Source organism: Myiozetetes cayanensis, unplaced genomic scaffold (assembly GCF_022539395.1).
Source record: "Myiozetetes cayanensis isolate MyiCay16 unplaced genomic scaffold, myiCay2020 scf28, whole genome shotgun sequence".
In the NCBI taxonomy this organism is placed as follows: Eukaryota; Metazoa; Chordata; class Aves; order Passeriformes; family Tyrannidae; genus Myiozetetes; species Myiozetetes cayanensis.
This window is the reverse complement of record NW_026087499.1, coordinates 4,774,809-5,277,869: the sequence shown is the minus strand read 5'-3', so window position 1 is coordinate 5,277,869 and position 503,061 is coordinate 4,774,809. Positions and strand designations below refer to the sequence as shown.

The 503,061-nt window shown below is 48.3% G+C and overlaps 22 protein-coding genes across 36 annotated transcripts; 6 read left to right on the top strand and 16 right to left on the bottom strand.

Moving 5' to 3' along the window:
- The first annotated feature begins 7,782 nt into the window (after positions 1-7,782).
- VWA5B1 (von Willebrand factor A domain containing 5B1) lies at positions 7,783-30,217 on the top strand. Its single transcript, XM_050322615.1, is given in 22 exon segments — positions 7,783-8,468; positions 8,704-8,850; positions 9,214-9,436; positions 9,605-9,747; positions 9,997-10,128; positions 10,385-10,509; positions 13,509-13,685; positions 16,567-16,677; positions 17,107-17,309; positions 19,044-19,158; positions 20,721-20,906; positions 21,128-21,323; positions 22,239-22,426; positions 24,451-24,670; positions 24,804-25,121; positions 25,710-25,847; positions 26,349-26,474; positions 26,977-27,051; positions 27,387-27,456; positions 27,671-27,794; positions 28,012-28,376; positions 28,378-30,217. Coding segments are annotated over 22 exon segments (3,915 nt in total). The 5' UTR covers positions 7,783-8,329; the 3' UTR covers positions 28,772-30,217.
- Positions 30,218-40,655: 10,438 nt separating this feature from the next.
- CAMK2N1 (calcium/calmodulin dependent protein kinase II inhibitor 1) lies at positions 40,656-43,894 on the bottom strand. Its single transcript, XM_050322366.1, has 2 exons — positions 43,297-43,894; positions 40,656-42,256 (listed from the first exon to the last, which is right to left on the bottom strand). The coding sequence occupies exons 1-2, from the start codon at positions 43,877-43,879 to the stop codon at positions 42,186-42,188; spliced, it is 654 nt and encodes a 217-aa protein (XP_050178323.1). The 5' UTR covers positions 43,880-43,894; the 3' UTR covers positions 40,656-42,185.
- Positions 43,895-45,758: 1,864 nt separating this feature from the next.
- MUL1 (mitochondrial E3 ubiquitin protein ligase 1) lies at positions 45,759-48,761 on the bottom strand. Its single transcript, XM_050322362.1, has 4 exons — positions 48,623-48,761; positions 48,436-48,523; positions 47,817-47,937; positions 45,759-47,098 (listed from the first exon to the last, which is right to left on the bottom strand). The coding sequence occupies exons 1-4, from the start codon at positions 48,740-48,742 to the stop codon at positions 46,378-46,380; spliced, it is 1,050 nt and encodes a 349-aa protein (XP_050178319.1). The 5' UTR covers positions 48,743-48,761; the 3' UTR covers positions 45,759-46,377.
- A 1,362-nt stretch (positions 48,762-50,123) lies between these two features.
- FAM43B (family with sequence similarity 43 member B) lies at positions 50,124-52,370 on the bottom strand. 3 transcript variants are annotated; one of them, XM_050322363.1, is made up of 3 exons: positions 52,270-52,370; positions 51,886-52,033; positions 50,124-51,623 (listed from the first exon to the last, which is right to left on the bottom strand). In XM_050322363.1, the coding sequence occupies exon 3, from the start codon at positions 51,245-51,247 to the stop codon at positions 50,357-50,359; it is 891 nt and encodes a 296-aa protein (XP_050178320.1). In that variant the 5' UTR covers positions 51,248-51,623; positions 51,886-52,033; positions 52,270-52,370; the 3' UTR covers positions 50,124-50,356. The 3 variants fall into 3 exon arrangements, with proteins under 3 accessions (XP_050178320.1, XP_050178322.1, XP_050178321.1); XM_050322365.1 differs by having other exon boundaries at positions 50,124-51,504; XM_050322364.1 differs by lacking the exon at positions 52,270-52,370 and having other exon boundaries at positions 51,886-52,220.
- Positions 52,371-53,951: 1,581 nt separating this feature from the next.
- CDA (cytidine deaminase) lies at positions 53,952-56,504 on the top strand. Its single transcript, XM_050322374.1, has 4 exons — positions 53,952-54,138; positions 54,511-54,622; positions 54,903-54,957; positions 55,677-56,504. Exons 1-4 carry the CDS (start codon positions 53,964-53,966, stop codon positions 55,788-55,790), a joined length of 456 nt encoding a protein of 151 aa, XP_050178331.1. The 5' UTR covers positions 53,952-53,963; the 3' UTR covers positions 55,791-56,504.
- A 1,424-nt stretch (positions 56,505-57,928) lies between these two features.
- On the top strand, positions 57,929-67,131 carry PINK1 (PTEN induced kinase 1). The gene is made up of 8 exons (XM_050322290.1): positions 57,929-58,295; positions 59,978-60,277; positions 61,103-61,206; positions 62,847-63,029; positions 63,410-63,573; positions 64,542-64,669; positions 65,396-65,632; positions 65,947-67,131. The coding sequence occupies exons 1-8, from the start codon at positions 57,954-57,956 to the stop codon at positions 66,205-66,207; spliced, it is 1,719 nt and encodes a 572-aa protein (XP_050178247.1). The 5' UTR covers positions 57,929-57,953; the 3' UTR covers positions 66,208-67,131.
- A 134-nt stretch (positions 67,132-67,265) lies between these two features.
- AGMAT (agmatinase) lies at positions 67,266-71,778 on the top strand. Its single transcript, XM_050322292.1, has 7 exons — positions 67,266-68,796; positions 68,899-69,101; positions 69,809-69,857; positions 69,993-70,188; positions 70,954-71,133; positions 71,397-71,481; positions 71,573-71,778. The coding sequence occupies exons 1-7, from the start codon at positions 68,435-68,437 to the stop codon at positions 71,644-71,646; spliced, it is 1,149 nt and encodes a 382-aa protein (XP_050178249.1). The 5' UTR covers positions 67,266-68,434; the 3' UTR covers positions 71,647-71,778.
- Positions 71,779-72,174: 396 nt separating this feature from the next.
- DNAJC16 (DnaJ heat shock protein family (Hsp40) member C16) lies at positions 72,175-84,148 on the bottom strand. Its single transcript, XM_050322289.1, is given in 15 exon segments — positions 72,175-75,658; positions 76,057-76,227; positions 76,652-76,750; positions 76,837-76,917; positions 77,168-77,244; positions 77,496-77,678; positions 77,834-77,847; positions 77,850-78,016; positions 78,226-78,356; positions 78,734-78,892; positions 79,479-79,583; positions 80,729-80,913; positions 81,127-81,457; positions 82,307-82,373; positions 83,958-84,148. Coding segments are annotated over 15 exon segments (2,343 nt in total). The 5' UTR covers positions 84,134-84,148; the 3' UTR covers positions 72,175-75,261.
- A 1,936-nt stretch (positions 84,149-86,084) lies between these two features.
- On the top strand, positions 86,085-91,801 carry CASP9 (caspase 9). The gene is made up of 10 exons (XM_050322616.1): positions 86,085-86,216; positions 86,833-87,052; positions 87,454-87,531; positions 87,688-87,719; positions 87,882-88,058; positions 88,738-88,827; positions 89,677-89,824; positions 90,202-90,381; positions 90,545-90,651; positions 91,255-91,801. Exons 1-10 carry the CDS (start codon positions 86,085-86,087, stop codon positions 91,345-91,347), a joined length of 1,257 nt encoding a protein of 418 aa, XP_050178573.1. The 3' UTR covers positions 91,348-91,801.
- Positions 91,802-92,833: 1,032 nt separating this feature from the next.
- On the bottom strand, positions 92,834-94,438 carry LOC126643729 (chymotrypsin-C-like). Its single transcript, XM_050322321.1, has 8 exons — positions 94,399-94,438; positions 94,189-94,280; positions 94,013-94,110; positions 93,802-93,927; positions 93,581-93,717; positions 93,359-93,504; positions 93,018-93,170; positions 92,834-92,918 (listed from the first exon to the last, which is right to left on the bottom strand). Exons 1-8 carry the CDS (start codon positions 94,436-94,438, stop codon positions 92,901-92,903), a joined length of 810 nt encoding a protein of 269 aa, XP_050178278.1. The 3' UTR covers positions 92,834-92,900.
- Positions 94,439-95,686: 1,248 nt separating this feature from the next.
- Positions 95,687-99,536, bottom strand: LOC126643935 (chymotrypsin-C-like). The gene is made up of 8 exons (XM_050322729.1): positions 99,497-99,536; positions 99,286-99,377; positions 99,110-99,207; positions 98,896-99,021; positions 98,657-98,793; positions 98,423-98,568; positions 98,104-98,256; positions 95,687-98,003 (listed from the first exon to the last, which is right to left on the bottom strand). The coding sequence occupies exons 1-8, from the start codon at positions 99,534-99,536 to the stop codon at positions 97,986-97,988; spliced, it is 810 nt and encodes a 269-aa protein (XP_050178686.1). The 3' UTR covers positions 95,687-97,985.
- A 650-nt stretch (positions 99,537-100,186) lies between these two features.
- On the bottom strand, positions 100,187-105,165 carry EFHD2 (EF-hand domain family member D2). Its single transcript, XM_050322322.1, has 4 exons — positions 104,949-105,165; positions 101,620-101,767; positions 101,345-101,479; positions 100,187-101,188 (listed from the first exon to the last, which is right to left on the bottom strand). Exons 1-4 carry the CDS (start codon positions 105,146-105,148, stop codon positions 101,054-101,056), a joined length of 618 nt encoding a protein of 205 aa, XP_050178279.1. The 5' UTR covers positions 105,149-105,165; the 3' UTR covers positions 100,187-101,053.
- A 1,411-nt stretch (positions 105,166-106,576) lies between these two features.
- Positions 106,577-123,816, bottom strand: FHAD1 (forkhead associated phosphopeptide binding domain 1). Its single transcript, XM_050322323.1, is given in 29 exon segments — positions 106,577-106,850; positions 106,852-106,945; positions 106,947-106,963; positions 107,220-107,385; positions 107,685-107,905; positions 108,793-108,911; positions 109,193-109,328; positions 110,589-110,676; positions 111,047-111,206; positions 111,912-112,027; positions 112,426-112,507; positions 112,989-113,214; positions 113,389-113,478; positions 113,672-113,779; positions 114,641-114,778; positions 115,031-115,101; positions 115,473-115,668; positions 116,025-116,177; positions 116,490-116,573; positions 116,989-117,096; positions 117,513-117,617; positions 118,013-118,078; positions 118,869-118,999; positions 119,436-119,559; positions 119,949-120,179; positions 120,449-120,540; positions 121,570-121,840; positions 123,329-123,535; positions 123,721-123,816. Coding segments are annotated over 29 exon segments (3,726 nt in total). The 3' UTR covers positions 106,577-106,820.
- Positions 123,817-123,930: 114 nt separating this feature from the next.
- TMEM51 (transmembrane protein 51) lies at positions 123,931-441,056 on the bottom strand. 8 transcript variants are annotated; one of them, XM_050322557.1, is made up of 4 exons: positions 440,989-441,056; positions 130,515-131,085; positions 128,415-128,865; positions 123,931-127,242 (listed from the first exon to the last, which is right to left on the bottom strand). In XM_050322557.1, exons 3-4 carry the CDS (start codon positions 128,762-128,764, stop codon positions 126,810-126,812), a joined length of 783 nt encoding a protein of 260 aa, XP_050178514.1. In that variant the 5' UTR covers positions 128,765-128,865; positions 130,515-131,085; positions 440,989-441,056; the 3' UTR covers positions 123,931-126,809. The 8 variants fall into 8 exon arrangements, with proteins under 8 accessions (XP_050178514.1, XP_050178511.1, XP_050178513.1 ...); XM_050322554.1 differs by lacking the exons at positions 130,515-131,085; positions 440,989-441,056 and adding exons at positions 137,299-138,361; positions 139,113-139,984; XM_050322556.1 differs by lacking the exons at positions 130,515-131,085; positions 440,989-441,056 and adding exons at positions 137,299-137,361; positions 139,582-139,984.
- Positions 141,875-334,005, bottom strand: KAZN (kazrin, periplakin interacting protein). Of its 3 annotated transcripts, XM_050322548.1 has the most exons (10): positions 333,295-334,004; positions 289,451-289,608; positions 222,125-222,302; positions 154,592-154,783; positions 146,733-146,869; positions 146,068-146,238; positions 145,108-145,297; positions 144,851-144,981; positions 144,557-144,607; positions 141,875-143,926 (listed from the first exon to the last, which is right to left on the bottom strand). In XM_050322548.1, exons 1-10 carry the CDS (start codon positions 333,413-333,415, stop codon positions 143,759-143,761), a joined length of 1,497 nt encoding a protein of 498 aa, XP_050178505.1. In that variant the 5' UTR covers positions 333,416-334,004; the 3' UTR covers positions 141,875-143,758. The 3 variants fall into 3 exon arrangements, with proteins under 3 accessions (XP_050178505.1, XP_050178507.1, XP_050178506.1); XM_050322550.1 differs by lacking the exon at positions 222,125-222,302 and having other exon boundaries at positions 333,295-334,005; XM_050322549.1 differs by lacking the exons at positions 289,451-289,608; positions 333,295-334,004 and adding an exon at positions 222,896-223,006.
- PRDM2 (PR/SET domain 2) lies at positions 342,338-401,847 on the bottom strand. The gene is given in 11 exon segments (XM_050322547.1): positions 342,338-342,526; positions 343,565-343,696; positions 356,282-358,562; positions 358,565-360,655; positions 361,142-361,252; positions 380,760-380,886; positions 386,153-386,305; positions 389,112-389,215; positions 389,482-389,599; positions 395,973-396,046; positions 401,772-401,847. Coding segments are annotated over 9 exon segments (5,097 nt in total). The 5' UTR covers positions 395,982-396,046; positions 401,772-401,847; the 3' UTR covers positions 342,338-342,526; positions 343,565-343,593.
- On the bottom strand, positions 409,822-423,465 carry PDPN (podoplanin). Of its 4 annotated transcripts, none has more exons than XM_050322561.1 (6): positions 423,169-423,465; positions 412,961-413,046; positions 412,414-412,546; positions 411,880-411,915; positions 411,396-411,507; positions 409,822-410,980 (listed from the first exon to the last, which is right to left on the bottom strand). In XM_050322561.1, exons 1-6 carry the CDS (start codon positions 423,236-423,238, stop codon positions 410,974-410,976), a joined length of 444 nt encoding a protein of 147 aa, XP_050178518.1. In that variant the 5' UTR covers positions 423,239-423,465; the 3' UTR covers positions 409,822-410,973. The 4 variants fall into 4 exon arrangements, with proteins under 4 accessions (XP_050178518.1, XP_050178519.1, XP_050178520.1 ...); XM_050322562.1 differs by having other exon boundaries at positions 411,402-411,507; XM_050322563.1 differs by having other exon boundaries at positions 412,414-412,507.
- On the top strand, positions 439,256-454,519 carry LRRC38 (leucine rich repeat containing 38). The gene is made up of 2 exons (XM_050322551.1): positions 439,256-440,061; positions 451,698-454,519. Exons 1-2 carry the CDS (start codon positions 439,434-439,436, stop codon positions 451,949-451,951), a joined length of 882 nt encoding a protein of 293 aa, XP_050178508.1. The 5' UTR covers positions 439,256-439,433; the 3' UTR covers positions 451,952-454,519.
- Positions 454,520-475,029: 20,510 nt separating this feature from the next.
- On the bottom strand, positions 475,030-478,254 carry CFAP107 (cilia and flagella associated protein 107). The gene is given in 9 exon segments (XM_050322728.1): positions 475,030-475,091; positions 475,094-475,251; positions 475,253-475,313; positions 475,915-475,995; positions 475,998-476,076; positions 476,759-476,773; positions 476,956-476,988; positions 477,782-477,957; positions 478,230-478,254. Coding segments are annotated over 9 exon segments (690 nt in total).
- On the bottom strand, positions 478,244-482,354 carry LOC126643880 (arylacetamide deacetylase-like 4). Its single transcript, XM_050322617.1, has 4 exons — positions 482,190-482,354; positions 480,212-480,428; positions 479,985-480,048; positions 478,244-479,318 (listed from the first exon to the last, which is right to left on the bottom strand). Exons 1-4 carry the CDS (start codon positions 482,352-482,354, stop codon positions 478,544-478,546), a joined length of 1,221 nt encoding a protein of 406 aa, XP_050178574.1. The 3' UTR covers positions 478,244-478,543.
- A 4,726-nt stretch (positions 482,355-487,080) lies between these two features.
- On the bottom strand, positions 487,081-491,189 carry LOC126643884 (arylacetamide deacetylase-like 4). The gene is made up of 4 exons (XM_050322620.1): positions 491,013-491,189; positions 488,945-489,161; positions 488,530-488,593; positions 487,081-487,789 (listed from the first exon to the last, which is right to left on the bottom strand). Exons 1-4 carry the CDS (start codon positions 491,187-491,189, stop codon positions 487,081-487,083), a joined length of 1,167 nt encoding a protein of 388 aa, XP_050178577.1.
- A 1,888-nt stretch (positions 491,190-493,077) lies between these two features.
- Positions 493,078-496,495, bottom strand: LOC126643882 (arylacetamide deacetylase-like 4). Its single transcript, XM_050322618.1, has 4 exons — positions 496,313-496,495; positions 495,720-495,936; positions 494,179-494,242; positions 493,078-493,852 (listed from the first exon to the last, which is right to left on the bottom strand). Exons 1-4 carry the CDS (start codon positions 496,493-496,495, stop codon positions 493,078-493,080), a joined length of 1,239 nt encoding a protein of 412 aa, XP_050178575.1.
- Positions 496,496-503,061: the final 6,566 nt, after the last annotated feature.

Below are 503,061 nucleotides of genomic sequence, written 5' to 3'. Positions count from 1 at the left end.
AGGATCACACTTCTGCTGAGATGGGGTCTTCACTTCCTCCCTTTGGCAAGAAAATCACTTTTGGGTTCACACATTGGGCAGTTTAGGGAGTGTCCTGGTGAGTTGAAGTGCTTTTCCTAGGATACAGTGCTATCAGTTACCGCTGCTGAACCTCCAGAGTGGGAGTGTAAAAGCCAAGCTGTCGAGCTTTTTGTCCTGATCCATTTAGTGTCTGGGCAGTGGTGGGGTTCAGTTTTGGATCCTGGCTCTGTGAGACTGAAGGATTATGATGGTACTGAGAAGCAAAGAGCAGACACCGGGGTTTTGTGGTGCAGTTCAGTGGATGCAGCTGAAGGTGGAGCCAGCACCAGCTTTGCCAGTCTGGCACTTCTGTGAGCTCTGCTTTTGCCGGATGTTTTCAATCCCGTAGCTGGATTCTGGAAGAGGGGAAAAAAAATTTATTATCACGTGTGCTTGGGAAGGAGCTTGTGTTGCCCCTCGAGTGCGGCGCAAAGAAGACTTCGCGCGTGGAGGGTCAGCCAAAGCTTTCGGTCCCGGCGCGGTTTATTTGAGGGCAGTGAGGTTTTGAACTTGGCTGGTTCAGCCCTGGGACATTGAATTGACTTCTTTTGCAAGTCCACACCGCCATCGTGCGGTGCTTTGATGAGCGCTGAAAGCCCGGAGCTTTTTGTGCCGGGACCATTAATTGGTGTAGGGCTCCAGTTTTGGATGCTGGCTGCTCGAGACCGAAAGAATGTGATCCTGCATACACGTGGGAAGGAAGGGGAATCGTCTCCTTGGTGGCTCTGCAGTTTTCTCGGCTGCAAAAGAGAAGTTAATTAACTGTTCTCTCCCGGTTTGTTTTCAGATCAGGGTTGCTGACCTGGGCTCAGCAAGAGGAAAAATGTAACTGTCCTTTTTTTGTTCTAGGACTGTTTTCTAAAGGCAGCAGATTTTGAAAGGCTGCCTGTGGGAGTAGAGGATGCAACATCCACCTGAGATAGGCCCTTAAGCTTTCATTTGAAACCCTTAATTGGCAGCAGAATCAAGGGGCAATCCTTGTTCTCACTGGCCATGCCTGGGGCTGCCCCAGGTGAGAGGTGACTCTGCCCACTGCTCCCAGTTCCCTCCCAGTATCACTCCTTGACTCCCCCCAGTGCTCCCAGTTCCCTCCCACCGCTTCCAGTACCACTCCTTGACTCCCTCTTGTATTCCCAGTTCTCTCCCACTGCTCCCAGTATCACTCCTTGACTCCAAAGTTGAATATGGACGAAGATTCCTCCCAGACAAAAGGGGCCATGACAGAAAGGTCTGGGGGGAAGGGGGAAGCCATAAACTTAGAGATGGCTCAAATTCTATTTTTAGCTTGCCCCCTCCCCAATTTTGTCTCGATTGTACCCACCCAATTCTTCAGCCACTGCTCCCTGGGAGGAGGTGGCCCTCATCCATGGTGGGGTGTCCTGGAGAAGATGAGGAGGAGCAAACCCCAGCTGAAGGCCCCTGTGAGCTGTTTTGGGACGAGGCAGCACTTCTGAACATCACATTGATGCCTTTGGTGATGCAGCACTAAATATTAATTCCCCCTAAAATGACTCTGTGTATGTTCTCCCAAGGTCTCACACCTGCCTCACCCTGCATGTCAGATCCTGATTTGTTTTCTAAATAAATACCCTGCAGCCACCAGATTTCTTGGTTTGAATCCCAGGATTTCTCCTGGCATGTGTTATTTTCTTTCCTAGAAGCCACAGGCCGTAGCAAACAAACATTTACAGGTGCTGGGAACACGGCACACAGGCTTCTTCTTGGCTGACTTATCTGTCTGGGAAGAGCCATAAATTGTGGAGCTTCAGGGCTGAAGTCAGATAGGGAAAAAGCTCTTGTGTAGGCATTTGCTTGTAGAGTTCCTTGTATTTCCCCTAAACCACATCCTTCTTGGGATTCACTGCAGGTTCCTGGTGATCCTGGTCCTATGACATGGATGTGTCCTTGGAGACCAGGAGGAGAAGGAGGAGCTTTACCCCTCTGTGTGCTCTGACCCAGGCTTGGTGTCCAGCCCTGTTCTGGGACAGTGCCCAAATCTGTGCCCCTCCTGCTGCCTCAGTTTCCCCCTTTCACCTACAAGTTGTTTTTCCTGCATTTAAGTTGCTCAGGACAGGGATTGTATCCCACCAAGGACATCCCCCTGTCACAGCATCACTCCCCTCTGCCTTTAGGGAGGGTCCCCTTTAGACCCCCAGGGGTGGAGGGCTGCAGTGAGGGGCTTTGGGGTGTTCCCAGGGATGACAGGGTGGATGAGCTGAGGTGGGAATGGGGACAACAGCGAGGGGGGCAGAGAGATCTGGCCTAGGACTGCAGACAAGGCTGGTCAGGGGTGATGCACCCTGATTTTGGGGGTCTCTAGGGTGCTTTCCTTCCCTTGAAAGAGGAAAGGGAGGGCAGAAATGAATGCAAAGGGTTCTCCCCCTTCCAGCAGCAGTGGTGCAAAATCTCACCCCGGGGAGGCAAATCACGGGGATGGGCAAGGGGGGTTCGCAGCCCCCTTTCTCCACCAGCCTGCCCAGCTCGGGGGCATCTCTTCCACCCAGGTGGGCTTCGCCCTTCGCCCCCTCCCTCCCCTGCAGCCCCCGGGCGCAGGATGGGAGCGAGGGGAGGGGAAGCCGGCGGGGTGTTGAGGGGGATTGTCATGGTTACCTCCCTGGCAAACAAATGGCTCCATTGGAGGAGGAGGATGATGGTGGTCACTCAGACAGCTCCGGACACTGTGGGGCAGCGGTGGGGGGAAGGGAGGGCGAGAAACCCACCCTGGGGAGCCAGAACCGCCCCCCTTGGGGAGCCAGACACCCTCTCGGCTCCTCGGCGCCGGGGCACATGTTGCTGCAGCCCGTTCGGTAAGACCCTTCCTCCCTACCCTGGACCCCTTGGTCCCCCCAGCCCCGCTGCCCGGTGGGGAGGGTCCGGGGGGCCGGGTGGGGTGATGCCACCGGTTGCCGAGGTGGCTGGTGGTGCAGCGCTCCCCCACCCCAAGCCCCGGCGCTCGCTCCTCTCCCTCCCTTTTCCTCTCTCCTCATCTCCCTCACTCTCTCTGTCTTCCAGAGACAAAAGCGCTCCGCAGCCGTGCCTGTCGCCTTCAGGATTCCTCCTGCCCCCCCAAGCCCGGCCGCAGAGGGGCTGGAAGAGTGGGTGAAGTTGCTCCAACCCCCCCCAATTCCCTTCCTCCTCCTCCTCTCTCCCAGGAAAGGTAAGAAAAGCAGTGGCTACTCTCCATTTGCTCCTGCACCTTTTTATCTCCGCAGGGGTGGGTGTGAGGTGCGTGTGTCTCTGTGTGTGTGTGTGTGTGTGTGTCACTTCCCAAGGCTGTGCACGATCCCAGCACAAAGCAGCTCACTGAAGAGATCCCTGTCATAATATTTCTGCAGGCACAAGCCCACACTTTGCAAGCTGCTGCCTCCCAGCCTTGCCTTTTCCCAGCTGGATGGGGAGCATCCCATCCCTCCCCAAAATTGTGCAGGCATCAGTAGTGACTGTCTCCATCTCCCTGCGGGCAGAGGGCAGGGATGGATGGGGGGGATGATGCTGGGGGTGACGGGCTCTTGCTCTCCTGGGCAGCCAGGTGGGATATCCTGGCTGTGGACACAGTGTTTGGGGAAGGAGGACTGACCTTGGCAGGGTGAGGGGGTTGCTGATCCCCCCAGTAAGGGTCAAAGCAGCAAGACCTGGCTTGTATCTGCCACACTGGCTGGGGAACAGCAGGGCAGGGATGGATGGGGAAGGGCTGTGCTGCTCCTGAGGGCCCTGCGTGTCTCCTTGGATCCAGACACATCCCAAGTATGGAGCTTGGCAATTTTAGCCCAGCTGAGGGTTGTCTGGGCTAACAGCCACCAGCTCTGGCTCAGCCCAGAGATCTTCCCCCAGCTGCAAGCCTGGGCAAGGAGGGAGTTATCTAATCCCTGTGTCAGAAATGAGTGATTGACAGCTCTGAAAAGGGGCTTGGGACATGAATCCACATCCTTGAGACCCAGCTCTGGGGCCAGGCTGCTGGCCCAGGACACCTGCTGGGGGTATGACTGACAGATCCCAAAATCCGTCTCTGCCAGGGCTGTCAATCATGTTCCAGCCTGGCACTGCATCACCCTGGGAACGAGGACCCAGTTGCTCTCCCTGGGTGCTGGCAGGAGCAGCTGCTCCCCAACCTTCCCCCAATCTTCATATCCAAGGCCTCGAGGTGCCCCTGGGGACACCCCAAAGGAATGTGTGTCCCTGCCCAGCAACCTTTGTCACCACTGGGGCAGGTGGGGGCCATGCCATCCTTCCAGGGCCTGCAGTGGATGTTTTCCTGCTTTCCCCATCAGGTGGGATACCCCGCTCACAGTTTGAGGTTTGGGGAGACCGGAGGTGGGAGAAAAACTCCTGTAGCTTTTCCCGAGAGGTTCCCACAGGTCTGCCATGGTGGATCCCTGGCTCTTCCAGACAGGAGAGTGCTGTGTATGCTTTGGAAATACCATTTGGACTGTTGCTTCCTAGAGATGTTTGGGGAGTTGATCCCAGTTTCCTGGTCGGGTTTGAACCTCGTGCTTTTGGGGAAAGCAACTGGAGGGGTCCTGTATGTCTCAGTCATGACCTGCAGATGATGTGGGTCAGCTGGGTGAAGTCAGGGGTCCCTCAGCAGCATGGCCTGAGCCCTGCTGTCCTTGAAAACCAGGGAAAATTCCCAAGTGTGACTCTGCTTGAAAGCCCTGAAAGTCTGGGAGGTGCAGGGCTTCTCCTGTCTCGGGTTTGCAAACGGGGGGGAGTTTGCTCCCCCGTGGGGATTGCCCAGGGATGCTGGTGGAGGGTTGAGGTGCAACAGGCACCTTGTCACCATCCTCGTCCGGGTCTGTGCACCCGTAAATCTCCACAGGGCACTCCGGCTGTCGTCATCCCGGCCAGCCACTGGATGTCAGTGTTGATTGAGACAGACGAAGAGGAAGGAATATTTTAGCCAGCTGCAGGAAACCAGGCGTCCTCTGAGCAGTGGGGATGTGCTCCACAGGTCTGGCTCGGACCTGAGGGTGGGGTCTTCAAGGGAACCCGTTCGGGGCAGGTCAGGGGTTAGGACAGGGCAGGGCAGCGATTCAACCACCCAAAAGTGCATCTGTCACAACGTGTGGCACCAGGGCTGGACTTCACGTGGCTCTGCATGTCTTTGGGGGGCTAAAGCAGCCAGGGCTGCCCCTGGACATCTGCCCTTTGGCCAGGAGGGCTGGATGGGGCTGTGTCGGGTTTTATTCCAGCTCCTGGTTTGGCTCTCCCTGTTCTGTTGTGGGCTGTGGGTGTCACAGACCCCGTGGTGTGGCACTGTGGGGACCCCAACCCGTGTCTGGGGGTCAGCTCCTGTCCAAAGCCAGGCTGTGTGCTCACCATTTCCTCCATTTTTCTATTCCATGCATGAAAATACACCTCAGAAGAGCATCATTCTGCCTCTGTCTTTGCTCCACGTGCTCAGACAGATTTTTTTCGAGGGCACATCAGTGCTCGGAGACCCAGACGGACACCCAGGGCAGCTCTGAGCAGCGCTCCAGGCGTCCCCTCCCCACCCCACCCCCCTTTTTCAGGCACGTGAACACATTTTCCAACCTGATCCTTTAAAATTCAGCCTGGTACTGCTGGGACAGGCATGTGGAGGGGCTGGAGCCTGTGCTCTAGATCCCAGCCCTGCGCACTCCGCGCGTCACCGGCACCGTCCGCAGACGTCGGAGCAGCATCAGCACCTTCCCCGTCAGCCGGGCACGGGAATTGGCCGAGGGAATTGCCTGGAGTGGGGTGAGCACGGTGCCGTGTCCCTCCCTCCTCCGTGGCCCGGGAAGAGCAGCGGATTGTCATGAAAAGAGGGTTTACAAAGGAAGGAAGAGAAAAAAAAAATAAGGAAACACAGTAGCATCCCGGTGGTTGTGCCAGGTCTGGTGAGTGGGACAATGTCTGTCCCCAGCCCTGAGCTGCTCCCCAGCTGATGGGATTACAGGTGTGGGATATTCGGGGGGAAGGGGGGGCTGAAGGTATTTACCAGTGGTTTCCCTTTCTCCCCAGGATGCCAGACACTGCAGGAGGCCGTGGGTTGGGACCAGGGCAGTGGGATGGCCCCGTGCCTGCCCCAGGGCACGTTTGGTGGCAGTGAGAGGGCACCCTGAGGGGGGTGCAAGGATACCCTGTGCTGCCGTGGTGCTGGTGGTAATTTTTGGGATGCAGTACTGAAGGTGCAGCCCTAGGACCTGGATGGAGACCGAGCACAGCTCCTGGAGTAGCAAAGGCAGGATGGGGGGGAGCAGCTGGTGATGGGCTCCTGGGGGAAACAGGAGAGAGATGCCAGTTCTCCCACTGCTCTCCCCCACTCCAGCCTCCCCGCTCTCCCTTTCCATCCTGCAGTCACTTGATGGCGTTGGTGACACGATCTCTGTGGAGCAGCCCCATGGCTGTGCTGGCAGCATCCCCATCCACAGGGTTTTCACTGGGAAGAGCCCCCCAAGCCCTCCCTGTCCTCATGGGGCTGAGTTTTTTTTGGCTGGCACAGCAGGCAGGGCTGATTGCAGCCTCCTCTGGACCCCTGGGATCTGTAGGAGAGGTGAAACTCTCCTGGCTGGCTTTCCACAGGACATGGCACAGGGCTCAGCATCCCACCAAGGGTCCCTTAGTGCTTGTCCTGGCCCAGGTGATGCAGAAATCCCTGCTGGCAGAGTGGTTCCCATGGGAGCCATGTCCCCAGTCTCCCACAGGTGAGGGGCTTGGATCTCAACCACTGCAGCCAAGGGAGCTTCTGAGCTGAAGTCACGGCTCCTGGAGCCCAAATTCACCCCTCAGGCAGCCCGTGATGAATTCTTGTTGTTGTGCCAAGCTGATAGAGATCACCATCCTCTCGTTATTTCCTCCTTTCTTTCTTCCCTAAGGCAAATTAATCCCCCCCCCCTCCTCCCTTAAGTGCCCCACCTGGCATTTAACCACTCCCTGACGTCCTGATGGCCTCTGCCACATCTTGCAGTGAGGGGACCTTCGTTATCTCTCCCTGTAGCAGGTGGAGCTTTGGCAGCTCCTGACTTTACAACATCCCTGTTGGCATTGCTTGGAGCACCCCGGTGTGGAATGAGCTCCCCTGGCTCAGGCAGGGCTCCTGTGGTGGAACAGCTGAGCTGGACGTGCTCCTCCATCTCCTGATGCTCCCCATGGATGCATCCCCCGACCTCCCTGGGCAGCCCCTGGCGTGAGCAGCACTTGTGGTGGCAGGAGGGGAGGATCAAATCGGGAATGGCAGAGGTTGTTGGCTGGGATTCAGAGGCGTGCCTCGGGATTACTGCCCTCCATCACCCTCCTCGCTGCTGTTTCCTTTGCTCAGTTTCCCTGGCTGCTCTCCTCCTTCCCAGCCAGCCCTTCTTGCTCTCCCTACCTCTCCCTTTTTCCCTCTCTTAACGCCGTTTTCCTGCTCGAGTGCTCGTGGAGCTCGTGGCCCTGATGTCTGCTGCTCACGTCTTCCGTGGCATTTGCATATAAAGGTGGTTTTTAATAACGCAGGACTGGTAGGAAATGAGAAACTGATGTATTTCAGTGCTGCTGGCTCCTCCTGGGCCTTGTAAATCACTGCACAAAGCACTGCAGAGCCAGCCGGGGAGAACTGCTGCCTAGCAACTTCTCCCGGTGCCCCGGGGGAGCGGGATGTGGCCCTGAAAGCCACCTGAAAGGTCTCCTTTAAAACCCTCGGGCTTGGGGGAGAGAGGAGCTGGAACAGAGGAAAACCTGCTCGGAGGGGGGAAAAGAGTTGGAATGTAATTGGCAGAAGGAGCCACTTTGCATCTGAATGTCTCGGCTGAGCACAGCGTGGGATGAGTCAGCCTGTGCAGGAAGGATCTGTGGATGCGGGGCAGCGGAGCCACGGCACCTCCCCGAAAATGCGGCGAGGATGAGGATGGGCAAGGGCGTGGGAGGGCAGGAGGACGCCTTGCTCTGCCTGCCGGCCCTTCCTTCCCGCGGGATAGAGGAAAACTCTCAGGACCTTAGCCTTATCCTGGAGAGAGCTGTCAGTTTGGATGGATAATGAGGAGCAAGAGGGATAAAAAAGGGATCTTAACCTGTTCTGCCCAGACCCCAGCAGTGTGGGAGATGGGGAGATACACAAGTGTGGACCTCTGGAGCCACTTGTCTCCAGTGGGGCCACCAAGCACAGGTCTCGTCCTCTCCCGTGTCACTCACCTTTCTGTCCTCAGAACTGCAGAAAACAACGTGAGGTGACAGTGGCACACAGACGTTTTGGGCACTTGGTGCTCCTCATTCATTCTCACCTTTCCACTTCTCTCCAGCTCCCCACCATCACTGACAGACCCCCGGGAAGATGCCAGGGCTGATTAACTGGGCCACCCTCTCCCCGCTGCCCCTCACCGCGTCGGAGGTGACGTCCTGTGTCAGCGGCTACGCCTTCGGGATGACAGCCCTGCTCACCTACCACAACCCAGACCCCCAGGCTTTGGAAGGCAAGTTTCAAGGAGTAAAGCTTGGGAAGGGAACTTCAGAGCCAGGGATATCGCAGTGCTGGGTCTCTGTGAGTGACTTCAGCCTTTAGACGCTGGTGGGAAGAGCAACCAAGTGTGTTATGTCCAAGACTGTGACTTTTTAGGTGTGAAAAATCCCTGGGAAGTGCTAAGAGGGTGCTGGCTGGTGGGTCCAGGGAAGTGGTTGGTGTTGCTAAAATCCCCCCCTGGCTGGCAGGTCTCTTTGTGTTCCCCTTGGATGAGGGCACAGCCGTCGTGGGCTTCGAGGCGGCCGTGTCCCGGCGCGTGGTGACGGTGCAGATCAAAGACAAAGCCAAGATAGATGACACCTACTTGGACAGCTGCAGCCTCCCCAGTGGAAGAGGTGAGGGGGTGGAGGGTGTTTTAGGGAACGTGGTGGGAGAAAAGGATGGCAAGAGGAGCGGGGAGGTGGCAGGGGGCGGCTGGCTGGCATATGCCATGGCACTGAGGGGGCTCCTTGTGAAAGGCTGAGTTGTTGTGGTGCTTGTGTCCCTGCCAGAAATGTCAGTCTTGCCTGTTTTGGAAAGCACTGCTGCTTCTGGGCAGCCAAAGGAGTGCTGCAGAAGGTTGTGGCTCCTTAGACAATGCTGATGTGTGCAGTGGGGGCTGCTTCGGGTGTTTGATCCAGAGCTGGGGGGAATGTTTCCCACTGTTGTGTGGAATGTTTTTCACTGTGTCTTCCTGGTGTGGTCCTGTCTCTGTGCAGGAAGGATCCTGATGGATGAGGACCTGGAGAGGATTGTTTTTGTGGCTAACCTGGGCATGATTCCTCCCCTGGAAAGCATCTCCATCTTCATCAGCACCTCCTCTGAGCTGCAGACTACGCCCAGTGGGGCTGTGAGGGTCCTTCTGCCAGCTGTGTGTGTCCCCAGGGTGCCCCAGCCCAGCCTGGAGAATGCCAGCAGCCCTTCCAGCCACCAGCTCCGAACGTACGGAACACCAGGGGGTGGGCTCTGGCTGGGACTGATCCAGGGGGATGCAGGGCTGGCTGAGGAGAACCCTGTTGTCACTGTGGGAGGCTGGAGAGCTGCTCTGGCAGCTGGGGGGGGAGGATAGAACGTGATCACAGGGTTTATTTGGGCTCATCTCACCGGCAGGGACAAGCACCACTGTGGATCAGGGAGCCCGGATCAAGGGAGCAGGTTCTGCCTGGCCCAGCTGCTGGAGAGTGAGGCCACCAACCCCTTCGAGTACGAGTTCAGCTTCCACCTGGAGATCCGGGGGCCGTGCCTGCTGGCAGGTAGGAGCCCCAGTGCCATCCTGCTGCACCAGCATGGTCCATCACCTCCTCAAGGCAACCTCCACACTCTTCCTCCTTCACTGCCCCTCAGTGTGGGATCTGTTTTGACAAGTTAGCTCTGCTGAGGTGGATTTACCAGCACAGGGCTGATGCCAGCATGGGTTCCTCTCCTCTGCCACCTTGTCATCTCTTCTCTCCTGGTCTTCCCAACCCTCAATCCCTAATGGCACCTCGGTTTTCCCTGGGCAGGCGTTGAGAGCCCTACCCACGAGATCCGAGCGGACGCCGACCCCTCGGCTCGCTCCGCCAGGAGCATCGTGATCACCCTGGCCAACAAACACACCTTCGACAGGCCCGTGGAGATCCTCATCCACCCCAGTGGTAGGTGGGCTCTGCTTCCTCTCTGCTGGGTCTTGCCCCTTCCTGGGATCCCCATCTGTAGCTCTGGGCACAGCTGGATTAGCGCTGGTTTTGTGAATGTTGTCAGGGTTGGGCTTCCTTTGGAGGTAATTCCAGACTCTCTCAAGGTATTCAGTGCTCCCCGAGCTCAAAGATATTGCTGTTTTCCCAGGCTGCATCTCTGCCAAACCCAGAGTTTAGCCAAGGCTGTTCTTCACTCAATTCTCTGCATTTCCAGAGCCCCACATGCCTCACATCTTAATGGAAGAAGGTGACATGACACCCGCAGAGTACGAACGACACCTGAAGGGGAAGAATGATTTCATTAAAGGCACTAAGAAAGACCCCAGTGACGAGAAAAAGGTGAGAAACAAAAGCTGCAGGTGTTAGCTGAGGCTTTCCCTGCACTGGAGCTGAGCTAGTAAATGATTCCTCGTTGCCAGCACCACATATTACACTGTCCCCATAAGCTCTGCAAGTTCCTCCTTCGGAGAGGGGCTTGTGTGGAGGAAGAGGGGAAAATTCAGCATTGCTGCTGATAAACTGAGTGTGGAAGGAGCTCTGAGATGATTATTGTGTGTATAATTAGTGCTAGTCTAGCATAGCATAATTAGAGAGGTGCATTGTGATAGCATTAAGGGTATTATAATTATTGCAATGACATAGAATAAAATATTCTTTTAATTGCTCAGTAAATGTTTACTGTTTCTGGATAGCTGTCAGAGAGAAAAAAGTGATTTTGCTTGGAATAATGAGCTGAACTGAAGACAAGGTAGGAGAAACTTCTCTTTGTTCTGCTGAGCAGCAAAGAGAAAAATATCTGCGCTGGGATTTGTGCCTCATCTTCCAGCAGTTCTGAAGGAATGAATGACAGCCCAGAACCTCAGCGTGTCTGGGAGCAGCTCAGGGCCCTCTGAATTTCCAGGGTGGGCGTCTTCCCCTAAGGCACAGCCTGGGGCTGAAGGTGTCAGTGCCTGTTTCACACAGACCACAGCTCTCTGTGCAGCCAGAGATGCTCATTTCTCCCTAAACTCCTTCTCCGTGTGCCTGATCCTGGGCCCTGCTTGGCAGAAATCCTGGACCTGCTACAGGGATGCCTCCCTGTGCTCCTGTGACTTCTTCTTCTGTCACCAGAAACATGTCAACCTTCCTCTCCTTCCCTTTGCCCTCCACTCCCTCTCGCAGGGCTGGGACTGCGTGTGCTCCTCTAATTGTGTTCGGTGTGGAACGAGATGGAACTCCCACGCTACGCCTTGGATGCTCCCTAATTATTCCTGTGTCTTTAGCACGTCAAATTATCTAAGGGGGGGATCATTTCCCTGCAGGAAACCCATCTGTTCCTCAAGAGGGCTGGGAAACAACTGCAGGGAGCAGAGGAAATGCCCGAAATGTCTGGGGTAGATGATGGGCTGGAGTCGCTGCTACTCAGAGCAGGACACTGGGCACCTCTCAGCTTAAATTAAATTAGCCCAGAAATTTCAGCAGTAAATGATAATTAATTTTCCTCCCTCGGTTTGTTATGCAAAAGGCTTGGATGCTGTCAGCTGCAGGGTGGTGGGGATGGATGCACACTGGAATCAACTCTCCTCAATACGATCTGATTAGTTTGCCGTAATTGGGTAATGGGTGGAGGGGAACGGAGGTGAGGAGGAGATGTTTTCTTTCTTGACTGACCTGTAGCAGCAGCTCTGAATCTGTTTCCTGAAGGTTTGCCTGTAAAATTTCAGTGAGAAATCCCAAAATATGGGCTTAGCCCAATCACCCAGGGATTTTATGTCTTGGATCTCCAAGAGCATCCCAGGGAGTGCTGTGGGTAGGTCAGGACCACCATTCAGTCCTTGGACAAAGGCAGCAAGGATCCCCCCTGGTCTGAAATGTGATGAACTGGCAATGATGCCATATGGCTGGAGGAAAATGGGGGTGGAAAAAGCTCTTTGATTTCCCCATGGCTGATTAATTTATACTCCAAAGTATGAGAGGATGAGCGAGAGCTGAAGTGGCAGCGAGATGCTTGTTCCTGTGAGCGAGACCTGCCTTTTCACAGGGTCAGAGAAGCAGCACTGGGGCAGCAGAGCTGAAAGCAGAGCTCTTGCATGTGTTGATCCACAGGGACTCTTGAGTTAGTGAGTTACATAAAATACAGGTGGGTTGTCGGGTCGTAGATCGAGGAATATGACTCACGGCCAGAGAAAACAAGCCTGGTTATCTGGGGTCTGGTTTACTGCCAGTGAAACCAGTGAGAAAGCAGCCAGAAAGAGGAGAAAACAGGCAAATAAAAAAATGCTGAGGATTGAGCTGTTGTTGTGGAGTGTGTTTCCACCCTCAGACCCAGGGATGAAAGGCCACAGCCGGGTGATGTGAGGTGGCAGAGCTCCCTCGAAAGCAGCTGAGGCCGTGAACCCACCACAGCTCGATGCACATGTAATAGCACATCATAAACCCATCACAAGATCTTTTCACCAGTTTAATTTTATCTCATTTGTGATGAATACTTGAAATAGAAGGAGGGAAAATGCAGAGCCATTAGAGCTGTGTGCAGTGCAGGGACAGATCATGCGGGTTCCATTGAACGGTGGCCACAATGACCGGTTTGACTCTCCAAAGCCTTTCAATCCCTACAAAGAAAAGCGATAAAAGAGAGCTGGGCAGAAAAAGCAGCAGACCAGAGGCAGCAGGAAGGAATTGAAGCAGTGAACACAGCATACCAAGGGCTGTATGTGTCTCTTCATTAATGAGTGACCATGGAGAAAAGCTCTGGTGTGCCTCGGTGGGATGCAAGGCTGTGCTAATGAACCAGGTTTTCGGGAAGGATCTAATGAAATGTTTGCAGAATCAGTTTTGCAAGGTGCTGTGCAGGGCCAGGTCTTTTGATTTCTTCTCCAGATTCTCACCCGAGCGTGCAGCTGCTCCAGAGAATTCCAGAATGGTTTGGGTGGAAAGGGACCTTAAAGACAATCTCATTCCACCCCCCTGCCATGGGCAAGGACAACTCCCACCAGACCACATTTCTCCAAGCCTCGTCCAACCTGGCTTTGAACATTTCCAGGGATGGTGAATGCTTTTATACCTGCCATGGTCCCTGATTTAGGCTTTCTGCCAGCTGTTGTCCCCTGAGCAATGTGTGACTAAGGAGGCAGGAATTCCATTTACCCACGGAGGCAGCTCCGCTGGAGGTATGAACAGAACAACTTCAGTGTACCCTGAGCCTTGGTGTTGTCACCTCTGAGGCCAGAACAAGCAGGTTCTGGCCTGCAGAAGGCCACACACTTGCATTTTCAGGCACACAGCCCTGCTCTGATTCTCGTGCAAGAGAAATGGGACAGAGAAATCAACCTCTTGATCTCTGTCCTTCTTTCGTGCAGACGGAAATCATCAGGAAGCGGCTGAACAAGGACATCCCCCACCACCCCATCATCATGCTCAACTTCTGCCCTGACTTGAGGACTGTCCAGCCAGCCCTTCAGAAAGCCCAAGGGGAGTTTATCTTCCTCATAGACCGGAGCAGGAGCATGAGCAGCGGGAACATCAGCCGTGTCAAGGTACCCGCGGGAGGGGAAGCACCTGCATGTCAACAAAGGATGAATTTTAGAGAGCAGTGGGGGTGCTGAGTGCTGAGGAGTGTTCATTATGAGGGGATGGGGGGTAATTATATGCTGTAGCTTTAGTCATCTCAACCATGGGGCTTGTTAGGTACCTGCAGCTAAGCTCATTCTCCCCTGTTCTCTTCCTCGTCTTCCTATCAGCACATCAAATCCAAAGTTGTTTTCTTTCCCTCTCTTGCTGGCATGTTTTGTGCATCCCTTCTCCAGCTCTCCCTGCCTCCAGGAGGGCTTTTTTGGTGATTTCTGTCTAGGGGAGAACCCTAGAGGAGCTCCAAGGGGAGCGACGTGCTGACCATGCGTTAGGAGATGTTTTGCTGAGGGGCACCTCTTGCACCCACAGAAGCTGTTTGAATGTGAAACATCCCTTTCCCAATCAAAACATTTCCCAAATCAACAGCAGCAGCCTGGTGGAGGGTTAGGGGAGATGTGCTGAGACCTCTGGATAAAAAAAGGGCCTGGAGAAAGGCTTTGTCAAGATATTTTGTGGGTCTGAGGTTCCCCTGTCTGATGTCCTGCACCACCAGCCCCAGTGCAGGACCCTGCACTTGGTCTGTTGAACCTCATGAGCTTCAAACAGCCCCACTTCTTGAGCTTGTCCATCTTGTAACACATCTCCTTCCCCATCTGTCTCTGGTTTCCATGGGAACTGCTGGAGGACAGACACCTCCGGCAACAAGGACTGGGATGCTGGGGAGCCTGAGGATGGCTGCAGCAGGTCCCTGGGGATAGGGAGGCTGTTCCCTAAGGGAACAGGATATCTCTGAGTTGTAACCCCTTCCCCCAGGATCTTTAGGAGTCTGGGAATCTTTGCCCCACACCGGATTTGTGCTTTCCAGCTCACAGCATGGCTGGGTTAGGGCACCACATCTCTGCAGACTCTGTGAAAGCTGGTTTGTCCCATTGGGGTGGAGACCCTTGCAAGGACAGACCCCTTCTCTGGGAGGTCCTGAACTGGGACTCCCATTGCAGGAGGGCTGTAAAAACAGGAAAAAGGAAATATATTTTGTTGGAGATAGTGGAAATTTCAGAGGAGATGCCTCAGGGGAGAAACCCACTGTCCTTCTTTTGAGTCTCCCGTCCTTGTTTGTCACTTGCAAACCAAAGTCCCTCACAGGAGGGGCTCTTCTTAGTGGGTTTGGGTGGGTTTTGCTTGATGGAGCTTTCTGCATCGTCCTCAGATGGCTGGATGAGTGAGGTGACAGGGCTTGGAGCTGTGCAGCCACAGGGATGCACAAAGGGGTGAGATGAGATGTCTCAAGTGGAGCAGGAGGGCACCTGGCCAAAGCAGCTGGGGTGGAAAGTTCAGAGGTTCAAATTCCCTGCAGCCAGTCCCTTTCCCATCCTGATGCAGCCAGGGAGAAGAGCCAGGCTGTGATGGTGCATCGAGCTCGCTGGCAAAACTACACTAATAACTGGGAATTGACTTTTCTGGAAGCAAACATCCCTCCTTATTGAGTTGCTGTATAGATATTGAGTGCAACAGGATCAAGATCAATATTTACCATAAGAAGCAATAAATCTTCCTGCTTGCTGAAACAGCAACCAGGCATCGCTTGCCCGCTTTGGGAAGCGCTTTAACAGAAACATTTGGAAATTTGTATTTTTTTTTTCCCATGTAATTAGTTCCAAGATGGGATGTCAGCGCTGAGATCTGGAAGAGCCAGCATCCCAGGAGCCATCTGGGAGCAGCGGTATAAATATCCCCTCGTAGGTTTGAGATAACAGCTTGGATTGAAGCACTCCAGAGCTTGTTAAAGGGCAGCCCTGCTCTTGTATTCCCCTGGTTCTTCAGTGCTCCAGCTCTGCCGTGCCGAGTCTTGCAGGAGCTGGGAGCTGGACTGACCTGGCACCACCTCCCCGGTGGTCCCAGGTGGGTTCTCTGTGCACCCTCTGTGGTCACTCGGTCTGTGCCCACTGCACAGGACAACACAAGGTGGCTGTTCCTGCTCATTTGACCTTGACAGCTCCTCCTGGGACTGGCTCTAGGGTTTCTGCTGCCCTCGGCAGACTGGCAGGAGTCTGCCTTGATCAGCATTTAAAAAGAACCAAGCTGCTCTTGAACACTTTGCTTTACATTTTGCTTTAAATAAACGCTTTGCTTTAAACTGGCTTCCTCTCCTGACACATAATTGCTCCTCCAAGCTCAAGAGCATCTTGGGCAGCTCTTGCCCGGTTGCTGCTCTCAAAAGCTCTGTCCTGGAGTTGTCCACGACCATCACAAATGTCTGTGACAGTTCAATTTGCTCTTCCCTTATGTAAGGCCCAGGAATAGGCACGTTAGATAACCACCTCTGGTAAAGAAAATAGCTTAAATCTGTTGTCTCCCATCTATTTTAACTGAAGCCAGCTATGAATACAAGAGAATTGGGGATGGGGGAGGCTTTTCCTTTTGTGTAACTTCGAGCTGTTTGTTTATTTTCTGCAAGTTTGGGCATTGAGATGCGTTGCGTGTCGCACTTCTCAATTTCACACTCTGCTTCTCACCCACCAGCTCGGTGCTGCAGCACCGTGTTGCCAGCACAAATTGAATCCCTTAAAAACAAACACAAAAATTTGTTCAGCTCTTTGTTGGTCTTTTTTTTTTTTTTCCCCCAAAGACTCCCCCTTTTTTCCTCACTGCTTTGGGTCCCAAATACCGTTCAGGGCCTTTGGAAAGAGCAGCGTCCCCGTTGCAGCGCACGGGGAAGAAGTAGTTGGTTTTTTTGGCAGGTGCAGGCGGGAATAAGGTGGGATGGCTCCAGGCAGAGCCTCCAGGTGAAGGTGTGGCAGTCAGGGAGAGTCCAGGGGTGATGATGTCTGTTTGTTTTCCACCCCCCAGGATGCCCTGTTGGTCATTCTCAAGAGCCTGATGCCAACCTGTCTCTTCAACATCATCGGGTTTGGATCCACCTTTAAGACCCTCTTTCCTGCCAGTCAGGCCTATTGTGAGGTGGGTGAACCCAGGACACTTTAGCTCATCTCATTCCACCCCTGCCATGGGCAGGGACACCTCCCACCACCCCAGGTTGCTCCAAGCCCTGTCCAACCTGGCCTTGGACACTCCCAGGGATGGGGCAGCCACAGCTTCTCTGGGCACCCTGTACCAGGGCCTGCCCACCCTCACAGGGAAGAATTTCTTCCTAATATCTAATCCAAACCTGCCCTTCTTCATCTTAAGGCCATTCCATCTTACTCTGCCCTAGTAAAAGGTCCCTCTCCAGCTTTCTTGGAGCCCCTTTAGGTACTGGAAGGGGCTCTGAGGTCTCCCCAGAGCCTTGTCTTTCCCCAGTCCCAGTCCCTCAGGCTGTCTCCAGAGCAGAGGTGCTCCCTGGTGCTCAGAGGGAGCTGGTGCTGACAATTGCCCTGCTGCTTTGGGCAGGAGAGCCTGGCCCTGGCGTGCGAGAGCATCGGGAGAATCCGTGCCGACATGGGCAGCGCCAACATCTTGTCCCCTCTGAAGTGGGTCATCCGCCAGCCCATCCACAGGGGCCACCCCCGGCTGCTCTTCCTGCTGACAAACGGGGCCATCAGCAACACGGGGAAGGTTCTGGAGCTGCTGAGGAACCACTCCTGCTCCACCAGGTACGGAGGGATCACCCCTGCGGGGCCGGACTCCCGGCACGGGGAGGGATGTGCCTCTCCTTGTGGACACAGCCCCATCTCACACACGGCCCCTCCTCAGAGGCACAGGCAGGAGGGATTGCTGCTACGAGCCATGGGAGAGCCTCAGAGGCTTTGGAACGGATCCCAGAAGTTCAGATGCTTTTTAAACAATCAAAAGCAGGATAATTGAGCTGACAACTTCACAGCTCTTGTCTGATGCTTCCTGCTAGGAGAGATTGACACGCCAACAATCTTCCTCGCCTTTTTTTGTTTGTTTGTTTGTTTTTAATTTTTTTTTTTTTTTAAAGCACATCTGGGGCTGGCCCCAGCTGCTTCCAGGATGGGGCTGTGCAGAATTGAATGTGCTGAAAGGGAGCAATGTAAAAAGCAGCTAATTTGTGCCTCGAGCTCCCAGCCTGGCTTCCCAGCTCTGATCACAGGCTGTTCTGGTTTCTCTTCTGCTTCTTTAAGGGGCACAAAACAAGAAAAATATAAGAAATTCTGATTCCTCTTCCATCCCTCGGACTTCACAGCTTAGCAGGAAGCTGCTCTGTGGGTTTTTAGCTACATGGAGGTCTAATTGCTTCCCAGCTGTACAGGGCATCCCACTCCTCACCCTTACAGAGGCGTGGGATAAATGTGATCAGCGTTAGAGTGTGGTCTCAGGGGAGCCTGGAAGGCAGGATCATGTGCATGGCCCATCTCAAAAGAAGATCAGAGCCTTATTTAAGAGGGGTGTGAGGCTGGCCTAGGATTTGCAGCCAGCTGAGGATTAAAAACCCCTAAGAGAAATGTGGATGCAATTTGCTGCTGAAGGTGGTTTCTCTCTCAGTGATCCACTGCCCTGGCCAAATGCCATATCCCACCCATCCCCATCCTTCTGGCTTCCTACCACATCCATCCCCACCGGGCACTGCCATTCCTGCCTGGACTCCAGCTCAACTTCCAGCCTTCAGCCCAAACCAAATCCTGATTCCCAGAGCTGGGAGTCAGGGGAGCAGCTCCCCCTTCCTTGAGGAAACGTTTATTGCACTTGTGAGCAGAGATAATTACTGGATCTTTAGTGCTATTGACTGCAGGCAGCAAGGAAAAGAGGTGAACTGGCAGCAAAGCAGCTTGTTTGTGTTTGCAGAGGAGGGCAGGGCTCGGGGTCCACCAGGGAAGGCTCTGAGTGTCACTGCTGAAGGCTGGTCTTTGGGGAAGGGGCTTGAGGTCTGCTGAGAGGAGGGGTCTGGTGGTTCATAGGATCCCAGAATGGTTTGGGTGGGAAAGGACCTTAAACCTCATCTCATTCCACCCCCTGCCATGGGCAGGGACACCCTCCACCAGACCAGGTTGCTCCAAGCTCCATCCAACCCGGCCTTGAACACTTCCAGGGACAGGGCAGTCACAGCTTCACCACCCTCACAGGGGAGAATTCCATCCCAGCATCCCATCTAACCCTGCCCTCTGTCCGTTTGAAGCCGTTCCCCCTTTTCTGGTCACTCCAGGCCCTCATCCAAAGTCCCTCTGCAGCTCTCTTGGAGTCCCTTTAGGCACTGGAAGGTTTCTCACCCTCCTGCCAGCACTAAGAGGAGCTGGTTTAATTTCCTCTGGCCATAGCAGTGGGATAAACTGAGGGGGATCCTCTACCTGCAGGGAGTGGATGAGCTGCTTGGGGCTGGGGGAAATGACTTGTCCCCTGGATTTTGATTCTCCCTCTCCCTTTTGCAGGTGCTACAGCTTCGGCATCGGGCCAAACGCCTGCAGGAGGCTGGTCCGGGGTCTGGCTGCCGTGTCCAGGGGCACTGCCGAGTTCCTGGCGGAGGGGGAGAGGCTGCAGCCCAAGGTACAGCCCCTCACTCCCCAGGGACCGCCCCGGGAAGGCTCTAACCATGCTCTCTGGTTCAGCGAGGTTCACAACCCACGGCTCACAGCGGGTTTATTCCCCATCCCTGGTGCTGCCTTCCCACCCCCCTCGCCGGCAGCAGGTGGGCGAGGCGGCAGGGGATGAAGGAGCATCTCCATCTCCGGCTGTCGGAGGGAGTGGGAGGGTGTGTTTACCCTCCGCGCGGGGCTGGGGAGACGCGATAGCCGCGATACAGCAGCAGCTCTGGCTTCAAAGGCAGCCGCTGCCTCAGACACCGGCGAGGGCAGCGGGACCGGCATCAAAGCAGCAGCCAATTAGTTTTGAAGTCAGGCTCAGCCCCGGCTTTGCTCAGGCGAGAAGGACCCGGGGTTTGAGGGAGAGGAATGCGCCGCGATAGCTTTGCCCATTAAGGCGGCTTTAAAGCCTGTTCGTTTCCACTCTCCCCACCGAGAGCAAACCCGTGTGCCTCAAATTCGGCTCTGTCCCCTGGTGACAGCAAAGTGCCCAGCTTGTCACCCGCTGCATGAGTAGACCCAGAGGGAATTGGGTCTTTAGCTCCTAAATATCTCTAAAAAGCCAGCTCCTGCCTTCTTGATTTGAAAATGAGGAGTTCAGCAACCCCCACGTCTGCAGGAACCTGGAGCACACAAAAAGCTCTCTAAGACAGAACGGCATCAACATTTCTGATGTAAATTAAAAGCAAAGACAGTGAAGAGAGAGGGTTTTTATCGAGCTATTAATAAGAGCTTTACAGGCTGTGCAGCTCCGTGCCTTCAGCAGTCTGAGGCATCAATTAATGGCCTTATAAAGCACAGCCTGGTGTGTCTTCCCAAGCCCGTGAAAAAAACAAGGAACAATAGGGAATATTCGAGCTGTTCTGCCTCAAAATCCGGTGTTCACTTCCCCTGGTGTGCAGAGAAGCTCACGTGGATGAGCTACCTCCCTGGTAGGTTTGTCCACGAGCTATTCATGGATATTGGCCTTCTCCACATGTATGATTGGCAGAGCATTGCTGATCTCCAGCCGTGGCTTGTGCCAGCAAGGAGCTGTTCCAAAAATATTGGTGCTGTCACTCTGTGTGGGAGTGTCATGGCTTGGGACAGGGATGAGGCTTGGACAAGTGAAGGTCAACAGCTTTTCCTGGGTGCTGGGTGGGAGCAGGGGGATGCTGCAAGATACCTCTGGCCACAGGCTTCCCCCTTGCTCTGAGCTGGCAGCATGTGCAAGATCAGCCCTGTGTTTCATCCCTTGCTAAAGGATCATGGAATCACAAAGTCATTTAGGTAGGAAAAGACCTGTAAGATCACTGAGTCCAACCATTAACCCAGCACTGCCAGGTATAACCATGGCAAGGGGCTGGGGGTGCTGGGATGGGTCCTGGAGTAGAGTAAGAAGGAGCAGGCTGTCAGGAGAGGGTGGGAACCAGCTGATGGATTCGTTTGAAGAAATCTTCCCCTTCCCTGCAGCGCACAGCACGTGCACCATGGCACACACAGCACCCAGCTGCTTGTTTCCCCTCTCCCCTCTGCCCCCTGCCTCAGATGATCAGGTCGCTGAAGAAGGCGATGGTGCCGGTCCTGAGCGACGTGTCCGTGGAGTGGGTCTTCCCCGAGAGCACCGAGGTCTTGGTTTCCCCTGCCAGCACCAGTTACCTCTTCCCTGGTGACCACTTGGTCAGCTATGGCGTCATCTGTGACACCTCCCTGTACCTCTCCAACCCCAGATCCGTGAGTCCACGGGGCTGTGCCCGGGAGTGGGGACTGTTGGGGTCTGTGTACACGAGTGTCTCAGCCTGTGCGTGGTCAGGAGGTGTTTCCTTCTTCCTGACTCTGTCCTTAAGGAGGGTGGTGGGTGAGACTCTGGGGAGCAGCAGTGGATAAGGGTGCTGGTGCCCCGGGGGCTGGGATCTGGGTGCTGGGAGCTGTCCCCTCTCTCTGCTCTCCCGCAGGACAAGCGGCGGCGTTACAGCATGATGCGCTCCCAGGAGTCGGGCAGCTCCGTCTTCTTTCACTCCCAGGAGGAGGGAGCAGGCGTGGAGAGCTGGAATCACTCCAGAGACTCGGAGGGCTCCTGCCCCACCGAGCGCTCCCCCGACCTCCTGGGGGCGGGCAGAGATCCCGGGGGAGAGTCGGACACGGACACGGGTCAGAGTTCCCTCTGTGCACGCGTGGGTGTGATGCCCCTGTCTCCCTAATCAAGCTCCTGTCACTGCTCCCCCCATTTGCTTCTCTGATAAATAAGTGTCTTCAGCTACAAAGAGTTTGCAGGAGGGATGACAGATCTCCTGAGGCTTGAGAGAGTCTGTTTGGTTTGGATGTTTTATCCAAACCTGTCAGGAAATCAAGGGAAGCCCTGGAGAGCTGGGTACCCTGGAGATTTTCAAAGCTTTGGCTTTGACCACATAATTATTTACAAGCTTCCCAAGCAGTGTGTGAAGGAGTGCAGTGAGCTCCAGCTCTGCTAGAGCATCCCTGCACCTGCAAAGCAGCTTCCCAGTCAGGAGAGGTGGGGAATGGATCCCAAACCCTGTCCCCAGAGTGTCACCTCTCCCCACCATGGTTTGGGTGGGTGTTTGTGTCAGCAGCATGTGGCATAAAGCAGCTGGGGAAACCTTTGTTACTCATGGGATGTTATTCCCTTATATTCTGAGAGGAGCTGTGCTGTGCATCCTCTCAAACTTGTCAAAAGCAATGAGAAATCATGTCTTTCCAAGGCAAATTTTACTCTTGCTCTGACAGGAGAGTGTCTGCACTAATTAAATTTCATTACTAAACCCTTTGTCTTCTCCAGGGAGGCTTGGGGAAATGCAGGCAGGCTTTTTTCTGTCTGAAAACTGCTCAGACAAAACCTCCCCAGCCTGCTCTCTCGACATCCGCAGGAATTTTGAGCGTTCCCATTTCCTTTCGTGGTTTCATTAAAACTTTGCAGGGCTGAGTGTGGCCCCTTCAGCCCCGGGAGGACCCTGGGGTGGGCTCCCTGCCTCCCAGCATGAGCCAAGGAGGGGATGGCAGTGGCTGATCCCGCTCTGGAGCGGAGCTGATCCTCTCTCCCACATTCAGGAATGGATGTGAAGGGTTCCTGCAGGAGACGAGCGTACAGCACCACCCAAATCGCTGACCACGAGCCTGGCAGGAAGGTGCCCACGGCCAGTGATCCCAGCACAGCCCTGGTGAAAAACCCCCTTCGGAAAACCCACCTGCAGGACCTGCAGCAGGTCAGCCCCGAGCCCTGGCAGGTGGATTTCCAGGTAGGTGATCCCTGGAGAGGGTTTACCTGCAGGTGGAAGCCAGCAAGGAAAATATCAGAACCAGGAAAAGGGCCTGGCTCACACTAGTCCTAAAATATAGATATATAGATAATAGATATAGTTCTACAGCATATCACAAACACGTGGGAAATGAGCTAAGCAGAGAGCAGAGTGCCACCCAGATATCCCACAGCTGTCCCTGCCCATGGGAGCCCAGCTTTGCCCTGCTAAATTCCTCTCCCCTCACCCTGAGTGGCCTGTGCTTCACCTTGCTGCTCCTCTGCTCCTTCTTATCTCCCCACAATGTGGGATTCAAACTCTCTGCAGGGCTGTAGCACTTCGGTGCCTTGCAGGGGAAAGGAACTCAGTGCCAGAACAGATTCCCAGCTGGATCCACAGCCTCCTGCAGCGCTGGGGTGAGATGTGGACCCGTGTGATGATACATCTGCTGAACGGGGTCATGTCCCCTGCCCCACAGCAGGTGGAATTTGGGAAGGTTTTACCACTGATCTGTGGGAAGGGTGGGGACGGTTTTCTCCCATCCTTGGCATCACTGGGATGCTCTGCTCTGCAATCAGCATCTGCAGGGCCGGGAGGACCAGCAGCACTTTAGTTCCCATGGAAACTCAGAGTGAGGGATGTTTGGGGCTTTCTTTTCCCTTATGCTACAGGGTTAGAGATCGCTGGGAGAGGGGTGGGAGGTGAGATCAAGGGGTGAAGGGGAAGCAGGGCCAGCGCTCCATAGGGAGGGATGAGACCTCTGCCCTCCAGCTGCAGCAGGGAGGGTGGTGAATGTGAGCAGTGGTAGGTTTTAGGGGTACCAGTAACTCTCCCTGTACTGGGAAGGTCCACAGAGCATCCTCCTGCTCGTGGGGTGCTCAGTGTGAAGGCAGGGATGGAAACAACTCCAATTCTGGAGGGCAGTCAATGGTTAACAGCATCCATCCTGGCCTTCATTAAATGCAGCCTGCTTCTGCTCTCCCTCCTGCTGCCAGGGCTCCCAGCAGCTCTCCCAGCTCCCGGTCCTGCTGCCAGGGCTTGACATTTTCGGGGGTGTGAAGGCGAGCCCTCAGCTCATCTCCACACACGCCGTGCTGGGAAGGAAAGGTCAGCGCCAGCAATGGGCAGCTTAAACCCCCAGCTCAATTCCCAGCTGGCTGCCTCTGGCTGGGGGAGAGCTCAGGCAGGAGAAGGAGCAGGTTTTGGATGGAAAGGGTCTGTCAGGGGCTTCTTTGAGCAGTTTGCTTTTAAATATCTCAATGTTAGCTTGGTAAGTAGCTCCTGGAGCTGTCAGCCTCCCAGTTTTGCTGGTGGTCTCCTAAAGCACCAGAAATTACGTGGAGGTCATGCCTGTCACCCAGAAAAAGTATCCTTTCATCCAGCATGGAGGTCCACCACTTTCTACCATCTCTGTCCCTCACTGCTGTTGTGCTAGGAAAATGGAGAGTCTGACAGTTTTAGGACCCCTTCCCACAGCCCTGGGGACAAGGATAAAACTCAGAGCTTGCAGAGGGGAACATCTGTGTGGGATGTGGCACCAGAGGTGCTGGAGTGAGGGATTCATGTCTCCTGAAAGTGGAGAAATAGACTCATTAAAAAAAAAAAAAAAAGACAAAAATTTTCTTCTCCCATCCCCTGCTCCTCTCTCCTTTCGTTACTAAGCAACTGGTCCTTGATCTTTCTGTCTCTCTTCTTTCCTTTGGTTCCCAAGTGAAGTCATTAAAATGTCTGGAGGGATGAAAATCATATTTCACCTTCTGCATGTCTGGGGAAGGAGCCCCTGGGGCCAGGGTCCCTTGGGGACGGACACGCTGCAGGTCTGGTGGAGGGCTCTGGGCACGGATCCCAGCTAGGGACGGGCAGAGAGGGAAGGACTTGTGTGTGTGCAGGATTGCATCCCATGCTGGGGTCGGGCAGGGAGCAGGTGGGATCAGAAGGGACAGAGCAGGTCAGATCAGAGAGAATGGAGCAGGTCCTGCCATCGGCTGCAGCTGATCCAGCCCTAACATCTGCTCTGCTCTCAGCCCTTCCCAGCCAGCCCTCATGGCTCTGCCAGCAGGATCCGCGGCACAGGTGCCAGGCGCCCATCCCTGCTCCACCGCGGCTGTGTGTCCTTCTGCCACGACCCCAGCTCCCCGCCGCTGCTGGACGGGCTGCAGCAGAGCCCAGCAAGGGGCTTGGAAGCGCTGGATGCCAGCGTGAGCCTGCGCTCCTCGTCGGACAGCCGGAGCCCTGGGGACCCGGGTAACTGGCGGAGCACAAGGTGCCCCGAGCCACCCTGCGGAAATTCGGGAGGATTGATTATGGCTTCCCGGTGGCGGTGGGGAATTCAGCTCCTGGGGACGTGATTAATGATCCTCCTCTCCCCTCCCCGCAGAGTCTGCCCAGCATCCATCCCTCACGTTCGAGACGGAGACCTCGTCCGACTGGGAGCTGCAGGACCTGGATATCGGCGCTGCCTGCGGCTCCCCGCGCTCCCCCCGCACCCTCTGCAAGGCGGTGGTGAAGGGGCTGAGGAACAACGAGCCCGTGCAGTGGGAAGTCCCCTTTGATATCCGCCCTCTCTTCCGGGAGCGGGAGAGCCAGGGGGATGGGGACGCTGACCTGTGGAGTGAGACCTTCCACCACCTGGCAGCCAAGTCGGTCATCCGGGACTTCGAGCAGCTCGCCGAGAAGGAGTGTGAAATCGAGCACGGTAACGCACTGCTGGCTGCAGGCAGACCCTGCCTGACCCTGGGGGGGTGGCTTTCCAGCAGCCTCAGCAGCCTCTGGAATTAAAGCAAGAGCTGGAAGTGGTGAAATATTAGGGAATGTCTCACACGGTTCCCAAATGACAGCTCCCTCCAGCTGCCTTGTGCTCTTCTCCTGCTTCTGCACATCAACATGCCTGAGCTTGTGCTCCTTCACACACTCCTCAGGAGCAGGAGTTGGGCTCAGTGATCCTTGTGGGTCCCTTCCAACTCAGTATATTCCATGATTCTATGATTCCTCTGCTTCATGCATCAGGTAGCATGGTTATTTTTAAGGAGTTGGTCACCTGGAGCTGGGAGGAGGCATCAAACTCTGAGGGTCCAGCAGCAGCCACACCTCACTGCTCCGGGCTGCACGTCCCTGGCTCTTGTCAAACTCCTCCTCCGTGAAGTTCACCTGGGCATGTAAAATGAGAGCAGAAGAAGCATTTTAGGCAGAGTTTAGAGCAATACAGGGATGCAGTCCCTGCTGGGTCTGGGAGCTGGGTCCAAGGTGTGGGCTGGACTCTGAGCCTGGTGTCCCTCCCTGGCAGGGTCTGGGCGGCGGTACCAGCTCAACGCTGTCCACACCAGCAAGGCCTGTAATGTCATCAGCAAGTACACGGCGTTCGTGCCAGTGGACCTGAGCACCAGCTCCTACCTGCCCACCCTGGTCCAGTACACCCACACAGGTAACGTGGTGTGAAACGTCCTGGGAGGGAGGGAGGGTGTCTAGACTTTATACCCAAGGCCATGGCTGAGCTCTTGGTGGTAAGAACCTCTCCCCATGGCCAGGGAAAAGGCCCACTCTTAGGTCTGGATGCCCAGAGAATCACAGAATGGTTGGGATGGAAAGGACCTTGAAGATCATCCAGTTCCACCCCCTGCCACAGGCAGGGACACCTCCCACTATCCCAGGTTGCTCCAAGCCCTGTCCAACCTGGCCTTGGACACTTCCAGGGATGGGGCAGCCACAGCTTCTCTGGACAGCCTGTGCCAGGGCCTTCCCAGCCTCACAAGGAGGAATTCCTTCCTAATACCTAATCTAAACCTGCCCTCTTTCAGTCTGAAGCCATTCCCCCTTGTCCTGTCACTACAGTTCCTGACCAAACTCATCGTTCTGTGGGTTTTGTTGCCATCATGTGTGTGCCAGTCCCTCTCTAACCCTGGCAATTCCCTTCTCTCCTGCCAAGGGGCAGCATCCAAGCGAGGCAACCAGAGAAGCCTGGGCTCAGGAAACAGAAGGCATCGTGGCCTTTCCCCTGGACGTCCCCACTCAGCTTGTGGCCAGAATGGAGACAGTGGATTTTACAGCACGAGTAAGACTCCCTGGGGTTTTGCCTCCTTCCTGGTGTTGCAGATCTCAGTGGTTTGGGACATCTCTGGTCTTTTTTAATTCTGCCTTCTTCTTTGGATGGCATTGCTCACCAGACACGTGTCTGGCTGGAGCTCATCTCCTTAAACAGGGAAGAAGCTTCAATTTACCCTGAAACCCTGAAATCGCAGGTCGTGCTGCTGACAGCCCTCGGAAGTTAATTGGCAGCCGTAACAGGGACAACACGGGGGATGAAACGGGTGTAATTAGAGGCAAGGGGATGTGAGACACTTGCTTGTCACCAAATCCTCCACTAATGAAGACGAGTTGGATCGGACCTTGTCTGGCACTGTCAGAGCTGCAGCTGAATTAACGTGGCCCTGATGAGGCTCCTTCCCCCGATGATGCCGTGGGGAAGGGGGAGTGGCGGCGCCGCAGCCACCACAGCGGGGGCACAGCAGGGGTTTCAGCTGGGTGGTGTTCCTGACGTGGTTCCTCCATTCCAGATGCCGAGGAGAGCAGCCTGTCCCCCTCCAGCACCCCTCCCTCCTCTGCCTGGGAGCGTTGCCGTCTCCCCGAAGGTAGGGAAAGAGCTGGTGGCGCTTGCCAAGGTGCAGCTGCATCAAGTCCGTGGTTTGGGCTCTTCACCAAATATTTTGCTGAGTTTTGGGGGGGTTTATAAAACTTTATGACCTATTTAGGCTTCTGAACACAAGACCTGACTCTTTGGGGTACAAAGGATGCAGCCTGATGTGGCTGTTGGTATAAATCTCCCCCGGGCTCATTCTTAAGAGGTGTGAGAGTTTTATTATCCACACAGGAAAAATGAGGCGAGGGGAGAGGAAAGGCACACTGACTGTGCTCCCTTTCTCCCTCCTGTAGCGTATCATTTACCCCCAGCTCTGTCTCTTCCCAGGGCCACTCCAGAGCGTGTCTGCTTCCTCTGCACAAGCCCAAAAATCCCTCGAGAGGCTCTTTGCTGCCAGGTATGGGCCAGCTCAACCTTAGCAGGTGCCTTTTACCTCCGTGGGTCTGAAGTGAACGTCAAGTGAGGGGGTGAGAGAAGGGACATCCAGGGACAGCAGCCAGAGCTGGGACCCAGCATGATGCCAGTGTCTGGGGACTGGGGAGGGCCTTTGGAGGAGAGGGTGGGAATCAGGAGGAGCATGGAGGTTACAGCCACCTTTTCATCCTCTTCAGGCTGACCCTCAATAAAACCAGGCTGCTGGTTCGAGCTGCCAAAGGGTTCATGAGTAAATCTCCAAGCAGAGGGAGCGAAGCCAGCTCTGAGGGTGACAATGAGAGCATGAACTACCTTCCCCTGGTGAGCAGCTCCTTCCTGGGTCTTGTTGGGGTTGAGTGGTTGCTGCAGGGGAGCAGAGGGAGGATGCCCCTGGACCTTTCCTCTCGCTGTCTCTGCCAACCATGTCCAGTGGTCTGCTCAGAGACAGAGCTGCTCCACCCGTCCACGCCTTTTTCCTGAACCTCCCACAATTGGTTGGTACCTCAGAGCTTCCCTGTGTGCCCACCATCCCTTGCAGGTGTCCCTGCAGCTGGCCTGTGGTGCCTTTCTCCTGAACTCGGCCTTCTGTGACGCCGTCAACATCCCCATGGAGAAGCTGAAGTGGACGTCGCCCTTCACCTGCCACCGCCTGTCCCTCAGCCCCTCCAGCTCCTACAGCACCAAGAAGGCCAGCCCCTCCGTGGAGCACAAAAACCTGGGCTCCAGCCAGCGGCTCCTGGTCCCTGAAGGGCACGGGAAGAGTCCCACCGGCAGAGACACCACTCGGGGTGTGGTGCTGGAAGGTCCCGGCAGCCACACCGAGGACACCGGGCGCCTCCGGCACTTGTCGGGCAGCGCGGTGGAGAGCATCTCCAGAGCCCTGACAGCCGAGAAGGAACTGTCCCCCGGCCATCACCATCCGCCGCTTCTCCTCCCCGGAGAGCACGCTGGGCTCCTCCCAGTGGGAATCCGACAGCGGCCGGGGCTCGGAGACAGACGGCTCTGAGGTGCAGGCGCTGCTCCTCGACGCGGAGCTGCAGCAGCAGACGGAGCCCGAGGGGATGCTCTGGGCCACGGCGGTGGCCCTGGCCTGGCTGGAGCACAGCTCGGCTTCCTATTTCATCGAGTGGGAGCTGGTGGCTGCCAAAGCCAGCCTGTGGCTGAGCGGGCAGGGCTTCCCGGAGGGATCCAGCCTGGCCGCAGTGAAAGCCGCAGCCCAGCAGCTCTTTGTGCTCCTCCGGCACTGGGATGAAAACCTGGAGTTCAACCTGCTGTGCTACAACCCAGGCAGTGTGTAGAGAGCAGGGAGGAGGGAGGGTTGGGCAGAATGCTGAGGGCACAGGAGCAGGGATCGATCCTTAAGGAAACACCTCCAAGGAGCTCCTCTGCTGCAGGGATGTGTGTGTTTATTAGAGCAAGCCCTGTGAACAGAGCAGTCCAGGCAAAATCCTGCACTCAGCAGTCGGAGTTTTGCCCTGGGAGGGAACCTTCAGCTGCTCCTGCTATTTATTTTCAGCTGGAGCAGCACTTCCAGCTACAGCAGTTCCCTCTGATCCTGGTTGCTTCTGGTTCCCAGAGCAGACCTTGCTGCCTACTCCACTTGCCCTGTCCTTGCTTGGCTGCCTCTTCCCAGTCCCAAATTGCTGCCAAGCCCCTGCTGCAGCCCCCCCAGCCCTGAGTCCCTGCTCTCCTGAGGCTCCTGCCTGGCTCCTGCCATCTCAGACGGCTTCCAGAGAAGATTAACATCTGACAACATGCTCATCACATGGATCAAAGGGAATCTGGGCTAGGAATGACCATCTGAATAGCAGCCCTGCTACCACAGCCAGGAGGATGAAACCCAGCCATGCACCAACAAGCTGGGCCAGTCAGAGACTGGGACCAAACCCCACCCCATCCACACGGTGCTGGGCTCCCTCAGCCCCTCTGCAATCCCAGAGGGAGTTTGTGAGACCCCTTGCAGCCAATGTGTGCCTTCAAAGCTTCACAGGCAGAGCAGGGGCACCCGGGATTGAAGGATCAAGTGCCTATGGAGGGAATCAAACGTCGCTGTCCCTGGCGTGGCTGTGATGCCCGTGGAGCCCATCCAAAACCTACTGCCTTTCGCTCCCTCCCTTGGCATGGAGCAGCCTTGCCACGTCCCACCAGGCTTCTGTCTTGTGTCTGCGTGTCTGGGGGGGCAGGTGGGAGGGACAGTGGGGACCCTGAGTGCCCCTCCAGTCTCTGTGCTTGGTGTCACCTCTCTGGGGTCCCCAGGAGCTTCCCTCTGGTCTCTGCTCTCGATGTCAGCTCTCCAGGCTCCCCAGAACCACAAGAACCCCTCCAGTCTCTGATCTGTCCCCAGGACTGTGAACACTTCCCTGGTCTCTGCTGTGGTGTCACCTCTCTGGGGTCCCAGTGGCCATGAGCACCCCTCTGGTCTCTGCTCTCAGTGTCAGCTCTCCAGCATCTCCAGGAAGATCCCTCCAGTCTCTGCTCTGGTGTCACCTCTCCTGGCTTCCCAGGGCTGTGAACAACTCTCCAGGGTCCCCAGGAGGATCCCTCTGGTCTCTGTTCTGTGTCAGCTCTTCAGGGATCCCAGGAGGATCTGTCCAGTCTCTGCTGTGGTGTCACCTCTCCAGGCCCCCAGCTGGTGATGCTCAGTGGTGCTGCAGGTTTGCTGGCCGGGTGCCTCAGCGCAGTTGTGTTCTCTGTTGCAGAAGTGTTGTTGTCCCAGTAAAATCACAGTCTGCTTCACTTCCCAGTGTGAGTCCTTTCTTTTGGGGTGAGTTCTTGGTGGGTTCCCTGGGGACACCCCAGCTGGCTGGATCATTGTGTGGCTATGCAATAAACCCCCCCACCACCAAAAAAAAAAATAAAATCTTAATTTAGTACTTGAATTTAGATCTGGATTTCAGAGGGGAAGGAGCTGCCTTTGGGTTTTGGGGAGCTGGGTTTTGCAAACCCCAAATTGCAGAGCACTCTGTAAACCAGTGGATCCAGGGTTTTAAAACTCAGGGGAAGTTTGGTTTAATTCTTCTATGAGGCAGAGATGGAGCAGAGAATTCCTGCTGCTCTCTCTTCCTGTATCTCTCTCTTATCAGGGCTTTCAGCAATTTACCCTTTCACCTTGGTTATTGTGAGGGTGCCAAAATCCCACACCTTCCTCAATTAGCATTGTAATTACAGGTATTAATAAAGCAGCCACCACGTTTTCCAACCCAAAGCGGGATGTAGGAGCTAAGTCACCCCTTATTTCCCTCTTGGCAAGCAAGGACCTGCTTCAGTGCCCTCCTGCTTTTGGTGACCTCTGTATATCACAAAAAAATAGACAATTCCGGCCCACTTTTCACCCTCTGGACTCCATCTCCGGAGAGGGACTGGGTCTCTCGAGGAGGGGAGATGGATGTCTCCAGCCGCAGCCCCTCCAGAAGATCCCCCTCAGCATTCCCTTTACATCCAAGGGGATTTTCACCCCATTAAGTCATCGCCTTAAGGAAGGGCGCTCCGGTGCTGTTGCCGGGGTGACCTCAAGTGCCTTATTAAGAGAAATTAGTTTGGATACAGTTGTCAGCTGCAGCTTAACAAATAAACCCCTTTACGCTGTGTAAATAAATATTTGCTCGCAGCGTCTGCGCGGGGAGGGAGAGACTTCCAAGCCCTGGGCAGCATCGTGCCAAAGGGGCGTTTTGGGGAGAGAACCGGCCAAATTGGGGCAGCGCTGGTGCAAACCTGCACCCCTGGGGTTGTGGTGGATGGTGGGACCCCAGAGAGAGACCCCTCCGTGTCCCCAGGCCGCGGTGGGGTGATTTTCCTGCCGAACATCCCCCCCTACCACGGCCACGGCTGCTCCTCCGCAGGGGTTCATTAGCCGGGAACCGGAGGAGCCTTTTCGTGCTTTGAAGGGTTATGAAACCTGCGGGAGAGGGGGAGGACGGGAGAGCTTAAAAAAGAGCCGTCGTGTGTGTGTGTGTGTCCCCCTCCCCGCCCCACAACCCAAGCCATCGCCTGCCGAAAAGGGCTGGCAGCCGTTCCTGCACAGATTGTGCCTCTGCCCCCGTCCCCCGCCAACCCACCGCCGACGGGCGATGCCTCGGGGTGGAGAACTTTGCTGGCAAACGAGGTTTTTACCAGCATTTGCCATGTTTTAGTGTGTGTGTGTGTGTGTGTCCCATTGCTGCTGAGGAGAGGAGTGGGGGGGCAGAGGCCACGCTGCAGCCACAGACCCACCAGAGCATCCCCAGCGATCCAGGGGGCTGCTCCAGGTGCTTTCAGCTCCTCAGCTCTCCAAACGGGTGCAACAACACCTACCGCGATGACGGTAGGGGAAGGGGGGGGGCCAAGCCCACCAAACCAACCCTCACCCCTAAAACCCGATCCACGCGGCAGCGTGGGGTTGTCTTGTATTAACTACAAAATAGTTTTGCTCCGGGGATGTGGTTTTTTCCCCATCCCAGGACCCGGGCATGCCGGCGGGGGATGCAGCCGGTTGGTGCCGTGGGCTCCATCGCTCCTGAAATAGAGCTCAGGGGCAGCTTTCGGGTGTCGGAGGCATCTGAGCGAAGTCATGTGGATGTTATGCAAGACTTGATGATAGGTTGTAAACAGCTATTAAAGTGATTGGCAGGCCCGGGACGAAGTTGGTTTTTTTTTTTTTTTTTCGCGGGGGGGAGAAAGGGAAAAGATGAGTAATAATGATTAAAATAATTATCAAATCGAGACGTTCCATAAATTACGGGAAAAGTTTTGTGAGGAGGGAGGAAGACGAAGAAACCACATTCGAGCGCTTCCCTGAGCTGGGGGGTTGGGAGGATGGGGCAGATATTGAGCGCACAAAGTTTGGAAAGGAGGGTTTAGCTTCCTCAGAGCCAGGTAAAAAGCAATTCCGGCTGAAATCTGGCAGATTTGGGTTCACTGAGCGCTGCTCGGTGCTGGCACCCCCAAAACACAAGGGCTGAGCAGCCCAAGGAGAACAGCCCCGAGTTAATTAGGAGAAACAAGCAGATTATGGGGAAGACAGCTTCTATTTATATATAAATACTCCAGTAATCAGCAGCGAAGGGCAAGGGAAATCCAATAGAAATATGTGACTGTTTAAGAAGCTTTTTGAGCAAAACGTTACACAATCAGTTGCATTTTTCTGGCTCTCACTCCAAGTACCAGAAATTAAGGAAAAAAAAAAAAAGGAGTGACCCTGAGCAGAAGGAAGGAGAAGGGATTTCTAGAGGCTTCTGCCCACCAGATAAGGGGGAATGAGAAGTCTTGGGAGCCTAAATGCCAATCCCCCATGGGTGCAGTGCACCACCCACCAGCAGCTCACTTCGACCCCAAACTCCCCAACTTTGCACCCGAAAACCAACAAAGCTCCACGCCTTTCAGTCCTGTGGGGACAAGGCAGAAATACAGACATGTACAGGTGGATTTCACACGGAAAAAAAGATGCCTGGAGCTTTGCTGTGTTCTCAGGGTGCTGTCAGTGGGTGCTGACACGGAGCAGAAATAGCTGCTGGTCCCCCTGCGGTTTCACACGTCGCCCTCGCCACCTCCCACAGCTCTGCTGCACCCCAGAAACAGAGACTCTGGGGGGGCTTTGGGGGTCTCACACACGCAGTTCACTCAGGCAGCACCTCAGTAATGTCTTTTAGGGGCAATCCGATGGTCACATGCTCGTTTTGGAGCTGGGAGTTCTTCAGGGATCTGAGGTTTGGGTTCTTTTGGGTTGTTTTCCTCTCTGTGCTCACTCCCAGCACAGCTGCACTGAGTTTTTGTGCTTTGTTTATCCTGAAGGCAATACAAGGCCCAAGTCTGAGGTTTAGGGGATCTCAGAGGAGGGATAGGTGCATGCTTGGGGTGTCTGACCCTGCCAGTGAGCTGGCTGTCCCAGTGTTCTGCTTTTTGGGGTGACTGGTGTCCCTGTAGTGCCATTCCCCATGTAAGGAAGGAAGATGGAAATCTGTCCCCTGTTCCGTAGGGAGCTGGAATCACTGCCCAGGGGTCACTGGTGAATGTTTGCTTTGAGCCCTGGGGCTGCCTATGGCTTTGCAACATTGATTTTAGGGGTTGCATTTAAATCAGGAGAATCACCCCTCCTGTGCAAATTGACCTTTCCTGGTTTTCTGTCTTCTGTGCCACCTGTAAAGTCACCTCTGCCATGGGAAGTGTGTGCTGGGCTGGGATGCACACGAGTCCTGTGAGCACTTTCCCCTCCACACACGACCTTTTGGGGGCCCTCTAATTGCCAAAGTCATTAAATCTCTTCAGTCACATATTGCAGATGTTTAAAACACTAAGCTAGAGGTCTGTGAGCTTCCCTGGTCTTGAAATTAGGGGATTTCTTGCCTTTTTGTTGTTAACCCTTTCTGTGCACGAGGCAGGAATGCGAGGGGTGTGGGTAGCAGGAATATGTGGGTTTGTGGGATGGGAAGGTGTTGGGGTCAAAACATGCATCAGCCCCAGTGCAGCAGGGCACAGGCCCTGGAAATCCCGTAAAGGAATCCTGGAGAGGGTGTAAATCCCCTGGGAGAGGTGCTCTGGTTCGGGCTGCAGGTCCACCCAACCCTCTCTTGCAATGTGCTTGTGACAGCTTGTGATGAGCTGGTGCCGAAGCACCGCGGTGAGCAGAAACAATGTGTCTTTGGGCATAAAAAGGGTGAGCTGCCCCGTGCAAAATTACCAGGGCTTTGGCCAAATGCCCCTCTAGGTGCTGATGTGGTGCTGGTTTAAAGGCAGCGCTTATTGGTCTGGGATGAGGGCTGGGAGCTGAAGGCTGGTGCTCACCCACAGGAGTGGGTGATGCTGCTCCCAACCTGCCCCAGCCCTGCAAGGTGCTTCCCCAACACCTGCTTGGTCAAAAGGCTTTAGAAAATGGTCTTCCCCCTTGGATACCTCCAGCTCCAGGTCTGGAAGTGGAGGCAGGCAAGTATGTTGGATGCCACAGGGCTGCTGTGCAGGCTGCTCGCTGCCTCTGGGCGTTCTGGCAGCATTTCTCCAGCTGTGATGGATTGAATTCCTGCTATTTTGGGTCTCTCCAGCAAAGATGGTGAAGGGATGGGGTCAGTCATGCTGCAGGGGGGCCGCATCACCTCTTATAGGGGTGGTTCTGGCTGCACATCGTCCCTGCTGTGGATCCCATGGGATTCCCCTGCAGGATACGGGCTCTGGCCAGGGATCCCATCCCACGGCACGGCTTCGGGGCCGTAGTTCCCGCTCGTTTTTCCTCTTTCCTTGGGGCTGTGCTCGCTGCTGCTGCTTATGCAAGCGCCGGGAGCCTTGTGTAACAGTGCCGCAGCCGGCTGCACGGCCGCGGGGGTGGGCGGCTGCCTCCGGATCATTCCCTGGATGTGTGTTTTCCTGGCGTTCAGGGCTGTAGGATGGGCGCCTTGGGGTCTCCTGGCTGTTTGCTCCCGGCTGGAGACAGGAAAGGCTGTGGCAGAGCTCCGGGCTCCCCTGCTGGGCTGTGAATTAAACTGGGAACGCTGATACACCTGGAACGGGCTGATGGGGATCTGTGCTGGACAGGGGCGATGGGATGGGGGGCAGCTTCCCAAACGCTCTGACAGGGCTGTCCTGGGGGGATTTGCTTTGGGTCGCAGCTCTGAGAGCTCGGCCTCAGCCTCCCCTTGCTCCCGGGGCACTGAGGTGCAAAGTGATTTTCCGTATTAAACCCTTTTCTTTTGCTCCTCTTGGGGCTCCTCTGACCCCCCCTCCTCGTCCCTGCTTCCCAGCGCCCGCCGCCGATCTGGGGCCGGACCTGTTGCTATGGAAACTGGTTGAGGATGCTGAGGATGCTGCCGGGTGTCATCCTGATCCTGCCTTTTGCCTTTCCTTCCCCTGCAGCATAGGAATGGTGCATTAACCTGGGATGAGACCAGGGATCAACCCCACCAGGAGGTTAAACCCTGTGGGGGTTAAACATGAGTATGTTTATGAGGTGTTTCCCCCATGTATTTGTTCAGATACAGTGGGAATAACCCAAGTGCAGCTTTCGAAAGCTTCCTCCTTCCAAATCAGCCCTGCCTCTTGGTGTTTGCCATCCCACTGGGGATGTTGTAGGATGCTGTGGTTTGGGAATGGCTGGGACTGGATCGCACCCAGCTGGGAGCTGAGCCTCATCCCAGTTCCACCAGCACCCACCACCCCTCACAGTGTGGATGTCCTGTGGCTTCCCCACATCCTGGGCAGGGTCTCTGCTCTGCATGGGCTTCCCCCTTGCCTGTGACCAATGGGAATTAGTTGGTGCTTCATGTTTAAAACGATACCAAGCTGAGAAAATACTAATTAATTAGAGCTAGTTGGAAAATCCCAAGTGCTTCCTTGCAGTGGCATCAACGAGAACCTCCCGTTTGTGTGTGTGTGTGTGTGTGTGTCCCTCCAAAAATACGTATTTTAAAAAACATTTTAAATACTTCAAGGGCTCCCAGACCTGGCTTTCATGGGATTCAGGTAGGCCTGGCTTTTGTGGGATTCAGGTGTGCCCAGCCCTGTCACCCTCAGGAATTCGGGTGGCTGGAAGGGGCTGAGCCCCTCCACGTGCCTCTGAGTCACGGAGTGTTTATTTATATTTGTGCAGGTTTGGAGCAAAAATGGGAAACAGGGAGCTGGGGAAGGGGGGGACACAACAGCCTGCACCGGCTGCCCGGGCTGAGTCAGAGCTGGATCAGCCCCATCCCTGCACCCGTGACTCACCACCGGGTATTTCGGAGTGTTGGATCACATGGCCCTGGTTGGGGGGTTTATTTTTGTGGTTTGGTTATTTTCCTTTCTTTTCTTTTATTCTCCCACCCCGGGAAGGGGTTGATGGTTCAAGATGTGCTCCAGGGACCCCAAGGGGTGCTCCCAGTGGTTCCTTTGCTCCCCTTTTTCCATGGGGATATCCCACTCTGCTCCCTCTTTCACATGGGAAAAGGGATATCTGCAAAGTAAAGGGTCTCATGCAGGCGTCACAAATGTCTCTGCCAACAGTTTTTATAGAGAGATATTATTTTAGAGATATATTAGATAATATTATACATTATATAACGTATTATTTTTATATATTATGTAATATTATACATTATATAATATTGTAATACATTATAGACATTCTATATATTAATAATTGCGATGTTGCAGCACGGAGAGGAGCCCAAATTCCTCTGGTTTCCTTCACATTCCTGGCGTTGCTTCGCTAGCAGGGATTTAACAGGGCAATTGCTATCACAGGCACATCCCACAGGAACCCAGGGGAGGAATTGTCTTGGAAAAATCACTGGCAGGGAAGCTTCTTCCAAAGCCAGTGAGGCTGGGAACTGGGGCAGCCCCGAGAAGGCAGTGGCCGTTCTCACCTGCCCACTGAGGGTCTGAAAATACCCAGATGTGAGGCTGCACAGGCATCCCAACCTCCCAAAAAATATAATAACCCCCCTTTCCCCCCCCCAGCCACAGACTATTTATCTGGGAAGGCTTTGGCAGGGCTGCAGAGCCTGCTGCTGCCTCAGGTTTGTTTTTCATTTGAGCATCTGCTGCTGCATTTGGCTCCGAGTGGAATTTTCGCTGGTTTTTGGGTGAGGTGTCTCCCACTTGTTATTGTCATGCAACAGTTTGACACCTGGAGCGGTGGATAAATGAAGATGTCTGATGTTTCCCTCTTTAGTGGGAACGGCTGTTTAGAATATCCTAGAAAATTTTAACTCCAGGCAAAATGAGAATCAGGAGCCCGGGGAGACAGGCGGCTCCACTCCCAGGCTCCCCCAGGCAGCAGCAGGAGGGATTTAGGGATTTTCTCGCAGGATATTCCCAAGGTGGGGAGTGCCACATCCTGGGAGTGTCTTTTTGACCCCTCCATAAAATTCCTGATGAGTCCAGCTCTTCCAAGAGCTGGACCAGGAGGGATTGTTGCACGTGGGGCACCTCCCTGTCCTCTGGAGGTGTTTAGATTGAGCAGGGCTCCCAAAAATCCTGCTAGTGCTCAGCACAGGCCTGGGCAGCTGAAAGGCTCGACCAGATTTAGGAGAGAAAAGCACTTTCCCTGTCCCCTGTGGGGTCTCAGGATGGGGTGACCCTGGAGACACCAACAGAGCTTGTGAACAGCCCTTCTGTACCCTGTTTTCCCCCACTTTTGCTGCCTCTGTACCTCATTTATATAATTTTCCCCTGTTTTTAGATTTTTGGGTGCTGATGTGTGTCCAAATGTCCTGCATGAATAAATCAGGCGGGATCACAGAGCCCCAGTGGCCTCTAGTGGCTGTGGGACAAAGAGCCCAGGGATGGGGGACCTGCAGACCCCAAAAACCCCCAAACCAGCAACACTTGGGGTTCACACCACCAGAAGCCCCTCCTTCCAAGGGGAAACCCAAAGATACAGGGAAATTAAGCCCCCCCAAAAGGCCCCAAAGCCAGAGTTGGTGGGGGAGCACCCAGCAGGAGGGGAGCTGGCCAAACCCCTCTTTTCCAGCCCCATTCCCAGGCAGGGATGGGCAGAGAGATTTTGGATATCCACTGGGTTTTTCTCATTCCTGTGGCAAAAAAGCAGGGGAAAAAAAATTGAGTTTCTAAGCAGGGCAAAATCTCCTTCATGTCTTTACCCATTTTTTATTTTTCTAAAGAATATTTTCTGTTTAATGCCACAATAAAAACCACAAACCCCACGCGGTGAAAGCAGTGGAGCGAACGGATCAAAAAGGGTTTGATACCATTAGAATGACCATTTCTGTGTCTTCTCCACCAAAGGTCACTTAAGCTGCCTCCTTCTGAGTAATTGTGGTCTTTCAGCAAGAAAAGAGGGGAAAACTGACCCGTTTTATTCCCCCAAACCACAGTATTTGGGGGCAGAGTGGAGCATCCCCTCTCTGCAGCCCACGCTGTCCCTCCTTGCTCCCCCCCCCATGATAAATAAATTACTTTAGGAGTGCTGGCCTAGTTTAACATGCCCTAGTTTTGATGGAGGAGGGGAAGAAAAAGAGAATATTTATTTTGGGCAGTTGCTACATCGGCGTCCTTTTGGGAAGAGCTTTGGGGGACTCACGCCCTCCCTGTCCCCCGCTCCGCTTTGCCCTGACTGCAACCCACTGCCCTCGATTTTGGGGCATTTTTCTGTGGGATTCGCCAACTGCTCTGCTGATGTGGGTAATCAGTGGTGGGGACACTGATCCAGCCCCAAAATGGGTGTCCATGCCCTGAGCCCCCTGGGACTGGTGTCATTCCAGGGGGGCTTCCAAGAGCTGATGCCTTAAAGCCTGTGGAAAAATGAGCGGCTTTAGAGATGGATAAAAATACCCCCTGGTTCTGGGGGTAAAGGGGTCAGGGTTGGCTTTGCTGGAGGAGCAACTGTTTCATCACCTTCCCCCAGTGCCAAAGTCCCCGGGAAAATGGGATTAAAGCGTGTGTTTGGGCACGGGAGTGGGATTTTTGCAAGTGCTCCGGGTGCCGCTGGGTCCTTGGCGCCTCGCTTGTCCCTCCGGCACCCTGCTCTTCCAAAGGTGCCAAGTTCCCTCCGGCAAACAAACCTGCAAATGGCTTTTTCCATATATATTTTCTTTTCCCCCTGGTTTTTTTCCCCACCCCTGCCAAAACAAGCAGCCCATATGGGCCAGGGTTGGGTGGGGCCTTTTGCGGTTTCCATGGGGATTTGGCGCTGGAGCTGCTGGGTGCTGACTCCCGGGTTTTGTGCTTTTTTTTTCTTCCCTCTGATCCCTGTAACCTGAGCAGGGTGACGGCACCAGGCTCCCTTCCCAGCCCCGGCATCTCCCAGCCAAGGTCACCGGGGAGACCGTAGGCAGCCGGCCGCCTGCGTTGGGCCATCTGTTAAATAATGTATGCAATAAACTCCTGCCCCGCGGCCAGTTTAATCCTTAAATCCTCCTTCAGAATATCATCTCCCGGCCACGCATGGCTGCGGGGTGCTCGGCCCGGGCTCTTGGGCACTTCTTTCCCCACCATCCATCCTGCATCCCTCTGTCCTCGCCCCTCCACATCCCGCATCCTCCCGTAAGCGAGCTCGGCACGCCGGGCTCTCCTGCTCCATTATTTATGCGCCGTGCATGAAAGATGCATAAAAAAAGGGCGGTTTATAATTTAGCAGAATCTCCTCTCCTTTCAGCCTCCCTTCCCCCTCTGGCTTCTCTGGTTCATTCCTGGCTTCTCCCGGGTTTTTGGGGGCTCCCGGGCTGTGCATGGACCCCATCCCTGCAGCACCCGTGGGTTCATCTGGGTTTCAGGGCGGTTTGGGTGCTTGGAGGTTTTCTTGATGCGTGGGAGAAAGTGGGAAAATGGGTCTGGCTGACCCATAGATCGGGTTTTCATGGTAAAAATAAAGGGGTTTTTTTGGTGAGCTTTGTTAATTAAGTGCTGCATCCAGCCCGTGGTTATGTGTCTAAAGAGCTCCCCAGCACTGTCTCCTTGGCAGATGTGGGATGTTCTGCTTCTCTGAGCCTAGGTCTGCTCTTCCCAAAGCTCTGAGCTCACCCCCAGATGCTGGTTGGGGCAAAAAAAACATTAGTTTTGTGGAAAAAAATCCCTCTCAGAGGCCCATCTTGTGCTTTGCACAGAGTCCCCCAGAACAGAAAATCCTGGGGCCAAAACTGTGTCCACAAGAGTCCAACCCATGTGGCTCTGACCTTGGAGCTGGACCTGCTGGGGAAAAATGAAAATAACTGGGGATTTTTCAAGAAAGCAATTTAGCAAAGCTCCTTGTCCCATCCTGGATGTGGGAGACACTGTGTGGCTTAAAAATGGAGCAATAAATAGGAAAGGTGGTGGGGAGGGGAGTTCTGTGCAGTCTTGACACCCCAAAAATGAGGTACCAGCTCTCTGTCCCACTCAAAATTAATCCATCTGCCCCCCCAGTCATCCTGTACAAATCCCAGTTCAGCAGCCTCCTGCTTTTCTTGCAAAATATGGTTTTCTTTGCAGTAAAATCCCCTCCCCAGACCCGTTTCCCACCCGTCATTGTATTTTATTCCCCTGGCACAAAACTCGGCTCCCACCCTCGATGCTGTGGCAGGAGGGGTAAAAGCATTTTTTAACACCAGGATTTGGGTTTTGGGAGGGAGTGAGGCAACTTTGGGATGAAAAATCCCCATTTTCCACAGGTTTTCCCAGCGGTGAAAGGGAAAGGCACCTTTTTTCCCCATCCCCAACAGCCGCTTTCAGGACCTCACGTTGAATTTTTCCGTTCAATTCGCACCCCTGGAGTGTTTTTTCCATCAACCAAAAACATCCCATAAATAAATATTAGTTAAATTTAATTATTCAGCCTGAACAGGGGTCTATGCTGGAGAGTGGCAAGGTTTTCCTTAGTTATTTTGGGGTTATTTGGGAGGACAGGGAGGGACACTCACTGGGCCCTGGCAGCACGCGGGACAACACGGCAGATCCGCACTTATAAATTATTATTTTTTTTTTTCCCATTTTGTTTCATTTTCCTTTTTATTTGGACATTGCAGAAATAGCCCTGTGTAGTGGATAAAAGTGCAACATACACAATATTTAAGAAAAGGAGGAAAGAAAAACCTGCCTTGAGGTCTGTCAGTCAATCGCAAACAGAAACAAGAACCAAGCCCAGGCGCCAGAGGCGCTTTTTTTTTTTTCCCTTTTTTTTTTTTTTTTTTTTTTTATGCACATCATGCAAAATAGTTAAAAAGAAAGATTAGAAAAGAGAAGTCAGAGAAAACCCCACGAGAGATCGACCAAGCCCTAGAAAGAGCAGAAAGCCCCGAGTACTGCTCGTCTCGGGGAGGGAACCGCTGCCCTCCAGCATCTCCAAGTGTTTGGCACTCTTGTGATTACATTAAATAATTTTATATATATATATATTTTTAATACAGTCTATTAAAGAGAGGAAACTGCCACAACATAAGAAAAAAAAAAGAAACCAAGATCACCCACACTACAGACTGCATGTAGTTAGAAAAGCCGAGCGTTCCCCCCACCCCCCTGTACATATAAAATCTGTCCCTTTGCTCACAGCAACCAAGAAGTACAAGCTTTAAAAAATAAACCAGCAATTCCTCCTCCAGGCCTTTCCTTTATAAAAGTTTTGGTTTTCCCCCCTCGAGAACCTTAAAACGTGACTAAAATTAAATATATATATATATCTATTTTATATAATTTCCCAACATCCAAAGACATCAACATAAAAAAAAAAAAAAACCAACCCCCCAAAAAAAGAAAAAAAAGAAATCATACGGAAGGGGATAGCGTGGTACATCCAAGTGCACGGATTCATTTTTGCAAGATTAAATAATGTAAACAAAGTGCCCGCTGGGAACAGCCCTGGCCAGGGGGGGAGACCCCGGGGGCTGCTCCTCCCCCCATTTTTTGCTGTCCCTTTTCCTCTTACCCCACCCCACCCCAAAATTTCACACGGCACAAGGTTCATCAGCCCGAGAAAAGCAATCTGGAGTAATTCAGACCGCGGTGTGACACCTCCGTTCATCCCTCGGGGTTGGGGGGGTTTGGAGCCGGTGGTTATTTTCGTAATTTCATATATTTTTTTTCCCTTAATTTATTATTTTTTCATTCATTTCTGGGGTCTGCCTCGCTCGCTGCCCTCCCCTCCAGGCGCCTCCGGAGGGCAGGACGTGCCGTGGTGGTGCTGTGGGACTGCAGGAGGGCGAGGACGGCGCTCCCGGTGCTCGCTCGGGTGGTCGCTGCGGTGCTGGGGGGGGTGGGGGTGGTGTATTTTTTGCCATTGTAAACCGGCCCCCCCGATCCCCCCGCCGACCCGGGCTTCAGCCCAGCATCCCCAGGGAGGCTTTAAACACCGGGAGGGGCCTTTTCGGAGAGGTTTTGCAGCACATCGTCAATTCTATCGTCTTCAATCACCACTAGAAAGCAGAAAGAGGACCGTGAGGAAGGTTCTGCCGCCGTGGTTCCCCTCGCCCAAGGTCACCGTGGGGTAGGTTTCTGGCGGGTCTCACATCCCTGGTGGGGCTGGTGGCAAAGCCACACGGTGCCCGGCACCCCACGGGGTACCCAGTGCACCGTGTCCTGTCCCCAGGGAGTGTACCTGGCACGGGACCTGGAGCTCTGTCCCTGAGGAAGCCCTGCCGAAGGGCTTGGAGCATGGTGCCTTGTCCCCAGGGAAGGTCCCCCTCACCTCAGTGGCCTGGGAATGGTCCCCAGGGAATGGTGCCCTATCCCTGGGGATGGTCCCTCGTGCCCTGCACCCCGGTGAAGTGCCCAGGGCACAATGTCCTGTCCCCAAGGAAGGTCCCCGCTACCCAACGCCCTGGTGACAGTCCTTGGGACGTGATGCCTGACATCCCGCAGGGAGCCTGGCGCTTCATGCCCTGTCCCAGGGGATGCTTCCTGCTGCCCTGCATCCCAGAAAGGTGCTTAATGCCCCGTCCCTGGGGAAGATCTGGGGGATATGATGCCCAGCATCCCTCAGGGAGCCCAGTGCATCATACCCCACTCCTGGGGCTAGTCCCTGCTGCCCTGCATCCCTGGGGAAGGTCCCTAGGACACGATGCCTGACATCCCACAGGGTATCCAGCGCACCATGTCCTGTCCCCAGGGGATGTTCCCTGCATCCCGGTAAGGTTCCCGATGTCCCATCCCCAGGGAATACGCCTGGTACACGATGCCCGACATCCCTCAGAGAGCCCAGTGCATCATACCCCACCTCTGGGGTTGATCCCCGCTGCCCTGCATCCCCGGGGAAGGTCCCTGGGACGTGATGTCCGACATCCCTCAGGGCTCCCAGCGCATCACACCCTGTCCCTGGGTGTCCCGCATCCCTAGGGAAATGTCCTCGGGACGCGCCGCCCAACACCCCGCCGGGGTACCCGCTGCATCCCGCGCCCATCCCTGGTGGCCGTGCCCCGCATCCCAGATAGATCCGCGCTCCTCTCCGGTCACCCACCTCTCTTGCTGCGGCCGATCTGCCCCAGCTTGGGCGGCCGCTTGCCCTGCCCGCCGGCCAGGAGCCCGTCGCCGCCGCGGAGGCGAACGGGGAAGGGCAGCTGCCCCACGGCCGCGTCCCCCGCCAGCTGCCCCTCGCCGTAGGGCGGCCCCTCCGACATGGGGGCGGCGGGGGGGGACCCGCCGCCGCCGCCGCCCCCCGACAGCCTCCCGGGGCGCGGGGCCCGCGGGCCCGGGGCAGCGGCGCAGCGGGCGCGGGGCGGCCGCCCCGTCACATCCCGGCCCGGCCGGCGCTGCTTCGCGGCTCCGCGGCTGCGGCGGCGGCTCCGGCGGCGGCGGCGATAGAGGAGCGGGAGGCGGGACCGGGCGGGGCGGGGGCGGGACCGGCTCGGCCCCCCCGGCAGCGGCGGCGGCACCGCCCCGGTGGGATGGAGCCCGCAGCTTCCCCCCCGGGGGGATCCCCGGGGCTGCCCCGCCGCCTGCCCCGCAGCCTCCCCGGGGTGTCCCGCAGCATCCCGGGAGACCTCAGAGCTGCCTAAAAGGCACTCCCCTCTCTCAAGGAGACCGGAGCTGCCCCGGAGCATCCCCCGGGGTGTCCCGCAGCATCCCGGGAGACCCGAGAGCTGCCTAATAGACGCTCCTGGGGAGCTCGGAGCTGCCCTACAAAAACACCCGGAGAGCCTGGGCTGCCTCAGAGCACTTTTGGGGAGCCCAGAGATGCCCCACAACATGCTTGGGGTCCTCAAAGCTGTCCCACAGCTGACTAGGGGGGGCCCAGAGCTGCTCCTTGGCATCGCTGGTAATCCAGGTGACTGGTTTAAATCCCAGGTAACCTAGAGCCAACCCACAGCATCTCCAGGTAGCCCAGCACGTGTCCTCAGGGATTCTGGGCTCAGCCCCACGTGTGTCCTGCAGAGCCCAGCAGAAATGAGCCATCTCAGGGCCTCTGGCACTTTGTGTGGAGCTGCAACACAGGGAGAGTCTGGGTGCACTTGGCTGTGGGTCCCAAGGATGTGTCCCTGCACAAGCATTTCCTGGGGGCCTTTTGGGTCTCTGTGGGCTTTCCAAGGGGTTTTCCATGCAGTGTTGCCACAGCAGTGTGGGTCATCGAGGTTACTGCTCAGAAATTGAGTGATGGGAAGGTTGGGGCTCCCATTTTGGGAAAGCCCACGGCTATGTGAGGGGTTTTAGGCATCTCTGCAAAGCCGAGTTGGGGGACAGTGGGAACAGCAGCAAAAAACCTGTTTGTTCAAGGCTGGGTTACAGGATTTCTCTGGAATTGGGAGCCTGGCTCGTTTTGGGGCCAAGCAGGAGAAGGGCATGGGAAGGACGGAGTGCTTAGCGGTGCCAGGACTGGGGTGCTGCTCCCAATCTCCAAACCCCTCGTTTGCTGAAATCCTGAGCTCCTGGAGCCCCTCTGCCGTGCACCCCCGCCCGCCCCCGAGCTGTCAGCTCCTTACATAAGGTTGCGGCTACGCCCGAGATATCACAGGGAAAGCTTGGAAACAGGAGGCGAAAGGTAAGGGGGAAGCACAGCCCCCCCAGAGTGTATTTTTAGGCTTTGCCTGATGGCTCCGTTTCACAGGCAAAACGTTGAGGCTCAAAGTTGTGGCTGAGGGGGGTGTGAGACCTCCCTGCTGCCCCCTCTGAGGGGTTTTGGGGCGGTTGGTCCCCTGGAGAGGAGGGGACGCCTCTTCCAGCAAGAGGGATTCTGTATTCTGGGCTCGAGTGTGGATTTTTGAGCTGGATCTTGGCTTTTCCCTCTGGGACTCTGTTTCACAGGCTGCCTCACCGTGGCGGGCAGCCACTGCCACCTACAGCCGGTGGGTTGTGGCCCTTCCCGGCACTGGGACAACCAGGGACCCACTTTTCCTCCAACTCCAGCCGGCAGGTTGTGCCACAGAGGCAGAACGGCCTTCGGACACTGCCCGGCTGGTCTGGTTAATGTTTAACAAGGAAACAACCCGATTCTGTGTTAAATTCGGCTTTTCCTGCCGCTCGATGGGAAACTGTTTCTTTTTGACTGTGCTGGGGGGGATGTGAACAGCTCTGCCTGCCCTCAGGCATGGGATGGAGCGAGGGGGTTTCCCCCCAAATCCCAGGGGCTGCTTCAGTCCTGGGGTTTGTGACTGTTCCTACTGGAGGCTCCCCCACACCCAGGAGTGTTTCTCTAATTGCCCTCCTCAGCAAATGTTAATTGCTTTGGGTCCATTGACCCTGTTGGGTGCAGGGACCATACAGGATTTATGGAAAAACGGGGGCGTAAGGGAAGGGAATTTTCCTTTTCTGTGTTAGTTTGGGGGTTTGGTACTGCCTGTGTCATGAGGAGGCAGCAGTGACTGCCATGTCCAGGGTGGGGGGACAGGCTCCCACCCCCTCACTCAACCTCTATCCCACTCAACCTCCATGTCCACCCAAGGAGCACAACTCCTGTTACCTCCGGGGAATGATCTGACACAAACACACTTTTCATCCTATTTTATTGCTTTTCATCCTGTTTTCTATCCCAGCTCAAGCCCAGGCATCAGCCATCAGCCACGGTGTTCTCACCTCCCCATCCTCATGTCCTGGTGTCACAAACCCTTTTTTTGGGGGGGATCACAGAATTCACCCCCCCAATATGAGTTCTCCAACAGCCCCCCCTGCTCCATTGGAGCCGTGTGGCAGCACCACAGGAATTCTACGACCTCTGAGAACCCTTAAACCATCTTATTTTTGTTTTCCCCACGTTTTTATCAGCCAGGCAAGAAACCACAGGCTCAGCAACCACGACACAAACCCTGAGAGTCCAAATCTTTTAACAGAAGAGCTTCAAGCTGCGTCCCCCCCTGGGGCACCTCCCCCTTTGCAAGGAGCCACCTCTCCCAAAAAGCCTCCAGAGCGCAACATGATGCACATGTGATCAGCTGCACAAGCACCTTTTCAGACCCAGCTCTGTCAAAGCACCCGCTCCCTCAAGCTCCCTCCCCTTCCCCGAAATCCACCGCCCAAAGCAGCGAGGCGACAAGAACCCCTTCGCGAGAGAGACAGCTCTGAGCGCCGAGAAACTTCCCCCCCCTCCCTCCCAAGAACCACAGACGGATTAACTGTTGTACAAAGGAACCACCCTGGCGATGCCCTGCCTGCAGATGGGGCACTTCTTGGGCTCGGGGAGGGCCTGGTAGCACTCGTGGCAGGAGCAGACGTGGCCGCACTCCAGGAAGACGCAGGACTTGGTGCTGCTCAGGCAGACCACGCAGGCGTTTTTGAGGGTGTCCCCGCCCTCGGCGTTCATCAGGCGCTCCTGGGCCTGCCGGAATTCCTCCTGCATCTGCCTGAGCTGCCGCCTCTCCCGGTGGTGCCGGTACTGCTTGCGCAGGAGGAAGAAGAGGACGGCGCAGGTGGCGACGCCGAAAACCACGGTCAGAACCTTCCAGAAGCGGGCGCTGGACTCCTGTTTCTGCAGCAGGGACTCGAAATCCACGGCGCTCAGGTAGTAGGGCATGCCCTGCTTGGGGGGCTGCAGCTTGATGGTGGCGTTGTCCAGCACCAGCTCCCCCACGCCGGTCAGCGCCGCGCCCACCTTCAGCATCTGCTCCGTCTCCTGGATGCCCTTGGGGCGCTCCCCGCTGATGTAGTGGCCGATGACGTCGGTGAAGGACTGCACAGAGGGGTGGAATTTCTCGTACACCGTCTCCAGGCTGAGCTCGGCCGCCTCCAGGGGCTTCACCACCCGCACGGCCACGCCAGCACTGCCCTCGGCGGGCACCAGCTCGAAGGGCGTGGTGTTGGTTCTCTGGTGGATGATCTTCTCGTAGTCGTTCCTTGGGGAGGAAAGGGGGGGAAAAGTGAGCCTGCTTCCCCTCACCCAAGGGATGGATGACTGGGTTTTTTGGGGACTGACAGCTGGGGACTGAGTTTATCTGATGGGGCACCTTTCCCCCCTCAAGCCACTGCCCAGGTGTGCACAAGGCCTGTCCGCCCTCACAGAGCTCCCACAGGTAGTGTGGGCTCCCACCACCACTGGGGCAGGGCTGTGTCCCACCTAATCCCCTCCCTGTGGCATTCCCAGCTGTCACAGACTGCCCTGGGAGGGCCAGGCACCACCTGTCACACGCCCCAGCTGGATAGGTGTTATCAAAGAGCGTCACCGAGCTCTTGCTTCAGCAGCTCTGGTGGGCCAGGCTGCTCTGGGACCCTCCTCGGGTCCCCTGGGTGCATGTTCACCCAAATCCATCTGATTTCTGTTCTGAAAGTGGGGCTTTTTGGGAAATACCATCCTGCATAACAAGATGGGACTGATCGATGCTCTGTCCATGTTGGGTTACTCAATATGCTCTTCTCCTAAGACCCTCCATGAGCTCTGGAAGCCCTAAAAATTAGCCAAGCATGCCCTGTTTTGGCAGCTGTCACTCTGGGGGCCACTGTGGGGTCCAGCTCTGGTCACTCTGGCTACACCTGAGGCCATTTCAGGGGGTCAGACTCCCCGAGGGCACTTTGGGTGGGCTGTGAGGAGAACGTTTGTGGGCACCAGACACGTACCAGAGGTGGGTGGTTCTGTTCCACACCATCTTGTGCTCCTGCAGCGTCAGCCTCTGAACCACCCCCTTGCAGTTCTCCACGAACTGGCTGCTCAGGGTCTCCTTCACCGACCTCACCACACCTGCAAGGGAAATCCCAGGGGCAGGTGAGAGGATTGTTAAAACAAACAGAAAAAGAGGGACTTTGGAGAAGGGCCTGGAGAAACAAGACACAGGGAATGGCTTCCCACTGCCAGAGGGCAGGGTTAGATGGGATAGTGGGAAGGAATCCTTCCCTGTGAGGGTGGGCAGGCCCTGGCACAGGTTGCCCAGAGAAGCTGTGGCTGCCCCATCCCTGGAAGTGTCCAAGGCCAGGTTGGAGCAACCTGGGCTAGTGCAAGGTGTGCAGGGGGTGGAACTGGATGAGCTTTAAGGTCCCTTCCAACCCAAACCATGCCATGATTGTCAGAGGGGGCAGAGGGCCATCTGTGTTTTGCCTGACAGGTGTCAGTGGCTGCTTGTCGGGGGGAAAAATGAACTGATGGGCACAGAACGAGGGTCTGGGGATGAAATCCCCAAAGTGAGGAGGGAATTGTGCCCCCGCCCCTTATTTGGGGCCTCGCTTCGGGCCCTGCCCCTACCTTCTATGACCGCATAGGGCACGCAGCGCCCGGGAGCCTCCAGCAGCACCGACCGCAGATCTCCGTCCAGCTGGACCCTCCTGGCGCCCTGCGGGGAGCAAACAGAGGCCGCAGCTCAGCCGGCGCGACCAGGCCGCGGCCTACGGGCCGGGCCCGTGCGCTCCCCCGCCGCACCCCTCGCACCCACCTCGAGCCCTCGGGCCACGCGGGCCTTCTGCCGGTACACGGAGTAGAAGAGGGCGGTGATGGCGGTACTGGCGGCCAGCAGCGCGGCCTGCGCGGCCGAGGGCCGCCCGCTGCCCTCCATGGCCGCCGGGCCCCGCGTTACCACGGCAACCGCCGGCGCGCGGTGATGACGCCACGAGCGGCGCTCTGGCAGCGCAGGCGCCGCCATAGAGACGAGCGGTCCGCCAAGGGCGGGCGGGGGGCGTGGGGAGCCCCCAAAACCTTTTTGGGGGAACGGGGGAGCCCAAAATACCCCTCCACACACACACACACACACACACACACAGGGTATATGTGGGGGAGGCGGGTCAGATCCCAGCCCCATGCGGCTTTAGGGGGCTAAACCCCAGCCTTAAGGGTTTGTGGGGTCTGGATATGTCCCACCCTCCCACCCCAGGGTTTTTTTGGGGGGGACATCAAGCTCCAGCTCACAACATCCCGAAAAGGGATTATTCCAAATCTCAGCCGTCGTTTAGGATCTTGATAGCTGGACCCAAATCCTGTCACCCCCAGGGTGCTGAGGGGAGCATCTGCAGCGCCTCCCTGTGCTTCCCCATCCCACCCCGGGGGTCTTGGGGGGACATCAACCCCCAGCCCCACAATCCGAAGGGGGGGATTAGCCCAAATGCCAGTCATCCCTTAGGATCTTGGTAGCTGGCCCCAAATCGCGACACCCCCAGGGTGCTGGGGGGACCATCCCCGGTACCCCCTGACAGTGCTTGGGTGCTGAGGGGCAGCCCAAATCTCACCCCCCTGCAAAACTTGGCGTGGGTCAGACCGAAGGGTGTCCCCCCTGGGCTGGGAGGGGGGTATGCCCCCAAATTCCAGCCCTATAGCACCTTGAGGGGGATTACACCCCATCACTGGGCTGTGGGGCACCAGCACCCCGTGGACCCCCCCAGTGCGAGGGCTCAGCCTCAGGACGCACCCCCAGGCCCATTTTGCAGGGCCCTTCTCCCCCACCCCATGCAGGGCCACACCAGGGTGGCAGGGCCAGGGCCAGACAAGACCCTTCCCCACCCCACCTATCTCCTTGCCATTGCTTATTCTGAGAAATCAGCGAAAGGGGAAGAAAAAGGAAAAGAAAATAGTAATTTTTGGCAAATTCGTTGGTCTTCAGAGCCTCGGCGCTGACTGTGGGGTGGGCACGGGGGGGCTGCAGGCAAGGCCCTGCTCTCCAGTGGGGGTCCAAGGGGCCAAACCCCCCTCTCATCTCCCTGACGCAGGCGGCACAGCCGCCCCCCCAGCTCTATATTTAAAAAATCGAGTTGCCATGGTTACGCAGAGCAGCTCTCCCCGGCCCTCGGTGCCGCAGGGAAGGGTGCAGAAAGCCCCTCCTTGGCTTCCTTTTCGGGGGGGGGTAAATTCGGTGTAACCCCCCCCAAAATCGCCTCGGTGCCAAGCTTAACTCTCCCTCTGCCGTTCTCCAGCGTCCGGGCGAGACACAGGCGCCATCACACCGCAGAAAACACACATTAATTTTATTATTATAATAATTATTATTATTCTTATGGCCGCTGCAGAGGAGGAGGCACGAGAGCACAGGTTCATGTGCGGGGCCGAGGGGCTTGCAAACCCACAGCGAGTCTTCCTTGCAAGGGGAGCCGCCGCCTCGTCCGGGTCCACCCCCGAGGAGCGTCCCAACACCGGTTTGGGGGCGCAGGGATGGCGCCCGACCCCTGGATTGGGGGGGATCTCAGCACAGCGGGTGCCGGGGCCCGCGCAGGCTGCAGCCCCTCATGTCGCTGGCCAGCCGCAGCACGGCGGCCCTGCCGGGGTCCCCCAGAGCCGCGCCGGGGCCGAAGGCCTCGTCCTCGTCCTCCTCCAGGATGGAGCTGAGGCGCGGGGCGCAGCGGGCCCGCTCGGCGGGCGGGCGGTAGGGGCACTTGGCGTTGAGCAGCCGCCGCAGGGGCACCAAGGGCACGATGGCGTCGCCCAGGAGCTGCTGCTGCACGTGGCGGCAGTCGCTCTGCCTCTTGAGCCGCTTGAACTCGTTGAAGGCCGAGGCCGAGGTCTGGTAGAGCAGCAGGGCCATGGCGCGGGCCTTGTCGGCCTTGGAGACCAGCACGGCGTGGCAGCGCAGCACCACGGCCTTGTTCTTCACCTGGTGCCGGTACACCCAGGCGAACACCTTGGGGTGCCGGCGGTCGGCGGCGCAGTAGGTGATGCGGTGCAGCAGGTACGCGTGGCCCGGCCGCCGCGCCCCCTTCTCGCTGGGCGTCATGCGGATGCCCTGCGGCCCCAGCGTCAGCTTCATCTTGGCCCCGCCGGCGCCCGCCTCGCTCTTCGCCCAGATCTTGCCCACCGCCTCCTCGGTGCAGCCCTCGCCCTTGGCGTGCAGGGTCACGGCGTTGCCCAGGTATCGCACCGTGTACGTGGGGTCCTCCTTGTTGAGCTCCACTTTCTGGCGCTTCCCGCGGAAGACGCTGCCCAGCCGCTCCAAGGGGCACTCGGGCAGCAGGTCCGGGCAGGAGCGCAGGAACCCGGCCAGCAGCGCCGCGTAGCTCAGCCCCGGCCCCAGGCTCTTGCTTTTGCACTTACGTTCATTTTCCACCAGCACGAACTTGCTCCGGCGCCACGGCAGCATCTCCGCTCCGGCCTCTCACGGCTCGGCTAATCCCGGAGCAGAAACAGCCCTCTCTCCCTCCCCAACCCCGCCACCCCCAGCCCGCAAAATCTGGATGGGGGGGGTGTCCCCACACACGCCCCCCGCCCAGAGGGTGAAGCCCGTACCCCGGAAAGCAGCTGCCGTGCCCCCGATGGCGTGCGGTCCAGGGAGGATGCGGGGATGGATGCTCGGCCGAGGAGCCGCCGCGCTCCGGCTGCCGCCTGCGCCTGGTGCTGCTGCGGGAGCGGCGGCGGCTGCGGGGACGCGGCTCTCCGTGGGCTGCTCCACCTCCCCGAGCACGCGGGGAGCCGCCGGTGAACGTCCCCCACCGGCTCCTTGGATGCGCGCTCGCTCCCTGCTCCGGCAGGGATACAGGGGTGGGGGTAAAATAACACCCTGTCCCGGTGCAAGCAGCCAGACCCTCCCGAACGCCGAAATTCCCTGTTTTCTAATCCCGGGGAGGATGATTTTCGGGAGGGTCAGATGATGGTTTCTGACCCTGGCGTGATAAAATGGATTCCCCCCCTCCCCCCCAAATCTGTCGCCAGGATTTGAGGATTCTGCAGATTTGCTGGCGTTTTTTACCTCCACCCCCCCTTGCCCCCCCTGCTTTTTACCTGGTTTTCCCGAGCCAGCCAGACCTCCTTGCTGCTCCTCTTCCTTTTGGGCTGATCTGGCTTTTAACCTGTTGCTTTCACCTCTGGCCAAGGCCCCAGGACAACTTCTCTCCAGGGAATGTGAAATGTTATTTCCCGACGGTGCAGCCTGAGGGAGGTTTTTGGGGAGCACTGTGAGATTTCAGCCCAGCATCAGAGTCTGAAGCTGCTCAGGATTCAGCTGCTTTGGCTCAAACCCTGATTTCCACCTTTTTTTTTTTTTTTTTTTCCCCATCTGGGGCTTCTTGTAGATGCAGCAGGGACACCCCCCCAGGTTGGGGATGCTCCAGCTGCTTTGGGGTGGAAAAATAGGGAGGAGAAAGGAGGAGAAATCACACTGCGTACCCCCACTTTTAGCCCATTTGGGGAGGTAAACCAGAGCAGGGTGTTGCAGGGAGGAGGAAGCCATTTCCCAGCAGCTTCCCAGATTTTCTACGGTTTGAGTGAAGCAAACACAACCTTAAAATAGCTGCTTCACAGGCAGACAGCACCAGCCCTGCTCCTCTCACTGCCACGGCCTCGACAGCCTCGCAGGTTTTCACAGCCAAAATAATAAAAAATGCATGAATTTGTCTGTTTTTCAGCTTTTCTGCTGCAAACACGAGGTATGTGTGTTTGATCCTGGTGCAAGGATGGTTTTGAGGAGGTGGCAGTTAGGGAATTAGTGCAAATGAGCAAGGTGTCCATCCATGCCAGCCTCTGTCCCTCGTTACTTCTGCTGTCACCCTCCCTGGCAGAGGTAAGAACTCTTTCATTGCTCAGTGTTCATATTGACAGGGCAGGTTTAAAGCCTTCCCAAAAGCTCCTCTATTTGTACATCCCACATTATTTAGTGAGGGGTCCCCCTGCTCTGACCTGCTCCTACAGTGTCTCCCCTCAGCTGCTCTGGGACTGGTTTTCCTTTTTTCTCCCAGTTTTTGGGGGTAATGGGGATTGGAGTGGGGACACAGAAGAATCTCTGGCTCATTTTATAGGGGAAAACAACCTGGATTTGCACTTTGAAAGCTGAAAAAAAAAAGGATTCAGGGCTATCAATCCCTCCTCTCACTTCCTATTGCCTTGACTGACTGCCCTTGCAAGCACCCAGCTCTCATCACTGGGTTCCAGAGTGAACAAGCACCCACACAGTGCGAGGAAAGTGGGTTTCCTGGTTATTCTCTGGACAATACAGATCCCAGCTTTGGTTTCTTGGGGTGCCTGTGGTGTTCTCACTGCCCCATGCTCCCTTCTCAGCTCCCAGAGTTTCTATGCCAACAGAAACCGCTGCCAATTTGGATGCCTCTTCTCAGCAGTGACCCAGGACCAAGATTTGCTGGCATAACCTGCAGGTAAGGTCAAAATCCTCCCCAAATTCAGCAAACCAGACAAAAATCCCAGTGATACATCCCTGGGGGCTGTGACACCCGTCCTTGCAGATAGAAAGTGGGGCAGGGAAGCTCCTCGGGCCAGGGAGAAAATAGAGACATCTTTAATTAAAAAGCAATTTGCTGATCACCCAGGAGCCCTTTTACCCTGCCGGGGGTGATTCCCGTGGAAGCACCGGCAGGTCCAAATTTGGGCTCCAGCATGAGGGCATCCCAAAAGGGGCTTTTTCCACCTGTGTCTTCAGCCAGATTTCCCTGCTGCCTGTAGTTAAAAAAGCCCTGGGAAAATGTGATACATATAGATATAATTTTTAATGTTTTCAATGAAATTAATGTATTTCTTTTGATCTCAGTGATCTGGAGCCACAGAACCAGTTTCGAACTGGGAAGGAAAAAAAAAAACATGCGAAACAGCAGCGGAAAAATGCCGGGACAGAGGAAAGGAGGAAGTAGAGAACAAAACCCGGGATAAATTGGAAAAAATGAGACATCAGGCAGGGAGGGGATGTTGGACTCCCCGAGCGTGATGCTTTGGGGGCCAGGGCTGTCCCTAGGGATGCTTCCTGGGGATCGGCTGCGCGCCGGGGCGTTATCCCGGAGTCCCGGCCAGCCTATTTTTCCAGGCGAGGAAATATTTAACCGCGGCGTCAGCGGGCAGGGCAGGAGGGTGCAGGCATGGAGGGCGGCGGGCAGAGCCCAGCCCCGGCCGTGCCCCCGGGCCAGCCCCAGCGGGACCATCTGCAGCTCCTGCTGCGCCGCAGCCGGGAGGCCAAAAACTGCGCCTACTGCCCCTACAGCCGCTTCCCGGTGGGAGCCGCGCTGCTCACGGCTGGGGGGGAGATCTTCTCCGGTAAGTCGAGGCCCCGAGAGCCCGCTCTGGAATTTTGGGGAGCCCCCAGCGACCCTGTGGAAGTGCGCGGGGGTGTAGCGGGGGTCATCCCGGGGTGTTGGTGGTGTGTGTCCTTCCCCTCCGCTGCCTCTTGGCAGCCCCGCCAGCCCGGACGGAGCGAGCCAAAGATCTCGGCGGATGGGAAAGTACAGGAAATAAAATAAGGGAAGCAGGGGAAAACGGCTTTTCTTTGCAAATTCCCCTAAAAAAACCAACAAAACAAAAAAATCACCAACAGCCCCCCCCAAAAAAAAAAAAAAAAACAAACACAAACCACAACGAAAAAAAAATTCCCCTTTGGGGTTTGGGGTGGCTGGGGGGTTTTCCCCACAGGGTGCAACGTGGAGAATGCCTGCTACAGCCTGGGGATGTGTGCTGAGCGAGCTGCCATCCAAAAAGCCATCTCCGAGGGGCACACCAGCTTCAAGGCCATGGCCATTGCCAGGTAAGGGTGCTCCAAGAGCTGGAACAGGGAAGGATGGGATGGGGACACAGCAGGAAAACCTCCAGTGCACCCCACGGGCAGATTCTGCTGCAGCAGCCCCAGCGTTTAGGGGGGAAAGAAAGATTTTGCTTGTTTTTTTTTGTTGTTTTTTTTTTTTTTTGGAGGAATTAGGGGGGAATCTACTGTGGCTCCATATTTACTGGTGCATGAAGATCTTCTGCAGGTGTTTCCCCCTTCCTCTGACCTCAGGACTGAGCTCTGTGCCCTTCTCCTTTGGCAGTGACATGGGGGACTTCATCACACCCTGTGGCGCCTGCAGACAAGTGATGAGAGAGGTGATGGCTCCTGTGGGGGCTTTGTGTCTCACCCCCTGACCCCAGACATGATCCCTTGACCCCAGACATCATCCCCTGACCCCAGGCATCTCCCACTAAAACACCCAGAGGTGCCAAGTGGGGTGCAGCCCCCTGTCCCCAGCCCCAGGGCTGGCTCCAGGCTCCTCAAATTGCATTATCCACTGGGAAAGGGATCTTCCTCCCTGTTCCATGTGAGTGGGTGCTTGGTGGGAATCCATTAGCTCGCCCTCCCCGGGGGGGGTTTTGTTCCTCCAGGTGCAGAGTTTGGCTCTGGAGTCATCGCTCCACTCCTGGCAAGCCAGAAAACAGGGGTTTTCCTGGAAAAAGCTGAGCTTCTCACAGATCCCATCCCTCTCTCACCTCCCTCCTCCCCGCAGGCACCCCAGCACCCACAGCCCGTTTTTGGGTGGTTAATATTTAATGGGTTGTGGGGCTCGGCTCGAGGGAGGGATTCAGGAAGTTTGGAAGCACCGGGGCTCACCCTGGGGGATAAAAACCACAAGATCTGAGCCCAAAGTATCCTCTGGGGGGGGGGTGATGCCGATAAGCCAACCCAAAATCCATGCAATAGAGGGGGATGCTACCCCTGAAAGCAGAAAAAAAAAGATTATAGGAGTAATTTCAGGGAGAAGTGCAGGTTCTTCTCCCTTCTCCTTCTTCTCCCTCATCAGGTTCTTCTCCCTACTCTTCTCCTCCAGTTTGGCACGGACTGGGATGTCTACCTGACCAAAGCAGATGGCACCTACATTGTCAAGAGGCTGGAGGAGCTGCTGCCGCTCTCTTTTGGCCCTGAGGACCTGAAGAAGGTGTGAGCAGAGTGGTCACCACCAGCCTTTGCCCCTGGGGCAGCAGAGGAGGATGGTTTCCCCCAATTTCCTCGGCGAGTAAGAGGCTTTTGGGGGACGACACAATGGGAAATGCATTTGTAGTGTTGAGTTACCTGTTCCTCTCACCTCCTGATTCAGCACTGATTTTCAGACACTGGCTCCACCTCCCCCTGAGGAAACAACAAAATCAAATCATGGAAGTTCCCTGTTATTAGTAAAAAAAATGTCCAGATATCCCTATAGGCAAGGAAGGAGTCGAGTTTGATGCATGGCTCAAGTTCGGGCTTGTTGATACAGAAACAACTCCGAAATAATGCAAAATCATTGCTTGGGAAAATTCTGGATTCTCCAGCTCTGAAGAGATGTGAAAGCCAAAAGGAAAAGCTCCATCAGCCCCAGCAGTGATTAATGAGCCAGTCCAGATTAGGTGGATTGCTGGAATGGGATGGTTCTTGCACTGAGCGTGTCCTTTGCTCCTTTCTCTCCAGCTTGTTTTCCTTGCTTTTATTCCATTTATGGGGGGAGAAGAGAATGAGGAATTTTTGATTGCTTCTGCAGGGTTTTGTGCCTCCAGAGTGGTGCCATTTGCTGATTGATTTAATTACGCACAATGACAAATGAATGTGTGATATTTCCCAACCAACGCTGGGTTGGGCATTTCAGCCCATGCCCAAATCAAATAAAGGCCATTCTGGTTTATCTCCTGCAGTTGTAGCAAGTGATGAAACACAGGGAATGGGGTCCCTGGGCTGTCCTGCTGCCAGGCAGGACCATGGGGTGGTGGATGTGACATGGGAACATCATGAGGTTCAACCTTAGAGCCTCTTCATGTGCCTTAAAGGGGACTTACAATAAAGATTTAATAAAGATGAGGGCAGACTTTTTAGCAGGTCCTTTTGAGGGATAGTGGTTTTAAACTAAAAGAAGGTTGATTTAGATGTAAGGAAGAAGCTTTTTACAATGAGAGTGGGGAGGCCCTGGCACAGGTTGTCCTGAGAAGCTGTGGCTGTCCCATCCCTGGAAGTGTCCAAGGCCAGGTTGGACGGGGTCTGGAGCAATCTGGGCTAGTGGAAGGAGTCCCTGCCCATGGCAAGGGGTGGGATGAGATGGGCTTTAAGGTCTGTGCCCAGATCAGTGCTGTGCCCCACTCCATGCCCTGCCAAGCACAAGGCACACCCAGCTATGCCCTGCTCCGTGCCCTGCATTGCACAGAGCTGTACCTTGGCTGCACCCTGCTCCCTGCCCTGCTCCCTGCCCTGCTCCGTGCCCTGTTCCATGCCCTGCTCCATGTCCTGCTCCATGCCCTGTTCCATGCCCTGCCCTATACTCCACTTCATGCCCCATTCCATGCCCCACTCCATGTCCCGCTTCACGCCTTCCTGTTCCATACCCTAATCCATGCCCCACTCCATAACCTCATTCCCTGTCCCATTCCATGTCACATTCCTTGCCCTATTCCATGCTCTATTCTGTGCCTCATTCCCTACCCCAGTCCCTGTCCCGTTCCATGCCCCAGTCCCTGTCCCATTCCATACCCCATTCCATGCCCCATTGCATACTCCACTACATGCCCCACTCCATGCCTCATTCCACGTCCCATTCCCTTCCCCTCTCCATTCCCCATTCCCTGCCCCATTCCCTGTCCCGTTCCCATTCCCTCTCCATTCCCCGTTCCCTGCCCCATTCCCTGCCCCTCTCCATTCCCCATTCCCTGCCCCATTCCCTGTCCCGTTCCCATTCCCTCTCCATTCCCTGTTCCCTTCCCCTCTCCATTCCCCATTCCCTGTCCCGTTCCCTCCCCTCTCCATTCCCCGTTCCCATCCTCTCTCCATTCCCCGCTCCATTCCCCATTCCCGTTCCCATTCCCTCTACATTCCCCATTCCCATTCCCTCTCCATTCCCCATTCCCATTCCCTCTCCATTCCCCGTTCCCTTCCCCTCTCCATTCCCCATTCCCTGTCCCGTTCCCTTCCCCTCTCCATTCCCCATTCCCCGTTCCCTTCCCGCCCCCGTCCCCGTCCCGTGCCCTCTGTGGGCGTGGCCTCGCACTACCCGTGGGCGTGGTCTCAGGGCCCGTCCTCTCTCCCCATTGGCCCCGCTTCCCCTGGCCCCGCCCCCCGGCCCCGCCCCTCGTTCCCTCAGGCAGCCATGGCGGTCCGGCTGCTCCTGGCCCGGGCCCTGCGGCTGCTGCCGCGGTGCCGCCCGCCCTGCGCCCCCCGCGTCCACCCCCGCGCCGACCTCCGCACCGACCCCCGCGCCGACCCCCGCACCGGCCTCCGCGCCGCCCCGCCGGCCTCGCCATGGCGGCCGTGGCTGTCCTGGCTGCCGGCCGCGGGCCGCCTCCTCCTGCGCGGCCCTGCGGTCGGGCTGGCGGCCGTGGCGCGGCGGGGGCCCGGCGGGGCCTGCCTGGCGCTGGCCATGGCGCTGGGGCTGGTGGAGCCGCGCCTGGAGGAGCAGCGACGGGCCGAGGCGGCGTGCCGGCATATCCAGGTGGGGAGCGGGCGGCGGGCCCGGGGATCCCACTGGGAAGCGCCTGGGGCGGCCTCCGCGAAGGGGAGGCGGGCACTGCTGTGGAAACCTCTCAGACACCCCTAATGAAGGGGATGGGGGGGCCTTGTTTTAGGGAGACCCTCAGAAACGCTTCGTGAAGGGCACGGGGGGTTCCTACTTTGAGGAGTCCCCCCAGGCACCCCCCATGAAGGGGATGGGGGTCCTTGCTTTGGGGAGCACCTTAGACACCCCCCATAAAGGGGAGGGGTCGGTTCTGCTTCGGGAGACACCCCCTCATAAAGGGGAGGGGGGTCACTGCAGTGGGGGGCCCCCCAAAAAACAGCTCCCCATCTTCCCCCAAGGAGGTTGGAGGGTGCAGCTGTGAGCAGCCCTCAGGCACATCCCCAGAGGTGGGAACTGCTGGGAGCAGCCCCACAGGCACCTCTTCCTTCCCTGGAATAGGGTCCTGGAGAAGCCTCTTGCTTGGCAGCCTCTCGACACCCTAAAGCAGGTACTGGTGGGGTCCCCACAAAGGGAGTGGGGTCAGGGCCCTGCTGGTGGGAGTCTCGTGTCCCAGAACACTGGTGTTGACCCCCAGGTTTGTCACCTCTCCCTGAGACAGAGAGGGACCCCGCAGTGCTGGGCCAGGCTGTGCTGGCAGGGCACTGGTGACGGATGGTGCTGAACATATTTCCTGGGTAAAAATAGACCTTTGGTGCCCAGTGCCAGCTGTCACTTGCTCCACCGGCTGGCAGACACATTCCTGTCTGCCTGGAGGTTCTGCCTTTCCCTGAGGTTTCTCAGGATGCTTTCTCTCCCCTGGTCTTACCAGGTAGCTCCATTTGCTGCCCCTGAACCTGTGTCCGTTTGTCCCATGGCACATCCCCAGGGTGGCCACCACCACGTTGGGGCTGTAGAGAAGTGCACTGGTTTGTATCAATGCAGGTGACAATTGGGGCACCACCAGACCTGTGCTGAAACTCCAGAACAGCCTCCTGTGTGTTGTTTTCTCACATCTCTTGATTTCCTCCCCCATTTCCCTCCCGTCATGAATTCACTCTTCCTTGACCTAACCAATCCTTGTACTTGGCTTGGGCATTGTTTTTCCTGGTGTTGCTCTTATTTGGGTTTTCTTTAAAATGCTTTTTGCCTGATTTATTTATGGAGAGTGAGAAAAATTTAACAGTGCATCTCTTTTTAGTTTAGACAAGTTAGACTTGTCTTTACACAGTCACATAATCATGGAATGGTTTGGGTTGGAGGGACCTTAAAGCTCTTCTCATTCTACTCCCTTCCACTATCTCATTTCACACCTTCAGCTATCCCAGGTTCCTCCAAGCACCGTCCCACCTGGCCTTGAACACTTCCAAGGATGAGGCAGCCACAGCTTCTCTGGGCAAAATAAATTTATATTCCAGGTTGGCAAATGAATCCCCCTCCTCATTCCTTTTTGTCCCTCAGAAAGGGTACCTTGGGAAAAGACTATTTTAGGAGTAGATTGTTCCAGACAAAAATATATGGTCTCCAAATTATTTTCCTCCTGGATACAGTGATTTGTGCCTGGTTTTGGCTTTCAGGTTGACCAACCCAACAGGATGTGTAACACCACCTAAACACCGAGTTCTGCCTCGCTGGGAAGTCTGGAATAACTGAGCGTGTTTTTCTGTCCTTATTCCTTTCAGACGGTGTTCGTTGGGAAGAACAAGCCTCAGAGAGATCCCCTGAGCTCCTTCCGCTGGCAGGGCTTCAAGCTGGAGGAATATCTCATCGGCCAGCCCATCGGGAAGGGCTGCAGTGCCGCCGTGTACGAAGCAGCAATTCCTTTCTCTCCCGGTCCTCGGGAATGTGCGGAGAGCAGCCACCTCCCAGCCGCGCAGCCGGATCACAGCTCGGCTTCCCAGGCAGCTGAAGAGGAGCCTGTAGTGAAACACCAACCAAAAGGGGCTTTTCCCTTAGCTATCAAAATGATGTGGAATATCTCGGTAAGGAGTCAGCCCCGAGTCCCTGTGTCTGTCACTGGGGAATTCTGGCTGGAATGTTTAATACTGGAGTGTTGAAAGCGCTAATTATGGAGCGCAGGATGAGTGTGTCACAACAAAGCTGTTGATAGGTGACACTGGAGACGTGGAGTGTTAGGAAGGAGTCCCAGAGCGAGGTAATTAGCATTCATCATCCTCTGGAACTGGCACTGAGAGCTCCTGCTGCTGGAGTTGTTGGGTGTGGATGGGATGTTTTGGGAAGAAAAGGTTTTCTGAAGCTGGCTCTGATGGAAAGGTCTAAGAATGGGAAAACCTATGATTTAGGAAGTAACAGTCCTGCTGGGTCCTCTTGCCATGAGGTGACTGGCCAAGATCTGCTCCAGAGTTTCCCACTCCATGTGATTGATGATCCAACCCCTCAATGTGGCTATTGCACATTAAAAAAAAAAAATCCACAGGGCTTTCCCTATTGAAGAGGTTGAGTGGCACCTGATGTGACAAGTGGATGTTCCAGGAGAGTCTTCCAAAATACCAACATCTGGAATCCACTGGGCTCCAGAAGTACCCTGGCATTTAGCTGTGGGCTTTTCCACTTGGGTTTGGGAGCTGAAAGTAAAGGCAGGTAAAGGTAAAGGCCTTGCCACATCCCTTGGTGAAATCTTTAGGTAGTTAATTGCCCTCCATGATTTTCAAGGGAGGGGAGTCCGTTGAATTTTGTCTCAGTGGATCCAGCTCCAAACACAGTGCCAGCACCAGGATTGTCTGCTTTCAGCCTGCAGTGGATGATTCTGGAGCTTAAACTGACGTGGGGTGTGGTTGTTGTTGCAGGCTGGTTCCTCAAGTGAAGCCATCCTCGATGCCATGGGCCGAGAGCTCGTTCCAGCCACTGGAGTTGCTTTATCCGGGGAATACGGAGCTGTGTCCGGCCGCAGGTATGGGCACTGTGGAAACGGGGATGGTTCCCAAATGGTGATGGGTGAATTCTATCCATGGGTTCATTTTGCAGCTTTCTAGAACAGTTCCTGAAAGGAGATAAACCCAGGGATTATTATTTGGTGTGCAGGGAATACCCACAGCTAACCCTTGTAGTCCAGAGGGTGTTGGAAGGGCATGCCAATACTTTGGGAGGATTTAGGGGTCCTGCCAAGGGTCTGATGGGTGGCTGTGGCCAGGCACTTCCTGCCCAATGCCTTAGTTTCCCTGTGTGTGAAATGTGTTAGTAGCTGCTGAGTCAAAGGCTGGAGGAGCCACTGATTAAAGATCATTTGAATATGCACCGTGGTGCTTTTTAATTGCAGAAATACACACCTGCAGTAGGTAACAGTTTGAGTGTATTAAACATCAAATGATTTCACTGTAATACAGTTTGACTGTGAGATTTGAGAACTGGTTTGTTGTAAAATGGGTGCTGGGCACGGAGGTTGAAACTGGGTTAGTGCAGGAAAACCAGTGAGAAGGAAAATGGAAATGACTCAGTTCCTGCTCTTTCACCTGAGTGGGAAATGAACAAGCAGCATGAAGGTGGAAAATCTCATGGAAACTTTTAAATTACCTCACATTAGCTGTCTTTTTGTTCAAAAATACATCTTTTTGTTCCGTTTGAAACAATGGAGTCCACAGCCCAGATTGCCTGATTTAAATTTCAAATCCATCCTGGCTGCCAATACAAATGAATAATGAATGCTGTGCCCTGTGTGGTTGGCTGGGAATGCAACAGAGCAGCCAAAGGGGTATTTGACATTCAAGGGATGAGAGGTCTGTGTTGCAGATGCAGACAGGTAACCTGCTTTTCGTGGTAGTGAGAGCTTCCTGCCTGTGCCATAAAATAGAGGGTCTAAATTGATACTTCTGGTGTGAGGTTGACCTTATTTTGTGTCTAACAAAGTAATTGTGTTTGGATTTTTTTTCCTCTAGAGCTGTTGTAGCTCTTTTTGAATGGAAGAGCAGCCTCTGACTGGCTCTGACCTTGTTAGCAGTGTGGAAGGTTTTGTGGGGTTTGAGTAAAATGAAAGGCTGAGTGTTATGTGTGGGTGTTTCTATCAAAGCTTTGTTTGCAGTGCTGGTTAAGCACCTGTATTTCCTGTGTGGCCATGGAATATGGAGAAATCCAGTTACTACAGGAGAGCCCCTGTGAAGCCTTGGCTGGCTCAGTTTGCTGTGGTAGATTCTTCAGTCTAGAAAAGGTACTGGAAGCTGCTGTGGTGGATCCACTCGAGCTGCAGGTGCTCTGCATCCACCTTGGAAATGCTGGGCCAAGGGTGCCACTTGGGAAATGGGTGATGAGGGCAGAGAGGCTGCTGCCCGTTTTCTTCCTCACTGAATGAATTCAGGATGGGAATGTCTGTTTGCTCAATGTGCAGTCCTGTAATCCTCGCTGTGCAGCTTTAATCTCTCTCTGATGGGGTTTCCAGTGCAGAACAAATGTGTTTGCTTGCTGCTATGGAACCCTTTGGTGGGGAGGATGTGCCATATTAATGGAAAAGTAATTCCAGAAATAACAGCAACACGTCTGTGATCCGTCAGAACTGACCAGGAGACTGATGCAGTCTGTGGTGCCTCTCCTTCCACACAGAAAACCCATCCTTGGGAGGAAGAAGTTGCAACCCCATCCGAACATAATCCAGGTGATCCGAGCGTTCACATCCTCTGTCCCTTTGCTGCCTGGAGCCTTTGCTGAGTATCCCGACATGCTTCCATTGAGCCTGAATCCCAGAGGGATCGGTCACAGCCGGACACTCTTCTTGGTGATGAAGAAGTAGGTGGAGAGAATCTGGTTAACGTGACTTGGGTACTCGGTGCTGTGCAGGCTCCTGCAAAGCTTGGGCCTGGGCTGCTGCCAAAGAGCAGAGTATGCTCTTGGAAATGCCTCCCAGGACTGTTCCAAGCCCTTGAGATTCTAACTTTGCTTCCACAATGAACACAAACCGTTCTTTTTAATAATTACCCCAAATTAAAGTAAGAAATGTGGAGTTTGTCCCCATTCGCCTGCCCTCCTAAGCCTGAACTTCACCCTTAGTCTGAGCACGCTGCTAGAGATGGAGTAGAATCAGTAATGAGACGAGCCAGCACTGAGGCTGAACTGCCAGTGATAAGCTTCCAGGATGCTAATTCCCAGTTTTTCCTTGTTCTGCCTAGTTACCCTTGCACGCTGCGCCAGTACCTGCGGGAGCACACTCCGGATGTTCGCCTCTCCACAATGATGATTTTGCAGCTCTTGGAAGGCGTGGACCATCTTGTTCGACATGGGATAGCACACAGAGACCTCAAGTCTGACAACATCCTGGTTGAATTCGATTCTGGTACGTAGATCCCTGAGGATTAATGCCAGTTTATTCGCAGAAGGGATACAGTCGTGTGGGTATTCAGGGAGGTCTCACCCAGCTGCATGTGGGGAGGGGGAAAAAAAGCATCAAACCCTTTGAAGAATCTCAGGTTTAATTTTTGGCTTAGTGTTTGGTGTCACTGCAGCAGTGGGGAAGGCATGGATCCTGTCTGTGCATGAGGTTTTGGATCATTAACATGGACACAGAGCATTGCTGAGGTGATGCATTGCATGAGCACAGCCAACATTTACTGCAGCATCTGATAATGCCACATTTAGGATGCTGCAGGTGCCTTTGCTTCAGGCTATTGGCTCTGTCATCTCTCTCAAGCCAAACTGCACAGAGAGCCTCTTAAAATCTTACCCCCCAGCCAGGTTAATTCTGCTGCACCCTGGGATGATGAAACATGGATTGGGAGCAAGGGGAATCGACTGTTACAGCCAAAAGGAACTTTTTCTTGGGCTTGTTCTGTCAGCCTCTAACAGAGATTTTAATTACCTGAGCTCGTTTTCAGTGTGATTGAGATTTAAATGGGCAGGAAACAATAGCAGGCAGGTCTGTGTAATTAGGAGTGGAAGAATTAGGTTGCAGAATATCAGGGAGAGACGTAGAGTACTGGAATGCACCCTGCCTTCCCTAAGAGAGGGCACAGGATATGGAGGATTCCCTCTTCCCCAGGGCTCAGGATTTAGAATCATAGAATGGCCTGGGTTGGATGGGGCCTTAAAGCTCATCTCATTCCAACCCCCCTGCCATGGGCAGGGACACCTCCCACTAGACCAGGCTGCTCTACTGAATCAACTCTCTGGATGAGGGGATGGGAGTGCACCCTCAGCCAGTTTGCAAAGGACACCAAACTGGGTGTTGGTGTGATGTGGTGTTTAGTGCAGCCATGTCCTTCCCCAAGCTGACCCCTAACTCTGCCAGCCCTGTGTTGTTCACAGCTGGCTGCCCCTGGCTGGTCATCACCGACTTCGGCTGCTGTCTGGCAGATGAAAAAGTTGGCCTGAGGCTGCCTTTCACCAGCTCCTACGTGGATCGGGGTGGCAATGGCTGCCTTATGGCTCCAGAGGTGAGTCCCTCTGAAATGGTGGTTTGTGGTGCTGGTTTTCTGCTTGTCCTGCTGTTGGGACTAAAAGTTTTGGCAGCATAGAAGGTCCGTGTCCTAACTTAAGTTAGGCTTGGTGAAGCCTGAGCTGAGCACTATCCAACACCCTGAGCTCCAACAGGTGAAATATAATCAGTTGGTGTCTTTCTCCCAAAATTTACTCTTCAGTCTTTATTCAGGCCCCTTCCTGTGTAACTGTAAAGAATTACATGCAGCATTCCTTGTGTTGCAACAGTGGTTTTTGGCAGAAGTTCAAGGCAGTTGTGAAATTATTTACAGTTCCTTTTTATTTCTCTGATGATAACCCTAATAAAAGCCAAGACACCCTTAACTGCCTGCTGGACCTGGAGCAGCTTGCCGTGGTGTCAGTTGTTCATCTCCATGTCTCCTGTCTCTATAATTCCAGCAGGAAATAACCCTTGGGACTCGGAGAATGCCAGTCAGTGGCAACAGCTAAAGCTTAGGTGCAATGTCCAAACTCCTCCCAGCATCCCAGTGGGCTGAGCAGTGCCAGAGGCTTATTCCATGCCAATGGAGAATATGTACACTGGAGATCTCAATGGAACCCACCTTGGGTTTCAGTCTTTCAGTTTATTACAGGGAAAATGCTGATTTGACCATTGAAAATCAAATTTTAGCGCAGAGGCCACACTGGGGCTGTTTATTTGAGCATCCCCCTCTCCATGACAGGTGATCACAGCGTCACCTGGTCCAGGCACAGTGATCAACTACAGTAAAGCAGACGCTTGGGCTGTTGGAGCGATCGCCTACGAAATCCTGGGCCTGGCCAACCCTTTCTATGGCCACGGGGACTCGACCCTGGAAAGCAGAAGTTACCAGGAGGATCAGCTGCCACTCCTGCCTGATCACGTGCCCCTCGAGGTGAAGCAAGTGATAAAGATGCTGCTTCAGAGGGATCCCAACAAGGTAAGACACCGTTGTCTTCAAGATATTCCCTTTGGGAGTGTCATTTGGGGATCGTTTTGCCTTGGAAGGTTGCGGGTGCAGGAGTTGATCCAGATCTCACTGCAGGGGTCAAATTCAAACAAAAAGTCTTTGCTGAGGAGCAGTGGTGCTGAATCATTTCAGGGATTTCAGCAGATGTTTGTGTCAGGACTGGACCTCAAATTGGGGGTTTCACTCAGCAGCCTGACACAAATAATCACAAAGAGCTTTTAGTTGACAGGGAGTTTTGTCAGTGCGGAGGGATCAGCTAACCTTCCCTCTCCCTCCTCTTGCAGAGGTTGTCTGCGAGAGTTGCTGCAAATGTCCTTCACCTGAGCCTCTGGGGTGACAGTGTTGTAGCATCCAGGACCCTGAAACCCGACCAGATGATCGCCTGGCTCCTCTGCCAGTCTGCTGCCACCCTGCTCACCAACAGGCTGGTGGATAAAAGCCGGGTAGAAACCAAAATGAAGATGTGCTTTTTGGCAAACCTCGAGTTCGAAGACCTCTGGGCAGCAATATTCCTGTTGCTGGCCTGGAGGAGCCACTCTGGGTGAAGGAACCACCTGGAACACGAGCATCTCAGATAAATGGCACTTTCTAAAGGCACATAGGAACCTGTCCTTTCTGTCTGCCCAGAATCCTGTAGTGCTTTAGGGAACAAACTGCAGGCCTGTGTTTAAGAGCTTGAATTTCCTCTAGCAAGTGCTAGCACACCCTGCTTTTCTCCCCCTGCTAGAGGAGATGCCTTTGCTTCCTTACTCTCTGGGTGGGAGGGTGTGTGGACCTTGCAGGTGTCCTGAGGTACGTGGTTGGATTTGCTCCCTTTTGGGAACTCGACTTGTGTGTGGAGTGGAGCAGGTTCCCTTTGAGATGGGGTGGGTGGGAGGAGGCACTGTCTGGCTGCACTTTACATCACGATTTTAACAACACTCTGAGAAAGCTGAGCTGACAAAGGGACGTGCAGTGTCTCTGTTCTTGGGGAAACCAGTAGTGATCTGAGGCTGATATTCCTGTGAGCTGCAAAATGACGAGCCTGGAAGCTTCCTGCTGAGGTGCTGCCTGGTAACATGAGCGTCAGCAGCACTGAGTACCTCACAGCTGTACGCAGGATAGTGGAAGCACATCGTCCTCAAACCCCGCCTGTGTCTGTTCTTAACTGTTGTACTTGTGTGGTGACGCTGCCGCAGGGTCCAAGGCTGAGTCAGACTGTCCAGTTAGGGATGGTGCTCCAAACAAAATGAGGCTGAGCAGCAGCACCTGCTTGAAGAGCTTAGTGTGATGCTCTGCTGTTTCACCTGCCTGTTTTTAATTCAGTCAAATAACATCCTTTGGTGGGGAGGGCGGGAGACATCAATCTTTTAAATAACAACAGCCATGTTTATGAAACATCATTCGATTTTGTGTCTATAAATGTGTTTAGAGGAACTTGGGGACAAAGTTATTGATGCTTGTTGCACAATAAATTGAAGATAAAGCTCTGTGGCTGTGTGGGTTCTCTCAATTGTTCAGCTCTTTCCAGTGCTGACTGTGGAACACGGTATTTTATTCCAGTTGAGTTTCCCAAAGAGGAATGGATTTTGCTTGTGGATGGGCCTGTTTTGTGCTCTCCTGCATGGTGTATCTCTGGCTGCTCCTGCAGTTTCCAGGTGGAATGACAGCAATGGCTGATATCCCTAATCATCACGTGATAATTTTCTGCCAGGGTCTTGTACAGCATTTCGATTCAGCAAAGAGGGAATCAGAGAAAACTGAGCTCTTTGGGGGAAAAAGTTACAAAAAACGACCTTTGTAATATTGATCTGACCCAACCAACATGGGTGCTGCTTTTGCTTACAATACTGAATTCTTGCAGGGTGCCTGTGCTGCCTTGGGTTTGTGTGTGCTTTCCCATGAGCTCCATGCCCAGGTCTGGCAGCAAGGCACATTCGCTGGACACTGTCTCTGGAGCCTTTTGAAGAGTAAATACTGTCCCTGTGTGGTGGATCTCTGCTCTGAGCCCTCTTTCTGCTGTGAACATCATTCCCATGCCTTTCCCTCTCTCAGGTCTAGTCTCTACATGAGTAGGGAGCAGAATTAGGAGCTGGAGCCATCTGATTTCAAGCTGCTTGGTGTTCACCCAACCAGGGTTTAATCTGTGCTGGTCAACTCCAGACCCTGGAAACTTGCTTGCCCTGGCAATCATTTCATCTATGTCCTCAAAATGCTAAAATGCTTGTCCCACGGCTTGTCCCTCTGGTCCTTAAATCCCTGTCAATGCTTCCCCTGTGCTTGCATTTTGTCTGCCCGTGGTTCTGCTGAGATCAGACTTTCCTTTTGTTTTCTTTCCCTCCTGCCTTCCGTTTTTATGATTCTTCAGCATTCTGGGTGCTTTTGTGAGGTGCAGGTTAAAAGTACAAGCTGTTAATGCTGCAAATGCTGCCGTGCTGTCTGTGAATGCCCGAGGGGAGCAAACAGGGACGTTTCCCAGTGTGTCCCCTCCTGCCCTGTCCTGATAATCCCTGCAGGCTCTTGGTGGAGATGCTCAAGCCAAAGCCTCTCACTGCCGTGTTTGCTCCTGGTGTTTGCCAGGACTGTGCCATTGGGAAAGGGGGTGGCTGGGCGGGATCTCTGCCCTTCCCTGGGCAGTGGGGTGTCTGACTGCACTTTGAACCCTGGAGGGAGGCTTGGCGGAGGCTGCTGGCTCTCTACCCACCCCTGGCACTCGAGTGGAGACGGAACCGGCTCTACAGCACCTCTCGCCGTGTTCCCTGTGGCACAGAGGGTGGGAGTCCGTGGAGCAGGATGAGGCACCTGCTCTGGGCTGGCTGCTTCCAACTGCTGCCCTGGCGAGCTGGGCCCTGCACCCGCAAGCTGGCTGTGACCACTGCAGTGGCTACCTCACACTGCGGCCCGTGGCTCCTGGCTCCTCAGGCCGCCTCACGCAGTGTGTCCAGGGGGTTCCTCCAGCCCCTGATCCCGGGGAGCAGGGCCCCTTGCCGCTGGGGCTCACAGTTCAACGTGCCCCCCAGCGCCCTGCTCGTGGCCCGGCCCGTGGGGGTCTGCTCCATGATGAGGCTCCCCGTGCAGGCGTCAGCGCAGGGACTGGACGCGGCGTTTGTCGGTGTCCCGCTGGATACGGGAACATCCAACCGGCCGGGAGCCAGGTAAGGGCGAGCTGTGGGGAGCTGGTGCTTCACTCTGGCACAGCTCTCCTCTGCTGAGGAGGGCTCTGCCCGGTGGCTTTTCCCAGCTGTGCCATTGCCCAGGTTCGGCCCACGTCAGATCCGCGCGGAGTCGGCCATGGTGAGGAGGTGCAACGGCAGCACCGGGGCAGCGCCTTTCGACTCCCTGCGGGTCGCTGACATCGGGGACGTGAATGTGAACCTCTACAACCTGCCCGACAGCTGCCGCCTCATCCGAGAGGCCTACCGGGAGATCGTGGCCTCTGGCTGTGTGCCCCTCACCTTGGGTAAGGACCATGTGTCTCCCTGTCCTGCTGCTGCGTCCCTGCTCAGCTGAACTCCTCCTCCTTCTCCCTCTCATCATTCAATCCAAATGCAGCAGAGGGTGAGTGATGCACCCATCCCTGCACGGGGCTGTATCTTGGGTAAATGCACGGGCTCTCTGCTGGACTGACTGTTCTCTGATGCCTCTTTTAGGTCAAAAATGATGAGGGTGGGTCAGTCTTGTAAATACAGTCAGTGATGTGTTTTTGGTGTCCTGCATAACCAGATCAGGACACATCGCTTGTGTCCCTCCAGCTGTGGGCATGCCTGGCTTTGCATGAGGCCTGTTTTGGGCACACGTTCAGGTTTGCAGCTGTCACAGCTTGGCATCGCTAAAGGAAGAGAATGTGTAGAGTAATGAGGGGCAAATCACCAGTTGCAGCATCCTCAGAAATGGATCAAGTGTCTATTTATAAGCCCAATCAAGGGTCCTGCTCCACTGGCTGTCCCTGCTGGCAGTCCTGCATCTCTGGTCCTCCCCAGGAGGAAAGAGGAGAAAGGAAACAACCTGCACTCAGGAGCCTCAGGCATTCCTTCGGGAATGAAGCTCTGGAGTGTATAAATAAGTGCAGGATAAATGCAAGGAGGGAAAAAAATACCTGGGAACAAAGGTAATGAGCGCTGAGCAGCCCTTGCAGTGTGTTACCCCCTCTTCCCTGTCCTGCTGCAGGTGGAGATCACACCATAACGTACCCAATCCTGCAGGCCCTGGCAGCAAAGTAAGTTTTTAACCTGGAGGTGTAAAATAAGGACCTGGGAAGCGCCTCGGGAGCGCCCCTGGTTTGCTGTCCCGGCCGTGGGCAGGGCCATTGTGCACAGGGTGGGGATTAGCGTGTCCACCCTGTCCGGAGCAGACACGGTCCCGTGGGGCTGGTGCACGTGGATGCTCACACGGACACGGGGGACGCGGCCCTGGGGGAGAAGATCTACCACGGGACCCCGTTCCGGCGCTGCGTGGAGGAGGGGCTGCTGGATTGCAGCCGCGTGGTGCAGATCGGCATCCGAGGCTCCTCCTACGACCCCGACCCACACGAGTACAGCCGGCAGCAGGTGAGGGGATCCACAGCCTGCTCTCCCTGCCGAGAATATTCCCCTGTCGGTAATGTTCCTTGCCTTCAGCAGGCATATAATAAATGGTAATAAAACACATGCATTATAATTAATATAATATAATAATATAAAGATATAATGAACATATATACATACATAATTATAATTTTATATAAGGTATATATTTTATACGCTGTATATTTATAATGCTGTATAATATGTAGAGTTATAAATATATTATATAGAAATATAGTAAGTATATTATATATTTACATGCCATATATTTATAATTTATGCTATAATTATAAATGCTATTTATTTATATTATTTCTAGAAATTTCTACTTAATAATTTTGTATAACTTAAAAATTATATCTATTACAATATAATATAGAAGATAGATATACAAATAATATATAAATATGCAAATATTCATAATGTACAAGTGTAATATATATATGTAAATATATAAATATATTTGATATAAATATACAGTAAATATATATTGATAAAGTAAATGCATAAATAAAATAAACGCATTTTTTGCATCTTGTCCCACATCAGTGGCTTGTCCCACAGGACAAGTGTCAGCTGGGTAGAGAATAAAAAAACGTGGAGAGGGAGTGGAGGGTGCTTGCAGGAGCAGCTCTGCAGCTCGGCCCTGGGGTGAGGGTTGATCCCAGCAGAAATCCCCAGTGGTGCAGGGGACGCTCCTCTTTTCCCACCTTTCCCTGCGCAGGTGCCCGTGTGTCTGTGTCCCCGCAGGGTTTCCGGGTTGTCCCAGCCGAGGAGTGCTGGATGAAGTCCCTGGAGCCCCTGATGGGGGAGGTGAGGGCACAGATGGGGGACAGGCCCGTGTACATCAGCTTCGACATCGATGGATTAGACCCCGCCTATGCCCCGGGCACCGGGACCCCGGAGATAGCTGGGCTCACACCTGCACAGGTGAGGGGACTCCAGGGAATGCAGCTGCATTTCCCGCTGGGAAAGGCACGTTTTTGCTCCCAGCTCGTGCCACCAGCATGGCAAAGCAAAGGCTAAGGAAGGCCTGGGAGCGTTTCCTTGTGTTGATGAAGGAAGGGAAATGTGGAACTGATGAGATTTGGTCTGCAGAGGTTGGGTTTCCTCATATGAAAATGGGGAAAGCAGAGCCCTGACTGGTCCACCAGGTCAGATGTTTCTTGATCCCAAATCCATCTTTTTCCTAGGCTTTGGAGATTATTCGTGGCTGCAAAGGCCTGAACATAGTGGGGTGTGACCTCGTGGAAGTCGCACCAATGTACGACGTCTCTGGTGAGTCTAAAGATCCTTGGGAGTAAAACACGTGCTTGGGTGAAAGCCATTGGATATTCATGGATTTTTTTTCCCTTGTTGTGTCTTTTAGGTAACACAGCTCTTCTGGGGGCAAACCTGCTGTTTGAGATGCTGTGTGTTCTCCCAGGAGTGAGGACACTGTGAGGACACATTTCCTGCTCCAGGACAATGCTGTTCCATGTCCCCAGCCAGGCTTTCCATGTCCCCTTCCCCTCATCCAGCTGCAGCCAGCGTGGGCTTTGCAGCACAGAATAAATGCCGTTTTCCACCGGTAAAGGTAATTTTAGGCTGAGAAGCTGTAGAGAGGGTAGATGGGTTTGAACACCCCATTTAATTGGGGTCTGGAGCTTTGAAATTGGACTGGTAAAGGGACAGATGAGGTGTTAATAGTGTTTGGTCTCTGGAATTATTCACCCAGCTTACAGGGCTCCTGGCAAAACTCATTAGCAAAGGGTTTCTCCATCAGGATGTGCCAGCAAGACAATGGCTATAAAGGAGGGGGGCAAAGGGCATCTGGGGATCCTGCTGAGCCTAGGGAGATGTTTGACTGAAGTTCCTGCTGATGGAATAACCAGGAGTTTCTTATGGCAGGAGTGGTTTAATCACTCCTGGAATTTCTGAGCTGATGTGGAGGTGAGGTTAGTTTGTACATGGAAACACAAAGCCACCTCATCACACAGTAAAATAAGTTTATTTTGGTTGCGAACCTGTAATAGTCTTAAAACAAAATGACATCAGTGCCTGTTCACAAATACAAAACCAAAACAAAAAAAAAGAAAAAAAAAAAAGACAAGTTTGCCAAATAAGTTAATTCCCCCCCTCCCAGTATCAAAAGTGCAAAATAGGTACCTAGTTTTCAGTCCTACTTGTCAAGCTGCGCTCGTGTGCTGGCTCCTGGCTGCTGTGGGTGAAGGGCAGAGACAGGGACAGGGAGGAGTTTGGGAACAAGCTCCACTCCGGGGCCTGTGTCCCTTCGCCTCAGCTCCGAGCACTGTGCCATTGCTTGGATCTCACTAGGACAGAGCACTAGGACCGAATTTCCTCAATCTTTGGATTATGAACCACCACGCATGGAACAGAATCACAAGGGTTAGGAAAGGATGGGGGGGGTGAGGGCTCATGGCTGCTGGGAGAGTAGGGGCAGATCCTGGGATAAGCAGCTCTGACCCTGCTCTCCAAGACAGCAAACACCTGGAGCGCCACACTGGCACTAAAACCTACTAAACCAGGGGTTGGAGCAGCTCGGCATTTGCTTCAACCCAGGAAAAAGGGTTTCCATAAAACAGAAACCAGGAGCTGTGCTCCCATCCAGCCAAACCCAGCAAGGGTGGACTGCTGCAAGTGCTCCTTCAACTCAACTCTGGTTGAAAGGGGAGGTTACCTGTGCTAAAAAGAAAATAAAAACAAGGACTCTGGCAGAATTTGAAGGCTGTAAAGCCTTCTCTCCTTCCTTGGGGCAGGGCTGAATTCCCTTGCTGTAGTACAACTAGGCACATTTTTTTTTCATGGGTTGAGGCTTTTCTACTGGTTTCTGACCTGATAAAGAGACAGCAGAGACCCAGAGAGTATATTTTGCTTTTGCAAACATTAATGAAGTTATGTGGAGCCTTTTGGTGGGCTAAAACCTATTCAAGCCACCTCCTGCATGAGAGAGCACAGGAGTAGACAGCAATCGCTCCAGCCAAGTGAATATGAAGTCTGGAAGCATCAGGCTGGTGTTTTGTTCCCCCTCTGCTCTCCTTCAGCAGTTTGTGTGCACCTCAGAGCCCCTGGGCAGGGAGGAGACCTCACCTTCCTTCCTTCCTTCCTTCCTTCATTTCTTCCCTCTGCTTTCTGGGGCACGGAGTCTGCTGGGCTGGAATTAATTACCCTCACGTAGGGTTGGTTGGTAGCCTTTATTTGAAGTACATTTTACAGGGGTCTGAGGTACCTGTGGGGTTCAGAGCACACCAGTCTGCTCCCAGGATGGGAGGAAATGCAGCGAGGCAAGGCTTTGGGAGCAAACAGGGCATGTAGGCAGTGCAATGACTTGAGCATTCCCTTCTTCCTATGGGATCAGCAGCTGGCTCAGAGGTTGGCAGTTATTCCTACTGACTGCCTGCTCTGCTAAGGTGGTCACTCAGGTGGCAAGGGCTGAGTTTGGCATTGACACCTTGTGCTCTGAGTGTTCTGTGTCAGGTTCAGAGCCCTGTGGCAAAGGCCACCTGCTCCCATCCCTGCACTCTGGCAGTGCTGGAGCCCTGATGGTGATGGGATCCATGGAAGGAGACCTGGGGGACAGTGTCAGCCCCAGAGCAGCGAAAAGGAAGCACAAGCCTCACAGGATTTCAGTCCTGGCCACAAAGAGAAGCCCTGCTGCCTCCCTTGATTGCTAGAAGGTTAAGCAACCACGAGGCTGCTGCTCGTCCTCCCTCCACCTCACCCAGGGCCACCCTTTCCCAGCAGTGTTGAAGTGGCTGTTGGGGGCACTGCTACAGCAAAGCACCATCCCAACCCTGTTCTGGCCTCACACAGACTTACAATTTCCAAAAGACAAAAAAAAACCCCACAAAAAACCCAAGCAAACAAACACAAAGCCAAGGCAGCAGCCTGAGTGTGGAAAAATAGAGGTTTGGGGCAAGAAGGAAATGGGCAAGAGGTGGAAATGGGCGAGAGGCTGAAACGCAACGTCTCAACCTCACGCCTGAACCAAAAGGAGCTTCGCACACACACGTGACGGTCTGATGATACAGCACTTCTGGGGCAACATTTCAAGAATACAATCGTTGAAGGATGAGGTTCCTCGACACAAAGGAAGGTTGGTTTGTACTACAGCTGGAAGGGTGTTTGCAAGGAGCCCAGGTGGACTCCCTGGCAGCTACGTAGAGGTTTCTTTACACACCTACTGGCTCATAGCAGCTCACGCCTACAATCTGAGGACGCAGGTAAAGTTATGGCTCTAGGATACATCGTCTAAAATCGACAGAAGCAGAAAAGGCATCTGAAAAAACCAACGTGACATTTAAATGGCTCAACACTTGGACAGTATTTACGGCCGTGCAAAACCCTTTTCCTTCCCGCTTACGGTTCAGCCTCTGAAGCTGCACGTGGGAACCGGGACACGAGGAGCATGAAACATGCAGATCACCCACGAGCCCGCACCACAGGTGAGCCCCAGCTGCAGGTTTGCTACGAGGGAGATGCTCCTGACCGGACTCTACGTCACTTACCACGGGGGAAAGCCGAAGAAGTACAACTGCCTGGTGGGAGGAGGCCTTTTGGAAGGGCAGGGCCTGGGAGGGTCTGCAGGGTCTTGCCAGTGTTACACCATGCACTGCACCATGGGCTAAGCACAGGGGGATGGGGAGAGAGAGAACCGCGACCCGACCTGCGCCACCGGCCGCGGTTGGTCCTGGCTGGGAGAAGTCACGGGGTTTTTTGTTTTTTTTTTTTTCTTCGACCAAGGTAAAAACAAGAGATGGAACAGGGGAGACTCGGGAAGCAGATGTGGCAGGACGAGAAGGGAATAAACAGACTTCTTGGCTCTTCGGTAGGACGGCGTCTGAGCGCACGGCGGGTCAGTGGAGGGCGTGTGGGTGCGCTGGGCTGCGCTCCCGGGCTCCAGACGGGGGGAGATATGTTTGTTTTAGTCTCCGGCCCCGGGAGGGTTCACCTAAAACCTAAGGTCCATTCATCACACTTGTTTGTGTGTTCCTGGAAAGAGCTGTCCCCTTGTCATCTTCATAAAAAGTTTGTCCCTTAGAATCTCTGTAAAATCCCTCAGTCTAGCGCGGGCCACGAGGGGATATAGAACCTCTGTAAGGAACCCTCTAGGAGGCGTTCCATCCAAAAGGACAATTTGTGTAATTTGTTTTTAATGGATCTAGATCCCGGGCTGCAGGAGGGTTTCCCTCTGGCTTCCGCGTGTAGCGAGGCATCGTAATCCTCGCACGATCCCGGCGTTCCCCCCTCGTCCCCTGATCTGTGAGGCTTAAAGAGGCAGAAGTATTTCTTGTGGCCGTTCAGAGCCAGCACGTAGCCCGTGTAGTCGCGCTCCAGGAAATGCTTGTCGTACTGGTTTGGGATGGGGGCCGCGTCCTGCGCGAACTCCAGCAGGTACTCCAGCCACTCTCGGTGCTTGTCCAGGCTGAGGAAGGAGAAGTGAAGAGAGCTGCTCCTGGGAAAAGAGCAGAAGAGACAGTGGGATTAGCAAGTGTCGTGAGTAAGGCTGGATTGCTATGGACAGGTAAGGGCTTGTCAGCAAGGGCAGAGCAGAGCAGTGTTGCTGCAGCTCCTTTTCCAGCACAGGTGACACTTGCCCAGTGTCCAGCACTGTTGTGCTCTCTGCTGGAACATTGGTACAACCAAAGTGGCAGCAGCACCAGACCCATGTGGGCACCATCACTGAGTTTGGCCAGGAAAGGCCACTTGTTTTTTGGTGGCTCATTGCCACAGATGAGCACAGAGATGTTTCCTCTTGGCACTGGAGCTGACCCTGCTCCTCCTGTGTCGCCAGAGCTGCCTCACACAAGTTGTTAACACAATAACAGAAACCCAGGAGAGGCCCCAGCCTACCATGTAAATGTGTAGACTTCCAGGGCGAACTTCTGGAGCAGGGGGGTTTTGGTCGAGTTGGACAGGATCAGGACGACGTTCATGTGGCCCGGCCTCAGGCGCACCAAGTTACTGGTGTAGTTGATGTCCGTTAGCTCAGTCACCTCAACAAAGCCCTTTTTGGGAATCCTGCTGCAGCAAAGCAGTGACTGAGTGAAATGGGAGCAAGGGACCAGGAGCGACTGAGGATGGAGAAACTGTGACCATGTTCCCCAGCCCGTCCCTGAGCCACCCCTGTGCCAGTTTAATTGGTACAACAGCCCAGTTTGGATCTTCCTCAACGAGTGGGTCAGACCTTTACCTTTTCCCCAAGCATGCTGTCCAGTGCAAACTAGGTGGGAATTGTTTAATAACCAAATTAATGTCACTTTGTCCTTGCTGGCTGGGTCCTGGCTCACACCGCTCCTCCCACCTGGCTGTGCCTGTGCTGCTCTGCACAACAACTGCATTTTGTCTGTGCAACTCTGGCACTTCTCTGCTCTCCACTAACTCCCTGCACAGACACTCCCTGAGCAGTGCTTCCACAGAAAATACTTCTGGAGAAATTAGAGGGAACCTGTTACTCTCTTTGCTGAAGCTCACGTCGTTCTTCTCCGTCTTTGCGGCGGTTTCTTCTTTCTCCGAGGGCGGAGAGTCCCTTGTGTCACTCGAATCACTGCAGAGGAAGGGGATTTTCTGTGTGTTTAAGGCCCTGGATTGGAGTGAGGAGCTGCCCCTGAGGGCCTTTTGGTGTGCACTCACCTGAAAGCCTGAACAATAACGGTGCCAAAGAGAATGAAGAGCACGGAGAAGAGCAAGGACAGCAGTGGCATCATTTCTCGCCTGAGGGGAAGATGTGCAAAGAGCAGTCTGGCCTGTGAGTTCACATTTTCTGCCTGAATTCCAGTCCCTGTCTACCTCAAATAACATGTGCTTTCCCCAAGAACTCAGCTTGTGTCTCAGGGTCTTAAAGACCATCAAGTTTTTGAGTGCTGTCCCGCTCCCGCCCAAAAGAGGAGGCTAAAAATGGATCTATTTTAAAATAAGGTGACAGGAAAGAAGTGAAAACCCGCAATGGGTGTCCAGACTGTACCAGTTACTGTGAAACAAACTGTCCCAGCAGTCTGAGATGTAGTCCAGCGTGGAGTAGAACCATCGGATAAGGAACATCTGTTTGAAAAGAATGAAAAGCAAAAACCAAATGACAAACCTGCTATGCACATCCCCAACAGGACTCCCACCCTGTAAAAATGAGCCCCACCCTGGGCCAAATCAGCTTCAGAGCTTCCTTCCATGAGCAAGAAATCTTGTAAGAGTCTTGCCTTGGTATTTTAAAATATAAATAATACCTGAACAGCCATAATGGGACTGTCCACATCCATAACATGGATATCAGACAGCTGGAAAGGCCGTGGACTTACAGGAGCCAGCTCATCATTCAGGTCTGCCACGACAGTCTCTGATGACAGAAGGCCAGGGTCCGTCCTCAGCTGGTCCAGGAGATCCAGGAGGATGAAGTTGTCCTCCTTGCTGCCTTGCCAGGCCTCCTCCAAGGCTTTGTAGGCGATCTTCCCCGCGTTATTGCGTCTCTCCAGAATGACCACCTGGATGAGCCAAGAACGTGGCAGATGTTACAGAGGAAGGGGCTTTTTTCTGTTTGAAACCACTGCCCAGAATGAGGTGTCAGGTCAAGGTACAGCGTGATGTAAATTAAATGACAAGCTGAAAGAAGGGATGAAAAACAAAAGGGAACCCTCACAGCTGATCTTCCCGGTACTTCTCCTCATCCATCAGCAAGGCGTCTGCAAACTCCGGCTGCCGTTCGTTGTAGATGTACACAAACTTCAGTGTGTCTTTTGTGTTGGCCACAGCAAAAGTCAAAAAGGCCTCGTAAGCCTCAGCAAACTTCTCTCCTTCCCCGGTAAGCAAGACCACGCAGTGCCTGGGGGATACAACGAGATGGGGGATTACGAGCCGTTCTGGACGCCAGACGAAATGACCACCCCCTTTCTGCGAGTCAAAATCATCCCAGTGACACTGTGGATACTGAGCACGATCCAATGCAGTCATTGCCCTTTTCATTTAGACTCAAACCAAAGGTGGCTTTAGGAGCAGCTCCAGAGCCTCAGATCAGGAGGACATGCCACTTACTTCCGCTGACGGTGAGACTTCTTGACGGGACACAGCTCCTGGAACAGCCTCTGGTTGGTGAGTCTGGCCACCATGAGGAACTTATTCTGAGAAAGGAAGTCATCAATGAGCTGCTTCTTCATCTCTCGTGCCTGGCAAGGACAAAGAAAGCAGAGGTCAGAACTGAGCAGGTGAGGAGAATAAAGCTGTTTGGTGTTCCTGTCTGAAGCTGGGGAAGGCTGCTGGCCATCACGGTCCTCGCTGCAATCACCCGACCTGTTGTGAGGCCCCAGGACTGGGAATCTACCTCTGTCCACCCTCCTCAACAGGTCAGACACCAAAACTAGAGCCTGCCAAGCTTCCTCCCTCCAAACATTTGCTCTCTTTGTCTACTGAAGCCAGAGTTTACGCTGAGAACGAACACTCTTTACTCCAAAACACACCACCGACCAACCTCTCATTGCCAGCTCAGTCAGGAAACCTCCACGCCTGCTTCCCACGAGCTCTTGGAGAGGGCTCTGAGCGGTACCTGCACAACGTCAGCGGGCCGGTCGATGTTCTCCTTGAAGATCATCATGGTGGGACTGTAGACGTTGATGTTGTACTGACTGGACAACTCTTCGGTGCCTCGGAGCCCGACGTACACGTACCCAAAGGACAGGTAGTCTCGGTAGGCAAAGGCAGTCAGCTGGATGGGGACAAATCCACAACGTGTGTTTATGCTGGAGAGTGAGCATTTTCTCCCCTGAGTGCCTGTGATGACTTTGCTCTGAGAACACATCCTGCTGTTTGAGTGTCATTGGGCTTGTGCTGCAAGAGGTACAAGCCCTTCCTCTCCCTCGCTGAACCAGGCTTTGAGTTCTCTCAGTCAGCGTGCTGGGAGCCTCCATGGATCCACAGTTTTATTTACAGTCTGACATGGGGTTTCTCAGGAAAAGGGCTTTGCAATAACCCAAATCAGACATGCCACAAACGTCTCTCATTCCAAACAAAGGTTAGTATGCACCTGTGTTGCTGCTACCTCCAAAACCCACCCACACCTTCACATCCATGATGCAAGGTACATCCAGGTCAGGGCAGGGAAACAGACTCCTACCAAAGCTAGTCACCTGGCCATGCCATTTCCAACCAACACGAATCACCCTGCTCTCCCAGAACCAGCCAGTGGTGTCTGGAGGCATTGGTTGACCTCTGCTCACAGCAATGGTGCATTTTCTTTTGGAACATCTGGATTCATAAACAAGTCAACTGCCCAGCGACAGAAATCACATTACCTTGTATAATAATGGCACAACTGGCATATGATCAAACAGCAGGACGTGGGGCTTGTTGTCCTTCCTCCAGTCAGAGAGAAAGCGGATGTAGTTTTTATCTGTAATCTTTAAACAGAACAGGAACGTCAGTTTAACCTCTGAGCCACCAGGCAACGCTCCACCATGAGGTGTCTGAATGAGAACTGAGCCTGAAAAGGTGTCCAGGTGTTGCAGAAAGCTGACTGTGGGTTGGTCTGTCCAAGAAGTATTCCTGACTAATGAATGAATTAAAACCATCACTCTCGACCCACTCAGCTCTCTTAGTTATTGCAGCCTCTGTCAATGCCATTCCAAGTCAATGCTGATGGCACTGTCATTCTTGTAGCTGTTTGTCTGGACCATATTCTTTATATATCTATAACTATATATAATGGGAAGCCAAGGGTTAACAGGTACCTATCAAACCTGACTCCATCAAACCTGCTCTGGTACCTCTCTGACCTAGAGGAAGGAGATAAATGGGTCCGTTAGCTGTGGAAGGGTAAACAGACCCCACTTTTGGGGTGAGAACTCCAATACCCAGAGGACAACAAGTCAACTTTGTTGGGAAAGGCAGCCCTTGCTGAAGATCCCAAGAGAAAACGAGGTGAGGTGAACAAAATTGCAAGGAGGGGACAGGCAGGTGAGTGCACTGTGGGGGCTGACCTGGCCACATCGCCCTGAAAGGAGTGGTGGGTGCTTTGAGACTCCACCAAAAATCACTGGGCATGGCTGAAACGCAGGAATATTCTATCAATTAGGAAGTTTTAGTTGTAGCTTTGAAAGGGCTCAAGCTGCCAGCTCCACTTTCAAAGGTCTGAATCAAAACTGGACAAAACAAACAACGGGTCGGTGCGTTTTAGGAGACACCACCTAGGAGTGGGTGAGTGGTCTTTAATCTGCTGGATGAAACGCTGAGAAAGGGGAAGGGAAGTGAAATCCAGCAGGTTCCTAACCTAGGGATAACCTTGGTAGGGTCCTGGCAGCTGTGGGGTGTCACAGCTGGGGGGCAGTTGGCACTCAAGCCCCGTGGTGTGACCATGTAGTAGCAAGGAGAATTGTTACAGAGCCACGTGGTGTGAACACTTCCAACAGCTCCAGGGTTTGGAGCTTTGTGACACACAGCAACTCAGTGACCCGAATTAAACAGATTAGCCACCAAAACAGCCAAGGAGAGAGAAATCTCCAGGCAGGCAGGAGAAGCAGCGAGTGGCACTCCTGCTGGAACGTACCTTTTCGACAAGGTTCCCTGGCAGAAGGTTCTCCACGAACTGCCGCAGGTTTTCCCGGACGACAGCGTTGTGGAAGAAGGTTATTTTCCCGTTGATGAGCCCCAGCAGGGTGGGAGTGCTGTGGGCACCCAGGTGGTGGGCGAGGCGCCGCTCGTACCCTGCGTGCACGACGCCGATTCCCGCTCCTGGAAAAGGAGAGCGGCGGCTTCAGGTGAAAAAGATCCCCAGCAAACCCGAATGCCCTGTGGAGAACTGATGATCTGCTCCCTTGCCCAGCACCCCGGAGTTAGTAATGCTTGGAAAATCATTAGGATAAATCTCTGAGGAAACCTAAAGGTTACACAGAGTCCTGCAAAGCTGAAGGCCAGCGCTGGATGCACACACAGCCCGATCCTTACCCAGCGCCTCCAACTCCTGAGCGACTTCCTTCCACACGGGCTCGATGTGGATGCAGCTGAAGCACCAGTCCGAGGTGATTTTGATGAGGTAAGGTTTCTTGAAGCTGTCCGGCACGATTTCATTCATGTAGTGGGAAAAGTGCAGCAAATACTTCTCATCGGAGGTGTCGCGTCTCTCGGAATTGAAAGGGAAGTGGAAGAAGGACTCGTCGAAATAGAAGCCGTCGTGGAAGCGGTGGAACTGGCGATGCTGGTGCTGAGAGAAGCCCTGGCTTTCCCCAGCATCTCCATAGCGATCGAAGTTTGCCCTCTTTTCCTCGTTGGAGAGAATCTGGGAAGCAGATGATGGAAAAACCATGAGGGGGACACTGCCCTGACCGTAATCCCTCAGTAAGTGACCGTGGCTGCGTAAGGAACGTGGGGGATAAATACTCTGGAAAAGGGAACTATCTCATCCCTCCAGGCTCACTGTGGTAAATAGGGATAAGGAAAAGCCAAAGCCCAAAGAAAAGGAGCCTCTAAATCCGGACTGTTGTACCCACTTCTGACAGCAACAGCTCCCTGGGACAGAACATCCCACGTTGGGATTCCCTCTTTTCTGGATCAGCTTTTGCTGGTGTCTCTTTGAACCCAGAGGGTTTTCTCAGCACACCAGAAAGTGACAAAAACTTCACCAAGAAGCCAGGAGCCCCACAGAGAAACTGCATTTTTTTTGGTAGGGAAATAAGGATTTACTTTTAGTTCCTTGGGCTCGACTGCCACAAACTAGGGCGGCCAATTTCCACAGCGATGTGCAAATAACTACTACTGAGAATAATTTGAGGTGACCAAAGCCCTGTGATGATTAATGTTGCTTACATCACCCCAAAATGCTTTTATGTGCATGTGACACGGACAAGACGCTGCCCAGCCAGGCAGGGCTCAGTGAATACTCTCTCCTCCCTCCTTTGAGGGTTTTCAGCCAGAACAGGGCAGGCCTGTAGCAAAATATTTGCAGCAGAGGCCACGCTGGTGACTCCAGTGGCTCTGTCAACAAAGCTGAGCAACCTCTTTGGCTGGGTAGTGTCCACCTCTACAGGGTCAATCACCTTTACCATGTAGCAATGCACAGGAAAAGCACAGGAAAAATAAGGTCTCTCAATGCTAACAACTGCAGGAGTTCATAAGGAGCACGTGTTACCTCATAGGCCTTGCTAATCTGGATGAATTTGTCTTCTGCTCCCGGGTCCTTGTTTTTGTCAGGGTGCCTACGAGGCAGAACCAGAGGAAAAGGGGTCAGTGGTTCCCTGGAGGGCACAGGGAGCTGTCGGCCCCTGTTTGGAGGCGAGCAGAACACGGACAGCTACGATGTGCAGTGGCATCCCCGAGGCTGAGAGCAGATTTACACCCAGCACATGCTGCCCCTATCCAAGCCCCATCCCAAAATGCAGCACTGGGATGTGTGTGGTGTGCCCGGGCACCTGTGCCTCTGTCTGATCCACCACCAACAGCCCAAGCCCAGGACAAGGGAGCACGCCTCTCTCCTAGCAATGGCTCCCTTGGCTGCTGCCCCACATATCTACTGGGTCCTTCCTCAAATCACCTCCTGCCACAGCCCTCGGGGATGTCTCATGCAAGACAACAGCTCTGGGTGAGGCTCTTCCCCCAGGCGATGCCTCAAGCCTGCCCCTCACCACGCACCATGGATGCAAGGGGTGTGACATTTGTGCACCTGATGCCTTCCCCTCCCACAGCACAGGGATTGGGTTGCCCTTGGACAGCGACATATCAAGGTGAGAATTAAACTCCAGTGTATTAAAAGTTCCTCTTTGAGTAAGGGAGAACTTTTTATACCCACGGACGGACTCCAGGAGAATTTCCTCCCCATAGTCAGACTCTAGGGGAACTTTTCCCCCTTGAAGCCAGACTCTAGAAGAACTTTCCTCCCCATAGCCAGACTCTGAGAGAATTTTTTCCTATAGCCAGACTCTGGAAGAACTTTTGCCCTCTGTAATCAGACTCCAGGATTAACTTTTTCACCCACAGCCAGATCTCTGGAAGAACTTTTCTCCCCATAGCCAGACTCCAAGAGAATATTTTCCCCCAAACCCTGACTCTGGGAGAATTTCCCCCCTCCCCATAGCCAGGCCCTGAAAGAACTTTCCCTTCCGTAGTCAAGACTCCAGGATAACTTATCCAGGCTCTGGGTGAACTTTTCCCCCTGTAGTCAGACCATAGGATAACTTTTTCCCCCTGCTGCCAGACTCTGTGAGAATTTTGCCCCCATAGCCAGACCCTGGAAGAACTTTCCCCTCTGTGGTCAGACTCCAGGAGAACTTTTCCCCCCATAGCCAGACCCTGGAAGAACTTTCCCCTCTGTAGTCAGACTCCAGGAGAACTTTCCCCCATAGCCAGAATCCAGGAGAATTTTCTCCCCATAGCCAGACTCCAGGAGAATTTTCTCCCCATAGCCAGACTCCAGGAGAACTTTCCCCCCCCATAGCCAGACCCTGGAAGAACTTTCCCCCCCCATAGCCAGACCCTGGAAGAACTTTCCTCTCTGTGGTCAGACCCCAGGAGAACTTTCCCCCCCCATAGCCGGACTCTGGAAGACCCTTCCCTCCTGTGGCCTGATTCTGGGATAACTTAGCCCCCCAAGAGCCAGCCTCCAGAGGGTTTTACAGCACGGATCGCTGGCTCGGGGGGCACCTGTCCGGCTTCAGGGCGGCGAGGGAGCCCCGGCGCTGCCGCCCGACCTCCACCCGCGCCGCACAGCCGGGCGGGGCCGCTCCGCATCCCCGCCGAGCATCCCCCGGGGGAGCGGGACGAGGGCAGGAAGGGGCAGCACCTACCACTCCCGGGCCAGCCGCTTGTAGGCCTTCTTGATGTCGGCCTGGCTGGAGCCGCGGCCGACCCCCAGCACGCGGTAGGGGTCGAAGTCTCCCGGCGCGGCGGGCAGGGCTGGCGGCAGCAGCAGCAGGAGCAGGAGCAGGAGCAGCAGCACCCAGGCGGCCCGGGCCGGCTCCATGTCCGGCGGGGCCCCGCGGGCGGAGGCAGCGGACGGGCCGCCCTTCCCTCCTCTCGCCGCCGCTTCCGGCGCGCCCGCCCTGCCCGGGGAGAGCCGGAGCTTCCGGGGACGCGGCCCGGGCAGCGCCGCCTCGGCCGGGGATGCTCCGGGGATGCTCCGGGGATGCTGCGGGGATGCTCCGGGGATGCTCCGGGGATGGGTGCTGCGTTAGAGCCGTGGATGGCGGCGAGGAGGAGCCGGGGGCAGTCGGGGTGTTCGGCTGGAGGAGGCTGAGGGGAGACCTCACTGCATTTCCAGTTTCCTGGGCAGGGGCAGAGGAGGGGCAGGACTGAGCTCTACTCTGGGGGGACCAGGGACAGCCCCCAGGGAATGGCTGGAGCTGTGTCAGGGCAGGCTCAGGTTGGATCTCAGAATCTTTTCCTCCTTCCCCAGAGGGTGGCTGGGCACTGAACAGGCTCCCCAGGGCAGTGGGCACAGCCCCAAGGCTGCCAGAGCTGCAGGAGGGTTTGGATGACCCTCTGGGGCACAGGGTGGGACTCCTGGGGATGGTCCTGTACCAACCTGAGGGTACAGGGTGATCCTTGTGGATCCCTTGTGAATATCCCTCGGCATATTCTGTGGCTCAGTGATGCTCTGGTTTTTTGCTAAGTCGTGTTTATCCTAAGTCAAGGACTTTTTTCTCGTCTCATGCTCTGCCAGTGAAGAGGTTCACGAAGGAAAATATGAGGTACCATAGCTGGGACAGGTGACCCAAACTGACCGAAGGGATGTTCCACCCCATAGAACATCATGCCCAGTATATAAACTGGGGGGAAGTTACTGGGAACGGGCTGATCTGGGTTGGGAAAGGGGGATCTGGCATCAGTCAGCGGGTGGCAAGGTAAGCAATTGTGCATTATTTGTTTTCCCCTTTATAGTATCATTATTATTATAATTTACCATTGTTACTGTACTTTACTTTCAATTATTAAACTGTTCTTATCTCAACATACAAGTTTTACATTGATTCTCCTCCCCATTTCACCGGGATGAGGAGAGAGGGGGGAATGTTGAGTGGTTGGGATATTGAGTGGTTCTTAATTTCCACCTTCCCCCACCGAAGTGGGGGGACTGGCTACTACATCTGAAGGCTGTGCTGCCTTTCAGTGGGACCTGGACAGGCTGGAGAATTGGGCAGAGAGAATCCTAATGAGGCTCAACAAGGGCAAGTGGAGGGTCCTGTATCTGGGGAGGAACAGCCCCGAATACCAGCACAGGCTGAGAGTGACCTGGGAGAAGGACCTGGTGGACAACAAGCTGTCCCTGAGCCAGCAGTGTGTCCTGGGAGCCGTGAAGGTCAGGGGGATCCCAGGGTGCATTAGGAAGAGCATTGGCAGCAGGTCAGGGAGGGGATCCTGCCCCTCTGCTCAGCCCTGGGGAGGCACATCTGCAGTGCTGTGTCCAGGTCCGGGCTCCTCCGCACAGCAGGGATATGGAGCTCCTGGAACAGATCCAGCAGAGGCTGTGCAGGTGATGAGGGGACTGGAGCATCTCTGTGACCAGGAAAGGCTGAGGGGACCTAGGGCTGTTCAGCCTCCAGAGACACTGAGAGGGGACCTCAGCGATGTCTGTCAGTGTCTGCAGGGAGGGGGCAGGGATGGATGGACCAGGAGGTCCAGCAGTGGGGGGGTCCAGCAATGGGACAAGAGGGAAACGCTCCGAAACTGACGCGCAAGGAGTTCCACCCGAACGCGAGGAAGAACTTCTTCACAGCGCGGGTGACGGCGATGGCCCGGAGAGGGCGCGGAGTCTCCATCCCTGGGGATATTAAAAAATTAAAAATAATAATAAAAAAATAATTAAAAAAAAAAAAAAAAAGGCGGAAAACGATGCCATGTGCGGACCCCTCCCCGTGTGTGATTCTGTTCCGGGCAGCCAGAGGCGGTTCCGGGGCAGGGCGGCGGCTCGGGGGATGGAGGAGCGGCACCGGCGGGCGCTGCGGCGCGGGCGGGCCCGGCTGGTGGCGGCGCTGCGGGTGGAGCCGCTCTGGGAGCCGCTGGAGCGGCGCGGCATCTTCACCCGCACCATGCTGGAGGAGATGCAGGTGGGCCTGCGGGGAGGGGAGGGGGGGTGTGGTGGCCGTGGGAAGTGGTTCCTGTGTGCCCTGTGTCGCCTCACTCTGCTGACAAGCCTGCTGAGTGGTCCTCGTCCCTCCCCACCCCGAGCCCTGCAGAGAACCCCCCCCACACACACACCTTGTTCCTTCTTGTCCCCAGCCCCAGGTAGTGCCAGGCATGGGCGGGTCCTCCTTGAGTCCCCATCACAATCTGGTGACAGGCTTCAGGCATTCCCATTTCCTCTGTCGGTGACAGGTGGCAGACCTGGGGGTGTTCTACCCTGTCCAGCCCACCAGTGACAGCCTGGAGGTGCCTGTTTGTCCCCTGGGACCAGGCTGGGAGTGCTTCCTCCCCTCTTTGCCTCCAGACCCCACTGAGGGCTGCGTGTCCCCATGGTGACTGTAGTGGGTGGAGGGGGGTCAGGGATGGCTGTCGGGTGGCTACTGGGGGTCTGTGTGACTGGTGTCCACTGGGTTTTGCTCTGGTTTACCCCGTGTCCACGTGCTGGGTGCAGATCCCACATTTCCCCTCTCTGGCACCGGTCGGGAGGGCTGCCCAGGTGTTGCCTGACCATGTGTTTTCCTGGGTTTCCCTCCCCTGCAGAGCACCGGCGGCCGAGGAGACCAAGCCCGGCAGCTGATCATCGACCTGGAGACTCGAGGGAAGCAGGCTTTCCCTGTGTTCCTGTCCATCCTGCGGGACACGGGGCAGGGTGACCTCGCGGACATGCTGGGCCAGGAGTGCGAGTCCCCCCCGGCACTGCCACAGCTGCTGGACCTGCGGCCCGTGGAGCTGGAGCTGCGGGGAGAAAAGCAGCATAAAAGTTAGTGCCGAGGGTGTGGGGGATATTTGTTGGCAAACAGGAGCATGGGGGTGGCATCTGGGATCCATCCTGTTGTGGGCAATGGTCTGTGAAGTCCTAATTTTTGTTATCCTGATAGAGGTGACCATGTAGAGCTGTTGGGAGAATCATCAAATCCCAGAATGGTTTGGGTGGGAAGGGACCTTAAAGCTCATCTTCTTCCACCCTGTGCCATGGGCAGGGACATTTTCCACTATCTCAGGTTGCTCCAAGCCCCATCCAACCTGGCCCTGAACACTTCCAGGGATAGGGCAGCCACAGCTTCTCTGGGCAGCCTGTATGTCCCACTTTCCAGCAGTGGAAGCTTTTAAGCTCAGACTATACACACGTTAGGACAGCCCCCTGTGTTTTTGTCATTCCAGCTGTGACCCTTCCTGAGCGTTTGTCCTTCCCAGTCCAAGCTGAGAGCGAAAAACCTCGAACACCTGTGCCAACCCAGGGTAAGCTGCATCCCAGGCTCTTCCAGAGAGATAGCATGCCAAAGGCTCATTTCCAGTAGGGTGGGAAGGGGGAATTGTGTCAGGAAAGATGGATGTGAGGTCTAGGAGTGCAATGCCTTGTGGTGAACTAAATCTCACGTCTGTTGTGTGTTGTAGGTTCTGCTGTTGACAAGAAGAGCCGTGACCTGGTTAGTATTTGGGCAGGCTGAAAGTGTTCCCTACTGGCCAAAAGCTGTGTGCCTCACGGGTGGCTCCAGAAAATATCCCTGGAAGAGCCGCTTCTCACTTTGTGTTACCTGAGCAAGCACCCGGAAAAAAGAAGAGTTTAACTGTGACGTGTCCCCCACCAGGTTTATGAGCTGAAAGCAGATCCCTGCGGGCACTGCCTGATCCTCAACAACGTCACCTTCTCCAGAGACTCCCATCTGTCCACCCGCGTGGGCTCCGACCGCGACTGCGAGAAGCTGGAGCGGCGCTTCAGGGCCTTGCGCTTCGACGTCCTGACCCGGCGGGACCTGAAAGCTCAGGTGAGGGTGGCTGTGTCCTGCTGCCACAAGGGGTGAGAGGTGAGCCCCTGGAAGCGATGGGAACACGTTAAGGGGATGTTCCCCCACGCCAACAGCACGGGGCACACAAACAACCACTCGCATCCTCTTATTTTACTGTCGTGCTGTGATTGCAGAAGGAAGGAAGACCTTGCGTGTTTTCAGCCTTCTGCCTGATTGTTGATCTGTAGGGAAATAAGTGAGGCTGTGTTTTGGGGATAGCTGGGACAGCACTGGAGCTGTGTGATTTGTCTGTCTGTACAGCCCTCTGTTGTTGTTTGAGGTGGTGAGGGGGGAGCTCGATTGTCCGCAGTGGCCTCTGGAAGTAAAATGTGGTTCTCTACTCACCCCCTGCTCCTGGTCAGAAGCAGCAGATTTCAGTAGATAAATCATGTGGAAGTGTGTTTTGGTTTATGTTGCTGTGTTGTAAAGAGTGCAGAGAGATGAGAAATGTGTGTGATTAAAGCAGCCAATGTTAAATAAAGGCAGACACATAGAAATACGTGCTGTCTGCTGTGGTGGCTTTTGCCAGCTGTCCTTGGGACTCACCTTATCCCATGGCAGAGTTCTTCCAGGTCCTCCCATGCCCAGTTAGAGCAGGGCCCAGCAGTAATTTGTGATATGGCTCAAAAAACTGTTTATTGTGATGGTTCCCACGTAGGAAATGGTTTTGGAGCTGCAGAAGCTGGCGCGGCAGGACCACAGCGCCTTGGACTGCTGCATCGTGGTCATCCTTTCCCATGGCTGTCAGGTGGGTTCATCCCATCTCCCCCTTGGTTCCTTGGGCGTGGAAGGGAGGTCTCATGCAGGGCAGGAGGGAAGAAGTGGTCTGTCATTGCAACCTTGTATCTGGGTTAAAGAAAGCTTCTCTGACCCAGTGTTGCCTGTGGACAAGTGTTTGGAAAGTCAGGGCTAATAATTTGGAACTGAAGAGAGGTCACGCTCAGCCTTGTACTGTGGTTGTTCACAGAATCATAGAATATCCTGAATTAGAAGGGACCCACAAGGATCATTGAGTCCAACTCCTGGCCCTCACAGACACCCCAACAATCGCACCCTGTCCCTGAGAGCATTGTCCAAATGCTTCTTATGCTCTGGCATCTTTGGGCCAGGCCTGAGGAGCCTGTTCCAGTCCCCAGCCACCCTCTGGGTGAAGAACCTTTTCCTGATATCCAGCCTAAACCTCCCCTGATAGAGCTTCATGCCATTAGTTAGTCCTTCCAGTTCCTCCAGCTCTGATGGGGAGATCCTATGAGCAGTAAAGCCTGTTTATTCCCAGTCACAGCTCTTGCAGGATAAGGAGAGGAGAGGGAATGTTAGGAAAATGGTGTATGGTACACACCTGTGGTCCCAGAGGATGAAGAACTCAGTTGCTGGAGGAGGTGGGATAGGAGTTGGATAATAGAAGATGGATTGCTGGATTTTGGTGTGTTTCAAATGACTTCTGGCTGTCCCCTCACCCTGACATGGCCACAGGGATTTCCACAAGCACCAGGATTTGTTGTGGTACCTTTTGGCCATGAAACACCCGATGGGACATGGGCTCCCTCATCACCAGCCCTCCATCCCCGTCACAAGCTCCTGCATTTTCCTCTTGCAGACGAGCCATATTCAGTTTCCCGGAGGCGTTTATGGAACGGATGGAAAACCCATTCCCATAGAAAAGATTGTGAACTATTTCAATGGGTCCAATTGCCCAAGTTTGAGAGGAAAACCCAAACTCTTCTTCATCCAGGCCTGTGGTGGAGGTGAATCTTTGTCTTGGCTCCGGTAGCGTTGGACTTCGGAGATGTGGTTAGGCTGGGGCTTTGGTTCCCTTTCTGTTGGTCGCCTGTCTCTCTCTCCAGCTGTCTTCTCACTCCAGCTGTCTCTTCTTTTACCATGTGCTGAGTGGCTGCTCCAGCTCTTCGGCCATAAGGTTGGTGTGGAAACAGAAAGTGAGGAGTTTTGTATGAAACACCAGTGGTTGCAGCTCGACCGGTGCAGCCGAAGGGCCAGAAAGCCTTGTTTTGTTCTAGGACCCTTGTCCTTTCCTTTCCCCATCTTTTCTTAACATTGGATGTACAGTGTTGGATCCCTTGGGTGGGGTGAACATCAGGAGCTGTCTCATTGCTGCCTTTTGCAGAACAAAAGGATCGAGGCTTCATAGTGGATTGCGATTCACCCAAAGATGAAGCTCCTGGAGCTTCTTTGGAATCGGACGCGACTCCTTTTCGGGCTCCATCGGGTGACATGGATGAGCCAGATGCCATTGCCTGTTTGCCCACACCCAGCGACATCTTGGTCTCCTACTCAACTTTTCCAGGTGACAGTACTGTTCTGGGCACAGGGGAATTAGCAAAAAATTGGATCTTCATAGCCAAAGTCAGCGGCAGTTCAGGGCAAGGGTTTTGTTGGGGTGGCAGGAACTCAGCAGGATGAGAACAGCAGATGGGCTTTGGCATAACATTCTCCTTCTTCCTCTGAAGGTTTTGTCTCCTGGAGGGAGGCGACTGGCTCGTGGTACGTGGAGACCCTGGACAGTGTGCTGGAGAGATATGCCCATTCAGAAGACCTGCTGAACATGTTACTGCGGGTAAATATCTTTTTTTTCCCTTCTTTTTGTGGTTGCAGCGAAGGAAATAGTCAAGAATGTGATTAGTGAGGGTGTGGAGGCCTACAATTAAAAAAAGGAATGAGGATATTGAGTGATGACTTTAGGGATGGGCTAATTGGAGGTACTGCAGAGAGATTTAGTTATGAAGAAAGTGTCTGGCCTCGATCTGCCAAAAATCACCTCAAGATTTCTCCGGCGAGGAGTAATCCCGGCAATACAGGCTTTAATCTTTCCAAGGAAGTTGCTTAAAACAGTATAGCTTGTCCCATCCTCAAAAGTCCAAGCTGATGGGACTTGGGTGCTGTGGAAAGGGAATTTGCTTTTAGTTGAATTCCCAAAGGGAAGGAGGGAGTTCTGGCTTGTGCCAAGAAGCACCTGCCAGAGGCAGGGGTGGGTGGTATGGCTGAGGTGTCTTGAAAGTGTGTTCCCCTGAGTTCACTTTGCCTTTGCCAGTGAAAATGTCTCATATTAAGAACCCTGCCAGCTCTCATGTCCATAGTCCCATTCCTGACCCCTGTTCCCAAGCTTCCTGCAACAGTCAGGAGAGCATCTGCTCCCCAGCCACTCTCCATCTGTTCTCAGGTGGCAAACGCTGTCTCAGCCAAGGGGAGCTACAAGCAGATTCCAGGATGTTTCAACTTCCTCCGTAAAAAATTCTACTTTGTGTGTGACTGACGTGGGGGCTCCAAGGTCCCTGCCAAGTGTGAGAGTTCCTTCCCTGTGGCCAGAAGGGAAATCTGTGCCTGCTACAGCTCCTGTGGATTTTGTCCGTCTGTCGAGGTGTTTGTCTGGAGAAATGTGATCTGCGAACACCGTCCTTGCTGTGATAGTTGAGATGAGGTGGAGATGGTGCTGTGCCCATGGGAAGTGCTGGGGATTGGAGCAGGAAGCCCCTTTTCTGGGGTACATGCTGGCCTGGAACCTCTGGAGCCAGAGGAGAGCACCTTGGGCTCTTCATGTGGCCACGCTCAGCCTCAGAGTGTTTTTCCTTGCTGATCCTGATATTTGTGTCCTGTGCTGCCCAGGTAACTGATTGATGGGATCAACTTTGGCCCTCAGGTATAATGGGATGAGTTTTGCCATCAGTGTTTATAATAAATGCAATGAAAAAGCAAATCTTTTGCTGTATTCCCTCCTCTGTTCCGCCTCCTGATTGCCATTTTAGCACCTTATGAAGGCTCCTCTGAAAAGGGAAGAGCAGGAAGACCTCAGCTCATGTAAATTTTTAACCCCTGCTGCTACTGGGAGAGTTTCTAGTGTGGCTGTGCCAGCCTGCTCCTTTAAAGGAATCAGTTGGGTGTTAAAGAGCAGTTACATCAGGAAAGTGATGAGGATTCTTTGGAATATCAGAGCTGAGGTAAATACTTGCCCTCAGGAGCTGCTGCAGTGACCATTTCAGGTCAGAAACCCTAGATGGGTGTGGGATTTTGGGGAGAGAGCATCCTCAGAGGAGTCCTCAGGAGGTGCAGCAGTCTTAGGGAAGGTCTGTGCTGCTGAGGAGCAATCAGTAGGTATTTCCATGCTCTTTCTTTTGGGAGCATTTCCAGTCCTTTGAGGCAGTTTTGTGCTGCAGGCAGAGTGATTCCCAGCCTGGGGTTTTGGAGTTGGGTGAAGGGATGGCTGGGAGTTGGGAACAGAGGGCAGGGTGCAGGATAGTGAGGAAACTACCTGCCCCAAATGAGGGGAACTGGGAAGAGGGTCAGGTTGAGCCAGTTAGGGCAGTGCTGGGTTTTGAAAGGCCACAGCCAGAGTGAGAGAGAGAGGATCTGCTTTCTGTTCTGATCTCTTTTCTGATCTCAAATCCTTGTGGTGAAGCCAGAAAACTTGGCTGGGAACTACCAGTGCCCATTGCCTGCACTGCTGGGCTAAGTGAAGCTCTCTTTTTATGTACCCCTGGATTGCAGCATCCTACTGCACATCTACCCCACTATGACCCCCCAGGACCCTCCAGCCAGACTCCAGCCCCTCTCCCATCAAACCACCAGCCAAGCCTCGAGCCCTTGGGCTTGACAATGGCCATGGCTCTGCCCCCACCTGAGTGCTTTGTGGAATGTCTGCCCATCTCAGGCTCCCCAGGACCCTGCATGATAGGGGGGACTCTCCCCAGGACCACAAGACACAGCCCCGAGTTTCAGTTTCACCACAACCCCTCCAAAGAAAGACACGAGACCAGCTCAGCACTTTTGCCTTTATCACACTCAACACTTGTATCTCCACGTGCCGAGTCCTCAGTTGGAGCTTATTTTCTGCCAAAGACAAGACACAGGGGGGCTCAGTGTGAGACCCTCGGCAGGGCAGGGGCGGCGTGGCCACCCCCTGTGCGGGGGCAGAGGAGGGGCACCCACCTCGTTGATCCAGTCGATGTAGGCAGACACGCGGGTGAACACCGTTGGCTTCCTGATCAGGTTGCAGCTCAGCCCGGAGCCGAAGCTGACGATGCCTTCCACCTCCCAGACCCCGTCCTCGCGCTGGCAGTTCAGGGGGCCGCCGGAATCGCCCTGCAGGGAGAGAGACCCATGCTCCACACCCACCGCTCCCGGGCTCCCCACTGATGCCCCCCTGGCCATCCCCCACCACGGCTCCATCCCCTCCCCTCCTGTGCTTCCCATGGGACCTGCACCTCTCTGGCACCCCTGCCAACCCATCCATCGCCCTGTGCTGGGGGCAGGAACCGCCCGGCACTCACGTTGCAGCCGGAGACGACGCCGTCACCACCAGCACACACCATGGTGGTGCGCACAAGGCTGCCCCACCAGTTCCACTGCGAGCAGGTCTCGTGGTCCACCACGGGCAGCAGGGCCTGCTGCAGGACGTCGGCCAGGGGCCCGTTGGCTGCAATGACAGTCACACCTCACACTCTGCGCCCGCACCCCCTCACTGGGGACCCTTTGGGGACCCCCCTGCTTACTCCTGAGGCGTCCCCAGCCGGTGACGTAGCAGGGGTAGTTGTTGGGCAGGATCTTGCCGGCCTCAGGCAGGCAGGCGGCCCGGATGGTATCGCTCTCCTGCACCTCCTCTTCCAGCTTGATCAGGGCGATGTCGTTGCTGTGGGGAGACGTGAAACGTGAGGACAGAGCTCCTCTGCTTTGATGCCTCCTTGACCCACCCCTGACACATCCCATTCCCTACATGACGAGGAAGGAGTTCCACTTCTCATGGACGATCGTCTTCTCCACGCCCACGGCCACGGCACCCGGCTCGTCATCCGTCAACAGGTCCTGCTTGCCCAGCACCACACGGTATGTCAGGGAAGAGCTGCCAGGGTGAAAAAACAGGGGTGTCAGTCTCCACAAACATCCCACCCCACGGGGGAGCACCTCCCCAGCATCCCAGCACCCACCTGATGCAGTGGGCGGCCGTCAGCACCCACTGGGGGGCAATGAGGGTCCCGCCGCAGGTGTGGTGCCAAGACCCAGAGCGGCTGTACTGCAGCGAGATCTGCCATGGCAGAGGCACAGGGTCAGAGCAGGAATGTCCCCACCCCTGTCCCCACCCCCATCCCTGTGCCCCCCTTACCTGCCAGGGCCAGCTGTGGGCTACGGCGTCCTCACCGCCCACCACACGGGTGCCCAGCTGTGGGGGCACGGCCGGCTGGCCGCATCCATAGGCTGTGTGACACCCAGGACAGGGACATCAGAGGCTGCCTGACCCCATGCCCAGGGCCATGGCAGGCACCAGGGGCCCCTTCTCCCCCTGCCCCGTCCCCTCCCCATCCCCTGCACCCACCGTAGCCCAGCAGCAGGACGAGACAGACGGCTCCCAGCATGGTTGTGCTTGACCAAAGGTGCTGCACTGGGGCTGCTCACCCCTCTTATAGGGCCCGGGGACCTTGGATGGCCCTTCCTACCGCTGCCATGTGGGGACTCTCCCACGCTGGGGGCCCCCTCGCCCCATCTTATCGCACTCCCCATCCCGCCTGGGAACGGCCACATCTGCCCATGGTGTGCTGGCACCACGATGGGACGTGGCAGAGACACCTGGCCCTGCTCTGGTGTGGGCAGGGTCCCTCCTGGGGCATGGCTAGTGGGCAATCCCACAGCCTCGCTGCTCTCTGTTTGGGTGCTGGTCAGCCCTGCTGCACCCCAGATTCGAGCACCAGTTGTCCCAGGACATCAACCCCCTACCACCACCTTCCAGGGACAAGGTGTTCCCTTTCCTGGGGGACTTATCACATGGTCACTGTGGGTCCTTGGCAGGTTTGGGTGCAGGTTCCAGCATCATCTTGGATAATGATGGCAGCAGCAATATCTGGGAGTGCCTGGGGGTGTGTGCAGCTCTGGGGTGCATGTGTGAGTTTTGGGGGGGGCTTCTCCTTTGCCTTACATTCTTATTTTAGATTGCTGTGTTTGTGGTTTGGAGCTGCAGCAGCTTATTTTAGGTGTTTTTCCATGTATTTTTGGCTGGTGGTGGGTGCTCCAGGGCAGTGCCCAGGGGTTTGTGAGAGCTCAGTGCTGTGGCTTCCCCTCTCCTGTGTCCCTTCCCCATTCCCCTGTGGTGTGGAGTGCTGAAGTGCCCTGTCCTGTCCTGACCCCTTTTGCACAGATCACCTGGGTGTAGAGGTGATCCCAAGGGCTGATCCCACCTCCCCTGGACCTATTCTCCTTTGGGAAAGGTGACCCTGCACTCCTCCCCTTGTTTATTCCCCCAGTTCTCCCACCAAGGGAGCACTGGGATTGGGGTGTCCTATGGGCACCCTGGATGGGGTGGGGGTGCAGGGGACCGGTGGGTGACTTTGGGCAGAGGTGGCTCAGCCTTGTCCCTTTCCTTCTTCCATGGCACAGACTGCAGTGGTTCATCCCTTTTGGGACATCCTTGGTTGGAGGTGAAATCAGAGTGGGAGCACTCTGGTGGCACAGTTATGGGTGGGGTCTCAGGGAGGGATGGGGGATGCTCTTTTGGGGTTATCCCATGGACCCTGCTGCTCATGTCCCTCCTCCCTGTCTTGCAGTGCAGGATGTCCCCCAGGAGAGCCCAGGATGTGGACTGACACCATGTGCTGTGGGGTCCTGCTTGCCCATGGCTCTGTCCCATCAGCTCAGGATGCTGCTGTCAGTGGGGTTTGTCCCTGCCTCCCGGGTGTCCCTGAGCTCTCATTCCCAGGAGTGGGTAAAGATGACTTTTGACATGTAATTTTTATGTAAGTGAGCGTATGAGCACTCACAGCTTTCAGCAGTGAAGTAAAAGTTATAAACTTCACAAAGTTTCACTGTACCCTCTTAAACTTCCCCTTATTCTCCCACACTGTTAAATACTTGCATAATGGACACATCCTACAAGGTGTTACACATTGAAAACTAACAGAAATAAAATTCAAGTAAACTCTTTTTAAGGTTAACTTGTAGATTTAATGTGTCAATTATAAACTGCATGAGCAGAATATAACAATAACTGACAGACAATTAACACGTAAATGTAATGTTTATGTGTTAAACTCTATACAGCCTTAAAGATTAAAAGTGGTGAAGGTCAGGAGATAACCACACACAAGTGAAGCCATCCAAGGGGTGGGTGAAGTCACCCTCTGGAGAAGAGGAGGCTGAGGGGAGCCCTCACTGTGCTCTGCAGCTTCCTCACCAGGGGCAGCAGAGGGGTAGCACCGATCTCTGCTCTCTGTGAGCAGTGACAGGACCCGAGGGCACAGCTGGAGATGTGTCAGGGAAGGGACTGGGTATTAGGAAAAGGTTCTTTGCCCAGAGGGGTCACAATTCTCCACCACCTCTGGGTGAGAGGACACTGGTTATTGGGGTGACACACAGTGCAGGGGGATGGCCGTGGCTGGCTGTGTGGGACATGCACAATGGGTACTGATGCCCCAGCACTGAGGCTTGTGGCACTCTGGGCCCATGCCCTGGGCCCCCCTGCTCACCAAAACACCTCTGAGGATGGGACACAGTGCACAGGCACACCCACAGCAACGAGGTGACAGCACATGGCAATACAACAGGCTGTGACACCAAGGTCCTGCACCCCCCACCCCTTCCTCCCAGCCCCAACCTGCGTCCCCACAGCACATGTGGGTGCACACACAGGGCAAGGGGGCACATTCCATTGCTCAGCTTCACACGGACAGCCTGCAGCTCTCCACTCTGGGCAGCAGAGCCCCTGCCCAGCCCTCCCCGCCAGTGCCCCGACCACCCAGTGCCATCCAGATCACACACAGAGCATCCACCTCCACACCACATCCTGTGACAGGCCTTTAATTCCCCTTGGGGAGATCTGGACAGTCCCTTTGCCACAGCACATTTCCTCACCCTCCAGACCATTTCCCACCCTGCACCCCTCTCCTCCCACTAAACCCATGGCCAGGCTGGCACGTGCCACAGAGTCCCCAGGGAGACCCTGAGTGGCTCGTGCTGGTGCTCCCAAGCCTCGGTGAAGGTTCCAGAGTTCTTTGCTGGTCTGGTGATGGTGCCACTCATCATTCCAGCGGCTGCAGGGCTCCTAAACCCGGCACCATCCATCACATCCTCCCCGCCGAGCTGGAGGCGCTGCCATCCGTCCATCCCTGCTCGTTCTCCTCCTCCTCCTGCTGTTAGGATCCTGGCTGGGCTCCAGCAGCCACGATGGGATGATGGCACAGGGGATGGCTCTGCTCAGGGGCTCACAGTGCACCCCTGGGCAGCCCCTTCACACCCACTCCCACCTACATGGCTGCCTTTTTCATGGAAAATCCTCCCCCATCTCCTCCAGGGCAGCCCCCAGGAAACCCCACAGCTGGGATTCACCTGCCATCCTTCCAGGCCCTACCCACTGTGTTCCAAGGGCTCTGGCTCCAACAGAGCTCCCTCATGCTCCCCTGACCCCTCTCAAACCAATCAGCCCTCCTCAAGCCCCCCAGAGCCAACCCAGTTCCCTCAAGACCCCCATTAAAATTCAGCTGCCCCCATCTAGCCCAGTGCCAGTGAGGTCCTCTAAAGGATCCCTGGATCTACCAATATCCTAGATCCCCCCCAAGGGCCAAGTGGGTTTCCTGAAGCCCCCCAGAACCACCTGAACAGATCCCAGCCCTACTCCCATGAAACCATCAGCCAAACCTTGAGCTCTTGGGCTCAGCCATGGCTCTCCCCCACAAGTGAGAGCATCTTGTGGGATGTTTGCCCACCTCAGCCTCCCCGGGGCCCTGCCCAGCCCCACTGCACAACAGGGACACCTTCCTCAGCTCACAAACAGGACCCAACATCACCAGACCCAGCCCTGGGTGTCTGCCCCCAGCTCCACCCTGTCCCCCCCAAATAACCAGTGCGGCACACGAGACCAGCTCAGCACTTTTGCCTTTATCACACTCAACACTTGTATCTCCGCGTGCCGAGTCCTCAGTTGGAGCTTATTTTCTGCCAAAGACAAGACACAGGGGGGCTCAGGGTGAGACCCTCGGCAGGGCAGGGGCGGCGTGGCCACCCCCTGTGCGGGGGCAGAGGGAGGGGCACCCACCTCGTTGATCCAGTCGATGTAGGCAGACACGCGGGTGAACACCGTTGGCTTCCTGATCAGGTTGCAGCTCAGCCCGGAGCCGAAGCTGACGATGCCTTCCACCTCCCAGATCCCGTCCTCGCGCTGGCAGTTCAGGGGGCCGCCGGAATCGCCCTGCAGGGAGAGAGATCCGTGCTCCACACCCACCGCTCCCGGGCTCCCCACTGATGCCCCCCTGGGCATCCCCCACCACGGCTCCATCCCTCCCACTCCCAGTGCCGCGGTCCTGCCCCGCTCAACCACCCACCGCCCACCCCGGCCCGGCAGTGCCAGCACTCACGTTGCAGCCAGAGCTGATGCCATCACCGCCGGCACAAACCATGGTGGGGAGCACGTTGCTGCCCCACCAGTTCCTCTGCGAGCAGGTCTCGTAGTCCACCACGGGCAGCAGGGCCTGCTGCAGGACGTCGGCCAGGGGCCCGTTGGCTGCAATGACACGCAAACCTCGTACCCCACGAAGGCAGTGCCTGCACCCCCTCCCCAGGGACCCTCTGGTGATCCCCCCCCTGCTTACTCCTGATGCGTCCCCAGCCGGTGACATAGCCGGGGTAGTTGTTGGGCAGGATCTTGCCGGCCTCAGGCAGGCAGGCGGCCCGGATGGTATCGCTCTCCTGGACCGCCTCTTCCAGCTTGATCAGGGCGATGTCATTGCTGTGGGGACAGATGAGGCATGAGGATGGATCCCGGGCTGTGGGGATGGGGGTCCCTGGCAGCAACACCCTCCGTCCACCCCTGACATATCCCATCCCCTACATGATGAGGTAGGAGTTCCACTTCTCATGGACAATCGTCTTCTCCACGCCCACGGCCACCGAGCCGGGCTCATCATCCACCGACAGGTCCTGCTTGCCCAGCACCACACGGTATGTCAGGGAAGAGCTGCCAGGGGAAAAAAAACCAGGGCGTCAGTCACCCACAAATGCCTTACCTCCATGGCACAGACCTGGTCCAGCACCCTGACACCCACCTGATGCAGTGGGCGGCCGTCAGCACCCACTGGGGGGCAATGAGGGTCCCGCCGCAGGTGTGGTACCAAGATCCAAAGCGGCTGTACTGCAGCGAGATCTGCCATGGCAGAGGCACAGGGTTAGAGCAGGAATGTCCCCACCCCTGTCCCCACTCCCATCCCTGTGCCCCCCTTACCTGCCAGGGCCAGCTGTGGGCTACGGCGTCCTCACCGCCCACCACACGGGCGCCCAGCTGTGGGGGCACGGCCGGCTGGCCGCATCCATAGGCTGTGAGACACCCGGGACAGGGACATCAGAGGCTGCCTGACCCCATGCCCAGGGCCATGGCAGGCACCAGGGGTTAAATTATCCTCCTACCCCTTCCCCTCCCCATCCCCTGCACCCACCGTAGCCCAGCAGCAGGACGAGACAGACGGCTCCCAGCATGGTTGTGCTTGACCAAAGGTGCTGCACTGGGGCTGCTCACCCCTCTTATAGGGCCCGGGGACCTTGGATGGCCCTTCCTACCGCTGCCATGTGGGGACTCTCCCACGCTGGGGGCACGGGGCTCCTCAGCCCCCTCGTCCCATCTTATCGCACTCCCCGTCCCGCCTGGGAACGGCCACATCTGCCCACGGTGTGCTGGCACCACGATGGGACGTGGCAGAGACACCTGGGTCCCTCCTGGGGGGCAGCTGGTGGGGGTGCCCCATCCCCACGGCTCTCTGTGGGGTGCTAGTCAGCCCTGCTGCACCCCAAATTTGAGCACAACTGCCCCAGGACACAACACCCCACTCCACACCACTCCACCCCCCCAGGGACAAGGTCCCTTTATCTCAGTGGCCAAGGCCAGCCAAACCCCACAGGTGCTGCAGGGTGGGACAGGGGGCAGCTGCCAGCAGTTTTGCCAATGGCCTTTGAGAGCACCACGTCCCCACACCTGGATTGGGCCCCTGCTGCTTCCCACACCAATGTCCCCAGGTTGCCAAGGCTCAGCCCCGTTCCCTGCCACCCTCTGTGGTGGTGACCTGGTGCCTAAGGTCACACCTTCCTCCCCTCAGGCTCCTTCCCATGGTTGCAACAACAGCACCCAGCGCTTAAGAAATATAATATTTATTTGGGATTAAATTAAAAAAAAACAACATAACATACCCCCTATATCGCCACTTGGGGGACAGTGTGGGACAAATGTGGGTCTTTACAGCCACCCACCAACACAGGAGCCTCAATGTTGACTGATGGCAACCACTTGTGGCTACCACGCTCACCCTCCCAGGCCGAATACAACATGAAGAAACATAACACAGCCCCACGAGCCAGCAGCTGCCTTTCTGTGTGTCTTTGACCAAAATAAAGAGTGCCACAGCTCCTGGGGGCTCTATGCCAGCAGGGTGGGCATCCACCCTCCAGCACCACACACACACACACACACACACACACAGAGAGCCCCTCTGCCAGCACCCGGCCCTCGCCACGGCTTTTGTCACCGGTGTCACACGTGGCACTACCGACAGACACTGAGCCAGCGCAGCCACCACAGCACCCACCACGGCCACCTGGGCAAGCCCCCATCCTGCAAACCTCCCAGTGCACACACAGCAGACAACAGTCCAGGCACAGGAGTCCCAGGGACGGGCATTCTGGACACGGTTCCCCCGGGACTCAGCAGCAGCGACCCCCTGGTGCAGCTGCGTGCATGGAACAGGGGCTGCTCAGGGTGGGGGGCACGCTGGGGACGTGAGGGGGAGGCACAAAAACACCTACAGACACCACAGCAAGAGGGGAGGGGGGAGCTGGGGCCGACTGGGCTCTGCCAGCAAGGTGGGTGCTGCGCCGAGCCCGCGCCGGGACCTCGTTGGCAGCCTGAGCAGCGCGTGGCTCTGGCATCGCTCCTGGCGCGGTTGGCACGTGGCACACGCCGCCTTCCCAGCCCGGGCACCGCTGACCAGTCCTGCCCGGCCCCGTCACTGCGTGAAGGTGGACTGCAGCTCCTTGAAGGCCGCCTTCCTCTGCTTCAGCTCCTCCGCCTGCTTCTTCTTCTCCTCCTGCTCCGCCCTGATCTCCTCCTCGAAGCGGCTGGCTTCGTTGATGGCTTGTGCCTGTGGATGGACATCTCCAGCTGGGGCCCCCTGCCAAGCCCTGCTGCCCACCCAAACATCTCCACCTCCTGCCCGCCCGCCCATCACCCGGCACCAAACTGCCCCCGTGCATCGCCATCCTGCAGTGGGACCCTTCTGCCCTGGCACCTGCCTCACCTTGGCCTCGAAGAAGTTCTTGGCACCTTTCACCCCCTCCGTGGATACGTCAATCTCGGAGAGCCGGGCCAGGGCGTGCAGCCCGCTGTCCTCCTGCAGCTCTCCCGCTGCTGCCTTCCGGAAAATCAGCAGGAACTGCGAGGGGAGACAGTGGTGTCAGCTTCCTCAAGACCCCAAAGCCTCCATGGTCCCTCCCCACCTTCTCTCCACCACAACCAGTAGCTGGCAACACCTCCCTGCCAGTGTGGAGCCCCCCAGCCCCTCTCACCCCTCACCTCTCGAAAGCTGAGCTTGCTGTCCAGGTCTTCATCCACCTCCTTGATCATGTTCTTCAGGCCCAGGTGTGTCTGTGGAGCCCCCAGCTTCTCCATCATCAGCTTCAGCTCCATCAGGTCAATGAAGCCGTCTTTCCCTGCGTCATACCTGCGGGATGGAGGCAGAGCCCATGCAGCCCCCTGCAGTGATCCCCCAGCACCAGACCCCTGTGTGCACTCACACTGGCCCGGGAACGAGGAGGGATCATCAAGGACTTGGGCACTGATGATCTCCGGCAGCTTTCCAGACCACAGGGAAGCTGCCTCCGAACCGCTAACAACCCCCTGGAGCACTATCCAGGATTGTGTCTGTTTCCATGTGGCACTTGGCAGGAGAACCTGCCGGGACGCTGCCAAACCTGCTGCCGGCTCCCCGTGCCAGGAGCCTGAGCACATGCTCCTCTTGGCTGCGACACGGGATAACAGGCCATGGGGCTAATCCCACTGGGCACTGCTCCCCACGTCACCACCTCCTCCTCCTCCTCCTCACTGTGACACCTCCAGGTGACCCATCCCCACTGCCCAGACATCCTGGGACATCCATGCTCCAGCCTGGCCAGGTGCCCGGGCTTGGCTGAGAGCTCCAGATGCAGCTCCGCTCACCAATCCTGCTTTTGGACCCTGTCAGGAGCAATCCAGACTGGTGGAAAGTGTCCCTGCCTGTGGCAGGGGGACCTCCTTGGGGGGTCCCTCTTTAGACCCCTGCCCATGGCCACACCACTGTCCCGTCCAGCCTCCCACCAACAGCCCCTCTGTCCGTGTGGCACCGTGGGCTGTACTGGTGGCACCCTGGAATGGCACAGTGGGATCCCTGTGGGGAGCCAGCACAGAGCCATGCTTGGTACAGCTCCACACGCCGTAGGTGGGCAGCTACACGCTGCACCCGTCGTGACAGGGCTTTTTTTTGCGTGCCTTGTCGCTGCAGCAGCCACGCAGAGCCCCGGCTCCCCACGCCGCAGGTCTGTGACTCATCTGTACCTTCCCTGCTGCCATCTGCTCTGTCCGTGTCTCCAGCAGTGCCTTCCTGATCTCCCAAGTTGAGAAGGACCCCAAAACACAGCTGGCCCTGCTCTGGCCCTGCTCACCTCTGCCTGCTGCTGCCATCACCCCGGGAGTGGGTCTGTGGGCTCAGACCCCACGTAGTTTCTGCCTTTGAGACCCCTCTCAGAGCATAGAACCATAGAGTCATGGAATGGTTTGGGTTAGAAGGGACCTTAAAAACCATCCAGTTCCACCCCCTGCCATGGTTGCTCCTTCTACTATCCCAGATTGCTCCAACCTGGCCTTGGACACTTCCAGGGATGGGGCAGCCACAGCATCTCTGGGCAACCTGTGTCAGGGCCTCACCACCCTCAAGGGAAGAATTTGTTCCTAATATCTAATCTAACCCTGTCCTCCATCAGTTTGAAGCCATTGCCATTCCCCCTTGTCCTGTCACTCCATGCCCTTGTCCAAAGTCCCTCTCCGTCCCACATCCCACAGAGAGTTTCTCTGCAAGGGGCGAGTTGCCCAGCCTGGCCCTATGGCACTGACCCATGGAAGCCATCCCCACTGCAGGGCACTTCCTTGCTCTCAATACCCTCCTCCCTGTTTTTTTGGGGTGCCAGCATCCCTCAGCATCTCCTAAAAGGCCACCATCTCCCCTGTGGCAAGGAAAAAACCCGTCCACACATCACTTCTTCCTCTACACAGCCGGATTGCCGCATCCCTAGGACATCACCAGCAGCAGCGGCGAGGTCAGCGTGCTCCAGAGCATCCTTCCCTTGGGAGACTCCCCCCACCCCCCGGCTCCCAAACCTCCCCGGCGCTGCTCCTTTCGCTGCAGCGAGACGCCGCAGCTGTCAGAGCAAACACGTCTGCTCCCCACGCCCGCTCCGTCGCCTGCGCGGCGCCGACACCCGCACCGCCATCTGCGCCGCGGCCGGAGCACCCCCGGCACGGCCACCCATCGCCTCCGGCACCGGGAGCTGCAGCTGTGCCCCCTTCCCCTCTCCCGGGACCCCGAGCTGTGCCCCCACGCCGCAGGCTCCCTTCTGCTGCAGTCCCATGAGATGGTCGCAGCAACCCGCCCGTCTGGCTCGCTGCCGTGTCCGGGCGGTGGGTGACGGCCCCCTCCGGGAAGACACCGGGAGCAGGGAGACTCCCTACACTTCCAGGGGTGACGACAGGGTGTGCGTGCACCCTTACACAGCCCCTCCAGCCTTGGGTTTCGGGGGTCGCTGCCTCCATCCCTTCCTCCACCCCCTCGGTCATGCCCGAGCGAGACCACCCGGGACGCTGACGCAGATCCCCCCCCCCCGGTGCCAGATGGGGTGGGGGGTATTGGCATGCCGCAAACATGCCTTCGCCTGCACCATCTCCACGCTTCCCGGCGTCCCACTGCCTCCACGCTTCCCGCACAAAGCACCCATGGGTGCCCCACGGAGTCCCGCTCGCCCTGTCTACTCCCGCGCATTCCCAGCAGGACCACGGGATGCAGTCACCCCGATTTCTGGCTCCCCACGGAAATTTCCAGGGTTCGAGGCTTGCCGCCAGATCCCCCCCCCTCCTCCTCAGGGGCCGGGGGCCGAGCTCGTGCTCGGAGTCACGCTCCGCCACGCGTGGTGGCACGCAGTGGGCAGGGATGCTGGGGACACGCCAGCCTGGCAGCTGCGGCCCCGGGGGGCGCCAGGGAGGGCGGGGGGTCCCTCAGTGCTGCAGCAGAGGGAATGCGGGGGTCCCTGGTCCCATCTTCCAGCCCCGCTTCTCTGGCCTCAGACCACCATGCGGACGGGAGGTCCCTCCTGCAAGAATTCAGAGGTGCGCAGGAATGTCTCCTGCCAGGACCTGAGGGAAGGCGTCCCCGGCATCAATCCTGTGGGGGGCTTGGGAGGAGAGGGGTGTCCCTGGCATCCCTCCTGAGAGAGGCAGGAAGGGGGGCCGTCCTGCAAGGAATTGGGGGTGTCCCAGCATCCCTCCTGCACAGAGCTGGGGCTGGGGGGAGCCTCCTGCATGGAGCCGGGGGATCCCGCCTGCAAAGAGCTGGAGGGGCATGGGGGCACCTCTCGCAAGGGATGGGGGATCCGTCCCGCAAAGAATGGGGGGGGGGTCCCGCCCGCAGGCACGGGGCGGGAGGCGCTGGGACATCTGCCCTGCCAGGAGCCGGGGATGCCGGGGATTGCAAGAGCACGGATGCCGAGGATGCAGGTGCAGGGATGCCGGGATGCCGGAGGTGCGGCATGCCGGGGGTCCCCCGTCCGCCCCGGCGCTGCCACCCGGGGAACTCCCCCCTCCCAGTCCCCCGCACTCACTGTCGGAAGAGCCGCTCCATGTCGCGGAGCTGCCGCCGGGAGAACTCGCGGAACTCCCCGGCGGGGCTGAAGACGCGGCGGCCGCCGCCGCCCCCGGGCGAGCCCTCGCCCACCGCCCGGCCCGCGGGGCTGCCCGGTGCCGGTCCCGGCCGCGGCCCCCGGCCCCGCCGCCCCTCCGGCTCCTCCGCCGCCGCCGCCATGGTGCGGTGCCCGGATGGCCGCGCCGCTCCGCCCCGCTCCGCCCCGGGGCCGGGCTGCGGCCCCCCGGCTCCCGCACCCGTACTGGGGGGGCTCCGGCTGCCCGCCCCCCGTCAGCCCATTACCGTCCCCTCGGACCGCCCCGGGGCCGGGCTGCGGCCCCCAGCTCCCGCACTGGCACGGGAGGGGGTCCCCGCCCCGCCGCCCTCTGTCAGCCCATCATCGTCCCTTCGGATGCCCCCTCCACGGGCATCACCGGCGGGACTCATCCGTCCCCCGGTGGGATCACCACGGGATGATCTTTAGGGTCCCTTTCAACTCAAACCAGTCCGTGATCCCCCAGGGCCCCAGTGGCATCACCAGTAGGTCCCACTCCCCAGTGGGATTCACCCAGGGCCATCTTTAGAGTCTCTTCCAGCCCAAACCATCTCATAATTCCACAATTCCATAGGCTCCAAGCAGGGGAAGGGGCTTCTGCAGCCCCCAGTGCATCCACAGCACCTGTGCTCCTACCAGCTCCATCCATTCCCAACCCAGGGTGGGACAGGGAGGACACACAGACATGGAATGGCCCTACACCCCCAGAGGATGCTCACAGCAGCATCTTTAACCTCCATCAGGCAATCAAGGTCATGCCTCACCCCAAAATAAGCCCAGGCAGGCAGACAGGGAAGCATCCAGCTTCTCCCAGCATAGGGAGGGGGGAAACCAGGCCACATCGATGACTGGAGCCCCATGGCACCACCACTTCCATTAGGGATGGGCCGCTGTGCACCCCTGGGTGCTGCGCATGCCCCACAGCCCTGCATCAGCTTGCCACAGCCCTACCGTGCTGCTGCTTCCAGACCTTTTCATCCCATTAAAAAATAAAGACCAAAAAACCCCCAGTGGGCCTTTGCTCACATCCAAATTATCCTCGGTTGAAGTGAGGCAGAGGACTCGGCACACGGAGCGCTCCGAGCGATGCTGGGGCAGAGCGGCTGCAGGGACGGGGTGTGCTGGAGCTGCCTGTTCCCTGCAGGGAGACCCCGAAACACTGCTGCTCCCCAGAAACCAGGGTCTGCTCTCACCCTTGTTAACGACAAGAGGAGCAGGGGACCTCAGTTGATGGCAGCAGTGGGTGGTGAGGGACCCTGTGCCACCATCCCATCCCAACCCACGGGTACATCACTCTAATCTCCCCAGCTTGTCCTCATGCTGCTGCTGTACCAGCATGGCTGATATGGGTTCTCTTCTTTCCCCTTCCCATGTGGCAGCTCCAGTGTTCCTGGGGTGTTCCAGGAATTCTGGAATTCCATACCACATCATGCCTTATGATCCAGTTCCCCCAAGGCACCACAGGGACCGGAGGATACGGGAGTTGCAAGGGATATTTCAAGCTGTGTGTGCTCAAGGCCACTTCAGCCAAGGAAAGGACAGACCCCACACAATTGACTTCACATGTCATGGCTGTATTTACACACACAAATAAATACACACATGTATAGGTCAGGTTGTATCTTCGCCACCTCTCCCATTGCCATAAATCCCACCATGCTGTGTGGGACACAGACTGCTGGCAAATTAGGTCCTACACACTGCACTGTCACACCAGCATGCCCAAGAGCTACAGGACGCCAACAGGAGCTACTCAAAGTGTACCCACATCTCAAGCCAGCTCCACCATCACCAAGTTTACAGTGATGACTCGTTCCTACCACAGACCATCACCTGCTGCATGCCCCTGTGGTGCCTCTCTTGTGAGTTTCCCTTCTTGACAGCATCTGCCGTGTGCTCTTTGGCTCTTGGTTCGCCTGAGCCTCCTTCGTGGCTCCAGGCTGCAGAACAGAAACACATTGGACACAGATTTCACCCATGAGAGGTCCTGACATGGCCCAAACCCATCGCTACAGCTGCCTGCACCACCTCCAATTTTGGCAGGGCGGTGCTGCCACGATGCTGAGCTGGCTGAGCAGCAGGACCCTGCGACCTCCAGCCTCTTGGGATGGTCTGACCAACCACTCCACCTGTGCTTCCAGCATACTGCTGTACAAAGTGCAGGAGTTGGGTGTCACCTGCTCCTGCCCCGCTCACCTTGTGCCGTTTGGCCGCTCGCCGCAGCCTCTTCTCCCGCTCCAGCTGGAGCTGGGTCCTCTCCAGAGCCTCTCGCAGCAGAGCCTTCTCTTCTGCCTCCCTGTGGGCTTCATCTTCCAGGTTGGACATCTCCTCCTGGCACCTCCGCAGGGACGCTTGGTTCTGCCTGTGCAAACCAGGAGGGGGGATTCTGTCGGTCTGTCACCTGCCTCGACCCCCCCAGCGCCCAGCTGGGCCCTCCCATGCCTGCCCTGGTCCTGCTGACACTGTCCCTCCTCCCCAGATGATGCTGCTGCCGCCCCAGGCCCCAGCCACCCCAGACAAGGGAGTCTGCCAAGGCTTCCCCAGCTCTAACTCTGCTCAACCACATCAGGCCACACGAGGTACCAGCGCAGAAAACTGGGAGAACCTTTCCCCATTTCTCCTAACATTTCATTTTTATACCATGACCTTGCTTTTCCACACCTCAACTGCTCCATGCTTCCCTCGTAATCTTTTAGCATTTCTTCTTTCCTCTCCAGGCGATGCTGGAGGTTCCTGATCTTTTTGCACAGCAGCTCCAGGGCCTTCTGTCTCTGCAGCCCCGCTTCTTCCCTCTCCTCCCGAGGAAGGTGCTGCAGGGGCTGCATTCCCGACAGCTCCTTCATCTCCATCAGGCTTCCCAGAGCACCGATCACATCAAGGTACTGAGGGAAGAAGAGGGAATGCATTGTTTACCAGGTTTGCTGCATTCCATCACACTGCTCAGCCATCTGCTTTCCGTCTGCTCTCCTGAGGAGATGACAGTGTCCCAAGGAAAGTGGGTTCGTGTTCCATTCCCAGGTTATTGGGATTGGATTGTTTCCATTTCCAATGTGACCATTTCCCCTGCTGGATGTTTTCCTGCCCTTTTTGGAGGGAAGAGACCCCACCAGCTGCACTACTCACAGACCCCTCCTCTGGCAGCCCCCTCCATAGTGTCCCAGTGTCTCTTGCATCATCCACCTATGTTGGTGAAGGTCTTTGTTCTCACCTACCCTGCCTCTCCTTGTAGATCAGCCCTGAATGCCTGGGGGAACACCCCAAAGGCCTTCAGTGGAAAGGGAAGAATGATGTGCCGTGGCACATTCTGTGGTCCTGAGATGTCCTGGTAGACACCCAGTGTGCCCTGGACCATAAAATCATAGGACTTTTAAAGGTCATCCAATCCAACCCCCATGCCATGTCTTCAACTGGACCCCAGAGCAGTTCAGCCTCAGTGGTCCTGCACAGCCCTGCCAGTCACCCAGCTCTGAAATGCGTTCACAAACCTTCTGAACTCTACACCCACTGGGCACGGACACGCGCTCTACACACGATTTACCACGTCTGTCCCTGACGTACCATCTGCTCACCGAGGCCTGTCACCTCAGCCCTCTCCAAGCTCGCTGCCCTATTGGTGATCCTGAGGGAGCCCCCAATAGGAACATGGCCAGGAGCCTGCACAGACAGGGACAGACTTACTTAGCATCTCTGAAAGCCTCATTCTCTCTATTCCAGGGAATACTTTTCCAACTAAGCCACAGCAAGCACAGCCCCCAAACTGCTTCCTTACCTTGCCAGCCTTCAATTTTGTTCCTGATATGGGTGCAGGCTCCATCTCAAGCCCTGTGTGCTGGACTATCTCCTCTGGTAAGTCTTTCACCAGTGGCTCCAAACCCTTCTTCACAGCACCTGGAGGCAAACAGCCACCAAATTGTGATGCAACACACCATGGTTTCACACCTCAGCCACTTTGAGGCTGGCCAGCTTTTCTCAGCTTCCCTGGGAGGGTGTGAGGCCCTGGCACAGGTTGCCCAGAGAAGCTGTGGCTGCCCCATCCTTGGAAGTGTCCAAGGCCAGGTTGGATGGGGCTTGGAGCAACCTGGGCTAGTGGGTGGAATGGGATGAGCTTTAACGCCCCTTCCCACTGAAACCATTCCACGATTCTAACTGTTCCATGCTTCCCTGTTCACCTGAGCTCTGCCTCTTCTCCAGCATCTTTACTCTCTGCCGGAGCTCGGCCAGACCTTCCTTTTGGCGCTGGATCGTTTCCTCGTGCCTGAGGCCTCGGCACTTTGCACCGAGGTCAGCCAAGTCCAACGATGGCACCTGGAAGAAGCAGCCCCAGCTTGTTCTCACCCAGCCTGCAGCTGGCTCAGCCCAAGCTCAGCTTAAATCTGGCTTAAACACAGCCAGACACCGGTCACTTGGCACATGCCAAGAGCAAAGCCTAAGGAGTATCTCCATGGATTTGGAGGGATAAAAGGTACTCATCAGAGACCCCTTTCCTGCTCCACTGTGCCACAGTGAGGACATGGGCCCTGCAAATGTTCCAGAGAGCCAGGAGAGGGATAGTGCAATGTCTCTGAACAGCCATGCTGGCATTTTTCTCTTGCCCTTTCCACTACCACAGAGCACTTACCATCTACACACAAACACCAGTACACTTTCTAGACTGTGTTCCTACCCAGCCGTGGGCATTATTCTCTATTAAGTGACACCTGTGCACACAGACACGTGCACTGCCCTCTCCCAGCCCGGTGCAGACCCCTGCATTACGACAAACATCCAAAAATCTGTGGTGGGGCTGTCCCACCACCGCACTCCCTGTGCACAACTAACGATGGCTGCAGACTCCCAGTTCTGGGTCCAGCCACTGTCACACGCCACAGCTCTGCCGAACAGCACGACCAGCCCTCTGCCCTTCTTCCCCTCCTCATCCCGGTATGTGGAGCAGGACCGGCGATACCTCCCTCCCTCTCCCGTCAGCTGGCTGTGAGTCACCGCCGGCCCCCGCGCAGCCAGCCGGCCCCGCTGGCACGCTGCTGGCTGCCACCGTTCCTGCACAGAATGTACAGTTCCTGCAGTCCCTCCATCTGCCGCTGCCGCCACCTGCGAGTTCTTCCCTTTTCCAGCCACGGGGAAACCAAATAGGAGTTTGGCACAGGGGAATGAGGAGCGTTTCTTCCTGTCCTGTGCGATGAGCTGCCCCTGCTCCTGCACGTACCACCCCAGAACTGGTTCTGCATCACCTGTACAGCGTCGAGGGCTCCATAAGTTGGGAAAAGGAGGGAACGCTCGCATGTTGCCATCGCCTCTAATTGGCAATTAGCACAGCCATTAGCACACACAACCCTTTGCATGTTCCAAAGTGCTGTGCAAACATCAGCTCATTAAGCAGCATCAACGCCGGGGCTGCAGCGCGAGAACCCGGGACTCTCAGGCGGCACAGGCAGCCCTCGGCTTGGGGAATGTGGTGCTCCCACCCTCCTGCCAGCGTGGAGCAGAGAAAGGCACCATCAGTGCTCTCGGCAAACCCTCACCTCGGTGCCCTCCGCGGGGACTCACCCTCTGGGAGGCTTCCCCCGCCCGCACTGGTGTCCTGGGAGCATCCTCCGGCTTTTCCACTGTTTGTTGGGAAGCGTCCCTCAGCACATGGCAACGGGCTTGGGCTCGCCTGCGCCGGGACACAAGACATTGTGGGACGCCGTGGGGGATGGAACATGCCAAGAGCATGTTCTGTCACACGTTCCATGTGACCCGAACAGCTTGTGGAGAGCAGCACCCTGGGCACCCACTCATGACTACCACGGTGTGGGTGGGAACACTCGCTTAGTTACAAGTGACTTGGTTACACATCTGCTGGCACGAGCTCCACTAAACCCCCATTTCGGTTCCCATGGCAGTGGATATCAGTGCAATGGAGCTGAGCTCCATCCTGGTGCTCTCACATGTGCCTTTTGTTCTGGGGAGAGCCCTGAACACCATCAGCTGCCTGGGACCCGCAGAGTGGCATTGGTGGAACCTTGGGTCATGTCAGTGTGTACCTTAACTCTTCAGCTGCTGCTTTCAGGGATTGATCCTTCTCCTCCATGAGGCTGGACATGTGGGACAGCTTCTCCCTGAGCTGGTTCACTTCCTGCTCCCGGTGTTTCAGGCATCTCTGGTTCTTCTCCAGCTCCACCTTCTGCTCCTCGCTCAGCTCCCCTAAGTGCAAAACCAGCCTCGTGGGATGCTGGCTGACTCATCACCCAGTCCTGGGGGATCTGCAGCTGGCATTCATGGATACATCCCCTTTTTCCAGTTCACCCTCATGGAAGTTGGCAACAATAAGAGAGTTCATCCCCACAGAGCCCTGCCCTGCCCTTCACAGCTGCCCTCAGACCCTGGGCCATGCCAACAGGACATCCTGGTTTACTAAATCCCAGGGCAATTCCTTGTTGAGGCAATTTTCCTTCAGATTGGAGAGGAACAGATTGCCAGCATTTTCACACTTGCATCCTTTGACCTCTGCACGTTCCTCGTGGGCTCTGTCCCCACATTCACAGCCCTGCTCATGGAGGAAAGCCAGGCAAGGCTCTCCCAGTCCACTGGCTTGGGATACTTCCAGCTCCAAGGAGCTCACCAGTGTGATTTTGAGGAAGATGGTCTCAGTTTGTCCACCTGATCTTCCTTTGCTTATCTGCCTTGCTCACCATCACTGCCACTGCTTAGCCAAGGATGGGGAGAAATTCACCTTCCCAAAGGGAACAGGCTTGCCTGCTTTGCTCCCAGCAGGACAACAGCATTGCCAGAGGATGGTGACATCAGTTCCCCAAGTCCTGTGTGTGCCCACTGCACTGACACCACCCATCATCACTGCTTGGAGGAGGGCTGGGACAGTGACACAGCCACTCAGTGCACATCACCCACCTCTCATGTCCGACATCCTGGCCCTGCTTTCCGACAGCTCCCTGGTGAGCCTGCCAATGAAGGCCTCCTTTTCCAGGAGCAGGTTCTGAGCCACTGCCAGCTCCTCCCGCAGTTTCCTGGGAAAGAGCAGAGCAAATCTCACAGCTCATGGGAGGCCTCATTTCACAGAGTACACACACACACCTTCCTACACTGCATCTTCTGATGAACACTCACACGTTCCTTTTTTCCCTGCCTTTTGCTCCCCTGAGGTCACCCTGTGGAGTGGGTCTGGCCACCCTGCCTGCTCTTACCTGGAGCCATCTGGATGGGATGGCACATCCTCGTGTGCTGTTTGGCATCACTTGGATGCTCCATGCCCTTAGGAACACCTCTGCCTAGCAAAGGGACTAAAAGAGTCCCATCCCAGACTAAAAAGATCTTGGGACAAGTCTCCTTGGACTTCCTTAGGGTCTCACAGTGGTCCCTGCTTTTCTCCAAGCCTCTCTGACCACCACCAGCGAGAGCTGCTCACCCCAGACAAATGTGTGACTCCATGGCAGGACAAACCTCCAGCTGAGCTCCCGATCCTGACTTGTGGGCACCACGCTGAGTTCCTACAGGACACAAGAAAAAAGGCCCACCACTTCTTTGTAACACTTGCACACTTGTTCTGCTGCTTCTGCAACACAATCCTTTCCTTCATGGCAACTTCAAGGACTGAGGGCTCTCTTTGAGAAATCCATGTCTCTTAGAGCCCACTTCCAGCAGGGCTTGGACAGTTCCCAACATCCCGTCTGGCTTGGGATCTCTTCTGCCTAGGTGCTGCCCAAAGTGCTCCAGTCTTGTTGTTTTAGAGGGTAAAGAGTCCTTTTCCAGTGGCAAAGCCCTTTTTACCAACAGTTCTTCAAACCCACCAAACAATGAAATGGCTTCTGCAGGGACTCATGGACCTTGTCCTGCACGTGGGCAAAGCTCCATCCAACATCCTACCCAACACTTTCCACAGCAGCAGATTCACTACTCCCTCTCCACAAACACTCCACGTTAACCCAGCAGGTTCCTGGGACAGGTGCATCCCATACAACCCTTACCTACCTTCCATTTTTTCCACAAGTGCTGCCTTTTCCTCCTCCAGCACCTTCTGCTCCTGCGTGGCCTCCAGCAGCCTGCCCTCTAAAGCCACGATGGTCAGGGAATGCTGCTTGCTTTGCTCCCTGTATCCTGCTATTTCTTCCTGCAGTTTCTGCCCCTGTAGCTCCTTTTCCTCCTGGAGAGCCCTGAGCTGCTCGTCCTGTACCAGCACCTGCTGCTGTAACGACACCTGGGAAACAAGATGTGGGAGAATGGCTGGAGGAGCTGATGGTTTCCTTTGGGATCACCATCAGCATCACCTCTCCTGGCCAGCTGTTGGAAGGACGGAGGGAAGGGAAGGATTTCAGGGATGGGGGAACCCTTCTTCACCAACACTGTGCCCTCCACCTGCACACACAGGTACCTCTCGGGCAGTGGTTTCCTCCAGCTCACGCAAAGCTTCTTTCAGTTTGCCCTCTATCACCTCCTGCTTCTCTGCCTTCCTTGCTGTTGCCTACAGGATGAAATTAGCAGTAATTAAGCTAGCCAGGAATCCCCCTTTCTCTCTGCAGATATGCATCTCTGTGTATTTGAGGAGGAAAACCCCTAGTCCACTGATTTGGGCCCTTGGAGCACCAAATTACAGCACAGATTGCCCATTTCTTCACTCCAAGGGTGAGCTGTTCTGCTTCACTTCCCATGCTCACCTCAGCCATGCTTCTCAGGTGACTTTCCAGCTCTTGGATCTTCCTCTGCTCTTCCTCCACACGTTTCTCACACTTGTCCTTCTCCTCGGCGAGAGCGCTTTCCAGAACCTGGGAATTGATAGACCACAGAACAGAAAAAAATCATGGCCTTAGGAAAAAGACCTCAGCTCCAAGGAGGAAAGCAGCAGGGAGGGTCACTGCTCCAGAGCAGGGGCAGGTGATGGGAGAAAAGCTTGGCAGGACCCGAGGTGACTCAGTGAGGGAGTGGATGGGAGCACCTGGGGAAAGGTACAACCAAGAGACCAGGGAGGAGCTGCTTGGCTGCTCCTTTGCCTGAGTCCTTAGAAAAATCAACACCAGGAAACCACCATTCCCGAGGCACCAGACACAGAAACACAGTAGAAAACTGTGTTACAAGGCCACCATGACCTGCTGTCCCCACCACAACACAGGCATGGCAAAACACCAGCTTGCACCCTCACTAACACTGCATCCCACACCAGAGCCACCAGCACTGTGGCCTGGGCTTTCCTGGGATGGAGGGAGACTGCTGGTCCCTGCTTCACAGGGATATCCTTTTCCAGCTAAAACAGACCCAGACAGGAGCTCAGCACGGGGAGGGAGGGAGCAGAGGGCTTGAGAGGAAGCCATGCAGTGTTTCCCTAAGCTCACACATGGGAAAGATGCTCCTTGCTTTCCCCTTTCTCCCAGGGACTGACTGGCACCCGTGCATCCTGTTACCCTCAGGTGCTTCCCAGTGCCACCATGGATGCTTTGGGGGTGTTTACATCACCTGCATCCACACAGGGGGATATTCTATATCCTCCTGGGATCCCATAAAGCTCTTAGCACTGCACCCAGACAGTTCAAAGCTAGAGATTCCTCCTTCTAATAACCAACACTCTTACAGACACCCGTTTTTCCTGCATATAACATTCCCTTTCCAAACCACCAACCATATCACTGTACCTCTTTGTTCTCCTTGTCCTTTTCCAGGATAATTTGCTGGATTTTTATCTCCAAGTCTTGCTCATGTTTTGCTTCCAGCTCCTTTTTGTTCTCCTGCAGCATCTCTGCCTGCGACTGCTGGAGCTTCTCTAATTGCTCCTGCAGGGAGACACCGAGGTATTAAAGGAAGTGTGTCAGCAGCAGGGGAAGAAATAAACCTCCTGTGAACATTCACTCACAAACAATTCCCAAAAGGGTCTCCTTTCCCCTGCATTTCCTGCAGACCCAGGAACCTTGGCTACTGCACATCCCCAGTCCAGGCCCCACACTGGCTCACTTGGGATTACCACCGTGTTTAACCACAGGAAGATTCCAAATGTACATGGTTCATGTACATAAATATTTCTTTACCTGCAACAGCTGATTCCTCTGTGCCATTTCCTGACTCTTTCCCAGCAAGCTCCTGAAGGCAGCCAACAACCCTGCAGAAGTCAACACAACCTCGCTGTGTGGGGTGCTCACACAGCATATGAGGGATACTAGGGAAAACTTCTTCATGGAAAGGATGGTCAGGCATTGGAACAAGGTGCCTGGGGCAGTGGTGGAGTCACCATCCCTGGAAGTGTTCAAAAGGTGTGTGGATGTGGCACTTGGGAACCTGGCTGAGTGCTGGCCCTGGCAGTGCTGGGTTAATGGTTGGACTCGATGACCTTGGAGGTATTTTCCAGCCTTAAAAATTCTGTGATTTTCTCCACAAGGAGCAGCTCGGGCTGGATTTTCTCCTCTGTCTCTGGCTCGCCAGGACAACCCACCTGGTGCAGGTGTTCCCAGGGATGCCCAGAAGGACACAGACCTTGGCCAGAGGTGCACAGGTCCATCCCTGCACTGGCCAGGAGCTGCTCCAGGTCCTGCAGCCAGGAGAGGGGGACACTTGCCATGTCCACCACTGCTGTCCTGATGGCTGAGATGGGGGGATCCAGGGACGCCACCTCCAGTTGCTCCAGCTCCCCTCGCAGGCTGGCGCTGCTGCAGGAGCTCCTCAGGCAAGCCTGGAAAAATATGGAACCATTGGGGAATGAGCCATTCTCCACAGCTTTCAGGGACTTGGCAAATGACACAACCTCTCTGAACATCTCAGGCCAGGTTGGACAGGGCTTGGAGCAACCTGGTCTAGTGAAAGGTGTCCCCACCCATGGCAGGGGGTGCAATGAAATGAGCTTTAAGGTCTCTTCCAGCCCAAACCATTCTCAGATTCTATGACAAACTGCTGGGAACAGCCACTTGAATGCTTTGGGATGACACTTTGCTCCAGGGGCTGTCTCTCTAACCTATCCTCAGACCAACAAAATGCCCTGTGCCACCATCTCCCAACTGCCACTGGGTCCTCGGTATTTAAAGGACTGACCTGGAGCCCCCACAGGGAGTTCTTGAGCACCTCAGTGTTTGCAGACACCTCCTTCTCCTTCGTGAGCCTGGAGCTTAACTCGTCCTGCAGACACTTCTCCCTCTCATGGCTCTGCTGGTTCTCATCACAGATCTGCCTGACCCTCTCTATCACCTGGCAAAGGTGGAGAAGAGGAGAATAAGGCACAATATTCATACCCTTTTCCAGCTGAGGGACCATGGATGGTTTCAGTGACAATCAATCAAGACTTGCTGCAAACTGGCAGCCCCGTCAGGCCCCTGGGCTTGTCCCTGCTGCAGCCCATGACTCCATCCAAGCTTTGGGACACAGACTGTGTCTCTCTCACATCATGGAGCAGTGCCATTAACCTGGGACAGCCACAGAGCAGGCACTGTGGCTGTTCTGCAGCATCTGCCTTGAGCTGCACCGGGTGTTGGAGGCACCATGAGCTGGCATCCAACTCACCTGCTGCTCCGTTATGGATTTCCCTGTGCTGCCTGCTGCTGATGGAGAACAGACTTGCATCACTTGGGTCTTGAAGGACTCCAGCTGCAGCAAGGATTGACGTAGGAAAACAAACATCACTGATCACTGAGCATAACTGATCATCTCTGATGATAATTGATCATCGATATCTAGCAGGGTGTTGCTCTGCAAAGGGCTGTCCCTGCCAGAGCAGCATTACCCAGGCATGGAGGAGGGTTTGTGTGGGTCCCAGACAGCTTAACTAAGATTATAGAATCCTTTTTTTTTATCCTGTTAAACTGCTCCATCATCTATGCTGCCCACACAAATCCTGTGGATAAGCCTTTTATACTTCACCTGACGACAAGTCCCCTGCCAGGCTTTGGCGCTCAGGACTCTGCGCTTTTGTTTCCTGCACCACATCCTCCCCCATGGGAAGCCCAGTCCCTGTGCTGCCCGTGGTCCCAGGGGTGATGCTCCCACCCCTGCCCATCCCTACCTGCTCCCCTGCCCGCCGCAGGTCCGCTCGCAGCAGCCGCTCCCTGCGCCCCATCTCCCGCAGCTGCCCCGCCTGCCGGGCACAGGCTGCCTCCAGCTCCTCCTCCACCTGCAACCAGCGGAGCATTGGCACCTCAGGGTGACCATCTGAAAACTCCAAAGGTACCTTTGGAACGCCAGGAGGCAGGCAGCAATCCTGTCGCAGGGGTGGGACTGCAGCGTCGGACCTTTCGTGGCACTTTTTGCCTGGGACATTGTCCATCCTTGACTTCCTCACCCAACACCCACACAGGGCACTCTGCTGTCTGAATTATTTCTTCCTCTCTCGGTGTCCATGGCAGAAATTTGGACCTTCTGCCTGCACAGGACTCCCTGCCTGTACTCCTGACCCAGGAGCCTGCTCTCTTGGGACTTGCTGGTCCTCATCCCACCCACCTTTCACCCCTGTCAGGTGGCTGAGAGACCTGCCATGGGCTCACCAGGACACACCTGGCCTCCCTGTGTCCCCCTCAGCTGGCTACTTACCTTGGCTTTCTCAGCCAGCTGCTTTTGGACGGCCTCCTGCTTGGCACAATGCTTCTGGATTTCCATCTGCAGCCCCTCCAGGTCCCGTTCCAGCTCCCCAATGCGCTGCAAGAGCATGGGGAGGGTGGGGTCTCACCAGAGGAACTGGGCATTGCCTCTCCAGAAAACTTCCACCCACAAACAAGGTGTTTTCCCCCTCTAATCCACTTTGCTTACCCTGGAATTCCCTTCCAACCTGTATTTACTATGATTCTGTCAGCTTACCAGCAGAATTCCAACCTGATTTCTGGTCACATCCCCCCTGCCTGGTAACACAGCATCACAAATCCTATGGAGTTTACACTTCCCTGGGTGTTTAGTCCCATTATGCGCCTTCCAGTGCACGAGCTGAATTCCAAACAACTCCCTTACAATGCCCAGCTAATTATTCCCTGGCTGATGCATTCCTGCAGCCACTGCTTAGCCCTGTGCTCCATCACCCCAAAAAACTTTCAACTCACATTTCGACAGCTGATTATTTCTTGCTCTCCAAGCTCGCGCTTCGTTTCCTCTTTAATTCTCGAGCACTAGGAGGAATGGCAACCAAGGAAAATATCCATCAGAGCAGCAGATACCATCGCTCCTGCTGTGAATGGAACACTGGCAGAGGCTGCCCAGGGCAGTGGTGGAGTTGCCACCCCTGGAGGGATTTATAAGAGGTGCAGAGGTGGCACGTGGGGACACGGGTTAGCGGTGGCCTTGGCAGTGCTGGGGAATGGTTGGACTCAATGATCTTAGAGGTTATTTCCAAGCTCAGCGATTCTGTGGTTCCCAGGCAACCCCTGGCAATCCCATAGAGCCTGTGCAGCCTCTGCCCCTTATCACACTGATCATCAGCTGAGGAGGAGCTGCACGTACAGAGGGACAACCTGCTGCACAAGCCACTTTCTTTAAGGGAAAATCCCGGCCCAGCCCACAGGGAGCCCCATCCCCCCAGGATGGGGTTTCCATGGCTCCTCAGGAGGATCTTGGCATGAGAGCTTTGTGTGTACAAACAGCTCCTGTGCTCACAGGAATCCAGGGCACACGGTGATGCTGAGGGAGGAGGGAGGTCCAGCTGGGGAGGGGGACCCTGATCCGTGGGCATCACCCTGATGTGACCATGGGACCGTCACCACCACGTCCCAGTGGGACAGTCGTGTGACTCCTGTTTGTGTGCAGCCAGGACTCACCTCGGGACCCCCCAACAAACAACCATCCACATACAGCTGCTACAGTCCTCACAAGGGAGAAGCACAACTCTTCTCCACCTGCTTTCCCACCTTAACCCCTGTGTGAGACCATGAATTACTGAGGCCCCTCGTTAGTCCTGCCAACCTTGGCAGAAACAACTGCCAGCTGGTTGCCCTTCTCTCGATTTTCCTTCTTCAGTTTTTCAATCTCTTGCTGGAGTTGCTGGATTTTCTGCTCCTTTTGCAGGACCTCCCTTTGCAGGCTGCTCACCAGGCCTGGGAAAAACAACTCTGGTGAGAGGTTACACAAGTGCAACATTTAGATGAAATATTGTGAAGAAATTCTTCCCTGGTGAGAGGTTACACAAGTGCAACATTTAGATGAAATATTGTGAAGAAATTCTTCCCTGGTGAGGGTAGTGAGGCCCTGGCACAGGTTGCCCAGAGAAGTTGTAGCTGCTCCATCCCTGGAAGTGTCCAAGGCCAGGTTGAATGGGGCTTAGAGCAACTGGGTTAGTGGAAGGCGTCCCTGTCTATGGCAGGGGGTAGGAACAAAATGTTCTTTAAGGTCCCTTCTCAGCCAAACCATTCCAGGAATTTATGATTTCTACAAGCCACTACAAATCTGGATAGCTTGGCCAGTGTTCACTTTTATCCAGAACCAGTCCCAAACTGCTTCATGCCCTGACCCAGAGCTCCAGGGACACAATACCTGCAGTCAAAGCCTGGTCCCTCTTCAGCTTCTCGCTTTCTCTCCGGAGCCTCCCAATTTCCAGGTCTCTTTCATAGAGGGAATGGCTGAAAACCTGGCTCGAGCCTTTCTGCAGGTCACTGATCTGCAAAACACAGATTCACTGTGTTCCTCACCCAATCACTCACTGACCCTGCCACAGCCCCTTCAGAGAGGGAAATCTGGCACATCCAGGTCCTGGTTTGATGGGATTGCTCTTTAGCATCTTTGACTAACTCTCAGCAGTCATTGCTTCAAATAGCACCACCTTAAATGTGCTTTGGCTGTTCCTGATGACATCCTAATGCCAGAGGCATGGAGGAGGAAGGAAGGAAAAAAAGAAGGAATAAAAAAGAAAAAAGGGAAGGAAAAACCCACCTCCCTCATTTTCCTTGGTTTCAGACATGGGACCTGCTTTCCCCCACCTTTGTTACGTTACAAACTTGTACCAGAGAGGTGTTTTCCCTGCTTGGTGCTTATGGAAGCATCCGGTACCTGTTCCCTCAGGGCTTTGATCTCCTCTGTTTTGGCTCCCAGCTCTTGGTTGAAGGCCAGCAGCTTCTGGGTCAGCTCAACCTCGTTCCTCGCCGCCGCCTGGGCCAGTTTCTTTGCCATGGCCGCGACCTCCTCCTGCAGATCTCTTATCACCACGTCTTTGCGCTTTGACTCTGTTTCCAAACCAGACAGGTGACCCATTTCCTGCTCCAGCTGCAGCAGCTTCTCACCCTGAGGGCAGATTGCAGGTGCCATTGGCCAGTCTGCAGCTGCTCCTGCCCAGGGACACCAGCTCATGGCCATCAGTGTGGGACCTGCTCACCCTGGCCCCCCACATCCCCCAGCCACCCACTGTCCCCATCCTCCACTGCAGACCCCTTGGGAGGCACCCCACACCCTGCTGGGACTCCTAGTGGGGCACAAGGCCATTTGGCAGGGTTCTCCTGCTCTGCCAAGGCCCAGGACAGGGATGGCATTCCTCAATCCCGCCCCAGCATCACCTTCTCCTGCTGGAGGAGATCCTTGTTGTGAGTCCCCAGGGAAGGGGCTCCCCCCACGCTGCTTGCACAATCACCTGAGGAGCTGGTTGAGACTGGAAGAAACAACAAAAACAGCAGCAGTAAATATCAGCATGAGAGGTGGTTGCAGGCAAGCAGAAACGCTCCCTGCAGCATCCTTTGTCCCAAAACTACTCCAAGGAAGTGGCCACTGTTCAGGGCATGAGCTCAGTTCACAACCAGCGGGAAACAACCTATTTGGCACTAAAATGACACAGCATGAACAGTCTGCACAACAGAGAGGAATAATTCACCTCTGGGAACCAGAAAAGCCTCTGAGCAGCAGAGAAACAGCAGAGAAAGGCTCCTCTGCTTTTCCAGCACTGCCCAGCACTGCAGAAAGCTGTGCATTTTTGTCATGGGGATCCTTTTGGCTTTGTTCCCCAAAAATCAGAGGGGTATGTGCCTACCCCTTTGCCCTCACTGTGGTTTCCAGTTCAGCCACTGCTGGGACTGCACAGTGCTGCCCCTGCTCTGTATTTTGGCACCCTACTATTGACTTTGTGTTGCTTATGACTCCAAAAAACCCAGCCCCACACAGGAAAACCACAGCATCGTGCATCAGGCCACAACATTAATGTCAGAAGTCATGTTCTCCAGCTATTCTATTGTCCCAAACCCTCACCTGTGCCTTGCTGCTATCACATACTTTATTTCCAGAGGCATATCAGCTATGGATATGCTTTAAAGTTCCTGCACTTGAGGCAGCCACTTCAAAGGAGGAAAAAACACCACTTCAAACAGGAGTCAGGAATAGGTACATGAGTCACTGGTGCAGATAAAATCAGTCATCGCTCTTCAGGGTCACACACCAGGAAAAAGAAAGAGGAAACATCCCTCTGCAAGGGCAACAGCATTCCCTTTGGGGTGTCACGGCTCATTTCTTCCCTGACCCCAATGCCACCCAGGACCACACATGGTCTCTGATCAGCTCCGCTGGACACGGACTCACAGCTGGTTGCTCAACACTCATCACTTCTCCACTCCAACCAACTCCACTCGGTGCCAGGTTGCTCTGTGAGGACACCAGGATACAAATGTTTGGGTGTGGGATCGTGGATTACCTGCCCTCACCGCAGAGGTCCTGCTGAAGGTGTCCAGAGAGGCAGCGCTGGCCACGCTCCTGCCCCAGGCGCTCAGGGGTCTCCTCAGCAGCGGTGGATGGGGCTGGTGGGTGGGGGCTCCACGAGTCCCACTGCCTGGAGAGCCAGGGGGATGCTGCCACTGCAGCAAGGGCAGGCGGGGAGGAGACACAGGAGCTGAGGGTTTGGGCTCTGCAACCACCTGGAGCTGCCCCGTCCACCCTGTGCGGCGTTTCAAGGGGGGATGGGACATCTACGAGGGGAAAAGACCACGTTATCAGCAAGGATTTTAGCCCTGGATTCACGTGCACCGTGCCACAAAAAACCCAGGCACAGATCTCAGTGGAAGCAGGGTTTTAGTCCTTTCCCATTTCCATTGCCCAAGGATAGGATTTTAATCAGGGCATTCAGACTCGTTGCTGAAGCAGGAGGAAATCATTGGGGTTTGCTGCTTTTTGAGCTTTTCCCTCTCCATCTGACTGCCCTAATTCTGCACATCATTTGCACGATTCAGAGGTGCTCCTTTCCCAGCTCTCCTGGCTCACACATGATCCTACCCCATCGTTTCTCCCATTCACCCCACCTGAACCAAAGCCCCTCGCTGTGCTCCTGCCTTCCCATCACATTTATCAGACCTTATGCTGGGCATGTCACACCCAAATTTAGGACACTAGCTGTTCTCCTGATCTTTCCAGTACCTTGAGGACAAGCCACTGTCAAGGTCTCAGTTACAGGGGCTGCACTAAACATTTACCAACATGGCATTGGACCTGGCCTGGATGTGGGCCCTCCAACACCTGGCTGTTTAACAGAGCCCATACCCCCAGTGAGTGCTCCCTGCCACTCCAGCACCTTCCCTTCTCCTGGAGCACATCCAAGCCTTGTTGCTCTTGCTTACACTGGGATTCCACCAAAGCCTTCCACTGTCCCTGTCTTGGCACTTGTCCTGCGCTTCGAGGCACGGCAGGATGCGATTCCCAGCCGGGTGCTGCTCCTCTGTACAACGTGTTCCTCTAAGACTCCAGGGGAGTGATCCCTCCCTCTGTCAGACACCTCACAGCGTGCAACTCCGAGGTGGTTCCTTCCCTGCAGTCAGCAGGGTCAGGCTTCAAAGCTGCTCCTCCAAAGGAGGATCAGAGAGCCCCGAGTAAGGAAAAGGCACCCCACGGGCATTCTCTGCACTGCTGTGCAAACCCTGCCTTTGGGAATTCAGCTGCTCACTGCTCCAGCAGGGTCTGGCTTTACCCCACCAGCATCTTGGACTCTTCAATAATGAAAATGATATTGAAACTTATCCGTTCCTCTAGGTTTGATGTAAACCCCAACTTCCCTCTCAGTAAGTGGCTTGGGAGGAAACACAAAATGCAAATAGAGGAAAAGCACATTTTCCAGTTTTACCTTTGCTTATGCACCGTTGTCCCCTGATTTTTCATTTCCCTACCGAACCGCCCGAGTTTCTTCAGCAGAGGGAGCTCCAGCTTTTCATTTCCCCCCCCTCGCCTTTTCCTCTGGATTGCCCAGACCTGGGATCCTCTTCCTGCTCCCGGAGCCTTCCCTGGGCAGCACCACTCACCCACCCTCCCACTCACCCTTCCTTGGCAACTTCCCCTGGACATCCCCATCCACCTTTCCCTGGGCACCTTTCCTCGGGCAGTAGAACCCACTCACCCTTCCCTGGGATCACCAAGCACTCCATCCCTTCCTGGGCACCCTTCCCAGGGCAGTCCCCTCCAAGCCTCACCTGGGCAGCCCCATCCAGCACCAGCTCGAAGGCGGCTCCCGCGGTGCCGAAGCGCAGGATATCCCCCGGCCTCACCCTCACGGCCGCATTCTGGACCTGGCAGCTGTTGACAAAGGTGCCGTGGGGGGAGTTGAAGTCCTGGAGGACGAAGCTGTTGTCCGAGGCGGAGAATTCCAGGGCTGCGTGACGATCTGCTACACCTGCGGACTGGGAGCGGGCAGTGGGCAAGGCAGGGAACGCTGCTGGACGCGGCTCCGGGTTCGTCCCTGCTTCGCCAAGCCCCTTTTCTGGCCACAAATCCCACCACGCTTTGCACGGAGGACTCAAGCAGATCCTCCTCCCTGCATCCAAACCACCCTCTGTTTTAGGATGGCCAGCTGCCCCGCCCCTACCTGCAGGACGATGTCGGCCCCTCCGTGGCTCCCGATGGTCGTGGTGTGGGGTTTCAGCTGGAAACACCCCTCGGAGCTCTTTAGAAAGGCTCGCATTGCCCAGCCCCCAAACCTGCAAGGCTTTCCCCCCAAAAAACCCAACTCCTCACTCAGCAACCCCCCACCCAACACACAACCTGAGCCACGAGCGGCCCCAAACAACTCACACGCTAAGAACCGTACAAAATGACCCCAAAAGCGGCTCTGTCCCAGCCAGCAGCGCTGCTGCAGCCTGGCAGTAGCCTTGGAAACCTCGGCCACGCTGGGCCCTGCTGCTGCCTGTCTGGGTGAGTTTTTCCTCTTTGTTTTGTTTATTTATTTTTTTTTTTCCTCCTTCTCCTTTTTCCAAGCAACTGGCCTGGCAGCACAACAGAGCTCCGCGCCGGCGCGGCCGCGGCTCCCGGTGCCAGCTGCTGACACGCGTGGGAATGTGTATCCCAAACCTCACTGCCACCTGCCAGGGCTGCCAAAGAACCTTTGAGTCCCCATTTGGCTTATTTTTTTTTATTTAATATCACTCACACACACACACACACACAGGTTTTGCAACCACAGGCAAGGGGATAAGCGCTGTCACCCATCAGCGCTTGTCCATCGATATTCCTTGGTCCCAGGCTGCCAGGAACTCTTTTTCAGTAGAAAAAGGGGAAAAAAACCCCCACCTTTGCCACTAACACCACCCAGTTTGGCCTCTCCAGCCCTGCAAGGTTTTATCACATTAATAAAGAATAAATTAATTTAATTAATTAATCATCTCATTAACTTTGAGGCAGACACAGAAGATTTTGCAAAGAGCTCTGCAAACCTCTGCCACTTTGAAGCCATTCCCTTTCGTCCTGTCACTCCAGCCTCCTGTCCAAAGTCCCTCTCCACCTCTCTTGGAGCCCCCTTAGGTACTGCAAGGTGCTCTAGGGTCTCCCTGGAGCCTCCTCTTCTCCAGGCTGAACTCACTGAGTTGTCCTGGGATGTGAGTTACCTCCTGGAGACACTGAGACACACGTGAAATGTTGAACACATCCTGATTTCTCACCCACTAGCGTGGTCCACCTTGGACAACCAGCCTAAGGCTGGGGTGAGACGAATCTGCTGAAAGAGACAGCTGTGCTCTCTCCACCTTCTTCTCCATCACCCTCACCGTCAGGAATAACCATTCCCTTACTGTGCCTTCCTTACTGTACAGGGATAAGCCATCCTAGGACAGCGATGGTCATGGCTCCTGAACTTCTCAGCATCCCACATCTCCCTCTGCTTCCCAAATACCATCAAATGACAAGCATGAAAGTAGCCAGAGATGCTCATTAGCCATTTGGGGCATTTTTGGCATAACTAGTGCATGAGTCACAGCTCATGTCATTGTGGTCATTGCACTTCATGGCAGTCTTTCAGCTCTTTTCCTACACGGGACATTGGGAAAGAGGATGTTTTTGCCAGTCTATTTCATCCAATGGGATTTTCTGGCAAAGAAGCTCAATAAAACTTCACCTTCCACCTGCTCAGACAAGAAACTTCACTTTATTCACCCAGATTTTCTAGGAACCCTGTCAGGGCTGTATTTCTTCACCAAGGAGACAGGAGTTAATTCCCAGTGGGCTCTCAGGGGCACACATGCCTGGGACACAACTTCCAAGGAGCTGCACCACCTTTACAGCCCCTCAACAAGACCCACACAGGACCCCCCACCCCACATCCCTCAATCTGGGGTATATTCTGCTTTGCTTCCTTCTCTTGAGTAGGAGACTCCCTTAGCTATTGAGGTTATTTTGCCCATCTGAGAAGATGCCTTGGGGCACAGCAAAGTGAAACTCCTGTGATGCAACAACAGAAACTAAGAGGTGCAATAGGAAATAATCATTAACAAGGGAAATCTGCTGGATGGATTTGGACCAGCATGTCTTTGCCTTCATTTTGGACTCCTCTCATATCAACCACAGCATCAAGTCAGCCTCTGCTGACCAGTCCATAACATGGACATGGTTTAGTGGTGGACTTGGCAGTGCTGGGTTAATGGTTGGACTTGATGATCTTGGGAGATCTTTTCCAACCTAAATGGTTCTATTATCCTACGATTACATCAATATCAGCATCACACCAACAAAGCCACCTCCACATCCCTCTCAGACCACTCAAGGGAGCCTGGATGGATGTACTGATGACTTTGTGGCCAATGGCTTTGCCAGCAGCGTGGAGTTGGGATGCCCATGGAGCATCTCCCTTACAACAGCCAACGGATTATAAACCTTGGGAAGGACCAACCACCCACGAGTGCACACACACATACACACAAACACAACGTACAAAACATTTATTCAGCCCAGGTCTGCCCACACAGGATGCTCAGCAGTGGTTTCACCCTGCACCCCTGGCACTGGTGCAGCTCCCCACCCCCCGAGTTACCCACTTGCCTCAAACAGAGCACAGAACACAACAGGGACAGCAACTGAGGCAGGAAATCCATCCCAAGGAGCACAGGGCCCCCTTTCAGCTGCTTCCCACCAGCCAGCAGAGACCTTGGCAGGAGTCAGGGCCGGCCCTGGGCCACCAGCCCAACCCAGCCGGGAGAGGGGGAGAGCCGTGGTGCTGCTCTGGCAACGCAGTTTCCCTTCCTCAGAAAGAAAAGACACCCCCCCCCCAAAAAAAAAAAAAAGGAACATTTCACTTTCCCACTTGGAAAAATCCTTCTTCAATATCAGTTTGGTGGCTTGGAAAAGTCTTGCTGGAGGTGAGAGGCAGAGGAGGTGAGAGGATGCCCTGGGTGGTCTTACATCAAACACCATAAGGGACACTTTTGGTACCTCCAGCCTTCATTTACTTCAGAGCAGCAGAACCTGTGGCATTCAGGCTTCTTCCCCACAGTCTTTTGTAAAACCCAGTCCCAGGGAAAAAATGTCCCATCCTCGTGCTGCAGTGCTACCACACCCATCACGTCCTCCACGTGGCAGCTTCCAGGGAGCCCTGGCTGCTTCTGCACCCACAGACCAAGCCCCCCTTGGCCCGCTGGGTTTGTAAAAACCCTCAACCCGGCAGCATCACACATCCCTCTTGCTTTTCTTTTAAGGCATTTGCTGGCTCACTGGCGCTTTCTCCTGGATCTCCTCGTACTTGGGCGGAGGGGTGAGGGGCTCTATCGTGATGGGGACGGTGCTGTTCCCCTGGTCCAGGTTTAGCCTGATGTCCTTCAGGTGCAGCTTCTCCGACTTGATCCTGCGGACCTTCAGCGGCTTCAGGCGCTTGCTGAGGCGGGAGCTGTGCCGGCTGGGCTGCCTCTCCGTGCCCGGCTCCGTGCCTGCAGCTCCTGGAGCCTGGCTGCTCTCGTCCAGCCCCGTCAGCGACTCGTAGGAGGGCAGGGAGACGCTCAGCCTGTTGCTCCTGTCCGAGTCTCTGGGCTCCGAGTAGCCCGTGTTCATCACCTCCTCGTAGCTGGGGACGTAGTACTGGGAAGACACGTCTTCATCCTCTTCTTGACTAGAGGGGAAAGAGTTAAGGCTGTGGGTACAACGTCATTTCAGCTTTGCTGTGGGTAGGGGATGGAGAGGAAAGAATAAAACCACCCCACCCTCAAAGCCTTTAACTAATTATTTGCCCTTCTACATTATATACCAGCCCCTTTTTGCTTGACAGAACTAATCATGACCCCACCTGTGTTCAGACACATTTTATTTCCTTATGTCACATGCCCATCTTTGATCATCACCTTCTCTGCCCACAAACCCTTATTCTATTGCCCAGCAGTGAATTCTTCCCTCAAAAGAACACCAATTTCTCTCCTCCTCTCTCAAAACCCAGTCAAAATACATTTGAAAGGGACATCACCTATCTTCCTTTCTTGTTATGATGTCTTTTGGGCTGGGTGCCTTGAGGTTTTCTTCAAAGAGATTCAGCCCTGCACTATGTCACTGTCTTATGCACAGGTACCTGCACATCAATATTTGCCATTTCTTTGGCATTATGAAGTTACCTTTTCAATCTAACAGGGAAAATCGGGTTTCTGGGTGGATCTGCAGACCCTGACAACAGCCAGCAGAGCCATCATCCTCTCCTGCCCCCTTGTATCCCACATTGTCCCAACACCCCCCTGCCTCCCTCTGCACAGGGAACTGCACCAGTGTTTATCCAGCCTGTGCCTGCTGCAGCAGCAGCCTTTGCTCTGCTCGATGCAGATCCCTGAGCAATCAGCAGAGCCCTGCAGACTTTCACCAGGTCTAAACTCCATGGCCAGCCTCCAGGGCTGCTGGGCACGTCAGCTGCACCCAGTGAGGCAGCACCTCCACTGCACCTCTGGCTCCTCTCCCGGTGTGAGGCAGAGAGCAGCTCTGTGCTACCCATCACCCACCCCTCTCAGCACACTCCCATGTGCCATCCCAGCCAGCAGTGGCACATCTCAGCAACACTGGCTTGGCCACAGCTCTGTCTAGACCCCACTTCATATACCAGCAAGGCTCCCTTCCACCTACACAGCTCCATAAATACAGTCTGGAGTCATTCCTTTCCCATCTCCAGGACACATCAGAACCCCACACCACGACGCGTGCTTGCTCATTTCAGCACGTGCTGCCTGACACCAGCCTTCCTCTCCTGGATCCAGACCTCACAGAGCTACAGCAACAGCCCTTGGTGTCATTCCTACACCCACTCCCTTTCTCCCCAGAGCACCTCACCTGTCCTCCTGCTGCGAGGGCTCCACAGACACCTGGCGCTGCACGTGGGCGACGGTGACGTCCTCGCTCTGCCTCTTCTTGTCCCGGATGTTGAGGCAGAGGGAGAGCAGGAGCAGCAGCAGCCCCGCTCCCACCAACACGTAGGCCACCGAGAAGGTCTTGCTCTTCAAGATGCCCCCGGAGCCGCGGTCGGGTTTGCTGCTGTTCCCGGCGTGGGTGGAGGGTTTTTCGGGGGGGCCGAAGCCCGGGACGAGGTTCCAGACGGCCATGATGATGCCGAGGACGAGCATCCCCAGCCCGATGGCCGTCAGGGCGTAGTGTGAGCCGTTGGCCCGGGACTGGGCCATCATTCCCGCTGCTGGATGGCTGCTCTGTCCCCTCCTCACAGCATGGCTCGGGGCAGGGGGGCTGCAGCCCTGCTAACATGCCCTCCCCGGGCAGGATGTGAGCTCTGGGAAGAGAGGGAAAGTGATGGTTGGTCCACGGAAAAATGCAAAGTCTGTGCAGCCACAGTAGCCACGATGATATTGTTTCATCCACGTAACACTGGAAATCTCACCCTGCCAGTGCCTTGGGAGAGCATGTCAGGATATAACAAGGCAGCTGGATCCTTGCTGGCCATTCCCATTCCCACCCTTTGCTACTTTCTCAGCTGTAATAATCACCAACCTTTGGAAACAATCAAATTACTGATGTTTGCTGAGGGCTTAGATTGCCCGTCCTTGGGAGTGTGATAACCAGCGTCTTCACAGCACCAAAAGAAGGCCACCCAAATCAACTTCAACAGCCACTGTCAGTGCAAACCAACCTGGAAATGCTCAGAAACACATCTCTAGCTGAACAGTTTCTCCCTTTCCCCACACGTGGGATGGAGCAGTGCTGCTCACGGCGCTGGCTGCCTGCCCTGCGATGCCTTCCTGCCCGGAGAACAGAAACCAAAACTGCCTCTCTCCCAACCTTCCAGCAACGGCTGCCGGGATGGTGAACCCTTGTAGGGCCTCCAGTTCACTTCAGGCTGGTGCTCTCCCTCCCTGGAGCAACACACACACGGGTGGTGAGTGCCCTGGCTGCATCCCACGGGGATGTCCGAGCACTGGCATTCCCAACCAGCCAGCCATGGGTGGGAACTCTCCCTTCCGCTGCCTCCACTGGATGTTTCCTGGGTTGCCTGGACCAGATTGTGCTCGCTTTCCAAAAATAAACTCATGGAGCCACATCTCCTGCCCCGCTCGCCTCCCTGACCTCGGGTGCTGTGACCCATGGGTGACAACTTGGATCCTCACAGCAGAGCATCCCCATGAAGCCTCGCAGCTTTATGGATGTGCCAAGACCATGCCAGGGATCCCTCCTTCCCTCCCCGGCTTCTGGACGCTGGTCTGGGCTCGAGGTGGCCCTGGGCTGTGCTGCTGTAAGTGCTGTATCCACACTCACCCACACACCCTCCAGCTCAACCCTCCGGCTCAAAAGCTGCGTGTTTGCTTGTTTAGCTTGAGTGCACGCCCGGTTTGCAGGGTCAAGGGCCAGAATAGAGCAGCACTCCCAGAAAACAGACCGGCTCCAGCAGGAAAAGACACGCACGCATGCCCGGAGAGGAGGGATCTGCAGAGAAACTTCCCTGATCACTGCCAGTGCCCAGCAGGGCTGGGGATACTCCCAGAGGGGTGTCCCAGCCCCTTTGGACACATCCCCAGGCCTGTGTGGGTCCAGGCAGGGCAGAGTCTTGGCTCCTGTGGTTTGTCCGGGGTTATGGGACACACACGAGCTGCTGAGCTCTGCCCACAGGGAGTTGCTGCGAGGCAGGATGGGGCAAGCCCGTTGTTCCCCATGGCACAGCTCAGCACTGTGCCCAGCCCCAGCACCAGGCTGCTGCCCCGTGTGCTCCTCGGGGAAGGCATCCCCTGATCCCAGCTTTAATTCCATCCCAGTGAACAGCTGTTGAAGATGTGGAAAACTCTGCATCTGAAACGTCCTCACCAGCATTCCAAGAGCCACCCTCCCACCCAAGCACTTCCACTGTGACTGGTGGTCCCAGCACTGGCCTCTGCCCTCCCACACAAAGGTCTCATTCTCCACTTGTGCCCTGTGGATTTTTTCCCTTACCTGTTGATCCAAACGAGCTCCCCTTCCTCATCACAAACACACTGGCCAGCCAGGAGTTCACTTGAGAACTGCTGTGATGGCCTTGGGGCAGGAAAATTGTGCAGCACCCACGGTGGGCAGAGAACACACACAGGGCTGCTCGCATTTACCCGTGGTGCCTAAACCTCTGTGCCTGTTCACAGTCTCTGCGGCTTCCCTCAGGCACCTCAGTCCTGCAAGTGGCAGGATTTCAGCTCCTACGTCACCTCTGTGCCTGGAAGTTTTCCACAGATCCCTCACAGTGCTACCCTGCAGCCCAGCAATCGGATTAAAACAGGAGACTTGCTATTCCAGTCTGTGTCTCCATTGAATTAGCTGCTCTCCTGGCTTTCCAGAGCTGCTCCTATCTCTCATCCAACAGCTATCCTGGTGCCCTGACGTCACAGCTCGAGCAGGGAGCTACTGCTGCCTCTGCCTCGGGTCCAGTACCCCCAGAGCTGTCTGGATGCTCATCCCTCAGTCACAGGATGGTTTGGGTGGGAAGGAACCTTAAAGCTCATCCAGTTCCACCCCCTGCCATGGGCAGGGACACCTTCCACTAGCCCAGGTTGCTCCAAGCCCCATCCATCCTGGCCTTGGACACTTCCAGGGATGGGGCAGCCACAGCTTCTCTGGGCAACCTGTGCCAGGGCCTCCCCACCCTCACAGGGAAGAATTTTTTCCTACTATCCAACCTAAATCAGGTCTGTTTTACTTTAAAACATCACCCCTTGTCCTATTCAACTGGAGTTTGTTCCCATCAGGTCAGCAAGAGGTGTCTGAGCACTCCAGTCCTCCAGCCCCCTTCCCCTTCCCTCTGCCCACAGCATGGGATCCTCCCTGCAGCCAGACCCCTCCACCCCATCCCCCCTACTCCTGTGCCCTGCCCTGGCAATGATTTACACCAAGATCTCCAAATCATTAAACTCCACCGGCTCAGCTTCAAAGCCAGAGGGGCATCCACAGCTCCTCCAGGCTTCCCACACCTCTCCCCAAATCCTGCAGGCTGCCAGAGCCCAGGGACACTTCTCCTGGGACATTTCCAAGTGTTAATTGGGCATAGGAGGGCTCAGGATAAGCCTGTTCTCAGCACTGCATGCCACCACGCCTGGATGTGCCCGGAAGGCTTTGGCACAGGCAGCCAGGTGGAGCAGGGAGCACCTTCCCTTCCATGGCAGACAGACCCACCCAACGGGGTCAGCCCTGGATCATGCCCCATATCCTGGTGCTCCCAGAGAAATGCCAGCCCCACTGGCTGACTGACAAGGAAGCCCGACACCCTCCGCTGCCCACAGCGGCACCCACGCTCCTCTGCCCTCTGCAACCTTTGGATTTTTCCCCCTCCCATGACATCACCTTCTTGCTCATGCTCCAGCAGCAACACCTTTGTCACGGGATCACGAGAGATGAGTCTGCAGTTCAGGGAACAGGTTGAACCCCGATACAGCGACCAGATGTGGGATGAGCTCCAGGGCTTCCTCTCTCCCGAGGAGTCACTGGAGCACAGTGCATGGCTCCCAACACACCTCCATGGAGCAGCTCATCCCCTCGGAGCTGCCTCCCAAAACCAGGGAGCAACCCCAGCACTGGTCATAAAAAACAAAACTAATTGTCTGGATTTTTTTTTTTTTTAATTAAACCCATTGTCCAACTATCCAAGGATCCCAGAGTCTCCTCTCTGTTAGATTACAAGGCTCTACCTTCTTCCTCATGCTTCCACCCAGACAATCTGCTCATTAACCCCCTTCCCTGCTAATTGCTGACCCTGACACATCCTCAGGAGCTCGTTCCTGCAGTGCCTCTCATTACACAAGGGCCCAACCCACCAGGAGCACAAAACTCTATGTGGGGTTGGAAAAGGGACACCCAGGACATGGATGATATTTTCACAGGATCCCAGAATGGTTTAGGTTGGAAGGAACCTTAAAGAGCATCTTGTTCCAATCCCCTGCCATGGTTTCTCTCTTTCTTTGGCCCTTCTTGCTGCCCCCGTTACACCTGTCCCAGGAACAGGGATGTTTCTGGCCAGATGCAGCCCAGGGAATGTGGGGAATACCCAGAGAAATCCAGCAGAGCCAGGAAAATCAGCATCACTGCTGATTTAGCCAATTTCTGATCTTTTGGACAAATCCCAGCCTATTTTAAGGCATCCCACTAGGGAGTAGAAACCTGGAGGGGCAGCCCCGCGCAGACCACCAGGGCTCTTCCACACTTTGCTTACACTTCCTGCCTAGAGCACAAAAGAATGCACCCCCATCCATCACTCCCGACATTCCCTACGGACATTTAAGAGCTAGTTAACCCTCTTTCTTCCTTACCTTTCATTTTTAACAACCCCTCCTCGGCTACACCTCCCCATCAGCGCTGGGAGAGCAGCGGTGCTTTCCTCAATCCCTGCCCAAGGCTCTCCCCCTCTCCCGCTCCGGAGGGAGCCGGGGGGGCCCCGACTCTGCCACTTCCTGCAAAACAAGGGCGTCACTGGAAAGCCCATTCCCGGGCTCAGGATGCTGCAGTCCACCCGGCTGGCCGTGGCCTCACACAGCCACGGTGACGGCAGTGATGGGGCACACAAAACACCCCATTCCCAAGCCACATGCACCTCTCTGCGCTGCATCCTTCGGAATTCCGGGAATTGCCAGGGGCTTCTGAAGTGGCAGGGATCACACAAGCCACAGTAGCCGTTCTCCTGAGCTGTAATCATGACTCTGCAGTAGCCATTGCCTTGACCTTTGCCACTGAGATACAAGAAACTGCCTCCCAGACTCTTTTCTCCCCGTAATTCCATTATATCCATCCGAGCGGCGCCTGCTGGAAAGCGGTAATGGACAGGGACAGAAAGTCCTTTTACGTTTGTGTTTCAGGACGTTGCCATTTATTCCTGGGGACAATGCTACTGCGGGCACCGAGGCTGTGCTGGCACCGGCTCACAGCAGGTCAGCGAGCCCTCGGTGTGTCCCAGCCACTGTGTGAACAGTGTCCCGTGGCTTTTCCTGAGCCAGGCTCACACTGGGAGCCAGTGCCAGCCTAATGCTTCCAGGTCAGGCTCTGCTAAACCAGGGATGGGGGTCTGAGGTGCTCACCTCTCTCCGGGGAGCTGAATTCCCTGTGCACCCAGCCCTGGGAAATCACGCCTGCCTGGGAAAATCCCAGCCCTTTGACTCCTTCTCCTTCCCAGTTTCCTTCGGGTGCCACTGTGCACTTCTGAGCTTGGATTTATTTCTTTTTTAAATTCTACTAATCTGCTGTTTCCTCTGAGATAAAGCCACTCCTCCACAGCCTCCCCCCAGTTTTTGTTCTGGGACCTCTCCCCGTCTCCGTGCCAGATAACACCCAGATAACACACTCTCCTCCAGAGCCTTCCAGTGCTCAGAGACATTATCCATCTGCCCTTTTGATGTCCTCCGAAGCCAAACCCGGCACTCCCGCTTCCCCACAGCCCTCCTGGAGTGCTCTGAGCAGCTCCTGTGACAGCACAGCAGCCCTAGAGCCTTATCTCCCCTTGCTGAAAGCCACTAACCTGACACATCACGCTGCCATCGGCCTCACCAGCACCGCCCTCCTCATCCTCACACCGGATTTTCAGCAGCACCTTTCACCCCAACACAGCATCACCTCTCCCCGTGCTTTTCCAAAAGGTTCTCCAACAAGTGTGACCCACAAAGAAAACCTGTTGTGGATGGCTAAGGAGCCCACAAGGCAGGAAGGGAGCGAGGGGTGATGCCAGGGCACACGGAGCTGGCCGGGCAGCCAAGCGACACAGAGCAGCCAGGCACAAAGCAGGAGTGTTCCGCAACGTGGGCACAGGTATTTTGATAGGGATGGAGGTTTTCTGGGAATTATGTCACTACATGCCACCTGCACTGCTCATACAAGGATATTCAGTTGCTTCCGTGGAGCCTCGACACCAGTTTCTGGCTGTTAAATACACTGGGAGCAAGAAAAGTCTGGAGCAGCACTGGGAGACAGACAAATACCTGGGCTGCCGGAGGGATCCCTCCTCCCAGGCTCCTGCTGGGGTGCAGGCAGACAGCCCTGCCCAGCCCTGGCCCCCCTGGCATCTCCCCGTGGCACCGCCACGGCGCCAAACACCAACACTCACCTCTCTTCAGGGCACCGGTGGCCAAACATTCCTCCTTCCCCAGGCACTTGCCTTCCTAAGGGTTTTCCCACCCGTGTAATTACACAGCTAAAATCAAAGGCATCTCACGTACTTCCGAGTCACCTCAGTCCAGGGCTGGGTTCACCAGCCCCACACCCACATGTTCCTCACTGACACCCGGGAGGTTTCCCTTTCTGGCTGTCATGCCGAGATACCCAGGGCTGTGGATGGCTGCAGGATGCCTGGATATGCTGCAGAGGGATGCGTTGTGGCCGCATCCCATCAGGCAGCGGCCAAGGTCTGCTCCAGAGAGCTTTAAGCTGGAAAGCCAGGACCACACCTCTTGGTGCAGCTTCAAACCTCTCTCAGGCTTCATCCACTACGCAGAGGCGAGGGCAGCCCGTCTCCCATGGGACAAACTCCTGGTTTCTACTCACACATCCGCACTTCCCAACAAGCCCAGCTACACAGCGACGCTCATCCTAGCCCGTCACCCCCAAAAATCAAATACCAGCGTCAGCAGACAAACACTTGGGAGACACCTGTGGGTCTGCTTAACCCCTCGAAGCTCCAGGCCGCTCTTTCCTCAGCAGGAACGTCGTGATAGGAAGAGCTGAGCCCCCACTGCCCAGCGCCCAGCCCCGACCTGCCCTGCGCAGCTCTCCTTCTCCTTGGCTTTGTTTGCTTTCCTGGCTCACACACGGTCCCTCCTGCCCCTTCCCGGCGCACGTACCCGAGCCGTGGGCTCGTGATCCGTGACACTCCTGCTGGGCTGCCACCCGTGGGACGCGGCTGCCGGGCTCCGGTGTGCTTCGGCGTGGGGGTCACCGGGCACCCTCTCCCTGCTGCCGATCCTTCCCTAAAGTGCCAGCTGATCCTTCCCCAAGACGGCAGCCGCTCCTCCTCCCCCCGCCCTCAGCACGGCCACCCCGATGCTCACACGGGGACCGAGGAAGGTGCCCCAAGGGGGTGACCCCAAAGGCACGGCTGCTCCCCAAACCCCGGCGCTCCAGCCCCCGCTTCGGGGGCAGATTTCCCCGCTTCGAGGATGTCTGCTCCTGCTTCCTGGGGTGTTTGCTCCTGCTTTATGGGGTGTTCCCCCCCGCTTTGCCGGTGTTCCCCGCACTTCGGAGGTTATCCCAGCCCAGCCCGCCAGCCCGACGCCCTCCCGGTCCCTCTCCCGGTGGGACCGAGCCCAGCCCGCCCCATTCCCGGCTCCCAGCGCTCCCGCGGGTCCCAGCCCGGCGGTCCCGTCCCCGCTCGGCCCAGGGGGTCCCGTGGGTTCGCGGCTCCCCCCCGGCCCCACGTACCTCCCCGGCGGCGGCGGCGGTGGCTGCGGAGGGTCCGTGAGGGCCGCTCCGCCCTCCCCGGCCCGGCCCTCGCGGGGCGGCGCTTCCCGGGACCGGCCCCGCCGCTCCCCGGCCCCGGGCCCTGTTCCGGGAAACGGAGAGAGGGGAGGGAGCAGCAGCGAGGAGACCCCCCGTAAAACCAGCTCAGAGACCCGCAAACCGTGGGGGAGAGCACCCCAAAAAACCACGTGCGCGTCCCAGCTGGGGGTGCCGATCGCGCCACCCCCTCGGAGCGCTGTGCAGCCCCTGCTTGAAACATCACAGCCCCTGTCTCTAGTTTCATAGAACCACAACATGGTTTGGTTGGCAAGGAACCTTGAAGCCCATCCAGTTTCATCCCCCTGCCTTCCACTAGCCCAGGTTGCTCCAAGCCCCATCCAACCCAGCCTTGAACACTTCCAGGGATGGGGCAGCCAGAGCTTCTCTGGGCAACCTGTGCCAGGGCCTCCCCACCCTCACAGGGAAGGATTTCTTCCCAACATCTAACTGAAGTTTTAGTTTTTAATCTGTAGTTTAAAACCCAGCTTGTGAGGCATCTGCGTTATGAAACCAGCTTGTGTGGAGCCTTTCCTCTGTCAGTTCCGAACTCTGTTTGCAGAAGTCTCATTTTGGGGAACCCAACTGCTCAGGCTCATCACTCCATTCACCAAGGCAAAGCCGACATCCCCACAAAGCCGGGCTTGTGCTCCCAGGGAGCCTGGAAAGTGCTTTTTATCAGTCTGCTGCCCTCTATAAATACTCCCAGTTTAACCACCTGCTTGCCAGGAAGAGCCATTCCGGGCATGGCCCTCACCATGGCGACTGGCAATGTGCCCTGTCCTCATAGACAGACAATCCCGTGGTTTCCAGACTGAACTACAGGGACCAGACCTGAGCTTTGGCAAAACCCGTTGCAACTAATGCCGTGTCCAGTGTCACCTCTGCCTGAATGCCATCCCAACAACTACTGGGATGCATTTTTCCAGGCCCTTCTCGCACCCAGCCATAATAATAACCACCACCAAGGACTCAAATTCTGTCAGAGATGACACTCAGGGTGGGTTTTTCCCCTATCCAAGTGAAGAAGCCACATCACTACGCTGCTGGACCAGCCACTGCAGTTTTTCCTGTCCCTTAAGCCCTGCAAGTCCTTGCGAAGGCAAAAGCCATCACGAACCCAACGAAACTTGTCACATCTCCTGGCGTGACTCAGCGCACCACAGCCCTGCCTCGGGGCCACTGGTGTTCAGGATTCTTGGGAAAGCCCCCACTGCTTCCCTGCATCCCTCCCTCCCAGCACAATCCCGCGTGGAGCCGATGGTATTTTCCAGTGACTCACCTGCCCCGGCGCACGGCAGCGATACATTCCTCCTCTAATCAAAGAGCGATTCCGAGAGCTGTCCTAGAAAAAGAAATAACTATTAAGCATAACTGCATATTTATTTTTTTTTTCCCTCTTATGGATTGTTTTGCATTTTCCGGCTTGGCCACCGGCTCAGGCAAATTCACTCCACTTCAGGCAAATTTCCTCCTCTCCTGCCCCACCTTCCTGTGTCAAACACAGACTCGTCATCCCAAGCAGCTCTGTCACTCAGGAGACACAACAGGGAATTATTTGCTCTGTAAGAAAGCAGGGGGAACATGGACTTCACACACTGACTGCCCCCGATCCGGCGCAGGGAGAGCTCCGAGCCAGGTCACCCCCCTGCAGAGAGGCCCTGGAGACTGTGAGCACAGAGGGGACATTCATAACTTGGCTCCTCAGGTTCCCACTCCACAAAGCTGAATTTTGGCCAGAAATGGGCTTTTCAGTGGCAGTGGAGCAGGATCAAGGTGGGAGGGGCTTGCTTGGACCCCTTGGATGGCTGCTAAGGCATCTTTCCCTTCTGCACATTCCTCTGTGGGATAACACATTCACATCCATCTCTTGGTCTCACTTGCCTTTCCAACTCCAGCAGCCATCCCAGTGTGGGGATTTATCTATGGCAGCTCAATTCCTCCCCTTGCAAACACTCCCTGCCCAGTCCAGGGCAGGCTGGGACCTCTCCAGGGTGTTTATCCAGCCAGATATGCAGGATACAGAGCACAGGAATGCCAAGGCGGGAACTGAAGCCCCACTGGACCCACCAGCAGGTAACAAAAGGGCCTTTCAGAAGGGCATCTGATGCCCTGGTACGTGCAGAGGTGCCAGGGGCTCACATTACCCTGCCTTGGAGGCAGAAATTGCTCACTGGCAGTTTTCCCTGCTTTTTCCTGCTCAAAAGTGCTCAGCATGTATTTTAAAGTCATCACTGAAAGCCCAGCCATACTCCAGGATTCCTCCAAATCTTTCCAACAGCGAGCCAAAAGCACTGCTCTGGGTGACACGCTGCTCCTGGACACCTGCAGCTGGATGGCTTGTCCTGAAAGAGGGAAAACCCATCCCTGAGAGTCAGGTCAGCAGAGCCACCAAACTGCACATGTATATTATATGATGATATTATTATCTAATTACAAGGCCATGGAGTGATAGGACAAGGGGTAGATCTAGATTAGATAGGGAGAAATTGGAAGAGGGTGATGAGGAAGGATATCTGTCTGGATTAGGATTAGAATATCTATTTAGATCTAGATTAGATAGCAAGGAATAGGAAGAGGGTGGTGAAGCCCTGGCAGGGGTTGGCCAGAGAAGCTGTGGCTGCCCCATCCCTGGAGTGTTCAGGGCCAGGTTGGATGCGGCTTGGAGCAGCCTGGAATAGTGGAAGGTGTCCCTGCCCATGGCAGGGGGTGGAACTGGATGAGATTTAAGGTCCCTTCCAACCGAAACCATTCCAGAATTCTATGATTAAAGAGAGACTTAGGAGCTAATTAGCACCAGAAATACAATACGTATATAAATATAATGTTATATATAATGGAACATGGCAGAGCCCCAGCTTTGCCCCCAGGATAAGAGTCCATCCCAGCCTGCTCCATGATGAGCTCCCTCAGATCCCAGTTCCCAGCCCAGCCCACACACACTGCTCTTTACTGGTATCTCTCCTCCTCATGCCTCAGTTTCTAACCCCCAATTTAGAGAGTCCCTGCCGGGGCTGCAGGCTGGGAACCTGCCATGCAAGAGGGAAAAAGGAGGAGAACCAGCCACTCGGGAGGCTCCTGGTGGGAGGGTGGGACCTGCCGGCATCTCCCGGCCAGGAGCGGAGCCGGGACGTGGCGCTGAGGGACGGCGGTTCCAGTACAACCAGTTCAACCACCGTGCCAGGTCACCGTCTGCATTTCAAGCACACACACGCACGTCTGCAACCTGGAAAACAGCGTAAATAAAGCTGCTGTGTTTAACAGTGAGAATAATCAGGAACCTGCTGCTTCCTCCTGGAGCCGACCTGCTGGGGGGGGGGGCTGCTGCATCCTATCAGGGAAACTCTGCCTTGGTCAGGGATTTAGGAATAGGAGATGCAGGGTTTGAGGATAACAGGGCTGGGAGAGAAGAGCTCTGGTGGTGTCATGCAGGTGGGTATTAAAAAAAAAAAGCTGAGCAGATATTTAGTGTAGCTTTTTAGAATTAGGAGCAGATGGTGAGAGAGGGCTCGTGCCTAGGAAATCACTCACCAGTGATGATAAGACTCCAAGGAAACCTTCCTACCTGGATACGGGGCCTGATCACAGGTCTGGTGTCCTGGCTGGATGGAGCGGAGCCACTTGGTCTGTGCTGCTGCAGGTGCTTGTGGCAGTGTCAGGTCGGGGCAGTGGAAGCCAAGGACAGGGGCTGATGTGGGGACAGCTGCAGGGACAATGGCAGAGCAGGATATCCCAAAGGATAACTGCATCAAGGGATGCTCTCGGGCATTCCCTGGGCTGTGCAGGCGAGGACTCAAAGGCGCTTTCAGCATTGGCTTCATACACAGGAAGCAGCACCAGTAGAAGACACCTTCAGGGAAAACACTGAAAATGGGTGAATTAATGACAGGCATAATCCCGAATTTCAGCAATCCTGAGCAATAAACCAACAGCCTCAGTGGTGGCCCTTGACACCAGCGTTTGGGGAGATACCACCATCACCCCCACTCTGTGACCCCATCTTAACCCCACCAACCTCCTGATGATTTATTCAGCTCTCTGGTGTATACCAGTTTAGCTCTTTATCACCAAAAATCTAGCCCGGGGAGGTGAGATCACCTGCTGAAGCCATGTTCTGAGTCAGTGCCAAGGCAGGAAACCTCCCAGACTCACCCCTGTTTACCTGCTGTGACCTCTCAACCCTCCTCCTGACCCACACGTTCCCCACCGGTGCACGGCCGTGGCACGGCAGGTAAACACGGCTCGGGTTGTAACATCACCAGGGGCGGTGTCAGGACCAGCACGGCTGTTTTCCACGCCAGCAAAGAGGTGCTGGAGTCCCGGGGTGACCCCTTCTGCGGGATACCCCGCATCCCACCGACACAACACCCCGTGCCAGGCCCTGGGATATTTGCCTTTCTCGGTCTAAAGTCCTCACGGGGGGAAAAGGCGCTCGGGAGCGCCTGCACAGCAACGTGCTCGGTGCAAAGTGCACCAGCGCGGCGAGTCACACCTAAAACAAACAGACACGGGGCGAGGAGACTCGGGGACTGCTCACACGGTGGCAGCAGCGCAGCATCCAGCACAGCGGGGATGGAGCAGGGATGAGGCTGAGGTGAGGGGGATGCAGCAGGGATAAGGTTGAAGTGACGGGGATGCAGCAGGGATGCAGCAGGGATGAGGCTGAAGTGAGGGGGATGCAGCAGGGATGAGGCTGAGGTGAGGGGGATGCAGCAGGGATGAGGCTGAGGTGAGGGGGATGCAGCAGGGGTGCAGCAGGGATGATGCTCACTGAGGGGATGCAGCAGGGACGAGGAAAGGTGAGAGGGATGCTGCAGCCTCCACTGCCAGTGAAACGCAGGTTGGGAGGGACAAAGCCACCAAGAAGAGCCCCCCCTCAGCCCAGGACATCACTCCCAGATGCAGGGAATGAGGTCCCTTTGCTTGCCACGGCTCTGGAGCAGGAGGTGACACCCATGTCCCCTCCCCAGGGTCCAGCACAGTCCCCACAGCACTGGGACAAAACTGGTGAACAGCAGAAGCCTTGCCAGGACTGGAGTGACACCCACAGCTCTGCCACATTCCTGGCTCCCAAAGGGCAGAGCTTTTAAAACCACGGATGGGATGGATGAGCACCCGCAGCCCATCCCATACATGAAGGGAAACACCAAATATTTGCAGGGAATTGCTTCAAATGCAGCAAATCCCACCCCTGTCTGTGCCCAGCTCATGTCTGCCGTGCTCAGCAGTTACCCTTTAATGCCACATTTAATTCCCATTAATGCTGGATTCCAGCTGCTGGAGAGCCAGCTGGCTTCTCCTGAGTTTTTCCAATTTTTCTTTGCTCCAACTCTCTCCATTTCAGACTGTGGTGGCTCTTACCTGCTCTGCAGCTTGTCCCAAACCCAGAAGGCTGTTTCTGTTGAAAAAAAAAAGAAGAAAAGGTACATCTCTTCATCTGTACCCTCATTATGGGCTCAAAGAAAGAGAAAATCATTGCAAGTTGTCTTTGCTCTGGCAAACACAGCAATTGACCTCAAAAGGCTGTCAGGCCCCTCTGCAGTGCTGGCACAGCCCTACAAGTGACCAACGTAATTCAAATAATAATAATAATAATAACCCTCATTCCCACATTCCCAAATCTTTACTTACCTCAAACCCTTGAAATCCCCATTTTATAGGGACGCAGACTGTCCCAGCCTCCTGCCAGGATCACTGCATCCAGGTGCAGCCTGGCAGCTGGTCCTGCTCCTCCTGCATCCCCCCATCACCCTGGAGCCCCCCAAGTTCACGTGGCAGTCAGGGTGTCGTGCACCCCGACGCCAACACCAGCCCAGGCTCTCCGTCTGCCAAGCAATTAAACCACGTGGAGCCTCATCTGTACTTTAAAATAAGCTTTATTTAGATCTTTTATAATTTTATATTTGCATCCATGCCTTCAAGGATTCTCCCCCGCTCACGGGGGGAAAAGTTAAATCTAATGTTACCCATAATTCATATGCTATTTAGCGAAGTTCTCTTTTAAATAAATCATCCTCTTAGTAATTTTTAGAATTATTTCCTAATTTACAAAAAAGCTGAAATGCAAAGGAAACTACTCGGTAACAAGGAGATTGCTCATCTCTTCTGGTGGTTTAGAGTTTAAATTATAAAAACGCAAGGAGAACCGAAAAAAAAAGAAAAAAAAACAAACAAAAATTGAACCAACAAAACAAAAAACCCCCCCCCCCCCAGAAACCAACAAAACGTATAAAAATGCTTCTCTGCAGAGAAAAGAGCCTGGGGGGGCTGGTCCCTCTGACACCCCCTCCACGGCCTCTCTGCATCATCCCACGAGCAGGAATACACAGCGCGAGGGCGTCGGCGATTTAAGACGAAAAAACCCTTTTTTCATCTCAACCAGGGCGCGCGCATCGGAATTAAGAAAAATAATACACTATTATAGTTCATTAAATAAATCTTAATACATTTTTTTTTTCTTTTAAGAGCTTAAAATTATATCATAAGCATTAAAGCATAAGGTACTTATCTTGGCATAAGCAGAGCGCGGCGCGTGTTAGTGGAGAGGGGAAGCGGCCGCCACGCCGGGGGGAGAGGGTGGGGGGTGGTTTCGGGGCATTTCCAAGGGATTTTTTTGGAAGCACAAGCTCCACCTGTGCTTCAAAATCACCCCAGAGCCAGAAAAACCTCCCCGGCAGGAATTCGTACCGATTTTTCCCCCCCCTTTCCCCCCCCCCAACCATGGCAGCGGTAACACCCCAAACTGGAGCGGGGTGGCCGGCCCTGTCTGGGAAACTTCTAGGGATACGGGATATTTCGGGATATCACCTTTCCCCTGCTCCCAGCTCGTGCTGGATCCCCCTAAATTTTACTTGAAGCAAAGGGTGAGCCCCCCAAAAGCAGGGAGAAACAGCGGGCAAAGCTCCCACCAGCTTTTCCACCCCCTCCCGTCTGATTTCCCAGCACGTATTTAGGTTTGCGTTTTCCAAGGTGTTAAGTGCTCCTGGGGCAGCCGAGGGAGCCAGGGGTGGGGGGTCCACGGCTCTGACACCCCCCAATTCCCCCCTTCCCCCCACAACAGCAGCTTCCCAGGACAATACAGTACAAACACCCCCTTCCTCCTCCCGCCCCATCCCAACCGACGTGGAAAAATATAAAAATCCCAAAACTTCTGCAATAATTTAGTTAGAATAGCTCCTCTGGGTTTGTGCAAATAAATTAAAACAACTAAAAAGGAACGTTAAAACACTTATTTCCAGACCGGCAGGCGTCACAACCAGCCCAGGTGCTCGGCCAGGAAGACATCACAGCGAAGGAGATTTTTTTTGTTGTTGATGATGTTGTTGTTTTTGTGTGTTTTCCCTTTAAGGTCCCTCAGCTGGGCAGGTCCTTCGTCCCCAAGCGAGGACATCCCGCGGGCTGGGCTCCGGAAAACAGCGGGTTTCGGACAAGAGACGTCACAAGCACAAAGTGCACAATATTTCTGGTATTTACAGAGACACAGCAGTCCTTCAAGTTTCAAGTTTTGTCAAAAGAAGAAAAGAACAAAAAAAAAAAACCAAACCAAAAGAAAAAGAACTGACAAACTGAAGCGACAACAAAAGGAGTTACCGGGATAGGGAAAAAATGAAAAAAAAAAAAACCACGGAAAAAAAAAAAGGGGAAAACTGAAGTTACGACACAGCTGCATCGCTCCCAAGACAACAGGTAACACGTCCACAGGTGGGGGATATGTACAGTGGCACCCGCCCGGCACAGGGGGGTCACCAGTCCGCGTCCTCCTCGATGTAGTAGTCGGGGGCCGTCCCGTCGAAGAGCCCCGGGTCGAGGGACTTGCGCTGCTTCCCCCGGGCAAACACCCTGGAGATGGAGCCAAAGCCCATCTTCTCTTTCTTCTTTTTCCGTTTTTGGTCTTCCAGGTCCTCTAGAGACTGTGGGAAGAGAGGACACGGGTTTGGGTATCCAGCGATTCCTTCGTCCCTCCCCACCCACTCACATCGGGGATGATGGACCACATGGTCACAGCCCCTCAAATAATATTTGAGTCCAGCTCCCAAAAGTATTGGCATCCAGATCCCCAAAAACATTTGCATCCAGGTCCAGAGCAACGTTAAGGTGCTGGATCTAAATAAAATAATAATATTCCTGAAACTTGTGTGGTGGAATTTGCAGCAAAACTGAAACACCTCCCCCCCCCTTGGGATTTTGGCTTAACTCAACTGTTCAGGATTTTGGCTCCAGGAATAGGTCAGAACAAGGGTCTGTCCACAGCTTGAGAAAATATCCCAATGGTTTAGGGTCAAAAACAGAAGGATAACCTGCTTTGCCTGTCCCTTACAAAAATCAAGACCCAAAAAGGCCCTGAGCACAGCAAATGCCTGAGGCATTACATGGATTTTGGGGCAAATTACAGGAATCTGAGACATCAAAGACTCACAATTCAAGATGACTTCAATTCATTTTTAGTAAGACCCCAAACTGGTGCCTCTGAGCCCCCCCAAAGTATTTTCTAGCACAGGAGGGGTTCTCATGAGCAGGGTTTGAGAGGATTTATGCCCTACCTGTACGATTGGGTTGTGCAAGTTCTTCTGTACCGGTCCAGGACTGTCCCCCTGTGGCAGAAAGAGACGGATCCATTGGATCAGCCCCAACACAGCCCAAGCTCTCCCACCTCCACAGTTAAAAAAGCGGCTTGTTTGGGCAGCTGAACTGCGGTGGGGCTGGGATAAAACCCCAGCAGAGCAGCTTTCCAGGTCAGCAAACCTCCAGGTTGCCCCACACCCCAAACCCAACGCTGTTTTGGGAAGTGGAGGACCCACTGCAAGCCCCCCCACCCCACCCACAGAGTGCCTTACGTTGCAGAGCGAGTGTGTTCGATGCCGGGGGGAGTTGATGTCACTCGGCGTGGACGACCGGTCGCCCTCGGCCGCGGAGGCGTCGGAGATGATGGACGGCTGCCGGGAGTGGCAGGGGCTCACTCTGACGGCTGGAAGGCAGGGAGGAGTTAAAATCACGCCAGCAAACCTCTGCTTCACTTCTAAAAAACTTCTAAAACCCGTAAAGGGGTTTGGCAACCAGGACTTGCCCGTGCCCTGAGCCAGGGGGTGCCCACCTTGCCGGTCCGCCGAGTGCTGGGGGTGTGAGTGGTAGAGGGTCTGCTGGCTCTGCCGGATGGCGGCGGTCAGCGGGAGGTCAGCCTGCATCACCCACTCCTGGTTCCCGTTCAGCACCGTCTCGCCCGGCATGGCCAAGGAGTGGCGCTTGGGGACGTCCTTGGTCAGCGTGGCCAGGGATTGCTTGGCCTGGGGGAGGACACCGAGGTGATGGTGATGGAGCAGGAAAACCATGTGAACATCTGCTGGGGCAGCAGGACAAGCAGCAACACGTTGCACCAAACCCACCCACCCCACGGCAAGTAAATACCCAAACTATGCTGCAGCCTGTGCTGAGGATCACAGAACCACAGAATATGGTGAGTTGGAAGGGATCCATCAGGATCACTGAGTCCAACTCCTGGCCCTGTGCAGGACACCCCAACAATCCCACAGTGCGCCTGAGAGCGTTGTCCAAAAGCTTCTTGAACTCAGACAGTCCTGGTGCTGTGACCGCTGCCCTGGGGACCCTGTGCCAGTGCTCAGCCACCCTCTGGGTGCAAAACACTTTCCTGATATCCAACCTAAACCTTCCCCAAATCAACTCCAGCCGTTTTGAGTCCTGTCACTGGTCATGAGAGTGAAGAGACGGGTACCTGCACCTGCACTGCCCCTCAGGAGGATGCTGAAGACCACAATGATGTCTCCCCTCAGTCTCCCCCTCTCCAGGATGAACAAACCAACTGCCCTCAGCTGTTCCTCATAAGGCTTCCCCTCCAAACCCTTCCCTGTCCTCATGGCTCTCCTTTAGATGCTATCTAATAATAACTTTGGTGCCCAAAGCTGCACACAGGACTCAAGGTGAGGGATTCCAGGTGAGGCCAAGCTCCTTCCTAGCAATAGTATTTCCCCCCTTCCAGTATTGCAATAATGCAGCCACTGCAGCAGCCCCTCAGGTCTGGATGAGTCCCCCAGCTCACCATGGCCAGCTCGGCCTCCAGCTCCTTCATGCGGTTGTCCTTCAGGTCGAGCTGGGAGCGGAGGGCACTGGCGTGGTCCGTCGCCTCCTTGGCTTGTCGCCGCAGCTCCCACTTCTCCCGCTCCAGGAGGTCCTTCTCCTTCGCCAGGGCTTTCACTGCGTCCTCGCTCTCCTGTCACAGGGGGAAAATCCATGTGCTACCACAAACCCCTCTGCAGTGACACTCTCAGGGACCACCCAACCACGAGCGGTACCTTTGGGATCACAAGAGCCCCGCCTTGGCAGGGATGGTTTCCCTTTTTTGGGGAGCTCCACGATGCAGCCAGTCCCCCAAAAAGCAATGCTCACTGAGCACCTTGTTAAAATTACACGGGATTTCTCATGTCTGGCTCGATTCCCTCTAGTAATTTCTGAGAATCACAGAATATTCTGAGTTGGAAGGCACCCACAAGGATCATCGAGTTAAGCTCATACTGGGATCAAACCCACAACCCTGGCGTTATTAGCACTGTGCTCTAACTAACTGAGCTAATCTCAGGCTTAACCTGCCGTGGTCCAGCTGGGATTTTAGAGGGTTTTCTGCCTGATTACAAACCAGGTTTCACGCTCAACCCGCCGCCAGCCCCCTGTGCCACCACACCACGGTGCTGTGGCTCCCACACTCACTTTCCTGTGCTGCTCGTAGTTGCGGATGAAGTCCCGGAGCTGCTCCTCCCGGCTCTCCAGCGTGGCGTAGAGCTGCTGCATCTGGCTCACCAGGTCCGTCTTCTCCCCCTTCAAGCGCTTGCGGTCGGCTTTCATGGCTGTGGGAGAGAGGATGGATCGAGCATGGAGGGCACAGCAGCCCCTTGCTTCCACAGCTTTTATTTTTTTAAGGAAAAAAAAATGCTCCCTCTCCAGGGTAAATAAACCACAGCCCGTTTATTTTTAGCAGCGGGGTGGATTCCGGCAGCGCTCCCACGAGCCCAGGGCACGGCTCCCCAAGCGTCCCCTTCCAGCTCAGTGATGCTGTGTTGGGATGAGGGGCAAGAGTAGGAGTGCCACAGGATGCAATGGGGTATTTCAAAACCCAGAACTTTCCTGTTTTCCCTCTCCCAGTCACCAGCAAGGGATGCTCGCTGACCACCAACACCGGGACAGAGGCAGAAGGCTGGTAATCCAGGGAGAATGACAGAAATCTGAGGTAGGAGAAGGAGTTTCAGTCATTTCTGTACATTAATGCTTTACCCAACCTTGAACTTGGTCCTTGGCAGCACTGCAGAAACGCCCTGTAGCTCCCTGCTGCAGATACACCCCACCCCACCAAAATAACACCCAGTTTAGGAATCAGAATACAAATATTGCTTTTTATTACACATTCACGCTTTTCCACCCTGAGGAAGTGCTGTTCCCAGGGGAGCAGGATGGTATGAAACACGCTCTGCCCCTCCAACACTCCCTGCACTCACTGAGATCAGCTGAGTCTTGCAAGTTATCCCTCTATATTAAAAAAAAATACCCTAAACCCCCTTGAACTCACCAGAAAAAACAGCCCCAAAGCTCCGGGAGCTGCCTGTACTACAAAAACCACTAGGAGATGATGCAGCCATCACGAGTGGGACCCGTCTCCATGCACACATCCCACCTTTTTCCACTAGATCACAGAAATCCAGGGTGGGCATTTCAGCCCACGCTGTGTTTTCTACACCTTGAGATGAGTCACTTCACTGGGGGCTTCAACTACACCACAACGTGCCTCCCCTGGTGAGGCCCGTGTGACATAAAGACAATTTACACGAAATACGAGGAAACAGTGACCATGCCATGCTTCAAAGCGATTCATTTGCCTCAGGCACCTTTGGCACCCTTGGTTTGGTGCCTCTGACTTGTCCCAGCACTGGGGTGTTCTGCTCCCACCCTCCTCTGCCTGGGGAACTTCAAAAAGTCATCTCCACCTGTGTGCAAGCAGGGAGAGCATCATTACCAGCCGTGCACTGCAGCCCCCAGGCAGCCCTCAGGCAGAATAACTTGCTAACAGTGATCACCCAGCCCCAAAATGTGCTGGAATAGCCCCCAAAATTAGAGCCCCCTCACAGCTCTGAGAAACCTCCTGCATCCCACCCCAGCTTGTCACAATCACCGGCTCAGAGAGAGCTTTACTCAGGTAGGAACTTATTTCTGTGCACAGGTTTTATTCTACTTTTTTTACTGGTTTTTACTCTAAGTGTGTGCTGAGGATAAAGGAAGTGCTCAGGATGCGAACCACGAGGAAGGGAGGGGGCTTGCAGATCAGAGGATAAAAAGGTGGGGAAAAATAAATCAGATTAAATACTGGAAGAAGTGGGAGATGTCTGGGATAACCGAGATTTTTATCTGTTAAAAACCAAGAGATGAAACTCTTCAGACAAACTGCCATTAAGCATCAGAGGTAAAACAAAACACGGAAAACCAGAAAACCAGGTAGGAAATGCCACAAAAATTCATACTGTCCTGTAACAGGGAGCTCTTGGGAGTCTTCTTCACTCACTTCAATGAACACAACTCCTCCTGGGACAACTCAGCCCCTTCCAACACCAGGACTTCCCTTACTTTTTTTCCCAGCTTAAGAAATCACTACAGAAACCCTCTAAAAACAATCACAACCACATCTAAGTCTTTGAAAGAGGCCTTTCCTGCTGCCTGTGTGTATTTAACCACAACTTTCCTCTGCCCAGTTCTTTCACTGGAACTAAAAACTTGCTGAAAAAGAAAAATTAATGATAAGTTGACTGAGCCATACTGAGGTGAGATCCAGACCCCACAGACACATATACACATATATTTAATTTCCTCAAGGATAATGAGAGGCTCTTATAAAAGTTTAAGTCACATTTGCCACTCTTTGATGCTGGAGGTGACAAAAGACTCCTAATGATTTTAATTAAATAGTGAGTCCCCCATAGCATAGAAACCTCTTTAATTACTGGCAACATTCAGGGCCTTTAAAGATTTACAGAAAACACTTCATCACTCACCCATAAAACAAATAAAGATGCTCATAAGTACTATTGGGAGAAGGGTAACTTTCTCCCAAGGTTGAATATGTATCACTTTACTAATATTAACCAATATTTATGTCAATGCATCAGTACTGCAAGAAGATTATGAAGTTTGGGTATTGTAAGAGCAGATTTTTTTCTGTTAACCCAACAGGACAATTTACCATTTGTTTCAGTTCATATTTGAGAGATTTTCTAAAATTAACACACTTTTTTTCCCTCCCCTCTATTACTCTCCCTCCTCCATAACCGATTAGCTCCTAAGCTTAAAGAAGATTTATCAGTCATTTGAGAACTTCATTCCAAACCAAATTAATGGGAAATTAATTGAAAAAGGCAGGAGAAAAATAAAAAGTGAGGCAGAAGTGAGCCGTGAGCGCTGCCAGGAGCTCCTGGACCAAACCCCACTTGCTGCAGCAGTTTAATTCCTCCTTAGCAAACAAGCCCAGCTAATTACTCGGTCGGGGAAAACGAGCCTTTGCAATCCACGGCGCGACGGCAGGGCCAGCCAAGGAGGAATAAAGCAGATTTTCACTGGCTATCTGGGCCATCCAAGGAGGTGAAATGGCTTTTTCCTTTAATCTGATGATCCAGGGCGAGCTTTCTATACCTCCACCCCCCACCCCGAGTATCCAAATAAGCTCTCGCCCAGCTCATCGGCGTGGGGGGCTCTCTGGCCAGACCTCTGACCTGTTCATAAGACAAGAAGCAAGAAATCCTAAACCCAGAGTGTGAGTGGAAAGTAATTCTCTCATTTGCATTATTTATTTTCCCCTCCCACCCAAAGCATGTGGCAGAAGGAGTGGGGGGACCCACCAGCCCCCTCTGGACTCGGCAGCCCAGCACCAGCCTCAGCAGCAAGGGATGGGGGAGATGGGTTGGGAGCAGCAGGGTGAACCCCCCAGCTCTCACTGCCAGCCCCCATCCCCACCTGCACAAGTCACCCTGTGTTATTTGAGCTTCCACCTCCTGCCACATGATCCGTCCCCTGAGCACTGGTCCTCTGGGAGAAGGATGATGGACACAGAGATGTAACGGGACCAGCTCCGTGCTGGGCCCTTCCTGCTGCCAAAACAATTAAAAATCCACCCCCTCAGTGCCTTTTATTTCCAGCTCTATGTGATGAGCCAAAACCCAGCCACTCCACAGCAGAGGCACAGCCTTGCCTGGGGCAGCAGCAGCACGGATGGAACCACCCAGTGATGCCACCACCAACAGTTGTTACCACTACGTGGCCCCAGTCTGGCCTCATACCTAACAACTTCCAGCTGTGAATTAGCTCCTGCATCCCAAAACCAGGCACTTCCCCTCAGGATAGGGGCTGTTGTAATTACCACCCCTCCCCTTTGAAATTCCTAATATCAAATTAAGGGAAAATAAATTGTTGAATATCCTGAGTGGTAAGAGACCCACACGGATCACTGAAGTCCAACTCCTGGCCCTGTCAGCTGGTGGTGCCCACCCCATCCAGATGAGCTTTGGGAGGACAAAATAATTAATTTTATTACCTTGATAACACGATATTAGACGAAAAACATAGAAACATCATCTCTGCCCAGCTTCACATTCCCAGAATGAGGCAGCAGAGCCCAAACACACATCAGGGCAGCAGATGCAGCCCACCTCTGACACTCCAAAGAGCAGCTTCCCAAGACTCCCGTTCACTTCCAAGCCCTTCTCTGGCCCCACACAATGTGAATTTTCATGCTAGGAACAGAATCAGAGCTTCCTTTGCCGCTTACTGAATCATACCCTGAATTTTCCAAGGCAGGAAAGGGCATCCTCGGGGAGCACCGCTCAAACCTCAGCGATGCCCCGCGCAACAGCAACGCGTAAACCCATCCTGTCCCATTAACATTTACTTAATTTCTCCTGTTTCTCCCTCCCAACCATGAAATTCGATATTGTCACCATGACTAACCCATAAAATCGGTCAGCCCTGTGCAGGGATCTCAGAGCTGTTCCTTGCTTTGTAATTAAATCGGCGCGTTCGCTCCCCGGGCGCAGCCGTCACATCAGGAAGATCTTGACGTTGAAGACGTCAATGTTATGTGGTGTCAGGCAGAGCCAGCACTCACTGCTGGGGGTGCAGAGGCGTGGAGCAGGCAGGAAATTGGAGTCCAAAGTCAAATTTCAGGAAGAAGTTAGCAGAGGCATTTCACCTTGGGGGAATTTACCTGGAAACACCCTGCTACGAGGCCAAGGGCTTTCCAAACCTGACCCCAATGGCCAACAAGGTGATCGATGACCTCTGAAAATTTAAGCTAGGTCCTCAAAGGTGAACAACAGGTTTTCTTTCAGAGCTCCATGTCCTTATGATGGAAAGGGCTTCCCTGGTTGGGTCCATGGCTGGAACATCCATCTGTCAGAACATCCATTCACTGGGACACCTGTCTTCCAGGTCACCCATCTTCTGGGATACCCATCCACCTATCTTCTGTGCTACCCATTTCTCTGCTATCCACCCCGTCACTGCAGACATCTGAGGGTGCTGTGAGTTTCTCCAGGAGGTTCTTCCCAACCCAAACACCACCCCTGGGAAGGTCACAGCTCCAAGCTGCGGGTTTGGGTGGGAGGAGACCAGGCTACAACCCATTTGTGGAGCAGACATGAAGCTGGTTCACACCTTCCTGAGCAGCAGGGAAAGGCAGCCCGAGGTTTCCACCTTGGCACTCAGAAAGGAAACAGAAACCAGGTTTGCTCTCCACATGATAATCCTGCAGGCGAGGTCCAGCATATGGGATGAACCTTCCTAGAAATGGGGTTTCTGCCATTAGCCCACATGCTCCTGGATGTCACCTGGCCAAGAGGCTCCTCTTGGAGCCCCCCAGGCGCTCGGGCCCCGTCCCTGCCCACAGCAGGACCAGCAGTAATAAAGCTGTCTGCAGCTTTTTTCCCCCGAGGATTCCCACATCAGAAATCCAGACCGCATCCATGCCTTTCCAGCCAGGGCTGGGGAAATAATAATAACTGCATTGATGCTGGAAGCACAATCCAGAGTCCCAGTCCTGGCAAAGGCAGAGAGGGAGATAGGATGTGGCACTATGGAATTTTAATTGGACGTTAACTGATTTTTAAAAAAAGTGCAAGGGCTGGAATTAGCCCAGGAAAAAGTGGAATAATGATGGATACAGTACACGCTGCCAGGGATGCAGAAACTGGTCGAGTTAATCCTGCAGAGCATCCTGTGCTGGGCCAGATCTCTGCTGCCTCCCTCCGCAGCACGGGCTTGTTAGCACGGCACAGGGAAGATGCTGCACGGGCTGATCAGCTCTATCCCCGTGCCAAATGCTGTTGGAAAGGGCTGGGAATGCACCTCCAACGGGGGGCCCTCCACCCAGACCATCACAAACCAAAACCCTGTGAGGCCACGCAAAATAAACGCTCTTAGAAGGTGCTGCAGCCCCCGCTGGCAAACCCCACTGGCAAACCCTCCCTGCTTCCCTCCGCAGCACGGCCCGGAGAGCCAAGATCCATCTGAACCAGCTGCACTGCACTTCCAGGCTCCGAGCCAGCGACGATGACAGCTTTCCATATAATTTATCTGCTAATGACATTCCACAGGACCCAGTGTGGATCGTGGGATGCTGCAGGCACAGGGATGGTGTGGCCGGTGCTGATGGGCACGGGGCAGTGCAGGGATGCAGGGAGGCAGGAATGCAGGCTGTGAGGAGGAAGCTGCTCCTGGGAGGTGCTTTCTGCCTGCAGAACATGACTGCCACAGACCCCTGAATTACAGGACAGCACGGCCAAGTTTCCCTGTGCTCCTGGCTCTGCGTTATCCCACAGTTCCTTAACACAGAGCCACCCCTTCCCCAGTGTGTCCATCAGCAGATGCATTTCTCCTGGCAGAACCAGTCACCAGTTTTTCCTCCCCTTCTGGCTACGTTTCTCTACGGACAATTTTTCATGGAAAGGAAAAAAGGACTTTTTTTTCCCCTCCAGCTGCTGATCCCGTTTTCACTTTATCCGTCTCGGTCACTGTGCCAAGCCTGCTCTGCTGCCCAGCGCCTCCAGCCCAGATCCAGCCCAGCCAGCTTTTCCAAATGACTCAAAAGCTTCCCAATATTGCAGAGGAGGGAAGAAGCATCGACTGAAAAAGGTTTCCCCTTATGTGCCTTTCCAAGTGCCAGCTGACATTCCCTCTCCCTAGCCACCACACCTGTGGAGAAGTCCTGGAAAACCAACCCCAGGGGCTCCAACAGTGGCAAAGAAAAGCCCAATAAAAACCCCAACATTGTATTATTTAAATATTTAAATAATTATTTAAATAATCACGATTTCCAAGCCAAATTAACTTTTTTCTCCTCCACAGAAGCTTGTGTGACCTCACCGCAGCTTCTTAGGTGACTTCTTGCTCTTATTTCTTTTTGCACATGTATAACAATAGCTCTGCTTTTCTGCATTTTGCATTAATCAGCAGTTCCCCTTCCACACACACAGAGCAAATATTCCCTAATTAAGGTTTTTCTCCTCCAATTACAGTTCTATAAACCCAGAGCATTTCCTGCTGCCGGAGGCTGCACCGGTGGCATCGGGGGAGGCGGGATTTTGAAGGTATTTTGGCTGCTACTGATACATGGGGGATGCTTTTGTAAATCAGACAGCGATCATATAAAATTTTCTGAACTCCCTTCCCCAAACACTGACTCAGCCCAATTCCCTGCTCCTCTGAGCATCTCAGCATCCCGGACAGGGGGAGATGTGGTGGCCCCCTGAGCTCCCCACGTGCTGCTCAGCCTCCGAGCCTGAAAACTTCTGACAGCTTCTCCTCATAATCCGCAAACATGAGCTGACAAGTGCAAGTTATACTCGGTATGCTGGGGATTTGAGATGATATTTAGAGCCGTGGCGCTGCCAGGGTTTGACGTGTGAGAGCTTTCCCCGCTCAGGATCATCCCCCGGCTCCAGCTAACAAACCATCCTGCACAGATTTATTGTCAGCCCGTTTTTTGGGGTGGAAAAGCTGCAGTGTTGCGTTTTGCCCTGCACAGCCCAGTCCCAGGGCTTGCTGTGCTGGTGAGGGAGGGAGAGCATGGCCCTGACCGCCACAAAAACACCCAAACCAGGCATGGAGGAAGGAGGAGACCCTGCACATCACATGGAGGGAACTCCAAGAGGGGTAAGGAAAACTGCAGTCACCAGGAAACTCGCTGCTTCCCTCCTAACAAGTCTGAGGGGCTCAAATCCAACCCACCCCCACCTCCAGCTGCATTTCAGCTGCTGCCTTGGCTCTACTCTACAGCTGTGGAGGAATTCCTTTGCAATGCAGCAAACAGCCCCCACACCCCATTTCCCAGCCCATCACTGCACCCCTCTTGGGGAGGGGAAGGGGCAGCAGATCAGGGGGGTCCCAGTGAGACCAAACCCCCCACCACCTGCACATGGTGAGGGCACTCTGCACAGCCCAAATGAAAAGGATGGCTTTCCCCTCCCTCACGAATCAACTCTTTGAAAGTTTCAGGCGCTGGGGAGAGGCGCAGGAGAAGAAGGAGGCGCGAGCCTTACCCTGCAGAGCCTCCTTGGCACGGGCCAGCTCCTGCTCCTTCTGTGCCAGCTGCACCTTCAGCTCGGTGGCCGAGAGCACCTCCGGGGACTTGCTGCCGTGCGTCTCCTCCAGGTCCTTGGTCAGCATTTCCTTCATTTGCCGGAGCAGGTGGACCTCCTCCTGCAGCTGGGCCACCTCCTCCCGCAGCAGCGCTGGAGGAAGAGGAGACACAATGCGAGGAAGTGAGTGACGGCTCCCGGCACGGCCCCGCGCCCCCGCTGGAAACTCCAAGCCCAGGGAAACGCTGCTGGGGTGACCCCTGGACTGCCTCCCGCCGGCAAAAACCGCTCTGCACAAAGCCCAAACCCTGCCTTGTTCTGGGAACAGAGAAAGGAGGGTGAGGGATGACACGGGGAAGGCGCTGGGAGAGGGAAGTCTCCACTGGGTGCTGCTTTTGCGTTAAAAAATTAAAAATAAATGTTAATATAAGAATAATAAACAAAGGGGTGCTTTCCCACACAAGCCACTCACTGACAGGGTGCTCACATGGCTGGGATCCAACAGAGCCTCCCGAGCTCCAGTAAGTCCCACACACCTCAGGTCTGCCTCCAGCCACCCACGTGCTCAGAGCACACTCCACAAAATCCAACAAACCCACTGTGAGACAGGAAAAGGAAAGATGACACTTCCACCTGCAGACCTGAACCCTGAATTTTGCAGATTTATGCCCAGTGATTGCTCACTCCTCCGAGCAGTTGCAGTGTAGACCCCAGCCTGGATCCCCTCCACAACAGGCACTGGGGGAAAGCTCCAGACACCTCTTTTCCTACAGTCACATCCACTGTTTAATGTAATAATAATACTAATAATAATGCCATTTCTACATTGCACCCATTGCCCTCATCCTGCATAACACTTTGGGGCTGTGTGTGCACCACTGCAATTCTCCAGCTGAGTTTGGTTTGCTTTCCTTCCCCTTTAAAAACAGGCAGAGAAAAGCCCTTACTCATCCCAAAGTAGCTTTTTGATTTCACAGAATCATGGAAAGGTTGGGTTTGGAAGGGACTTTAAAAACCTTTAAGACAATCATGTCCAACCCTCCTGCCATGGGCAGGGACACCTTCTACCAGATCAGGTTGCACCAAGCGCCATCCAACCTGGCCTTGAACACTTCCAGGGATGGGACATCCACATTCTCTCAGGTCTGCATCGCGCCCACACAGTCCACAGTTACCAGAAAAATTAAATAAAAATTAAAACCAACCCCCCCTCTCCAAGCTACCCCAACTGGATCCTCTCCCCAGCATCCCTGTGTAGCAGCCAGCCCGGGGGACACCAACTGGGCACGGAATATCGGGGTTTTTCCCCCTGTTTTTGCTCGGGTCCCTCCACACGTGCGCTGCCCGCTTCCTTTCCGGCACCGAGGCCGGGAGGTGACGCCGGAGGCAGGACAGGGAGAGGCGGCTCCTCCCCGGCAGCTGCGCCAGGAAGGCATAAAATCTGGTTCACATACTTGAAATGCTTCCCGAATGAAAACTGGCAAGGCCCCATTCTGTAAATTATTCAGCAATAAAGTCACTAACGAGGAACAGTCGAGCCCCGGGCCGGGGGGTTTGGTGCAGCCCAAAGTGCTTTCTTGAAATCCGTGCAAAACAGCAAGAACAAGAGGCAGCCGAGGCCAACAGGATCTTTCCCAGGGATGGTAGAAATGTCCCCTTCAGCTTCTGGGAACCCAGAGAGGATGTGAAGGGCTTGTAAACTGTGTAAAGCACACCCCATGCCTTCCCCGGCCACAGAAAGTCCCACAAAACATCCCTGGCTGCAACAGATTGCTCATTTTTTTTCCCCACTGGTAACTCATTTTCACCTTTCCTTACATGTCACTTCTCCCAGGAGACACAGAGGGGTATTCCCAGGAAAAAATCAGCCAGCAGAGGAGGATGGGGCAGGGCAGCTTGCACCAATCCCAAGGAATTCCTGGAAACTGCAGCATTTTGGTGGGAAACAAGAAAATCCCCACATGGCAGGGACCCCTCTGGGGAAGGAAGAGCGGAAACAAGACCAAGTCCAGGGGGGAATTCTGCAGCAGAGAATCCCAGAGGGGTCCTTGGGTCCCAGAACTCCTTGCTATAACACACTCTACAGTGCAGTCCTCCAAAACTGCACCATTCCTCTCTAGTCCCAGTTAGAAAACAGTGAAGAAACTCCAAAGCATCCATCCTCTAAAGCAGGCAACAAGGGAATTTCATCCCCAACTTAGTGCTCAGCTCCCAGTCCCAGTAGAAACTGCTGAAGGATTAAAATCCAAGATCTATGGGAAGCTGTAGATGCAATCTGGAGAGGAGCATGAGGCACCACACTCCCCATGCCACCAGCCAAAGTCTAGGGAGAACTTGAATTATTGAACCTGGGATCACCCATATATTCAAAATTCCTACTTTTTTATAGATATACATATACATATGATATACAGATATACATATGTGTATAAAAATGGGTTATGCTTTGCAATATATAGTTATATTTGCTATCTATCTATATTATTATATATATGGCAAAGCCAAATCAGTTCTGAATATATATATATCTATCTTTCGATATATATAAAATTGGAAATACAACCCATGCAGCCAAGGTTTGAAAGGAAAGTTCCTCTTTCTAACTCCCTCCCGGGGCTGCTACCAATGTCATAGAATCTCAGAATGGTTTGGGTTGCAAGGGACCTTAAAGCTCATCCAGTTCCACCCCCTGTCATGGGCAGGGACACCTTCCACTAGCCCAGGTTGCTCCAAGCCCTGTCCAACATGGCCTTGGACACTTGCAGGGATGGGGCAGCCACAACTTCCCTGTGCCAGGGCCTCCCCACCATCTCAGGGAGGAATTTCTTCCCAATATCCCGTCTAACCCTTCCCTCTCTCAGTGCAAAGCCATTCCCCCTCGTCCTGTCACTCCATGTCCTTGTCAGAAGTCTCTCTCCAGCTTTCTGCACTTTTGCAAGAGGGGGTCCCCAAGCTGGGGAGCTACTTAACAACCAGAGATGCTCTTTAAAATACAAACTCAACTCATCTCTAGGTCTTGAATCCTTATTTTCTTCTAATAATGTTCTTTATGACCTTTCTGTTTCCTATCCCAGGACAGAGGTGTATCTAGAGGTATATTTATCCTGCTGCCGCCCTGGATAAAATCACCCCCCCGACTCGTGCCCAGCAAAGCAAAAACCATCTCCCTGGCAAACTCACAAAAGCGGCACAAAATGCAGCTTTCACCTGAGACAGTAATTCAGCAACAGGAGCCTTGTCATTTGCACTGCATCCATCTCTAACACGTCCCCTCCGTGTACAGCAATCGTGTCAGCTGAGTTACACGGAGAAAAAAAAGCTTTTAAATGGATGTCTTTAAAGTGATGCCTGTTCCGAGGCCAGTAAAAAGCTTTGCCGCTGCACAGAGAGTGGATCTGCTGCCCAGAGGAGGCCAAGATGGGATCTGCAGGAGCAGGAGCGGAAACTTCAGGCCCAAATGCTGTCTGGAGGTGTTCACCACAACTACAAAAACTCCAAAAAATCTGATTTGCGTTGTCTGTTAACACCGATCAGTGGTTGAAGCAGAATCCAGCAGTGTCATGGAAGTTTAATGCTATCAACTGAAATATAATTAACAGCCAATTATTTCGGCAGGAATGGTAGTTTTCATCAATTAGTCTGGGAAACGTTTAAATTACATTAATTTCATTGCTGCCTGCTTGCAGCAGATTCGGAAGGGGTTGGAACGACTGATGGGGCTTGTCCAGGTGAGGCAATGCCTCCTTCTCCCCTGGGTGGTCAGGAAGTACAGAAGGCACCCAATCCCCCCCCCAGAAAAGGTTAAGAAGAGAAGGGGATAAGCACAAGGGCTGGAAATGTGTCCATCCCCACTTCAGTGCAGTCCTGCTGCTGTGCAACCCCTGTAACATCTCCTGCAGCACTGAGGTGCCCTACGACTTCAGAGAGAGCTGTTGGCCACCAGTGCTCCCTTCTGGAGGGGCACCAGGGCGCTCAGCAGAGCTTCTCGGGCTAAAAACGTGCATTTTGGCTCCACGCATCTGTCTTTCACTTTTAAAGAAGCTTTAAATACCACCCCCTGCTGCTGCCGCGATGCTGCAAGAGAGCGAGCTGTCACACCTGGACACGGGTACAGACACTCCTTAGCAATTTTGGGTTAAAGCTTCCACCCAGTGAGAGCAAATCCTTGCAAACACCATTTCGGAGCACTTCCTGAAGACACCAGCTCGGCCTTGGTGCTTCCACGTGGTCACAGCTCGGGGACAAGACCCCCATACACGAGCCTGGACCACAAACCATCAACTGGTGCTCGCACCGATGGGACAGAACACACAGAGACCACCTGCTTGCCGAGTCACCCCCGGTTTCCTGGCACTCCCCACCTCCAAAAATAATGATTATTTCCACCACACAGACTCCTTCTCTCTCATCTGCCCTGGCCACATGCTGGTGGGATGTAACAAAACCTGATATAAACCCCTATGCCGGTAGGAGGGGTGTGGGGGGTGGGAGGGAACAGCGGGGTTTGGGGGGCACAGGGGTTCGGGGCCAGGCTGGGGGTTGTGAAAGGCTTCCAGAAGCACACACCATACAGAACCACCGGCTGGTGGGCTAAGACCCCCGCAGCAGCCGGGGAACCCTCCGCCAGCTCCCGGCTCGCTCCAACTTCTCCGCCCCACAAAATGGACAACGGGGCACCGGGACCCGCCCCCACCCCGACCCTCCCCACGGCCACGGGGGCACGAAACCCCTCGGCCCTGCCCCTCGCTCGCCATGGGGACAGCACGGCCATCCCCCCCACGCCACCTCCCCGCGGCCCCCGGGCAGCTCCCGGGCGTTGTTTTTGTTTCTCCCAGGAGGAAGCGAGCTCCGAGCACAAAAGCGAGCGAGGAGGGGGGGGAAGCCGTGCACGCCGGGCTGCGTCCTCCCCCACCCATCCCGGGGACCCCCGCCGGGGGACCCCGTTATTACCTGCGTGGGCTGAGCAGGGGCACGGCACCCTGCCCCGAGCATCGTCTGCCGGCCGCCCCTCGCCGCCCGCGGGGACAATGGGCCGGGCGCGGAGCGGAGCCCTGCTCGCAGCGGCAGCTCGCCGGCTTGTTCTCCTCCTGCTCCGACTTCATGGCGGGGCTCCCCGGGCTCGGGGGTCCCCCGGGACGGGGGTCCCCGCGTGGGGGTGGGTGCTCGGCGGCAGCGGAAGCGCAGCCGGGCGCTACCTGCGCCGGGAATGTGCCCCTTCGCCGGCCGCTCTCGCAGGGCTTGATGGATGTCACGGCACGGAGGGAGTGGCTTTGCCCCCGCACGGCCCAAGGTGTGCGGGACGGGGCCCCGCAGCAGCAGCAGCCGCCGCCGAGGGCTCTCCGGGAGCCCCGCGCGGCGCAGGAACCCGGCGGCGGAAATGATTCCCGGCTGGAATCATCATCCATCGCTCCCGCCGCTGCCACCCACCGAGCGGAGCGCCCGCCGCGTCCCAGCGGCACCATCGCCACCGCTGGGTCGCGATACTCGGCCAGCGCCGGCAGCGCGATGGGAGGGGGGGGAAACTGAGGCAGGAGTGGGGGGGAACACTCCCCAGTACCAACGCACAGCCCGGGCCGGCTCGTCCTTGCAAGGCAAATACAGGCAGTGCTCTTGCTCAGAATGCAGTTGTTATTAATGTTATTTTATCCAGATGGGATGGGAGACACAGAAAATCCCGTCGATAAAGCAGTGACCGCCTGCTTTTTCTAATAAAAATACACCACAACAGCCAAACTCTGTGAAACGCAGCAGACTCGTGTGGCTTTGTCAGAGAATCACTACGGTTGGAAAAGACTTTCAAGATCGAGTCCAATACCACCGAATACCACCATGCCAACTAAACCATATCCCAAAGTGCCACGTCCCCTCGCTTTCTGAATACTTCCCGTGATGTGACTCCATCACTTCCCTGGGGAGACTCTTCCAGTGCTTAACCACTCTTTTAAGTGAAGAAATTTTTCCTAATGTAAGTATTTTTGCTCTCTGCAGTCCATGATGCACTGTTACCTGTCTTCACCCTGCTGCCTGGGCTGCCTGTTTCCAAGCCCTCCGCATCAGACCCACTTTTTAAAAGTTATTCACACCAAAGATATTAAGAACTGGGCAGAAGCACTTTGGGTTTATGAATTTGTGCCTGTCTCTGCTGTTATTCTCTCTAGATGAACACTGCCCAGACAACCAGTGGCCCAGGGATGCTTTACAGGCAGGCCCAGCACGCTGGTGGCATACACCTCTCTCTCAGCCCAGGAGGGTAACACTTGCACAAAGATCAGAAAACACAATCCAAGACAAAAAAATATCAGCAATATTCCTTTTTACAACAGCACATGGCATGCAAAGCCTCTGCCAGCCACCCTGAACGCAGCTCCCCCGCCCTACAGCAGCAGCATCTCAGGCATGGGGAAACTGAGGCACGCCCCACGTCCATGGGCTTTGACGATTTTGGGAGGTGGGTGACACTATAGCCACGGGAGGAGTGAGCTGCCCCAGCTGGGAAGGAATGCAGCCTCAGCCACCTCGTACACCCAGGTCAATAAACCAGGTCGTCACCCACACTGTGACCTTCTGGGCCCCACGCTGTGCTGCCGGGCATTGCCCCCTCCCTATCCTGCTGCTTCCTCACCAGCAGCTTTGGAAGGGGAAGGGAGTTGTGCAACAAGCCCTGGTTCTCACCGCAGCGGGCTGGCAGTGCCAAGCAGGCCCGGGGCACGGGACGGCACTGCCCGCAGCACCACTGCCAGCTGTGCGGTGCCCCCATCGCCCCAGCCCCTGCCGTCACCTACCTCGGCTCCTGGAACCCCGGGAAAGCTCTGCGTCACCTCCCATCGCTCCCTGCTTGCACAACTCCGCTCCCCGGGGATCAAGTCGGAGCGAGCCCATTGCCGACTCAGCTCGGGATGCAGCGGGAACGCTGCCACGGCCGGAGCCGCCCCACGGGAGCGAGGAATCACCGCCGGCTTTGGGAGCACCTGCGGGTTTGATCCTGCTCTGCACGCAATCCCAGCGCAAAGGCACCCGCGTGTGACCTGCCCCGGCACGGGAAGGTGCTGAGTCGCAATGCCCCGAACCAAAAGCAGAGGGAGGAGGCTCTCCACGTCACGGGCATTGCACAAGCACCAAGCTCCCCAGGAGCAGCTCCTCGGAGCCTCCTCCCTGGCACAGGAGCCCGGTGAGTGAGTGGGAAAGCCGGGCTGGGCTCTAGTCCTGACTTCTGCTGACTAATGGTGGCCCAGCAGCGTTATCCACACCCACTGCACCCGTCCTGCAGGCAGACAGTGCAGCACTGCTGCTCTTTGACCCACCAATGCCACCTGCAGGGATTCCCCTGCCCCTTCCCATGTGACTAACAATCCCTTTGGAAGGCACACAGAAAAAGGGTGCTGGTTAAGTAAAAGATGGCACATGCCTCAGGCCAAACCCGTATCACGTGTCCCACCTCCAGCTTCCCGGGCCTGGAGGTCCCACCAGGGTTATGTCTCTGAAGCAAGTCAGCTACAGGTGGTCACAGCCAAAAAATGCTCCAACTCCTTCAAGATCAGGCTGAAAATCCCAACCATCACCCCCAAAGGCTGGGCCCACCAGAGACTGGTAACAGAGAGTCAAGTTGGGGTCAAAAAGTTGCCAAGGCCTGGCACAGGCTGCCCAGGGCAATGGTGGAATCACTGTCCCTGGAGGGATTTAACAGACCTGTAGATGTGACACTTGGGGACATGGTTTAGTGGTGGCCTTGGCAGTGCTGGGGGAATGGTTGGACTCGATGAGCTTAAGAGGGCTTTTCCAACCTGAATGATTCTGTGACTCCATGGAAAATCACTTCAGCATCGAGACTCCAAAGGGAACCGTTCTCTCTGCAACACATAAAGAGTAGTTGGTGGCTGACTAAATGCAGCTTGAGCATATGGATGAGCTGTACATCACTGCCCTGGAGGCACCAACACCTGCAGCGAGAGGTGAATAACCTCAGCCCTGCCAGAAGAATCTCTGCAGAAGGTCAGGGATGCATCCGTGTACCTTCGGATTGGAGCTGGTCCTTGCAGAGCCACATCTGACCTGGAGAACAAGCTGTCCATAAAACCCACCAAAAACATAAAAATCTGGAGACCTCACATGAAGGCTGCAAAAAATGCCACCTAATTCCAGGAAAACTTACTAACACCTCTCCCCCACGTCCATGGAAACCCCCTTTTCCATCCCCGTCTCTCACAAAACAAAGACAACGGAGCGAGGAGATGTTTCGAAACAGAGCTGATTTCTTTTTTCCCCCTGCTTTTTCCTCTCAAGGAAAACTCCTCTCGAAAAATGACAGATTTTTATCAAACATTTCACTCATGACAAATTGGCATTGTCACCGAGGAGAGCGCTCGGCTGGGAATTTCGGAGGCGCTTCGGGAACCTCCATCTGCTTTTGCCGAGTTAAAATCCGACGGTGGCGAGGTTGGAGAACGTAACGTGTGAGGCAAGGATTAATTAACATCGATCTGGCTCCAAAACCAGAGGCGGTGAGAGTAATTTTCATTCAGGAACTTGGCACCGTTTAGCACCTCCTCCTCCTCCAGCGCTGCCGGAGTATTTTAAGCTCCTGAAAAATCGCACGTGCATTGCCCAGAGTTTTTGTAGTGATTAATTAAAACCTCAACAGAGAGAAAAAAAATGCCAAATTTTTTATTATGTCCCTACCCAGGCCATACCCAGCAACTTTCCCCTTCTTTAAAATAGCACTGGAGAAGCTGTTTACTATGTAAAGAGTCAAAAAAAAAAAAAAGGGCAAACATCACCACGCTGGTTCCAATCTCACTTGGTACAACTTCCTGAGCTCATCACAGTTATTTCTATTGTGCTTTTAATTTTATCATGACAATTATAGTTATCATCACAGACATTTTATGCCTAACTTCTGGGTTCTGTACAATGTCTTCATTCAAATGCTAAAAGGCTGTAATGAGACTGAGATAATGGCCCACAAATATAAATGATACAGATCAAAATAGAGGGAATTTGGTTAAAAAGGAAAACAAATAGAAATTATCCACCCTAATTAGCATTCAAAGACAGTTACTGGGGGCGGGGAAATGATGTTTTATGGAGAGGGTTGTTCCACCTGGCACCTGAACGCCAACAGAACCTGCTGTGCTACTGTCACATCTGGATCCAGTGGCAAATGTCACTGAGCCTTTCCCACCCTTCCCAGCTTTGTCAGCACTAACAAGGTGAGGGATGGCACCGCCAGCAGGACGTTTGTGGCCGTGGAGGGGACAGGGTGGGCATCGATCAGCAAAACGTGAGTTCTCCGAGAGCTCTGAACCGCTGAACCCCCCCCAGAATCAATATTTTCCTTTTTAAACCAACGCTGGGGGGAAAAGCACATCTCATATGGATTCAGTGTTATTCTGGGTTTTACATTATTCATTGAACCTCATCCCATGTCATGCTGCAGTGAATATATTACCATATATGATGACAAAAAATTACACGGCTCCTGCAAACACACGATAAAGCACCAGGCCGGGCTGCTAAAGGAGCTGCTCGCTCTGCAAGTCGCTCATTAGCAACCTGTAATTAAGTTGCTATACATCGAGGTTGTGCCTGTGCCACCAGCCACTTCACGGGGAGAGAGGAGAAAAATAATAACAGTAATAATTATAAAGCAAAACAATAATAAATCAGGCAGCAGCACACCCCAGAGCTGCGTGGTGGGTCTCAAACTTCGGGAAATGTTTTCCCGTTGAAGTCTTATCTCACCCACAGCACATCCAGGAACGTCACTGCAAGGCCACCGAGGGCCACCGTGTCCCCAGAGCCACCCAGCTCAGCCCACCCCAGCAGGGACCACGGGGGCACTGGCAGGGAAGGAGCTGCATGCAGAGAAATAACAGGGAAAATCGGGAGCCTGCCTGGAAAAGTTGATGGTTTATCCCCACACATAAATGTGCTGCTATTTCTAAAAATGGCTTTTCACCCTCAATGCCACGTGTGATTCGGATGGGGCTGGAGGTGGGCAGCTCCACTCTGAGTTTGGCTACTATCTTTATAACCAGATCCTGCTGCTTTTTCTAAATTATTTTTTTAGCAGCTGCCCTTTAGCTTCCAGAAAGTTTCAAATAAGCAATTTTAATGATCTCTTTTCATTAAGCACTCATCCATATATATATATATATGTGTATATTAGGGAATTCAGTATAGAAAACAGCTTTAAATGATACCTGCACAACCTGCCACGTTCATCAACGTGACCAAAACTTACCCAAACCCCATTTCTTTACACCCAAAACCTGCCGCTCACCGGGTGAGAGACTTGCTCACGTGCACAGGCTCCAAATGATGCTACAGCACAAATTTTGGTTGCTTGCAGGAATTGCAAGGGGAAAAAAAAACCCCAAAAAGTGGGACTAAAGCCTGGCTGGGATGGCTGGGCTTTGCAAGGCAGGTTAGGGAAGCTGGGGGAGCTGCAGGGATCAGTGACCCCATGAGCCTGGACACATCCTGTTCCCCTCCCATCCACTGTGTGTATCAACAGAATATTTATAAATCAATTGAAAGCAATTAATCAGCTGGAGGAAGATAAGGGATAATGAAGAAAAGAGATTAGCTGGCGATGCACAAACAGGGCTCCTCCGGGGAGGAACCGCTGTGGTTGGAAGCCTCCTCTGCAAAGCCTATTAGCTCCACTTAAAAAAGAAATTTAAAAGAGCCAACCTGAATAATTAAAAGGAAGAGTTAATGGTTCGTGCTAACAGCTTCTAAAAACCTGCAGCAGCCGTGGTTGGTAAGCAGAGGGGCCTGCAGATAAACCACTGCTCCACGCCGGGGAGGGATGCTCGGCATTCCTGCATCCCTGGATCCCCCGTGTGATGGAGCCAGGAAGGCTCACATGGACACTGGGAGCTGCACCATCCTGCTGGGCTCACTTAAGTGACCAACCCCTTCGAGCTGAGTTATAAATAATAACAGAGAAATGACTCCAGGACTTGAGGGGAAGCCTCCAGGGATGTGAGTCCTCACATTACCCACTGGACGTATCCCGTGGTAGCATTCCAATCACCAACCCGCTCCTTGTCGGCTATGCCAGGGCTAAATATACAGCTGGGTTGATCCCCAACCAAAAAACCAACCTCTGGGCAGAACAGTCAACATTTCTGCCACTTTCTGTATGTTTTTCTACTGATTTTTCCACCCTAATCCTTCCACAGCAAACTCTGGAAAGGGGAGGCTCAGGGCAGGACCAGGAGCACTTTCCTTGTCCATACCATTAATTATTTATTTCACACCTCAGAACATGCCAACACCAGGGCTGGGTTCATTCCAGTCCACAGGACCAGCACCACCACGATGGTGCCACCAAGAACTGGGGGCTTTTGGCTAAAAGAACATCCTGAAGCTGCCACTTTGCTTTTGAGGAGCACCCAAAAATGCCCCATCCCACAGCTCAGACCTGCATCCCACGGGAACATTTCCAGGGGTGCCTACAAGGAATTTTTGGGGAAATTTTCAGCCTCCTCCAGTGCTGTGAGATCCCACCTGAGAGCATCCTAATCAGCAAGAGCCATCAATTCAGAGGCTAAAGACTGAATTTCAGTGCAACACTTGCCTCTTTCAAGTAATACTCAATAAAATTGTCAGGCCAGGGCTGGAGCTCACAGGGTTTTTTTCGTCAGCATCTCCCCACCTTCCTTGCCAACTTGCAAGGCAGCACTTTAACCTTCAAGGTAAAACTCAAATTCATTTAGTAACAGCCCTTATCTACAGGCTGGGGGCAGAATAATTCCATGGAGAACAATATAGAATAGATAAAAATAGCTGCACTGCAGCATGGCCACAGTCAGCATGGAGCAGGGCAGGAGGAGCAGCTTCCTCCCTGCCCAGAGATTTAATGGCAAGTGATGGGCTGAGAGCAGGAAAACTCAGCCAGTTCTGATGTTCAGGGGGCTAATGTTGATTTAAAAGGATAACTCTTGCCATGAGAAGGAATTCTGGCTCTGATGTGATAGCCTTGATAATCCTGGGATCATCCAGGGCTGAACAAGGGAAGAGAGGTGGGACAGGAGTAAAGAGGAGAAGAAGGGAGAGATTATTGAAGCAAGATGTGCAGCAACAGCAGCTGCCAGTTTTCATCACTTCATCACAGATCTCATAGTAATGATTGAATTTGGATTATTCTTTTCTTTCTTCCTCTCCCGAACTTCATTGTTTTAAATCAGACTCATGAAAAATCTCAGCTTATAAATAAATTTTTGTGACCAGTGATAGAAAAGACTCCTGCATTTCCCTCTGTGTGCTGCACAAGACTCAGCAAGCAAAGAAAGCAACAGGAACCCTTATCCCTTCCTCATCTACTTTATAACCCAAACCAGGATTTTCGAATAGCCAGAGCTAGAAAATGAAAATCAGGAATACATGATCCTAGGAGACAGGTACCCAAGAAGCAATTGTATTAACTCAAAGCTAAATATGATCAAGAGCAATAATTCCAGGATGGGTTTTCAACATGGTACCTGAGGAAGACAAAAAAAAAAAGATGATGTTTCCCTCTATTTATTCACATAAAGGTTTCAAAGTCATCCACCTTTTCTGCACTGCCCTCACAGGACCTCTCCCGAGCTGTGCCTAGCACTGGGCATTTTCCCAGAAAAAAATACTGTTGTACTGAAAAAACGAGGCCAATAATAACAAAAACATACCCAAAGCAAGGGGGGAGGGAGTTGGAGGAGATAAAAAAAGCCACTGGGCAAACACAATTCCTCAAACTTGGTGCAAGCACCAGCGTGGGGGATCAGGATGTGAGGAAAGGGGCGCCCAAAGGACTCCAGGATTAGGTTTAAAACTGGGAAAATTAAAGAAATAACTGGTCATTCACAGCCCAGACACCCACTACCCCACACACACACTGCTGAGCACACCCAAAAGATTCCAAAGACCCCAAATTCTTCCAAGTTATTTTTTTCCTTAGTAAAACAGGGAGGTTTTTTAATAATTCAGCTGTTCTGTGCTGGGACAGGACAGTGGCCAAGTCCCCTCTCCCAGGGCTGCCTGCAAGCCCAAAAGGAAAAGTATCTATAATTCAGGAAGGGGTGAAAGGGTCTCCATCCAACAGCTCAACATTTCTAAATATAAAAGATTCAGTGATGCTTCAAATAATTCAGATGCATCAGGAGAGGCACAAGGCCCCAAGTCGAGCCACGTTTGGAAACTGCTCCTTTCACCAATTTCCCCCAGCTACGCCACAAAAATGATGGAAAAAAAAAAAATCCCTTTATTTTTTTAAGCAAGATTCACCCTCGCACCACAGTCCCCACAGGAGTACAAATATTTGATGCAATCGGAAAGAAAACAAAACCGTCCCGAAATGACAACTGAGAGGGAAACAATCTGGGGAGTTTTAACCTTCAAAATCTGTCTCTTAATTCTGGTTGTGATTTCTGCAGGCGAGGGAGGAGAAAAAAAAAAAACACAGCCCGAGTGGTGTCTGCTTCTGCCTCACAAAGGCAACTTTAAATGGGATTTTAAGAGAACACGACTAGGCTGGAGTTAATGCTATTAAAATTCAAAGTGCAAAGACAACCGATAATCCTGGTGGCTTCCTGGGACAAGAATCTGATCGTGCAACACAGGGTGGTTTGGGGCTGCTCCCTGCTATTGATTTCTTTTTATTGGAGGGGAAAAAAAAAAGGGAGAAGGATCAACAAGGAAACCCAAACCTCTTCAGTAACTCAGCCAGCCCGCTCGCTTTCAACACCCACAGCTCAGCAAGCGGAAAGGAAACGGCTGGCAAACTGCACTCAAAGTCAAAAAACATTTAAAAAAAAAAAAAAAAAATAAGAGATTTGGAGACAAAATCATCCCCTGGGCTGTCAAACCTGCCCAGGCATGGATCTGTCTGCCTGGAGAGCAGCAGCACGGCACGTCCTGGAGCGAGGCACGGAGCGGGGATTGTGGGGATGCAGATGCAGAACATTCCCAGAGCATCCGCAGCAAGACACGGCCCATGAACACAGAACATTTCCCTCTAAAAACCACAGAGCTGCACCACTGCCCTGAGATCCCTGGACACCTGAAATCCCGAACCTGATCATGATTCTGCACCTCCATTTCTCACTCGTAGGTGCCACTGAAGGATCATTTAAGAGCAAACAAGCAGAAACGCAGTTACTTGTATTTATATTTACACACACACAGTATTTTTAATAATTTTTTTTAAGCACACGGTCAAAAATACCACCTTGATTTTATACCAATTAATGCCACAGCCAGAGATTTTCCTCTGTTCTTCAGCCACTTGCAAAATCCTCCGGAAAGATTGCTGGGGGTTATAGAGGAATTATGTTGGTTAGTGAGCCAGTTATTATCCCTCTGATAAGAGGAGCTGATCTGGGTGGAGAGGCATTGGCTCGACACTGTTTGCAAAGAAAAATTAAAGCAGAGATAGTGGCAGGTTTGCTCAGCTCCTGCCTTATCTCCAAAGCCTGGCAAAGATATTATTTGATCCAGCTCCGGCCGGGGAAGAAAAGAAGGGCTCCAGGGGAATTCAGCAAAGGCAGTTTTTCCAGGCATTGGCAGCTCGAAGCACTGCAGAGAAAATCAAAATACAGCAGCAGAGATGGCCAGAGGGACCTGCACACTGGGAGTTTTGGGAACAGACACCTGGAAATTGGGTGTCCTGTGACTCTTTGTTATATGGGGAAAGCCATACATAAACCACACCAGCCCACCTGCAAGGTTTAGGTGTCATAAATTCCCTTCCTTAGTGGAAATAACTGAGCTGGACAGGCTGGAAGAAGCCTGGGGGGAAAGCTGCATTCCCAGGAGGGCTGGAAGTGTTGAGTGCCCTCTGGAGTTCAGTCTTCCAGCATCCCAAACAGCATCTCCTGGGATAGCATGTCCAAAAGAAACTCTCCTCCGCCTTCACAGCTAGAAATAAGGCAGGAGTGGATGTTATCTGTAGTGCTCATCACAGTTGTTTCAGTTGGGAACTGCTAGGAAATGATTTGCAATTGAGAAAAGATTTCTTTTTTTTTTTTTTAAATTTTTGCACTCCTTTTATTTTAGATTTAGGGTCAACAGTAAAGCCCCCTGAAGTTGTTCTTTTCCCTCAGCCTGGTTGTGAGAGGGGACACAAAGCCCCCTCAGCTTTAGCAGAGATGAAGAAGGAGTGCAGGACAACGAGGTTTGTCCCTAAGCCACCTTTTCCCTGGGAATTGCACCTTTTTGGGAGCAGGTTCTTTTCCACCCTCCTCAGCTGCTCTCATTATTTAGGCTCAGTGAATTATTATTTGCTCTCATTATCTGGGCTCAGTCAATACCATCAGGTCCCATTTATCCCTTCAAAGAGGTTTATAAACCTTCCCCACTCTGTAACAGATTTACATGCAGGAGTCTCTCTCCAAAAGTGTTCCAGGGAGGAAAAGGGTATCCTTGGGGGAATAACCACATTTTAAGGGCTGGGGTTTTAAGCAATTTTAAGACATATTTTAATCCATATTGTCTAGACTTGAGGACCAGAAAAACAGCATCTGCTCCAGCCACTTCTCGTGGTCTCTGCTCCGCTTTTGCAGCAGAGGAAGGAAGGAAAAACAGATCAAAAGAGCCATGTGGGGAAAATAATGAGTTAGGATTGTGCCAGCAGCACAAGGTACAACACCCAGTGAAGGAGGAACAGAGAAATCCATACGTAATGCTGAGTTTTCTTTACCTACTACCGGGCTTTTGGGTACACCAGGTACTTGAGGAAAGACACAGGTAAACCCAGAGGAACTGCAAACCTGTTGCAAACGTGAATTAAAAGCTTAATTTTTAGATAACCAGGGGGGTTTGGGGGAACAGTAACACTGCCTGATCTAAAGAAGCAATAATGGGGCGTAGAAGTAACACAAAGTCGGAGCCCTCAGAGCCAGCAGCGTTCCCTTGGGCACAGGGATCACCCACAGCAGGATTAGGGGTGATGCAGGAAGCAAACCCCACAAAGGGAAGATGGGCTGATGGACAGCTCTGCAAGCACTGCCAGAATACTTTACAGAGCAGCTGTGTGTTAATGAAAACACAGAGAATCCCCCCAACTCCCAGCCTGAAGCCCAACCATCCACATATGGCATTTCCCCGGCTAGGTAATTGCCACAAAGCCTATTATCTTCCCTAGCAGTTGTTGGAGTCATTAGGACAAACCAAATGAGAGGCTAAACTCTCCTGTCCACACCGTTTTAATAATTACAGCCCTTTTATGCTCTGCAACATCCAGCAAGGGAGGGCTGAGGGAGGGAGCCAGGTTGGCAAAGGGGATGCTCAGCCCCCCCCACCCCAAGGGCTGCAAATTGATTTCCTCCCCCCATCTTCTGCAGAATTCTTGCTCCTTGGACTCAGCTGTGTAGGATTTTACTCTCAGGATACACGTGGTTACCCTCAGCTCTCACGTGCACATTCCCACCAGCTCCTGTGGATTCTGTGATGCACCACGGACCCTGCACTTCCCAGGCCTCTCCATCTCCTGAAGGGGTTCCCAAGGATAATTTAATGCAGTCTAGTGTCCCATTTTATACATGAAGACCTTTAAAATTTGCCTAATTCAAAATCAAAAGCGTGTTTTAAATTGATACCCAATCAGGGTGTCCTTTTCTCTCAGGGATCACTCACCCCAAACTGACCACTATGCCTTACTGCACATACAAACACAACTATTACCTCAGCTGTGCCTTCCCACAGAAAATTCCAAGGAGCCAAAGCCGCCCTTGGCATGGCAGCATCGCTCCTCCATGGCTCAGACCATGCAAGGACAGGGAACTTCAGCATCCTCAGCACAAGACATTCAACATCCCCAAAATGAGAAGCCCCAGGAGGACACAGGGAGCTGGGGAACGCTCCATCTAACTGGATTAAGTTCCAAAATCATCTTTGGAGATGCAGTTAAGCAGCAGCCCTGCCCAGAGCAGCCCTGGGCACGACGGATGCAAGCACAGAGCTCGTTCCTACCCATGCAACAGACCCCTGGCATTTATCTCCTCTGCCTAAAGATCCGCTGGAGCCCAGGGGATCTCACCATGAATCAGCATCAGCCAGGGCTTGGCTGACTCACCCCCCTCCTCAGCACAGCAGCGTTAATTCCCCTCCCCACCCAAGAAAAGGAACTGCAGCAAAACCCAGAGCGAGAAGCAGCATTTCAGAAGAGCTGCAACCCTGGGTTTTGCAGCTCCAGCCTCTCACATGAAAGGGAGGAATTTCCCTCCCAGTGAATAGTGGTTTATACATTCTTTGGCAGGCTGTTACCATTAGCAAACACAATCTGTATTTCTGCCTCGCTCATTTGTTTGCCAAGAGCATTGGAAAGGAACATTTTACCCGCCGCCAGATAAAATCTGTAAGCGACCCTGCACAGCGTCTCGCTGCAGGTACAGGGCTTGTTCCTGCAAAAGGACACCTGGAGAAACCCCACCTGAATAAATCTCGCCCCCAAAATGGGTCTGAAGAGCTCAACACGTGGCTGGGGGGGGGGAGGGGGGGCAAGGAAGTGTCGCCCCAGTTGCCACCGACAGCATCCCAGCCCCTCTCCTGGCCTGGGATAAAAGGTGGTGGGAATAAGAAGGGAAAAGTTGAGCTGCACCAGGGTATGGTTAAAAAGCCCGTGTTGGATTGTGGATGGCAAAGATAAAAAGCCCTGCAGCCCCCAACTCAAGCTGCCACTATGGTGCTGTTTCAGGGAAATGCTGGTCCCTGCCAGCGCCTGGAGCTTCCCTGATTTTTCCCTTCCTACAGCTCTGGCCCAAGGTCAGCCTGGACACAGCAACCCTGGGTTTAAACCTCAGCCCAAACCTTCCTGGACACAGCAACCCTGGGTTTAAACCTCAGCCCAAACCTTCCTGGACACAGCAACCCTGGTTTAAACCTCAGTCCAAACCTTCCTGGACACAGCAACCCTGGGTTTAAACCTCAGCCCAAACCTTCCTGGACACAGCAACCCTGGGTTTAAACCTCAGCCCAAACCTTCCTGGACACAGCAACCCTGGTTTAAACCCAGCTGCTTTCAGCTCATGCCCCAGTTCCTCTGCCTGGACATCGTTTAAACAAAACTCCCTGAAAATGCCCAAACCAGACATTTGAGGTTCCACAAGTATTTTTTTTTCCCTCCCCCTTGGTGATCTGCATATCAAACACGCTTCCCTCATGAAAAAACAGAGAGGAAAGGGCTTGTTTGAGTTATTTTCTCTATCCTCTGACCCAGATCCCGCGTCCAGCCGAGCCTGCCCTGCATCCCTAGAGCAGCAGAGGTGATGCCCTGAAAACAAACAGGAAAAGATCCTGGGAAAGGGGAGCAGCGAGCTCACAAAGTCCCATCATCCAGCCCCAGCACGCTTAAAAGGCCTCTTTTCTTTTTCCTAGGTTTTTAATTTAATTTTTTCCCCATTTCCTGCCTGTATTCTCCTCCTACAGCTGGGACAGCTCCCACGCCAAACTCCTCCAAACCCGCACCAGGGACTATTCCAGTGGGAAACAGCAATGCCTGGAGCCCCAGAGAGGGAAAAAGCACCCCCAGGATGACACAAACTCTCCACATCAGCTCCCTGACAACCTTTCTGGGAGACTCCCCCTCCCCAGCAGCCCCCACAGCCAGGCCAGAATTACAGACCTGCAACTGGGAAGCTCCCAAATCCCCCTGGCGATTCCCACAGCCATCCGGTCCCACCTTTCATTTCCAGCTCACCCTTTCCCCTCTTTACTTTGCTTCCAAGTTCAGTTGAAGGCATTAACCTAATTATAATTATCCCTGGCACTGCTTTCGTCTCCTTCTCACTCCCCCTGAATTCAGGCAGTGCCGATTTTGCAGCTTATCCCCAAAATTCCTGCTTGTTTGGGGCTTTTTTTTTTTTTCTGCAACAGCTCCATTTCAGCCAAAAGGCACGAGAAAGGGAGATGCTGTAGGGGAGTGAGAATAAATGCAAAAAGCTGTGCCAAGGGTGGTATGAGGGGAAAAAACACATTAATTTAAATTAAGGAACACATCCGCTCCCCGGATGCTGTTTGAGCTGAGGATGGGGTGATCCTGGAAAAGGCTGGCAGGCATGGAGCAGGCAGCTCAGTTTGATTCCTTACTTGCAGCCTGGAGGTAATTTGGGGAGCAGGGAGAATCTCCCCCATTTCACCTCTGCAAGCCCTGTGCCCGGAGATGCTGGAGAGCTGGGATCCCTCACTTCAGGGTGTATTTTCAGCAGCTATTTAAGAGCTTAGTGGGATTTTCAGGAGCACCTAAGCTGTTTAGGTGCCTAAATCCTGTTGAGAGTCCCTTTGAACACTGCTACCTTCCTAAATCCCAGCCTGTGTTTATTAGTGTCATTAGACATTAAATACCTCCAGCCACACATCCTAATCCCAGGGCTGGGAAGCTGCTGACCACTGAGCCAATCCAGCTTTGCAATATGTGGGCAGAGGACCCTCATCTGGGCACCTCCATCCCTTCCCTGACTGACCTGGGAGCACAGGTTCCTCCCTTTTTTTCCACCCCTCTTGCTCCATTATTCATCGGGGTGAAGGGGAGATCACCATCTACAAAGTCTCTTTGAAATGGGTGTTCCACGGAAAACCAGCATTTCCTCCTGCTCCACACAGGCCCCCAGCCCCATCCCAGCGTGGGATAAACCTTGAGAACAAGGGACAACCCAGGAGGGAGATGCTGGTGGCCCCCTGGGCACAGGGATGCAGCTCCAGTGTTTGGTGTGGGTGCTGCACATCCCCCGTGGCAAACACACCAACACCACTCCAAATCTGGGGGGATTTTTTTTTTCCCTTTTGGAGGTTGTAAGGAGAGGGGATGAAGCTGGCAAGGGGTGCAGACCCTCCCAGCTTCTTTCCCCCACCCTCGAGGCAATTTAATTCTACGAACCTCTGTGATGATCCAGGGAAAGAACATGCTGGAGCGTGTTTGGCTTCCAACGTGTCAAATACACTCTAATTGGTGATAATTTCTGCATGTTGCTATACCCAGGTGAAAATGAACCCCAGAGAGAGCTCCTCTCTGCTCTGCAGCTTAATGTTCCTCAGAGATTCAGTATTAAAAAACAAGGGGCTGGAGCAATGGGAATAAAGAAAAAAATAAATCAACTTTTAAAGGGTAGATCTCCCAGAAGCATCACGGGATGTTTAAGCTTAGCCACGACCTAGGAGCAGGCAGCAAATTCCAGTTTAATAACAGTATGGGATTTAGGGAGACCCTCCCCTTCTTCTGGTGAATGGAGGAGGGACACGAGGCATTGATGCAGCACCCAGGGGGGCACATTCCCATTTTTTATCCCACACACAGGCACAGCAGCCAGCCCTTCCAGGTGCTCAGGGGAGGATGCACAGCTCTCCATCACCTCCTCCAAGCTATAATATTTTGATCAATACTTTTATTTACATCCAGGGGAGGATGGTAGTGCCTGCTGTTTGCTTCTCCATCCTTTCACCAAACAGGATAAACCCAGGAGGGATGGAGCCCCCTTCCCACCCCCTTCCCCCCAGGCAAATCAACAGTGACACGGATGGTTTGGGAATTATCTGCTGGGAGAGGAATTATTGACCTGGGCTACAACAAGTGGATGAGCAGCCAGAGCTGGCACAGAAACCTGAATGGGGTGGTGATGAATTCCCACACACAAAGAGCTGAATTTATGGAACATTTTTTATTTCTTGATTTATTCTTTAATTACACCATGACCAGATGGTGTTGAGGTCTCTGCCTTCTCCCCCTCCCCAGGCTGGCTCTCACCACCACTGAGCTTCTGCAAGGGCAATATTTAAGGGGGGTCCTGTTGTGGGGGGCTCTGTCAGGACAAGCCATGGGACCATCCAGAAAGTGAAGAGGATGTGATGGAACCACAAAGCCACATCAGCTCCTCCTGCAGGGGTGAGTTTTAAGCAGCATTTCATCACCACCCTAGGGATAATACCACGCTGCAGTCCCTGAGGTTTCCTGCCCCCCTGCATTGTCTCCCCAGCGCCCACCACCCCTGCAGGTCCCACCTCGACGCTGAAATGGAGCTGGCAGGTGGGAACAGCAATAATTCAGATATTCCTCGGGGAGTGCCAGCAAGAAAAGCACAAATCTTCCCTTTTAGCTGTGTGTGAAAGGCAGTCTTTGTGCTCAGGAGCATCGAGTGCGTTTGGAATCCGTGCTGGAAACCTGAACCCAATCTGATGGGCGCTTTCAGTTTATTTTTTCCAAAACAAGCCCAACGTCTCTGTATAAACAAAACCTGCCGAAGCTCCTGTTCTCCCTCACCTGCCTGATTGTTTCTCCCCCCCCCCCCCTTTTGCTTTGCTGTATCAAAATAAACAAACACCATCTATTGATTGTGACTGTTCTCAGAAGATCTGTGGCAGAGAGCTGATGTTCTCTGAGTTATTGCAGAGTGATAACTGCACATCCACTCTTGGAAACGCTTCCTTGGAATAAAAAAAAAAAAAAAAAAAAAAGGAGATAAAAAAGTGGCTGTATCATAGCAAAGGACATGCTTTGCTTCCTCACACTGGAAGGAAGTGTGAAGTATGACTTTGTTAATAATTCATTTTGACAAGTCTCCATCCTTCCTGCCTTTTTTTTTTTTTTTTTTTTAATCCAGGATACACTGGGAAAATCAATACAAGAAATAAAGAGTTTGGCTTCTCTCTTATCTTCCAGAAAGCAGCAGGGCTCACAGACCTTGCATCTCCCTGCACCCAGCACATTTCCACCTGCAAAAATACATTTTCCCGTTGCACCTACACAATGGCACGAAATTAAAGGCTTTGCTCTCCCAGGTACCTTCTGCAACCCGCAAAACTTCAAATTAACCTTTTGCTTTCAGAGTAATTAATGCTGCAACACCACTAATGACCTGGTTGGGTCCCAATACACTGGAGAACTGCTGCAGCCCGACTGGGATGCCCTTGGTCTGTACTGGAGGCAGGATTATAATCTCCTTAAAGAACACTGTTTAGTTTGGTAATTGCCTTACATTGTAAAATCCTGCACAAAAAAACTTGCCTTGCAGCACATTTGATACATTTTGGTCCTTGGCCAGGCTCTGCACAAGTCCAGTGGACTCTCCTGCTCTTATTCCCCTTAAATTCTATTTTTTTGGGGTTTTCTATATGGTTACCACAGCAGGATTTGGATGTTTCACATACAGGGAACGAAAGCACCAGCGAAACACGACAAAAACCACAATATAAAATCCTCTAGGACCAAAAATCACATGAAATCACACAAGAGAAATCTGGTTTAAATCAACCACAACAGTTTAAACTGAGCTACCTTCAACCTAAACCCAGAATCCAGCCCAAACTAACACCAGCCTCAGGTTTCTGAGGTTTATTCAACACCACAAACCTCATCCCCACAACCCAGACTGATGGTCAGCCTCCCTCCCAGGGTCATCACCCCTGTGATGATTTACCTTCACTGGCAACTCTATTAAAAATCTCAAATGCCCCACTCATAAAACATCAAGATTTTGTCACAAACCCACCCTGAGTTGACCTCTGGCCATCAATAATGGAATGTTTCTGCTTGATGGGCAGCCCAGGGAGGGAGGGAGGGAGCCCTCAGCCAGCTCTGCTCCCCTCCACAGCTCTGGGCAGCATCCTCCACCACTCAGGTCTTCCAAAACCCACCCTTCCCTTCCCACATTCCCACTTTTCCTGTTAAAACTGTTAATGAACAACTTACACACAAATTCAGCATACAGGGAAGACCCATGGGAGGGTTTTCAAAGCAGGTGCTGGAAATCAGGAGCTTCATCCAAGCCCAAGCAGAGCCAATACCACGACCAGCTGAGCAAAACTCCCCCACAGGTGGCTTGGAACAAAATTCTCTTTAGTCACAAAGCCCTGAAGTTCACTTGCACTGAACTGCTGCTCCAAAAACATTGGGATTTGCCCCCAAAACCCAGGACTGTCGGTGAGGCACGACCACCCCAGGAGGTTCCCCTCCAGGAGAGGGGAGTGCAGCCTGCAGCTGCATTGCCTGAGGCTGGAAACAAGCTCCCTGCTGCCTGCTTGCTTTTTTTTTTTTCATTATAAGACTCACGATCGCTGCTTTAAAGAGGGAATTAAACTGATGGATTGTGGATGATGCAAAACCTTGATGTCCTAGGAAGCTGCACAAATAAACGTTATCAGAGTAACTAAAAGGGGAGACAAGCTGATTTTGACACTAAGTGGGATTGAGATGGTCTGAGTTTTCTCCATCTTCCCTAAATCACACATATTGCTGCTGCACAGCCCTGGTATCACCCACTTACAGAACCACCTTGCAGGAAAGGGATTGACTGGAGCAACTTCAACACAGAGAATTAGCCCTGTGTTCCCACTGAGGAGACCAAGCCATGGCCACCCATCTCCCACCACCTCTGCCAGTCTCAGACTGAGATCAGACACATCCTCAGACCTCAGAAGGGAAGGGATAATCTTTTTGGCAGAGGTGCAAAATCAGCACTAATCACATTGTCAGGGTATCAGCTCACACTTGCTGCCAACAAATCAGGCCAGTTGTGCATCTGCAGTTGCTCATTTGGCCACTAACCTGCTTTAGCAATTACAGATAATTAAAACATCACTCTGCAGTCATTACGATTCAAATCACTCCCTGTAAGAGGAGCGTGGTGAGGTTTGATTTGTGGTGTGCCCATCTCCTGTTCTGGAGCTCAGCTGGAAGATGAAAGATAGGAGGAACCTTCAAAGGTGTAAATCAGAGCATTTCCATCTGCTGATTTTGACACTGTTTCCTCTATCTGCTCTGTGGCAGCACAACAACTTACACCAACAGGAGAGGTGATGGGTGTTGGAAGGTGAGGAGGACCAAACAACTTCTGTACAGTGATGCTGTTTTCAATTTGCAGGCCACAAATACCAGGCTAAATAACCCCAGATAGATGCAAGCATGGATTCTGAAATCTAAGGAACACAGGTAATTTCATCTGCTGGGGGTGCCAAAGCCACCACAAGCCACGGAGAAGAGCTGCACCTTTGCTGACCACCCCAGCAGACCAGCTTGGCACCTGCCCCCTCTGACTGCACATCAAGGAGACCATTTCTGTGATCCAAATGTCCTCAGGATGGAAAAGGTTATCGAAGTACCAGGGTTCGGAGGAAGGGGGATGTTCCAGCACCGCTCCCTAATAACAAACACCAAAGCAAGCCCTTCCAGGAGAAGGAGATAAAGAATTTCTTCCTCCACTGGCAATAAATCAAAGGGCACTGTTCAGCTGATGGGAATTGATTTTTCTCCCTTCCTCTGCGCTCGGAGCGAAGCGGGACCGTGGCAAAAGCCTCCAGACACGACAGAGCCCAATCGATGGCAGGGAGGGGACGCTCAGCACCCACACAGGGATCACTGTCCCTCCTGCAGCACCACTCAGGGTGCACCCCCATCCTGCCCTGCCAGCCCAGATGGAGAGACTCACAGAATGGAATCATTTAGGTTGGGAAAACCCTCTAAGACCAAGACCAATCATTAACCCACGTCCCCAAGCACATCTTTTAAATCCTTCCAGGGATGGGGGACTCTATCACTGCCCTGGGCAGCCTGTTCTCATGCTTGACAACCCTTTCAGTGAAGAAACTCTTTCCTAATATTCCACCTAAAACCTCTCTTGGTGCAATCTGAGGCTGTTTCCTCTTGTCCTATCTGTTGTTACCTGGGAGAAGAGACCTCCACCTGGTAAAAACCTTCTCTCAGGAATCTTTTGGGGAGTGAAGCCCCAGTAAAACCCTTCTCAAAAACAGAGGCCAGGAGTGAACTTGGAGTTGGCAATGAGTGAGATTTGATCCAAATAAAAGGAGTAGGAACAAATTCCCTTTAGCACAAGCTAAATGCCTTAAGGGGTGAGAATGGAGCTGGAAAGGGACAGGGTTGGGGGACAAACCCCCTGCACCTTCCTGCCCTCACAAATAATAATTAGGAGCCTGCCTGGCTGCCCAGAAAAAAACAGGCGTCTGCCATTCCAGCTAAAACACATCTCCAGTTCTAATCCACTGCTAATTAAAAAGATTTTCACTACAGGCTCCATCAAACCCAAACCTCTCCGGGTTTTTTTTTTATCTGCACAGAAGGAAAGGAGGGGGGGAAAAAAAACAAGCTGTGTGTAATGCAGATGATCCAGAGATCGATCCCTCTCCTGCCTGCCAAACTCTTTAGTGAGAACCACGTAACGATTTCCCCCTTTCTTCTGCACAGACCCTCGTGCAGCCACACAGGATGGGGGGTGTTGGATTGATTTGGTTTCCCTCTGAACCCCCCCAACCAGCCTAAGGTGGCTGTGTGTATAAGCAGAGGCCTGATTTAACAGGTTATAAAGCTCCACTGTTGTCTCACTATCGGCTTTTATTGTGGAGCATAAAACTTTTAATGAGGAATAAACTGATAGAGAGGACCCGGGATCTGCTCCACTGTGAGCAGCAATGGCAGAGACCAAGCTTTGAAAACCAGAAGGAAGAAAGGTGTGTTTATGTCAGAGTTCAGCTGGAATTGGTGCTTGAAGTGGTGGTCCCCTGCAGTGGGACTTGGTGATGCTGGGTGAGACATGGATGGTGGGACTGCTGCAGGTGATGCCCAGCAAGTGGCTTTGCATCTGCGCGTGCTGCCGTGGAAAGCAGAGCCTGGAAAAGCTGGGAGAAGGAGTTCAGCTGCTCCAAACCACAGAGCTTTTCACACAGCCTTTGGTTTCCACCGTGTCCCTGTGCCTTGGCAGCAGTTGAGGTGCATCCCATGGTAGAGACGTCTCTGTGCTGTCCAGATTTAGGTCAGCCAAACCCAGCAGGGAGTCCCTTACATCACCTGCTGTGCCCCCAAGGAAGACATGGGGGGCAAAATCCAGAAAATAAATGCACTGCAACAAAGAAAGAAGGAAAACTTGGCATTATGAGGCAGTGCTGCCCTGTCCCATTGTATCTTCATCCCTGTGCCCCCAGCTTCTGCAAACCCCTTCAAGCACTGACTTGGTATGGGCTCTCCCACCTTTCCTCCAGCCCCAAGGCAGCTTCTCCGTGGCTGCCCAAAAATGCCAGCAAGGTGATGGGAGGATGGCTTGGGAGGAGAACGATGGCAGAGCCCATGTGAGCACAAAGGGGACCTGATGGCCAGCATGGGGGGACAGGAGATGATCTCCATGCTGTGCTGCCAGGTTGAGATGGCTGCTGCACATCTGGATAAATACCTTTTTTTTTCCACTCCCCTTATCAGGAGAGGCAGGTCAAGGCACAAACATTTCAAAAATGATGTCCAGGAATGCCCTTTCCACAGTCCTGCCATGGACAAAGCCCTGGATTTATCTCCCTTTCTCCCTCCCACATTCCCATCTGCACGCTCCAAGCACTGCCATCCCTACACCCACACACTGCTGCTCTCCTACTCCAGTGATGCATCTGAGCAGATTTACACCTGGAAATTACTATTTTTAATACAGATTCAGACTCACATGGGTATTACTATTATTTTTAGTATGGAGAACAACTCCTTGCTTTTTGCCAGCTCCCACTTGTCACTTCGCAGCCAGACTCGGATGGATGACTTTGTCTTTTGTCCATCACTTTCCATCAGAAATTTCCTGCCAAGAGGAGCACACAGATTGCCTGGGAAGGTGGTACACGTGTTGCCACCTCTGACAGCCCTCCTGGTAAGATGATGGGTACAGTTACCTCCTGTGATACCTCTGCCCAAACCATCATGATGTGCCAAGGCGCTGCCTTCTCCTCATAGGGAAGGGGAGGGATCCTTCAGTACATTAATTAACAAGTGCTGGAGCAAATAAATCCAAATCTCATCTTCTACCCCTTCTTTAACTTTTGCACTGAGTATAAAGAGGAGGAAATAAAACAGCTCCTCCAAAGTGAAGCTTTGATGCTCAGTGTGAGTGAGAAATCCTGGTTTCTGCAGTGATATTCAAGGAACTGAAGACAAATGTGTATATCCTGTATACCCAAAGGAGAAACAGGGCACTTAGGCTATAGGAAAACAACTCTAGGTAGTAATTGTAGTGCTTGTAAAATAATAAAGATCTTTATCAGCTTCCAGGTTGCCACTGATGGTTAATAACACACATCCTAGTGCTGATGGACAATGGTATTTGGAGAGTGGTGCCTCCTGCTGCAGCTTTGGGTAGGAACGAGGCAGCTGCTGGGCCAAGGGATGCAGCCACATCCCCACCCAAAAGGGTTTTGAAACCCCCAAACAAAGCAAAAACCAGCAGGAGAGCTGACTTTGCAGTGTGTTTGTTTTTGATCAGGGAAAAGGAAGGTAAAACAAACTGTATTTTGCAATGAAAAAGCATCCAGCTTTCCCTCCACTCTGGGATGGAAGGGCCATGTGAGTGTCTGCCTTTGCTTTGGATATAGCCCAGAGCTGCTGAGTGCTCCCAAAAAGAGTTTGGAAATAATGGCTGGCACATTCCTCTGCATTTCTTTTTTTTTTTTTTTTAAATTCTTGCTTTATTTTCCAAGCAAGCAAGAACCAGCTCCTTCCCCCCTCCGCAGTCCTGGCACTTTGCACAACACGATTTCCTCACCAGGATTTCCTGGAAACACACACACAGCCCCTTGACCTGAGACAGGGAGGTGGGCACAAGATGCTTCCAGCGTTTTTGTTCCAACAAGCCCCGTTTTGCTGGGTGCTGACACTGCACAGAGCACACACACGGCCACGGGAACACCTTCCCCATCGCCCACGCTGTGCCCTCCAACCCCCACAGTGCACAGCTCTTCCTCAGCTAATGCCCTGGGTGTTTTCCTGGAGAGGAGCTGGTGGCTCAGGGAACAGAGTACACCAGCTCATCTTGTGTGGAAAAGGCACACAGTGTTCAGCAACTGGCATTTTTACAGCCTTTAAAACTGCTCACTTCGGAAACTGCCGCAGCATCTCATGAATGGAGAAGAACTGAGAGAAACAGCTCAGCCCTGGCAGGAGGAGGGGGAAGGGAGGTGTGTGTGGAAAGACCCAAACCCTCCAACTCTCCCTCCCCAAAGTACCCTCCTTAGCTTTAATAACTCATTATCGCATTATGAAGCGAAGGCTGACAGGATTATGGTGTTTAGTAATATCCTAATGGATGGGAGCCAGCCTTCCAGAGAGCTTTTTGTGTTCCTGCTTTGTACTGACCTGGCCTCAGACCTGGGGTTTGCACCCCAGTGTGCTCTCAAAGACAAACACCCACTGCTCCACATCAGTAAATACACATGCACTTAGTAAATATATGCCTAGCAAATTATATATATATGAATATATATATTATCTAGCACAGGTAGGAGGGAATTTCAGACAGCGATGTTTTCTGGCTGCTTCCACTCAGACAAATAGATTATACAATCCTTCAACAGCAAAATAAACAGCTTAGAGCAAACAAGAGGCTTAACGTGCTGGTACTTTATATTTTCTGGCTGGGCTGGCCACGACTGAGGCCACCAAGCCCATCCCCTCCTGCTCCCTCTACACAGCCCAGGGACCTGCCCTGGGTTTAGCCCTTTGGATCACCCAGCACTGAGTGCAGCTGGATTTTGTTTTCTTCTGCTCTGTTGCTGCTCTCCAGCACGACAGACTTGGGCAGAGTTTCTTGTGGCACAGATCAAAGCAGAAAGGGAATAAATTGGATGCTCCCATGCTCCGTGACACACTGCAGAGCTACACTTCTACCTCAGCTTCATAGAATCACACTTTGGGTTAGAAGAGACCTTAAAGATCACTCAGTTCCAACCTCCTGCCATGGGCAGGGACACCTTCCACTAAAGGAGGCTGTTCCAAGCCCTGTCCAGCCCAACCTTGTTCCCAAGATGAGTTTTAAGCACTCCCAGGTCCTACCCCTGTCTCTTCATCCCTTACTAAAAGGAAACTAAGAACTCCACAGCAGAAAAATCGAGGGTATGTACCCAAAGCTGTTGAATGCACAGGAAGGCAAAGCAAAAGGAAACATGTTTTCCTCCACCTTTTCTCAATTAGAGCAGCAAATGAGTTTTCATGCCAGCAGAATTAGAGCCGAGACCAAAGGCACGGTTTTAATGGGAAAATGAGAGCCAGTCTGGGGGGTTTGCTTTGTTGCAAATATGTAGATGCATTTTTGCAATTCCAGGTTAATTTCAAAACTTCCCTTCTCTAGAGGAGAGCACAACCACATCCTACCTTCCCAATCCAGCACAAACTGGGGCTGTTTCCTCTCCCAAAGACAGGGATGATTTCTGCCTCATTAACACCCTCCTCCCAGCCCTTCCCTTCCTTGGAGGTTGGACTAGATGGCCTCTGAAGGTCCCTCCCGACCCAAACTATTCTGATTCTTTGCTTCTCACCCCATCACCACCAGCTCTCGCTGATTTCATGGGTCTGACATCACCCACAAGCCCTCAAGGCATCACCCATCGCCCATCACTCGGCATTTCTGGGGACACCTGCAGCTCTGCTGCCCTTTCCAAGAGTTTGGCAGCATCACAGGAGTGCTCAGAGAGACATTTATCCACATCACTACTAAAAAAGCACCATTTTTTAATTTCCAGCAGGTAATCCTGCATAAGAGAGAAGGGGATATTGTAGCAGGAGTGAGAGGAGGTTGCGTTTTGCTCTTTTTCTCCAGCACTTTCACACCATCCCTCTCCCAGCCACATTACTGAGTCAGAAACACACAGCTTCATCAAGGCTTACTTTGTCTAAACAGGATTTGGGGTCTCTAAGGGCAGCTGAGGAATATCATGTTTAAAGAGAGATGTTAAATCTCAGGACAATAAGGGATGTGTTAATGCACTGAGAGCCAAGTTCCTTCACTGCCACTCTCCTCTTTCCAGACAAAATTACACAGATTAAAAGAAACACATGAGAACTGGATCACCCCACTCTCTTGCCAAGTGATCAAATTAACTTCCTACAACCCATCCCGAATTCTTACATTTCACACTTGTGAACTCTTGCCAGGAAACACAGGAAACTATTTCCTAGCTGGGAATGAAACAGCCCCAGAGGCCAAGGACGGAGCCCGGGGCCAACACCAACACCTAACCCAGAGCACGGGATGGAGGAAAAGAAGCAGTGCCATGAAATTCTCCTTGAGGACAATTTATATGCACTGGGACTCCTGTCTTGTGCAAACAATCCTTTCACAGCTTCAGCTTCCTCACAGACAGAAATAACTTCTCAATCCAAAAAAAAAAAAAAAACCCCAGACTTTAATGGGATATAGACTGGTTTAAGAAGAGCAAGCCTAGGAATGAGGAAACCTTTGAGAAATCTGCACTGGAGGAAGAGCCCTAAGGTGAAGGCCACTGGGGAGGGATCCAGCCTTGCTCCCACACCTCATCACCCTGGCAGGAGGGGGTGGCACCTTCTCTGGCCACGCTCTGCAAAGCCAGCAAGACACATTGCCGGGACGTGTGCTTCGTGCTGGCCCCCTCCCCAGTCAATAAGGAATATTTCAGGCTTCAACAAGGCTGTGAGACACCTCTAGACCCCAGCCTGAGCCGTGTTTATGTGCTGTAATGGCCCTCCCCTCTGCTTCAAGCCTCCTTAGGCAGAGAAACCTCCAGTGAAAGCAGTGGGAGGCTCTTAATTGCCTCGGCTCCAATCAACACAAACAGTGCTCGGCAATGCCAACCACCACAGCGAATCCTGGCTCCCCAACAGCACCATTTCTGCTGTTTTCTACCCTTTTCACTGCAAAAAAAAACAGGTTAAAAGAAAGCAGGCAGAAGGTACTGGAGCTATTGCTTCTCCAGGATGAGCCCACCAAACCCTGTAGATAAGGACTCGGCTCCAAGCTGGGCCAAGATTTACGTGGAACCATCCAGGACATCAGCCACCAGCCACTGCTCTACTCAGCTGGAGAGAGCTGACACCAATCCCTGTACATGCCCAGCTCTCCTCCTCTGCTGGAACAGTAATTCCTTCACAATAAGGAAGCCCTGGGAGCTGTGCTGCCAAGCAGGACGCAGAGGACTCGAGTCATCCCTGCCCTTACATGAACCTCTGAATGAATGCCATTGACAAACCAAACCTGAGAGGACTGACCACAAGAATTTTGATTTAATGCCATCTGAGAAACATCTGAACTCTCACCCAGCGGGAGGCACAGCAGCTGGGATTTCCAAAGACACCGGGGGAACCTGAGCTCCCAGATCATCTGGGTTCCTGGGACACTTCAGAGGAAACCTTAAGCCTGCTTAACTCAAAGCACAAGAGAAGAGTCTTCCCTTACATTATAAAATCCTACTTCAGAGCCTGAGAAAACACAGCAGCCCCAGAAACGTATCTGAAAAACCCAGGGTTAAGCAGTTCTTGAGGATGGTACCACTTTTACCTGAAGTGAGCACTAAATTGTCTTTAAAAGTATGTTAATTGACAGGGTTTCACCATGTTTATTCAACAGTTCCTACCCAGGCTCTACCATAGACAAGTCCTCAGCCCTGCAAGTTTCTAAAGGGCTTCCATTCAGCACTCACAGCCACTGGATGGCCCGTTAGCCTCATTTGACTCCCCTGTTATAATTACTGAGATCACTTTAACGGGTAATTTGGCAGAGCTGTCACTGCCTCAGAGTTTAATACACCTTCATTCACAAGTGCCACATGTGTGTGATTCTCTCCTGGCCCCCAGAGCAGCCCAGAGGAGCCACAGGTGGGATTTTCTGGAGCAAGATCTGACTCAGAGTGGTGCTGGTTCAGGGTAAGTGTGAACCTCTGCAAGCCAGAGCTCTGCTTGGGACCTCATTCCCCACCACTCCTCCTACCTGTGGCCTCAGTAAGTGCTCTGTGGTTTTCCTTCCAAACCAGGACTCTCTGCAAGCACTGGAAGAGGACATGGACTGCAGCCAGGCTGCAAAGAGCACTTCTTTTCCCTGGCTGTGTCTGTTTGTGCACAGCTAGATCATGGAATTTGTCAGTGTTAACAATGCAGGCCCCTCCAGAGACCCATTCACTCAACAGGGCTGCAAATGGGATTGGTAAGAAATTAATTTAAGGTGCAGTAATATATCAAAAAGGAGATGGAAATAAAACAAGGCCCCAGTCCTGCTCTAACAGGGATGTCAGCTGGCCAGGGCACCAGCAGCAAGATCATGGTAATGATAAAAACCATGGAAAATGCACCACAGTCACCTCTGCAAACCAAATGCCAGGAAAAAAAACCAAACCAACCCACTCTTGAATGGTAATCATTGGGTTAAAGTGTGATCTAAAGTTTAAAATGCCTCCTTATGAGACATTTCTACAGTCTTTCTTCAGGTTCTAAATGTATTCATTCTCTGTTTCCCATAAATCTGGGCTTTCTTTTTAATCTCCTTATGGTATTGTGGGGGAGAAGGGCTCTCATTTCATAAACTGTGCACTTAAGACAATAGCCAATAAAACCCAATAGATTCCCATACAAAGGACTTCAGAAGAGCTGACAAGGACAAGATGAGAGGAGGAGGAGGACTGCAGAAGAGGCTTTCCAATGCAGAGGAGGTTACACAGCCCACTAAGCCCCAACTTGCTTGAAAAGCAGTTTTCAGACGGGTATGAGAAGAGTAACAGAATCACAGTTAGCTTGGAAATTGCCTTCCTTTATAAGCTTGAGAAAGGGGAGAAGAAAGAAAGAAAGAGCTTAAATCCAAGCCAGCACAACATGAGTCCTCCTGAGGGTCAAGGGGTCCAAGGCTCAAGAGGTCCTGCCTGTTTTGGCAGGGAGGGAGCAGAAATCCCTGAGGCTGGCAGGGAATCTGTGGAGGTCCCTGAAACAACAACAAGTCCCTTTTTTTTTTTTTTAAGTTTTTGCAGGAAACCAGAGTTAAAACCCAACCCAGCTGTGGGTGCTGCTGAAAGTACCTGGCAGCTACACAAACCAGCTACACAAACCAGCACAGGTCCTGCACTCCTTGCTGGTGCCTTCAGTCCATGGATTTGCGAAGAAAACATCATAAACCCGTCCCAATGATTTACACCCCACCCTGCACACAGGGGGCAGGCTGCTCCATCCAAGAGTGGAGGTTGGGACACACACACACACACACACAGACAAACAAAACCATCCTGGTGTTTTGAAAGAGATGGCGAATTCCTCTTTCAGAAGAGAAACGGAGCCCCATCCGTGGCTGCTGCGACTCTAAATGCTTGGGAGAGAGCTGCCATATGGGTTCAGATTTATCACTTGTGTTTCCTAACTTGCACATCTGTTTTCTATAAGTGGCTGTCCAAGTCAATGCATGTTCCCTTTCCTCACGAACCGCCCACGGAGCTTTCCAAGGACAAATCATCCTTCCTTTCCGTGGTTATCTGCTTGCTGGTCTCCACCATGTCACCTTAACGACCCAAAGTGCTGCTCACAGAAATCCAGAGTGGGCATTACCCTCTGAGAGCAGGGCAGCACGTGCAGTGGTCACTGGGGGTGGATTTAATCCGGATGTTGAATGAGAAGCCAGTGATCTGTTCCCATCAGCAACCCAGGAAGCTCCCAGTCAGCTCCTTAAATTCCATTAAAGTCAACATAATTATTCCCACTGCCCTGTGTCAGGACATCTTCTCCTAAACTGAAAGCTGCACGCAGGAATCTGAGAGAAAAGGGGAATTTCTCCAAGGATAGAAGCACTGGGAAAGTGGCACAGAGCCAAAGGGGGGTCATGGGGAACTAATGAGACTTCCCAGACTCCGGCTCATCTGGACATGAGGAATGTGTGGCATGCAGAGGGCAAAGAGGGCCAACCCAGATCTGGGAGAGCTTGGGTACTGTGGATGGCCACTGGAGCAACAAACCCTTATTGCTTTGAAATTTTAATGAAGAGCCAATAATTGCCCCTTCTCCCTGAAAAAAAAAACCAAACAAAAACAAATAAACAAAAACAAAGGCGACCTCAAATGTTTCTCTGCCAAAAAACGTTGTGTGCAATCCATTATGCCTTCCTTCTTCAGGGTTTATAAGAAACTTGGTACTGAAGGACTGGGATAAATGGAATAAAACAGTTGAGGGGAAAGAGCCAGAAAGAAAAGAGAAACAGCTACGAGGAAATTCATGGTTTGAAAGTTAAGGACACAGCTCTGCATGTCCTACCAGCCTTGAGGGCAGTGGTGCCAGCGGGTCTGCAGCACTGTGGGGATGGCTGGCACGAACCACACGTGCACAGGCAACACTGTGGTGCCACAGTCATTCCATCACCCCAGCCTGGGAATGGATCTGAGGGCAACAGCTGATTTCACATCATTCAGCAGGTCCAAGTGACTGGGAGATGGGCAAGTGCAAGATGTCACATCAGTGGAAAATGAGGGCACAGGTGGCACCTCACCTCTTCAGGCTGCGAGGTGCTCTCAGCAGGACACATTCTGCTGCAAGGCAAGGGCAATTAGGCAGTAAAGTAGTTTTAAAATAAAATAAAATGCTCAGCTGTTCGTGGTGCCTTTCAGCAGAAGGACACAGGGTGGGTCATTGCCGTGCACAGGCAGCCCCCTCAAGGGTTAAAGAGCAGGGAGGCTCTTGGAGATGCAAAATGGGGAGATTACAGTGAGTGTAGGAAGAGCGATAAGAGAACAAGCAGCAGCTGAAACAGAGATTGCAGAGGATGTTTGAGAAGAAACTCTCCATCCACAGAAGAAATAAAAGGTCAGTGAAGGGAGACGGTGACTTCTCTGTGAAATGGCACAAGTGCTTTCCTGACACAAATATTGACAGGAGAGAGAGAGATATGTAAAATTTATTCATCTCCCTGCCCTGGTAGCATGGAGAGACAAGGACCATCTGAACAGGGGGGCGTGAGGAACGAAAAAAGCAGGATAACTGAGCAGGTAATCAAAGCCAAGGGCCGCTTGGGGCAGGCAGGAGTCACCCAAGCGGGACACCTCAATTAATATTTACACTAAAATCCTGCCTCTTGCTCCCCCACCAAAAAAAAAACCAAAAAACCACAAAAAAACCACAAAGCAACAAAACAACCCAGCAAGAAAAAAAGAATCATATCTCAAGATGTCTCTAAATTCACCAAACTGCACTGCAATGGATTAAACCGTGACGGCGCAGCCCAGAGAGGACAGACAAAATATTAAGCAGAATTAAGCCTTAAAGGATGTTATGGTCCTCAGAGAAAAATGAGCTCAATTTCTTTTATCCTCATATTTTACAGCAACTTTAAAAAGCCTTTTCTTCAGAGGATGCTCTGCAGTGACTTTTAGACCAGGCTTTAAGCAGCTGCTTCCCCCCTCCCTTCTCTAACATATATAATGAAAATTACAGTGATCACAAACAGTGTTGCCATTGAAGGAGCTTTATTTTGGAACACTTTCCACTGCAGTAGTGGCAGAAGAAATTACAATCTGCCTTTGCCCCTGAAATGCAGATTTACAGGAAGAGAGCCATTTATTTTAATTCCAGACTAATGATTCTCTCTTTCCATCATCTCATTTAATTCCTTGAAGAGCTCTGTTTCCAGAGTTATTTCACAAGTCCTCCTCCTACTTCTCAGTTAATTATTACTGACAAAACAGCAACACGTGAAGCACTACTCTCACTTTAGAGATATTGAGATGATGTCCCACTGCTGCTGGGGTGGGTGAAGATGGAGATTTGAAGGTATCTAGAGCCACTTTTTCCTGCAAAATGATGCCCTTCCCCTGCATCATCAGCTGGGCTGCGGAATAGGGAAAACAAACTCCCGACTTTTTTTCCATCGAGAAAGAAAGGAAAAATTAATAAAGCAGCTTGTTTTCTCCTGCTGGACTTCATGAACCAAAAGAAAGCAGATCCTTTGCCTTCTGCTATGTCTAGACAGCTCATTTTTGTACCATCCCAGCCCTACTTGCCCATCAATAGTCTTTAAATATTGAGGAGGGCTCCTGCTGCCTTCGCTGCTGCTCGTTCTTAACCCACACGCCACGGCCAGGGATGGCCAAGGCCATCAAGAAGAGGTGGCACAGTTGCTTAAGTGCATGGTGCAGCCCCTGGGAAGCATATCCAGCCCAGCTTGAGCCCTTAATTATTAATATTATTTAGATAGTGCTGTCGGGGAGCAAAAGAGAAAGACTTGGCCCACCGCTGTGTGTCACAGGCAGGCTTCGAGCAGCTGCCCCGCTGTTTGCACGGTTCTGTGCTCGTGTCCAGCAGCTACCCCAGGCTGGGACCCAGGGATTAACCTTCCAGCATCAAAAGGCTCTGAGAGGCATCTCTTGCTTTGCTGGTCGAGCTCGCAGGGAAAACCTCAGGTGGCACAAAACACGCTGCGCTGCCGGGGGAAATCAGCACCGGGGTTTTGATCGCGTCACTTCACTGGGGCTAAGGCTGAGAGCAAAGCCCTGAGGGACAGCCTGGCATTGAGAAGTGTGAGGGCAGATCAGCAAATCTGGGAACTGAGTTTTACTGTGAGGGTGGTGGGACACCCTCAGGTTGCCCAGGGAGGCTGTGGATGGCCCAACCCTGGCAGTGTTTAAAGCCAGAGTGGATTAAGCCTTGAGCAACCTCGTCTAGTGGGAGGTGTCCCTGCCCATGGCAAGGGGGTTGGGACTAGATGATCTTTAAAACCCATTCCAGCCCTTAACATTCCATGGTTCTAAGTGGAATCCAGGTCTAAGTCCCATTTCTTTCCTTACGACCACCCGGGATGTTCTCAAAGGAACCGAGCAATATCCAGCCCAAACTGCAGCTAAGCCTGGATGTGGCTCTTCCTTGGTTTTTAGGTGCTGCAGCACACACCCAGGCACTGTTTAGAGCACTGCTGGATGGATCCAGCCACTATTTCAACCATCCACTGGAGTTTTATTTACCATGCTGGGAGGTTTCTCTACCCCTGGAGTCCTGGCAGCTTTGCTGGTGGCTCTTGGCTTCACCCAGGGGAGTCCAACTCCTTACCACTGCTGTGCTCTGCCTTCCCCCCAGTTACAGACCATTCTCCTTCCTTTGTTCGTGGAGGACAGCTTTGTTCTCTGCATAATAACAGGTGATTTAGCAGCTGTCACATTCAGGGGCTGGAGGATTTGAAGGCAAGCTGTGTCAGAGCAAAATGTGCTCCTGGAATCCCTTTTGTTGCCATGTCCACCAGATCCAAAGGATGACAGAGGAGGCAAAATTCCTTTTAATGGCAGGAAGACTCCATTTGTCCACATGCTCAGTTTGCAGCCCTGGACTTGCACTCCCAGCCCTCCTCAGTGAGAGACACGGACCAAAGGGTGCTCAAAAGCACCCAAGACCAAAGCACAGGTCTCATCTGAGGCTGCCCTGTGCTCGTTAACAGCCAGTTACTTGGGCTGCTGTAATGACAGCTCCCTTCCTTGCAGAATGAGATGCCACAGCCAATATTGCCCCCCTCCTAAGCCTGTGTGCCTGGATGGACACCCCATCATCTTTCCTGGATGTACCAGCCCCTGCCTCCAGACCAGAACCAGCCACGCTGGGCATCACTTGTATTTTTGCAGTACAAGTAAATAAGTAGAGAAACAATCCACAAGTAATTTAGTAACAAAACAGCAAAAAAGTCCACCAAGTTATCCCAGCTGCCACACTCCACCCCAGCCAACTCCAAAATCCATTCCAATCCCAATTTATCCCTCACCCCTCCACATCCAGCTGGACCCTCCCACCCCGCCCCAAGCATGAGCCCCAAAAATATAAAATATACAAATACTTCAGTCTCTCCATATTTCATGACAAACAGTAAAACGCAATGAACAAGCACCGGGGAGGGATGGAGGGAAACACTGATTCAAAACCAACACAATTCCTTTTCTCTTGGTGCCCCAGACCTGGCATGCACTGGGTTATATTGATTTAAAGGTGAGGGTCAGCAGGCTGCGGGGCTGGATCCCATCAGTGGAATGAGGCAGGAATTAACACCCCATCAGGCCACTCTGAGGTGCAACACCCAGTCACAATGATAAAATCATTTAGCCAGTTTTCCACCCCCTCCCCTCCATCCCTTCCTAGATTCCCAGCTCCCTGCCACCCCCTTCTCCACCTCTCCAGCTCAGCCATTCCCGTGTCTCCGGGCGACTCTTCTTCCCTTTTCCATCAATCCAACAAACACGCAGGCGTTCCAATGGCAAATCCACACCACACCACACGGACAATGAAATTAGGAGGGGAACAAAAGAGCAAACCTCGCTGCTCCATGGCCTCGGCGGGCAGACAATGGTCCCAGCTGCTTCCCGGGAAGCACCCAGCCACAAAGAGCCCGGCTCCGGGACCGGAGAGGGTCCCGGCTCCCTGGAGGGGCAGGAGGTTGTCACTGGAATATGCATCTCATTGGTTACCTGTCAGCTTTCCTGGGCGGTTATAAAGTACAGCCGCCGGAGGGTATAATGGGATGTAATAACGAGACGGCCCTTCCACAGAGGAGCTTTGATTAGGTGATGGGAACTGGCAGCATCCGCTGGCTTGCGAAAAACACACGAGCTCAAAGCTGTAAAATAAAGGGGATCGCCAGGAATGTGGCCACTTTTCTTTTTTTTTTTTTTTTTTTTTAGGCTAGGAGGGATGGAAGAGAGAAATAAATTACAAGCTTCGTTTCTTGCTCTAATCTCTCCATCTCGCGCCCCTCTGGAGGTCCCGTGGTTGCTGTCCCTCTAGGCTCAGACATTATTTCCCAGCTCCTCAGGTATGCTGGAAAAATGACACGTTGTAACACCAGGGAATTACAGCCTGCGGAGGGGGAAGGAGGAAAACTCCCTGCCCCACAAATCACTGCCAGCATCTCTCCCATCGGCAGCTCGAGCTGCAGCCTGGGGAGGCACCTGCAAATTCCTCTGTGCCATGGGTGGGATCCACCTTTTCCACGGGCAGTATCTCAAAACTCACTGCAAGACACTTAGACAAAAACACGACTTGAATAACTGCAGCACCTCGGTGACTCCAGACCCTGCGAGCAGGGATCATTTTGTCCCAGCTGATAGATCTGGTTTTCCAGCTAAATGGAATTTCTGTGGCTGGTAACACAGCTTGCAGCACCTTCCCCCTACCCCCATTCCAGCACCACCATGCCTTGGTTTCCCAGATGTCCAGGCTGGCACTGAGCCGTGGCAGAGACCAGCAGAAAGGTATTTTTCCTCCCCCACCCCGGGGCTAAGGAAAAAATGTGCAAAAAAGATGGGCACGAGAAAACCCTGGGGTTTGGAATGCCAACTGGAAGAAATAAAACCTGACTAATAAAGCACAGGCTGGGGAGGATGCTATGGATGCAAGGGCAGGGAGGAGAGCAGTGTGCAGGTTAATGAACATGCCAACCCACGACTCCACAAGAAATCCAATTCAATCAATCTGTCTGCGGAGGACACGCAGCGAGACAATGGGAGAAAGGAGGCTGAAAGGCAAGCTGTTGGCTGTATTACCCACTTCTCAGCCCCAAAAGGAAGGGGAAACATGGTTACCCACTGACAAACAGGTATTTCCCTCAGGCAATCAGATCTGCAAGATTATTTCCAAGCAGCCAGTGATGCTCGATCATGCAAGGATTGGCACAGGGCAATCATCTGGCCATGCATGGGGCAGGACTTGGGGTCAGAGGAAGGTTGCTGGTGGTGAGGACGAGCTGCCTGCTCTGGTGAGGGCGTTACAGAAGTAAAGCAGCATTTTGCAGGCTCAGCACAGCTCTTCCTTTCAGCACAGAACCCATAAACAACGGCCCAAGGGCTTAACAGGGCTGAAATATGACGGTATTCAAAGGGGATGGCAGGAGGATTAACAGCCCTTCTCCTTCCAGCTCGCTGCTGAAGCCGTGTTAGGACTGGAGAGTCAATGCCAAGCTCAGGTTTTACATCTCCATTAAGCCCAAGGCGTTGGTGGGTTGGTGGGGGAAGGATTTCTCCTCTCCATGTCCACGGTGGGGACACGATGGCTCCCACTCAGCACTGCTGACACCAGGAGAGGCTGGGAATGGGATGGCCACCACTCTGGCACCCCATCCTTGTGAAAGGATCAACAAGGAGATTTTTTTTTTACCTTGAACCAAGGAAACCAAACAGGTATGATGGTCATTAAGGCCAGAGACAGCTCCTCAACAGGGAACTCATCTTACCAGAGCGGATTTGGACAGAGGTGAGCGATTACAAGGTGTTTGACCAGATGCTGAATCAACACAAGGATCTAATAGCAAAGTCTGCTAGGAGGCTTTGTCATATTATAATACACATGAAAGAAAAAAAGAAACATTAAAAGAGCAAACAAATGCAAAGTGTCATTGTATTTCCTCTGTTTGCTGTGCAGAAATGAGGCTTCATCACATCTCAGGAGACCAGCCAGGACTTTCCACTTACATAACCCTACACATGGTCACTTCGACTCCACCAGCCAGGAAATGTGTGAACCTCAGTCCGCAAATTCTTCTTGATAAGCTGCAGGTTTGGAACTTTACACTCTTCCTGTGCATTGATGCACTTTATTTTAAAATAGAAATGAGCTCAGACAAGGGTTCCTATTTTTACGGGCTGAACCACCTACACATCTGGTCACCACTCGAGATTTCAAGCCAACTTTTCAAAACTGCAAAGAGCTGTCCCAGCCCTGCACCACTGATTTGTGCTGTTTTACATGACATAAATATTTATAGGATTACTGTAACTATCCTTCAACGACCGACGCGATCGCGTTTCAAAGGATCTATATTTAAAGAACACAATACACTGATGGCGACACAGCTTTAAATTTTAAGCAGTGAGAGAATCCTCACGCATTCACAGACGCACTGAGCCACTGGAGATGCTCCAGAATTCCCTCAAATATCCTCCTCAAAGCCACCACGCCAGCTCAGTGCCTCACATCCCAAACTGAGCATCCCTGGTGACACCTGGGTACCTGCCCACCATCTCCAGGGAGGGAAGGGCAGTAACAGCATCACTGTCACAAACACATATTTATAACAGCACCAGATTTGCCATTTTCTGTATAAAGCCAGAATGAAAAGCAGTTTATTTCATTAAAATAAATAGGGAGCATCACTGCCTATGAGACAGACACCAATCCCAACTGCTTCTCTCCCATTCCCTTGGATGAACAGGAGTGCTGCAGGTTTCCCTCTGTGAACCTGTTACTTCTAACTGCCTGTTATTTCAAGAGAAATTGAATATCAGCTCTTCTTCTGTGCTTCCTGAACCACCTTACCAAGTGATAATGCAAAGTTAGAAAGAAGAATAATAAATCTGGATTAGGAAATAATAAACTGGGATTAAGACACCTTCATAAATCATTTCAAGCTCCCTACGTGTGGATGGGTCTAATTACTAGAGAAGAATAAAAGATACACCTCATTTGGGTCAGTGCAATCATCTTTCTCAGCAGAAAAAAAAACCAAACCACAATGAATTATTAGCTAGAGGAATAAGTCAAGAGGTTTTCAGGTTAAATATGGAAGCAGTGGAAGAGGGAAATCCAGGAACTGATTGCTATCCCCGTCCATCCCTGAAGTTTGGTTAATCCCTTCCCCTCTCTTTTTTCCTGACTTAAGTAAAGCAGTAAATAAACACATCTTACTACCTGCGGTGTGCAAACTCAGCCCTGACTCATCTACACGTTCCTCTAATAGAAGGAACACAAATAAAGCAGAGGGGGAGAAAAACAGGACCAAGTGGGAAAACACATTTAGGGAAGAGGGAGGGAGGGAGGGAGCTCTCTCTGTCCTCCTAAAGCAGTGCCCCACAGCTGCTCCATTCATAAATATTTCACTGCTACGAACTCAGCTGCCAAATCTGAACCACTGCTTTGATGAAAAATATAAAAAGGCTTTTCCATTAGTGCTTTTGATGTTCTTTGCATACGGAATAATGAATGCGGGAGATTCATCTCCCTTTCCCTTCCTCTGTCCTCCCTCTCTTCGGTCTTTTATCCGGCACAGCCTCCCGAGGACAGGGAGGAATCAGGATTTTGGGCAGGGGGACAGAGCAGAGCTGTTTTCCATGGAAACTCTGAGTCACATTTGAGTTGGAAAAACCCTCCAAAGTCCTCAAGTCCAACCCATAACCCAGCACTGCCAAGGCCTGGGTGTCCCCAAGTGCCACATCTCCACATCTTTTTTAAATCCCACCAGGGATGGTGACTCCACCACTGTCCTGGGCAGCCTATTCCAGGGTTTGACAACCCTTTTGGTCAAGAAATTTTTCATAACATCTAACCTAAATCTCCCCTGTCACAACTTGAGGCCATTTCCTCTCATCCTATCATCTCCTCTTGTCCTATCTCCCTACTATTCTGGCTTTTTCCGCCTCAGGGGGCAAGACAGTAAGAAAATGGGGGTACCCAGAGTTTTTTTGGATGCTGTTGGCTTTCCACACTCTGTTTCCACCTGGCTGGACAATATTGAGCAGCAGAATGTGACCAGCTCAGCAGAATGTGACCAGGAGCTTCAAAGCCCTCCTAAAGCATCTTACCACAGCTGCCACGTGCTCCCCAACCTCTGCCCACATAGCACAGCAGGCTCCAGCCTGGGCTCCATGAGGAGAAAACAACACCCTGATCTGGGCTGTCCTGATCTCCCCTGCATTTTTGGGGGGCTCATTCGGGGGAATCTCAGAGGAGAAAGGAAACTCGCTCACAGCTCCAGAGAGCCAGGGACGCAGCGCAGAGGCAAAACCAAAACAGAGGAAGCTGTACGTGACCTTCTCCCAGCCTCTTAGTGCTCTCAGGAACTTAATAGCTCAACATTTATCTTAACTCAGCAGAGATGTGCCAGGGATAAAGTATCCATCTCCCGGTGCACCAGCTCCGGCCTTTCCAACCCGCCGCTGCCAGAGCTTTAAATTGCAGCTTTTATCGCCTTTTCGCTCTTCTGCTGTACCAGGGCATCCAAAGCAATTAAATCCAACCTATTTTTTTCCTACTTTTATTCCTTGAAGTGGAGCTTTCTTGTGTGGGGCAGAGATTACAGGGTTTGGACTGGATTTTGATTCACATTTATTTTCCATTAAGGACTCGACCGCGCTCGTCTCCTCCTCCTCCTCCTCCCATGGAGCTCCCTACGCGTTCCACGAACCCGGCGAAGAGAAATTGGAAAGCAGTTTAAAGGAAAACAAACAGAAACTGATGCCTTGCAGAATTTGTGCAGTAGAGAGTCCTGGAAACACAGAAAGCATTTTAAGGGACTTGAAAGGGAGCGACGCCTTATCAGCGCGAGTGGGATGCCAGTGTTTGCAGGGGAGTTATCACTGCACATTATTCATCCTCCTGGTTTGTATTTACTAGGAATGATTAGGAAACCCGAGCTGCGGGGCTCCTTGGCAGCACTAAACACAGCAGAAAATTTCCTGTGCCCAAGGACCAGTGGCTTCTCCTTTGGGAGTGGTGGGGCTCAGTTTGGGGGGTCCTTCACCCCATTTTCTGCTCCATAATCCCAGTGGAGGGGAAGAGTGGAGCAGCTTACTATGTCTGGGAGATGCCTCAGTCTCAGCTGGAGGACATGGAGGTCCTGGACACTTGGTGGCCTCATGGTCACAAGTGGGGCCATCCCAAAAGGATCCACCAGGACACAGAAGAGCTCATGCTTCACCTGGATTATTAGAGCAAGTGGTGCTCCTACTTTTCGGATCAGAGGGAACCGGCTCCTCCCAAGCACTGAAGATCAATGCATTTCTTTGCTCCTGAACATGGAGCAGATCAGAGGAAAAAGTTGCCAAGGAGACCCCAATACAGCACACACGGCCCTGGTTCTTACCTGCAATTCTGCAAGCGCTCTCTTTTCATCTTTTTTAGCCCAAACCTCCCTCCCACCTGCCTCTTTCACATTAACCTGCCTCTGAGCACACTGTCCAACTGCCCCTGTAACACAGAGTAACACACTGCATTTTCTCTGCTTGCTCCAAACCAGGCAACCACAGAAGAAATCAGTTTGGGGGGGGGGGGGAAGGAAAAAAAAAAAAAAAATCTATTTCCCATCCAAACTTCCACTTCCCAGAGGAATTTAGCTTTTTGAATTATGGCACCTTCTCCAGGCAAACAAGCCCTTCTGAAGGGCAAGGCTCAAGACACTGCAGGGATGCAGATTTTCAAACCATTCATTATGCAAATGGCTCATTTATTGCTGCTGAGCTGAAAGCAGGAATTCCAGGCATGCAAATAAAAATAGTCGGGGAGCAACAGCCAGTAAGTGCGTGATGGCATCTGCTGACTTGGGTAACACGCAGCACGGACCCTGCAGGCAGCACTTTATGGTGGAGTTTCAAACTACAGGTTGAAATTGGTCTGCAACCACCATCAGTGACTCCCTGGGCTCTGCAGGACCAGCAGCATCTCCAGCTGGAAGTTCTGCCAGCGCTGCAGACCCTGCCATAACCCTATTGATCCCAAAATCTTAGTCATCGCAAGATCCCTGAGCTAAGCAAGGCCTGAAATTCAATAATTCAGGGTGACTGGACACAAGGGGTAGAGCTGAGGTGTGAAGGGGTTATAGGAGATTTCATTGACAGGGCTGCAACAGCGCCAGAGCTGCAAAGCTTTCCCCAAAACTTCAACAAACCGCCCGGTGCTGGGTGGGAACGAATGCTAATGAGCATCTGATAAAGACTGGGAGAGAGATTCTGGCTGGGAAAGGAGACAAAACTCAAAATTAGCCATGCAGGCGGGAAATTTTAAGCAGGACTATCCTGGGAACAGCCTGCCTCCACATTTCTCTTCTCACAGTGCCTGGAAGCACAAGGAGAGTTGTGTGTAGGATGCTCTGTGGCCAAGGATGAGTCTTTGTCCTCCAGGAACTGATTCATGTACAAACATTTCTGAGGCCCAGAGCCTTCCAGCTACTGAATCTAATTCAGGTCCAAGTCCTGGAAATGACCTGGCACAGGGTATCAGTGCACATTGCAGCCATGGGAAATAATAAGGAATTTAAAAAGCAAAACAGAAACACTGAGCTGAGAATTAAAGAACCTTTCAAGTTCAAACATGGGGAAAAAACGCGATGCCGAGCCCAGTCCAACATCAGCACTCAAGGTCAAATGGAAAAAGAAATCTCTCTGTGGATTTGCCTTTTAACAGGCTATTGTTAGTGCCATGATGTTTAATATCATTAACACAGAATCATTATGTAAATTCTGGTTTTTCAGCTCAGTTGTCGCTATCACAAGTTAGTTTTAATGCAGGAGCAAAGTAAAAGCAGCTGGTGCGCTGACCCGGGCTCGGCACACTCAGCATTCACACTCTGCCACTGAATATGAGATTTGCTCGTTTTTACATGCTCCAGTATCCTTACACAGCATCAGCAAAAGTCTAGTTCAAAATGTGATACGAGTCTCACTGCAATTTTCGCTGCCAAGTGACTGAAATGACAAGAGAGATCGCGGCAGGAGCTGGTCGAACGTTCATCTACGAGCAGATTAATTGCAAAGACAGAAAGGTCCTGATACACAACCACCCGACAACAATCGGGTAATCACTCATTATGTGTCTATTACTCAGAGTCCTGGAGCTGGCACGACACTTAAATCTGGAGCCACATCAACCCAAGCGATGACAAATATTGTTTCCTGCCTCAAAACAGCCGAGCTCAGCAATTTCAGACCCGGGAACTGAAAAGAATAAATTTACCTGGGCCTGTAATTTCACAGCAATAGCTGCATTACGTTAAAAAAATAAAAATAAAAAATAAAAGGTTTCTCTGATGGAGAGACTGTTCCTGGCTTCAAACAAGAACATAAGCAATAATGTACGTGCAACAATACTCCGATTGACCGCGTTTCAATGAACATTCACACACACGGCCTCAGCAGATGAAGGACAAGTGCTATGGGCTGAATGGGCTCCATTGAGTAGAGCTAATTAGCTGTATAAGCATATGCAAGACCGGGACCTAAATTTGTTCTCTGCCTCCTGGGACACTGATAACTCCTTTTTCTGATTGTTGTGCAATGCAGAGAGAGCAGGTCTAAGGCAACGCTGTAACCCCTGCCTGCCATAAGGCATTTTTTTCCTTGCAGAGATGTTAAGGTTGGGAAACAGCAGCTCAGGTGAAAGCAGAGCCTTGTCCACGCTCTTGTCACAGGTTATTGTCAGATTTGAAAGCAGGACTCGTCCCTCCTGAGCTGCCCTCAGATGATGTTAATGCCCAGCCGTGCAAAACACCGCCAAAATATTTGCTGTGATCAACCAGCACAATAACGGGTCATGGATCTGATGATCCCAAGCTGCATCCAGCAGGAATAGGCTCTCATTTCCCTCACCCAAAACACACATTGCCACAGCAGAAGATGCAGTCTGTCATTACAGGCTTGATCCCGGGACTTTTATTTGCACGGTGGAGCTTTGGCACAATCTGCTCTCGTCTGGCTGGTCCCTTTGAGGCGACGGGGAATGGGAGCAGCAGCTCAGTGGAGTGCAGTGCTAGAGGAATTTAAACACATCAAAACATGGGTAACCTCCACCAGATCCCTCTGAAACGTGGCTTTTGCAGAAGACTGAGGTAGACACGTAGGTCTTCCAAAAATCCAGCCCCAGCTCCTCTCTTCTCATCCCCAGTCAGAGCGTAAAGCAAATACCCCAAAGGATTAAAACTAACCTGGCAACTGAATAGTGCTCTGACCAGCCTTAGGAGGACAGAGTTTGCAAAGAGCTCTGGAGATCCTTGTGTGCATAAGGAAAGGAAATGACCGTCAAGGTCTTTATCCCATCCTGACTGGAATTACTGGCAAAGCTCCCACCGGCTGCAGGAATGGGGCTGAAAATGTTGCAGAGCACAGAGTCAGTGACAACAAGAGCTAAAGGGACTTGACAGACAGAGGATGAGGCACATCCTCCATCAGATGACACAGCTGTGTTGGTGCCATGGCACTCACTGCTGGCATCACTGCTCCTCCACAGAGCTGTGCCCAACACTGCAAGGCAAATCCCACCTCTCCTTTCCACACCAGAGCCCCAAACCCCAACATCTGACATGTTTAAAAGATAAAAATTGATGCCCAGTTTGCGCCTTTCCAACAGGATTTGGCCCATACCTACTTATGTTGTTATTTATAACTGAAGCACACAGTAACCACACCGAGTTCCTGCTAGATTTTATTCCTTCCTTAATCTAAACATAAAGTCATAAGAGTAAGATATCTGCTGTAAGGAAATGAGCTGTCAAGTGATTTACGGTTTTGCTTTGTCTCTGTCTCAACAGCTCAAAGTCTTCTCCAAGACCCTATTTTTAGCAAGCTGTAAAAATTAGAGGCAATGAGGGACAGAGGAGGAGCCAGGAGTTGAGAAATGTATAGGGGAAACTTATGGATTTCTTCATTATCCTCATGCACCTCTAACTGCTGTATCTGGGCACCATGTGGGCAATCATGGGCAGTGTTATATTGCCTTTAGTGTTTAAAGGTGCCTTTACATACAAGATCAGCCTGATCAGACACAGCTCAAGAAGGAGCAGTGGTGGGGAAATGTCCCTGGGTTGTGGTTTGTTTGCTGGGAGTTGGGTTTTTGTTGGGTTTGGGTTGGTTTTTACTATTAATGGCCAACATCAGCTGGAGCCAAAATTAGGCTTTCCTTTATTCCAAGGATGGCTCACATGGAAACCCACATGCTCCCCCCACATCTCTTATCACCTAGCTCAACTATAAAATCAATAAAAGCAGTTGCCTTATTCACATTTTATTGGTCATTCCAGCCAAAATTATTCTAATAATTCCCTTCAACAAGAACCAAGGTCCCCTATTGCATACATTTTATTTCCAGCACCTTCACTTGCAAATGATGACAATAATTATTCTAAGTCCCATATAGCACTTTCCACACAAGAGCTTTAAGGGCTTTAACAATGGGAAGTTATTACCAGAGCTTTAACAATGGAAAGTTATTACCAGCATCCTTATTTGTGAGAATGAGGCACAGAAAGATCAAACAAATTGCTGAAGATCATTCAGCAGCTCGCTGGCAACGCCAGGAACAGAACTGTAATCTCCTGACCCTCCATCCAGAGCTGATTGGGCCAGGGAAAAGAAAAAGCAAAGTATCCTTGAAACATGTATGAAAAGGAAGAGGTTTTTAAAAGTGCTGAAAATGAGCTTGTTCAAAAGGAGCAGTGATGGCAAATGTCTGGACTTTGATAAAACTCTGAAAGAGATTAAATGATGCTATTATTTATTGCATAGTGGGGAAATGGATAAACAGAGAAGGGATGTGCCTTCTGGCCGCTTTTTCATCCCCTTTGGGATGTCCCATGGAGAAACCCCAACAATCACACACCCGGTAGTTACAAACAATTTCACATTCAAGGATTATAACTCTTTTCTTTACCTCACCTTTCTTCTTCCCTTTGTTTCGGCCCCTGACGTGTCCAAGTTGATATATCCAAAATCAACAGAGAATTCTGACCATCTTGGCCGACGCCGTTTGCTCCGAAGCACCAAACACACACTAAGTCTCCACAAAACTCCTTTCTCTCTGAAGTATTTTAGGAGAAAATTTACTTAGGGGAAAGAACAGACCTTAATCAGCAGGAGAACCGTGGAGAAACAGAATATTTATACGAAGCCACATCCTGAAACCAAACAGGACGAAATCCTCCGAGGCGTCTATTAAGGAGATTGCCCAGCGGAAAGGAAATTCAGCAAACCAGATTATCCCTAACAGGCTTATCCGCTGGAAAAAAATCATCAGAGCAACGACAAGATAGTTTTGAGAGACAATTAATGAAAGGTAGGGGAGAGGGGAGATTGTAACAGGGTGACAAGGAGGGAGAATCCATAAAACACAGATTGTCACGGCTGATCAGACGTAAGGACATTACACGACCCATCACACGTCTGGAAGGGGAAAGGGGCGTCAAGATGTTCACAGAGCCTCGTGTCTATGGCTTTGCCAGGGGCAGAACTGCTTTTATCTTCTTTAATACAGCAAGAAGAAGAATTCCCCCGCTAGTTCACTTGACAGGCATGAACTGGATCAAAAGAGCTTCCACCAGCAGCACTCCACCCCTCCTTACAGCCCAGCCCTACGCTGTGTCCACGGCTCCATCCCACAGCAGAAGGAGCTGTCTTCTCCAAAGAGTGATCCCAAACGTTTGAATCAGTGGCAAACCTCCAACAAACTGAGAATGGGTGAAGGAATAAAGCTCACTGGATGGTCTTGGACTGGAAACCACAAGAGGTGGTTACATTCTTCCCACCAGAGGAAACCACCTCTCCTTGAGCAGGACCACGGTAGAAACGATGAGCACAGAGCTCTTGCTCTACACTGCATCCTTGATGGCATAACAAGACTTCCTCTTACAGGTTTATTTTATGTTATTTCCAACCCAGATTGTTCTTAAACCTCTGATGTTAAGTCAGAGCACAACAAGAGATAAGAGAAAGAACCCTAAATCTGTATGTCCCCCCTCCCTTACCTTCCAAGTACCGCTGCCCCCACGTGCTCCTCAGCAGTGGAACCAGGCAGAAAAACATGAAAAAAATCCCACAGGAGAAAAGATGAGACTCCTGGCATGGGAAGATGTCCATGCCATCACCTCTGGCTGAGGATGGGACAAGCAGGGACAGACAGATTAAGGGATTTGCCAGAGCTAATGACATGGACATCTTTCCACTGACTTCACTAGGCTTTGGACCAAATTCCTGTACAAAGAGCTGCACTCAAGAGCTATCAAGGAGATTAATTCATTAGCATATTTTAAGTACTTTTAGATCCTAGAGTGAAAGGGGCTATCAAACTGTAAAGTCATTTTATTAGTGATAACAGTCAAAGAACAGCAAGTTGAATTCTTCAGTCTAAAGCCTTATGGTACAAATGGGTTTGTAACACGAAGACACCACAAAGCCCTAAGAGATATTAAAACTTCCTTGAATAGACTTACACCAGACACCAGTTCTCTAAGATTCCTTTCAACTCCACAAATTCTGATGGTAATTCTTTTAATTTTCATGCAGCAGGATGAACCCAAACCCACTCAGGGAAAGCAGGAGGATGTAAAGACTATTGCAGCCCCTGAAAGGTTCCTCACTGGTGTCAGCAGAGTTGACCTGCTTGGTATGCTGTGTCAGGACACTGACCATGGGGGACCCCGCAGCCCTGAATTCCTCCCATCATCCTGGGAAGCAGAAAACAAGGCAATCCCAGGCTCTGTGCACACAGTTCTCCAAAATCATCCAAGGGAATGGCACACAGGCAGTGCAAGAGGATGCAAGGCAAGGAGCTGGCACGGCTGCAGGTTGGCCTTGCACGCGGATACTTCTCCAAAATAAGATCTCAAGCCCATAAAAACATTGGCAGCAGGCGCCGGAAGATGCACAGTGTACTCTCCTATCGCTTTGCTGGGGGAATAGACTTCATCCTGTTCCCTCTGGCCCCAGATCAAGCACAACTCCTCACAGGAATTTTCCATTATCCTGTGGCAAACACACCAGGGCAATCCGGCCGCTTAACTGACTTACACTGTGACCCCCCCTCCTCAGCAGCAGCGAGATCCTGCATAAGCACCAGCCACTTCTCCTACAACTCCAATTCCACTTCTCCTGCCAATTCCAGCACCACAGCCCAGGACAATCAGGGCTGCAATTCCCAGGCTGCCTGACAGGACTGCAATGGGGCAATGGAGACATCCTGAGGCTCCTTTGCTCCAGCTCTGCCCACCCAGCAGACCCTCCTGTCTCCCTTTGCTGAGGCCCTAATTTATTTCCACAGCCCAAGAGACTCAAACCCAGGGAAAACATGGAAGCCCCCAGCATCCCTCCTCTGTTTCCCCTTTGGTAAATCCTTTTCTTGCCCTGCTTTTTCACTAGGCTGTGAACTCACCTCCAAATCTGTACAACCATCCAACTACCCCTCACAGCTGGATCTCCACAGGGAAGGCACCAGCAAGTGCCAAATTCACCCCTTCCCTCCAGTAACTCGAAGGAGAGAAACCCCACGACTCCAGCTCCCACCCTCAGGCAGAGGGGCTCTGGAAACGCATGCAAACCCCACAACACCTTTGTGGATACAGAGATTATCAATTAATGCAAGTGTCCTTGAACCACCAAGGAGCAGGAAGCCCCCCTGGCATCCCGGGGAGGGGAGGGGATCGCCCCAGGTGCGCTCACGGCGCTGATAAACACACAGAGCTTATCCTGACTTTCCCTTTGCCACATTTATTTGCTCAAGGAAAAAACGCTCGGCATCTTCCTTATCCCTGCTCATTTCCGATGTGGTTTCTACTTTCCCCAGGGTCACACGGGCAGTGACAGGCATCCCCGAGGCTTATTTGTGTTTGGAGCCATCTGCCAGCGCAGGGAGGGCTGAAGCACAGCCTGCAGTGAGCAGGAGCCACCGAAGAGCACCGAGGTTTCCTCGGTAGGGGTGACCAAGTGACAAAAAAGCCGCTTGGTTTGCTCCCCCTTCCCAGAGATCTGGTCTCAAATAACGCGATGGCTCGGCTCCAACTGCATCATCTCTCCCAGCGGCGGGGTTTGTGTCATCCTGGAGAAGGCAGGAGGCTGCAACTCCACAAACACATGTTTACTTACACTGCAGCTCCTCCACTGCTTCGCTCGGTCTGGTTTGCAGGGGAAGGGGAACACTGGGATGTTTCACCCAGAAAAACCCACACCAGAGCCCCGACAGCCTGCAGGTGCTCCCTCTGTCCCCTCAGCCACCACACCCTTAAAAACCAGTCTGCAAATGAACTAAAACAGCCTTAACCCTACAAACAGCTTCTGGATGACGGAGAGAGACCGAATCCTCTGCCAGTTCTGCGGGGGGGAGAGGAGAAACCGTCCCCAGCCAGGGACAGGCACACAAAGGCCACATTGTCCCGCACTGCAATTAACTCCAGGGGAAAAAAAAAGGCCAAGGCTTTCTATTTGTGAAAGGACACATCCAGCAAAAAGCAGGTCCGTGCCCAGCCTGTGCACCCAAAAAGCCCATTTGGTGTACAGACCTCCCCCTGCCTGCCCAGGGAGCTGCAATTTCAACACATCACCCCCAGCTTACAGTCGCTGGCGTTTTCTTAACATGAGTTTTACAGAGAAAACAAGATCCAAAGGCTTTCAAACACTCTTTACAAGGCACTTTCCTCAGGCTGGAAGGGATGAAGTCGTTGGGAATATCACGAAACAAGTGGCACATCACCTCTTTGAAACCCAAATAGCAAGAGACCACATCAAGTCTTCAAATATTAATCTGTACTTACCAACTAATCAGCACTGACAAAAATAACCCATCTAATTATCAGAACACTGCCACCTAAATAATGAATTATATGCCTTATTAAAAAGTATAATAGATTAGAGGACGTGAAACAATTGCAATTAGTAAAACAAGAAACGCTGGGAAACAAAAAAAAAAACCCTACAAGTGTGATCTGAATTGTATAAATTAATGTTCCAAAATAGCGACTGATCTCCTCCAACACATCAAAAGGCAGGAACTTTTGAAGCCCATTGCAATTCAGTAAATGCAGTGCACCTTAAAATTGCTGAAAACTCATAACATATTAAGACATTGTCCTTGGTGCTCAGAGTGTTGCTTTGTCCGTGACACCTCCCCAGCCTGGGGAGGCTCATTACTGGGAGTGAGTCCTTACTGGGAGCCATCCCACTCCTGTGCATGTAATTGCTTCATTAGGAGGAGATGGGGTGGGGAACAGGGATGCTGCTGCAGATAACAGCCAGGGGAACGAGGGATGCCTTCAAGCACTCAAAAGGAAGTGTTCTCACTTTTCCTTTAATATCACCAGGTCCCTCTGTGCTGCACATTAACCAGACTCACAGCCCCTGCCCTATATACGGCACAAGGTGGGGAGGAAGGTGAGGGGCACACCCACCAAACCTCTCTCTCACTGCTCCTGGTCCAGTTCTCCATCCCTGTGCTCTCCCACGTGTATCCCCTTGGACAAGGTGATGTTTCCTCATCCCACTCCTTGGGGAAACACACCCAGGTACTCGTGTTTAGCACTTTGCTTGTTGGCTCAGCCATTGTTACCAACACAACCTCTACATCTTTGGCTCTACATTGAAAGAGTGGGGGTTTACACAGGATATTAGGAAGAAATTCCTCCCTGTGATGGTGGGGAGGCCCTGGCAGAGGTGGCCCAGAGAAGCTGTGGCTGCCCCTGGATCCCTGGAAGTGTCCAAGGCCAGGTTGGACAGGGCTTGGAGCAACCTGGGATAGCAGAAGGTGTCCCTGCCCAAGGCATGGGGTGGAACAGGATGGTCTTTAAGGTTCCTTCCAATCCAAAGCATTCTGGGATTCTGTGTTTATTCCAGAGATTCCATAACAGATGTTACTTCTCTGATCCCAAGCTGGACCTGTTCTTTCCAATCCACGGTCTGTGGGATCCTCCAAGCCCTCAACCCTCTCTGCAGCCTTCAAACATCAAGGGCTGAACAAACCCCTGAAACGCTGGTGGCTATTTTTCTTTTTGCAGGACTACTGCTGTTACACCCTCTGCAGTATTTACCTTTCAAGGGCTTTAATGCTTGCTGCAGTCCTGGCATCACTCAGATGCAGAACAGCAGAGCACACTCCTAATTGTACCCCAAGGTATAGCAAAAAGAGAAAATGTAGCACCAAAAAAAAAAAAAAAAAAAGCTTCAGTGAAAAAACAACCTGTCCATTGCAAAATATTTTTAAAATAAATAAAAGAAATCCAAAACTCTGTCTCTGAGATGGCATAATAGCACCTGAACAACGCAATTGATCTTTAAAATAACATCCTCCTTCCGACCAAGAAGAAGGATAGTGAGCTGGTGAGATTCTTCTTCATTTTCCAACAGCCTTCTAATAACCTGAGTGCTGTTCGTGCGGACTGGGGGTTATGACAAGGACAAAGTAACTCACTTCCTGTCCAAAATTAATTTTATTTAGCTCAGTCCTGAATAATTAATGTCATTCCCTGCAAACACATCCCCAAAAGCCTCCCTCCAATAACCTGCACCAAGAAAAAGAGGTTTTAGGTTAAACTGCCCCTTTTGTGCTCAACATCACTGCGTTTGTGGCATTTTTCTCCTCCCAGATACCTTTACTAAAATAAAGCATCTTTGGTTTAATAAATACAGTAGTTCTAGCTTACTCCACCTTTAAAAACGAGGGTTCCCTCCCCAAAAATGCATTAATACTTCACACAAAAATGTTTTCCATCTGAGCTCACTCTTAAGGGAGAGTTTCAGCTGGAGACAATTTGGAAGGGCAGGAATATAACCCAAAAAGCAGAGGGGAGGCGAGGGTAATTCATGGACAGGGTCTGAGAGCCCCACAATACATCCCTTTCCTATACATTAATTTAACTTGAAGCACCTGCCTGGTGGGGCACCGAACATCTCATGCAGGAACACTTGTGTGTGTGGATCCTTCAAGAGAAACGAGCCAGCCCTGAATCCAGAGATTTTGCATTATTTTAGAAAACAAACATTTTCAATCCCAACTAAAAAGGTACAACCTCTTGCCCACTTGCAGCTCTGCCACCGAGTGTGGGAAGGAGAAAACGACTGGAAACGAAGTTAACTCCAACCCAAGGTGAAGCCAAGTTGTTTGTTTTCATTACTAAAACCCACAGAAAAGAAATGCAAAACACGAAACAGCCCAAAGCCAACTGTGAAATTCACATTCAGGCAGAGAATTTTCCGAGGGTAAGTGTTTGTTTTTATCCCAGTGCACCCAGGTCAGCTTGAATTTATGTTAATACCATCAACAGAGCAGCGCCAAAATCAACGCCTGCCAAACTGTAGGTTGGGGGGTTTTTAAAATATGAATTTGTCCTCCATTCTAAATCACTGTCCTGACTGTTGCTGCTTGCAACACGAAGTTTATCATCAGTTGTGAATTTAATTAACGTGTTGTTTCTCCCTTCAACCAGACCATTAATAGAGTTGATAAATCAAACGTGCCATTGTACTCCACAACACTGGGTCTGTGATATTCCCCAGAGGTCAGAGGACACGTAAACTGAGGGATGAGATTCATTGAGACATAAATACAGCATCCTCATCTGTGACAGTCGGATACAATCACACTCCAGTGACACGAGCATTATGTAAGAGAACATTGTCTCCAGCCTGTTCCACAGAAATGCCACAAGACCAATACAGAAAAACATCAAAACTGACTGACATTCCACTGCATACATTGCTTCTTGTTCTCCTTTCAGTTTTTGCTGCCAGGCCAGTAATATTTACTTTTGTTTCAAAGCTCAGGTCGAAAATACCACTGGGGCAGTATTTTTATTTATTTTAAATGAAGGATGGTGGCTTAAAATGAGGAGCACTCTATCAGTCCTCCTTGAGACTGTTTGGGATCTTTTGCCCCTTCTTAGGAGAATTGGCTAAACAGAGCTTTGAGCTACCTGGAAGGTGTCCCTGCCCATGGCAGGGGGGTGGAACTGGATGGTCTTTCAGGTCCCTCCATCCCAAACCAGTCTGTGATTCTGTAACTGAGCTGGTCCACAAGTGCTTTCCCACTGCACAGCCCCTGGCATTAATAAAAGCATTAGTGAAAAATAAGTATCAGGAGGTTGTGATGGAAACTGAAACCCAAAGTAATACAACACAGCCAGAATCAACTTTGAACCACCCTGTCCAAACCAGCCCCACACAGAGCTGGGTTCATTCACCTGACAGCACTCACCTTCTCACCGCCTTCACCTGCAGGACCTGCAAGATCAGGGTCCTGGTTGTAGGTCACGACCCCAAAAAACCAGAGAAGGTCTCAGTGGATGCTCTGGGACACCAAGACTTGACAGAAGAGACGCTCCCTGAGTGGGTCACGGAGATGTGTTGGGCAAGGAGCAGTGCTGGGAACACCCTTGAGGAACCAACCCTGCTTGCAGGCACCTGAAGACGTGATTTGACGTAGGCACGAGAGCCTCTACCAAACACAACCTTTAATTACACGCAAGCGGCGATGCAGCCAGCGGGGAGATTAAGGTGATGGGTGGGATCCCCACTCCCCACCCTGGCTCATGCTGCAGCAGAGGGGAGAGACCAGCACCTCCTGAGACCTGTGCATCTCCTCCTGGGATATCTGAAGTGTCTGGGCAGAAAGGCCCTCTGGAGGTACCGGTCCCTCCCGTGACCGGCCCGGACAAGCCCCGCACCTGCCGGAGGGCTCGGCTCCGGCGTGACGAGTCTCGCCGTGGGAGCCCTGCCAAGGTTCAAGGGCTTTGCAATTAACTTTCACAACAAACCAAAGCCTCAAGAGCTTTTAATCTCCAAATAAGTAGGAGATGTGGGTCCATGCCAAGGCTTTTGTGCCCTGGTTTATCGGCGAGGCACTGATAAGGACCTCGCTGCCGAGTGCCTGTCTGAGCACGGCCACACAACGGGAGCTCAGCTTATCCACCTTCCTTTCCACAGCAGGAGAACAAGGGGAAGGCACAGGGTTAGCTGTGCAACAGGTTAAGACACAGGGAACATTTGCTTAGCACTGCAACCTCATGCAAATAAGCTCGAAGGAAAACGCCGAAGAGCAGAGATGAAAATTCCAGCGCAGGTGCCATCCACTCCAAAAATCTGGTTGTGCCGTCCTCCATCATAAAAAAAAATAAATTAAACAATGTATACACTCAAGAGTAGCTGATCTTCCCTGCCAACCATCAGTTACAAGAGGTGAAACAACTAACAAAGCAAGTCCGTGCTTGCCTGAATAAACAGGCAGGAAGGAAACTGCTGTGTGCAGATCCCAGCCCGGCAGGATCCTCATCAGGATTCTCCACTAGCAGCAGCACTTGTCACACAGACAGACAGACAGACACCACAGTTCTGTAGTGGTTCACTTCCCCTACTCTTTTTTACTCATTTTCAATGATGAAAACTTTTTGGTGGTATTAATTACCAACTTAATCCTGCTTTCCTAATGACACACACACAGATTTGCCATGAGCTCAGAGCAGCTCTGCTAATCAGGGATAAACCCAACGTACTATAGAGGGTTATACCTTTATATTAATCTTTCCTGTTGGTCTAATTAATGGTATTACCCTCTGAACTGTGTACACACAAATAAAGAAATTTAAAATATGCTAAAAAAAAACCTCCATGAAGGAGCCAGAGGATGCTTAATAATTTCCTACCAGTTATCTTCTCTGGAAGCCAACAATGCCCAACTCACTCTTCTTACTCAAGATACTTGATTTGATAAGTGGCTTTGACCATTGATATATAAAAAATATCATGAACAAATTTATCTTCAGAGCATCACTTGATTTTTCTGCTTCCCCTCTCCTCAACAGATTGCCACAAGGGTATCAACACTCATTTGCTGATTCAAGTCCAGGAAAGATGAAAAACATCACTGCAAAATAAGCTTGTACTTACATCGGCAGAAACGACTGAAAATGAATTAACAAACGAGAGCCACCTCACAAAAACTGCAGTTAAGCAAAATATCCCCCAATTTGGATTCTTCATGTACAGCTGCAACTAAAAGGAACCGGAATAAATCACAGCAAGTGTTCAAGGCTCGGATAATTTTCCTTCTTCAAGAGAATCCAGAAGTTCAGCTGCTCCCAGCTTGGAATATACTGGAGGATCCAAACCCAGCATTTTTGAAGGAAGGGCTGACTTCAAGCCCCCTGCCTGAGGTGATGCTGGGCATGGTTCCTACAGGTATCTACCAACACAGGAGCCAAAGCCCCTTACACGTCCTCACCGTGGGACAGGTCCCTGCAACCACACAGGTGCCAAAATACCTCTCCAGACCTTCCAGCCTCATGGGCTTGGCCCACACTGTGCATGAGGTCACCCATGTTCTCAGAGGTGTTTAACAAAGTTCTCTTCTCAGCCCCAACCCTAATCCACCTCCTGATGTAAGGGTGGCACCAAGGGGTGGAAATGACCCTTAGAAATTAAGGGAACCTTGGCAGCAGCACCAGATCCCACGTGTCCAAGAACCAGGTACATCAGCAGGTTGATGAAGGCCCTAAAAGAGGCACAGCCCTGCCAATTTACACCCCAAGGGGGTAAATTCTGCTTCTACTGCTCCCAAGGCTACCTTGGAGGGTCTGTTGCCAACAAAGATTTACTTGATTTCTCCCTGCACAATATTCCCATCCACTGAAAAGTTCAAAGACAGGTTTGACTGAACGTTGTGATGAGGTCAAAGGCATCTGTGCTGACATCACAGTATGGACAGGCTGTCACTGGCACGACAGCCAGCTCTGCTCATCTGATATTATCTGCATTGTTTAAAGCTGCCAACAAGCAGAGTTAATGTGTTATCTGCATATGGGTTTTTCATCCTGCAGGGTGGTCATTACCACAGTATTGTCAGGCTAATTAGCAGGTAGAGCTCTCATGGCTTTTTTTTTTTTTTTTAATGCATGTTTCCCCAACCAAAATAAAACAAATATAAAATTATCACAACCATATATCCAGATTGTGCATCAGGCTATTTCCAGGAGCTACAGTTGCCCTGGTCCAGGGCACTCTAAAGCCTGGCAGCACAGGTAGCACAACAGTCCACAAACCACAACAGCATCAAATAAACCTCAGCCCAAGATAATTCAGCTCCATTTAAAAGAAAAAAAAAAAAAGAAAAATAAAAAGAAAAAAATCTTTAAGGAACCTACAAGGTATTCAAACCTCTTTAGTAAAGTGCTTTCCATTAATCCTGCCACACGCCTAATGCTGAATCAAAGATGTGCAGTAAATGCACCTATCAGAGGAATTACACCCAAAATCAAACCCTAATGAATGCACTCAGAAATGACAGCGACAAGCAGGGCATAGGAGATGTGTTAAATTACATCATTTACCAAAATACCCTGGAAATGATGCACGTCCAAGGAGGAAAAGAGCATAAAAAGGTTCGCTGCAAAGGTGGCAAAACGCTAAGTGCTTTGAGAAGCTTCGCTCTGCATTAAAGGAACGGTGAATGGCACTCGGTGCCACACTCGGAGCAACCTCAGCAGCTGCTCAGAGCCACACACTTGTGCTGGGAGCAACGGGCACTGCAGACCTTGACACAGCTCCAGCACAACTTAAACAGCTTGTGAGCAACTTCTGGGAGCTCCAGTGAGTCCTGGAGCTGGGCTGAAGCCAGGCAATGACACGGGCATGAGAACATCAGCAAGCGGGGCAAGGTGGCAGCTCGTAACCCCTGTTCCAGCATGCCCTGTTCACCCCATTCCCTGCCTTTGATCCCCTGCTCGTTCAGCAGCTCCTAAACTGGGGCAGACAGCGCTGGGCAGCGAGCTGGGGACACCCCCAGATGGGGACACTGGGCTCCTCTTCATTCCCAGGCTCAGTCCCACCACTGCCTCACCCAACAGCTGCAAAACTCACCAAAAGCCTTCATTTACAACAGCATTAGGACACCAGGGGCCTTGCAAGAATCCACCCTGAAGCCACCACAGCTGCCTGGCTTTTTCTTTTCGCTTATATTACAACACACTACCCCAAAATAGAACTTTTTAATACTAAGTACACCCTTTTCACTAATTAGGTGGCCTTTCTGTGGTTTCTCAGACCCATGTCGTTATGAGCTGTATATTTTTGATTCTGTTTCCCCCACAGGAGCTGCACAGCTTTGGCCCCACCACCTCCCTCTGCTTTTCATGGAAATTTAAGAACCCCATTAATCAGCCCTCTCACCCTGAGCTGTCAGTTTTGGACCTCTCTCACCACGAAAGGAGATGGTGCAGGAAACCCAAGCTCATTTGAAAAAACCCTGTGTGGCTTTAAAACCAGCTCCCTTCCCCAGGATGACAACAACGATCTTTGCAGATTCAATTACAGGATGCAAATGTGGTGGGGAGAATTGTCACGTCTCCACCTGAAGCAGTTCCCCCTCTCCTGCCTCAGCCATCGCTTTGGCAGGGAGAAAAATAATGACAAATTTGGGCAAAGCCATTTAGCAACTCCAGATATATTGTGGAGGATATAAAAGGTCAAGGAATTAACGTTAAGAATCCGCAGCTGGATAAAACAACAGGTTTTGCCAGAGCAGATAATGCAATAATTGACAAACATAAGAGCAAATAATTGGGTGCATTTAAGGCTAGAACAAACAATGATGAACACACAGAGAGGGGATATTTTGCCATCACAGGGGGAGGAATCTGTTTTCTGAGCATGCTGCTGTTACATGAAATCTCACAGACTTTGTTCAGCTTCAGGGGAGCATCCAAAGCCCAGCGAGTAACCCCGAGCTGGGCTCTGCTCATCCTCACCCTCACTGAGGAGTCACTCCAGCAAAGCACTGCAGAGGGACACAGCTCCAAGATGAAAACAGGTCCCCCAGGGTCTTCCCTGACACACCAGGCTGTGCCAGCCCTGCCAAAACACACAGTGCCCTCCTTCCTCCCACATCTGAGGGGAGCTGCTATTCAAAATTCAAACTGCAGCTGCATTTGGAGATTTTCCTGCTGAAAACCTCACTGTGGCCCACTAAAACCTTTACAGCAGCCCTGTAGGTTTCTTCCGAGATGCTTCTTTTCCCCTCCTGCAACTTAAGAGACCGTCTAGACCATCGAAATGTAGACATCAAAAGTAAGTTCCACAAATCTATTCCTCGAATCAATTCGCTTTGCTTTCCACCCCTAATAGAGAACATCTCCCTGGAAAACAAGCAAACCCTTCCCGTGCTTGTGTGCCTGCAGCAAAGTTCAACCCGTAACAGAATCCTACAACAGTCAGAAATATCCTGAAAAAATAAAATTCCATTTTATGGTGGGAGGGCAGAGACCACTCAAACCAGCCAAGGAGAAGAAGCAGAACCTTACAAAGACCTTTTAACTCAGCCCTAAAGGGTATAAAATGCTCCTGTGCACGCTTTTAAAAAAGCAGACAACACCAAAATGAAACATTTTGGGATATTCTGCTGCAAGGAAGCTGTTACTTGGGGAATTAGCTTGTGGCATCACTGCTGCCCAGACCTAGGGCTAGGATTCCCACTCAGCCCATTGGTGATGGCCAACAGTAATCCCACACTGCTTTTCCCAGCTAATTTCCAAGGGAGGATGGTGGACAGTTTGCTTAAAAACAAAAGGCTGGAGGAGAAGTGTGCAGGGACACTGCCAGCCCTCCTCCTTCATCATCTCTGCATGTGAATGCCCTGCACACTCACAGGAACTCACCACTGCAAAACTCTCCAGCTGTATGGGGACCAAAGGAAAATATTATTTAATATTTAATATACTGGCTGAAATGGAAGAGTAATGAAAGAGAGGTCCACTTCTACAAACCCCATGGTTTGATAAGAAATTAAAAGGTAAAGGGAACCAGAGACTCAAGTTTTAGGTTCTCATTCCAAACCCCAGTGGTCTCAATCTGCTGCAGCAGAGGTGCAAGTTCTATTTCACCCTTTCCTTCAAAAAAACTACTTCCCAGCAATGTCAGCTCCCCAGGTTTGATTGCTGCTGCAAGAGAGAGTCAGAGAAAAACCTGAAGATAGGCATCAGGACACCATTGTGCTCCCTTGCAGTCTTTACATCCCACATATTCACACCAAGTACTATTTCCCCCTCTCCAATATATGTTATTTTCTGCAAAAAGGTGATTTAACTCCCTGGTGAGAGAGGACACACCTTCTCACAGGACATCCATGGTGCCCTTAGGACAGCATCACACTCCCCTTCGCCTTTCTGTAGGCAACTCTGCTCCCTTCCCATTGTCCAAGTGATCCAAAAGCAAAAGTGATCACTCAGCCTCAGTCTCTGGCCCCAGGGAGACATCCCAAATCCTCACCCTCACATCCCCAAGCCTCCAATTACCCCCCTTGGCCTTAGTGCACAAGGAAAGCCTTGGGAAGACCTTTTCTTCTCCTTTGCAACTCCTGCCAACAAACTGACCGTGGAAAGGACTTCAGCCAAAGCTTTCAGAAGTTATTCCGTGTCTATTCTGGTGAGACAGCTTCATTTTCCTTAAAAAAACTAAAACCATCCCCTGTCCTTCTTCCACAGGACACATCTCCAGTTTAGCTGGAGGTCTCTAGACCTGTTGCTCCCACAAAATCCATCTCAAGGAGTACATGAAAGCATCAGCCACAAAGACTCAAGCAAAATTCTACTGCAAGATAAAGGAGGAATAGATTGCAAAGCAACAAGGAGCAACACCCTGGGCCTTCAGCATCCCGTGGGTGAGGACATATCCTGAAAAATGAGGCCTCTGGCTGACCCATTCCCCGGGGTTTTGTGTGCAGGAGCAGCCCCAGCCCGGCTCACGCCGCGTTACGAGCACGCCGGTTCTGCGAGCTGCTGCGTCAGTGCCACAGCGCTTATCTCACACTCCCCTGTCAACAAATTATGAGGATTGAATTTTAACAAGCTGGAGACTGAAGTTTTGCTCTGTGCTGTGCCAGTGCCGAGCTCAGTGCCTGGTGTACAGAGATCTACTCAGTGCACGGGGAGTGGGGATAAACCCAAGGCAAGATGTTTGCCCGCCAAGGCCGGGCAAGGAGCCCCCGCCCCAAGGCTGTAAAGCCTCTTCTGGCATCTCAGAGAGCTGCACATTCAGGATGCAGATTCTTCTGCATCACCTGGCCCCAGTGACAGAGAACACTGAGTTCACTGATGGATCTGGAGTAACAAAGAATAAGTAATGGCAGGACAGACTGTCCTTTTGGACGATGCCCAGCCCCACCGAGGACTATCTGAGAGTGCCTGAATCCAGCAGACAAAGTCACACTTATCTTCCCTTGAGTTTAGGACTCAGATTTGCTTCTACCTCCCTCTCCCCACCTACAAGTCTAACACTGTTTTCATGGTCATGCTTCAAACTGAGGAATTGAAAACCCTGGATTAAATCCTTCTTCAACTTCAGAGTTTACTCAAGCTTACTCATCCTCAGGAGCTTCACTAAAACTCCCCTGGACAAGCCCTAAAGCAACGATAATCTAAATATTATGCTAACCATGCCAGATGAGGCTTTTGAATAGGAAAACTCCAGAAAAGATATTTAAATTAACGTCTTCAAAGGCTAAGATGTAGCAGGGACCTGAAGTGGTATCTGCAGCCAGTTCCTTGCCTCTAAAGCAACCATGGGAACATTGCTAAGCACAAATTGATTTCTCAGCACAGGCAATTGTTTCAGAAGCATGAAACTAGCTGTTTCCTCATCTTCTGAACTACACAGGACAGAGGAAAAATAAAGCAGGAAATGATTAGAAAGATTAATAGTACAGCGAGACCTTGATCTTGTGATAAAATGCTCCCGATACCCAACTGGGCAGCAGTATCCAAATTCCTCAGGCTTCTTTACAGTATCAGCTCTCAAGCTCTGGAAGAACAAATAGCAGGGAAGATTTCTGAAGAGATGAAAATGGTACATTTTCAACAGTCTGAGATGATTACTGGCAAAATAGCAACAGCACAGAGGTAACTGATTGCCTCCCGGGCAAAAGTCAAAGTCTTTGCATCGTAGCTATGAAAGGACACCAAGATCAGAGGGAAAAAGGGAAAACTCTATTTTAGGCTGTCAGGAGCATAAAGGTCCTCCTGGCCCCTTGGCATCATGAGATACCAAGACGCAACTGAAATCCTTCTCGTGCTGCACCTGCCCAAGATCACTGTGCAGCAAGGAGAAACCCTTTATTCCAGGAGCAAGGTGCAGCTCCTGCCCCAATTCCAGCTGAATTTTGGCAGCATCCATGCAGACACCCCCACCAGCAGGAGCCAGGACACAGAGACCACGGTGTGCCACTGACGCTCTGAAATAGGAAGTGAGATAAGCCAAATGCTGAGCGAGGTGTTATTAATAACACTTAGCTATTGATTGCACGTTACATCTTCAAGCACTTTACCAACACTAATTAATTAAGGTGTTTTCCATTTAACGTGGGAAGGAGACTACAGCAAAAACACATGGCTAAATGGACTGAGCACAGCAAGGCATCACCCAAACTTCAGATTTCCACAGGTACTGCTTTTAATCAAAGCACTGAAAACACAGGTGCAGGTTGGGCAAAGACACGGCGCCAAAAGATCAACCCAGCACAGACAGGGAGGTCACGGCTGACCACTGACCTGCCACAGCACCTGCTGTGATGCTGTTTGCACCCCTCCCTCATCACCAGCATCCCACCCCACCACTGCAGCCTGACCTGGACCACCAGGCACATCTCTTGCTCCCAATCAATCCAACCCATCCTCATCCAAACAAGAGCTGCAACGCGAAGGTGCTGACAGCGACGGCACCGAGCACTGCCTGTAATTGCTGTGCTAAGAGCCGGGGACATGAAGTATTGATTTCCACCCTGATCTGCATCCAAGTTTAGAGAGGCTGCGGCCAAAATACTTCTCCCAGCAAACTCGCCTCTCAAAAGAGACTGTCAGGACTGAGAGGTTCGAATGATTAACACTCTCGCTAAGGACTGTGTAACAATGCACAAGTTCCATTCCTGCCCACCTACACACACCCACCACCCTGCTCTCCCTCTTTGCTGAATTCTTCCAGTTTTGATTTAAATTACAGAAAAGAGGCCCTCCAAGTGTACCTTGCCACGGCAAAAATAGCTCATTATAGCAGAGAGAAGTCTCAGTGTGCACAAAAGGGGTAGAGCTATTACCTCGAGCTGTCTCAAGCTGTACCATAATTATACAAATAACACATTTGACAAACTCAGGATTAATTACTGACTGAGCAGGGCACAGAGACACATTCACCTCCTTCCACACGACTTGAGACTGACCTGGAGCAGCTGCCTGCAGTGCTGTGATCACCAAGCTCCTTCCCACGACAGAGAAGAAATCCTGCCCTGTGAGGGTGGGGAGGCCCTGGCACAGGTTGCCCAGAGAAGCTGTGGCTGCCCCATCCCTGGAAGTGTTCAAGGCCACGTTGGACAAGGCTTGGAGCAACCTCATTTAGTGGAAGGGGTTGAAACAAGATGAGCTTTAAGGTCCCTTCTGACCCAAAGGGTCGTGATTCCACGATTCTATAAGCAAAGGGACCTGGTGATTTCACCACATGCTTCTGCACCAGGACCAGAGCATTGGCCACCCAACCATCACCACCACACCCCAAATTTGCACCTGGCAGGGCTGCCACCCTGTTCCCCATCCTCCTGCCTGCCTTTGATACATTTGCATAAATCAAACAGCTTGGCAGCCCTCCTACTTAGAAGACACACAGCAGCAGAGCTATTCAGAGATTCTTGTTTTCACCCCATCCTTCCGAACGTCGACTCCAAATCCTTGAGGAAAAGCATACGGCTCACTATAGATATCTCAGGCCTGTCTATACAAACACAGAGTGATGTAGGAGAGCGTTTATGGCAGTGTATAAACAGTAGTACCAAACTTAGGGAGGAAACCAAAGCAGAGCGAATCTAATCGGTGGGGCTTGTGGAGATCAAGTATTCTCCCCCTCCTCCTCCCTAAACACGATGAACACAACACTCTTCAGATGCAATTTGACACTTAACTGATTGGCTTCTGCTACAAAACCAGTGGTATATGGCTGGGTATATGACAGTTTTAGTAACAGCCTCTTAAACTTGTTGAGAAGGACAAAGATGCATCTACAGCCAAAAGGCCACAGAGTCACACCTTGCTGGGGAAGCGTCCTTTCTCCTAACTCCTGGCCATCAGCACTCTGAGCTAAATTTGCCAGCTTAAAGGCCGGGAAGGTGGACCACACCTCCAGCAGCCATTGGAAATACTGCTCTGGCACCCAGCTGAACATGGGACCACTCTTTTCCGCTCGTCACAGGGACCCCACAGCTCTGAAGCACGTGTAATTATAGCTATTAAGCAGAAACACGCACACTTTGGGTGTGTTTCCGTGCATTTCTTTGGCACCTTTACAATGTACCGACTGTTTTCCAGCATGCCGATAGTAAAGGAACACAAAGAGAAGTTTTTCCATCGCTAGACAGGCTAGAAAACCTCTGAGGAATATCAAACAGAAGCCCTAACCCTTGAAGAACTTCACAGACATCCCTCCCTTGCCGGGACACGCTGCAGGAACACAGGCACGGCCCCTCTGCAGACACACACCCATCTTCCCAGAAGTGTCCCGAGAAAAAACGAAACCAAACACTGAGTACACACAGATTAATCAGCGTGGACGTGAGCAGCCAGAGCCTTTTACCTGCTTTCCTGGCTGGAAGGCTGCATTTCCACGTTCATGCCCTGTACAGCATGTCACCATCTGCATTCCTGATCGCCCTGCTCCACAGGGGAGGATGGAGGCTGGCATTCTCCTTCTGCCCTTTCAGCAGATTTTTATAAAGAAAGCTCCTCGGTAGCCTGGCTTAGAGTGGCTGAGATGATACCAACAGCCACCTCTGCACAGCAGCTCAGAAAATACCTGCCCCACACAGGTAACTTCACTCCTTGCATCCCCACAGCCACCGGGAAGCTCGGCTGGGTCCAGCTCCTGCAGCGCAGCAAACCCACCTGGTGATGGATTAACTGTGTTTAACAAGTGCAATTCACACCTCACACTCCACACCCACCCCGCTACCGAAACAGAGAGATACAACAAGCTGCATGGAATAAATTCACTAATTAATCGCTCTAAATCAGTTTGCATTAATGCCACAAACAACTATCGCATCAGTTCCAACCGTGATGGGGGGGGGGGGTTGGAACCAGATGATCTCTAAGCTCCCTTCCAACCCTAACTGTTCTGTGATTCTACAATTCCATGACTGCATCCTGCCGGGAGCAGCGATGCCCACCAAGAGCTACGCTACCTTTCAAAAGATTCCCCAAAACGCCACTGTTATTTTAAATAACGCTGAACCATTGTACCGAGAGATACTCACAGTAAATAAGTAACGAGTAAATAACAGCTACTGACGTTTTTATCACACAGGTGTAAATTCAGTTATCGAGAAAGGGGAGGGCTTGCACTATTTTTGCTCTGACATCAAGGCTGCTCGGGGTAAATTGTCATGCAAGTTGCATTTATTTGGGAAATATATAGAAACGTTCAAATACGAATATATACAAAGTACCAGTGATCGCAACACACTTTGGTTAGTAGGGAACTGAATTTCAGCCCGGCAAGAGTAGGACCCCACCACGAGCACTGCAGGAACCATTCAGACCCCGTTCTTTAACCTCCAAGCAAAGCCTCTTCCCGCACCCCTTGCACCCCTTTTTCCACGCCCGGCCCCCAGGCTTGGAGACAACTTTTCAGGGATTTGGGGAGCAGGGAAGGGGGGGTGTGAGCATCGCAGAGGGGCTGTTCGAGCCTCCCCCTGCACCGTGCCGGGGTCCCGGGAGTTCGGGGTGGGCTCCCATCGCCGTGCGCGGCCCCGACCCCGCAGCCCCCCCGGACCCCCGGGACGGGACGGGACGAGCCCGGAGCGGGGCCGGGGGGGAGCGGCGGGGCCGGAGCGGCGGATCCGCGGCAGTAACATGGCTGCTTTCCTACCGAATTACGAAACCGGCTGTGCGAGCGGGGATTACCGCGCAGAGCCGGCGTGGGGAGACCCCGGGGCGGGGAGCGGCGCAGGGGATGGGAACGGAGTGGGGCGGCGATGGTGGCGGGGAGCACAGCGAGGGGACGCGGGGGCCGGCGAGGGTTTTGGGGTAGGGATGGGGGGTTCCTCCCGGTGCCGGGGTGGGGGGCGTAGGAACCGAACGAGGCGCCAGCACGCCAGCAGCGAACTACCCATCTCCAAACCCACCGCGCAACCTGCAACCGGAGGGGCCGGACGGGACGCACCCCCCCCCCCCCCCAAAAATACACAATGAACAATAACACCCAGCGGAGGCGGCGGCCGGGAAGGACCCCCTTAGCTCTCAGTTCCCCTCGCCCCCTGCCCGCGGCGGGACCCACCTTGAGCGCCGTGCGGGCCGTGCTCCATGGCCGGGTCGCTGCCCAGCTCGGCCAGGCGCCGGCCGGTGGCCGCCAGCTCGGCGCGCAGCGCCGTCACCTCCTGGCCCGCCGCCTGCAGCGCCCCGTCGATGCGCAGCGCCAGCTGCTTGTTGTCGTCCATCATGTGCAGGATTTTGGCCTGGGGGGAGGGAGGAAGAGGAGGAGAGACAGAGAGAGAGAGAGGTGAGAGAGGGAGAGGCGGGGGAGGCGGGCAGGGGCTGTGCCGGGCGGAGGGGGGCGTGGGGGCAAGGGGCTGCCGAAGGGGGAGCGGCCAGAGGGGAGTGGGCGGTGCGAGGGGGCGGTGCGAGGAGGGGGCTGGGGGTGCGAGGGGGCCGTGAGAGAGGGTGCAGAGGGATGGGGGCTCTGCGAGGGAGCGCAAAGGGAGAAGGATTTAGGGAGGGGCTCTGCAGAGGGTGCAAAGGGAGGGGTCTCTGCAAGGGAGTGCAAGGAGGGGTCTCTGCAAGGGAGTGCAAGGGAGGGGTCTCTGCAAGGGGAGTGCAAAGGGGAGGGGGTCTCTGCAAGGGGAGTGCAAAGGGGAGGGGGTCTCTGCAAGGGGAGTGCAAGGGGAGGGGCAGCAGGGGCTGCAAAGGGGACGGGGATCTGTGCAAAGGGGTGCAAAGGGAAGAGGGGTCTGTGCAAGAGGGAGTGTGCAAAGGGGAGCAGCGGCGGTCTGTGCAAAGGGGGTACCGGGGGAACAGGTTGTACGGGGGAGGGGGCCTGGGGTACCCCTACCTGTTGCTCCCCCCGGCAGCCCGGGCAGGGCCGCGCCGGAGGCGATGGGGGCTCGGCCGAGGGCATCCGCGGTGGGTGCGCGGTGGGAGCGCGGCTGCGGAGGGAGGGTCCCTCCCGCACGGGGCGGACGGACAGACGGACGGACCCTGCGGCGCCCGCGCTGCGCTGAGAACGAACCCCCCCCGACCCGCCCCGCAGCCCCCGGAAGTTCAGGGGTGCTGCGGGGATGCTGCAGTGCCCGCGCCGAGCTCAGAGTGTCACTAATGAAGAGCCGTGCTGCTAATTGCGCGCAGGTTCGCCCCTGAGCGCGGCCGTGCCCAGCAGCTGCCTGCGGCAGGTGGAGGAGAATGGGCTCCAAAAATCCCCCTGGAAGGATTTTGGCGGCGGGGAGGGAGAGCCACCTGAGCGCTGTCACCACTGCAGTAGCGTTAGTGCGGGAGCTCTTACGCTGGTGGTTTGTGTGGCACGAACCCAGGGTGAAAAATCGAGAATTATTGGTATCATCCATTCGCTGGCGACTGCTAGAGGGAGCGCGGATGTTTCCCTGTGCCTTATCCATCCCTCTGAGGGATCCTCTTGTGTGTTTGCCAGGGCTGCAGCAAGCCTGCAGAGCTGCCACCCTGCCCACAGCAGCGTGCAGACAGCTTCATCCCACTGAAATGAGCTCATAAAATCATGGAATGATTTGGGGCAGAAGGGACCTTAAGGATCACCTCGTTCCAACCCCACCTCCAACCTTCCACTAGACCAGATTGCTCCAAGCCCTGTGAGGTGCTTTGGAGACCATGGCCTGCATGGCTTTACCTCCCTGGTCTGTCCATGCATCCCAAATCATGGTGGGATTCTTGGGGTGACCTGTGCAGGGCCAGGAGTTGGACTCGATGGTCCTGATGGGTCCCTTCCAACTCGTCATATTCTGTGATTCTATGATCTGCAGGCAGCAGTGCTGGGGGTTGTCACCTGAGCCACCTGTACCTAGGGAGAAGTTCATGAATCTTTTAGGAATACCATGGGCAGGAACCCCCATGTGTGGGGTGGGAGCCTCACAGAAACAGGAGTGGGTGTGGGAAGCTCAGCAGGGAGCTGGGACAGTGAGCGAGGACTCTTACCAAGGGAAAAGCCAGAGGAAATCACAACCCATAAGGAAGGGGGGAGAAACAGTCCTGCACAATTTGCTAAACCCTCCAATATTCACCCAAATCCAGGCTTTTAGCTGAATAAACGGAGAATCTGTGGCAGTTCCTTGAACTTCAGGGTGTCCTTCTACAGCACCGCTGACACTGCAGAGCCCTGAGCCAAAATGCAGCAAAAAGGATGAAAAAGGGCTCCCCTTCTCAGAGAGCTGCAGGGATGACTCTGGGAGAGGCTTGACTTGAGATAAAACAGGAGCACATCATCATCCCACGTGGTGGCATCCCCAGGGAGTGCAGGGGGTTTGGGGTGCAGAGTCCCCTGGCAGTTTGTGGGAGCTGAAATCAGGTAAATCTGTCACGTCACTCAGCTGAAAAACATCACTAAGTCAGCCTGGGTCCCCCAAAACCTCAGATCTGCTCTGGGTACAACCAGTTCTCCAAGAGTCAACACGACCAGGTCCTTACCAAGTGGCATCTAAGACCTTACATCCATCTGGATCAATCCATCTGGATATCGTAAAACAATAGAACAATCTAGTATTTATTCAGAGAAATGGAACAGTGGCTTTTCCAAGGGACAGTTATTTCTGACTGAGAGTTTCCAGCAGTGTCTGCAACCCAAGCACTCGTGCTGGGTCAGGGCACTTGGAATATCAGTGGAAAGGTCTGTTTTCCTTAATGAATTCCCAAAGGGCCAACAAACAACCCGCAAGGAGAATAAATGCAATTTTTGAAATTCTTTTCTTCATCATCTCTGCAACCATCCCCAAATGAGATAAAGTTCTTTAAGTATATGTAGAAACTGAATTCTAATCAAGATAAATGCCCGGTTTCATACCTAATTTGCATGAGTATGTGCTGCAAACTGTGCTTGCAAATGAGAGAATTATGTATGTAACCAGATAACCTGAGCGTGCAATCCCAGTACCGTACATGCAAAACTTACTCATTGCACTTGAATAAAACTTAAAGCTTCAGCAAAAAGGAACTCGGCTTTAAAGCGCCAGCACATTATTTTTATCATAAAAAATCAGGTTAAAGCTGATTTGAACCTTCCAAGAACACATTTAGCTGCCGAGGCAAATTCCAAATTATGTTTCTTACTCAATCTAACCTTAATAATAGACTAGTTGAGCTGCTGCACTGCCAGAGCTGGAATTTTTTTAATTTAGTGACGAGAAGAATTTCTACATTAGCGCCTGGCTATTTAAAAAATGTGTCCTAAAGTTGGCTGTGGACTCATGCGTGAATTAAAAACCTCGCTTTAAAAACCTTCATTACTACTTGCAAGTCCTCCTGAATTCCCCTGAAGATATCTTGAAAGATTTTTCCCCCTTTCCCATGCCTCCTCCCATCCTTACTAGGGAACAGCTGAGTCCATTAAAATTGATTTCAATCTCTCAGAGCAGAATTTGATTTCTCCAAGCTTCTGCCTGAAAAGAGCACGGAGTGTCCCAGCAATCTAGAGGTATCAGCCGGTGGAAAATGAGCAGTGCAGGCACAAAGATGAGGCATTCCCAACCCAACTGGGTTGTGTTCTTAGTCAGAAGGCCAAGCCTTTGCTGGAATACTCAAAATTGGGATGAGATGAAACTTTAGGAAATTAATTGTGCTCCGTTTCCTTTCTCCCATTAGTTTTAAATTAAAAAAAGATTGAATTAAAAGGTAATTAAAGAGCCAAAATTAGAAACATGTAATTTCCAAAATTGCTTTTTTTTAGTTTTGTTTTACTTTGGTTTGTTTGTTTGTTTTTCTTATTCCGGCTTTTACCAGGAGCTTGACAGCTACCCAAGAAGTCTGTGTCCCAAAGGGATGGGATCCCTGGCCATGCAGTTGAGGCATGGAGAGCTTGGGAATATTTCCTAGGGACGCACAGGAAACCCCTGAGTCGATGCCAACAAGTCACAAATCTCTGTTCAGCCTTAGCTACACTCAGCATCTGTTCAGGTGGTGCAAAGGGGGCCTTGAAAAGCTGAAGAAAACCCCTCAGTTTTGGGCAACATGTTCTTGTAGTGACATCACATCCAGGCAGGCCATTCCTCAAGAACATGTTGATGGAATAAACCAGGATGGAGGAAGATTTCAGAGTACTACCCTTCATCTTTGCTCTTGTTTCAACCTAAGGAGTGCAGTAAAGAGAATATGAGAAGATTTAGGAGATGAAAAAGGGCTGAGAAGCACATGAGTACCATTCAGGCCTTCCAAACCCTTTAATTTGCTATTCAGATTACCACTTTTTATGGTTTAATATGTACAATATGCAAAGGAACCAGTTTAACTAAATGGGAAAAGCCTTCTGTGCTAAGGTTGAACGTAATCTAATAGGGCCCTTTGACTTGATTCAATTAAATCCTTCTTTTTCCAATTAAATAATCAGCTAGAATTTAATAAAAATGAATTTCAATGTGTCATCCTGCAGAATGATGACCTCTGTGATGGGGAAGGCTTATGTAAATTCTGCTGATCGCTTTTTATCTGCCTCTGCCTCTCTTCCTCCAAAAAAAAAAAAAAAAATTGCCTTCTGTCTGTGTATTTACATTAATTTCTCATCTGCTCCATGTATCTCTGTTTGCAGGAACAATCCCAGCTGAAAGGGCTGCGAAGTATCAGCAGCTTCTTTCAGCACATCCCCAAAATGGGACGGGAGAAAAGGCCTCCAAAGCGGGATTTTTGATCCGTGCCTTGGGTTTTGTTATGCCCTGGCACACGGCAGGGCAAAGAGAAATTTGGCCCCTTCCAAATGTCACCAGAGGCATCTGTGTGGCCATTCATCACCGAGACAATGCAGCCCAAGACAGCAGCGAACTCCAGCAGCAATCCCCAGGAAAGGCACAGCATGGCCCACGTTCCACAGCCTCTTCCAGCACGTCTCCGCCAAGTAACTCCCGTCAAAGTCACAATAGTTGATAATATCTACAATTTTTTTCCCTCTGCAAAAGGTCACATTATTATTTCTATTATTTATAAGTGCATTTCACCCCTTCTCACTCATAAAATACAGAGCACCAACTCCTTCCTTCCTCAGCTGGAGTACAGAGCAGCATTTTAATGCAAACCTTGCTGATGTGGTGCTGCTGTGCTGTAATGACTTATTAACTTATTAACTTATAAGCTATTAAAACAGAATTAGGCAGAGCTAAGCATGGACAGGTTAAAAATCTGAGTGAACAGTCTGGTTTTCCCTGTGATGCTGCAGTGCCACCTTTCCCCATCCCTGTTTCTGTGTGGGTTGAAACGGTCCTGGCGACCTTCCTGCGCATCCCCCGGGACCGTGAAAACAAACCCATTAATGTTTGTAAAGTGTCTCAGACTGGGGGAATTACATCACCACGGCGAGATACAAGCTTAATGGATCAAAACAAACCCCAGCTCCAAACCCCCCAGCTTAGACACATCTCAGTTACCCGGCACAAACCTCGAAGAATCCCACTGAGAAGGGATAATTGAGAGAAAAATGCGATCCCAGAGATTTTTTCTCCAGTAAACCCATTTCTCGTTAATAGGAAGCAGATTTCTAGACCCCTCTGCAAACAAATGACTTCCACAGCATATTTCACAGCTGAGAGCATCCATGGCACCAGCTTTACACGCAGCACTATGAAACCCAACATTTGTTTAATGAATTACAGCAATCCATGAATCCATCTACGTTCAGATGTATTTAAATGTTTATGGGCAAGACGTCAGCAGCCAGCTTTGCATGGGCAGGTATCGGCGTCAGTGCTGAGCTCCTGCTGCAATGTACCCAAAACTTTGAACAGGTTTTCGGTTCTGCCTTCTTACTGAGGGCAAATTACCCAGGAGTTTCGTGGTGGCTGCTAAACATAGAACTGTTTGGGTTCAGTGTAAATTTGAGGTGTTTTCTTTCTGAGAGAGACAAACTGTCGCACATCTCACACCTGGCTGGGGCTGGTCCATGCAACTGAGAGGAGAATTAAGCCATTAAAAATCCCAGTCAGGCACGTCTGACGTGCTGCAGCTGTTTCCAAATGACCTCATCCTCACCTCAGCAGTCAATATATAAACCTTGACAAAAATCTAACTCTGGTCCACCCTCCTGGTTCAACGTATCCCCCACTGCAAACTCTGCGTGAAGTGCTCCTTTCACGGCACAGCGAAGCAACAGTCATGATGTGCTGTGATCACTTTGCTTTCTTGCACAGATGACTCTGATCTGTGATGGTCTCCAGCCCAGAAATCCCCACCCAGGAGCTGGATTCACAGAATCCCAGAATGGTTTTGTTTGGAAGAGATTTTAAGGCTGATCCAGTCCCACCCCCTGCCGTGGGCAGGGACACCTCCCTCTAGCCCAGATTGCTCCAAGCCCTGTCCAACCTGGCCTTGGACACTTCCAGGGATCCAGAGGCAGCCACAGCTTCCCTGGGCAACCTGTGCCAGGGCATCCCCACCCTCACAGGGAAGGATTTCTTCCTCCTACACAATGTAACCCTGCCCTTGTCCTGTCACTTCAGGTGAAGTCTGTATGAAATGCCATTTCCCCATCCTCTCCCCATCACAAATTAAGGGGGAAAGGCGTGGTTAGGTTTTTTTCAGAACTACCAGGGTGATTTGGGACATCAGGTCCTGCTGACTTGCTCCAAGACATCCCCTGTCCTCTTGGGAAGGGGAGAATGGGAAGTCTACCAGAGACTTTGGCTTTGCAGACCCAATTTACCTCCTGTTCAGACACTGTTGTGAGGATCATGTGAAAACTTCAGTGAACAGGGGGAATGTAAATCACTCAGCTAGCAGGATAATAGGTGCCATGAAAAAAATCCTGTGATCAATCAGCAGACAAATATATACTTAAATTAGGTGTTAGTGGGACAGATGCAGGAAAGGTGATTATGGGTTGCCTCTGTGTTTCCTTCAGCAGCAGTGATGACACGCCGGGGTGGGTCACCCTACCCTGCCATTAATAGAGCATCAGCATTCATCTGACAGCTTCTTTGTCCTGGGAAGTCAATTCAGAGGAAGATTTGACATTAGCAAGAGGCACAGTGAAATTCAGACGCCTTTGCATTTTCATGACCCTCCAGATGCTTTATCCTGACAGATTACAGGCAAGTTCACTGTCCTCAATTGGGCGGGAGGCAGGAATAAATATTTGCACCTATCCCTTTCAACTGTGGCAATAAACACCACCAGCAGAACCAGTGGAAGAACTGCCCTTTGCTCCCTTCCTGGAAAACCAAACAAAAATCAGGGTTTGCAGGGCAGAGCCATGGGAAGAGTCAGATGGAGCATCCTGGACAAGGAAGATGATGGACAGAAATGTGATTTTTTTACTGTAACATTTGTGATGTAAGTAAAAGATAAGATTTCAAGGGTGATTCGTGCCTCTAAAATAATCCTAAAATGAATGCAGAAATAGAGAGCTCCAGAGAGTAACAGAGAGGGGCTTTAACATGCACAGCACAGTGTCCCCCACTGCCACCCACCACCCAGGGAGCACATGAGCACCACAAAATTCCCAGGGGTGTGTCAGGGACCAAACAGCACAATCTAGACAGGAGTGGAACTCCATTTATTCCTGCAGGGCAGAGCATCTTTCCCTTTCATTCCAAGTGAGAGAACACACACCCTGGTGTAAGTGTCATCATCCTCCCTTGTTCTGCCGGTGGCACCCACACCGGGTCACGCCTGGTTTGGGGATCACCCCGCTGCCAAACCAGTTCCTTCCACAACAAAGGAATGTGCTGGGGAGTGTGGAACAATAAAACAAGCCTTTTTTTCTCCCTTTTTTCCTGGTTTTATCCAAGATGCTACCAGCAGGGTGGACTAATCCTGTATTGCATAAGATTACAAACCTACAATTACACCCCACCAACCTGTGCAAGACCTAAAAATACACACCAATATATAGATGAAGGTTCAGCACTGAGAAGGCAGCTGAGAAACTGCATTAGTGTTCCTACATGTACACATTACACTATTTAGAGAGGTGTTTTAAGGCTTCAGCATGTAGTCATTGATTCTGTGAATTTGGGGCTTGGAGTGTACTGGTGTCCATCTCTTTGAGTGTTCATACCACAGGCTGGTGGAGTCATCAACCCTGTGAAAAATGACACTTTTCCTGGATTGAGGGAAATCCCTTTAGATCAGATAACTCACAAGTACTTTATTTCTTTGTTTAGGTAGGAAAATTCTTCAGACATCATTTCACAGGATGGGGAAACCAGGGCATAGATGGGTTGAAATGGTGTGAAGGGCACTTGCAACCCATGGAACACATTGAGCCTTTCCAGTTAAATAAGGAGCAACTCCTTCATCTCACCCTAGAGCTGATTTACCCTAATGGAACACCCAGCCAGAGAAGGGCAAGGGAAATGCATCTTCTAATAAAGTCCCTTTAACTTTGACATAGATTACTTATAAAAAACCAAACTGCACCAAATACACAAGCTGTGATAAAATATCTCGGTACAAAATCAATTCTGGGGCGATTAACAGCCTTTGAAAAATTGGGGCTTTAAGTCAGTTCATGGCAGGGATCAAATTGAGCTGCTGTCAACTCACTTGGGCATTTTGCTTTGCTCCTGATATCTGACAGTTAAAATCACCTAAAATGGTTCCCATTATTCCTGCATTTTCTCCTTTTTTTTCCCCTGGGGGAGCGCCACGCAGCCAGGCTCCCATCCCAGCCTGCAGCTGGGGGAATTCAGAGGCTGTCAGAGCTTCCTGATCAGTTCTTACACTTTGGGGGAAACTGGAGGTAAGGCTGACCAGCTGTGAGCTGCCCCAAGTCCCTCTGGCTGATTCCCAGCTGCTGCTGGGAGCAGTTTGTGGTCCCAGATGAATAGCACTGGTCATCAGCTGGAATACCAAAAGGAGCTCAGTCCTCTATGAGAAAAGGCTTGAAGCATTAACCAGCCCTTCTGCTAGGTCAGGTGAGACTTATTAATATTAATAACATTTATATTCATAGCTTTTCATGAAAATGGGTAAGTTTTCCCCAAGCCTGGTGGACCAGAGAAGAGGGAGATCTATTCAAATGGTGCCTTGGTGGAGCAAGAAGGATCCAAGGGAAAGCTGATGTTCTTGTCATGGAATCACAGAATGGCCTTGGGTGGAAGGGACTTTAAAGTTCATCCCATTCCACCCCTGCCATGGGCAGGGACACCTCCCACTAGCCCAGGTTGCTCCAAGCCCTGTCCAACCTGGCCTTGGGCACTTCCAGAGATCCAGGGGCAGCCACAGCTTCTCTGGGCAACCTGTGCCAGGGCCTCCCCACCCTCTGAATAAAGGGTGGAGAGAGGGATCACTACGGGTGGTCTCAGAGAAAGCCAGGGCAGATATGTAAGAATGTCCAAAAAAAAATAGGGATGCAAAATGCTAAGCAAATAATAATTTTTAAAAAAATCACAGCTGGATGGATTCCTTAGAAAGATCTAAGGAATGCTGTGAAGCTCCAGGGGATGCAGGAGGTTCTCTGGGTACCAGCACATCCCTCACCCCAAGGTCTTGAGGGCAAGAAGCTGCAGGATTGTTGGCAGAGGGATTTCAAGAAGGTGATAGATATAAAAGCCATCAAAGGCAATTAAAGCAAGCAGGACAACTGCCAAGCTCTCGTGTTTGCTCACTGTCAGTGGGTTTTACGGATACAGAGATATATATCTGCAAAGCTATTCAAGTGCATTTAATTTTTCCAGTACCCACGTACTGCAGCCTGTTAGGAGATAATATGTTTATCCTCCAAAGTTCGTGACTTCATTCTGCAGCACTTGGCTCTAGGGTGGCTTTTGTGTTATTAACTTCCTTCCACTACAGACAGAAAACAAAAACCTCTTCCCACCGAACACCCCAGGATGAAGTTTTGTTGGGTGTTAAGTGCAGCTTGTCGCATTGCTGGAGGCCCAGGGTGGGACAATAAACCTGGAAAAAAAATCTGGGACCTCAAACCTGATGGAGATGTGAGCTGGGGTGTGGGGAATGCAGGGCTGGGGGTGGGAGCTTGCTCTGTCACAAGCCAAGTGGAAAAGAGGAAAATATGTATATATATTAGGATGACATTAGGAAGAAATATGTATATTAAGATAAAAATATATAGTAGGAAGATATTAGGAAGAAATTCTTCCCTGTGAGAGTGGGGAGGCCCTGGCACAGCTTGCCCAGAGAAGCTGTGGCTGCCCCTGGATCCCTGGAAGTGTCCAAGGCCAGGTTGGACAGAACTTGGAGCAACCTGGGCTAGTGGGAGGTGTCCCTGCCCATGGCAGAGGGTGGAAGGAGATGAGTTTTAATGTCCCCTCCCACCCAACCATTCTGTGATAAAACCCATAATATGTTTTTGAACATCCACATTTATGTTTTCAGACTAAATTTTAGGCCAGACCTGCAGTGAGAGGGGGGTGATGCTCCATCTCTCACACCCCTCACTATCTGAAATGCCTGGACAAGCACAAGAAAGGACTGTTTCACTGATTTTTTTTTTGCCTTCTGTTGCCACCCCATTAAAAGTAACGGTTCCTAATCTGCACCAGACCAGCTCCTCTCAAGATAAAGATCTGCCTCGTTTGCAGCTACATAATTAGCAATTACCCTAATTTCACTTACATTAAATTACATTTTTTTAAAAATAAATGTTATCTTTTCTGACACAAAAAAAAAAAAAAAAAAAAAGCAGCCTGGGTCTAAATCAGACTATTTTATATAAAGCAGCAGCACCATTATCCTGCTCTCAGATGTAATGTCTAGACACTTTTAATGAAAATATTCATTATTGCTCATTTGCATCTCTTTCAATTCCAGGACAGAAATCAAATGAAGATGTCAAAACTGTGCTTCCCCTGCCTCAGGCAAAACGGAGCCACGGTGACCCCCATGTCCCTCCAAACGGGAGCTCAGCTTGTGTGAAGGGAAAGCATCTCTGGCATCCTCCTAACTGAGGGCAGCAGGGAGATGAAAGACAAAGCAAGGAAAATCAGAGGCAAAGAACGGTGTCAGGATCCCGATCTGAGATCTGCAGCTTTAAAACAGGGGATTAAGCAGGGAGATCCCAGCCTTAAACTGCAAGATGTGTTGAAATACAGATGTTAATCAGGATGCTGGGAACTCATGTGGGTTTAGTAGAGACATTTCCCGGAGATAAAGCACATTTTAAACCTGCTCCTTAACTTGCTGTTAACAAAACTTTCCATTAGTACAAGGAAATATATAATGTACCTCAAGCACATGCTTCACTGAGCTTGGAGAGTAAAGATAAAATAATCTTTTTATAGCAAATAGGAACGAATACTTAAAAATAATAAAAAGTTGGTGAATATTCATTTGAACTCTTAAGCAAATTTGCCCTTGTCATATTTGCATCTCTCTTGTGTTCTCTCTCTGTGCAATGAAGTTTTATTAGCATGAACATCCACAGAAAGTGAATGTGAAGCCTGAATACCCATGGGAAATGAATTTCAAATTCACTTGCCGTGTGCAGTCACCCAAGAAACTTGATCATAATTGTTTATTGTACTTAAATATTTATATTGTTGGAGCACTTGTTAGATAAAAGGGCCGCGATGCTCCCGTGTCGGGTGCTGTTCAAACACTGTCCCAGGCTGCAGGAATTACCTCCCTCCCCAGCAAACACCCGGGTGTGACAGGTTCCACCAGGATCAAGCAAGAGAGGTGAGATGGCAGGTGGCAAATTCCAAGGTCAAGGACAGGCGCTGAGTGAAAGATCAAAAAGTTTCTCTTGATTTTTCCCCCGGGGAAATCGAGGAAGTTGAGGCGGATCCACCAAATGGCACGACCTCACCTGGGTGTGTTCACACAGCGTGTTTGAAAGAGGGATTTAAAGTTGGTCAGAAACACGGTTTTGAAGGGTTTTTAGCGCCTGCAGTGCTCTGGCACAGGCTGCAGCCTTCGCTCCGAGCTCGGATTTCAGCGGTGCCCTCAGGCTTTACAATGGATTCTTACATTTTCTGTTCCCCTCCCCTGCTCCCCATTTGCATCTGTAAATGCACCCACGGCCACTGCCTCCCCCAGCAGATTCCATGGCTCTGGAGCAGGAATCCCAGCCTGGTTAACACCTTCCCATCCCTGCTGTCCTGGCTGTGCAGGGCATCGCTGCTCCCAGCTCATCCAAAGACACCTCTGGGTGGTTTTGGAGAGAGATGGGCGGCACTTTCTGCAATTGGGGACCCCTGTTTTGCTTGGTCACAAATCTCCTGTGCCCCACAGACCCCACAGCAAGGCCAGGATACCCCTGCCTGATCCAGCACTGACTGAACACACCTCCACACCAATCCTCACTAAATCATTTTTCTCTGTTACCTGCCCCCGTTCAGTCTGGATTTTTTATGGCTAAGAGGAGGAATAACTTCAAGGTCAGACCCCTGCTGGGAGCAGGGCAGGGATCTACACACTGCACCCACGGCCTGGAGCATGAATTACCAACTATTAAGGGCTGCTGAATAAAAAACCTCCTAAAATTGAAGTTCAAGTTGCAGCAAGAAGGATACACAGGAGAGAAAGCTGCATTAGGACATGCACTGTCTGACATGCTCCCTCTAATCTGGATTCAGCAGTGGGAGGAGGGGACTTGGAGTTGCCCCTCAGAGCAGGGTCGGGTCTCCATCAGCTCCTTACACACGACTGTGCCTTTTAATTATCACCCACTGCAGACAGATTAGAGTTGCCTGTGTCAATTTGCATTTGTAACACACGAGTTCCCTGCTCCTCCATGGACAGAGCAGGTGTTGCTGGCAGTGTAATTACACACCATCAACAACCAGCAGCAATTTCAGTTGCCCCAAAGATGCTTCCAAGATTGGATCCTGGATTTCCCAGCATTTCCTTCAAACACAGGCCACCGAGGGGACACTGGTGTGGGAGTGGGAAGATGGAATTGGGGATTTGGGAGAAGGAGAAGAGGAATGTCTTGAGCAAACCAAGAGAGCTGTGGCTGGCACCACTGCAGGAAGAGGCAGTGCTTGGGGCACCCACTCCAGGAAAATTGTTTCTAAGAGCTTGAGCTGCTTGGGAATGACATTTGAAATGCAAAGGGTTGGAAAGGGGAAGAGAAAAAAAATGGGCATTGTGGAAAGGGATGAGTTCTTGCAAGGGGGAGTAACAGGGCTCATCTCTACATGGAGCATCCTCACATTAAAATGGGGACCCCCCTCTGCCCAGAGAGCTCTGAGGTTCAGGGCACACAGGGCACTGCAATATCCACACACACTCCATTTATATGCTCCTATATCAAATATTACAGAAAAAAAGAGATGCCAAATGCAGTGGGCAGGGTCTCCCTGCGTGGCCATGTCCTCCTGGCTTTCCACCCCCATGGCAGAAGATGCCACGTGTCACAGGAGCAAGATGGATGATGATGGAAACAGGATGAAGGACATAAGCTCAATATGTGGTGCAACTCCACACTCACTACTATAAGAAAGTAAAAGCACCAAACAGGCCAAAAGCACCTTTTCCAGGAGAAAAACTTGGTGGCTGCAGAGGAAGCCAAAGTTGGCTTTTACAGCTTGAAGTGGTTAACGATTTGGTTTCTTTAAACCAAAGAATTAATGGCACTGAACTTCACAACAACAACAAAAAAATTAAAGGCACCCCAAAGAATGTTCTCTTAATTGTAGCAGCCCGCTGCATTAAAGCTGCTATAGGAAAATTCATTTACAATTCAGCTATTAAATTGCAAACCATTACCACTGCTTTTATGGCTTTATATCCCTCTCACAAATTTATTGTGTAATTACTCGGAGCAACAGGATCGTTTCTAGCAGGCGAAGTTGAAATAAGGCACCCATTCCAAAATCCTCCCAATTCTGCCTTTTCCAGATAAAATTTACACAAAAGAGGAAAAATGTTACAGCAGAGTTCTCTGCCTGGGCTTCTGGGGCATTTGAGGACAGAGCTGGAGTCTTGGCTATTAGAAAGGTGGGATGGAAGTGCCCTCCCCCAACAGCTGCCATTTCTTGCTGTAGGAAATGGAATTGCTCTGGAGGTGTTGGGACTTGCTCCAATGGATCTCTGCAGCAGCAGAGATGGAGCTTGAGGACCTGGCATTTCCCCACCTGCCAGGGGGCTCAGCCAACCCCCAGCTAAACCACTGCTCGTGACATAAACCATAATAAATTTAAATTTTAAAAAAAAAAAAAAAAATGGTATGGCATTTTCTGCCTCTCATTTTCCCCCTCGGCAAAAGAAATTTGTAAATAAATAAATAAATAAACTCTTGTAAATAAATAAATAAACTAATTTAAAAAAAAAAAACCTGCATAAAGGGGCATTAAGCAGGACAGGCATTTCCTGGGCAGAATGACTGGATTATTGTTGGAAGATGCAAATAAATTCACATCATGTGCCTCTTTTTTTCCTCCTTTTTCTTTTCGTACCACCCTCATCCAAAGGAGGAGATAGCATCGGTATCCAACTCAGGAATCTCTTCAGCAGATTAAAGACCCAATTATGCTGGATTTGGGAACACTGCAGACTGTCCAGCCTGAATCCACGGTGCTTCATAAACCCCAGGATTAAACACTCAGGAGCTCCCAGCCCCCTGTATCGTGCTGATCACCAGCAGTGACCACAAAACCCTCTTTTTGGAAGCGATTCCCTTCTCCCATGGGGTTTTCTCCTATCCTGATCTGCCAGGGGATGTTTCTCACCTCCTTCTCATTACCTGTGATCCTACCTGGGAGCTCACTGCAGGCACATTCCCTCAGGGATGCACTGAAATAGGCACTGCAGTGCTTTGCTGAGATGGGTCCTGGGGATTTAATCCAAACTCAAAAAAAAAAAAAAAAAAAAGGAGGCAAATGAACAAGACTTCATTTTTTCCGTAATTATCATTACCCTTGATAATAATAATATTTCAATCATTACTACACTTGCAGTTTTGATATTTTTGTTTTGGAAAGGAGGGTTTTGGAGGGTCCTAAAGGCTGGTAAATGCGAAGAGAAGGCAAAGCAAATCAAGCAGAACTCCCAACCCATCCCAGCCTGCCGGTTGGAGATGGACACAGTGTCCCTACAGCCTCGTGCATCCTAATGGCACAGAGAACACATTTAGTTATGCAGGAGACATCTCCCCCAGCTGGCACATGGCAGGGGGGCTGGAACTAGATGATCTTTAAGGTCCCTTCCAACCAAAACCTTTCTGTGATCCCATGAATCGCTCCTTGGAAGGGCTGAATGGCCCAAACCTCCCCCTCCCGCGCTCCCAAATCCCGGCGTTGGAGCCGCTCGGCTCCTGCTGCCGGTGCTAAAAGGGCCTGACTTTGTGGGATTATTATTTAATATCTGCTGCAAATGTTTGCTGGTGGCATAATGACACGATCAGCAGGGCCAAAGACACCGTGGTTACACAAGCACAGCGTCCCTCTCTCCCCAGTACTGATGAATCCCTGGGAGGAGTGGGGGGAAAGGAGCTGACAAGCCAGGATAATTTATTCTGCTGAACCCAGTGCCTGCCAACTCGGCTCAGCCTGGCATGGGATAGACTTACAGGAGCAGCCAGGCTGGGATTTGCAGGGAGGAGGAGGAGTCTGAGTGAATCAGATACCCAAATCTCACCGGATTCAGCAGGAACTGTCTTTTCAACCAGCTCGGGATTATTTTCCTTCTCGTGTTCATCTGTTCTCTCAAGTGCCACTAATGAGTGTGGGTGATCAGTGGAGGAGGGGTTGAGTCAAAAAAGAGGCTTTGGGGTAAAGTTAATGAGTAACAAAACAATTAAGAAGAAAGATACAGGGAGAGAAAAAAACCCCAACATCTAAATTTCCAAAAAAAATTGATTTTGCCAGCAGCTGTCGGTCAAGGGAGAGACAAGACCTTCACTCACAGTGACTGACCCAGTGCTCTGCTGTCACGTGTCCCCAGCTCCTCTGTGCATCACCATAAGGAATTCAGCAATTAATAGTGGCCATAGAATTAGTAAGTTTGGAAAAGCCCTCCAAGATCACTGAGCCCAACCATTCCCCCAGCACTGCCACGTTCACCACTAAACCGCGTCCCGTGGTGCCTCATCCACAGGGTTTTGAACACTTCCAGGGATGGTGGAAGAGTGGGCAGATTGTTCAAGTGCCTGACCACCCTTTCAGTGCAGAAATGTCCCCGCCTGACCCAAGACAGCCAAAGGGGAAGGATGGCAGCAGGGTGAGGACAGGGGGTTGGATACACGAAGGTCATAAACGGTGAGAAATCACCTCTCTGCTCCCCACGGGCACCCAAACCTCTGTCACGTCATGAACGGACAGGAGAAGAGGTGCCAAGTGAGTGCATCCCTCAGGCTGGGGGGGTGAGAGCAGGCTGGGAGAGCCCCAGCTGTGATTTGGGTGCTGAGCACCCCCCTCTCCCCTGCTCGAAGGCCCCCGGTCCCCGCGCGTGCCGCGGCAGCCACACGTGCCACGGAGCCAGCAGTTGCCATGGAGACCGAGGATTTTCTTAAAACTCCTGCAGAAAGGAGACAGAAGGCCCAAGAAAGCAGAGGAGCAGCCTCTCCTTGGATGGGGGTTTGGGGCTGTGCACGGACACCAAGCTGTGGTACCACCTCCGGCTGTGCAAGCTGTTCCCTCCAAAGGGAGCCCTGTTTGCCCCACGGTGGTGGTTGCTGTACCTTGCAAACATCGTGTTCTGCCCGTGCTGGCTCCTCTCTGCAAGGTGCCAGTCTCATCCAGTAATCACTTTTATTCTCACAGTCTCCAAGGGTTGTCTAAAGATGCAGCTCCTCCGTCAACAGAGGAACTGGCTTTTAATTGCAGCCCTTCTGGCAGGGGATGGAGCTCCTTCCTTCGCTGATGTATTTTTTAAATACATGGAGAAGTCACAGGACTGGCAGATGGAGGAGAAAAGCCCCCCAGTTATCCAGATTACAGCCCAGCACTGACCCTCCACACCACGGTGCTGCTGGGATGGGGAGCTGGAACTGGGTTAAACCCACAGCCTAAAGCTCACTTCCACGAGTCCCTAAATGCAGCTTTGCCCTTTAATATTTTTGAATGCTGGTTTGTCCCTCCCCAGCCTCCAGGAGTGGAGATAAATCAATAACCCATCAATTCTGCCAGTGGAGCTCTGTGGTACCCAAATGCTGGGGGTGCTACTCCCGAGTGATTCATATGCAGGCAAGCAGAACGTTCCCAGACGGCTTTAAATGAAGTGGCTGGCAAAATCCCCTGGGAATATTTAGTTAGGATAAGAAACATATAGAAACACAGCTTTTTGGAACTATCTCTCAGTAACTTCAGTTTCCATAGTGACTAATGTTTGTGTTTATACCCAGTCCCTGTGTTTCCATCAGATTTTGCTTCATGCAACAGCTGTTCCAAGTCATTTCACCAAGACAGATGATCCTGATAAGGAGCAAAGTTTCCATTCTACACAAATGCACATTTATTTAATAAAATCCAAAGAATTCAGACCCGGAAAAGGTCCAGTGCTTCAAAAGATTGATTATTGATGCAGCCAATGGATGGGAAGAGAATGAGAGTGGCCACAGAGTAGCTGCTGCCTAATGAGAGGGTGAGAAAAAAGCAGAAGAGAAAATAAAGGAAACAATGCTGAAAACACCAGTAACCTTTTTTTAATTTGACCACAAGCTTTTTATCCCTGGGCTTTATGCACAAATATGATGTCTAAAAATCTTGCTGATGGAGATGTCAAACAGTGGCTCAAGGGAGGCTGTTGGACCCCCCCAGTCTCCTGCCATCCCTCTGGATCACCTCATTCCTGTAAAAGCTCCTGGGAGAATCCAGAGGAACCAAACATAGACTAACCTGGGCTTTGGGATCTAATAAATCACTTTTCCTCAAATATTCCATCACTTTAGCATTTATATAATCACCCAATTTCTATCTCAACTTAAATAATGACTATTTTTAATTATTTTAATTTTTTTGTTGTTTTTCTTAAATAGGATGGCTCATGTTTAGCTTCTTGGAACAATCCTTGAGACTTATTTTAGCCTCTTTATTAGATCAAATAGAATATGAGCTCCCTGTTTGGCTCTAGCCTTGGATCAAGGTTTGGATCAAGCCTCCAGACAGTCTCTTTGGGATTATCACCTTTCCCTGGGCTGAGCTTGTACTAATGACAGAAGGTTGGTGGCACAGTCACCTTGGACATCTCATGCCTCTGATTTTTCCCTGGAAAGATCAAAGTGTTGGGGATGTCCAGGTGAGGCCAGGAGGCTTTGGAAGTGTTGGAGATGGCACCTCCTCTCAGCACCTGAGCTGCCATGAGCCAGCTGGCTGCCTCCCCCCCATGCCTGGGTGACACCACAGGCAGAGGTGGGTCCTTAGGTCCAGTGGCACCCCAAATAATTTAACTAAACCTGCTTTTAGACACACAGCTGGAGGTAAGTTCCCTGCTTGTCTTGGTTTCATCTCTGCCACCCACTTCTACCACTGCACATGAGGAATGCAGTGAGGAGATTGGGACCACTCGGAGCAGAGCATCGGGAACAATGAGAGAGAGGTTGGGAAGAATGAAGATGTGCTGTAGGAAAAACAACTCCAGTATTTCCTGCCTCCCTAGGGTCCTATCCCAAACCTGGAGCTGCCCCATGTCACTCTGTGCCCCTGCCCATGGGGAGTAGAAGGTTAGCAGGAGGTCAGACCTGCTTCCACAAGCTGATGTCTTACTCCTATAACCTTTATCTTTAAATAATCTCTTCTTTAGATCTTCTCCCTGCTTGCACAGGCCCTGGCTGAAATCCTGACAGGAACCAACAACTCCTTCATGCTACAGGAGGCACCAAAGCAGCAGAGGACGGAGTCCTGCTCCCCAACACTCATTGCCAGAAATAACTGGAGTGCACAGGCACTGGCAAGGACTGTGGAGCTGCTTATCATTTTAATCACTGCTAAATCACGTTGCAGAACTCCAAACCGAAGGAAACGATTTTCATTGTTAACCTCCTCCTTCTTAATTTGCAAACTTCCTGCGAGTAATTGAAATTCCTGCTCTGCAAAAGCAGGAGCTTTATCTACCACCTTGTTTGGCCAAATTAAGAGAGATGGGACTCGACTCCAGGTTTGCTAAATATTTTTCCCCTGCCTTCTGAAACATTTATTACACTTTGCATCGCACAAACCGCTTCAACCTCCCGCTGGCTGCACGTTGAATTATTTTAATCAGGAACAAGAATCGTGTTAAAAGGAACTGTAACGTGGCACAACAGGAAACCTGGGCTTGCAGACTCCTTTGGAAGAAAATTCCAGCTTTCCTCTTCCCTCTTTGTGGCTATCAATCACACTCTAAAAATAAAGTCAGATATACAAAATTATCCTGCCATCAGGGCCTGAAAATATTTCAGTTAAGCAACTGTCAGTGCTTCCGTGATGGATCTCTGCTTCCCAGGTTCTCTATCTTCCCTTTTCAGATTGCACCAGGCTGAACCTTGGCACGCACCCCAAGGATGATGCTGGAACAGTTTGCTTAACAACAGCTTCTTAATATCACTGGGAGCTGGGCAGCACAGGGAGCCAGCACATCCTCGCTCAGATCCAGGGATGCAAACGCCTGCAGCTCCCATGGATTTCGGCTGATGCTGGGGTTACCTTCAGCACCTCCCAAAAAACAGGCCATGTTCTCTGACAGGTCTGTTGGAGCATCAGTTCTCCCTGGGAATATTAGGGATGCCAAGTCTGCTCTTTGTTAAAGCCAGCAAAACTCTGAATTTACCAGGAGATAACGAAGGGCAAGATGGGGAGGGGGGAATGCCTGAATGCAACCACCCTGTGCCAGGCTGGAGTGCTGGGCTGCCTTTCACACCTCCTCTGCATCCACCCTGAGACCCAGAAAGGCCCTTTGCTCTGCTCCTGCCAGCCATGCACCATTTGCTCTCCTCCCTGCAGGACTCCTGGCTTGGCACCTTTGGAAAAGTCACAGAATCACACAATGCTTTGGGTTGGAAGAGACTTTAAGGACCATCTTGTTCCTCCCCTGCCATGGGCAGGGACACCTTCCACTAGCCCAGGTTGCTCCAAGCCCTGTCCAACCTGGCCTTGGACACTTCCAGGGACCCAGGGGCAGCCACAGCTGCTGTGGGTAACCTGTGCCAGGGCCTCCCCACCCTCACAGGGAAGAATTTCTTCCCAGTATCCCATCTAACCCTACCCTCTGGTAGTGGGAAGCTGTTTCCTCTTGTCTGGTCACTCCAGCCCTTACCCAAAGCCCCTCTCCAGTTCTCCTGGAGCCCCTTTAGACACTGGAAGGGGCTCTAAGGTTTCCCCAGAGTCTTGCCTTTTCCAGGCTGAACAACCTCTTTAACTTCCTTTATTTCCAATTCTGAAGAAACTATTGGATGACAGGAATAGAAATATCCTGCTTTTCCCAAACTCACATCCCACTACATTGGCCAGGAGGCCACCACAGCCACATCCTCTGCCACTGCTGGGGTTCATCTCTTCAGGCCCACACCAGACACTTAATCACAGGCAAAAGGAATCCAAATCCTCCCAGGAGCTGTTGCAGCCCCAGGGGAAAAAAAAAAAGCTTCATTTATTTGCTTCTTCCTCCTTGAGCACAGCAATATTTAACAGCAAATCTAGCAAGGACGAGGCACGAACATGCAGGATCTGGTTATTATGGTCCCATTCTGTACCACCAGGACCAACAGTATCCAGTTGGTATCTACAACACACGAGACTTCTCCTGCTTTGGGAGGCAGTAAGATTCAAGAGTTTTGCTTTGCAGACTATTTGTTTTTTTAATACTGGGAAAAGTGGGAACATATGCAAGGGGGGAAGGGTGGCAGCAGCACTTGTAACGCTTAATTTACTAAAACGACACATTGCACAGATCTCCCATCTCACTTCATTCAGAGAAATTAGCATTTGGGTAAAGCAGCCAGCCTGGATAGACATCCATCACAGGGGTCTTAAATGCACTGTCGGGATGAGGATCCATCTCAAGACATGTCTGAGGCCAAAAGCATCATCATCATCATCATCATCACCCACGGCCTGGGTAACGTTTGTTTGCTTTTTCTCCCCCCATTAAAACACCAGGTTTTGGATGGAGCAGAGCCAGTCACTCCCCACGTGCATGGACCCTACCAGAAAGCAGGGAAGATGCTTGGATTTTAGTGTTATTTCAGAAATGACATTCAAGCTTTCTCTCCCAGTATCAAAACCTACTAAATAAGTGAGACCAAAGCAGGTAGAAAACTACGACAAGAGCAGGATCAGGTTCTGCATTTGAAAACCCCTTAATTTATAGTCTCTCCATATCAGAATTATTAAGAAAGAAAAATACCTATTGCCTCCCAAATGTCACCATATCCACCCGACTTCCGTGAATCTCTGAATGGATTTACCAGTGCCAGGGGCAATCTCATTTTCTAGAAAACCTGTTTTACTGCCTAATATTCCACCCAAGTCTCTGGCTGATCACTTAAACAGGCTTTTACCAGGCAGGGCAGGCTGCACGTCTCATTTCCCTCAGACACCCTGCAGCGGGCTCCGTGGGTGGGTGGGGAAGAGGAGACGTCGCAGGGATCGTTTTCTGTCAAATTAAAATTGTGATTAATTCCAAACCAGTGCCGTTTGACGAGATATTTTTCAAGTTGTTTAGTTTCGGTAACTGCAGCGTGCCCGGGGAGCCGATGGGATGAGAAACACCCCACCCTTGGCAGGGAGGATGCTGAAGGGGTGGAAGCCCCTCGGTCCTGCCAAGGGATAAGATGCTCCCGGCTGGAGCACCCCTGGCAGCCCCAGTGCAGTGCAGAGAGGCTGAAGAACCTGACAGCCTGATAATCCAGAGCTGTCCTGAACATTTCCCTGTCTAATCGATCATTTGCAATGTTTACTGATGAAAGAGCGATAAAACCTCAGCTTTATCCATCCCTGCAGTCCTGCCTTGGCTCCAGCGGCTCCGGAGGAATTGAGTCCATCGATTTATTGTAACACACCTAATCTGGATGTACAAGCACACAGGGGAAGAGGCTGATCCTGCCACGTGTACACAGCACATCGATTCCCTCATTTGCATTTGCCACCCTGTTAACCCACCCAGAGCTGAGGGTTGGAACTCCAGGATCCTGAAGGTCCCTTCCAACCCAAAGTGTTCTGTGATTCCATGAATGTCCCATGCACACACTGCCCCAGCACGGATCTGATGGGAAGGAAGAGAGGATATTTGAGACCTGATCCTGTAAATATTACTCAAGAGTCACCCAGACTTAAATATTTAATTTGCTCTGTTCATGCCAGGAAGACCAAGAAGTGACAGGAATATAAGGACTTTCACAGGAAAAGGGAGATACCATAAACCACTGGGCAGATGCTGAAGCCACACTGGCTATAAAGAGCAAAATGTCACTCCTGGGTGACTCCAAGAGGGACATCCAACCCTGGGCGAATCATATTTTATACCATATGTTGTGTTGAATAAATATAATAAATGTCATATATAAATCTTTTAACAGATATATAATATTCATATGTATAAATATTTAATACAATAAATATATCAATTATAATAAAAATTTCTGGATATCTAAGCAGCAATGAAGCTCATTTACTGTGTAGTGGAAATCATTTTGCTGAGGGATTGACATTCTGGGAGTCAACAGCTTGGCAGGCAGCAAACCCAGGGTGGGTTTGGGTGTTTAGTTTTGCATGGAGCTCCGTGCTCTTGAAAAACATGGAATTTACTGAACATTCACCTTCTAGCTCATCAAAGCTTAGCTATGACATCAAGTAAATCATCTCCTATTACTCAGAAAGTCGTGCTGCACGAAACAAAGAGATGCTGAAAGTCAGCCTGGAAACCGAGAAGAAAGTTGGCAACTGGGAATTATCCTGCACCACCCAAACAGCTCCGAGTCAGAGCACTAATTGTCTGCTGCCTGTGGTGGCATTTGAACAGTTCTGAAAGAGAGTGGGATTTTCATGATACAAACCCTTCCTCATCCACGTGAGCCTCCTGGAAGCAGCATCTTCCCACGTGCTTTTTGTGCCAGTGCAGACCCAGAAACGTGTGCTTGGACAAGTGGTTTACTGGAGTAAATACTCCAGGGGTGAGTTCTAACACACACACACACATTTAGGGACGTTGTTTGGGCTTTATTTTGCCCCACTGGATTGAGTGTGCCGTGGTTCAGAGTCAGTAAGTGCTGGGACAAACAGGTCATGGCACTTACACAGGGTAGGAGGGATTTGTTTGGTTTTTCTAAACAAAGTATCAGGATGAACCGAAGCCCTACAAAGTTTCATTACAAAGTTATTTTTAAACTATAAGGTCAATGAAAAGGAGAGAATTCGACTTGATTTTCACGTCGTTTCCTGGTGAGAAGGGAACAGGCAGGACTTGATTTGACCTCGGGTTAATGCCTTCTACAAGATTGGATGGAATCACAAACCCACACCCAGAGAGCACAGTGTCAGAGGGAAATGATGCTGAGAAACAACTCGCTGCTGCAGGCTGGTTAAAGGCTGCACTTTGATCACAGGATCACACCCTGGGCTAAAGCTGGTGAGCTACTGCACTGATGGACACTCTGGGTATGGGCTAAAGAGTGGTTATCAAAGCCAAACACCTCAAACTTGACTTTGAAAGTTCCTTTCCTCAGCAAAACTCTATTCAATCCCCTTATCAATCCCTTTATTCACCCACTAAGGCAGCAGAAGGAGCAGTGCACTGAGCATGGACTCATCACCCCCTTTCCCTGTTTTTTCTCTCCGTTCCAAGATGAGGGGGCCATAAATGGAAATTCTGAACCGCTCCCAATCCCTCACTTGGCTCACAGGTACCACTGCCTCTATTATAGCAAGGCAGTCCTGGGGTGTATCCTGCAAAACGAAACTCCAGCAGAAGGGAATCATCATCCACACACATCCCACCACTGTGATACCCAGCCATGCCAGTGGAAACTAAACATGACATCTAACAGCAGTCCTCAACTTCCAGCACATTTTCCAAAGTTCAAAATGCACTCCAGCCTGGAGAGATCCCATCAGGGCAAGGAGGGAAAGCTCCACAACTCCCTGTGTTGCTGCTCCCTCCTGTTTCCCGTTTATTAAACCGAGCGTTTGTGTTGACGGAGTCGATAAAGGAAGAGGGCAAACAAAGGATTAGGCAGAACACACTGAGCCTTCAACAGGTGTATTATTAAAAAGCATCTCTACCCACCTCCCCCAAACTGCCTCTGCACTTCCTTCAGCAGCAGATCTCAATTAGGGATGGGGGAGTGGGAGCAGGTGGAGATAAAGGGAACAGAAATTGGCTTTCCGGGTTTCACACCCAGCACCTGCTCTCACTGAGCTCGAGCCACACATCCTCACTCCTGTCCATGGAAAATAAGGAGAAATGGAGGTTTCACCAGTGGGCATCCAAGCCCACAAAGATGAGGTTACCCCAGTGGGACCTCCAGGGCTGAGGAGAAGGGGAGTTGTTCTCTCTTTTCTAGGGGCTGCACTGGAGGGGTGAGGAAGAAAAGCAGGATTTTCAAAGGCAGTTTTTCTGTTATTAACTGTGATTTCCTTGTAACTCACTCCACTTGGTGGACCTACAAGGCTATTTCTATTTCAGACCCTAGACAGTCACTGTTATCCATGAGATTCCATAAAGGTACTGTTCTGTGCACCACAACCCCATGCTTGCTTGACCAGAATATCTCACTTTAATGTTCATCTTCTAAGCAGAGATGTACTAAAAACCTCCCCTCCATTTTCCTATTTTTAATTTCATTCCTCTGCTGGTGTTGTTTATCTGCATTTTGAATCCAGCACAGGAATCTCTCTTGCCTTCTGTGGGTTCCTCCCTCCATGCAGCTTGTCTCAATTACCAGTGATGTATTTTCCTCCTCTCCCCCTTTTCATCACGTGTGTTGCCCCATAAAGGTGAAAAACAGCCAGATCTTTCACAGCTTCCTTCCTCACCTGCTTTAAATTCCATCCACACTTTCAACACAAGGGAAAAAAAAAGTCCATCTTCGGGTTCACGAGTCCCCCAAGTCAAATTTCAGACAAACAAAAGTGACCCATCAGAAGGCTCAACTGCTCCAGAAGGCAGAGCTCAGCTCTGGGGCAGTGGATAATGGCCAATAAGCATCTGACTTAAAAAAACAAGTTGCTCGAGGTTCTCTTGCCTAATAAATCAGGATGTTGAGAGCGGTTTAGGTCAGGGAGGGGTGAAGCAGAGCAGGGTGGTGAGATGCCATGGCTGCTCTCGTGCAGACAGGAGGGCACCTAGAAGGGTGCTTTGTGAGTCATTACGGTGCCACAGCTGCACATCAGAGAACGGGTGCAATCGGCCTGCTCGAAAATCAGGTGTTCAGAGAAGATGGCACTCAGACAGATCCTCCTCCAGTGTGGCCAGGTGGATTTTTCAGGCAGCAGGATACAGGGGAAGTGAGGATGGGCACAGTGCAGACCGTGCTGCTGGTGCAGAGCAGGGAGCATCCCTGGCACCAGGCAGGAAGTCATGGAGTGATGTGATATTTGAATCCCTCCTTCCTTACCACCTCATCACTCCCAAATTACACAGAAGTCATATTATACCCTCACATATTAATCACGTTATTATAGAAGGCACCTCCAAGATCCAACTCCTCCACTCTGTACCAAAGGAGATGACAGACCCAATCCCAAACATCCCTCAGCTCCAGCAGCTCTCTGATTTCAAACAGGTCTCTAATTTCATCCACCAGCTCTGCCATTTTGATGATGTCCAAAAAGCTCAGCCCAAAATTCACCAAAAGGCTTTCTCCTGCCTGGGCACAGCTGGTGGCTGGAGGAGGACACCCTTCTGTGCCATGAACAGATTTATCTGGGTAAATAACAATGTCATGGCAGTGGCTTTATGAAAAACACTAAGGGGGATGAGTCATTCTGAGGATTAGAGTTCCTGAGGAGCACAGGGATATCTCTGCGTGGCAATGACATCCTGCTGGATTTTTTTTCCCAGCTAATTCTATAATCAGCCTTAATCAGTGCACTGGAGAACAGGGCAGCCCATACAGCTTTAGGAACAATTAAACAAAGATCCAAAGCTTTCACTAAGCCCCAGCCACAAACCAGCCCATCCCCACTTCCCGTGGGCTGGATGACACCAGATTTCAAATCAGACCAGCCTCGTGCCTCTACCTCAAGATGATTTACATTAATTTGTTATTTCATAGAAGAACTTTGACCCAGGAAGACAGATTAATAGTCAGAACTTAATTAGGAAGCATTTGAAGAAGAAAGGGCTCCTTTGGCTGCCAGCCATGTAATTTCCTCAAGGAGCTTCTACTTTCAGCATCAGGGACCAAACTTGGGATGAGGTTTATTTCTATCTGTTCACTATTGGCCATCATTGCTCTTCTTCATGCCCTGAACTTGAGTTCAGTGTTTCCAATAAAGGAACTTTTAAGAATTTTAAAGCCTTTCCTTCTTCACCAAGTTACAAGGACTCAGTTGTTGGATCCCTTCCAACTCAGGATATTCTGTGTTTCACCTGTGCGTTCATCCTTCGCCAAAGAGAGCATAAAAAAAAGTGTAAAGCCATTATGATATCCAAATTCAGTTGGAATAATCAGGCTACCCTTCAGAGGGTGACAGAGCTCCACATGGTATCTCTGTTCAAAGCTCACACAGCGCTGAGCCTGATGAAGCCATCAGGATAGAGGGGGTCCCTGTCCCTGAGCTCAGCTGTAATTCCCAGCCAGCACAGCAATAGCTCAGAAAGACACAGATTTCTGATGCTCTCCACGAATATTCCAAATCCGAGTTGGCTGCAGCACAAACAGGATTGAGTGTGGATCTCACCCCTCGCAGAGCAGCTGGTGCCAAACACCCAACCCTCAGAGCAAGAGGAGGGATTCCCTTTGAGGGGGGGTGTTAATCCTGCAGCTCTTATCTACAGCAGGCCAGGATGGTTCGGTGCCTTCAGAGAAAGAGCTCGTTGCTGCAGTGTTTGGGAGGGGAAATAAAGTCTTGTGGAGAAGCTGTTTCTTCCTCACTGCACTCCTACGTGGACTGGTTTGCACTGGGGAGCCCTGAACCTGCATCAGACCGAGCAGATGCCCCAGTGCAGCCCCCCAGGGTGTCTCAGCATGGCTGGAGAGGTGTTTGAGACCTCACCTAAGGGAATTTGAGGCCGTTACATCCCAAAATATCTACGGTCTGGAAAATGCTGCTTTGGGGCCTGCAGAACAGAGGGCAGCACAGGATCCCAGGGAAGGGGAATGGAGGCTTTTCATCTTCCCTGCCTCTCTTCATCGCCCCAAAAAACTCGATGAAATGTGCGATTTTCTCTGTGTTATCTGCACTACAACCAGAATCCCACTTCTGATTAAATCTACCTGCTTGCCAATTCTCAGCAGATCTCTCAGGAATCAATACTCATTACCCAGAGAGACGCAGCCTCTCTAAAATTAGCATTAAAGGAAGTGCAAGTTCCTTCCTGTGCAACCCAACTCGGTAGGTGTTACTGCTGTGAGGAACTTTACAAACCATTAACGGCTCCCAGGAGAGCACTAATCATTTTCTACATGTCCTTATCCGCTTAATCCCATTATAAAGATTTGCAGCGTGAAAGCTGACCACTCCTAATCCCAAACTCAGATGGGAAGCTGGAATGGCAGGAAAAATATATCTGGGAGGAGAAGGAGGTGTGTTCTGCTCACAAAGCCTGGATAGTTGCTACCACCTTTTCAGACAGGACACAAATGAGGGAATAATCCTGAGTATCTTCAGAAATACAGGAAAGAGCAGTTTTAAAGAAGTTCTATAGACAGATGTTATCCAGAAAGTTTATACTCAAGGTTAGCCCACTTCACACAACAAACAGTAAACCTGGAACCATCTTTGGGGTTCTCATGGGGACAGAAATGCTTGTCCTCACTAGTCGTGTCAGCACACCTGATATAATATCTGGATGATTTTGGGGGAAAATTCCAAGCCCCATCTGAGGTGAGGGTGTCCTGGTCCTGCAGACAGACAGGCTGCTCGCCCAGTGACACCACCAGAGGCCAAACTGGAGAGCCCTGACTCCCAGGGCTCCTCTCTAACTATCTGAATTGAGTTAAAAGGTGCTCTGCTAACAGCTTATTCAATGGAAATCTCATTATCCAGAGCTCTGCCAAGAATTTATTCGAACGAGAGCCTTCACAAGGAGCTTTGCCAGTAGTTCATTGAAAGGGAATCTGTTATGGGGTCAGATACTATTTTATTCTGGTGAAAACCTAACAAAGATGGACTTGCCTAATAATAGGGTCAGCCCTGCCATGATTAAATGAGACCTTCTCTAACAGGCTACAGCTAAGAAATGCAGTAAAAGCTGTCTTATTCTGAGAGAAGCACTGGCCCACCGTGCACCTCAGGAAAATACCCTTCATACACCAACAAAGCATCCAGATAATAAATAAAAACCCCTAAATACATCTCCAGAGTCCGAAACAAAAGCTTGCAACCGTTTTCCTGTGGGTGGACCTTCAAAATTTTCATTGTAACCTCCTTATTCACGTCCTAAAGACCCTACAAAAGAAGCTCCAAGGCTTTCAGGGGACTCCAACCACAACCTGAAACCACCCATTGAAGTCTGCAAAGCTCTGGGTGTATTATTTGTTGTGATCCATGATAAACCCCAAAGCCTTTTAGCACACCCTTCTGCCAAGGTCGTTGTTCCCCACTTCTCAGAGCTGATTTTGCCCTGACAAGAGAAAGACTTTGCTCCCCCTGATATTGAATTTCATCCTGTGCAGAGCAGAAATACAACGAGCCAAGGTCAACCTGAGTCATAATCCTGCCCTCCAGAGGGCTTGAAGCAGCTTCCACCCCTATCAGTCGCAGGTTTTGTAACTGTATCATCTCTTATATCATTCAAACCACTAATGAAAATAAACAGTGAATAGAAATGGATCCTGGAGAGACCCATCAAAACCCAGGCTGAGCATGAGTAATAATAACCTGCTTGTATTCGTGGTAATAACGTCTCCTGTGAGTAGAGTGATATCCAGCACGCTGCCAAATAGCCCAGGATCAGAGAAACAGGACTTGGGGCTTTGTTTTATGGAGAGAAATTAAGCTTTTCAGCTGCAGGGAAACTGCAGTCGTTCTGCTTAACACAGCAACTCCAAGATGAAAAGTTAGGGCTGGTCCTTAAAAATGTAAAGATAATTCCAACATACCTTTAAGATGGAGTAAGAGCTGTTTAAATACCAGAGTTGGGTCTGGACCTTCAATAGGTGTTGCCTGGATTACAGCACAGTCCCAAATGTATGCTGGCTCCTCTGCTTTCACAGAAAAGCCTTTTTTACCCATCTCCCAGGGAGCAGTTGCAGCACATTCCCAATAGTTTCCAGCTGAAAAGAGACCTCTCCTGCTGGCTGAGTGGCCTCAGGAAAATTATCCTTAAGGGCTTGGTGTAAATTGCTTAGGTAGCCTGACTACAAGCAATGGATGTGATTCTGTGTTTTACAACCTCAAGAGATGCACCCACAGCTGGAACATCTGGCAGGGCACTGATGCAAATATTTTCCAAGTTGAGGCTCAGGGAGATCTCCCAGTTTGGGGTCCAGACCTGGCTTTTCATGGAGCTCTGATGGCAAGGCAGAGAAAAATACTGCAGCAACAACAGTGAAGCAGTTTTCTCATTTCAGCTCTGACAACCTGTTTTGCTCTGGGATCTTCCAGGAATTGGGTGTCACACTGACTGATATTTTCCCACCAGGAAGCCCTCAGTGTATCTCTTCTTCTCACCCTTGAGGTCTGCCAGAATATTAAGGGCAGTTAGAACACTAATAAAGATAATAAAAATTATAAAAGAATCATCAAGGTTCAAGATCAGCGAGTCCAACCGTCACCCAGCACCACCACAATCACCCCTAAACCACATCCCCAAGTGCCACATCCAGATGCCCCTGGAACTGTTCTCAAGATGGTGACTCCAACACCTCCCTGGGCAGTTTATGCCAACCCCTGACCACTCATGCAGGGAAAAAAAAATTGTAATATATAATCTGAGCCTCTCCTGGCACAGCTTAATGCCGTTTCCTCTCATCATTTCACTTGAGACATGGCAGAAGAGATGACTCCCACCTCACTGCAGCCTCCTTTCAGCTGTAGACAGTGATGATGATGATGACAATGAGAACAATGAAGTCCACCAAGTTAAACCCAGCTGTGTTCCCTGGTGCATGTGACAGGGATGGTCAAGGCTGTCTTAATCCTGGCTTTTCTCTTTGAGGTGGGCTGACCATCTTCATGAGCAGCCCAGTGGAAACCAGAGGAGCAGGTGCACCCTGTCCTTTGCTGTCTCTGTGGTACATCAGCTTCATCTCCAGAAAAAACCTGATGTTCCCCAAAGATTTGCATCACCCTGTGCCAGTGCAGAGGTGTCAGAGGATACAGGGAAGTGCCTCCAGCCCCAGGATCTCCAGCCACACAGCACAGCTCTGTCCTACCCCCTCAGACAACACCGTGCAATAGATCCAGGCACGACGAGAAGCTGAAGAGTAAATTGCTCCATTGAATCTGCAGCAGGAGTTGGGCCACCAGCTGTGAAGTCTTTAAAGAGCTGATTAAAAGGAGCTGTGATGCTGCCAAAATTCCTGACAGACAAATCGACGCCTGTCTCCTCCAAAACGTGGTGCAAAGAGCTGCCTGGTGGGAGTGCAGGAGAGCAGTGGGAGCACTGAGAGCCTCCTGCCTGCAGCTCAGCCAACCTCCTGCACCCCAAGGCCCTTGCAAAGAACTTTCCATTACCAGCTCAACTGCACCTGTGAGAACAAAGGTAAAATAGAGGGTTTTCTCTCTGGATGGATGGGAATGTCATAGAAAGGTTTGGGTTGGAAGGGATCTTAAAGATCATCTCGATCCAACCCAATGCCACGGGCAGGGACACCTTCCACCAGCCCAGGCTGTTCAAAGCTCTGTCCAACCTGGCCTTGGACACTTCCAGGGATCCAGGGGCAGCCACAGCTTCTCTGGGCAACCTGTGCCAGGGCCTGCCCACCCTCCCAGTGTCCTCCTCACATCCAATCTAAACCTGCTTTCTTTCAAATGATGAACAAATTATTTAAATTGCGGAAGCCCAAGACTTACCAGCACTGCCAGAGATACTCTGTGAAGCCCCAATAACTGCAGAGCATCCTGTGATTGTCAGGACACCAGGACTTTCTTACCCCAGCTCTGTTCTGACACCGAAGCGATGACACTGTATTTGATGTAAAATGATGAAAGCAGAAGAAAACCACCATTTTTAGACTACTTAGCATCATAATAGAGCCATACAGCCCCAAAATACCTCATGCTGCAAAGAGGGGAATTAAAAATTCTCATCACAGCTGCCTGTGAAGTGGCTCTCAGTGACTTCTGATGCTACTTGAAGCGGATTAGGGAACACTGTGTGTCCTCTCTGGCCAACACAACTCCACACGTGTAGTACACAGCACACAGCAAGGAGTTAAAAGGGCAGGTACTGCCCAAAAGCAGATTAGCTGTGGCAGCCTCCAGCATCTGGAAGAACTGCAGCTCTCACCATGGTTTTTGATCCAGCCAGGATTATCCATGGCTGTTTCAGCAGTGGAAAGCCAGCCTGTGATCCCTGTGGATGGCTCTCCACATCTCTCCACTTCAAGGGAAAACAAGAGGGACTCGGCAGATCCTGGACCAGCTGCCTCCTCTCTCTGCGGAGAGCTGCCTGTCCAAATGCCTCGCTCAGTTGGCAGGAGGAAACACAGAATTCTGCTGCTTCAGGTTAAAAAAACCCACCAGTTTTAATAGCTACTAACCTGGAGTCTTCCACAGACTCCGAGGAAGCTCTGGAGAGGTGGTTTGATTGCCTGGAAAAGGGCAAAACGCTGAAAGAGAGACTCTTAACAGGGAGCTGGGTACAGAAAAGCAGCCCTGGGCTCGGCTGCCTCACACCATGTCGTGCTTCAAGCTGTGATCAAACACAGCCTGGGCAGCAAACCAAATGCAAATTCTGTTTTGAGGACAAAGCACCAAAATTCGGATACATTCCTGGGACTTATCAGAAAAACAGCTGTTCTTCCAAGCACCGTTTCTCATCCTCCTGCTGCCCTCACGGCACTTTCAGGCGAGGTGGGAGCCCCTCCAGGGTGTCCCCCTCTTAATTCACAGCTCCCAGAAAACCTCTGATCCCAGGAATTAACAGCAAGGGAATTACTGATTGCTGGCTGATCTGCTCCTGGTAGGGGAAGTGCTAGAGGAGCACATACCCAGCTGTAAAACATCGTCTCCCTGATCCTATCTGGAATAAGAGGAATGTGGTTTAAGATGTGTTATCGCACTACCTGTAAATGAACCAGTTAGGCACACTTAAGTAACACACATTTTCAGTTTAATAACACACATTTTCACTTTAAAACAAGCCTTAATGGGAAGCCTAGTATTTACTTTGTTCCACTTGCAGGAATATAAACATCTCCACCTGTGTTGTGTGTGCTGGGATTTAATGTTGGTTTATTCCAATGAAAAATACACCCATTTTCCTAAGGCAGAGGGACTAAAATTGCAGAGGGCACCAACCATGCCACGTGTGTTGAAGCCTTTGGTGAAGGACTGCAGAAGTTCACAGGCCTTATTCACTGGGAGGAGGAGACATTTTTCTTCACAAGTACAAATTCATGGCTGGATGGGATCTGCCTGTGAGCACAACCTGCTGAATAAGAGCATTTTGGGTATTTCGTAACCTTAAACCTGCCAAGTTTTTCTTTTTCTGTGGGTGATTGTTCTCATTCACCTGTATCCACCTCTTGGATGAAGGATGTACCCTGGAACATCCTTGCATGTGCTCACAGCCCCCTGACCTCATGATTGCCTTCTGTAACACAAACCCAGCACTGCTCCTTAGCCAAGGGGTGTGATTTGCTCCTGCTGGTAAAACACAGCAGCAAAAAGCCTTAAATTGAGGTTACTGGGGAAAACAACCAAGGCCATAGAAGGATAAAAAATAGTATGAAAAAAATTAAAATTAATCCCTGGAGTTATGCAACAATAAATAAACATATAATGGTGCAGGGTGTGGGAATTACAGAACATGCTGAGTTGGAAGGGACCCATCAGGATCATCAAGCCCAACTCCTGCCCCTGCAATGGAATGGGAGGTGCAGAAATAATCAAGGTGGGAAGAAGCCCCTGACCCATCAGAAAAAGAAGCAAACAGGGCACAGGGCAAAGTCTGTCCAGGGGTTATAGAGGAGCAGCATCAGACAGTAAATGGAAATTGCACTAGGGGTGAAGACAAATACAAATACCTTTATTTCCCTATTTTTTTTTTTTTACCAGTGTGAAATATGAAAAAAAGATCATTGAAAGAGACTCAAGTAGCCTCTGGAGACATGGAGGGATTGGATTGCTGACAGAGGAAATAGATGTTGCTGAAATATTAAGAATGTGTTGCCTTGGTATTTGCTAAGAGAGAGATGGGCAAGAGAGAGAGGCTGTGACTGTGACCCTGCAGGCAAGGGAAGGAGGAGAGAATGAATTCCACCACAAGGAATAAAATGCACAGTATAATTTAGCATATAAAATCCCTTAATGAAACCGCTGCCCTTGCTACAGCAGACAGAGCAGCGAGTTGTCAAATTATTAAAACATCAAATTATTAGCAAGTAAGAGTTGTTTACTCCAGAATTATTATTATTACTGAGGTAGTTAAACAGTCACATTCCTGCTGTGCAAATCCAGTGTGGAGAAATGCAGGGGGAGCAGAGGGGTGATGGCAGCCCCAAGCCTCGTCCAGCTGTCCAGAGCCACCAGCCTGTCCCAGCACTCCCCAGCAAAGCAACGTTGAAAGAGGTTCCAAAAGAGACATCCAGAGTGGAGAGAGTTATCTGAGACAAGCAGAAATCTCTGCAGCTTTGGAGATTGCACCTGCCACTAGAAATAATTGGAGCTTTCATTTTTTTTCCCCTCTCTTTTTTTTTTATGTCTAACAGCTGTTTCTATAGGTGATGCTGCCAGTACATGTCTGAAATAGCTGCAGGCTACTGATGTGCTCCTCCTGCTTGGCCCTGCACTCTCCAGAGCACCAACAAATGCAATGAGCACCTTTTTTTCCAAAGGGTGAAAGATTCATTTCAAGGGCTCTGAGATCTCAAGAATATTTACACTGCTCAGAGCAAATCTTGCCTGTGTTGACACACCAAGCATATTCACTTTATTTATGATTATTCTCTTTTAAAAATCAAAACGACTGGATTTTATCTGGGCAGACTGAGGGAAGTGCTGGTGTAACAGGAAAAGCAGAAATGAGGGAATGGAAAGAGGATGGACAGGGACAGCGAAAGGAAATGAAGATTAGAAATAAAAAAAAAGGAAAAGAAAAAGCCCTTGTGTAAAGCTCAGGAAATGAGTTGGCTTCTCAGAGATATTAGTACAAGAAAAGAGCGAGGACAGATATGAATGACGAAGGAAATCACAAAACCTATCAAGGAAAATAAGACGGTTTCTGACATTTGAGGCATCGTGAGACATGAAAAGTAACAAAGGGAGAGTGAATCAAGGCAGAAAGGGCAGAGGAGTCAGGCTGGAGTTCACGTGCAGCCTGTGATTGTCTCTTATCTGGATATGAAATATTAAAGTGAGGCAGGGGCCGAGCACTGGGCTGGACCTTCCCCCCTCCCTCCTTCCCTCCCTCCCTCCCAGGCACTGCCGTGGTTCCTGCATCCTGCAGGGCACAGTGGAAAAACTGGGATGGTTTGGGGAAAAGCGATTCACCCACGTGTGGAAGGAGGGCTGCACTGCAGGTTCTGGATGGCAGGACAGGGCAGGATTGCTGGGCAGTCCCAGGGGAGAGTCACTGGTGGGAGCCCAGCACAGAAGCAGCTGAGTGGCTTGTGAAGCGATAGACGTGGGGGAATCACAGCTCCTCCCTCAGGAAAAAAGAAAACACCGTTTTTTTAGCAGTAAAAGCTGTTTGCAAATAACCCAGCCAAGTCCATTGATCTGCTCAAAGGGATGAAACACCTGTTTGGAAACACACACCAAAGAGGCTCTAATTTCCATGGGTTTATCAGAGGCTCACAAGTTTGGGCTTTATCTGCAGTAAAGCCGTTTGTTCCAGAGATCCCAGAGCTTCCCCAGTGGTCACACCAGCCTTACAGGCTGAACAGAAATAGCTGGATATGCCACCACAGGAACACAACTAATTCTTGGTTTAGATGTATTATGGTTTAGGAGTTTTCATAAATCATACTCCTGATCCCTTGGGCATCCTACCAGCTCCCATTATCACCTTCCCATTCTAATAGGCACAATCTCAGTGCAGCAAATCCCCCATTTTCCCCAGCTTTCAATCACAACCAAAGAGTAAAGATGAAAAAAAATCTGCATTTCAAATTATTGTTTGTTGTTATGACAACATCACATGGATTTGGTCCTCGCTGCAGTCTCGGGCTTCAGAGCATTTCCAAAGCTTTTATGCAAAGAGTGTGTTTGTAGCACACATATGCCATGAAACCAAAGGGGTCAGCCTCATGTGATGTCAAATATCAAGAGAAGCCACCTGGAATACAATTCCAGAGAAAAATCGTCTCAGCAGCCAAGCAGAAACCTTTCCTTCTCACAAACTTCCCCATGATATGTCAAACTACAGCCTGGCACAAAAAGATCTAAGAAGGGTCTGTCAAAGGTACAACAGAGAGTGGTGGCCTTTCTGTCCATCAGAGGAAGAGTCCAGTATACAGGATTGTTCAGGAGGTGCATGAATCATCTTTAGCACCATAAAGAACACGGATAGACAGGAAAAAAATAAAAATAAAATAAAATAAACAAATAATTGGAACCTCTGAAGCCAATAAACTGCACTACAGGAATGTACGTGATAGCAGCATCACAGCTTTTAGGGCCCAAATTTATCCCTGTGGGTGCCTGAGACAGGGAACAGGCCACAGATTTCACCTGGCGATTTCTGAGAATCCAGCTCAATATATTTAAAAAAAAAACCACCAAAACCAAAACTTAAAAAAAAAACAAAAAAAAACAAAAAACACCAGCAACTATTTAAATAAAGTCTGGAATGTAAGGTTTTCCTCAGTGTCAATAAGCCACACCAATGGCATCGTGTCCGACCCCAGCCACGGTGACCACGTCCTGCAGTGCCACCCAACAGCTCCAGTGGACAAAACTGGGATATCACTGGGATGTTTGGAACAGACTCTTTTTGACATCGTACTGATAACTTTTTTATGTTTTAGAGATTATTTAGAATGTGAAAGCTGCTGTTAAAGGGAGTCAGAGTAGCATCAAGGGACGTGTTCCTGGGGGAGTAAGCAGGAATTATCTGCTTGGACTAACAGGCACTATTTCAAGCTCCCAACTCCCTGAAGCTGGAAAGGCAGAGACACAGAAGGAACCCACCACCTCCTCCTGTGCTGGTGCAGCTCTCAGAGGTGCTAATCCCACAGGGTTCATCCTTACTGGGGCTGATGCCCCTCAAATGCAACTTAAACTCAGTGGATAAGGGAGGATGATCTGTGCCTGGAAAGTGAAGCTGAAGGACAATGATGCAGGTGAAAAGGTTAGTGAGGAGCAAAGGAGGAGCTCTGTGACAACAAGGGCTCTTCAGGAGGAGGAGGAGGAGAGATCCACCTGTCCTGGGCTGGTGAAGAACGCACTCCCAAAGAAGAGCCCTGCATTCATCCCTGGGCTGAGGAGGGACCAAGCTGCAGGAACATTAAGCATCAGCACCCATCTGAAGTAAAACCAGCGGCAAAGTCCATAATGCTTTTAGTGCATTAAAGAAAAAGCATAGTTGAACCAAACCATTGCCATCTGCCTTCAGCTGAAAGCAGAGCCACACATTGATGGCCATTTATAAATAGATTGGGAGCCTTATTAAAGGTTAGTAAAATTGTCCTGACTCCTTCTCTCTCCTCTCATTGACATGAATAGCTGCCATTCATTCCGGGGAGAAAATTTTCCTTGTACTGAATCAAAAAAAAAAATCTCACCAAATAAAAAAAAAAGGCTCACAATCCTCACTTTTCATCATGTGCTCCCTGCATTAGTGCAGTTATTCAGCCACAGATGTTGATTCCAGCCGAGCCCAGACTGGGACTTCACTCAGCCCGTGGAATGAATAAAAGTCACCCAAGGCACAGAGACGGGGTCATGCAGAGAAAAGCTCTTTCCTTGTGTTTTGTTTCATCCTTCCCTGCCCACGAGGAGCCCGTGGTGATCCCGTGAGCCGAGGTTTGCTGCTTTTGAAGAGCCTCGTGACAGCTTGGTGAGGCCCACGGCAGCGACAACCTGTTAACCACCTAAGTGCCACAAAACCACCCCAATTACGTCTGAGCAATCGCTCGGTGATTGCTGGAAACTGCACTGAGTGGCAGCTCAGGCTCACACAGCAAACATTGCCTCCCGACTCCACCCCAGTGCAGCTGTGCTCCCATTGCCACCCTGCCCTGGCAAAGGGAAATATTTCTGATAGGGCCACCAATATGGCCATTTTCCAGGAGTTGTTTAAACAACCCTTCGTGCCCAGCCTCTCGCAGACCAGCAGGCTGCTGAGTCCCCGTCTGGAGCTGCGGGCACTGCTCTGGAGGGAGGCATTAGCTGTGAGCAGGAGGTTCAGCCTAGTGAGTGCCTGTTCTGCTGCCTACTCCAGATTATCACTCCATCAGATGCACATAATGTCAAGCAACAGCAGCTTAATAAGATTTTACAAGCACCCATCTAATCTATTTCATATGCGAGCGCAGGAAAAGCAGAATAACTCCAATTTCATGGAGAGCTGAATGTATAGATATTTAGAATACACATATTTAGAGGAAAGCACTCACAATGATATTTCAATCAGTCTAGCAACAGGATTATCTTGAAAACAGCCACATGCTGGGTTTTCATTAGCGTGTGGCACGAGCAAGATTTCATCACCTTAATAATTTTTCAAGCTTCCATAATATTCATGATTGCCCATTAGTTCCACCGCCTCAAAGTGACCCCTTATGTTTTCTGTTATTAAGCAAAAAGACAGAAAACAAAATGAGATGCAACCTGGCAAATACCAGCTAATGACATCTGGGGGAGAATAATTGGAAAGAGAGATTCAAGGGGGAAGAGATGCCTTGGAGCCACAGTCAATGTGACTTAATTTAAATGGTGGACAATAAATAAGAGATGAGTTTGCAGCATGAGGTAGGTGCATAAACTGCCTGTAGGTTTTCAAGCTGCATAATAACAGGTCCTTACTGCAGATCAGGGAAGGATATCAGTCTGGTCTTGGATGACCCTGAAATCCTCTCACCTTCACCTCGTGGTGGAGCAGAGCTGCCCAAACAACCTGTTACTGGAACACTCAATTATGGGAAAGGTTAAAAGGGATCCCTGCTCTGTGCAGTGGAGTGAGGTGACACACAGGGCTGAACGAGATGGGAACATGCCAGTGCCAAAGGGGATCTGGAATTTAATGGTTTGAGAAGGATAGAGCTAGAAATAAAGGGATGAAATAAAGTAAAGTGAAATTCAGACTGAGGAAATACAACCCAAAGTGCCACACACATATATATATATATATATATGCAGTTATAGTATAGAAGTGTATGTATCTTTGATTTGGATATAAAATGTTGGATATTTGAATGAAGGACAATCTAAAGCAAGGAGTGCAGTTCCCCTGTTTTGACTTCTCCAGATCCATGGTGCTCAGTAGGATTTCCACACAGTGGCAGTACAAAGGGATCTGCAGGAGATTTTTCTGGATTATGGCGGAGATTATTTGAAATTTCCTTTTCCATAATCTCTTGTTATGAATCCATCAACAGGCCATTCCCAGAGTGAGCCCTCTGATCTCCACCCAATGATGCTAACATCTCAAAAACTCAAGTTTCCCAGCAGGAACATAGGAGAAGATCTAAGGTGATTAACACCACTTGTATGCTGCTTTTTAGTAGATTTTCCAGCCTTTGATGGTGGTTTAAAGAGACAAATCACCCCAACAATGCCAGCCTGATATAAATCTTTTTTTCCTTTTCTTCTTGCAGGAAAAAATCAGCATCAAAAACCCAGTGAGGCGTGAGACACCGAACAAGGTGTTGGATTTTAAACTGAGAGGAGGTTTAGATGAGATATCAGGAAGAAATTCTTAATATTCAGCTGTGGGGGTGGTGGTTGCCCAGAGAAGTTGTGGGTTCCCCATCCTGGAAATATTCCAGGCCAGGTTGGGTGGGGCTTGGAGCAACCTGGTCTAGTGGAAGTTGTCCCTGCCCATGGCAGGGATGAGCTTTATGGTCCCTCCCAACCCAAACCATTCCATGTTTTTATAATTTATTTTAACCAGGGGAGTGTGTTGGGAAAGGAAACAATCTCTGGGGGGACAAAGGAGTTCAGTAGCTGATGTTGCAGGTCTCTGCTGTGCAAACATCCAAAGATCTCATGGAGAGCAGCAATGACCATGACCATGAAATAACACCTGAGTCTACCCCTACTGTGACACCAGAAGAGTCTCTGTTAATTTGGTAAGGTCAGAACTGGGCCACAGTCAAACAAAGACACCAAGAGAGAAGTTCAAATTCTTTCCTTGTTATGTTTCCATATATAAGTGATGCTAATGTAAACTGTTGAGGGCTTTGGAAACTCTGTGTGCATCAGCCACAACTCACTTTCCACTGAATTACAGCCAACTTTTTCCCAGTCTATTTTAAATGGGCTTCTTGCAGAACATGAGGAACCAGTAGGAAACTGGGTTGGAGTAAATAATTCAGGGATTTCCTTTTTACAGCCAGTTAAATAAGGGAAAAGGGAAAGCAGAGGCAAAAACACCATCTCAACTTCTGAAGGCCACCATTACACCTTTGGAGTAGAACAAAATTGCAGCTTGAAATGCAAACAGCCCCAAATTAACAAGTTTTGGTGAACAAAAGCAAGATAATAGGGGTGTTTTTTTTCTGCCACACACACATCTGTTCATTAGCGCTGCCTCCCGGGCCACTACAGCTGCTCACAGTTTAAAAGAACAACAAACACTTCACACAATATTTACAGGAGGAATTAGCAGCAGAATGAAAACAAATAAACTTTGCTTCAAAATATTTTGGCAATAAAATGTATTCAGTAAAGTTTTATGTACCCCTGAAACGGCCAGGTGGTTTGATTGTGGTGGTGTGAGCCTGAACTGGAGGGAAATGGAATATTCTATTCGAAATTTTGCCTAATTTTCTGCCTTCAGTTGGGAGGTGAACAGGTTGTTTTGGGGTGTCTCACATTAGTTTTAGGGTCAGGAAATACAGGGACTCTTTTGGTATCACCCATTTGTTATAACCAGGCACTGAAAAAATTGCCTGATTGTATTAAACTACCTGCTTTGTCCCCTGTTTTCCATGTCACCCTCTGTTTGCATGGGTTATGCATTCATAGGAGAGGTCAGATGAACTTTAAAAACTTAAGATATTTCTATTAAAATATTAGAATAGCTTTGAATTGGATTTTGTGGCATCTAATCACTCCATTACAGCCTTTAAACACATGGGTTTTCCTAATCTTCATTTCCTAGGATGTGGCTTGACCAACACACTCAACCCCCAGGGCCATTTTTGGCTCTTGTCTCTCATGGTTTTAGGATTTAATTTTTTTTTTTTGAGTGAAACTGCTGAACTTGGCAGGTGGGCTTTGAAAAGCAAGGCTTTGAAGAAGAAAAAAGTGCTAAAACATTCCTGTATCCTCTTCCCTGCCCAGAACCCATCTCCTTTGCCTTGGGGCACATGTTCCTCCTCCTTCTCTGCTCTTCTTTCTCTGAAATTCACATAATCCTCCAGCCTCCTCCTTCTCTTTCTTTCTCCTTGCACACTTGGAAACCGTGAAAAAGTCCTTGAGGGAAAGAAAAATTGCCGTGGGAATGCCCAGACTCCTCCAAATCCTGTAGGATTTGTACCTGGGGATTACCCAGATTACCCAGCCCTGGGTTTGATTTGAGCCCTCACAGCTGGGATGCCCCTCAACAAGTGCCTTCTCCCCTTAAATGGCCCCCAAATTTTAATAACATTTCCCTAGAAAAATGAAACCACAATTTGCCAGAGAACATACTATCCCAAATAACAATAATAAAAAAAGAAGGCCTGAAAATCAATACTGTTGGGAAAAAATAAGCCCCTGAAATCCCGAATTTACTTTCGAATTTATCCATTAGAACCATTGCCACGTGATTTAAAGTGCTCAGAAGCAGAAGGATTCAGAAAAAGGAGTCTGAATGTCATTCTGAAAATGAAAACATCCAGAAATGAGGTAAATAAAGAAGTTTATAACTTTTCATGGTTCAGAGACTAAGTGCAACATTAATGCTTGTAGGTAGGAAGACACAGCTTATTAAGCAAATTATTCCTGTGACCTCTTCATATCTCCCCATTTTCCTGCCTCTGCCACCTTCTAATTTGCACTTTCCTACCTGACAGGCACTTTCCTCGGAGAAAATTGTCCAGGGGACCTGTTCCTCACACAAACCCACCAGAAACCACCAGGCAGAGCGTGAGCCCAGGCACGCCAGAGGCATTAAATGCAGATGAAACGCTGTGGGAGGTAAAAAAACCCAAGTCTCCTTCTGTGCTGGCACCATTAGCTATGAAAATAAATGAGGGACAAGACATAAATAACTGCATTAAGCTAAAGAGAAATTAAACACAAGTGAGTCCTCACAAACCATGGGCAAGTGGCAAATGCCAGGGAAGTGCAGAGGAAAGTGCACTTTCTGCTGGAGAGGCTGGAAACATCACCCAAAGCCCTCAGCGTTGGCACAAAGTGTTTGTTAATAAGGAATCTGTTGCTTTTAATGACTTCTAATCACTGATTTTGGACTATATGATGGTAAGAGCAGGGAAACAGAGCCCTGGCACATGTCACTGAGGGTGGAAAGGCTGCCCAGGGATCAAGGCAATGGGAAACCAAAGCAGCACGTGCAGGTCACCCCTGTCATCCTGTAACCCAGCAGGTGAAACGGCTGTTGTGGCACAGCTGGGTGAGGTCATGGCAAAGGCTGCCCCAAACAAACATACTGGAGTGTCTGATGAGAAATAATCATAGAATGGCTTGGGTTGGAAGGGACCTTGAAATTATCTCATTCAAAGGCAGAGCTCAGCGAGTCCTGGAGGAAACCTTGCAGCCCTCCAGCTCATTCCCCCAGTTTTTGGGGTTCAGTTATAGCTGCTTTATTGGGAAATGAAAATTTCCCCTTTCCTTCAGCTGCTGTGGTGTCTGTGATGTTACTCTGAGGAGCAGCCACACATCAGTGCAATGACAAGGTTTTTATGCACCAATTCTCCCCAGGACACCTTCCCTCCTGCCATCCCAGTGTCCCCTTGTCACAGCACAGCCACCGCCCACGGTGTTTTTCCAAGAAGTGTTGTGATGCAGGATGTTGTATTCCCCATTATCTGCAGGAAAGCAGACAAAGACAATGGAGAAGAAAGGCTAATCCCACAGGGCATCCGTGGCTGGCAGGAGATATCTCGAAACAGGCTGGAACTGGAGAGGAGTTGGTAACGTAAGAATGATGAAGTTTGAGGAGGGGAAACAAAAAAACCCAACAAAACAAGCTGCTCTTTTGTCCTCCCATTCCTCTCCTTGGCTTACAGCCCCCGAGATAACAAAGGCTGTTCCTCCCTGCGTGTGTGAAAGTCAGAATTTGTGGAGACTGGGGAATGCTGGGGCAGGGAGAGAGGGAAGAGAAATATTCCCAGCCGTTCCCTGTGGCTCTGGGAGCCCCGAGCTGGCGTTTCTCTGAGGATCAGCCCCGCCTGTCCCCATCCCTCTCTGGGATGGGCGAGTGCAGCCCTGCAATTACACTGCTGTAATTAGAACCGTCTGCCCCGAGCAGCAGCCCTGGCTGTGGACAAAAGGGCAGCGTCCATGTGGGAAACCTTCCTGATTTGGTGTATTTAAAGGGAATTTTCCTCTTTGCAGGGCATGAACACAAGGGAGCCAGCACAGGGGTGGGAGAGCAACAGGCAAAGAGCTGCCCCTTCTCTTCCATCCCTTCTCAGGGGATGTGAGAAATGGCATTGGGTGTGCAGAGAGAGAAGGGAAGGAAATAAAGCATGGGAAAGGCAGCTTAGGTCAAACATTGATCAGTTCTCTCAAACAGCACTGGGGGAGCTGTGGATGCAGCAGCCTCCAGAGCCTTGTGGAATCTTGATGCCAATAGGGATAACTCTGCCAGAGAGCACATTCCAGCTCTGCAGATGTGGGAAATGATCAGCACTTATCCCACCTCCAGCTGGGATGGGATGTGCCTCAGGTGCCACGCTGAGCCCACCCCAGCCTGGCTCCCACTCCCTGCCCCAAACCCCTCAGAGCCCTCTGCCCTGATATCCCCTCCAAGGGGAAAAGGTGCTCAAGAGGAGCATCTCTCCCATCCCACTCCCCTGTCCCTGTCTGCCTTCCCAGTGAGTCCCATCCCACTCCGTGACTGGAGTGAGAAATGCTTGAGTTCATTCAGTTGTTTTGTATTTTCCCTCTGCAAGGCTTCTGCTCCAGGTGCTGATGCAGAGCCCTCACAAACCCATCACCTGTGGAAGGAGCATCACCCTGCAGGGTTGGAGCAGGAGAGCTCTTCCCACATTTGCTACAGACCCCACGACCACAGTCACTCTCCCACTCCATCCCTGCTTCCATAAAGTATCATTTACCTTTTATAACCCAATGTTTTTATCGTTCACCTGTGATAAAACCACTTAGAGCTGGACAGCCTGTCTTTCCCAATCAGATGAAAACACCCAGAAACCCCTACAGCACCCCCATCACTTGCTCTCCTGCAGCGTTACCAAACCCAGACCTCCCAAAACCCTCCATTTTTTTGGCCAAAGGAACCCTTACAACGCCATGGAAAATTCTGGTTTCTTGCCATTTCTCTTCCCCTTCTCTTGCAGCTTCTGTGTTTTCCTGACTGTTAATCCACTGTTTCAGGGGACACAAGCTTTTATTTTTAACTGAGTGACTCAGTTCTGACGTGATCAATTGATGGTTAAAGCTGGGATGTTAAGGAAAAAGAAAACACGCCAAAATACCATGAGACACCCTGATAAAATCACAGACATCGGCGAGACTGGATGAAATAAGACACTTCCCAGAGTTTGCCCTAGATACCAGATGCAAATCAAAGCTAAATGGGCTCTGAAACTTGAAGTGGATGCAGCTCCCCCCTGATTTCATCTGGAGCAGTGGGTGCTCGAAAACCTGACACAAGATATTGAGTTCCTTCAGCAAAACCGAGGGCCTGAGGGTCTCCCATCAGATAAACCCCGTGTGATGAATCCCCCGGCTCTCTCAGCATATGCCCAGCCAAAAGGAGGAAAGCAGCGAGGCAGGAAACCACTTGAAATGTTGGTTTTGAGCAAAATTGGCTGAGCAAGGCAGGAGAGGGGCTGTGCCCCCTCCCAAGGAGCTGCATTGGTCTCTGGGTGGGCAGAGGAGCCCCTCGAGCAGATGGTGCCTGAGCAGGTGCTCACAGTGAGCACTTCTCATCACTCACACAGTTCTGTAGATGAATAACAATGTGGCACGCTGTTTTTGTGCCAAAACAGGGCTTTTTTTGGTCCCTTGTAGGGCTCTCAGTTGCTCCAGTGCAGCAGATACCTGGGTGATCCGTGTGGACAGTGACCAAGGGTGGGTTGAGCAGGGCATTAAATACCAGAAAAAGTGGCTGCCAAACCCTAATCCTGCTATGGGGAACAAGCTTTCTACCAGTTAAAAGCAAACAGTTAATGCATGTACAGAGACCACGCTCAAAACACTCAGTTTTCACTTAAAAGCTGGTATTTGGTTACCTGGAGGCTAAAAAAGTGTTTACTGTGGACATAACTTTGTACAGATCATAGACTAGTTTGGAAAGGACCTTAAAGACCATCTTATTCCATGGGCAGGGACACCTTCCACTAGCCCAGGTTGCTCCAAGCCCTGTCCAATCCTGGCCTTGGACACTTCCAGGGATCCAGGGGTACCCACAGCTTCCCTGGACAACCTGTGCCAGGGTCTCCCCACCCTCCCAGGGGAGAATTTCTTCCCCATGAAGATCATTTCTTCACACACTGCACTCTAATGAGTGCTGGTACCCAAAGGTGCCAAGATGCAAAGACACAGTTTCCTGGGGTGGAAGCTGCTCTAAGCACCCAACATGAATTTGCTTAAATATTTCCCTTTTTTTTCCACTGTTTTTCTATCACCAGGAGAAGCCCATGGTGGGACAGGAATATCCTGGTAGCCTGGCCAAGCAGGAGCACCCAAAAAGCCTCATCCCATGTGGGCTTTGCAATGTGCTGCTCTTTTATTTGGGAACCAAGAGTGAATTTAAGTTGTTTAATCCTTCTACCAGACATACCACGGTGTCCTGCAGGTCCACCAGAGGCACCCACCACCGAGATAACAGCGATGCACCAATTATGCTTCATAATATTCATATTTATAACAGCAAACCATCCATCGTGGGCATTAGCTGTCTTTGACTCTTCAGAGAGACAAAGGAGATAAAAATCAAGCCAGCAGCTTCCTCTATTACCCAGAAAATAACCAGTGAGGAGGAATAATATACTGCAAACCACCGAGGAACTGGAGCTTTCTGCTGCAGATGGACTTGGTCCTGAGGAAAAGGGCTCTGTCTTGCTTTGTGTTCCTTTGTTACTTTAAAAAAAAAAGAAGGTAGCAAAATCCCATGGATAAATTAGACCAGGCAGCTCCTCTCTAAACACTGAATTGCACCACCACCAGCCTTAATTAGATCTCGCAGCCCGACTGTGAAAATTGGGGCCTTTAATTTGTGAGTTGTGGTGACTTGCTGGTGTTTATTAACCTCACACACTCAAATTCTAGGTTTCACAGCACTGTACATCATCAGCCCGTGCCTGCTGGAGAGCTTGGCTAAAGTGCTGGTTTCCAAAAATTCCTGAATCCTCGGGGAGAAATCAGGAACCGCTGATGAACACCCAGGTTGTCAGAGGTGCTCGAGACCACCCAACACACAAACTGCAACAGGGGGTGTCCCAAAGCACTGAGTGCAAATCCTGCCCTAACAACCCATCCCATACCCAGGAAGCTCTGCCCAAGCCATGGGCTTTCCTGGGAAGGACTCTAACACATCTCAAAAATCCACACGTTCGCTGTTTGTGTGGTTTTTTCCCTCTGAACTTGATAATTATCCAAGAGCTTCCTTCACGTGAAGCATGAAGGAACAGTGCAGTAATTGCCTTAAACGCTGAATCTTGAGGGAATTTGGGCTCCTACAAACAGATCATCCTTCCCCTCACTGGTGGCTCTTTCCAGGTGGTGCTTAAAGTGATGTAACAAACCTGGTATGATGCCACTCCCTGTTGTTTGATTAACTCAGGGGCTCATGGATGTGGGAAATACCTCCTTACCTTCAGCTACAACATAAAAATAGGATGTTTAAAGGATCCCAGACCATCTCTAGTCCCGATGTTGCAAATCAGGCTTGAGAAGATGCCGAAGGCATCAATACCCATTGATATCCAGGTTTCATGGAGCAAGGCAGCAGCAACACAGGCCTGGTCAATGGTCCACAGGCATCAAACCCGAAAGTTGTAGCCTGGTTTCATTAGAGCTGCTGATGTATCTGGGAAAAAGGTAGAAAAGCTTTTGGGTTCACAACCCCCTCATCAAAGCTGACAGAGATTACAAGTTATACGTGTGCTTGAGTGCTCTGCTGAATTAGGGCCCTGCATCAGTTCAAGGCCATTGCTCTGCAATTTCTCCCTTAATTTTGTCGCTATTTGCTCCTTTCTCCCGCTGCTGAATGCGCTAAAGGAGGGTGCTGCTGGCTGCAATATGTGGTTATCTGGAAGAGTCTTCACACTTTAAACCATAAAGAAACAATTTCCCCTGAATACAGGCAGTTGATTACTACCACAGGCCTCCAAACACACGGTGAATAGAAAGCTTGGGACCCTCTAAATCAAATGTGCCGCCTCATTTTAGTTTAATAAAATCGTCCGCACGTTCATTTAATGCTTCATCATTAAGTATTGAAGCCCTTTTTAATTCAGGGGTACTTCTAAACCTGCCTGTTGGAGTTCACTTCTGCTTTTCCCTGTGACTATTTCAGACTCAATGCCTGAATATTGAAACGATGGCAGGGCAGATATAAAATGACAGCAGGGCAGATATGAGCACGAACACGTGTAAGGAATACAAAGGGATGGTCAGTTCAACATGCAGAAGAATGCACTCCAAACCCTTGCCCCAGTCTCCAGGGCTTCCTGCTGCTTGTGCCCCCGTTTAGGATGTCTACATGTCTTTTATAACCCTTCTTAGGAGGCAAAAATAATATTAAAAAATAGAGGCAGAGCTCAGGTTTTCTAATTCTAATCCTTCTTGCTGTTTACACTTCAGCGTGGTGCTTTGTCGCCACAAAAGATTTGGAGATACCCCAGTTAAACCTGCTAAATGAACAGATTATTTACTTCCCTGGGATTTTTGTCAAGTGTTGATTGAATTAAGAGATATCACTGGCTTCACATTTACATCTGCCCCTGCCATTTCAATTATTGAACCCTCCTCAATCAACACAAATGTAGCAAACTGTTCCTCCTGTAAGCTGTGCCTGAGACAGTGAGGAAGCAGATTGCATATACATTCCCCATTGGAATATTTCCTGCCTTAATCCTAAATCCAGACTCAGTTTTGCACTTTACACCCACCCCCAATGACTCTGCACTGCTATCAAAGCTAATGAAGGAAAGTTAATACATTTCTCAGCTCTCCATAAAAACTTAGTTTGCCCAATTATCTTGTCTAATTGCATTACACACTGACAGATGAATACACGACCCCCTGACATTTTAGTTTGCCACCTATAAATCCACAGAAGAGATCCCATTCTTGTTTAGTTCGTCTGATTTAGATTTCAAGTTGCTTTGCTGAATGATGCTTTTGAAAATTAACTGTTGGCTTGCTAAATCACATTTATTTTCCCTGTGCCAAGCGAGAAAAAACTCTGTAACTACTCTGGAGGAGAGAGAGACAGGAGTTACTTGAGTAATGAAATGATGGAAGAGAAGGAAATGGGAAATGGATGTTTCACTGGAAGCATGAGCAGAAACCCTCCTTTGATGGGAGCCAGGGCCACTGGCAGAGGCTGTGCATTAAGTGACCCCATTAGTACCAGAGAGGAAAAGGCCACCAAGATCTAGATGAACAACATTCACTGATATTGATGCTTTTAATGTGTGCTTTCCACTCAAAAATTATCCCCTTTTATAACCAGTATCCACTCAAGTAGGAATTCCCCTTTTCTTGCCAGACACCCACACTCACACACCTACCAGCTGCACTTGTCCAAATCTGCAGGTGATTGACAATGATGGTTAACTCTATTTTGTCCGTATTTTTAGCCCAGAAAATTACCCAGCAGTGCTCTTTGCTTTTATGTCCCTTTCTCCAAGGGTTGCTGGACCACCCATTTAAAGGATTTTTAATGTTAATGTTCCCTCTCTGCTCTCCTGGGCAGGTGCATGGCCTGGGAGTGCCACCACCAGCTTCACTCTGGCTTTATGGTCTTCAAACAAACACAGATTTGGGGTTTTGAGGAGTTTGGGGGAGTTTTGTTGGGTTTTTTTCCCCAAAAAATTCCCTCTGGCTTTCTTGCTTAATCTCTTCTTCCTTTTATGCTGGATTTACAAACCCTCTTAGATTTCCAGTAATAAAACCCCCCCTCTCCTTATTTCAGAGATGCTGTTTGGATGGTCATTTCACACCACAATCTCCCTTCTCATCACCCATTAGTTCTCTCAGCATGGAAATAAACCTCCAATTGAGTGATCTGTTGATACATCCTGCTCATGCAAGTAACCTCAGGGAAAATCCTGCCCACTGAGGGGGATAACAGCAGGTTCCACCACCTGCAGTTCATGGGAATTTGGGATATTGAGGTGCACCCAACCTCCCTCTCCATCTTGAAGCCTTTGGGACCAGAAGGGGCAGCCCCTGGGAGCAAAATTCGCTGCCTGCACGGCCTCTTGGATCTGCAAAGACAGATCTGCAGGGAAAACATCACTTTCATTCGGCTGAAGGAGATTAAGTTTGCTGCTTGCTGCATTTTATCCTGTCAAATCGAGCTGTCTACAGTGCTTATCAGGCAAAGCAATAGGGCTGCTAGATAAAAAGCAGATTTTCCAAACCTAACAGGAGTTGTTCAGCACAACTTCCCTCACCTTCCTTCCCCCTCCCCACAACCCCTTCCTTCCCTGCGAGTGATTTTTGGAACTGAAAAAGAGAAAACCTCAGCCAAGAACTCCCTTCCATGTACTGGGAGGGGTCTGGCACAATTGGATGCTCACTGATATTTGGCCAGATGTGTCAAGGTATTTAAGCCATCACCTTCAGCCATTGTGGCTTTAAAACCATGAAAGTGAGATCAGAGCAGCCCTTCCAATCATGAAAGCCCTGTCTCAGTAACCACCCTACTCAACCTGCACGGCCAAGGACAGCAATCTTTGTGATTTGCAGGTGGAAAACAGATGGTGAGGGGAAATGCTCCTTATTAGGGTAAAATCATCTGTTTGATTATACCATTATACCTTTGATTGTGCCATCTCATTGTTGTGATTTAATTATTTAAATTATTATTTAACTTCTCCCATTGCGTTCCCTGTTTGCTCTATCACCACAACAATAACAAGAGGGTCTTGTTATCATTAGTAATATTCCCTCCTCTTGAAAACAAAAGGATTTCCCTTTTTGGTCAACAGTCTGTGGATCATTCAGAGAAGCAATAAAGTGACTTTCAAGGTTTTTCCCAGTTAAACCAGTCTGCCCCACTGCAGATGTGTCCTCTGAGCATCAGGACAGCAGCAGCTCTGATGGGTTTTCCTGCAGAGACTTGAGTAACCTCCAGTCAAAATGGGAAGTTGCATCACAAAACCCACAGTGCCAAGCTTGCAGAAGTCCTTCTGACATCCCACCTCGTGGTGCTTTGCTGCTCCAGCAGGTTTTAAAACACCCCAATTACCCCCAGACTGTGCAGATCTATCTAACAGACAAATGCAGCTTGGAGTTTGCAAGCAGGAACATATTCAGGGAGATGTTGCTTTTAAACAAATGGGATTTGTAGCTCTCCCAGGTCAGGGAAGAGCCAACTGCTGTGATGCAGAGACAGAAGAAGCCACATTAGCCAAGGCACTGCAGGGCTTTCCATATTACAGCAGTAGAACAAAAAATAATGTGCTAGAAAATGCTGTTTTGCAGCAGATTGGACAGCACAGCGATTCCTGGCACGGCGCTGGATCAAAGCCGAATTCTATAGCATTAATTATGCAAACACCCATCAGATACATTTTGCTGGTTAAAGCAAAGAAAAATCATCAGCTCAGTGTCGTTGCAGTGTGAGGCAGCAAAACAGACCCTGTGCAAACCATTAGAGTCATTTGTGCACCCAACCTGCACGGACACTCCTACCAGACCTGGCAGCTCCTGAGCCAGTTTTCTCCAATGTGAGAAAACGTGGTGCTCACACACAACTCCGTGTCAGATGTGGTGACAGCCCTGAAGTGGTGTCTTTTTTTTTTTAATTTCATAGTATATCTGATTAGTGAGTCTCAGCCACGGAGAAAAACTAGCCAGGCACGTTACTCTTGCCACACCTAAGGGATCAGAGCGAAGAAGAGCCATTTTCTTTGACAAGGTTTAGTTAAAAGAGTAGCAAATGGTAAAATTTGGGTAGAAAGGACCCAATAAACACCTTCATGTAGCAATTAAATTTATATAAAGCAAGTTCTTTAAAATAGCCTGGGTGAGCACATACACACCCAGCCTCGCTCTGCAGACCTTCAGGGCACTGCTGGAGTCACCAGCCCTGGAAATGCCCCAAAAAATGGGGATGTGCCAGCTGGGGACAGGTTTTAGTGGTGAGCACTGCAGTGCTGGGGTAACTGTTGGACTCTGATCTTACAGGACTTCTCCAACCTAAATGATTCCATGATTCAAAAGTGGATGTGTTCAAGGGATGGCTTTTCTGCCCCTCTCCTCTCCCAAAGCACAAGCAAAACCAGAGTACCAGGGGATGAAAAGAATAAAAAACCTTCAGGCTTGAGCTAAATCACTTCAGAGAACTGGAGAACCTAGAAGGGAAAATCACCAAATCCCAAAGACAGAGGCAAGGGGCAATTCCCTTTTTGTCTGGGTATTTGAGGAGCCAAGCGTGGCTCCAAGGGGTACAACTCTCCCTGAAAGTCACCCAAGTTTCTGCCTCAGGCACTTTTCCACCTCCATGGTATTTTGGATTCACTGTAAAGCTCACTTCTGGAGCCCTGTCCACTGCCATAAGTGCTGTCCAAGACTGCCTTTGCCTCTCGGGTTTTAATTGCTTTGTCAGATGATAATTACAGCTCTTTCACAACTCTCTGGGCTATTCCATCCCAGATCCAGCTTTCTTACCAGAGCCTCTAAAACCCACAAAAATATTTCCAGCCAGTCCCCAGCCTGGGATCTCTCACAAATACCTCCAGCTGTTCCCTTGTTTGGGGGTTTTGTTTAAAAAGGCATTACTCAGATCTCTCATTTTTCTAAAGAGCACAACGCCGAGGTTTCTATCCCAGGATTCACAGTTATCCTCCTTTGCCTGAGGCAGCCAAATGCTGTAACACCACCAGTGCTTCTCAACCAGCCTGTGCCAGAACCCAGCTGCCTCCTGGCTGCCCTTTTTTGTGACACCTATGGAGAAAGCATTGTTTAAAACCTTTGTTCACTGTCCCTGGTGTACCCAGATTTCTTTCTCATGCAGCTTTTTAACCTTCTATTCTTCTCCTCATGGACTTGGCTGTTTAATCCCAGTTACACACGCTGTCAGCAATCACAGAAATCCAAAGAGCTGGAAGAATAGTTTGGATTAGAAGGGATCTGAAATATCATCTTATTCCACCCCCTGCCATAGACAGGGACACCTTCCACCAGCCCAGGTTGCTCCAAGCCCCGTCCAACCTGGCCTTGGACACTTCCAGGGATGGGGCAGCCACAGCTTCTCTGGGCAACCTGTGCCAGGGCCTGCCCACCCTCACAGGGAAGAATTTCTTCCCTATATCTCACCTAAATTTGCTCTTCTTCAGCTTAAGGCCATTCCCCTTGTCCTGTCCTTCCAGGCCCTTGTCCAAAATCTCTCTCCAGCTCTCCTAGAGCTCCTTTAGGCACTGGAAGGTGCTCTAAGGTCTGCCTGGATCCTTCTGTTCTCCAGGCTCAACAGCCCCAACCCTCTCAATCTGTCAGCAGATTTTTATGTGCCCACATTGCTCACCTTTAATAATTTCAGTGATTATATGATGATAACGAACCCACCCAAGAGGCCACTTATTGTGGAGGGTCACCCAAAGCTCCAGAAGTGCCTTCACCCCACAAGTCCTGCTCTCTTCCTTCCAAGCTCATAACCAGACCTGGAACAGCCAGTGGGACCTGGGTTTTTAACACCTGCATGTTTATGTGTAAACACCACTAAAATAAGCATTTCCACAAAAATAACGATACCTACTTATGGCAACCATTTGATCCCACATCTCTTAGACATACTATAAACATTTCAAACCTACTGACTTCAGCTTTGATCCAGACACTCCAGGAAACTGCTATTTCTGTGCTGCAACGACATCTGACCACCAATCCCGCTTTAGTTTTAAGTGACCATCTTTTAAAAATGGCAAGAAACGATCCTATCAATACACTTGCAGCAATTAATGAGCTCTCCAGAGCTTTGCTGTCCTGGATGAAAGGTCTCCTGCTGAAGAGCATCCTTGGCAGAAGCAAAAGGTTTTGTTTTATGCACCAGAAAGCAGCAAAGCTGAGGGGTGAGCACAGCACACAGCCAAGAGCAGGGTCAGGCAGCAGAATCCCCCCCAGGATGTTCAGGACTGACACCTCTCAAAGAGAATCATGGTCCAAACACCTCAAAAACACACCCTGGAAAAATTATTTCCTGCTTTTGCTTCTGTTATTGATCCTGAAGTAACTCTAAATTGTGTCTGAGACGAACTAATCATTGCATGTAGCTCCATGGAGGTCTCTCCTTCCCTAGCCAGGACAGGTTGCTGGTGAATCCTGTGAAATCTGGGCTTCCCACCAGATCCAGGCACGGTGCCCTCCCCGTGCTGGGGCTCCCAGCTCTCTGCCCACAAGGACCATCTGCTTTGCAGCCAGGAAAAGACACACACGGCTCAGATGGAGTGAGAGACCCACCCAGACAAGCAGAAGGATTTCTGTTTTAGCCCTTTCTCCAGGGCTAACCCACAGGTTGGTTCATTTTCCTGTATTTAAGCAGGAATGTATGGCCACAGTTCTATTACTCTGCTCCAAGCCAAACCCTTGATGCCATTTTATTCCTTACATCCCAAAGCAATCCCACACAAAGCCAAGCTATCCCCATCTCCCTGTTCCCCCATCACACAAAAGACCACGTAGGACACGTCACCTTCTCTTTATGGCTCCCACAATGAGCAACCAGAACTGCTCAGCTCCGAAAATTCATTTTTTTTCCCCTTCAGTTTTAACGCTGCCTTATGGGCCCTTTGTTCACTGTGAAACAACCTGCTGTCGAGCTTTACCTCCTTTTATCCTCTGCTTCTGCAATTAGCAAAACTTTGTGGCCAAAGCCCCTGTTTTATACAAAGCACCTGCATTTCCTCTCACTGCAAGCAGCAGCTTCTTAGCTGGAATGTATGCACCTGCCTCTTGAAGCTCAGTAATCCCACTAATTGGCTCCTCCTCTCCATTTTGCCTCTAAATATGCATTTTGTAGGGTGAAAAGAAGTGCTGCCACCTGCTACCACTTTTTTTTTTTGCATCATTCCCAGTGGATTACTTCTACGTATTTATCCAGGGCGGAGAAGCTGTTCCCCCTCCAGGTTTGTTCTCCACAAGTGTCATGTAATGGGTTTCCAGCCTTGCAGGAGGGACATGTGTGGGTCCCAGAGCTGCTTCCCGAGCTGACCTGCAGCTGGTGGCACATTTGGGATTCGCAAAGCCTTTAATTATCCCCCTGTCATTGTATCGGTTGAACGCCGCCTCTGAGCACGTAATGTATTATTTTAGTAGGCTCCCACAAGAGTTCTCTTGGAAATATAATTTAATTCATGAGCTGGAATAGGTGTGTGCTTTTTTATGTTGTAACTTACAGCTTTCATAACATTGGAGTGGCCCCCAGAATTTGGGAGTTGCTCTTTCATTGGCTCTCGGTGAATGTTTGTGTTACTGATGATGCAAACAAAACATAAGAGTATAAGCACATCCTTTAGAAATTTCAAAAAGCTTTTAAATGAAAAGGTGTGGGCTCATGAGATGTGTCCATGGGGCAGGAAGAACAGGGAATAGGAAATAAATCCCAACCACAAAACGTTTAGCTTTAAACAAAATTTCTGAAGGGACTTGGTGGCCCTTCATCATGCTAAGGTCACATATGACATTATCCAAGGGAAATACACAGCTCTCAGCCCTCTTTTTTAATAATAAATGCAAGTGGCAAGAGAGTTATTGATAATTCTGGCACCAAAACACTAATTGATGTTGCCTGCAGGCACTGTCAGTCCTCACTGCTTGAGGCAATCACTTTTGGTTGAATTTAGATATCCTCCCTTCTTTCCAGACAGAACACAGAGAACATTTTAGCTATAGAAATGAGTTTCAAGGCAAAACATGGAACTTGTTAAGAGTCATTAGCATAATTTTGAAGGATTCTTGGGTTTCTGCCTGTTCAGTTTTGCGTTATTTGGGGCTCAGCCATCAGCAAACTGCTGAACAAGGTGTTTACCAATGCCCTCCTCAGTGGGTCTGACACGGGCTGGCCTGACCTGAGCTGGGTGAGGAGCGTGGCAAGGAGACATTGCAGCACCAAAGGACATGGAAAGACACTTTCCTAAACACAAAGGGACTGAGGCACAGATAGAAATCTCAATTATGCTCGAGAGAGACATTTCTCAGAAGTGTCAGTGGCTCAGTCTCCTGAAGCTTCCCCAGAAAACGTGGTTTGGCACTCACAGGCCCCTGTCACTTCTAACTCCTGCATATCTCATCCAAATCTTCCCTCCCTGCCTCCAGGAGAATACCAAATGCTTTCCAATACAGCACCTCTTGCTACTAAAAGCCGTCAGGAAACCATCCCTTCATGAATGCTTAAGAACATCACATCTGTGAATCTGCTGTAGATTCAAACCTCACTTCTTTCAAAAAAAAAAATCCATTTTAAAAACCATCAGCAATTGCCAAAATCTGTTTCCCCTCTGCAATGGGCTCCCTAATAAACTCCAACCACTAAAGACCCTGGGCTAGTTTGTCATCTCTTTTCCATGACCTTCATCCAACTTCAGCTCTCATACACAGAGCGGGAGTGAGTTATTTTGATTAACGATGATTGCCTCTTTGTCAGCTCAGTAAATCAGCTAAAATAAGAAACTCATACCTTGAAAGATGTAGAGGAGTTGCTGCCAAGTATTTTTATAAGGTCTTTATTCACTCTCCATTGTGGCTCTACTCTCTAAAGTGCCACAATAAAATCCCTCGGGCTCCCAACTCCCCTCCCTCCTTCTGCAGACGTTGCATTTCTCCGTGTTTTCCGTGGAGCTGATACATTCCCACAGCTGCAGGGCTGCTTTATTTGCTTGCTAGTGCAGAGTCATCACTGATCACATGCACAATGTAAGCACAGCAGGCAGATTTGGGGTGGCAGTAACTCTGGGTTTGACAGGAAGGGCTCTGTTAAGAGCAGTTGTAGGGTTGCCAAGCTGGGGAAAAGGGCTTGAAAGTTGCCAGGGGAGGAGAACCCTCAATCCATCCCAGGTTGACAGGCAAGGGGGAATGGCTTTAACATGAGAGTGGGTTTAGATATGATGTAAGGAAGAAATTTTTGACTCTGAGGGTGGTGAGGCCCTGGCACAGGTGGCCCAGAGAAGCTGTGGCTGCCCCTGGATTCCTGGAAGTGTCCAAGGCCAGGTTGGATGGGGATTGGAGCAACGTGGGATAGTGAGAGGGCAGGGACATTGGAATGTGATGGTCTTTAAGGTCCCTTCCCACCCCAGCCCCTCTATCTCACCACTCTCACAGGGAAGAAATTCTTCCTTAAATCTGACCTGAACATCCCTCTAAGAGTCCCTTTTCAGTCCCCTGCCAGCAGCTGGAAGCTGTCAAAGAGGGAGGGATGGGACATGTCGATCTTAAATGTTTTTTCCAACCTAAATGATTCCGTGATCCTCTGTCGGGCACGGCTGGCTCTGTGGCAGGGATGGCCCTGCAGCTTTACACGTGCATTAAGGGGGAGATCTCCTGCCACCATCTCAGGAACAAGTCAAAACCGAGACACCTTTGATGCCTCTGCTTCAAGAGATCCAACATGTCACAGGTCACTCCCCAGGACTGCACGAGCAGAGGATCAAACCACCAGCTTATGCTGATGAAGGAGTGGAAAAGCACCTTGTGTCCTCCTGGCCTCCTTGTATTTGGGTGTATGTGGGATCCCAAGGATTCTGCCATGGAAAAAGGGAAGGCAAGGGGCAGAAGGGAAGAAGAGCCTTTTAGAGATGAGTTTCTGTCCACTGCCCCCCATCAGCTCAACCACAAAGGGCACAAGAGGACAAAGTTTTCAGCAAAGCAGCAACGCTGAGACCGGGACCTGCACCTTAAATACGACTCAAATAGAGCTGAGCATTCATTGCTATGGATTTCATGCTGTCTTTCAGCAGGCAGCCAGTAAAAAATGAAGCCCCTGTACTCTGAAAAAAAAGCAATGCCAGACACAAAGAACTGTTTGCATGTAAAATCTTAGTGGCTTGAGCCAATATAAGACAAGCATCAGCCACAGATGTTAGTTAAGGACATCTTAGTGTTGTGTTCACTGTGCATTCTGCAGCCTAATTACACTGCCTTCATTATTAATAACTTACAAACTGAGTAGTGACAGATTAAGACAGATTTCATTATTTTACTGTAGGTCTTTTGCAGTGTAAGTCAAAAGCAAGTGGATTAAAAGAAAAAATAAAAATCCCGAGATGAGCGGAGATTGTTGGGAACACAAAAACGAGAGATAAAGTATTTCAGAAAAACAGACATTCCTCTCACTACCATTATGCCAAAAATAATGGAGACTGACATCATTTGGAAGGGAAGGGGAAACAATCGGGGAATATTAATTGGGGCACACATCATGCAGTGATTTTGAATTCCTCAATGCCAAAAGACAGAGAGGAAAGAAGTTGCTGTATTCTCGCAGCCTCTGGCAGTCTGTGGGCAGAAAGGGAAGGTCGTGCTTGAAAGAGGAGCCAGAGCTCCCCTGGAGTCAGCTGGAGCCCGTTTTCAAAGGGGGCAGCACTCCAGCTTTTGGGGGATGTGCTGTGCATTTGTAGTTTTATCTGTCTTTTTTTCCCTTTAAGCTGAAAAACGAGGATCTCTTGACTTCCCCCAGGCTACTTCCCCCGGCTTCACAACTCACCCCATTTACAAAAGCATTTCCTTCTGCCTGTTAACCTGGCTGCTGGAATATTGTCAAATATATCAGAGTCCTGGAGTAAATGCCTTTTTAAACCACTGCAGAAAAAAAAAAATAAATAAATCGGATGTTGGAAAGGCAATTCAAAAAGAAAATCGTACTTTTCTGGCTTTCACACAGTACAGACATTCTCCTTCCCTATAGCCATTTCTATGGAGATTTCTCATGCATAAATAAGCATAAACCACTAATTTGCAGTGTGAAACAAGGAAGATGGTCAGTGGGCCTGAGTAAATCACAAGCTACTTGTAGGAGCTTATCATTATTTTTTGGATATTAGGAAACAGCAGCAGGAAATCCTGCAAGCTGCTCCACGTGCCAGCCATCCCTTCCCAAACCCAGCTTACCAGGCAGGAAGGCAAGAGCTGCAGTGATGCTAAAACATCAGCACGGAGCAGGTCAGCTCTCACACTGCATCATCCTTGTGAGTCCCTTCCAACTCAGAATATTCTGTGACATACAAATCCTTCTTGTTTTATCTCCCTTGATCTCTCCCTGGTCTTGCTCTATAAAAGCAGCTTTAGGCAACTGGAAGATGTTGGATGTGTCCTCAAGACAAGAGGGATCATTTTTCAGATGGTTTGCACAGATTCCATTTATACAGGATATTTAAGACGTTTGTTATATGGGAGGTGGGGGAAACTGAGAGGAATCAGGCTCCCAAACCCTGAGGTTTTGCTTGTACAAGCACCTTTTGACAACGGGAAGATGTTGGATGAGACCTCAAGCCAAGAGGGATCATTGTCCAGATGGTTTGCACAGATCCCTTTAGTAGGGGATATTTAAATGTTCATGATATTAGGGAGGTGGTATGAAAGGAATTAGGGTCCTAAACCCCTCGGGCTGCTCTTCCCTGGAAGTCGTTGAGCCGGAGTGGAGCGATCCAGCTCTTCTTCAACATCTCCCCCCTGTGGCACCGGGAGTGTTCACAGCGCACGGTTCGCTCCCGGTGATGAGGAAGAGGCTGCCAGGGCTGCTCGTGAGTGGGGAACACTTTGCCGAAAATTCACATTTTACTGGGCACCAACTTCCTCGTGGTTTTAATTCCCGTGGTCCTCTCTCCTGGCTTCATCCCACGTGTCATTCCAAGCTTTGGTGCTTTCTCCTTCCATAGAAATAATGTTGGTATCTTGAAAATATCTTCCTGTGAGCTCTTTGTTTACTCAGGATACATATTCAGAGCCTCCATATCAGGAGTGTGAGTGCTGTGTGAGTTCTTGAAATCTAATATGAGTTGGGTGACCAAGCCTGCAAATTACTGTATTTTCCATAAAAGCCCAGCTCCACATGCTGGAGTGGAGGTTAAGGACAAAGAGCAGGTCAAAAACTATCAGCATTTCAACAAAATAGTTAATTAAATTCATATATCAAAAGAAAAAAAAAATCGTAGTTTCCTGATAATGAGAATTTTCCTGTAACATTTAACTCCCAGAAAGAGTGGTTAATTCCATTTATGTTAATATTAGACCAGCATACTTTTGCTTTTAGCTTAATCACTAAGCAACCAAGTTACCAGAAGAACGCAGGTTATCCAGCAATTATCACACAAACACGTCTGGGGCTGAATTCTGACACTGCACCATTAAAATCCATGGAGATTTTCCCGAGAGTCCCATGACAGGAATGCTAAGGATATAAAAACTGACATATGATTACGTGTTAATTGGTCCCAATCCCATTCGTGGTTCCAGTCCCACTCAAAGCCTTTTAATTCATGGAAGAGTTGGGCAGGAATGATAGCACCAATTATTGCTAAGAGGTACCAAGGTGCATTACTTGCTATTTATTATTAACAGCATCTTTTAAAGCAATTTTCATCCTAAAGATCTCCAAGCTTTTACACATTAATGAGTGAAGAGCCTCACACGATCACTGTGAAGTAGGCAAATGTTATTCCCAGCTCACAGATAAATGGGGAAGATGGGAATTCAATTACACCCTTAAATTTACACAGCAGCTTAAAGACACTTTTTTTCCCCCACCAGGAAGGGCAGATCAGAAGTGGTGACGGGGCCTTGCAAGCAGTGACTCCATCTCCTCCCTGGGAAAAATCTGAGCCCAGAGGAAACCCAGGGTTTGCCAAAGCCCTGTGCAAATGGCATCGAATGGAATGTATTTAACACGCAAGTTCTCCTAGGAAGGGTCTTAGCCCACGGCCTGGAAGGAGTTAAAGCATAAAGGATTACCACATCTGGACAAGATCTGTTGCCAGGGTTAACTCACATGGCTGTTTGGAATATTTCTGCAGGAACAGCAGCCCAGCCTTCTCTTTCAAAAACCAGCTCCTCCATTTGAATTTGCTTTCCTAAACAACGACGACGGCTCTCGCTTACAAAATTAGCTCCCTGCCCAGCATCCGAGGCAGGAATCCACAGGAACAGCTTAATTTTTATCAAGCAAGTGCTTAAAGCAACTGTTGATATGCAGGGAAAGAAGGAAAACACTCGCCCTCGTCTCGCTGAGCCATTAAATATTTATTGGTCTTTCTGAGACAAAAATACAAATGTAACGGCTTGGCTGGCTCCCACCTCCTGCTGGGCTCAGTTTTGGTGACCCCTGAGCTCACAGGTTGGAGGGAAAGTTTGCAGCTCACTGAGGAGAAAAGGTTTGCTTTGTGATGGAGCTCTTGGGCTTCCCAGTGGCTCGGGACAGCAGCAGGTCCCTTTGGGGCTCAGGGAGATGTTTGAGCTTGTTTGTTAACCAGAAATGGAGCAGGAGACTCTCCAGGCAGAAGAAAACACACTGAGGGAATAAAACACGTTTTCCTGAGTCTTCACATCTCGTGCTTCCCAAGTGAGGCTAACTGGGATTTTCTGTCTCATTTGCTGGCTGCACAATTGGGGTTTTCTTCTCTTATTAACTGAAAAATCTGCATTGCTGATAAACTGCTGCGATAGCAGATACATCCTGGTCTCCCCTAATTGCTTCTTCTACATTTATGAAGATACTTATTGTTTCTCTCTTCATGAACTCTAATTAAAGCTTGCAGTGCTCTTCCACACACACCCCCCACTCATGAATATACATCACCTTTTAAGTGAGGCAAAATTGTCACCTTTTCTTTGGTGTTCAACAGGACTCTGCAAATGAAATGTTCCATCCTGGGCCACCTGCTCGGAGCAGTGAGGGTGTTTTGTGAAGGAATCAGAGAAACTGGAATTTTGGAATTACCTGGGTATGAGCTCAATTTGCAATACCCACTGTCTGCAGAATTGCCACACCCCCAGTGGGCAAAGAGCAAATTGAGCCACATCCTGGGGATGGAAGGATCACAGGAGCCTCAGCAGCAGCACGGAGCTGCTCACGGGGAACCAGCGGAATTGAGATTCCCTTCATGATGCAGACAGTCATGTTTTATATGAATGAAGATTTAACACATTCAAGATGCCTTTTTCTTCCCAGTCCCAGGGGAGGGTGGGAGCAGAGGCTGGCCAGGGGACAGCTGGAGCTAAATGGCCACGGTGACCCTCAGATGACAACCCTGCCAAGCCTTAACGCTGAAAAATGTGCAGTGACAACTGCTCGTCCTCGGCACCCCAGCACCAGGCTGAGCACACGGTGGTATCAGACAGAGGGGAACACTGGACAAACCTGCTCCTCCTGCCCCAGCTGAATGGCAGGAGCCCCCTTGGTGCCACTGTGGTGTGGGGTGGAGGATGGAGGGGTCAAGGGTTGGGGTTTCAATGACAGGCTAAAGCAGACCCTGGATCAGCCACGGTCACCTGGCCTAAAATGATCAGTCAGCGTGGAATTGTTGCAAGGCGAATTTTCCAGGTTTAGGTATCTAGAGATTAATTCAATTCAAATAATCAGGGGGAAATTATCTTCAATTATCAGGATTAGCTTTTCCTTCACTGGCAGCAGACTCCCAAGACAGATTGGTTTGAACTATACAGGGATTTTGGCATCTTCGGTCATGCATCAGAGGTTGTGCAAACCCCTTTTTTTCTCCTCAATTTATACACAGTGAGGACATTTTCTCTGTCACTTAATATTCACTAAATGACATCCCACATTTCAGAAAGTCTCTCTCTTAACACTAAAAATGAAGGACAAAATCAGCTGAAACCCTCTTTGAATGAATCAGTCACAGACTCGTGGAATGGTTGGGTTTGGAAAGGACCCTACAAACCATCTAGTCCCAACCTCCCTCCAATATATTTAGCTAACAGGTGGCTAAAACCAGGTGATGAACAGTCAGGGAGCCCAAATTAAACCATCCAGGAGGGTCACAGCTCCTACCAAACCCCTCCATTTGTGGGGTGACTGACGATGCCCAGAGCTGGGCTGGTAAATTCTGCACATTCCAGCTCACCTGTCTTAGGGGTATCTCTGATCTCCCCTCATTATCCAGCACATCACTCTCCAAATAACTTGAACTAACAGAGGCAGCCCACAAATCAGTTTTCCCTCCTCTCCCAGACCGTGAGGAGGGGCAGTGGTTTGTCAGGAACATGTTTAGGGGCAGGCTCCTGTAACCCATGCTAGTGAGCCATTAGACACAACGTGGTCCTTGACAAAGCCTGAGAGGTTCTGCCTGTCAGGCTAGACCTAGAGGGATCCTTCCAAGAGGTGCTGCTGGCTTGGAAGTAGCTAAGAAGGTTCCTTCTGATGGAAATGAGATGGCAAGATTGAGGTGAAAAACCACAACATGCAGAGCAGCAAGTTTGGTTTTCGGGCTTTCCTCTAAACACGTCCTGATTTGAACTGCAGCCGTTTTCCAAGCCAAACCAGCTGATGGAATGTGAACACCGAGATAAGTGAGCACTGAGATAGGTGAGCATCAGTTTACAGCTGCATTTTGATAACATTCCATAACAGAAAATTCACACCACATCCATTTCTGTGTCCTCTGAAACACATCAGTGTGGCCAGGATGCTTTCAGCACTCAGATAATTTCGGTTTATTGAAGCAGAGAGCAAACCTTCCCTTCCCTGCTCTTCCTGTTGATATTAATATGACCCACTCGTGTGAAAATAAAGGTTGTGGGGCTTTGCCCCTGAAGCTGTCTGCTAAAAGTCTGAGGAACAGATGGTGGGAAGTGTTTAAGTAGCAAACAAAGTATTGCAGCAACATGGCTGGTTTTATACAACAGACCTCTGCAGAGAATAAGAACTATTTTTAAAGGTCAGCTGGGGAAATAGCACTACCCTGCTACTCGTTCTGCAGTGATTATCACAGCCACCTCAGTAACAGGCTGCTCAGAAAGACAACAGGGAACACTGCAGAAAAGATTATAATGTAAAAGGATTTTTAAAAATGTGGTTTTTCTGCTTAGAAAATGGAGGTTAATATAAAAAACCCAAAGCTCAAACAGCTGGTGGGATGTTGAATGGCTAAATGTAAGTCATGCCATGTAGGTTTTCCTTATTTCCAAAAATTGAAAGATTCTCACCTTAAATGATTTATTTACAGGGTGGTGGTGACAGCACAAATACTCAAATATTTTCCTAAGTAAACCAGGACAAAATCCTCTACCCAAACTGGTATCAGCTTCCAGCAACATCTACAGACCTGTCTTGGTAGACACCTGCTAAAGGTTTGTCCCACCAGTCAGTGAGTGCTGGAGCCATTTGGTTTGGAGTCAAGTAAAAAAACCAAGAACACCAAAAAAACCACAAACAAACAAAGAAACAAAACAAAAACACAACAAACAAACAAAAACAAAACAAACACCAGAATTTAAAGAAAAAATACCTCTAAATGTAAGTGAAAGGGTTCTTTCCACTATGATTTTTGGGCAATGACCACCTATTTTGTTAACAGTTTAGGTTAGAAGTACCAGCAGGTTGATTTTCTGTCTTTACCTATGAAATAAATTAATCCCTCAGCAGAGAAAAAACTGCATTTCTCTATGCCCTCACACCTAGACAGCAACTGAAATCCAAGTACATTTTAAGCCAGGTGTTCCCAAAACCTGATCTTGTTCTTAAGTCATCATCTGTGATATGATTGCACTCAAAAAGTCCAATCCAAACCCAAAGACCATCTTGATGTCTCTTCCTCCCTCCTGTTACCAACACCTGGTGATAATCACAGCACTGCTGGGAGAGGCACTAAGGAGATGGCACTTCCCCCAAAAGAACTTCAAATCCACTTGAAGTCAATTAAACACTTAATGGAAGGAACTAAATGGAATAAACTTCCTGAAAGCTTGGCTTTTTCAGGGCAAGCATCCAGCAAAATTACACGTGTTCCTTCACATAACAGGGAATATTCTCTGTCTAGGGCTGGTGCTGGTGCCTGGATGCACCTTTTCTGTTCATCAGACAAATTCCTTGGGCAAACAGCTGGATTAGAGCTGAGGCACATGGCTCAGCCCTTGGATGCTGTGTTACCTTCTCCTCCACTCCAGTCCAGCCTCTCACTGCAGCAATTAGGAACAGAAAGTCGAGTAAAACAAAACAAAAAGTAATTTAGGCAAAGCTAAGGGGGGTGATTTAAAGTTTGGAGGTGTAAAGGATTCACTTCACGTGCGTCTCGGAAGCAATAAATCCTGCTTAGGGAAAGGTCTGAGGGGAAAAAAAACACTCCTAGGCTATAAAATTCCACCTCTGAGGATTATAAAACAACAGGCAGGGAGCAAACATCCTTTCTGAGCATAATAGGACTGTCAGGAATGATTGACAGCAGCGACAATGTGTCACAGGCTGCTATCCCTGCATGGCTCAGTCCTGCGCAGGGCTATCTGGCAGGAGGGCAGTTTTTTATTCCCTCCTGCACCACGTGGAGGATGGAACACGTCGTGGAGGATAAATGCACCTTTTCTCTCCATCCTCCTGGATGCATCTGCATTATCTCAGCGCAGTGTTTAGTTCAGGTGGGCTACGGAGATGAGGGCTCGCTGAGCGCTGCTTGTCGGGAACCTGCTGCAAACCTGAAGAAAATACCAGATGGTATTTTCTGGATATATATCTGGATGCAAAGCCCCAACCCTCTTCCAGAGGGAGGGCAGTGCTCCTTTTTCCAGAGCTCTGCCAGCCCAGCAGCCAGAGCAATCCCTGTGCCCGGGTGTTTTCGTTGATGAGGAAATCCTATCCAGGGTGTGGGACGGATGGAAACCACTGGGGTCAAGAGATCCTGCAGGTTGTAATGACTTTCATTAAATCACTGTCTTCCCTGGGCAGAATTTGAGCTGACAGCCTATTGCTGAGGGGCTCCACACAGCTTATTACCCATCCCTGTGTGCAGTTCAGTGCTGCTGATGGGGCTGACAGGTCAGCAGCCTCTCGGCCAGCCCACGCCACAGCCCCCAGCACCATTCCCCCACCTCATCTGCCAGCAAGGACGTTTCTCAAGGCAGGAGAAGTGCAAAATACACAAGGAAATGCCCCATTTTCCATAGAAAACCACAGAATATGGGAGATGATTTCCCCCCCATCCCACAGCTGTTTCTCTATGCTGTGTTTACCGACCACTGACCTCCAGCACAGTAAATTTCCCCTATAAAGCCACAGTCACTGCTACCACAGTTGCTTGTACCTCACTACCACAAAACTAGGGCATGAAAATCAGTGAAAAGCAGAGTAAATTGACAAAACAGATGGGGAAAAGAGGTTCTTCCAAGAAGCCAAGGGAGAAGTAAATACAATCTAATTAATGGACTGGGCTGATGTTCAGCAGCACAGAGTCCACGTTCTGACTACCAGAAAATACAGCTGTGAAATCCCAGACAAACTCCCCAGTGCCTCTGTGCTGTGGATTCCCTTCTCCAAGCCAGTGGAAAACTGTGTTGATTGGTTTCATGATTCATCTTAAGCCAAAGAAATGACTCAAGATCAAAGTCAGATCCGTGGTGGGTCCTTTGCTTCAGCCACATCTCCTGGTGTGTGTCCAGGCAGAGTTCTAAAAATGTCCCCGATTTCCCTCCATGCCAGAAGGGCAGCAGGCACGAGGCATCATCTCCACACCATCCCTGCCTCTGCAAGGTGGATTAATAATGGCAGAGAAGTGAGAAATGCCCATTAACTGTCCCCTCTGAGCAGTCACTCCTGCTGGGTTAGCAGTCCAACCGATTTCTACCCGAAGTTTCACGTTGGATGTTCTTTCCCTCAAATTATCTACCAGTTAAAATCAGGTCCATGCCAAGAGAGGGGAGTGAAAGGGCCACGCTGGATTTCAGCTTATCTTTGTACAGAGCCTCACACAATCAATACCATTCAGAGCTGCAGGGCTCCATCTTCCCATAAAACCACTAGCTGGGAAGCAAAGAGAGCAGGGAAGGGAAGGGAAATAATTGCATTGGTGGTGTTTTTTTCCTCCTGTGTGATTAGAGCCATAGGGCACTCTGCAGTCAGGGTTAGCATGGATTTATATGCACACATTGGAGGGGATATTCCTGTTGATATTCCTGCCAGACTCATGTTTCTTTCATTCCTCAGAGGATTCATTTTATTGGGCTTTGGGGTTTTTTTTTTCCTGGATGTTATCACCTGTTTACTTCCATCCTTTTACTCACTGCCATCACTTCCCACCTTGTCATTCTTTCAACCTGAAAATCCCAGGCAAAAAAAAACACACATCCTGTCCTTTCTGGGAAGGGTTCCAGGAGCATCACGAGGATGCAGGAGCACTTGACATTTCCCCATTGTTATTAGAGAGACTGATTAGGAGATGCTATCACAGGCACCGATTAATATGCATTCAGGACAGCTGATAAGTAGGAAAGCAATTCTCAGGCACTAAAAAAAGAACTCCTGCACAAGGGGATTATCAACAGGTACCTTTTTGCCCCATATTTAATCTGCCACATGCAGATGCCTGTAAGCATCTGCCTTCTCTCATACCTGCCTGTTCCAAATCCCTGGAGATGTTCAAGGCCAGGTTGGATAGGACTTGGAGCAACCTGGTCTGGTGGAAGGTGTCCTTGCCCATGGCAGGGGGTGGAAGGAGATGAGCTTTAAGGTCCCTTCCAACCCAAACCATTCCATGATTATATGATTCTATTCCCACCTGCAGCACTGACTGTGGGGAGCAAATCCAAACACACAACCAAACCCTTCATGTTCTCCATCAGTTTGGGGGAAATGGAGCAAAACTGGCTAAAGAGGCACCAAAAATGAGACCAACACCACCATCACAGACATGAAATCCCAAGCACAGCTGTAATGCTTTGCTCCCTGTGCAGTCCCACAGCCTCCAAAGCCTGGATTGACTCCCTGTCCAAAAATGCCCAACGTTAAAACACATCTCACAAACAGCAGGGATTCCCAGGCACTTCCCACCTGCACCAAGATCCCTGTCAGCCAGAGTAATTAGCACCAAAGGTTTGAGAGAAGATAACCACCAGGCTCCAGTGGGAGAATATGGCAATAAAACAGGCCATCCCCAGTCCTGGAGAGCTCAGGAGAGCTCAGGACAACCTCAGGCCTCCTTTGCCTGATTTCAGGCTTTGCCAGGGAAGGACGAGGAGACCACCCTGTTTCTAAAACAACCCTGTCATACAAGCTGCCATTTTCCATCCAGGCTTTGCAAATAAAGACCAAAAGAGAATATGAAAAGATAAATATAATGAGTGTTTCAAAGGGTGTTCTTTTGCAGGCTGAAGGAAACCCTGCAACGCAGCAGAGCTACAGAGAGAGAGATTTTGTGTCGAAGCAGCAAAGGCACAAAGAAACATCTGCACATCGTTTCATGACTCTTAACTGGCATTTTAGAGCTTGGCTAAACCAACAGCTCAGTTATGAGTCTGGCACTTCTAAAACTGGCATTCAGCACAGATGCTTAGTGGAAAAATGATTTTCTAGTCAGCTAGTGCTGACGCTGGACTCCCATCAATGGGGTTATTGCTGTGTTCCCATCAACGGGCACATTGCTGTATTTTCTCCTGAAATTAAGAGCCATTTTCAGCCCTAAATCTGAGACTCAGCCCCAGCACAAGCTGCACGCTCTGTGCAATGAGGTGTCCTTCCCACAGCTGCAGATTTCAGAAGCCAAAATCGGTTTTAAAGAAGTGTCAGGGACTAATGCTCTCCACTGTTGAAGCCACACAGAAAGATGACGTGTTCCTCCGTACCCCTGCAATGTGCCCTCCTCGTATCCTAACAGATGGCAGCTTATTGATTCCCTCCCTACCTGTGCATCCATCAGGAGGTGCCTCATCAGCATCATGGCGCTTTTCAGAGATTCCTTCTCGCTGGGCAGGAAGGCATCTTCATCCTCATCCAGCGCTTTTGACTTGTTGACAATGAAATGGGAGATCTGGTCGTTCAAGGAGTGCAGCGACTCAACGGCTGTGGAGACAGAGAGGGAAGGCAAAACAGGAGTGAAATCATGCTGGAGGTGAGTGCCATCTGCTTTTGGAAAGTGCAGCTGGCACTGCCTCCCTTGCCCCCTCTCCTGAGAGGACCAGCCAAGGCATCGTGAACACCAGTGGGTGAGGCCCTGAGCAACCTGGTCTGGTGGAAAGTGTCCCTGCTCCTGGCAGGGGGGGTGTTGGACTGAGATGGTCTTTAAGGTCCCTTCCAACCCAAACCATTCTAGGATTCTATGGTGATGTTTCTAAGCTCAAGTAACAGGTCATGGCTGGAGTAAAAATAAGAAAATGATTTTTAAAAGTCAGTCTCTCCACTTTCAGCCCATGTGCAGGGACCCAGAATGTCAGACTGTGTGAAAGGTAGAAGCTGGAAAAATTAGCTTTTTATTAGCTAGGGTAGGAGTGAGCAAGACCAACAACTAAAATATTGCTCATTTTCTTCCTCCACTATTATCAGTATTTGAATCACTGTTAATCTTTTAAATTCCCCTTCATGTGATCAAACCCCAGGTGTTACATGCGAGATTCTGCTCCCAGTCACTGCACATCAGAAATCACCCCATCCACGGCTCACAGAAATGCCCCTGCAACATCACACACTTTATGAAGCTGCAATTTCTATATGAACCCATGGCCAAATTTATTGCTGCCCAACGAAAAGCTTTGGGTTTCTGCAGATTTGAAAAATCTCCCCTGCAATTTGCTTTTCAACTGTCACAGGTTTGGAGGTTTCATTTTTTACTCGTGGCTCATTAAATAAATGAGGCTCAGATAATTCTTGGTCATATTTTCTCTCTGCTGGTGGCTCAGGCAGTGGAAGCCTTTGATAATCTCGTGGCTCAGAGTAACACATCACTGTCACACACTGAACATCCTGCAAATTCTGGCTTGCTCAGGCTGCTTATGAATCAGGCAATGTGTTATTCAGGAGTCTCTGACAAACTGATTTTAAGAACACAAGGCAATTGCAATATACTCGACCCAGTTCTGTCTGAAGCAGATCTTAGAACAAAATTTGAAGTAGTAAAGATTAGCCAGAAACTGCTTGTTGAGGAACAAATCTTCCCCAGACAAAAGAGCCACAACAAGTCACAGGTATGGCTCCAAAATGCAGCAGGGAAAGAGCAGAATCCTCCTTACTGAGAGGGTTTATCTTTTATTTAAAAGAATAAAATAAAATCTGTGCCTTACAATGTCTTGGTGAGGGTTTGGGGGGGACTGGGGTGATTCCCCACACACAGGGTGTTCATGTACCTCCTCACTAATAGAAAAGGTGTTGGAGGCTCACCTTGATGGATGGGTCCATTTTCAACCACATTATAAATCATACAAGATAATCATGGAATGGTTTGGGCTGGAAGGGATCTTAAAGCTCACCCTTGCCACTGACAGGGACACCTTCCACTAGCCCAGGTTGCTCCAACCAGGCCTTGGACACTTCCAGGGATCCAGGGGCAGCCACAGCTTCTCTGGGCAGCCTGTGCCGGTGCCAATCTTGATGGCACAATAATTTGACTGATGAGTGGGACTCTGGCACCTCACACAGTGTTGTACATCACAAGCCAGGCCACCCTCCTGCTTGTGAGCCAAACACCTCCTGCTCATGGGTCAGTGCATGTGAAGCTGAGGGTGTCCCAGGGTGACGCCCTGCACGCGACACGGATTTTGGGGGAGCAGTGTAAGGGTGATGGAAACCACGTGCAGCTGAGCTTCCCCAAGCCACCACTAAAAAATCAGTTTGTAATCATATGCCCTCCCACCAACCAATGTTCCTGAGCCCCAGGGAGCTGCAGGTTTTCCATGCAGGAGAACAGCAGGTACCTGGCAGCACACAGGCGGTGATGGGGTTGATTTTCTTATCACTGCTGGACTGAACCAGCATCTCTATCAGACAAGTCAGCCCTGAAAGCCACCTTCCCAGCACTAATGCACGAGTATTGATTCATCCCATCCTTTCTGACCAACAAAGAATTGAGGACAGATCATTCTTTTCATACTCTGAGATTTTGGCTGCAGCCCTAAGCCCACATCTGCTTCCAGTAATGCAAATGTATAGCAGAGTTCTCCTCCTCGAGCTGATGGCTACCTTCCAGATTTACACTGACTGGTACATGGAGCCTTTCTCCCAGGCTTTCTGATTTTAAAGTAATTCAAAACAAACTAAATTACATTATCCTAAGTTATTCCAACCTCCTTATCTGAGGAAAGAGCTCTGCATTCTCTGATATTTATTTCCTCCCTCACTCTTTGGAGCTGCTCTTACTCTTTGCTCTGTTGGAGAACACATGAAGCTCAGGGGGGCAAATGCTTCTCTCATTTGTCATTTTCTGGGTTTAGACAAGTGCCAGAGAAATCAGAAGAAATATTTCCCAGTAAGCATGTGGGAAAAGCAGATCAGTATTGACTTGAGCTGATTTTTATAGGGATCTGCCTTGGTGCTGTGTTTAAACTCTGCTTAGCAAAACAAATCTTTTCCCATGAACACAGTATTGGAAAATAAAATCCTCTGTGTCTTCCTCATGAAACTAAAAGAAACTTTTCCAAACCTCCAGCCTACACACAAAGTGAAAACAAAGGAAGCCGAAAAGACCAAACCATTCCTGACACTGGTTTCTGGAAGTCCTGTGTCAGTCTGCAGAACTGCTTCCAAAGGGCCCTCCTCATCAGCAGAAGAAATTTGATATTTCTCATTTAAATCAAGAGAAATTTCCTGCCTTTTGCCCTCTAAAAAGCTAAGGGAGATGGATAATGAGGCAAACCCTCCATCCCTCACAACGTTACAGCTCAAACATTTCTACTGAGCAGCACTTTCACTAACCCAGACAAAGAGGTAAGATTCTTTCTTAAAGAAAAGAAAAAAATATGGACCTCAGATATAAACACAGGTATGTTCAGTGGAAATTAAAAGATGTTTCTTGATCCCCTGAAAGGAAAAAAGAAAAGAAAAAAAAATGGAGATGACACTTTTCCCTTATTTTATCATTCTTCTTGGCTCGAGGTTGGTAACACATCAGTAACTCTGCAAGCGAGACAACCAGCTAAATAAAAGTTACAACTATCAAAGTCCTGTCAGCACCCCAGCTTCTCCCACTGCAATTTCACCATTTCCTCACTGCAAGGAACAATTTCAAGAGGTGAAGGAACCGTAACAATCCTCTGTCAGTGCTCTGACGTCACCTACGAGAAGAGAGCAAATAATCTCTCTGGGAGGCTGCGACTCTCCCTGCTGCTCTCAGAGAGGATGTGCTGTGCTGGGGTGGTCAGGTGAGGACCATCTGCCACCCCCAGGAGTGAGAACGGGTCAACAAAGTTGGTTTTTTGCAGGGCAGAATCACCAGAGCCTGAAGGACGTGCAGGGGAGAAAGGAAATTGCTTTCTGCCTGAGACGAGGGAAAAATTACACTTGCGCTCAAAAACTCATTCAAGGAAGAGGCTGAAGCAATAAAGTTGTTCCAGGAGACCCCATTTTATACACTCCAGCTACTGCCCAGATGAGCACAAAATAAAATAAAGCATAGATAATATATCCTGAGATCTACTGACAAAAGCCAGCAGAGTCTAAAATTAAGTCTCGCCAGCAGGAGTGACTAAATGAAAGAGGACGGACACGACATAATTTTATCAAGGGAGGTTGCACAAGGATTCCTGGGCTCATCTCCTGGCTCTGCTGCATAGAAATAGAGAGGACATTTAAGTGGGACTTCTCTGTGAGCAGCCAGCACTCGCCACTGGAGATCTGCTCCCACGGAGAGCAAAGCCAAGAAGCTGCACTGCAGGCACAGATCCTTTGAAAACCCATCCCAAAGGAGCGTGTTCAGAGCTCCAGCCTGCCAGGGAACCTCGCTGGCTAACGAGGCTCTCGGAGCGTCTGCAGAGACCATCGTGTGTGGGGGTTAAAAAGGTGCAATTCATTATGGCTTCGTGTTACCAAAGAGCTTCTCAAATAACATCTACTGGGTTTGCAGGGAGGAGAAATAAAACTGCTCCAAGCACTTCGGGCCTCCCCTGGAGGGGCTCTCCCCGTGTTCTCTGCTCTGCCCCATCAGAGACAGCCACGGGGTTTGGTAACATGTGGGGCTCCTGAAACACCCAAATGCCTTTCAGCATCTCCCACATTATGGAATCATAAAATGGTTTGGATTGGAAGAGATCTTAAAGATCATTCAGTCCCACCCCCTTGCCATGGGCAGGGACACCTTCCACTAGCCCAGGTTGCTCCAAGCCCCGTCCAACCTGCCTTGGACACTTCCAGGGATCCAGGGTCAGCCACAGCTTCTCTGGGCAACCTGTGCCAGGGCCTGCCCACCCTCACAGCCAAGAATTCCTTCCCTATATCCCATCTAACCCTGCCCTCTGGCAGTGGGAAGCAATTCCCCATGTCCTGTCACTCCAGGCCCTTGTCCAAAGTCCCTCTCCATCATATTTGGAGCTAAATTATAAATATAACACTGTCTTATTTTTATTATTGGGGTTGTCTGATGGGTCTCTTGCTGGGTCCAAAAAAAAAAGAGGACATGCAATACACACAACAATTTATTTCTGCCTGATTGATGATTCTGATCAGGAAGCCTTTCCCACTGTAGCATTTGCTAATTGCATTTGGACACATAAATTAATTAATTCACTTAGCAGTCGGAGAAATCTCCCTTTGTAAAAGCCAAGCTCATAGAATTACAGAATCATCTGAGGTTGGAAAAGACCTCCAAGATCATCAAGTTCAAACTTCAACCAAATATCACCATGTCTACTGAACCACATCACACAGTACCATTTCTACTCATTTTCTGAACACTTCCAGGGATGGTTGCTGCACAACTTCCCTGGGGAACCCTTTCCAATGTTGAACCACTCTTCCAGTGAAGAAATTTTTTCCTAATATCCAACCTGTTCCCCTCTCTCGAGGGGTTTAACACCTCTCACTACCAACCAGATGAGAGGCTGATCTGCAAAGCTCAAGGACATCAGGATCACAAGCTCTGAGCCAACTGAGCTGATTTTCCTTTTCCCAGGCTGTCCTACAACTCTCCAGCTGGAAAATCCACCTTGAAACCATCTGCCCCATCCACGTTGCTGTTGACACGACACAACTCCCCCCTCCCCTGCAGAAACACCGGGAAGATCTCAATCTGAACCCCTCCATAAATATTTTCTCCTGTTCCTGTCGAGAAGAGACCCAACAGCCTTTTCTTTCCTTTGTGGTCTTTAACTTGTTTCAGAGGAGGCATTCAATGAGCGCCCCTCGCAGGAATAATTTACCACACCATTAAGTGGAGAAAAAAAAATCTGTGGTGTCTGCATTAGGGGCTCAATCACCTTTCAAGAAACACTGCAAAGAACCCATTACAGTAATTACTAACGAGCTGGCCTCTCTGGGCTCTAAATGCTTTGTGTCTAACTGGCAAAGAGCTGCCTTCAGAGCTTCCCAGATGCAAAAGGAAGCCACCAGACCAATAAATGGCACCGGAGTTTTCCAGAGGAAAAGATGCTCAACAATAAAGCTGGTCATTTTTTCAGCTTGTTAATTTCCCTTTACAAATCTGACCTTTCTGGAAATTAAAACACCATCAAGAAGTGGAGATCTCTTAAATAATCGAAGTTTTTCACTGGCAACTCTTTCATGGTGCAGAAGCTTTTTTCAAAGTTGGCTTTTAAACCATTTCAATTTAAATGTCCATTTTGTATTGTCCTTAAAAACATGAGTATATTTTCAATCCAGCAACACAGAAATAAATTCTGTAATTTCTCTCTACACTCCTGTTCCATTTAAAAGCTCATATTTGAGCAGTAAAGGGATGGGAGTTTCAGAACCATCTACAAGGATGGATGTCCACATTCTCCTTGGAGAAACCACCTGTTGCTCAAAAACTCCAGTTCATGTATCCAAGATATGCCTGAACTGAGAAGGGAAAGAGGAGCTGTTGTATTTTGCTTTGTCTTTCTGAGCTTTTTTTTTTAATCAGCCCTTTGGAAAGGACTTTTCTTCTTTGTCTCAGTTTCTGCAGCTCTAAATCACAGCTGATGTCTCATAGTAGGGAGAGAAGTTCTCTATGTTTTGGCCAAAATTTTAAAAATCAAAAGGCTCAGTGTTTACTTTCCCTAAAATACTCTCAGGGATCATTTAGAAAATATAAATATTGTTCTCTTTGGGTAAAATCTCACTAGAACTACAAGAATGTTATTGAGTGACAAGAATGTCATCAAATGTCAAAGAAGTGATCCCATCCCTGAAAACTTGCCTATTCATCCCAGTTGTATTACTTAGATTAATAAATAATAAAATAAAATAAAATTAAAAACCCATTTAACCTAAAAGAAAAACCCCAAATTAATATAAATCCCTCTGTTATGTTTATGATCATGATAGGCACATGGATTTGGAGCAGAGAATAAAGAGTCCTGCTACTTCCAGCAGTGCTTTGAGCCAAAAGAGCCCACAACTCCTGCAGCAAACTAGACCCCAACCTTCATGGCTGGGCTATTGTTGTTTACAGAAATATTTGAGATGCTTAATTCCCCAGAGAGCTGCAAACTGCCAGGCCAGGAACAGTGTCAAACTTTGAGAAACACAGCAGGCACAGGCACCAAACCAGCAAATCCAACTCCTGCAAGACAAACTCCACTGACTCCTGCCAAGAACCAGAGAACCCTTTCCAAGGATGGACACGGCCTGGTGACACCCACCCGGCTTTGCAGCTGCTGCTCTCTCTCCTTTCTGTTGGGTAATCATTTATTTGTTGCCTCCTTAGCTGATTGTGCAACTATTACACTGCACAAACAATAGCTACTTTATTTAGGCAAAAAAAGGAAGGGAACAAGAGGAATTCCATGTGCCAGCACAGCGACATCATGGGCCAGACATCCTCAGCTGCTGTGAGCTGGCTCCAGAGGAGTGATGCCCATCTGTGCTTGCATTTAGGGTCTTGGATGGGGCATACAGGAGGACTGGTTCCTACTTCACCCAAAACTGCCTCCAGGATCTTGGATGGGTCACCTAAACCCTGAACACTTCAGCTTCCCGTCGGTAAACACAAATTTTGTACCCCATGGAAACATTATAAACCTCAAAGGTGAGATGCCACCACTGGTGAGGGACTTGTTTGGCTTTTCCCTGCTGCTCAACTACAAATTAGGAGCTGCTCTGGTTTAACAAGCAGCTCCTGGTGCAAACAGGATGCTCCATCTCCTCGCTGTCAAAGGTGGAAGAAAACTCTTCCTGAAGGGGATTTCACAAATCACAGGCTTTTCTGGGGTTTGAATGAACTTAAGTTACTACAAGACAGTTGGGCTTGGTTTGACTCCCACCAAACATCTGGAAGAGAACGAAGCTTTATGTGTTGTTGTGAGTGTTGAGAGACCAATTAATACTGTCTTGCTAATCTGCTGGCTTTGCAATAATGGGAGAGGGTCACCAGAAGTCCTGAAAGAGGCTTAAAAAACAAGATGCAAAAATCAAACAAACTAGGTTTGCTCACATCAGCCCTCGAGGTCTTTGTTTCACCCTCAAGACGACACTTCCTTTAACTGGAAACAGTAGAAACTTAAAAAACCAAACCAAACCAAACCAACCAACCAATCCAAACCCAAAACACTGAACAGATTTGTCACAGAAGAAAAATGCCAGTGATTATGAGACTGGCAATAAAGTCCTGAAAACCTGGCAACCTACAAGTCTTTCTCTGCATGTGCCTTTAGTTGTTGTCCGTGGATAAAAGAAGGGATGTAGAGCATTGTTGAAGCAAGTATTTAAATTTTCTTTGGGAGCTGCCTCCTTGAGCAGCTCTGCTGCTTAAAGCCTTAGATGTGACAGTAACAAAACGCTGGGCTTAGCAATCCTATCTTTAAAAAAAAAAACCAAACAACTCTCACTACATTGGCAGAGCATTAGAAAAAGCTGAAATTCAAACAGTGGAAACACGGGTTGATAAAGCTCGGCTGAGTACGGCGGATCAGAGGGTCAAGCTTTATCAAGCACTTGCACAAACCCAGCTGTCTCAGGGAGCCTGGGAGGGGGATTTGGTTCCTGCAGCAGATAAAGGTGATGCTGAGGACCACACCAGATGCTCCATCTGCACTGACACCGCCCCAGGAGCCCCCACGTGCTCGGCTCCTCACGGGTAATTGTTGTACTCCTGCATTTCCCTCTCAGCCCAGGCCCGTTGATCCACGATGTGCAGAAACAGCATTAATTCCTCCTGAAGGCTGAGAAATCCACAGCTCTTTTTATTCATTTAAACTATTCAACTCCTGGGATAATGATATCTGCAGATGTACAACGCCCTGGATATTTTGGATTATTTGTAATTTATGCAATTTCGTGATTCCTGCCCAATTTTGACTTGTACCAATATCCCCAACCCTATTTATGTGGAATAAAAAAATAACCATCTAGAAAATAAACCTAAAATGAGACTATATTCAGCATTTAATAGCCCTGCCACGATTATATCTTTGGAGCAAAACCTTCACATTCAAGACACTTCTTCAGCGTGTCATTTATTTTTATTGGCACAGAACTGAATCAACTCCTCCTAAAATAAAGCAGATTTTTCAGACCAGTATTTAAGCTTGCTATTTCTGTAAACTACATCTATAAAATGTAACAAAAGATTATATTTTGTAAAGAATATTATCCTGTGATCAACTCTATCTGTATCTACAGCTTCAGACTTAATATTCCCTATAAGTAAGAACAAGTAATCCAAGCAGCAGGTTTACAAATTGTACCAGAGGAGGTTTAGATTAGATAGTAGGACAAATTTCTTCACATAAAGGGTGGTCAGGCATTGGAACAGGCTGCCCAGGGAAACAGTGGAATCATCACCCCTGGAAATACCCATAAAACACATGGATGTGGCACCTGGGAAAGTGCCCACACAGGAAACGTGGCAAACTCCTCTGGGTTCCTTTTATTTCACTGGAAAAAAACCACAAGTTTTTAAAGGGAAGTCATTTGGAAGGTTTCATTTAGAAAACGTGCAAGTCCTGATGATGTTTGAGCACATCCTCCTCCGTTTGTCAGGGTGGCATTTGAACAGAACTCTGGGGGTACTTTCCATTTCTTTTCTGTTGTTTTGTTTTCATTCTACCTGAGCACAATCAGATGTCAAAATTATGACATTTCCAGAAAAAAAAAAAGAAAAAGAGCATTCAGTCCTAATTACAGAGTATTCAAATATTTGTCTGAGTTGGAATCTGTATTTTTTTATTTATTAGGTTTTCTAGATGCTCCTGTTAAGGTGCTTTCAGCTGTTACATCCACTGGGATGTGCAGTGGGGAGGCAGCACCTCCTCAATCTTTTTCATGTAATAAAGTCTCATGTGACACTTAACTGCATTTTTCTTGGTGACCAGAGGGAAAAATAATTTGTTTCTAAACCTCTCTCCCTGCAGAAGACAATGTCTTCTTTGATTTGACTTTCTTAGGATTTGTGATTTAGCTTTGAACCTTGACTTCACGACCAACCGATTTTCTATTTAAATTACTCACTCTGCATTTGTAAACGTTGCTGGTGGCATTTATTTCAGCAATTTGAAAGCAGTGAAAAACCCAAATATCCCTGCAGACAGGGATAACATATATTGCATTAACCTCCTTTCCTCACTTTCATCTGCAAGCCTTTGCAGAAAGGATTGTTTGGCAAAGCAGTGAAATTAAACTTTAATAAAGGACAAGAGGAGTAACTGTCACCAGTATGGGACTGGAGACACAGTAGTTTGCAGGCAGTACTTGGAAGGACTGGGATTTTTCCAACACACATGTTCCTGAGCCAAGCCCAAGCAGGGAGCTCAGCCTGCAGCCATGAGATCACTGCAGTGCCCCAGCAAGGCAGGTGAGACCACAACAGCCACAGAGCAGGAGATCCTAAAATGTCCTCCTCTTCTCCATGACATGGAATACTTGGTAAATAGAAAAGGCTTCGATTAAAGTGTTCAAACACACCTGAAGTGACTCAGAGACCCGTTTTGTCTCCAAACACACCCACAGCTCCTGATACAACTGAGGCATTTGGGCATCTAAGTTGGTTTTGAAGATGGAACTGAAATATTTCTGAAGGTGTAGGTCAAGGAAGGCAGCAATGCTGAGTGTCCAGCCCTTGATAGGTGGCAGAGGCCTCAAAATGAGACACATTGACCTGCTGTCACATCACCCTGCCCTGACCATGCTGACAAACCCCCGAGGCTGATCGACACATCCTCGGGTCTCACTCCTCAGATGCTGAGCAGCTTTAGCTCCAGCTGCCTTTCCCTTGGTGACAGTGAGAATGACTGAGAGTTTCTGAGAGCCTTTCATCTTCCTGAGGCTCCTGAACAAGTGTAAACAACAACATTAACATTAAAAGTTAATTCTGCCTGTTAATAACCCGGCCCATGGCTCTGCTCCCCGGCAGCTGCCCAAGGGAACAACCATTCTCTTCAGTGCAAGCACTTTGATGGATGAAGGGAAAGCATTTCATTTTGACACTTGATTGACAGAAAGTGTCCCTCTTAATTATGGCCAGAGACAGAAGAGAGGAAAGTGATACAGCTCCATCAACTAATTTTGGTGTCAGATTGAGGGTGTTCTGAGAAGCCGCAGAGGGCGAGCTGAGACCACACAGATTTATTTACTCTGTTTCTATAAGGTCAGGGTGAAATCAGCACCAAATCTGCTCAATTTCAATACCAATGCAAAATATTGTGGTGTATAAATAAGAAACAACCCCCTGAATAACTCCAGCTGCAGAGAGGCCACCTCTGCTCTCACCACAGTAACTTCAAGGTCTTTGGTGGACTCGATTCTTGCCAATGCCACCATATCAGGATGAGGTGTCTCCTCTCTCAGGAGGCTTCTTCTCAATGTCTCACAATGATTTTGGGCTCAGAGAAGGCCAACCTGACACAGGTTGAGTCAGCAACAGCTGAGTGAAGCACTGGGCTCCAGACACCCATGGGAAACATGAGCATAAGAAAGACCCTTCTAAATAGAAAGGTTTCTAAGTAGAAAGACCTTTCTACTTACAAAGATCTTTCTTAGCAGAAAGGTAATCTTTAGAAACCTCATCTTCATCTCCAGCTTCCAGCATTTTGCCTTCCACCCACATATCAGAAATAATGGAGACTCAGGGGAACTACGTTGCTTGCCCAGCATCAAACCCAGAGCAGGCACTGGATAAATGAGGCCTCATCAAGCCTATGAAGGACTCAGTGAAGGGTTCCTGGGCTCTCCCAGACAAATCTCAGACCAATAGATGGTGGTGGCTCCAGGAAACTCCTTGGTTTCATCCCTGTGGATTTCTGTAGCCCATTAAAAAGAAAAAGACCCCAAACCTGCCACCCTGCCAAGGCACCGTTCCCTCACCTGAATGTTGCTCTCTGCTCCTCATTCCAGGTTTGCCATGGCAACGGGAAAACTGCACGCTACCAGTGTAAAACAGATGGGGTTTGCTTTTAAATTGTCCCTCTGCCTCTTGCCAGGTGACAGTATCTCCCTTCAAGCTACAAGACATGCAACACCAGACCAGGAATGCCACAAAACGCTGCAGCATCGGCGAGTCCCAGACAGTAAATACATAATTACCTACAGGCGAGTGCCAAAGGGGTTCATGACTTCAGAAACCAAGGGCTAAGGTGGGTAGAAAAAAAGGGGAAAATTGGCTTTGTTTTGTCGAGGGCTGAGCCAGGCAAGCTGTGAGAGGAGCACACCCTACTCTGGACAAGCCAGGGAGGAACTCTCCAAGCTGCAAAGGGACATTGCAGAGCCAAGCCAGGGTTTCTTAGCAACAGCATCGAATACAGGGCCATTAACTCCAAATTCCTCCCCCAGTAAATCCCCAGCTACGAAAACCTTCAGACGCTTATTGATAGCTGGAGTTAAAACATGTGTTTTGTTCAGCCTGATAAAGGGGGAAATCAAAGGTAGCCGGTGAAAAGCAAAGGCTATAAAGGACTGCATTTTGGGGAGGTTTCTCTGGATACCCCAGGGTGCTGGACCTGCAGCTGGCTCATAATTAGGCTATGGAGAGCTGCCTTGGGGGGTCTCTACAACAGCCTCAGCTGGAGCCACCGCTCCTGCAGTTCTGCAAGAGGATCAGGTTGGCCAAGAGGGCAACCGAAAAACAGCTCATAAAACACACACAGAGAAAAAAAAATAAACAACACAGAGAGAGAATCACAGGGCGAGCAGTGATTCACACAGCACTGCAGTTTGATTTTCCCTTGCAAAGCGCTTCATATTTGTGGGGCTCAGTTGATTTGTTTCATTGGGTGCTACTGCTGTTTTACTGATGGTAGAGCAGACAAACAGCAGCCAGCCCAGATGAGGTGACCAGGAGGCTCCTCCTCTTCCCTTTTAACCACCATTTGCAATATTTCTGTTCTGATTGTGGCTGACAGCAACTGTGACTTTACTTCACCCCTAAGCAGCTCTTTATTTTCTCGGAGCCCGTCTCTTGGGAATGTTCAACAGCTTGACCAGCTCCGCTTTGGTTTTGGAAAGCTGAGTCTTAACTGCAGCTGAGCTCAGACTGAAAACACCACCGTGAGAATCAAAGGGTGTATTTTAACCACATTGCAAAGACAATTTTAAGGCACTCTCAGGGAAGTGGGAGACGCTGTTTGAATCATCCCAGTGTTGGAATGTGTGGGGCCGGCAGTGCTGTGCTCACACAGGGAACACAATCCCACATGGGGTGTCTCTGTGCAGCGTTTTAAACACTACATTTCCACAGTCTAGTCAGAATACACATATTCTTCATGTTTCTCGTTAAAAGGGCCCTTTTGCTGATGATCACTAAGTTATCATCAGAGGTTATGAAGTTAATGTGAGAAAAAGGTAAGATAAGTACATTTGTAGGCTCTATCAGTGCACTGTTTGCATAAATTCTTAACACTCAACCTTAGCTCTTCCTCCAATACAAGTGGGAAAACTGTCCCAGTTGTAGTTCTCAGCCTGAGTAACACTTTTTTTGGATATTGCTTTTACACTGAGGCAAAGACACCTTATAAATTTACATCTGCTGTGATTTCGATTCATTTCTCCGTATTAAAACCTTTAGAACTAAGCAGCTTAAAATTACACCTCCAAATACTTCCAGCTGGTATTCTGACAAGAAAAAAGGCTAGATTTAAATCTGCAAAATAGCACACAGCAGAGAAGTAGCCTTGGTCAAGAAGTAATTTGCTGGCACAATCGACGGCACCATCTGCCTAAAGCAGATTTAGGTGCCAATTACGGCGCGCGATTCCACTGGATTCACCTAAACACAATTTTTCAGCTCAAATCAAATCCTTCCAATCCCTTTGTGATTTGCATGAGGAGTCAAAATGATAAACTCTTTAATAAAGCCAGCAGATAGCATGGGAGGAACAAGAAGAGAAGAGATACAGGCTGCTTCTCTAATGAAAAGAACATGAGGTTTATCATGTTTTTGCTATTAAACTCTGACGAGATTAGGCTAATGAAAAGCAAAAACAACCTCCCTCTTCTCCCCAGGATTGCTCCTCCACCTTGGAAGTGATTGCTGTGAGAGTATCACACACCTTCTCATGGGTTTTCCTCTTCATGTGACACGCACAGCACTGCCACCACCACTAAAAAATAACATTTAGGGTGTAAGATCTCCACATTTAGGTGTAAGACCTCCATTTTTCGGCTTTCTCCGTAGCCTCCTCGTGTGGCTCTTTCTAATGGCTTTTATTTATGTGTTAAAAATAAATAATTATAATTCAAATATAAATAGATATAAAGGAGAACTGCACACATAAGGCTTTTTTTTTTTGGCCATATCTTAAACCCCCACATCGCTCCCTGTCCTGGGAAGAGGCTTCATTAGTATTTCCCCACCAAGATAAAAGAAGTGTGTGAGGTTTAAGTTTTCCCTAGAAAAGAAGACAATCTCAAGCTGTTAATATCATTATGTTCCTCTTCATTAGCATCCCTGGAAGCTGACAAATATGTTTTTAATGACTTCTTTTCGCCCCCCCCCTTAATGCCTTTTAAAGTGTTTTTCCCTTACTTGCAGTGCTAATAAGGTGTAAAAGTCCTGTCCTGGAACTCTACACGGTACCACAGCTCATGCTCTGCTGCTGCTTTAATGGGAAAATTTTCTCACAAATGCAAATTAAACCAAGTATTTAGTGGCACTCAGAGTCAACATGTTCACACGTTAAAACTTTCCCCAACCTGTTTAGTGGGGATTTAATTTTCAGTGTGTTTTAAATCAAAACCGAGAGGAGAGTTTTAGTAATGATGTAAGAACATTGCTTGGACCCAGGTAGAATTTTTCACTGTCACGACTCAGCTGGTAAAGGCTTTTATATCTATACATTTGTGTGTGATTATATATATATAAATAAAAGCAGCTGTACTGGCTGCAGAGCTATTGGCCATGTGGAGCAGCCTTCAAATTGAGGCAATTCTACTTAATATTTCTTCTGCACTGGGTTGCAAAAGAATCAATTCCATAAATGTGCTTCGAAGGTATCCACCAAATACCGTGATTTCCTCCGTTGTTCTCTTGCAAATCAATGACCTCGAAATTGAAATAAATCTCTTTGTACGTTTTGGACAGTTTTATAATTTCCAGGCAGATTCCAGCAGGAAAGCCTCGCGTCAGTGCAGCAGTTCGGGGAAGATGGATGTTAGCACGGTGTCAAACCCAATCAGGAACGACAGGCTGCTGTTATTTGATTCTGCTTATCAAAATTATTTATCTCCAATTGTTACTTTTCGCAAAATGCTGCAAGGTGGGAACGTTTGTCAGCGCTGCCGGTGAGGGAGAAGCTGATCACACGCATCTTCTCCACCTCCAGACCACTCCAGCAAGCGCTTATTTTAATTCTTCCTAAGTACAGCATTTGAAAGCGCATTTGAAGTGTTTTGCTGAAGTGGGTTCTGGATGGTGATAAATGAATCATTAGGAGGACAAATTACCCAAACTGGGTCATAATCGACCACACTGTGCAAACTCCACAAGCGGAGTGGGGGGAGCTGTGAGTGACTCACCCGGCGATAACAGGGGAAGAGACTGATTAGTGCAAATGAATACTAAGGGCAGAAGGGAAGCTATTCAGAATATAATTTGAAGAGTTCACAGCTCTCCCTGACCTCTCCCAACGGCTGGAGGAAAACCAGGAAAAGCAAAGATTGGTGATCCCCGTTTCGCAAGGTCTGTGTGTGCTTAGCATGAGATGGGCAGTGCAGCTGGGGCACAGCGGGACGTGGGGAACGCACCAGGAACCACCCACAGCTCTTGGCACCTTTGGGAGAAAGGTGCAGGGAGGTTGGAAAGGGGGCATTTGTAACAATAACACTGATTTACAATAAAAGCAAACACCTAGCACGTGAGCTCTCCGCGTCCTGTGCATCTTTAGGGTACTCAGCCCAGGGGAAGCAAAAGGTAAGAACAACCAAACAGCAGTGAGGATGCTCCCTGTGCCACTTATTTCTACAGTCTGAATTACCATAGGGAAAAGGGGAGAACATTCAAATGAGGTTATTAATAATAATAATTAAAAAAAGACAAAACCTTTTATAAAACCTGCAGTACAGACCATGCTGTTGGTCCTCTTAATGCACACGTGGGTTTGGCCATGTGTGATACACAACGAGACACTGCTCTGCTCCTGCACTGGGAACTCCCTGCCTGTTGGCAAAGCTCAATTTTGGCCATTTTTCAGCAAAGGGAACCTACCAAAGCATCCACTCCCTCCCTGCTGAGTACCCGGGAAGAGGTAAAATCCTTCCTCACTTGGGAAGGGAAACAAAGAGGAAAAGCACCATCCTGTCCACACCTCCCAGTTCAGAGCAGTGGGCTTGACATCTGCCCTGGGGGCTGAGGGGCTGCTTCTGGCTCCACACAAAGCCCAGATGTGCCAAAGCCCACGTGTGGCTCTCCCCGAGGGACAGCGAGGTCTGGGAGAGCCAGAGGGAGGAGGATGTTGTCACAACAACCTCACGAAATAAAACAGAGCAGCAGCTCGAGACGCAGACCCTTTCATCCCGCCCTTCCCTAATCACACAGAGAGATGACACAGTTTCAGAGGAATTAATTACTCCTTTAACCAACCTCTTTTAATGTGGCTGTTGCTTTCTGTTGATAAGGAGCAAACAATAAGGTTTCTCCTTTCTTGAGGAAGCCTCCAGCCTTTTTCCTTTGGTTCCTCCTACACACTTTGCTTCTACTCTAGCAGAAGTATCTGATATTTTTTTATTTGATGGGGTAAAATAATAAACACGAGATGAAAAAGAAGGGCACCGTTTTGGCTGGAAATCTGAGAACGTGGCCTCCTTCTGCTTCCAACTTCATCTTCTGAAGTTGCCTCAAATGAGGAGAAAAAGGAAGGCAGGAGGAGTCATGAATTCATAAAAGGCACTACAATGGGCTTATCCAAAATCAGGTTCCTTTTATAATCAATATAACCAATTTCTGTTATTTTCATAGTAGATACATGGATTCTGATATGGTTTTAATTAATTATGGGACTTCCAAGTGGTATTGAAATGGGAGAACACAATAGGTGAAGAAATATTCTCCTCCTGGTTAAACTCAAATAGTGGTTCATGATTTTCCAGGATGCTTAGCAGGATTGCAAGGTGTGGGATATTGTATTATGATTTCAGGTAAATACAGCTCAAACTAACTCCTACACCTTTCAAGGCCAAACAAGCTCAAATAGGCTAAAATAGCCATGTCATTAGTCCATTTTTAGGCATAATAAATTAAAGAGAATTGGAGGTATTTCCATGTTAAACAAAGGGCTGCCAACCTGAAAATGGAAAACAAACAAACAAAAAAGAACAACAAAAAAACCAAACCAAACCAATAAAAAAAAAAAAAGGAAAGAAATTCAAGTTTGCTGTGGGTGAATATGCTGCTTTCCAAATATGAGGGCAGGATTCCTACTAAAATTCAGCCAGGGAAAAGGATGGTGTGGAGGGGTTTATTAATAGTCCCCAGCTCCAGGTGAATTTGGGACTCTAGACAGGTATTAAGACAAACCTGATTCACTACCAAATACATCACCCCGTGTCTAACATTTAGAGGTCATTGATATATCCAGAGGAATATTAAATTACTGCTTGCTCACTGCCCCCACCCCTGTTCTCCTGAACCACAAACCCAATCCCTGCTGTCTGGGGATCACTTCCCTAACCTTCCATCACCCCTCTGGGGTCAACAGGAGTAAATCATCCCACGTTTAAGTACGTGAGCTGTCCCCAGCACAGAGGAAAGGAGCTCAAAGGCACGTGTTTCTCCTTTAAATGATTTCTGCAGCACTTGGTGCCCGTGGAGATATTTATGGCTGAGCCTGAGGTGGATTGAAGTTACTCCCGAGGTCAGAGCCTGCCAGGTTCCCTTTCTGCAGATGATGCTCCATTCTTTGGATTGGGAGCAGTCCCCTCCATCTCCCTGCCACTCACAAGGAATTCATTTACTGGAAGGGAAGTGCTGGCACTCATGGAAATGTCACTTCTTTCTGCATTGTTGGGGTTTGGGTGGGGGTTTTTTCCCCTCCTCTTCCATTTATCACCTTGTAAGCACTTGACCCCTCAGAAATAAATGAAACAAAGCTGTCACATCCTGGAAAATATTCCAGGCGTGGAGATGACACCAGAGCTCAGAGGGAATGGGGAGAGCAGGAATTCAGAGAGATGAGCATCTTCTCCAAGAAACCACCAGCTTCACAAAAATTTAGGGATGGAGACACAGAAAAAAGCAAGGGCAGGGTCCCACCCCAGAACTGACCAGGAGCTCCTATGGGGATCATCCCCCATATTCAGGATGGGTTCAGCTGAAACTCCTCTGTGAATCACCTCAGAATTCAGAGGAATCAGCATGGACTGCTCCAACTGCCCCTTCCCCTGTATCCTGATCTCATGGGGTGTGTTAAAGATCAAAGTAAAGAGGAATAAAATGAAATTTAGAGAACTTTTTCACTGCTACTCTGCACATTCTTGTCTTATTTTTTTGTGAAACTTGTGAATCTGGCCCTGTGTGTGTCTCTAACACCCATTCCCACTCAGAAGGGTGTTTTCCTTGACTGTGTTGCTTGACTTGAGGGGTTTTTCAGTTCCCAAGTGCATTGTTTTGCTGATGATTTCCTTGCCAAACTCAGTGAGTTTGCTCTGAGCTTCACCCCAAGCCGTGCTTTCTGTTAATCCTTCTCACAAACCTTCCTGCTAGCAGCGCCCTTCGGTCTCCCAGTAAATCACATTTATTACAAAGCAGCGAGAAAGGAACCCACTTTAAGTTCCTCAACACCTCCTCTAGCAGTGAGAGCAAGCAGAGGCCCAGAACTTTGTTTCTTTTACTTTTACAAACAACATACCAGAGGCCTGACACCTTTTTACAGCATCAGTGTGACCTCCCAGACTTCCCTCCAGCAGTGACTTCATCCCTGAGCAATGCTGGGGCTGTGGAGACACCAGCACCAGGGTTCAGCAGTGCATTAAAATGCAATATTCCACGGGCTGTGATTTATGGGCTGCCACTTAGGGCAAAGCATCCTGCATCTTAATTGGCTGCTCCTTTCCAGCTACTTGGTTTGGTTGGGAGACGGGAGATTTTTCACCCACCATAAATTTTCATGATAAGACGGATCTCTGAAAGGCAAAGGAGGTAAAAGATGTAAAAAAAAGAAAGCAGGCAGAGCTGCATTTCTTAATGGTCTCCCTGTGCAATGCATGAGAATGTATCACAGGAAATAATTATGCCTTTTTCTTCACCTAATTTACAAGTCTCAGGGATTTCCCTGATGGGATCAGCTCTTTAAGTCCATAGACAAAAAAACCCAAAATGCACCTTTGCAGCAGCCCCAGGGAGCTCAGTGTTAGCAGAAGATCTCCAAGAGCTTCACAGTCTCAGAGATCATCAGCTAATTACAAAAATCCATAATAGACCCACAGAAAAATGAAAGAAAGCTCCAACTTTTGATTCGCCTCATGCCTGACAGGCAACATGTCACTTCAGGTTATAAGATCCTTAAAACCCTTAAATCAGACAGAAATACTGTGTGTGTGAGCAGTGTCCTCCTTGAAGTAACTTTAATCTTCTTCAGCCACATGGATTTTCAGTTAAAAACTATAGATTTGAAATTACAAACACTGTGCAGATCAAAGAAATGCTTGTCCAACGTGAGCAGAAAGGAGTTAATTGTACAGATGATGGTTCCAGGAGTCAATTACAGGGCTGTTAATTACAGATCTGTACCCAAAACCCATTTCTGACCCATCCCGTGGATAAATTACGTGGGTTGTGTGTTCCATGACCTTTCAATCCCCGTCCTTCCCTAGACATTTTATTGTTGCCTTCCGAATTTTTCTGTATCTGCCCAATTCCAGCCTGGTGTCATTAATTTACCGGGTGTGGCCCCACTGAGCCTCACCCGGCCGGGACAGCCTGGTTTTAGGGCAAAACACCAGAAAACAGGGGGTTTGCTGTGCTGGGTTGGACAACCCCCTCACTGACACTTGTCCCACCACCACAGAACCTTCCACTCGTGGCTGAGCCGTGGCTGAGCCGAGGAAGGTGTTTCTAAATGCCTGTCCTTCAGCACATCGATCTCCCCAGAGCTGTATTTCCCTGCCTTGTCCAATGACTCTCCACAACCCAAACATTTCTTTTGTATTGATCCGGTCTCTCTGTTAGACTATTTGATTTTTGTTGTTGTTGTTTGGTTGCTTAATCCTTACGATATTGATATTTTTCAGGCTGGCAGCCAAACAAAACCTTTGGAGACATACGAAGTACATATTAAAGAGTCTCATCACCCAATAAATTCAGGGCACAAATTATACACCCAAATCTGATGAGCTTGTCATTACAGATCCCACATTTTGGCACCGTGGTGCTTTACAAAAGAGACTTCTATTCATCTATTCTTGCGTGGAATTTCAAATTCCAATCAGCAGAACCACGGAGGGGGGTTATGTTACCTTGGACTTGAATTCAATCGTGGGTTTAATTCTATTAAAACTCCAAGCTCGCACAATAAAATGATTGTATGTGTTTGATTAGGATCTTAATGACATGTTTGCCTATTACTGTAGCTGTTTAAAACTTGAATAAGCTTTCTATCCCTTGGAAAATTCTGGGAAGCAAGATGGTATTTATAGTATTGAGCAGAAGTTTAAATACATAAAGCACTAAAGGGAATAGAACAATCCTGACACAAAGACAAGATTTTCTCAGAGTCCTACTGAAAAAAAAAAAAAAAAAGAATTAACTGATACAAACCAACCCCACACACTTGACCTGTGAGATTTGCAGTGGTCAGTTTGATTAGGCCATTAAAAATTAAACGTTAATATCAGTTTGAGCAAGATCCCCGTGTTTGGGAAAGAGCATGGAGAGGTGACAGATCTGTAATGCCACACTTTGTGGCAATAAATAGCTGTTGACCTGGCAGACTGATCCTTAAGTAAGGCTCTGAGGCTGCTCCTACTTGCAGACTATTATTAGCCTTGGACAGTGTCCTGGGGCTCCTTAACTGCAGTCATTGACCCAACAGAATCCTGCTCCGAGCACAGAGAGCAGTCAATGCACATGATACTTCCCTTGCAAACTTAATTGGAAACAAGGGATAAATTAACTTGTTTCTTTCTCCATTTTGTGTCCCCTCGGATGCTGCAAGTTCCAAAGTGCCAAAAAAACCAAACAAACAATAAAGTGGGGTGTCTGCAACCTGAGATATCAGGGGGAAATAATTGATAATTAATAGAAGTAAATGCTCTGAGGTCCAAGATACTGCAAACCTGGTGCGTGGCATCTCAAATTTAAGGCAGGCTCAAGGCTAAAACACGTGGCTGCTAGAGGGTTTATTCTCTCTTATGTCCTTAAAACCCAAAACTTTGGGCAAATCTGAGAGCTGACAAAAGCTGAGGAAACAAGTCCATCACTATTCCAAGTCTTTTTGTCACTGGAAAAAGCCAGCAATGATGCAGGTAATGCCCAGCTCGTTAGTGGTGTGTCTTGTACATTTAGTTTATGTGTAAACATTTAGTTTATGTGTAAACATTTAGTTTTCACATAATCAATTTAAGATCAAATATGGAGCAGTGACTGCTGAAACTCAAGGTGTGGAGTGGTCAGATAAACATCCAAAGCTCAGTCCCCAGTTCTTGCAGATATTTCTTGCTGCATTTCTTATGGAAAATGTAGCCCAAAAGTTAAGTCTTCCTTGTGGAAATGTTTTGTTCACAACAACTCCATCACCTCTGAGGGCTCCTGCTCTTCTCTGACCTTCTCAGGTGGGCCCTAAACTCTTTTTTTTTTTTTCTATTCCCGTTTCAGAGACAGAGAAAGAAAATCTAAATAAATGAACCTCAGGTTTTCAAAGCTTAGCAAAGGTTCAGGGTCACCCTTGGTCTGTGCAGGTACATCAGTCATCGAGCTTTAATAACTCAGATTCTGTGCTAGGCACTATTTAAAGTCAGAGAAACCCAAAAGACATAAATCCTCATCAAGTCAACTGTCCCATTTTCTTTCTGCCACACACAGGTTTTGCCCAAAGGTTTTGTTCACAAAACAGCCTCAGCAAAGGAAATCACTTCCTCCATCCCTCTGTTTCTCTGCTGCATCTCCACGCTCTAATTTTTTAATTTATTCTATCAAATAAGTCATCAGAAACGTAAGGAAAGAGGTCCAAGGGTGGGAAATTCACAGAGCCAGGATCAATTCTTTAGTATCCCAACTCAAAAATGAGCTTAAAACCAGCAAACCCTCCCAACCAGAGGCAGTTTATAACCAACACCACAGCCATACAGAATAATGCAATAAACTGGCCCCAAAAAATCACCCACCTCCCCCACCCACAGAGCAGCAAGAGAAGACCCAAGGACAACCAGGACTTGAACGACAGAACAACCTGGAGCACTCACACCAATTTTAAGAGGATTAAGCAAAGCTCTCTCCTCCAGAGACTTCAACAGAAACTTCCCCAGGTTGGAGGGATACACCGTGAAAAACCAATTTAATTTCTTCCTTGGCATTTATAAGTAATAAAAGCAGCACCGGGCACTTTCCAAAACCAACTGTGAGGGTTTGCAAGGGTATTTCTGGGGTATGTAAGACTGGTACCCTCCTTTATCATTTCTTTCCAAGCAAGGCTCTGCTCTTCTAGCTCAAGTAGTGTGAAAAAAAAAATTAAAAAAAAAAAAAACCAAACTAACAGCAAGAGATTGATCTCTAACACAGAATATTTTTTTTCTTCCAGTACATTTTTAATGCAGAATTCACTACAAATCTGGTCACCATGATTGCTGAGAACACACTCCCATGATGGGAGGATTGTTCCATTAACCCTCCCAGCTCTCACAGGGGTAATGAAAGCAGCAGGATGGACTTAATCTCTTACCACCCAGATGTCTGATGGCTTTAACTGGCCTTAATTACAGTTTAATTCCAGTTACAGTGAGCAATAGTTGAGATGCTCTATGGCTGGCAGATGTGTTTGTTCAGCTATTACTATTAGAATTTAAATCTGTTTCATTTCACAGATTGCTGTGGTGTTAGAAAGAATTAAGTATCCAATTAATAGCACCCATTAATAGGTGGATAACAAGGGTGGCTCCAACTACAAAAACAGGATAAAGAACATAGAAAACTTACAGATGACTAAGGTGAAACTCTGTCATTTGTTTCCCTGGTTCCTGACTGTAGTTTTGTAGTTGTTTTTGGGAACCTGGTTCTCTTTTGCTGTGTAAAATAGAGAAGATGTTCCCCCTTTCAGAGTATTTCTATTCCAAGGAAAAGCCAAGGATGCAGGAGCTGCCAAATGGAATCTGGATGTGAGAGATTATTCTTGATAACAACCAACAGAGTCACCCAGAGAGAATTTGGAGCAGAAATCTGATTTAGCCCCTTGTTCAGGAGGAGCCTGGGGAGATGAGCTCCACCAGAGCAGCCTGAGCATCCAGCTCTGACCACCTGCCTTCTACAAGCCTTGTGAGGAACATGCAAGACACTGAATCCGATTTTTTTCCTCTTTTTTTCAGATTTTGAACTCATACTGCCCCAAGGCTGATAGCACACCTGCATCCTGCCCTGCAGTTCTGGACCACCTGCACATCGATGCTGCCACAGAGCATACACAAAAATTATATCTGGGATATAAAAGACAGGTACCCCCCATTTATAATTTATGACATGCCAACAAAAGCCTGTTGTTGGGGAAAAAAACATTTGCAAGCATCTGGATGCTTAAACAAGCACCAGAGGAAGTTCATTAATATAGAAATTGAAGTTAATTAACTAACTGATGGTCTCCTCTGTTCCATTTGCTTTAAAGCCATCCACATCCTTCCCTTGGTCTACTGACTAGCTTTATTCAGCTCCAGTTACTATATCAAAGTGATATATTCTGCTTACAAATTCAAGGCAAAGCCCATTTATCTATTACAGAAGGAGAATGGATTTACATTTAAATGGGTGTTCTTCATGTATCTAATAACTCAGTTGAGTAATCAAAGAAGTACAATCTAAGCAGGAGCTTCTCTGTGTTTGGCATTAATAAAGCCCCCAACATTCCTCCACACAGTCCTCATTTATTCCTTTCAAGAGAATGGGAAAGCTGTCGTTCCCCAGCTGCAATCAGCCAGCAGGAAGGTTAGTTGGGAATTAAACTGGCTGCTTGCTTAGGCTTATGTGTCAGTTAGAAATCCAACCTCAACAGGAGAGCAAGGAATTGCCCTGGTGCATGCACTTTCATTGCTTTAAAAAGGTGAATAAATAGCTCTTCAAAGGCCTGAAGAGAAGTTTGGCAATGAAACTGTGGCCACTCAGAGCAGCAGGTATTTTGGGTTCACTGCACTCAGGGAAAAATTGCAAAGGATTGAGCTGGGCTGATCCAAGCAAAACAATTTGCAAAGTGAAACACGCTTGGAATGGGAAAAGGCAGATAGGAAATAAAATTCAAAATTATGGTAATCAGCTTTTTAATTCCTTTTCCTTGGGCTACACTTGAATTATCTAAACATATGCAGGGAAATGTGCTCATGCATTAAAAAACAAGTAACTATAGCTGATCCAAAAACGTGAGTCATCTTCCTAATGAATGGCTTGAAAAGCATAAAATTCGCTATTAAATTTTGGGCTATAGTGATTCCAATGGCAACTCAACCCCAAAAACCTATCAAAACCCAAATCAAAGATAAGCAATGAGAAAGAAAGTGCATCTGAATGGAGACACAGAGGATTCCACGCTCCCTCACTCGTTTATCAGACGACTTCTCACTGCAGCAAGAAGTTCCAGGAGCTGAGGAGGTCTAAGAAGGCATTTAAATGAGGAGGGTTGGGAACTCAGCACATTCCTGCTGCTGTTTGACTGCAGGGACTGTGCAGCTTCCCACCATGTAGACAGCAGATGGTCTAAATAAGGCTAATAAAGATACATTAATGTTTCTGTTGCCTTCCTTGTAAATAAGATTTCCCCGTGGGCTACTAATTTATCAGCCGGTTTCTCTGCAGCTGATGACCACAGATCACAGAGCTGGGTGTGAAATGTCGAGGTCTGCTGCTCACATTCACCACCTTGGCCTCCTTGTCTGCCTTTGGGGGAGTGTTGGGCACATGTGCCCACAGCAAGGATTCTGCTCCAGGAATCCCAAATTTTAGGAGAAAGTCTCACTGCTCAAACCTAAGCAATGGGCTTATTTGCTGCTGAGGTCTCGGAAAGTTTAGATTTAGAAACAACTCTTGGATAACCAGTTTAAATTTCTGTGTTCTCCCAAGTGCTGGGTGAATGTGCAAGAACAACACAGAGCAGTCCTGCATCACTTGTGCAAGGATGTTCTTCATCCCCCCTGGCTTCTTCCCCACCTTCTCCTGCCTTAATGCAAAGCAGAGGCACTGGGAGAATCCCAAACCTCCTTCTCCTCCCTCAGCAGGAACGAGGAGGGGAGAGCAGGGCAGTGCCAGCGCTGGAGGAAATGCCTCCAACAAATGAAAACATGATGTGCTAAATAAAACCAGTTCCATTATCAGCTCTGCTTTCCACCTGCAATTACAGCACAGTCCAGCTGAATATTTTCTCCTGGCAACTGAAGCAGTTTCATTACAGCTTAAACATCTGACAAGGAAGCTGACTGCAGGCTTGTGAAAAGCAATTATTTTGGACACTGATTACTTCCCATGCAGGCAGAGTGTGTTGTAACTGCAGAGAGCTGGGAAAGACCACAGCTCTGTGTGATGGACTACAGTGGCTGCAGGAGTTAATTAATGTTGGGGGGGTGAGTAGGAAGAGAGAAACTCTGCAAACACCCAGCTTAACATTCCAGCTAATTGACATGAAATAACTTAGTATGTTTAATTTAAATGCAATTAATTTATTAGGAGAAAAAAAAAAAAGCCAGCCTAGAGACAGATAGCTGATGCATCTGGTGCAACAACCAGAGCAACATCAAGTTCCCATAGCAACATATTTGTTAGAAACAAGGCAAACATGCTTAGGATGGTGTGGGTTTGGTTTTAAACACCCGAGTGACAACTGCACCAACAGGACTCAAAATATTGAGATAGAATTGGCAGACTTGAAGAGCTATGAAAGACTCATTTTCTTCATCTTCTTTAAGCTGAGAGGGCATTGCAGTGAGAGCTGAACTAAGTCTTGGAAATGCAGCTGCTGATGTGGGGAATTGCAAAACCAACTCAGCACTGCATTGCACCAGTGCTGGTGTCTCTGTCGTGGGTCCTGCACAGCTCAGCCACAGCAAATTTTGGCATCCCCCCGCTGTGGACAGAGGTCACTGCATTCATAGCTGCTTCAAGGCAGCCTTGTGTTGAGGTTCAAAGGCCTTTAAAATGACTTCATTAGTTAGGAAGAGCCAAAAAGGCCCCAAACCCCAAAAACCTGTGAGGCACTGTTAAAATTTTGGGTTTTTTAATCAATGAGTCACACCCAGTGCTGTTTCAAAAAGATGAGGAATCCTGGCACACCTGAGCTCACATTTTATTATTATTATTATCATCATTTTTCAAAGAAGGCTGCCTGGAGATTTAGTTCCCTAAACCCTTTAGCAGGCACCATGTTCTCTGTGTGTGTTGGGCACTGAGCCCTCAGGAGGCTTAAACAGTTTGCCCAAGCTGAACAGGAGGTTCACAGAGCTCCAGGAGCTCCATGGACACACCTGAGCCACTGCAGCTCATTCTTCTTCCTGACATGAGCTTTAAAAACGGTTCGAGTCAGAACCAGAACAAAAAAAATCCTTTAAGTGGCCAACTTGTGTTGTCCTCTCAACTGCTCTCAGACAAAGAGAGATAAATTGATGTTCTGACCTTTCTCAGGGGCGTGAGACAGTGATTTCCTTCCCCTTTAAATGCCATTAAGTGGATGTGACATTCAGTCAAGATCTTATTGACAAGTGAATATTCCCCACGCCCGCTCAGCTGCTGGATGGGGGAGCTGCTGCAACACTTCACCGGCATTTAACTAAACCACTTCTTAACTTTTTAAATTCCAGCTGCATCATAAAACCTGGCCCTTTCCTTCCCCCCTCCTTTAAAAAGCACGAGCACTCCCTTAAAAGCAGGTTTGAAAGGAAATGCTCATCCTCGTGCTGCTCTGGCTCATTAATTATTTACCAACACGTCCCAGGCACAGCAGCATTGATTGCAAATTTGTAATTGAGGCTGACTTGTATTTTGCACTTAAAGCAGATGTTTGTATCCTTCCTGTCCCTTCCCTTCATAACACACTGAACCTTCCTTTGAATCTTTTAAGATCTGACCAGAGCATTCAACAATCACTCTGATGTGTGGGTGCTACCACGAGCTCAGCTGCTTCTCCTTTGCCTGATTTCAGGAATGGATCAACACAGACTCCAACATCAGTGTTTTACTGAGCAAAGCACAGTTGATTTTCAGTTGTTTCCCTCTAATGGCTGTGATTATCTGCTGTGCAGAGGCTCCTCTACGCCATCCTTGGCTTCTCTAGAGATGATACCACAGAAAGATAAAAGGCCAGGGGGTAATTATACAGCTTTTCATTTCCACTGATCTCAAAGCATTGGGTAAAACACATCAATGCCTCCTACACACACACACACACGAGACAGCTCTGAAGAGTCACCTGGTAAAGAGAGAAAGGAAAATGCTGGGTTTTCTTTCAAGGATTAGTACTAGAAAACTTTCTTTTATCTCCTGGAATACTTTGATTTTTGCAGCTAACCTGTTAGCTTGGCTGGAGAAGGATCTGACAAACGAAAGAAGTCCCTCTAGGAGTGTGCTCCTGTTCCAGCAGAAGTAGCACAGATAAATTTTGGAAGTAGAACCACAACTGGGATGGCCACTTTTGCACACAGAATCATTTAGGTTGGAAAAGACCTCCCGGGTCATCCATCCAACCATTAACCCAGCACTGGCAGGTCCACCCCTAAACTATCTCTCTGATCACTCCATCTACATGTTCTTTGAACACTTCCAGGCATGGAGAGTCCACCACCTCCCTGGGCAGCCCACTGTAGTGCCTGATCACTTTATCAGTGAAGAAATAGTCCCCAGTATCCAACCTAAACCTCCCCTGCACAATTTGAGGCCATTTCCTCTTGTTTTGTCACCCATCACCTGGGAGAAGAGTCCAAATCCCACCTGGCTGCAACCTCCTTTCAGGGAGTTGGAGAGAGCAAAAAGGTCCCCCTGAGTTTTCTTTTGCTCCAGAATATTCTCCCCACCCTTCAGACAAACTAAAACCCCAGGACTTTAAAATCTGACTTTAAAATCACAGAGAAAGGCCTGAACACTCAAAGCTCCTCGGACAAGGACAGGGGTTGGATTTTTTGCCCCTGTTTTATCCCTCACACCAGTTAAACAAAGTCCAAACTCGCTGCACAACCAGAGCTGTGCCAACAGTAAAAAAAAAAAAAGCACCTTTTGTTGGCAAACTCATCAGATCAGATCTTGGTCAGGGCTTTCCCGCTCTGGAATAAGGAGATACCTTTTTGCCCAGGTTGGTTTGGGATTTACACTCCAAGAGGCCAACACACAGGGCTGCAATTCCCAGGCCAGCTGTCAGAGTGAGGGAGGGGGATGAATTCCCAGCCACAAACACACACACACACAGATCTGTGCCCCACGTTTGAGCACATCAGCCCAGAGCTGTTATTGCCTCTTACACCATAAATGGCCGTAAATGTTTTCAGCCTCAGCCCTGCAGATGTTACTCAGACTTCACACACCTGCTCCTCTGCAGTTCAGTGGCTAAACAGCCCCTGGAATGAAGGGCTCTTAGAGAAGGGAACTAAAAAAAAAAAAAAAAACCCAAAAAACACAAAGAGAATATTGCACCTTCCCAGAGAAATCAATCAGATTTGCAACAAGGAATCGTAACGATCTTGTTTCTTTTTTTATATAATGATTCTGTTACTGGGGTATCTGGAGGGGATAATCAATAGAAGACAGTTGCTCTTTTGTGGTGACATCACCATATGGAGTAGTTTTTCCTGGGCATAAAGAGGATTTCTTCTGGTGAGTTTTGAGCAGAGTAAAGGGCATTTGTGTCTTTGACAAGAGAAAGGACAAACCCAGTTATCTAAACCACTTCATGGCTGGGTTTTATTACCTGGTGTCTCATTTGTTCCCTTCCAAATCCAAGGCATGAGGGCATTTGTAAAGTCTCTCAAGGAGGATGAGAAGCTTGGATTGAGGAGTGTTTATTTTTGATTGGAAAATAAAGCACAGCTTTGCTCCAGACCATTCTCACTCCATTTAAAAACAGTGACTGTTACAAGGTTAGGACTGTCATCAAGCCCAATATGTTTCTATTGATAATACACAGAACTAGCAAAAAAAAACCTAAATAAAAAATCAACATTTGGATCAGATTTTAAAAAAAAAAAAAAAAAAATCCCAAATAAGAAAATTCTCTGTAGCTCATCAGCTGGCAAAATACACATTTGCATTTCTTGCTTGCTTGCAACATTTCCATTTCTTTTTCCTTCTCTAACACTTAAAAATGATGAAAACATGGGGTTGAATTCTCTCTTACATTCAGCAAGACCCTGTGGTGTTACCATACTTTAATTTGATATTAATGAACAGCAGCTTGTAGGTAAAAGGAGGAAAGAAGAGAGTGAGAAACTGAGTAATAACAACCATGAAATAATAATATTTAAAGGAAAAAAATGGAAGGGCTGGCTGATTTAGTAATTTTTCTTGTAGTTTTGTGAAATAACCTAGTGAATTAAAACCCCTCCAAAAAATTGGAAGGCAAAATGTGTGTCTTGGGAGGGACACAACAGCATAAACCCCCCGAGTTCAGCATCACCTCTCCCTCAGCCGGGGAGATGCAGGTGCTACCCCCGGAGTGCCTTTGGCACAGCGAGGCATCTCCAGAAGCACCAGAGAGAGTTGGGAATTCTCAGCACTTCAGAGAATTACACGGGAACCGGATACAACTCCCCGTTTTCAGGAAAGAAAAACATCACCGTCGGTTCTCCCCTGTCTGTTCTTTAAAACATGAGGTTTTGCACCGTTCCGATCCCTCCGTGCCGCACATCATGTACCCAAACGATTACACAAACGCTGACTCGCGGAACATCAGCCCCTCCCTCCCTCCTCCCATCATCCCGGGGCTGACAGACGGATTTAGATTCCACCCCTCCCAGAAAGCCCATTTGAATTTCCAACGGGATGCAGCGCCGAAATTCCCGCAGTTTTACTGTTAGGCATTCGAGCAGCTCTGGTGCTCTGTGTGCCTGAGACGTTTTTGGGAGCGAAAAGTAATGAAATGAAATATTTCGCTGCTGCTCAGAGCTCGATGCTTGAACGGGCTCCAAAATGCCTTGTCTTCAAGTAGCAAAAAGCCTCTTAAATAAACTTTTAAACTACACAGCTTATGTATTCTCCACCCAAAACAGAGGGAAATGAGTTTATAGCGAAACAGCCTCCAAAAGTTACAGGACTCAGATGCCTGGTCGGGAATTTCTGACCACGTATATTCCAGTGCCAGGCTGGGATGCTCGACCATGGAACAAGGATGGGCAGCATCTGCAGGGCTGGATGAGCTGGGTGAAGCAGGATGTGCTGTGCTGGAGTCTCTCCACCCGTGGGTGAGGAGATTTCCCCCCTGCTCTCTGAATATTTATGGCTCAAAGCCCAGCTGTGCTGGAGCCGCCCTGTCTGCACGTTCTCACCCTCAAATCCCTCCAGATTTCACCTCGTGCTTTTTATTCCTTCTTCAAAGAGGAGGAGCCACCCCGAATGCAAGTTGGTTTGTATTAAAGAGCCTGGACAGTGTGAAGTAGGGGTGGTGTAGCACTGACCCTGTACTGAACCTCAGGACCTGAAGGCCCTGATAAGTCACTGAACTGCAGAATCTTTTGGGGGGAGCTGTAAACATGAATTTCCCACGTCTTGAGCAGCTGTGACTGAGTTATTGTAATGGTGCAGGAAAGGATGGAGCTGCACATCCCAAATAACAGCATTCAGATGGTTGCATGGCGATAGCACATGGAAATGAAGTGCATTTGTTACCAGCACAGGTTACATCTCCAAACCCTGCTCTGTTTCCAAGCGTCTCGCATTCAGAGCATCACTGCGAAGGCAGGAGCGGAAATTTCTCTGAGGAGAAGAGCAAAGCCACCTGATTTTACGTGTCATTCAACAAATACCATCTCTGCTGCCTGCCCTGGCACCCCACTGCTGGTGTTCCCATAACAACAGAGGAGATGCTCCACCGACCCTGCTGCTCAGTGCTCTGCACAGCCCGAGCAGCAAAGGGGAACTAGAGCTGCTGAAACACTTCCAGGACCTTCAAGGACCAGATCCTTACCCAATACCTCAAAATACACCTGCAATAATGTTCATCCAACAACCATGTAGTGGTTTTTTACATGAACCATAACATAAACTGATAGAAGCTAAACAAAAAAATTTGGGTGCAAAGCTCAGGAAATAAAATATCCAGGCTGGAAAAAAAAAAAGTACAGCTGTAGCACTTCATTTCCCCTGAATCACACTGAACTTACATCTTTAGTTCCATCAAAAAGTTTTACAACTCTTTGCATAATTTTCTACGTGGAATAATAGAGTAAAACAGTGAAGCTTCAAGCAATTGGATAGAAAGACATAAATCATGCCATACAGGGTGAGACATCAGCAATAAAACAATAAAGAAGATTTGTAAAATAAATACAAACAAAAGGAAATCTGTTTATTAAATTAATTGGAAATTCAGCAAGGAAACAGCTAATATTTGCTCAGATAAACTTGCTCTTCCATAAAGAATTGAGGTTTCTTCCAAGGGCTGATATATATGCCTTGACAAAAGGTCTGCTCAATTTGGTCATATGCCCACAGGCTGTGGAGTTAATTATGGATAAGTTTACTTAATTATTCATCCATTTATTAACCACACAAGCCCTAGAAAATAAGGCAAAAACTCTTCTTCAAACACATTACTCTCCACCAAAATACAACAACCTTGGCAACTCCTTCCTCATCACAGGCTTATTCCAGGTTATTAAAGGAGATAAAGGACCACAAGTGATCCTTGAGAAATATTTTGCTACACACATGAAAACAGACCCTGAAGGGCAGGATCTCACAGTGGACACCCTTCTTTCCATGTGTAAATGCAGGGAGCCATTCCCCAGCCCAACAACCCCCTCAGCATCGGAGAACTCCAGGAGATCACGGGCTTGAGGCAACAAACCTGTGTAACAAGAGGCATTTTCAATAAAACACCAATCCTTCCTCGTTTCTGCTGCAATGTGGGCACCAGGGCAGGTTCATGGGTGTTGTGGTCCCTCCCTACTGCCAGTTCTGATACAGGAAGGTGGTGCTTTATCCCACTGACCTTTGAGTTGCCTGGACCCTGCTTGGCTGTGACATCTGGGTGATGACACTGCAGAGCTCGCAGAACACCATCAGGCCACAAAAATCACCATCCAGGTGATGAATTAGACTGTTAATGGCTCAGAAAATGGCACATGGAGTTTATTTCCTAGCAAGAAATGTCGTGAGTGATTCTCGGGCTGCCAGTGGGGGAAGGTGAGCCCCGGTCTCAGGTGCAACAGAAAAACTCAGCAGGTCAAGGCAGCACCGACTGATCTCAGCTCTGCTTTGCTCTCAGGGCTGATCCCACCATGATCCCACCACTGATGGCTGGAGAGGGATGTTTGACAGGGGCCTGGAGTGACAGCACAAGGGGGATGGATTCACACTGCCAGAGGGCAGGGTTGGATGGATATTGTAAAGAGATTCTTCCCTGAGAGGGTGGGCAGGCCCTGGCACAGGTTGCCTGGAAAAGCTGGGGCTGCCCCATCCCTGGAAGCATCCAAGGTCAGGTTGAACAGGGCTTGGAGCCACCTGATCTAGTGGAAGGTGTCCCTGCCCATGGCAGGGGGTGGAACACCACAAGTCCTGTTTTTTAGGTGTCCAGTGCAGCTCCTCCTTGGCCCAGACCCTGCAGACACCAAGGGCTCCTCTCACACACACAAGGCACATTTTCCCTGTGTCTGCAGAGTGAAACAGGGTCTCTTGTACCTACCAAAAATGAGGAAAAAAACCCTTCATTCCTCAGGTATTCTGTTTTAAAATGGGAACAAACAAATAACTGTTCATCAAGAGCATTGCTTTATTTATTAATCCCTCATGTTAGTTGAGCTAATTAATTATATAAGAGTTACCAAAAGCAATTCCCCAACAGGATTTACCACTGAATTATGAGAGTAATTGTTCACTGGAACTTTATTTAGCTCAAACCTCTTCTCTGGCAAGAAATTCTGTGTGCAGCTTGGCCTAAGCTTCACTCACAGGATTATGTTTTGGGGTGAGTTGTTCTGACCTGGGTGGCTCTGCCTTCCCTTGTGGAGCTGCAAGGAACACCAAGCAGGAATTTCATTTTCCTTGCATTTACTCATGACACAAAGGCTTTTGGTCACACTGTCCTGGCATCCATCCTAAATCCTGCAACAAGCACAGTGTGGGTGCTCCAGGCTGATTTGAGATCATCTCCTCTAATATAAAGCTGAATTAAATCAAATTGATGCAGCCCAGAAGGATTTTCAAGGTTGTCTGGGACATCAAATAGAACTTTTACGCAGGGCACAATGACAGAAAAACTCAGATGAATTTGGACTGATCCCCAGAAACATGAAAGGTCCTTGATGTGACTCTTGTAAGAGTTACCGTTTCCCAAAATACTTTTTACTTCCTTGAAATGCCTTTTTTTACAGGAAAATGGCAGATAACAGCTATTGCTAAGACAATACTCATTTTTCTTTTGGGTTTTAATTGTCACTTTGAGAGGCTTCAACTCATGAAACTAAGGAAATTCTCACAATAGAAAAAGCCACTGATGCAAAAGCTCTGATTTTAAAACTTTTATTTTCCTTTTTTCCCCCCCCCTGCAGGTGAGATGACCAGCACATCATCCTTACCACTGAACATTTCCTGGGCTCAGATTCTCAGGACAAATTTGATTTATATCAAACGTGGCCTATTTGATAAACCAAATGCTGCTGCTTGTAATCATCAAATTACATTAAATCAGCCCAATTACCCTGAAATGAGCCTAAATCTGTACAAATTAGCTAATCTGAAAGAGTTACCATCTCATGGAATGAGATTGCAGCCAGACAGACCCCTTCCAGCTTTGGGATGTCATGAGCTATCAGCAAAGGGCTGAGAGCTCCACGGTTGGTGTGGAGGGATGGATGGAGGATCAATGGATCCATCAGCATTTTTATACCCATAAACTCAGACAAATTCGAGTCAGGCTGGAAGGGAGCTCAGCTTTGCAGTGTACTCTGCCTCCCTCTCCTGGCCTGTTCCCAGGAATTCTACAAATCAGCTGCTTTTGGTGCAAAGTGAACCGAGAGCAGCACGAGCCACATTAGGATATCAGTCCATGAAGATGGGAAAAACCTCCAGATGGAAAGGCTGGAGCCCTGGAAATCCTCCCCAACCCTGTGCTGAGACTGCCAAACCCACACTTGCCACGGCCCAGCAAAAAGAAAGAGAACCAGCCCAGCCAAAACAAACCTTGCAGATCACAGGGGCATCAAAACCCAACAATTCCTACTCGATCTTTCTTGAAAGAAACCATCACAGCCCCTCTCCCTCATTAATCATTTTAAATTTATTACTAAATGCCCTCCCCAAGGGAAGGAGAAGGAGGGGGTGGGGAAAAAAGCATCAGTCTGAGCCCTGATTGCCTAATTCAGTCAAGAAGAATGAAGGCAGCAAACCTCGAGTGGAACATTACCCAGCTGAGGGAGAGTTAAGCAACAACAAAATCCCAACAAAATCCCTCTCTCCACAGGGAAAACACAACATTCCTGGAGTGCACTCAAACAGCACTGGGCATTCCCAGGTAACTGGGACCAGCTGGGTTAGAAAAGCAGGAAGAGAAGGGGGGAAAAAAAAAAAGAGAGAAAAAAAACACCAACCCACAACTAAACCCCTGTTCTACTCACAGGAAAAGCAGCAGCTGCAGCCTGAGTTTGGGGTTTGATTTGGATAAACCTAAATGTGTGATTAATGGCTGGCCATAGCTGGAACACAGTGAAATGCTCAAGATCAACAGCATAATTAGCATTAGATGCAATTAGTTAGATCCTTGAGAGGCTCATTTAAAGTATTTAAACTTTCTTGTGTGTCTTTTGCCATCCAAGCTGGGGATTATGTTGACTTGGGGTTTTTTCCACGTGGTGAACATTAAGGTGTTAAATGGCAGGAAGACACCCCATGGAAATGCTGGCACTGATTTCATCCATCTCTGATTCTCAGGAATATTAAATTTTAAATTAAAATGCAGATCTTTATAGAAAAAAAAAAAATCTGACAACTGAAATGCCTTCTCTAGGGTTCCTAAACATGTATAATAAATCTTCACAGGATTTAATCCCATTTAACCAGCTGTGAATGTTAAATTACCCTTCTAGTTCATTTACAGTTTGCCTTAAAGATAAAAGCTTTTTTTTTTTTTTTAATCTGCAAAAGCAGCATTTAGCTGTTTACAGGAAACAAATCCCACCTTATAAATTTGGGTAGCTGGCATTTGTAACTTGATGTGTTTGCTGTACTTTCCACATTATTTACTAAACCCTTAATTCTTGAGGGGGGTGAACAAGAAAATCTCAGCTTCCAACTAAGAAATCACATCTATTTGTAGAGGACATTCAGAAATCCAAGCCCAAAATGTCTTTTTCCTACTTATTTCTTTTTTAAAGCAACCAACTCAAGCTGGGGCTGCCCATCCCAGTAGCCTGACTCAAATCCATAGGAATTTGGGATGATGGGTCAACTGTTTTTTCAAGTCAGTGTGTTATCAGCATCTTAAACACACAGAAAATTGATAGATAAACTGGGAAAGAACAAACTGCTCTCAGGTCTGCAATGGACCACTGGAAATGTATTCCCCAAGCTGAATATATACTTGAAAAAGGAGAAAAAAAAAAGGGGGGGGGGGAGAAAAGGGAGGAAAGGAAAAAGAGGTTTTATGTTTCTTAGAGAATATTTGTGCTCTGTCTCAGAATACCTGTCAAGAAACAGATTTAATTTTTTTGGGCCAAAACTTCTTTTACTTTAAAGCAGGGACCTGACAGGGAATCAGGATCCAGGCAGGAGCACTGCAGGAGACACCAGCCAGGAGCACTGCAGGAGACACCAACCAGCAGCCACCGGGGGTCAGCACCACAGCACCAAGGACTCTGGTGTTAAAAACACCAGCTTTTCTAGGAAAACAGAATTATTCAGGTCGTGGGTATCAGGCACAGGTTGATGGAGAGCTGTGTCTGACAGAGGGACTGGATTATTTAGGGAGAATTTTAAAAGAGCTGTTTTTTAAGAGTCCTTTGCCATCCTTGCCTGTCCATAGGTGAAAAACAGAGCAAGAAGCTCCAGTCCACTGAAATCATAAAAACAACACATTGATTTAACCTGTTGTTTGACTCACAACTGGAGTCTTCCCAGACTTCCCAGCAGCTGGGAAATATGGATGAATAGGGTAAATAAATGTGCTCAGTGCTGTGTGATGTCACAGTCAGGTCACTCTGAACATTTCCAGTTCATTAAAGGGAACTGAGGAACCTTTGCACCACCTGCCCCTCATTTAAAGCCTCTAGAAATTACCACACACTCCCAGCTCAGCACACAAATGCTGTTGATCATGGAATCACAGAATCCCAGAATGCTTTGGGTTGGAAGGACCTTAAAGCTGATCCTTTCCCACCCCCTGCCGTGGGCAGGGACACCTCCCACCAGCCCAGGTTGCTCCAAGCTCCATCCAACCTGGCCTTGGACACTTCCAGGGATGGGGCAGCCACAGCTTCCCTGGGTAACCTGTGCCAGGACCTCCCCACCCTCCCAGGGAAGGATTTATTCCTAATATCCACTCAGTCCCTGCCCTCTGGCAGTGGGAATCCATTCCCCTTGTCCTGTCACTCCATGTCTTTGCAAAAAAGCCCCTTTCCAGCCTTCCTGCAGCAGTCCAAGTACCATCAGTCAGCATTCCTCAGGGATATTCCTGGCAAACCCGAGGCTGAGCTGGTGAATTCTGCAGCCACTGAAGCAGATTGTACCCTTGTTTTGGTGTCTGCAAAATCCAGCTCATCACAGGCTCCTCTGTAAGAGGAGCTGAGCAGCTCAAACCAGGGACAGACTATTTTTATCCAGGCAGAAAGATGCTGCAGGGAGAATGAAACTTCTTTTTGCTGCAAATCACGGCATCACATGCCTTTTGTTTTGCTGAGCCTTGACAGGCACACTCTGAATTCCCTGGAGTTCAACTTACTTACTTTTTTAACTGTTGGGTTGAGGGGCAGCTCTTCCAGCCTCCCCACAAGAGGAATACAACACACCAGAACTGCCCTGCCCAAGGAACTGGTGAGCAGGGGGAAAAAAAAAAAAGGAATGGTGGAAACACAAATAAATTTAATCACATGGAACTTGCTCTGCACACCAGAGGCAGCACAGCCCAGCTGGCAGAGCAGCACTGAGGTGAACGGGTCGTGCCATTAACCAGAGCGCGGGCAGTTTGCTCCAAGGTCACCAGCTCCTGCTGCTGCTGTGCTGGGAGCCCTTCAAAGGGGGCTTTTTGGATCGAGCCTTACAGGATAATACTGCAAAAATGCAATATTCCTCATTTGCAACCCATCTGCCACAACCCTGGGGACACTGCAGCATCGTCTTTCTCTTCTGCAGGGAACCTGTTCTCTCTTCACGCAGAGGTTTGGTGATGCTACATTTTCATTCCCCAAACTAATGGGATCAAACACATTTTCCCTCTTCAAACACAGGTTTCCCATGTTTAATTTTCATACATTAACAATTTCATTCCAAGCCAAGACAGCATATGGGTATTTTGAGATTGTGTTCTGGCTCTGTTGGAATGTTTAGTTTTGGGAGGGTTCACATCATTGCATTAACCAGGATAATAAAGCACAAAGGCAATAACACCTCAGCCTTGTCCAGCTGATCTCCAGATTAAAATGTTGATGGGCTGGACGTGTTCTTGCAAAATACTTTCATTATTTCACATCAGAACTTAGGAAAAATATCCATTTACACGATTCTCAAAAATCCCCACCTACCATAAAACAGGATAAAGGCAGAGCAAAGGCAAACACTTTGCTTCATGTCTTTCATCCCCTTTTCCTTCCCATTAATGCATGGCCATTAAAATTGCCTCCAAGACCTCCACAGAAAGAATAATAACTAATTCCTGTTTGCAGCTGCAAATCCAATCACACACACATTTTCAGTTCATTATTCTGGTGTCATAAAAACACGAGGGTTGCAATTGCAAGGAATTATTACATCCATATACTTTACTCTTCAGCAGCATTAATTGACAAAACCAAATTTGTCCATCAGGAGGGCAGATGAACACTGCCCATAATTGAATCAGGAGTAAATCAGCTCACAAGTGGTTCATACACAGATGGTGTAATAATCGAGTCTGTTGAGATGACAGGGAACAATTTATATTTAATTTATGCGTGAAAAATATGTTCAATATTTTCTTTCTGTTTTCTGTTGTTGGTTTGGGGTTGTGTTGGTTTTTTTGTCAGCTACTCGATGGTTTATGACAGTCATAACATTTGGGAAAAGCTTCTCCTTGTTGTCTGAAGGATGAACTCCTCCTGCTGTGCATTTATATAAATAGATGTAGGTACAAGTACATAATTTCACAGTTGATGGTACACTCATGGTCACTGCTGCTCCCCCCTTAGGGGCTGGGCTGGTTTTAAGCAGATTAATCACATCTACAGGGGACAAGGGACTCTCCCACGGGGTGAAGGGACAGAGGAATTACAGCCCCACAGCACTGGGCACCTCAGCTCCCAGATGTGCTGCCTGTTTTTGGAAAATACTGTTTTTCTCCCCTCTTCCAAGCAGGTACAACCCATCACCCTCAGGCCACCAGCTACTGTCTGGCCATCAGAACCATCTAATTTATGCTGCAAGAGACCCCTCACCCCCTGTCTCAGCCAGGCACTGCAATTCCAGTTCCATGGGGCTTTTCCAGTCTGAAATGAAGCACAGCAGGAAATCCCCTCACAGATAACGAACCCTCCAGTCTCTCACACCCCACTTTGCCCACTGAAATTGTGTCTTCATTGCTCTCTCCTGCACTTCTCATTTATATTTCTGAGTATTAACAAGTCCTTGCCTGTGGTGCCTCTGCCCCTCAGAGCCCTGGGGTCACCTGCAGCTTCCTGAGCAAACAGCAGTGGCACAATATTTGTGGGATTCAAAGGATAATACTGTAAAGGAATAAAAGGTATAGACAGCAAGGGCACTGTTGTCCTCCTGGGAGCACAGGGCTACCTAATGAAGTGAAGAGAGGGAGATAAATGTCACTTCTTTTAATCCCTAATAACAGCTCGTTCCACTGGGTGGAAGAGAAAAATATTAGTGATCTTCCCATCTCATTTCTGTGGCCCCTGAATCCATTCAGCTCAGGCAGGAGCACATCACCTGTCAAGGAGCATTTTTACTATTTGCTTTTCTGGGAAGAGCTAAATGACATTAATCCAAGTGCTGGAGCTGGAGAGGATCAGATTATCCAGTTCTCACCTAAACCACAAAACTCCAGGGGCTCCTGGAGCAGTTGCGTTCTGATGCATTCCTTGTCATCTCAGAGAAACAGGGATTTGGTTTTGACAAAAATGACGCTTCTTTCTACACCAACACACACCAGGTGGAGGGGGCTTGGAGCAACCTGGGCTTGTGGAAGGTGTCCCTGCCCATGGCAGGGGGTGGGAATTAGATGGGCTTTTTAAGGTCCCTCCCAAACCCAACCATTCCATGACTGAGCATCCCAACTCACTGATGGATATCAGTGGTCCCCCCCACCCAGGAAGACCTTGGGGATCACCAAATCCACCTCACTTCACCCACCTGATACCCACTCCTGCCCCTTGCTTTCCCAAACTAGGAAACCTAACCCCAGGCACAGTAATTAACCCAGGCTGTTGAATCATATTTGAAAACATCTTTTTTATCCACAACCCCCCCCCCCTTCTCCTGGGAGAGCAAATGAAAACAGCTTGTTACCATGAAAGATTTATTACTGACTAATGCACACAGGAAACCTGATGCACTAAGTACCAGGGAACACATTCCCAGCCCTGATTCTGTGTGGTCTCAGACCAACAGATCCAAGCAGATTTTATGCTGGCTGTTTTATCTTGTTGTCCACGGGAGGAAAGGAAAGCTGCCACTGAAGGTTTAATCAGATGCTCTCAGAGCTGGAGCCTGAGCTCACTGATGTCTGCATTTCAGGAAATCCAGGAGCAGCAGGGATCTGATGTGAACCATCCCTGGAAGTGTCCAAGGCCGGATTGGATGGGGCTTAGAGCAACCTGGGCTTCAGTGGAAGGTGTCCCTGCCTGTGGCAGGGGGTGGAACTAGGATGAGATTTAAGGTCTCTTCCAACCCAAACCAGTCTGGGACATCTCCCTCAGCTGCTCAACTCAGCTTGGGAGTCAAACCAACCTCACAACCATCAGAGTGGGATACAGACTGCAAGTGCTGGATGCTGGATATGTAATGGAAAGATAATATGGGAAAGATTCACTGCAAAATCCCAGAGTCTGGATGATTTTCAAATGACTTTCCTGTTCATTCTGGTCACATCTTGAATCGAGCTCCTTATTTCATAACCAATGGAAAATTAACTGGCAAGATATAAAGAAAAAATATTGGGAGCCTAAAAAAAAAAAAAGAATCAGCAGCATCTGCGAGCCAAGGAATTGATGGAAAATGACAATTAATCTAATGGAGCAGTGAGTCAGAGTATACTGCACGATGGTAAATCCAGAAAACTGCATTATAGCAAACAAATTGCTTGGAATCTGCCCATGCATAAAATAAATGGTTTCTCTGCTAAGCCTAATTTTTCCAGAGAGCCCTCAGCTCTCCTCGAGATCAGGTTTCATTTCACATATTCAATATTTCAAGGGAGAGCAGAGGGGAAATACCCTTCAAATCCTCAGTCACCCTCATTTTGAAGTTTGGTTGTACCAGTCATAAATCTTCCAGACTTTTTCTCCTAAAATTAAAAAATTACAGCCTTTCCTTTTGGCACTAGGAAAATTTATAGCATGTACCTAGGCTCTGAATCCAGCCTAGTTCCCAATTCCTGCTTTTGGAAATCACCAGCCTTGTAGTCAGGCTGGACAAGTAAAAACTCCAACCAACAAAACAGAAACCTTGTTCCCTGAGCCATCCCAGGAGGGAAACACAGCCCCTCTTTGGAAATTAAACTCCCTCTAAAGGTGACCATGCCCCCAGGTGACAACGACAGATCTTGCAGGCATCAGCCATATTTAATGCCTTCAACAGCAAGGATTTACTGCCTTGGGAAATTGGAGTTTTGTCCATGAATTCCCAAAGCAGGGAGCGCTGTTCCCTGTGCTCAGGGCAAGTAAACCCCCAGGTAACCACAAGGAACACATCCCAGCACACAAAGTTCTTGAGGTGCAGTAGAATAGGATGGGAAGACAGAAAATTAACTTTCCAAGGAGCATCCCATGTGCTGTGCCAGCAAAGGGTGCTCCAGAGGGTAAATAAAGAGCAAGCACTTGTGCAAAGAGCAAACCAGCTCTGGGCCAGGGCTCCCACAGGAGAACAAACTCATCAGACTAACACTGTGATTATGCAAATCTCCACAAGCTGTGCTCGAATAATCACCCAATTATGCAGAATCAGCCTCACAAAAGAACTCCTCAAGTTTCCACCGGGCGGGGCCGAGGTGCAGTTGGGAGGAGGAAGGTTGATTTTCCAACATTCAGCGCTTGGTTTGCAGAGCAAGTTCCTGAAGAGCAGCACTGGGAGGCAGGGACACGTTTACTCTTCTCCATCGAGAGCAGATCATGCTCCACAACCCCCACAAGGCACATTTTGGCAGCAGAGCCCAGCTCTTCCTACAGGTGATTTGGAGGAGAAGAGCTCTTGTACCAAAGGCAGAAGCTACAAAACACATGAGCTCGTTCCAGGTGGTGCATCAAAGGGTGCTGTCAAGCCTCTGATCTGTCTGGAGCTCAGCAATTCTCCAGGCAGGTAATCTGACATTTAAATAAGGCCAAGACCTTTATCATTCAAGCACATCACAGGGTTATTAAGAAGCCCAAATGTCAGCAGTGACAGTGATGTGGCACTGGGTGTCTGCAGGTGTTTCCTGCGAGATTTGGGTTGTTTGGGTCAGAGCTGACTCCTCACACAGCTCTCAGGGATTGTTGCTGGAGGGAGTCACAGGGAAAAGATCTGGTTTTATGGTTTGTAAAGGCATTTGCACAGCCCTACACAACATGGAGCCCTTTTATGGCTCTACCCCAAGTGTCATTTGTCCAGTGACACAGGGCACAACTAAGTAACCAGAGTTTGATGTCCCAAACCTGAATCCACTCCTGTTTCCTTCCTGCCCACACCTCAAGGGCCTATGACCACAGGCACAGCCACAAATATATCAGCTGAAGTTCTGCTGTCAGGGGTGCTGACTATAAATTAACATTACCTTAAGGATGGAAAATACACATAATCTGCTCAAATCACTTTGGATGTCAGGGGCATCCATCTTTACATTGCATCACACCTTGTACCTGAGAAAACACCCAGAAAATCCAGCTAATATGATCCACCAGAAGGAAGAAAATCTTCTGGCTGAGTTACTGCAGTGGGATTCAAAAGCCCTGGGGTCACAGGTTTCCCCTCTGGCACTTTCCTCTAAGAAAGGGCATGCAAAAGCAAACCAAATTAAAATTACCACCTGTGTTTTTTCCACCTGGTTGGTCTCACTAATTTGGGAAACAAATTGCTCACCCAGGACCGGGGCTTTATCAAACATCTCTTATTTGGGTGACATCCAACACAAAGGATCCACAGCCTCAGGACTGATCCCAGGACAGGGAATAGGAAAGTTTAATACCAAACCCTCCTGAAGATCTGCCTGGCATTACCTTGGAGGCAGCTGAATGAACTCAGGCTTGATTAACTGTTTAGCTGTCAGCTAAGGAGCCATCCAGCTCAACCTGGGAAAATGCTACAAGAGGCACAGCACAAGTTGCACTGAGATCTGCAGGAAACCCTAATAACATGGTATTTTGAATTGCTCCAGAGAAATAGAGACATACAACCCAAACATCCATCACTTGTTGCAGGATTGGTTGGGGAGGAAAGAGAGACGAGAGAAAAAGAAGATGGGATATTTTGGAGGATGTTTGTGCTAAGATATCTTCACCAGTACAAACAGTACTAAAGTACCAGTAGGTCTGCATAAAACAAGCCTAAAAATACAATCCTTAAGCTCTAAAAATTCAGAGCAAGTGTTGTTATGGCATCACTGCAGAAAGCCAGGCTTTCTCCACAGCAAGTAAACAAACACATCCATCCTCAGAGCTACCTGTCAGCAGGGATAGGAAAAAGAGAACAAGTCTTGTGAAATCCCTTATCCAGTGGATTGGACTTGGGAATTCAGGTGTGCAGCAGGGTGAAAGTGCAAAGCTCTGGGGCATTTCATGGACTGGTACTTCAGAGCACCAGGAACAGCTACTGTGAGGAACAATTAAGGAAAACAAGAGGCAAACATGGAAGAATCAGGATTACTCATGTTACACACCACCTACTTAACAGCCAAAAGGCACAGACAAGAGATAACCAGGCCCATCTGTAGAGGCTTGTAAATGTATGAAAACAACTGGGAGAAGGATCAGAGCTTCCAGGTGCTCCAGTAACACAGACAGCCAGGGAAAGCAATGCAAAACAACAAACACTTTGTCCTTCATAGCCCTGACTACCAAAAGCAGAGATCCACACACCTGGAGATGCTCTGTACTGCAGCAATCACCCTCCAAAACAGCAAATCCACCTCCACTTTGCGTGCCATGATTTTGAAATGGAAAAAAAAAATCACCACACGTGTTGTGTTCACCCCAAAACACAACAGTAACTTCTACTATCCAGGAAAGAGCAGCTTGTTCCAGTCCCCATTAACCAAAACCACACAGTCACCCCCAACCCTTGCTCATATTTGCAACTGTTTGGGCACAAATCTTCGGGGGGATCTCAGGGGAAGTTGAGGCAGGTGTGCAAATGCAACAGGGGTCCAGTTTTTGCCTTTGGAAAACATCAGGTTTTAGGGAAGAACTTGGGAGACAGGACAGGGAAAGGACACTAAGGACATTGTAAACCAGGAGGTGGGATGGGATATAAGGTGGTACCTACACATATTCCTCTCTTACCTGCTTCCATGAGCTGGCACTGCTGCCCAAAAACTTGTGAGAAGGTAACAGGCCCTGGTGCAGGGCTGGAGGTCACCGGAGGGGAGTCCATAGTTCTCTCAGAGTCCTTTGTGTTAGTCATGGAGCAGAGCCCAGCAGCTCTGAGAAGCTCCCATGCCCCACAGGTCCTCAGCAGGCAGGAGGAGGCCCCCAGGCTGCTCCTTTCCCTCTTTTCAAGGGGCAGGATCAACACACATGTTTTCAGTTGAGCGTCATCAGCATTTTCATTGAGGAAAATTAAGTGCCTGCGCGTCTCCCAGGAGGTTTTTATTTGTCCTGGGCAGGTCTGGAGGCTTCAGGCACAAATTAGCACCAGGCACTGAGGACTGGCCCCTTCGGGGGTATCTGCCATGGTTTAGAGCAAAGTCACGAGGTTCTTCTCCTGCCGAGGTGTCTAAACCCAGCAGCACCTTGTCGGTGAGCCCGGGCACATCCCCTGTCGGGATCACGGGAGTTTTCCCACGCCGGGATGCCGGAGCCGGGAGCCTCCGTTCTTCCAGCCCTCCCGCTGCGAGAGGGCCCCGGGGATGCTGGAGCACCGCAGAGATCCCTCTCTGCCTCTCTCGGGGGCTTCGAGCCCGAGCTTCTCCTCAGGAGGTCACGGGAGGCTTCCAGGGGATGCAGCCCCCTCTGGGACCGGCGGCCCCGGGGCTGCGCTCGGGGGGCTCCGGCAGCTCCAGCATCACCAAACCCCCCCACCCCGCCGCTTATCCCTTCCCTACAGCCCGCTCCCCCCTTCCCCCAGCCGAACCGGCGAGGGGGAGGAGACTGGAGCCACGTTAAGTAACATCCTCTGCCCTGCTGCAGTGGCTGCCCGTCCCTCCTCCCTCTGCCCGGATGCAGCGGCTGCTCCCGGAGCGCTCCTGGAGGCGCTTGGAAGTGCTAACTCAGGCAGGGAACAGCGAACCGCCTGCCTTAACCCTCTCTGCCTGCCTTAACCCTCTCCGCCTGCCTTAACCCTCTCCCGCCCACCTGCCCGCCGGGATGCTCAAGGGAAACGGGGAACGACGCCAGGGCTGGTACCCAAACCTGCCCGCGGAGCACATGGCTCTGCATCCCGCAGGGATGCCTGGCTGGAATTCCTTCAGTGTAAAAAACCTAAATAAATAAATCCCAGGGTTCTCTGCAGGGAAGAGGGACCAAGAGTTAACTCCCAGCCAAGTCTGACACCGCTGATTCATCCTCACTTTAAAAACTCCCTCTGCCAATGCAAAGGATGCTCGCTCCGGGAGCTCCGCATAAATTTGTCCTCCGTGAGTCATCAGAGCTTTCTTTGGGGAAGTCTGCCGGGAAGGAAGGTTGTTACCTCACGGCCAGGACAACGCACCGTGCCGCAAGGTGGAAATTAGGGACGGTCAGATGACAGCAGCAGGAAGGCCGGGGCAGAGAATGAGAGGCACCCACGGGTACCCCCAGTCCCGGGGGAGGCAGAGCGGTGATCTCAGCCCCCCCCTGCAGCCAGAGGAGGCAGAGAGAGGCTGATTCACTGCCCGGGGACACCTGGAGAATTCTGAGCAGCGGGAACTGGAGTCACGTCTCCTGGGCTGTGCCGCAGCGCAGCTCCTGGGCTGGATCGCTGCACCGAGCCGGGAGCCGGCGCTGCCCAGAAAACCCCGCTTGGCCACGTTATTGCATCTATCTCTTCTCAGGTATTACACAATTTAAGGAAGGACTGTTTTACAAGGAGGATGGGGAGCCTCTGACGCAGTTGCCCAGAGAAGCGATGGCTGCTCCATCCCTGTAAACATCCAAGGTCAGGCTGGACAGGGCTCTGAGCAATCTAATCGAGTTGAAGATGTCCCTGCTCATGGCAGGGGGTTGGACTCGATACCCTTTGAAAGTCCCTTCTAATCCAAACTATTCTATGATTTAAATGGTTTTCAGGTTCAGATTAGCTATGGCAGAGTCCAAACAAACAACCCAGAGGCTACTTTGCACGTTTATTTTTGCTAAAGACACAAGGAACAATTTCTGTCCTCACAAGAACACAGAGATTCAACTTGACCTTCTGGTCCTTCATGTGGAGGAAAGCAAGCATTGGGCCATTTGGTCCACATGTCTTCAATGTTCAAATCTTCATTCCCTGGATGTTTTCTTCCTTCTCAAGTCCCTGCCTGTTCTCTCTCACCATGTCCCAGGAAATCCTCCCAGTGATGTTTAGCAACTTGTCTGCAAGATCCACCACAGAGCTGCATCGAGCTCTGAAATATTAAAGCATAATTAAAAAAAAAAACTATGCCAGAGACTACTTGAAAGTCCCTTTCCCCTTTTTTTCTCAGCAAAACTTCTCCAACTTCAAGACTTCAGTGGTTTTAATGTTGCAGACTAACTCACAGTTCTAATGTGCATTAGGAGAACATGCTGGAGGTTCTTGAAAAGCAAAACAGCTCAATAATCTCATAAAACCTTTACTCTGCAGGTGCTCAGGACCCTATCACTGGAGGGATGGGCACCCTGGGGATAAGAGAACTTCCCAGAGAGGGAATAAAGTGGGGAAATGTTGAAGCCTGTTTGCTGTTTGATTTCCAGAGGAGCAGCAGCGTTGCCACCCCCTCCTGCTGCCCACAGGGTCTGTGCTCTATGTGGGGCAGTGGTTACACAACACAGATCACTTCACACCCCTGTGCACAGCTCAGTCCCTGTCCCTGAAAACCAGAGAGCAAGAAAACAAGCCCTTGTGTTTGGGCTGCTCTGGGGGCTGTACCTGCTCAGCATCCATGGCCTTCTCTCCCAGCGGCACTGGGAGCAGATCAGGAGTGCAGACACACCAAGGCTCTGGACACAGGACAAGGGATGCTCCAGTTCGGCTCAGTATATTTTGCTCCTAAGAAATGACCCTCTGTGAGGTACAGAAATGATATTTTCCACATTCTTCACTGCAGCTCAGCTGGATCTGACTCACAATTGACACCTGTGTTGCTGTGCCCAGGTTTATTTAACATGAGCTCCATCAGCTGCAGCAGCTGACCCTGCACAGAAAGTAACTACTGATAGAACAGATAACCTGCTAATTTTTCCAAATTGCAATTTCCAAAGCTAATTTTTCCAAAATGGAAGAGAAAGGGCTCTGGGCACCCCCAGCCCATGCTGGCAGCAGCACAGGAGCAGTTCACATGGGGACAGAAGAGCCTTGGAAAACACCAGCTCAGTGGAGATCTGCTTCTCTTCCATATCCAATTATCCCACTGAACAGACAACAATATGCCCCAGGAAAATGGCTGAAAGGGAGAGAAGAAACTCGGCTAAACTCATTACATCAACAGAACAGGCCTTTCATTATAGTGGGACTTCACAGCTCCAGAAATACCCTGGGCAAGAAATGGGGTCATTCACAACGAAGTTCTTGGTAGCAAAGGATTCAGGAATGGGGAAGGGCTCAGAGAAGAACACTCAGATATTGTCCCTAATGAGATGTCATCAGCTCCAAATGGTAACGAGGGAGAACTCATTTGTTGTGTGTCACAAGTCAGAGTTTCCCTGGTACAAGGCAGAAACTCTGGAAAAAAAACAAACAGCAGATAGGGATTTTTGTGGTTTTGCTTCCAGCACAGCATTGCCTCAGGGAGGGCTGGATCCGTGGGGATGTATGGATGTGATTATTCCCCAGCAGACATCACCACTGGGATCAGCTCTGGAATGCTCCTGCAGTTCTGCTGCCTGTGCCATGCCAGGCAAATGGAGTTTTGCAGGACTCACTCTGAAGCAATGCACTTAAGGTTTGGCATCACAGGCAGCAATTAAACATATTTCTGCCTTCTTTCAGATTACATCTCCATCAGCTCTTGGCTGAAAGGGAATTTTGTTTGGTTGAGTTTTATTCTTTCCCAAAAATAAAAAACTTTTGAAAGGCACAGAAGAAAATGACCTATGTGGTGCAGAGAGAAAAATTCCTACTCTAAAGGACTTACAGAATAATTTGGGTAGTTTATCAGAAGTAAGGCTGAAGTATGGCTTAATTAATGTATAAATATTCTTGTAGAACAGAAATACCAATTCTGAAAGGACTCTAATCAGTCAGTACTGAGCACAAATAGAAGCTGAACTCAGATACAGACAGGAAATAATCTGGATACTTCACTTCTCAAGGTTAAATGAAGAGCATTCTTGAATCAATGCACCCCAGGTAAGCCTGAATGACTGCACACGATAGAGGAACCCAAGAACGAAGTTCAGGGAGTCTGCCAGTTAAAAACTCCAGCTGCAGGAAAATTCAATATATAAAAGAAACATCTTGTGCAGATGACAGGATGGGAGTTTGATAACAAACACCACATTTTATAGCCCAGATTTGCTGATGTAATGTTGGTCCCCACAGAAGTCTGAAGCCCAGGGCTTCAGCTGGAGGGGTGTAGAGGCTCAGGGCAGTTGACTTTAGGTGAGGAGGAGATGAGCCTGGAGTTAACACCTTCTCACAGCTCCCTGACAGCCACTGACACTGGCACAGCAAGGGCAAAAAAAATTAACAGAAAGGAAACCAAGCTGCTGGAGTCAAGGTGACCCAAAACTCACCTCCGTGCCCGGTTTTCTCTCCCGAGCATAAACAATTCTCTGTGTCTCCTGCGGCCCTGAAAGAGTATTTACGATTAGCACACTGACATCAGAGACTGAAATAGCCCACTGGGTTTCCTAACTGGGATTTTGGGAGGGGATTCTGCCACCAGCAGTCGTGCTGGCTGCACCCTTCTGCCTCCTGGCAGCTGCCAGCAGTGGCACAGAGCTGAACAGCACCAAGGCAGGGGTTTCATCACGAGACAGTGTTCCTCCTCACCTGCTTTTGAACGCAGTCTTGTCCCCAAAAAGCCACAGCTCTGATAAAAAGGAGTAATTAGTGCTGCTTCATGTGGCAGCGCAGACAGATGAATGAAGGCATGGAGCTATTTAAAGAATATTTCAGAGGGTTCTCAGGCAGGGAGGGAGTGACAGTTCAGCACAATCCCATCCCTCAAAACTTAGCTGAAGCTGGATGGCACTGAAGCCAAACAGGCTGTGACACTGCAAGAAGAGCCTGTTAAGCTGCTGCAGGCACTGACGTGTGACAATGACAACAGTGTTCTTTCACTCACAGGTCAGATTTGTAATGCATAAGGAACCTTCAGATTTTCTGGGGCAAAAGAGCCGTTTTTAGCCTATGTGAGATCAATCTTAGCACCTACAATTCAGCTGATCCAAACCTGTTTGTTGTATCTGCTGCTGGTTTTAAGGAACCTGGCTGGATTCGTGCCCTTGTGATGATGGCTGCCCATCACCCTCAGGGATTTCCTTACGGGGTTTTAAACTGAAGAAGGATCCATTTAAAGTAGATTTAAAGAAGTTTTTTACAATGAGGGTGGGGAGGCCCTGGCACAGGTTGCCCAGAGAAGCTGTGGCTGCCCCTGGATCCCTGGAAGTGTCCAAGGCCAGGTTGGATGGGTCTTGGAGCAGCCTGGGCTGGTGGGAGGTGTCCCTGCCCATGGCAGAGGTGGCACTGGGTGAGCTTTAAGGTCCTTCCACCCCAAACCATTCCGGGATTCCATGAGAAGTGACAAATCCCACAGCCCTGGAGAAAGCATAAGATTCCTCAATGTCCTTTTTTAGAACACAATGTTTGAAACAGGGAGGCAAACAACCCTCCCACCTCAAGCCCTGCCCAAACACTCACCTTCCAGTGGATGAGAGCAACCCTTGACACTGGTGGGGTTGTGTTGCTCCCACTGTGTTGCAGCGGCTCCACAAGAGGTTTGGCTTTGAATGGAGGGTCCAAACTACCCAGGACTCGTGTGATGTTGATCCAAGCATGCAGACCTGGAGTGTGGAGCTGCTCAGGAGAGCTCAGGCTGCAGGAATCACTGTTAGCATGGATGGAGCCTGACAGACCACGGTGACATTCCCACCTCCTCCCTCCTCCCCTGCCACCCACCACAAATCCCCCAAACCCACTGTTTCAGGCCAGAACACACTACAGCTCCACTTTTAAGACCTCCTTGGCTGAAACAACAATAAACATTCCCATGATGCAGTTTGCCACCTTAATTTATTGTCGTTCTTTTTCTTTACAGGGCAGACAGAGCTTTCAGTCTTTCAGAGCGAGGCTCAGAACCCAAACACCAACCAGGTCCTGCCACATCTCCTCCCCCAGTTTATTTTCAATAAACTGCTCAGTATTAGCACTGTCATGAGAGCGCTGCAGAGCTGCCAGTGTCGTCCTTGCAAATTCCTACATGCAAAACCTGAGTTTTTACCCCACCCTCTCCTCGAATTTTTTTTCAAGACCTCGTGATTTTAGTCAAGGGCAAAATTTCACATTTCATCAGCAGGCACGGGGGAGGTTAAAAATTTGCTGCAAAACTGTGAAATTCTACCTTGGGAGAAAAAAAAAAAGGCATAATTTCCTGAATTCACTGTGAATGAAATATCCTCATTGGTCCAGAGAAACAACACCATTTTGAACTGATTCTTTTTTGTGTTTTTTTTCTGCAAGAAAAACCAACTCCTCCACCCTCCAAAAAACCCTGTGTTTGTTATTTGAGGAAAAATGATAAAATCTGGTGCAACCCTGGGTTGTTTCTTGGTGGATATTTTTCTGCCACACCTTAGACTGGAATGGACCCTTCAGACAGAGCAGAGCAATATAAATCTGTGTGCTGTGGTCTCTTGGTTGAGTCACACATGTTATAAAACTTTAAAAATGGAGCATTTACAACCAGGGACGTAAAGACGTGCTTTTAAAATTATAAAATACATATTTACAGGCTCGTGTGATAAACCAGAATTTCTCTGGAGGGGGAAAAAAAATTGTTCCTATATCACAACAATGTACACACTTCCCTCCTTGAATCTGTCAGTTATTACAGTCAATACCACTCTAAAAAAAGCAGCAAAAATAAATTGCACAGCAGTAACCTCGTTGGTATGCCCTGAAGGCACTGAACTGGGCAGCATCCATGCCAGAATTCCCTACCTAATTTAACTGCCTGGAAGTTGAGTGGGGTCTGAGCAGAAGGGGTTGTTTAAAGCAGGGTTTGGGCTGCCTGGCATGAAAACTCTTCCTCAGCAGCAATCCTCAAGTGACCAGTGAATATTTATACACTAAGTGTGGTCTTTGATGAGGCTGCACTGGGAAAATCAATCCTAATCAATCAATCAATCAATCAATCCCCAATTACTCTTTAAGTCAGAGTATACTGGAGTTGGGTTTGTGAGCACTGTATATTCATTTTCCAAGTGATCTACATGCTGTGCAGGCACACAGGGAGGGAACTCCTGTTTGAAGGGACAGGGTTTACCACACTAATGGCACATGGTGAGAGAAAAGGTGGAGAGAAAATAAAAAGACAATGAGCAGAACTGAAGTGAGGCAAACTGTGCACACCAGCTGCTGGGAGATACACATAAGGCCAGGAAACTTAAATTTTTGTGCTATTTGACCAAAATTCACCAAGCTGCCCAGCAGATTTGGGTACTCACTTCCGACTGCTCGAAATGAATAACGAGAACCTCATCGTCCCAAGGCTGCTGGGGAAAAATCTCAGCCCCTCCTTTGGAATTACTAAATCATGTTATTTCAAGAGGAACTTTATTGCCAGCAAAAAGCTGTTCCAAAGGGAACAAATCCTGGAGACTCTCCACTCCAGGAATGGGACAGAGCAGCCAGCAGTGGCCTCACAGCCTTGGACTGGAAGTGTCACCTCCAGCGTGGAAGGGGATGCAGCTTTTTATGGCTCAACTCGTTCTCAGCACCTCAGCCTTGCCCCAAACCACAATTGCACTTAGAAAGCCTCCAAGAGGGGTTGGTTCATCCAAAAAATCTGCTGTGAGATAACACAAGGCCCTGAAAGGCCTTTTCTTTCCAACTCAACATGTTTTTACAGTGAACAAACCCAATGTTTCTTCTTTAAAGCTTTTGTATTTGCTTCGAATAATTTGATTTTTGTCAAAACTATACAAAATTAACTGTTCTCAGCAATTTTATAGATATATATTAATATCTGTCATATATGTATATGAAGCTCCATGTAAAAATGAGCCTTTTTTTGACTCTTTCAGGTTGGTGGGAGGGAGAATCAACTGGGCACTTGGTTTTTTTTAACTAACCTGTGCATACACAGATCTGTGCTTATCTGTGTGGAGTGTAAAGACAAGGACAGGAGTAAACTGGCTGAAACAAGAGGGAAATAGGGCAGAAATAGTCCCAAACCTGCATACCACATTTCCAGGGATCCTGGAAAAACCTGTCCAGGCTTGGAAGTGAACTGGGCAGAGACACCCGTGTGAGATGATGCACCTGGGTGTGATTGTCACCATTTGGGGGCAAGAAACAGGTAACAGACTTTCTGCCCTGCATTTTATCACCTGATCCCTCTGTTTCTGGAATTTATCTTTACTGGCTGCCTTCGTGGATTCCCTCTGGACAGGACCACTGGAACTGGACATGCATTTGCAGAGTCACAACAAACAAAAGCCTCCTAATTAAGGACAAGTGTTGTATTTAAGGACAAATGTTGCTGTAGTTAAGGACAAGTGTTTCCTGATAGTGCACAGAAACACCTGTGTTTGTTACTCTCACTAAATAAATAAATAAATCCTGACTGGCAACAAAAGTAATTGCAGCTTTTGGGAAATGGATGCAATAATTCCCTTTATGAAACTGGGCTGTCAGTGCATTCACAGCTAGTCATGTAACAGGTGGTCTTCCCAAAAAACGTGGGTCCTGATGCACTTCAAAGCCAACAGCATCACACCCATTAAAGCCAATGGTACAAAGGGACTGGGGTGTCCTCAGACTTCAAAAGTGGAACCCTCAGCCAAACCCTGCCACTCCCTTCAGTGTTTTTTTTTGTGGGGTGCCCAGTCCTTTACCGGCTGGGATGCAAAGTAGAAACTAAAATGATGTAGCAGTCCTTTCAGGATTTAATTGCATAGTATGTCAAACCCCTCTGTGCCCTCCCAGGAAGAGGAGGCTCACCCAGACCCACCCACCCTCTGAAAACAAGGACTTTGCCTGGAGATCCCCCTCTTCCCAGCACCCACAGTTCACCACTCTCCAGAAAAGGCAGGATCTGCTCTGTGCTCTTTCCTTTGGAAGGATGAAATGACTGGAGTGCTTCCAGCAGAAGAAACCGCTGTCCCTGTTGTCTGTCCCACCTCATCCGAGCAAAGGCAGGGGAGGATAATGCTGGAGGGATTATTTCACCTCTCCTTTTCCGGTCAGAAGTTCCTGAAAATACACAGAGAGTTGCATTTAATCAGAGACAGCTTTAAGATGAGTAGTCACAGTACCTGTCCCATCACGTGGAGCTGAAGCAGGACAAGTCATTCAGCAAGTGCTGAGCAGGGAAGGGATGGCCAGGATTTAATTTTCCCACAGCTGAATGGTCTGTGCCAGTTAGGGGTGTTAACATCTCATTAGCCACCACTCCCATTATTCAGGAGGCAGTAAACTTCACCACTTCACTAACTTTCCCCCCTAAATGTTATTTTTTTTTGGAACACATTTAAGAAAGATTTTGCTGGTACCCATTCTCACCTTCAGCTTTACACGTGTTAGGTACCGTGTTCCTTAGCTCTTACATCAGTATAAAGGAGATTATTATCTGCATGTTAATGGTGGGGAAATGAAGGAGCAGAAACCAGTGCCTTGTTAAAACCAACAGTAAATCGATTCAGCCTCACCAATACACCGGGCCAGGTCATTAATTTGCCCCCGGCCCGCAGAGCTTCATTACAGAGTTTATCTCACAACCCAACTGACGTTTTTGCATGTTATCACAGCACTGCAATTTGCATTGCAATGCTGCTCTTTGAGCTCCTGGCAGGCCACCAAAGCAGGAAAGCACAACACACATGCCAGATATCCTTTTTTTAATTGAGTAGAGTGAATACTCAGCCTGACAGGTCTCAAAGCACTTGACCCACTACTATGACCGGATACAAATTCTGTGATGGGGATAAACCCCGTTCTTACAAACCATCTTCAAGCTCCCCAGGATCCAGAGGAGAAACACCTCAGGCCTTAAAAGATCATAAACAAAAGAAAACTCTCCTTACACTTTCCACGAGGCTAAAAACCCACTTTTAATCCAGAAGCACCCATGACTAGAGAAGAGCTTGTTCCTTGTGACCAGCTGCGAGAGCAAGGACACTGCAGGTGTCACATCTGCAAAGTGCTCTGCCACTCCTTGCCCATAGGAACAGTGGAATGGTTTGGGGACACAGAGAGGTGAGCCCTGAGCATCCTCCCAGCGCTGCTGTGTACCTGGTTTGGTGGGATGTGCCGAGGGCTCTCTATTCCTTGGAGCAGGAGGTGCAGCCGGCTTTCCTGCATTGCCTGGCGCTGGGGTTATGCGAGGAGGAGGAGGGACATCTAGAGGCCACCCGGAGCCTGTAACTGCACAGAGAGGCAGAAAAAAACTCACACAACAGGGATCAGAAACACGCTTTAGGGCCCTACAGAGGCTTTAGTCGGCTGTGAGGAAAGAAAACTACATTCCACCCACACTGGAAGCACCAAGAGCCACTTCTGAAGGCAGGAGGGGATTTTTTTGGGGTTTTTTGCCTAATTCTGAACTTTCTCCATGAGTTTATTTATGCAGGGAACAGACAATGTCAACTGGAAGCAGCTCCAGCCTTCCCCCCACACACATCCCCAGACCCTCCAGCTGGGATGGACAAACCCCCAGTTACGTCAAGAACTAGAAGAGTCTGTTTTCTCAGGATAGTCCATGTCAGGTTTTAAAATACATATTTATGGACAAGCAATTATTTCACACCAGAGTGCCACCACATCTGGTCACTTCTGCCCAGCTCAGGGTCTGCAGAACAATTCTGTCCCCACTGCACTGGTGACAAGGACACTGCAGGTCACTACAGTGCCTTTACTGCAGAGAACTTATTCCACTTCACATTTTAAACTAAACCCCAAGAATCCCCAAAGTGAAAGCGAAACCCAGAGATTTTACCTGCGAAATTTTAATTTTACACCCCCGTCAGCTGTGATTTCAAGGAGAAAAGCCTGACAACGTGACTCAGAGCAAAAGGAAGCTGAAAGGTTTCTACCCTGTTCTAAACACACGATTTCAGTTCAAATGGAAAGCCAAGCTAAACTTCCTCACACTAAAAGATTGATAAAAATCCCCTATTTGTTTTTAAATTCAGCATTTTTTCCTGTCGTGCACATACTTGTCTGCTCCCCCTCACACCTGTGCACCCCCCCAGGTAATTACACACCTTCCTTCTCCAGGCAAATTCTTCCAAATTCCAACCAGACCCCAACTACTTAAGTTCTTCCAAGGGAACATCTCTTGAAATATAATTTTTTTACATGGCAACGTGTCTAAAATAAAGTTAAAAGCCAGGTTTTTCTCAAGGTTATTTTTAGAGGTCTGTATACACCCTTTAAAGGAGATGTCACTTAGTTTGTGCTTACACAGTGTAAGACATAAAGAAGTGCAGAATTTTCCATTACAACAGAAAACCAAAGCCACAGAAATTTTGAAAAGTGAGCAATTCAATTATTTCCCAATTAAAATCGGTGGTTAAAACTCTCTGCCAAAAGTTTTGTTATTGTTCTGGGTAAATCAGCCTCTCCAGCCCTTTGTGAATTCAATCCTAAAGGATTCAGTGTGGAAGAACCAGAAAGTGGTAATGGGGAGGTCAACAAAAGCCAGATTTTTGTTGTCCCATATAAGGACTGTTACCAAGGGAAACAGCAGAATATCCAAAATAAGTTCAGTTTGTTTGGCTCCAGTTCTTTACTATAACTAGAAGGGAGAAATTTTAGTCCCTTTCTGTTTAAAACGTTTCCATGTAAGTAATGCTTTCTGTCAAAATATTAATTATCATTTGTAAAAGATCTTCTATAATCAATAACATCCATATTTTAGTGCAGGCAACGAGGCAGTGCCTGGATCCTGTGAGAAACCTCAAGGAAAAAAAAAATATTTAAAAAGCCTAAAATCCAAAGAGACAAAATTATTGGGGAAAATCCACCCTGAATTTTCAAATGCACATCTCAATCAGATATTAGGAAGGAATTCCTCCCTGTGAGGGTGGGCAGGCCCTGGCACAGGTTGCCCAGAGAAGCTGTGGATGCCCCTGGATCCCTGGAAGTGTCCAAGGCCAGGTTGGATGGGGCTTGGAGCAACCTGGGCTGGTGGGAGGTGTCCCTGCCCATGGCAGGGGGTGGGAATGGATGAACTTTAAGGTTCTTTCCAACCCAAACCATTCTGGGATTCTGTGACCTTTGACCCCTAATTTCATCAAGCTTTAAAGCTAAGAGATCATGCTTTATTCTTGGGAACTTGAGGATTAGAGGAACAAGATAAAAAGGGATTGCTTTTCTAAATAGGAAGTCAAACTGAGTTCTTTATGGAGCTCTTATTGCTGCCTTTCCATTCTGCTCCACCAAAGCCATCAGGAATCAGTGCCCTCCTCTGTACCAACATCCCACTGAAGGGGATTGATAACTCTCATTTGAGGAGGTTGTTTAAAGGAAAGCAGGAATGCCTGGATGAATCCAGACCAACTCTGGGAGCGCAAGGCGAGCTCATCTCCGAGGGGGATGGGGAGCCGAAATCCCCTCCCCTGCGTCAGGGACAGGGATTGAAATGGGTATTTTTAGCACTGTCACTTTGCACCTGCTTTCACCATCTCAGCGCTGGGGTAATTGGAGACAGGCAAAGAGGAGCAATTCGCAGCCACCTTGAGCAGTGAGGGCTCCCCCCGGGAAGGGGCGAGGGTTGCACCCCAACCCATCCCAGCCCTGAGCACAGCCCTGACCAACAGCACAGCACAGGCTACCCCAGCCCTGCCAAAACCACTGCTGGGAACAGCCCTGGCCAAAAAAAAAAAAAAAAAAAAAAGGAATAACATCAGAAAACACACTCTGCTTGCAAAGCAAAAAGGCCCAGAAACCAAATGTTAGGTGGCAGGAAGTTTTCTCTGTGAACTAAGGACTTTTACATCAGGATGAATAGTTTGGTAGATGCACCAGCTACTCCATAAATTAAAGCTAAGCCAGAAGTTAAATGAGGCTATTTTTTCACACATAGACAGGGCCTAAAGCTCTCTCTGAGAGCACACCTTTACTAAAAGAGATAAATCACCAAATTCACTGAGACTTGCTACAATGAAACTACACTAAATCCCAGCTCTTCCAGTCTTCCATCCTCGGATCTGAAAGCGTTTTGCAGTGTGAGTCAGTACCATAATCCCATTTTTCAGTTCCAGAACTGAGTCAGACGGAAAGTGATTTGCCAAGGTCGCCCCGACAATCTGCAGCTCAGAGCAGAGCTGGGAACAAAGGTTTCCCCACCACCTGCTTCCCTGTTACCAGATTAAAGTCTCTCCAGAACACTCAAGTACTTGTCCAAACCAAATTCCTACTCTCATTCCCTTCCCAGGCCCCCGAGCCTTGCCATGAGCAGCACACAGGAACTCCAAGGCCAGCAAAAATGCCAAATCCCGGCACACCCCCTTCCCTCAGACATTCCCGAAATACATTTGGTATTTTTTATGCAAATTACCTTGTCCTGTACCACACTCGTGCCATTAACACTCTGCCAGGTTGCCAGTTTGGTCCTCTAGAAACGCCCAAGAAAAAAACAAGGCATGTTATTTGTGGGAACGAAGAGGGGAGCGAGCTGAGGTGGCCGCTGGTCACACCAAGAAATCCAGGGAATAAAGTCAGGGCTGCATGTGACAAAAATTAGGGCATTCAGGTTCACAGTTCAACCCCAAATGATGTGGGTTTTTTCGTGCACAGCTTATACTTCTACACTCCTAATCTACATCACGGCAGAGACAGATCCTGTCAAGGGTTAAACAGTATCTAAACTGACACAAATCGTTGACTGCCTAGGAAAAAACAAACAAACAAACAACAAAAAAAACACACATAGAAATATGGATGTTTAAGCCTAAATTCTTGGCTTTGCAGAATTAGGCTGAGCGATTTCACAGGTCAGAAGGCAAATGGGAGGGGTTTGAGGTGGAGGGGGAAATGCCATTTCTGGGCTTTCTGCTCTCAGTGAGGTTTAAACCATCGTGCTGCTGCCCTGACTGGCATGTTCTCTCTGGCACTAACATATTGCTTAATGGGAAATTAAATACACAAAACAAGGGCTTGGAAAAACGTTAAAAACATCAACCACCAGCGAACAGATTTTTGTCTTGTTTTAGTGAAACAAAATATTTGGCAAGACAAAAAGGTTTGTGGACAGAATTTCATTGAGGGGGATGGCTCCCTTTTCTATGGGAGAGTCCTGCTCCTGTGTATAAAAACTGGGGACAGCAGAGAGCAAAAAGGATCTTAATGTGCTGTAGTGTGGATGTTTGGAGACTTACTTGTGTTTATTCATGAAAGAGCTGCAGCAAGTCAGGATTTTATCTTTCCATCACGTAGTGCTGAAGGACATAACATGAATATGATGATTTTTATGGTCAGGCCTTTCATGAATCTAAACTGGAAAAACCTGTTACTGAGATCCTTTGCATTCTCAGCTTCCAAGAAGACACCCTAACAGCACCTCCAACCACAGCGCTTCAAAGAGATTCATGCCTTTAAAGCAGCATTGCTCCCCCACAAGAACTCCAAAATTGCTTTGTTTCCTGCATGTGCTCTGAGAGTTCAAGTTTTTTTCGTTGCTGACTTAGTTCCACTCCCAGCAAAATCCTGCTCCAGAGCACCAGGAGCTCTGGGGATGAACACCAAACCAAAAGCAAGGAGGAATCTCACACCATGCCCACAACTCATCCAGGGGACTCTAAAATTGATGTATCAGTACCCATATTACTTAAATATAACTCCATTTTTGAAAGCAACCAGTGATCTAAAGCAGCCACTTGGAAGGAACCCAGCACTGAGGATTCCTCTGTGGAAGAATTCTCCTGAGCTCCTCCAGAAAAATCAGTCTCCTTGAAGGTACTCAAAGAGATTATCAGTCACTTTAAGAAATCCTGGCCTGGGTCTATAAATTTAGATGAACAGTATCATGACAGCAATTTATCTTCCTGCCCTTTTAAAGCAGCACAGGGCATTGTGTGAGCCAAAAGGTGAAGAATGTTGGATTAAAAATAGCAGTACTCAAACCCATCTTCTACCCTGTCAGGGAATCCAATTTGGTAAAAAGTTGGTATGTGCTGAATCACATCCATACCAGAACGAGAGCACTTTCATCACACCCAGGGAACACTCTAGTTGGTTTTATTTAGCTTTAGACAGAAATGGTGACTCCAAAGGAGTTCAAAATGATTGCTGAAGGGCAGCAGCACTAGGATGACCCCTCTGTCCTGCACATCTCATGACATAAAAAAAGAAACCACGGAACAAAATGTGCTTTAGAGTGAGAGCATTTGCCACAACGAATGGAGAAAACAACTCCAAACTCCAGTGACAGCAGAGTTTGAGTGTGAAATTCTCTAAAGCAGCTCAGTGATGGAAGAATTCATTATTTATCATCCTTCTACCTCCTTCCACACCGAAATGTTGAGCAGGGATCTCAGTACCTAAATGAAACACTCCGTAAGTTCCACCATCACACAGCTGGGATGTGAATGAGTGCTGTTCACACACGGTCTGGACACGGGAATGAGCCTTCAGATGCCCTCAGTGGGCAGCACATCCTCTGTGTTCCCAACAAAGTCCCTCCCCTGAAAAAGTCCTTGCATTTAATTCACCACAGGCATTTATCTCTGCTGAGCAGCACTGCCTGAACTGCAGAGGAAATCACAGAGTCATTAAGGCTGGAAATGTCCTCCAAGATCATCGAGTCCCACCTCGTCCCCCAGCCCAGAGCACTGAGTGCCACGAACAGTCCTTCCTTGGACACCTGCAGGGATGGGGACTCCAAACCTCCCTGGGCAGCCCCTGGCACAGCTTCAGGCTGTGTCTTCTCCTCCTGGCCCTGTTCCCTGGGAGCAGAGCCTGATCCCCCAGCTCCCCCCTCCTGTCAGGGAGTTGCAGAGCCAGAAGGTCCCTCCTGAGCCCCCTTTTCTCCAGGCTGAGCCCTCCCAGCTCCCTCAGCTGGAATCAAGGAAGGCTTTGCTGGAATAAGCCCAGATATAAGATTTTTCCTCTTTTTGACTGGCTCAGGGCATTCTGAGCGGTGCAAGTCTCAGTTTTGCTGCTCACCTGCTGTCCCACAGCACCTTGCACCACCCAGGCTGAGAGCTGAGCCTGTGCTTCTGAAACATCACCCACTGAACAATCAAAGCTGTTTCTCACAACCCTTTGGCAGTTTCTGGGAGCACTGTCATCCAAACCATGACTCAGAGACCCTGTTTGGCTTGTGAAAAATAAAAGTCTTCAAAAATTAAAACAGAGTGATACATACACAAACAAAGTGCATGTTGCTGATTGCTACACCGTGTTCCACAAACCACTGGAGCTTTGAACAAATTAGGAAAATCAAGCAGCTACCCATCTCCTAAGAAAAAGCCTCCCTCCAACCTGACGCCTGCTCAAGCTTCCCTTTGAGTTTCAATTTTACTGCTTTGTATCTGGAAAAAAAAAATAATCAAAAAAAGCAAGCAGTGTTTCCATGCTCTTTGTCCAATGCATGCTCTACCAAAAGCATTTTTGGAGACTTGCTAAGAGGATTAAAGGTGCAGGAGCAGCAAAATGAGAAGGGAAAGCGATGAAGTGTGAGTGAGAAGCAGCACTCAGAGGTGACTCAGTGGCAGCAAAGCTCCCTCTGAACTAAGGAACAGGGTTAGGAGTAGGTGGTGGCTGGAGATTGTGGTCCAGAGGCAGCACAGGACTCCAGGACCTCCTGCTCCTCTGTTCTGCCAGAAATCCCGTTAGACACTGGAAACTTTACACCCATTCCCACTCTATCCATCTACTTGCATTTACACCTCTGGGTGTGGATGTGAGTGATGGGCACAAAGCAGCATCAGCTGCTCCAGTCAGTGCTACCTTGGTATTCATTTCACTCGAAAAAACACCTCTAAGACATCACTTAAATTGCAAAGAAAAATCCCAAACAAATCTTTAAGAAATGACAGTAACTCCTTCATGCATATGAGAAAAAGGTCCCTCTTTAATAACATTAATTTTTTGCTCTCGTTTAGTGTGTACAGTGGACCATTAACTGTACACTTAATATATCATGCCTTTCTTAGTGTTTTATTTGCATCTTCCTCTGAAATAAGATTTATTTTCCTACCATCCCACTCTTTCAAAAAATACTGCAAGGTCCTACACATCCCCTCTTCCATCAGAGAGCTGCTGTTCTTCACCTGTTTAATTAAACAGATGTGGAATTTCCCCTCTCTCTCATCATTCACTTACCACAAGAGCTCAGATCCAAACCAGCATGCACTTGTTGCTCAAAATCTATTCTTTAGCTGCTTTTCATCCTGAACAGAAGTGTTCATGTGACTCACACAGATCCCACACTTGGTAAATAAAAGGCAGAATTAGTATGGAAAGTCTCCTGTTTTTAGGGTCATTCACAAGCTGTTTGTCTGACACAGGTTTGCTGCTGCAATTCAGCTCTTTGGCTGAACTTGACTCCAGTGAAATATGGAATTGGATCCTAATTTGGGAAATGAAGTCGCAAACCACAGCAAATGGAGCAAGTGCCATTCCTACTTGCATTTGGAAAGAAAATCGTCAGGAACTGCACCAGGATTTTAAATAACAGTCCTGCAATACAAAATGCTGACAGACCAGAGAACCAGAATCACCCCATCCTAAACCCCCTGGGGCAGGTCGCACAGGGAGGAGCTGGCAGAGCAGGAGGGCTCTGGCTGCATCACCTGCACTGCCCCGAACAGGCAGGACTGAGCCCAGCTCACAGTCCCAGCCACAAGCTGCTTTAACACCTTCTAGCAAACTGGCTAAAGGAAAACAAACAAAAATTAACACAACGTGTCAGATCTCCTGTCTCCACCCCAACTCCAGCATGGCTGTTTTCATCAAACTGACACTCATTTGATCTCTCCCAGCGTGTCAGTTGGTCTCTGTAAACAGGACAAGTTTAATTGTTTTCATTGCCTCTTTGGATGTGTTTCAAGACGTGTCAGCGCTTCGTGGGCAACATCACAGCTTTATTGTTGCTTCAGATCATAAAGAGGCAGCTATAAAAGCCAGGGAAATTCAATTATGCAGATGAGATGCAACAGTAACTATGAAAGCTGGATGTTTGTATCTGCCATGAGTCACCTACTGAGGAATGAAGCTCCCTGAGGATCTGCTCTCATTTTGGAGCTGACATCTCCTCCCTGGTGAACTGGTGGGTGCAAATGAGGGTGAACATCTGGGTGGCACATCCTCGGTACACAACAGGACTTACTATCACAGTAAAGACAGTGGCAACAGCATTTCTGCCACAATATTAAGGAACGAGCTGCTTTATTTATGATCAGCTCACTGCTATTCATGGCCAATAAATCCTTACAAGGTGACCAAAATACTGAGACTGCAAAGACCAAACATCAACTGGCATTTCATTTGTGAGCAACAGAAGATGTGAAACAGCTACTGAAGTTTATCTCCTGCCCTCAGTAATCTCAAAACTACCTGGGGTTTTAAATCTGTGTGTGTGTTCTTAATTCTTACAAAATATCCAGATACAAATATGGGTATGCAAAAGCCTGTTTTCACTTAGGTAAATTGAGTAAAACCTAATAAAGATTAAAAAGGCTTCGCTGTGGCTTCCTACCATCGATGGAACTACTGCTGCAGACTAAAGGTTCAACTCTTCCCTCGTGGTGCAACTCCTGAACCGCAGTGTGGGTGCAAAACCACTCCATGAACAACGCTGGAGCCTCTGCATCACTGCACCACATCTTCCTTCCCAGCAGCTCAAATCCACGGAAAACTTTGTTACAGAGAGAGAACTCACGTTCAAGGAATGACCCAGCACATGAGAAAAACCACCTGGGAGTTCTTACCAGAGAATCCTAAACAGAAGCATTACTTTGAATAGACAGCTACATAAAATACTGCGGGTTAGGAGTGCCCATGGGTAACACTCTCAGCCTCATCCGTGTCACATCATTCCATCCCACCCTCGTGTGGGGCACAGGCACTTCCAGCTCCACTGCAGGAGGCAGAACACTTATCTGGGTGGTGGAACCAAACATTCCAAAATTCTCAGAGCCAAGAAGTCTTTATACGCATTTTTTTTTTATTAAACTATTTCACAAGTTTAAAGCATATAAAAATAGAACACTGTAGTATCAGAAAAACACTATAATATCCCAAGTTGAAATGGTGCGTGCAAGTTTTATTTAAATACTTTCAATTTATTAACTGTGTCCGCAATTAAAAAGCAAAATCCTAAGGCTAAGTCAGAAGTGGCAAATTGGTATAAATTCACTTCAGTGAACTGGGCACAGCCAACTGGAGGATGCAAGAACACTTAATTCCTCCTAGATGTACATGGGTTCATTTTTCCTGCTTTCCACACAAAAGGCAAGTTTCCCACGAGTTCTTAAAAAGTTCACTTATTGGTTATAGAAAATGTGCCATGATGGTTCCATCTAGTTGGTCATTAAGTGCTTGCACCACCACAGACTTGGAACTACAGCTGGAATTTACAGGATGGACGGATGGAGGAGGAAAATCCCTCTGCAGTTGCTTACCTGCATTTACAGCCCCTTCAGCAAGGCTACAGTGTTCAAAAGCAAGGACAACCCCACTTTTATGTCAAATTGTAATTTTAATGTTTTCATTAGAATAGTCTTTATATCACTCTCCAGTAGAAGAAACAATATAGCTAACAGCAAACTTTAATACAGGAACATGCTCCAAGATTAACAACCCAAAATGAAAACAAAATGAAATTAATGTAAAATGCAAATCACATATAGTACAATTGAAGTGTCCAAAACAATTTAAATAATTTTAAATATTTTATTTTTTTTTAAACTTGCTACAAATGCTTTATACAATATTTCAACATAAAGTCCCCATAACAGAAATGTAACAAAATGGGAATGATAGTGAAAGTGAAAGTGGCACAAAGTCACCAAACAAGTATTAAACTACAAATTTTTTTAAGAGGTAGATTACTTTTTAAGTCGAGAACAAAAATATAAGGGGTGGCTGTATAAAGAAACTAAGTCACTTTCCATCCATTCCGTCATTAATCTTGAAAGCTCTGTGAACACGTGACAAACGGCATTGCCATAAAAAGCTGTTAGGAACAACAGACCCATCTGCTGTCTTAAGTTATTAGAGGTGTCACAACCTTTCAGAGGAATTACAGATTGAACTTCCAAAATATGCAGGTCTGCAGCCCTGCTCTGGCCTTCTGATCCATAAAAAGATACACTGCATCCATTAAATATCTGCTCTTTAGAAAGTCACTGTTGCTATATAAAGTTTTATTTGCATGTGTAAATACGAAGTTGGAAAATTCATAAACCATCCAATTCAGGCTTTTTTTTTGTTTGTTTTTTTGTTTTCTTTTTTCCTCCCATTGTATGCTGGACACCTAAAAGAGTCAGGAAGCGAGGAGAAGGTGGGAAGAAAAGGGAATTCTGCCGTGCTGGGTTGGCCTCTACTGATTCATTGAGACAAAAGGCTTTTTAAGAGATTTAATACATGACAAAAATACTTGTGAGTGCAGCAATTGTTGTCCCTGAATCTACACTGAGTTCCGGACACGCTGCAGGAACCTGCTTTGCCGAGCAGCCAAGGAACTCCACGGAGGTTTGCACGAAACCAGGAGCTGAGCAAACAGCAGAGCACAAGCCTTGGTTTAGTTAATCCCACTATTCCTCTGGATGATTTCCTGCGGGGTGTAATTGTTTTTAAGCAGTATTCCTTTCTCTTTAATCTGAATCATCCCGTGCGTGGCAGGCACGAAAGAAGGAAATCTAGGCCTGGCACTGAGCGTTAGGCAAGAAGCCTGAAGGGAATTTTGGGATTGTGAGTCAGTTCCTGCGGGTTTCACAAGCTTGGATTTCCCATCCCTTGGCGTAGTGCTTATCCTAAGAGGAGCAACAGCTCTACCATGGCAGTAAGGGACTTTTGTTTGGTTTGTTTTGTTTGGTTTTTTTACAGGAGGTTCCTAGAAAATAAAAATAAACAAAAAAATAAAAACTGGATATAAATGACAAAACAATTTGTGAACGGAGTATGTTTACACAGAAAAAAAGAAAGGTGGAAAACAAGTATTACATGAAGGAGGTCTTGGAAAAATATTGAGATTTCCTGGGGGAAAAAAACCCCAAAACCCAACAGTGCCTACATAGAGTAGAATCAAAGTTAAACTGTGCTGACATTAGTGTATGAAGGCAAAAAAATTCTTCATATTTGATATAAAAAGTTTAATAGACAATCCAAATTTATGAAAGTTATTTCAGCAACAAAAATAATTTCCTAGTCAAACTACTGACTAATCGGATAAAGACTGTAAAGTAATGGAATTTGAGCCAGCCAAGGAAATCTTACCCCTGGTCAATTGGTATTTCTCCCCCCAATCCTACAGAACAATTCCCATATGCACTGATTTTCAAGTGCTTCGTAATTTTGCCTGAGGTCAAATGATTCATTTGGATGCAAAGATGTGTCATTTTGGCTTCTTACTCTGATCTGTTCTGGCATCATTTAAATGCAGTTTCACACATAACACTGGGAGAAGCAGCTGATGAGAATTAACAGGGAGATGTTTGTGTCCCGAGAGAACAGGCTTGGGAGACATTTCTTGTTCCTAAAAGGCATTTTTTACACCATTAGTCTCCAAGTTCCAATAACATCTTTTTTTCCTTCCACACATCCTAATTTGGGTATGGACTATTTTAAGTCAAATTCCCCTCTAGCCCTTGGGAATAATTCTGCTCTAGGGAACCTTGACTTTGCAAAGCATTTCCTCACCATTTCCACCTCAGAGCCTCCACCGTAAGACACACAAGCTGTGAACAGTTGGGATTTTGACACTCAGCAGATCCTGCTCAGGGAACACTTGTTCTGACACAGGCTGCCAGTTCCTCCCCCTCCTCCACTTAGCCATGACTTCGATAAAAACATCCTCCCCTCAAACCTAAACCTGGTGTTTAATCACGGCCAGCGCTGCAATCACCAAACCCAAATCACCGGTGAGCTTTGGGAAAGTGCCTTGGATAATCAGACACCTGTTTCCAAGGATAACAGGGCAGGAGCAAAGCAACAGAGCTTAGAAACACTGTGTAAAATATACTGTTGATTGGAGAGACTACATGAAGACGTAAGTCGGGACTCAGGCACGTAGATTAAGATTTTATTTATTTATTTATTGAAGTATTACCCTTTCTTGTGATTAAAATGCTTCTTCTCAAAAAAGAAATAGAACTTTAATTATAAAATTTTATAGTGAAACATAAAAGCATGATACTTCTAACAAATTTACACGGTCATGTAAATTTTCTTACACGTCTATTTCCCTTATATTAAGTATTTAATGATCTGATTCAATCCGTATGCACATACATTTCTGAAGTATTTGGTCATGGTTTGTTTCTTTTATATATATACTTGTATATATATGCAGAGAATGCTTTTTATTACAAACCAAAGCAAGTTACTTCAGTGAGTAAAGAATGCAGTCATGATTTTGAGCTCAGTGAATAAATCTAGGATGGTTCTGGGCCACCTCAGATACCAAATACAAGGTCAGTGTCTCCAATAACATTGAGTTTAACAACAAAGTTTATTTGCACTCAGGTATTGACATTTCTATTTTTTTCCCCCAGAGTTTTCAATTCAGTTTATAATTAAAGACATTCTCTATACAAACCGTGTATAAATTTCATGACAACATGACAAAATGCATCAAGTATGTACATCAGACCTCGGCATCGGTGAGCTGCTCAACCACGTTTCAGGAAATGCGACTTTTCTCTTTTCTTTTTTATTCAAGCATGAGAAACTCCAAAAGAAAAAAAAGGAAAAAAAAAATAAAAAAAAAAAAGACCAAGAGAATTGGCAAACCAACAAGCAACGTGTTCCTGGGGTTGTTTCAACTTCAAATGAAATGCTTACCTGAAGTCTTTTAGCTCTTGCTTTGTACTGCTTTCATCTCTTTTGTTTTCTGCTGCCTCTGCGTTCGCTGCCTGCTGCAGGCTCCGTGTGATGGGTCCCCCAATCCTCTCTCTAGACTTTACACTGAACCTGTCTGCCTTTTTCTTACTTGCCACAGCGGATTTACTCGGCAGAACAGCTTTATTATTCCTTTGTATTCTGACGTGCAATTTGCGGGACGCTTTGCTGGGCATTCCGGAGGAGCTGTTCTTAGTGACCACCTTAGTTTTTTTCCCATCCACGTGGGACATTTTAGACACTCTCACAGGGCTAGAGTTCCTCAGGGACGAAGAGGAGTTTGGCTTTTTGGAGCGCATGGAAGGGACAAATTTCACGCTCTGTTTGGACTTGAAGGAGGCCGAGGGGAGCTGGAGCTGGGCCGGCCCCGAGGTCCGTGCTCGGGTCTTGCCCAGGTGGGGCTGAGTGCTCTGCATCTTGATTTCCGCGTCCGCCGTTCGCCTGCGCTGGTTGCCGCCCTTGTCGCTGCTCGCAGGGGAGGAGCTCGCACTCTTTTTGGAAGAATTCTTTTTAGAGGAGGGAGAGATGGGTTTTTTGGGACAGCTGTATGAGGCGTGCTTGTTCAAACTGCCGACGTAGGTGAACTCCCTGCTGCAGTAGGGGCAGATGTGAGGGTCCGACTCGGATGGATTATTTTTCATCTCCGCCTTCTGCTGGGCAGATTTCTTTTTCTGCAGGATAGCTTTCTGGACAAGCTGGTTTTTCTTTTTCAATGCACTTATTTTTAGTTTGTTGGAGGACATTTTGCTAATCTCAACGTTGAAATTGAGTCTTTTAGGCTGACCCATTCGTCTGAAGGCGTTCTTCCCAGGCCCAGCTATAACCACCATGCCATTCTTAGGCTGCACTGTCTGTTTGAGGGGCACTGGATTTTTTTTAGGTGTGTATCTCTTTTTATCACTGGCAGAGGCACAGGCCAGTATGTGTTTGTGTAACTCAGGCATGTTATCCACACTTTTCCCACATTTTGTGCATCGAATGGCAGTAGTAAAAGTCTGAGGAATATTGTGGGTAGTGAAGTTCGTGGCAGTAACTCCGATGCCCATGGGATTGCGGTGGTGATACTGAAAGGGAGGTGGTTTAAAGCTCGGGTAGTGTTGATTGAGGCCCATACGAACATCTGGATCTTTAGATTTCACGCCAGAAGCCATTATTTTTATCGTGGTATAAAGCTCTTCAGAGGAATCATTTAGATCTTCATCTTCCTCCTCTTTAGAAGGTTCCAGGGAATCTTCTGGTAGGCTCTGCATGTGCTCCGCGTTGGCTTTACTGGGATCAGTAAAATTCTGGGGTCTCAAAGTCCCACTTTCAAACTCATGGTGCGTGCACTCTTTGTCTGGATGGAGATCCCGCTGATGCTGCTGCAAATTGCACAAAAAAGCGAATTCCTTTTTACAGACGGAGCAAACAAAGATATTCCCCACTCCGTGGAGCAGAAAGCGATGTTCCGACAAGTCTGTTTTATCCCGGAAAAGCTGGACACAGAATTCACATTTGAAGGGCCATTCTTCAGCATGAACAGACAAATGCTTCGTTAGGTCTTTAATGGAAAGAAAAGGGGATTCGCAGACATTGCACACAAAGCTCTTATTGAAGGTTTCCTGCACCACTCCCGAGTCACTGGAAGTGTGAGGATCTTCTCTTGCTTTCTGCTGCTCGTTTTCAGCTTCTTCCTGTTTTATTATTGGGAGAGAACTTTCAAGATTATCAGCAGAGGAAACAACAGAAGAAACTACTGAAAGAGGAGGCGGAGATGGAGATGATGAAGACGAGGAGGAGGAGAAAGAGGAGGAAGAGGAGGAGGAAGAGGAGGATGAGAGTGTAGGAGGGCCGGGTGAGGCAGCAGAAATAAGAGGTTCAACAGAAGGAACAGGGGATGGAGAAGGAGAAACCGTAGGTGAAAGAACCGGTAGCGGGGACTGGGTAGTAGTGTTGGAGAGCGGTGATGGACAGGAGGAGGTGTTAGTGGCACTGGCAGAGACATCTGGAATGGGTAAGGGCATGGTTGGGAGCAGGGGAGGAGGCGATGTAGCGACTGTTAGCACGGGCGGGCAGGGCGGCGGGGACGGGGGGTTAGTGGGGGTTAACAAGGGGGGCAGCTGGCACACGGGGGGTACAGCGGGTGCCTGTGGCACAGGGGAGGCGGAGGAATTGAGGGGCTGAGCGTCACTGGGAGAGGATGCCGAGAGCCCGGGATCCACGTCGGGCTCTGCCTGAGGCTCCGGGGCTTTGCCGGGGCTGGCACTGCTGTTCACCCCGGCGCGCCGTCCGGGGCCGCCTCCGTCCCGTTGTACTCGTTCAGCAGCACCTTCTGTAGCATGCACGTGGTTGGTTTCTTCTTCTTAACACCACTACACGTTGGCTGAGTGGAATTTTCTTTGCATTCCCGAGCTTCGGCGTCGCTGCAGGGCTTCTTATGCACGCTCAAGTCTAAAACGGACTCCCAGGGGACCTGAGTCTTACTTTTGACGTCAGACCTTTGTTTCACACCGCTGGATAAATCCAGTGGCTGCTGGTTGCACACGTTGCCAAATGTTGGAGCTGCTGTCCAGTCTTTTGATATTTTGTATTCTTCAAAGCAGTGAGGGCTCAGAGTCTCTTTGTCCTCCCTTCCAGTCACGCTCCAAGCAGGTGAGCTGCTGCTGTGGCTTTCTAACTTTGGCATTTTTGAGCTCCGGATATTATCGTTCCACACAGTTTTTCCCTCAGCTGATTTGACAAAGTCTCGAAGCACCGGACTGTGCTGTGGAGAACTGGGAGGAGAGCTGGTCCTTCTTTTAAACCTGCTGGATACTGGAGGCAAAATAGGTGATGATGTAACAGAAGGTCCTAGTTTAGGGATTTCATTTGATGGAGTTATCGTCTTACTGTCCTGGGTCTGAAGAAGCTGCTTTAATTTTGATGACAAATAAACCCCTTTTTCTTTATGAAAAGATAAGCCTTCTGTTGAAATGCTAAGAGGAAGATTTAAAGAACTTGTAGGAGTTATAGGTTCTGGCTCTATTTCAGTTTTTATTTTTGGTACAAGAGGAGGGCTGGCAGTTCTTCTCTTTTTGGATTCGTTGCTCCCACTGCTAGAGGGTTCCTTAGGAGGTTCACTCACATGTGCTTGCGTAACCTTTATATTGGAGGAAATTTCCACCGTGACCGGACTGATGATGCAATTCAACCCATACAGGTCTGCAGAGTTGGACTCCATCTGAATCACATCGCAATTGCTCGTGCTGCTGTTGGACTGGATTTTCCCATCAATGTAATAATTTAAATTCTCAGAGATATTGCTGGAAATATCCATAATATAGACATCATCTACTTCCCCCTCCTCCTCGATCTCAGTGCTGGCTATGTACACACTCTGCACTGCGGGGGCCGGCTCCGTGGGAAGCGGCGGCTCCTCGGTGAAGAATCCTTTTCTCCTCACCCCTTTGGGAATAAGATGCCGCTCGTGAACCCTGCGCTGGTGCCTCCTCATGTTGGTGTGAGTTCCAAACACCTTCTTGCAGTATTTGCACGGGTGCAATTCTTTGGGCTCCTTGTTCTCCTCAGCGAACGTCGAGTTGGAGGTTTCTTGGGAAGCTTTCTCAGAATCCAAGACAACGGAGTCTTGCACGAGGCCGGGAACGTTCGGGTCGTCTTTAAGACCGTCATCCACAATTACCTGGTTATCAGCAACGTTATCCAGGTGTTGTGATGACGTCAGGGTTAGGAAAGGTTTCCGTCTGGGCCCAGCCTCGTGGCGTCGCTCGTGCCTTCGCCGGTTAATCTGGGTGCCGAAGGCCTTCCCGCAGTACCGGCACTTGAAGGCGTGGTTGAGGGTGGATATGTGGATGTGCATGTGGCGCTCGAGCCCTTGCTTTGTTGTGAACTTCCTCTCACAGTGCTGACAGGGAAACATGAACGTTTCCTGAACGTCACCGTTGGATTCACCTCTTGCTTTTGGGATTTTCACCACCAGCTTTTTCTTTGGAGAGTTTTCCGGCGACTCCTCCGACGTGCTCTTTTGTTCTTCCAGAGAGTCCAACTTTTCTTCGCACATCAAAGGCATTTCAGCATTTTCTTTAGGCATATTGGCGTCTTCCATCTCCTCCTCATCTTCCTCTTCTTCATCCTCCTCCTCTTCATCGTCATCTAAATCATCTGACGCACAGTTTATTGCTTCTCCTTGTTTGTCTTCAGTTACCACTTGTGGTTCATTGGTCGGACTGGGGATCATCAACTTTGGAAGCACATCTTGATTTACCATTTCCTGAATCACAGCTGTTTGTTCCAGGGACAGCACAGCAGAAACAGAAGGCGTTTCATCTTCCTCTTTATGACCTGAAACACAAGGAAAGCGTGGGATATTTTTACCAAACTCTCCAGAGTGTGCTGCACCTTGCTTCTCCATCTTCCTAAATCAGAACAGAGGTGCACGTGTTGTGCAAGCAGAAGGGACCACAGAGTGAAGGCATGGAGGAGTTATGGGTTAAAAGAATTAATATGGTGTTTTTTCCCCCTTGACACTGTTAACTAGCAATAAATAATGACTCAGTATTTTAGAATAAAGACTCTGCTCTGCTCTTGTCTCTTCTAAGGAGTTCAGGTTCATGTCCAAATTTTGCAGTACATAAGTTTTTCCTGTGGTCAGATTTGTACTTCTGTGACGTGCTTTTAATACCCCAGCTCCTAACTTATAAAACCATTCAGGCAAACAATATAAACATGTTCACTTGGTTGCACTAACATAACCTGCTAAAGAACTAAACATGACATTTTGATCCAAAATGATATAGAAGCAAAAAAATAAGATACCTAAGAACTCACCCTCTTTAGAATCCTTCATATCTGCAGAAGAAGAATCCAAATCAGTCTTTTTCTGTTTTGTATCTGCTGCCTTCTTTCCCTTGTTTTTACCTTCCTGAGTCTTCTTCTTTCCTGGGGAGGAAAAATCCCAAGACTTATTATTCCCATTCAACAACTCTTAACTTGTCATATTTGAGTTAAAGCCCCAGCTTTGGATGTGACACACTCCTGTAGAGAACCTGCTTTCCTGAGGAATACAAATGACAGATGAGTAGAACAGACAGCACTGAGGCAAAGCAGCCTCAAGAGCCCAGAAGAAATCGTAATCAAAGATAACAATGAGTTTCTAAAAACCTCAGACTCCAAATTACTTTCCTCACTTTCAAAGCAAGAACAAACTAGAGGAGAAATGTCCTGTCCAGGGTTAACCAGCTGACATCATGAAGTTACCCAATACCTTATTATGGCCATTAAATTCATGTATCTCACAGAAATACACAGAAAACAGAAAATTTCTTCATATATTATTACTCCTTAATGTTAATTGGAAGAAACAGAAACCCATCGAAGTCATTGGAGATGTATAAACATTCTGAATAATAAAAGCAACAAAGCAATAACATCTGAGAAGACTCAAAGCACCATGAGCTTGGCCAACAAGGTAAAGGCAGTAAAACCAAATTAGATGGAACTGGGTAACAGCAAAATATGAAGGTATTTTGTTGTGCCCACTGACACGAACAAGTTTGCTAACACTCTGTTAGCAAAATGAAGCAGCCAGTATTAGTGGCAGAGGATAATGAACACAAAAGGGCATTATGCAAAGAGCTGACCAGTGGTGCAAGATGTAAACATGTTGAAAACTTCATTTCCCACTGCACTACAAAGTACTGATGATTTTTTCCACTAATTTTACAGATTTGTCCCTATAATATACGGAAATTATGATTAGGAGAGTGTAATAACAAATAATACTGTCTTGAGGTTGAATTCACTGCTCAGCCCATACTCTCCACACAAAGACATAAAACTCTGTATCTCCTCTGAAATTCCCATTTCTACACACAACTGCTGGGAACGAGACCTTTCCAGAAAGAGCAATCAGAATTCCTCCTGTGCCTCCTCCAACACACAAAATGCTATTTTATAACACACTGCCCCTTCCCTCTGATCCCAAGTGTCCATCACAGCCCTAAACCCATTTCCTATTTAGAAGCACATTCTTCCAAGTCACAATCCTGTCAGCAAGTTCCTCCTTTTTACCCCTCAAATATTTTTCACATCTTGAGCCAAGAAACTGAAATGCCTTTAAAGAAACACGTTCCTCTGTTCAAACAGAGAAGTCCCAAGTACACTCCCCGAGACAGCAGCTCAGAGACAGGAAACACTTGTTTTGATTTGAACATTCTATCTAAATAATTATCTGTATTTCCGCTCAAGGAGCTCAGATTTCACAGGCCACCTTCCAAATTCCAGGGTGTTTCAGTTTTATGTAGGTAATAAACCTTGGTTTATTTTCTTAGTGCAATTTGACAGTTTTTAGTCTCATGAACTGACAACAGTCACTCAGGATGAATTTCTGTCACCTCTGGAACATACACAGGCATCCTCCCTAAGGTGAACTAACAGTTATCCCTGAATATCCTCAAATATTGGAACAATACTCGTGTCTAACCTGCTACAATGAACCAGGATTATATGGACAATGCCATATTTAACTTTGATTTTATATAAAACACCTACAAGTTTCAGAAGATTCAGCACACAGTTGGGTGTTCACACAGGCACAAGGAGTTTAAGTGCATCTTTACCTGACAGGCTAATGAATGTCCCACTTGAACATCATTTTTTATTATCAGCACCTCAAATGTTCATAAATAGAACCATGATCTGAGTATAAAGGATTTCAAATAAGCTTCCACAAATATCTGCCAAGTCACCTGAAATCGCTCTGGGAATGTTCAATAACACAATCAAACAGTCCCACTTCTAGGGAAATGGGTGTAAATGTAACATCACAAAACATTCCTAAGGAATCAAACACGCATCACAACACACCTTCTGAGTGATACAACAAATCCCATTTCATTGCTAGAACCCCAAGAGCTGTCAAATTTTTTGCAGACCACTTATCACCTGAAGACCAACATAAATACCTTGACTTAAATGACAAACTTCTCACTTTGTCTCCACAAGTGAGATAGGAAATAAGGAGGCAAAGATTGGTGCACAGCCCCTCTCATCTGCCAACCCTGGTCACGCTTAGAGACACTATTTTACACGTGGTGCAGCATAAGGTGGTATCACAGATGAAGCCACTGGACAACTCACCTAATTCCACAGCAGCACTGAATCTCAGCATAACAACAGGTTACTGCCCCAAGCCTTCAAACCAAGACCAAATTAATTCTTTCTTTTAACAGCACTGGAAATATCTTTCAAGGGTGAGGTAAAGTGTGTAGAGGGAGCAACAGAAATCCCAAGTGCTAAAGCCTGCACGAGTGTTTCAGAGTGTCATCCATTTATAGAATATACAATTCAGAGTACCCCAAATCCAATTATAATCTGGGAAATCACTACAATAGCAGGATCTGCACCACAAAAACTGAGTTACTTGTGAAGATCATTTTCCTGCCACACTCCTAAAAAGAGATGCAACCTGCTCTGTGACACAGCTGGAGATGGTTCGAGTTCTTCAATCTTTGAAAAGAAGACTCACCAAGCACCAAACGTGCCCTTGCTCTGAACAGTGAGCAGAACTGCTTTGTATGTACAGCATTTCAGATGTGTCACACCAACTCCTGACACACAGCAACCAGAGACACCATCCCATTGCTGGTGTTTTCCTTTAAGGTTTTCAGTTTGTTCTAGGGAGGTGCTTTCTTTCAAGCACAGCAATGACTGTCCCAGATGCATCATTTCCCGGCCCTGAATGTTCAAAAGTAGATGCCCAGGAAGAGAATTTAAGAATAAAGTAAGAGTAAAGTGACAGTTCACTGATATGCTCTCCCAGCTTTGAGTATCTGGAGTTCAGGAACTTCTGAAGAGATTTAGCACCTGTTGAAACTTTCCCCTGTAAGATCTCAAAGTGCTTTTTAACTCATGTAAACCTGAAAGATTTGCATCGTTTCCTTCCTGCAGATCTTCTGCGAAAACCACAACCTACTATTCTGACATAAAGGATATCAGGGAGCAGCCCAACGTCTGTCCCTGAGTTCTGTCACAGTTTCAGAGGTCAGGAAGCAACAGAAACCTTCAGGAGATGAGAAATGCCTCAGAACACAGAACCTGGTGGAAGCCTGAGTATAAGTACACACGTGCACTTACCATCAGGTTCCTGAAGGGTCCTACATGGCTGCTACGGCCAGCTGGATCCTCCACTTGGTCTAAATAAGAAAGATACAGGAATGAAACACAGGGAAAGTGAAATGGAAACAATGACAAAAGAATAAATGAAGGGCAGAACTTAATATATGTGTATGTGCACTAGAGGAATTGTGGAAGAAAGATGTAAAGGAAAATGAACGGAAGAAACAGATGGAAAGTAGGCTCTTGTCTATATAGTGAGGAAGATCAAAAGAGGATTGCACCAACTTGTCTTGCAACTTTAAGTAGGGTTCTTTTTTCTCCCCTTTCCTTCACTCATGTTGTAAGATAGGTCAGCATGAGGATTATCTGCCTTTACACCTTCACAACACCTGTGTAACACTGGCAGTGGAATGAGATCTCCTGTGCCTGTTGCAATGTCCAGATCATCACTACTCCCACTAACCTTGGAGAGTTCAGATGACAACAGAGTTAACAACATAAGAAACAATCTTTAGTTGCCCAAACCTCGTTTTATTGGAAAAACCAAGACACCTCTAAACAACCTACAGTTACCTGTGTTCAGACTTTTCTGTTAAGCCAAGTACTGATGAAACAGTTAAACCACGGAGTTATTTCTGGTGGGATGGGATGAGCACACTCAGATGCCAGGAAAGATGTTAAACACAGTCCTTCCATATCCTTGGAGCTGAACTCTATAATTAAACATTGCCCAATCGCACAAGATGCTATTATCTTTAATAACCTTTAAGTGCAGCACCAAACACGCTCCCAGTTAAGATCATGAAGTAAGAAGGACACACACACCTGAGCTCCAACACTGCTTCCACCTCTTCCAAGGAACACAGGAGGGGACATTTGCCTCTCCAAAAATGTCCCTCCCCAAAGAGTAAGTGATATGAGTTGAAATTCCTGGTGTTTCTTTGAGATCTGTAGCCAACAAATAACTGTACCCAGTCCATACCTGTGCTGTGCCACAGGTACCTGCCCAAATCTCCCATTTCCTGGAAAACAGGGGAGAAGCTCCCTCGGAGACCCTCTGAAAGGTGTTCTTAGAGCACAGATGAGGGGCCACTTTGAGAGGATATGGCTGAAGGGGAGAGATAAACTGCCATGTTATACTCTGACACAGCTTCATGATGAGAATTACAGTGTAATAATATAAATTCACTGCTTAAATCCCTTTGGAACTGGTTCAGATTAAAGTTTGCATCAATCCCATGCAGTAGCTGCTACTATTCTACAAATCAACTATTTCTTTTTTTTTCCTTATATTAAAAAAAAAAAAAAGGCAGTATTTAGGCACTGAAGAGAATGAAATAAAAATCTAAGTGCATAATCAAGATAAAAGAAAACCCTTCAGAAAATTCAGCAGAAAACAACTGCACAATCATTTCCATCCTCTTCTGATTAATGAAGTCTAACGTAATGATGCAACTTGAATTTTAATTTGAGAAACAGCTTGCTGTGCCCCAGAATTCATCTGTTCCTGTATCCAGAATCCTGGTAGGTGTCATGTTTTTTGAAACAGATTCCTTAAGCCTTCAGGCATCGGTAAAAATCTGATGAGCTGTTTGTTCTGCAGACAGGCTCTAACACATGAATGCCTTTCTCACACAGAAAGCTATATCCAAAATAACAGCATAAATTGCTCCAGAAATTAAATCAAAGTTGTGTTGGCTGGAGGAGCATGAAAAAAATGCAGAAACACTTTGCAGTGACTTCTTAGAATCTTGTCCAACTGTGAATGGCACAGCACGTAGATGTTCAAGACCTTTACCTACTTAATAAATGGAATTCACTTAACTAAGCATCAAAAAATGGTATTTCATCCAAAATGTTTATTGTTAAGATGTGAACACTAAGGCTGTTTTTTAAAATATTTTCCTCTGTTTCTATTTCAGTATCTTCATTTCGCTTTTTGTTTGGGTTTGTTGGTTTTTTTTTTAAGTTCTTCCATTGTTTACCAAACCTTTCATTATTGTCGAGCAGCACCTGCTCCCACAGCAAAGTCAAACCCAAAGCACCTGGTTAAAGAAAGGGCAACACACCTGTGTGTGAAGAGTGCCCAGAGCCACTGAGGACAGCCAAGAACTCTTAATTTTTAGGCAGGGCTGGTAGGCACGAGGTGCCTGATCTGTACACACAAATCTATGTATTTGGGGATTATTGGTATAATCAGGGGGATTACAGAAATGTGCTGAAAACATGACCTCCAATCCACAAGGTTAGACAAATATTTTATTTCAAGTTCTAAGCCAACAGCCACATTTTGAAGGATATAGCACAGTGCTCATTATTTTGGCAGAGTGGGCTGCCCTTCAAGCTCCACAACTCCAGTGCCTGCCCCAAAAAACATCCACCAGTCAGGGACTGTGGTAATTGTGGTCTAGGACAGGTGAGGTTCTTCCAGTACATACTTCAAAATGTCACACTAAAAGTTACTGGAGAAAGAGGAATAACTGTGAGGTAAAATTAAAAATAGTAGGGATAAGTCACAAAGATACCAAGTACTAGGCTGGCAATAAAAAGATGACAATCTTGAAAGAAAAAGACCCAACAATTCTGCTTTACTGAAACAAGCATTACCTAAATGTTATGACATCAGCCTCCAATATTTCTTCCATAATATTACTGTTAATACAACAATATATCAAAGTTCCTTTTAAGTGCTTGCATTAAGTGCTGCTTTGAAACCTGATTGAAGCAAACCAGCTGAGGAGCTCTGAAGTAGCTCTGAACAGACACATTGTTATTACCTGGGGAGGGAAAGGCTTTGCAACCCTAAAGTTTCCAACTTAGAATGAAAGAAAACATACAAACACTGCCTACCGAGTGCTTTGAGGGGAAAAAGCTCCTGTATTGCCCAAAAAATTGCTCCAGAACCCAACTGGATGCTTCCCAAGACCCCCAGCTCAGAAATTCCAGTGTTGCCACACACACCACCTTTGGTGATAATTCAGGTTTTTTAACACAAGCCAGAAAAAGCTTTTATTTTTATTTGGTTGTTAGTGTAAGATATGCTGTACTAGGAGCATTTCCCACTTTGACTACAGATCACCCCACTTTTTGGTGACCACATACACGTAAAACCCTTTCTAACACCCTCCTACAAACTCTTCCCAAGGTAGGAAGGTTTCCATCTCTCTGACTCAAAAGTACAGACCAAATCTGACAACATGAACAGCCTTCTCCATTTTCAGGACTGTATCTTTCTAAAACTGCACATTATGGAAAAAAAAATATGTAAAAAGGAGGCGAAATCAGCACATTTTTATTCATATTCCAGCACTTCTAAGGGCAGAATTCAAGCCACAGATCAACTTTTGAAACAAACATCTCATTAAAGGGGATGTCAATTAAACCTGAAAGGCTCCACACACAGTATCATGTAGAGGTTTATTTTAATAATGCTGTCAAGTAGGTAAGAAAACCTGCAGGAAAAGGCAAAATGTAAATGCCTTTTTCATCCTGTTCTGCTCAATCTATCATTATTATAAGTAACTGGTGGGGCATTTTTTTAATGCCACACCATTACGAGGTTATCAGATACAATTGGTTTGTGTAGGCATGATTGCAGGTATTGTTAAGCAAATGAAACACTAAAGTTGACATGAGCTGTTTGACAGTGAACAAAAATCACCCCGACAGAATTTTAACCTCCAGCTCCTGAGAACCAAGAGGATGATTCAGAGCTATAGAAGATCTTATTTCTATTTACAGTCATTCTGCCCAATCCTCATGTATCAAATGATTTTAAAGGTGGAAAGGCAGAAAGCAGATTTTAAAGGTGCAGGTGCTGTATGTTATAGATAAAATGAGGGAAATCTTGTGAATTATCTATAGAATAAGGACAAAAGCAGAGAGCAAAGGTTCTTCTGGCATTTCTTCCAGCAGAACTCGCATCTCCTCTTCCTTAAAAAGACACTTTCAAGCTTACACAGTAGGAGGAGAAAGAGGAAGCCAAACTTCACAGCATTTCTATTAATACCAAGCTGCCTGTTTTATAAGCTCATTGCTCCCCATTAACCAGCACTGCACTCCCAGACAGCAGCATTTTCATCAGGGCATTTGCCAGGCAGATTGAAGGAGCTGCAATAAAGGTATTTCAGGACACCTGGAGACACAGGCACATCCTCCTAAGCGGGTGTGTTTGTACCCAGCACCAAACACCCAGCTCTGCAGGGAAGAGATGCACTGACAGAGACTGAGAACGTGCCATTTGCATAACAGATGAACCTGTTGCCATGGAAAGCGTAAGAAAATTCGGAGCTGGGCTATTTAAAACACGGATTTCTGCAAATGTTTGGCAAAGTCTCCGCTTCAGTGACAGCACTGAAGATCAGGTCACTGCATCTCACCCCAAACTTCTGAAATTATCTCACAGTCAGCACAAGAAATGGTAGGATGGCACCACAGGTGTGCCATGCCAACAGGAAGAAATGATGCAACAGTCTGCAAGAAGCAAAAAGGAATATATTGCCATTATATGGAGCTCTTTGTGAGCCCAGACAAGCTGCAGCTATTCCCAAAATTCAGATAAACAGATGAAAAAAGAAAATTTAGGCTGAAAAATTCTACGAGTGGGAAGCCTGTGTTCAATCCAACGTGTGGCATTCCACCAACCCCTCCAAACTGAGACAGGAGCTGTCTCCAGTCTTCCTCATCCAATTTACGTCTTGTAAATTAAATTACCTGCCATAACTCTCTAGCAGAAGAGAGACAAAAGCATTTATATGAGCTGTCTGCAATGGGATGGCATTCAAATCCCCAGCACATTATGACTCCTGACTAACCTGAGTGTGCAGCTCAGGAAGTTGTAAGTTTACAAGACTTACTCACCCATAATGACTTAAGTAGTCCAGAATGTCACCCAACAGTTACAAAGCACGGCAAACAAGGGTTTAATTCCATGCAATTCGAACCCACACATGAGCTGTGATGAAACAATTAAGTGTAAATAATTAAAGGTAGAGCTTTTATCTCGGCAAGGTTTGAAAATGTTATTTCCGAAACTGTAGAAAGGGGACAAAAATAAGCAATCCAGACTTTCTCAATCCCTTCAGCTCCTTGTGGGTTCCTGCTTCCCACCCTCCCTAATAACAACTCCCCCAGTCACTACAAACTCCTTCCAATTTTCTCCAGAGCTGCCACATGGACACAGCCAGCCCAGCCCAGAAAATGGGATGAACATTCTTCTCTGCACTTCTGTCCCATCAGCTTTTGTTTTGCTAAGTATTAAAACAAAAGCAGCAGAAATGTCAGCTGGCAGAGACATTTTCCAGAAATAACTGCTGCTCTCTATATTTAGCCAGTTTTTATGTACAATTCAGTTAAAAATAGAGCACCCAAATTGTGTATTTAAATACAGAGAATTAGTCTAAATTTAAATCTCCTCTTGAACCAAAAGGAGGTTTTATCTAAGTCCAGAAAGTGTTGCTTCTACATTCTCTAGAGCTCTGCCCAAAAAGTTTATCTGACCCTGAAGTGAAGCTACACACAGAAAACTGAAGTAACAGCTATTTTGACATTATTTACAGAATGATGCAAATGAAAGACTACTTTCATGACTACTTGGACCACACAGTTTAAAATGATCACTCTAGATCTGTTTGCCTTCATCTGTAACAAATAACCCAAACATTTGTCATGGCCCTGTTTGGATCACTGAACGTCTGAAGGGTTAGATCAAAAATACCTGGTTTTTTGTTAAATGTTTTAAATATTTAAAATTCTATATTTAAAAAATTAATTTAGATATTTAAAATATTTAAAATATTTAAAAACCACGACACCTGCTCTGCAGGGCAGTTTTGCTTCCCCTGTCAAACAGAACTCAGAGGGTCAGTGAAAAGCTGCCACTGCCTGGAAAACCAAGCCCGAACAGTTTGTGCAGCCACGGGCTGGGGCTCTGCTGGGACAACACAGCTGGACAAGGGCTACAATTCCCAGGAAACAGCCCTGCCTTTGTGTCAACTGGAGCCCTGGGATTACTGCAACACGAGTCCCCGAGGCTGGAAAGGAGAGCAAAGCCTCTCACAGATGCACACTCAGATTTCGCACTCAAATATTCTATTTACCTTCACTCAGATTTGCCCTCTGTTATTCACTTTTACCCAAACTAATCCTTTTGTTCACCGTATCTAAAACATGCCATTTGTCACAAATTTTGCTCCAACAAAACAAAGTATTCCCAGTAAAATCACCCACTTCTCTTCTGCAGTGAATTTCATCCTCCTCCTTGACAACCACTTCCAGATTTATTTCCTTTAACGTCATTATTTTTCTACAGTACAGCCAACTACCCACTAAGTAAGTACAGAGTGTTTTTCCATCAGTCCCCATTAAAAATATTACAGCATCTTCTCAACTGGGTCTCCAACCTACCAAGGAACATTAATTGTTAATAAGCAGCTCCTGTCACAACATATTTGCAACACGAAAACTTTGTTTCTCTCTATCTGTTAAATTTGGGACGACTCATCTGCAGCTTCAGAGTGACAACCCAAGGTCACAAGGCAGAATATCACTGCAGGTCCTTTCTAATTTATAAGAGTAGATAAAGGAAGAGGGGGAGAGGATAAATATTAGGCAAAGTCATTATTTTAATGTACAGGCCAGTCACCAAATCATTTCTATCTGCTGAGAAATTGTGCAAGGTTTGCTTCGCTTCCTCTGGACACAAAGTGCTTCATTCACTTCAGCTGCAGCCCATTGATATTTTCTCAGAGAAACGCTTGTCAGCCTTCTCTGATAACACAAGATACACTGAATTCTATTTCCAAAGGAACTGTAATCCCCCAGTTGCCCAATCAGTGCATTTCTCAGAATGCAGCAGACTGTGCTGCAGGACAACAGCAACAGTTGGTGCTCATGTGAACAGAACCAACAAGAGAAGTTCTAAATTTACAGTATGTACCAAACCAGACAAGAGCAAACTGCATCTGCTTCATCTGTGACACCAGCAAAGGTCAACAGGCTCACAAAGTCACTACAGGGAAGGGTAAATTCCTCCATTTTTCAGAGTGAAAATAAATCCCAGTCAGAGCACAAATCTATTTATTTGTCTTCTGCTCAATTAACAGTCAAGATTAACCTGTTTAGATCAAAATAGACTTTAAAGTTCTTTGCACATGCCTGTTTAGAGCATAAAAAGTCAACTAAAACAGAATACAGAAAGAAAATGTCACTGTAAAGTATCTTGGACATTTTAATTTGCAGGTAAGGAACCAGAATAAAGTCCAGCTCTGGTGCAGGACTGGAGGGACCAGAGGGTGACACGTAACACGTCAGGATTTGGTAGCTGTGGCCAAGTTTCAGCACAAAGTCCACTTTGCTTTTGCAATCCCTGACAAGAGTCCGTAAGATTGGAGGAGTTGGACTTTCTGCTCTTTACTTGCGATGTGAAAGGGAACACTTTGCAGCCAAGTCAATTTTTCACTCAACTCACTGAAACTTGGTATGACCCATTCCTTGGGAAAAGCCCAAGGCAAGTCTAAGGCTTGGCTGAGGGTCTGACTGTGGGAAATGGGGGTGTTCTGACACTCTGATCCCAACCCACTGCTCAAGACAGGTCAGCTCTCCCTGCACTGAGCTGCTTTACACCACGGGCTGACCATCTACACACTAAGTTTGCAATTTACTGCCAGCAAGGTATGGAAGTCTGCACTGGTCTTGGCCCTGAACACTGGTGATGCCTGAGAAAATTCACCCAAATTTCTGTGAATCAAGTCACTTCCACAAGCACCAGGCCTTTCCCATTCAACAGGCACGTTGTTTCTGATGGGCTGCCAAATAAAACGAGATCCATATCTGACAGACTGCAGGGAGGCAACTGGCTCTCAACACAGCTCAGAATAATGGAGAGCTGACTCCTCATTTCCATGGCATTTTGCAGCAATAATAATCAAGATGATGGATTTCCAGCTATTATAATACTCTCAACTAGAGTAACTTTATGTCAATCAGCACATTAATAACAGTGCCTCTCTGAAGTTCTACAGCATTAATCACAGTCAATCAAATGCTCTTGCAGAATTCTGACAACAAAACGTGACAACAAAATTAACTCCTAACAGCGACTCTGGCGAGCTCTTAAGCTCTTCTGAAAGTTTCATCCAAAATAACTCTCAGGCACTGGTGAGCCACATAAATATTGTGATTTCTTAGTCCAAGGGAAAAGTGTATAAAAGGTAAGTAAACACTTCCTAGAGAATGGTCAGACATTATCCAATTTTCTTAGCTACAAATGCTGAAATACCACTGAGTGTTGTTTCAATAACTGATAGTCTGCTGTAACATTTTCTTGAGGAACTTGATGCAGCAAGTGTAGGCCGGTGAGAATTCCTCAGAACAAAGTCATTCCTGTCAATCTGTGCAAGGCTCTTGGCAGGAATAAGAGAATAAACTGGAAGGTTTGACAGACTGAAAAAGATACAGACGCTCCGGTCTGACAACTGGTTTTCTTTTTTGCTCATTTGAAAAATGCACTAAATAGTTAATAAGTGAAATATGAAATGTCTTTGATATTTTGTATTGCAGCGACATGAGAATCTTTAGAGTCTTGACAAACACAAATTACCTGACAAAGGAGATCTCAATTAAAGAAAAGAGCTCTCAGCCCCTCCACTCCAGTGGAGTTTGCATCTCTTCCAGGAATAAACCAGCTATCAAACCTTTGTGTGCACACACAGGTCAGATGGGCTTGTCCACCACTGCATAATAAAGCACATGGGGCATCTGCAGAGATGCCCTCAGTGTAAGACATTCCCTGTGAACAATTCAAGTAAAATAAGCAGTCAGTGCAAAACTATGGCAAATTGCAATAAAAAGAGCACTAAAAAAAGTTTAGCACCCTTAATGATACGATATTATTCCTATTAATTCTGTTCAAATGGCTTTGAAAAGATGAAGTATAACAAAGAAAACATCCAGGGAAAGGAAGTAAAAATGATTAAGGGGTACAGAAGATTCTCATTACAAGAACTTGGAGCCTTCCCTAAATTAAGAGAGGTTAAAGCAGGAGGCAAATAAAATAAGAATACACTGAAAGGCAGTAACTGACTGTACCTTGTATCCACCATAAAACCCAGTCTCCAATTAGAAAATAAACACTGCAGTGGGAGATTGCACAGGAGGGTCAGGAAACCACAGAAGGAGCAACAGTGTCTGCTAAAGCCTTGACTTAAAGTGAGATAATGCAAAGGAATTAAAAAAGGATTACTCATGGGAACTCAAGTCACCCAGACTTAAGTGAGGTGTAAGACAGCCAGTAGCTCACTGAGTTGGTTCTCTTGTATTCCACAAGTGACAGTTCTAAATCACAAAATACTTAAAAGGAATAAAAAATAAAAGCACTTTTTCTCTCTGGAAAACAGTCTCTATTCTCTCACTCTGCAGGAACTCATCCCCTTCCTATTTTGGAACAAATCCTCCAAATCTATCTCAAAGCTCTTCCCTAAAACAGCAATCACCAAATTTTCTTCACATCTTCTACAAAGCAGTGTTTAAACAATTGTGTGATTTCTTAGAAGAGAACAGTGTAATAAAGTTTTGGAAAATCCTACTACAATCAAATACTTCTATAATATTTCAACAGAAACTTAACAACACTGAACTTATTTGCAGGAAAATTAAAACAGCGTTTTCCTAAGGAAAGAATAATAATTTCCAAACACACTGGATTAATTAAAAAAAAAAAATAAGCAGTGGAATACCAAGCTGCTTTTCTTCCAGGTCACTCCTTGTTTCACAGCTAACTCTGATCAACAGGAAAAAATTGATTAATACTAGAAAGCTGCCTGGTGCCTCATTTCACTTGGCACTGTGGGTTATGTAACCAAAGACAGCATTAGCAAATTTGCTGGGAAATGCCACAACTGTGGTCTAGATGTACTTGAGAAAAACAGTCTCAAGAAGTGTGGCTAAAAAAGCAAAAGGACGAAGAAAAACACGGCAGGCTTTAGGCTTGGCATTATGCAACAACCCAAGAATTTTTATTCTGCTGGATAACTACAGACATCTGCTCTAAGGACTGAGCAGCTGAAACACCCCAACTTGTTACCACCCTGAAGGGCAGACTGTTATTTTAAGTTAAAGACACAAACCCCCCCGAGATGAAGTAACAGAGTGTGCAAAGTGCTTGGAGTCCTTGTTTTAATAAGGATCTGATAACAGCCCTGAGCACTAAATCCAACTCAATCTTCTCCTTAGGGTTTCTGCTTTCCTGGTGCCATCACCAGGCAGTGACTTACAGACAAACTGGGGGTCCCAGAGCACAGATTTGGGGATGCCTGACCCTGTTTCCAAAAGTTTATACTTAGAAACACAGAGTTTAAGGGGTCAAGACATGAAATTTAGTGCCAAATATTTAAGTTTTCTTTTAAATATAGATAATTTATTCCTGAAACGAAGGTTTATCTTCTCCCATTCTTAAACCCACGAGCAGGAGTAAGGCTGGAATGAATCACAGCAACTTCCCTGTGCTGTTCTGAAATCTCAGAGCAGCTGTCCTGGAACTGGGGGCACTGCTGGAGAGAAGGGAAGATGGGAATGTAAAGTAACACCAGTTTCCTATTCAAAGGGTCCCAGATATGAGGGATAAGAGAAAAACTTCCACTGCTTAGCAGACCTCAAACATATTAGATACTCTCCAGACAGAATCTGCCATGAGATCCAGTTCCCTTGACATCCCAAATGCAGCTTCTGAACAAGAGTTGTACAAACCTGCTTGTAAATCAATGTGATTTAGGGAAATCAAAGTAAATTTTTTTTTAAAGTAAATTTTTAAGACTTTGTTCCAGATGATCTTGTTTGAGCTCCTCCTTCCTCGCTTGTCTTTCCCCAGTCATTGGTTAGAAAATTTGGAAGCCTTGAGTTCCCACTGAAGTTTTTCATTAAATTTATTGGAAGTAGAGCTTAGATAAGAATACAGTTTCACAGTATCCTTGCTACAAATGTACAACTTACACATCCTTCTATAAGTTACATTCCAATTCACACACACTTATTTCTCTCACAAGCTCTTTTCTGTTTAGAAACAAACTTTTAAACTTATTCCAAGTACAAGCCTAATAAATTTGTGTAACTTAAAAAAACCCAGACAATCAGGGCATCATTTGGCCACGATTTCCATTTGTGATGACATCCAGATGGCAATCCAAGGCCTACCTTTTGTAAACAGGATGCATATTTATGGCACTCTCAAGTACAGCTAATTATTTGGAACTACAGGAGAATGCCTAAGAAAGTATCAACAAAAAAAAACTGCACTATCTCTACTAGCACAGAATGGAACCTCATGATTTCATCCTTACATTTCCCCTTCCTCCAGCAGCAACCTGACACTGTTTCAGCAACAGTTACACTTTGAGACAGAAGAAAAAGCAGTGTAACTTTTAGGATGGCAGCTTTTATTTAGAATCTGAGGAGCAGAAGCCTGAAGTTGCACTTGGCATTCAGACTGATATAAACCAAGGCACAATAACTCTTTGTAACAGATAATAATTGATTTCATAATTCACCCACCCTCATCTCACACTGTCTCTGGTCACTAAGAGTTTCCCTACAGTTCATGTTCTCCCTCAAACCTTTTAAGAACCACGGGGCCACCAAAACTGCAGTAGAACCATTTAAGGTAACAAAGTGTTACAAGATTTATTAGCAATGCTTTGAGACTTCCAAACTGGGCTACAATAAATAATCCCCACGGCACAGGTGACCCTGCTGCAGGTGCTTTGCCTGCACCACAATGGAGAAGTATTTTAAGGGTTGACACAACTGTGACCCGAGAGGTCATTTGGTTTCGTGACAACCCACTGCAGTTACGTTGTGCAGCAAGTGCTTTTGGAAAAATGGAATTACAGAGGGTTTTTTCCCTCCCCTCTCTTGACAGGCTGACTGTGCCCAGAGAGCAGCACACCCAGCCCTCAGTGCAGACACAGCACAGCCTGTGCCACGGGCTGGGGGAGAAGTGGAACACAGGGAACAGCCCAGCGTGAGGCTCTGCCACGGGGATAAATCAGCACGGCACAAGGAAAGCACTGCCCTCATCTCCCCCCCCCAAAAAAAGGCTTTTTTAGAGGTATTATTCAGGGCAAGATTTTATCCTGGGTAACATCAGTAACTTTATTCTTCCAGAACCAGACTTTTGATCTGCCACATAAGCCATGACAGAAATGAGATTTTAGCCCTGTTTGATGGCACTCTGGAGTTGCAGGCAGCACCCTGAAGCAGGTTAGAGCCTGATAAAACCACAGGATATCTTTAGGTATGATCATCTTTGGTTTGGGGTTCTTTTATGACCATCCTTTTCTTTAAAAAAACAAACAAACAAACAAACAAACTTAAGTTAGTGAAAAGTTACTTGCCAGAGACTCCAAGTCTTCCTTCTAGAAGGAAACATTAATCTTTGATATTACTGCTCACTGCTACAAATTATTACTGTCATATGCAGAGGAAGAAATGCCCTGATGAGACAAAAAAATATCTCCACTCCTCCTCTAAAGGACACATGAATTCAACTGTAAAGTAAAAACCAAGCTGTTCTTTTTTTTTTTCCCTTAGAGGAGAATTAATGAAAGACCTTGTGTTAATGCATTTGATTGAACAAATTTCCCTACGAGCTTGGCAGGCAGAATAAAGCACATTAACTACGACCTGGGAGAAGCAGATGAGAAATGCTTAACTAGAAAATGCAATTCCAGGAAATGCAAAAGCAACAAAATAAAAAATAAAATCAGGTAATTTTTCAGCTGGTTGTTGGTCATGCACCAGCAGCTGGGAGCTCTTTACCATTAGTTATGATGGCAAAAGTACCAGCTTGGCTCTGATAAAAATCTGTGATATTCCCCAAGTTCCTCAAGTTGTTTTCATTTTTTCTATCCTCCTCAATAGCTGTTTATCCTACTAAATTTCTTTCTGAAGCTCAGATGCACTCATCACCTCAGGAACAACATGCAATGTTCCAATAGGTAAAAATGTATTTGTAAGAGCTGCCTCTTCCCTCCAGGATGCTGAGCTGCTGTGCCTGGTGGAAGGAAGATGGAAAGGATTTATTCCAGCTCAGAAAACCCATGGCCAAGCCAGGCAGGAGTCATCCAACACCTGGAGGGGTGTGAAGGAGTTTGAATTCAAAACCTAAAATCAAAACTGTGCAAGGGAGAGGTGGCACCTGGAGGAAAGGCCAAGTGCCATCCTAAATGTGCTCTAAAGGAGATTATGGACCTGGTGTCAGGGATCACCTGCAAACAGGTCATGTAAAGGTCGAGGAGAACAGTTCAGGCTGGATTTTGGGTCTGCCCCAGACCTGGTCAGCTGCTGGTTCTTAAATGCCACCTCCACTTCCCAAATTTAGTCCAGCCTACCTCTTATGGGAAGTACATCCCCTACAGCACAGGGGATTTATTCAGAAATAAAGAGAATTCTTACTGCAATTTTACAGTTTTACAGCAATCAAAGCCTTGATCAATTGGGCAAAACCAGCCCATTTTTAATAGCTGGGAAATGGTCACCTTTTCTGAGCAGGGCTCATTAAACCAATGGCAGGAACAAGATTATTTGCCAATTGGTAAATGCCTTACCTGTCCAAGGACAAGGCCCAAGATGCATTAAAAATCCAAAAGGATGTTTGTTTTACTGAATACAGAATAATTATGGGCTTTACTTAATAACTCCATGTTCTGAACTACTCAGTTGTAACACACCTCTCAAATAATGTCCTTTCTAGTCATTCCTAAGGTATTAAACTGTCACTTGACTTCTCTGGAAAACGTGTTCCTAAAGGACACACTCGTTCACAGAACTTGGCAGTTCTTACTTCTATTTTCTGCTCAATGTGTAAGACAACAATGTGCAACACAGGCCAAAATAAAGTTTACTAAGAAAGAATTTATTCATCTGTGTAGGTCACTAATAAATCAAAATTCCACAACCCTCTGGAGGAGCTCCTCTCTAGAATGCTTCTTAAACTGCTATTTAATCTCAAATATTACCTTGTACTGACTCCTAATTTTCCACACGCACAAAGTTAACCATGATATCCTTCTCCTGCCACCACCCTTGTCATCATATAATTAAGAATTATTGATTTTTAAATTAATCACTTTTGAATGCTGCTCCTTTATTTAATCCTTTCCTTTATTTTCCAAAAAACCCTCAAGTTAAGAAACTTCCATATCCAAGGATACAGCTGAACCTACAAAAACAGGGATATCAGTAGAAACCATTCTGGAATCCTCACTGCATCTCCTGCTATCAATCTGCAAAGGAAAAACGTATTTCTTACAAGAAAATTGCTGTGAATTGCAGATATTAGCAGATGTTACTACAAACACTAAAATAACTGAGAATAAACGGAGAGAAAAGAGTTCCAGTGAAACCTGTGAAAACCAGAACTACAAAATTTCAGTTGTTTCATCATTTTACAACTGAAATGTTAATCATAACTCAGATCAACTAATTGCTAAGAATTTGGTCTTTCTGCTTCATGATACACGAGTATAATTCCATAAATAAATTGCTCTTGGTTGTTCTCAAATGCTTCATCAATATTGTGCTTGGAGTTGTTTTTTGCTGGGTTGCTTTTCATTTAATACTTGTGAGACCTTAGCCTGTGTTTATAAAATGGGGAAAAAGATTTATTGTTCCTAATTATGAAATCTGTAAAGCCCATAACAGTTAAAACTTGAAACCTACAAACCAGCACAAAATCAAAACCCAGGAACCAAATTAGTTTACTGATATTTTTACCTATAACTTCGTGAATGCAAATCAAACTTGAGTGCCATGAAAAAATTACCTTAGAAATTATTCTGTCTGGCTTTTCTGATTTATCATATAATCAAATTCTTGCAGGCTGTTTTTCTAGCCTTTCAGGTAAATCACAGGCACACAAACTCCATGTGCTAAGATAAAGTAGATTTAGGAAAAAACATAATACAGCCTGTAATTTACTGAGCCTTGCTCATATATTTGCTGAATATTCTTTTCATTTCAGGCAGGTAAATAAAAATCAGTGCTCGAATTTCAGCTTGTATTTGCTTAACCTACAAATTACTGTTCAAAATAACTAATTGTGCTGCACCACAGCCCCCTCTTCAATCTCTAATATAAAACAACTTACATAATAACTGTTCTCCTCAATATCTGAGCTTGTTCCAACCGTGAGTTCCACAACCTGTAAGATCAGGCCCTAAATTATAAGTTAAAAACTACAGTGATGCCACTTAAAATATTACCTTTCCTTTGGTTCGTTTGTAACATTCAGAGAATTCCAAAATGTACACATTTCCCTGCGAGAGGAATCGGCATCCTTGTGCTACAGCTGTGAATGTTTCCTTTCTGTATTTACTCCCTGTAACCAAAGGCTTTATGGCGATTTTGGCCTAAAACGTTGGTGAAAATGTCAGTTATATAAGGCCACGCGTGGAGGCCACACGCACTCCGAAAAATATTGCTGCCCGAATTAGTCACGGAAAAAATCGGGGATGTCTGCTCTGACATACATATTTACATGGAATAACGTGTTTATAACCCTCTCCCCGAAACGCCTCTCCCATCCTCCCTCCTCGGCCGAAGCCGGGCAGGAGCAGCCATTCGAGATTCCAGAGCCACCAGATCAGCCTAAAACCAACAAGGAATTAAAAACCGCAGGGAGTAACGAGGCCGGGGTTTTTCATCTGGCTCCACTGACGCACCCCCGGCCCCGGGCCCAGGTCCCCCCTTCCCAAAGCGGGATCGCGGCGGGCCCGGGATCAGCTCCCTCTTCCCAAGGAGGGACCGCGGTGGCCCAGGGCTCATCCTCCCCTTTCCAAAGCGGGATCGCGGCTCCCCGGGATCAGCCTCCTTCTTCTCAAGGAGGCATCGCGGCGGCCCCACGATGAGCCTCCCCCTTCCCAAGGAGGCATCGTGCGGACCCCGGGCTCAGTTCCCCCTTTCCAAGAAGGAATCACGGCGGCCTCGGGCTGTTCCACCTTCCCAAGGAGGGATCGCGGCTCCCCGGGCTCGGTTCCCTTCCCAAGGAGGGATCGCGGCTCCCCGGGCTGCTCCCCTTCCCAAGGAGGGATCGCGGCTCCCCGGGCTCACCCCCCGCCCCACGCGGGATCGCTGCCGCTGCCCCTCGTCCCGCGGCCATCCCCCTTCCCCGCGCCGCCTCTCCCAACTTTTCCAGCCGCCACAACTTCCACGTTCCTCCCGCGGCGGCGCCGGCCGGGCCGGGCCGGGCCCTCCCGTCCCCTCCCGCCCCGCTCCCCGGGGAAGGTCACGGCGGGCGCGGGCCCGGCGGGGGCGGCGGCGCGGCGGGCGCGGTCCGTACCTCTGCGGGCCTTCGGGGAGTGCCGGCGGCTGCGGGCGCTCGCTCGCTCCTCCTCGATCGCGGCCGCTATGGCCGGGTCGTCCTCGCCATTGTACCACACCAACAGCTCCTCGCCCGCCGCGATTGGCTGCGGGGACACAACACACGGCGCGGGGCCAGTGAGCGGGCGCGTTGTTGGCGGGGCGGGGAGCGGGCACGGGCAGCGGGGAGGAGGCGGCGGGGCGGGAGCGGCAGCGGCCCCGGCGCGGCCCCCGCGGCGCCGCCGCCAACGGGCGCCCCCTGCCGGCCCGGAGGCCGCGCGGCTGAGGGGACACCAAACCCGCTCCCCCCCCCGGGAGTAATTAATGGGTTAATTACAGACAGCAACCCGCCCCCCGGCCCGGGAGATAGTTAATTAATCAATTAGAGACACCTCGAACCCTGCCCCCGGAGATAATTAATGAATTAATCAATCAGAGACACCCCCCCAAACCCCGCCCCTGGGAATTAATTAATTAATTAGACACTCCAAACCCCGCCCCCAGGAAGTAATTAATGAATTAATCAATCAGAGACATCCCCCAAACCCCGCCCCGGGAATTAATTAATGAATCAATCAATTAGAGACACCCCAAACCCCGCCCCGGGAATTAATTAATGAATCAATTACACACAACACCTCAAACCCTGCCCCCGGGAATTAATTAATGGATCAATTACAGACACCCCAAACTTCCCCCCACCACCACCCCCAGAGTTAATTAATGGATCAATCACAGACAACACCCCAAACCCTGCCCCCAGGAATTAATTAATAATCAATCATAGAACATCCCAAACCCTGCCCCCTGGGAATTAACTAATGGATCAATTACAGACAACAACCCAAACCCCAACCCTGGGAATTAATTAATAAATTAATCAATTATAGACAGCCCAAACCCCACCCCTAGGAATTAATTAATTAATCAATTACAGACAACAAGCCAAACCCCACCCCCCATAATTAACGAATTAATCAATCACAGACACCCCAAACCCTGCTCCTGGGAATGAATGAAATCACAGAAAAAGACACACACAAAAAAGTTACCCCCTCCCAAAACACATCACCAAATAAAAAAAAAATATTAAAAAAAAAAAAAAAAAATAATAAAAAAAAAAAAAGGAAAACACAAAAAATCCCAGAAATCAATTTGTACCCATTACTCCTTGTCCTAACACTACAGGTCCTGACAATATATAACACAGTTATAGTTACTATTAATACAGTTAAATAGTTAATTATTAATACAGTTCCTGCATTATTATTATTATTATTATATTATTATTGACATGAAACTTCCAGCTCCAACATCCCAAACTGTGGTTTGCCTTAACTAGTGGCAATGATTTAAATGCCTGCAGACAGTGACATCCCTGAGCTCACTTCTGTGGATATTCACAGTTAATTCTTCCCAGGGAGCAACCAGCCAAACACAACTACCTTACACAAAGCATTAAATAACGTTAATTAAATCTAATATAATAATAAGTAACACTGCTCAGGCAGCCACTACAGCTGGGATTTGGAACAAGGTCTACAGATCCAGGAAAAGACTGTCGCAGTGGGTTAATGGCAATATAGATAATTACAGCATGTTTAACAAATCCACTTCATCACTGTAATGACAGGTTTGATTGCCATTCCAAATTGATTATTTCTAGGTTGTTGTTTTGTTTTTTTTAAATCACAGGAAAGACCAATGCCAAACAGGCATCACTGCAAATGCTACTCATATCATATTCCAGGCACTGCCAATAAAAGAAACTGGTCTTGATCGATTTATTTCATATGTTTCTTAAAATATTATCAGACTCAAATTACCAAGTCCCCAAATTTGCAGACTAAAGATGTATTTGTATTTATTTTTAAAATCTTCCTCATTCTTTCTCCATTTCCTGAAGCATTCTCCCCAAAACCAAGAAAAATTTAAACACCTTAACTACAATCCCCCTCTTTCAGGGCTTGATGAACATGGGGCTGGTGGAGATCAGATCCTATTTTCAGTCATTCCAATAGAGCAAAGGGTGTCCTTACACTTAGTTCCACTCTGAAGCCAAAGGGCATTTTTGTATCAAGAACAACAGTCATATTTCTTTTATTTCTTTCCTCTACAGCACTTTTTTTTTAGTGAGTCCCACAGCACTCGATAAAGGTGAGAGTTACCTCATCCCCAGACACCAGAACAACAAGAGATGCAAGATCCCAGCTGGGGAAAATATTTAAATTATAACACAAGCAAAGCCTAAAGGTTTTGCTTTTTTAAGACTTCCCCTATTCCCAGAGGCCTGAGAGGAGAAATTGTGGTAAAGCTCTTTGCATGGTCCCACTTCGCAGCTGTCAAGCAGCAACGAATGCAGAAGAGTTGTCTGATGATGCAAAAAAACTTCATCAACTCAAAAATACACAAGCTCAGAGAAAAGAGCAGGCTGAGGTTTCAGGCAATGCAAACACAGGATGATGAGGAGCACAGAATTTGTTGGGCTGCATGGCTGGATTATTCAACTTGATGAATTTACTTTCGTTGTGACTAAATTAAGCCCTTCTAACTTTGTGTGTGCTTCTAAAATGAGCTGGAGCAGCAGCTTCAGAACCAGACAATTCAAAACTGCTGCCTCACTGAAAACTGGAGGGAGAAAAGGGCCACACTGAGCAAGTGCCACTTCCACCACTACTCTTCCTGATAACAACTCCAAACCCAACCTCCTCCAAGCCATTCCCTACAGATCCTCAGTGTAGCAGTGTCAGGTGGGGACAGTTTGGTTCAACAGGGTATGAATGTGGGAGAGGCTCCTCAGGTTAATGCTTTTTTGAGCTTTGTGTTTTAACTACAACGTTTAACAGTCCTTTAATCTGAGGTTTAAGGTAATTCCACAATCTGTTATTTCTGAGAGTAGCACCCTAATAAGTTATATCCTGAGAAGCTGTACCCCAGATTGTCTAAAATCCAGTTCCTTGTACAAGCACTGCAATGTGTTCTTTACAGACCTTATTTCTCACACAGACTCTGTATTTTCTGTGATATTTTGCTTCTGCACCTGGATGTGGCCTCCACAAAAAGCAATCAAATTGATATTTACTTGGGTGAAGCTTTCACAAGGTATAACCCAAGGTTACATTGTGTTCTCCCGTGTAACAGGGAGGATCTGGAGTTATTATAAACCCGTCTGACAAAACCTTCTTCCGTAAACAAATGAATTTCACTTTAATCAAGGCCAGTTTCACAGCCAGGCTTCTTTAGAAGACTTTTTGAACCTGTGTCTTTTCACTGCAATTTTACTTCTTCTGTATTTTTCCTTCTGTCCTGCATGCAGAACAACACTGAGCAACGAGCTCCTTTCATCAGCAGAGTCAGGAGGAGTTTCTGAAACCCCATAATGAGTTTAAGCTGTTTCACTGAAATATCACAGCTCTCATATTCATCCTGGGGAAAGCAGATGCAAAGCAGCCCACAAATAACCTCAGCCCTTCGGTGAAGATGAAGGGAAGGTGGAGAGAAATATTTGCTTGTGCTCACTTAAAAATTCTGTTCTATAACTATTCATTCGCAGCAGAGAACAGGGAAGTTAAAGCTCTGTGCAGGTTTGATGTTCTTCTACACCAAGCAAATTTGGACTTTGCTTATCTTAGCAATGAGGCTTGGAAAGTTTGGAAATCAGCCTGCTTAATTTACAGATGAGAAACCCACAAAAAGCTGAAGAAAACCCTGGGAAAAAAAACCAGCCACGACAATATTATAAATGCTTCCAGGTAAAGCAGAACAAAATTACACACAAGCCACTTGAATTCTCCTTTGGGGGTAAATAAAACCTGTGCTGTTTATTTATCAGCAAGTGGAATTCCCCTAAATTCATGAATTATGATAAAGATCAGGAAGAACTGTGTGTTCATAGCTGGGCTGGTAAATTTACAGCAGGTTTGAAATTAGACCATAACACATTATACACAGAGAAAGAAGGCCATTTAAGATGTTATTTATGACATGCCTTCTTTTGTCTCAGTTAACAGTAAGGTGTGACTGGAATAAAATTCATCAAGTTGCAAGAGACAACAGCCAAAGGAACAAAAGGATATTTCAGTGCTGAGACAAGATATTTGTTATTCTTTAAGCAGTGCTCAGCCTCTTTCAGCAGCACAGTTATTTTCCAAAGTGCAATCTTATCCATCAAAAAACACAATTTGGAATATGTGAATGCTTGAATTATCAGGACTAAAACCTCTGCAGAAAAGATTCAATGAGAGAGAAATACAAAATGTCAGAGTGACTCCAAAAATACACTTTAGGTTAATGACTTAGTGGGACTATGGGCAAAGGCAGAGGAAATCCAAGATAAAGTGTCTAAAGCAAGCAAGAGTGGTTACAAATTCACATTGGGAGCCTGTCCTCAGGGAAGAAACACTGAAGAGAAGGCAGCAGTCTGGCTGGAAATAGTGGAGCCATCAGAAAGATCAGAAAGTGTTTAGAAGTTTGGTTTTTTACAATATAGTTTGAGTGCCCTAAAATGGAACAGTGTCACACACTGCTGCACTGCAAGGTATCAACTCACTCCTTCACTAAGCAAAGACCAGTTCTTTGCAGATGTTTTTGGCCTCACAAGGAAATGGAAGGAACAGCAAGAGTGCAAAAACAAGGCTGCACATGCCCCCAACCCCCAAAAGCATCTTAAATAAGAGCCAAGTCAAGCTGCACACACTCACTGCTCCTCAGGCACAGTCAGTACTTTCTAGGCACAATATTCTAACCCCAATGTGCTCCACCACGATGGTTAAAACCACTTTTTTTTCTTGGTTTGGGAGATAAAATGCTTCAGGAATTACACCCTTTTCCCTGCCTCCCCCTCACTCCCTGAACAGAACTGAAATGGGATAAACCCATGAAAAATGGGTTCATGGAGGTACCTATAAAAGTGTCTTGACAGCCAATCTTTGTCATACGATGCACAGACCACAAAAATAACTGATGGCTGCAAAAAAAACCTTCAGTAGAAACTATCTTGGTATCCCAAAAAATAGAAGAACAATTTATTTTATATAATCTGCTACAGTTTCTCATTCTAATTGGTATCAAATTCGATGCTACTGCAAATCATTGACCAACAAGACAGACTTAGTGTCAAAACATATCCTAGAGTTTAACATTAGATCTTAATGTCAACTGTACTGGCAGAGAAGAATTTACACCAATTAAATGTAGCATTTGCAATACTTCAAATATATTTTCTTTCATGTTTAAAGAATATAAAGAAAAAGTAAACATAAATTTCACTAAATGTTTAATGCAGATACTGGAAAAAAGCGTTTTAATAAAGGGAAATAAAAGGTATAATAATAAAATCTAATAAAGCAGGAACTGATTCTCAGACAGGGATACCTTCAGGCTCTTGTAGTATATGGTCCTGTTGATCTCCAGAGGAAAGAGATTCTGCTCCTTGCCAGAACGTGCCCAGTTGATGTATCGGAGCCAGTTGCCCTTCTCTGGGTCCGTTGCATCCACACACATCCAGCCCAGGTTGGGGTAATACACCTGAGGGGGAAATGGCATTTAACAAACGGCCACGTGCACCAAAACAAACATCTGAGAGCTCCACAAAGTCATGGAACCCTCCAAGGGCAGAGACAGCACAGAGGAAAGGAGCAGAGGCAGGGGCTGTGCTGGGACAGAGTGTTGTTGCCCTTCTGCAGTTTAATTGATTGGATACAACTGGAAAAAAACCCCAAACTTTTGGAACTGCAATCCCTTCTCTGAAGATTTTGGGCTCAACAGCCAAGATCCTTAAAACATTTCACATTTTCAGTTTGGCAAGCTTGAAATGCTACTCTTACATTTTGCCTTTAGTAAAACGACTGATTGAAGATATAAAGGCACAGAGATTTATTTTTACTATCTGGTGAATTGGAAAAATAACTATATGGAAATTAGAAGCATTTGCTTTGTTTGGAAAGATATGGGAAAGCATAATTTATATTTAATATTTTTTCAGGTTATAAAAGAACATCTTGAACCTTTCAGAAATCTTGTGATTCACCTTAAAAAACTGACCCTGTCCATAAACTTCTGCATGTTCTGAGATGTAAATTCTTTGGTTTCTATTCTTGAAGAAAAGTTTAACACCTACTCCTGGTTTACATTTGCAGACAGGCTGCAATGAAGCAAGAAGGGGACTGACATCTGCAGTATTTTCTGCTGACAGGCTTCTCTTCCAAGAGCTGTTATGCATCTCCCACTCGTCTTATACTCCAAGTTAGATGCCTCTACAAAGAGCTACCAGTGGGTATTTTTTCCTTTCTTCTTTTTCTAAAAAGCTAAAAATCTACAACGTTGTAGCTTTTTACTGGTTCTGATACTTTACAACTAATTCTAAGGCTTTTGAAAACCATTTTCCATTTTCAGTTAAACTTCTACAAGAGCTTAGAAAAACCGTTATTTAATAAATTTGATTTCTTCTATGCTGATATACTGTTGATTTAATAAGATAGAATTTCATGAATGAAAGTAAAGTTTTAATAAATTCATCACAATCATCTTGATTTTTTTCCAAGCAAACAGAAAATATCTCCCTTTCTTAAACTATTCCAGCATGGATTTCATCAGCTGACTTTTGAAAGAATGTTCCCCAGCACACCCAGCCCTTGCAACATGAAAGCATAAACAGCATCACAGATGAGACTGCAAAAGCAATTCTTTTGGTTAAAATGGAAGAAAAGAGCCAAAAAATGCTGTGGAAGAATTAAACAGATATGGAATATGTGTCAAAATGTAATTATTAATTACTTGTTTTATATATAATACTTTAATATGTTAAATATTATTACTTAAATTATTACTTAAATTATATACATACTTTTTTTTAATTGCACAAGGATCCTCTACTGTCACAGTTCAGCATCATTAAAATCCACTGGAAGTGCCAGTTTTAGAAGCCTTATTTTTTATTCAGATTAATCTGACTGAAGAAGAGAAATATGGGATGCTTGTGGAAAAGGTTGTTCCCCTAGTTGGGGTCCAACTGAACTGCTCCCACACACCACCATCCTTCTACAAACCATATTTTCTAACAGTTCAGATTCTGGACTGGTTTCTGGTATCAGCATATGGGAATAACTGCTGTGGTCTCATTTTAGCTGCTGTTTTTCTGACTCCAAAATCAGTATTAAAGCGACACACAATTACTCTGCAGTCTACCACGGGTTCCCATTATCACTTGCACTGCAAACAAGGAAACTCTGTAACAGCTTGGTTGCAACTATCATTTCTCCACACTAATTGAAGAGACATCCACAAGGAACATTCAAAACCCAGCACTGAGAGAAACACAATTGCAAGGTCAATAATTTACTTGGCTGATTCAATCTCACCAAATGTTCTTGTACCAGATCAAAACTGGAGATACCTTTTGCAGTGGAGTTTGAGGCGGCATTAGCTCAGGGAAATGAACATTCTACTTGAATACCTGATTACTTTTCTAAATAGGAACTTGCATTTAGGGGAAATTGTGCTTATCAAAACCTCTGATAGAGGTCAGCACTAAGTGTTGCATGTGTATCCAGTTTTTTACACAGTTCAGTGATCGCAGACCAGGGGCCAGAAGGACAGATAACTGTTACCAGTATCTTTAGCCTAAAAATACATAAAGGAGCAAACTGTGCTCCAGAACATGCTCTGCCACAGCTCCTGCATCCCTCCCCTCCTGGACTATTCACTTTGCTGTTCTTGTCCTCAGAATGACTGAAGGAGTCTTTTATGAACTGCCTTAAAGACACTGTGGATAGGATTCAACTCCAGACTAAGCCACCTACATTTTGAAGAGCACATAATTTCCCAAATCTCATCACTATCAGTGGAGCTACTCAGCTGTCCAGACAGCACTTGCTCCAAGGCAAGCCCAAACACAAGCAGCACAAAAATACTGCAAGAGTTGAGGACTCATAAAAAACTCCAGAAGGAAAACCCATTCCCATAACAAAGCTGGCTTTCAAAGAGCTGACTGAGGAGGAGTGCTGTGGCTTCCTTAAGAGATTCCACATCCTCCTCATTTCCCTGGTTTCATGAGCAGTTGACAGCCCTCAGCTGCAGAGGGAGAGCACTCAGGGTTCAAGCCAACAAAGCAAAGCTCTACCAGCAAGGGACTCTTCAGGGGAGGTGTGATCCACACACAGCAATTTCCAGCAGTGCCAAGAGTTGAAAACTTTGTAACTCAGAGTCCAAGAACTATTAGTAATAGATACCAATAACCTCACATCAAGTCTGTTTGTAAAATCTGTGGAAAGAGTAAATACAAAATATTGACCTAGTGACAGACAACTCTTCCCATTTACAGGCCATTTCTTACCTCCCACATGTACACGTTGCTCTTGACTTGAGATCTTTTTTTCTTGTCACCAACAAATGGTCCAAACTTCTTGCCTTTTAAAATTGATTTTGTTGCCCAGACACCTGAGGAGACACACATCAGGAGTTAAAACTAATCTAAGTTATTTCATGCAAATCTTCTACTCACAGTTCACATTTCTTAAGATCAGTCCACGTGTCTGTCTCCTAATGGGGAGCTGTCCACTCTTCCCAAACGAAATTACTTCAGATAAATGCACCAAACATCATCTATACCCAGCAGAGGATGGCACCACATTTTGCCAGCAACTCTAATTTGTGGGAGCTCAGTGTAAACACCCTCATTGTCCTTTCAAAGCTGGAGCACTCACCCAGCCGTGTCTTGTCCACAGCAGATGGGAAGAGCCTCACATCCTCAGGAAGGCCCCTAAGCACGTGCTCAGGTACATCATCCAAGGTCTCCACAGTGACAGGAGACTCAGTTGTGTTCTGCAAGTCAAAAAACCGACAAGCGTTAACAGATAAAAACAACTGATGATCAAACCCACACGAGCTACAAAACCTCCTGACTTGAAATGAAAGTAAAATTTCCCAACTCACCACACTGAGGATAATTTCGCATATGTTAGTAATCATTTATTTCCCTTTTTCAAAGCATGGCTTCCAGGCATACTCAATCCAGTCAGTCTCCAAAAAATAATCTAAAATAGCTTCTGATCTTGTCTTATGTGAAAACATATCACTTGTGAGAAAGACTAAACAGCAACTTCAGGAGAAAACCAAGTTCAGAGTTCCAAGAAACACATCCAGTTCACAAAAGTGAGAAGTTAATTTTTTTACCTATTGAAAGAAGGGTGTTGCAGTAAATTAACTGCTCCAGTGTAGATACCAGAACTTGCACTTGGGATGCCCCAGCTGCTCTGCCGAGGTGCAGCAGGAGGCTCTGCCTGGAATGGGGGTAAAACCACTGGAACAATGCCCTATTTGCAAAGCTATCAGTGGGGAATGGGGAAGGGGCCCATGCTGGGCTTGGTTTGAATTAAGCTGAAACCAGCAGGACTCCAATCCCAAAGTTAAACATCCGGACAGGGAGGGGGAGATGTGGCAGAGCTGATGAAGGACCCGATAAAGGGACAAACCAGTGATGCCACTGGATAGCTTATCTGAAGCTGCTGAGCTGACACAGCTGGGCTGGGGACAATTCATTGACAGTCCTTCACCTGAGCCTAGAAAAGCCCAGTCCCACTTTTTAACAGGGTGTTCTGACATTCCCTTCTCAGGATGTGTGTGGAGATTCCTCCCTGGAGTGGAGGACTCCAAAGCCCACCCAGTGCCACCCCCTGCCATGGGCAGGGACTCCTTCCACCAGCCCAGGCTGCTCCAAGCCCCGTCCAACCTGGCCTTGGACACTTCCAGGGATGGGGCAGCCACGGAATAACCTGTGCCAGGGCCAAGAATTCCTTCCCAATATCCCATCTAACCCTGCCCTTGGGCAGTTTGCAGCCACTCCCCCTTGTCCTGGCACTGCAGCTCCTGATGATTCAAGTTCTGCACAAGTTTATTGTCCTGCAACAAACAGAACAAGCTGAAAGCAGCTTATAGAGAGAAAAAAGGGGTTTAAATAGTCATATGAGTTATTGTTTCAGTACCCTAAATGTTAATCATAATTACTAAATCAATAAACAGCTCAGAAGCCTTAGCCAGCAGGTTATAATTAATACAAAAAGTTTTAAGGTATTTTTATATTAAAGTTGTAAAGGCAATAGAAAGCTAATAAATGATTTACAAATGTTTAGCAAGTGATTAGTTCCACTTTAAGGAGCCTACAAGGCTCAACAGGCTGCTTATAACATTATTCATACTATTATTTGTATAACACACCAGTAAATGCTACTCACACTCGTCATTAAACACCCAGCTCCTTATTACCTAATTATAATTAACAAAACGCTATTTCTTATAAAAACGACCAGAATTCTAAAGTTACAAGAATAAAAAGTTTCCATAAAATGTGTCCACATTCTGAAAGGACTGTGCTTGGTGAGAATTAGGCATGGGTTGAACCACATGCCCTAAAAAAAAACCCCCTGCCCTCTGACAACAAACTTTAATCATTCTGGTTAGAAACCAATACTGGTGGTGATGGCAGGAACGATTCTGATGTTAAGGGTGTTATATTTGAGCTCTGAACCAATCTTTAGGAGGTGTTTAACTGAGAAATTTGTCTCAGTAAACCCTGACTTTTTGGAAATGATTCTTGCTTTTACCTATAACCATAAGGCAGAGATACAATACTAGTTTTTCCAGTGAGCACTTATGAAATATATTGAAAGGCTACTGGAAATAGATTTTAAAAATCCATCTTGGTGTGCTACCAAATTTCATGGTTTTTATCTCTAAAGCAAAACAGATAAATCTTCTCAGCCTTTGCTCCTCTGCACCCACTCATTGGGAGGGTGCTGCTGTGCCAATGATTCACTACATTTTTTTAAAAAAAAATGAAGTTACGAAGAACAAATCTTCTGCCAGTTTGAACTGCAAGGACAAGAAAAATGATCAAACTGCAGTCAGAGCAAGGTTATTCTGGTGCTGCCTTGGTAAGCCCTAACAGCTGCACAGAGAGCTCCCAGAGAGCTATTTGAGGGGAGAAAGACCCCAAATTGGAAACCATGGAAGGAAGGGAATGCCAGAAATCCCTTCCCATCCATGAGAGAGAAGAAACCAGGGAGGGGGAGAAATACTTATTCCTTAGTTCTAAAAGCTGCAGTCTATTCACAGCAGAGCAAGGCTTTATTTTGCTCTTCCAACAACCCAAAAGGAAAAATACCAAGGAAAGGAGCCTGATTTCCAGACATCTGTTAGCCTTGAACTGATATGCAAGAAGCCACGGCTGAGATGAAAAAGAAACGCGTTCTTCTCAGCATATCAAAGAAAGCCAAACAGCTCTCCCAGCATTTCACAGGGGAGAACCGAGGCTACTTTTTCCAGTAACCCAATAACAAATTATACCCAGGCACAGATGAGGGTGTGACAGCTCTCTGAATGAGAAACTTCCAGTTTTAAGCTAAAAGTGGGGTGGTTTTTTTTTTGGTTGGGTTTCACTTTAGGGTTTGGTTTCTTTTAGGGGTTTTGTTTTCAGGTTGGGTTTTTTTATGAACAGTTAAAAATCTCAAGCCAAGAAATAAACTTTGACCTACCAAAACTTAAACCAGACTCAACTGATTCAGACAGAAGTGTAGAGCACTGTGTTGTATCTCTGATTTTCCTGCCATATTCCTTAATAATCATGACTCTTTTTAGCCAGAAATATCCCCAAACTGTCCCACCATTTAAGAAGTCTATTTGTATGGAGTCAAATACAATGAGAACTTTACTGTGCATCTACCTCCATAAATCAAAGAACAGCAGGACATTCAGAGAATACAATACCAGCCCCATCCAACAATTGTCAGATTAATGGATTTCACAAGTGCCACAAAACTGGATATGGCCTTGGACACAACCATAGACTTCACACCTCAAAGGAATGGTAACAAGCAACCAAATTCAAAACAGTAAAAGAAACAATTTAGTTCAGTCAAATCTGTGCAATCTATTTTTATTTGCAATTTAGATGTAGCTACTTGAAACATTTTCCAGATCACAACTTGTCCCCAAGGAACGTCTGTCTACCAAAAGAAATACTGTATTTCAAACACTTCTCCACCAACACTTAACAGTCACATTTAAATTTATTTTTCTGCTTAAAAAGTTCACTTCTTGATAAGGGTAATGCATTGTGCATGTCCTACAGCCAACTTTTGCATTCAAGTGAAAGCCTTAATACAGTGATTTTCACTCCCTGCGAGACTGAAATTTTGAATACAAACCCACCTGAAGCTCATTTCACTTTTAAGCTTCTTACTCTGGAGTTCATAAAGAAATTACATTTCTAGCATTCAAATTATCCAGTTTGAAGTGACTTTAGAGCAATGCCAAGGAGTTATCTGAGGGTTGAAGGGGAGCCTCTTAACTGAAACCATCTTTTCCTGATTGCATCCAATCCAGAGTCCGATCGCTCTGACAGCATCTTTCAACACATTAAACAACTTCTCACACGGCTTTCAAAAAAACTGTCCCTCTGGAGCAACCACAAATTAGTCTATAATGTCACAAACAGTATTAAAGCAGAGTAGAAAAGGCACCTGCAACAAGATGTTTACAGGTGATCAGAAATTAGGGCAAAAAAAAGGAAGAAATCATCCTGAAGAGTGCACTGACTGACAGCACTCAGTTAGTGCCAGGTTTGGAGGAAACAGCATTAGGGTGAGTGAGGAGATAAAGGACAGGATGCCATGGAGAGAGGGAGGTGGCAGAGGAGTTAAAAGGGGTAGCTGAGAAAAGGGAGTTGTGCCAGGGAGCACAGGGAAGGGAAAGCAGGAAGGTCTCTCCTTGTCCAAGCCCCCTGCCTGGCTACCCCTCTTTGTCACCATTTCCCTTTGTGTGCTTGGAAATTAAAGATGTATCAGAAATATTGGAAATAATCATTGAAAGACTCAGTAGGAATGGGGGGAGGAGGGAGTTTCAGTACAAGTGCAGGTGTAATTTGTTACCATGTGCCTCAGCACTTCTTAAATACCTGCCCATGCTGTTTTCCAGGGAGACCCCAAATTCCTGCTGCTCTGTCTCACTGCAGTCTGAGGGGCAGGAAATGCTCCCAGTCCAACCCCATGTTTGCTTGGGTTTTTTAAATAAACTGAGTGTATTCTGATGAACTAGTTTACATATTAAAGGCAGATCTCCTTCTAAAACAGAGGATGCACACTGCCTATCCCGAGACAGCAATCCTCCAAGACACCCAAAAATATTAATTCCAACAGCTGCTCTTTTAATTTTAATCCTTCGTCTCCTTACAACATATCACAGCAGTTATGAAAAGGTTTTCCTTCACTACTTTTCTACAAGATAAACCACAAACCCAGCAGTTGTTCCACAAAATTAACACCAGCCCAATTAGTTTCAGGGTCACTGAAGTCACAGCAAAAGCAGAGACAAAGCAGAAGGAAAGAAGTATGAGAACAGAACGCTTGAAAGGTGTTTGGCATCAGGCAAAAACATTTCTTATACAGACCTGGCACTACAACTTGTCAACAGTGAATGAAATGACAAAGGCACTGCAAGAAAAAAACACCACAGGGTTGATGCTAAATCCACACTTAATAGGAATGGTAATAGAACAACAAAAAGCCACGTGAGCTCTGGAAACCCAATGTGAAAGCCACAAACACCAAGGAGGAACCCTGAGCTATTAAAGTGTTCCCACAGGCAGGGTGATCTCACTACTGAATTGTAAGATGTCACATCACAGTGCTGCAGAAATAACATCAGTCCCCACAAGAAAGATGAGAAGTTTTCTTCTGATACAGCACAGAAATCTTATTTAATTCTAGAAACAGAGGGGACACAACAACAGACAGGACATGAGGGGACATGGACACACAAATGGCAAGGAAACAGTCAATGGTAACAATCACAGGTGAGGACCTTCAGCTTTCAGAGTTTCAGCAGAATCCAAAGCTTGTCAGAAGGACTGACAGAGCAGGACAGAGCAATGGGCTCCCTCTGTGCCACTGAGTGCATCAAAACAAACCCTACAGGTGAAAGCATTTCAAGTCTCAAGAGAAATTGTGAAGCAAAAGTTAAACTTGCTACCCTAAAATAGACCACTAATGCCTTAAAGTTTGATCATGCAAACCTCATTTCTATTACATGTGTAATTTATATTTGTCTACAGATATAATACAAATATGTATTTTTAGAATACATATTTCAAGGCTCTGTTATTTTGCTTTTCACCTTTTTAGTATGCACACATATCTCAAAGACCTTTCAGTTTAAATCAGAGGAAAAAAGCAACAGGAAACATCCCACCAACCCATTTCCTAGTGTGATTACTTATGAATCTACTTCTACAACTTCAGAGAAAACACACCTCAGGAAAGTGCAAACTACTCAGGGCTGCTGCTGATCAAATGAGGGCATAAAGGGCAATAAAAGCACACATTAGCTACAGGCATCAATAAAAAGGATATAAAGCTTCTTACATGGCTGCAGGTTTCTGACTCATAAAGCTCCTGTTCATGGCTGACTTTTTCAGCCAAGTAAAAATGACATTCCTGCAGTCACATTCCCACGGTAAAGGGGCTTGGGAAGATTCAGCCAGAGAGAGAAAGACTTAGCAGGAAAATCTGAGGCAAAATGTACTTCTTCTGTATCTTTAAGTAACACAATTGTGTGTGATAGACAAACTGAGGTACAATTCCTACTTGGATAAAAAAACAACGCAGAATAAAATGCTCTACACTTGGCACTGATTAAAACAACACCCTCCAGTCAGGATATCTGTGAATTCAGAGACCAAAGCAACTGTGCTTTCCCAGTTTTTCCACCTGATTCCAGGAGAAACACTTCAGATTTTAGACAAGTGTGAAAATTCCCAATCAATCAGTTCCTGGGGCAGATTGTTTCCTGCACATTCGAAATGGGAAAGTGATTTCAAAACAGATTTAAAAAAAAATGGAAACCTTCAATTTTCAAGCCACTTTTTTATAAGGGGTTGAATTATTACCTACAGCTTGAGGAGGAAATGGATTTTTCTGGAGAGGTGTTCTTGTAAGAGGTGCCAGGAGTAATAACTTACACACTGCAAAACACTTGAATCCCTAAAATACTCCCAAGAACACATATTGTAGGAAGGATGATTAGGAAATTTAATAAGACTGAAGATTTTTAAAGCCCATTTCTTTTGTAGTGGATGATTTACTTTTTTTATTAATAATTAACTGTTCTAAGGATTTTGATCAAGTCTTACATTCATACTCACCTGATTCATTTTGAATTCCTGTTGTGCTCTGAAAAGATACTCACAACAAAGAAACTCCTGTGATTACATGAGCCCTGAAAAGGAAAACAGACAATTGTAACATGCACTTACCTACAAATTTACACTGAATTGGAAGTACACAAAGACCTGCAGTTTCTTTTCCTAAATCATCTGTCAAAAAGGAGTATATTTCTTTAGAAAAAAATCTGCTCTGAGCTACGGTTTTGTTATTAGAGCTCAAATGTGTCTGAATAACCTCAAGACGGATTAATCTTCCTCCCATTTTAAATGATGATGTAGCAGAAATGTGCCCAGGCAGGATTGTTCCATTTGCTTTTTAAAGTGAGCTGGTTTGTTCAAGACTGATATAAAATTCTAAAGAGATCTGACTCCTAAAAGCTTTTCAAATTAAGAAAATGCATGTACTGAGCCTCTACTCTCCCATGTCAGAAACAGGAAAATATTCCTCAAAAATAGAGCATTTAATTAAGGTATTTTATTACACTAAAGCATTTTACCTTCTTGTTCAGCAGAAGCCTGAGATTTCACGAGGTTTCTGACAAAAATTCCTAGATAAGTAAGCCTTGAATTTGGAAACCCACGAACTTGAGGCAAAATTAATCAGAACGATGCCATAGCCAAGGCTCTTGTACATCAACTCACTTCCTTTCTGGTTTTTTAATTCACACAAAAAAAGCTTTATTGCAAATTAGGCTGGAATCACTTTCCTTCCTGCTGTCAGACAGAATTTTCAATAAATTAACACCCCCCTTCTTTGGAAATTAACTGATCCCTCTTCACTTAGAGCACTTTATTCAAGTACTGCTATTTCTTCCCTGTCTTTAGTTTTTTTATTTTAACAATGATTAACTGATATATATTTTTACTAAGTACTCTGCATAAGTACTAACATTTAATTTAAAATACATTCTAGCAAAATACACTCCAAATAAATTTCACACAATCCTTCACATCTTTGCACTGAAAAATATGAATGCTGGGGAATATGTCAATTTATAAAGTAAATATTTTGGGGAGCTGAGCTTTATTTACCCCAGCTGTTAAATAAATAAGTCAAAAATTTAAAAAACAGAACAAAACCTTTGAACTCTGTTTCATTTGAGCAGTAAAAAAATTACACATTTCTTGTATTTCACAGTGAACTCAAAATTATTTTGCTAAGAATTAATAGCTTAGAAAGTATTTTCAAACCAAAAAAGACAAGCCTGGTATTTATAAGTTTTAAGAATATTAGTATTATGAATTAGTATTATGAATATTTTATTCAGCTTTTATACAGCTGGTTGTTTCCAAACCTCTCAGTGATGTTTCTTAGAAGATGACAAAACACAGTAATGTAGTTAAACATCCAGGTAACAGTTCAGGTAGATCCCTTACAAACAGCACTTCTCTATTCTTACAAGAGGATCCACCTCACCATAAATCACAATTAGGTGAGAAATTAAGCTGCACTAAACCCAAAGCTTCAACAGGTATTTTTAAAGCTATTAATGTAAAAATTTTAGACCTGCAGTTGTGCATTTTTCAGCGCTTTTTCCTCCCTCCACACTCCTTCTTGTGGTGACACTGAACTCAACTATGTGGAAAGCAAGATTAATTGCACTGGGAAATCAATCAAATTAAGACTATATACAACTTGTGTGCAGCCACCAGGGGTTTTTTTCTACCTAAATGAAACGTGACCCAACAACAGAAGTGTCTGCAACAGTAATTCGGGGGTTAAATTTTGGTACACAAATTCAATAAACCCAAGGAAATCTGAAACAAATTGTACAACTGCTGCACAAAGATTCATTCCCAGCACGATCACTGAGTACCAGCAAGGTATTTACTCTTATCACTGCGAGCAGGAACAAGCTCTCACTGCTCACTCTGATGATTTCCTTGGAACACGCGGTCGGGTCCCAGGCAAGAGTTCCCAGGAAAGCCCCAGTGAAAGTGCCACTGATCTGCTGTGTCACCAGGGGAACTGGTGATGAGATGAAGGACACGGTGATGAGCACATTCAGGCTGTTCTGAAGTCAGAAATATCTGCAAGTGCAGCAGTTGCAAAGGGTCGCTCGGCAGCTCCACCAAATAACAACTGTTTTCATTCAACATGTTCTCACTCATTGAGTTTCCTCCGAACTCACCAGCAACACAAACCTGCAGCTACCAAAGACCTGGATATTGTTCATAACATCCACCACAGTGAGCTCTGACCACTCACTGAAATCCCTCAAAACAAGAATGATTAATGCCAAAAGTGAAGCAGAGCCACCAGCAACCCTGAGTTTTAACCATGAATTCACAGAAAACACTGCCAAGTCCCACTGATTTCAAACCATCACCTACTGCTGTGTCCTCTGAGTGCAGAAATACCACACACTGACTGCAGGTATCAGAGCACCTGGAAACACAGGAGAGAGGAGATCTCCTGCACCACCTCACCCTAGAGGTTCAGAAAAGTGTACTTTGAAAAGTTCCAGGCAACAAATTATATTTATTCAGATAAGAATATACAAGGCTTTTGTATTTAAGGAAACACTGGGGTCACTCTAAAACAAGATGCTTGAAACAAAAAGTATTTTGACCTTATTTCTGAATCCACACTCAAGAGTTTTAAATATTCCCTTAGAAAAAAATATAACTTTCTGGGAATAGAGTTTGTAAATGAAAGCAAGTCATTTTACACAAAGCATTGCAGATCATCTCTTTCAAACTAAATCAGTACTTCCAGATTTCATAGCCTATCTTCTGACTTTATAAGCCATTATTTATCATTTCTCTGTGTGGGCTTTGTTTTTTTTTTAAAATCCCAGAATCAAAAAGCATTTTGAAAGAGGTTGTTGCTTCCAATTTTCAGAGGAAGGGAAAACCAGGCATGAGAGCATCAACCCTATTTTGGAAGCTGAAAATGGGACATGCATTACGTCACTGCTCCAGTAAAAACATGTTCATTAGAGAACCAGGAACAACTTGCAAGTCTCCCCAGCCTGTTTTCCTAATGACCAGGGTCCAGGCTGGGATTCTGCACAGCTCTTGGCTTTGCTTTAGTTTTCAGTTGCAGCCCATGATCCTTTTCTAAACATCAGGACATTTCCATTTATTCAGGGCAACACTTAATCACTCTAATCCACGAATCTTCTATTAGTAGGTGAAACAAAGGTTGTCAGTTAAAAAAAATTAAGTTCATATTAAGATTAAAATATGTATTTGATAGTGTATCTTATTTCTACCTACAGGCACTTCACTGCAAAGACATTTTCAGTCACTCGAGGCTGCCTGAATAAGAACAGAGAAAAAAATGGGCAGTGATTTTCTGAGCACTGAAATCTATTGCCTATTGTCCACTAAGAAAAAAGCCTTTGCTTGCTGCCACATAACCAAAGAAACTGTTATAACTTAGAGAGGTTTATGCAGGTAACCAGGAAAACAAGCCAAGAAATCACCAACACAACAGAAACCCAGAGTTTATTAATTAAACAGCAACTAGTCAAGAGAAGTCAACAGACAATAACAGGTCTCTAACAACTGCAAATATACAGAAACACCATTCCAATCTTCAGAGATAAGTGCACTTTCATTCTACTTGCAACTAAAGTAAAACTCAATGAAAATTTTCTCACACAAGTACCTTGCTGATTGACCACTATGTGGAAAAGCCCATTTCAGTCATTTCTTTTTACCACACAGGGCTCAGCCTCCCAGTTCTGTCTACAGGCATGTTTTACACAGAGGAGATATTTTCCAGCTAAGAATACAACTGGAGAAAAAAACACATTGAAAAAAGCAATTATTTCATTGAGGGGGAGTCATTAATTCTCAGGCTCATCTCTGTCCTTTCCACGCTAACAAGTAGAAATACATTGCACTGCTTTAAATTACAGGTTTGCCAAGGCAGGAATACATCACTGGTCATCTCTAAATCTCTCTGAACTTCTGTTTTCAACTGACAGACACCCAGTAAGAAGTATTATTCAGATCTCCTTTTTTTTACACTATTACTACTTGTTTACCCCCAAGGATCAAGGATTTTATGTATAACAGTGAAATGGGGACATCACTGCACTGCAGGATGGACTTCCAGAGCCATTTCAGCTTTTACAGAAAAGGACTTCCTGCTTTACTTCCCTTCCATTCTCAAGCAAATATGCAAAAGGAAAAAAAAAAAAAAAGGATGGGTTATACAAGTGTAGAGAAGCACTTCAACATCCTTCCCCACCTCCCAGGCTGCTCCAGAAGGAAGGTTGAAACTGCACTGAACAGGCACCAGCTCAGGAAATCTCCAAATATCACACCTACCATGGTATTTCGACCTAAGATATTTTATCCAAAGTGATGATTTGCCTTTCATTTACATAGCTGGGGGTTCACTGTAAGTGAAATTCATTTTTATGATCTATGCCATGGGCGGCTGAGGCACTTCAGCCCTGGCAAATCCTGGGAGCTCCATGCTGGAAAACCAACAGGTGCTTCTCCATGGTTCTCACTGCTGTGCCTGCAAGTCCAAGAGTTCTTTTGTTTCCTAAAAGTCACTCCCCCATCCATCAGTGATGCTGGTCTCTACCTGAAAAGTGCCAGTGCCATCACTGATTCACCAGTGGAGATCCCTCTGTCTACACCAAGGAAAGCAGCCCTGAATTCTTAACATGCCCATCATATTTATTGAAACCTGGCAAGTGCCAGCAGAGAACAATATAACAATTAAATACCATGCTGCTGTCCATCTTCAGTTCCCTTAATCCACTCAGCATGTTTTGAATAAGCTGAAAAACACTTTGCATCCAAATAACACACCCAAAGTGCAGAGCAAAGACTGGACACAGCAGACTAGAGCAGCATCACAAGCTCAAGCAGCCCCTGCTGTTCCAAGAGCTGTCCACTGCTGCTCAAATGTAAAATGAGAAAAATACTTCTCTTGCCACTGAATGATTTAGCAGGTGCAGCCACACCACCTTCCCTTCCTCCTTCAACAGCTGAAAACAATTTAAAAGTTTCCTCTACTACCTCAAAGTGGAAATTTTGCAGCTTCGTATGAATTTGAAACCACTGGAAACTTCCCTGAAGCCTCCAGGTAGCTGCCATGAGATGGTTATCAGCGATCTCCACACGCTGCTCTGGCTCCAGATTAAAAATGGACCTGAAGGTACATCCCTAGAGCTGCCCTACATGTCTCACACCAACACCTCTGCTCTCACCCCAAACGTTTTTCCCCCTGCACCATCGTGAACTGCGATATATATGAGCATCTCCAATTCAGGAGAATTAACGGGAGGGCACTTCCAGCGAGGAAAGCGACTCTGGAGTTCATTTCTCCAAGCTCTGCTCGCTCGGTTTGGCAGAACTCGGCCCTGCGGGAGCCTCGGGGCCCGCGAAGCGCCGGAACTTTTGGAGACGGTGCGTTAGGAAGTGTTTGGAAGAGCACCGCTCCCTCAGCACCGGGCTGAGGAGCGACACCTCCGAGCCAGCCTTTGCAGCGCCAAAAAAAACACCGAAAAAGCCGCCCAGGGGACGGAGCATCTTCACCCAAGCGGCCTCTCCCGCCATCCCCCGCCCTGCCCCAGGGCGCTCCCTGCGGGCACAGCTCTTCCCGCACCGCTCCCCGCACCTGCCGCGCTGCCTCGCCCCGGCCGCCTCCTCCCTGCGGACCCCCGGGGCGGGCGGCTCCGCCGGGGCCGCTCCGGGCCGCGCCCGCCGCTCTGCCTCTGCCTTTGCCCCCGCCCGGCCCGGCCCGGCCCGGCGTGTCCCGTCCCACCCCCGCCCCTGCGGGTGCCGCCGCCCCCGCTCCCCGCTCACCTGCGGCCCCGCCGGGAGCGGCCTCAGCGCCGGCACCGTCCGGGCGCCATTTTGTCTCCAGCCTCGGAAGTGACGTTGGGGGGAGGCCGCGGGCAGGTCCCGCCGCGGGACCCCCCCGAAACCCCCCTCGTGTGCTTCATCCCCCTCATCCTCTTCAGCTCCTTCACTCTCGGCATCCCCTTCATCCCCGAAACCCCCCTCATGTGCTTCATCCCCTCCATCCTCTTCAGCTCCTTCACCCTCAGCATCCCCTTCATCCCCGACATGGGCTTCATCCCCTTCATCCTCTTCAGCTCCTTCATCCTCAGCATCCCCTTCACTCTCGGCATCCCCTTCATCCCCGACACCTCCTTCATCCCCAACAGCCCCTTCCTCCTCTTCATCCTCAGCATTTCCCTCATCTCCGACACCCCCTTCATCTTCTTCATCCCCTTCATTCCCGACACCCCCTTCATCCTCTTCAACCTCTTCACCCCAACACTCGCTTCATCCCCTTCAGCCTCAGCATCCCTTTCATTCCCAACACCCCCTTCATCACCTTCACCTCCTTCCATTCCCTTCACCCACAGTACCCCTTTCATCCCCAACGCTCCCTTCATCGCCCTCATCCCCAACAACCCCATCATCCCCAACACCCCCTTCATTGCCTTCACCCCCTTCCATTCCCTTCACACCCAGTACCCCTCCATCACTTCCATCCCCAACACCCCCCTCACTGCCTTCACCCCTTTCCATCCCCTTAGCCCCCAGCACGCCCTGCATCCCCTTCACCTCCTCCATCCATAACACCCCCTTCACCTCCCTCATCCTCTTCATCCCATCCACCTCCTTTATCCCTTTCACCCCCTTCATCCTCTCACCCTCAGCATCCCCCACTTCACCCTTCCTGCCCCAGACAATGAGGAGAGCAGCTTCGCTTTCCCTGTTGCTTTTATTTCTACTTTTTTTTTTTGTCTTTTTGCTTTTTGACTTCTCATAATAAAGCAGCTCAGTGGTTTTCTTGCGTGTGACTGAAAACAAAACAAAACAAAAACAACAAAGTGGTTGAGGGGAAATTATCTGAGTCACTGAAGTGATGTGGGGACTGAGCCTCACACCCCTAAGGGGCCTGGGCTGGGACCCTTTTATACTCCACTTATATCATCCTGTCCCATCTAAACCAAATTTCCCTCACTAATTTCTAAGCAAGTACTTTAGAGGTAAAAAAAATTATCCATAATCACCTCCTGGGAGATGTCTGTATTTGTATTGCAGTGTCTCTCCCCTTAATTTCTATCTCACCTGAATATTCTATTCATAATGCAATCAGAGATGTAATCCTCATGGGGCAGGGCTATATTTTACCTGGAATTGTTAAGAATTTGCCATTTTCCCAGAGGAAAACACACTGACTTAAACCTGTAGAAAATAGAAGACATTAATACAGTGAATTTGAACACCTCTGTAGTGATGCTTAACTTTGGCAAACAACAGCAGACTGAGAAATAACAGGACACGCTGATGTTCCCACCTGGAATACTCGGGATGCATTTATATTATAAAGCGTTGTTTTAGTTACACCATAATCAATTTTGAAACCCATAATTTTAGTAGTAAGAAAATCTCAAATATGTTCAAACTACTTTAACTTATTAGCTTAAATGAATTCTAATTTAATTGTATTAACATTGAAGTTTATAATTAAGCTAAAATAGTTACACCTCTGTAAGTTTTGGGGTTGTTTAAAAAAAAAAAAAAATCAAGTCTCCCATTTTAGATATTAGAACCCTATACCTGTACAACAGGAAATTGAAAACATAGAACAAACTACCTACCCTGTTAGCTAGAGTATGAACCTTTCTACCTTCAAGATAATATATAAAGTTTCCCAAAAGTATCACAAATAACAGAAATTATAACTTTTCACTACTTGTGTGTAGAGGTCATCTTTTTTCCCCTGCATTTACACTGAGAATATCTACCATCTGGTGGTGTTCTAGAGGATTTGCACTTTCAATTTACACTTTGTACTGGTCAGAGAAGCCTACAAATCTTTAGCTGATTAAAGTTCTGAACCGTTAAGTTTTTGTATTCTGAAAATATCAATATTGCTGCAATTGTGCTCTGTAAAATGATGAATTAGCTCTTCAGGTTACCTGGGTGTGTGTAAGCACACAGGGCCACAGAAGAAACAAATACTAGCAGCAGCTCTTTTGTAAATCTTGGATGTCTGACTGAATATATATTAGAGAGTTTAAAAAAAAGGAACTTCTTGTGTGTGAAAATCTTAGTGAGCCATGGCAGGAAAAAATATTTCTAGGGAAGATTTTTCTTATCAGAGGCTCTGACAGCAGCATTGAAACTGGACTCCAGTGATACCAGCATGGCCAGTTCTTCTCTTGTTAACTGGGACAAGGTCTCTTTTATCATAACTCTCTGTGCTGTTCTGGTTGTCCCTATAAACACAGCATGTTATGGCTCTCACTAATAATGTCCCTGAAACACTGATACAGTTGAACTGCTTGGGTTACTGGTTATTAATAGCTCTGAGTTTAGGTAATAATATCATCTTTTTCTGTAAGTCTTTTTGGTAGATGAATTGACTGAACTGCTCAGATATTCAGTTATTAAGTATTTCTGTTCCTTTGCTGCTGGTTTAGGTGAGCCTTTCTAACCTCTGGGTCCACCACAGCCCTTATTTTTATTTCTGCTTCCTACAACCTGGCTCATTTTTGCACCAGTAGCAGGTTTCATTATAAAAATCTGATTTTTTTCAAAGAATAAAGCCATGTCCTAGCTTTTACACTACTCAAATGTCTCATGGTTTGCTTGTCACTGTAGTCTGTGTTGTGACAAGCTGGCTCAGAGGATGAAACAGCACTGAGAGTGGAGACAGCAAATCACTGTCTGTATTCCTGCCTCTTCCAGCTGCTGGATCAATCAGAACCACTGAGGTGCTGTGTGGATGGTGCAGGCATGCTGTGGGTAACCAATATATGGAATTTTGTTTCTGCTGGAAGCATTTTGAACATAAAACCAGGCTTGATGGCTACGAGACAACGTGCCAATAATCTGAAGCTTTTCTCTGTTCTGAACACGTTCCTTTCTCCTGTAAAAATGCCATCAGTCATTCCCACCACTAGCTGGGGCTCGGGTACAGCTTACTGAGAGAGCAGTCACTGTGCATCTGCATCAGCCTGCAGCGAGGAGTCTTTAATTTTAATAGTCTGCTTGTACATTCTTTATACATTCCTTCCTGTCAGGTGTATGAAATCTCAAGCCATTCTTGTGGCCCTTGCTCAGTTTTCTGCATGAAATGCAGACGTGCTTCACCTTCTCAGACCCTTCTATTGCTGCTTCCCACTCAATCAAGCATGTTTATTGTGTTAGTGAGCTAATTATTAATCATGACAAAACGAGGTAGAAGAACTCATCAGGAAAACTGTTTTCAAGGAGTAACGTCATAATTAGGAGTTAAACATTTCTCAGCTTCGGCGCTTCCAGGTTTAAATGAGCAGATGGCAGAGTTTGCCTCCCTGTGAGAGGTGATTAATAGTAATCTATGCTTTCATAATCTCATTAATATTTTGTCTCTTGCAAAGAGACAGATCTTAGTGCCAGGAGTAGTTTGCTCAGGGTAATTCCAGGTCTGGATCACAGAGGAAACTTTATGCAGCAACTTACACCAAGTCAATTCTTTCACTACTTTTTGACAGGCAGCCTTTGCTGCACTTTTTTTATATACAACTTGCCTTTAAGGGCTGGCTTTTAGGTCAAAATCTCTTGTACTTTCTAAAGCTCTGTGTGAGTTGTGAATTCAAGTGGACTTTCCTCAGTTCTCAGTTCTCTTTCTCTAACCAGTTTTTAGGAGTGTAGGCAGGGAAACGCTGACAGTTGTGGCTGTCCCTTATTTCTCAGCAAAATGCCTCAGTGCCTGGTACAGGAGAGGACATTCCTTCAGGGAGGAAGCTGCTATTTCCTCCACTATGCTCAGTTATCGCTGCTTTTTTGACTCCTCTGGGGTTTCTTCCTCCACTAGATAGGAAATGAGGAAGAGCTGCCATTCCTCTCTCCTTTCCCCTGAGCACACCTGCTGAACCTACTCATTCCTTCCCCGTTTCCTGCATAGGATGAATCAAATGTCATGAGGCAGAATATCCACAGGACTCAAAGGAATGTGTTATTTGAGGATTAACATGGTTCATAAAAGCAGGAAATGGAGTTGCTTCCCAGCTCAAGTGAGACATACAGTACTAATTTCCTGAGACAAACACCAGTACATTTAAAATTGCCTGGTTAGAAAATGTTTAGTCATTCTGGAGGGAAGCAATTATTATTAAATAACTCAGTTGTTGGTCATTTTTGCTGGTCAGTATTGCCTTGAAGTTATTACCAGATGGCCATCAGGAAAAATTAGTTAAAGGGCTTTGTTAGTAGAGAAAAATCCATGTTCTTAAAGCATCAGTAGCTTCATGTTCTGCACAGGAGGAAGAAGTAAGAGGAGTTCTCCAAAGAATAGAACTAATCCTTCCTACTTTTTTCCCCCTCAAAAAACAGAGGGAGCTTCTATTTTTCCCTGGCCTCTACTGGAATTGTTGCTGTGGTGTATCAGTATCACTCTTATGTGTCACTTTTACTGCCTTTTCTACTGGAAGATAAGGTTGTAACATTTGTAAGAATTTCTTCACCAACTTTATCTGACTACTAATGTTGGTGTAACATCTGAAGTAGCCCCACAGGTTGGCAAATCCATTGCTCAATTTTAGCTCAATCTGAAAATGTGAATGATATTAAATGTCAGTGAAGACAATGTGTTGCAGTTCTCTATTTTTCCTTCTTCCATTTCCTTTTTTTTTCCCTTTTTTTTTTTTTTCTGGATGGCCCTGTTTGATTCTGAACTCTCTGGAATCAATCATCCCTGCCAACTTTCTTTCTGGAAACAGAACACAACTTTGGATATGCGTGGAATGTGCAGCACTCCTTGCCTGCTGAGACATTTGCCAGTTTAACATTTACCAGAGTCTGAAAAATCTGACTTCTGCAGCCTGGAGCTGAACAAACTCCATGATTGAATGGGGATCTTTGTGCTGGGAGTTCAACTGTTTGTTGCAGAGCAGGGGGACCTGTGGGTTTGGTCTGAAGCCTAAATCCACAAGTCCTGGACAAAGACACAAGGCCAGTGAGATGCTCAGTTTATTTATCCAGAAATGCCTCCCCTCTGCAGCTGTAAAAAAATGGACAAAGCACTAATTCAACCTTCTCCTTTTGGCACCTGGTGTCAAGTTGCAGATCCCCTGTTACCTTCTGCATCCATCAGAAGTTGTCAAGCCAAACAAAATGCTGGGAATCTCAGAGGGGTGCATCTTTTAGCTTAAAAAGCTGCCTGCAAAAGGATGGGTATGGATATTCTGGTACTTCATCTGGTGAAGTAGGTGAGTATAAATAGGTATAACAATGTCTTCAGACGTGCTGCAGGCCAGTTATGATTTAAGTTTCAAATTGCAGTGCTTCAGTAGCATCTACACTGCAAAACTTAGGCTAGTGGAGCAGAAATTATTTTTAGCTGGAAAGGTTCTTCATCAAAAGCAACCCAAGAACACTTGTGACCTGAGGGGCCTTCTACATTCAATGAGTTGCTTTTTTGCTCTGTGTCCTTTGTTCCTATCCTACACTAAATAACATTAGGGATGATCTCACCATAAAACTTGCTGAACATCACTTCATTTGAACTAATAAGAAGCTGTGACAGGATTAGTGTTTTAATGTTTAAAGATTCCTGGGCTGGTGGCTTTTCCCTTACTTGTGTTATAACCCTCTGCAAGTCACTTAATCTGTGTACCGAGGCAGAACTTGCCATTCTCATGTGAATGATACTTCAGCACACTTGAGCCTGAAACCTTGACAGAGGTGTTAATGGGCAGGTTGTACTTATTTTTGAATGAAGTAAGACGTGATTAAGATTATTTGCAGTGGTATTCTGCAGTGCTCCTGCATGTTGGTGTTTAACTATAAATGAACACTTCTTAAATTTATAGGAGTAAGTTGATCTCCATAATTCTTCATGGTGCAAACTTAATTATTATTGGTTTTATTGAATTCATTCTTCTGACATTTTCTGTTCTTACAGGGAAAACATGCCTTAAATGAACTCATGGAGGAATTGCTGTGTCGATGTCCAGAGCTGTTACAAACATCGATGCATCAGCTTGCTCTCCTGGCCACAACTGCTGTGTGTCTTCCCCACAGACACAAATGCAAGGGGACAGCTCTGTTTATGATGTTTTTTAGTGACATCTGGCACTCTCACAGGAAGCCTGGTGCCTGCTTGTCTGTTTGGGAGAGCCACATTCATGACTCAAGGCCAAGCTGCAAAAGGGAACGTTATTGTTGGTGACTGTAAAGGAATGAGTGTGATCAGGAGGGAGGGCTGTGAGTTAAAAGCAAGTGTTGATTTATTGAGTGTTGTTCCCTGTGAATAAAAGTCAAACTTGGCCAGCTGGTGAAAGTCTGGAGCTGCTGTTTCCTCGTGTGTTCTCATGCATAGGAAGTCTCCTGACCTCGGGCCTCGATTCCACCACTGATCATTCATTTGAGCTCACAGAAGGGTTTGCCCTGGGACAATGTGCTGTCTGACTCCTCACAAAGCAGAAAAGATCCCACCTTCCACAGAAATTCTACCAAAAACTACATAGGTTGTGTTCAATCTATGTTTGAAATCCTAAACAAGCTGGATTTTAAGGCAAGGACAGCTCAGTCACAGAACACTGCAGGAGTTTCACATGAAATCCAGAGCTCTGTGTGGATTTTCAGTCTGCATTTCCTGGGCATTTGTATCATGGAATTACAGATTAATTAAATTAAGGATTCAGTAACAGATAGATACAAAACAAATAGGGACAAGATTTTAAGGAACAAGCCATTGTTTCTTGAGGTTTGCTTGAAGCTGACTGGAGCGTTCTACGCTTGAGATTTCCAGGCAGCAAGGTGTATGAATCATCAGAATATTAAATGTACCATTGTAGCAGCAGTTGCTGTTTCTTCAAGTTTTCAGAATAACAGATGTCTTCTGATTTTTCAGAACCCTTGCTTCCTCTACTCTACACTGAGTGTCCTGTACTCCAGCTGATAATCAGAAGGAAATTTCCTTCACGTTTTTGCAGGTTCAGATTTAGAACAGCACAACATTTAATACTCAGTCTCCACAACTGATGTTTCAGAGGAGCATGGGCTGTTTGGTTAGGGGTTGATTTTTACCTAAGATGAATAAAACTTCCCTTAAACTAGAGAGTGGACTATTAAAGGCACAGTTAAGACCAGAACATTTAGGTAGTTGGTGTATGAAGTTAAACTGGCTTTGAGTGAGAGATTCTGGTGTAGGAGCAAAGCAAAGTGTCCTTGAGTAGAGTTTCGACTGGTGTTCTGTCTATGATCCAGGAAAAGTCAGAACTGCCCACAAAGGTTGTCTGCTCCAGTGCCACACATTTCTCAAATTTCTCTTGTTACTTCAGGCTCAACCAAAATTCAGAGCTGGCATAAGAATATCTTTCTGATTTTGTGGTATTTGCAAGTTAGCAGTGACTGCAGAAGAAACTGGTGACATCTGTGCTATTCCCTCCAATGGGTGAATAATTCATAATTCCATATGCCAAGCATTTGGGAAGGCATTAATGCATCTTCTGGGGCAGTTTCCAGTACAGACAAGAAATTGTTAAATCTACACTAACAGAAATTACTGTTCTTTTGCCACAAGGAGAAGCTTTAATCTTCCTGTTTCCATATGACTTTACATGAAGATAAAGCTTATTACTCATGGTCACAGATAGTCTGTCAACTCAAAAACTAACTAAACACTCCTGAATTACTTTTTCTCATATGTTTAGCTTAGAATTATAGTTTCATTTATCAGTGTCAAATGAATTGGTTGTAGGCATTGCACTGACAAGACAAGTAGCGAAATAAGTCAGGAAAATTGAAGGAAGTTTAAAATATTTTAATTTCTTCAAAGAAAACAAAGAACAATTACTGTAAAGTAAGACAATTTATATTATGATTTTTATTTCCAAAGCTTGGATTGATAGGATAGTTCATGGCACACGACAGAAACAGAAAAGCAAATACAGAGAAGTTGACACGTTCAGCAATTATCAGCCTTGTGGATTAGCAGGATTTTTACACCAAACACTGAAGGGCTGTAAAATTCTGAAAATCTGATGCACTTGCAACCACTTGCCACGCAAAGCCTTTGCTCTGAGCTCTGTGCATTCAGGTCCTGCTGCACTAAAAATGCCACGGCGAAGCTGCATTGTACCTCAGTGCCACGCTCTGACCTGGGCTTGCACGTGTTGTCAAACAAATCAACTGCACCCTTAGAAAACCAGACACTCCCAAATTAAAAAATTTGTGTTTGCTAAGTCAAAAGCTTCTCTAAAGCTGCTGAGTAACTGGTTAAAGTGACCCATCAAAAGTGGGTATTTTCCAAGCACCCCTTAATTCAGGGTGTGTATTTCAATCCCTGCACGTCTCTGCGACAAGAGAAGGCAGGAAATTCCTGATGCAACAGTCAGAAGAGCAAGCGTTCAGGTGGTAGGTCAGATCCAGCCAGGCCTACCCTGTTTTGCCACAGAATAACATAACTATCACCAGCAGAAAATCTGTATCAAAGTGGAAAGATTTCAGCTTCCAACATCCAGTATTTTCTTACTTTGTAAATAACTAGTTCTCTCTGAAGCTAACTCCTCCTTTTGGATACATCATGTGGTAGATGAACATGCCACAAGCACTTAACCAGCCAAAAACACTTAAAAGATTCTGAATATGTTCTGGATAGGTTTGTTTGTTGTTGTTTTTTTTTAAAGAAATGCATAAAATGTAATGTGAAATAATCTTTGGTTGCACTCAAAACCCAAGCATGTATTACCTGTAAATCCCATTTCAGGTGTACATCTGTTTGCTGCAGGGTTTTTTTCTTACTGCAAAATCTTTTTCTTCTGGTAAAATCCTGGATAGTAGAAATCCTTTAAAGTGTCCCATACTCTGGAATCAGGGGGAGTGTGGGGGTGGTCCTTAGAGCTGTGTGGGATCCCCATAGACCTGAAATGCTTTGACCATATTTTCCATGGATCATCTTCTCACACAAATACAGGAATAGTCTTTAGTTCTTATAAAATAAGAAGCACTTGTATTTTCTGGCATAGAATGGCATGGCTGCTTGTTTCAACTTTTTTCAGGGCCTGGAAAACAACAAGCAGATATTTATTGCCCATCCCTACCCAATGATCTTTTTTCCTCCCTCTCTATCTTTCCTATCACCACTTTATTTCTCCTCCCAGTTGTTCAGCTGCTTTCCAGTACTTGCAGAGCTTGGTCCTGTCATAATTCTCGTAGATAATTTTACCTCTGTGCAGGACAGTAATTCCAAACCCCATGCACTTGATATTATAACAATATCTGGCAATTTTTTTCTGATTTCTGGTGGCTTTAGATTCCCCCACATTGTGATGCAGCTCTTGCTGAGTCTAATGCAACGTGTAACCCAAAAATAGATTGTTTAGTCAAAACAGGCACACCAGACATTTCCCAGGTGATTCCTGGGACCTACTCAGAGGATGGTGCTTGTTGGAAAAGCCTGATCAGCAATTTACTTACGAGTACCTGCCTGACATCTTCCTTACGACAGCAATCACAATTCCTGCCAGGATTCCAACTGCAACTACGATTCCAATGATTATTCCAACCAGTGCAATCGTTTCCAGACCACCTGAAAGAAGAAGTTGGGAATGTGAGCACGTTTCTCATGGAGACCACTGGTAAGAGGCTACTGATATGAGAACTGATGCTGTCCTGCTGCATCCCACTCCTTGGGGAAATTCCTTTCTGTCTTGGGAGTTCTGAAGTAGGTTTGGGAAGTTCAGCAGCCTGAAGATGTGCCTTTGGGCTGGAGGTTTGGGAAGTTCAGCAGCCTGAAGATGTGCCTTTGGGCTGGAGGGCTCCACATGGATGTGGACATGGGGCAGGTGAACCAGGGGAGGCAGTTCAGGGATAGAAGGGGCACAAGCAGTGGCTGCTGGAAGGGGATCCCCTGGCAATTATGTTCCCCCTTGTCTTTTGAAGCAAAGCTTCTCTTTAATACCTTTTTCAGTTTTCTCTGGTTCCCCACTCGGTTCACCTGTAAAGCCAGAAAGAGAACAGTTACTCACTCTGCTTTGTACAGAGTTTTCCAGTCCAATTTGTAATGCTACATGCAAGGAAAACTTTTATCAACTATATCACAACAGTTTGAGGTTGTCCTTTTGATAGGAAGAGAACAAATTAAAAGCTTGGGAGAACGAACACAAAAAATTCCTAAGTAATAGAAAGAAATTAAAACCTGAGGGACTGACTGATCTGATATTTAGTAGTGAAAGGTGTGATCACATTAAGACCAATAAGGCATTTATATCTGGTATAAAATAATTATGATTAAGACAGAAATCAGATTTTAATTGTCTAAGGCTGACGTGTGCTGATAAAATTTCACCTTGCTCTGAGCGTATTTGCTGGAATATTCAGTCCTATCTATAAAGAGAACACCTTAAACTCAGTATCTGAATTTGCCAGATACTATTTACTAGATGGCAGTAGAACTTTGACATGGAAAAAAAATAGAAATGCAAAGGTGTTTTACCATCAATGCTCTCTGTGTTCACTCCATAACCGGTAGCGTTGTCACTGTCTCCATCCGGGACAAAAGCACTTTCTGTGGTCATCAGGTGTCCAAACTGCAAGAGATTCGTTACACTGTGTAGTCTGCTGGGCAACTACAAGAATTGGGGGGGGGGAAAAGAGGGACAAGGAAACCTCAGTACACTCAGTCCACGTGCATGAAGGTCACATTTAAATGCCTTGGTCATTCTCATCTTGTGGATGCTTTTTCAGCTGTCACCCATCACCTTTGACTTGTGCACAGTGACCAAAACAAACCAAACAAGCTGGGTTATTTTCCCAGCTGGAGGCTTTTCCACGTGAGATGATCTCTCAGCAGAACTGCCAAAGGAGACTGCAGAATATTGCAGCCCTGCCTTTTTTTAGTGGTTTGGGGTTTTTTTTCCACACTGGTTTGTCAGTTTGGTTCCACTGAAGCTGAGGGAGAGACACTGGATTGGAAGAGGCAGCGAGGGGCAGTGAACAGGCAGGTAACACAAAGGAACCTTTATTTGGCATTTTATACTCACCAGGGTCGGCAGAGCTTCGAATTCCGTGTCGTTTCTGTCTCTGAAATCAATCGTTGTGCTTTCTTCTCCTTCTAGAACTGAGCTTGCTGAATCAAATTTGAGAAAATGAGTCAGGATTTTACTTTTTAGTCACCTGTTCTGGCTACTTTGACACGAAAACTTTGTTAAACACGAGCTCTGTGCACTGTTCTGTGTCCCTGCCCCACTTTGGTTTGTGAAATTATTTGGAATAAATCTGAATTCTGCTTTACTCTTGCCCAAAGCAGTAGGACAAAGAGCTTAAATACCATCACTTAAAACATCTTGGTTACTAACATTTTGTCTAAGAAAAGATTTTCTCCTTTTTTAAGGAAAGGTTCCCTCCCCTCCCAGAGAGGATGTGATGTCACCAGATTTCCAGCTTATCCATTGGGATAAATGACTTCCAACATCTTCCATTTTCTAAAACAGTAAGAGCTTTCTCCTATCTTTCAGCTCAGTCTCAGCTGCAACCTTTATTTTTAGAACTGTCAGCAATGTTCATGGGGGCAGCTATAGTTTGAAAATACCCCTACAGAAATCTGTCCTGAGGTTTTTCTAACATTGCTAACGCTTAGCTGCCATAATTTGATTTTTTTGTTTGTTTTAGGCAACAATGTAAGGTCTTCCTTTTTTATTCTAGACCTCTGTGTCATCTGGGCTTTTTGGTATAATGGACATTTACATTTTGGCCCGCACAATGCTGTTTATTTACAAACACAGCCAGACTTCATTCAGAGGCAAAACAAGCTGGAACAAGGTAGGACATGAAAAATACAGCCCTGTGAAGACAACTGGAATTATCAGGAACATGCAGAGGAGGATGTGAATGCGGTGTGAGATGCCTTGGGAGATTGTGCTTACAAAGCCAGGTGAGGCTGCCTGTCCTGCTGCAGCCTGGGAATAAAGGTCCTGCTAATTCCAGATGCCAGGGCTGAAATTTAAACAATAATAATACCTTCAGGGAAAAAAATGCTTGGGACTTCTGAAAAAATCCTTCCCCAGATTCAAACTTTGCATGGAACCGCTGTTTATCTCAGCAATCAGATCAAGAGAGGGACAACAATTCACAGGAGTTCCTTTAAAAACTGACAATTACTGTCCCACTGGAATGTTTTATGGCAGAGAAATGTTCACACCCTGTTTGGCTTTGTTAAATTGACTCTGTTTCTACGAATTTCACTTTGTATGTAGTCACCTAAAAATGTTCTCATCGCCTCTGCATGTGAATTTAGAGTGTATGTGAATTGTTTGACTAGGCCCAAATACTTTTTGTGGAAGACTTTATTACCTAAATGCACAAAACCTGTGTTGTATGTGATACAGAGGCAAGAAATCAGCTTTTGTTCTGTGACTGAAATGAGTAAGAATGGGTATTTTGCTTGATATCAGTCAAAATTGAAAAAAAAAAGTATAGAAGCACTTTGGATCAGCTGTGCAGATACCCCTGGTAAATGAGTGTTCTTTAATTGTGAGTTCCATTTAACTTTTGTTCATTTGTAACTGCCCCTTCTAAAATACAAGTGTTATTTCAAATACAAAAGCCAGTCTTTCATTTAGAAAAAAGGCACTGGCAGTTTAAAGGATGAATGAGTTAGGACAGAGAAAAAAATCTGATTTTGCTCAAAACTCTCATTGGAATTCTACTGGAAACTTGCAAATATTTTTCCTTTGCTCCTAAAACTGTTTTCTGAATCAAACTGGAAATTTTTTATCCATCTCCACCAATGTAAGACTGAGAGCTTTGTCCCACTGCCAAGAGACCAAACACTGAACTAAACTTAGATTTCTAATTCCATGTTTACTCAGGTAAACAGAATTTTGTATTTTTGTACCTTTACAAGCCTGAGCACAGATACACTTTCTATTTCAGAGCCAAAAGGCTGTGCAGGTAGTGCTTTGGGCAGCAGCAGATGAAGAAAGTACATTCATGTGATGCCAACATGAGGCCTAATATAGAGGCTAATTAAACCAGTCAGTGTCCCAAAAATCACCAAAAATCCACAGAAAGATTAGGAGAGGCCAGGGTAAATCACAGCTCCAAGTTAAAAGCCAAAAATAGTGTTTTGGTCATTTTTAATTGAAATACTCCAGATATTGTTGAGGAAGCACAAAGTGGGCTTGACTTTTAGTTGTATATTTAGACACTTCCTAAACATCAGTGGAATTTAAGATATAGCACTACTTATAATACTTATTTTTTGCTTATAAAGTAATCACTTCAGAGTGTAATAGTGGATGTGAAATATTGGCCGTGTAAATGTTGAGTTTAAGGAAAAAAATAGCAGTAGAACTCAACAATGTGAATCGTGTATGGATCAGTTTACCTTGTAATCCCAGTCAGAGCTGAAAAAAAACATCCTTTATTCACTAGTTGAAAAATAAGCACAGATGGAGAAAACCAATTACCAGGGGAAAATCCCCCAGCAGAAAAGTGAAATAAATTTTGTATGTTAACAACAAGCAGCTTATCGGGAGGAGCTGCTTATGCTCCTGGCGTGGCTCTCAGCCCTGAAAAACTGCCTGGTGGTGAAGGCAGCAAAGCAAACAGTGTCACACAGCAAAGGTGCAGAGAAACAGTGGCTGGCACAAAGAAACATAAAATAATTAGTCTTTGTGTGGCACTCCTGGAGATTCTTGGCCGTGAGTGACGTGTAGAAAATCTATTTTCAGTGCCTTTGCCCTCTCAGCGACTGACAAAAGGAGGTGGCCCAGATTAATCTTGCCTAAATTTAGATAATCTTAATAAAGGCACCTAAATAAAAGGTCTGCTTGCCCTTATCTTCCTTCATGGTCTGTGGGGAAAGATAAATACTTGGAGAAGGTAACTCAGCTCACCTGAGATTTGGGTCACCCTTGGTAGTGCTTAACTGGAGTGTGGTTCCCATGAACTGCCCCAGCTCAGATTGAATTGATTTCTGCCTTCTGAAGGTCTTGACCCAGTCCCATCCCATCTGTATAACACTGTTTTCAAGCTGAGGTCCTGCATTTGCTGGAGAATAATCCCTGGAGTCTTTCCAGGTACATTTTGGGTGGACAGTGGAGGTGGCTGGGTGGTGGTTAAACAGACACTACTGAATTATTACCCAAAGAAAGGCTGGGAGGCAATTTGTCATCAGAATAGCGGGAAGGAAAACTGGAAATTAGACAGCTTTGGCACAAAGAAGTTAAATATTTAAATGAAACTGAGAGAAACTGTTGGACTTGAAGCTTCTTTGCCTGTCCCCAGCACGAGCCCTGCACCACTGACATCAAAGGCAATGTAAATGGGGTGGCAGGGGTGTGAGCTCCTGTCATTTCTGGGTTTCATCTGATGTGGGCCAACTGTAGCAAGAGTCAGGGTTGAGTTGTGCTTCTGCATGTGTTCTTAGTATTATCTCAGAGGAGGCTGTAAATAAAAATATTGCCTCACAGTGCCGGGGTTGTCTCCAAGGAGCGCCAGGGCCTCCTCTGTTTGCAGCTCTGCGTTGCTGTGCATGTGAATTAATCACTGCACCCCTTCCTGCCACAGTTCCAGCTGGGAGCCTTTCAGTTCAAAGCCCCCAGCTGCTCTCAGGCTGCACACACCAGGAGAAAAATTTGCTGTCTTTAAAAGTTTAATACTGCTTTGAAAACCCTCCCGTGCTTAAGCATCCCATGACCCACTTAGGGGGAAGATGAGCTCACTACTTACACGCCTGGAGTGACAGTTTACTCCAGAAACCTCTCAGGGCTGCTCTCAAAGCACAAGTGGTTGTGTTGGAAAGGAGAGGCAGTTGTAAAACTGTTGTTCATTAGCATTTCTTTCAGGTATCTCCAAAAGCAACAAAGATATTTCTGAAGATGAAAAAAACGTCGCAGGATCTTGTTTCTCTCCTGGCAAAAAGCTGAATAAACTGGTGGGTAAAGGCAGTTGTAAACCTGTAGTTTAAGCTTAGTCCTTGAAATAGGAAGCCCTCCAAATAGACTGAGTTTCCATCTCTGATAAGAGACCAGGAGATAAAAATGGCAAACCTGAAAGGATTCCCTCTAGCAAGAACTAAAATAATCTTTTGCTCTGCTTCTATCAAAAAAATAAAAAGGAAACCATCCTCAGTTATTTGTAACAGCTAAAGAAGGGAACCAGCAGGTTAACTGTCAAACAAAAGCTTTGATCTTAGAATTCAAGTTTATTTTTATCTGTGTCTTATCAGCATCACGTTTTATCCCATCCAGCTGTGCTAAAGAGCTACTTTGGAGGATGCTGCTCTAGAAAAGCAGGGGAAAGAATTTAACAGGATGGGTCTCTTGGGAGGTATCACCCTCCTGCTGCAGATGAACTGAGCAAACATCTGGAGCTGACTGATGGCTTTCAGGATCTGCTTCCGGAACTGCTGCAGCCCAAGTGGTGTTGTTTGAAGGGCTGTGTGTGGATTTTTGTGTTCTCCATCCTGTTTTGGCTGTGTTTTACTCAGCATTTATGTCCTGAGGAAGCATTCCTCACCCAGAGACCTTCATTGGATCGTGAGCAAAGGGAGTCTTAGTCTGTATCTCATCACTGGAATTAGTTCAGTTGTAGTTCATTGAAAACTTTTATTCCTCATGGTGGAGACTTAACAAAAATATGATTTGTGAGGAATCTGCCTTTTAAATACAGCAGCTCTGTGATTTTCAAATAGAATGGTCAGGGTGGATATTTTTTTGTTATTTGGCTTCATCCTCAATTTGAGTGTATTCCAGAATCCAAAATCTACATCATCAGCTGAATTTTGTCTGAAAATAGTTTTCCATTATTTTTCTATTTTTGGATATTTTGGGGAAAAAAAGCATATAGGTGTCTCTTTTGTTGTGAAATGCTTCAACATCACCAAATCCAGGCTACAGAATTTTTCTGGCTTTGAAAACATGAGGATTTGAAGAATATAACATAGTAGATTCCGGGATTTGTCTTTTAAAGTTTGAGCCTTTGGCCAGCTAAAATTTTCAGACTTTAGAAAGGCAGGGAAGTTTGTTAATGAGCACTGAAATTCTCATTTGTACCTCATCTGTATCCTGCAAAATCATATCTGGATTATCCTGAGAGCTTTGTGCCCTTGGCCTGTATGGGGTATTTTCTTTCTCTGTTGATTTTTCTGGAAGTTGGAGTAATGTCTCATCCCATCAGAAATCCCCTGGGGTGTATTTAAGCGTCTAGACTCTTGTTGTTCAGGAGAAAGTCTGCACTGCCTAAATCCTGCAGTGCCTTCTGCACTTTCCTTATGCCAAGACCGACAGTTTGCTTTATGTAACAAAGGAAGCTGGATGACAAAACACCAGGAATTTCGGAAAGCTGCAAACTGATCATGAAGCACGAGGCAGGATTTAGCTCAGCCTGATTTGGAGTGTGACTGAGTTTGCTCAGGTATTCCCTGTAGCTCGTGATGACAAGGCTTTGCTGAAGGGTCAGAAATTTGGTCACCATTTCCTTTGGTCACCACACCCTGCTGCAGATGGGTTTCATTGCTGGGGCTGCCTCGGCCAAAGGAGCAAAGCCAGGGTTTAAACACACGGTGCCAAGTGGCAAAGAACCACTGGGCTGCTCCTCGAGTCCATCACCTGGCTCCTGGAGGTTATAGCATTCCACTGACAGAAAAGCAAAGCAAAATAGACTTAAACTTTTCAAGCAGCTGCTCTTCAAGGGTTTGCTGTGTGTAATGACCCCCAAGCAAAGGTGGGAAACATCCCACCAGGGGAAAACCTGGAACCTTGGTAAGCCTTGGAGGGCACTGGGAAGGGACTAACTCCATTATGGGACATTCCTTTAAAATATTCCTTGCAGAACTAGAGGTGAATATTCCAAATTTATGCTTTTAAGAATTTTGCTGGGTCAACCTCTGCTTTCTTGTCTGCTCAGTACACTGAGCTCAGACTTGCTATCCCATGAGGGTGGGATAAAACCACTTTGTTATTGATGCCTGCTGCCCTGTCCTCCTGGTTCCCTGCTGGCAATTTTACTCACAGTTTAATTGTTTTCTCTGAGGGTTTCCTTGGGACAACGAGGTTGGAGTTGTGGTCAAGGTGTGAGTGAGCTTTGCACCTTCCTGTCAGTGGCAGGATGACAGAGCTGCCCCTGCAGGGCTGACAGGGAAGGAGGGAAGGACCAAACTTCGTGTCAGGGAGCAGCAGATTTTCCACATGTGCAGCAGAAAAGCAAACATCTGTGGCTGCAAGTACTGGGATATGTAAATGCAGATGAGGGGAATTAAGAAATGAGCTCTAATACAGTAATAAACTAATCTTTTCCCTGAATCACTTCCTCCCCAGAACTCTGAGGCTACAACGATTCACAGCTGCCTTGTTGAAGGTTACTAACCCCTTGTATCTGCCAGCAGGACCCTTTGCATGTTCCTCAGCTCATTTGTTTGAAATACTCCCACCAAACACTGAACTAGAGACTCTTGGGTGTTAATTCTGTTCACAGAGTGATTTTTGGATACCTCCTTTTATTGCCATGTAGCAAGCAAGACCCATTCAAATATGTTTAGTCTGACTTTTATCCTGCATTAATAATATGCTAGCTAATATTTGGATGGGATTCATAGTCATAAAACCATTTTAATGTCCATTTGGAGTTAAGTGTGTTCCCTTTACAGATTTAGCAGCATCTCCTACACTACTCAAGAGAGCACATGTTTGCCTGAAAGTGGTGTAACAGCTGAATTATGCCCTCACAAAGGATTATTCTGATCCAATTTGTGCTGGATGTTGTGGTGTTTGTAATCAACAAGGATGGAATAAACACGAGGAAGTCATAAAGCAACATGAGGATGTGCTCAGCATCAGCTTCTCTGTCCTTGGAGAGCCTCTGGCCAAGCTTCTGAGACAGGGAGCTGGGAATCAACAGTGCTTGTGTCTCTCATTTTTCCTCCTTTGTTTCTCTGTAGAACATCCCAGCACACCTGCACTCCCAAACCCCCCAGCCCAAATGCTGGGCAGCACTTTGTGCTTCGCTGGGGGATTCATCCCCACTCAGGGGGCACACAGAGCAGAGGGGCCCTTTGAGAAGCCACAGCAGAGAGACCTGGGGGTGCAGGGAGTGGCAGCATTTGGGTTCCATCCTGTGCTCCCTGACCACATCCAGACAAAAAGCAAACAAACCACCAAAACAAACGTGCCACTGAGACAGCCCATCTGCCCCAGCCGGGCCAGCAGCAGGAATGAGGCATTTCTGTGGCTCACCTCAAGTGACACATGGAGAAACACTGCCTTCCTTCACTGCCTTTTATTATCTAGTAAAATGCTCTCTAGGTTTTTAACTGCCTTTTTTCTTTATTATTTTTTCACCCAGATGATTTACAGTCCTAGATCTGGGGTAAATGGACGGGTTCAGTGGGAACTGCTGAATGACAGGAGTGGAGAATCTGGCCTCTCTGTTCCCAGGTTTTACTGTGCAGCCTGAGTTAATGAAAGGTCCACTTGTAAGCCAATAAATGTGACTGTTTTCCTTGTTTGTGAAGTTACAGATTCAAAAATTAACTGTTGGGGTAGAGATGGGCAAAGCTCTGCTTGCCCAGCAGAGAGGAGAAAGCAAATTTTATCTGCTCTCTGCTGGTTTTCCACAAAGACACTGCAAAATACAGACCCTCTAATTTGCAGACCTACAAATAGTGATTCAGCAAGATGATTTTCTCCCTTTTTGGGATAATTGTTTTGGGTATTGGACATGCAGAGTTAGATTTATATTATCAAGAGGCATATATGGGACACATGTAAGAGCACTCCTCATTCATGGTGCAGGGTGAAAGGTTTTGTGGTGCTTATTTAGTAGAAAACTGGCTCCCTTTTGAGTCAAATGTGACTGTCCCTCTTGGTTGTACATCTTATTTATAGTCAGCAGTTACAGAATTTGATTTTCAGGAGAGTTTAGAGTTGCCTGACTTTATTATAGTTCTGCCACTGAAACAGCAACAGTTTGGGTAAATCAAAACTCTTCCAAAAGAACTTTTCTGGTGATTTTATCAATTTTTATCAATTCTGGTTTTTTATGATTTTGAAAACATAGAAAACTTTTTAGTCTTTCATGGCTGACTGTAAACTTCAATTTCCTTTCTTATCACATAAACACTTGTTATCTGAATTATCCTGTCAGTGTGCTTACTTTCAGTCCAAACCAAATTGTAACATGACCTGGGATAAACCTGACTTGCATAAGGAGATATAATCTAGTGTTTGCCTCTAGGTAACATCAGGCACGTGGACAGCTGATACAGCTCAAGCGACATGCGGTGTCTTGTTAACAATCATGTTCAGTTTTGTTCATGTTATGTGACAGCCACTGGAGTAATCTCCATCTCTGCAATGATATTTTCACCACAGGAAAGGGTTTGGGGTGAAGAAATGCCTCTGAGAAGCACTGGTTTGGATGCTGGTGAAGGCCAACTTCCATCTCAACTCGTTTGGTCTGATCCAATAACTTGCCTGAGTTTTTATATGATGATCACAGAAGGGCAAAAAAAGGTATGTGCTAATCATTCAATGATAATAATAATCCTTTTGGAAACTGGAAATTGGAAATTCACTCCCTGATCGAAACAAAGCTGCTTTTCTTGAGTCAGTCTCAGTCCATAACCTGGAGTGCCCAGTTGTAAGAAAAGGGAAGCTGCAGATTTATTTATGGCCTCATTGGGTTAAGAAGTATCAGAATCTGATTGGGAGATTTTTTTTTTCCCCCTGAAACCCTCAGGCCACACTGTCCCCCCAGAGTTTCAGATATCTGGATATATCCATGCACCAGGGATTGTTCAAGTCAGGCATTCTCCCTTTCCCTGTCAGCCAGGCACAGATTGTGAAGGTGGCACTGCCACCTCAATTCTCTTCTAACACATAATTGCTGATGCTTGTCAGTAAACAACAGTAATACATATTAACTACTCAAGATTTGCTTATTTTACACCTGGAGCCCATTTTCCAGGTGTATCCTTTGGAAGTTGTCCTAAATGACTGGCTCCACGTGAAGAAAAAAGTCATAAAACCCAAACACACCAAAAGTCTTAAACAGCTGTAAACCATGTTCTAGATCCAGCTGTGGAGTTCAGAGCTGGTTATAAAGCAGAGGTAGGATCTTGCAAGCAGCAAATACTCTATTTTTTTTATTCTTTTCTTTTTGTCTGACCAGTAGGATTTCAGCTGGACTCCTTCTCTCAGAGCTGAGAGAAGATATGCTTAAAAATTCCCCAAAAGCCTGGAGATGAAACACCTTTTTTACCTGTAATTCTGGTATCTTAGAAACTGCTTAAGGCAATTCTATAAAATAGTGGTGGCTTTGCCTCATCTCTAATGGCTTTAAACTTTGGTACATTTAATATTGATGCTTTTTAAGGCTCAGGTAGCTGTCCTTAAACAATTCCTAGAATATCCCACCATTTCCTAGAAAAAAACTTGGTGTGATTTTAGATTTTCTGTGAAATTCTGAAGCACAGCTCCAAACTTTCAGCCTCCTATTCTGACACACAGAACACCATTAGAAGTCTCAAGTCAACACCCAGACAGGCTGTATATTGATATAGCCCCATCCTCTCCAGCAGAATGACAGTGATTATTATCAGGCCAAAATCAGGTCAAGTTTTTTGTTTTCAGTTTGGGTCCCCAAATCCAAGTCTGATGGGTATATTTATGCTTTGGAAGACTAATGGGCTGAGTTCCACATTGTTGTATTTAGAGCACTGGTACTGGGAATGTGTTCCATGGCAATACTACACAGAAAGACTGAATTTCAAAATGATATTCCTGGCATCAAGTAATGGTCAGGGTAATTCTGATTCACTGTTAATAAATCAGACTCTTCCCCTAAAGCAGTAAAAAAAAAAGTCTCTTTTACCTAAAAGCATTTCTTTTTTTTATAAAATTCAAAAGAAATAGTTTGCCAGATTAATCTTTTCTAAGATTAGGTACATAACACTTTTGAAATACATCTCAGGTGCTAATTCTCCCTGGTTTAGTTTGTACATACAGCTCATGGCTAAGCCAGGCTTAGCAAAGCCCCGTGGAAGGCTCAAATTCTTGTAGACACACAAAGAAAACCCTTCCCTAGCAGAGCCTAACTCAGCCCCTGCCAGATCACAGCTGAGAGCTTAAGAATTCCACGGGAAGTTTTCCAAGCAGGACAGAGCAGCTCCACAACCCGAGAGCGAGCGCAGGCACTGCCGGAGCGCAGGAAACGGCTGGAAATGATTGGAACCAAAGTCTGTCCTTACCTTCCTCGGAGAGTGCTGCGAGGGGCACGCTCCCTAGGACGAGGATGAAGAATGGAACTTTCAGAAACATCTTGGATCTGCTTGGAGAGCCGCTTTTCCTAATCCTGGGACCAGATGGATCCACACTGGGATTAATTTTTTTTTAGAGGTAGCAGAGAATTGAGATCCCAGAAAGAAATCACTGCAAAGAAAAGACTTTGGTATTCCAAATATTCCTTTTGCTGCTGTACTTGCAGAGGGGGAAGGCTTTCCCAGCTGATAACTGTACAGTTAGAGAAAACTGAGTGGAGCTGGAGTTATTTTCTTTAGCCAAGGGGTGGGAGCAGCCCAAGGTGGTCCTCGACGAGCAGCCAGGCCCGCCCTCCGCACGCTGTTTGGTCAGCACCAAAATTATGATCTCAGCCCAGGTTTAAAGTTACAGGAGCTGTTGTGGCTTTCACAAGACTTTTATTTAGCAAAGGAGGGGGGAAAGGGAATTTAGGCAGAGCGAGGTGCTCCCTCCCTTCTGCAAAGTGCCTTTAAAAAATACTTAAGGAACAACACTAAGGACATTTTTCTTGTTATTTCCAGCGGAGAACTGATGGTTTTTTCATTTCAAAGCGAGCCCCCGTGTTTGTCTAAGCAAATGTGGTACTGAATGTGCATTTAGGGATACTGAAATAGTTTTAGGACAGGCTATTTAATTCTGCAGTAAATAGTGTCTGAATTTTCCTGTGTGTCTGAGGCTCTGAGCTCGTGTCCTCAGGTGACACCCTGGCTGTGCTCGACCATTTCTCTCTGCTCACAGGCTTGCTGGTCTCAGAGTGCTGATACCACTCTTCAGAGAGAGGATTTTTCCTTTTAATATGTATTATTATTAGCAGTATAGCCCTTCAATGAGCCTGTGCAAGACTCATTGGGTTTTTCCTTGCCCATGTTTCTGGGAATCAGCCTTGCAGGGCGGGTGTGCAAGGCTGGATGGCACCAACATCTGTCAGACAGGTCTTTGCTCACCAACAACGGCTGTCAGGCAGGAACTGGGGCTGAGCTTGGAGAGAAACTATTTATATTAACCCTATTCTGAATCTTCCCTCATCTTGGGCAAGTAATAATCTCCTGATTTACATCTATTTATATGTATCTGGAGCACGTCCAGAAAAGAGCAATGAGGCTGGGGAAGGGACTGGAGCACAAGTGCTGTGAGGAGAGGCTGAGGGAGCTGGGGGACCTTAGCCTGGAGAAGAGGAGGCTCAGGGGAGACCTCATTGTCTCTACAGCTCCCTGACAGGAGGGGGTAGCCAGGTGGGGGTCGGGCTCTTCTCACAGACAACCAGCAGCAGGACAAGAGGGCACGGTCTTAAGCTGTGCCAGGGGAGGCTTAGTTGGACATTAAGAAGAAATTCTTTAAAGAGAGAGTGCTCAGACACTGGAATGGGCTGCCCAGGGAGGTGGTGGAGTCACCATCCCTGGAGGTGTTTCAGGTAAGACTGGATGTGGCATCAGTGCCATGGGCTGGGAACCACGGCGGGGTTGGATCAAGGGTTGGACTGGAGGATCTCGGAGGTCTTTTCCAACCCAGTTGATTCTGTGATTCTGAGATTGTTTAGGAGTGTGGTGAGTTTTAATCAGTGCTCATGTATGAGCTGACTGCACCAGGGTGTCATAGAGTGAGTGAGGAAGGGTAGGACCTTCTCCCTAAGCTTCTGCATCTCCAAGTCAGCAGCAGCAGCAGTGTGGATTTATCTCCTTCCTGCTGACAGCTGTGGAGGAGGGAACCTCTGCTAGAGGAGACTTGTGTCAGGGGTTTTATCATTTCTTAAATACACACACACAAAAAAACCCCACCCAACCAACCAAACAAACAAAAAAGAGCCCCCTAAACCATGGCTGGGTTGTTTTGCTCAGGGAATGAGTCAGAGCTGTCATTAAGACCCCACAACACTTGGTGCTATGAAGGACCAAAACAAGGCTGAACGTAAGACATGATGGAAAAGGGGCTGCAGATGGGAAATGCTGCACCTTCCACTGGGATTTTCTCTCCCTCTCAAAGTGATGGGTGCCAAAGGAATCCTTTAACTATAAATTATGGGGATGTAATTTTGTTCTTTGAGATGAAGGGGAGGGTAGGACAACAACAGTTGATGCCAATGCCAAGAATCAACAGGCAATATTGGCTTATTGTCTCCAGAAAAACAGTAAAATAAATATTGCCTTGTACTATCTGACAGCATTTGAAAAGCTGGGATTAATTATTCTCAATAAGGCAGTTCCAGATTTATTTAGGAGAATGTTTATTTATTGGGGAAATGCCCCTCATATGAAACTAAATCTTGCTAGGGGAGTATGTCAGTTTTAATGGAATTTATCTTGAAAGAAATATTTTTTCTACCTTATCAGAATGGAATGTTTGGAATTCTGTACATATTTTTAGAATAAAAAAAAAAAATGAATGTAGTACACCATGAAAGACAAACTGGTGCAAACAGTGACTTTTTAATGTCAACAAATTTTCAACAGGAGCAAAAAGAAGGTATTTTTAGGATTTCATTCAGTTTTCTTCAAAAGCACTCTGGAGACCTTTTATGATTATTCATATAAACAAACTTATCTCAGGTTTAGGAGTAAGCCTTTCTAAAGGAAGAGTTATTTGCTGACTTAAATAAATTCTTCTTTTAAGCTGTACTGTCTTCTGGGTATAGGGCTAGAGTTCTTGAGCTTTCAGGAGTTGGAGATGTCCAAATTCCAGTGGCTATTCCAACACTTTTTTTTCTTATTACTCTTCCCAGTAAGGAATTGTTCCTCCTATGCCAGCCTGTTCCTCAAAGGAAAACTCCTCAGCTAAATTTACTGAACTGTGAAGAATTTGATAACATCAGCTTCTATCACGGCATCAAAGTGCACCAAAGGGCAGAAGAAATGTGCCTACAGATGCAAAACCAGCTGGTGAAAAAGCTTCTTCCTCTCTGTCACCTTGGGATGGGATTGCTCCTGAAGGACAACTGTGACAGGAACTTGCCTTCCAGTGGGGACAGTTGCTGTGTAAGGAGATGAAGGCTGGGAGACACTGCTGAGCCCTCTGATTTAAAACAGCAACAAAGTTCTTTCAGGAGAGAGGACGGAGCCAGGGGGCTGAGGGAGCAGTTTTCCTCTGAACTCTTCCAATTTCCCAAATTAAGGGCGTTTAATGAAACTACAGTTCAGTCTCCTGTCATTCCCTTAAACCAAGAGGTTTTGTGGCAACAAAGGAGTTTATTCAGAGGTGCTGATTTAACAATTCATCTGCAGTTAAAGCAGCCCTGAATTGTGTGTCTGTGAGAGAGCAGAAGGTGAGCACTGGCAGTGGATGTGCACACGTGCCCCGGTGCTGTCACGAGATGAGTGTTAGCCACGTAATTTGGTCTGGGTGTGTTATGACAATTCCCACAAATTGCCAGGATATGAGTGCATGGGTGACTCTTTTTTTTTTTTTTTTCCCTGCCAGGCAGGTCTGTGTTTTCAGTCCCAGTGGCTGAGGGGAGGAGGTGGGAAGGGGCTCGAGTCCACGCAGCCCTCGGGTTTGCATTTCATAATCGGTTCCTTCCGTCTCATCATATCAGCGGTTTGCAGAGTCCTGGGAGAGGTTTGGGCTGTGTCTGGTTCAGTGAGAGCGAGGAATGAACCAGAGCTGGGGGAGTAGAGAAGTGGTGACTGTATCCTGCCAACTGTTCCGCCTCAGGGGCGAAGCCGTGTGGGACGATGTTTTCCCCTGGATCAATCATGAACCCAGGGGCACTGAAGTCAATCCAAGGTTCTCCCTGATCACAAACGGGCTTTGACTTCATGTAAATAACCTGTAAAATGGGAGCATAACCATCCCCACTGTTTAAAGTCCACCACAGAGACCAGAGCAGTGCATGTACACATGGGGGTGACTCTCTATACTCACATCTAAAAAGACCACACAAATATCTCACAGAGGAATATTTAAGTTGCCCCCCTGCAGTCCCACAAGCTGTCAAGAGGTTATAGCATGGGCACACTTCTTAATATTCTGACTTAGCCTGACTTATTGCAGCATTTTTCATGAAAGTACAGCTCCAATGCTCTAAAATTTGTCTTTCCACAGAACCACCTCATCCATTATCTCCAATACAAGGGAAATCTTAGCTTACAACATCTCCAGCCCATACAAAGCAAACCCATATTTCCCCTTTCTACCCTTTCACTAAAAACACTCAAAAAGTGTAAATTAGGCATTCCATTTGATGACATCCTCTGCAAATCTCCCCCGTAGCTCAAACGACACTGTCTCTTTCTGTTGCCAAATTTCCTGTTTCTGGGCCCTGGGGGCAGCTGTGGGCCCTGTAATATTTGGTCAGAAGCACAAAAGCCGTTTTCTGCAAGCTTTATTAATTTTCAAGCCATTTCCTGTTTTCCCTTTGCAGCCAAACCCACCCTTTTTGGCAGGTAGTGAAATATAAAAACACTGATCCAGCCTGAGGAAAAGTTCAGTTGCTTGACAGAGGAGGAGACCCCAAATGATAACTCTGAATTTTCTTATCTGCTTTCCACAGGGCAACTTTCCTTTATTGTCAGGTAACATTCCAGCAGATTATGTGTGGAATTGCAGAAGGCCTTTGCAGAACTACAGATCCTTGCCCTCAGGAGTGGCTTTTACCTTCCCTTATTCCCAGATTGTTGAAGTTCAAGTCCATCATATCTTATCATTGGTTTGCACAAATAGGTGTCACTTTATCGTAGCTTTTGGGTTTGAGTCACTGAGGTTTTAGTTTCCCGTAGTAAGAGATTCGGTCTCAGTATTGACAAACTCAAATATTCACATTATGCAGCTTTTTTTTAAGATAAGCAGCTATAAATCAAATCCTGTTCCTTGACCATCTGTGCTCCTGGCAGTGTAATATATGCAGAGAGCTGTGAGCAGCCCAAGCTGTCAGATGTGGATTATGAATGAGCAAATTGCAGCAATGCTTGAAGTTGGAGTTCTTGAGCTACAAAAGTAACTCCCCGTTTCACCAAAATCAATAAGACTCTCAAAATAAACGTATTTAAGGGGAAAGAAGAAAGCATCTACACTTCAGATAGTTTCCTCTGAGATTTATGGGCAGTTGCTCCTTGTACAGGTCACTTTTCTCCCCGATGCCATTTGAATCAGGGATGAAAAGTTGATTAAGATGTGCTGGGAGAGGGAAAGGGCACAGAGGGCTGCACAGGAGTTTTACATAGAGTGAGGTGACCTGTGTGAATGTCAAGACTTCTCTATGATATTTCAGAGTCCCTCATTTGATGTTGAAGTTCCAAAGTTGAAACTGATATTGTTCATGTTTTAAGGTTCTTCATTAGAAGCAGATGGATTTGGGTCGTTCAACACAAAAGCCATATTCTTATATTCTTATATTCTTTCCCCAAGAGTAACACCACTGCCTCCCAGGAACAAAACACTGCTGTGAAGGCAGTAGGAGACATTTGGTAGCTGGTCTGCAGTGCCTTTCTTGAGAGGATATGAGTGTTCTAAAGACCCTGGAGCAGAACTTCTCAGCTGCTTCCTCAATAAGGCTCCCCCCAGAGACAGCGAAATCCTCCAGGGACTCAGTCCTAAAAATTTCATGGAATGCAACAGGTTACATGGGGCTTAAGAACTGATTGTAGGGAGAGTGCACGATCCTGAGGACACCCTGGAGCTGGGATTTCTGTCAGGGGGTGCTTCATCCACAGAAACTCTTCCCAGCTCTGCAGTTGTCTCGACGTAACACACAATGGAGTGACTCAGAGTTAAATATGGAATGCCCACTCTTTCCTACTTTTAAACCTGTGACTGACCACCATGTGTTTAACAAAAAATTATAAGGTTGACGTAGGTTTTCTTAGGTCAGGAGTGTTTTTTAACCAGAACAGTTATATAAAGAAAGCAACACAGCAATGGAGCCAGAGGGGGGGGAAAAACACACCTACTGTGTACTCAGTCTCATTTACTGCTGAATGGTTCTGGGAGTTTTTCTTAATACTTTCAAAGGCTTTCACTGCTTTGAGTGTGAGTTTATACAGATAAAGCAAAATGCCTGTCAGTAAGAATTTACATGTCCTAAATTTTTTTAAAGACACTTTGTCTCGATGTGCTGGAAATTCAACAAGAAATGTTGTAACCCTGACTGAGATCACACCTGCTTGGAATTTGAGCAGAACCCAGGACTGTTTGAGGCCATGCTGTGTCCTAAGAGCAGCCAGGAGCTGTCTGGGCACCTTCAAGGTGGGGCAGGACTTGCCTGGGTTTACAGGGAGAGGGACTAAGGAACACACAGGGCATAGGGGCACAGCCAGTTCTTTGAAGATGACTGATTGTCTCTGGGAATAAACTTGTGTGCCTTTGAGACTGAAATGCACATGGATGAACAAATGAGAAGTACTACCCCCACGAAGTTCCAGGGGGAAAGTCCCGTTTCAACTCTGATTTTAGGGAGGAATCACATATAAAATAATGTGGTTTCTTTCCCTTTCTGTACACTGTGCTCCTAAAAATAGGCAGCTGCGTGGAGGAAATGCACAGATGAACAAAAGCTGGTGGAATGAGTAGTTGTTTCAAACGGGAGAGGGCAGGGAGGGACAGAAAAGCAGACTGATGTGGGGATGGACACTTGGGAACGTGTGCAGAGTGGAGCTCTCCGTGGCCTTTCCTGACTGTAAATGGGATTTACCTGCACATAACGTCAGTGAATAACCAAAAAGAGCCCATCTCCACAGTACCCTGTGGCCACGAGAGGGAGCGAGACGTTCACAGGTCCTGCTTGGTTTGAAACACGCTCAGAGCAGGGCTGGATCCCACCACTTCCCCAGTCCCAGGGAGCAATCTGAGCCAAGGAACGTGTTCCACACAGGGAAGGGTTTGAGCTGCGATTTCTCTGCCACAGTTTCAAGCAGCAGCATGTTTTTCCAGCCCGGCTCCAGGTCCAAATGGGGATGAAAATGCAAGGTTTTGGTGAGAGAAAAAGGGCAGGGTGATCTCTGAGCAGCACAAACCATGGCTTGTCTGGCTGTGGTGACCCCAGCTCACCTCCTGACTGCCAACCACATCCACGGGCAGCAGCAATCCGAGGAATTTTACTAAGGAGCAAAGCACACCTCAAAGCAAAACGAATCCAAGCATTGAAATCGGGGCAGAGATCGGGGATGTTTCAGTTATTTGGCAAAATCTGGATCCGTTCTCATGTTATTCCACTGACGTGTGGCTGAATCACGTCCTGCAATCTCTTCAGATGAAACACTACACCAGGGACTTTAATAAAGGGTCTCAGCTGCCACTGCTGTTGCTGTGCCTAGGAGAAATACTAGACTAAGACTTTACAAATATTTCTGCTGAATGTTTATCATTTGGATCGTTTTCCTGAAAAATAAAGTGAATAAGTATCGTAGCAAGGGGAGCCAGAGCAACAGAGGACACCAAGAAGTCAAACAAATCAAATGAATCAGAGTTAAGACAATGATTAGATTAAGGATTTAATTGTTCTCTGGACTGCACTATAAATCATTTATGACTGGTTAAAATGAAATGATGGCCTGAGAGGGTGTGGAGGGCTGGAGTGGCAATCTGAGGGTAGAAGGTGGGCTGAGAGGAATGGGATTAAGTGGAGTTCCCAAAGACAGATCTTATCTCAAAGCACTGCATGGGATCACTTTGGTGATAGCAGCCTGTCAGGAGTAACTCCAGGAGGACAAGGCAGTTCAAATGCAGGATTTTCCTATCTATGGGGTAAGTTAATTCATGCTTTAAATTCGGGAATGAATGTTTCATGCTTTGTTCTGTATTTGCAAGACCTGTCTTGCATAAACTAATCCTGGGGCACAAAGAAGGAGGGAGCTGCTCTCCTGGAGGCCTCCTCAGCACTTTAATAGCCCCAAGCCATCTACGTGTGCCTTCGGATCAAGGCACTATTGTGTTGTTAAAAAATAAATATTTAAAAGCCTCTGCCTTTTAACATGGAAATGCTGAAAGCTTTTGCAGTGAATATCATTTTGCTTTAAAGCTCCAGCCTGCTGGTGCTTCTGGTTGTTTCCATATGAAATGGGGGAGAAACTGAGGTGCTGAGCACTCTGCTCACACAGATCAGGAGGGGAAATAAGTATTGGAGCCTCCCTCTGCAGTGCCAGCACTGTCTCTATCATATAAATCAATTCATGAAACATAAGCAGTGAATTAAGAGGATTTTTCTTTATTGCAATGTTAATAATATCTTGGTTTCACTGCAGGAAAACTGAATTAGAGGATCGTGATTCATGGATTTGTAGGCGTAGGCAGCTGTCCACCAAGTACAAAGAATATTAACAATTTTAATTGCCTGCAAGCACTACTGAGAATTCAGCATCTTTCATAGCAAAGCAGATTACTCCTAAAATAAGTGATTTAGATCTAGATATCTTCTCCTATAGCCCACGAGTCTTACAGCAGTTTTATCCCTTACCCTGTTTAAAAAAGGCCCTGAGGTGTTACATTGTGAATGTGAATTCAACTCCAACACTGACTTTGGGATGGATTATTTTTTTTTTTTACCTCAGGAGGTGTATCCAGGGAGTCTGACCTGTACTTTATTCATTTATGTTGCCCAAAGCTGCGTGCTCAGAAATGCTCCTGAAAGCTCTGCAGGAATTGTGGAGCTCAGCAGTTGTGCCCCTGCATCCTCCTGCTTTGGTCCCTCTGTCACTTCAGGTACCAGTGAGGAGCCACCGGCAGCAAAAAGGACCAGACAGGGCTTTTAAAAGTGACAATAAAGTGAGTGATCACCCTGAGTGATGCCCAGTGACCACATTATCAGTGACAACACTGCAGCAAACCGGATTTTCTGAGGAGTGACAAGTCTGAAAACCAACTAAAAAACCGTTAGGGCTTTCCTGAACGTTTGCATTAACTAATGTTTTATTGGATGCTTTTACCATCCAAAGTACCTCTAAACTGATTCATGCTGCTCAAAAACTGGTCATTAAAACCCTTCTCAGTGGTGCAATTTGTAACACTCTTGCTTTGGCCACCCCTGGCTGGAGCAGTAGCCAAAGGAGAGAAGCTCTTCAGGGTAACGTGTGACTTCCTATGTCATTTTAGTGCAAGGAAAGGTTCCACTTTTTATGGATCCAAGAATAGCAATACAACAAAAAGTAATTTTCAATTTTCTTTTCTTTTCTTTTTTTTTTTTTTTACTGAAAGTGTTTCGTTAGACATTTTTTGCTTCTCTATTTTTAGTCAGCAGCCATCACACAATCCTTAAAAATATCTTTTTTGCTTGTAGCACAGCCTGAGAAAAGGGAGAGTATAGTACATTCCACGGGTTACCACACGGACAATGTTTTTACCATGTTCACTTTTTGTGCCATTAACTTCCTGAAAAATGTAAAAGAGCCTGGAGCAAACTCACTTTTTCTTTTAGGTTCCCTTCAAATTTGAGATTTAAGAGACTTCACTTATGACATTTTTTCGAGATGGATTTCTTTTTGATCCTGCTAAAGAAAAAAGTAGATGCAGAACCATCTCAGGTTGTGATGCCTCCCACCACTGTGCCCTTTAACTTCGCTAACAATGTGTGTGGTTTCCCTTTATTTTTTGTGATGTTACCCAGCTTTAATATCTTTGAAATGAGGCAGACCCAAAACTGTGGAAGCCAGGATGAGCAGGTGAGTGAAGATGTTCACCCAGGCATTAATTATTCCCATAAAACAGATCTGTCCCTGCAAAGGGCAGGCACTGAGCTACCCTCCCTTAACACCAGGCAGCAGTGTGAGACAACCCCTGGGTGCTGAGGCACCTCCACCTCCCCGTCCTCAGGGTCCTACTGAAGTTCTGATGTTTAAAACCCTCTGTACCACTGCATTATCAACATGTAGGATGAGAAATGTTGTGTTAGACCAGCCTGCACCACGCCAAGCGGGACTGTAATAAATTCTGGGGGTTATTTTTTAACATCACTGACTTAGCAGAGAGAATCCCCCCCTCCACCCCAGTTTGCTGCCAGTGAGGTAACTGATTTCTGAAGCAATTATCAAACTACTCATGGTAATAATTAGCCCTGGTTATCAACATGCTTGTGAAAAGCAGCTCCAGAGGCAGAATTGCAGGGCTCCCCCCTCTCCCCTGGGGGAGTTGCTGCACTGGCTGATGTGATTCCACCTGACATCTCACCCAGCTTATTAACAGGGCGAGGGACACGTCACAAGGCATTAAGTCAAAGTCTGCTGCCTTCCCTAAGGGACACTCAACTTCTGGATGGCCAGAGAAAGTTTTTAAGAGGATGGAAAGATCACTTCAGAGGGAAGACAAGAGAACAAGCAGGATCCTCTCCCATGGAAGGGATTGTGGCTGCTTCAGTTATACCAAGAGATTGGTAACTACAGTGAGTTCTTGTCTTCTTGAAGACTTTTTCTTTGCATTCAGCAAAATGTACAGGCCTTTTCAACATTTCTACTTCAAAGCCAAAACCAACTGGTCAACTAAAACACTTGTCAACTGGTTTCATCGCTGTAAATCCATTTGCTGTTCCTTAGAACAAAGAGAACTCTCCAAAGCGTTTTCAAGGAGGACAAATTAAAGCATTACACTTCCTCCCGAGGGAATACAAACTTGCTCTGCAGATATCTCAGGTCAATTTCTGGTTTTCCTTTCTTGCAGGAGCATTTTTTCCCTGGAACATTCACCATTTGTCGTGGTCTCTCCCCCTGTTCAGCCAGATTGCACGCTCAGCTCTGAGTGTTCTGGGAAGGGCTCCGCAGTTGTTCTCTCCAGAAGGGATGGGGATTTGGAGGAAAGCAATTCCCAAGAGTTCCCTGACTTTTAAAGCAAACAAACCATGTTTATCACGGCAACCATGGGTTAAAAAGTCCAAACTCTTGAGCTTCACATCAGGGCTGGATTAAGGTTTGTGGTATCTCGGGGCGTTGAGAATTTGCTCTTCCCTCTTCAGCTTCGCTGCTGGAAACTCAGGTGCAGGTTGAAACAAGTTGCAGATAAAGTTGTGTTCAGCTCCAGCTGCTGCTTTAAAGGCACTGACTTTCATAAATTTTCCTCAACAAACCCTGTGTTAGACCTGTCACGTAATTTTTATTTAGAAACTCCCGAGCTTTTAGAAAATCTTGGATCTCTGATCTCCACGAGGTTTTTCAGATCTTGACACACCCCTTGGTCAGTCTGAGCAAATAAACAGTGTTTGAGGAAGACCCTAAGATCAGCTTTAATTGTGACTTCTTTAGAGCAGCAGTGGATATATGTGATCATATCTCCATCAGCAGCTTAGGAGGGCTTTTAATTTTAATTGCCTTTAATTTGCTTTAAAGCTGTGGTGATTCTGGTCCAGCCCATAAACTATGTAGAGGGCAAGCAGACTACACTGTAGCACTGGGCACAGGCTCCTTCCTGAGGGAAAAGGGAAATAAAACTCACACTGGTTGTCTCTCATGGCTGCTTTTAGTGACTGAAATAAGGTAGTGACCACATGTCTGAGTGAGCCAGATGATGGAAGCCTTTTGATGGGTTTAGGCTGGTCTCATTTGGCTGCTGAACTGCACTGTCTGAAGTTTTCAGATTCAATCATTGCTGCTGCCATGCTGATTAATTTTGATGCATTTTCCCTCCCAGTGGCAGAGCAGCAGCAGAGAAGGACTGAGCAGGTGTAAGACAAGCTTCAGTTCACAGCTTCTATCGGCTCATAAGTTCTAAGACAGGAATAGGCCATTTTCCCCTTTTAGTTTTTTCAGTCCTTTTTTAGGTGTAATATCAGGGGGAAAACTGCCCAGAGGTGCCCCTTGGCTGCATTCCTAAAAACTGCCTGGGCAGAGCAGGGCAGGATCTTTCTCAAAAAAAAAAAAAAAGCAAAAAAAAAGCCACTAAAACCAAAATGGTAAAGACCTGAATAAAACTGAGACTGCTGCTGGTTTAGCTCTGGGTTTCAGTGCTTGATGGATCGATTAACAAACACCCTGCCACTCACCCAGGCTCCAACATTGGTGCCCAGCACTCGTTAATGTCTGATAATGAGCAGGAAAACCCTTTGCAGTCCTTCAGGTGCACCTGGTGCTGCAGCCTCGGCAGCCACGTGTGCCTCAACTCAGCGAAGCATAAGCCTGGAATAATGACTTCCTTCATGGAAAAATATGCTCAATTAGCTGCTTAAAAAAAAAAAAAAAAAAAAAAAAGTGAATGAGGACGGACAGTTTTCAGTCTGAGTCTCTTGTAAGGAAGGATTTCCCGGCTGAGGTCCCAATCCTTCACGTGTGTCTGCACAATCATCGCTCTTTCTTTTTTTTCTTCCATTACTCAAGTTATTTGGGGAAGTTTTGAGCACTTTTATGCAGAGTGGTGGAATTTTCCATGGGAGACGTGAAAACTCTGTCAGAAATTAATGTTTTTCCTCTTCTTTTCCCACTGCTTGGCATGATATAGTACAGATAGTACACTAAAGATCCAGGACCAGTGTGGTTTGTCACTTGCTTTTATTTTCAAGGTTTATCTTAATAGTATCCTGAAAAGAAAATTAAAAGAATGTAAAGCCAGATCATTGTTTTTAGTCCAAAGTCTACCTTCTGTTGTGTTTATTCAACTCCTGCTACTGGGAGCTATGGAGAGAAATTGTTTTTTTACCTTCCTTGCTCTCCTTCTCTGTAGTTCTTTGATTATGGAATTGTTACCAAGGATGTTTTTCAAACCCATCCTGTCCCTTTAGGGGAGCCTGGAAGTCAGGATCATAAATAAATGGACTGGCAATCAAAATTTGATCAGTGTGGGATCCCAGCTCTATGGAGTGAAGAATATTTGAGGGGGGAGTTGTTTGGCATAAAATTCTAATCAAGAAGTTTGTGCTTTTCCAAGCCTGTATGTACTAAAATTTACTGCTGGAAGTATTTTTGGCTAACAGGTGATAAAGCTGTGGGGCTTTGCTTGGGAGCACTGAAGAAGCACAGATTATAAACAAAACTCCATTTCTGAGGCCACTCACTGGAGCAATTTGATGTTTTACCATAACACCAGTTGAAGCACATAAGAAGAACACTGTCTGGATTACATCTTTTATTTTCTTTAATGGGAAGAGGGAAAAGGGAACCTGAGAGGGCAGCTAAACTGTAGGAGTGTGTAAAACATGCTAAGAGTTCACCAGAAGGGACCAGAGCAGTGGTGGGTGACGAGTGTGAGGGCACCAGAGGGTGCTGTGCACTCAGCAGATCACAGGCCACACCCCTGATTTTAGCAGCATCACTGCCTGATGCAAACGAGGGTTTAAAAAGTAAAGAAAGCTTTCATATCTTCTTAGATAGAAAGCTTTTGCAGAGCCTCCTCCCTGCTGGTCCAAACTGCACGGAACGGTTGGCAAAAGTGAGCGAAGCTTCGGAAAGGTTCAGGAGAATTTCTGTGCCGTGAGGGAAACAGCTGAGGGACAGAAATAAGCCCCAAAAAGCTGCATAGACAAAATGAACCAGGAAACGTTGTACAGAGAAAGATGGGTCAGGAGGAAAAGTTCTGAAATGAAAGTCAGCAGAGAAGGGTGTCAGACCATCCAGGCACTGCAGCTGGGTTTGAGCAGCAGATCTGAGCTGTCACACCTTGGCAGTGACACCCTCTTTGCCTGGATGCTGTGGGAGCAGGGCTGGGGCTTGCCAGACCTCCAGGATACCTGTCCCAAAATATCCAGAGCCTGGGAGTGATCCCTCACCTCCTGCCAAGCCCTTCACAGACAGGAAAGCTGCACGGATTCCGTGCAGAATCTGCAGATCTGAGAGTGCAGGTAGTGTTGCTTCCAGGGGGAAGCAGGTAAAGAATCCAGGGGAGCAGCTGAGCAAAAGGTTCCTGGCAGAAAGGAGTGGTAGCTTTAGCAAGGGCTGGTGGAATTCTTAGGGAAGCTGAATCCTCTTCCTAGCCCTGCCACTCACATGTTCTTGGATCTTTCACAAATTGTGCCTTATTGTCTGTGTCTCCCATCTGTGAAGCAGCTTAATAACACTGAGGCATCTTGGAGATGGAAATGTCACTGCCTGGTTCTGTACATTTGATACAAAAAGGGGGGGATCTGCAGAGGGGGAGCCACAGGGACCCTTCAGTCCTGTGCACAGAGAATTTCTCTTAAAAGAGAGCTGGAAGTCTCCAGATAAAATTACATTGCTAAAGACATCAAATCAGCTCTGTTTTACCATGTTACAAACACTTTTCTCTCTGACCTAAAGCCTTAGTTGAATTAGGGGCAGAAAACCAGTAGATTACAGCAGGAGCAATTGTTGTTTTGCATGAGAAATACCAGTTGCAGTTGCTTGTTGATGCTGATTCACTGAATCCTGACCACAGGACTTATTTTGCATGTTTGGGTATTTTCAATCGGAGGCAGCCTGTCAAACTTCCACTTCCTCTGTAATTTAAAGGTAAATATTTTAAAGAATCATCTCAGGAATTTATTTGGGCTTTGCCCTGGTGATTTATGGAGGCAGCTATGCCCATGTCTCTCTGGGTGGTGTTTTAGCAGTAATTCCAGACACCTGGAGCAGGATATGTCTTCATGGGAGGGATGTAGAGGCTGCTTCAAGGTGCTTTAGCCAAAAGACCTACGAGTTCGAAACGAAGTGTGCTGCAAAATGTGGGAGAGGTGTTCAAAGGTATAAACCTTCCTGGCATCTTCATTTCCTGACAGCAGAGCAGAGAAGTGCTGAGGTTGGAAGGGACCTCTGGAATCAGCTCATCCAGTCCCCTGCTCAAGCAGAGTCAGAGTAAATTCACCCAGTGCTGTCCCCACCCGGGTTTTGTGAGAATATTCAACCTCTCTGACCACCCTCAGAGTAACAGAAATGTTTCCTCGTGTTCAGATGGGTTTTAATCTGTGCCCATCTCCTCTTTTTCTGTCAGTGATGCTTTGAGAACAGCCTGGCTCCCTCTCCATTCCCTCCCAGCAGGTCAGTGTTTCTCTGGGCATACTGAAGGAGAGGTGGCTGATACTGCTCTCATTATTTGACATCAGGTACAGGTATCTTGGAGAATAGTCTGTCTTAAAAGGAAATATTCCTACCCTGTCCTGGATGAAAGGTACTCTGAATTCAGTTATGAAATCTGCCCTTAAATTGTGATTACTGGCCTCTCTTTGGCCTAAGAATGAGCTTTCCAAAGAGTTTGTGCTCTATTCCTCAGGACAACCCCCCCCCCCAAATACCAGCTCTCCCCAGAAAAATCATCCAGGGGTGTGACCCCTGCACTCCAGTCCCATTTGTCTGCTTACACACTGAGCACAAGGAGGGACTGATGGAGTTAAAAATTAAGTGTGCAGTTGGCTGAGGACTTGCCTTTCTGGGTGTGGGTTTTGGGGGATGTCAGGCAAACACAGATGCCTTGTTGCCAAATCACCTCTGCTGTCCCATGGGAGACAGGCAGACCGACTGTCAAATATTTCAGCCCCCTGAAAATGAAGGAAATCTGTTCAGTTTTAACCAGCTGAAGGTTTGATCCAATATTTGCACTTTTATGTGGCCCAACAGACATTACTGGGGCTGTAGTAGAAAGTAGCTTTTGGGGGTCATTAAAACAGGATGGAAAAAGCCCCCCCATTTTGGAGACCATATTCCTTGTGTAGCTGCAGTCAGTTATTCTTCTTGATTAAAAGACACTGAGTCACATTTAGATAATGTGAATTGCTCTGAGAGCTGAGAATTCATCCAGAAAGAGCACAAAGCCAGCATTCCCTGTCTTTGGGCTCCCTCCCCCTCGCTGCTCCTCTGCTCCCTGTTTTACAAATGAAAGGGAGAACAGTCCTTTGCAGGCATCCAGGATGCTGCCTGACTTATGTTTGGATTTCCATAGGAATTGGTCACCTTGCTGCAGGCTCCTGCTAAGAAGCACAGTAAGTGATCTCATCGGAGTTTTTAACCTGAAGGGCTTTTTGAGCATAAGCTGTTGCTGTCAGAGTCACAGGACCAGGTGTGATTTCCAGTTTGCTGGAATATACAGCAAATGTGCAAACAGGCTCTGGGCTTTTTTTAGCTCACAAAAGCAAGGGAGTCCTTTGAAAGCTCCTCCGTGTACCCAATCATCGCTTTCCTCACCCTGCACAGCATCATAATATTCTGACAGTGTAAATCCTCACATTTTGCCTCCCTCCCTCCCTCCCTCTCTCCTCCAGCCACTCTCCCTCCCCCTCCCAGCCTGCTGCTATCGGATCTGTGATGATATGTGATCTCCTGGATACAATCACACACACACACACACACAAGTACCAGGCACTCCTGCTCAGCTGAGCAAAATGTCTTTCTCCTAGAAGTGGTTGCTCATCCCAGCGCTCAGATCCTTGACGATGTTGCCATGCTTTCCTTCCTGCCTCCTGCCTTTTGCTGGCTTTGCCTGCCTGCTTTTCCTGCCCGGGGGTCATCTCTGCCCTGCCGCCTGTAGCTGCATGGACTACCACACCATAGATTGCCGGGATCAAGGACTCCCAAGTGTTCCTAATCCCTTTCCATTGGATGTACGGAAACTTCTTATAGCTGATAACAACATTCAGGCGATACCAGCCGATTTCTTTATATTTTATGGAGATCTGGTCTATTTGGACTTCAGGAATAACTCCCTCACCTCTTTAGAGGAGGGCACTTTTAGCAGCTCTACCAAACTGGTGTATTTAGACTTAAGCTACAACAATTTAACACAGCTCGACGCCGGGACGTTCAAATCAGCAGAGAAGCTGATAAAGCTGAGCCTCGGCAACAACAACCTGGTGGACGTGGACGAGGCTGCTTTCGAGAACCTGGAACAGCTCCAAGTGTTAGAACTGAATGACAACAACTTACAGAGCCTCAACGTGGCAGCCCTGGAAGCGCTGCCCTCCCTGCGGACTATTCGCCTGGAGGGCAACCCCTGGGTGTGTGACTGTGACTTTGCCAACCTTTTCAGCTGGATACAGGACAACGCGTCCAAGCTGCAGAAAGGTAAAGCTGGGTGGCTCTCAGTGTCCCCGTGTGCGTGGGAGGGTTCCCGGGCAGGTTGTCTGCAGTGCCCCACGCTGCAGTTTGCTCGGGCTGGAATTGCCTGCTTTCCAGCAGAGCAAGCCCCTTAAATGGATGGTGGCTTCTTTTCAGCAGCAGGTCCTCCTCCCTGTTAAGAAATAATTTTTTTTTTTTTTAAACTAAGCCCTAATAATTTTGATTTATGGGCTAAAGTTAGGGAGTGAAAGAGCCTTTTCAAATCCGTTCAGCCCAGAGCTGGTTCTCTTCCAGACTTCATTTTCTCTCTGGTAAATATATTTTCTACAATAAGCCCTTTGAGCTGCTACATATCCTATGCCAGCTCCTCAGATTTTTCTCTCATTTTACTGATCAGCTATAAAGCTGCTACAAAAGAGTTAAATTCCCATTTTATGCATCTGTGATTGACAGCCCTTTCCTGGAAGTATTTTCACAGAATCCCAGAATATGCCGAGTTGGAAGGGACTCACAAGGATCATCGAGTCCAACTCCTGGCCCTGCACAGGACCATCCTTGCTGTGATACTCTGTGTTTGAAACTCTTCAGTAGCTAGATTTTGGCTCTTTTCATTACAACAGCACTGCTTCCAATATTAGAAATAAATTGAAATGGCTCTGGAATCCCCCCAAATGCAGGATATATAACCGGTATTTGAGCCAGTAATTTTTAGAAAAGCGTAGAGGGAAAAATAAAAGTATTAAGACTGGCATGTCTGGGGAATCCAGAGTCTTGCTCCACATGTCCCACCAGACCCCAAAGCCTCTCTTAATCCAGCTTTAGCAGGAGATCATCTCACAGTTCATGTCTCCCAACAAGCACCAGGGAATAAACTCCTGCCAGGGAGCGGTGCCTGAGAGCAGGGAAACCTCGGGAGGGCCACAGAGGGGACACCTTCCACCAGCCCAGGTTGCTCCAAGCCCCATCCAACCTGGCCTTGGACACTTCCAGGGATGGGGCAGCCACAGCTTCTCTGGGCAACCTGTGCCAGGGTCTCCCCACCCTCCCAGGGAAGGATTTTTTCCCAATATTCCATCTAAACCTCCCCTGTCAGTTTGATGCCATCCCCCAGTGTCCTGTCTCTACATGCTCAGAGTCTGCAGTCAGTTATTCAGGTTCTTCCCATGCTCATGACCTTGGGTAGCATTTTTTTAATACACTCATCTAGGTTGCCCTAAATATTCTTGGCTGTAAAGCAGCTGCTTTAAGGAAGGAGTTATTTGAGGGAGAAGTGTTGGGTTTTTTCCCCTCTGCCTCAGTGAAACTTCGATCTTGATTCTTTCTACACCAAATCTGGGCCTTTTTTCCCACCTTCCCTGTTGCTTTAGCTAAAGTTTGCTTGATTTGAACCAAATATTTGCCTGTCTCTAGTGCTCAGTTCAAATACCTGTTATCTTTCCCCTGCTTTTAATGAACTTCTCGGTTGTTCCCCTTGATCCAGACTGAGTCTGGTCAGTCTGAGCCTGTCCCACCTCTTTCTCTGCTGCCCTGTCAGTGTTTCAAAGTGTATCTGAACTTATATCTCGAGCATTGCCAGGGTCCCCAAGATCCTCCAAGCTCAGAGGTGCTTTCCCACAGTGTTTTTTCTCATCCACATAGTTTTTTTACCAAATACCTTAAAAACCACTAGTTTGTCCAGATCTTCCAAAACTTTAAGGAAGATTTGATTTGGGAAGACAAGGAGGGAAGGAGCAAATATTGAAATGGTTGGTTTGATCAGAGCTGTCCCCCGGGGATTTGCATTTGTTCCCTGGAGTGAGTCCCCCCTCTCTTTGCACCCAGCCATGTCAGGGGAGATGTGCAGGGATGCAGAAAAGCGAGTGCAGTCAGCGTTTTCTTGTGAGCTGCTGCCACGAAAACACTGACTGTCTCCTCTAATAAACTACCAAAACATTCTTCACAAAGGTGAGGGCAAAACCAAACCCAAACAGGACAGCCTGTCTCAGTGACATTTGAAAATACAGGGTTGAGTGCCTTGCAAAATGACTTTTGGACAGTCAGAGTTAAATTATTAGAATTATGATTTGATTGCATTTTACATCCAGTTTCCAGTTTTTAATGATGTCACGACACGACACCCATCAGGAACTGATTAAATTAGTGTCACTTGTCTGGTTATACTTATCCAAAGCCATCCTGGCCTTTGCTGGGAGGGATGGAAGGAGCAACTCACTGAAGATTCAGCATTCAGACTCTCTGGCTCCTCCTGACAGTGCTGTGAGGCTGGAGACAGAAAGATTATTGCAGCAAACACACAAAGATAAGTAGGGCAGCAGGCTTTAAGTCTGGAAATACAGAATAAGAAAAAAAAAAAAAAGATAGGGATGCATTTTCAGGGCCCAAGAAAAGAGCTTGGCTGCAAACAAACTCCTGCTCTGGAATTCTGCAGCAGCTCCTGGGTTTGCATGGCATGGGCTGAACTCAGGGCTGGGAGAAGGACATGGCATTTTGGTTCTTCACTTTGAATAACTTAAGATAGTTTGATGTGCCCCATCTGAGGTAAGTCACTCACTAACTATGAACTAATCACTAAGCCACTGCTCCCCCTTCCCCTTCAGCACTGCAGGGGAATGGTCAGCCTGAGCTTGATATAAAAATGGGAACTGCAATCTCAGTAACTGATCCCGAAGCTCTCCCTGTGTAATTAAGGTCCCTGGAGGGCTCGGTGATCTGAACAAAAGCCACACTTCAACTCATTAGTTTTGCAGGAGCCAGGTCCATTTTCTTCCTGGCACGTTCCCAGAAATAGCTGGTGAAGTTCTAACTTGGGCTGACCTGTGTGCCCAGCTGGCTGGGAAGGCTGGGAAAGCTGGGAAGGTTGGAAAGGCTCTGCCCAGCTGAGCTGCCTCTGCTCATCTCACCCATCACTTCACACGAACAGCTGGGATTTGACTGATTTTACAGAGCCCAGCATTTATTCACTTACCCTGAATTTTAAATAAAGGCTTAACTGGCATTAGGTGAACGCTCCACTCTGCCCTGGCAGATCTGCAGGGAGATTTATTAAAGGAGCTGCACGAGATATTAAACCAGCATTTTCATCAAATTTTAAACCCAAATGACAATTTCCCCCTCTGATTTGGTTAGTAGTTGATTAAAAACAAATTAGTGAGCATAGTGCAAAGTAAACAAAGGAACTGTGAAGATCAGTGGGATGGTGATAAGTGGAGAAAATAGAATAGTTCTTTTTCCTGGAGAAGGCAAAAGTGCCCATTATGGGTCACAATGTTTAGTATAAGACTTATAAAGATTTTCTGTAGAAGGATGTTTGGTTATACAGGCATTTGTTACACCTGGATGGCACATGGTGGCCAATGATTCACAGTAAAGGCTTCCCATCAGTAGGAGTGTGGATGTCAAGAATATTGGATTATTGCTTTTGGAAATAGAAAAGTTGCTGTAAGATCTCTGTCCCTACAAAAATAGGTGTGAAACCTTTCATGGAAGGTTTTACTCTGTTGGGAGCATGAAAAAACCTCACAGAACAAAAAATATCATGAGAAAAGAAATGCCTAAATTGGTCTAAAAAAATACACTCAGCCATTTATCATACCTGGCTGGGCTTTCTCCTGCTTTCAGAGCTTGTTGTGTATCACATTTATCTTGGCTACAAATGCACTTTTTTGCCTCATCTCTTCACCTACTTCTTTTAGTGATGCTGCTTGAAACTCAGGGCTCATCCAGCAAAGGGTGTGAATGACCTACAGAACTGAGGGCTTTGAACCTTCCACTCCAGTGGTTAAATGCAAAGGGCTTCGATGGAGTAAATTTTTGGTGAAAAATAACTGTTTAAAATTAGTGCAAAAGGCATTTGTTGAACCCCCTCTGAGGATCCCGCCTCGGTGGAGGGGTTGGATTCAGATAAAATGCCTGTAACAAAGAAATAAGAGCCGTCAGCAACAGCCACATCAAAGGGCTTTGTAGAGGTCCCTGTTGCTGATTTTTACTGAACACACTTTGGGCAGCAGGGCCTGTGACCTTGTTTGCTAATGACTAATGCATTTTTAACACTACTTTTAATTAGAGCTTAAGTATTCCTCAGAGTGTGACTGTAGTGTCTCCTTTCTGTCATCTTGCCCTTGTTTTGCTTTTTACTTTTGTCTCCTCTCAGCATCCTTGGGAAGTTGTGTGGAGTTTCTGGGATTACTTAAATTAGTTAGTTAGTTAGTTAGTTAAGTTCCCCACTATCCACTGCAAGAATTACAAATTTCCCTACCCTCTATGAAAACAGCATTGGAAAGACTTTTAGGAGTTTGATAAGAAGGTTTAGACAGAGCTTTTTTAAAGGGTAGCCTGTGACCACTGGTATTTCCAGGAAGACTTGAAAAACTCATTGAGAAGTGGCCAGAGACAGAATTCCAAATAGAATTATGCTGGGATAAATGAAATAGATGTTCTGAATGCTTGAAACTGAAGTAGCACAAGTTTAGGTGAGGATTGGTGCTCGTTTGGCCAAATTTTGCTCTGCTTTGGAAAAATGTGGGCACATTTTTGAGATACTCCAAGAGGGTTTTAGTGCCAGTGCTGACACAGATGTTTAGCTACTTTCAAGATCTCCTCAATAGGGATGGACAGGTAAATTCTGGAAAAGTGGCATATTTGCAGGTCAAGCCTGTCTGTGCAAAAGAACAGGAGAGGAGGATGGCAGTGAGAGGAGGCAGGGGAAAAGCAAGAGCAGGTGACAGTGAGACTGTGAGCAGCTGCTGGAACAAGAAACTCAGACGAAATTCAGTCCTAAAAGAGAGATTCAGAACTGAATCAGTGTAGTGAGAATCATAAAACAGAATCACAGAATCACTGAGGTTGGAAAACACCTCCAAAATCATCAGGTGCCTGATCCCCACCTTGTCCCCCAGCCCAGAGCACTGAGTCCTTCCTTGGACACCTCCAGGGGTGGGGACTCCACCACCTCCCTGGGCAGCCCCTGCCAGTGTCTGACCACCCTTTCCATGGAGAAATTCCTCCTGATGTCCAACCTGACCCTCATAGGATTGACTCTCTCTAGACCTTTCCAGATCCAGAAGAATGGGATGATTTTTGTAAGGCTGTTTAGAAAGACCAGGCCATGAGGTGTCCGTTTCTTGCTCCTTAGACTCTTTCCATCATTTCCTTACAATACAAAACCTATTACTAAACTTCTTCTATAAATTAAACAATGCCTTATTTCTTTAGTCCAGGTCTTTATAGTAGCCCTGGGCTCACTGAAAATATTAAACTTGTCTTCAAAACAAAGCACCACAATCACACGAGAGGACAGGCTTTGTTTAACCTTCCAACAACCAGCGAAACAAGTGAGGATTTTACAATCCTCTTGACTTCTCAGTTCTTCATTAGCCCTTATTTATTCATCTGCTGTGGAGAGAAGGCTGCCTTAACTTCATGTACTAATATAGAACCTGAGCAAGCTTCAGCTAGAAAGGACAGGCTGTTCTGTCCATTCCAGCCATCACTTCTCCCCCAGTATCATGCACATGGTAGCACATCACCAGAACAGAACAGAGCAGAATATTTGTGCTTTTGGAAGGGAATTAAAAGCCTCAAGACATTTCACACATTCAGCAGCTTTTATTCTGTTCGAGCAGAAACTCCTAACAGAAATTATATTCCCTAACAAGCACATCAAATCTGTTTCTATATATACACATATATAAATATATAATTTGATCTCCCACTCATTTCAGTAAAACAATCTGTCCCCCACCCTAAGGTTGTCTGGAGCACCTCCATCTTTCCCAGATTTGAGGATGTGAGGACAGCGTTTGCAGATGTGAACACCTCGCGTTAAACTTTATATTTAGGCTTCGAGACAAACTGCTAAGTACCCTCTGATGTTGTTCTGGGAGTCTCTAGGGCACTTGGCCATGAAAGTTTTATTTAGGGACCTAAATCTAGGCTTCAGGTTTTTTTAAGCCTCACTGTTCTGATTGCTCGGGGCTATTTCCAATGGAATTTCATCTCTCTGCAGAGGCACTGCCTCTCTCACTGCTTATTAATACATCTAATACATTAGTGACAGGGTTTAAGTAGACTAAAGCAACTCTAGCTGGGAGCAAAATACCACACAAGAAACAAAATGCCACATTGAAACATCTCAAGATCCGGGTCAACTGCATTCAGCAACACGAGGGAACAGCTAAATTCCACCCAAGAGGGCAAATACCAATTTTACTTCAAAAAACACACAAAAAAGCCTATTGTAGTACTGTTTACATAGTAATGAACACATGTGCATGAAGCCCACTCAAACGTTTCTGGCTTCAGACATTTTTCTGGCTGTATTTCCTACACATCCCAGTGTTTGTTGTTATCTTACCCTGCTGCTCATTGCTGAGTGGCAGGAAACTCTTTCTCCTCATACCCATTTTTTTGTGAACTCTACAAAGACCCAAGAGGACTGAGGCTTCTTTTTTATTTATTTATTTGTTTATTTATTTTTAATTCAGCATCCAAAATTATAGCTGGGAAATAACAGACAAACCAGTTCCAGAAGTTCTGCAGGAAAAGCTGTAAGGAGCAGAAATGAGCAGAGATGGAAAGACACCAGGAGTCCTCCAAGGCAGACCCAGAGGAAGTGACACCTCTTGGGGCTTGTCTGTAGCTGGAGGAATACAAACCAAAACCCACAGCACAAGAGGGCATCGGCCAACATATCCAGGAAATCCCAGGGCACACCCAGGAGAAGGCACTGTCAGACCAGAAAATTCCTGGTCACACAGTGCCTGTGAGAAACACGGGTGGATCATGGGCACAGAGTCCCAGCAGAATGACTGCCAGTGGAACGTGGGAGCTGGGCTTTCCTGGGCTGTTTTTGAGTTGGGAAGTTCAGTACAGCTACAACTTTGGGGCACTGCAGCACTGTCAGCCTGTTTTCATTCATTTACAAGGGAATTATTAATTGCCTGCACGCAGTCTGGTTTGGGGCTGCATCTATGCTCTAGGAGGTTCAGTTTTACAGGGGAAGGATCTCAGCTGAGTGAACCTGTGCATGGTCCAGAAACAAATGCACCAGTGTTCATTAGGAGCCAGCAGCAGCCTAACTGCATGGGATTCATTGTAGGGTTCAAGTGCTGGACTCAGTGCAGTCACACTGCTCTAACACAAGGCATCTCAAAGTCATGTTGTTCTAAAACCCATGAGGGAATTTCATTGAAATAAACTCCACCTGGGACCCTCCTGCATCACTTCTTTATAAAAAAACACATTTTCTGGTTTGTTTGTTTGTTTTTCTTTTAAAAACAAGCCTCTCCTTTTAACATTATGGTTCTGGAATTCCAGCCTTTTCACACGTCCCGTGTTACTGAGCCAATCTATTCCTCAGGGTACAGACCTGCATTTTCATCCTTATTTTTTTCAGTGTTAAGACAAGCCTGTCTAGAATCCAGCACCTGTCCCTTGACTGGGACTTCAAAGCAATCAGTACATTTACAGCTTGCCAGTGAAATGCATCTGCTCCTTCAGATGACAGAGCAGAAAGGATACAGAGTGTGTGACATTGTCCTTGGGACAGCTGGGGTTATTACAGATAATGGGATGGCCCTGACCAAAATAACACGAGCTGGGTATTTATAGCACCCTCACACTTGTTATTTCATTTACAGTTTTGTTTGGTATGGAGAAGCAACTCCTTGAATATGTTGTGGGAGCAATGAGGTAGATATATATAAATGTCATCAAAGGCTTTCTTGCTGCAGCCAAGCACTAAATATCAAGAGATGCCCTTTACAAGAAGCCTGGCTGGTTTTTTAGAAGAACAAATAGGTTCCACAGAATAAATAAATTAAAACAAACAAATAAACTAACTAAAAAATACAAAAAAACACCTCCCAAAGAAGCCATAAAAATTAATTCCATTCTGTGAGAAAGCAGAGTACCAGGTTAAAGGGCACCTCCTGTCCTCCAGAAGGGTTGTGTGAGGGGCCAGGTGACTTGACTGACCAGTCTGTGAGCAACAGAATCACACTGAGGAAAAATCCTACACCCTCTAACGAATACTGATTGTTGTTCATGCAGAGGGTGTATGATGATGACCTGGAATCACTTCCTGGCCAAGGAAAGAAAAGAATTGGCTCTACTGCTGGGCACCAATGCAGCGGGACAGGTGGGGAACAGCCCATCAGCTCTCCACACACTCTGGATTCTCAGGCATGAGGAAAACCTACCTGTAAATAATGTACAGCAAGTAGCACATTGCTGTGGAAGGAGGCAGATGAAATGGTTTTGTCTGTCTGTCACCTTTAGCAGACCTGTGTGACCTGGGGGTCACGAGGTTTTCGGGTCGACAGCTGGAAGCTGCGGTGCAGCAACCACTGCATTAACCCTGGGAGGAGGAATCCCTTGTTCCACCAGCAGCAGAGCTGCCAGTCTTACTGCTGCTCCAAGTGAACAGCCTGTTCCAAATTCCCCTGGGAGTCCAAAGGAAAGCTTCTGTCACTGTGCTGGGTTTGCCAAGAGCGTCACGACTCGGCGAAGAGAAAGGTTCACCCACCAGGACGGCCCAACCCATGTTCCTGCCCCCCAGTCACTGCCATGGGCTTCCACCAAGCTCTGCAGCCCTCCCAGGCTGCTCCCAGCACTGTTTTAGCAGCTCTGTGTGTGGATAGGAGAGGGCAATTTGTTCCTCTCTTACTGAAAAGCTGGTGCACCCACAGAGGAGCTGAAGCCACAGCTGCGAGCAGGCAAAGGCTCTCACTGTCTGTCACCTCTTGGCATCTGTTGTTCCCAACAACAAAGAATTCTCTAAAAACCTGAGGCCACACCAGCCTGTTGTGGTGTCACACAACAAAACAAGCAGCGAATTCCCAACTCATCTATTTGGGTCGAGAACATGACCTAAATTCCAGTACCCATGGCTACACGGAGAGGAGCTTCTTTATTCCTCCTTATTGTATAATCAGTCTCAAAATCCTGGCAGTGCACGGATTGTCACACCAAGAAACACCCTCTAAGTGCCTCGGTGTGCTGCAGATTGCTTTCTGTTTGCATTCTGTGTGTAGTGAGGTGAGGTGAAAGCATCAGGGAGACAGGAACAGAGCTCACAGTCCACAGGCTCAGCTTTGATCCGTGGCAGAAGTGCTGTTGGGAATGGATGAGTGGGCTCATTTCCCTCTCTGGGATCCTGGGGAAATACTACCATAGTAAGTAATTTCTAGTTGCAGGAGCTGCAAGTGTGTAGAACTGCTTAGAACAACAGTTTTCTTTTGGAGTCTTTTTTGCTCTGTCTCTTTCTTTTTAAATATATTTAATATATTCTTTTCTACTTCCTTCCTTATGGAAGCTTGGATCTGATACCACCATCTCACCACTCCAGCACAGAGGTGCTCCAAATGCTGGCAGGTGAGGACAGTAGAGAATTTCTTTTGCAGTGAGTTAAAAACAGAATAAAATAGAGTTGTTTGTGGTCACCTGTGCACTGTTCCTTTAGACCTGCAGCGAGCACAGCTCAGCTGCTCTCAGGAGGTCTCACCACCTGTTCTACTAGTTTCTTTTACAGAAACACTGTTATATAGAAACTTCTATTTTCTTGTGCTTGCCACAAGTCAAATGGGATCTGTTTAGGTGCCATATTCAGCTGGTGAAGGCTTTCACTGCAGTGATCTTTCCTATTAGCAAGAAACTTCCTCTTCAAATGAATTTGCAATATGTTACATTCATTTTCGTGCTCTTTCTACACAAAAGCAGCAAGTGCTTTGATGCCTGTCAGCTTCACATTTATTTACTGAAAAACGTTTGCTTTTTAAAATCTGGTTAACAAAGACACAGGTCTTGGAATTCCATCTATGGCTTTTCTCTCCTCCCTCGTGTTTCATGGTTTTGAAGAGGGAATGATATCCATTTGTCCCCGTTTTGTGCTGTTAATCCCATTAACCCCTAGAGCTGCTACTCCCGAGTCTTGCTGAAATGAAAATATGATTTGGTGGGCAACTGTCACTTCTTCCATAGGAAAGTTTGTCAAAGGAGTGAAGCTGTGAACTCAGCAGTGCAGCCACTGCTCACTCAAGTGCTCCAGGGTATCAGCTCGTGTACAGGGCATGATATATATGAATATTGCAGGCTCAGATTTCCACAGGTCCCAGAGGATGTTGTAGCTCCTTTACCTTCCAGGTCAGTTCCAGCGACAGGAGGTTTCCAAGGTCTCTAAGACAAGTTTCCTCACCATCTGTTGTGCATGGCCAGTGCACTCCAGGCTCAGAGAAAAATCAGTGAGGGCTTGGGCAGCTTTGCCTGGAGGAAACCAGTCAGCCTTGGGCACTCTGACTGCTGTCCTGTCCTGCTGGCACCTCCTCTCAGTGCCTTGTCAATGAGAGAAGGGAAGGCAATAGAACTTTAGGCAGATATAATAAATACAGGAGGGCTTTTAGGGGTAAAAATTTAATACAATCACCATTACAAGGTCAGTGTGATAATTGGTTCCATAGCAGAAGTAGCTAAAACTCCTTTTCAAATCAACACAACAGCTGGGCTGGGTTGGATCCAGACAACCAGCCAGGCTGGCACCAGTAACCCCAGGAGCCCAGGTTTAGTAGTAAGACATCACATGCCATAGTTATCCAGCCACGGGAAAAATGGGATTCACAAATGCAGAGGAAATCTTATCACCATTCCCTGTTTAAAGTGCCAGAACGGTTCCATGGCAGAGCTGTGTGATGGAAAGTCCTCTGTGTGCACACAGCAGGGCAGAGCCAAAACCAGGGAGAACATTCTGGGATCACCAGCAAAGAGTGGAAGTTCCCAAACAACCCAGCAGCAGTTCTTGTGTGGCTAAGACACAATTCTTACACTTTTACATTTCCCCTTTACGTTCATATCCTTGAGAGTAAGACAAAAGCTGTCCTGCCAAGAGCCCCACAGACTGAATTCCCTTCAGTATTTGCTCCATTCTAGCCCTGTTAATGCCCCCTCCTGATGTTCCCCCGTTGTGAATGAAGAGGGAGCTGGGCATATGCAGTGAACTGTGTGCTTTTACCGACCAGCATCAACCTGTATCCTCACAAGTTCTTAAATCTGGGGGGGTTTTGCTTTCACTGCAAAGAGCCCAGCTCTAGGCATTCTCCAGTAATGCAGGGAGGAACAATATCTGCCAGTCTGCCTGGCCTCAGGACAGCCAGGGAGAAAAGGTGGAGGCAGGTCACAGACAAACAAGCATCCATTAAACCCAAACTGTTGTTCTGACCAGAAAAACAACTGTACTTTTGGAACTACATGGGAAAAAGTAATGTTTAGAAGGCAAGGGAACTGCAGAATCCCCTGCTAACCCTGTTTTGGAGTCAGGGTTTGTGTTCAGATGGAGTAGCTGGGAATTGCTTCCAGGCCTCCAGGTTTAGATGCATCCAGGGTTCAACACTAACTTTTTTAAACCCTCAAATCACGGTCCTTGATCACACCTGACCTCCTGGAGGCCAAATAACTTCATTTTCAGGAGGGTTATGTAATGGCTTTTGGACAGTGACAGCTTTTGCACCAATTTTTCCTAAACATTGAACAAATTCACAAACCAGAAATGAACCCTAAAAAAAGTTCTCCTCAGCCCCTCAATCTCTGACCTGGAGTGACAGAAGGACTCATTGATATTCCACTGATTTGTCTCCCTCTCCTCTTCTTCGCAGGTCTCCACGAAATCCAGTGCTCCCTGCCTGTGGAGAACAGGAGAATCTTCCTGAATGAGTTATCTGAGGTCAGCTTCAGTGAGTGCAAGTTCAGTTTGTCATTGACAGACCTTTTCATCATCATCTTCTCCGGAGTCGCCGTCTCCATCGCTGCTATCCTGTCCAGCTTCTTCCTGGCCACCCTGGTGCACTGTTTCCAGAGGTGTGCTCCCAGCAAGGATGATGATGATGATGAAGATGACAGTGAGGACTGAACTTAGTCTATATCCTTAAGTTTCCTCGGTCTATAAGTTATTAGATCATCAGCCAAAGTCTAGGAAGAGAAGGAGTAGAGTAAAAGCTTTCCATGCAGTCCCAGGGTGTGAGGATCCCTTCTAAGCAGTGATGGTCACAGGTAGGAGTGGCAGATGTGGCACTGCCAGCTTTGCTTGCACATGTAACCTGATGCAATCAGATTGGGTTCATTTTCATCCTTAATCAAACACTGCATTTAAATTTGAGGACTGGAAGAAAAAGGAGGAAAAGAAAAAAAAAAAACCACCCACAAACTTCCAGTGTTGAAGATTGGAAGAAAAAAGGGGGGGGGAAGGCAAAAAAGTGTTCCAGTGTTTTAAAAGACGAGTTCCCAGTTTTCAGATTGTCCTGATGAGATGCAGATTCTTATAAGTACTTAAATCTTGTTCTAAATGCCCTTTGAAAAGGATTGGAAGGATGGAAGCGTTTCAGCTGGAAAATATGGAAGCAATTTAAAATAGCCCCTTCCTAGATCAAATAGAGGGAGATTCTGTTAAAGTCACACAGCTTTCTGAGTAACAAAATGCAATTAAGATGATTCCTAGAACTGCAGAAAGCAGGAGAGGAAGGTTGGCATTTTCTCCCTACAAAGGTTCTCCCCAGACATCCATCCCCCATTTAATGACAGCAGTTGCAGGCACCATTCAGCCAAAAAAATTTTTTTCTATAAGTGAATATGATTCTGGGTCTGAGTCATCCACTGCAGATGCCTGGCACTTCTTTGGTCATGGCACAAATACTAAATATAACATCCTTTTGCATTTTTAGATGCAATGAAGTAAAGGATTTCCCTCCCCTGTAGTGCTCAGCACCAGTAACTGTTGCAGTATCCAGTCCATTTAGTTATTTTAAAACACTAAGGGCTATATTCTGCTCCTGATTATACCAGAATAACCCAACTGAAATGAACACCAGGATCCAAATTGGCAACTGTATAAACAAGAGTGAAATCTGGCCCAAGATGTTTCTGACTGTACTATAGATTTGTCAAAACTTGAGCTCTTCTATATGATGGTAGATATTTTTGTTAAAATTAAAAAAAAAAAAAAAGACATTTATTACAAGAGATTTTTGGAATAGTGCTGGACAGCTTTTTAGGATAAGTATATTTTTAAAATATTTGTAATGGAAATATTTTTTTAAAGCTCTGTGTATTTAAATTATTATCTAGAGTAGCTGTGAGGGCTTGAAGTAACGACCACCATAGTAATAAGCAGCTAAGGACTGTGTGCTATTATAAAATAATTACAGATGGTAAAAAGTAGCATTTGTTGAACTACTGTAAATGCTCTTATTTCTTAAAAGACAACACTCTCTGATTAAAATACTGCCTTGCTCAGTAGGAGGGAATCACCCCGTGTGGTCAGGGCTGACACCAGGACTCAGCACCCCTGAGTGCTGTCCCATCCCACAGGGATCAGCTGCAAGACCTTCAGCAAATCACCCTCTGCCCGTGCCTCATTTCAGCACCAGGAACACCAAGATCAAAACCATTTCCCTCTTCCAAGTGCTTGTGCCAGGGGGGCACTGCCCTGGGGCTGGCTGGGGCAGTTACCTGTGCCAGTCTGACTTCACTGGCACCTCTGCAGCTGCTCCTTTGGCTGCCAGAGTTTGCCCCCGGGGTTTGCACCACGCTGATGTCACAGCCAGGGTGGGAGTGTTTCTTTTAGCTCTCCAGCTTATTCAGTGCACTCACTGCTTCCAGTGTTAGGATCATTGTTTCTGAGAACACAAACAGGATGAAGTAGGACAGTGAGAGGATATTCTGTATCAATACTGTCTTATTCGATTCTGATTCCTCCAAGAGAAACAAAAAAAAAAAAAAGACATGATTTTCACTGTGTAGTGCCATGATTACAAAAAACCACAAATATATTTATAATTTCAACATGGGCCTTCATGTTTATTTGTATGTGGGTATGAAAAGGGAGACAGGCCGTGCCTGATTCATCTTTTAGAAGTGGGGCTGTGTGGTGTGGTTGGAAAGACACAACACGTTGCCTTTGTGGAGTTCCTGGAGCAAACTCCCTTTGCCTCCAACACAGATACATTATCAACAGTTTTATATTTAGAGCTGTGCAAATTGTTCAGTCAGGGAAAAAGAAACTGGGCCACACTTATTAAGGGGGCTCAAAACTTGCAGGAGGTTCACGAAATGATTTGTCCCACCCAACTTCCCGGTGAGTTGTTTCAGCAAACATCTGCCCTGCCCTGCCCATGTGTTTGTGCCATCATCCTGTGAGGCTGAGCAACTTTGCAGGGGTCACATATCAAACTCAGCCACTTCTACTGGATTCTGCTCCTACTTGCAGGTCCATCCTACTGTGGGGCCTCAAGATGAAGATGTAGATTTTTTTTATGGTTTGTAGCTTTTTTTGCTCAACCCAACCCAAAGCCCTGAAAGCCCTGGATTATATTTGGAATTTAGCACCCCTCAGAACAGCAAGGAGCAGACCAAGCTGACACCCACATATCACAGCACAAGCTGAAGAGCAAGGCTTAGGAAAGCTTTATTTGGGAAGTTGCTATTCTGGATACTCCATCACACCAAAGTGATTTTGCAATGTAGGGGGTTTTTTTTGTTTCTGGATAAGAAACTTTAGTGATATTTTCCCCTATAATAATTATATTTCAGAAGTATTGAACTCCTTGAGTAATATTGATTCTTTGTAAGCACCAGCAGTTACCTATTATTAGTATTGATTTAATTCTAATTGCTTGTAAATGAAACAGAACTCGGATTTAGTTCTTAATGGGATTTTTCTACTTTGATGGAATCTTCAGAGCAAAACACCAGAACCAGTGATCACCATAAAGATCCCCTGCAAAAGTTTGAAAGCAAACTTCACCGTGGACAGAAAGTGGCCTGAGGGCTGCATTATTCCTGTGGTTTTACCTCCACAAAGGCAGTGACGTGGAGGCAATTCCATCTCCAGGTTTTGGACATGGGAAGCGTTCCTGTGTGAAGATGCTGCCATGGGGGGGATGGGGTGGGTCTGCACTCCCTGCTCAGGCTGTGATGACCCACATTGGGATCAGTGAAGTTCCCTCCAGTGAGGGCTGAATTCACCTTCCCCTCCCTCAAGCAACACTGCCTGCAGGTGATTAGAAACTCTCAATTTACAATTTCCCTTCTAAAGCAGCGTTGCTTTAGTGGTGCAATCCCCCCCCCTGTCAGAGCTGAGCAGACATTTTACCTGCTTCAAGGGGAAGAAAGATCCTCTGACCCAAATAAAGCAGGCTCCAGGAGCCAGGCAGCAGCTGTCACATTGCCTGCAGACACGTCTCCTTGATGAAATGCTGGAGCTTGGGATGTGTGAGGATCCAAAAACTGTACCAAAAAAAAAAAAAAAAAAAAAGCAAATCTGCATGATGTCATTGAGACAGCCTGACTTTTAGAAGCGTGCACATTGGTTTAAAAAAAAAAACAAACACCAAACCCTAATGCATTTCATCCTCAGTGGGAGCCCCACATCGTTCTGAGGCAGCTTCAGTCCTGCTGTGGTTCTTACTCAGAGCTGAACATTAATGGGGTGGTTTTTAGAGCAGCATAAAAATGCACTGGGGCACCTCAAAGGGATGGTTCTGGAAGGTCTGACAGAGGAGCAAACTGCTTGCCTACCTCAGACCTAGAGCAGAGGGTGGCCCACTGCACACTGACAGCTGGCATTTAGCCTGGCAAACCCAGCAGAGACAAAAAACACTGGGATGCTTCACTGTGGAGGTAAGTCCTTGTGATTCCCTGTGGTGAGGTGATGCTGGAATGCTGAATCCTTGTGTGCCCTTTCCAAGAAGAAAGCAGAAGCATCCACTGGGAGATTAAGTTTCTTGGAGGGTAAGATCTGCCATGGGCTCTGGGTGCCAGGGAGCCTGTAACACACAGGAGCCACCACAAACATGGATTATTTCATGCCCTGTTCCCCCTGGAGCAACACAGCCTTGTCATAGCACTGTAAAAAACAGCCAGGGGAGGAGCACAAATGCATTTTGTCACAAAAACATTCGGTTTTCTAATCAGATCCCTATTGCCACCTTCCCCTTTGTGTCCTGGTTGCTGTGCCTTTATATCTTGACTGTGCCTAGAACAACAACAGGATGCCAGTTTGGTGTTTTCTCTGCATGGTGCAGCAACACAAATCCCCACAGCAACACCCAAAGTAGTCAAACCACAGCTCTGCTTATCCTGACCAACCATCCAGCAGCTATTTTGAAGAGTTAGTAGGGGGAAAAAAAAAAAATAAAAACAAACCTCTTGAATTTTGAGCTGAGAGAGCAACAGGAGCCTTTCTGTTGCAAAGCAAAATGCCTGAATTCTGCTGTGCCTCTCCAGTTCCCAGCAGCTCTCACACCCCACCCAGAGCTCCCTGTGAAATTGTGTAACACTGGGTTAGCAGCACATAATGTGCTTTTTTAGGGGGGCTTGGCAGAAACCATCCCAGCAAACACTTCAGAGGAGGCTTCTCCTGCTGGTGCTGTGGGCTGGGAAGGGTTTGCAGGGAGGTGAGCAGCGAGGAGTGAACCAGCCTGGGGCACAGTTGTTGAGCAGAGCCGGGTTTGCATCATTTGATCTCAGAGCTGCCTTTTCCCCCCATTTCTGTGAGCAGGGGGGAGGTCTGGGGTCAGCCAGTGCACACCCAGGTGTGTGGAATAATGTGTTTCGAGCAGAGATTTGATGGGAAATGAATTCCCAAAGTTTACTGCTGCCAAAGCAGCGTTTGCCTGGTCAAAAGCTTTCATTTGAATGTGAAATGTGAGGTGTCACTTAGAAGGCTGCACAAAAGTCTCTTATCAGCTCAGAAATGAGAAAGTCAAAGAAGTCCACACAGACAATGCTGGCAAGACACATTTCAGTGTGTGAGGTCATTGTTCCAAGCTGACATCACTGAAATAATAGATTTTGACTATTTCTTTTTCTTCCCCTGGTCTCACTTCTCACCAGTAGATCTCACTCTTTATCCTTCTAAGATCTGGATTCAAATGGGAATTGGAGTCCTGGGAGGAAATGACCAGAACAAAACCCTCAAGGTCATTTTGGCCAGTTGGGCAAATGCACAGAGATGCCCTTTTTTATCTGCACTTGAAGGTGGGAAAACTCTGAGCTCCAAAAGATTCCCTATAAACATGGGAATGGATGGTTTTACAAATGCAAGGGCAACCAGAGGGATGAGAGACATGGATTGTGAATATCATTAAAAAGGAAACTGAGGCATAGTTGGATTGACCAGTATTTTCCTTGCAGAACATTATTTTTGGGTTGCTTTGTGGAGTACTTGCCTTAATTTTAACACAGTGATGACAAAACCTGTAGCCTGGCAGGGAAGTGTGGAATATTGGCAATAAATTAACACCATTTGTGGGTTTAGAGCTGCAGAGTCATAACCAACAACTTGCAACATCTGTCTTGCTTTGCTCAAAATAATTCAGGTGCCTTCTGTTTGTGTTATTTAAAAATCAAAACAAAACCACATCAGAATTAACAAACAAACAAATTAAAAACTCCAACCAACCCCCCTAAGTAGTTTCATTGGTTTCTTCCTATGGCAAGTCCTTAATGTTATTGTTTTTACTGACCTCAGGAGTTCAATAAGAGGTGACAGGGGAGTGTTCTGGAAATACATTTCAGATATTTCTTTCTTTCTATGATTTATTTCAGGCACTTCTTTCCAACTTGGGGTTGGAAATTCTCAAAATCCAATTGTAGCTTCTGTTTCCAAGAGCGGTATCATGGTGTGAGTGCAAAGTTAGATAAACTGTCCACATCTTTAAAACAAACAAACAAACAAACAAACAAAACCCTCTTGAAAACAAAAATTGGAAGAAAAAGTTGTTTTAGGGATTTTTCAGTCCAGACTGACTTTTTTTTTTTTTTTAACAATCAAATTAAAATAAACCCTGCAATGTCAGGTTTTAAATGAAAGCAGAAAGTGCTCAAGCCATAAATTCATGACTATTACACTATATGGCAGGGAAGTGACTACAGGCCTAATATTTAATTTATATTATTCCTTGAGGGAACAGAAATCATCAGGCTGAGGAGCTGGGGTTGTTTCCAGGGAAAGCATTCCATGCAAGCTGATTCCTTCAGCGTTGGTGCCTGGGATGCAGATCATCCACCACGGAGCAGTGTGGGGTTTCTGGGGCTGTGAGTGCAGCAAAATATTGCTTTGTGTTTCACCTCAAGTGTGTTGTGGCAAAAGGAATCACACTTGGCTTCAACTGTGATTTATTTCCCTGCTAAGTGGTTTTGGATCCATTAACCTGGTGAAGGTTGGTACAGCCCCATCCCCTCCCTGCTGTGATACTCTGAGTTGCTGGTGGAGATGCTGCCTGGAACTCTGCAGTTGTGTTTATTCTCTATAACCTCATACAGAAAGAAAGAAAATAACTCCGTGTGGGCCCTTTGTGGTGCCGGTCTGAGTTTACCAAGCCCTAATTTTATTCAGGGTGATATGTGGCATTACTGGGAGATGGGTGACATTCTGTGCAGAGGCCACACAGCTTTTCCAGATGTGTTCTGGATCCAGTGCCCTATAAAAGGATCTGACCCTCCTCCCCAAAACTCAACTGCAGCCCTGTGCTGCTCAGGCAAGACAGGAACTGTCATTTTCTGGTAATCACTGAACATCCCTGGCCTAGTTTGGTGATGGGTTTATAATGAACATCTTTAACCTCAGCCTAGCCCAGCCATCTGCTCTGGGAAGAAAGCTGGCACTTCAGAGCCATTTTCTGCTTCAAGGTGTCTCCTTGTAAGTCTTACAGAACAAACAGTGAGTCATCTCCTCCCACCAGGAGAGAGCAGGATTGTAGCCCAGCTCGGTGTGAGGAAAGTCCCTCGTACTCCAGAGCTGGGTGTGACTGAGCACAGGCACCAACTGCAGCATTGCTGCTTCCCAGCTGAGCCCTGCAGGGGTGACACACTAACCCCTTGAGGGATGTGTCGGGTGTGGGAGTGTTTAACATCTGTGGAGTGTGAAGGGAGGGGTTTTCTTGACGGTCTGATAGAAACAAAATTCGAGCTAATTGTTTTGTCTGTTGGAGAATGCCATGCTGGTTTCGTTTCTGACTTCTCCGAGTGTTACATCAAGCGACAGGAATTTGCTTGGGTTTTTTTTTTTGGGGGGGGGCTTAGATTAGCTTTGATTTAACAGATATACGTGGGAAAGGTTTTAAGGTGTGGGGTTGTTACTGGTAGCTCATTTCAGCCCTGCAGCCTCGCTGGGAGCAGTCCATGCTCAGCACTCAGGTGAGGTGATGAGCTTTGGCACAGTGCTGCATATATACTGTATTTTCACCAGATTACATGCACAGAAACTGGGACTTAGCTTGGTTTCTCTGTAAAAGCCGTGCTGACACAGGAAATTGGTTCCAAAGCTTGGTTTCAATAGAAGCAAATGGATTTCAAACTTATTTATTATTGCACCACTTTGGATCTGTGAGAAGCTGATCTAAATCCCACTGGGACTGAAGAAAATGTTCCCCACTGACTCCTCACAGGCTTTTATCAAGCAAAATGTCTTTGGATTCTTCCAAGGGCGTGTGGTCTCTGTTTATTTAAAGTTTGCCATTCAGTGAGCTGCCTGTTGGGCCATCCTGAACTCCATCTGTTCATTTCTTAGATGCAGGAATTGATTTCCCTGTCAGCAACTTGCACTGTTCCTGCAGCCTCCACCACACACCCCTTGTGCAGTGAAAACCCTGTCCCACATCTATGGACAGCAGTGCTTATCCAATGCTTATCCAACCTCCCCTGAGCAGTTCCTGATGGAATTCTTGCCTGTTTTGTATCCACATCACCATCAATTCCTGAGGTTTTTTTCTCAAACTTCCATGGCAACTGTCCATTTTTCTGTTTAACAGGATGGCTCAGAAAGGGGAAGTGTCAGTCAGGGCACTCACTTCATTAATGAAAATCATTTTTGGGTGATGAAATTGCTCTCCACCTGCCTACTGTCAGCCAAAATGAACCTCTGTCAAGTCTGCAGGATTTTGGTCTCTTTTCTATCACAGCTCCAGAAAATTAGGGACATCCAGTCTTAAATGGAAAAGTAAAAGAAGCTTTGTCTCATAAAAATGAAGTCTAAGACTTGTCTGCCTTTTTTTTTTCCATGTTCTTTACTAGATGATCCCCCCTGCTGCCACCTTCAAACGCAGTGATTTCGGGTGGATCGGATATTAAAGCTTTAAGACAGGGGTTTAAAATAAATGAAATGCTATCAGGACCGTAATGGCAACAGCTGCTGTGCCTGCCAGCTGGGAGGCAGACTTAATCACCCCTCAAATCCCACTTCCCACAGGCCTGTGCTTGTTTTCTCTCCCTTCTGCCCTTTCACCAAGCCCCCAGCATTAACCCAGCACGGGGATGCTCCCCGTGGGTCCCAGCGGGCTCTGCCGGAGCCGTGGAGGGAGGAATCCCTTCCTCTGAGTTGTCAGCACAGCAGGCACTGAGCTGGGCTTGCCTTGCCTGGCATGTGCTTTCCAAAGCCACAGAATCATAGAATCACAGAATCAGCCAGGCTGGAAAGGACCTCTGAGATCATCAAGTCCAACCCTTGATCCAACACCGCTCCCAAATCAGGAAGGAACCTTAAACCTCTGTGCGTGCTTTTGCCTCCAGACCTGCAGACAAAGATAGAGAGGTGATGTCCAGGGCTTTAACACTTAAGAAAATGTATAAGGAAAAGGGAGAGAAAGAAGGGATAAAATAGAAAGTTCTACAGTCACCCCCCGCTGGATGCAGCGATGGAATTTGGGGGTTGCGGAGTGATGGGCTTGATCTGTCAGAGGGTGGGGGAGTGCACAAAACTCAAAGGTTTCCTGAGTTATATACACTCAGGTTCAGGTGGCAATGCTCAGTATCTGCCCTTGCTGCCCAGCAGGGCCTTTTGGAGTCTGGTTTTGAAGATGTTGGAAAAGCAGCTCCAAAGGCACAAGTCCTGAGCCTGCTGCTCATAAAACTATTATCCAGAAACAAGGAACTTCTGTATCACTGTGGACTGAGTATTAACTCTGTCAAATATAGTTCATGGGTGCTGTCACCTTGAAGAAGAAGCTGTCCCTGCTGACTTTTAGGCCAGGCCCATCTGTGGTTCAAAGCAGTTCCAGGTACCAGCCAGTCCATCTGTCAAAGCTCACTGGGGAAACAAATTATTCCCAACTGAGTCATCTTACAAAACAAGTTGTGGTTCCCAAATGTCAGATTTCTCCTTGATCTAAACTTTATACAAAGTTTAGCAAGAGAAGTCAGTATGATTGTATTTGAGACGAAACTGAATTTTTTGGCTGGCAGAAATGAAAGGTTTCGTTGTGTCCCATTTGGCTAAAAGAGCCCTTGGAAGAAAAATTTTTAAGTGAAACTGGAAAGATTATTTCTCTGATTTGTGCAGAAGGTGCCAAATCAATAGATTGATTATTTATTCAGGTCTGGCTTCTCACTCCCAGCAGTGCAGGTAACACAGTGAGCAGCCACAGACACGGCAGTTAACCTTTCTATTGTGTGTTTAACCATCTGTAAAATGGATATGATACTACTTACCTGCCTGACACAGCTGGACAGAGGCTTAATTTTTAATCAAGTTCTGTTGAAACACTTTGAGCTCTTTGTGTAAAAGATGCAGCAAAAGGCAGAATGGTTTTATTAGGGTATTATTGCTTTTATATCTTATATTAAATTCCAAGAGTATTGTACAGTGAACTATATCAGTGTTCTAGAAACAACATAATAAAGGAAAGAAAGTACCAAGAAGCAAAAGAGATGTTCTGGGATGGAGAACAGACTTTGTGACAGTCTAGGGTTCCTTCATCCCTATTAATTATACATGTGGAGCAACTTGTTAATGCATTTCTAAAGACATGTTGACACAGGCCCAGCCCTCTCTCCTGGCCACAGGCTTTTGAATTAATTTAACCCTGGGATCAGAGGAACTGGACAACGTCGCTGGAGGCATTTCTATAACAACCAAAGCAGAGCAGTAGGAGCACAACAGATTTCCTGGGTCCAAGAGAGAGAGAGGCAGTAATGGAACACCTGCATGGGGAGCTCGTTATGAATAATTTCTGTTGAAGGCCCTGGCGTTACATTTCAGGCTGATTGTCCGTGGAATATGACCAGGTATTATTCTCCATGTTATTTCTCTACCCCCTGTGCCCTCCACCACCTCCAAAAATAGTGATAAAAATACTTAATTTTACTGAGAAACTCCTTGAGTCCTTCAGGAGTTACATTTATATGGTAAAACATAACTGTTCATCTTTAACAGCCAACAGAAATGGAAGCCAACATTTAATTATAGTTCAACCCATTGCCTAATATATGCTACAGTGTTCAAATCTTACATCATATTTTTCAGCAAATTTGACAATCTGTGTGCTTTAAAGGCACAAACTCCTCACAAAAACCCTCTAATTGCTGTTAATTTCCACAGTGGTGGAGGTGCAGGGTCTGACCTGCAGGTCTGCCCTGGGAAGTGACTGCAGATGGAGTTTTGGGAGGTTTTCTTATCACAGAATCCCAGAACGGTTTGGGTTGGAAGGGACCTTAAAGATCAGCTCGTTCCACCCCTGCCATGGGCAGGGACACCTCCCACCAGCCCAGGTTGCTCCAAGCCCCGTCCAACCTGGCCTTGGACACTTCCAGGGGTGGGGCAATGGGATGGTTTCCTCCCTGTGCCATCTCAGAACCTCAAACCACACCTGTGATCTTCCCAAAAGAATGGAGAACAGCCTGGAACTTCCAGGGACCGACCTGGGGCAATTTCTTCAGTCTGTAGGTAAATAAGGTAATAAACCCCACCCACCTCAATGTGATATGAAGCTATTCCAGGAGATGCAATCCTTAGCCCACAAGATTTTTATTTTCCCTTTTTCAGAGTCACTTAGAAAATTAAGACTTTCCAGATAAAAACTTGGAGTGGGTTTAAATTAAACAAAAAGCCTTGCTGGACGAGACATCCCCCCTGAGTGTCAGAACTATGGCATTAATCTGATTATTTTGCATTGCTGATTCATTCATAGGAAAGTCCCCTCCAAAGCATAAACCACTGAGAGTGTCTCAGAGCAATTTATAAAATCAATTCTTAAAGCAACAAAATTATTAAATCAGGCACTTTTGAAAGGAACAACAGATTCTGAGTGTGCAGCTTGAGGTATCCTGAGGAACATGACCTTAATATGAGCACCTGCTGCCTGGAAAATGCTAAAAATCCGAGCCATCCAAATAACGTTTTTGAAAAAGCAGAAAAGGGTGGAAATGTATTTTTAAAACCTGAATAACCCATCAAGTCAGGCTGTGGGCACTGGGAGAAATGTCTTTCTCGTGGTGTTGGAAATCAGTAGTGGCCACACTCTGCAGAATGAGGGACGAGGGGAGCAGCTCGTTCAGAGATTTCAGGTGAACTGGAAAAAAAAAAAGGCAACACTTTTCCCAGCCAACATGACTTTTAAAGAGATGCCCACACCAGAGACAGCAGCTCTGCAGCCTCCCCCTTCACATAGAGGCTGTACTGGACTTTAAGGAGTTAAAGTTTTCTTCCTCTTGCCTTTTTTTTTTCCCTTTCTCTCTCCCTGACTGGCTCCAGCCCTGGCTCACATCTGAAGGGCACAGCACACTGAGTGATGTTCACATGATACCAATGACAGCAGCATGATAAGCCTATTTCTGACAGTGTGGCAAATTACTATTATGAAATCCCAGGACATTTGATTGCAGAGTGACTTTGAGAGGGGATCACACACAGCAAGGTTATGAAGGGCTCAGTGTTTACTGCAGTAATGCTGACTTACTGGAAAAGAATATCAAGAGCTCTTTAAATAAAAAAAAGCTTGGGAGATTCCCAATTCAGAAAACATTTGGCTGAGTATATCCAACCAAGCATTATGCTTCTCTGAAATGAAAGGGGAAAAATAATCAGCAGAAATCCTTGGGCTTTTTTCTCCCCCCCCCCTATTTGATGACTCAGTGAAATGTGTTTGTTAGAGATTCACTCAGAAGGGATCAGGAACTTGAGGATGTCCTTCCCCCCGGCATCACTCACTGCAGGAGGTCACAGGGGCTCTGTCTCCCTGTTCCAGCCTAAGCTCAGGATCTCCTCACCCTGTGCAGTGCCCAAGTTCAAAGGAGAACAAGACTCAAATCAAAAAATCAGCAGAAATGGGACGAGAAACAGGCAGTTCATGGCCTCAGACAACGTGGAATTTACCAATAAACATATCTGCAAAACACAGAACAGCAGTGACCCACCTGCTGAATTATCCCAGGGGGGTGTTGCAACATGGAGATAACTAGTCACTGCTCCAAACACTTTACTTTTAAATTTACTTAATCAAATTTATCAGTCAGCAAAATCAAAGAGAGGCATAAAGGGCTCAGGTTTACAGCAGGGTTTTTATCACACCTGTGGGCAGCCAAGTATTTTCATGGTGAAATAAGTTCTTATTCCACTATCTACTAAATAAATAGCATGATTGCCTTGTTTTTTCTAGACTTTGCTGATAAAGTTTTTAGTTAGGATAACTCAGGTAAAGGTCTAATTGGTTTTCTTGCTTTTATTAATTATTATACCAGCAGCTGCCTTTGCTCAGGCAAACACTGTTGCCCTGGCAGGTAAAATTAGATGTGTGGCAAATTCAGATTTCTCTCTTTCTCTTTTTCCCTCCTTCCCTCATCCCTGACTGAGAATTACTTCAATGCTGGCTGAAATACATCTGCTCTCTGTGAGTGGGGATACAAAATGTAAAAGCCCCTGAAGTTTAGGCAGAACCCTCTTGGCTTGTGTGAGGTCTTTGAACAGCAAAGGAGTAAAATTTGTCTCCAAAAGCCCCCAAACACCTGTAATTTCCTCATTTTAGCACATTTTAAGTCAATCTATAGCTCAATATACCAAAGCTCCTTTTCCTAATCATCTCAATTTTCTTGGCCAAGTAGAACATTCCCATATTTATTTTGGGATACACACACACACAACACAATCTCGTTTGTCTGCTGACTGGAAGGTTAATATTCCAGTCTCCTTTGATTACTTTTCCCAGATAAATTAGGGGATTGCTCCCTGAGTTTAATAAGTGGGGGCTTGCAGGTTTTCCTGTATTCTGCCTCCTCTGGGACATGAGTATATTTAGCTGGCACAAGAAGGTGGCCAGAGCCTGTCAGGGGTTGAAGCTGAGTGTCCAAATGTCTCTGGGTAAATGTGCAGCATCCACAGCTGCCTTTTTTGAAGGTTTGTTGTTTTTTTAAGGCACGTGCTCTTGGAATTTATCTCCTGGGTGGCACCTTGTGCTGTGGAGAGGCCAGGTGTTCAAATAACCTCTGCAAACATGGGTTTTGCACTCTGCTGCAAGGCCTGGAGGGGATTGTCTCTGAAATCAAACCCCTGGTGGAAAAAAGTGCTTTTCAGTGAGCGAGGGGTTATCTGTAAAAGGGGAAGAAATGACAACTGGGGGTCTTTTCTCTATTCCAACAGACTTGGGTAAATGAGACTTCTACTTCACTGGGGCCAGGATGTCACCTATCAGTTTGTGGAGAGAGAAGTGCTGATGCTGAAGTGGTTAATGCCACACTCCTGGGAGGGTGAGCACTATTCCTATTTCCAGGGCTCAGACATACCAGGGCTGTGAGAGCTCTTAACGAGCTGGGGGGCGAAGAGACTCTCTAATTGCAGCTGCCCAGCACGTGGCAAACTGCCACAGACAAAGCCAACCAAAAAAAAAAAAAAAAACCCACCCAAAACCTCATGACTTCATGCAACGATTCAACAAACACTGGAGTTTTCCACCATCTTTTGCCATTTGTTTCTTACTCTAAAATTCCACATTTTCCCCCCATTAAGTTCTGCAACGTTTGCTTCACAGAGGATGTGCTACACTAATAATGCTCACCCTCCCTGGAACTTGGGGTTTAGTGACTTGCTTGATTTCAGGAATTTCAGGAACATAAAGTCAATTAAAATCTGTGAGACTGCAACTCAAATAACGTGCTGGGAAAGCACATGGCATATTCTCAGCCACCAAAGTGGCTGAGCTCTGTGCTCTACAGCAGGGAATTGATCCCTTGGCTCAACAAGTGAAGACTTGCAGAGTCTTTTTTTGTAAAAAATTTATTGCTTGCTACATAAAAGTCACTTTTGTTCCTGATCCTGAGCTTGGCACCTTTTGCTAAAACCTCTTGTGGTTCTTTAGGGGAAGTTGTGAGCGGAGAAGAGAGCACAGGGAGCACCCAGCTTTCACCAGGGGCTCTCCCTCTGAAACCAAAGGTGGTGTTACCCAGAGAGCTGCCCCCAAACCCCATCACGGCAGTGTTTGGTGTCGAGGTTGAGACTGGCAAATTGGACAGGGTGGGGTTTAATCTACATAGAAAAATCTATTAACAAAGTGGGGCAATGGGGGAGGATGCCCCCCAAAACTCTGCAGCACCAGTGGACAAATGGATGCAAGAGAAAGGGGACTTCCTGGGAATCATTACGGTCTCAAAATGGAATTGTTTTTATCCCCCAGAGTTCCAGTTCTAAGAGCTGTGTAGTAACAGCCTGACCATAAGTCTTTCACAGCCAGTTGGAAATCTTTCCACTGTTTTCAATTTACTTTGGACCATATTGTGGGCAATTCATCTCATGCTGTAGAATTCCTAATTTTCCCCTGGAAATATAGTCTGGGGCCCTGCTGTGTTATATATATTACGATGCCATTTCCAGCAGAGACTGAAGACAATGACAAATGCTGCTCTCACAGGAAATCTTTGCTCAGGTATTTCAGCTTAGTCATACAGTGGCTGATCCTCCAGTAAATCTGAATATCAATATTTATCTCGTACAGGCAATCTGCAGCACTCCTGACACGGGAATTCTGAAGGACACGTGAAAATAAGGAAATAACCTCTGCAGAATTCTAAAAGAAAAAAAAAAGACAATAATTATCAACAGTGGGTCTCCTTAAAATAGGCCTGGAAGGTTTGCTGTGACTCAATGGTGTTTTAAGGAAAGGAAAATGTTATTTTAACGGCGGAGCTGCCAAATTGCACCGTTTGGATTCCACGGCAGCAGCGGCTGTGAAACCCATGATTTAAAAGCTGCTATTTCTCGCTGTCTGAAGCTAAACACACTTTCTTATTCTAACAAATCTGAATAAAATTAGAGCACTCTGCATAAATTCCCCCTGCCTCTGCGCCTGCTGTCTTAGCTCGAGGCAGAAGCAGATGCCTGTGATTTCCAAGGCTGTCAAACCAGCCCCAAAAGCCAAAGTTACGTTCACCTTAAAAACCCACAAAATTTATTCCAGCTTGGTAACAAGCTGGTCCATTATTTTGCGGTTTTGGTGCCAGTGTTCAGTTTTTAAAAGGCCATCTGAAACCTCACAGGCGTTTTTGACATTTTCCCATTAACAGGGGGTGATATTTGGAGGGTTGAGAGTGCTTTGTTTGTGTTCAGATTTAAACTTTTAACACCTCAGATCCGTCACCGGTTCATTGGAAGATGCTATTTTGATTTTCCTCATTAGCAGCTCTGAGAAAAAAGAAAAAAAAAGAAAAAAAAAAAAAAAAAAAAAGCACATTGCTCATTTCATATTAATTGGAACATATTTTTTTCCCCGTAGCAGTTTTGCTGATTATAAATTTCAATGCCACAGAGGTGGCTTTGCAAACAGTGCCTATAAATAGAAAATAAGCATTTTCTGTGGCATGTCCAGCCAGAGAAAAGGCTCATTAATCAGGGTACAGGTACAGCCCAGGCTGACTCTGCTCATGGAAACACAGGCTGACAGAGCTGTCTGAACGATCAGCCACTACAGTTCTGTCTCTGCATAGGGAGAAAGTTTAGTCAAGTGTTTAAAATATGGAAATTAGAGTGAAAATGCGTCGTTTCCTCGGCTCTCCTGCGGGCACACCACCTCCCTGGCGTTTAATCACTGACAAAGGGCCTCCTTCCACCTGAAAATTGGGAGCCACATCTCTTGGATGCAGCAGTTACGCCGTGTGGAGCGGGGAAGGTGAACGTGTGTAAACCACAGGGATTCGTGTGGCAACTGAACTGTTCCTGTTAAAACCCTGCAGGTCATTTTGGGCTGGTTGCACCAAAACTTTGTCTTCCGTGGTCCCTGTAGGGAGGGCATTGACTACAGCCAGAAAAAAACAATTATCCATGAGGGAGAGTGAGCCCTCGGTCAGCCAGGTACCAGTTAACAAGTACCTTGTGCTGGTTTGGATCACACCAAGCACAGTTTACCTCCGACCCTGCTTTGGCCTCGTTTCTGCTCCTTCAGAAATAAGAAAAGTGACTATGGCACCTTCCATCCCTGGGGATTTCAAAGCCTTGGGAAAGCTGCGTCCTCTGAGCAGAGATGTTTGAAGGAATGTGTAGAAATGTGAGGAAGAGGGGGGGACTCTTTTTCCCTGACATCCCCCTCTGGGTCATCGGGGACCACCCCGGGATCTTTGCAGACCCTGCCCTGCCCACCGGGCAGAGCTCGGGAGGCAGCTCCCCATCAGCACTGGCGGATTCCAGAGATTCCCAAGGACCGCGGTGCAGTTTCCAGGAGCACTAAACCAGATCCAATCCTGCCACCTGCTGCTCCCTCCACGCCTACAGCCCTTCTGGTCAGCTGTGGGCTTGAGCCTTGGGCTGCTGCAGCCCGGCTGAGATGTTACTGAGCTTGTGGTTACCGGCTGGGATTGTCGTGTTCGAGCCTGAAAAAAACACCTGAGAGGCGCAATTACTTGCTTTGCTTTGAATATTTATATAAACAGCAGGGATGCAGACTGTCCCTGCAGCATGGAGTGATAAATGTGGTGAGGAGCATCCACACCTGCTTTACAAGAACAAACACTCAGATTGTGCTGAGTACATATTTCAAAGGAAAATTACTGATAACACGAAGTATCAGGAATGTTGAAGGAGACTGGGCTGGTCAGTGAGAGCAATGAGATAACCAAAGGTGCTTTCAAAGCTCAAGTGTTCGAGGGAACAGGGGGAAAGTGCAGGTTTTGCCTGTACAAACCAGTGGGGGTTGAGAGCATCCCTCCAGATATCTCCAAGTGAGGAGTTTAAATTAGAAAGCTGACTCTGTGGGCAGTTATCAGCAACCAGCATGTGCAGAGCCGTGGCTTCTGTATCACTGTAGGAATTCAAGATTGCTTTGGCTTTAATTTTAAATATTTTAAAAGGTTTTCTCTTTATGGGCTGCCAGGCTGAGACACCCAAGCAGCTTAGGCAGTGTCTGGCCTCTCAGGCTCTTCTCCATGAGCACTTTCCTGGCAGGTTTGAGTGTTCCCCACCTAGAGGTGAACTAGGAGGAAAGGGCTCTAAGCTTCCAAGAGCTGATATAAAGGATGTCCTGGTTGCCACAGCAGAATGTGGTTGTTGGGAACTTCAGGGGGCAGCAGCACGTTCCTCCACGGATCCTTAACTACCTCTCAGGCCAACCACTGTCAAGGACAAGGGCTACCATCAGGTCAACGATCACTTTATTTATAGTGCTAACTAAATTTAGTGTTAAATCTGCTGTGAAAATTTACAGCTTGTGATATTTACCTGCCAGGAGCCCAGACCCTCCTGACCAAATACCCAGTTCCTTAAATTAGACACAAAATACGTCGTGGGACAGCAGCCTAAATTACATATTTACAGCACTGAAGCAGGTAAGTACATATTTACACAGCCAGCCCTGGGTTCTTATTTTAAAGAAGTGGACTGGCTTGTGCAGTGTATTTTTTAGGCACTCAGAGGTTTGGGAGCTCAGTGCCAGGGGCTCTCTGAGCACTCTGTGTTTACAGGGAGGCTCCTTAGGGGTTGTTGCAATTGAAAGAATAAAATTATATGACAACAAAGAGCAACTGCCTCTAAAATGTCTGTGCCTTGAGATTTTCTCCTTCTTAGCAAACGTTAAAGCTCCCAAACAACTGGTAGAGTATTTATGCATTTATGTAACAATTTCCTTATGGGTCATTGTTGAATAGAACTTGGGTCCTTCTGTACCCAGAGAAAATGTTCCCATCACTGTAAATACAAATTAAGTGCTTTATACACTGTCAGGGCAGTTCTCCTCTACACCAGCAAGCTTAGGAGTTAACCCCACAGTTACATACAGAAAAACAGAATTCCATTCTCCAGCACTTCTACAATATCCCAAACTTATGCATTTGTGAAGCAATTCCCACAAGTAGCCTTTGGAGCTTGTGTAGCTTTTAAATCATAAGAAAACAAGGAAAAGGGAAAGAACCGAGGGAATGACTTGATCAGAGTCAGCTCACAGCACAAAGCAGGTTCAGGATGTGCTGCTGCATTTTTGTTGCTTACAGCTGCTCTCGGAGATAAGTGGCCCCTTTGAAATGTGAAGTATAAATTAGTAAGGTGTTTCTGCAAAGGATGTGCCACATTTTGTGAGGTTTGTGTAGTCTGTGATTAAGCAGAGCCTTACCCTGCTTACTGGTTAACTTGGTCTGAGTGGAATCAGTGGAGGTGGCTCTCGGTGCCCCTGTCCAGAGCTGGGTGACACAGCTCCTGTTGCAGCAATTTGCTTTGTTTGATGAAAATCCTGATGGGAGCTGCAATTCCTGCTGATGGGTAATGATATTCCTGTGAGGAAACACCCCCCCTGTCGAGAATAGAGGGACCAAATATGAATTCCTTTGAGAAGCCAGTAAATTGATTTTTTTCCTGAAGTGTGACAACCCCATATGACACTGAGATGATCATCACAGGTGTGTTGCAAGTGAGATCTGCTTGGATTTACAGAGAAAAAAAGGAGCATCAATGGCATGGCTTTAAGGTGATGCCTTTTAAGAGCTGACCAGCTCAGAGCAACAAAGAGTACAAAGATTTAAAGAAGGAAAAGCCTCTTTACTAATGGCAATTTGATGTTTCATCACTAATGTGAAAAATAAATGTTAAATACACACCAAGCTTTGTGAGGAATGTGTGCACTGCCAGCAGAGAAAGCTTTTTCACATTCTTATGGAAGAAGGATGGGTCAGAATCCCAGTCCCAGGAGTTAAACAGGCTTAAAGATGCTGTTCCAAGGAATCAGAGCAGTGGGATGTGCAGATTTGGAGGACAGGACTTGGCAGCCATTGTGGCCCCATTAGGCAGTGCTCAAACTCAGACCAATGAGGTTGTTTTATCACTTAACTGGCCTGGGCAGCTCTCTATAAGCACCTTCCAAGGAATATTTTGAACTCCAAAAGAGGCCTCCTGACCGTGGGAACAACTTCTTGCCAACAGCCCCTTTCCCTCCTCCCCGACACGCTGCCATTTGATCTCTGTGACCACCCTCACTCCACAACTGGCCCCCTCAGCCCCCAATTCTTGCAGCACTTGCCAGCCAGAATCAGTGTCCCTGTCGCAGTCCCAGCCCTGGCTGAGCCTCTCAGTCCGAGGAATCTGTCATCTCATTCCCACAGCTCATCCAGGCTGACACGAGTCCCCCCTCCAGGGTAAGAAATACGCTGCCCTCGAGGCGTGTGCATCAGTTCTAACCACTGTTCAGCTTCTCCTCAGCGTCACAAAAACTTCAAACACAAGGCTGGTTTCACGGCATCGAGGCTGTCTGGAATGTTTTCATCACGGGGAGTTGTATCAGAACATCTATTTGCTCCGTGACAAATTGAAGAGCCTCTTGCTTTTCAGTCACAAGTGACCACAAGGCCCCGAGATTAAAAAAAAAAAATTCTAAAAAAAAAAAAAAAGCTTGGGAAAATCTGGCACATCCGGAAAAATGTCATCCTTTGCATATTTTAATGATTCCCAGGAGCCTCAAAGTGCTTGGGATTAGTCCTTACAACATCAGAGGGCAGCAGAACAAACACTACCTATTTACTTGTCTGATACAAACACACTTAAATGCCAAACTTGATCCATATTCCAAAGGCCTCCAAGTTCAAGAGGTTTTATCTCCAGGTCTATATGTCAAGTTGATCTCTTTTCCTTATAAGGTTATGTTATTTTCACCATTAATATCCCCTCTTCCTGAAAAGTGGACATTTTACAGTGTAACCCAGCTTTTCTGTTGCACATTTCCATGACTTGGCTGCATTTTCTACTTACTAGTCAATGGATTTCTGACTTATTGCAGATTTGCAACTATGGCATTTTGGATTTTCTCACCTCTTTTCCAAGAGCTGTGAGCATCTTAATTCTTTCCAAGACAGCTGTGAGCATCTTAATTCCTTCAGGTTTTACATATTCTTGAAGCACAGACAAAATAACCTCTGTTTCAGTGGGTTTTATCATCAGTAAAAGCCCTTGTAATTTCTGAAGATTGGAGTGAGCTGGGCAGTGTTATGGTAGAAACAGCAAGGGGATGGTTTTTTAATTTTTATTTTTATTATTATTAGTATCATTATCATCATTGTTATTATTATACTTTATTAGATTTATTTTAATAACAAATAAAAACAAACTATTATTTATTATTATTGTTGTTGTTATTATTATTATACTGTAACTGATTAAACAGCACCATTTGCCTCAGCATGAATTAGTGTCTCTAAACTGGGGCTGCAGGAATCCTCCAGTTTTATCTGCCATTCCTACTTCTGCCAAATGACTTGGGGACAACTCTGTCTGTGCTCCCTGTGGGCAGCAAACCAGGTGTGCAGGATCAGAACCTGGAGTGTGAGCCACTCAGGGTGGTCAGGAAGGAAATCTAAATGAGATATTCTTGGTGCAGCCACGTGCTTGCAGCACTGCTTCAACTTCATGGGGTTTTGGGGGGGGTTGTCTGGAATAATTTAGGTCACCTGAGTTTTGCAGGGGGGAAAAAAAAAAGGGGGAAACCTTGATTACCAGTGCTATTCTGTCTGCAGTGTTGTCTTGGGGAATATTTGAGATCAAGATACGTTCGGGATTTGTCACTGGCTGGTTGGTGTTTGGGTTCCACCACCACTGAGCTCAGGCCGAGAGCTGGAGAAGCCTGGGCTGGTCCTGCCCTGAGCTCAGCTGGAGTCACCACAAAGCTGGGGACGTGTGAGGCAGGTTTACATGGCCCAGGTGAGAACAGCTCATCAGTTAAACAGCTCCAAGGGGATATTTTGCTCCCAGGTGTCACTAATCCCACCTGACAGCTCGGGGGGAGCTGTGCATTTTCCTGTCTAAGGAGCTCCCCTACCAGAATTCATTTCATCTCGTTACCTTGGGCTCCTTTGGGTGTTGTGGTTGTATATTTAATTGTAAATGGCTCAATAAAAACAGATCAGACCCGTGCTTGGGGAGCCCTGCCCAGGCAGCTTTCGGATTTAGAATTAATGTTTTCATACAAATTTCATAGGTGGTTCTTGTGCCTCTCAGTAATTCCCTGTACATCAAGCCAGTTATTTTTTTCCATATATGAGCTTTGCTTTTAGAAGCATAGTAGATGATAACCATAAATATTTCATTGGTTATAAATATTTAACAATTATGAATGATTGATGAGCAGATTTTTAAGCAAACTGATCAGAGTTGTATGAAATTAGGGATACCTTTGTATTATTTTCTAAGCTGTATTCTAGACATTATCTGGGCTCTGCTGTGCTATAAAGGTGCCTGATTGGTATTGTAATTAAAAATATTAGCAGATGGGAACAAACAGAGAAATACACTTTTAATAGATTGGCAATAAAATTAATATGGAGGACTTCCTTGTGGGTACAAGAATTTCTATATCCACCAGTTTTCATTCCGTTGTAATCCATCCTTTATGGATTATTTTAGAGGTGTTTTTTTCCAGGAGAACGCCTTTAATAGCACAGCACTAATAGCTGGCTGTGATTCAGTGACTTTCACCTATTTTGCTTTCAATTTTTTCTAATTGCCTTTGATCTCCCCGGGGCTTTGAAGCCAAAAAAAAAAATAAAATAAAATAAAATAAAATATAACGCTTATCTAATCATCGGGGCTCTTGCATCTCTGAAAGGTTTCATTAACAACGCTGCTCTCTGGCTCATGCCCCCAGCTGAGGGGCTCATCCCTGTCCCGCAGACGTTTTTAGGTGTCTCACGGATGAATCCTTTGTCAGTAGGTGCCACTGTTGCTCTGCACACACGTCTGAGTCGCCAGTGCCCTTCAGCTGCAAACCCAACCTTGGGAAAGCAAACCTAAATCACGGTGACTAAAATGTTGCAGAGGTAAAACTCCATCCAGACCACGGCCAGGGGCTTGTCCGTGCCAAGACTAAGGTATATCCTTTATCTTCTTCCTAAAAATAACTCTAATATTGCTAATCTTGAGCAAAAAAAAATATGATGAATTGCACTGAAGTAATTCCAGATATAGTGAATCTAAGCAATTAACTCGCTGCAGGTTTATTGTTGAGCCCCAGACCAAGAGCTTTGCAGATCTCTGCTCTGGACCAAACGTGATTTCAAGGCAGAAATTGCACTTTAGGGCAATAAGAATTTGGGCCTCTGGCAGCGCTTTTTCCAGAGGTCGTTTGGGTACTTCCTAAACCGAGTGAGGTCTCAGGGTGGCATTTACAGGCCACCCAGAGCTATTCCCTCCATGTTTACAGTTTGGCAATTCAAGGTCAGCTAATGGAGTTTACTTTGCAGCTTATCTACCCTTAAGTGCTGTTCTGTATGTAAAGCCAAGGGCAATCAAGGTCTGCCTGCTTCCTGCACTGGGAGGAACCTTGCTTCACCTTGGCCTTGGATATGCAGCTATTTCGTATGTTTGCTTTATTCTTGGATGTTTCAGGCATATTATGGAATAACACAAGGTTCTTTTCTGCTCTTTTTTTTTTTTAAAAAAAAAAGCACAGCAAGCTGTGTAAAAATGACAAAACAAAGGGCAAAGCAATTAAGAGGTTTATGTCCTTTCAGGTTCAATCACAGTTGTTGGGGTTTATTTCTTACTGCAACTATTCATTGACTACAAACCAAAAGATTAAAAAAAAATCTGTTTCCTGTGGTTTAATATCTTCTGAAATATTCCTGGCCACCTGCAGGTCAGGATGTAATCCAGCAACTTGTTCTAACTAGTAAAAAGCTCTGTGCCTATATAACCTAATTCTCATCCCTTCTGCATGGCACAGCTCACACAACAGTCTATATTAAGCAGTGCTTAAGATCACCCTAAGCAGTTTACACAGCGTTGTCCCTGGTTGTTCTGTCTCTCAGCAGTTGGCCAAAGCCTCACAGATATTCTGACCCCCTTTACAGGCCAGGATTCTGTAAGATTTTGGGGAAGATGTCCCTGGCTGGAAGGGAGAGCAGGAGTTCTTAGCTGGTTGTCTCAGCTGACAAGAGGCAAAAGCAGAAATTGTTGGGCTTTCACAGGAATTGGTCCAGACCCTGATCTGGACTCAGCTTCTTTCTTGTGCAGTTTCTCATCAGGTGCTCGAGAAGCCCAGAGCTGGTGGGTGGTTCTGAGACACGATGAGATGTTAGAAGTTATGGAATTCAATTTTTGGTCCTGGTGTTTCCACTCTACAGTTGTCATAGGGGGTGTTTGTACTGTTTTGACAGCAGAGTAAGGGCAAAACAGATCTTTTTGTTGCCAGGGCATGTGTGTCTTCCTCTGGCTGGAAAATCACTGCTAGATACCAACAGGAACTGCAGTAATGACATCAATCAGGAGTCCTGACTCAGCATAGCCTCTCTGGTAGATATTAAAATTAGCACAGCTTTACATTTCACTTCAATTCAGAAACATCACAATACTCCATGAATTCTGCTGCTCCTTGTATCCCACAGCTCTCCTTGCCTTCAGCTGGTATTGAAAAGGGGAGAGAAATCTGCCCATTGACACTCTCCTTCACTGCTTCCTGTGGTGATTAAGTATTGTATGGACAACATTTCCACTTTATCAATGCAAAAAATAAGCTCCTGACTGGGTAAGAAAGTAGCCAAAAGTCACCACAAGATCCATTTTCGGAATTAAAGCAGAAGGAGGTTCCTGGCTCTAAATCCATATATTGACCACTGCACCATGTTCCATCTGACTGAATTAATAACTCCAAAAACTACTGAGAATGGGGAAATCTGATTTCTGAGGAATCCAGGCCAACTTGCATCCGCTCCAGCTCTGAAGGGGAGGCAGCACAGGTTGTAACTGTGTTTATTGCAGTTATTGTCATACTCCAATACTAAATTTTGGCTTCTTTGTTCCTTGTGATGGGTGAAGAAATGCTGCAGTGCCAGGCTGTGAAATGAGATGCACATGATGAAATCAAGCTGCTTGTGCACAGCATTCAGGTGGCTCAGGATGCTTTTGAGTCTGACTGTGCTGCCAGTGATATCACACAATTGTCAGCCCTTGTATTACTTTTACTTATCATTTAATCCCTGAAAATAAGGGCATTTGCATTTCAAGCAAAGTAAATTTCCAGTTAACTTAGGCAACTGCATCTGCATGCCATGAGATCTGATTAGTCTGATTTCCACACACGCATCATGGATTTGCAGACACATTTAAGAAGGCTGAAAACGAAAAGCTGATTGTCTTGTGCTGCTTAAGTGTTTTGTGGTGCAGCAGCATTGCATATCCTACCTTCCAGCTGTCTGTCTGGAGAGAGTGATAATATTTGGGGTTGCTGAGGCACCTTGGTGGAAAGGGATGTTCCAGTAGATGACACTTGTTGGAAAAACACTGTGAAGGATCTGGGCCTCACTGGAGTGCAGGTTTTCTGTATAAATTGGAGGTGTGCTGATTCAAATAATCCTATTTTACCACCAAGCTCCTGTTAGAGCTCAAGGAGGGCCCTGAAGACACAATACCCAGTCCCAGCTGGTAGTAACACACTGGTCACCCTCCAAGGCAGAGAGTGGGGAACATCCACAGGGTACCAAGCAGTGGGTGCTGTTTGTGTGCCTTGGAAGGCATTCCCTCTGGAATCCAACCCACAGGGGAGCTCTGCAGCCTGGGAATGGCCAGGGAGCTGCAGTGCCTTCCATTACACACACAGTTGTTTAAGGATATATAAAATAGGATTTAAGTATTAGTCACAGATCATCCCTGCCTGGAATGTTGGCACACACAGCCCCACACTGGAATTTTCTTGTCCTTACCTCAAATTCCTCCATCGTGGCTCTCCTCAGTGTCTGGGTTGGGAGTGGATAAAGACTCTCCTGTATCAGCTGCTGCTGAGTTTCACAGTGTTTTTTACAGCCATGAGAAATACACAAAATTCAGTATAGCCAAGGCAGCCCAGTCATCACAGCAGCTCTGTCCCAGTGCTTTCTTCCTCTGTGCATCTAAAAAGCACTTTTTTGGGAAGAAGTCTGAGGTTATGTACTTTGTCTAAGTTGTTAAAGTCAGCTGGTATAACCAGCTAGTGTAAAATTCCGGATTGGTTCCTTAGTACAAGACATGTAAAATATTGCTAATTATAATTATTTATATAATTATAATTAAAATTATTTATAATTGTTAACTACAAATAAATATATAAGTTTAAATTCTGTACAGTCCTTGAAAAATTAGCCGTGGCTTGGTGTTAAATACTTTTACCTGCCACACCAGCATCTGAAAAGAATGAATTAACTTGGTTTTGCCCCTTTGGTCCTATTTCTGCTGCAGCAGCCAGGCTCTGCAGTACAGTCTGGCATCCTGCTCCAGGAAAAAAACCACAAACCTAAGGGAAGTAATTTTAGCAGAGTCAGGAGGATTTGCCTGAACAGCTCCAATATTGAACCTAACTGGCATGTTTTGACAAAGTTAAATGTCTAATGACAGAATTTTGCTGAGCTCTTAGGCAGGGCATGAAAACTATGGAACAGCTCTGCCAAAAAAGATACTCTTGTTTCTAGAAGCAAATGAAACCAATATCCAAGTTATTAAAGACCCTCTGATACAAGCTACAAGAAGTTCTGACCCCTCTGTTCCTGCTCCCACCTTCCTGATCTTCCCCTTTTTCTTTCCCAATCCTGTCCTCTTCTCCAGCCAGTTTCCAATGAGAACTGTAGTAGAGTATTTGGGTTCAACCTTCCACCAATCCCATCCATCTTTTTGTGATGCAAACATATTTCTTTGCCTCACCAGCACTACCATCCCTGGCTGTTGGAACCACCCTTCACGTTATGTGGTGAAACATTACCCAGTGCTAAAACTGGGACAGAAAGGGGCTCCAGATCTGCCTGTGGGCTGAGAAAAGTGGGTGATGTGTGGAGCTGCCATGGAACCATTTGTTTGTTATCCCCACAGTGACAGTGACCACGTTTTAGGCTGCATTGTATTTATTGTTGACCAAAAAAGTGCCTTCTAACCCACTAAAGTCAGCTGAGGTGGGTTGTTCTGGTCTAACAGAGCTCAGAACTCCTCTGCACCAACACACCACACACACCTGCTAACACACAGTTTCTCTTCATACACGCACATTTTATTTTAAACAGCTGGTACAGCCCAGGATGTCCATTCAAAGTGCCATTCTCCTTTACTGACAGAGCTAAAGATAAGGGCTTGCAGCATGGTACAGGCTTGTATAAGGTTTGCATATTCCATGTTCCAACTAACAGCTGGAATGAGGTTCTGATGAGCTTTGTTTATCATTCTTAATGGCTGCCCTTGACTGACTACCCATCACCTGATATTAAATACCCTAAAAAGATATTTTCCTAGGTCGAGGCGTGAACAGACTCGTGGAATCTAAGATGTTAACTATAAGCTTTTCAGGAAGTTAACAACGCTGTCCAGTCCCCTCTTCCCGGATGGAAATGAGAAACCACAGTAATCATAGAGGCTTATGATCCCATGGAACCCATCCTCGAGGTGGTACCAGGTCACCCGAACGCCGTTGTCCTCCAGCCTCTTCTTGTACAACAAGCCGTCGTCCCGCAGCACGTCGTACTCGCAGGTCAGGATGAAAGACTCTGGCAGCTGCTGAACAACAGAGTCTTCAGCCAGCAGAGGGCACAGGTTGGGCTCACAGAATCTCTTCACCGTCTCGTAAACTTCAGCTATGAAATCGGTGGGCCTCAGTGGTCTCACACCTCTGACCTTGAATTTCTCGGGGATGTTGTCCGGACTCACCCACTTGGTGTACTTCAGCCTCATGTCTGGAGGAATGTGAGAGCCCTCCAAGACCTCTTGCATGTGCAGTGCGTCCCCATTGAGGTACAGCAAAGCAAAGAAAGCAGCACGTTCTCGGAATAACAAGGGGACTCCTCGGTTTTGATGGTAAGAGGGTAAATTGAAGTCCAGGGCCTGAAGGCCTGGGTAGAGCAGGATCTGAGCACGCAGTTTGGGGAAGTCTGACCTGCCTACAAGGGTCTGGCTCACAGCAGCTGCCAGGTTGCCCCCAGCACTGTCCCCACAGACCGTGACACGGGCAGGGTCCACGCCGTAGTGCTCCAGGTGGTGCAGGAAGTGCTGGGTGGCGTTCAGACAGTCGTCGTACGCAGCGGGGTATTTGTGTTCAGGGGCCAGGCGGTACCTGGGACACACAGAGGGACAAGTGTAAGAGATGGGAATGTTGTTAGTAGCAATCAGGAAATGGTGTCATATCGCTGTCCTTCAGCCCTATCATTTTGGGGTGCTCTTGTTCCACATCACCTCCTAAGCAGGCACTCCTCAGTTTGTGACTGCACATAAGCTGTAAATTGTGTGTTCAGTCTCAAGGACTCACTGAAGTAGGATTGCCTCTGATTAAGGGAATTGTGCAAGGTCTTACTCACACTCAAAACTTCCCCTGTACTCTCGACAAGATAATTTAATCATTTTGTGCCTCTGCCTCCTGTCTTAAAGTGGGAGGAACACATGTGATTATTCTCTCCTTTCCTATAGATCCCAATTGCCTGGAGGATCTTATTTCACGTTCACATGTTCAGCACAAGGAAGACTTCTTTCATCCAAGTTTTTGATTGGCTTTTATATATTTCCTTAGTGTGCCAAATATTCCCATGTGTATCTTTCCTGAGCATCCCTGGGCACGAGCAGTGAAAGGGCTGTGAAATCTCCATTATCTCTCTTTACGGACTTCACTGACTTCTACAGAAATTTCACTGACAAAAAAAGAGCACCTCCAAAACCAGTGCAGCTCTGCTGTGGCACCACAGCAACAATAATCCCCCAACAACAGAACTGGGTAGGGTTCACTTACTGCACAGACACAACCACCGAGTCACTCTCCCTGGAGAGGTAGCGACACACCTTTTCATAGGTATCTGGAAAAGAAATACTGCCATTAGTGCTTTGCTACTGCCCTCATCTTTGAGACAGCCTCGGGAATGCTCATTCCAGAAAGGCTTCCGACTTCCTCCCAAAATCACATGCTTATTTCAGCTTTGTGAAAAGACTTTGCTGCAATTCCTCCAGCAAGGATCTTACCAAGGCTTCCAAATACCCAGCCTCCTCCATGAAAAAAGAGGATGCCTCTCCTTCGCCCATCAGAGGTAGATTTAGGCTGATAAACCCTCACAGGAACTTCATTAAACTGCAGATCCTGGATGAAGAGCTTTGGATCCAGCCCCAGTTTCCGTCCCTGTCGCACATATCGGCCAAAGGTGATTTGGCTGCAAAGCCCAGTCTTCTCCAAAATCCTTCCCTGTTAAAGGTGAAAAAGATTAAGGCATTTTTAAAAGTCTTGAGCTAGGCAAGGTATAAAAACTCTGCATCATACATCAAACGGTATTTGAGGGAAATTATACAGAGCTCTGATTCGGAAAAAACCCCAAATTTTTCCAAGTTCTCGCATCCTACAGTCTGTAAAAAAATTTACTTGTACAACTCAACTCCAATGTCACTGTAATGTCACATCAGAAATTCTGTAAAGGTCAACCAAACTGGTTGCCTTGCAGTATGTATTTTAACTGTCAGTATTGTCCTGCACACCTTTGTGCTCGTTCTTGTTTCATTTATACTTGGCAACAGCGATGAACTGTCATATGTAGAACCAGTTTGTCACTGCAGAAGCTGATATTCAAGAATTAGACCACAAAACTCAGTGAATTTGCAAATCCAAAGTGCTGAGCTGTGTTGTGCAAGTCAGTTATTGCTTTTTATTTGCACAACAGATCTACTGAATGAAATGAAACTGGCTTGCTTTCCCAATGCTCTTGCAATGCTCTTGCAAGCTAGAATATAAATCTGATGTAATAAGTGAACAAACAAGAAGCTGGCGATCAAACACATAAACTGTTACACTGTTCACTGGCTAAACAAGATCCCTATTTTTAATGCCCAATGAGTCTCTCTTTATCCACTCCCTTGTCACCTGCTTGTGGATCAAGAGAGACTCATTGGGCATTAAAAACAGTGGAGGTTCAGGAGAGCTGGGCAGCTTTGTCAGTACATTTGAAGAGGATGTAAATGGTTTAAGAACCTGTGTGGAGGAAAACAAAGTCTGTGTGATAGCAGAGGTGAGGCTGTGGCAAAAGGAGTGATGGAGGAAACTGAAGATTTTAAGAAATTCAAAGACAGAGTGAGTGCCAGCGCCAGAGCTGAGGAGGGCTCTAAGGCCGTTTATGCAATGCTGCCAAAGGGAGTCCAGGGATTAAGTAAAGCAGCCCTAACCGGATTGTGTGCCATAAATGTCAGAGCCGTGGCAGGAGCAGCTGAAGGGCTGCGGCTTTCCTTGGGCAAGGTGATCTCGCCTAAAGGTGCGGGCAGTTCCAAGGCAAACCCCTACCCAGCCCTCAAATCGGGGCTTGCAATGGCAACCACCGCTACCACCGCCCGGCGCGCTCCCGAACGGCGTCTGCCCGCGACATGAGCAGCGTCGCGACCGGGGATGCCCGGGGCAGCATCCTCGAGTGGGGATGCTCGGGGCAGAACCCCACCGGGGTGGCTGGGGCAGCATCCTGGAGTGGGGATGCTCGGGGCAGAACCCCACCGGGGTGGCCGGGGCAGCATCCTCGAGTGGGGATGCCCGGGGCAGAACCCCACCGGGGTGGCTGGGGCAGCATCCTCGAGTGGGGATGCTCGGGGCAGAACCCCACCGGGGTGGCCGGGGCAGCATCCTCGAGTGGGGATGCGCGGGGAGAACCCGCTGGGAGGTGCGTGGGGCAGAACCCGCCGGGGGGTTGCCCAGGGCAGGCAGAACCCGCCCGGGGGTGCTCTGGGCAGAACCCAACGCGGGGTGGCCGGGGCAGAACTCGGCCGGGGAGATGCTCCCCGCAGCACCACCCCGCGATGCGGCGCCCGCAGCATCCCACGGAGCGGGCGGGGGACACGCCGGTCCCGATCCAGGCTCTCCACGTTCAGCGCAGCCGTTGCACCCCCTCCAACTCCCCACCCACCCACCTACCCATCCCCTCGGGGGTGCCCCCCAAACCGCTGCCCCCGCTCCCTGCGAACCGCGACTCACCAGGGCGGCGGTGCCCAGCAGGACGGTGAGCACCAGGCGCAGCTTGGCCGGCTGGTTCACCCCGGGCGGGATGTCGTAGCTGGGCAGGCCGAGCAGCACGGCGGCCGCCGCCAGCGCCGCCAGGGGCAGGAGCAGCAGCAGCAGCAGCGCGGGCAGCAGCGCCATGGCCCGGCCGCCGCCCCGCGGGGCTCCCCCGGCTGCGCCGCCCGCCCCGCTCGGCAGAGCCGCGGCCCCGTCACGGGCCGAGTGCGGGCGCTCCGCAAAGCCGCCGCAGGGGTCATGGCGCGGCCGCGGCCGGGGGGGAGCCGCGCGGAACGGCCGGAGGCGCCGGCCGGGTAATCTCGGTTCAGGGAGGGCCCGGCGTGACCAGCGCGCGGTGCCCGCGATCGGAACGGCCCCGCAGCCCTGCGAGGCTCGGGGGGCACCGCGGGGACACTGCGGGGACACTGCGGGGACACCCCCACACACACACCGTGCCCCGAGCCGCAGCTCCGGCCGAGGGATGCTGAGGGAAGGGGCGGCCTTGCCCGGGGAAGGAAGGAAGGAAGGAAGGAAGGGCTGCTCCTGGCGCGGGGAAATATAAAGGGAAGGCAGCGCGTGGAAAGTTCTGATTTCCTCGGTCTTGTGGGATTTCCCCCCCCCCCCCCTTTAGGACGAGGAGCGATGGCCTTAAACCAAAACGCAAGAAGTTTCGCCTCCACGGGAGGAAGAACTTCTGCACGTTGAGGGTGGCAGAGCAGTGGAACAGCTGCCCAGGGAGGGTGTGGAGTCTCCCCCTCTGGAGACATTCCAGACCCACCTGGCCGCGTTCCTGTGTCACCTGCTCCAGGTGACCCTGCCTTGGCAGGGGGCTTGGACTGGATAATCTCCAGAAGGCCCTTCCAACCCTAACCATTCTGTGATTTTCACGTCCTCATTATGCTGTTATGAGTGTGCTCCCTGCTGTTCTTCCGTGCTTTCATCAGCAGGGTGTAATGAAGCATCATGTCAAGGAATACACTGCCTTGTCGAGCCGTGGAGAAAGCACAGATTCACAAGTTCAAGCACACAATCACAGCAGAGACTCTAGAAAACAATAATACTGGGGAAAACCATCTGGAAGAACATGAAAACGTTTTGGTTCGTGTTTTGTCTCTCCTTGAGCTGAACCTTTCAGTACACACAGATCAGGAGCCCAGGTCACTCATCGTTTCTGTCTTTCTAAAACACACTGTCAGCTTTTCATCTCAACAGTATTCCCTGCTCTAAGTGGGCGTAGTGGAGACATCCCAGCATTAAATAGGGGTTTGTAGGGCTACAATTATTTCAAAGTCAGGGTAGTCCTTACTTGCCTCCACCAAGGTGTCCCCAATCAACTATGGCCTCACACTGCTACTCTTGCAGCCATGGAATATATTAATCTCCTCACTGAGACCTTGATCTCTGCCTGTTTATCCACAGTTTGCCTCTAACTCTTCCCCTCCAGCTCACTATCTACTTAGCTTTGTACTTCTTAGTTAAATGAAGTCATGCTTCGGAGCTTATCAAATGGACATCACAAAGATCCTGATCCACTGTAATTTACAGGGTTTAATCCATATAATTCCACATGGGTTATTTAAATGGAAGTATAATAATTTGGGAATTAAAGACAATGAGTCAATCAGATGCCAATTTCAAAGAAAACAACAGCAAATGGAAGGTATTCAACCCTTAAAGACTGAACTGTCAGGAGTCTTATGAGGAAAAGACCAGTGGTAATTTGCAGTTCATGGATATCATAATTAGTCTTTTACACATCAAAGAGTGCCACATTTTTGCTGACAACCACTACCTGAGGTTTGGGAGCCTAAACAGAGACTTTAATGGGAGAAACATAAAGAGGAAGAGTTGTTTTTCCAGGCCTTTTATGAATGCAACAGTCCAACACCCTTTTTCCAGATGAAAATGACAATCAGTCACTATCAAATCAGTTTATGATTCCAATAAATCCATCCCCGAGGTGGTACCAGGTCACCCAACCACCATTGTCCTCCAACCTCTTCTTGTACAACATGATAGGGTGATTACATCTAATTAAAACAGGTCACTGAATCACCACTTTCCAAGTTGGTTTGTTAGTCAGTTCTCAACACACCGAAACACTCTTCAGGAAAACATTCCTTTGTTTTGTGTGGTGGACCTTACTGTGGGCTGTGTCTGCACTGTTATATGATGAGGGAGGGGGAAAAATTAAGACAGTCCCCTTGAAATTCTGTCTGGCCACCCTGGCTCCTGTGGGATGAGCGGGGAGGGGGGGGGAGACCCCACACCTGCCCCAATGGGCGGGGAGCCCTGAGGGGGAACTGGTGAGGGGCAGCTGGTGAGGAGCAGATAATGAGGAGCAGATAACGAGGGGCAGCTGGTGAGGGGCACCAGGGTGTCATGTATGTTGGCAGGGCTCTCCCTGCTTTGCCAGAGCGGGTCCCCTCGAGAAGGCACCGGAGGAGATGGAGCCATGAGGTGCCCGGTGAGCAGGTGCCCCCGAGCAGGTAGGCCCTTGCCTCCCACTCCCTCCGTCAGGCAAAATGTCTCAGGGAGTTTCCATCTCTATCTCATCACCATCTCATCTGTGACATCATCTCTGTCCCTCTCCCAACAGGGAGAGGGAGGAGAGCTGGGCAAAGCAGGGGGGGAAAACCCCACACCTGCTGCTCCCGGGTGCAAGAGAGCCCTGAGGGGGCACGAGGGCATCACATTTACAGGGCTCTCCCTGTTCCACCACAGTTGTTCTCCACCAGAGGGGAACTGGAGAGGATGGATACGTGACCAGGTGCCCCAAAGCAGGTAGTTCCTCATGTCCCACTCCATCTCTCAGGCAAAATGTCTCAGGGCAGGGAAAAGGAGTTTCCATCTCTGCCTCATCATGTCCGACAGCATCACCCCAGTCGTACAGCCCGGGTGTCTCTCATCCCTCTAAGGTTTCCTGGGTTCTTGTTTTCATCTCCTTGAAAAGCACCCAGCCTTCCACTACTGGTACTTCCATTACCCAGCCGTCCTTGTTGCTGGAAAGCCCCAAGCATGGCCTAAAAACATCATGTGTGCTTAGCTAAAGTGGAAATCAAAGTAATCTCACTTTGTATAAATATTTAATTTTAAATTTAATTAAGGAAGCTCAGCTGATAAAGCTTGGGCACTTATGGTTGACTTAATCCCTATGTATTAGGGAAAAATCTGGCTGAAACTCTATTTCAGGTCTAATAGAAATGATTTTACAAAACAAATTGTCCTCTCAAGTAAGTACCCCAAAAATAAAAGTCATCAGTTAAGGCTTGATGCAGCCAGCAGGACTCAGGTGTTTACACATACAACTTTACAAAAATATCACCTAACCCACATTTCTGGCAGAAATCGTGGCAGTTACTCACCAGAGTAGTTGTAACAATCAGTAAAGCGAGTAGAAATCGAAGTTGTCCAGGATGGCACACTCCAGGAGGGATGCTGTGATGGGCATAGTGAGTTTGAATTGTTCTCCTGATTGCTAATATGAATGAAACAACAATTATCACCAGCAATATCGCTGGCAGTAGATTCAAAAATGCCATTTCACGATATAAATATGACATGTCTTCATGCCTTTCTTTGGTTTGGCTTTCTCAGGTAACACTAAGCCCTCAAGCTGTCCCCGTTCCAAGAGATCTGGCAGATGCCACACACTTTAAAGTCCCTGGAGATGTTGTGCAATGGGTCAGCACTCACATTGGCAAGGAGTCAATGTGTTTAATATCCTGTTTATCTTTATGGTAATTGTGGGATTGATAAAGGGCCTGGTATCCTATGGAGAATACTCGGAGTGTGGATGGTAAGAGTGAGTGTTCAGAGGCAGCAGCTGAGTTCTGCATGAAGTTCTAGTTTATGAAGTGTATTTACAAGCAGAGCCAGTGAATGTGGAGGTGGAATTGTCTCGTGCAGCTGACCTGCAGGCACAACACAGTGCTTCCTGCATCGTGGGCATGCTTTAAGTGGTTTGGAATATATAGTTTTAACAGGGATATTTAAAAAAGAGAATGGGGACACAACACCTAACTAATGTGCTCTGCAAAAGTAGATGCATCAGCCTTATTTTGTTGTTAGAGTGTTTGGGGTTTTGAGCAACCTGGTCCAGTGGAAGGTGTCTCTGCCCATGGCAGGGGCTTGGAAGGAGATGAACTTTAATGTTCATTCCAACCCAAACCATTCCCTGATTCTAGGATTCTATTTAAGCACAAGTTTTTCAGCATACTCATATGGTTGATAAACATAGGAAAACACAGCATTTCCTCCATTGTAATTTAAACAAAGCTGTCGATAGAGTATCTCTGCTAGGGACAGCTGCAGCTGTAACTTCATTTTTTTTGTGTGTCTTTTGTCACCCACAGACATCTTCTGCAGGTTGGGGACTGGGCATCTCAGGTGCTACATGTAGCATAGAGCACAGGTTCTGCATTACAGCCCTGGAGTGTCAGTGCCCTTCCCCTTTGCCAAAACACACCCTTCTAGGAATAATGGAACCATCAGTTAACAACTGAATAAAATAGGTCAGGCCAGATGTTGAATGAAAATTTTACTGTATCTTTTATATTTACTGAGAGAGTAGCAAGTGTCGAGTCCAAACAGATCGTTGAAACAGGCAGGCTGTGCATGGAATACTTCAAACAGCACTAGAAGAAACTTTCATAGTACTCTTGAAATACCTTTTACATTGTTCACACTGGCACAATTGCTTTTTAACAAATTGTCCTATCTGAACTTCTTATATGGAACTCAGAAGCATAAAAGACCACAGGAATTTGGTAATTCTTACGGGAACGAAGAAAAATGTTGCTATAAGCTTTTCAGAAAGCTTATTACATTGTCAAGACCCCTTTTTCCGGCTGGAAACGACAGCCAGTGGCTATGAAGTGATGAGTTGATGATCTCCATGGAACCCATCCTCGAGGTGGTACCAGGTCACCCGAACGCCGTTGTCCTCCAGCCTCTTCTTGTACAACAAGCCGTCGTCCCGCAGCACGTCGTACTCACAGGTCAGGATGAAAGACTCTGGCAGCTGCTGAATTACTGAGTCTTCAGCCAGCAGAGGGCACAGGTTGGGCTCACAGAATCTCTTCACCTTCTCAAAAACTTCAGTGGTACAGTCAAGTAGCACACGGGGTTTGTAGCCTCTGAGCTTAAATTTCGCAGGGATGTTGTCCGGACTCACCCACTTTTGATAGTTTAATTTAACGTCTATAGGAATGTGGGAGCCTTCCAAGACCTCTTCCAGATTTGTTGCATCCCCATTTAGGTACTGTAACACATAGAAAGCAGCACGTTCTCGGAATAACAAAGGGACTCCCCGATTCTGTTGGTAAGAGGGTAAATTGAAGTCCAGGGCCTGGAGGGCTGGGTAGAGCAGGATCTGAGCACGCAGTTTGGGGAGGTCTGACCTTCCTGCAAGGGTCTGGCTCACAGCAGCTGCCAGGTTGCCCCCAGCACTGTCCCCACAGACCGTGACACGGGCAGGGTCCACGCCGTAGTGCTCCAGGTGGTGCAGGAAGTGCTGGGTGGCGCTCAGACAGTCGTCGTACGCAGCGGGGTATTTGTGTTCAGGGGCCAGGCGGTACCTGGGACACACAGAGAGGGACAGCAAATTAACAGAAGGAAATACCAGTTTAAAATGTTCCTGCAGCCAGCAATACCCTGATCACCTCAGAATGTTCATTGTCTCTACGGGCTGATCATCAATAAACTGTGCCTGGGTGGTGCAGATTATTTTGTTATGATATCATCTGTCCATGATTTCTCTCAGGTCCTTAACAACACAGGAGTACTCAGCTGCCAACTATATGCAGGTTTTACTGACAATCATTTAGTTATTTTCTGCTTTAGCTCTCCATGGGTCAGGAGCAAGTGGCAATACTTCTGGTTTATGTCTTTGTTAGGCAGAGTTATGCAACTATATCCTCACAATTCGAATCATTATGCCAGTATTTTGATGATGTATTAGCTTGTCATTCATGTCATGCTTCTGTAAACATCAGGGTATGGTTCCTTGAATAAGGATTAAGGAGATTATATGGCTTACTATCTGTTTACAATCAGTTTTGAGTTTGGAATTTGAAAACATTGATCCAAAACTTCATTTTTCCACCTAGATATCCCCAGAGCATTATTTGTAGTGCAGTCAGACAGTGAAAACAGCCCAAGTCAATCTTCAGTGGCTCCAAAGAAGAGCAGAGTGAATTTGTAAATCACACTCCTGACATATCTCGGAGGAAGGTTGTTGCTGTGACTGGGGGACACAGAAGGTGATACCTGCACTGTGGGAAATAATCTCTCAAAACCAGCAGGAGCAGAGACTCACCCCACAGACACAACCACAGAGTCACTTTCTCTGGCGATAGAGCGACACAGCTTCTCGTGGGTCTCTGAAAGAAGCAGGTTTGAGTGGCTTTGGGTTGGGTTTTTCCCCAGAAACAAAGAATTGCAAGAAGAAAATACTCTCTATTTTTTCTCTTCCCCTTCCTGCACAGCTCCTCAGATCTTTGGTACCCCCTCATTCATTATTTTTTCCCCTCATATAATTGTCCTTGTCTGTAAGGAAAGCTCCATGAAGCACAGCAGGTGTTTTCTTCTGGCAGCAAGAATTAGGAGACTGCACCTATGGTTATACTCAAAGTTTGTAACTGCTACAGATCAAGCAACAACCAACTTTACTATTTATTTATTTATTTATTTATTTCACTAAACTATAGTATGTTTTCTTTTAGATATCTTACCAATGCTTCCAAATACCCATCCTCCTCCATGGAAAAACATAACTCCTCTCCTTTGGCTGGCAGATGGAGCCTTAGGCTGGTAAATCCTTACAGGCACTTTCTCAAACCACAGATCTTTGATGAAGAGCTTTGGGTCCACTCCCAGGGTCTTTCTGCCTTGCATGTACCGGACAAAGCTCACCTGGCTGCAGATGCCAATGTTTTCCAAAATCTTTCCCTGTTCAAAGGCAAAGAGAACAGGGAGTTCACTCAAAAGATTCTCTATTTTCCAAAGTAAAAGAACTGTGTGGACAGTAAACTCAGGGTATCTCAGTCACGAATTTTAGGGCAGTAATAAATTAACAGAGTAGTTGTACAGTTAAAGTACAACTGAACGAGCAACAGCAGCATCAGGGGAGGTTGTGAGAGAGTTACATGGACCAAAGACCAGAACCCCAGACAAAGCAGCATTAACAGACTGGTGAGACAGATCTCTCTGCTTTCTCAGTGGGTCCTTTATCTAACACTGAAAGGGAGATTGGTTTTCATGAGTTACTCTATCCTTGCCCCCAGAAGATGTGAAACCAGAGCAAAAGCGATCGTTCTGGTGCTGATTTTTATGGTACAGACACTTGCCCAAAGTAGACTTGATTAGGTTAAGAATATATTTGATAATTGCTTTTTGATTCATCTCAGAAGTCTCACTGGTGTGTGCACTGTATTGACAAGAAGACTCTGAGATATTTAGTAGGAATTAACTTCTTCTGCCATGGGGATATTCGTGCCAGGCATGAGGAGATGAAAAGAATACAAATCGAATATGATCCAACATAACTTTGCATAAATAAAAAAAAAAGGCATAGCCTCTGTTTTGAAATACTTGCTGTAGCCATGCCAAGCCAGTACTTTGCTCCTGAGGAAGATTTGGATCAAGTTCATCATATTCACTATTCTATTATGAATATTTCTTACTACACATCCACATTAGCATGGATTGTCAGAACAGTGTCACGACTCCATATATTTACCTGTGAACGGCCTTTTCTTCAGTGACTCCAGCTATTTATAATGTTCTCCATGCCTGATCTCACCCTCACATTCTTCTTGCTTGTTTTCTTTCACCCTCAGTTGTTTATATTGCAGCATATAATGCTGGTTTAGGGTACAAGTGGGCAGTGGATTGATGATCAAAAGAGAACTGGCTTTTCCAGCTGCTTAGGTGAAGTAATCTCTTTCTAATTACAATCTATGTGTTGCCAAAGCATGAGAATATCTGTCTAGAATTCTTTCCTATGGTCCACTATAATCTAGAATATTTCTGACACAGAATGTCTTTTTTTTTCTTGTTTGAATTTTAAATAGTTTGTCCCTCTTGGAGGTGTTTAATTAAATTAATTAAATTAAATATATGCTATAGCCTCTGGTATCTCATATCTAACAGCACCCGTCACAAAAGCACCTGTGCATCTGTCAGTACATGGAAATACCTGTGATTCAGAGAGCTCCTCTATCAGCAGAGATCACCAGATGTTCAGGGCAGCTTTGGGGGACTGATTACCTACCCAGGCTGGTTCACCTGGAGGAGCTGGGCTGGCCAGAGCCCCTCATTTCCCATCAGCCAATCCTGCTTAGTTGCTGCAGGAGTTACATAAATGTATTTAGGGCAGACAGGATTCCTTCAGCTCCTCTTGGGCAACGTTACCTCCTTTTTGTCACTTGTGCAACCAGAACTCCCCCTTCCCAAAGCCAATTTTGAAATGTTCAGTTTCTCATTTTATATTTAGAATAAACACATAACCCCTCATCAAACAATCAAATCAAATCATTGCTGGGTTGGCAGAAGCACAGTCAGACTTTCTCACACTTGTGTTGGGCAGCATTTAGGAGAGCTGGGCAGGACTGGACTAGAGCAGAGCAGTGTCCAAAGTCTGCTAAAAGTTTCTGTAGCAAAGCTGAGCTAAATACAACATGCAGCACGACAGCAGTGCCCTGCTCTCCTCTCTGGAAATTAATTCCAGGCAGGCTTTAAGTTTAAAATCTACAGGTTCACCGTTCTTCCCCCAGAAATCACACCAGGTTCATCACTTACCACCACAGCTGTGCTTATTAAAATTATATGAATGATTCGGAGCTTTGCAGGCTGGTTCACTCCAGGAGGAATTTCTGAGTTGGAAAAATCAAAATTAATCGCCCCCATGACCAACAATATAAATCCAGCAACAAAACCTGCTACGAATAACACCAGCACTGTGAGTACCACTGCCATTCTGCTGAACAGCAGTGATCTGAGATGTCTTTGATTTGACTTTCCAAGGTATACCTGGCTTGGAACTTCCTGATTCTTTGTTTGCTCTGGTTAAAAACCCCTCTCCTCCCCTTTACAAATACATTAGCAGGTATCTTTCCCTCTCCCACTTTCTTTCTCCCTCGCTCCCCTTATCAAACAAAAGATAAGCTGGTGGATTCATTAACAGATCCATGCCAGCATCATTTTGGAATTTTTGCAAGAAACCAGTCCCTAGATGGGAGGATGAACTGCACTGATATTAAATTAGTTGGAGGTGGACAATGGACACAGGGCATTTGTGTGCTTTGAGTTTGTGACACTGTAAAACACCCACCTGAAGGAGAGTCCCCTCAGAGCTGGGAACCTGCCTGTGATGATTGTCACTCCAAAGAGCCAAATGCATCCCCCCCAGTGCTCTTTTGGAAAGGTGCACTTAGAAAATTGTGTCATTCCCCCAGTATCAGTTCTTTTTAGTGTTTGTGTTTTCTTTTAGCAGAAGACTATGGTTAAAAAAAAGCCAGGGGAAGTTCAGATCCATGACTGGGTGACCTTGTAGCAGGTAACCTTCAGTAACTCACTGTGCTCCAGGTGCAGCATAAAATGAAGGTAACAGTGATTAAAGAGTTTCAAATCAAACGACTTTATCTTGTTCTTGCTGAGGAATGGGATTGTGCTAATGTAGAGATGGTGTACTTTAAATGGTGCTTGAGAATTAATTAATTAATTAATTGTGAATCTAAGTCTGCAGCTCTTCAAACAAAATTTCAGTGTACTGAAACTGCAAATTCCCAAGGAAAGGAAAGAGGTAAGAATCTAAGTTTAGTAGGTAGCAATGGTTTTGTTGTTGTTGTTACTTTAAAATTAAACTGTAAGCGATGGGGGGAAAGTACCATGTCATTTTAGTTACAAAACTTTATAAAAAATTAATTTCATATTTTTTTCCCAGTGGGAAGTTGAGTGTTTTTAGCAAATGTAACTCTTACTCTTGTAACACAAATGTTTGCAGTGCTAGCTTTTATTTTTGGTTGTTAAAAGCATCACAGAATCGCCACAGCATTACAGTGATAACACAGGTAATATAAAGTTGTGCTTTTCTATCTTCTTACACGATCTTCAGAACTTTTCCAACAAACAGCATAACAGGTAGCCTTGAGCACAAGATAATCTGAAAGTAAAACAAAGGCTACGGGAAAGAAAAATCTCAACTCTGCACTTCCCTAACACACTCACTGAAGTTCAGGGCTTCCAGTTTAAGAACCAAGTTCCAAAATGAAATATTATTTCTCAGATTCCAGACAAAATCAAACTCATTCTAGTTCCAGTTTAAGACTTCTGCTCCAGACAGGACCCTTCCTTTTGACTGCCCTTTTTTTTCTAGAGCACTCTTTGTGCAGATTAGCCCTAGAAATGAAATTCATGGCTGCAATTCCACTGCCTGCTATAAAACTTCATAGAACCTGAGTTCTCCATCTGATACCATGAACACCTCCTGTCTCCCCAGGGCCAGAGCAGACCTCAGTTGTCTTCAGCATTTCTGGGCAAGTTGAAGACTCTCCAGGAAGATTCCTGTCACTTCCCTTCAGTGAGTGCCAGCCATGCAAAGATACTGGAATGGTCAGAGTTTTAGTGGAACAGGATAGGCCAATTGCTTCACCTTTGCATCTCGGTCTAATTGGTGTGCTTTCTAGAATGGTGGTGCTTTAAATAACCTTAACATTTGTTTGGGAGTCACTGCAGAGGCAGAAATTAGGAAGTACAAAATGCAGTCAAAATCCAAACCCTAAATCAGTAACGTTTTACATTCTTTGCCAAGTATAAATTCATCAAGGATAATGCCAGACTCGCATCGTTCTTCTGAAAAACACTTCTATAAACTGTTTATGTAATTCACCAGACTATCCACTATCTTTTTTCCAGATAAAAAGGAAAAAATCCCATAGCCAAAAAGGGCTAAAATTCCGTGGAAGCCACTCTCTGAATGATACCAGGTCACTTGAACACCATTGTCCTCTAGTCGCTTCTTGTACAACAGCCCATCGTCCCTCAGCACATCAAACTCACAGGTCACAATGTAGGTCTCAGGGAGCTGGCAAATAACAGAATCTTCAGCTAAAAGTGGGGAAAACGTCAGTGCTAAAATCTCCTTGATAGCTTCATGGACTTCGGGTTTATACGAGGCGGGCGTCGGGGGCACGTAGCCTCTGACCTTAAACTCCTCAGGAATGAGGTCAGCGCTCACCCATTTTTTGTACTTGCACCTCGTGCTCTCACAAACGTGGCAGTTGTTCAGGACGTCTTTCAGAACCGTGGGCTCTTTGTTGAGGTAACGGAAGCAGAAGTAGAGGACCAGCTTGCGGAACAACACGGGCACCCACGCGTTCTGCTGGTACGAGGGCAGCTGAAAATCCAGCCCCTGCAGCCCCGGGTACAGCAAGACCTGAGCGCGCACTTTTGGCAGATCCCGGCTGTTCAGCAGGATTTGGCAAACGACGGTAGCAAAATTAGCTCCACAGCTGTCCCCGCTGATGATGATGAGAGCAGGGTCCACGTGGTACTCCTCTAAATTCCTCATGAAGTACAAGGTGGTGTTGAGACAGTCGAAATACTGCCCTGGGTAGGGGTGTTCTGGGGCCAAACGGTACCTGAAGTGGCAAAGATGTTGTGGTTGTTGTCAACAGAGTTATAAACATGGGATTTGTGGTGTTTGTGATTGCTGTGAGAGTTATGCAAGCCTTTTTTTCTTAATTTTAAAGATTATAATTTTTTAGCTAGCGTAGATTGGAATGCCAAACTAATGGTGTTACAGCTATTTTGCCTATAAGCACGTTTCTAAATTAAATCAATTCTAAATTAAGTGAAAAATAGGGAGCACGATCTAAAATAGTAAATATTTTTAGCATATTTTTCAGAAATATTTCGACTGAGAGCTGTATTCCCATAAATACTTCTATGGAAAAGTAACACTTACCCAACAGACACAACCACTGAGTTGCATTTTTTGGCCAAATAGCGGCATATTCTTTCAAAGGCTCCTAAAGAGAAAGTTTATCAGAAATGATGATTTGAAAATCAAATATCCTTTTGAAATGTAAATACAGACCAGTGAGGAACTTCTGTTCTCTGGTTGTTGGTCTGTGGCTGTCGGGGCATCACAAGAGCGGGTGAGGATGGTGGGGAAACCCAGAAATCTGTCTGGGCTGGTCTCGCTTCTCACCTGGTGGGCAACAAAAGGTGTCTGAGGAGAGCATAAGCTGAGGACAAATATAAAATAATAAGGAGCACACGGGAATTTTAAGACTCAGGGAACTCCTTTGAGACAGGAACTGTCTTTACACCTAATGCCCTTGATTAATGGTTCTGCTCTGAACTACCCAAACCACTTCTTGACCCCATGATTTTAACATTAACAGCTTCGTGCGGTTCCCTGCCTTGCTCCCAAAGGTGTGAAGAGCCATTTCTATTTGCTCCTTTTGAACCTGGCATTCACTGCTTCCATTTGGGGACATTAACTCTGAAACTGTGGCTGCCCCACCCCTGGAAGTGTCCAAGGCTGGGTTGGACGGGGCTTGGAGCAACCTGGGCTGGTGGGAGGTGTCCCTACCCATGGCAGGGGGTGGCACTGGATGAGCTTTAAGGACCCTTCCAACCCAAACCATTCTGGGATTCTATGATTTGTGCATGAAGCATGACTGCCATGTGTATGGATTTTGAGGAATAAGCCATAATTATCTATTCACTGATTCTGTTCCTCGTGGCTTCTGCTAATTTGCTGGTTGCAGACTTCAGGCCTCCTAGGCTGGAGATTCCTGCAGGGTGGTGAAGGAACCAGGAAACTGAAGTCTGCCCATTACAGTGCTAGTGCAGACCTGCCCTTGGAAACAGTAAAAGATTTAAATCCTACAAATTGTCCTGTCTGGAATGAAATCCAGATTTTCATATTAGAGGCCCTTTGTTTCCAGACAAAGCACTGACAGCCTTGGTTGCTCAGAAGGGGATCCAGAGCAGTCAGGAGCTGAGCTCCCAGTTACTGAGACAACAAGGATTGTCTCCCTTTCTGGAAAAAAATGTCAAGGATCGTGTGTCACCACAAGAATCAAACTTCCCCAAACTGCTCATTCATTATTTGTATTTCCCTTCCTTTGGATTCCACGTTTGCATGAATGGGAATATATTTCCAGATTCTTTTTTTTTTTTCTTTAAATGTATTTTTTAAATTCTTCCTTGGACCCATGTTCTATATTTTATGTAGGATAAGAGTAGCCTTAGCAGAGCAGAGTCCCTCTGCTGACAGCTGAGTGAGAGGCTCTTGGATCTGTAGCCCAAAGGAAGCAGAGATGTGACTCCCCTTAACGTGACACTATTCATTCCACAAACACTTTCCAGCTGGCACTGAGACTGCAGGGACAGGTGTCATTGGGAAGGACAGGGCACACCTTGTCTGACACGTCTGAAGGTAAAAATGTAGAGGTTTGGATTCGACTTGAAAAATAAAACTTGCCCATTTCTTACTAATGCTCCCAAACGTGCCAGCGCCTCCGTGAAAATACAGAATTCCTCTTCTTTTGCCAGTGGGTGGGCTTTTGGGCTGATAAATCCTCAGGGGTACCTCATCTACTTTGAGATCTTTGATAAGCAGTTTGGAGTCTCTCCATGGGGGTATTCCATCGAGTACTATTCGCAATACAGTTAAATCATTGCAGATCCCCACCTTCTGCAAAATCTTGCCCTGTTGGAAAGAATTTGGAAGAAGAGGAGTAATGTTGGCTTGTTCCTGAACAGACAGGATTATTATATGTACATGCCCTTCAATAGGTGCAGGATACATCTAAATGCTTGCTTTAAATTGTCATATGAAACAGTTTTCCACCAAAAAGTGGCTGCAGTTTGACTGAAAAATCCAAAGAAGCTTTTAGAATTAGTCATATCAGTTTTATGAGTTAATTTAACATGTTTTGGTTCATATATCAGTGCTTACAGGCTTCAGGGGGCTGAATTGCTTCTTTTTTTTTTTTCTTTTTCTTTTTTTTAAGCCATTATCTTCCAGCTCCCAGCTGTCCTTCCCAAAGCAAAGTGAAATCCCAGTTTGAAGGAAGTTGACTTACCACGATCATGGCTGCAATCATCAAGGCATGGAAAAAACGGAGCTTTAGAGGCTGGTCAATCCCAGGTGGCAGTTCTGAATTGAAAAAATCATATAACACCCCCACCAAAAACAGTGCTGGTATCAGAACAGGAGAAATATAAATCATTCCTATAATTGCTAAAGTTGTATAAACAGATGCCATTTCACTCCAGTGAACACTAAAAAAATCTCTGCCGTGTTAAGCCCCCTTTCCAAGTGTGTCTGAGGTGTCTTCACAGGAGACTAAGAGCTCAGGTCATATGCAGGAATAAAAAGTTTATTAATGTTGCAATACAATGCAATGCAATTTTCTCCACCCTTCTTTTGCTAATGATACTATTGGCAACACTTCCTGACACCGAGGAGAGGGCAGGGGGAGGTTTGTACCCTTTACAAAAGGTGGGATTCAAGGCACATGGAACTGATACCATGAGCTCTTCACTAACAAGGAGAAATTATTTTTCAGAGGGCCCTGATTTGAAGATTGTTTGGTTTGCTGTGGATTTGGTTTGTTGGTTTCATTATGGATGGAAGTTCCTGTTGCAGTGTTAAATTTTAGTGACGTGGGGCCACTTGCACTTCTCATCAAGGTGTCTATATACTTCTCTGAGGATAAAAATAGTCAAATCCACATTTTTTTATAAATTTTTTCATAGGGGAATGCACAGACACAGTCATGCTTTAATTCTGGTTTATGTAAAAGTGCATTTGCTCAGTGCATAAAATCAGTGCAAGCCTTAACATACAGGAAGGTCTCTCCAGACACACTGTTATTTCTGGTAAAAGCTTTTCATTACCTACACCCTCAGAGTTTTATATTCACTGTAATTCTTGTTTGTAGTACAGTGTAGAGGCATTATGAATACAGGTGTATTGGTGAGGGATGATTACAGCTGGTGGCAGTTGTTTGGTGAAATAATTTTTCTGGTTTGTGTTCTTCCTACTAGAATTCCGTTTTCCACACTACTTAAAATTTACAGCTCACAAACCCTTTTAGTGTCCTGGCTTTTAAAGTGGGATTCCAGTCTGAAAACTGAATGAGTCCTTAGTTTTGGCAGCTAAATCAAAGTATTGATTTAAATCAAAGCAGTACCGACAGCTGATTTGCACAACATTGGCTTGTGAAGATCACAGTGTGTGGGATAAGGATGTGTGTGAGATATTGGGAAATAGGCAGGTCATCAGCTGCTCACAGTAAGGGCCTTCTCTGTGCTGAGATTGGCTGATTTGGGGCCTTTCCCTCACACAAATTTAGGATATGGGTAGTTATGTTGAGTGCTGAAGCCAAGCTCAGGTCCCTATGACCAGGGCTCAGTCTGTCCTAAACTTCTCACTGCTCTCCACAGGCTCTGCAGCACAGCTGGGACAGCCCAGGGATGCTGGTGGTTATCAGTTCTAGAAATGGTTTCTATGTACTGTGATATTCCAGCCCAGCCAGTGGGGTTTTGTTATTTATTTTCCCATATATTCCTGTCAGATCAGCCCAGATCTTACGAAGTGCTTCTTGCTGATGTCTGTGCCTTCAACCCAAATATCCTGAAATAAATTCCCACGTGGAGGTCACCTTAGAATACCGTGTTTCAGCCTTCTCGATGATTTCTTATATTTGAATCCTCAGAGGAGGCAGCTTTTGTGCTTTCAAAAGCACCTCTGATCAAGAAGAATAAATTCCTCAAGGCACTTAGTACTTCAGTGGCAGTAAATGAAACTTTTAAAGGCAACCAAAGCCAGTTAAACTCCTGATATTTGGAGGGATCAGCTCCCATTATGAAAGCTCCACACCAAAGAGCACAGGTCTGTCTGCTGGGGCTCCACGAGCTCTTGCTGACACCCTGCTGGCAACAAGACTTTTCTTCACCTTCTCAGTGAGTCAACAGTTAATCACCCTTAATCAAAACCAAAACACCTCACAGACACCATCTCTGTTTTGAAACCTTAATGGATCTGACACAGTGGAAGCAATATTGCTTGACTGTCTTTTTTTTTAATTTAAAATTAAATTAACAAAGGGATGGTTTGGTTTTGTTTGTTTGCTTTTTGATGCTATGCCCTGGCAGTTGTCATCAGCAGGAATCTGCTGGACAGTTGTGGCAATCTGAATGAAAAATCTTTCAGCTCTGCATTACAGCCTTCCTGTTGCTAAAGAAACGGTGGTGAAGTAATGCTCCAGAATAACATCTTCATGTTTTAATCTCTTAATATGTTACTCTTAGAGGATATTCAGAGCATGCTCAGTTAGAACAGGTTGGACCTCTGTGCTGTTTGCACCTCAGGTCTCCCTGCCCTGTTACTGCAATTCCATGTTTGTCCAGAATCAAGCAAATCCCATGATCTGAGAGCTACCTGATCCTTCTGGGGATGCTCATATTGACAATTATGTCATGATATTGGTGCCTTATATTCCAGATATTTCAGCTATTTCCAGTCTGGTCAGCCATTCCTGCACCTGCAGATGGATGGGTAGGAATATCTGTGACCACTGTCAGTCTCTCACGTTGTTATAAAACAATCATTGAGGTTTTGGTGGGTATTTTCTCCCAGTTGTTTTTGAGGTGTTAAATTATCAAAAAAATATTTTATTGCCTTTCAATCCACTCCGTGAAATGAGTACCTTAAATCTTTCCAAACAGAAAGGCTTCTTCTCTTTCTGGCAGTAGAGAGCTATTCTAAAATTCCTCTCTTATTTATTTTTCAGCATATTTCCAATGGTCACAGTAACGATGGGAAGCTAAAGTACAATAACAACACCTATCCAAAGAAATTCCATATTTGCTGGTTTTCCCCAGGCTCAACCCACGGGATTTTCAAAGGCTTCTGCAGCTGTGGAATCACACCCAGCTTTGTAGGCTGAGGATGTGTAAAACTCATCAACTTTCCCCTCAGCTCTCAGCAGCAGAGGCAGCAAAAGCTGCCAAAGCCAACACCGAGGAAGGCAGAAGGGTCAGTGGAGATGGTGCTGGTGAGTCCTGGGACTGTCATGTGTTTCCTTGTCAGGTTTTTGTCCAGAACACCGTGAAACATTCCACTTTTGATTGCAGGCTGTTCCTATCACAGTGACCCTGCAGGCAGGTGACTATTGCAGAGCTGTCTGTGTAACACAGGAAATCCTACAGTGAGTAACTAAAGCACTGTAAAGGAGTCACTGTGATGATTGAGCTAGTGATTCCCTCAGGTACAGCCAGGCTTAATAACTGTCTGGAAGGAAACAGGAAAAAATAATGTATTAAAAAAAATAAGCCCAGCAATACTAGCTTCTGATACTGTCCTTTTTTATTATTATTATTTTTATTTTTAAATGTTCCTTTCAAAACAAAACACTCTGGTAAATACATTTATATATTTATTTATATATTTATATATATATACATACATATATATAAATATTTTTAAATTATTATTATTATTTTCTCTAGGAAATTCAGTAGGACAATTAGACCCTGTAGAGTAATTTAACTGACTTTGGTTTTACCAAAGTAGAGCATGTGAAGAACTTGCCACCCTTCAGTACACATTTCTTTTCTTGGTTTTATGTAAACAAATCACTGAAAGCATTTCAGACCTCTCCATACATGTAAGCCTGAGTCTCCTAATCTGTGAGGGGGATTTAATATGCCCTTTTACAGTGACAATAAGAAGCTTTAAGAAACTACAGCTTATTTACATGCTCTGCCATACTGTTGTTTAAAGGTTCTGTGCATTTGCTTCATCCCATGTCCTTCATTTACTCTGCCTCCCACCTCCTTTTCGGTGTCCTCCCTTTTTCTTATCTCCATCTCCCCACCCAAATTAGTAGTTACTCCCTGTGTGTTTTGCTCCTACCCAGGACTGAAAGCCATCTTTTACTTAGTCTGCCCCAAATCTTTATTTTAGCCCTTCCTCTCTCCCTCTGGAGTTACTCTTTGAAGTCTGTCCCTTCCAAATGATTCACAGGCTAAACAGCTGCTAACAAATTCTGCAGTAAAAAGCTGCACTGTATTAAAAAAAAAATAAAAATATGACAAATGTCTTGTATTAGCATTCAGCTAATCCACAAATGGATTCCAAATACGCTGCCCTGGAACATCCACCTGGGATTCCGTGGCAGGTCACCACACCAGAATGTATTTTTATTAAGTCACAGGTAATTTGAATGTAAATGTAACAACTGCAACTGCCCCTGTTTTGCCATGGCCAGGTTTGTGTGAGCCTCAGAGCTCCAAATATTCAGTTTAGCAGCGTCAGCACAGTGAATCGCTGGGGTAATGGGCAGAGAAAGAAGACTGACAGCAATAAAAGCAGCCACAGTTTACAAGATTATGCCTATTTATTTCAGGAGCATCACAGGCAGAAAGTAGTGTTAAATGCTTTAAAGTAATTATTTATAAATAATATAGCTAATTAATTCACAATGTTTGCTAATTGCCTCTTCATTTTAAAAATTCTTTCTGTGGTATGTGACTTTTAACCAGAGTGGTACAAAGAGGTGAAGACAGCAAAGCAGAGGATAATTGCAGTTGTGGACTTTTTAATAAACCACTTGATTGGTTTGGAAGAGGTAATCTTAAATTGTTAGGGCTTAAAATGTGCTCTGTTATTAAACAGACAGCTTCAGGCTATGGAGACACAACAAGAGGTTCAGTAAAACATTTAAATCTAAGCCACAGATTGGTGATGCCTTTCAGGTCCTCACCCTGTGTGCCCAGAGCACAAGAAGCTTTGCCAGGTAATTGCAAACCCAGGTGTGTGCTGACACCTGCTGATGGAACGATGCAGGGCCACTCACTTTCCCTTTCCTTGTTTCCATCAACATCTTCCTGTAACACAGAGCTGCACAAAGGGCAGCAAGACCTCCCAGTTCACTGAGCTTTCCAGCATTTCACCTGTTTACAGGTCTTGACAGTGCCTTGATCTGTTCCTGGACCCCCTTATTTGTGATAGAGTGCCTTTGTGCCAAAGCCTAGAGACCAGGTAAGGAATGTGGGTCATGTCCCTGGGATTTGGGGTTAACACCTCTGGATGGGCCAGCCTTGTCCACACCCAGTCCTGCCTGGAGAGCAGCATGCCGTGGGCTATCTCCTCACTCAGGGTGCAAACTCCAGAGGGAATCATCACCTGGGGCACCTCACCTTCCCCTGTGGCAGGATCTAGTTGTTTCTGTCAAGATGGGAAATAACTGTGCCATCTAAGAAAACTTATTTCTCAAGGTCATATTTTCCTAAGCTCTTCATAGGCAGAGACTCCTCGACAACCCAGCAGTTCTCTGGGTTAAGAAAAGTAATAAATCTGTATTATCTTCAGCACGTCATCTTTGGGTTGTAATACCCAGGAGAGATTTGACAGTTGTCAGCCTTTGCCTTATCCTGACTGGATCTGGATTTTAGTGTCAGGAATGTACTGGTCTATCCCTTCATGGACAAAGCGCCACTGCTGTCACCTCAGCATTAGTGGCATGGGTTGCCCATATGAAAACCAGGCAGAATTCAACAGTGTCAGTGGAGCTGTGTGCCTAGAAACCAGGAGAAGATTGGAAAGATTTTCTGGGTCTTTTCCTTAGTCACACTGTATTCACTCAGAGAGGCCACATGGAAGATCCCTGTAAAACTTCCCTTTTCCCTGACTCTTCTGTGTGAGTGTAACTAAATGTCATTCATATTGTTCTGCAAGGCTTTATTTGCTCATATGCAGAATATAAATCCCAGCCATGCAGAGCATTGCAGAAGGTCCTTCCCTTGGTTGTGGGGTGTCTTGTGTCAGAACATCTGCCTCATGTAACTGTTTGCAGCACTTTGCTTCTGGTTATAGTTTAAATAAGCCAGAGGGGGGCAGGAAATATATATAATAATATCAGGTACAGAGGATGTTATTTGTAAATGATAGAACTGGAAATTTCCCTGACAAGAGTGACAGTAATTTCAGTGTGGGGGTGTTCCAGGTGTTAATTTAAGCACAGACAGTCAGAAGTTTTGGCTGTAAGTAAAATTGCATCCTCACCCTGCTTCCATTTTTGCATCATGCCTCCAAGTGTAACTCACTGAAGAATTTAGGACAATTCTGTCTAGTGACATGATAAATTATTACAATTCAGGATATAAGACTATAATAGAAACTGCAACAATTACACTCTTGTACAGTTATAAATTCACCTCAGAACAGCGTCATTCAAACATTTACCAACATTTATTGACAATGTTGAGTACATTTCTAAGAAAACACCTTACACTTTTGTTATGCCATTTCATTTTGTATTGTTTGACTTATCATGCATCTCTTGTTATAAACAGCTTAAGATTGACATGAACTTTGATTTGGTTTTTTTTTCCTTTCTCCTTCACTGTCCTTTCTCTGCGATGGCACTTCACATGTCCCTGCTGTGGGAAAGTCCTTCCTGCACCAGGCACTGCAGGCCTGAACAAAGCAAGCTCTTTGTAAAGGAAATTATACTGTTTTATATTCCCACACATCTTTTATCTATATGTAGAATATATATGCATGGTTTTTTCAGCAGATGTTGTTTTCCTTAACCAATACTTCTCATAACATCTGTAGTTCCAGGCCTAACCCTTTTTGTCTCCTCCTTTCCTTCCCCTTCCCTTTCTTTCATTTATGTCCATGTTCACATTTTTTCCTCCTGTATTCTCAACAGAGAACTCCTTCAGCTTGTCTCAAATTCAGCTCTCACCAGGTACAGGCTTTCCTAAACCATTTACCATGCTCATATACACTGACCCTGTAGATTGCATGCCCTGCTAC

Excerpts from the sequence above, each read along its gene's own strand:
- CDA (XM_050322374.1), top strand. The coding sequence starts at position 53,964 with ATGGAGGGCGGCGGGCAGAGCCCAGCCCCGGCCGTGCCCCCGGGCCAG. Across the intron at positions 54,623-54,902 it reads AAGGCCATGGCCATTGCCAG|TGACATGGGGGACTTCATCA; the intron begins GTAAGGGTGCTC and ends CTCCTTTGGCAG. Across the intron at positions 54,958-55,676 it reads GCAGACAAGTGATGAGAGAG|TTTGGCACGGACTGGGATGT; the intron begins GTGATGGCTCCT and ends CTTCTCCTCCAG.
- TMEM51 (XM_050322557.1), bottom strand. The coding sequence starts at position 128,764 with ATGATGGCCCAGTCCCGGGCCAACGGCTCACACTACGCCCTGACGGCC. Across the intron at positions 127,243-128,414 it reads CCCTCGCAGCAGGAGGACAG|CCTTAACTCTTTCCCCTCTA; the intron begins GTGAGGTGCTCT and ends TTGTACCCACAG.
- LOC126643880 (XM_050322617.1), bottom strand. The coding sequence starts at position 482,354 with ATGGCGCTGCTGCCCGCGCTGCTGCTGCTGCTGCTCCTGCCCCTGGCG. Across the intron at positions 480,049-480,211 it reads CTGGGTATTTGGAAGCCTTG|ATACCTATGAAAAGGTGTGT; the intron begins GTAAGATCCTTG and ends TTTCTTTTCCAG. Across the intron at positions 479,319-479,984 it reads TCGGTGGTTGTGTCTGTGCA|GTACCGCCTGGCCCCTGAAC; the intron begins GTAAGTGAACCC and ends TGTGTGTCCCAG.
- AGMAT (XM_050322292.1), top strand. The coding sequence starts at position 68,435 with ATGAGGCACCTGCTCTGGGCTGGCTGCTTCCAACTGCTGCCCTGGCGA. Across the intron at positions 69,858-69,992 it reads CTGCAGGCCCTGGCAGCAAA|ACACGGTCCCGTGGGGCTGG; the intron begins GTAAGTTTTTAA and ends TGTCCGGAGCAG. Across the intron at positions 71,134-71,396 it reads CTGGGCTCACACCTGCACAG|GCTTTGGAGATTATTCGTGG; the intron begins GTGAGGGGACTC and ends TCTTTTTCCTAG.
- CASP9 (XM_050322616.1), top strand. The coding sequence starts at position 86,085 with ATGGAGGAGCGGCACCGGCGGGCGCTGCGGCGCGGGCGGGCCCGGCTG. Across the intron at positions 86,217-86,832 it reads CCATGCTGGAGGAGATGCAG|AGCACCGGCGGCCGAGGAGA; the intron begins GTGGGCCTGCGG and ends CCTCCCCTGCAG. Across the intron at positions 89,825-90,201 it reads CATCCAGGCCTGTGGTGGAG|AACAAAAGGATCGAGGCTTC; the intron begins GTGAATCTTTGT and ends TGCCTTTTGCAG.
- MUL1 (XM_050322362.1), bottom strand. The coding sequence starts at position 48,742 with ATGGAGGGCAGCGGGCGGCCCTCGGCCGCGCAGGCCGCGCTGCTGGCC. Across the intron at positions 48,524-48,622 it reads GCGTGGCCCGAGGGCTCGAG|GGCGCCAGGAGGGTCCAGCT; the intron begins GTGGGTGCGAGG and ends TGCTCCCCGCAG. Across the intron at positions 47,938-48,435 it reads GCCCTATGCGGTCATAGAAG|GTGTGGTGAGGTCGGTGAAG; the intron begins GTAGGGGCAGGG and ends TTTCCCTTGCAG.
- LOC126643884 (XM_050322620.1), bottom strand. The coding sequence starts at position 491,189 with ATGGCAGTGGTACTCACAGTGCTGGTGTTATTCGTAGCAGGTTTTGTT. Across the intron at positions 489,162-491,012 it reads TAATAAGCACAGCTGTGGTG|GGAAAGATTTTGGAAAACAT; the intron begins GTAAGTGATGAA and ends GCCTTTGAACAG. Across the intron at positions 488,594-488,944 it reads ATGGGTATTTGGAAGCATTG|AGACCCACGAGAAGCTGTGT; the intron begins GTAAGATATCTA and ends TGCTTCTTTCAG.
- PINK1 (XM_050322290.1), top strand. The coding sequence starts at position 57,954 with ATGGCGGTCCGGCTGCTCCTGGCCCGGGCCCTGCGGCTGCTGCCGCGG. Across the intron at positions 60,278-61,102 it reads AAATGATGTGGAATATCTCG|GCTGGTTCCTCAAGTGAAGC; the intron begins GTAAGGAGTCAG and ends TTGTTGTTGCAG. Across the intron at positions 61,207-62,846 it reads GGAGCTGTGTCCGGCCGCAG|AAAACCCATCCTTGGGAGGA; the intron begins GTATGGGCACTG and ends CCTTCCACACAG.
- EFHD2 (XM_050322322.1), bottom strand. The coding sequence starts at position 105,148 with ATGGCGGCGGCGGCGGAGGAGCCGGAGGGGCGGCGGGGCCGGGGGCCG. Across the intron at positions 101,768-104,948 it reads ATGGAGCGGCTCTTCCGACA|GTATGACGCAGGGAAAGACG; the intron begins GTGAGTGCGGGG and ends TCCATCCCGCAG. Across the intron at positions 101,480-101,619 it reads GCAAGCTCAGCTTTCGAGAG|TTCCTGCTGATTTTCCGGAA; the intron begins GTGAGGGGTGAG and ends CTCCCCTCGCAG.
- LOC126643729 (XM_050322321.1), bottom strand. The coding sequence starts at position 94,438 with ATGCTGGGAGCCGTCTGTCTCGTCCTGCTGCTGGGCTACG. Across the intron at positions 93,928-94,012 it reads ACGGCCGCCCACTGCATCAG|CTCTTCCCTGACATACCGTG; the intron begins GTGGGTGCTGGG and ends TCACCCTGGCAG. Across the intron at positions 93,505-93,580 it reads CGGCTGGGGACGCCTCAGGA|CCAACGGGCCCCTGGCCGAC; the intron begins GTAAGCAGGGGG and ends CTGTCATTGCAG.
- CAMK2N1 (XM_050322366.1), bottom strand. The coding sequence starts at position 43,879 with ATGCTCCGGGGCAGCTCCGGTCTCCTTGAGAGAGGGGAGTGCCTTTTA. Across the intron at positions 42,257-43,296 it reads GATCGGCCGCAGCAAGAGAG|TGGTGATTGAAGACGATAGA; the intron begins GTGGGTGACCGG and ends TCTGCTTTCTAG.
- KAZN (XM_050322548.1), bottom strand. The coding sequence starts at position 333,415 with ATGACTAACACAAAGGACTCTGAGAGAACTATGGACTCCCCTCCGGTG. Across the intron at positions 289,609-333,294 it reads GTGCCAGCTCATGGAAGCAG|CCGTTGAGTCGCTGCACTCC; the intron begins GTAAGAGAGGAA and ends CTGTCTCCACAG. Across the intron at positions 146,239-146,732 it reads ACTACGAGCAGCACAGGAAA|GAGAGCGAGGACGCAGTGAA; the intron begins GTGAGTGTGGGA and ends CCCCTGTGACAG.
- LOC126643935 (XM_050322729.1), bottom strand. The coding sequence starts at position 99,536 with ATGCTGGGAGCCGTCTGTCTCGTCCTGCTGCTGGGCTACG. Across the intron at positions 99,378-99,496 it reads CGTCCTGCTGCTGGGCTACG|CCTATGGATGCGGCCAGCCG; the intron begins GTGGGTGCAGGG and ends GGTGTCTCACAG. Across the intron at positions 98,794-98,895 it reads TGGAACTCCTACCTCATCAT|CAATGACATCGCCCTGATCA; the intron begins GTAGGGGATGGG and ends CTGTCCCCACAG.
- FAM43B (XM_050322363.1), bottom strand. The coding sequence starts at position 51,247 with ATGCTGCCGTGGCGCCGGAGCAAGTTCGTGCTGGTGGAAAATGAACGT.
- PDPN (XM_050322561.1), bottom strand. The coding sequence starts at position 423,238 with ATGTTTCTGAAAGTTCCATTCTTCATCCTCGTCCTAGGGAGCGTGCCC. Across the intron at positions 412,547-412,960 it reads TCGAAGCTCTGCCGACCCTG|TTGCCCAGCAGACTACACAG; the intron begins GTGAGTATAAAA and ends CAATTCTTGTAG. Across the intron at positions 411,916-412,413 it reads GAACACAGAGAGCATTGATG|GTGAACCGAGTGGGGAACCA; the intron begins GTAAAACACCTT and ends CTGGCTTTACAG.
- LOC126643882 (XM_050322618.1), bottom strand. The coding sequence starts at position 496,495 with ATGGCATCTGTTTATACAACTTTAGCAATTATAGGAATGATTTATATT. Across the intron at positions 495,937-496,312 it reads TGATTGCAGCCATGATCGTG|GGCAAGATTTTGCAGAAGGT; the intron begins GTAAGTCAACTT and ends TCTTTCCAACAG. Across the intron at positions 493,853-494,178 it reads TCAGTGGTTGTGTCTGTTGG|GTACCGTTTGGCCCCAGAAC; the intron begins GTAAGTGTTACT and ends TTGCCACTTCAG.
- LRRC38 (XM_050322551.1), top strand. The coding sequence starts at position 439,434 with ATGTTGCCATGCTTTCCTTCCTGCCTCCTGCCTTTTGCTGGCTTTGCC. Across the intron at positions 440,062-451,697 it reads CGCGTCCAAGCTGCAGAAAG|GTCTCCACGAAATCCAGTGC; the intron begins GTAAAGCTGGGT and ends TCTTCTTCGCAG.